The sequence below is a fragment of the Anomaloglossus baeobatrachus genome, chromosome 4 (assembly GCF_048569485.1).
Source record: "Anomaloglossus baeobatrachus isolate aAnoBae1 chromosome 4, aAnoBae1.hap1, whole genome shotgun sequence".
NCBI classification, from domain to species: Eukaryota; Metazoa; Chordata; class Amphibia; order Anura; family Aromobatidae; genus Anomaloglossus; species Anomaloglossus baeobatrachus.
Genome location: NC_134356.1, coordinates 178814935 through 179391650, shown reverse-complemented (window position 1 = coordinate 179391650; position 576716 = coordinate 178814935). Strand labels below are relative to the sequence as shown.

The 576716-nt window shown below is 43.6% G+C and overlaps 1 protein-coding gene across 1 annotated transcript; it reads right to left on the bottom strand.

The window, feature by feature from the left end:
• Window positions 1–93777: 93777 nt before the first annotated feature.
• KCTD16 (potassium channel tetramerization domain containing 16) lies at window positions 93778–559387 on the bottom strand. Its single transcript, XM_075344595.1, has 3 exons — window positions 558628–559387; window positions 557358–558460; window positions 93778–95126 (listed from the first exon to the last, which is right to left on the bottom strand). The coding sequence occupies exons 2-3, from the start codon at window positions 558187–558189 to the stop codon at window positions 94675–94677; spliced, it is 1284 nt and encodes a 427-aa protein (XP_075200710.1). The 5' UTR covers window positions 558190–558460; window positions 558628–559387; the 3' UTR covers window positions 93778–94674.
• Window positions 559388–576716: the final 17329 nt, after the last annotated feature.

Here is a 576716-nt window from a genome sequence, read left to right as displayed (position 1 = left end):
TTTGCATGAAGCACTCTCAAAAATACGCGTGCCTTTCGCCTCCCCTGGATGACCCAGGGAAAGAAAAGTAGTCTGAGTGCCATTACTTGTTCATCTTGGTTCTTTTAAACACAGCGGGGGCACTCCAACCACAGTCTCCCTCGTTTCCACTAATTGGGCCACACACACTCCACTTGACTGGCATCAGTTGACCCCCATTTTCAAGATGAAAAAGATGATTTGCATGAAGCACTCTCAAAAATACGCGTGCCTTTCGCCTCCCCTGGATGACCCAGGCGAAGAAAAAACGTCTGAGAGCCATGACTTGTTCATCTTGGTTCTTTTAAACACAGCGAGGGGACTCGAACCACAGTCTCCCTCGTTTCCACTAATTGGGCCACATACACTCCACTTGACTGGCATCAGTTGACCCCCATTTTCAAGATGAAAAAGATGCTTTGCATGAAGCACTCTCAAAAATACGTGTGCCTTTCGCCTCCCCTGGATGACCCAGGGGAAGAAAAGTCCTCTGAGGGCCATGACTTGTTTATCTTGGTTCTTTTTTCAAAAGCGAGGGGACTCCAACCACAGTCTCCCTCGTTTCCACTAATTGGGCCACATACACTCCACTTGACTGGCATCAGTTGACCCCCATTTTCAAGATGAAAAAGATGCTTTGCATGAAGCACTCTCAAAAATACGTGTGCCTTTCGCCTCCCCTGGATGACCCAGGGGAAGAAAAAACTTCTGAGGGCCATGACTTGTTCATCTTGGTTCTTTTAAACACAGCGAGGGGACTCCAACCACAGTCTCCCTCGTTTCCACTACTAATTGGGCCACACACACTCCACTTGACTGGCATCAGTGTACCCCCATTTTCAAGATGAAAAACATGCTTTGCATGAAGCACTCTCAAAAATACGGGTGCCTTTCGCCTCCCCTGGATGACCCATCGGAAGAAAAGTCCTCTGAGAGCCATGACTTGTTCATCTTGGTTCTTTTTTCAAAAGCGAGGGGACTCCAACCACAGTCTCCCTCGTTTCCACTAATTGGGCCACACACACTCCACTTGACTGGCATCAGTTGACCCCCATTTTCAACATGAAAAAGATGCTTTGCATGAAGCACTCTCAAAAATACGTGTGCCTTTCGCCTCCCCTGGCTGACCCAGGGGAAGAAAAGTCCTCTGAGGGCCATGACTTGTTCATCTTGGTTCTTTTTTCAAAAGCGAGGGGACTCCAACCACAGTCTCCCTCGTTTCCACTAACTGGGCCACACACACCCCACTTGACTGGCATCAGTTGACACATAATTTAAAGAGGAAAAAGATGCTTTGCATGAAGCACTCTCAAAAATACGTGTGCCTTTCGCCTCCCCTGGCGGACCCAGGGGAAGAAAAGTCCTCTGAGATCCATGACTTGTTCATCTTGGTTCTTTTAAACACAGCGAGGGGACTCAAACCACAGTCTCCCTCATTTCCACTAATTGGGCCACACACACCCCACTTGACTGGCATCAGTTGACCCCCATTTTCAACATGAAAAAGATGCTTTGCATGAAGCACTCTCAAAAATACGCGTGCCTTTCGCCTCCCCTGGCTGACCCAGGGGAAGAAAAGTCCTCTGAGAGCCATGACTTGTTCATCTTGGTTCTTTTTTCAAAAGCGAGGGGACTCCAACCACAGTCTCCCTCGTTTCCACTAATTGGGCCACACACACCCCACTTGACTGGCATCAGTTGACCCCCATTTTCAAGAGGAAAAAGATGATTTGCATGAAGCACTCTCAAAAATACGCGTGCCTTTCGCCTCCCCTGGATGACCCAGGGAAAGAAAAGTAGTCTGAGTGCCATTACTTGTTCATCTTGGTTCTTTTAAACACAGCGGGGGCACTCCAACCACAGTCTCCCTCGTTTCCACTAATTGGGCCACACACACTCCACTTGACTGGCATCAGTTGACCCCCATTTTCAAGATGAAAAAGATGATTTGCATGAAGCACTCTCAAAAATACGCGTGCCTTTCGCCTCCCCTGGATGACCCAGGCGAAGAAAAAACGTCTGAGAGCCATGACTTGTTCATCTTGGTTCTTTTAAACACAGCGAGGGGACTCCAACCACAGTCTCCCTCGTTTCCACTAATTGGGCCACATACACTCCACTTGACTGGCATCAGTTGACCCCCATTTTCAAGATGAAAAAGATGCTTTGCATGAAGCACTCTCAAAAATACGTGTGCCTTTCGCCTCCCCTGGATGACCCAGGGGAAGAAAAGTCCTCTGAGGGCCATGACTTGTTTATCTTGGTTCTTTTTTCAAAAGCGAGGGGACTCCAACCACAGTCTCCCTCGTTTCCACTAATTGGGCCACATACACTCCAATTGACTGGCATCAGTTGACCCCCATTTTCAAGATGAAAAAGATGCTTTGCATGAAGCACTCTCAAAAATACGTGTGCCTTTCGCCTCCCCTGGATGACCCAGGGGAAGAAAAAACTTCTGAGGGCCATGACTTGTTCATCTTGGTTCTTTTAAACACAGCGAGGGGACTCCAACCACAGTCTCCCTCGTTTCCACTACTAATTGGGCCACACACACTCCACTTGACTGGCATCAGTGTACCCCCATTTACAAGATGAAAAACATGCTTTGCATGAAGCACTCTCAAAAATACGGGTGCCTTTCGCCTCCCCTGGATGACCCATCGGAAGAAAAGTCCTCTGAGGGCCATGACTTGTTCATCTTGGTTCTTTTAAACACAGCGTGGGGACTCAAACCACAGTCTCCCTCGTTTCCACTAATTGGGCCACACACACCCCACTTGACTGGCATCAGTTGACCCCCATTTTCAACATGAAAAAGATGCTTTGCATGAAGCACTCTCAAAAATACGCGTGCCTTTCGCCTCCCCTGGCTGACCCAGGGGAAGAAAAGTCCTCTGAGAGCCATGACTTGTTCATCTTGGTTCTTTTTTCAAAAGCGAGGGGACTCCAACCACAGTCTCCCTCGTTTCCACTAATTGGGCCACACACACCCCACTTGACTGGCATCAGTTGACCCCCATTTTCAAGAGGAAAAAGATGATTTGCATGAAGCACTCTCAAAAATACGCGTGCCTTTCGCCTCCCCTGGATGACCCAGGGGAAGAAAAGTAGTCTGAGTGCCATTACTTGTTCATCTTGGTTCTTTTAAACACAGCGGGGGCACTCCAACCACAGTCTCCCTCGTTTCCACTAATTGGGCCACACACACTCCACTTGACTGGCATCAGTTGACCCCCATTTTCAAGATGAAAAAGATGATTTGCATGAAGCACTCTCAAAAATACGCGTGCCTTTCGCCTCCCCTGGATGACCCAGGCGAAGAAAAAACGTCTGAGAGCCATGACTTGTTCATCTTGGTTCTTTTAAACACAGCGAGGGGACTCCAACCACAGTCTCCCTCATTTCCACTAATTGGGCCACACACACCCCACTTGACTGGCATCAGTTGACCCCCATTTTCAACATGAAAAAGATGCTTTGCATGAAGCACTCTCAAAAATACACGTGCCTTTCGCCTTACCTGGCTGACCCAGGGGAAGAAAAGTCCTCTGAGAGCCATGACTTGTTCATCTTGGTTCTTTTTTCAAAAGCGAGGGGACTCCAACCACAGTCTCCCTCGTTTCCACAAATTGGTCCACACACACTCCCCTTGACTGGCATCAGTTGACCCCCATTTTCAACATAAAAAAGATGCTTAGCATGAAGCACTCTCAAAAATACGCGTGCTTTTCGCCTCCTCTGGATGACCCAGGGGAAGAAAAAATGTCTGAGAGCCATGACTTGTTCATCTTGGTTCTTTTAAACACAGCGAGGGGACTCCAACCTTAGTCTACCTCGTTTCCACTAATTGGGCCACACACACCCCACTTGACTGGCATCAGTTGACCCCCATTTTCAAGATTAAAAACATGCTTTGCATGAAGCACTCTCAAAAATACATGTGCCTTTCGCCTCCCCTGGCTGACCCAGGGGAAGAAAAGTCCTTTGAGAGCCATGACTTGTTCATCTTGGTTCTTTTTTAAAAAGCGAGGGGAGTCCAACCACAGTCTCCCTCGTTTCCACTAATTGGGCCACACTCACTCCACTTGACTGGCATCAATTGACACCCATTTTCAAGATGAAAAAGATGCTTTGCATGAAGCACTCTCAAAAATACGCGTGCCTTTCGCCTCCCCTGGATGACCCAGGGGAAGAAAAAACGTCTGAGAGCCATGACTTGATCACCTTGGTTCTTTTAAACACAGCGAGGGGACTCCAACCACAGTCTCCCTCGTTTCCACTAATTGGACCACATACACCCCACTTGACTGGCATCAGTTGACCCTCATTTTCAAGATGAAAAAGATGCTTTACATGAAGCACTCTCAAAAATACACGTGCCTTTCGCCTCCCCTGGCTGACCCAGGGGAAGAAAAGTCCTCTGAGAGCCATGACTTGTTCATCTTGGTTCTTTTTTTCAAAAGCGAGGGGACTCCAACCACAGTCTCCCTCGTTTCCACTAATTGGGCCACACACACCCCACTTGACTGGCATCAGTTGACCCACATTTTCAAGATGAAAAAGATGCTTTGCATGAAGCACTCTCAAAAATACGCGTGCCTTTCGCCTCCCCTGGATGACCCAGGGGAAGAAAAAACGTCTGAGAGCCATGACTTGATCACCTTGGTTCTTTTAAACACAGCGAGGGGAATCCAACCACAGTCTCCCTCGTTTCCACTAATTGGACCACATACACCCCACTTGACTGGCATCAGTTGACCCTCATTTTCAAGATGAAAAAGATGCTTTACATGAAGCACTCTCAAAAATACACGTGCCTTTCGCCTCCCCTGGCTGACCCAGGGGAAGAAAAGTCCTCTGAGAGCCATGACTTGTTCATCTTGGTTCTTTTAAAAAGATTGAGGGTACTCCAACCACAGTCTCCCTTGTTTCCACTAATTGGGCCACACACACCCCACTTGACTGGCATCAGTTGACCCCCATTTTCAAGATGAAAAAGATGCTTTGCATGAAGCACTCCCAAAAATACACGTGCCTTTCGCCTCCCCTGGATGACCCAGGGGAAGAAAAGTCCTCTGAGAGCCATGACTTCCTCATGTTGGTGAACGTTATTATGTCCACATTGTCAGTGGACAGACGCGTGTGCTTGTCTGTCAGCACACCCCCAGCAGCACTGAGGACACATTCCGAGAGAACGCTGGCTGCGGGACACGACAATATCCCCAAGGCGTACATGGTGATCTCAGGCAATTTATCCAGATTGGAAGCCTAAAATGAGCAGGGCTCAAGGATCACAGTAATGGCATCGATGTTCCCTTGCATATACTCATATATCTGTGTCTCCTCCTCTTTTTCCTTGTCCAGCTCTTTTGTTTTCACATGAGTATATGTTCTTGTCACTTTCCCATGTGTTTGTGTTGTGTTGTGAGTTGTTTGTCACCTTTTGGACACCTTCGAGTGTGTTTTTTAGGTGTTTTTATGTGTTTGTGATTGCCTCCCATTGTTACCTATGGGTTCGAGTGGTTCGCCGAACCGATTCGCTGAACCGAACTCGAACTAGACCTCCATTCGACAAACCAAGCTCGAGCCGAACCGCGACCGGTTCGCTCATCTCTAGTCCCTACATTATGCTGCTCTCAGATAAGGTGGCAAAAACCTTGTGACATATTCTCTTTAATAACAAATAGCAGTAGAATGTAATTACATAGGGGATGACTTTTTTTAATTTTTAATACAAACTTTCAGTGACTAAAAAGTAATTTCCAATAACTGGAAACTAATGTTGTTTTCCTGGATGTAGCTCTGGAGAAGTGTTGACAAGCGTATGATACCGGGTGCCGGGTGTCAAGAAGAAGACTCCAATAAGACAATCTGCTCTGGCTAGAGGGTATTAAATTCAAACCTAATTATGAGTAAGGAGATCTGGTCTGTATATTGAATACTATGGAAAATAGAGCTAGATAGAAAACCCAAGAATGTAAGATGGTCTGTAAGAAATAGGAGGAGATGAAAAACGAAAAACACAACTACAGGATCAGATTACAATTTGTTTGTAATACTATAGATATGCAGAGATATAGCTCTACATAGGAGCTGTATACATATCAGGTGTACTGGACTAGACAGTCCAGTGAAACAGACTTTTAAAATGGGAGTTCTGGGCTTTGTTAACCGACACCCAAACATGGGTATTTTGGTGGTGTTGCTGGGAATTTTCAGGGCTGAAGCTAAACATAATTGGGGTAAGGTAATTTTCCCTTATTGCCCTGTCCCCCTCCCCCTGTGGTGACGCTGGCACTCTCACCTTCCCGGCCTCTCAGTGGTGGCTGATCCGTCTCTGGTCCCTGATGCCACCTCCCAAGGCCTGTGTATGCTGCACAGGCCTCCTGGGAGGGATCTTAGGATGCGCATGCACACACATATTGTCTTAAAGGGCCAGTACTCCCTAACCCAAAAGTGCACGCAGCCAGTGGCTTAGAGGCATCACATATTTAAGGCACCTTCCCCTTAAAGGACATTCCTGGTCAAAGCGGTCTATATGTTGCTAGTTGTCAGGTCCTTAATTGCTGCTGCTGTTTTGTGCTGTGTTCCACATTGCTAATACCGTTCTGTGTTCCAAATTCTGCTGCTGCATCGTACCCTGTCTGTTAAGTCTTCTCTACTGGCTGCTGCTGCATCATACCCTATTGGTCAAGTCTCCTATACCGGCCGCTGCTAAATCATACCCTATCAGCCAAGTCTGCAATACCGGCCACAACTGCTGCATCATACCTTATTGGTCAAGCCTGCTGTACCATACACTGCAGCATTGTTCTATATTAGCCAAACCTGCCGCACCAGCCATCCTTGCTGCAGCTACCATATCAGTGACTGTCCCTGATTGGCACCTGGTTACTACCTGCAGCACAACACCCTCACCTTCAGAGGCTCTAGTGAAAACCTGGTGAGAAACCATAGTCAAGACCCTCTAGATTTTCTTTGTGCTGTGGCCCAGTGGGTCCACTCCCTACTCGTACCCTGGTGAAAACCTGGTGAAAAACCACAGTCAACACCTTCTAGGTTTTCTATGCACTGTGACCCAGTGGGTGTACGCCCTAAGGCCCTGTGCGCACTAGAAAATGGAATTTTCTTAAGAAAATTCCGCAGGCTCTGAAAGATTTCCGCACCCGGGAAAAAAAAACGCACCAAAATCCACAAGCATTTTGTTGCGGATTTGGTGCGGTTTTGGTGCGGTTTTTCCGCAGGTTGGTACATGTGTTTTAATGCATTTAATGCAATAAAGCACATTGAAGAAGAAAAAAAGGATAATTTCCTTCTGATATAGATAGATAGATAGATAGATAGAGGGATAGATAGAGGGATAGATAGATAGATAGATAGATAGATAATGGATAGATTGATAATGGATAGATAGATAGATAGATAGAAGGATAGATAAAGGGATAGATAGATAGAGAGATAGATAATGGATAGATAGATAGATAGATAGATAGTGTAACGTCCTGGAGGTGGTACCACGGAGCCGAGCACCGGACTCCCCCAGAGAGGCAACCAAGAGAGAACCCCTATACAGGGACTGTCTGGTCACCCCTCCAGAGGGCCTAGATTCACGGCAGCCGGAACACTTGGGGTACGGAGTACGGGTCCTACGGAAGTCTGTTCGGGAGGTGACCATTAGTCCAACGGGAACCGTAGGCAGGACGGAAGTCTGGAACCGGGTTCAGGTGCCGAGGAGGAACAGCAGACGGGGACCAGATCCAGCGAGACTTTCAGACGGAAGATACCAGGTGTAATCGGGAACCGTTGACGGTATCAGGCTGACGGAAGATGGCGGAATCCACAGCAGACAGTGACCGGGACACTTTCTGGGGAATCAGCAATCTGGACAAGGTCGGGGCGGCAGACAGGCTCTGCGGAAGAGACAGTATTATTCTTGAGACAAGGCACAGAGGAACCTGAACACCTAGCTATGGAAACATGTTGAACATGCGCCGCCCACCTGGAAAGGGAAGTCTTAAATACCCTGTACCTGTATCAGCCATATCCTGTTCCCGGGACACTGGCCCTTTATGAGGAGGTGAGTGCATTCGCCCACGCCCTAATGCGCATGCACGAGGCCCGAGTGCCAGAGATCAATGCAGGAAGCAAAGAGGAGGGTGAAGGAGACGCAGGGGAGCCCAGCAGAGAGTCCTGGGTCACAGCGTGGCGCCGGGAGTGGCGGACGGGAGGCATGGAGCGGTGAGCGACAGGCGGCGGCGCCGGGATCCGGGGAGCGTGACAGATAGATAATGGATAGATAGATAGATAGATAAATAGATAGATAGATAGAAGGATAGATAGAGAGATAGATAGAGGGATAGATAGATAGATAATCAATAGATAGAGGACAGATCAATCAATCAATAGATAGAGTCCCTGTGAGGACACACTGCAGTTCTCGTGAGCGGTAATGTGTTCACATTACCAACCGTGAGAAATGACCTGTAGTTACCTCTGCAGTCTCGTTACGAGGCTGCATTGAGTATGTGTCAGACGCAGCTGCATGCAAGCGTCGTGGGACCTGCGTGGATTACGCCAGAGCTGTGTGTTTGGGGGGGGTTAATAAAATGATGAAAGAGGGGGCTTTTTTGCTATTTTATTTAAAATAAAGGATTTTTCGGTGTATGTGTTTATTCACTTTATTTACGGGTTAATCATGTAAGCTGTCTCATAGACGCTGCCATGATTAAACTAGGACTTAGTGACAGCAATGCACTGCCATTAATTCGTTATTACCTTGATTGACACCGCATCACGGCAATCTGGAAGAGCCGGGGACACTATGGATGCGACAGTCCCGGGGCACCTGCGGGCTGATATTCTCGGCTGCGGGAGGGGGGGAGCATTAATCCTGGCCCTTGCCCTCCCCAGCCTGAGAATACCGGGCCGCCGCTGTGTGTTTACCTCGGCTGGACGGTAAAAATATGGCGGAGTCTACGTTTTTTTTTTGTTATTTTTTAATTTTTAATATGTACGTTTGATTTCTATGTGCATTCTATATGTCTGTGTCTTTGTGTGTGTATTATATATGTCTGTGTCTGTGTGTGAGTGTGATCTGTGTGTGTTTACTCTGCTCAACTTCCTCTTCCTGTCATAAAGACATCACTTCCCTGCAAAACGCAGGGCAGTGATGAACATTATATCCCAAAAAAACACGAAATACCGCAAGGAATAACGCAGGAAAACGCAATGAACCGCACATAATTTGCACCCTGTGTTATTCCCTACGGGATTTCACTATTACATTACAGTCAATGAAGTGAAATGCCGCAGCTACCTGCAGAAAAGAAGTGACATGCAATTCTTTTTGCTGTGGGAATCCCGCAGCAAAACCCGTAGCTGTCAAAATCCGTGTAGTGCGCACAGCATTTTTTTTTGCCCATAGGTTTTGCTGGTGAATCACTGCAGAAAGGTTATGGACATTTTCTGCAGTGAAACTTGCAGCAAATCCATGGAAAATCCACGTTAAAATCCGCCAAGTGCGCACAGAGCCTAATCGTACCCGCGAGCATTGCATAAGGTTACATTTGGAAAATAATTGTTTGACCGAGCTGTTTCTGGAATAAAGCAGCCAATTATTGTCAAAATAGACTGCATAGCTACTTGTTTGAGATACATGTCATGAAGAAACATTCTTACTTAGTACCATGGAGTTGTTGAGTTTAAGTTCTCAGTAGAGATGAGCCACCCCCCTAGCGTTCGAGCTCGGGTTGGTTCGTCGAACGGAGGCTCAGTTCGATGAATGTTCGACGAACCGTTCAATGAACCACTCGAACCCCATTGAAAATCATGGGAAGCAAACACAAACACATAAAAACACATTATACATGTACACATACAGTTAAAAAACATTGCCATAACACTTACAGGTCCCCGCAACGAGTCCTGCACTCTGTCTCCCGCCGCTTTTCCTTCCGATAATCACTGCGTCCTCTCGGTAACCAGCACTGATGATAAGACCTATCGTGACGTCAAAATAGGATGTGACCAGTCACGTGTCTATTATCTCATTGGCTACAGACTGGTCACATGGCTAGACGTCAAGCTAGGTCCTGTCAGTGCATCTCTCCGGTACGCGGTGCTCATTTGTGCATCTCCGTGTACCAGCAAAATGCTCTGGCACATGGTCGGCTTCCCCGTCCATGCATGTGGACGCTCTTTACAGAGTCAGCCCACATGCAAGGACTAGATGCCACAGCCGGTGAATTGCGGCACCGGGAATCACGGGATCGGAGCACCATTGCTATGGTGCCCCGCCTGTCAGCAGTGACATCACCGATTACAGCATGCAGCTTCTGCTCACTCACTGAGTCAATAGACTGCACGGGAGCAGCAGCGTTCTTCCTCCCATGCAGTGCTGTCTGGTGTAGCAGAGCTGCATTGGTTGAAGGAGAAAGAAGACAGAAGAGCAGGATCGTGGTGGGCTGACAGGGAGTAATAAAGATGGAGTCTCTAAATGTGTCTGTGTATTTATTTCTATTAAAGTATTTTTTCTCTCTGTGGTGTCTTTTTTTTAACCCTTTATTGGAGATTCCTAATGTCCGGGTCAAACTTGCCTGACATTAAGACTCTCTGGCTTAATACTAGCTAGTAAAACAAAGCTAGTATTAACTCATTATTACCCAGAAAGCCACCCGGCTTCAGGGCAGCTGAAAGAGTTGGATACAGCGCCAGATGATGGCGCTTCTATGAAAGTGCCATTTTCTGGGGCGGCTGCGGACTGCAATTCACAGCAGAGGTGCCCAGAAAGCTCGGGCCAACCTGTGCTGCAGATTCCAATCCACAGCTGCCTAGTTGTACCTCGCTGGACACAAAAATGGGGCGAAGCCTATGTCGATTTTTTTTTTAATTATTTCATGAAATTCATGAAATAATTAAAAAAAGGGCTTCGTCATTTATCTAGTTCCCAGCCAGGTACAAATAGGCAGCTGGGGGTTGGAGGCAGCCCATAGCTGCCTGCTGTACCTGGCTAGCATACAAAAATATGGCGAATCCCACGTCATTTTTTTGTGGGGCAAAAAACTCCTGCATACAGTCCTGGATGGAGTAAGCTGAGCCTTGTAGATCTGCAGCTGCTGTCTGCTCTCTTCCATACAGACAGACAGCAGCTGCAGAACTACAAGGCTCAGCATACTCCATCCAGGACTGTATGCAGAAGTTTTTTGCCCCCCAAAAAAATTATGTGGGCTTTGCCATGTTTTTGTATGCTAGCCAGATACAGCAAGCAGCTATGGGCTGCCCCCAACCCCCAGCTGCCTATTTGTACCCGGCTGGGAACCAAAAATATAGGGAAGCCCTTTTTTTAATTATTTCATGAATTTCATGAAATAATTAAAAAAAATGACATGGGCTTCGCCCAATTTTTGTGTCCAGCCAGGTACAACTAGGCAGCTGGTAATTGGAATCCGCAGCTCAGGGTGCCCAAGCTTTCTGGGCACCCCTGTTGTGAATTGCAGTCCGCAGGAGCCCAAGAAAATGGCGCTGTATCCAACTCCTCCAGCTGCCCTGGTGACGGGTGGCTCGCTGGGTAATAATGGGGGTTAGGGCTAGCTGTATATTATCAACTGGCCCTAAGCCTGAAATTCATGGTGTCACGCCAATATTAGACATGGCTACCATGAATTTCTAGTACAGATAAAAAAAACACATCACACAGAAAAATATTTTTATTAGAAATAAAACACAACACAATTAGTGTTTCCATCTTTATTGAAATAAAGAACCCCCCTCCGCAGTTATCCTGGGTCAAGGGTCCCGCGCCGTCCAATCTGGATCCATTATCATCTGATTGGTTTGCTGGAAGGCAAAGCGATCAGATGATGTGTCAGGTTCAAGGGCCTGAATCACATGACACAGCAGCTGATTGTATAAACGGCTTTTATACAATCAGCTGATGCATCAGTGCAAAAAAACCCCTAAAAAACTACACACTTCTGTGCAGACTCCTGTCCGACAGCATCAGCTGATAGTTTAGCCAGCCGGGCGGTAAAAAGCCGGCCTCACCGCTTGACTTATAGTGTCAGCTGATTCCGTCAGGTGACCGCATTAGCTAATCATCGCCAGGTCTGAGAGAGAAAGAAGAGAGAGAGAGAAGATAGAGAAAAGAGAGAGAAAAGAGAGAGAGAAAAGAGAGAGAAAAGAGAAGGAGAGAGAGAAAAGAGAGAGAAGAGAGAAGAGAGAGGAGAGAGAAGAGAGAAATGAGAGAGAGGGGAGAGAGAGAGAGAAAGAGAGAGGGAAAAAGAGAAAAAGAGAGACAGAAAAAGAGAGAGAGAAAAAGAGAGAAAAAGAGAGAGAGAGAGAAAGAGAGAGAAAGAGAGAGAAAGGGAGAGAGAGAAAAAGAGAGAGAGAGAAGAGAGAGGGGAAAAAGAGAGACTGAGAAAAAGAGAGAGAGAGAAAAAGAGAGAAAGAGAGAAAAAGTAAGAGAGAAAAAGAGAGAGAGAGAAAAAGAGATAGAAAGAGAGAGAGAGAGAAAAAGAGAGAGAGGGAGAGAGAGAGAAGAGAAGAAGAGAGAGAAGAGAGAGAGAGGGAAAAAGAGAAAAAGAGAGCATGAGAAAAAGAGAGAGAGAGGGAGAGAGATAGAAGAGAAGAAGAGAGAGAAGAGAGAGAGAGGGAAAAAGAGAAAAAGAGAGCATGAGAAAAATAGAGAGAGAAAAAGAGAGAGAGAGAAAAAGAGAGATAGAGAAAGAGAGAAAAAGAGAGAGAGAGGAGAGAGAGAAAGGGAGGGTGGGGAAAGCCCGGAATAACTAATTGAATAATGAAGCGGCAGCCATTTTCAAAAGAGGAAATGCCGCTGGAGATTTGTGACAGCCGTGCAGCGAGACGCCCATGATCGGTGAGTAGGAAAGAAAGAGGGATTGTGCTGGGGAACATACTTACTGTGAAAAGACACGCTTTTGGTGCTCAAACCGTTCTCGAACATAACTCGAACTGCCGAACTTTTAGCAAATCGTTCGAGTTCGTCGAACGACTCGAACACCCCCCAAAATCACTCGAACATGAAATTGCCAGTGACTAGTCATAGGGGCATTAATTTCCTTGGCTAGTTGGCCCCCTTAGCATGGAAGCATGCCCCTGTGGGGGGTGCCAACAGCTAATGAATACGCAGCGTCAAATGCATGGTCACTCGCACCTCTGCTTCCACTATGCTTAACGCTGGATTTCAGCTCAGTGTGTACTATGAAACAAGGTCTATGCGTCCTGGCTTCAAACTGGTGTAGTGTGCATGACCGGAAGTGCAGGGGACTTCTGATCATGCGCACTGACCCTACACCCAGCATTTTGAGGCAGTGCAATGGAAACAGGTACGCACGTCACTGCTGATTATGATGCTGGGCAGTGGCCATTGATTAGCATGTTAGCACGCCCCTGTGGTCGTGCTAACATACTAAGAGAGCAGAATGAGCAAAGGAACTAACGCCCTTGCGACTAGTCCTTGCTCTCATTAGCATATCATAAGAGATCTTTAGAAATGCTTTTTCTAAAGATCTCTTTATCTATGCTACTAGATACAGGGACAGTTAGGCAGGGGTTAGCAATTTGCACCTAGAACTGCTAGTGGCTCTGAGTGCATATTGCACCTGACAGGTTCCCTTTAACCTAATTGACCCATTTCAAATGTGAACTTTCAGATCAAGAAAAAAAACAATTTTTTCATATGTTTAGAGAATTAAATAATTTCATAATTAAGGAATGTTTCTTGTTTTTATTCAAAAATGAGTCCTTCCATGTATAATTACTGTACTATATTATGTAATTACATTTTGCTATTAATGTATTTGGCAATATGAAGTTAATATTTATATATTGTCTCTTTCATATTCCTTTTGGCATTTTAATTTATGCAAATTGATGAATAAAGTGCTTTATATGTCTCTGCATTAGACAGTTTGTCTTGTCCTGTGCTGAAACATCACATTTGAGATGGGTCAATAAAGTACCCCCCAATTTTCTGTACACTAAATTTGGATTACTGCTTGTCTTCTTTATATCTTAGATATTGTCGTGGAAACCACTTTCTTGGGAGAGCTAATTTAGGGTGAGATACAAAGTGATCTCCAGATCTGCCAGTGTTGGTCCAATTAATAGCGATGCATCGGAGACAAACACACGAACACACAGTTAATGTCCGTGTACCAGGCTTTGTCTGAATCTCAGATGCCCAGACAGTAGTTTATTACAACCACAAAAGAAAAGGGGACGGCTTAGTACATGACCAAAAATGGAATGAAAGTTGAAAATAACAAAATCGTAAATCATGGATCCGGCTGCATTTCTAAAAATCTAGTTCTGTCCAGTTTTCTGGACCTTCATTAACAAAGACATTTGAGACAAAAGCATCTTTATAACAAAGAGTACACCCTGTGTTATTGCTTTTATGAATAACACTTATGAAGCTAATATAAAAATACAAAATTATCAAAGATATATAAATTGCTTAAATGATAATCAAAACTTAATATAAAATATTAACCATAACAGATATATAGACAGACAAACAAATAGATAGATAGACTGAGATATGTAGATTTACAGATAGATAGATAGATAGATAGATAGATAGTTAGATAGATAGATAGATAGACAGATTGATAAAAAAAAATACTGTAGGTGTAGAAGCAGCAAGGAACGTGTGGGTGCAAGAAGAATTCCCTGGCAACGACTAAACCTTCAAATATAGCAGAAAACGGAATCAGTATCAAAGGCAGGAATCAAGTAAAAATAGTGATTTTGGATAGCTCAACATTAGAGTTGAGCGCGGTTCGTGGTTCGTGGTTCTCCAGTTCTAGGCTCGAGTGATTTTGGGGCATGTTCTAGATCGAACTAGAACTCGAGCTTTTTGCAAAAGCTCGATAGTTCTAGAAACGTTCGAGAACGGTTCTAGCAGCCAAAAAACAGCTAAATCATAGCTTGGTTTCTGCTGTAATAGTGTAAGTCACTCTGTGAATCAAACTATTATCACATTTCAGTGTATAGTGTGCGTGAACAGCGCCTTCAGATCACTGCTGTTTCTATAATGGCGATCGCCATTTTTTTTTTTTTTTTTCTTGTCTTCCTTCCCTAAGCGCGCGCGTCTTGTGGGGCGGGCCAGCATGTCAGCCAATCACAGACACACACACACAGCTAAGTGGACTTTGAGCCAGAGAAGCAACGGCATGTGTGATAGGATTGGCATGTCACATGTCCCTGCATTATAAAACCGGACATTTTCTTCACGGACGTCATTATCTGCCTTCTGCGTCTTTGGTGTCAGACATCAGTGTCGCAGCTCCGTCCTCCTGAGTCCTATAGCCGATACAGCTGTATGCGCTGCATACACAGCGCTGGACAGCATAGGGAGAGCACTTTATAGCAGTCCTTTTAAGGGCTCAAACCGGCAGGGTCAGAGTTAAGGTGACAGGTCCTGAAAACAGCGTCAGCGTCTGTGCAGCCAAGGTCAGGGATTTCCTCCCTGCATTTCACCATTAGGAGGGAATAGAAAGGCAGGCTTCCATTCCTCTACCCAGAGCACCACAATCCTGCCACTGTACCCTCTTGTCCTCTGCACACTCCAACTGATAACTAAGCCATTATACTAGCAAACACTCAGTGTACCTAGTGGCATCCTATCTGTGGCTATTGGACTTTGCTTTAGTCCCACTAGTGCCAAGACATTTGCAGAGCGCGTCTGCCTGCATTGCACACTCCAACTAATTATAACTAAGCCATTATACTAGCAAACACTCAGTGTACCTAGTGGCATCCTATACGTGGCTATTGGACTTTGCTATAGTCCCACTAGTGCCAAGACATTTGCAGCACGTCTGCCTGCGTTGCACACTCCAACTAATTATAACTAAGCCATTATACTAGCAAACACTCAGTGTACCTAGTGGCATCCTATACGTGGCTATTGGACTTTGCTATAGTCCCACTAGTGCCAAGACATTTGCAGCGCGCATCTGCCTGCGTTGGACACTCCAACTAATTATAACTAAGCCATTATACTAGCAAACACTCAGTGTACCTAGTGGCATCCTATACGTGGCTATTGGACTTTGCTATAGTCCCACTAGTGCCAAGACATTTGCAGCACGTCTGCCTGCGTTGCACACTCCAACTAATTATAACTAAGCCATTATACTAGCAAACACTCAGTGTACCTAGTGGCATCCTATACGTGGCTATTGGACTTTGCTATAGTCCCACTAGTGCCAAGACATTTGCAGCACGTCTGCCTGCGTTGCACACTCCAACTAATTATAACTAAGCCATTATACTAGCAAACACTCAGTGTACCTAGTGGCATCCTATACGTGGCTATTGGACTTTGCTATAGTCCCACTAGTGCCAAGACATTTGCAGCGCGCATCTGCCTGCGTTGGACACTCCAACTAATTATAACTAAGCCATTATACTAGCAAACACTCAGTGTACCTAGTGGCATCCTATACGTGGCTATTGGACTTTGCTATAGTCCCACTAGTGCCAAGACATTTGCAGCACGTCTGCCTGCGTTGCACACTCCAACTAATTATAACTAAGCCATTATACTAGCAAACACTCAGTGTACCTAGTGGCATCCTATACGTGGCTATTGGACTTTGCTATAGTCCCACTAGTGCCAAGACATTTGCAGCACGTCTGCCTGCGTTGCACACTCCAACTAATTATAACTAAGCCATTATACTACCAAAAACTCAGTGTACCTAGTGGCATCCTATACGTGGCTATTGGACTTTGCTATAGTCCCACTAGTGCAAAGACATTTGCAGCACGTCTGCCTGCGTTGCACACTCCAACTAATTATAACTAAGCCATTATACTAGCAAACACTCAGTGTACCTAGTGGCATCCTATACGTGGCTATTGGACTTTGCTATAGTCCCACTAGTGCCAAGACATTTGCAGCGCGCATCTGCCTGCGTTGCACACTCCAACTAATTATAACTAAGCCATTATACTAGCAAACACTCAGTGTACCTAGTGGCATCCTATACGTGGCTATTGGACTTTGCTATAGTCCCACTAGTGCCAACACATTTGCAGCGCGCATCTGCCTGCGTTGCACACTCCAACTAATTATAACTAAGCCATTATACTAGCAAACACTCAGTGTACCTAGTGGCATCCTATACGTGGCTATTGGACTTTGCTATAGTCCCACTAGTGCCAAGACATTTGCAGCACGTCTGCCTGCGTTGCACACTCCAACTAATTATAACTAAGCCATTATACTAGCAAACACTCAGTGTACCTAGTGGCATCCTATACGTGGCTATTGGACTTTGCTATAGTCCCACTAGTGCCAAGACATTTGCAGCACGTCTGCCTGCGTTGCACACTCCAACTAATTATAACTAAGCCATTATACTAGCAAACACTCAGTGTACCTAGTGGCATCCTATACGTGGCTATTGGACTTTGCTATAGTCCCACTAGTGCCAAGACATTTGCAGCGCGCATCTGCCTGCGTTGCACACTCCAACTAATTATAACTAAGCCATTATACTAGCAAACACTCAGTGTACCTAGTGGCATCCTATACGTGGCTATTGGACTTTGCTATAGTCCCACTAGTGCCAAGACATTTGCAGCGCGCATCTGCCTGCGTTGCACACTCCAACTAATTATAACTAAGCCATTATACTAGCAAACACTCAGTGTACCTAGTGGCATCCTATACGTGGCTATTGGACTTTGCTATAGTCCCACTAGTGCCAAGACATTTGCAGCACGTCTGCCTGCGTTGCACACTCCAACTAATTATAACTAAGCCATTATACTAGCAAACACTCAGTGTACCTAGTGGCATCCTATACGTGGCTATTGGACTTTGCTATAGTCCCACTAGTGCCAAGACATTTGCAGCACGTCTGCCTGCGTTGCACACTCCAACTAATTATAACTAAGCCATTATACTAGCAAACACTCAGTGTACCTAGTGGCATCCTATACGTGGCTATTGGACTTTGCTATAGTCCCACTAGTGCCAAGACATTTGCAGCACGTCTGCCTGCGTTGCACACTCCAACTAATTATAACTAAGCCATTATACTAGCAAACACTCAGTGTACCTAGTGGCATCCTATACGTGGCTATTGGACTTTGCTATAGTCCCACTAGTGCCAAGACATTTGCAGCGCGCATCTGCCTGCGTTGCACACTCCAACTAATTATAACTAAGCCATTATACTAGCAAACACTCAGTGTACCTAGTGGCATCCTATACGTGGCTATTGGACTTTGCTATAGTCCCACTAGTGCCAAGACATTTGCAGCACGTCTGCCTGCGTTGCACACTCCAACTAATTATAACTAAGCCATTATACTAGCAAACACTCAGTGTACCTAGTGGCATCCTATACGTGGCTATTGGACTTTGCTATAGTCCCACTAGTGCCAAGACATTTGCAGCGCGCATCTGCCTGCGTTGCACACTCCAACTAATTATAACTAAGCCATTATACTAGCAAACACTCAGTGTACCTAGTGGCATCCTATACGTGGCTATTGGACTTTGCTATAGTCCCACTAGTGCCAAGACATTTGCAGCGCGCATCTGCCTGCGTTGCACACTCCAAATAATTATAACTAAGCCATTATACTAGCAAACACTCAGTGTACCTAGTGGCATCCTATACGTGGCTATTGGACTTTGCTATAGTCCCACTAGTGCCAAGACATTTGCAGCACGTCTGCCTGCGTTGCACACTCCAACTAATTATAACTAAGCCATTATACTAGCAAACACTCAGTGTACCTAGTGGCATCCTATACGTGGCTATTGGACTTTGCTATAGTCCCACTAGTGCCAAGACATTTGCAGCACGTCTGCCTGCGTTGCACACTCCAACTAATTATAACTAAGCCATTATACTAGCAAACACTCAGTGTACCTAGTGGCATCCTATACGTGGCTATTGGACTTTGCTATAGTCCCACTAGTGCCAAGACATTTGCAGCGCGCATCTGCCTGTGTTGCACACTCCAACTAATTATAACTAAGCCATTATACTAGCAAACACTCAGTGTACCTAGTGGCATCCTATACGTGGCTATTGGACTTTGCTATAGTCCCACTAGTGCCAAGACATTTGCAGCGCGCATCTGCCTGCGTTGCACACTCCAACTAATTATAACTAAGCCATTATACTAGCAAACACTCAGTGTACCTAGTGGCATCCTATACGTGGCTATTGGACTTTGCTATAGTCCCACTAGTGCCAAGACATTTGCAGCACGTCTGCCTGCGTTGCACACTCCAACTAGTTATAACTAAGCCATTATACTAGCAAACACTCAGTGTACCTAGTGGCATCCTATACGTGGCTATTGGACTTTGCTATAGTCCCACTAGTGCCAAGACATTTGCAGCACGTCTGCCTGCGTTGCACACTCCAACTAATTATAACTAAGCCATTATACTAGCAAACACTCAGTGTACCTAGTGGCATCCTATACGTTGCTATTGGACTTTGCTATAGTCCCACTAGTGCCAAGACATTTGCAGCACGTCTGCCTGCGTTGCACACTCCAACTAATTATAACTAAGTTGCATTGTCAGGGATATTTATTCTTTATTATTCTGCTGTTAATAAAGCTAGACCACCATTGCAATCTTCACCACCTCTCAATTTTTACTACCACATTTTCAGTCCACAATCTTGTCACAATCAACATGAGTGGCAAAATGACAGATGCTGGTGGAAAGGGGAAGAGGCGTGGTGGAAAAGGCAAAAAAGGTTTTGTCCGTGGGGAAGGTGGCAAAGCTCCATTATCATCTGCTGAAGATAGACCATCTACCAGCAAAAGTAAGATGTCTACTACTTACCGTGGACAATCCGATGTGCTCCCTTTTTTACGGACACGAACAACAGGAAGAAAGGTAGATGATGGGCAAAAAAGGAAAATGCTTGAATAGATCTCAAGTGGTCCAACAAGTGCCCTCTCAGCCACTTCAAGTACCGCATCCAAAAAACACCAGTCCTCTGAGTTGTCATCCCAATCACACTTGATTTCTCCCAGCTCTGAAGTCTCCATCAGCCCTGCACAGTATGGTGGAACTGAGATGGCTGAGTCTGCAGAGCTGTTCAGTCACACTATAGCCTGGGAATCAGAGGTCTGCTCCCAAGCTACAGTGAGTACAGAACAGGAAATGGTCTGCAGTGATGCCCAGAACCTTTGTGACTCTGATTCAGGCCGTGAGGACCAAGTTTCTGAGCATAATGTTGACCCTTTGTCACAAACTGTAACACCTGTGGTTATAGACAATGAGGAACATACTGATGAAGATGAGACGCAGATACCCGATTGGGATGACAACTTAAATATTCGGTCAGGGCAAGAAGATGCTCGGTCTGAGGGGGAGGGGAGTGCAAACACAACAATTGATGATGACGTTCTAGATCCCACCTACTGTCAACCCACAGTCAGGCACTCGAGGAGGTCAACAGAGGCGGTGGAGGAGGATGCAACCGACGACGAAGTTACCTTGCGCCTTCCTGGACAGAGTCGGAGCACTGGTAGCACGTCTACAACTGCATCCTCAGCCACCACTCTGCCTATGAGCATTATTCGGGGTGGATCAACAGGTCGCATGGCCTCTAAGCCTTGCCTAGCCTGGTCCTTTTTTGACATCGAAAAAGATCGCCCAACTCATGTGATATGTAACATTTGTCATGATTCTCTTAGTAGAGGTCAAAACCTCAGCAGTTTGACAACTTCTTCCATGAATCGTCACATGAATAAATATCATAAGTCCCGGTGGGAAGCTCACCGTGCTGCAATGCGGCCTAGCGGAGCGAACCATCCACCGCCCGCCCCTTCCAGTGCATCCGCGCGCTCTTCATCTTCTAGGACTGTGGGGACAGCTGTCACACCTGTTTTTCCACGCAAAACTTCCACCACTGTAACCGCAACAGGCAGTTTGCTTGGTAGGTCGTCAGTTGGTTTGGAAGGGGAAACAAGTGAGTGTGTACAGCTCTCTCAGACATCGATAGCACCAACGTTGGATCAAGGCAACATCATGTCTCCGCCTGCACTTTCCTCACAAACCTGCATTTTTCCAGGGACACCCTACTCAACACCGTCTACACACAGCAGCCAGATCTCTGTCCCTCAGATGTGGTCAAATAAAAGGCCACTTCCTCCGACCCATGACAAAGCTAAGAGGTTGACTCTATCCCTCTGTAAGCTGTTGGCTACCGAAATGCTGCCTTTCCGCCTAGTGGACACACAGGATTTTAGAGACCTTATGTCTGTTGCTGTGCCCCAGTACCAGATGCCTAGTCGCCACTACTTCTCTAAGAAAGGTGTGCCCGCGCTACACCAGCATGTCGCACACAACATCACCGCTTCCTTGAGAAACTCTGTGTGTGAACGGGTGCATTTCACCACCGATACTTGGACCAGTAAGCATGGACAGGGACGTTACATGTCGCTGACTGGGCACTGGGTAACTATGGTGATAGATGGTGAAGGGTCTGCTGCACAAGTCTTGCCGTCCCCACGACTTGTGTGTCAATCCTCTGTCTGTCCAAGTTCCGCCACAGCTTCTGCATCCTCCACCTCATCTGGGTCCTCCACCTCCGCCCCAAGCCTGCCTGGTCAGGCCACCAGCGTTCTCACTGCGCAGAAGGAATCACGCAGCCCTCATTACTATGCTGGCAGCAGAGCGCAACGGCATCAGGCGGTCTTTAGCTTGACATGTCTTGGGAATAAGAGTCACACAGCTGAGGAGTTGTGGTCAGCTCTGCGGTCCGAGTTTAATAAATGGTTGTCTCCACTCAAACTGCAGCCTGGTAAGGCCGTGTGCGACAATGCTGCAAACCTGGGTGCGGCACTTCGCCAGGGCAAGGTGACACACGTACCTTGTATGGCTCACGTGTTGAACCTTGTCGTCCAGCAATTTTTATCACACTATCCCGGCCTAGATGGCCTTCTGAACAGGGCACGAAAACTGTCAGCTCACTTCCGCCGTTCAAGCGCCGCAGCAGAGCGACTTGCATCGCTCCAGAAGTCTTTCGGCCTGCCGGTTCATCGCCTGAAATGCGATGTGGCGACACGCTGGAATTCAACTCTCCACATGTTACAGCGACTGTGGCAGCACCGCAGAGCCCTGGTGCAATACGTCATGACGTATAGCCTGGGCCAACGAGATGCAGAGGTGGGGCAGATCACCCTGATGGAGTGGTCTCAGATCAAGGACCAATGCACCCTTCTGCACAGTTTCGACATGGCGACGAATATGTTTAGCTCTGACAATGCCATTATCAGCATGACGATTCCAGTCATTTACATGCTGGAGCACACGCTAAACACTATTCGGAGTCAGGGGGTGGGACAACATGAAGGGGAGGAACTACAGGAGGATTCATATGCGCAAGGGACAACAACATCACCAAGGTCCAGACGTTCATCATCACCAACGCAGCAGGCATGGGACCATGGGGGACAGGGATCGACAAGGGCGCATAGTAGCAGGCGAAATGTTGAGCAAGGTGCAGGAGAACATGAAGAAATGGAGGACGAACTGTCCATGGACATGGAAGACTCTGCGGATGAGGGAGACCTTGGTCAAATTTCAGTTGAAAGAGGTTGGGGGGAGATGTCAGAGGAAGAAAGAACGGGTAGCACCTCTATGCCACAAACACAGCGTGGACTTGGTCCGCATGGCTGCGCAAGACACATGAGTGCCTTTTTGTTGCACTACCTCCAACATGACAGTCGTATTGTCAAAATTAGAAGTGATGATGACTACTGGATTGCCACACTATTAGATCCCCGGTACAAGTCCAAATTTTGTGACATAATTCCAGCCATAGAAAGGGACGCACGTATGCAGGAGTATCAGCAGAAGCTGTTACTCGATCTTAGCTCGGCTTTTCCACCAAACAACCGTGCAGGTGCAGGGAGGGAATCTCCCAGTTGTAACTTGACAAACATGGGACGGTCTCGTCATCTTCAACAGTCTACCCGTACCAGTAGGACCGTATCTGGTGCCGGTAACAGCAATTTTATGGAATCTTTTCATAATTTTTTTAGACCCTCTTTTGCAAGGCCACCAGAGACAACAAGTCTGACACATAGTCAACGGCTGGAGAGGATGATACAGGAGTATCTCCAAATGAACATCGATGCCATGACTGTGCAACTGGAGCCTTGCTCCTTTTGGGCTTCAAACCTAGAAAAATGGCCAGAGCTCGCAACTTACGCCTTGGAGATTTTGTCGTGTCCAGCTGCCAGCGTTGTCTCTGAACGTGTATTCAGTGCTGCTGGGTGTGTGCTGACAGATAAGCGCACGCGTCTGTCCAGTGACAATGTGGACAGACTGACGTTCATCAAAATGAACAAGTCATGGATCCAGAAGGAATTTACTACCCCTGTGTCATCCTGGGGAGAGTAAATGCTTGTTGATTTGGAATGTGCTTGATGCAAATCAAAACATCCTGTTTGCAACTAGGGCACAAGTGCTGCCACTGATAAGGTGTCTGTGTGGGGCCCAATTTTTGGAAAAAAGGGAGACTCCGCTTGGAGTAACCCTTGCTTGCTGTGTTTTTAAAAGAAGCCAAGATGAACAGAGCTGGGATCAGGAAAGACTTTGCTACCTACCCCGGTGTCATCCTGGGGACGGATAAGAATGGCGTATTTTGGAATGTGCTTGATGCAAATCTAGCTGTGAAGTGTACAACTAGGGCACAAGTGCTGCCACTGAATGGGTGGGTGTGTGTGGGGCACAATTTTTGGAAAAAAAGGGAGACTCCGCTTGGAGTAACCCTTGCTTACATTGTTTTTAAAAGAAGCCAAGATGAACAAGTCATGGGTCAGCAAAGACTTTATCTACCTACCCCGGTGTCATCCTGGGGACGGATAAGAATGGCGTATTTTGGAATGTGCTTGATGCAAATCTAGCTGTGAAGTGTACAACTAGGGCACAAGTGCTGCCACTGAATGGGTGGGTGTGTGTGGGGCACAATTTTTGGAAAAAAAGGGAGACTCCGCTTGGAGTAACCCTTGCTTGCTGTGTTTTTAAAAGAAGCCAAGATGAACAGAGCTGGGATCAGGAAAGACTTTGCTACCTACCCCGGTGTCATGCTGGGGACGGTTAATTATGGCGTATTTTTGAATGTGCTTGATGCAAATGTAGCTGTGAAGTGTACAACTAGGGCACAAGTGCTGCCACTGAATGGGTGGGTGTGTGTGGGGCACAATTTTTGGAAAAAAAGGGAGACTCCGCTTGGAGTAACCCTTGCTTGCTGTGTTTTTAAAAGAAGCCAAGATGAACAGAGCTGGGATCAGGAAAGACTTTGCTACCTACCCCGGTGTCATCCTGGGGACGGATAAGAATGGCGTATTTTTGAATGTGCTTGATGCAAATCAAAACATCCTGTTTGCAACTAGGGCCCAAGTGCTGCCACTGATGGGGTGGGTGTCTGTGTGGCCCAATTTTTGGAAAAAAGGGAGACTCCGCTTGGAGTAACCCTTGCTTGCTGTGTTTTTAAAAGAAGCCAAGATGAACAGAGCTGGGATCAGGAAAGACTTTGCTACCTACCCCGGTGTCATCCTGGGGACGGATAAGAATGGCGTATTTTGGAATGTGCTTGATGCAAATCTAGCTGTGAAGTGTACAACTAGGGCACAAGTGCTGCCACTGAATGGGTGGGTGTGTGTGGGGCACAATTTTTGGAAAAAAAGGGAGACTCCGCTTGGAGTAACCCTTGCTTGCTGTGTTTTTAAAAGAAGCCAAGATGAACAGAGCTGGGATCAGGAAAGACTTTGCTACCTACCCCGGTGTCATCCTGGGGACGGATAAGAATGGCGTATTTTTGAATGTGCTTGATGCAAATGTAGCTGTGAAGTGTACAACTAGGGCACAAGTGCTGCCACTGAATGGGTGGGTGTGTGGGGCCCAATTTTTGGAAAAAAAGGGAGACTCCGCTTGGAGTAACCCTTGCTTGCTGTGTTTTTAAAAGAAGCCAAGATGAACAGAGCTGGGATCAGGAAAGACTTTGCTACCTACCCCGGTGTCATCCTGGGGACGGATAAGAATGGCGTATTTTTGAATGTGCTTGATGCAAATCAAAACATCCTGTTTGCAACTAGGGCACAAGTGCTGCCACTGATAAGGTGTCTGTGTGGGGCCCAATTTTTGGAAAAAAGGGAGACTCCGCTTGGAGTAACCCTTGCTTGCTGTGTTTTTAAAAGAAGCCAAGATGAACAGAGCTGGGATCAGGAAAGACTTTGCTACCTACCCCGGTGTCATCCTGGGGACGGATAAGAATGGCGTATTTTTGAATGTGCTTGCTGCAAATCTAGCTGTGAATTGTACAACTGGGGCCCAACTGCTGCCACTGAATGGGTGGGTGGGTGTGGGGCCCAATTTTTGGAAAAAAAAGGGAGACTATGCTTGGAGTCACCTTGCGGTGTTTTACATGATTTTAGAATGGCGTGCCATGCCTATATCTGTGTGTCCTCCTCTTTTTCCTTGTCCAGCTGTTTTGTTTTCGCATGAGTATATGTCCTTGTCACTTTCCAATGTGTTTGAGTTGTTTGTCACCTTTTGGACACCTTTGAGGGTGTTTTCTAGGTGTTTTACTGTGTTTGTGATTGCCTGCCATTGTTTCCTATTGGCTCGAGTTCGGTTCGTCGAACGTTCGACGAGCCGAACTCGAACGGGAGGTCCGTTCGGCGAACCGACCTCGAGCCGAACCGGGACCGGTTCGCTCATCTCTACTCAACATAGCAACTTTTCGGTCCATGTGAAGACCATTCTCAAGTGAGGTACAAGTGCAAGCAAGATAGTTTTCATAGAAACATTAATTATATCAATAATTACATAGAATATTAAAATTACATGTATGCAGTGTGAATATGTGGCACACCTGAGGCTTCAGTCGCCACAGGGTACTGCATCTCTATTAAGATGTAGTACTCATCCCGGGTAAGGAGAGGTTAATCGCTAGTGTTTCTCACATTCACACACCACAAAGTTAGGTGCCTTCCCACAGAGGGGATGGTCTGAGTTAGATAGGGTGGGGGCCATCACGAAGCATGGGACTTACCCAGTCACTGGGACAGCCACATGGGGAGAGGGCACCACTTGAGGAAAAGGGAAGGAGCATCTACCTCGAATTGCTCGGGATTGACTGGGGCCCATCACAGCAGTGGCCAGTCCTTCGGAAGTGGCAACCGGGTTACCTAAAGAACTGTGAGTAAAACACCTGGAACCCGTAGAGACTGTGTCAGCCTGTCCTTGCCGGCGCCGCCACCCTGCGCTTCGGCACCCGCCATAACTACTCCACTTATCATCCTTCCCAGGGCCTGCTCCACCTGTGGGGAGCAGAAACAACTCAGCTGCTATTACCATCTGCCCCGGAGGACAGCAACAGCAGAGGCAGCCAATTCCTTGGCCGCATACCACAGGTGGCGTCATGAAATAAAGCCTCCATTATCACCACCCCCTCCTTTATTGTACACCTCGGGCCACGAAACCGGGCAAACATGGCCATCCCGTGACATTCCAGACTCGTCAACACCAGGCCCAGTGACGAGTAATTTAACCCTTGCCCTGTGGGTGCTACAAATATAATATAACATATCATCATTGAGAGTATACCCACAATATTATGCATTAGCAGTGCTATGGCAAAAATATAGGAACTGTCCAAAACATGAAATAAAGTGCAATATGAAATTAATCACCATAAATACAATACATGTCCAATAATACATGATGATGACTGACCCCACCATAAACATGTGCCCAAACACGGAAATATCAATACTGCTGTCTAGAGGCGCTACTGTGCATGTCTGTGGTGCAATAAATTAATGGAACACAGCGAAAAAGCAAAAATCTCTATTGTACATGCACGGAGCTATGTTGAAGTCTACAATGCCATACTGCTATAGTATACTCTAACGTGCCTGTACACGCATGAGTGAACATGTCAAGCTACTGGTATATTAACAAAGACACTTATATAAATGCAGTGAATAAGATCCCGCATGTGCACTGGGTACTCAGAGCCTAAGAGCGACATATCAAGTCAGGGATAAAAGGGGGATTCCATGAAGAGCAAAATGAAAAAAAAATACAAAAAAATATTTTGCGTTCCATTCTAGATATATTCGAACAATGAAGAATCAGAAGTGACAAGGGCATAAAAACAATAATTAAAAAACGTAATAATTATAAATAAAGGCAGTAATTATTTATTTAATGGCATGAGTCACAATATTCAGTTCGTTTGCCAAAGTCCATGTGTTCTGTGTAAGGAAAAAACATGTCACTAACATCAAATCATAAAGCATATATCTAACTATACTACATTATACTATAATATGCAGTTTATATTTAGTATTAGGACCATTAGATTGCAAGGTATTAAGTTTATGAATCTATTCCAATTCTTTTATTCTTAGAAATGTTACGCGATCACCACCTCTCTTTAACCTCTTCAACCCCGAGCCTGTTTTCACTTTCCTGAGAAGGCCAGTTTCTGAATTCTGACCAGTATTACTTTATGTAGTAATAACTCTGAAACTCTTCAATCTATTCTCGTGATTTTAAGAATTTTTTGTGTGGCATATAGTACTTCCCAATAGTGGTAAATTTAGGATGATATTTATTTGATTTGTGAAAATATTGGAATTTTGGCAAAAAATGTTAATAAGTTTGCAATTTTCAAACTTTTAATTTTTATGCCTTAAACCAGAGAGTTATATCACACAAACTAGTTAATAAATAACATTTAACACATGTCTACTTTATATCAGCATTAATTTTGAAAGATATTTTTTTTTTGTTACGAAGTTAAAAAGATTAAAATTTTACAAGGAAATTCTAATTTTTTCAGCAAAACTTACATAAAAACAATTTTTTTTAGGGACCATATCACATATGAAGTGATTTAGAATAGCCTAGGTGACAGAAAATACCCAAAAGTGACAACATTTCTAAAACTGCACCCCTCAGACCACCAAAACTGCATTAAAGGGAACCTGTCACCACTTTTTTGGCTATAAGCTGCGGCCACCACCACCGGGCTCTTATATACAGCATTATAACATGCTGTATATAAGAGCCCAGGCCGCTGTGACAACATAAAAAATACTTAATAATACTTACCTAACGGTCGCTCTGCGGTGGATGAGGGCCTAATGGGTGTCTCTGTTGTCCGGTGTGGGTGCCTCCCCTTTCAGCCATCTTCGGCTTGTTTCTGAAGCCTGTGTGTATGACGCGGCTACGTCATACACACTTGCCGATCCTGCGCAGGCGCACTACAATACTTTGATCTGCCCTACTCAGGGCAGATCAAAGTGTGCCTGCTCAGGACTGGAATGCCGGTAAGTGTGGATGACGTTGGACCCATCATGCACCGCGGCTAGAGAAGAAGGAGAACAAAGATGGCCGAAAGAGGCGGCTCCAGCACCGGTCAACGGAGACGCCCATTAGACCCTCATCCACCGCAGCGCGACTGTTAGGTAAGTATTATTCAGTGTTTTTTATGTTGTCATAGCGGCCTGGGCTCTTATATACAGCATGTTAGAATGCTGTATACAAGAGCCCGGTGGTGGTGGCCGCAGCTTATAGTCCAAAAAAGTGGTGACAGGTTACCTTTAAGAATTAACACTTTAAGTGCTTCATAGAAATTAAAGCAAGGTGGAAAGAAAAAATTAATGTCCCTTTTCCCACAAAAATGTTGCTTTAGCCCCAAATTTTTTATTCTCTAAAGGGTAATGACTCGCCCACCCCAGGGCTATGGGACACCCGGTGCCGGGCCGGACTAGTCCGGGGGTCGTCAGTGGTGGCGGGGCCCGACTCCGTGGCCCTGGTGGGTGTCAGTTAAATATGGCTGGTGAATAAAGTTTATGGTTTGCAGCTATTAAGCCGCCGCTGCTGTATGAGGCCTCCGGGGTGGTGGAATGGCAGCAATGGTGGTACTGCTCCCCACAGGTGGAGCGGTGCCCCGGGGCACAGTTGGTGCTCGTGAGAGTCTATGGTGTGGTGGAAGTCTATGCAGGTGACAATAACTGAGACAACACCAGAGGGTGCAATTCCAAGGTCTTTACTCACACTTCTTGGGCTTAAGCACACTGGTGCCTCCGGACTGCTGAGACCCACTGTCAGGGACCTCCGCCGATCCTGGGTAATTCCTGGAATGAAAGCCGGTACCCTTCTCTCAAGTGTCTCTTTCTGCAGCTGTCTCCTTAAACCTTGCCTTTGTAGGATGAACCTGGCTCGGCCTCCACTACAGCCTCTGGGCTGGGAGCTCGCCTGTCGGTTATTTGCCCCTTTTCTAGAGGTTCTGCTGTGGGCTGTGGTCCGGGGAGCATGCAGCCTCCCTGGACCTCGGTTGTTAACCTTTGGAGTTGACTTCTCCTCCTCCAGTGACTAGGGATCGTCCCCTGATGCAGCTTGATCCCTCCACCGATGACTTTGTGGAACAGGCCCTGCGCTCGTAAGCCTTGCAGCGGCCCTGGAATCCCTTCTTTTCTCCGCTTGGTGTCACCTGGACCCTCTGAGTCCCAGGGTCTTCACCAGGAAGCGTCACTTTCTTCTCCTTAGCTCCTGACTGCCTAGAGCTTTCTTTCTCTCTCTCCTTCTCGTCTGCCTCCCGCAGACCTCCTCCTCCTTCTCCCCTCTCTCTCAGACTGCTCAAACTTGACCTTCCTTTCCCTGTCTGCTCTCTGGTGGCTCCTCCCACCTCCCCAGTTGCTAAGCTGTACCCTATAGGAGCAGGGATGGGTCTTACGGCCCCTCCCAGCATGCAGCATAGGAGGGTTGCTGCCACTATCCCTGGTCCCAGTGTGTACCTAACAATGGGTTTTGTGTAGATTTGCCTAGGGACCGGCGTTCACTCCTTTCCTTACCCAGAATGGGACATCACACCGCTGGATGGGGTGCAATGTTCCTGTGGCGACGGAAGCCTCAGGGGCGCCACGCTCCCCCACAGCGAATCCCAGCACGTCCTCGGACTGAAAAACAACAGAAAAATGTGGAAGGAATTGCAAAATTTTTGTTATACATAACATAAAACAATAAAACTTTTCTTCCCTTTATGGGAGGCACAGACACTTTAACGTTGCAAAACTTTCTTATAAAGAAACTCTAAGTGTGCACTTCCAGTCCATTGCACGGTTTGGCACTAACACCATAATTCTGGTAGGGGGCGCAACAGGTGCAACTATTTACATAAAGATCTTCTGACCACACAGTCCAGTGGCCCAACACGTCTTTTCAACATTAAAAGGGGGGGGAGGCAAAACCAGCCACTAAGTCCAGTGGCCTGGTAACACAGGACACATTACACATTCACCGGGGACCACATTCCAGTTCCGTGGCCCGGTACATATAAACAAGGGGGGTGACATCTTCAAAAAGTACAAGGGGCAGTAAGGCAGGAAAGGGTGTCGTCTTCAAAAAGAACATGAGGGCAAAACAAAAGGGGCGTCTTCACAAAGGGATGAGGGGCTGACAGGGGCTATATACAGTTCAGCATCTTCTTTTCACTCTTCAGTGCTGGGGTCCTTGGGGTCCCGCTTTGGCAGGGCCCTAGGCAGCATGTAAGCCATGGAGATCCTGGTCTGCGTCTCCTGAGTGGCTGTAGCAGGCCTGCTGCAAATTTCTGCGGCCTGAGCTTGCTCTGAGGTAGTGCTGCTGGCGGGGGCTGTACTGCACGCTGGCCTAGTGCGGCGCCACTCCGGTTCTTCTGGGGCTGCCTCCTCCTGTAAGATGTGGACACTCAGGGCGTACCAGCCATGGCTCCCCATCAGCCTGGTGTATTCCACCATGTCACCAGGCTTAGCATCGCGCCCTGGGTGGCCTCTGGACAGATGCTCCTCTATGTCGCGGCGGGCAACAAACACATCTTTGCCCAGTCCGGGCTCTCGGATAAAGTCCCAGCCGCCTTCCTGTCTGAAGTCGATGACCTGGACCCTTCTCACTGGACCCTGGGATCCCTTGCGGGCCTTCCGGATCTGCGCTTTGGAGGCCAGGTTGGACGCCTCCATGGCCCTCCGCTTCTCCTCCTGGAGCTCACGCTCTTGCTGGAACAGCTCCACTTGGCGGGCGCAAGCTATCCCTATTGCCAGCGGGGTTTCGACAGGGCGCAGGGGCCGGGCCAGCCCCAGATCAGGGACCGGAGTGGCATCCCAATTCACCCCAGGTGAGCACGCATCCATGAGGGCGGTAGGAGGGCTCGGCAAGGGGCCCACCAACTCATCGAGGCCCGCTGGGGCCTGGGAGCTCTCTGCGCTGCTGGGGGCTCCTGGGCATACTGTGGCCAAGGTGCGGTCAGCGGACACTTCCTGCAAGCCTGCAGGAGGGCCGGAAAGGGAAACTTCGCCGTACCAGGGGCTCGGGCAGGCAGGGGCAACATGCAGCTTACCCAGGTCCAGTACCGCGGCCTGTTCTCGTTGGCCCACGACTTCTGCTGCCGCCTGGTTCTGCTCGGCACTCGCTCTCTGCTCTGCACTAGAGATGAGCGAACCGGTCGCGGTTCGGCTCGAGGTCGGTTCGCCGAACGGAGCTCCCGTTCGAGTTCGGTTCGTCGAACGTTCGACGAACCGAACTCGAACCAATACGCTATAATGGGAGGCAATCACAAACACATAAAAATGCATTATAAATGTACACATACAGTTAATAAACATTGCCATAACACTTACCGGTCCCCGCGATCCCTCCTGCACTCTGTCTCCTGCCGTTATTCCATCCAATGATCGCTGAATCCTCCCGGTGACCGGCACTGCCAGCAGAGATGCAGGACCTATTGTGACGTCAAAATAGCTATGTGACCAGTCACGTGGCTATTATCTCATTGGGTACAGACTGGTCACATGACTATGACGCGTCATGTAGGACCTGCGAGTGCATCTCTCCGGTACACGGTGCACATGTGTGTATTGCCGTGTACCGGCGACATGCACTAGCACACGGTCAACTCCCCATTCCGTTAGGGACCAGCTGACACAGCCGGTCATTAACGGAGATCACCGTTGCCATAGCAACGCAGTTAGCGGTGACGTCACCGCTAACCGCGGCTCCGGGAGCACCGTTGCTATGGTAACGCGTCTGTCAGCGTTACCGCTGTTACCGCTAGCAGCACTGATCACTCACGGACTGAAGGCTGCACGCTGCTTCCCGTGCAGCTTTCACGGAGTGAATGCTCCACGGGAAGCAGCGTCTTCCCCCATGCAGCAGTGATGTAGCAGAGCTGCATTTGTTGAACGAGAAAGACAGAAGAGCAGGATCGTGGAGGGCTGACAGGGGGTAATAAAGATGGAGTCTCTAATGTGTCTGTGTATTTATTTCTATTAAAGTATTTTTTCTCCGTGTGGTGTCTTTTTTTTAACCCTTTATTGGAGATTCTTAATGGCCGGGTCAAACGTGCCTGATATTAAGAATCTCTGGCTTAATACTGGCTAGTAAAACAAAGCCAGTATTAACTCATGATTACCCAACAAGCCACCCAGCTCCAGGGCTGTTGGAAGAGTTGGATACAGCGCCAGATGATGGCGCTTCTATGAGAGCGCCATTTTCTGGGACAGTTGCGGATTGAAATTCGCAGCAGAGATGCCCAGAAACCTCGGGCTAACCTGTGCTGCGGATTCCAATCCCCAGCTGCCTAGTTGTACCTGGCTGGACACAAAAATGGGGCGAAGCCCACGTCATTTGTTTTTTAATTATTTCATGAAATAAGTGAAATAATTAAAAAAAACGGGCTTCCCTATATTTTTGTTCCCAGCCGGGTACAAATAGGCAACTGGGGGTTGGACGCAGCCCATGGCTGCCTGCTGTACCTGGCTAGCATACAAAAATATGGCGAAGTGCACGTCATTTTTTTGGTGGGCAAAAAACTTCTGCATACAGTCCTGGATGGAGTATGCTGAGCCTTGTAGTTCTGCAGCTGCTGTCTGTTCTTCTCCATACAGACAGACAGCAGCTGCAGAACTACAAGGCTCAGCATACTCCATCCAGGACTGTATGCAGAAGTTTTTGTCCCCTGAAAAAATTATGTGGGCTTCGCCATATTTTTGTATGCTAGCCAGGTACAGCAGGCAGGTACGGCTGCCCCCAACCCCCAGTTGCCTATTTGTACCCGGCTGGGAACCAAAAATAAAGGGAAGCCCTTTTTTTTATTATTTCATGAATTTCATGAAATAATTAGAAAACAAATGACGTAGGCTTCGCCCCATTTTTGTGTCCAGCCAGGTACAACTAGGCAGCTGGGGATTTGAATCCGCACCACAGGTTGGCCTGAGCTTTCTGGGCCCCACTGCTGCGAATTGCAGTCTGCAGCCACCTCAGAAAATGGCATTTTCATAGAAGCGCCATCTTCTGGCGCTGTATCCAACTCTTCCAGCACCTGCCTGCTATACCTGGCTAGCATACAAAAATATGGCGAAGCTCACGTCCTTTTTTTGTAGTTTTTTGTCAAAAAAAATAAAAAATGCTTCCCTGGATTTTCCATTGCCAGTGAAGGTAACACCAAGCAGTGGGGGTTAGCAGCCAGTAGCTGCTTGGATTACCCTTAGCTAGCAATACAAAAAATGCAGCGGGAGCCCATATATATTTTTTTCAATTATTTATTTAAATAACTAAAAACAAAATGGGCTTCCCTGTATTTTGATTGCTGAACATCACAGTGCTGTAAAAATAAATCTTTAAAAAAATGACGTAGCGCTCCGCGGTATTTTTGATTCTCAGCGCAGATAAAGCAGACAGCTATGGGTTGCCACCCCAATCTGCCTGCCGTTACCTTGGTTGGCAATCAAAATACAGAGAAGCCCATTAATTTTTTCTATTTAAAAAATAGTTAAAAAAAAAAATGACGTTGGGTCCCCCCATTTTTGATAGCCAGCTAGGGTAAAGCAGACGGCTGTAGCCTGAAAACCACAGCTGGCAGCTTTACTGTGGTTGGGGATCCAATGTGGAGGTCCCCTCAGGCTCTTTTTTATAATTATTTTATAAATATTAATAATTACACAATAAAAGTTGGGTCCCCCCAAATTGGATCACCAGCCAAGGTAAAGCGGACAGCTGTGGTCTGGTATTCTCAGGGTGGGAAGGTCCATAGTTATTGGGCCTTTACAGCCTAAAAATAGCAGGCCGCAGGCACCCCAGACGTGGCGCATCCACTAGATGCGCCAATCCTGGCGCTTCACCCCAGCTCATCCCGTGCCCTGGTGCAGTGGCAAACGGGGTAATAAATCGGGTTGATACTAGCTGTAAAGTCACCTGAGATCAAGCCCAGCAGTTTGTGATGTCATGGCGTCTATTAGATACCCAACATCATAAACTGTCAGTACTAACAAAAAAAAAAAATCGACAAAAGAAATTTATTTGAAAAAACAGTCCCCAAAACATTTCCTCTTTCACCAATTTATTGTAAGAAAAAAAAAAAAGGGGTCCCACGACGACTCTGAACCGTCTAGAATATGGGGGGGAGACACTCAGGGAACGTATCCCCCATTTTCTAGGAGTGCGGACCCTTCATGTGAGGAGTGTGGGTGCAATGAATCTGCACTCACTCTCCCCGGGTCCACAGCAGCAGAGTCCATGTCGTAATGGTTGCTACCAAAGCTGCAATGCCCTGCTCATAAGGTAAGGGCATGCCTAATCAGGAGAACTACTGTAGAGGAAGCTCTGCTCACTGGTATATAGGTGCTCAGAGGTAATAATAGATAAAATTAGTGAGTAACCTCGGCACTCTAAATCTCCCAGACTAAAGCTGGTGTCACACTAAACGACAGCGACAACGACGTCGCTGTTACGTCACCATTTTCAGTGACGTAACAGCGACCTTGTAAGTCGCTGTTATGATCGCTGCTTAGCTGTCAAACACAGCAGAAGCAGCGATCATAAGGTCGCTGTGCTACATGTGCAGAGAGCAGGGAGCCGCGCTTAGCGCTGGCTCCTTGCTCTCCTGCAGCACACATCGGGTTAATTAACCCGATGTGTGCTGCAGCTACATGTCACAGTTCAGAGAGCAGGGAGCCGCGCTTAGCGCTGGCTCCTTGCTCTCCTGCAGCACACATCGGGTTAATTAACCCGATGTGTGCTGCAGCTACATGTCACAGTGCAGAGAGCAGGGAGCCGCGTACACTGCTTAGTGCTGGCTCCTTGCTCTCCTTGCTACAGTATACATCGGGTTAATTACCCGATACATACTGCAGCCACATGTCACAGTGCAGGAGCCGGCGCTGGCAGCAAGAGCGGAGGCTGGTAACCAGCGTAAACATCGGGTAACCAGGGAAAGGTCTTCCCTTGGTTACCCGATGTTTACGCTGGTTACAGCTTACCGCAGCTGCCAGTGCCGGCTCCTGATCGCTTCATTTCGTCGCTCTCTCGCTGTCACACACAGCGATGTGTGTGTCACAGCGGGAGAGTGACGACCAAAAAATGAAGCTGGACATTCAGCAACGACCGGCGACCTCACAGCAGGGGCCAGGTCGTTGCTGGATGTCACACACAGCGACAGCGACGGGACGTCGCTGCAACGTCACAGAAAATGGTGACGTAGCAGCGACGTCGTTTTCGTCGTCGTTATGTGTGACACCAGCTTAAGTCAGTAAGTCACAACGGATAGTAATGCAAAATCACTCTTTATTGGTCCGTATTAAGAAAAAAAAAATTTTCATAAGCATATATGTTTTTGTCCAAAACAAGTTACAAATGACGTTTCGGCCTGAGCCTTCGTCAGATTGGACGTATCTGCATGTAATCATGAAAAATGACAATAATCAGTATCACATAAGAGTGAGAGAACAATAACATAAACTCGAACAATGTAGAGGTACAATTGGGATGCAGCAAAAAAATTGCAACACAGCAAGAAATGAAACACATGATACAAATGTCATAATACAGTACAAGGACAATATAGTAATGACAAATATGGGGTCAGAGTAGGCTTAGACAGCTCTGGTACGAAAGAGAAGTCAATCATAAAGTAACATGTGCAGTAGGTGTAGAGCTACACTATGCATGGCAGAGCTAATGGGTAGACCGACCATAGAAAAAGAATGGAGAAAAAGTGGAGAAAAAGTGGAGAAAAAGTGGAGAAAAAATGGAGAAAAAAATGTAGAAAAAGTGGAGAAAAAGTGGAGAAAAAGTGGAGAAAAAGTGGAGAAAAAGTGGAGAAAAAATGGAGAAAAAGTGGAGAAAAAAATGTAGAAAAAGTGGAGAAAAAATGGAGAAAAAGTGCAGAAAAAATGGAGAAAAAGTGGAGAAAAAGTGGAGAAAAAATGGAGAAAAAGTGGAGAAAAAATGGAGAAAAAGTGGAGAAAAAGTGGAGAAAAAGTGGAGAAAAATGGAGAAAAAGTGGAGAAAAAGTAAAGAAAAAGTGGAGAAAAAATGGAGAAAAAGTGGAGAAAAAGTGGAGAAAAAGTGGAGAAGAAGTGGAGAAGTGGAGAAGAAGTGGAGAAGAAGTGTTTGTTCATGTCAGATGGGAGATAAATAATTTTTACCGGCGCTGTCATTTACTGTAACGTGATCATCGGTGTATGGTGTATACCTGTGATCACGTGAGCGGGGACCGGAAAAACCGTCCTGAATCATGATCTCCAGGGTCTCAGCTAGCCCTGAAACCCCGGAGATTTTCTGACGCTGGGGGGCGCTATTCACTTATTTCTGCCTGCTGTTTATAAACGGCAGAACAGAATCAAGGCTACATTAACACGACCGATCCATTTTTCCGGTCTGCAAAAAACAGTCCGTTTTTTTTCACGGGTGCATCCGTGTGGCATCCGTTTCCGTTCCGTAGACGGTCCGTATGTCATCTGTTTGTCATCCGTGTGCCTTCCATTTTTTTTGTGTACTGCAAAAAAACTGAAGGAGGGTAAATGCATAAATTTACCCAGGATCCATAGCTTCATCCTACATGAGGCGGTCACATGTTCACTCCAGTGCCATTTTCTACTGCTTTTCACAGCGTAGAGCGCTCTGGTGATTTTCTTGTGCTTGTGCACTTCATATCAGTCTTTTCTGTCATTATAATGGCAGAAAGACACATAATGTCCCACTCTCCTGCATTTTGTAATTTTGCATCCTTTGGTGCCTTTCATGTGGCACTAAGGGGTGCTTAGCTTTGTATTTAGCCAAAAAAATGAAAAAAAAAAAATGACGTAGGGTTCCCCCTAGTTTTGTAGCCAGCTAGGGTAAAGCAGACGGCTGCAGCCTGCAGACCACAGCTGGCAACCTCACCTTGGCTGGTAATCCAAAACTGAGGGCACCCCACGCTGTTATTTTAAATTAAATAAATAATTTTAAAAAAAAACACGTAGGGGTCCCCCCAAAATTGGATCACCAGCCAAGGTAAAGCAGACAGCTGGGGTCTGATATTCTCAGACTAGGGAGGTCCATGGTTATTGGACTCTCCCCAGCCTAAAAATAGCAGGCCGCAGCCGCCCCAGAAGTGGCGCATCCATTAGATGCGCCAATCCTGGTGCTTCGCCCCAGCTCATCCCGCGCCCTGGTGCGGTGGCAAACGGGGTAATATATGGGGTTAATACCAGATGTGTAATGTCACCTGGCATCAAGCCCTGGGGTTGGTGAGGTCAGGCGTCTATCAGATACCCGACATCACCAACCCAGTCAGTAATAAAAAAAATAGACGACAAACACATTTTTATTTGAAAAAACACTCCCCAAAACATTCCCTCTTTAACCAATTTATTAGAAAGAAAAACAAATCCAGGTCTGGTGTAATCCAAGGGGTTGCCATGACGATCCACACTGTCCCAGTCAATGAAGAGCAGAATGTTCCCCATTGGCTGGGAGAGCAATGCAGTGACCTGAGCTAACATCAATGGGTCAGCCCAGGTCACTGCAGGGGATGACAAGTGCTGCTGTCAGCGAGGTACATTACCTGCGCTGATCTCCTGCACTGCCGACAGCACCTGTCACTGAGTTCAATGACCGCCGCCTTCACAGCCAAGTATCGTGAGAGGCCCGTGATGTCACCGCTAGTCAGTCTCGGGTCAGAAGCGAGAGAAGGTGATGTGACAAGCGGCGGCCATGGAGGACAGTGACAGCGCTGAGGTCGGGATGGCGGGACCTCATCACCGCAGATAAGCCGAGCGGGACCCTGTGTGCAGAGTGTGTGTGTGTGTATGTGTGTGTGTGTACATGTGTACATGCCGCGGGCAGGAGGGGGCGGAGCGAGCTGAGCGGGGAAGTGTGGGCTTCCTGCACGTAACTAGGATAAACATCGGGTTACTAACCAAAGCGCTTTGCTTGGATACCCGATGTTTATCTTGGTTACCTGCTTCTGGCAGGCTGCCAGCGATGGCTCCTGCACACTGTAGCTGTAAAAAGCCCTGCTTTTTGCTGCTAGAACCGTTCTCGAACGTATCTAGAACTCTCGAGCTTTTAGCAAAAAGCTCGAGTTCTAGTTCGATCTAGAACAGCCCCCAAAATCACTTGAGCCGCGAACTGGAGAACCTCGAACCGCGAACCGCGCTCAACTCTACTCTGCACTCTCCACCCGCCGTCCCACTTCAGCCTGCAGGGCACTCAGCCTCCGGGTGAGGAGCTCGACTTCCTCTCTCAGGAACTCTAATCCAGGTTCCAGCCTCTGGGTTGCCGGGGTTTCTGGCTGCAGCTTCTCCGCCATGCTGCTTGCCTGGTGACTGTCTTCTACCACTCTGCTCGGGTGCTCGACCACGCCACTCGGCTGCACCCTTTCCCTTCTTGGAGGCGGGGCCGGAGGCTGCACCAGCATCTGGCGCCAGACTGGTGCCCAGCCCATCACGGCCGGCACCGCTCCGCTTGCGATCAGGTACATTTTCTTTATCTGCTGGTCTGGCATTTAGACTCGTTCTGCCAGCCAGCCAGCTTTTCTAGGCGCCATATCTTCTTCCTCTGCTCTCCATAGCGGGCACTGCTTCGGGCGCTCTTTTTGGACAAGACCAAGGGGGCGGGGCTTCTCTTCGCGCCCTTTCTTCTGGCACGCCCCCCTTCTTCCCTCACTCAGTGGTTTCAATGGCGGCAGTTTCTCACAGTAAAACAGTCTATTTCACGGTTCTTTAAGGCACACAGTACCCGGTGGGGCACGAAATCCTGTTCATGACGCCAAAGTTGACTCGCCCACCCCAGGGCTATGGGACACCCGGTGCCGGGCCGGACTAGTCCGGGGGTCGTCAGGGGTGGCTGGGCCCGACTCCGTACCCTGGTGGGGTCAATTAAGATGGCTTCAGTGGGTAAAGTTTATGGTTGTCGTGACGCCACCTGTGGTTTGCGGCTATTAAGCCGCCGCTGCTGTATGAGGCCTCCGGGGTGGTGGAACGGCAGCAATGGTGGTACTGCTCCCCACAGGTGGAACGGTGCCCCGGGGCACAGTTGGTGCTCGTGAGAGTCTATGGTGTGGTGGAACTCTATGCAGGCGACAATAACTGAGACAACACCAGAGGGTGCAATTCCAAGGTCTTTACTCACACTTCCTGGGCTTAAGCACACTGGTGCCTCCGGACTGCTGAGACCCACTGTCAGGGACCTCCGCCGATCCTGGGTAATTCCTGGAATGAAAGCCGGTACCCTTCTCTCAAGTGTCTCTGTCTGCAGCTGTCTCCTTAAACCTTGCCTTTGTAGGATGAACCTGGCTCGGCCTCCACTACAGCCTCCGGGCTGGGAGCTCGCCTGTCGGTTATTTGCCCCTTTTCTAGAGGTTCTGCTGTGGGCTGTGGTCCGGGGAGCATGCAGCCTCCCTGGACCTCAGTTGTTAACCTTTGGAGTTGACTTCTCCTCCTCCAGTGACTAGGGACCGTCCCCTGATGCAGCTTGATCCCTCCACCGATGACTTTGTGGAACAGGCCCTGCGCTCGTAAGCCTTGCAGCGGCCCTGGAATCCCTTCTTTTCTCCGCTTGGTGTCACCTGGACCCTCTGAGTCCCAGGGTCTTCACCAGGAAGCGTCACTTTCTTCTCCTTAGCTCCTGACTGACTAGAGCTTTCTTTCTTTCTCTCCTTCTCGTCTGCCTCCCGCAGACCTCCTCCTCCTTCTCCCCTCTCTCTCAGACTGCTCAAACTTGACCTTCCTTTCCCTGTCTGCTCTCTGGTGGCTCCTCCCACCTCCCCAGTTGCTAAGCTGTACCCTATAGGAGCAGGGATGGGTCTTACGGCCCCTCCCAGCATGTAGCATGGGAGGGTTGCTGCCACTATCCCTGGTCCCAGTGTGTACCTAACAATGGGTGTTGTGTAGATTTGCCTAGTGACCGACGTTCACTCCTTTCCTTACCCAGAATGGGACATCACACCGCTAGATGGGGTGCAATGTTCCTGTGGCGACGGAAGCCTCAGGGGCGCCACAGTAACAGGAGTAAATGGACCATAAGGTTAGCTGCACAATTTCTCCTGAGGTCACCGATATTCCGTATGTAGTGTAAAATGACTGTTTGCACACACGGCAGGATTCAGAAGGGAAGGAGCGCCATTTGACTTTTGGAAAGTAAAGTTGGTTGCATAGCAAACACCATGTCACTTTGCAGAGCTTCCGATGTGCTTAAACAGTAAAAACTCCCCAAACATAACCCCATTTTGGAAACTATACCCCTCAAGGTGTTTATCTAGATGTGTGGTGTCCAACTTGAACGTGCATGTGCTTCACAGAATTTTATTACATTGAACTGGGAAATTAACAAGTCACAATTTTCCCACAAAAATGTTTCTTTAAGAGTACATTTTTATTTTCTCAAGGGTTACAGGAGAAATGGACCATAAAGTTTGTTGTGCAATGTCTCCTGAGTATATAAATATCCCATATGTGGTACAACACGACTCTTTGCATGCACGACAGGGCTCAGAATGAAAGCAGCGCCATTTGACTTTTGAAATGCAAAATTGGTTGGAATAGATAGCGGGCGCTATGTTGTATTTGCAGAGACTCTTATGTGCCTAAACAGGGGAAACTCCCCACAATTGACCATATTTTGTAAACTATACTCCTTAAGGAATTTATCTAGAGGTGTGGTGAGCACCTTAAACTCACAGGATAGAATGAACCATAATGTTTGTTGTCAGTGGCGTAACTAGAGTTTGATGGACCCCGGTGCAAAGTTCGGACCTGGGCCCCCCTCTACGTACACCGACACTTGGGGTATGGGATAATGATGCTGACACTTGGCTCTTTCCCTCAGCACCCAGCTTCCCTATGTTCTGATATCCATCTTGTCATCGGCACCCAGCTTCCCCATGCTCTGCTATATGCACATCAGAGCATGGGAAATCTGGGTGCTGAGGGAAAGAGCCCTTTTCCCTCGGCACAAAACGTTCCCATCCCATGCTGGTATCTTTGTCCCCCCTTGTATATAGTTCTCCAAATACTATAATGGCCCCCACATAGCCTTCAATATAGTATAAAGGGTCCCACATAACCCTTCATATATTAGAATACACTTCCACAGTCATCCATGTATTATAATGCACCACAGTCCTCCATGTATTATAATGCATTTCCCGTAGTTCTCCATGTATTATAATACACCCCATAGTCCCCAATATATTATAATTCACCCCAGGCCTCAAATGTTTGATGCAGCCAGCCCCCCATGTATAATGCAGCCAGCCCCCCATGTATAATGCAGCCAGTCCCCCATGTTCCATGTATAATGCAGCCAGCCACCCATGCTCCATGTATAATGCAAGACCCCCCACGATCCATGTATAATGCAAGCCCCCCTCCCCATGCTCCATGTATAATGCTGGCAGCCCCCCATGCTCCATGTATAATGCAAGCCCACTATGTTCCATGTATACTGCTGGCAGCTCCCCCATGCTCCCTGTGTACTGCTGGCAGCTCCCCCATGCTCCCTGTATACTGCTGGAAGCTCCGCCATGCTCCCTGTATACTGCTGGCAGCTCCCCCATGCTCCCTATATACTGCTGGCAGCTCCCCCGGGTATGCACTGATTTATAAAAAAAAAAAAAGTTTTTACCACTCTCCTTGTTCCCCCGCTGCTGTCCTCACATGTCCTCATTCCCCGCTGCTCTGTCATCTCTCCTCTGCTCCCCTGCAGCTGCAGTCGGCATCTTCCCGCCCTGCGCTCTGTGATCTGAGCACAGCGGACAAACAGGAGTGACGTCACCACGCAGGCACAGAGGGAGAATGAAGTAGCGTGGAGCTGCACATGCAACTCAAACGCTTCTTCATTGTTGCTGTGTGTGATGACGGGGAAGGGGGGCCCGGTGCCGCCACTGACAACGGGCAGGGGGGCCCGGTGTCAGCGGTGGAGGCACTGGGTCATACAGCGGCCGTGTGGTCTGCGCCATATCAGCGCAGCTCCTCTCACAGAAAGGAGCTGCTTGTGTCACGGGCGGTGCGCTCACCCACTGCTCGGGTCCGGCTGCTGCTGCTGCTCGCTCAGTCGGTGGCTCGAACGGTGGGCCGGATCCCGGGGACTCGAGCGGCGCTCCTCGCCCGTGAGTGAAAGGGGGGTGGTTTGGTTTAGGGATATTGTCCGTGACGCCACCCACGGTTGTGGTGAGGTTGTGACACCACCACTGCTCTGGACGGGGATCCCGAGAGTGATGACAGGGAGCAGCTTGGATGTTGTTTTTTCCCTCCGAGGGTAGGGGGGTTGGTTGTCCCGGGGTCCAGTGAGGGGTAGGGATGGATGGCAGGCGGGTTACAGGGCCTGGTGAGGTGCAGGGTCGCGGGGGCAGCGCTGTGCCGCACGGCACGGTGGTACTCACTCAGCCAATGATGAATGCAAAGTCTCCGGTAAAACAAATGGCTGGATGGACGGGTCCCACAGACGGCTGCGGTAGCTCTCCCGGTAGGTTGATGGTGACTTCCTTTCCCTGCACCTGTGTTGTGTTTACGGTTCCAATGGCTTCCCACTGGTAACCCGCTCCCCAGCTTGGATGGATGCTGAGGGAGCCCCTTTTGCCCGCAGGCTCTGGCCCTGGGAACTGTAGCCTTGGCAGTGACTGTGTTTCCCTTTACAGATTGAGCTGTTGCCTTCAATCGGGTCTTGACTGCTGGGAAACCCCGGAGGTTCCCTTCGCTAATGGATTTGACCGGTTTTACGGCGACTCCTAGCCTGGTCGGGGTCCGTAAGCCCTGCCAAATGGTGCTGGCCTCTCTTTGCTCCCCGATTCGGTACCGTCGGGCCACCACCCGTCCCCGGTCCTTACGGTTCGCTCCAATCAGCCTCTCCTGCAGACGGTCACCACCATCTGCCAACCTTGCTGTTCCGTCCGGGCCACACACCCGGACGCCTTCAGTCTCCTCTACTGCCACTTCACCTCTCTCCTCAACTCCTCTCAACACTCAACTTCTGACTCACTGACTCCTTTTCCCGCCTCAGGACTGTGAACTCCTCGGTGGGCGGGGCCAACCGCCCGGCCCACCCCCTGGTGTGGACATCAGCCCCTGGAGGGAGGCAACAAGGATTTTTGTTTGACTTCGGTGTGCCTAGCCGGGGTGTGGGGTGTGCTGTTGTAGTACCTGTGACGTCCTGGCTTGTCCAGGGCACCACACTTGCTGATCTGCAGAGCGGGCCTCTAAAAGCTGCCAGGCCCGGTCGCAGTCGCGACCTCTGCGACCGTGGCCCCTGTTTATTGTGCAATATCTATTAAGTACACTCATATACCATATGTAATAGAAAACTACTGTTTGGGCGCACGGCATGGTTCAGAAGGGAAGGAGCACCCTTTGACTTTTAAAACATAAAATTAAATGGAATAGATAGTGAACCCCATGTCGTGCTTGTGTACCGCCCCGCCCTCGACTGCAGCCGAGCCGCTCGGATCCAGGCTCGTTGGTGGGTGCCGCGAGCGCCTCCGGACCCGGGGTCACTTTGCTCTGAAAGGGGATGCTGGCACTTTTGGTAGGGGTTAGGTAGGTAAACGGCCAGAGCCGCCCTTGAGTTCGTGACGCCACCCACGGGATGTGGTGAAGGTAGACACCACCGCTGCAGTTACGGGGCACCCGGGGGAGATGTTATGCAACAAGTTGTTAACCCCTCCGCTGGCAGGGATGGTGGCCCCGGGGCCCGTTGGGGATAGCTGGGCGGTGCAGGGCGGTGCGCAGCCGGATGGCACTGTTGTACTCACTGTTATTGACACACACAAGTCTCTGGTAAACCAAGTTGATGCTGGTCGGTGCCCGCAGCCGGCTGCGTCTGGTCGCCCACCCAGTTCGGTGGTCTTGGCCTTTCTCTTGCACCGTGTTGTGTACTTGGACTGCCTGCGCTTCAGCGATGGGAGTCCGCTCCCCGGCTTTGTGAATGTCGGGAGAGCCCTTTTGCCCGCAGACGCTGACCTGTGGGATCTCTCTGCCTGTGCGGTGGCTTTCTATCCCCCTCGGTGGGCTGTTGTCTTCAGTCGGGACTTGGGTGGGAAAGACCTATAGTCCAGACCGCAATCAGTTAATTAACTCAGTCCAATGGATTCTGGACCTCATTTCAGGGTCTGAGTACCCCCCTGTGTGCTCCGGTTTCCGAGTCGGTTCCCCGGGTCGGTACCGGCAGGCCACTACCCTATCCCGGTCCACCACGGTTCCACCGAGTCGTCTTCCTGCCTCCTGCAGGCTAAGGCCACTGTTTGCCTCCTAGCCAAAGGTGCCCGGGCTCCAACCCCGGCACCTGTCAGACTGTCACAGGCCTGTCCTACAGGCCTGACCTCCTCCACTGCTCAACACTCAAACTGATCTAACTGTGTTTCTTGCCTCAGGCCCTCTGAACTCCTTGGTGGGCGTGGCCTACCGCCTGGCTCCGCTCCCTGGTGTGTCCATCAAGCACTTAGAGAGGTGACTAGGGTTTTAATGGTTGGCTGATGACACCTTTTTGGGGACAGGTGTAGTGCGGGGGTCTATCTGTGACTACCTGGCTAGTCCAGGGCGTCACACTTGCAGAGCCCCTGACTGCGGGGACCGTCCCTAACTGTCTCAGGAAGAGCTTGGCTATCATGCCCATATGAGGAGCGAGATAACTAGTTGACTGGGCCAACCAATCTGGAGAACCAAATGCCCCATCAACTAGGCAATAGCGTAATTAATTGCAGTGTTTATAAAGACATATTTCAAACATGTGTTTAGGTGCAAAACACAAAAAAGTTTTTTTTAGGCAAGGTATTTAGTAATATTTTTACACAAGCTCGAGGGTTTAAAGGCATGGGGGACCGGTCAGATTCACTTTAGTGGAATCAGCCATTGTGCAATACGAGGCTTTGCACCACCCGTCTTGACAACCTGCCAAGCATACCCTCACCAGACTCCTGAGTAACCTATGTTTGGGGAAACGCGTTGAGCCACTGGGCATTATATAAGAGACAACAGACCATAGCATTACCATCTGGAAACATAACTCAAATTTACCCTACTACCCTACACCTGCCAGATTGTTTTTTAAGTACTGTTTGCACTATTCCAGACACTTGCACTTTTTCTGGCAGGGATTACAGGGCTAGGCAGAAACAGACTACGGTGAGTGGGGGCGCCAAATCGTAACTAGGGTGCCGACCCCTACTGTTAGGTAGTGCACAGGAGGGAGAATTACATTAGGGCCAGCACCCTCCTCTTCTGTGCACTGTAGATAAGCATTCACTTTTGGTTCGGTATTTATTTTAAAATATTCTAATAAAACTGTGATTTTAAGGATAAATTATTTATTCATATTCTGATATTCCTCTGTCTATATTATATATTACCCCATATGCCCATTCATTTAGGTCCCAGTCATTCAACTCTACAAAATGTATAGACACAAAAAGATTCAATCTCTTTTTACTAATTGTGTAACTTAAAGTTACTTGTGACTCTGATTTTGTAGTCTATATCCTACAGTGTCCATGTGATCCGTGGTATACTGTATACTGTAGCAGAAACTACTTCAAACTTCAAAACTAGACTCCATCATAAGTACATAATTAGAAAGATGAGATTGGATCTTCTTGTGATTAAACATTTTGTGGAATTCGGCATAATGACCAGATTATTGACCAGGTTTCTCCAATAAGAAGAGGTGATGATGGGGTAAAAGTGCTAAAAATAAAAGAATTCAAATGGATTCATAAACTCAACACTCAGAAACCTAATGGTCTTATTAATGCTGAATATAAACTGCATAGTGTGATCTAGTGTAATAGTTTTGTTGATTGCCGTCTTTCTTCCTTTTTCTCTATTGTACAGTGTAGATACAAGCATGGGCAAAACTGTTGGCACTATTGAAATGGTTCCAGAAAATAAAGTATTTCTCTCAGAAAAATATTGAAATTACACATTTTGTTATATACATGGTTATTTCCGTTGTGCAAAATGGAACAACACAAAATAGAGAAAAAAAAGCAATTGGACATAATTTCACACAACCCCCCAAAATGGGCCAGACAAAATTGTTTACACCCTCAACTTAATATTTGGTTGCACACACCCTTTGGTATAAATAGCTTCAAAGAATCACTTCCTATGACCATCAACAAGCTTCTTAAATCTCTCAACTGGAATTATGGACCCCTCTTCTTTTGCAAACTGCTCCAGGTCTCACATGAAGGGTGCTTTCTGCAAACAGCATTTTAAGATCTCTCCACCGGTGTTCATGAGATTTAGATCCATACTCATTGCTGGCCACTTCAGAACTCTCCAGCGCTTTTGTTCCCATCCATTTCTGGGTGCTTCATGAAGTATGTTTGGGGTCATTGTACTGCTGAAAGATCCATGAACTAAAGGTACCGTCACACTAAGCGACGCTCCAGCGATCCCACCAGCGATATGACCTGGCAGGGATCGCTGGAGCGTCGCTACATGGTCGCTGGTGAGCTGTCAAACAGGCAGATCTCCACAGCGATCAGAGATCAGCCACCAGCCACCAGCGACCCATGTAACGACGCTGTGCTTCGTAACCATGGTACACATCGGGTTACTAAGCAAAGCGCTTCGCTTATAGTTACCCGATGTGTACCTTGGTTACGTGTGCAGGGAGCAGGGAGCCGGCTTCTAGAATCTGCGGACACTGGTAACCAAGGTAAATATCGGGTAGCCAAGCAAAGCCTTTGCTTGGTTACCCGATGTGTACCTTGGTTACCAGCGTCCGCAGAAGCCGGCTCCCTGCTCCCTGCAGATTCAGATTGTTGCTCTCCCGCTGTCAAACACAGTGATGTGTGCTTCACAGCGGGAGAGCAACAACTAAAAAATGGTCCAGGACATTCAGCAATGACCGGCGACCTCACAGGGGCCAGGTCGTTGCTGGATGTCACACACAGCGACATCGCTAGCAAGATCGCTGTTGCGTCACAAAAAACGTGACTCAGCAGCGATGTTGCTAGTCATGTCACTTAGTGAGACATGGCCTTAAGACATAAACCCAACTTTCTGACACTGGGCACTACATTGTGACTCAAAATCCTTTAGTAATCTTTAGATTTCAAGATAGTCTTGCAGACAGTAACAGCACCCAGTGCCAAAGGCAGCAATACAATGCAAAAATATGTTTGAACTTTTGTCATATTGGATTATAGGTAATGTGTTCTTTTCTTTGTAGGCCTCATTCTGTTTTTAATAAACATAAGAATGATATGCTTTACCAAAAAGCTCTATCTTGGTCTCATCTGTCTACTAGCCGCTTTCCCAGACGGATTTTGGATTACTCACATACATTTTGGCAAACTGCAGTCTAGCTCTTTTACGTCTCTGTGTCAGCAATGAGGTCCTCCTGAGTCTCCTGCCATAGCTTATCATTTCACTCAACTGTTGACATACCGTAGTTTGCATTGAAACTCATGTACCATGAGCCTGCAGGGCAGCTTGACTTTATTTGGAACTTGATTGGAGCTGCTTATCCACCATCCAGACTATCCTTCATTACTACTCATCAATTTTTCTCTTCTCCCACATCTAGGGAGATTAGCTACAGTTACATGAGTTGTAAATTTCTTGATTATGTTGCAAGCCATGAACAAAGGCATGGTTAATATTGTCGAGATTGTTCCGATTGGTGATATTTTTGTTGATATTTTTCAGCAACTTTGGTTAAGTCCTCAGACAATTTTCTTCTCCTCTTTCTGTTCTCCATGCTTAGAGTGACAGACACAGAAAAACAGTGCAAAGATTTAAACAACTTCTTCCTTTCTTTATCTGGTTTCAGATCAGATTTTCATATTGCCCACACCTGTTACTTGCTAAAGGTGAGTTTGAACAAGCATTACAAGCTTGAAACAAAGTTGTTTACTCACAATTTTGGAAAGGATGCCAACAATTTTTTCAGGACAAATTGGAGGGTTTTGTGTGAAATTATGTCCAATTTCCTTTTTTTTTCCATTTTTTTTGTGTTGTTCCAATATACACAAAGGAAATAAACATATGTATAATAAAACATGTGTAATTGCAATAATAGAAATTCTTCATTTCTTCATTTTTTGGAACAATTTCAAGTTTGCTAACACAGGACTGTATATGCTTTATGACTTGATTTTAATTATTTTTTTTTCTTTTCACAGAGCACATGCACTTTCATATATTAACTGAAGATTAAGACTCATCTATTACAAAAATAATTACTGGCATTCAATTATTGAGTTTGTTTAATTATTGTTTTTCATACCCTGGTAATTTCTGATTCATCATTGTTTATTCCTCCCTTGATATGTCGCTGTAGGGCTCTGAGTAGCCAGTGAGCATGCCGAATTGTTGTTAATATACCAGTAGCAATACATTTGCGTGCATGCGCGTACATGCACAATACAGTATAGTACACCAGTATGATGTTGCAGGCTTCAACATGGCTCAGTGCAGGTTCAATAGAGATTTTTGCTTTTTCCATGTATTCCATTAATTTATCGCACAACAGACATGCGCAGTAGCTCTTCTAGACGGCAGTATTGATATTTCCGTTTTTGGGCACATGTTTATGGTGGGGTGAGTCATTACCATGTATTATTGGACACGTGTTATATTTATGGTGATTAATTATATATTGCACTTTTTTTTTCATGTTTTGGACAGCATGTATTTTCACCATAGCACTGCTAATGCATAATATAGTGGTTTTACTCTCAATTATATTTTATATTATGTTCAGTCTGCATAGGTGTAATTGTAATATTGTATTTATTTATTGATGTAATTGATGTATCTATAAAATGTACCTTATTTGCACTTGTACCTTGCTTGAGAATGGTCCTCACATGGATGGAAACGTTGCTATGCTGGGCAATTAAAAATCACTAATTCTAAGATAGATAGATGATAGATAGATAGATAGATAGATAGATAGATAATAGATAGATAGATAGATAGATAGATAATAAATAGATAGATAGAGGGATAGATAGAGGGATAGAGGGATAGATAGATAGATAGATAGATAGATAGATAGATAGAGGGATGGATATAGTGACAGATAGATAGATACATAGATAGATAGATAGATAGATAGATAGATAGATAGATAGTTTGATAGGTGACCTACCATGCACCATATACAATATCTATTATACAAAACTTTGGACCACCTAAGACAATATGGCCTGGATTTAACTACCACTACATCCGCTCCGTCCTCTCAGATTAAGACGCTTCTGAATAAAAATGTACCGATATGACATAGCCCTGAACAACCTCTGCTCTGATTGCATTGGAAGCCTGGTTAAGGTGGCAATGAATGACTCGAAACTCTGTAAACTCTAAAAATCCAGTAAGCTTTGTGGCTTTGTTTTCTAACTGCAATTTCTTTTGTGCTGTATTACTAGTTGCTTTTTGATATATCCTCATAGCATATCATCTGTAATTCCTTCTATAAAAGAAAGCTAGCAAATGCAGATTATTTACAATACATATTGCTTTTCATCCTAACACAGAATCAAGCTGTTACAAAGATGTATGTGACATATCCTATATCTGTTTAAGCTTATGCAGTTCTGCAGAAAAACAATATAACATTGATGTAATCACCATATACATCATTTTCATTGCTGTATCATAGGAAAAATAACAAAATATGACTGCAACCACAGTGTTGAAGACTTAACTGTTGTAGAGATGGTCATTTATTTGACTGCTGAAGTGTAAAATATAGAATTTGTTTAAACGTCACTGATAAAATATCAATTTCTATAAATGTCTTGAATTCGACAGTATCAGTATAAAAGTACAAGAACGTACTAGCAAAAAGCCTGTATTACTTTGCATGGTGGCTGTACATTTCCAAAGTACAGAGTGGTAAAACCTCCATGTACTAATGACCAGGCTCCACTGGGTGTCCTATGCAAGGAAATGCTCTATACATACAGAGTCCGATGGAGCATGCCACAATATTTCCCGTCAGATTTCTACAGGATCTCGAAGAAAAACTGCTTACCGCTGTAAGAAGTCTACATTGATTCATTGTCTATTTAATTCAAGCAAATAAATATCCCTTTGGCCCCAATTTAAAGGAAACTTGTCAGGTAATTCAGGTTGGCAGAGCTATGGGCAGGATGAAACAGGAACAGACTCGTTCATTGCTGACATCTATGTCTTACTCTGAAATGCTGCAGTGTGTCAGAGAAAATATGGTCTAAGCATCAGCCCAGCACAAGAAAAGCGTCATTTTGGAACTTCTTTGTTGGCTCCCCCTTTCTAGACTTTCCCAAATTGAAATGTCTCTCCTTAAACACAGAGAGAGATCTCCCAATGTAGCTGAGTAGAACAAGGAGCTGCCCAGATAACTTATTCTTACCCCCTCTCATTTTTGAACTTTGTTGTTTCTTAAATGTTACAGTTTAGGCAGCATGAATCTCTTAAAAGGTTATCTTTACTTATCCACAAGTTTGTATAGTGTATGTCTACAAAATTGTAGATCTCAACCCTAAAGGTGGTGTCACACTAAGCGACGCAGCAGCGATCACGACCAGCGATCTGACCTTATCAGGATCGCTGCTGCGTCGTTACATGGTTGCTGGTGAGCTGTCAAACAGGCAGATCTCACCAGCGACCAGTGACCAGCCCCCAGCCAGCAGCGACGCATGGAAGCGTAACTAAGGTAAATATCGGGTAACCAAGGAAAGCACTCCTCTTGGTTACCCGATATTTACCTTAGTTACTAGCGTCCGCCACTCTCACGCTGCCAGTGCCGGCTGCCTGTTCCCTGCACTCCTAGCCAGAGTACACATCGGGTTAATTACCCGATGTGTACTCCAGCTACGTATGCAGGGAGCAGGGAGCCAGCACTGGCAGCGTGAGAGCGGCGGACGCTAGTAACTAAGGTAAATATCGGGTAACCAAGGAAAGGGCTTCTTGGTTACCCGATGTTTACCGTGGTTACAGCTTACCGCAGGCTGCCAGACGCCAGCTCCCTGCTCCCTGCTCTCTTCAGTTTGTCGCTCCCTTGCTGTCACACACAGCGATGTGTGCTTCACAGCGGGAGAGCAACGTCCAAAAAATGAAGCAGGACATTCAGCAACGACCGGCGACCTCACAGCAGGGGCCAGGTCATTGCTGAATGTCACACACAGTGACAGCGACGGGACATCGCTGCTACGTCACAGAAAATGGTGACTTAGCAGCGACGTCATTGTCGTCGTCGCTGTGTGTGACACCACCATTATAAGAACTCATATGGAATATCTACATAACATGTATTGTCTAATAGCAAAATACCCACGGCTTAGCTTGCGGAAATATGTCAAATCGTTGGTTACACTTGCTAAAATTAAATTTTTAGTTTCATGCTGAAGTTGACATCTTCAAAGTTTAAAATTTGTTTTTTTTAACTCTTCTTTTTTGTTAGTTTAGCACTAACAGTTGTTTATTTTTACAAAGCTGCCTTTGATTCAGCTTGTCCCATCCGTTTCTCCTGTAGACGATGTTCCTGTGGTTCAGATTTGTCAGCTGCCTTTGATTCAGCCTGTCTCATCCATTTCTTTTGTAGACATAGACTATGTTCCTGTGGTTCAGATGTGTCAGCTGCCTTTGATTCAGCCTGTCTCATCTCTTTCTCCTGTAGACTATGTTCCACTGGATCAGATGTGTCAGTTGCCTTTGATTCAGCCTGTCTCATCCGTTTCTCCTGTAGACGATGTTCCCTTGGTTCAGATGTGTCAGATGCCTTTGATTCAGCCTGTCACCTCCGTTTCTCCCATAGACAATGTTCCTGTGGTTCAGATTTGTCAGCTACCTTTGATTCAGTCTGTCTCATCCATTTCTCCTGTAGACATAGACTATGTTCCTGTGGTTCAGATGTGTCAGCTGCCTTTGATTCAGCCTGTCTCATCCATTTCTTTTCAAGACGGGACTTGCATGCTTCACTTGTCACACCTGTTTGAGAGTTTTGCTTTCTTAGCTTTTGGGATAACTTGCCCAATAGATGGTCCTTTTTTGGGGAGGCATTTTAAAAAAACAGTCCTTAGTATTATGATCCTTAGTGATCACCACACACTGATCAGAGATATAAAAGCATAAAACGTGTCCCCTGAAGCATCTCAGATTTCAGTAATGAAAAGTGTCTCACAGTCACACTATTCTAGTTGTGCATAGCAACCAATTAGAGTTCAGCTTTCACTTTACCTCAGCAGCTTCAATGTGGAAACATTCACTCTCATTGCTATAGGCAACCATAAAGATCATACTGTGAGGCAAATTTCATAAATAAAGCCCCAGTTATGACTGCAGTGGAGATAGGTAACCAGAATGACCTACTCTGAGGCAATTCTCATAAATAAGATCTCAGTTACTTCTGTACTGGTGGTTGACAGCCACTGCTATAATTACAGATTGTACAGTGAATTATCAGGTTGCCTCACCTTAGCATATATATAGTTGCTGCCCTTTTAAGAGCAACTCTTTGGGTGCCATGAGTTTAATTCTTTAAGACTCATTGGACAAAAAATGTGTCACCAGCTTTAATGCTGAAAGCTGCACTCTAGTTGCTATAGGCAACCATAACAATATTAATGTGAGACAATCATCATAAATGAAGCCCAAGTTACTTATGCAGTGGTAACAGGCAACCAGAACGATCTTAATGAGAGGTAATTATCATAAATGGGGCCCCAGTTACTTGTGCACTAGTTGTTGACAGCCGTTGCTCAACCATAGCGACTATATGGTTGCTGCCCCTTTAAGAGTCACTCTTTGGTCACCAATTTCCCTCTTCTTATCTAAAAAAAGTCAAATATGGTAATGAAATTTAACCAACCTATCTAGAATAATCTTCAATTCTTGTATCATTCATATTGCTACAATGACTATAGAATAGCAGAGAACCGGGGATCCTACGCTGACCCTCAAGCTAAAGAGCCCTAAGCTAGCGCTAATATCAGGGATAGTCCTGATGGAGGAGATGCCTGAGTCTCCGTCCTAGCCCCACATCTGACAAGCCCTGATCTGGTACCCCCTCCATAAGGAAGTGACGGTACAGGAGTGAGATGAAACCAACAGAAATAGACATACAGGCGAAACCAAAACACTGTCACTAGGCATGCACACACAAAGATATAAGACAAAAACAGATTAGGAGAAAGCAAGAGCAGGAAGGAAGCACAAAAACAACAGCCTTAAACTCCACAATTGCTCCAAGCAAAGAGCAACACTTTCACCAGTAAGTCTGGGACACCATAGCTGACAGATCAACATAGAATAAACTATAGCTTTCATGGGTAGACTATTTCATCCAGCATAAATAAGAGGGGAGCAGATTACTGGTTTTCACACCACATGTTACCAAAGGAGTCTAACAGTGTCAGTGTCTGTGATTGGTTGTAATTACACATGCTATCTGTGTACCTGTAGTGTAAAAATAATAAAAAAAAATAAATAAATTGACATAGGGTCCCCACATATTATGATACCCAGCGCAGATAATGTATACAGCTACTGGCTGCTACCCCAGCCGTGTGTTTATCTTGGCTGTGCGTTAAAATAAGGGGATCCCATGAGGCTTTTTTTAAATTATTTAAATAAATAATGGGACCTATTCATCAAGATTGGTACTGTGCACAACAGTATGATGTGCCTAATTCATTACGAAGCCCATGTCATTCAACTCATCTTGAAAAAATCAAGCCCTCACGCGGCTATATATCAGTGGCCAAATAAAAAAGTTGTAACTCGTGGAATAAGGGGAAGAAAAAATGAAGGGGCAAAATGAAAAATTGCTGGTCCTTAAAGGATTAATATCACAGAATTCATTAAAGTATTTATGCCAAAATTATGGCATAAATACTTTAATGAATTCTGTGATATTAATCCTTTAAGGACCAGCAATTTTTCATTTTTCCCCTTCATTTTTTCTTCCCCTTATTCCACGAGTTACAACTTTTTTATTTGGCCACTGATATATAGCCGCGTGAGGGCTTGATTTTTGCAAATATGAATTGGACAGGTGGATGTAGCAGCACCCTGTTCCACTCATGCTTTATCGGATATTGATGTGAAAACGCTAAAAGTCACAATATTTTTGCACAACTTGTGATTTTTTTTGCAAATATAGTGACTTGTTAAGGTACTATTTATGCCAAAATTATGGCATAAATACTTTAATGAATTCTGTGATATTAATCCTTTAAGGACCAGCAATTTTTCATTTTGCCCCTTCATTTTTTCTTCCCCTTATTCCACGAGTTACAACTTTTTTATTTCGCCACTGATATATAGCCGCGTGAGGGCTTGATTTTTGCAAGATGAGTTGAATGACATCACCCATTTTACCATATGATGTTATGGTAATTGGGAAAAAAAATTGCAAAATAGCAGATAGTGAAATTCTACAAATTTTTGTTGAGGTTTTTATCTACAACATTCATTGTACCATAAAATTGACCGGATATTATGATTCTCCAGATCAGTATAATTAGACAGATACCAAACATGGTTTTTGTTTTATTTTAAGTGTTGAAAAAAAAATCAGAAATGTTGAAAAGAAAACCTTTTGCTTGTGTCGCATCTTTGACAGCCGTAACATTTTCAATTTTTGGTATATGGAGCTGTGTGAGTGCTTGTTTTTTCACCATGAGCTGATGTTTTTATTGATATGATTTTGGGGTGTACACAATGTTTTGACTGCCTTTTATTATATTTCTGTTGTTGTGGCAGCAAAAAAAAAATTGAATTCAGGAGTTTTGGTTTTTTTTTTCCTCATTATGGTGTTCACTGATTGGATTAATTGATTTGGTATTTTGATAGAAAGGACATTTATGAAGGCAGCATTACCATTATGTGTATTTTTATTTATTTTCAAAAACTTTACTGTGGCAAAAGGGGGATGAGGATGATTTTAACATATATATATATTATTATGTATATATATATATATATATATATTATTTTTCGGCTTATAAGACGCAAATTTAGAGGAGAAAAATAGGAAAAAAAATGTCTAAGGTTAAAATGGAGGTCCGTCTCATAATCCTAGTGCATTTTATAATAGCTCCCAACAGTGTTCGAGCAGCTCAGGAGGATCACAGGACTGGTTTGGTTATGCTCAGATCAGAGGAGGGGGTGTCACTGTTCAGTAGAATCAGTGTACAGAGGTTCAATGATGCTGCGGGCTTCAGAGGAAGGGGTGTCGTGGCCCAGGAGAGTTAGTAATATGTGGGCTCGGGGGTATCGCGGTGGCGGGCTGCATTGATCTGCCAGCGTGCTGTGTGCTCCATTAAACTGTCGCCGGTTGACATGATGGACTTCAAGAAAATGGCTGCAGAATCGGTGCATGAACAGATTGGTTACCGTGGCCATTTTATTGAAGTCCATCCCGTCAAGCGCCAGCAGTTCAATGGCGTCTGCAGTCGTGATAACCTCAGACCTGCATTAATTGCCGACCCTCTGTTCTGTGTACCTCCTGAGCCTCTCCACTGGAGTGATACCCCCTCCTATGAGTTCTCAATATTGCCGACCCTTCCTCTTGTGACCCTGCTCCACCACCGCGCCTCGGTAAGGAAAGTCCGGATCATAAGACACATCCTTGTTTTACCCCCAATTTTTTGGGGGGAAAAAGTGCGTCTTATAATCCGGTATATATATATATATATTTTTTTTTTTTTCATGGTTTTTAAAACACTTATTTTCTACTTTCCACTGTATACCCCCTTACGGGACTTGAACCTGCAATAGTCTTACCACTTCTTCTATGTACAGTTATGTTACAGCACTGCTGTTAGAGAAGAAATCACAGTCACTTAAAACATCAACCACGGGCAGGATTTTGCAGGTGAGCTGTGATGACAGAAACATGGGTCTTCATACTGACCCCTCACTGTCATGACAACTCATCCACATTCCGTGATCACGTAGCAGGCTTAGAAGAGTATGCCCTCCAGCCAGTGCATGTTAAATGCAGCTGTCAGAGATTGACAGCAGGATTTAGCAGGCCAACAACCATAAGTGCAGCACCACTCCACCTACCAGCTGTTAGAGGCGAATGAATGCTGAATGAATCAGACTCCCCCAGCAAAAAAAAGATGTGGGCTCAGTGTCAAAAGCAGGGAGGCAGGAAGGCATCAAAGGCAGGGAGACGATGTATGAGGTGCATGGCACATCATAAGTTGTTAAGGGGTTAAAGCATTGTTAGCCAGACTGACTTGATTATAGTCCACAAAGGCAGGGAGAAGGCAGAAACAACTTACTATAAGTTTGCAGCTGCAGTAACATACCTTTAAAAAATTATTTAATCACTTAACATCTAAGTTTAAATAGTTAAGTGGATCTTATGCAGTAGCTTCAATAAGAGACACTTCTTGTCCTCAAAACCATGTTTATCATGTAGCCAGTTCACATTGCCTTTTGGTCACAGAAAGGGACTTGCTTTAGCTAATAAAAAAGCACTTAAGTGTTAAAAACAGTTTTGTTGTTTTTTTTTTTTTTAAATATCATTATTTAGGATTGAAACATGTGGTAATTTTGTAACACATAAATTTGTTTTAAGATTTAGAGGAAGCACCTGAGCAAGACCCACTGAACATATGAATCTTCGACATGTACTACACTGGCTCCAATCTGTGATACTGGTTGGGATCCAAAGTTAAAGTGAACAAGCCACCAGGATTTTCCTTTCTAACCTAAAGCCAGTGCTATACTGGCACCATCAGGCTGATTAATTTTGCCCTATTGGGTCTGTTATGGCTTTAGGATCAAGGGAAGTAGGGGAGGCTGTTTTTCCCATGTCTGTTCCATGGTCTACTGGTAAGCTTGTGGCCTTGGATCTGTGAGTTTGGGAGTTTGAATCCTGATGGATTCTCCTGGATATTTGCAGGTTCATGGTCCAATGGGCTAGTTGACAGGTATATGATCACGCCTCTCTGTTTCCATTGAAGGGAGACAGAAGTCATTGTGTGTATTTCTTTAATTTTGCCATATTGGGTCTGTGGTGGCTATAGGATCAAGGGAAGTAGGGTAGGCTGAATCTCCCCCGTCCATTCCATGGTCTAGTGGAAAATTGTGGCCTTGGATGTGTGTGTTTGGGAGTTCAAATCCTGATGGGTGCTCCTGGATGTTTGCAGTGTCGTGGTCCAATGGGCTGGTTGACTGGACTATGATGATGTCTATCTGTTTCCATTTGATGGAGAGTGCAGGCGTCTTGTGTATTTCTTTAATTTTGCCGTATTGGGTCTGTGATTGCTATAGGATCAAGAGAAATAGGGGCGGCAGTATCTTTCATGTATGTCCGTGGTCAAGTGGTAAGCTTGTGGCCTTGGATGTGTGAGTTTGATAGTTCAAATCCCGATGGACGCTCCTGGATATTTGCACTGTCATGGCCCAATGGGCTAGTTGCCTGGATTATGATGTCTATCTGTTCCCATTTGAGGGAGAGAGCAGGTGTCATGACTCGTGTATATTTCTTTAATTTTGCCCTATTGAGTCTGTGATGGCTATAGGATCAAGGGAAGTAGGGGAGGCCATAGATCCCATCTCCGTTCCATGGGCTAGTGGTAAGCTTGTGGCCTTGGATGTGAGCATATGGGAAGTTGAATCCCCATGGAAGCTCCTGGATATTTGCAGTGTCCTGGTCCAATGGTCTATGATGATATATTTCTGTTTCCATTGAAGGGAGAGAGCAGGCATCATGTTTGTTTCTTTAATTTTGCACTGTTGGGTCTGTTATGGCTACAGGATCAAGAGAAGTACGGGATGTATAGCCCATGTCAGTTCTTTGGTCTAGTGGTAAGCTTGTGGCATTTCAAGTGAGAGTTTGGGAATTCGAGTCCCAATGGAGGCACCCAGATATTTGCAGTGTCATAGTTCAATGGGTTGGTTGACTGGTCTATGATGACGCCTATCTGCTTCCATTGAAGAGAGAGAGCAGGCATCGTGTGTATTTCTTTAATTTTGCCCTATTGGGTCTTTTATGGCTATAGGATCAAGGGTAGTAGGGGAGGCTACATTTCCCATGTCCATTCCATAGTCTGGTGGTAAGCTTGTGGCTTTGGATGTGTGAGTTTGAGAGCTCCAATCCCAATGGATGCTTCTGAATATTCGCAGGGTCATGGTCCACTGGCCTAGTTGACTGGTCTATGATGATGCCGCTGTTTCCGTTGGAGGGCGCATGCATTGTGTGTATTTCTTTAATCTTACCCTATTGGGTCTGTTATGGCAATAGGATCAAGGGAAGTGGGGGAGACTGTATTCCCCATGGCCGTTCCATGGTCTAGTGGTAAGCTTGTGTCCTTGCATGTGTGAGTTTGAATCCCGATGGACACTCATCGATCTTGTGTCATGGTCCAGTGGTCTAGTTGACTGGTCTATGGTTACACCTCTCTGTTTCCATTGAGAGCAGGCATCGTGTGTATTTCCTTATTTTTGCCCTATTGGGTCTGTTATGTCTATAGGATCAATGGAAGTAAGGGAGGCTGTGTTTCCCTTGTCTCTTCCACTGTCTAGTGGTAAGCCTATGGCCTTTGATGTGTGAGTTTAGGAGTTCAAGTCCTGATGGATGCTCCTGGATATTTGCAGTGTCATGGTCCAATGGGTTAGTTGACTGTTCCATGATGACGCCAATCTGTTTCCATTGAAGGGAGAGAGCAGGCATCATGTGTATTTCTTTAATTTTGCCCTATTGCGTCTGTTATGGCTATAGGATCAAGGGAAGTAGGGGAGGCTGTATTTCCCATCTCTGTTCCATGGTCTAGTGGTAAGCTTGTGGCCTTGGATGTAGGAGTTTGAATCCTGAAGGATGCTCTTGGATATTGGTAGTGTAATGGTCCAATGGGCTAGTTTATAGGTCTATGATGATGCCTATCTGTTTCCATTGAAAGGAGAAAGCAGGCGTTGTGTGAGTTTCTTTAATTTTGCCCTATTGGGTTTTTTATGGCTATAGGATCTAGGGAAGTAGGGGAGGCTTTATTTCTCATGTCTGTTTCATGTTCTAGTGGTAAACTTGTGGCCTTGGAAGTGGGAGTTTGGGAATTTGAATTCCAAAGGATGCTCCTGGATATTTGCAGTATCATGGTCCAATAGGCTAGTTGACTGGTTTATGGTGGCGCCTATCTGTTTCCATTGACGGGAGTGCAGGCGTCAGGTGTATTTCTTTAATTTTGCCCTATTGAGTCTGTTATGGCTGTACGATCAAGGGAATTAGGAGAGGCTGTATTTCTGAAGTCAGTTCTGTGGTCTAGTGGTAAGCTTGTGGCCTGGGATGTGTGAGTTTGGGAATTTGAATCCTGATAGACACTCCTGGATATTGGCAGTGGCATGGCCCAATGGGTTAGTTGACTGTTCCATGATGACGCCAATCTGTTTCCATTGAAGGGAGAGCAGGCATCATGTGTATTTCTTTAATTTTGCCCTATTGGGTCTGTTATGGCTATAGGATCAAGGGAAGTAGGGGAGGCTGTATTTCCCATCTCTGTTCCATGGTCTAGTGGTAAGCTTGTGGCCTTGGATGTAGGAGTTTGAATCCTGAAGGATGCTCTTGGATATTGGTAGTGTAATGGTCCAATGGGCTAGTTTATAGGTCTATGATGATGCCTATCTGATTCCATTGAAGGGAGAAAGCAGGCGTTGTGTGAATTTCTTTAGTTTTGCCCTATTGGGTTTTTTATGGCTATAGGATCTAGGGAAGTAGGGGAGGCTTTATTTCTCATGTCTGTTTCATGTTCTAGTGGTAAACTTGTGGCCTTGGAAGTGGGAGTTTGGGAATTTGAACTCCAAAGGATGCTCCTGGATATTTGCAGTATCATGGTCCAATAGGCTAGTTGACTGGTTTATGGTGACGCCTATCTGTTTCCATTGACGGGTGTGCAGGCGTCATGTGTATTTCTTTAATTTTGCCCTATTGAGTCTGTTATGGCTGTACGATCAAGGGAAGTAGGAGAGGCTGTATTTCTGAAGTCAGTTCTGTGGTCTAGTGGTAAGCTTGTGGCCTGGGATGTGTGAGATTGGGAATTTGAATCCTGATAGACACTCCTGGATATTGGCAGTGGCGTGGCCCAATGGGCTAGTTGACTGGTCTATAATAACTCCTATATGTTTCCATTGAAGAGAAAGAGCAAGCATTGTGTGTATTTCTTTAATTTTGCCCTATTGGGTCTGTTATGGCTATAGGATCAAGGGAAGTTGAGAAAGCTGTATTTCCCATGTCCGTTCCATGGTCTAGTGGCAAGCTTGAGTCCTTGGATGTGTGAGTTTAGGAGTTGGAATCCTAAAGGATCCTCTTGGATATTTGTAGTGTAATGGTCCAATGGGCTAGTTGATGTGTCTATGATGACGCCTATCTGTTTCCATTGAAGGGGGAGAGCAGGTTTCGTGTGTATTTCTTTAATTTTGCCCAATTGGGTCTGTTATGGCTATAGGTCAAGGGAAGTAGGGGAGGCTGTATTGCCCATGTCTGTTCCATGGTCTAGTGGTTAGATTGTGGCCTTGGATGTGTGAGCTTGGGTGTTCAAATCCCAATGGAAGTTCCATGATATTTGCAGTGTCATGGTATAATGGGCTCCTTGACTGGTCTATGATGAAGCCTCTCAGTTTCCATTGAAGGGAGAAAGCAGGCGTCATGTGTATTTCTTTAATTTTACCCTGTTGGGTCTGTTATGGCTATAGGATCAAGGGAAGTAGGAGAGGCTGTGTTTCCTACATTTGTTCTATGGTCTAGTGGTAAGCTTGTGGCCTTGGATGTGTGAGCTTGGGAGTTTGCTAATCCCAATGGTCACTCTTGGATATTTGCAGTGTCATGGTCTAATGGCCTAGTTTACTGATCTATGATGATACTACTCTGTTTCCGTTGAAGGGAAGGAGCAGGTGTCGTGTGCATTTTGATTATTTTACCCTATTGGGTCTGTTATGGCAATAGGATCAAGAGAAATGGGGCAGGCTGTATATCTCATGTCTGTTCCATGGTCTAGTGGTAAGCTTGTGGCCTTGGATGTGTGAGTATGGGAGGTTGAATCCCCATGGACGTTCCTGGATATTTCCAGTGTTATGGTCCAGTGGGCTAGTTGATTGGTCTATGATAACGCTTATCTGTTTCCATTGAAGGAAGAGAACAGGCGTTGTGTGAATTTCTTTAATTTTGCCCTATTGGGTATGTTATGGCTATAGGATCAAAGGAAGTAGGGGAGGCTTTATTTCTCATGTCTGTTTCATGGTCTAGTGGTAAGCTTGTGGCCTTGGAAGTGTGAGTTTGGGAATTTGAATTCCAGTGGGTTCTCCTGGATATTTGCAGTATCATGGTCCAATAGGCTAGTTGACTGGTCTATGGTGACGCCTATCTGTTTCCATTGACGGGAGAGCAGTAGTCATGTGTATTTCTTTAATTTTGCCCTATTGGGTCTGTAATGGCTATAGGATCAAGGGAAGTGGGGAAAGCTGTATTTCCCATGTCCATTCCATGGTCTGGTGGCAAGCTTGAGTCCCTGCATGTGTGAGTTTAGGAGTTAGAATCCTAAGGGACTCTCTTGGATATTTGTAGTGTAATGGTCCAATGGGCTAGTTAATGTGTCTATGATGACGCCTATCCGCTTCCATTGAAGGGAGAGAGCAGGTTTCGTGTGTATTTCTTTAATTTTGCCCAATTGGGTCTGTTATAGCTATAGGATCAAGGGAAGTAGGGGAGGTTGTGTTTCCCATGTCTCTTCCATGGTCTAGTGGTAGCTTGTGGCCTTTGATGTGTGAGTTTAGGAGTTAGAGTCCCTATGGACGCTCCTGGATATTTCTAGTATCGTGGTTTAGTTGGACCATGATGATGCTGATCTCTTTCAATTGAAGGGAGAGAGCAGACGTCGTATGTATTTCTTTAATTTTGCCCTAATGGGTCAGATATGGCTATAGGATCAAGGGAAGTAGGGGAGGTAGTATCACCCATGTCCGTGCCATGGTCTAGTGGTAAGCTTGTGTCCTTTGTTGTGAGAGTTCAAATTCTAATGGGCACTCAAGGATATTTGTAGTGTCATGGTCTAATAGATTAGTTGACTGGTCTATGAAGACACCTATCCATTTCCATTGAAGAGAGAGAGCAGGCATCATATGCATTTCTATAATTTTGCCCTATTGGGTCTGTTATGGCTATAGGATCAAGGGAAGTAGGAGAGGCTGTATTTTTCATGTCCGTTCCATGGTCTAGTGGTAAGCTTGTGGCCTTTGACGTGTGAGTTTGGGAGTTCACATCCTGATAGACATTCCAGGAAATTTGCAGTGTCATGGTCTAATGGGCTGGTTGGCTTGTCTATGATAACACCTATCTGTTTCCATTCAAGGGAGAAAGCAGGCGTCGTGTGTATTTCTTTCATTTTGCCCTGTTGGGTCTGTTATGGCTATAGGATCAAGGGAAGTAGGAGAGGCTGTATTTCCTACGTTTGTTCTATGGTCTAGTGGTAAGCTTGTGGCTTTGGATGTGTGAGCTTGGGATTTTGTAGTGTCATGGTCTAATGGCCTAGTTTACTGATCTATGATGATGCTGCTCTGTTTCCGTTGAAGGGAGGGAGCAGGTGTCGTGTGTATTTCTATTATTTTACCCTATTGGGTCTGTTATGGCAATAGGATCAAGAGAAGTGGGGGAGGCTTTGTTTCCCATGTCCGTTCCATAATCTAATTTTGCCCAATTGGGTCTGTTATGGCAATAGGATTAAGGGAGGTAGGTGAGGCTGCATTTCTCATTTCTGTTCCATGGTCTAGGTATAAGCTGGGGACCTTTGATGTGTGAGCTTAGGAATTCAAATCTCAGTGGACACTCTTGGATATTTGCAGTGTCATGGTCCAATGGGCTAGTTGACTGGTCTATGATGACGCCTATCTGTTTCCATACAAACTGCATGGAGTTTGTATGTTATCCCCGTGTTTGTGTGGGTTTCTTTCTGGTACTCAGGTTTCCCCTCACACTCCAAAAAAGAAACATATTGATTGGGAATTTAGATTGTGATCCTCAAAGGGGACAGTGTTGCCAATGTATGTAAAGCACTGTGGAATTAATAGCAAGTAAATACCGTATTTTTCGCTTTATAAGACGCACTTTTGTTCCCCCAAATTTTGGGGGAAAGTAGGGGGTTCGTCTTATAAACCGACTATACGGGGGGGGGGTGTACATATATATATATATATATATATATATAGTGCAGTGTCCATTCTTGAGCGGTGCTGGGGGCAGGTGACAGCTGTGAGCGGCAGCGTTTGATCTCCTGCTCCCGCTCATATAATATGCACAGCCGCTGTCCAGCAGTGTGGTGCTGAAACTGCATCACGCTGAGGGGCTGGGGCAGCGGGGCATATTATATCTGCCTGCGCCCTCCTTTGATCGCACATGATCCCCCTGTGTTAGATATGGCCCCGGTGCTGCTGCCCATAGTAAAATAAAAAAAGCTTTACTCACTTCCTCCAGCACTGATCTCCGGTCTCCTGCTGCTGTTGTCTATGATAAGTCACGCAGAGATGATATCACTCTGCCGTGCCGATCACATGACCGGCAGCAAGAACCAGAAAGTGTAGGAGGGAGTACTCGGAGCTCAACTGCGAGGAGGGAGACACAGTGATTACAGCGCTGAGAAGGTAAGGAAAGTGTTTTATTTTATTATGGGCAGCAGCATGGGGGCATATCTAACACAGGGGAGATGTGCCATCTATGGTGGCCATGGGCAGCACACATGGTGGGCATATCTAACATGGGAGATGTGCCATCTATAGTGGCCATGGGCAGCACACATGGGGGCCATATCTAACAGTGGAGGTGTGACATCTATAGTGGCCATGGGCAGCACACATTGGGGCCATATCAAACACAGGGGAGGTGTGCCATCTATAGGGGCCATGGGCAGCACAGGGGGACGTGTCCCAGCACAAGGGGGCTATATTCAATATAAGGGGGCCATATCCAGATTAAGGGGGGCTAATTTTAGAATGGGGGGGCTATGAGGGACATATACCCTATATGATTTGTTAGACGGACACTGGCATTAAAAGATTGACCCCATTTAACATTAAAAAAAAAAAATCTCTTTTCCTTCACCAAATTTGGGGGTGCGTCTTATAATCAGGTGCGTCTTATAAAGCGAAAAATACGGTAAATATTATTATTATATTATTCTATACATACCTTTGGTTGTCAACTCAGATGTATAGGTTTTGGAATCTAAGAAAGTAAAGTTTATAAAATTAGCAGCTTCTTGAGCGACAGCAGCTGAGGATCGGATAATATCTGAGGGGTTTTCATAGTTATCCCTGTCCACCTGTTAGAATTAGCATAAATATTATACAATCGACCTAGCAGGACTTGTGGTGAGGTGATACCCATGTGACCAGAAGGGGTGGAGCATCAGCCAACTAAGGTGATACCAGAAAGCAACATTTTTCTGTTGGCTGAGGCCCCACCCCTCCAGTTCACTTGGGTTTGACCTCACTACAGGTCCTGCTAGGTCGATTGTATAATACTTTTGCTAATTATAAGAGAGGGAGAGGATAACTATGAATAACGCCCCCCCGATATTATCTGATCCTCAGCTGCTGTCACTCAAGAAGCTGTTGATTTTATGAACTTTACTTTCCTGGATTTCAAAACCTATACACCCAGCTGACCACTAAAGGTATGTATAGAATCATCCTGATAGTGCCAGTATATCATTGGCTTTAGGTTATATACAAAAATCCTGGTGATTGGTGTGCTTTAAGATCTCTTCCTAATTAGCAAAACATACCTTTAAGTTGTTGGAAAAACCCACTCCACTCCATTACTGCATATAAGCAGATAATTATGACGTGATTATTGGTTTTGATTGAACTTGGGTTTATTGTGCACAATTAACTATTTGAATTGTCTTTTCTACTTAAAAGTAACATTTTATAATAGTCATATTTGCAGTGTCATGGTCCAATGGGCTAGCTGACTGGCCTATGATGACTCCTTTCTTTTTCTATTGAAGGGAGAGAGCAGGCGTCGTGTGTATTTCTTTAATTTTGCCCTATTGCGTCTGTTATGGCTATAGGATCAAGGAAAATAGAGGAGGCAGTATGTGCCATGTCCGTTCCATGGTCTAGTGATAAGCTTGTGAACTTGGATGTGTGAGTTTGGGAGTTCAAATCCCGATGGTTGCTTCTGGATATTTGCAATGTCATGGTCCAAAGGGCTAGTTGACTGGTCTATGACAATGCCTATCTTTTTCTATTGAAGGGAGAGAGCAGACGTCGTGTGTATTTCTTTAATTTTGCCCTATTGAGTCTGTCATGGCTGTAGCATCAAGGGACATAGCGGAGGCTGTACGTCCCATGTCCGTTCCATGGTCTACTGGTAAGCTTGTTGACCTGGCTCTGTGAGTTTGGGAGTTTGAATCCCAATGGACGTTCCTGATTATTGGCAGTGTCATGGTCCCATGAGCTAGTTGACTGGTCTATGATGATGCATATTTGTTTTCATTAAATGGAGAGAACAGGCATTGTGTGTATTTCTTTAATATTGTCATATTGGGTCTGTTATGGGTAAATCAGCAAAAATACCTAAAATATAACCTTTATTGGTTTCTTTTAAAAAAGGAAAGGATTACCTTACCTCATAAAATATAAAAACAATGTCTGCTGCAGAGACTGAGGTACTGCAATACCCTTCAATCACATCAAGGGGTTAATACACTCTGCTACATGACACGGTGTTATGAATGGTACAAACAGGTATTACATCCGACCACACAGGTACACACTGGTTCTGCACAATTGGCAGTGTATATGGGTAATAAACAGTTGTTTCCACTAATCACACTTCCTATACGACAATGCACCAGTACCCCTACCCATTAAAGGGGATTAATGCACATTGACAAACAGATACCCAAACCACCAGCCTGGTGTCCGGGCATCTAACCAAATATGTACTCAGGGTTCAGATGAAAAATGACTATGCTCTGAGATAACCATACATAAGGATCCCAAATATAGCAATGTCCAAAAATGTGGAAAAGGAAAAATCTCACCCGTTTCGGTGTGGCCTATTCCCACAAGGGCAGCTTGTTCTCACTATAGGCATCTCCACGACCCCTCATAAACTGGGCCTAGGATCCCTTTAGAGCACTTGCTGTCCCATCCCAAATTCTCCTCCTCCTGACGCGTTTCCTACTTTGTTATTCATCAGGGGAGCTTGAAGAGATAAAGAGGTTTCTAGTGTGAAAACCTCTCATGGGTTAACTAGAAAGAGAAAAAAACGGGACAATAAACAGGGGTTCCATAGACAACAATCCCCTGAACACCTTCCCCTTAGCTAAGAAACCAGGAGAAGCAGACTTACCAGACGGTGACAGTATGAATCCTCTCTGCTGTACACCGCTGTCAGTATTTACCATGTTTAAATACTTTAATTTAACAGATGCAGAGAAATCGGTCTTAAATAAGGGTCTGGGCTTTGTGCCTACATCTGATTTTGACAGGTTTGAAGGAGTGAAGGACTTAAATCTATTTATCCGCAAGCTTAAATGGAAAAAATATCACATTAGAGAAAATAAAAAACAAAGTGCCGAGTTGGGTATTCCTGAGGATATATTGGAGGACGTAAGATTGCTATACAGTATTGGTGAGAGTAATCCAAACCTGAATGGCCGGGGCCCATTTACACACCTTAAACAAAAAAGTGACAAGATGCCACCACCAGTGAGTGATGTTGGCTCTATTGAAATTTTTTGTAGTATGGTCACTCGTGATATTGAAAATCTTCAGTTGGGACGTTCCCGAGATTTGAATCTCTCCAAAAGAGAAATGGAGGGTTTGTTGTCATTGGAGCGTTCCTCTGATATAGTGATAAAAAAATCAGATAAAGGTGGAAATGTTGTACTGATGGATGTGGACAACTATAAGGACATGTGCCTGAATATTTTAAGTGATGTCAATGGGTATGGCAAGCTTGCCATTAACCCAACTAAAACCTTTCAGTGTGAGTTGAGGGACATTTTTTTGAGAGCGAAGGAAAATTGTTTGATAGATAATAAGGAATTTGAGTTCCTACTTCTGAGATTTCCAGTGACCCCGACCTTCTATTGTCTCCCAAAAATACATAAGGGAACTAACCCACTTAAGGGGAGGTCTATAGTCTCGGGAGTGGGTGGCCTTACCCAGAATTTGGGAATTTATCTAGATGAACTTCTTAAACCATTTGTTTGCTCCCTCAACTCACACTTAAGGGATACGACGGACCTCTTGAGAAAACTAGAGGGTGTCACTCTTGAAAAAGATGTGATACTAGCCAGTATTGACGTCGAGTCATTTTACTCCTCAATTAAACATAATGTAGGACTCAGGGCTGTAGCACACTTCTTGAACGGATGGGGGAGGCAATTTAGTGAACATAATGCCTTCCTACTGGAAATTTTGGAATTTTGCCTTACACATAATGTCTTTACTTTTGGGAACCAGCTTTACCACCAGCTCAGGGGGAACCGCGATGAAAAGCCCTTGTGCGCCATCGTACGCAAATCTGCTCCTGGGCTGGTGGGAGGAGACATTGGTGTTTGGCGATGACTCTGTCCTGCCCACAGACAAAATTTTGCTGTGGTGCAGGTTTATTGATGACATCTTTATTCTGTGGAAGGGCTCAGAGTCAGAGCTAGCTCAAATGGTAGGAGAATTGAACAAGAATGATCTTGGTTTGTTTTTTACATTTGAAGTTAATAATTCTAAATTGCCTTTCCTGGACGTCCTCATTGAGAAATCAAACGAGGGGAATATTGTCACGAGTACCCACCATAAGGAGACTGCAACAAACTCATTGTTAAGATGGGAGAGTGGTCATCCATTTGCTCTAAAAAGGGGCATTCCTAAAGGCCAGTTCTCCAGAGTTAAGAGAAATTGTTCGAGTGAAGAGAAGTGTTTGCTACAGTTTGATGACCTTGAGAATAGGTTTCGTGAAAGAGGGTATCCGAATAGGGTTATCAAAAAGGCACGAGAGGAGATCAATGGCATGGGAAGGCCGGCTCTACTCTGTCCTCCACCAAGAGAGGAGGATACGGTTGAACTGGTCCGTTTCATCACAACATTCAACAACGGCTCAAAGGCCATGAGAGAGATACTGGAGAGACATTGGCCCATTCTCAAAATGGATCTAGACATTGGCAAGTTTGTCCCTGTGAAACCCCAGATTACTTTCAGGAAGGCAAGATCACTGCAGGACAGGTTGACACATAGTCACTTTGTGGATGGCAGAAGAACAGGATGTGACTGGCTTAAGAGCAACCTGAAAGGATGCTTTCGCTGCAGTGGTTGTCTGGCTTGTAGTGTTTTGAAGGTGGGGAAGAAGTTCTGGGGCAACAATACAGGGAGAGAGTATGACATCTGGTGTTTTGTCAATTGCCGGACAAAAGGAGTTATTTACAAAGCCACATGCTCGTGTGGGCTGGAATATATAGGCAAGACTAAGAGAGAGTTTAGGAGGAGAGTAGGTGAACATCTAAGGGACATCAGACTTAGAAATGACATCCCACTGGCGAAGCACGTGAATTCCATCCATGGGGGGGACATTGGTCATGTTACGTTTCAGGGTATAGATGTTGTCCCACCACTGAAACGAGGAGGTGACTGGGATAAGAAGATCCTCCAGAAAGAATGTAGATGGATTTTTCGGCTCAAGACGGTTCACCCCCTCAGCTTGAGTGAATCCCTGTCCTTTGCACCCTTTTTGTAGGTGAAGGATTAGAACAGCTAGGAGGGAAAGCCGCCGGAGAGCGGGGGCGCCAATCACCGTAATTTAGGGTGCCAACCTCCGCAACTAGGTAGCGAAAGTTTCATCTAGTTAGTGTAGTTGGTGGTGGAGTTGATAGGTAGTCTCTATTTCTCTATTTTTCTACCCCCCTTTTTCCCTGGGGTACTGTTGGTTGTATTCTGGCTGAAGTTGGGGCCTATGATTTCTCTCCCTCTTGATCCTCCTGCCATTTAGTGGCTACTCTGTCTCTCTGGTATCCCTCTCAATACTAATTCAGTTGTCTAATACATCTGAGTCCCCAATGATGAAGAGTTATCTTGTTTGTTAGGCTTTTCCCTCTGGAAATTTCCATAAAGATTCAGTTTATATTTGAGCAATCCCTGGGTCATTGTAGGCCTGCACATATTATCTGGTAATTTACTGTTCCGCTACCTTTACGTTCTATTTGACAGAAGCGGTTATTGTATACACTGAAGGAATTGCCCTTTTAAGGTTTCAGCGCATGCGCAATGAAGTTATATGCAGGGCGCTGTTTCTTATCTGTGGAGGGGCGGACTTTGTGGACGCTAGTGAATTCTTGTCATGTGCCTCAGGTTGGTGATGTCATGACCGCGCCGGGTGGTTCTGACGTCGCATCTTAGGGGACGTGCAGTCCATGTATGCGTTCCACCACGATAGGCGGAAGTGGGGAGCGCAGTTACGGATGTGACGTCAGACGCCGGCGGGAGAGCAGCGATTATTTAAACATGGTAAATACTGACAGCGGTGTACAGCGGAGAGGATTCATACTGTCACCGTCTGGTAAGTCTGCTTCTCCTGGTTTCTTAGCTAAGGGGAAGGTGTTCAGGGGATTATTGTCTATGGAACCCCTGTTTATTGTCCCGTTTTTTTCTCTTTCTAGTTAACCCATGAGAGGTTTTCACACTAGAAACCTCTTTATCTCTTCAAGCTCCCCTGATGAATAACAAAGTAGGAAACGCGTCGGGAGGAGGAGAATTTGGGATGGGACAGCAAGTGCTCTAAAGGGATCCTAGGCCCAGTTTATGAGGGGTCGTGGAGACGCCTATAATGAGGACAAGCTGCCCTTGTGGGAATAGGCCACACCGAAATGGGTGAGATTGTTCCTTTTCCACATTTTTGGACATTGCTATATTTGGGATCCTTATGTATGGTTATGTCAGAGCATTGTCATTTTTCATCTGAACCCTGAGTACATATTTGGTTAGATGCCCGGACACCAGGCTGGTGGTTTGGGTATCTGTTTGTCGATGTGCATTAATCCCCTTTAATGGGTAGGGGTACTGGTGCATTGTCGTATAGGCAGTGTGATTAGTGGAAACAACTGTTTATTACCCATATACACTGCCAATTGTGCAGAACCAGTGTGTACCTGTGTGGTCGGATGTAATACCTGTTTGTACCATTCATAACACCGACGTGTCATGTGGCAGAGTGTATTAACCCCTTGATGTTATTGAAGGGTATTGCAGTACCTCAGTCTCTGCAGCAGACATTGTTTTTATATTTTATGAGGTAAGGTAATCCTTTCCTTTTTTAAAAGAAACCAATAAAGGTTATATTTTAGGTATTTTTGCTGATTTAGTATTTACTGTACCTTCAAATACCATACTAGTGGCTGTATTAATTGGGTCTGTTATGGCTATAGGATCAAGTGAAGTAGGGGAGGCTTTATTTCCCATGTCCGTTCCATGGTCTAGTGGTAAGCTTGTGGCCTTTGATGTGTGAGTTTAGGAGCTTGAGTCCCGATGTACGCTCCTGGATATTTGTCGTCGCATAGTCCACTGGGCTAGTTGACTGGTCTATGATGACACCTATCTGTTTCCATTGAAGGGAGAGAGCAGGCGTTTTGTGTATTTCTTTAATTTTGCCCTATTGGGTCTGGTATGGCTAAAGGATCAAGGGAAGTATCGGAGGCTGTATTTCCCATGTCTGTTCCATGGGCTAGTGGTAAGCTTGTGCTCTTGGATGTGTGAGTTTGGGAGTCGGAATCCTGATGGACGCTCCTGGAAGTTTGCGGTGTTGTGGGCTAGTTTACTGGTCTATGATAACGCCTATCTGTTTCCATTGAGGGGAAGGTGCAGGTGTTGTGTGTATTTCTTTAATTTTACCCTATTGGGTCTGTGATGGCTGTAGGATCAAGGAAAGTAGATGAGGCTGTGTTTTCCATGTCTGTTCCATGATCTAGTGGTAAGCATGTGACCTTGGATGTGTGAGTTTGGGAGATCAAATCCTGATGGATGCTCCTGGATATTTGCTTTGTTATGGCCCAGTTGACTGGTCTATGATGACAAATATCTGTTTCTATTGAAGGGAGAGCAGGTGTTGTGTGTATTTCTTTAATTTTGCCATATTGGGTCTGTTATGGCTATAGGATCAAGGGAAGAAGGGAGGCTGTATTTTCCATGTCTGTTCCACGGTTTAGTGGTAAACTTGTGTCCTTGGATGTGTGAGTTTGGGAGCTTGAGTCCCCATGGACGCTGCTGGATATTTGCAGTGTCATGGTCCACTGGTCTATGATGATGCCTATCTGTTTCCATTGAAAGGAACATGCAGGCGTTGTGTCTGTTTCTCTAATTTTACCCTATTGGATCTGTGATGGCTGTAGGATCAAGGGAAGTACGGGAGGCTGAATATCCATGTCCTTTCATGGTCTAGTGGTAAGCCTGTGGCCTTCAATGTTTGCATTTGGGAGTTTGAATCCCGATGGAAGCTCCTGGATATTTACTGTCTCGTAGTCAACTGGGTTAGTGTCTGGTCTATGATGATGCTTATCTGTTTCCATTGAAGGGAGAGAGCAGGCGTCATGTGTATTTCTTTAATTTTGCCCTATTGGGTCTGTCATGGCTATAGGATCAAGGGAAGTAGAAGAGGCTATATTTCCCATTTCTGTTCCATGATCTAGTGGTAAGCCTGTGACCTAGATGTGTGAGTTTGGGCGTTCAAATCCCAATGGATGCTCTTGGATATTTGCGGTGGCATGGCCCAATTGGCTAGTTGACTGATCTATGGTGACACCTATCTGTTTCCATTGAAGGGAAAGAGCAGGCGTTGTGAGAATTTCTTTAATTTTGCCCTATTTTGTCTGTTATGGCTATAGGATCAAGGGAAGTAGGGTAGGCAGTATTTCCCATGTCTGTTCCATGGTCTAGTGGTAAGCTTGTAGCATTGGATGTGTGCGTTTGGTAGTTTGAATCCCAGTGGACACTCCTGAATATCTGCAGTGTCATGGTTCAGTTGACTTGTCCATGATGAAGCCTATCTGTTTCAATTGATGGGAAAGAGCTGACGTCGTGTGTATTTCTTCAGTTTTGCCCTATTGGGTCTGTTATGGCTATAGGATCAAGGGAAGTATGGGAGGCTGCATTTCCCATGTCCATTCCATGGTCTAGAGGTAAGCTTATTCCCTTGGATGTGTGCGTTTGGGAGTTTGAATCCTGATGGACGCTGAAGGATTTTTGCAGTTTCATAGTCCAATGGACTAGTTGACTGGTCTATGATGACACCTATTTGTTTCCATTGAAGGGAGAGAGCAGGCGTCATGGTTATTTCTTTAATTTTGCCCTATTGGGTCTGTTATGGCTATAGGATAAAGGGAATTAGGGGAGGCTGTATTTCCCATATCTGTCCAATGGTCTAGTGGTAAGCTTGTGGCCTTGGATGTGGGAGTTTGCGAGTTCAAATCCTGATAGACACTCCTGTATATTTGCAGTGTCATGGTCTGGTTGACTAGTCTACGATGATGCCTATCTGTTTCCATGCAAGGAGTTTGTATGTTTTCCCTGTGTTTGTGTGTGTTTCTTTCCGGTTCTCAGGTCTTCTCCCACACTCCAAAAAAGAAACATACTGATGGGGAATTTAGATTGTGAGCCCCAAAGGGGACATTGTTTCCAATGTATGTAAAGTGCTGTGGAATTAATAGCGCTATATTAGTGAATAAATATTATTATTCTATACATACCTTTAGTTGTCAACTAGGATGCATAGGTTTTGAAATCCAAGAAAGTAAAGTTTATAAAATTAGCAGCTTCTTGAGCGACAGCAGCTGAGGATCGGAAAATATCTGGGCGGTATTCATAGCTATCCCCATCCACCTGTTAGAATTAGCATAAATATTATACAATCGACCTAGCAGGACCTGTGGTGAGGTGATACCCATGTGACCAGAAGGGGTGGAGCATCAGTCAACCAATGTGATACCAGAAAGCAACATTTTTCTGTTGGCTGAGGCCCCACCCCTCCTCTTCACATGGGTTTGACCTCACTACAGGTCCTGCTAGGTTGATTGTATAATACTTATGCTAATTATAAGACAGGGAGGGGATAACTAAAAATAACCCCCCCAGATAGTATCTGATCCTTAGCGACTGTCACTCAGGAAGCTGTTGATTTTATGAACTTTACTTTCCTGGATTTCAAAACCTATACATCCCAGCTGACCACTAAAGGTATGTGTAGAATCAGCCTGATAGTGCCAGTATAGCATTGGCTTTAGGTTATATACAATAATCCTGGTGATTGGTGTGCTTTAAGATCTCTTCCTAATTAGCAAAACATACCTTTAAGTTGTTGGAAAAACCCACTCCACTCCATTACTTCATATGAGCAGATAATTATGACGTGATTATTGGTCATAGGGTTTTGATTGAAGTTGGGTTTATTGTGCACAATTAACTATTTGAATTGCCTTGTCTACTTAAAAGTAACATTTTATAATGGTCATAATGGAATTTATTGGCGATAGAAAGCAGGATAAGAATTGTACAGTATGTTTTTTTTGCCCTATTCTACAGTGAGCTGAATAAAGCTGGAGTTAGCCTATTCTAGCTGCCCTAGCAAGAAACCTGAAATATTGCAATATAGAAGGTACAAAATATGAAAGAAGAAAATAGCTTTAGATTAAAAAGCAATGAGAGATAATTTCCCAATGTTTTATTCCATAAGGGCTTATTCAGATGAGAGTATTTTATGTCTAGTGTTGACAGTGTGTAAAACAGATTGCATAAGGACACAGTACAGAGTATTGCATGCAATACACTGCACTTTATGATTATCATCACAGGGAATTGCACAATCTGCCCTCCCGTGCAGTATACACCTCCTTCTTGGTTTTGGGTCCCTAACCATATGGTGTTGACTACATCAGCTAATCAAATCCTAAATACACCCTGCAGCACACCCAGCAAACACACCAGTGGACGGCTTAAGTGGAATAGAGTCGCCCACCTGGGGGGTTGGGGAGGTGAGAAGTGTCAAGAGGAGAGTAGTCTGAGTTGTGAAAGTGAGAGGAGGTTGGGAGTAGGGCTCCTGGGAAACTATCTAGGTGGCAGACGGTGGTCTGGGCCTAGAGGAGTCGGACCCCCGGTCGCAGGGGATCGTGGCAAGGGGCACGGATCTGTCGAGGACAGCCGGCGGCCTTGCACCCTCACCGGTCCGGGACCGAGTCACGATGGGGTATGTGGACCCTAGGTCAGGGAGTAGCTTCAGACAACCTGATAATTTACCCGCGGAGAATGGAGCCTTCAAGATTCGGTCCCCACCGGCTCCAGAATTGGGGCATTAGCGCAACGAGGGGGATAGGACTTTCCATATCCAAAACGGTCCAGAAAATCCCAAGCGCGAGCCCTGAGAGCAAGCTCCCACACTTCGCCATAGTGGGGAGTGGGACCCGCAAGTTTCACACTACCAGGACCACCAAAGAAGTAAACTTAGTGCCAGGAGGCAGGTCACGGGTCACCAGGCAGCACCATTGGGAACGGTACCTGAACTAGCTCCCCTCAGCAGCAGCGGTGTCCAGACACTTGGTTTACCAGTTGTCGGTGTCTGCTTAATGGACTGAATGAGTACCAAAGTGACCCCACTGCACCCAACGGCATTCCCCTCCAATCACCGAGTCCCGGGGTATTTTTCCCCTACCCATGGAGGGGTCTAACACCTGGCTGCCCCATTCCATCACCCCCGGGTACTCCCAACTGCAGTACTCCTAATTACAACAAACCACGGTTGGCGTCACGAACTCTATAAAATCCCTTGTAAATAACCCCCTTAATTTGAATGGCCGCACGATCCCCGGGTCCGGAGAATCTTGAGCCACTGAGAACCCGGATCCGAGCAGCTCGGCTGCTGGCACGGGGACGGCACACCTCAAAATTTCTGGCATCACGAACAAGATTCGAGCAGGCCCCACTTACCTGGGTGACGTGTACCTTAGAAGTCGAAACCATGAGTCAAGAGTCCCGTTTCCTGCCATTTCCGCCATCTTTTGGCGCCAAAATGCCGTCTTCTCCACCAAAGCGCATGAAACAGAAGCCCTGCCCTTCGTTCTAGAGTGAGCCCGGAACCGGAAGTTCCCAGAGGGCCACAGCACCAAAGTGAGTGGTGGGCAAAAACCGAGGGGGCGTGACGGCATGTAGCAGCGGAAGAGAAGCAGGGACGCCAGGACTCTGCCATAACGTTCATGGACTCTCGTTTGTGAAAAATCAGCTGCGGCAACCACGGTTCCATCACCCAACCAGGTCACGACAGCAGTCACCCCAACACCGGCCCGACCAGACCCGGCCGCATCACCGAGCCCGTTCTTAGAGGCAGAGCACCCGGACTCTGCAACCCCGGCTGCGGAGCAGTCGGTTTCTTTACCCATCATGGCGGAGGTGGAACCTTAAGAGCTGTAGGTTCCACCACCGCGCGGCATCCCAACGGCTGTTGGGGCCGCGAAAGCACAGCTAAAACCTATACCAGCTAGGGAGCTGAGACCGGACGCTGACGCCCCCTACTGGGAACGACACCAGCAAAATCTGCAACCGGAGATAACAACTTAAGAACAACGACAATGGGAGATTGTTGCCCGTGCTTGGAGAGAGAAGGAGCATTTGAGGAAGGCCACCTTCCATGTCAGAGGGCCGCGGCGCAAGGACCATGTGAGGCGTTTTGACCCCAACAAGGGATGGGGATTCCTCTGGGAAGCGTGCCTCCCGGAAGAGGTGTTTGTCGCACGGAGAGATATAGAGCAACATCTCCCAAGGGAACACCCAGGCCGTAACCTGGAGCTGAGAGAGGTGGTCACCTATACTCGAAATTGGAGTGAGCGGGGTTGGTATGCCCTGGATGAGAAGAGGCTTGCTATGGCTAACGAGCAACTTCTACCAGCCGCCGCCGTTGATTACCAGCCTCTAAGTGAGCGGTAACATGCAATATAGACATATAAACTGTTAGTGAATACGTGTTTTCTTTTATTGTTTTTCAAAGTTTATTATTTTTCATAGAAAGAAATGTCATGAAAGAAAAGTTTTAATCAACCAGGTTTAAATCAATAGAGAATGTCACTGTCGCGGGCGGAGGAGGGGACGCCGCGCTCTCCCACTGCTGCTCGGGTCCGGCTGACGCGGCCGCTGCGGCCTGCTGCTGCTCGGTGGCTCGAGCGATGAGCCGGATCCCGGGGACTCTAGCAGCGCTCCTCGCCCGTGAGTGAAAGGGGGGTTGTTGGGTGTGGGGATGGTTTATTGTCCGTGACGCCACCCACGGTTGTGGTGATTTGGTTGACACCACCGCTGCTCTGCATGGGGATCCTGGGAAGGATGGTATGGAGCAGCCAGTTGTTGTGTTGCCCCTCCGTGGGTAGGGGGTTGGTGATCCCGGGGCCCAGTGATGAGTTGGGAGATGCAGGGCTTGGTGGGCGCAGGGACGCGGGGGCAGCGCGGTGCCTTGCGGCACTGTGGTACTCACTCAGCCTGAGACGTTGACACAGTTTTACGGTAAACCACATGGCTGGAAAGACGGTTCCCACGGACGGCTGCACTTGCTCTCCCAGTAGGTAACGGTGATGCCCCTTTGACCTGCACCTAGTGTTTCTGTGTTGGTAGCGATGGGTTCCCACCGGTAACCTGCTCCCCGGCTTGCATATGGGCCGGAGGAGCCCTGCTTTGCCCGCAGACGCTGGCTCCGAGGAACTGGTGCCCTGGCGGTGGCGGTGTTCCTCTTTAATGGTTGGACTTTTGCCTTCAGTTGGGACTTGGTTGTTGGGGGATCGACGTCCCCTTCACTGACGGATTTGGCAAATTATGGCGACTCCTAGCCTTGCCGGGGTCCGAGAGGCCCCTGCCCTGGTGCTGACTGTCCTTCGTATACTGCTCCAGACCGCCGGGCCACTACCCGTCCGCGGTCCTTCCAGCAACCTCCGAGCAGTCCCCCTCCAGACGATCACCGCTGTTGCTGACCTTTCTGACACTGTCCTGCACTTAGCCGGACCAACTTCAGGGCTTTCTACGCTCACTTTTACTCTTTTCTTCTTTGCTCCACTACTACTTCACTTTCACTTAGCTCCTCTACCACTTCCTTCTACTTCACTCCCCTAGCTTCACTGCTGGTTCTTCCCGCCTCCAGGGCTGTGTACTCCTTGGTGGGCGGAGCCAACCGCCTGGCCCACCCCCTGGTGTGAACATCAGCCCCTGGAGGAAGGCAACAAGGATTTTAATAGCTTTGGTGTTCCTAACTGGGATGTAGGGTGTGGTGGTGTGATGACCTGTGACCCCTGGCTTGCCCAGGGCGTCACATCACCTGATCAAGAGAAGTTAATATAGTGTGTATACCAGGTGCATCGACCTGTTATTCGTATTTTGCACCTGTGTTTAGTAGTATAAATGGACTATGTCTGTGGGACTGGTTGCAGCCAAAACAAACTTGTGTATTGTAAATAGTTACACCTCCTGTGCCTTCCAGAGTCGTCTGTTACAACACCCGGGACCTTAACCTGGTCACGGACAAACGAATAGGTATGCAGCGGGTCAGGTTGTTTGGGCGGCGGGTTGACAGGATCCAGGACGTTGGGACTGGACTGTCGCAGGAAGAGGCTGCAACGGAGCAGGTTGAGCCTACGCTACTAACATAACCGGTAGCGTTCCATTGTTGATATGATGAACTCAAAAGTTACTGTAACGTTTAAGTGAAAAGCCTCCCTAATGAGGGATGAAACCTGTAATAAAAATGTTTTCTTTTTCTATTTTTGCAGTTTAAAAAAAAAATAAAAATAAAACCTCGGTTAAACGTAGCTCGTCCTCGAGCTACAAGACAAAGGAGGAATGTGACGGCCCTGGACTATCGGGTCATCACAGGGTAATGCACAATCTGCCCTCCCATGCAGATTGTGCAATACCCTCTTCTTGGTTTTGGGTCCCTAACCATATGGTGTTGCCTACATCAGCTAATAAAATCCTAGATACACCCTGCACCCAACCCACCAAACACACCAGTGGACAGCTTGAGTGGAATGGAGTCCCCCACCTGGGGGGGGTTGGGGAGGAGAGGAGTCTCAAGAGGAGAGTAGTCTGAGTAGTGAAAGTGAGAGGAGGTCGGGAGCAGGGTTCCTGGGAAACTATCTAGGTGGTAGACGGTGGTCTGGGCCTAGAGGTGTCAGACCCCCAGTCGCAGGCAAGCGGCACGGATCTGTCAAGGAGGACAGCCGGTGGCCTTGCACCATCACCGGTCCAGGACCAGGGCACAACGGGGTACGTGGACCCTAGGTCAGGAAGTAGCTTCAGGCAACCTGATAATTTACCCGCAGAGAATGGAGCCTTCAAGATTCAGTCCCCACCCGCTCCAGAATTGGGTCATTAGCGCAATGAGGGGGGTAGGACTTTCCAAATCCAAAACGATCCACAGAAAATCCCAAGTGTGAGCCCTGAGAGCAAGCTCCCACACTTAGCCATAGTGAGGAGCGGGACTCGGCAAGTTTCACACTACCGGGACCACCAAAGAAGTAAACTTAGTGCCAGGAGGCAGGTCACAGATCACCAGGCAGCACCATTGGGGATGGGACCTGAACTAGCTCCCCTCAGCGGCAGCGGTGTCCAGAGACTTGGTTTACCAGTTGTCGGTGTCTGCTTAATGAACTAAGTGAGTACCAAAGTGACTCCCCTGCACCCAACGGCATTCCCCTCCAATCATCGAGTCCCGGGGTATTTCTCCCCTACCCGTGGAGGGGTCTAACACCTGGCTTCCCCATCCCATCACCCCCAGGTACTCCCAACTGCAGCGGTGGTACTCCTAATTACCACAAACCACATGTGGTGTCACAAACTCTATAAAATCCCTTGTAAATAACCCCCTTCATTTGAGTGGCCGCACGACCCCCGGGTCCAGAGACCCTCGAGCCTCTGAGAACCCGGATCCGAGCAGCTCAGCTGCTGGCACGGGGGCGGCACAATTACATGAGGGTTAGGGAGTATAAATGTGTCGCCCCAGGGCTTTGGGGTACTTGGTCCTGGGTGATGTATATTGCTGGGAAGATGTCACTGGGTGGCCGTTCCCCAGTTCTGTGACCCTGGGGTCACTTTTAAAAGGGGTTATATTTACAGGGGATTGGAAATAAAAGATTTTGTCGTGACGCCACTTGCAGATTGCGGCTATTTAGTGGAGCCGCCGCTGCACAGTTTTCACTACTGGGGCTGGTGTTGATGGCAGCCTGTATGTTGGGCCCTCTGCAAGTAGGGCCAGGCCCCAGGGGATAGATAATGTTGTTATGCAGGGAAAGAATGTAGGCCACACAAGAGATTGTAGTGTAACAGTATGGTGGTAGCTGGTAACCCGAGGAAGGCTGGTCTTGACCGCTAGTCACCTTTGTCCCAGTGCCAGTGTGGTGACCTGTTGACTTCTTTCCCCTACACTTTTCTCTGGTTGGTGGGTCCCCGTGGCTTGGAGCGTCTGGGGGTCCCCTCCTGGTAGTCCCTCAGTCTCAGTCCGTATGACTGGAAGCATGAACCCTGTGGGGTCGGATTATCTGGTCCTTTTCGCCGATTCCCCGGTTTCCCCATTGCTACTGTATCCCGAACTTTACAGTCAGTGACGTCCTGGATAGTCCCCTCACTGTGCAGATTTTATCAGGTCTTCCTGGGGCATTTGCCTGACCTAGGATTCTGTACCCCGTTTGTGCTATGGTTCCGAGAGTACTCCACCGTACTCCACCAGCAACCACCTGCCTGGGCCCTCAGGTTGCCGTCACACTCTCCTGTCACTGCTGACATCTAGCTCCTCTCTTTGACTTACTCACTCTGACTCACTGACTGTCTGTCTGTCCCCTCCCACCTGGTGTCATCTAGTGGACTGGATCAGCTCCACCCCTGGGTGGCCATCCACTGGGTCCAAGTCTAGTCTGTCACCAGTCCTTGGGGAAGGAAAAGGCTGGGATTATAATTAGTGATGAGCGAGTACTAAAAAGCTCGGGTGCTCGAGGCTCGGGCCGAGCATCCCAAGATACTCGTGTACTCGGCCCGAGCACCGAGCCCAATGTTATCCTATGGGAGACCCGAGTATTTTTATGAAATGACCCCCGGCAGCATGTAGAAACCCTAAAAATGTCACAAAAGTCTCAGAAGAGTGCTCAAATGACATGGCAACAGCATGGGGAAGACCCCTTGAAGCATTTATCACTCAAAAGTCACAGCTGTGAACAATTTTGTCCGCGTTTTACGCCATTTTTACTGACTCACCAGAAAACCTTCCAAAATGACACCAAAATGAATTTTCATGGCGGAAATGTTAAGGGCACATTCCCAATAGTGAGATAGAGCTGGTGTATGTTACTTTTGGAGATTACATGAAAGATTTTACGTGAAAACATTGTGTGGCACTTCGATGTCCCTGAGAAGAGACGTACATGAAGGCCTCTTGAGTCTAATGTGCCCATTTTGAGGAAGTGGGTCTATTGTAGTATAGCCCTTTGGCAGGGCAGCCAAAAATTGGGAGGCTCCACATTGTCCCTGGATAGAGACGTGCATGAGGGCCTGTAACCCTGAAGTGCCCATTGTAAGGAAGTGGGTCTATTGTAGTATAGCCCTTTGGCAGGGCAGCCAAAAATTGGGAGGCTCCACGTTGTCCCTGGATAGAGATGTGCATGAGGGCCTGTAAACCTGAAGTGTCCATTGTCAGGAAGTGGGTCTATTGTAGTATAGCCCTTAGGCAGGGCAGCCAAAAATTGGGAGGCTCCATATTGTCCCTGGATAGAGACGTGCATGAGGGCCTGTAAACCTGAAGTGTCCATTGTCAGGAAGTGGGTCTATTGTAGTATAGCCCTTAGGCAGGGCAGCCAAAAATTGGGAGGCTCCACATTGTCCCTGGATAGAGACGTGCATGAGGGCCTGTAAACCTGAAGTGTCCATTGTCAGGAAGTGGGTCTATTGTAGTATAGCCCTTAGGCAGGTCAGCCAAAAATTGGGAGGCTCCACATTGTCCCTGGATAGAGACGTGCATGAGGGCCTCAAAACATTGTTCCCATTGCAAAGGAGCGGGTCTCCTGTCGTTGTAATGTCCATTCTGAAAGAATGGGCGAAAAAATTTACCTCTGGGGGTATACCTGAAACAAAGGCCTAACTATTGTAACGGTCATCAAGGTGGCGCATGAGGAGAAGGAGGAGCAGTCCAGCGATTATCCAAAGTCCAGAAGTGTGTACCCATGGGTGAGTGGAGGTACATGGCAAATTCCCGTTACAAACTTTAAATTCCGCTCTCATTTGCTGGTGGTGTGGTGAAGTCTGGCCCAATCCAACCCTTGTTCATCTTGATCAGAGTCAGCCTGTCAGCATTTTCAGTTGACAGGCGGGTGCGTTTATCTGTAATGATTCCACCTGCGGCACTAAAAACACGCTCTGACAAAACGCTAGCGGCAGGGCAGGCCAGGACTTCCAAGGCATAGAGAGCCAATTCATGCCACGTGTCCACCTTGGATACCCAATAATTGTAAGGCACAGAGGAATGTCGGAGTACAGTTGTTCGATCTGCAAGGTACTCCTTGAGCATCTGGGCAAACTTAGGATTTCTTGTGGCACTACCCCGCATCTCAGGGGCTGTGGTACGTGAGGGGCTGAGAAAACTGTCCCACATCTTAAAGACTGTTCCCCTACCTCTGGCGGATTGGACTTGTGCCCCTCTCGGCTGTACGCCTTGGTTGTCCACTGATTCCTGACCTATGCCGCTAGCGTTTTCTGAGGGGAATGCTTTGCCTACTTCCGTGACTATGGCCTTCCGGAACTGCTGCATTTTGGCTGACCTCTCCGCCTCGGGAATAAGAGACATAAAGTTCTCCTTGTAGCGTGGGTCTAACAGTGTTACCAACCAGTAATGATTGTCGGCCAAGATGTTCTTAACGCGAGGGTCACGAGACAGGCAGCTTACCATAAAGTCAGCCATGTGCGCCAGACTCTTAACAGCCAGTACTTCAGTATCCTGACCAACACGATGACTCAACATGCTGTCCTCCTCCTCCTCCTCCTCCTCATCTACCCTGTCCTCTGGCCAGCCACGCTGAACCGAGGATATGACTGGTGTGCATGTCATATCCTCAATTTGGCCGGAGAGTTGCTCCATGTCTTCATCCTCCTACTCGTCATAGTCCTCCACTGCACGTTGTGATGAGACGAGGCTGGGCTGTGTGTTATCACCCACACCCACTACTGTTTCTTGCTCCAACTCATCGCGCTCCACCTGCAATGCATCATGTTTGTTTTTGAGCAGAGACCGTTTTAGAAGGCAGAGAAGCGGTATGGTGATGCTAATAATGGCGTCATCACCACTCACCATCTTGGTGGAGTCCTCAAAGTTTTGGAGGATGGTACATAGGTCGGACATCCATCTCCACTCCTCAGGTGTTATGTGTGGAGTTTGACCCATTTCCCGACGGCTTAGGTGATGCAGGTACTCAACAACTGCCCTCTTCTGCTCACATATCCTGACCAACATGTGCAGAGTTGAATTCCAACGCGTGGGTACATCACACACCAGTCTGTGAGCCGGAAGATGCAAACGGCGCTGAAAGCCGGCAAGGCTGGCTGAAGCAGTAGGTGACTTTCGAAAATGTGCAGACAGGCGGCGAACTTTTACCAGCAGATCAGACAGCTCTGGGTATGACTTTAGAAACCGCTGAACCACGAGGTTGAGCACATGGGCCACGCATGGAACATGTGTCAGCTGGCCTCGCCTCAAAGCCGCCACCAGATTCCGGCCATTGTCACACACGACCTTTCCTGGCTTTAGGTTCAGAGGTGTGAGCCAGTGATCTGCCTGCTGTTTCAGAGCTGTCCACACCTCTTCTGCATTGTGGGGTTTGTCACCTTTGCAGATTAGCTTCAGCACAGCCTGTTGCCGCTTCGCCGAGGCAGTGCTGCAGTGCTTCCAGCTTAGGACTGGTGTGGAGGGTAAAGTGGATGAGGATGCGTAGGAGGAGGAGGAGGCTGAAGAGCATGACATTCCGGAGCTGTAGAGTGTGGGTGAAACCCTGACTGAGGTAGGGCCTGCAAACCTCGGTGTGGGAAGGACGTGTTCCGTCCCTCGCTGAGACTGGGTCCCAGCTTCCACAATATTAACCCAGTGTGCCGTCAACGAGATGTAGCGGCCTTGCCCACAAGCACTTGTCCACGTGTCTGTGGTTAGGTGGACTTTGGGTGAAACAGCGTTGTTCAGGGCATGTGTGATGTTTTGTGACACGTGGTTATGCAATGCGGGGATGGCACACCGGGAGAAATAGTGGCGGCTGGGGACCGAGTAACGTGGGACAGCTGCCGCCATCAGGTCGCGGAATGCTTCTGTCTCCATCAGCCTAAAAGGCAACATTTCCAGCGCAAGCAGTCGCGAAATGTTAGCATTTAGAACTGTGGCATGTGTGGCGTTGGCAGTGTATTTGCGCCTGCGTTCAAAGGTTTGCTGAATGGATAACTGAACGCTGCGCTGGGACAAGGACGTGCTTGATGATGGTGTTATTTCTCCGTAGGCAACTGCAGGTGCAGGACCGGAGGAGGCTTGTTCGCAGGCAGCATGGACAGGGAATTGGCTCGCATGCACAACAAGCGAAGACGTAGCAGTGACATCAGCAAGCACTGCTCCTCGACTCTGTTGTACTTCCCACAAAGTCGGGTGCTTGGCTGACATGTGCCTGATCATGCTGGTGGTGGTCAGGCTGCTAGTTTTGGTACCCCTGCTGATGCTGGCACGGCAGGTGTTGCAAATGGCATTTTTAGAATCATCTGGAGCCAACTTAAAAAACTGCCAGACTCGGGAAGACCTAACATTTGTACAGGCACCTTGTGTCGTGTTGTTGTTCCGGGGAACGGTTGCCTGACGTCTGCCTGGAGCCACCACCCTGCTTCTTACTGCCTGTTGGGATGCTACGCCTCCCTCCCCCTGTGCACTGCTGTCCTCGCTCTGCATATCCTCCTGCCAGGTTAGGTCAGTTACTGGATCATCCACCACGTCGTCTTCCTCTTCCGCACCCTGCTCCTCCTCCTGACTTCCTGACAATTGTGTCTCATCATCGTCCACCCCTTGTTGAGACATGTTGCCAACTTCGTGAGAACGTGGCTGCTCAAATAGTTGGGCATCTGTACATACGATCTCCTCATGACCCACTTCAACATGAGCTGGCGAGAGGCCAGAATGTGTGAATTGAAACGTGAACAGCTCTTCCGAGTGTCCAAGTGTGGGATCAGTAATGTCCGAGGACGTGTACTCAGCCTTGTGGTAGGAAGGAGGATCAGGTTCTGAAATGTGCGGTGCAGTATCACGGCTACTGACACTTGACCGTGTGGAAGACAGAGTGTTTGTGGTGGTGCCAATCTGACTGGAAGCATTATCCGCTATCCAACTAACAACCTGTTGACACTGGTCTTGGTTCAAGAGCGGTGTACTGCTGCGGTCCCCAAGAATTTAGGACAGGACGTGCGAGCGACTGATGTGGCCCTTTGTTGTGGCGAAATTAGAGCTTGCCCACGACCTCGGCCTCTGCCTGCACCACCATCACGTCCACTTCCTTGTTCGTTGCCAACGCCCTTGCGCATTTTGCAATGCTGTGCTGACGTGTATTCACTAGACTTGTGCGTTATATCCAAGTTTGTGCAAAACGCACACAAGTGCACCTGTACGCTGCCACCGACAGGCACACACGTGCGGTTTTTAAATGCAAGCACGGACGCACTAAGAACCTAACAGGTTTTTAGGAGCGACAATTACTGAGAAGTCTGACACTATCAGACACTGTTGACTGACGTGTATTATACACTAGACTTGTGCGTATATAATAGTTTGTGCAAAACGTGCACCTGTACGCTGCCACCGACAGGCACACACGTGCGGTTTTTAAATGCAAGCACGGACGCACTAAGAACCTAACAGGTTTTTAGGAGCGACAATTACTGAGAAGTCTGACACTATCAGACACTGCTGACTGACGTGTATTATTCACTAGACTTGTGCGTTATATAATAGTTTGTGCAAAACGTGCACCTGTACGCTGCCACCGACAGGCACACGTGCGGTTTTTAAATGCAAGCACGGACGCACTAAGAACCTAACAGGTTTTTAGGAGCGACAATTACTGAGAAGTCTGACACTATCAGACACTGCTGACTGACGTGTATTATACACTAGACTTGTGCGTTATATAATAGTTTGTGCAAAACGTGCACCTGTACGCTGCCACCGACAGGCACACACGTGCGGTTTTTAAATGCAAGCACGGACGCACTAAGAACCTAACAGGTTTTTAGGAGCGACAATTACTGAGAAGTCTGACACTATCAGACACTGCTGACTGACGTGTATTATACACTAGACTTGTGCGTTATATAATAGTTTGTGCAAAACGTGCACCTGTACGCTGCCACCGACAGGCACACACGTGCGGTTTTTAAATGCAAGCACGGACGCACTAAGAACCTAACAGGTTTTTAGGAGCGACAATTACTGAGAAGTCTGACACTATCAGACACTGCTGACTGACGTGTATTATTCACTAGACTTGTGCGTTATATAATAGTTTGTGCAAAACGTGCACCTGTACGCTGCCACCGACAGGCACACACGTGCGGTTTTTAAATCCAAGCACGGACGCACTAAGAACCTAACAGGTTTTTAGGAGCGACAATTACTGAGAAGTCTGACACTATCAGACACTGCTGACTGACGTGTATTATACACTAGACTTGTGCGTTATATAATAGTTTGTGCAAAACGTGCACCTGTACGCTGCCACCGACAGGCACACACGTGCGGTTTTTAAATGCAAGCACGGACGCACTAAGAACCTAACAGGTTTTTAGGAGCGACAATTACTGAGAAGTCTGACACTATCAGACACTGCTGACTGACGTGTATTATTCACTAGACTTGTGCGTTATATAATAGTTTGTGCAAAACGTGCACCTGTACGCTGCCACCGACAGGCACACACGTGCGGTTTTTTAAATGCAAGCACGGACGCACTAAGAACCTAACTGGTTTTTAGGAGCGACAATTGCTGAGAAGTCTGACACTATGTGGACTGTTTTAGACTGTGTACACCAGCCCCAGATATGATGAAGGCTGGTATACGGTCACCACTAGGAATGGCTATATACCCTGCCTGCCTGCCTGCCTGTATACTGCTACAATAGTCCTGACAAGGACTCTTCTGGTCACTAGCCTGTATTCCGACCTGGCTATACCCTGCCTGTATACAGCAACAATAGTCCTGAGAAGGACTCTGCTACTGTACTCCGACCTGGCTATACCCTGCCTGCCTGTATACAACTATAATAGTCCTGAGAAGGACTTCTGTTCACACTGTTTGCAGCCCTGCTACGGAAATAATTATAAAGGGCTGCAAACCTTTCCCTGAAGCAGCAACACTCTCCCTGCACTGACTGTCTGGATGGCTGTGTGCAGAGCACAGCGCGCCCGCCGGTATAAAGGCTCGGTCACGCTGTGCAGGCCGGCCAATCACTGCAATTCCACAACTAACAGGGCTGTGGCATTGCAGTGGTCTGCCAGCCAATCCCTGCATGAGGGCTGGCTCTCAAAAGAGCTCCAATATGCAGGGATGAAGACCACGAGTACAGCACGAGTATCGCGAGATTACTCGGTCCCCGCCGAGTAGCCCGAGTACAGTGATACTCGTGCGAGTACCGAGTGGTAACAAGCAAACTCGCTCATCTCTAATTATAATGTGTTTTGCTGTTACTGGCACTGGTCTTCCAGGTTCCTGGGGGTAGGCCCTGCATCTTTGACAGGATGCAGTACCTTGTAGCTCCTTATGGCTTCAGGGTCGCTACATTCCCCCTTGGTTAATTTCAGTATGTCCTTGGGCTGCAAAAGTGACACAGGTTAACACTTTTAATTTTTCATTTTTCAACATTAACATTCTTCTCACGCAGGGGAGGCAGTTCCTTAAACGTTGCTAACTGGAGTGCCTGCCCCATCAAACACCACCCAAAGGTCCTGGTCCCAAAACCCCTAGGAGGAATGTCATGGTGAGTGGGTCTCAGCCACCTCTGCTGCAGTCCCTTCCTGTGACTATTTCCACTCCTTGCTGGTGGTGTCAATGAGGGTCCTTTTTGTAAGGTTGTACTCTGGAAGTAGGCACAACTGGTGCAACTATTTACAAACACATTTTATTACTGCTGCCAGTCCTGCAGTTTTGGTCCATATTTTCAAACATTATTTTTGGAAAACCAGGTTAAAGGCAAAACCAACATTCTTTATGCATTATCAACATTTTTAAACTGAAACATCTGGCAGTCTAGCAGGTTATAACTATCAGGGAACTCGGAAGGGGCCTTCTGGATTAACTGGTTTGGGTGCACTGGTCCCGTGCACCTCTACTGCCTCCTGGTGGCAGCTGGGGAACTGATGCTGCTGCAGAAGTGGGGGCTGGTGGTTCTGCAGTGGTTCCTGCTGGACATATTTCGACATCCAGGGCGTACCAGCCCCGCTCCCCATAGTGGCAGGTGTAGGTGACCACATCACCTGGGTGGAGATCACGATCGGAGTGTCCTTTAGGGAGATAGAGTCTCACATCCCAGCGAGAGATGAAGACTCCCTCTTTCAGGCCGGGCTCCGTAATGAACCCCCATACCTTTATTAGACCAAACTGCTCCACCACTCCTCGTTATAACAGTCCCCGTGCTCCGCAGAAGGCACGCCGCAGGCGCTACTTCTCCTGGAGATCTCTGGCCTCCGCCGGTGCCCACCAGGCTTTCCACTGCTCCTGCTCCTGGGCCAGCTGGGTAATTATTGCCTGGCATGCCCCACGGGTGTCCTCCTCAACACAGGCCCACTCCCAGGTGGCAATCGCTGCTCCCTTATTGCCCGGTTCAGAAATTTCTATGTCTGCAACCGGACAGCTCACTACCTGCCAATCATCGGCGGGGTTGGCATCCTCCTCCACGGCTCCCGGGGAAGGTGTGGCCTGGTCGGTCTCGGGCGGGGAAGGCGATGCATCATGGTCCTTCTCAACCGGAGAAGGTGATGCGGCCTGGTCTGGTCTGGCCGGGAAAGGCGATGCACCCGGGTCCTTCTCAACCAGAGAAGGTGATGCAGCCTGGTCTGGCCGGGAAAGGTGGCACAGCCTGGTCCTCCTCAGCTGGGTAAGGCGGTGCGGTGCGGTCAACGAAGGGCGCCAACTTTCAGGTTGCAGTGGTCTGGGAGGGTCCTTGTGCTATTTCTGTCGATTCGCCCGGTGCTTGTGGGCCTATATGGCTGCCACCTCTTTCAACATCTCCGTTTGCCACTCTGCAATCTGCCATAGCTGCGGTGCCCGCATCATCCAGCACAGCCGCTGGACCACCGCCTTTAACCTCTCTGCTGTCAAGGCCCTGGTGTGGCCTGGTTTGTTCTCCTGGTCATTTGGTGTCGACATTCTCCTGGTGAGCCTGGGAGCATTCTGCCACTGGGTTTCCGGTCTCCCTGCTTCCAGTTTCCATTTACATGTTTTACACTCCCAGGGGGCGGGGTTTCTGTTTGCGCCCTTTTCACCACAGCGATAGCACAGTTAGTTTTTCACACAAAATGGCAACAGTTGCACAAGTGACAAAAACAGTCCATAAGGCACATGTCACCCGGTTTTAACGGGTCTAGTCCAATCCTGTTCGTGACGCCAGGAAAAGCTGTGTCGCCCCAGGGCTATGGGGTACTCGGTCCCGAGCGATGTATTGCTGGGGAGATGTCACTGGGTGGCTGTTGCCCGGTTCCGTGACCCTGAGGTCGTTTTTAAAAGGGGTTATATTTACAGGGGATTTGAAATAAAAGTTTTTGTCGTGACGCCACTTGCGGGTTGCGGCTATTTAGTGGAGCCACCAGTGCACAGTTCTCACTACTGGAGCTCGTATTGATGGCAGAATGTGGATGTTGGGCACTCCGCAAGTAGGGCCAAGCCCTAGGGGATAGATGATGTTGTTAGGCGCAGAAAGAAGGTAGGCCACACAAGGGATTGCAGTTTAACTGGATCCTTTACTCACAGTAGGGTGGTAGCTAGTAACCCGAGGAAGACTGGTCTTGATCGCTGGTTCCCTTAGTCCCAGTGCCGATGTGGTGACCTGTTGACTTCATTCCCCTGCACCTTTCTCTGGTTGGTGGGTCCCCGTGACTTTGAGCGTCTGGGGGTCCCCTCCTGGTAGTCTCTCAGTCCGTATGACAGGTAGCTTAAACTCTGTGGGGTCGGATTATCTGGTCCTGTTCCCCTGTTCTCCCGTTGCTACTGTGTCCCGAACTTTACGGTCAGTGAGGTCCTGGATGGTCCCCTCACTGTGCAAATTTTATCAGGTCTGCCTGACCTAGGATTCTGTACCCCGTTGGTGCTATAGTTCCGGGAGTACTCGAACGTACTCCACCAGCAACCACCTGCCTGGGCTCTCAGGTCACCGTCACACTCTCCTGTCAGTGCTGACGTCTAGCTCTTCTCTCTGACTTACTCACTCTGACTCTCTCACTGACTGTCTGTCCCCTCCTACCTGGTTGTCATCTAGTAGACTGGATCGGCTCCACCCCTGGGTGGCCATCCACTGGGTCCAAGTCTAGTCTGTCACCAGTCCTTGGGGAAAGGAAAAACTGAAATTATAATGTGTTTTGTTGTTACCGGCACTGGTCTTCCAGGTTCCTGGGGGTAGGCCCTGCATTTTTCACAGGATGCAGTACCTTGTAGTTCCTGATGGCTTCAAAGGTGCTACATAAACACTGACCAATGGTCTGCTTGCAAAAAATCAAATAAAAGGACAATTATGATACTACTGTTGGGTCAGACCCACCCTTTAAACAGAAGTGGTGCATTTCTATGGACACCATCTGTGACGACATGGACTCTCATGGGTAAAGCTGGTGTCACACATAACGACGACGACAACGACGTCGCTGCTACGTCACCATTTTCTGTGACGTTGCAGCGACGTCCCGTCGCTGTCGCTGTGTGTGACATCCAGCAACGACCTGGCCCCTGCTGTGAGGTCGCCGGTCGTTGCTGAATGTCCAGCTTCATTTTTTGGTCGTCACTCTCCCGCTGTGACACACACATCGCTGTGTGTGACAGCGAGAGAGCGACGAAATGAAGCGATCAGGAGCCGGCACTGGCAGCTGCGGTAAGCTGTAACCAGCGTAAACATCGGGTAACCAAGGGAAGACCTTTCCCTGGTTACCCGATGTTTACGCTGGTTACCAGCCTCCGCTCTTGCTGCCAGTGCCGGCTCCTGCACTGTGACATGTGGCTGCAGTATGCATCGGGTAATTAACCCGATGTGTACTGTAGCAAGGAGAGCAGGAAGCCAGCGCTAAGCAGTGCGCGCGGCTCCCTGCTCTCTGCACTGTGACATGTAGCTGCAGCACACATCGGGTTAATTAACCCGATGTGTGCTGCAGGAGAGCAAGGAGCCAGCGCTAAGCGCGGCTCCCTGCTCTCTGAACATGTAGCACAGCGACCTTATGATCGCTGCTTCTGCTGTGTTTGACAGCTAAGCAGCGATCATAACAGCGACTTACAAGGTCGCTGTTACGTCACCGAAAATGGTGACGTAACAGCGACGTCGTTGTCGCTGTCGTTTAGTGTGACACCAGCTTTAGAGTTTCTTAAAATCCAGCCAGACAGCATGATAGATTGTCTATAGATGGGGGAGAAGTCCCTCATTGTTTTTACAATACTCTTGTTGACTCAATGTAATTGTGTTGGCCACTGAAAGCTAGACGTATTGTTCTCCAGACTTTTCCAGTAATCATTGTATTGTAGTTGTGAATTGATAATGTGATTACCTTAGTAGCCATTGTCTAGTCGGTGACTTGCCGACTCCATGTAGATATACTGAGTCTTTCTATGCACATCATTTAAATGAACATTATCCATGCAGCTTGAAATTCATCCAATGGGAGAAGCAATCTTGTCCAACCAATCGATGAGGACGCAGTGTATCCTAAGGGAAGGTTATGGCTATAAAAGGAACTTCTTTAAGCCACCAGGGTTGATGAAGGTTGATGGATGCTGATGGATCCAGTCTAAGCTCTTTGGAGCTGACTAGAGGATCAGGATATCTTATGGCTTCAATCTAGGGGCTCCGGTTCCGGTTGGAGACCATATCCACAGCCTAGGGATTTCGACTCCGGCTGCCAGGATTGTAACATCATACCAGGACTACCTAAGGAGGAAACTCAGGTTGGGACAGTTCAGTCACCTGTTACAGACTTTGCAGACCTCACACAGCTTCCTAAATCTGGCGTTATTCTAGTCACGGTGGGTGCCCACCAAAAGCGGGGTGCTGCTGGACTGGAGTGAGTAGCCCTGGAACCTGTGAGGCATAGACATTCTAAATCCCTGGTGAGCCAGCGGAAGGGTGAGACTCTGTTGCCTGTTACATTTGTGTGTTTTGCTGGTTATGTGTTATGTGCCGTTAATTGTTTGGGGATCCAATAAAGTCTAATTATTGTGATTCCCTCACCCTGTGTTGTCTGAGTAGTGTTACGCCCACGGTTAAGGAGGCCGGCGTTCAATTGGGATGAGCCCTGAACCACGCTGTCTTTCTAAAGGCGGCGGGTTTTAGTGGACGAGAGCACCCACTGAGCCCCGTGTCTCCACACCATCCATTTGGCATCGTTTTTTTATGGATCAATTGTGATTCTTAACATAAAAAAGTTATAAGACCATATACAGTTTTCTAATTGATGATAAATAGAAATGATCATACAGATGTGAAAAATGGATATATGATTAACACATGCTAATGGCATATTAATGAAAAATCGTACGTGTTTGCTGGTTGAAAAAGGAGCAATTGTTCACACTGTCGTGTGAACTTTCATCTAAAGCAGTGAAAGACTATATCTCGGAATCAGGAATTATGTGCTTATATGTGTTCAATGATACACGTGCAAATCAGAGAAAAATGAACATATGATAAAAAATGCATAAAAAAGGTAAAATGATGTGGTATCTGTACTATAAGTGGTAAAAGGCATTCTAAAATTCCTTCACTTTGACACTTGTCCATATTTTCTAATGTTCGATCAGTCTTTTTCTTAGATTACAGGGTCATGCCTTCTGATTGAGCACTCCTGCTCTTCAGCCTCAGGCGATTTTAATTCTCCATTTGTAGGTTCCTGTAGGCCCATAAATTGTAGGGTTTTTTTTAACCCAAAGAGAGGTATTAGAGCAAGCAGGAACCGAAGAAAAAGAAGTCGCCTTGCTTCTAGCTGTTGGGCTCACATAAAACTGGCCATTTTTGTGTGCTACGTATCTCAATTTTTACATGTTTTTCATACCAGTAATGCATGTATATATTCCCATATTCATTGTTTCACATATTTTAGCACTACAGAGTGCAACTGTCTCCTTTTTGTAACTCTGTTTCCTTTTCAGTTTGCACCTGTTCACATTAGAAATGTAGGATGTGCAGTCAGTCTTTTTCTTAGATTATAGGGTTATGCCTCCTGATTGAGCACTCCTGCTCTCAGCCTGAGGCAATATAAATTATTTATTAGCAGGTTCCTGTCTGCCCATAAATTGGAGGGTTTTTTTTTCCCCAAATAGAGGCATTACAGTAGTGAAAAACCCAACAAAAATGAGGTCACCTTGCCGCTGGCTGTTGAGCTCACATAAAACTGGCCATTTTTGTGTGCTGCGTATCTCAATTTTTACATGTTTTTCCTAGCAGTAATGCATATTTATATTCCCATATTCATGGTTTCACATTTTAGCACTACAGAGTGCAACTGTCTCCTTTTTGTTACTATGTTTCCTTTTCAGTTTGCACCTGTTCACATTAGAAATGTAGGATGTGCCATTAGTCTTTCTCTTAGATTACAGGGTCATGCCTTCTGATTGTGAACTCCCGCTCTTCAGCCTTAGGCGATTTCAATTCTCCATTTGAAGGTTCATGTCTGCCCATAAATTGGAGGATTTTTTAACCCAAAGAGAGACATTACAGGGTGGGCCATAAGTATGAGTACACTGTAGGTGGGCCATAACTATGGATACACCCTGATAAAAAAAGAGTAAAGTTGAATTCAAAATGGCGGCTTTGCAGATGGTCGCCATGGGCGTCACCTGGCCTCAAATGTTTTGCCCCTCCTATGTACTAATATGCCACAAACGGTAAGGTGATATAAGCAACCACTGCCATTTTATCAGGTGTATCCATACTAATGGCCCACCCTGTAGAGTAGTCAGGAACCCAACAAAAATTAGGTCGCCTTGCCGTTGGCTGTTGGGCTCACATAAAACTGGCTATTTTTGTGTGCTAAGTATCTCAATTTTTTCATGTTTTTTCATAGCAGTAATGCATGTCTATATACCTATATTCATTGTTCCACATATCTTAGCACTGTAGAGTACAACTGTCTCCTTTTTGTTACTATATTTCACGCTCAGTCTGCACCTGTTCACATTAGAAAGGTAGAATGTGTCATCAGTCTTTTTCTTAGATTATAAATTTTATCTTAAACATGGCAAAAACCAAGAGTTATTGTGTGAATGAGCACTTAAGACTTTATTATGCACTTGTACATCTATGATTTTTACACATTATTTTTCACCACAAAAGCCCTGTATTTTTGCAAATATTGGTCAGTAATTATTTGCTGACAAGGCCAAGTGTCCATTTGAACAGGAATGTTTCCCTACTTGGAGTCCACTTAGATGACGGATGTTTGTAGACTAAAATAAGGGAAAAGGGCTTTTATTTCTCTGTGATAAAACACCATCCACACATCTCAGAATCCTACAAAAATAGAGATAATGAAGCAGCCACAGATTATATGACCACAAAAAGCAGCCGTTCAACTTGAAAGAAAGTGCAGAGTAACAAGGATATAACAAGACCAAGAATTTATGCGGTAATATATTCACTAAATGTAAACCATCATGATATATTTCTTTTCTATTTCACTCATCCACCTCCACTCTCCAGTAAGGAAACATGCATTTTTGAAGTGACACTCTTCCTTTAACATTTTTTAAAGGAAAAATGAAATAAAAACAGAGAATTTCTTAGAAAAAAAAATCAACAATAAGAAAGAAGAACAACAAATAATTACAGAATCAAACTCCCAAGAACATGTTCACCAATTCTAACTTGTGCTGTAAGTATTTGCAGATACCATTTTACATATCATTAAAAATAATACATTGTGCTTCCACGGAGAAAAGAAAAATAATACCCTGTAACTAGTAATGATAACGCCAATGGTGCTGGTTGGGTCTAGTCGAGGATAGTGGACCAGGGCCAGTCGGCAGCAGTGGGGTTTGGGTGATTTATGTATATAGGCAGTAGTTTAGTGGACATGGCAATCTATCAAATGAACAATAGGTCTCATGTACCGTAGATTTGTGATTTATAATAACCCACCCCCTCTCCTCTCTATAGATGATACTTTCGTAGCAGATCTGATTGCCAGGAATATTTCCTCTCGGGAAATCTTTCTGGTATTTTTATCTTCATAAAATCTTGAATACACTTTTCTAACTCTTCTTCAATAGAGAGCTTTTCTTTCACAATTTTTTTTTTACTAGTGTTAGATTCTCTAGACCCAGTGGTTAAAGTTCGTAAAAGGTCACTTTTCCGTCGGATTTCAGACTGCTGCAGAATTTGCACTGGTCCCTTCTTAGGTGGTCGATCTAGAGTCTGTATGTTGGTCTGGCGGGTCACCGGACCACAGATGACCGTCTCTTGAGGAGAGCTGGCTTCTGATTGGCTGTCACAGCTTGATGTAGAGAGTTCATTGCAAGATGTTCCGCTTTCACCCTCCTTGTCCCCTTTTGTGTTTTTACAGCAGCAGTCACAATGAGTTGACTGCCATCTCGATGGGCCTCCTGCAAAGAAACAGAGAATAGTATAAGTGTAAAATCTAAGAATATTACCAATGGATTCATTACAGGAGATAAGACCTAATTCTTTGTTTTAATTAAATTTTTCAACAGTTTTTTGCTATGTAATCTGAAGACCACAAGATGTAGGGGTTAAAACACTGATTTCAATGATGTGTCACTTATCAGACAGTATTCTATTGTTTACTTACAATGATTGTTTTATCACAAGGAGATTATTCTTGCCTGCACTACAAGGCTCTTGAGCCCTGGTACAACTACACCCCCTACCTCTGATAAGCAGCGCACTGTCAATAAACAATGTACATAAAAAGCTGTGGTGTGGGCGGGGTTAGCTTTCTGAGCCAGCTATATCTAACAACTTTGATTGTGTCACAACTGCTGCACCCAGTAAGCTAAGTGATACATCATTTGAATCAGGGTCTCTGTCTGTGTACTTATACTGCTCACAAATAAGGTAGCAAAAACCGGGTGACGGATTCTATTTAATATTAAATGGATATTAAAAAGGATTTACCACTTTATCATTATAGTACTAAATGTGTTGGAGTCATGAATTTCTGGCACATATTATACAATATATTAGTAAGTATTACAGATTCTCCTCTGGAACTTGTTATTGAAGCCCTCCTCACAGACTATATTGAACTACTGCTCTCAAAATGGCTGCTGATGGAGAAGCATGTGACCATATCTGTTCATCTGCCTCATCCAATCGAAAAGAGTGCAGTGCAATGTTTTTCAATTGGTGGAAGATGATGGACAGGTCTAGTCATATAAGTAGAAATAACATCATTTCAAAAATAGAAGAGCTATACAGTCTGCAAGGACAGCTTCAATAACAAAGTCCAGAGGAGAACCTGTAATACTATTATATTATTTTCTATTATTACATTATACTAATAAGTGTCATCAAATCATGTTTCCTGACCACATTTCTGCCCATTCTCAATGTAGTTAAACATCCCAGAGGTAGGACCAATAACCGTCAGACATTTTTGACATATTCAAGAAATGCTCATAATATTTGAAGTGGAAATACTTCTTTAAGAGTCAGCATGCCCCATTCTGTCAGTGAGGTTCCTATATAGTCTGCCCATAAAGGCATCTTTTTCCATTTATGAGGTACAATCCTAGTGATATGCCGTCACTCCAGTTGATGAGAAAATCAATTTCCCCTTTACACCTGAAATTTATATGTATTTTTTACAACAAAACAACCAAATTTGAAACCAAAACAACTACTAAAATATATTTTATTAAATAATGTTATATCTATCATGCCTACAATTCTGAACTCACCACAAGAAAAAGACACATATGTAGTTGGGAAAAGGACTTGAAAGAAGAATTCTCACAAGTCCAATGGGATAAAGCTCTTAGATACACATACCTATCCAAATTCTGCACTACAGTACATGAAGCTTATTATAAGATTTACACCACATGATATTTTACACGGACAAAGTAGCTAAAATATTCCCAAACCAAAAATCCAACATGCTGGAGAGGTTGCGATACAATAGGCAACATTTTACATATTGTTTGGAGCTGCCCAAGAATCAGAAGCTTTTGGCAGAAAGTGTCTAAAATAATAAATCTCATAATACATTCAAAATTAAGGCTAACCCCATAATTAGCTCATCTTATCGATAGATTCGGATACGATAAATATACAATACAGGGCCATCATAATTTATATCCTTCTAATTACCAAAGTTGAACTGGTGGCACGTTGAAAATCCGAGAAAATTCCAAATATTTACGATGTAATAGAAAAAATATCCCTTCATAGGTTCTACGAAGAAAAGCATGCACTGATAAATAACTCTTGGAACAGATTTCATCAAAAATGGGACCCATGGATTAACTTTATTAACAACTACACATAAAATTTTAAATGTAACCTAGTTCTAATTCTGTTATAAACGTAATATAACATGATACTTGTACAATTAGTTTGATAAGAAACTTGTTTGACTACATTCATCTCCTGACATATTATTTGAAAATATTATACTATGGAAATTCTTAATTTGACTGTCATATTTTTTATGAATTTTAATATTTTGTTTATTTCTTTATTGTATATGTTTGTATTAACTGTGTTTGATATAGCATGATGTAATGCTATACAATGTCTTTTATTTTGTTTTTATTATCTGTTTTATTTACAAAATTTGAAAATCTAATAAAACTTATTGAATCATAAATAATTTTATAAACTCAGGGACCAAGTCAGTGAACAATTACTCTGCATTGTAAAAAAGTGACTAATTCAAGTACTTATTTAACTTCACCAAAAAGTATAAAACATTTACTCTGAAAATACAACCCTATTCCTTCAATATGAGCCACATTCGATGTCATCCAATTTCACCATTTTGTGATGTCACATCTCACTGCCACACGTTCATGCCAATTTATTAACAGGTTTAGCGTATTTTCAACGGCCAACACAGCCCTGCGAGAAAAAGTATATATAAAAGAATAATCCTTTTAGCCAAACAAGTGTTCTTCTCCGCCAATACTACATCAGCAGGGATGAAATTGTTGCTTTTGTGGTCTTCATGATAAAAATGCATGCAGTGAAACATTTTGTTCTGTTCTGTACACTCTGTTTCATTCTTTCATGTGTGGATTGTTATATAGTATCATTCATTCATTATGCATCCATTGTAGTAAAAGTATGCTGTTTCTTATGTGCTGTTGGCTTTATATACCATAGTCATTTGTTATTCTTGTCAATGATAATCATGTAAATTAAAGGGTTGAGATAACAAATATTATAAGATTGTTCAGGGTTCCGTCTACTATTGCAGCTTAGGTCTACCCGCTTTACTGAAGTAGGTCAAGTCTTTATATGATCTCAAGCAATCCCAATAAGCTCTCCCCTCAAAATAACTAACAAGTCCTCAGAGAAACATATTAACAACCAAATACTCAAATCTACAAATGACAGGTTAATTATGGAGCAGATATTAACCAATTTATGTATAACAAACCTGAACAAAAACCTTGAGATCACACGACATGTTTTCTAGCCAGAGAAGTCTAAACACTACGTAGCACTGTAATAGCATCAATCCAAACTTGATGATGAATCTTCGAACTCTGACAGTTCTTATTATTTGAGTACAACTTCATACGAGAGCAATCTGAAGAAGCAAGGATTGTGATAAAATGTCACATTATAGAGGTGGGAGTCTACCAGTCTGCAAATACTCAGGCCAGGAACATTTATAGACCCTGTCTTAGACTTGTTCTATATACAGAGCCAAAAATCGATACAGGCTAAATTGAAAGTTATTTAATTCTTGCCTTAGGAAAAACTATTGAGTGACACTGTGTAAAACTGGACGTGTGAATTTGCAAGAAACTTATACATGAAGGGTATTGATTTCTGCTTGTACGGGCTAGATTCTGAGATGCTTGCCCTTTTCAAGTTCTTTTACTTTGTTTCTGCCTCATTTACTCACCATATATTTGTTAAAAGAAAATGCAACACTACCACTAAAAAAGACTTGTAGAAATGAGAATGTACACATTAAAATGGACTTGTATAGGTGTGCAAACATGATAAAAGAAATTAACTGATTTTGGAAACTTAACAAAAGGTCCAATTTTACAAAAGACACATGATCCTGGAAGCTTAAGGATTCTGCCTCCTCCAGGAGGTGCTATACATGAATGTTCTTGTTGTTTGTCTTAGCCTAGTGGACTAGCTTCTCCATTACAGCTAATGTGAAGGAAGCAATGAAAATTAGTGGACTGGCTTAACTTAATAACTGTGGTAGGCAGCCGTCCCCTTCATACAAATAAATGAAACACAAGCAGGAAAGGAAAGGAATCATTGTGCCTCCTAAAGCTGTGACGGAATGACACTACTTACCAGGTGCGGAATGATCGCATTCACAGGGATCGCAACTACGACTGGGCCCGTGGTGCAGGGGGCCCGCTGACCCCAGCTCCTGCTTCAGCTGGATGTGCATCCAAGGCTGCACATCCAGCTGAAATGCATCACAGTGCAGATACCCATTGAGTTCTTGTACTGCAATGCAAGCTTCACCCAAAAAGAAGCTAGCAGCTTTCATCTGTGTCCCAGTGCCTGAGGGCAGTTCATAACAATGACGTCATGCATTGCAATAGTATCAACACTGATGAAAGCTGCCGGCCACTGTGCACTGGCTACACAGGAGGACGCCGCGTGATGTGGGAGCAGGGGACATTTTTTTTTTTTGCATTAGACAAAAAGGAGACATATTTACCAGAAGAGGGACAGTAGATACCAGGGAGGTGACAGTATATACCAGGAGGGGGACAGTATATACCAGGAGGGGCCCAGCAGGTGGGACAGTATACACCAAAAGGGTCCCAAGAAGGGAACAGTAATTATCAGGATGGGGATAATATATACCAGGAGGGCCTAAGAAGGGAGACAGTAGACACTAGGATGGAGACAGTATACACCAGGAGGGGCCCAGGATGGGGACATATATACCCTATCAGGACCAGGATGGGGGTTATATATACACCGGGATGTGGGCTAGAATGGGAACATATATACTGGGATGGGGGACATATATATCAGGATGGGCGGACATATATGCCATGATGGGGGCATATATACGAGGTAGGAGCCCAGGATGGGGGACATTAGAACAGGGTGGGGGACATTACTACATAATGGGGGACAACTTATATGTGTTTATAGGATTTAGAATGCTAAATGTATATATACAGTATATATACACATCTGGCCAACATAAGGGGTCCACAATTTGCACAAGGGCTCATCAAACTCTAGTTAGACCACTGCTACTTACAGTAGTACCACTGGAATTCCATGACAATGGTTGACATTGAGATATTATTTTTTGAAAACAGGATATTATTACTATTGAACATTTTTTTATGTCACATAATAAATGAACATAAAATGTGGGTGGTTTTGACTTTTGGAAAACTCTTGTCCCTCAATTTGTTTGCTTCACTCACTTTTGCAGGATCCATCTCTGACAGTTTATCTGTTATTGTCTGCGGCGCTGTATTGTCAATAATTGAGCTCTGCGGCTGTGCCCAAGTTGACAGCACAAGCCACCCAGAGCCACGGAGCTTAGGTCTTGGCTATATCTCTGTCAACATGACATCGGCCCTGTTGACAATAAGAGACACCAAGACTTGGCACTTATAGCTGTGTGCATGAGTAAAACACAGGTAAACCAATCAGCAGCTAGAGGCAATGGGCTGTCTGGAACCGAAAACCTCTTTAATAAAGGACAATGAAACTAAAACCTCATTTAATGCACTTTCTTATTATTCTTTGCTGTCTATTCCTACAGGATCTGTCAAGACAAAACTATGGACCTTTAATAGTTTACTAAATGCATTGACCTTACAGAACCTTATTATAATGGCCACATTTTTACCAGGTTCCACTTTCAAGAGGCTCTGAGATTGGGACTTGGCTTTGTGGTACACCATCATAGCATCAAACTGTGTGCAGGAGGAAATCTGTGAAAGATTTCAATCAACAGACACATTTGGTCAGTAAATCTACAGGGAGTTTGGAATAAACATGGTCCAAGAGCTTTAAAGGGGTATTCCCATCTCCCAAATCCTATCCCAATATGTAGTAGTAATATAAATATTAGCAAATACCTCCAATTAGCAATGTAGTATTTCCTGATATAGCCTCATGTGCAGGGCATTGCAGTTTAGGAATCCATGGTTACATCCACTCATATGATATAATGACTGTTAATCAGTTAGTATCCATGGTTATGACCACAAACAACTAAGCTAAATTGCCCTGAACACGAGTAAAGAGACCTAGCTATATCAGGAGAACAACATCACATTTGTAATTGAAGGAATGTGTTAATATTATTATTACTAGATGGTGGCCTGATTCTAGCGCGTCTGGTATTCTAGAGTATGTATGTAGTTTTTTTTTAAGATTTAAGAATAATGAAATAAATATGCAGGGTAAAATATATACATTATCATTAAATGTTCATAGAACTTAATACAACTGAATGAAATTCAGTTGCTAAGGCCGAGGTGGGTGGTACATGCCGAGGAGGAAATAGGAAGCAGCCGCATTTCCCAGCCTGCAGGGCCAGCGAGGGGAGGAAGAAAGTACTACAGAGTATGAAAAGAGAAGAAAGTGCAAGGTGAGTATAATCTTTTTTTTTTTTTTTTTACTGTGTGCTGGAGGCTGCCGCTGGGGTGTATATAGAGGCTTTGGCTTGTGGGGTGTATATAAAGGCTGCTGGGGTGTATATAGAGGCTTCTGTGTGCGGCGGTGTCTGTGTGTGGCGGTGTCTGTGTGCGGAGGTGTCTGTGTGCGATGAATCAGCGAAGCATGGTTCAAATGCCGCGCCAATTCGCGGACATGCTGCGCCTGTCGCTGATTGTTGGTGGGCAGCTGGTGCGACCTATCAGCGACACGGGATTTCCATTACAGACAGAATTAGACAATTATATATATATAGATTATTATCATACCTACTACATATTGAGATAGGACCTTGGAGTTGGGAATACCCCTTTAAATTTTGCACTATCATAGGGGATTCCATAGCTGATACAATGTACTATAACCTTTTAGGTGTAAATCAATAATGAAGTTTCAAATATTTACATTAGGATGATTTTGTTGCTCAAAGTCTGATTTTTTTACAATCACACAAAATCATTCAAGGCTCCCATCGATTTATCAGTATTTGGTAAAATCATTAGTAACAATAAAGGCAAGTCCTCAATGGAACTCATTCATGAGAAACATACAAACCTGACTTAATGCTAAAACAAATATATTATATGGATAATTGTACAAAGTAATAAAACTCCAATGATGTTATGATTTTTCAAGCCTTTCTAAGCCCACAATCAATTTATACTGCCTTTCACAGTTTGTTTTATGATAATTTGCTGTATTTTTATGTTCAAGAGAAGAAAATGCAAGAGGACTCATCAGTATACACTTTCCACCTCTGCTACCTGCCTAGTCACATTGGGAATAAGAAACACTCAGATAGCAGGAAAATCACCAAATATATGATCAGTTGGCACACTATAGGCTTTATATATTACCGTAGACTTGCTAACATATACCACTGAGGTATTCAGCAATGGTGGTGCTCTGCTATATGCTTGTCCCTCCACATTCAATATTAATCTAGCATACACACATAACTAAATTGTTAGTTGGTACCCATTTAATACAGTAAAGGGGGCTTTACACACTACGACATCGCTAATGCTAAGTCGTTGGGGTCACGGAATTCGTGACACACATCCGGCCGCATTAGCGATGCCGTTGTGTGTGACACCTATGAGCGATTTTGCATCGTCGCAAAAACGTGCAAAATCGCTCATCGGTGACATGGGGGTCCATTCTCGATTATCGTTACTGCAGCAGTAACGAAGTTGTTCCTCGTTCCTGCGGCAGCACACATCGCTGCGTGTGACGCCGCAGTAACAAGGAAGCTCCCCTACCTGCCTCCCGGCCACAATGCGGAAGGAAGGAGGTGGGCGGGATATTACGTCCCGCTCATCTCCGCCCCTCCGCTGCTATTGGGCAGCGGTTCAGTGACGCTACTGTGACGTTGCTGTGACGCCGCACGGACCGCCCCCTTAGAAAGGAGGCGGTTCGCCGGTCACAGCGACGTCGCAGGGAAGGTAAGTATGTGTGACTGCTCTGGGCGATGTTGTGCGCCACGGGCAGCGATTTGCCCGTGTCGCACAACAGATGGGGGCGGGTACCCACACTAGCGATATCGGTACCGATATCGCAGTGTGTAAAGTGGCCTTAAGAGAAGCCCACTATGATGGCTGAAAGAACTTTAATCTGACAAAAGTCATTTAAATTAACTGAATATCCACTAATGAAAATCAGAAATGACATTTGAATTGTGGTTTAACAGAAAAAAAAAAACAAATGAAAATGGTCTGGACATAAATGATGGTACCCTTATCTAAACATTTTGTTGCACACCTTTAGAGGCAAAGACTTCAAACAAACAATCTCTGAAAGTCTCAATGAGACTTCTACACATTGCCAGAGGTCCTCATGGGCAAATTGCTCCCGATGTCTCAGATTGGAAGATTACCTAGTGTCAGAAAGCTTGGTCTGAGTCACACGTCATGGGTCCTCACACAGAATAATTACCTAAAACATCCAAGAAAGGTGAAGAGCAAAGCATTGGACAAGTCTGAAGTGATCTACTACAAGCCCTGATCTAGATCCCATTGATCTAGACTCTGGGAAACCAGTATGTATAATTGCTACAGCCCTTTGTGTGGCTAGATGCCTCAATGGGCTGTTTTTCTCCAATATGTCCATTGCAGTGTGTAGCCACGCAAAATAGCCATACCACACTATACATTCCTCTTTCTCCTGCAGCCTGTTCATCACTGGTTTTAATGAAATATAATAAATAAGATTGCTTTACATTCTGGCCACTTTATCCTTTTGTATATGCTGGATAAACATATCCAGGTCTGGCATAGTTATATTCTTCTGACATTTTATCTAAACCACCCTGTACTGAAAAATTACAAAATGAATTTACTCTTACAGCTACATTAAACCATTGGAGTTATTTTATGATGGTTTCACGATAGAAAACTGGTGACCAAAATTTGAGAAAAATTGTACAAGAAATTATTTTTCCCTTTTTTTTCGCTGTACCTGCCACATTTTTGTAAATATATAAGACAGGAGGACACAAAGTGTAAGTACCAAAAATAATTTTATAGAATCAAATTGTTATTATAGCAAAATTTACAAAAAATACGTGCAAGACACTGAAAAAGTGATAATATAAAAACATGGAAGGGCATAGGAAAAGGGGGCAGTGAATTATTATTATTATTTATTATTATTATAGCACCATTTATTCCATGGCATTTTACAAGAAGTGAAAGAGCGTATACGTACAACAATCATTAATAATACAAAACAGATGTATAGGAGGAGAGAGGACCCTGCCCGCGAGGGCTCACAGTCTACAGGGAATGGGTGAGGGTACAATAGGGGAGGACAGAGCTGGTTGCGCAGTGATGTACTGGACTGAGGGTTATTGTAGGTTGTAGGCTTGTTAGAAAATTATCATCAATTGTCCCATATTGAAAAACACCATTCAAGGTGACTGTTAGTGGGGCGTGGGAACGAGGAGGGAGGCACTGAGAATACTAAGGGAAAGGCACACACACCCCAAATAGTAAAGTATCCCTTTAAGGGGTTAATATGAGTGGTGAGCCTCATAGCATAGAACACAAAAGAGGTCAATCTCACATTCAATCTCCACACTGCTCCGGTATGCATAAGAGAGTAACAGCCAAAACATATCAAATACTGATGTGTACACATTCAGCCAGCATACCTCAAAAGATGATGAGATGTGGACACATCACAGAGCGGCCTCCCTTGAAAAAGTTCCCAGTACGATGCAGCGAAACGTGCATTGGGACACCTCTATTGCTTGTTGATGTTACTCCACATCTCATCTGCTCTTGAGGTGTTTTTCAATATGTGACAATTAATTATCATTCTCTGCCCTCTTTTCCTATGTCCTTCTATGTTATTATATTAGCACTTTTTCAGTGTATTGCATGTATTTTTTGTATATTATTTTGCTATCATAAAAATTTGTTTCTATGAAATTTTTTTGGGTACTTACACTTCTTGTCCTCCTGTCTTAAATGTTTCTATGAAGTTTCTGCCTACCCCAGGGGCCATCACAGTTTTAGCCCCTGGTGTTTATGTATAATCGCTACAATAGTATTTACACATTTTTGTATAGTCGACAAAGTCCACCAGAGGAGGTGAAGCCAAATACAGATTTGCCAAGTTTAGTATTATTCATACCAGATATTGGTGTAAATGATAGAGGAAATGTTTGCCAGCACATGGTTGATGTAGACATCAGTTTATTGTCAGACGGGCCAACCATCACTTGTTAAAAATTTAGAGTCTCTTTCCGTAGAAGACTTTTTTATTAAGAATGGCATAGAAAATGGCAGCCTTCATAACTTTCCCCCATTGTATAGATTACATAGTAGACATCTAAATCCAAACTGACTACCGAGTTAAAGAACTGTAAAAAAGGGAAGGTTATATGGAAGAATTGAGAGAAATGTGTAAACACTGTCAATGCTTTTGACACATCAGAGAGGTGTGAGAGCGTACTAGGAAAAGCTTCATGATTAAGTCTCCAGGTGGTAGCAAATTTCTCCTAAGTAACTTTTACTATCTTAAGAACCTGAGCTGCATGAAATTGTGAATCCCTCAGCATCATCATTATAAAGGCAGCATCTTGCCAGCCTGATGAGTCCATTAGGGAGAATTCCGAACACCAAAAGCACACAAAGCAATAAGCAAGGAAGAGTAAATTGCCTTTAACTTTTAACAGATATGGAAAAGAAAAAGTAAGTTTTCTTCAAAGCATCAAAACTGTAATAGGAAAAAATAAGAAATGGGAATTTCTTCTGTAAATAAAATGTACGGGGGAAAAAATGGATAAAAAAGAGAAAATATGAGATTGATTTGCTGAATCTTGCAATTTGGTGCATAAAAATACATCAATATCAATATGTCAAAACTTCAAGTTTTTAAACTGAAAATAATGTTACAGCAAAGTTCTATTTACAACAATAAAAGTGCACAGAGTCTTTTGTTCGGTTAAGAGCAATGTACAGTAGGTCACGCAGGTTACCTCTGGGGAGAGAAAAGGCTCGGGATTGTTTTATACAATGTATTGCACTGTCACATGTATCGTAGGAGTGAGGCAAATACAAGTGACAATTCTGATTAAAATAGACTTTTCCAAGAGGTTGACATTTCTGAAGACTCGTGCAGAAGAAGACACATACAATTGTCCACAGCAAATAGATTCTAGCCATTATTTTGAAGTGAACTTTGGAAAGTTTAGACACAATAGGCTTCAAACTTGTACAGAGAAAAGAAGTGGAATGAAACGGTTGCCCATAAAAAAAAATCAATTCAGCCATGTTTTATTATCTAACCAGTACTGGAATAACTAATGGAACCTGCTATTGTCAAATTTGTGTCTACACATAATGTACAATAAAGGGTAATATTGTGGTACCGTGTTAGCCAGAAAAATCAATTGAAATACTATGTCCCAAGAATGACAAAAGTATTTTATGCATGATACCTTTATAGACTAAACAGAAAAATTATATTAGCAAGCTTTCATAGCACAAAGGCTCCTTCTTCAGGCAAATTGCCTGAAGAAGGAGCCTTTGTGCTCTGAAAGCTTGCTAATATCATTTTTCTGGTTAGCCTATAAAGGTATCACTCCTAAAATACTTTTGTCATTCTTGTGTCTACACATAAATAGCCATGGCACATTGATTAATATGTAAAGTCTTTGTTCTAGTGAACAGTTTGTAAACATTCCCATGTTTTCTGACCAATAAACATCACAAAGAAGCTCAATTCTGATTAGTAAAAAATTTCATTTTTTCAACACGTCTCAATATTCTGTGTTTCCGTATCAAGCTCATTAAAGTGAACAATTTTTATCTGCAAACATAATGAAACAGTAATAAAAAAGTAAAACGATACATTTTTTATTAATTATTATTACTTTCCTTGTATGGAGGTCTGTGATCTCACTAGTATGAAGCATATGAGCCACCTTTATTGCCATGTTTGTCGAGCCAGAACTAATTGACCTTGTGATCAGCTGACTTGTTGATCCTGATAATTTGCCTGAACATACACCTCTTGGCTTTTGAATGGATTCCCGGACTTAATTTCAAATTCTTTCAACTGTTATGGCACTACTAACCCCAGGGAGTTCATGCCAACTGTCAATTAGCAGCGTACATAAACCCCAGAGGTATTAACCAATTTCCAATGCACCAGGGCAATCTTGAAGCATTGGGAAAAGATCCAAAACTGGCAGATCTAATGGATGCACCACTTCTGGGGTGGTTGCAGACTGACATTTTTAGGCTAGGAAGGGAATATAACCATGGGCCTTCCCAGCCTGATAATACCAGCCCCCAGCTGTCTGATTTATCTTGGCTAGATATGAGAGACTCCACACCTTTTTAAATTATTTAAATAGTTTTAAAGAACGGCATGGGATCCACTATTTTTGATAAGCAGCTGAGGTAAAACAAACAGCTGAGAGTTGCAGCCCATAGCTTTAGACTGTACCTGCACTATTTATCAAAAATAGGCGGAAGCCTATGTCATTTTTTTTTTATTTTGATCACAGCAATGTACAGGCATCTTATGCATGCAATAAAGCTTGGTGATTGGCTGTGCTGCAGTTTTTCAACAAACTTTATTAGCATACGAATAGCACCCAAACTCCCAACTCGGACACACTTTTTTTTAAAGTCCATGTTCGAGATCGTGTTCTCATTTCCATGGCTGTATTATGGCTGTGTTTTGTATAGCACAATATGGTTTTCCTAGAGGTACTTGAGATCTCTACTGTACCTATGTAAGTTTTTTATTTCATAGTAAAGCAGTTAGAGATTGATTGCATTAGGCTAAGGACACACGGTGAGAAAAACAGAGTGAGTGGTATGCTATAAAAAAAAAATCGCATTCTACTTGGGCCAATGTTACTCTATTGTTTACTCAGAAAGAGAAAACAATCTCAGCATGCTGTGGTGGAATCCAATTTGTTTTCTCTCGCATACATACAAGTCTATTGCACTTGGATGACACCGCAGTGCAGTGTGATATACGCATCAGCTAACAATGGAGGAGTTAGGGAGATTAGTCCCTCCCTCTCCTCCGCAGCGCGCGCCCCCTCCAATCGCATCACAGTGACATGACACTCGGCTTACACTCCAGCAGAGTGGGAGCCAATTGTCATGCGAGGCAATTGTATTAATGCCCATGTGTCCCCAGCCTTACATTTGGTATAGCAGCAGAACAACAAACATTGCATGTTTCATGAGATGTCATATGAAAGCATTGTTTCAGAATTGCACCAACTGGCAGGGCACGGGGCAGGAAGTAGTAGTCATGCTTGCAGGGGTCAACAGGCCACAGCGCAGCCGCTCGTTAACCCGATGCCTCCCAGTCGCCGCACCACACACAGGAGGACTCCATAACAGCCCTGACGACACTATTTTCTTCCTTACAGTAAATAGAGCCGAGACAGGGTTGTTTCTTTCAAACATGTAAACTTTATTATTCTTCCACTCCTGCATTACTTTGGTCCATGTCACACCAGCACAGTAACGTATCCTATCAGGATTCCTTCTACACCTCCTCTTGGTATATAATTTAGCAGTTGTCTGTACATCTGGCACCTGGGTTCTGCCTGACACCTCTAGGCCTCTCATCCCTCCACTAAATTTCACTCTGGCACCAACTGGTTCACAAAGTCTTTTGAACCACTTCCCCCCACCTACAGGGGATGCTAGTGCACACAAAGAACTGCAACCGACGACGCTACCCTATCCATGCCCAGGCCAGGAGTAGGGACTCCTTGAGGGCGCACTGACCTTCAGTTATGGTGAGTGAATCTTGGAGTACTCCAAACCAGACAATACAGATGCCAGACCCATGACCGTCAGGACGATACGTGGCTCCTGGGGATGCAGTTGATCAATCCAAAGTGAATCCCACATGTTACGGCAGCAGGGGTGACCCTTAGGGTCAGAATCTTCAAAGAGCTTTTCTACACACACAACTCCTACTGAGGACTCTCCTGATCCCTACTCTTTATCTCTCCCTTTTATATGAACTTCTTTCCACCTCTTATTAACTCTCTTCCTAGCCACCCAGGTGCCAGGACTGCTGTGCTATAACACTGCCACGTGTTGGCTATTTACATATTACACATTTTCACAACACACCCGTGTGCCGAGTACTTCTGTAGGGGTGTACCTAGTCCTAACCCCCTATCGCTTCATACTTGCAAACTATCCAGCCTCTGTGCATCTCAGTACAGACTCCATGCACTTGGTAAAGACAACGGTTTTTAAAACATTAGGTAAGAATATCTCTTAACTGCATCATTTTTTTTCTGTCGATGGATGTATCATTTCGAAATCTTTTATCTTAGCATATTATATAAACAATCTGTTGAGACCTTCCTGAAAGGTGATGGCAACAATACCCTGGCAGGTCTTAAAACGTTGACTGCAATGTGGAAAAACTCCCCCATACAAATCAATGTTATTACAGAGACTTTGTCAGATAGGCAGCTTTAATCACTCTCAATAGTTGTTTTTCAGCTGAACTGAAAGGAAATGTAAGAGCATGAAAATGTGCTTTAAATGATGTTGTTTTTTTATTTTCTGTAGAAACACATAAAAGCTTCAAAAGAGTCAGGCTAATAACATCAAGTTATAAAACTAGAGACGCCAACCATGTACATATATGATGTTATGCAATATTAATTGCCATAATGGAAATATTGTCAGTAAATACTGCTTGGCAATGGCAATATAATAACTATTAATGTATCCATTTGCACCAACCTTATGTTAAATCTGAGCTTGAAATCTCTTTACTACTGACTCTTGCAAGTATAAAATTTGTGAAAATTTCCAAATACTTATTTGGCATTTTAACCCCTTTGTGATTCTGTTCATTTTCATTTTTGCGGTGTTGTTTTTTCCTCCATTTCTTCCCAGGAACATAACTTTTTATTTTTATTTAAACAAACTGTTTTTTGCGCGAGTTATACTTTTGATTGACTCCATTCATTTTACCACATAGTGTACTGTAAAACAGGGAAAAGGGGGGTGATAAAACTTTTTTTCATTTCTTTTTTACTTTTTACTGTGCCTAATACCCTTTAGGGATCATGAAGATGTGATTGTCTGATTGCTTGTACTATTATACAGCAATGCCATAGCATTGCTGCATATACAGTTGTAAAATCACATTCTCCTTTGAAGCCCGGACACAGGCAGAGTTTCGAAGGAGCGCTGCTATGATAAACATGGAGGTTTTCAGTAGACCCTCTTCTATCATACCAACCCATCGGCAAACTGTGATCACGTCACAGGCATGCTGATGGACGCCTAAAGTGGCACATTCCCTATACTGGCATGTGAGATTTGTGAGATTTAACAGGTTAGCAATGCAGGCTCCACTCCACTCCCAGTTGTTAGCGGCAGGTCTTGGCTGTAATACACAACCATTATTTGCTGCGTATGGGGCGAGCACTCCCCATCAGCCCACTCCATACACCGCTTTCGACTTGCTCCATATATGAACAGCGGATGTCGTGAAGGGTTTAACTAATGTTTTTCCAATAGTACTTATTACAAATCAGTGTTTAAAACTATGATCATATTTTAGATGTAAGTAGAGCACAATTTTTCCACATTCTAAAAAAAAAAAATAGTTTGGGTATTTTCAGAGAGATGTACCATACATGTGAACCCTCTTATCATTGACATGCATGCTTCATGGGATGTTGTTCTCAATTTCCATTCATGAGATGGATGTGAGTCCCAGAGTTGGTGGAACTTTCTGGCTGCCAGTAGCCCGCACTGAAGAGAGTATTCAATTTTATAAAGTACCTCATTTAAAACACTTGAAGGTGCGTTTGGGGCATTTATCACATGGATTAGCACAGAATACATACTGATATCCAGGTAAAAAAAACACATAACCCATGGAGGAAACATTGGTAACATGTATTCATAAATGAATTAATGCAAAAATTAAGCACTAATGAAAGGCAATGCTATTCAGCTAGAAGTGTAAAATGACTTTTCTATGACGTTGTTATCACTAATGAATTTTTCACAGGTTCTTCAATAGCAGACCATTTGTTAATGTTGTTGTGACGTTTAAAGTAGAGGCGATAAACACGATTGAATAAGGTATCAAAATGAGTGTTTATTCCTGTGCTATCTGATTACATACATGGTAATTCTTCCTATCTTTTAGAGCATCTATTAAAAAATGCAATTGTTGAAATAAAAATAATTACAGAAAAACTTTGGGCAAATGTAAAGAAAAAATTAAAATGTTCTCGAGCAGTGGACACTCCAGCTAAAATGTTAAAGTCCCACTGCAGCAGGTTTATTTTCAGGTATAGAGTGGAACTTTTAGGGCAGAGTCACACTGCGTATTTCTTCTGATGCGAAAGCATTGGATATGATATGCTGATGACCCCCGACTCCCCCTTTGCTGCGAGCCTGAGCCGAGTGTCACACAACTGTGGTCTGTTCCTGAGATCGGATCATAGCTGCGGAGGAGAGGGAGGGTTTAATCTCCCCATCTCATCTCCACCACTGTCTGTGCATATATCGAACTGCACTTGGATAACATCCGAGTGCAGTCCGATGTTTCAGTCGCACTCATAGACTTGTATGGGTGCAAGTGACACAGCTCCCGCAGACAATCGCAACGTGCTGAAATTTTTTCCTCAGTCCATTTAGGGCTGAGGAAAAACTTACAGATCTGAGCTGCAGCATTATCTTAAATGGGGCTGAGAGTTTTTTTCACTGCACTTGTGCAAGTCACACACAAGTGTGACTCTGCCCTAAATGTAAGCCCACTGCCCCTTGTCATATACTGACCTTCCAGCAGCTTCACCTTTTACAGACAATGCTCCGGTCCCATGGTGCAAACTTATGACAGTAACGTCTGACTGGTCAGAAATTATATCGCAAGGTCATAATGCATCTCTATGAGAACAAGAATGAGGCCAGAACGGTGCTAGAATGAGGCATTCATAGACTTGTATTTAGTTGTGGCCTCCAACGCGCTCCATGAAACACTGGAGCTGCTGACAGGTCACAAATCACAGAAGCCCAGCCGGATCAGGGGTGATAGAATGTGAACCCACTGGAATGTTAGCATAATACAGGGGCAGGGAACTAAAATTTAAAGCACCACTCCAACAGTACAGTAAAAAAAATGCTGAAGTGGTGATTTAAATGGAATCTGTCATCAGATGTTTGCATCCTAACATGTTATATTATAAATTGAACTTGATGGATTTATGTCTACCTTCAACCTTAAAACATCTAACTATAATGTAGAGACAAAGACTCAGATTACAGCAGTGTCACTGAAAGTGGAGAAGACGAGGCCTCTGACGCTGAAAATGGAACGTCTGAAGATATGCGGTTGCAAGAGATGCCGCAAATGGACTTAACAGATGGTGATATACAGAACTGTGACATAGATACTGTGAAACCCAAAATGGTGGACGGTGCTGCAGGCCTCGAGATGGTGGTGAGTGACCGGAGGGAGAAACACTCAGCCCATCGTGGGAGGCAATGGCGCTTGGTGGCACAAAAACTACTACCCATTCTGTAGGAGTGACAGCCTAGAAGAGGGGAGGTGCTGCAGAAGAGGTCCGTCCTGGAAGAGGAGGCATGAGAATGCAGCCGTGGAAGAAACGTCTACCAGTAAGTAAGATCCAGTGAGGACCAGAGGCGTGGCTGTGGGTGTGGCCAAGAAGATGGATGGGTGATGCGGCAGGGGGCTGGTGAAGAGGCGGGCCCTGGTGAGAAGGAAATACACATCCTCATTCTGGTCGGCACCATTTTCTGAGAGAGAAGGGACCAGAGGTATCATGAAAGGTGCCTGTGGAAGTACCAAGCTGCTGGAGTGCATCCACCTTACTACTCCCGGAGCAGTAGGCGACCGACCCCAGCAACCTCCAGGTGCCATAGTAGACATGCCAGTCTACTTCAGCTTGGTCTCTATCCCCCATCCTACCCTGGGTCTCATCTGTACTGAACTTAGGGTCCAGTGTTGCTCTCACTTGGTGATCGAGGAACCGGAGAAAACAGAAGCTCCTGCAGCCAGCGGTGCTCCCGAAGAAGTGGCAGAGGCCCCGGATGAAGAAACTGATTTGCCAGCTCTGTAGAGAATGGACCTGGAGTCGGAGGAGGAGGAAGAACCGGTCAGTGTGCAGGTAGGGGCAGTCGTGTCCTGGTTGCGGCGTGGCACAGCGCCAGGCCCAGTGCCTGCTCTTAAGTATGTAGGGGGGAGGAGGATGCCCCTGCATGCACCCAGCACCCCAGGAAGCCGGCCGGAAGATACTGCACAGCCGTTACCCTGTGGTGAACATAGATCGGAGGTCCCGGTGAAAGTGGAACCCCCTATAAGTTGCTGGGAGGAGATCCGCACACTCCAGGCTTTAAAGAAAGAAGTGGTGAGGGAGAAAATGCAGGCAGACGCTCCGGCCCGTGAGTGGATGGAGGGTCCAAAACCCGGGGAGTTTGATGACCAGTGCTCCTCCGGATGGACTGTCACAATCAACTAAATGAAAGGCTATGGTTTCATCGAAGAGCAATATACCGGGGATCAGGTTTATGTAAACCGGGCCATGGTCTACAGGTCGACCCTCCCATCCAGTCTGCAGACCCTCTATGTGTGTGAAAGAGTAACCTACCTAAAGCTTCAATGCCGCAAGGGGTGGTATGCAGTAGGGGTAACTCGACCCGCCAACCCCCGGGAGCAGGAACAATGGGAGGAGGAGGCTGAAGCTGAGAGAAGGGAACGTCGACAGAGGGCAGCTGAGACTGAAAGAGTGACAAGCCAGGGACCCGGAGCTGAATACACTACACGGGAAGAATATAAATGGGTCCACGCAGTGGCTGGGAGGCTGCAGGACCTCCAGTAGCTCCAACTCCCTTAGCGACGGCCTTGGCAGTAGTGGTGCAGGGGGATCTTTTTGGACCCATTTTTGTGGAGAGAGGTGCGGGGGAAGCAGAACCTTGTGTGGAGTCTGACAAAGAAGTGGACCATTTGAGAAACCCGGATAGACCTTGGAGATGGTGACACCCCATTTCTCCCCGCACTTAAAGATGAAACCAGAAAGTGGCTGAGCAAAGTAAGACCTGAACTGTGTTAATGTTGTTTCCCCTGTTGGCTGGAAGAGCCCTTATTGTTCAGTATCCAGAGATGGAGGGATGTTGAATACCCCTCATGGCCGGACTGGCCAGGACAGTTGCTTGTTGTTTAAAAGAAAAGTTGAAGAGGGATGGACATGACCGTCATGGCCGGTTAGGCCAAGGATGGTTTTTTTTTTGCCACTGCTGTTTTTACCCCAATAATTTTGCCCCTTTTCACTCCTTTCTACCCCTTATCATGGACTCTTTGCCCAATTTTCCCCATTTGTCCCAACATGGTCTGCCCTTCTTCCTATGTTTTTGCCCCTGGCCCCTGCCCATCCCATCCCATCCTGCCCTGCCCCATTTCACCTGAGAACTCTTTTAGATATTTTTGCATTGGTATTAAAAATTGCTTTGTTTTTTGTCATGTTTTCCTTACAGGTGGCACATAGCTGAGGGCGGCTATGGATAAAGAGGGGGGGAATGTAAGGGGGTGACAGGAGCCAGATAAAAAGGTGGGTTGGAGTGGGGTATGTAGTTCACTACTAAAGGTCACAGGGTCCCCACAGTTTGTTGCAGGAAAGGGAGTTGCAAAAAGTTAGGGGAGATCACGGGAAAGAGAGGGTAGAAAGGAGATGAGGAAGAGTGAAGCATGGTAGGAGGAAGGAGACTGCAGAGTAACACAGAGTGGAAGGTAGTCAGATCCTGAAGGATACAAGGTCGCCCTGTTGTTTGAGGACTGGCAGGAAAGAAAGTTGCTGAGGTTCCCCGGGAAGAGGGAGGTCAGCATGGCTAGAGCACTCGTATAAGCAGGGAAAGGGACCAGTAAACCAGGAGGCCGATGGAAAACTCTGACAGCCAGAATAGCGAGGATAGCAAGAAAACGGTTGTGTCTGGGAAAGATGAAGTGCCTTGTGTCCGAGGAAGAAGATGTCTACCAACTAAATAAAGAGAAAATGTTGAATGAGAATCCAGAGTCTGCCTCTTCTTTATCGGGACTGTATATTAATCCAGAGGTAAACTCCTCAGCGCCCCTGGGGGCTGGCATCTTTCTGCCGCCTCTGCAACCCTCATTCCTTTTTCATGAAGTGAGCCGGTCGGGGACAACACGACTACAACCCCCAGCCTCAGCAGAGCCCCCAGCCGGTCCTTCAAAGTTACTGCCATGCAATCTTGCAAATTCATGAGCTTTGTATGCCCTACCACCACAGATTGGCAGCTTTCTGACTATGCACAGAAAGCTGCCAATCAGTGGTGTGGACAGGGTTATACCATAATCAGCATGTAGAGAACTGGCAGCCCTAAAGGAGATAAAGCAGTGAGTTGTATCAAACCTACAGCAAGCAGTCCAGTAAGTGATATCACTGGAATCCGGGTTTCTGGTCCTACACTATGCTGCTCTCAGATGAAATGCCATAAACCTGGTGACAGATTCCTTCTAAAAGCAGATCTGACGTTATATGCGGCAGAATACTTGTTCTGTGTTACATCTTAACAATTTTACTCAGGTGATGAAATGAATGTAAATATTTTATTGGCTTGAAAAAAAAACTTTGTACGGCCATTTTCAGCATAACAGAAAAATATGTATGGAGAAATGAGAAGCTGTATATGGCCTGTGCATTAGCATTCATCTTGTAGCGCACATCACCCACAGAGATTATCGTTAGAATAACTATATTAGTGTGTCTGAAAGCGGTGCTTCACTGATTTCATTAGACCCCGCTCCGTACACCAGGCACCTGGAGTATTATTTAACAAAACTTCATTTATTTAAAAGTTTGCTGATTACTATGCTAAATGCACATCTCTCTTAATTGGAGGAGTCTTCAGCATTTTTCTTCCACTAATATCTACTCATGTTTTCCTTTGGCAGCAATTGAAAATAAGTCAGTTAATAAAAATGCACTTCTCCGTTCACTGCAAATTGCTCTTCTGTGGTTTATAGATAGCAGTAATGAGCTGCCATCTGTGTATAAATAATAAGGTACAACCAATAGATATTACTGATAATGTGCCTAGAGGAAAACAGGAAAGTTGGACTTTTGAAGCAACTTGACCAGGGTTCTTTGTATCTATGCCAAATATTAAGAGAATAACTAGAACATATGCCAGAAGTATTATATATTATGTAGCAGGTAGAGAAGTAAAGACCGCCAGCAAAGCATACAGGATCAGCGCTTTGCTCTGCAATCCCAAAGAATACAGCAGCAAATGACCCTTTTCAGCAGGATGCCTATCTTCTTATATGAATTGATGAATGCTAACAAATCCTCCAGCCTTACTTAATGAGAATACAAAGAAATACCTTGTGTAGGAGGTCAAAGTATTCCCAGCGAAATAGGAACGCATCCACCAAGATCATTCATTACCAAAACGACATGTCATAGAGATGCAGGTGCGTATTACCAAAAACAATTTACAGCAATTCCTGCTAATCACATTATTTTCAACAATAAGTAAGGCTACAGTACGTCACTGAAACAAAAGCACAAGAGTATTCTCCGTCACAAACGTATAGGAACTCAGTAGGTTTCGATTTACATTGCTTGAGCCTGAATGGACAAAGATCTTTAATACTCTAAAGGGGGCTTTACACGGTAGCGATATCGCTAGCAATTTCTAGCGATAGCGACCGTGTAAGTACCCGCTCCCGTCGCGCATGCGATTGTTTGTGATCGCTGCCGTAGCGAACATTATCGCTACGCAGCATCACACATACTTACCTGGTCGGCGGCGTCGCTGTGACTGCCGAACAATAGCTAAAGCAGGGACTAAAACTTAACATTTAATATATATCACAATAAAATCAATAGTTCATTAATGCAGTAAAAATATGCCGTTTGGCAACAATTAGGAATAGTCTCACCCAGATGTTTTCAGGGGTAAGATGACAACCCGATCCAAGGTTGATCACAAGCCGGAAGAATCAGGAGAAGGCGCCGGGAGGTAGATAAACAAAAACCCCTGTCATGCCCCGTGATTGTACTTCCGCCCTGACAAGGGCAGCACCCAAGTGAGCTGTCTGCCCCGCAACCATGCAATTAAACCAAGAAACGTTCTCCCGACGCGTTTCCCTCTAGATAAATAGAGTTCCTCAGGGGAGACCAAGGAAAAAAGTGATCAACCTGCAATGGCAGGGACCAATAAGTTGATCAACCTGCAGTAGCAGGGATCAAAAGAATAAAGCCTATGTGTGCAGGTAAACGGTGATGCATGGACACTGAATCCTCCCATCAATTTATACCCATTTAGAGATCATGATTACCTTAAGCTGTGTAGGTGGAAAAATACCATGTTGTCCCTCCATTAGCCTTCACGAGAACGGCGTCTGAGATCATTTCCGGTCACATGATCCCAGACTATTGTGTTCCACCATGGAACGCATAAACATTGATTGGATGGGAAAAAGTATGTGGTGGCACAGCGCGAGGTCATATCCGGCGTCTGAGGTCATTTCCGGTCACATGATCCCAGACTATTGTGTTACACTCTGGAACGCATAAGCATTGATTGGATGGGGAAAAGTATGTGGTGGCACAGCGCGAGGTCATACCCGGTTCATCGGACCCCGCACGTGTTAATCCCTCATCCAATTAGCTCACATCCTAAACCGGCGTCTGAGGTCATTTCCGGTCACATGATCCCTGACTCCTGTGTTCCACTTTGGAACACATAAACCTTAACCAGATGGGGAAACAAAAATGTGGCACATTGCGAGGTCACATCCGGTTCATCGGACCCCGCAGTTTCTAATTCCTCATCCAGTTAGCTATAAACAGGGGCGTATCCACATATACCAAATGACACCCCTTGCAATAACCCGATATATACCGCCAACAAAGTCTGAAGCGGTCAGATTAACTAAACGTACCTCAAACTTCCGGCCTCACCGACAAGGACCGTGAATGACACAATCCACCGGCGTATAGTGTACACAATAGGAAGAATAAGGGTTTACAAAGGCAATTAGGAGGAAAGTCATTTAGGAGTGTAGAAGTTCCACTAATGGGGCAACAGGGGCACGTTTATACCTGCAAAATGAACACCCTGTATTTATGCCCGATAGATACCACCCATACACCAGGTCACAAAAAACAGGTCATATTACCACCTTCCAATTTCACTGCTGAAAACCTGACAATATACAGCCTAAAAAAGGGGGGGAGGGATATAAATTTTCTTTTTGGAGGAAAAAGTGATCCAAAGAATTTTATACTGCTATGATAAAAGGGAGGGGAGAGAATATAACATCCTCACAGTAGAATCAGCCCGGACCCAAAGCGAGGTCCAGTAAAATTCCATCCCTTTATAGCCTCAATTAACCTTATAATAAAGTAGAGGCCAGAGGGGCTCAAAAATAATTGTCGGTCAATGGTCCAGATTAACACTCTAAAGGGACCAAACAACTAGCAACCACAGAAGTACAAAGTTATATAAAACAACCAAAATTGATTTGGTCGTTAAGACCATCCGGATGACAAGTCCTGAGGCGAAAGATCATCCTAGCCTCTTTTTGTAGTAGAATGCGATCAAGATTACCACCTCTAGGGGAAAAATTTACCTTCAGTATGCCCATAAACAAAATTGCCTCTCTGTTCTGACTATGACATAAGTTCATGTGCCGAGCAATGGGAGTATCCCGATCATTTCTGATGTCCCCCATATGCTCACCAATCCTTCTCCGAAATTCACGCACTGTTTTGCCAACATATTGAATACCACAGTGACAAGTGACCAAATATACAACGCCCTTCGTTTTGCAGTTGATGAACTCCCTAATGTCAAGAGATTCACCTGTAGAGGTGCTGATATAGCTCTTACCCGTCTTGACATTTTTACAAGAAACACATGAGCTGCACTTAAAGCAACCACGTGGCTTACTCGGAATCCACATAGTTCCTTCACTGGGCGACACGAAATGACTATGAGTCAACCGATCCCTCAATGAGCGATTCTTACGAAAAGTGATACTTGGCTGTGGTTTAATATAGTCAGCAATATCCCTATCCATGCCAAGAATCCCCCAGTGTTGTTCCAACACCTGTCTGATGGCCGGGGCACCTTTGGTATAAGTAGTTATAAGCCTAACTACACCCCCCTCATCAACTGGTCTCAGTTGCGGGGTCAGCAGCTTAGCACGATCTTGGTTCATGGAAAATCTGTAGGCCTGTTTCAGGACATGGTCCGGGTAGCCTTTGTCCAGAAACCGAGACCGCAGATCAGCAGCCTTCGCCACAAATTCACCCCGATCAGAACAATTTCTTCTCAGGCGAAGGTACTGTCCCTTAGGGATACCTCGCCTGAGGGGTAGAGGATGGTGACTATCCCAACTGAGAAGTGAATTTGTGGCCGTAGGCTTTCTGTAGATCGTAGTACTGAGCTTACCTTCTGAATCAATTGTTACCATCAGATCCAGAAAAGGTAGACTAACCGGGTGAATAACGTACGTGAATGCCAGTCCCTCCTTCAAGGGGGAGGGACGTTTGGCATCACAGCGACATCACCGCAACGTCACTAAGCGGCCGGCCAATCTAAGCAGAGGGGCGGAGATGAGCAGGACGTAACATCCCGCCCACCCCCTTCCTACCTCATTGGGGCCGGCGGCAGGTAAGGAGACGTTCCTCGCTCATGCGGTGTCACACATAGCGGTGTGTGCTGCCGCATGAGCGATGAACCACAACGCTAAACAACCCTTACCGATTTTTTACTTTGGGACGACCTCTCCATGGTGAACGATTTTCACCATTTTTGAGGTCGCCTAAGGTCGCTGGTAAGTATTACACGCTGCGATATTGTTAATGACGCCGGATGTGCGTCACTAACAACTTGACCCCGGCGACCAAACATTAACGATATCGTAGCGTGTAAAGCCCCCTTTAGCCCAACACAATGCCAAAGAAGAGAGACTTCAGGTTACCTTAAATACCTATAATTATCTTTAAAAAACTCTAACCCCTTATTATGGTAGGTCATATCAAAGAGATAGGACTGTCTCTCATCTTGGGTATGATTCTGTCCTGATTACTCTAGAATATTTAGTTTTTGGTTTTTTTTATTTTGGTAAATATTATGGATTACATATACTGTATGTTTCCGGTTCTAATTTTGGACAGTCCATATACATAAAAAAATAAAATATTATGTAAATTAATATATGGTATACAGTATATATGTATATATATATATATATATATATATATATATATACACATATATATATATATTTTCCTCCCACACTCCAAAGACATACAGATAGGGACACTAGATTGTAAGCCCCAAGGGGGACAGTGTTGCCAATGTATGTAAAGCGCTGTGGAATTAATAGCGCTATATAAATGGATAAAATTATAAAATTATTTTTTTTTATATATATATATATATATATATATGTATATATATATATATATATACATATATATATATGTAAATAAATATATATATATAGATAGATAGATACACAACATATGGTATATATTTTTTACTAAATTTATTGCAACCCATTAACAGGAATGGAGCTGTTTAAACAAATAAGTAAAATTATATTATATATATATATATATATATATATATATACTTCTGTAGTGCACAGATCCGGACTGGGAGACCATATAAAACTTTTTGGCTTGGACCGTGAGGAAGGCAGCTAGTACCGCCGAAACGCTCCGTCCGTTTCTGCATGTGTCCTGCACTTTAACATGGCAGTAGCTCCGGAATATTTTTAATAATATTTAATAAAAGGAAAAAAAAATAAAAAAATGCCACCTGGACTTCGGCTCTTTATTGCTGGATCAATTTCTTTGTCTGTATGTATGCATGTATGTATGTATGTATGTATGTATGTATGTATATATATATATATATATATATATATATATATATATTTTATTATTTTAAACAGCTCAGATCCTGTTAATGGACTGCATCCAATTTTGCAGTTCTTCTTTATTCATTAGGGTTGCAATATTATAGTAGTTATGGCTTATATTAAGAGTGATGCTAATTCTGCAAACCTGAAGGTTGTGTATGACAAGTTCATGAGCAAAGTTGTAATTTCTAGGCAATGTTATTCAGTGATAGGGGTAATGATGGTACTGTATATCTGTAGCACTGGTGGACACAGACAGAAAAGGGCCCCTGTGCAAGGACAATATATGGGCTCTTTTCGGTCCAATAACTCACCAAAATAAAGAACTGCACCTGCTTTGCAGGTAGTGGCCCCCTGACCTGTTGGACCCCTGTGCGGCTGCACAGGTTGCCCCAATGGTATGTCTTTCCCTGGTCTATAGAGCTGTTTTTACTAATACATTTCTCACCATAAGACCAGTTTTTAATGTTTTGAAGTTTAAAATAAGAAACATTTATTGAAAATCCCATAAAAATAGTATGTAATAACAATACATAGACAATCCATTTTTACACTTCACTCTGAAGAACATTAAGAGACCTGAGATAATCTGCATCAAAGCAGAGAATAAGATGCTGCGAGTATCAGCGAAGCGTTCTGCCAAGTGTTTTACCTTCCCGCACAATCACTTTAGGTGAATGCATTAATATTGGATTACTCAGTCATAGTCTTTTATTGACAATCGCTCTACTACTTTTATCAGATTGCAGTAATGTTTGATTATGTTTATAATGTTGTCAAGGGTTCCATTTTCTCATGACAGATATGACAGATTTGTGCTTTTCCCTCCTGTGACTTATAATGGGATCAGCAGGTTACTGCCTTTTACCAGATAGAAGAGTGCAGAATACTATGACAGTCAAAAACAATGGAAACTGAAGAGATAAAGAACTGAAAGGGAACCTGTCATGCAAAAAAACACTATTAACCTGCATATTAACCCCATATATCCAGGTTAACAGTGTTCAAATGGCATGCAGCCGCTGCATTGAGAGCCCTGCTGCAGGAAGGAAAAATACTCTATTCCTCCAGGCAGCCTCGGTTCTTCATCCAAGGGGGCACAGTCGGTACAGTTTCAGTCACTGCTTTGTCCATAGTGACTTGGCGGTTGTAACCATGCTCTCGACACAGACTGACAGTCAAGTTAGCATTGCATCATTACAGAGCTGGCTGTCAGTCAGTACTGGGTCATGGCTACAACTGCCGCTCATTATGCACTGAGTCGTGACTGAAACTGACTGAAAGCCTGAGGCTGCGCAGGAGAAATAAAGATGATTTCCTCCCGGCAGTGGGTTTCCCAGAGCGGTAGCCGCACAGTGTCAAAACCCATTCAGCCTTAATATAACCACATATCTGCAGGTTAATAGAGTTTGTTTATATGAGAATTTCTCTTCAAGAATGTCAATGATGGGTGTCGCTGGTCTTGGTTTGATGCCTCGTATCTTCTTACCATGGCCGTCCTCCTTCTTTGCGCTGTGTGGATGATGTGTCCTACATTATCCACATGAGTCCTCAATTGCGCTCCTGCGCACACACACTTCTCTCTGCCCTCTAGAGGGCAGATCAAAATATTGTAGTGCGCACACGCGGGCGGTCTTTGATCTTTTCCTTCACCTGTGCATTACAGTACTTTTCTCTGCCTTCAGCAGGGCAGAGAGAAGTGCGCAGTAGCGCAATGGTGGACTTTGTGTGGATGACGAAGTACATGTCCTCCTCACAAAGTAAGAAAGAGACTGGCGATCGCAAGGGTAGATAGAGGAAGCAACGGATCGAGATCAGCAATAATGTCCATCCTACCAGGCTGTACTGATGGTGAGTATAATAAAAACAGTTTTTTTACATTATACAGATTGTCCTGGGCACTTAAAGTATTCTAGAAATCTGTATATAAGAGCTTACTGGTGGTGGCTGCAGCTTATAAGGGTCAAATCTAGTGACAGGTTCCCTTTAAGAGACTGTGGGGGCTCACACTGTATATAGAGGGATGGTGTGGGGTTTCACACTATATATAGAGGGGTTATGTGGGGGCTCAAATTGTATTTAGAATGGATCTGTAGCAGCTCACACTGAATATAGAGGGATCATGTGGTGGCTCGCACTGTATATAGAGGAGCTATGTGGGGGCTCACACTGTATATAGAGGGGTTATGTGGGGGCTCACATTGTATTTAGAATGGCTATGTAGGGGCTCACACTGTATATAGAGGGATCATGTGGGGGCTCACTGCATATAGAGGGGTTATGTGAAGGCTCACACTGTATTTAGAATGGATATGTAGGGGCTCACACGGTATATAGAGGCTATATATGGGCTCACATTGTATACAGAGGGGCATTGTGGGGGCTCTTCCAGTATATAGGGGCTATGTGAGGGTCTATACGGTATATAGGAGGCTGTGTAAGAGATAATCCTGTATGTAGGGACCTATGTGAGGTCTCATGCTGCATATATGGAGGCTCTGTTTGGGTTCATACTGTATATGGGTTATGTGAGGGCCTTTACGATATAGGAGGCTCTGTAATGGATTATCCTGTATGTAGGCAGCTATGTGAGGTCTCATGCTGTATATATGGAGGCTGTGTTTGGATTCATACTGTATATGGGTTATGTGAGGGCCTTTACGATATAGGAGGCTCTGTAATGGATTATCCTGTATGTAGGCAGCTATGTGAGGGCTCATGCTGTATATATGGAGGCTGTGTTTGGGTTCATACTGTATATGGGTTATATACATAAGTCCAACAATGTAAACAGCACACAGCAGCCAACCCTCAGTTGGGACGCTGCATTGTGTGTCAGAGCTACTCTCAGATAGAATCAAAAAACAGGAGAAAAACAAGTAAAGCTGCTTCACAAAATATGTATTTATTTTAGTTATCTTAATTTATATTGTAAAAAGTAGATAAGAAAATACATACATCAATATATATAGAGTCAAAGATAAAGAGAATGAGGCCAAGAGGAAGGGTGTTAAAAAGGCACAGACATTAACCTTCAAGGATATTTGAAAAAGTGCTATCAACAAGCCACAGTATATCACATAAGGAATATTTCAAAAAAGAGGTTGACAACACTACTGACTAAATCATTCCTGCATGTTGTCATGCATAAATATCACACTTGTATATAATTGGAGTACAATAGCAACATCTCATGATAGAAAAGTCAAACAGGAATGCATAGGTCAAACTCAGAATCTACCTACACAGTATACCAACAGTTTATAAATAGATCTCCACCAATATGTGGAGAAAAGGTGGTAGGGGATTGTCAGAAAGGTATTATTTTGGCCAGTTATGTGTCAACCATAACAAATTACAGCCTAGAGTGAAAAACCACATATGTGTGCATTTAGCTCATATGGCACTTAACCACATCATAAGCGGACACCATGATAAGTAACCCATTACACATGTATACAACAGGGGGTATCAAAGGCGTCAGCCTGGCCAGTTACATGTTAAATGCACAATTTATCACATAAAGTGAGAACCACATATGTGTGCAGTCAACTTATAAGGCATGTAGCACTTATGTGCACAAAGTGGTTGTATATGGAGTCCTGCCCATTGCAGTGTCCCTCATTACCGGTCGTGTAACTCTGCATTAATCACAATCTCCCCATGCTGTTACAGCGGAGGGAACATAGAAATGGCAGAGACCCCATACATACCACAATGTGCAGTCAGCAATTTATGAATCAGACCCAGAAGGTTTTGTCAGGTGAGGAAGGGTTAAACCCCCAAGAAACTCCGACGTACGTTTCACTGGTAGCTTAGCTTGTGCGCTGTTGCTTCATCAGCTATGTGAGGGTTCATGCTGTATATATGGAGGCTGTGTTTGGGTTCATACGGTATACAGGGTGATGTCAGCATATGTAATTCTGCTCAAGATGTGATACAATTAATATTAATATAAAATAATAATGTGAGATATCATGTCTTCTTGCAGCAGTCAGCAGAATTATCTACTTTGGATGTAACTAGAGAAGAATGCATAATACAACTCAGGACTTTTTCTGTGAATTATATAAAATGCATAAAAGTCGCGTCTTTCTATGGTTGGCGCAATGATACATGAAGTCCAATGAAAATGTATTGAAAGCTGAGGTTTATTACAGTAATCAATGGAAAGGGCTATATAAATGATGAGTGGGATAATGGGATTGTAATGAGTGATAATCCTATGGTTTACTAATGAGAGTGTATACCTCGTATTTAGGAGGCTTGAACTCTATACAAATGCTTCGCCTTTTGCTAAACCCCACCATCTGCTGTATAGCTTATTTGCAAATAAAAAAGAATTATTTGCAGCTGCAGCTCCGCAATGTAAGGTGAAGGCAGCAGAAAGCTTGGGTAAGACTTATTCCGTGCAAGACACATCTGCTGTTCCAATGCTTAGACACACTATATTACACTACAAGAGGACTTTGCTTTGTTTCTAAATATGGAATTTGTTTACATGACAGATAACTCAATACAATAAGTTCTGCATAAAAAGCAAAATGGAAAAGTGGGGGAAAAAGTTTGTAAATTCAACAAAAACCCTCGAAAAGCATTAGTATTTTATTTATAATAAATCTTAACTGAAACACTGAGATGTGTCACCTGTCAACTCGTTTGGAAATAACACTCTAAGGCCCCCTTCACACGTCCGTGAAAAACACGCACGTGTGTTACGGGCCGTTTTTCGGGTCCATGTCCCGTTTTTGTGTCCGTTTTTATGGTCCGTGTGGCACCTGTGTGAATTGCGTATGCTAGCCGTGTTTGTGTGTAGAACGTCCGTGTGTGCGTGTGGAATGCCCGTGTATGTGTACGTGGAATGTCCGTGTGGAATGTCCGTGTGTGTGATGCACAATGTCGTTTATAAATGTCGGCTGACAGCAGACAGAGTTGCGCGATGAGAATGAACTCGGGTGAACTTCACCCGACTTCATCCTCATACCGCGGCTCTGTCTGTGTCGAGTACTGATTAGCGGTCACCTGTGAAGGATTCACCGGTGACCGCTAATCCCCCGAGTGACTGAAGTTCCCCCCCCTCTCTCATACTCACCGTTCCTCGATCCCCGGCGCGGCGCTGCACGGCATTCACACTGCTGTGGCGGCTTTTACTATTTTGAAAAAGCCGGCCGCTCATTAAACAATCTCCTATTCCCTGATTTCCCCGCCCACCGGCGCCTATGATTGGTTGCAGTGAGACACGCCCCCACACTGAGTGACAGGTGCCTCACTGCACCCAATCACAGCAGCCGGTGGGCGTGTCTATACTGTGCAGTAAAATAAATAAATAAATAATTAAAAAAAAACGGCATGCGGTCCCCCCCAATTTTAATGCCAGCCAGATAAAGCCATACGGCTGAAGGCTGGTATTCTCAGGATGGGGAGCTCCACGTTATGGGGAGCCCCCGACCCTAACAATATCAGTCAGCAGCCGCCCAGAATTGCCGCATACATTATATGCGACAGTTCTGGGGCTGTACCCGGCTCTTCCCGATTTGCCCTGGTGCTTTGGCAAATCGGGGTAATAAGGAGTTAATGGCAGCCCATAGCTGCCACTAAATCCTAGATTAATCATGTCAGGCATCTCCCCGAGATTCCTTTCATGATTAATCTGTAAATTACAGTAAATAAACACACACACACACCTGAAAAAATCCTTTATTAGAAATAAAAAACACACACATATACCCTGGTTCAACAATTTAATCAGCCCGAAAAAGCCCTCCATGTCCGGCGTCATCCAGGATGGTCCAGCGTCGCATCCAGCTCTGCTGCATGGAGGTGACCGGAGCTGCAAAAGACACCGCCGCTCCGGTCACCTCCGCGCGGCAAATGAAGACAGCCGCGCAATCAGCTGAGCTGTCACTGAGGTTACCCGCTGTCACTGGATCCAGTGACAGCGGGTAACCTCAGTGACAGCTCAGCTGATCGCGGTTCTCACCTCAGTTGCTGCGTGGAGGTGAGAGGAGCGTGACTGATGCAAAACAACGGAAGTGTGAACTTAGCCTATTAAATCAGTCTGTCCCATTGCTTCCCTTTATATTGAAGATATTGTCCTAGTTTCATTGACTATATAATTAATTTTCAAGAAGAATCTAGGAATGTTGTTTTATGAAATTATCCAATTTACCCCAATAATTTGATTTTCAGCAAACATATTTACGCAAATCTCCTTACACTCTACAAAATAGAGAGGACCCTGCTGACCATAAGAGCTTACACTCTACAGAAGAGAGAGGACCCTGCTGATCATAAGAGCTTACACTCTACAGAGGAGAGAGGACCCTGCTGATCATAAGAACCTACACTCTACAGGAGAGAGAGGACCCTGCTGATCATAAGAGCTTACACTCTACAGGAGAGAGCGAGAGAACCCTGCTGACCATAAGAGCTTACACTCTACAGAAGAGAGAGGACCCTGCTGATCATAAGAGCTTACACTCTACAGAAGAGAGAGGACCCTGCTGATCATAAGAACTTACACTCTACAGGAGAGAGATAGGACCCTGCTGATCATAAGAGCTTATACTCTACAGAAGAGAGAGAGGACCCTGCTGATCATAAGAACTTACACTCTACAGGAGAGAGTGAAGACTCTGCTGATCATAAGAGCTTATACTGTACAGAAGAGAGAGGACCCTGCTAATTATAAGAGCTTACACTCTACAGGAGAGAGCGAGAGGACCCTGCTGATAATAAGAGGTTACACTCTACAGAAGAGAGAGGACCCTGCTGATCAAAAGGGCTTACACTCTACAGGAGAGAGAGAGAGGACCCTACTGATCATAAGAGCTTACACGCTACAGAAGAGAGAGTGAGGACTCTGCTGATCATAAGCGCTTACATTCTACAGGAAAGAGAGAGTTTACATTGTACAAACGACAGTGAGGACCTTTTAACCATAATCGCTAACACATTACAGAAGAGAGGTAGAGAACCCTGTTGGATATAGAAGCTTACACTCTACAAAAGAGTGATAAAAACAATCCTACTGTCTGTAAGAGCTTAAATTTTACGAGAGAGAGAACCTTGCATGCTATAAGAGCTTACACTATACAGAGAAGAGAGAGAGGACCCTGCTGATCAGAAGAGCTTACACTCTACAGAAGAGAGAGGACCATAATGATCAGAAAAGCTTACACTCTACAGAAGAGAGAGAGGACTCTGCTGATCATAAGAGCTTACAATGTGCAGGAGAAAGAAAGAGAGGACCCTGCTGACTATAAGAGCTTACATTCTACAGGAAAGAGAGAGAGGACCCCGCTGATCATAAGAGCTTACACTCTACAGGAAACAGAGAGGACCCTGCTGATCATAAGAACTTACACTCTACAGGAAACAGAGAGGACCCTGCTGATCATAAGAGCTTACACTATATAGGAGAGAGAGAGGAACCTGCTGATCATAAGAGCTTACACTCTACAGGAGAGAGGGAGGACCCTGCTGACTATAAGAGCTTACACTTTACAGGAGACAGAGAAGACATGGCTGATTATAAGAGCTTACACTCTACAGAAGAGAGCGAGGACCCTGCTGATCATAAGAGCTTACACTATACAGGAGAGAGAGAAAGGAACCTGCTGATCATAAGAGCTTACACGCTACAGTAGAGAGGGAGAACCCTGCTGATCATAAGAGCTTAGACTCTACAGGAGAGAGGGAGGACCCTGCTGATTATAAGAGCTTACACTCTATAGAAGAGACAGAGGACCCTGCTGACTATAAGAGCTTACACTGTACAGAAGAGAAAGAGGACCCTGCTGATCATAAGAGCTTACACTCTACAGAAGAAAGAGAGGACCCTGCTGATCATAAGACCTTGTACTCTACAGAAGAAAGAGACTTACCCAGTCACTCTGGAGATTGAAAACAACTCTGCCACATAAATCGTGCTGCACTGGGAACCACTGATCTCAGATATCCCAGGCTCTGATCACCACTGCGCAAGGTATGATAATCTGATTGATGTCATAGCTGCAAGGCATTATGCTACACATAGAGCAACTCGGCGCAGACGGCAGCAGCCCTGGCACACGTTGCAAACACGCTTTCTCCAGTGGTGTTCCAGGTGCGCTGAACGTCTGTGGAGAAAATCCAATCTAGCCGAAGATTTCATCCATTATAAGTTTATGCTCAAAACATACAATGCTGCCCTCACTTCTCCAAACAAGCATACTTTAACACCCTCATCACCTCTCTAGCCAACAATTCTAAACGACTCTTTGATACTTTCCATTTCCTCCTAGGACCAAGAGTTCTGGCCCCAACCACCAACCTCAGTGCAGATGACCTGGCCAATTATTTTAAAGAAAAAATTGACCATATACGCCAGGAAATTTCCTCCCAGCCTCAGAACACCACACATTGTCTGCCCTCCTACACTTCATCTTGCTCACTTTCACTCTTTGATCTGGTCACAGAAGAAGAAGTCACCAGGCTCCTCGCATCTTCTCGCCCTACTACCTGCACCAGTGACCCTATTCCCTCACATCTCCTTAAATCTGTCCCCTCAGCTGTCACCACTCACCTAACTAAAATATTCAATCTCTCTCTCTCCTCTGGTGTCTTTCCCTCCTCCTTCAAACATGCCAGCATACACCCATTACTTAAAAAACCATCCCTGGAGCAAAATTGTGCCACTAACTACAGACCTGTCTCTAATCTCCCATTCATCTCCCATTCATCTCCAAACTCCTGGAACGTCTGGTCCACTCCCGTTTAATCCGCTATCTGTCAGATAATTCTCTCCTCAACCCTCTACAATCCGATTTCCGCTGCTTACATTCTACTGAAACTGCTCTTACTAAAGTCTCTAATGATTTACTAACAGCTAAATCTAATGGTCACTACTCCCTGCTGATCCTCCTGGATCTCTCTGCTGCATTCGATACTGTGGATCACCAGCTTCTACTCACTATGCTCCGCTCAAGGACACCGTTCTTTCCTGGTTCTCCTCTTACCTCTCTGACCGCTCATTCACTGTATCCTTTATCGGCTCCTCTTCCTCTCCTTTTCCCCTTACGGTCGGGGTTCCTCAGGGTTCAGTCCTAGGCCCCCTCCTATTCTCTCTATACACAGCCCCTATTGGACAAACAATCAGCAGATTTGGTTTCCAGTACCATCTCTATGCTGATGACACCCAACTGTACACATCTTCTCTTGACATCACCCCTGCACTATTACAAAATACTACCGATTGTCTGTCCGCTGTCTCCAACATCATGTCCTCCCTCTATCTAAAACTGAACCTGTCAAAAACTGAACTTCTCCTGTTTTCTCCCTCTCCTAATCTTCCGAAACCTAATATTACCATTTCTGTGTGTGGCTCTACCATTACGCCCTGGCAGCACGCCCGCTGTCTTGGGGTTATATTCGACTCCGATCTTTCCTTCACTCCCCACATTTGTTCACTTGCTCGTTCTTGTCACTTTCACCTCAAAAACATCTCAAGAATTCGACCTTTTCTTACCGTTGACTCTGCAAAAACTCTTACTGTCGCTCTCATTCATTCTCACCTGGATTATTGTAATTCTTTATTAATTGGTCTCCCTGTTACTAAACTCTCCCCTCTCCAATCCATTCTGAATTCCGCAGCAAGGATCATTTTCCTCTGCAACTGCATCACTGATGCCTCTGCTCTTTGCCAGTCATTGCACTGGTTGTCCATCCGTTACAGAAGCCAATATAAACTTATCACTCTCACTTAAAGCTCTCCACGGTTCCGCACCACCCTACATCTCCTCCCTCATCTCTATCACCCCACCAGTGCCCTCCGCTCTGCTAATGACTTAAGACTGACATCCTCAACAATTCGAACCTCCCACTCCCGTCTTCAAGATTTCTCACGAGCTGCGCCTATGCTCTGGAACACACTACCAAGAGAAATCCGATTAATTCCCAACATCCACACCTTTAAGCGGGCCCTAAAAACGCATTTCTTTAGACTAGCCTTTCAACTCACTGCCCTGATCTAATCTAGTCCCTTTCTGTGCTTCAAAAAATTTACTTCCAGTTCTCGTCCCCTGTACCTGTATAAATTCTCACCGACGGGTTCATGCAGCTGCTTTTGAATACCCTATTAAATCGATGGCTGGAACATATATAACAAGCTTTTCTCCCCCCCATTCACCTTTTGTGTCTCCCCTATTTCCTCATAGACTGTAAGCTTATGAGCAGGGCCCTCATTCCTCCTGGTATCTTACTTTTGTTATTTTGTATTGTCTTATATTGCCTGTACATGTCCCCTCTTAATTGTAAAGTGCTGCGGAATATGTTGGCGCTATAGAAATAAAAATTATTATTATTATTATATGCAGCCCGCGCATCATTGTAAGATGATGTTAGTCCGTTCCCTCTCGAATTGAATATCATAATGTTCAATTTCGAGGGAATCTGTAAATTTTGGGAAATTCGACTTGAACTCGAACCTCTGCGAATTAATCCACTAATGTCTAGTAGAGATTGAAAATACTTTTGGTGGATACAGCTATATATTGTACACAACCAATCTCTCACGTATTGTATCGGTCTGCTCACCAATAGCAATGAAATATCACAAACTTACACAATTTTCCTCAATGGATCACAGAAAGTAAAAATAAAATATATATATATAAAAAAATCTAGATGCTAGATGGATGCTATGGTATATATGCTAGGTTCATTGGCAGAGTATCTACTTTTTATGCCGTTACATCCATGACTTCCATTGAATAACCGCTATTTCTTTGTTCTCCCATAAACACATAACTGATCGTTCTGTCCCTAGATGGCAGACGTCTTGGTCCGATGAGCTACATTACACAATTAGATTGGTCTCTCTCTCCTGCTTTAATCTAATCTGCATGGCTCACTTTACAGTGCCTATAACAAGTATTGATCAAGCCCCCTCCCTTTGACTTTTTCATGATCCTGAAGTGTAAAGCTCTAGTAATCTCAGGATGGTATTTTCTCAAAGACTTTTATTCTTGTTAAGTTTGTGTAGGTTGTCACTCTGGAAGACAAAGCCATAAGTTAAATGACAAATGGGCAATCAATCTGAGCCTTGATCTGTGACCTGGGCTGGGCGAGTATTGATGGGGCACCCATCTTGTGGTCTTTTAAAGTTTTGTTAAATAGTGCACGTGACAACCACAGAAAAAATCTAAAATAAAGCGTACGTTACCAGCATCTAATATTTCTATCTTATTCACAGATTACACAACAATGGCATGATTTTTTGAGGAAAAAAATCAATATGAAGAAACTATGTCAAAGCAAAGAAAGTGTCTACAAATCAGGATTTAGTGCAAGCACCTTTTACAGTTTTGGTTCTATGATAATGCTATATAACCTAGTCTTCTAATAGTTTTATGTTATGTTTTAGCTTTGATTTTCCCAATTGTATTTCAACATGTAAGATGAAATGATCACAGCCTAGGTGTATGAGCCTATTCATACGGATGGTCATATTCTAGGCAGAAATACATTTTTAAAGAATAGCAGATGCCTCTTTGCTAAAATAACAAGACAAGTAATGAGCGAATGTCAGTTATGCAGTTGGCACTAAAAATTACTAAACTATTCGCTCACATAAACCAGTCATAGTCCTCCTTTAAATGAGTTTTTTTGTATGTTTAATGTGTGCCACAGCCTAGTGGCTCTGCGGCCGAGGTCAAGGGTTCAAACCTGACCAAAGACAACATTTACATGGAGCTTCTGTATTCTTCCTATATTTGTATGGTTTTCTTAGGAGCACTCTAGCTAACTCCTTTATAGCCAACGTAAAGAGGTTATCCGGCTTATTTTACTTGTTTTTTGTTATTTTATTATTGGGCTACGTTGGGGCAGGTAAGTAGATAGCAACTACCTACCTGCCCTACTGTCAGCCCCTCTCCCCGACTCAGAGCGGTCATGTGACCACTCCTACTGTGATTATGCTGCTTCCTGTGATGATACGTCAACAGGGGCTGGACCTTGTTGACAGGCATCACAGCTGACATCATGTTGCCGCCCTACTGCCGACCAGGTACAGTGCGATGCAGCCCCCACCCCTCTTATTTTTCCCCGTCCCCTCCCCACATTCCGTACTTTTGCCCACTCCCTGTGTGCTGCTATCTGTGCCATGTATGTACCCGGGTCCTGAACAAACAGGGTTGCCCTCTCTGTCTAGGACACCATCAGTGCTGTTTGCCACAGCTCCTTGTGATGTATGGGGCCAGGGTAACTGTGGTCCCCCTCACCCATGCGCTGTCTCTCTCCTCACACTGTGATGAACGCAGCCTCCGGCGCTCCTGGGACGTCACCTGACACCAGCGAACAACAGCACTGAGCTCTGCATCGCCTAGCTGTAAGCAGGCTGCACTCATCACAGCATGGAGGAGAAGCTAAATCATGGGTGAGAGAGGGGGGAAGAGAGAGAGAGTGCAAGGGTGAGAAACAGAGCAGGGACGGCAGAGAAGAGAGTGCAAAGGGAGAGAAGACAGTGCACGGGTGAGAGACAGAGTGGGGGGAGGTGGGCAGCAGAGAAGAGAGTGCAGGGGGAGAGAAGACAGTGCACAGGTGAGAGACAGAGGGGGGGGAGGGGGTGCTGGGGGGGCAGAGAAGAAAGTACAAGGGGAGAGAAGACAGTGCACAGGTGAGAGACAGAGCGGGGGGGTACGGGGGTGCAGAAGAGACAGAGTGCATGAGGGGGGATTATATATATTGTATAAATTTAGGTGTGTGTGGATGGGTGTATGTGTGTGTGAGTATATGTGTATATATTTCCTGTAGACTCACATTGGGGGCTATATATAGTCTTCATTACATAGTATTCATTTATCAGGTGTTGGGGCAGAATACTGATAGGAAATGTGTGTGCAGAGAGTGCGCAGGGGGCGGGGCTGGACAGTGAGGCTGGGTGCTGCCAGTTCTGACTGTGAGGTTCGGCATAGGAAGATGTCACGTTTGGTTGAGCTGCAGGTCAATAAAGTGTCAGCAGAGAATAAAGGGATAATTCAAGAGGAACAAAAGTTAGAAAACAAAAAAAATAATGTAGGTATGTTTTATATGACACTACAGCACAGATTAACTTAACATTTTTTGGTCCACTATTGTGCCATTCCACACATGCACAAATGCACACTCCCACACAAACACACACAAACATACACAAACAAACACGCACACACACATATTATGCTCACCTTACCTTCCGTTCTATCGTTGGCCTCCTGAGACTTGCAGTTCACCGGTACAAGATTTGTATCGGGTAACCATCGCAACCGTTGCCGTAACATCTGCTGCCAGAGTGCTGACATCAAAGGCAGGAGCCGCTTGCCTCTGATAGGCCAGCGCACTGCCTTTGAGTAGCGTCTGACAGAGGAAGTTCCTCCCTCGTCTCGATGGTAACCACGTAGTTCGCCGCTACAGGATGTTTATCGGGTAACCATCGCGACGAGGGAGGCACGTCCTCTGTCAGACGCTACTCAAAGGCAGGGCACTGGCCTATCAGAGGCAAGCGGCTCTTGCCTTTGACGTCAGTGCTCTGTCAGCGGAAGTTCCGGCATCGGTCGCGATGGTTACCTGATACACATCTTGCAAGTCCCAGGAGGCCGGCGATGTGCGAATGTTTTCGACCATTCGACGAACACACCCGCCGTTTGACGAACCGAACCGAACTCGAACACTAGGGTGGTGGCTCATCTCTAGTTATCACTACAGAAGAAAGCACAATAACCTATATAAAAACAGACATCTGGACACTCTACTGTTACTGATAAAACAGTACATGAAAACGTGACCTAAACAATGCATGTAAATCCAACGTTCGGCTATATTCACACTAACACGATGGATTCCATTTACAACAGAGCCATGAAGTCTTTCCCTTATCCATTTCCCATCAGGTACAGATGAATCCTGATGCACATCAATGACATAAAATAGGTTCTGTTTGAATAACTCCCTTTTTTTCTGTGTAACTTCTTTACAGTAAGTCGTGACTATAACTTGTACAATTTCAGCAGTCCGTGCTCTACACAAAAGTGTTATCTGCTTTGATTAGGACCTGCTTTTACAGCAAAAAATATGTTCCAATAACTACTGACTTTTCCTTAAAAAATGAGGTGTATGTTTCTAAAACATTCGCAATCTCCTATCTTATAAGAGGTATTATAGCAATTTTATCAAAGACTTGCTTTATAGAAGCCTGAAAACTTCATTGTATTTGTCAAAAAGGTACAAAATGTTAAGACTGATAAACCAAAGGCACTTAAAATGTAACTGTCCTTTAAATGTATTCCCATAAATCAATAGTGCAAGTGATAAGAAAGTTTGCAATATGTCTTACCAGATAAAAATGCCTCTTCCTACTTCTGGCTGATGAATTAGTCTAAATTCACTGGTAAAATCAGTCATGTGAATATAGATTTTTTTGGGTTTCTGATTAAATACTTAATTCATATATCAGATCTCGATGACCTAAAGGTTAAAGTTGATAATGTTTGCTGATATAATTATGTAATTCATTGGAAACAAAAGGACATATCAACAATGAATGGAAACGACAAATATCATCCAACTGAGGATGAGGTTCCATATCACCCCAAAAATAAAAGTAAAAAAAGTAAATCACTTGCAGATCCAATTTCAAGCAACTCATAATGTGACTCAATGTGCCCTCAAGTGCACGTATGCACTCCCCACAATACTAAGAAAATGCTCCAGATGAGGTGGCCAATAATGTCTGTGGTAATATCCTCCCAGTCATGGTCAGGTCATAAGTGAACTTCTGGACATTCTGGCACTACATGGTGGTAAAGAATGTACTGATAAATAAATGTCCCAGAAGTTCTCAGTTATATTTGAGTCTGGAGAATGTGGGAACGGTGAATGGTATCAAAAACTTCGTCATCCAGGAACTGCCCACAGACTTAAGTCACATGCATCAGGAGGAAGACAGGGCCCACTGCATTAGCAAAAGATGTGACAACTAGTGATGAGCGAGCATGCTCACCACTGCTCGTTACTCAATCAAGTATCAGGGTACTTGGCCGAGTTTCACGGGTGCTTGGATATTTAGTCCGTGAAACAACAACCACACTGTACAGGCTTGCTTCACTGCATGATGTGTGCAGGCAACCAGGGAGAGCCAGTCGCAGTCTCTGAATGGCTCTCACAGGGTTTAAAGCAACATTTTTGGGTGTAATGAGTCGAATGGGGAAAAAACCTCCCTTCCATCCAGAAATACTCTGTTTATGGCTGGCTGTATTTGGGTGGAGGGACAAACTACCCAATCATTGTCTATCATTATGCTTGTTACTCGAGTTGAGCACTTTCAGAGACTCTAACCAGCTCGACTAGAGGACCGAGCACCTGAGCACTTTAGTGCTCGCCCATCTCTATTGACAAAGTCTCCTCTAATTCCTAAAGATATAATATGTCTTCCCTTAGCCATCACCGACCCACCACCAAACCAGTCATGCCGGATGATGTTGTAAGCATCACATTCACTACGGTGGCTCCAGACTTTTTCACACCTGTTACATCTTCTCAGTGTGAACCAATTCTCATTCATAAACAGAATGGGATTTTACTCGCAGACCTGCTAATTCCGGGCTTCTATAGTGAATGCCAATTGAGCAGTGTCGGGCTGTGAGCACAGTTCCCACTTCAAGATGTCAGAATCTTATGCCACCGTCATGGTGTCTGACATTGTGGTGAGAAACACCATTTTTGTAAGGTTCCTCTGATCACATGGGTATGACCTCACACAGGTCCTGCAAGTGAAAAAGTAAATCGATTGTATAATACTTATGCTATTCTAACAGAGGGAGGGGATAACTATGAATTCCCCTCCCTGATATTATCTGATCTTCAGCTGCTGTCACTCAAGAAGCTGCCGATTTTATAAACTTTACCTGCTTGTGTTTCAAAACCTAAACATCCGAGCTGACTACTAAAGGTTTGTATAGAATCGACCTGATAGTGGGAGTATAGCACTGGCTTTAGGTTATATACAAAAATCCTGGTGATTGGTGTGCTTTCACTGTTTCGTTAAAGTTTTAGAGCAGTGTAAAATAAAATTTACTGTTAATTTATAATAGCCACATCAACCGAACTGCCATAATCCAGCTCAATAGACTACAATTATACAACAAACCCTATAAAATGCTGTTGATTCAGATCCTTCAGGTGTTAAAGAACCCAACCTGATGGGGAAAAGAACATGTGAATTGTCCGCTCAATAAGTGTCCAATTAATAGCACATTAGTAAACAAGGTAATTTTTAATTAGCTGCAAAAGATGGAAATGGGTGAAGGGGCAAAGATACTCCATATGAAAGCTTGAGTCATTAGATTATGGTAATCTAGGCCAGCAACAAAAATGGGCCATGTTCTAGCAGTCTCCTGCCCACCCGTGTAACCGTGCATTCATTAGTAGACCTTGTCTTTTAACCTCATGACATCAATCTACTAAGAAGCCTATAATGCACTGACTATATGCCGCTGAATGGTTAATTTGGGTTTTAAATAATATATCTGGCTCCCACAGAAGTGTGCATGTTTTTTTAGATAGCAGAAAAAATAAACTGTGTGGACAACAGGTGAGTAATTTCATTGCACACAGCCTCAGATCATTTGATAGTCTGTCACATTGTATAGAAGCAATTAGCTTGCAGTGTACCGGAAAGCACTCTTACAGATTAACAGAGTTTAATGCTACATTATAGTCATTTTTAAAGTATTTTCTTCTGCAGTTACACAATAAAAAGAAATGATTCATCATTCTCAGTTAATCCATTATGTTAAAAAAAAATCCAATTTCACATAGCAAATACCAACATTTTTATTATATTACATCAGTCGGCAGAAAACAAGCTGCTTATGTACCATAAAGCTTGGCAAATACAAGGAAAAATAATATACTGCACAAAGCAAAACAATGTTAAGGGGTTATTAGGGAGCTTTCACATGGGATAATAAAAAACCCTTGTAATTTGTTGTACTTTTTTCGGCTCGTACTGCTTTGTAGAATGTACAAATGATTGCCCTTTTTAACAAGTAGATTATCTACTAACCTCAGGAAAGGTGACATACTGGTGCTATAATTTCATATAAACACAGTTTTACAGCAAAAAACCCTGAGGCCATGTGCACACATTGAGGTTTTGGAGAGTTTTTTTACCTCAGTATTTGTAAGACAAAACCAGGAATGGGTAATAAATGCAGACGTGGTGCTTGTGTTTCTATTAGGCTACGTGCACACGTTGAGTATTTGGACAGGTTTTTTACCTCAGTTTTTGTAAAACAAAACCAGGAGTGGGTAATAAATGCCAAAATGTTGTCCATGTTTCTATTAGTCTACATGCACACGTTGAGTATTTGGTGAGTTTTAACCTCGGTCTTTGTAGCCAAAACCATGAGTGGAGCAATCATAGGAAAAATATAATAGAAACACGGCATCACTTCTGTATTTATCACCCACTCCTGTTTTTCTCTCACAAACACTGTGGTAAAAAACGCATGAAATACTCAACGTGTGCACATGGCCGTAAAGTTGGCAATATCAACTGTACACAAGACAGAACCCTGTTGACAACCAAATGTCGTTACTACATGTGCTTGTTAACATCTCACTCCCAGATGACAGATCCCCATGAGTTCTTCACCTTTCACTGGGTTGTCCACCAGATTTTTCTATATTGGTTTATGAACGACACTGAAATTACTTCGCGGTATGGTTCCTAATGATTTCCTACAGTGTTGCATCACAATGTGCCACCTCCTGATACTGTGACACAGAGTTGCAAATGTGCTGGATTTTTGGTCTCTGGTCGTCAGTCTTAGGTGTCTCACCTTTACGATTTGGCTATTTTTACAGCAAAATCACAGCTCTAAAATAGTCTGAGAATTGCTGTCGTGAAACACATATGTAGCCCCAGTCTTAGGCGGGCTTTGCACACTGCGACATCGCAGGGGTCAAATTGAAAAGTGACGCACATCCGGCATCGCATGCGACATCGCAGTGTGTAAAGCCTAGATGATACGATTAACGAGCACAAAAGCGTCGTAATCGTATCATCGGTCCAGCGTCGGCGTAATTCATAATTATGCTGACGCGACGGTCCGATGTTGTTCCTCGCTCCTGCGGCAGCATACATCGCTGTGTGTGAAGCCGCAGGAGCGAGGAACATCTCCTACCGGCATCACTGCGGCTTCCGTAGGATATGCGGAAGGAAGGAGGTGGGTGAGATGTTTACATCCTGCTCATCTCCGCCCCTCCGCTCCGATTGGCCGCCTGCCGTGTGACGTCGCAGTGACGCCGCACGACCCGCCCCCTTAACAAGGAGGCGGGTCGCCGGCCACAGGGACGTCGCACGGCAGGTGAGTGTGTGTGTGAAGCTGGCGTAGCGATAATTTTCGCTACGCCAGCTATCACCACATATCGCTGCTGCGATGGGGGCGGGGACTATCGCACTCGGCATCGCAGCATCGGCCTGCGATGTCGCAGTGTGCAAAGTGCCCCTTAGAATGGTGTCCGTTCTTCATTTAACTAAGATTTGAGGTTGCTGATAATGGCAGCAGTCCGGTGTTGGAAAAAAAAGTCTTCCAATTCACATTTGATGAAATCTACCGTAGCTCAGAGAACAGGCATTAGAGCTAGTGTGTATACCTTATGCTATTATTTTATAACAATTGCCTGTCTTGTAAAATATTTCTTATAAGTAGAAGGTAGGAATAATCCTATTTGTGTACATGGACATCAGAAAGGAGTGATATATAACAGCTACCATGTAACACTACTGCCAATTCAGGGAAAGTACCTGGCTGACTGCAGTTTGCCACAGAAACAATGGCTGTTTGTCAGGAGTGCCAGGAAAATGATCCAAAGCAACCAAAGTAGTTTCAGAAATGGAATAATTATTTTGTCTATGGAGACACCATGGCCCCGATTTATCAGGATCGGTATGTTGGAGGCAGATGCTCCTGATTCATTAAGAGACACATGTCTCTTAATGAATTCACCCAACTTTACTCCACCCGTTTCGGAGAGTGGACCAAAATCGTTGCAAAAACAGCAAAAGTCACAAAGTTTTTGTAGAACTCCATGTTGCGCAAGAATTTTGCAACTTTTCAAAGTGATTGCAGTTAGAATTCTGGCGTAATTATTTTGAGAAATCAGGGCCCAAGAATCTATCTGCTATGATCTGCACCTGTTTGTTATCTATCTATCTATCTATCTATCTATCCATCTATCCATCTATCTATATACAGTATATATATATTTGGAGGAGATAAAAAAAATAAGATTTTAAAGTATAGTCTCTAGATGAATAGAATAAAATTATAGAGGCTCTAAATTACTAAATTATTACTGAGGGTTTTTTTTGTAGTTTATGTAGTCTTAAAATCAATTAACCTAGTAATTAAATATTTCATATTAGTACAGTCAGGTGATAACTGCAATCAGTCAGTGTAGTGGTTCCATATACTTTGAGATTTGGATGCACAATGACTAGATTTGAAAATAAAAAAATAAAAATCTGACATCACTGTGCACAGTATATACGTCTGTGTTTGGCCTCCCAGTGGTTGGGATGTGAATTGCAAAGTTTTGCTAGCAAACTGAAATATTGTTCTATACTTTTTTTGTGAGATCTGCTGTCCTTGAATGATTAGCCCCATCTTCATAAATATTTACTGTCGGATATTGCTTGTAAAAACAAGCACTTTTACAATTTAACACTTATCAAAATTTGCAGCTGTTTTGAGATATTAATACTTCTCTTTTGTTTATAGCTCGTTGTCTAGAAGACCGACCACTGCTGTTGTCTAGCTTGCATTCTAGCAGATGTTGGCCAGGATTCAGATGTAACAAGTTGCTCCAGCTGACAAGGACACCCAAAATGTTAGTATGATTTGTGATTTGTTTATTTATTTTTTTTTTAAAGTGTATTAAAAAATAATTTTTGTAATTTTTTTCTCATTACTTTTTGTATTTTTATAGGAAGAAGAAAGTGTGACTTTTATTTTCCCTCTAGAATGCATGGACATAGAAATGCACTGCTAAGTATAAAAATATCTCTAAAATCAGCCTATGAGTTTAGCGGCTCCAAGACAGCTTGAGGCCCCCTTCACACATCAGTGAAAAACACAGACGTTCTTCACTGACGTGTAAAACACGCACATGTCCCTCCATGTTCCGTGATTCACGGCACACGTGGGTTGTCCATGTGCAATCCGTGGTCCATGATCCGTGATTGCAAATGGACATTACTCACCTGCCTTCGCTCCTGCTGTCCATGGTGCTGAACTCCTCGACTCTCCAGCGTCCGCCCACCGCTCTCTGCAACTACTTCCGGGTCGGCTATTCCTGCTTTCATGAATATTCATGAGCCAGGCAGGAGCTGCAGAGAGCAGAGGCTGCACAGCGAATCGCTGGAAAGGTTAGTTGAAAATGTTTATTATTTAATATGTCAGTGTTTTTCTGGTACATGTTTCACAGATCACAAACGGATCACACCATAGTGTGGTCCGTGGGTCATCAGTGATGCCAGAAAAAAATGGACTTGTCTCCATGCAGAATCACGGACACGCGTATACGCAGCACGGAAAACACGTTCAGTGAAAAATCACTGATGTGTGAGCAGACCCATTGATTATAATGTGTCTGCGTATGTCAGTGATTCTTGTATGTACAAAAAAAAGCACATACGTACCAGAATCACTGACGTGTGAAGGGGGCGTAAAGTATAGAAAATCCTACATTGACATTTGTGGATTCTGTGGCATACAGCTTAAGCTTCTGCCTGCAATGATGTAGTTTTTGGGTTCAATTCTTGGGGAGAAGAGATCTCGCTAGAAAGAGAAAAATACCGTATTTTTCGGACTATAAGACGCACTTTTTCTCCCCCAAATGTTAGGGGATAGTTGGGGGTGCGTCTTATAGTCCGAATGTATGCTATGGGGAAGGAGGGTGCTGTGGTGGAGCAGGTCATTGGCTGCATGAGCAGGCTGTAGCAGCGCCTACCGTGACCACGTGGGTCCGCTCATTAGCCTCTTTTCTTATGCACTGCATCCTCCCGCCCATCATCTCTCAGCGCTGAAGCCAGCATTGACAGGTGGGTGGGATGATGGGCGGGGGATGCGCGCATAATTAATGGCCATAGAACCACACATCCCACATTTTGCACAAAAGTAGTCAGGATACCATCCTATATGTCAATCAAACCACTTGTATCCCTGAGGAGTACTCATGATGCTGATAATCCTTATTAAAAATGTAGCTTTATTAAATACTCAATGTCATAAAAACATACAAACTGAAGGCATAGTAGGGCAAGAGAGAGTACAGAGATCTATAACCATAAGTCTTATGCTAATAAGTGATGTTAATATATGGCCAGGTATCTGGATCATAGACAATAAACATTAGGTTATGAAATCAATATTTAGTCACACTGAGATTGGTAGACAGGGGTTTCCAATATAGAGTAATATACAAAAATATTGAAAATAAGTTATTGGAACAGCCCCTAATCTTACATATTAATCCCTGTGGATTATCATAATCATCCTGTCAGACCTAGCAACCAGTAAGGATAACATGTCCCACTAGGGTTAATAGAGGGGGAATTCTAGTATAGAATAATTGAAAAAAGTGCCATATAGAATAATTTGAATAATCCCCAATCTGCAGATAGATTAGGATGGCAATCATGCTCGCTGCTGTTTAGTGTGAGTGTATTGCTATGCTCAACATGGTAGGACTACTATGACCCACTGTTATGTTCTTACTGGTTGCTAGGTCTGACAAGATGATTATGATAATCCACAGGGATTAATATGTAAGATTAGGGGCTGTTCCAATAACTTATTTTCACTATTTTTGTATATTATTCTATATTGGAAACCCCTTGCTACCAATCTCAGTGTGAGTAAATATTGATTTCATAACCTAATGTTTATTGTCTGTGATCCAGATACCTGGCCATATATTAATATACCTTATTAGCATAAGACCTATGGTTATAGATATCTGTACTCATTACTAATTGCTTTTACCGTAAGTGATTTTTGCCTCCACCCACCTCTCCCCAATTTGTGGGGGGTTATATTTGCAGTCTCTTTTGCCCTACTATGCCATCTGTTTGTATGTTTTTATGGTATTGAGTATTTAATAAAGCTAAATTTTTTAATAAGGATTATCAGCATCATGAGTATTCCTTAGGGATACAAGGGGTTTGATAATTAATAGCCAGCCTGCGTGATCATCCCTGGCAACTACAGCCTGGAATGATTATGTGTGGCTATATTCAATATTATGTGTGGCTATATGCATCATCAGCACGGGGGGCAGTGAGTAAGTGAATAATACTCACTGGCCACCGATCCCTGCAGCATCGTGATGTCCTCCTGTCTGCCTGCCCGCTGATGTGTATGGAGAGCTGTGCGCACAGCGATGGTGTCATCACTGTGTGCACGGCTCCACATAGGTCAGCTGCGCTGCTCTTGACACAGACAGGAAGACAAGCGATGCTGCGTGGAGCGAGGAAAGGCGAGTATAAACGTTTATCTTTTTGTGTGCCACAAGATACGGGACATATACCACGATGGGGGTATGTAGCAGGATGGGTGCATATACGGTACCTGGATATGGGCACAAGGCAGGCGGATCATTACCAGCATGGGTTACCTTAGTAGAGAATTTGAGGACATTACCCCCATAACAGTGTCAGCAGCAGATCCTTGCCCCATAACAGTGTGTCATGACCACATTTTTTGCTTAAAATTTTATTTTCCTATTTTCCTCCTCTAAAACCAGGGTGCGTCTTATAGTCTTGTGCGTTTTATAGTCTGAAAATACGGTACTTTTTTGTAATTGTTTTTTCATTATTTTTTGGGAATTTTTAGGAACAAAAAATCTTACTTTTTCTTTACCTTTTGAATACAGAGACATACAATTACACTGCTATGTACATATGTATCTCTATGTGTCAGTGTAATATGTTTCTGTGTTCACTGCCTTTAATGCAGCTGCAAGTATACCAAATTTTCCTAGGCTGATCAATGTAGGCTGTGGATCATAGCTTTAGCTACTGCTTGCAAAAATAGAAATAGATGTTGTGGATTTGATTTCTGGGGATTAGAGTTGAGCGAGTACCTAACTATTCGTGCTCACAATTCTCATAACGAGTACTGTCTAATACTCGCGTATTCATTCTGAATAGTAGGTGCAATGCAAGTCAATGGGGAAAACTCGCAATTTAACGAGTAACCTGAATTCCGCACTATTCGCTACTCGCATGAATAGTACGACATTCGGGTTACTCGCTACTGTGGCACCCCAGGACCTGGTTGCCACAACAGCATTGCCCCTCCAAAGGGTTAATGCTGAGCCTGGAGGTAATTGGGAGGTCTATTGGCCAGTAAGTGTAACACCCAACGCAGTTCTCCCTCAGACCAGCAGGGGGAGCTCTGAACCTGGAGTTCCAGGGAGCATTCCTTAAGTCTGACCTGAGGGATGAGTTAGTGGTCAGTCTGTAGAGAAAAGTGATAGCAAGCAGACGCAGAGTAGTGCTGTCCTGTGGAACTGGGGCCTAGAGCTGGAGCAGCTTGGCCCAGGGAAGGAGGAGGAGCAGAGAGGCACAGAAGAGACTCGGACATCGGAGTCTGTGGCCACCAGGGCCTAAAATACTCCCTGGTAACCGAATCCGAAGGGCAGGGGAGCTGCAAGCCACTGGCCCATACACAGCCCGAAGGTACAGCTGCATCATCAGGGCCCAGTGTGGACTCCAGCAGAGAAGCACCAGAGAGGGTCTGTGCAGCCTACCACAGAGGGAAAGGGACGTACCACCGGTCTCAGCAGCAAGAGGGCCATTGCTAAATCCAGAGAGCAGGGTCCTATCACAGCAAGGAAAAGAACAGGAGTAGGCCTCATACTCAACTGGCCAAAACGACAGCTCAGTTACTTCCAGGCCGGCCGGAGCCCTCTACCACCTGTAACGGTCTCCCAGGACTAACCGTTTGGGAAGTAAAAGAGGAGAAGGTAAAGAGACTGTTGTTCGTGCCTGTTTCTTTCACTGCCTGTCGGCCCTGCACCGTGGTTTCCACACAACAACATAGACTCTCACGAGCACCAACAGTGTCCCCGGGGCACCGCTCCACCTGTGGGGAGCAGTACCACCATTGCTGCCATATCATCACCCTGGAGGCCTTACACAGCAGCGGCGGCTTAATAGCTGCATACCACAGGTGGCGTCACGAACACAAACTTTATTAACCAAGCCATATATTTAACTGACACCCACCAGGGCCACGGAGTCGGGCCCCGCCACCACTGACTACCCCCGTACTAGTCCGGCCCGGCACCGGGTGTCCCACAGCCCTGGGGTGGGCGAGTCAATTCTTTGCGAGTTTTTCCCTATTGATTTGCATTGCACACACTATTCAGAATAAATACGCGAGTATTAGACAGTACTCATTATAAGTAAAGTGAGTACGAATAGTTAGGTACTTGCTCAACTCTGCTGGGGATACCAGATCTCAAAAGAAAAATTGTTTATTTAAAAGAGATGTTGCCATCACTGAGATCCTATCCAAATAAGTAGTAGGCGTACTAATAATATTAGCAAACATCTCTAATTAGAAATGTAGTATAGTTCTCTTGATATAGTCATGTGCATTACCTAATGTGCAGGGCATTGAAGCTTAGGTATACATGGTTACAACCATGAGCAACTAACTGTCACTATATGAATGGACGTAACTATGGATACCTAAGCTTCCATGACCTGCACATGACGTAAAAGACATGGCTATATTATGAGAACTATACTACTTTTCTAGGTATTTTCTAATATTATTACAACTACTACATATTTGGGTAGGATCTTGGAGATGGAAACACACCTTTAATGTCAGTGTCTATAGAGCAAATATGCCGCCTCCGCCCCGGGGGAGGAGTTAAGGAGCAAATAAAGACCCCGGAAAAAGAAAGTAGTGAGTATTGGAATTCGGGACAAGGCCCCGATTTGCCCTGGATAGTGGGACTGACCCCTGAAATCCAGACAGTTCCGCTGAATCTGAGATGGTTGGGAACAATGGTTGGTATAGGAACAAGTCTACATCTTCCAATCCATAATTTTTATTTAGGACAATGCTCCGTCCCATGCAGTGAAGTACTCTACTGTTTGGCTAGCCAGTAAAGCCCTTAAAGATGAAAGAATAATAACATGGCCCCTTCCTCACCTGACCTCAACCATATTGAGAACATGAGGGTCCATCTTAAACAGAATATTTACAGTGAAGAAAAACAATACATCTTTTTTAGCTGTGTCTGGGAGGCTTTGGCTGCTGTTTCACAAATACTTAATCGTCAACACATTAAAAAACAGACAGATTCCATGGATGGAAAGCTTGCGGCTCTAATTGAAAAGAAGGGTGGCTATAATGGTTACTGAAATTAAAAAAAATTAGCTGCACATTGTGATGCTATAACATGCAATAATTGACTATAAGAATTTGGATCAGCAATATTGCTATTGAAACTATGTTTAGAAAATTAGATACTTGGAGCACAAATTGGCCAACTTATGAGAGCCTAAGGGGTACTTTATACGTTGCGACATCGCTACCGAAATATCGTCAGGGTCATAGTGGTTGTGACGCACATCCGGCGCCGGTAGCGACATCGCAACGTTTAAATCCTAGGAGCGACGAGGAACAAGCGCAAAACAGTCAAAAATCGCTGATCTGTGTCACGTCGTTCATTTTCATAATGTCGCTCCAGCTGCAGGTACGATGTTGTTTGTCGCTCCTGCGGCGTCACACATCGCTGTGTGTGAAGCCGCAGGAACGACAAACATCTCCTTACCTGCATCCACTGTAAATGCGGAAGGAAGAAGGTGGGCGGGATGTTATGTCCCACTCATCTCCACCCCTCCGCTTCTATTGGCCGGCCGCTTAGTGACGTCGCAGTAATGTCGCGGTGATGCTGAACGCACCTCCCCCTTGAAGGAAGGATTGTTTGGCGGTCACCGCAACGTCGCCGACCAGGTATGTGCGTGTGATGCTGCTGTAGCGATAATGTTTGCTACGGCAGCGATCACCAGATATCGCATGTGCGACGGGGGTGGGTGCTATCGCGCTCGACATTGCTAGATGATGCTAGCGATGTCGCAACGTGTAAAGTACTTCTTACAGCCAGTGACAAGGCGTATCTCTTTGTTGAGACCCTAACCTAATATGCCTCTACCCTGGCTGACAGCCTACAATTTTATGGGCAGGCAGGATCCAGGTTAAATTGAAAATGCCTTAGCTTGATTGGATGAGAGCTCAGTCAAAGAGGAGTGTACTACAAATATTTAAAAAACTGACCAGCACCTCCAAACAGAAGAAGACAAGTGTGTACAGGGGCAAGACTAAAATTCAAAATAATAATAATAATAATAAAAAATTAGCTGCACACGGAAATGCTATAACATGCAAACATTGAATATATGAACTTGGAACTTGTTACACTGCTTTGAAACTACGTGTAAAAAATGAAATACTTATGTCACAAATTGGCTAATTCATGAGAGCCCAACAGTCTGGATAGAAGTATATTAGGATAGGGTACATTTTATGAGATACGCCTTGTTGCTGGCTGTTGGGATCTCATTAATTGGCCAATTTGTGACCTATGTATCTAATTTTTTAAACACTGTTTCAATAGCAGTATTGCAGTTCCAAATTCCTTCACGCAATATATATCAGTGTGAAGTTAATTTTTTTAGATTATATTGAATTCTAATTTTGTACCAGTTCACGTTTGTCTTATTCTGTCTGGAGGTCCTGGACAGTTTTTTAACAAATAGTAATTACTGATATATATATATATATATATATATATATATATATATATATATATATATATATATATATATATATATATATATATTGATTTTATTTTTTTTAAATATCAGAAATGTATTTTTGTTTGTTTTGAGTTGTTTGCTTATTATTCTCACTTTAAGGTCTATTTCACACATCCGTGTCTCCTGTACATGTGACGTACGTTTGCACACGTACCAGAGCCACAGACACATGTAGACCCATTAAAATCAATGGATTTGTGCACATGTCCATATTTTTGCATGAACCGTGTGTCTGAGTGGAGCATACGTGTGCCTGTGTGATCAACATGGCGACATATCAGTTTTCTGCGGGTAGCCCAGGTGTCACACAGACTGCACACTGATGTGATCCGTGTGCCATCAGTGTGACATGTACCACAGAAAGCATCTGTCCCTTAAACATAAATAATTGTTATGCATACTTGTCTGTGGCGCTGCTCTGTCTGACGCTGTTTTTGCTTCCGGGCTCGTTCATAATGCTCATTGCATATTCACTGCACTCACCAAGGACCCAGAAGAAACAGCAGTGCCGCAGATAGCAGCGCCGGAGACCCGGTAAGTATACCAGCTCATGCTGTCCATGTGCTATCCAGATGTCACAACGATAGCACAGGGACAGCACACGTAAAACACACACAGACACACATAAGCACCTACACCACGGGCTGTGAAATACGTGTGTGTTTTACCCGGACCTAAGAGAGGCCTAATAGATGAAAACAAACAACTAAGATGGGAAAATGTATGTTTCTCATTCAGTTGCATAATAATTCTGCACACACTGATTCTCCAATAATATATATATATATATATATATATATATATATATATATATATATATATATTCTCCTAAGAAAAACAAAACCTCTCTTTTACTTTCTTAAATATTCAGGTTTCAGGTTTATTAACCTTTTGGATTGACCAAATTCACTGTAGGATATCAATAATACAATTAATCATCAAAAATACAAATTGTGTAATAATTGTGCACATAGTACAGACTATCTCCTGAAGTCAGACATTTTACAGTTAGGTCCAGAAATATTTGGATAGTGACACAAGTTTTGTTATTTTAGCTGTTTACAAAAACATGTTCAGAAATACAATTATATATATATAATATGGGCTGAAAGTGCACACTCCCAGCTGCAATATGAGAGTTTTCACATCCAAATCGGAGAAAGGGTTTAGGAATCATAGCTTTGTAATGCATAGCCTCCTCTTTTTCAAGGGACCAAAAGTAATTGGACAAGGGACTCTAAGGGCTACAATTAACTCTGAAGGTGTCTCCCTCGTTAACCTGGAATCAATGAAGTAGTTAAAAGGTCTGGGGTTGATTACAGGTGTGTGGTTTTGCATTTGGAAGCTGTTGCTGTGACCAGAAAACATGCGGTCTAAGGAACTCTCAATTGAGGTGAAGCAGAACATCCTGAGGCTGAAAAAAAAAGAAAAAATCCATCAGAGAGAAAGCAGACATGCTTGGAGTAGCAAAATCAACAGTCGGGTACATTCTGAGAAAAAAGGAATTGACTGGTGAGCTTGGGAACTCAAAAAGGCCTGGGCGTCCACGGATGACAACAGTGGTGGATGATCGCCGCATACTTTCTTTGGTGAAGAAGAACCCGTTCACAACATCAACTGAAGTCCAGAACACTCTCAGTGAAGTAGGTGTATCTGTCTCTAAGTCAACAGTAAAGAGAATACTCCATGAAAGTAAATACAAAGGGTTCACATCTAGATGCAAACCATTCATCAATTCCAAAAATAGACAGGCCAGAGTTAAATTTGCTGAAAAACACCTCATGAAGCCAGCTCAGTTCTGGAAAAGTATTCTATGGACAGATGAGACAAAGATCAACCTGTACCAGAATGATGGGAAGAAAAAAGTTTGGAGAAGAAAGGGAGCGGCACATGATCCAAGGCACACCACATCCTCTGTAAAACATGGTGGAGGCAACGTGATGGCATGGGCATGCATGGCTTTCAATGGCACTGGGTCACTTGTGTTTATTGATGACATAACAGCAGACAAGAGTAGCCGGATGAATTCTGAAGTGTACCGGGATATACTTTCAGCCCAGATTCAGCCAAATTCCACAAAGTTGATCGGACGGCGCTTCATAGTACAGATGGACAATGACCCCAAGCATACAGCCAAAGCTACCCAGGAGTTCATGAGTGCAAAAAAGTGGAACATTCTGCAATGGCCAAGTCAATCACCAGATCTTAACCCAATTGAGCATGCATTTCACTTGCTCAAATCCAGACTTAAGACGGAAAGACCCACAAACAAGCAAGACCTGAAGGCTGCGGCTGTAAAGGCCTGGCAAAGCATTAAGAAGGAGGAAACCCAGCGTTTGGTGATGTCCATGGGTTCCAGACTTAAGGCAGTGATTGCCTCCAAAGGATTCGCAATAAAATATTGAAAATAAAAATATTTTGTTTGGGTTTGGTTTATTTGTCCAATTACTTTTGACCTCCTAAAATGTGGAGTGTTTGTAAAGAAATGTGTACAATTCCTACAATTTCTATCAGATATTTTTTTTCAAACCTTCAAATTAAACGTTACAATCTGCACTTGAATTCTGTTGTAGAGGTTTCATTTCAAATCCAATGTGGTGGCATGCAGAGCCCAACTCGCGAAAATTGTGTCACTGTCCAAATATTTCTGGACCTAACTGTATATCAAACGTGCTCTCTTGTGATTGAACCTCTTAAAGTCAATTTCAATTAAGTTCATCAATTATAATTTCTCGGCATTGGCTCTGTTCTGCAGTCTTCTAGAAAGCATTGTATCATTATAAGAGCGAGAGAACAATAAAACTACAGTTTGATTGAAATTTACGGATACCACTTCATTTGTATTTCTTGTATTTTCAAAGACTTCATACATTATAATTATGAGTTTATACCTGCAGAGAAATAGTTGTTTGTGAAGGGAAAAAAGCGTATCTCCATCTATTTTCTGATTGTAAAAAGAAGCATAATGGGAAATACTTAAAGAACAATGACAATTAAATACAATGTAATACCCAAGATTTCAGGAACCTAAAAGGGGCAGTATTAAAATGAGAATTACTGTACTTGAAATTAAACACAAAAATTATGCTAAAACTGATAGAGATTACATACCGTATGTTTAACCCTAGAACGCATACCTGGGGCCTCGCAGGCCTGCTAGGTCATTTGTTTTCTATGGTAGATTGAATTGCTTGCGCGTTCTAGGGTTAATGAAATGTGAAATCTGTCACAAAATACATTAGTCTAGTTGTAAAATTAAAATGGAGCTTGATCATTTTTACATTGTCCATGGTACCTACTCACTGACAGATGAAACCAAAAGAGTGTTCTTAGGAAGTCGCATATCATCAGGATACAAAACATATATAAGATAAATAAATAAAGATATATATATATATATATATATATATACATACACACACATATATACATAGTATATACACACATATGTACAGTATGTGCAGTGGCGGAACGATGAAGGTCAAAGGGATCGCGACTGCGACCTGGCCCGGGGGTACAGGGGGCCCACTGGACATAGCTGGATGTGCATCTGAGGGCGCGTATCAAGCTGAAATGCATTACAGGACAGAGACCCATCAGTTTCCTGCACTGCGATACAGGCTGTAGGCCAAACAGATGCCAGCAGCTTTCATCGGTGTCTCAGTCACTGAGAGTGGCACATGACTAAGATGTGCACGGATATATATAGCACGGATGCCAATGAAAGCTGCTGGCTTCTGCGCGATGACTACACAGGAGGACGCCACACAATGTTGGAGCCTGGGAGCGTGAGTACAATGTTTTTTTGCGTTAGACAGAGCAGAGACATATTTATCAGGAAGGGACAGTATATACCAGGAGAGACCCAGGATGGGTACAGTATATGTCAGGAGGGAGACAGTATATACCAGGAGGGCAAAAAAGATTTGTATCTGGCATCTGCAAATAAATATCACACCTTGAATTGGTTTAGAACATGATAAAATCAAGCATAGACAGCGTAGCACCCCTGCGGTAACAGGTGCCACAAAATGTGAATATGGAAACTCAAACTCAGGAATATCCGTGCTAGTCAGTACACCAACACCTTTAAGCAACATACAAAAACCCAACACCAGACTGGGAGACTGCCTAGCAACAGGTAAAAGGGATGGGCACTGATTGGATAGTTGCCACCCAATCTGTAGGGAGAGACCCAGCAAGGGTGAGGGGCCAGTGGTTGGTTGGGAAGTAGTCAGTTAAGTGAAGTCGAGGAGTGTAAAAGAAGGAGTAGAGGAGTGGAGAGGAGAGAGAAGGAGCGAGAGCAAAAGTACAAAAAGACCTGAAGTAACAACGGAGTGCTGTGGAGTACGGAACCAGTTGGTTACCTGTGGAAGTGTAAGACTCCAGGAACCGCGGGACGCCTGTGGAGGTCTGGCTCACAGGACTCTGCAAAAGGCGGGGTGCAGACCTTAAGACAACGGGACACTTTATGGTCAACTGTTAAATCTTCAAGAAATCTTCTTTCCTTCAGGAAAGACTCTCTTCTGAAACACATCAACCGAATCCCCATGTCTGTATGTGTAATGGATTTTAATTAGCACTAATGAACGGGATTTTAATGATGGATATTTGCCCTGAATGAAGACTTTTTTGTTGCTGATTTCCGCCCCCTTTTCTACCAAGAGGGAGACAGTATACACCAGGATGAGGACAGTATATACCAGGAGGGTAATATCAATAGAACCAGGCACTCCAATATTGTGATCATCTCCACAGTGGTGGACACCCCATACACTCCTAACGCCATGTCTAAGCAGTGTCACTGCGGCATCATGTTTACTGATGAAGGTCTGAATGTAAGGCCAAAATGTCTATTATTTTGGACTAGCTGCTTTTCCTAAATAAATTCAATTATTCTAACCATATTGGAGTGCCTGGTTCTATTGATATTATATGACAGTTTGGATCCTACCAGTGCACCCTGACATAGTCAGAAGTGCTGTGTTCTACATATTGTCTATATACCAGGAGGGGTCCAGGAGGGGGACAGTAGATACCAGGAGGGTGACAGTAGATAGCAGGAGGGTGAAAGTTTACACCAGGAGGATGACAGTTTATTCCAGGAGGGTGACAGTAAATACCAGGAGGGGGACAGTATATACCAGGAGGGGGACAGTATATACCAGGAGGGGCCCATAAGGGGGACAGTATATACTAGGATAGGGGGATATATATACCAGGATGGGCAAAGGAGAGGCACATTATATACCAGTAAGTGGACATATATACCAGGATAGGGGACATATATAACAGGAAGAAGCCCAGGACGGGGTACACTAGATCAGGATGGGGGACATTACTACTTAATTGGGGAGGAGCACAACTCATATGTCTTTATAGGATTAGATCTGACTAACATGCGGGTGGGGGGGGCCCAGGTCCAACTTTTGCGCTGGAACCCTATGAACTCTAGTTACGCCATTGCTTATATACAAAAGCTTAACTGATTAAGGAACACATATTTTTCTCATAATACAACAATTTCCCAATAAAATTGAATTTCACCCAAATTTAGAAGGAAGATTATTTCATTGTACATTGTATCACAATATTGACACAGGTAACATGATAAACTTTGTTTAAAATCTTTGCATTTTGTGCCCAGAACTGGCAGAGACTGCTATTTAGTATAATAAATATCCGAGGCTAGGTATCTTCCACTGATCTGTAGGGCACGTGATTCTTTCGGAAATGACAATGTACAATCCAGGAGGTCTGACATCAGTTTTGTTGAACTTGGACATATGGGAGTACAGAATTGGATGATTGAACACGTTTCTTGGGCAAACAAAAGAAGAACAAATGAAAAAATGTAAGCAGAAAAGAAAATGTATTGAACACAGTAGGTAATGAGGATGATGATGGGGCTGACGACAATGATAAGACACTATTTGCGAATGCTGTTTGGGCACTAGAAAGGTGATCATGAAGAAAGGAAGGAGGTCAACTTGAGCCTTCCTCATCTTGCTCCTCAGTTTGCTTTTTCCACATGGGCTGTTAATGGCTTTTTATGTACTAATGGAGTAATGTAGTTCTATGTCAATATGTACTAGAATGTAACCAACTTATATTCTAACGGCACAGCCAGCACATGGCAATAGACTGGGCCTTTAGCAACATTGAAAAGACTTTCCACATACGAGATTCGCATACATAGGCCTCGCTACCACAATGTGTGAGAGGGCACCTGTTTTAGTTATATTTTTTGTCCGATCCTCACTAATCAAACTACAATGTTTGAAATTGTGATGACTTGTGAATTTTGTGGAATTTCAACTCAAAGCCATTCATCTCTAGTTATGACTGGTAATAACATAGTAATCATGCTGATTCTTATACTAATCAGCGGAGGGCTTTTACTCTACTCTTATCAGTCAGCATGATAGGAAGATGCCCTCATCATGCTGAGACACATCTCTCCACCATATAACGGGCATACTTCTAAACATTTGAATCCCTCCACCGTGCCCCACATTGATTGAACTAGAAGCACCTACAAAGCCATCCGTAGACTTGGATCCCAACATGGGGACACGTCAGTATAATCCCCACTGTCTTTGAAGTTCATTTTGTAGAATAGTCTTTGGAAAAATGGGACATTTGGCAGATATGATACATTCATTCACTAAAGGTAACAGCTACCTTTCTGTCAACACATCGTTCTACCCGTGAACTATTCCTATTGTTTCTTAGACGTAATCGTCAAATTATAATCCACTAGTTAAAAAAATTTCCAGGAATACAAGTGCCTTTAATGGATATAGATCAGCTGCAAGTAAGAAGACATCCGTAGCTCATTATAAAAAAACATAAAAAAAAAAAAAAAGTATCCTGATCAATATATGAATTGAATTTTAGTGGTCGAGTTTCTTGACTGCTTTATAAACTGCAGGAAGCAATGATGTTTAGTTCAGGTGATGGAAAAATAAACTGTGGCAGTTTTTCGTTTCCAGTTAACATGGTGATGATTATGTTAGTCCTATTTTAAACTGACTAATGGAAGAAGCAATATCCAATAATTACTTCTGGTCTCCTGAATGCAGCCGTCCATGGATAATATTAACTGATCATACATAGTATGCCAACTAGATGAAATCATTTACCTGCCAAGTATCATTACATAATGTTATATCTGCTGAAAGACAGGATATCACTAAGCTACCAGCTATACAGGCTTAACTGTACCTTCATAGACCCAATGCAAAACCAGGAATAAACAGGGATACCAACTGTCCAAATAGTGAGTCTGCAAAGGCTAGATTTTTATTTTCTAATATCCGTAGTGTCCAACAGAAAAAAAACACTGTTCTTAGTGTCTGACAGAACCATTCATAGTGTCCACTGTCCAGCAGAAAACAACATGGTCCATAATTTCATTCCTAAAAAAATAGACTGAAAATATTTGTCTAGATCCTGAAAAATCCAATTAATATATTAAAAAGATACAAAAAGCAGCAGCTAAACTGTACAAAGAACAAATTAAAGAAATTGAGGCAGCATCACCGCTTGAGATAAGCTGCATTGGGAAGAGCTGTATAGGTGATAAATAACCTGTACTTTGCTCACCAACATTCTGAAGTTCCACCTCAAATCTTTGTGTGTGTGCGTGTGTGTGTGTGCGTGTGTGTGCGCGTGTGTGCGTGTGTGTGTGTGCGTGTGTGTGCGCGTGTGTGTGCGCGCGTGTGTGTGCGTGCGTGCGTGTGCGCGCGCGTATATATATATATATATATATATATATATATATAATAATGTAAACATTTCAGTCCTACTGAGGTTTGGCCATTACCTGTACATTGTACAGCAGCTTTCTCTGAAAGAGACATGTAACATATGCTACATTCTTGTGCCAGAAAGACCCAGCAGCAGTAAGAATGGTGGCTCATTGGTTTGCACAGCTGCTTTGCAGTGCTGGAGATCTGAGTTCAAATCCCGCCAAGGACAATATCTGCAAAACGTTTGTATGCTCTTCCTAAGTTTGTGTGGATTTTTTTCCTACACTCCAAATATATAGGAATATAGATTGTACATATATTTTTCAGAATATAAGATGCACTTTTTTCCTCAAAAATTGGGGGGAAAATGGGGGTGCATCTTATAAGCCAAATGTAGTTTATTGTAGGGGCTGTGGAGCAGGGTCACAGGAATCCAGTGGTGGCACAAGTGGGGCAATGTTACAGGCCATAGGCTGGGAGGAGGGGTGTACTGGTGGCCCGGCACGAGGCAGATGCCATTGATCTCCCAGCCTCGGATGCAAGGGAATTCAGGAAAATGGCGCCGTAGGCAATGCATGCACAAATTGACATCTCATCTCTCTGACATATCAATCTGTGAATGTGCCGCATCCAGCGCCATTTGCCTTAAGTCAATTGTGTCCATTGTCAGGAGATGAATGGCATCTGCCTTGTGCCACCGCGACACCCCCTCCTCCCAGCATCGCCACGCTCGTGCCACCGCTGGATTCCTGTGACCTCCTGCACCCATTTCGGTAATGCTACATTTGGCCTATAAGACAGACCATAAGACTACAAGACAGACCCTCATTCTAACAGTAAAATTTATTTTTTCCTATTTCCCTCCTCTAAATTTGGTGTGCATCTTATGATCTGGTGCGTTTTATAGTCCGGAAAATACGGTATATAATATGCATGTATGTAGTTTTTTGCTCTTCTATTAATAACATGACAAATTAAGTGTTCACAGAAAAATTATAGTCAGATTATTTTATGACTTTTGCCATTAGCTGTTTTCATGATTCAAGAACATAGGCTTTTAACCCCCTCAGGATAAAACATTGTAGTTTCATTTTTTTCTTCTCCCTTTTCCAAGAGCCATCATTTTTTTACTTTTTCGTCAACATAGCTATACAGGGGCTTGTTTTCATGTGGGACAAGTAAAGTTAAATTGTGAAAAAACCTGCAATTTTGCCATTGTTTTTTGGGGGTTTTATTAAAGTATGTTGTACAGTACATATGACTGGAGACAATGATTCTCCAGCTCAGTACAATTATGGTGATAAAAAAGTTGTTTAGTTTTTTCAAATATTTTATTAAAATAAAAAATCTTGAATTTTGTTTTGTAAAAAAAAAATGTAGTTTTTGTTGCTATTTTCTTTTCCATTGATGGTGCTGTGAGATTTATTATTTGTGTTCTGAGGTTACATTTTTATTTAAACCCTTTTAGGGTATAAAAAGTTAGGGCATCAAAGTCAGGGGCCCAACATTTGATGTACCTGTAGATCACATGTCAGGAAGGGCTTAACTGGCAATTTTTTGATCACTTAGTATTTAGTGTAAAGTGCAGTCTCCTATGACACTAAGCCTATAGCTTTAGAGGAGTACCAAGATGGTGGCTAGGGGGATTTCAGGGGGTAATCCATTGCTGTCTTGTGATCACATGTTTTTTGTGGGATTACGGTAGTTGTCCTTGTCAGTAGCACCCATTTGGGGTGCATACAACTTAACAAACTTTTATATGTATAGGGAGAAATAGAAAAAATAATATTTTACATTGAAGTGAAGATTTCTGACCAACGCCTTTCTTCTATTATCATGAGAGCTAATGACAAAGTAAAATTGTTGGCTCTCTGAGGAGCACGAACTACGAAGTTTTAACATTTAAATATTCTATGTGCCGGTCATGCCTCCATACTCCTAAGAAGAAATATTACCTAGCCGTGTCCCTTGAAGTCTAGCCAATTTACAATAAATGCCCACTTCTTAACTCATTAACAATGATCAAAGATGTTGGTAAGTGAGAAGAGAACAGACATTTATGCTGTAAATAAGGTTATTTTCATTTAAAATCCAAAGTATTCAAAGAATATTAGATTGTGGTTTGTTAAAGAGAACCTGTCACCACATGAAAAGTGGACAGTTTTTACTGGGATCTGTTGTGTAGAAGAAACAGTATTAACCTGCAGATGTGGGGTTAATGTGCAGGTTAACTGTGCTGTAAAGCTGTGGGTCCGTCTGAAAGCCCAGCTACCGGAAATAAATGAACTTTATTCCTCCCAGCAACCTCTGGATTTCAGTCATAGAGGCAAGGACGCAGCAACTTCAGTTACTGCTCAGTACATAATGTGTGCGACTATAACATTGCCAGTGCAGTGACTGACAGCTGGCTCAACTCAGTGCTGAGTATGCTGTCAGTCAGTGTTGGGCCGTGGGAACAGCCACTCACTATGTACTGAAGGAGCTGAAGCTGCGTCTGTATGACTAAAAGCCGGAGGTTGTAAGGTGGATATGAAGAGCGGATCAGTGCTGAGGCGACTTTACAAAAGCTATTAATCTGTTAACTCTATATCTCCAGATTAATAGTGTTATTTTTATCATGACAGATATGTGGCACCCTGGCCTAGCCAGGTCATCACAAATAACATCCAAACACCCCCCACCCCCATCAGACAGGGACACCAGCCAAACACAAAATCCTTGTTGCCTCCCTCCAGTGTCTGATGTCCACACCAGGTGGGGCGGAGCCAAGCGATTGGCCCCCACCCACCGAGGAGTTCACAGGCCTGGAGGCGGGAAAAGTGTCAGTGAGAAGTAGGAGTTTGAAGTGAGAGGAACAAGCACTTTGGTGTCTGGGGGTTTGTGGCACAGGCACTGACAGCAAGGTTGGCAGACGTTGGTGGCCGTCGGCAGGAGTGGTGGAGCAACGCGGAACCGTAGGACTGGGGACGGGCGACGGTCCGCCGATACCGACCGGGGAGCGAAGTGAAGCCAGCACACACAGGCAGGGCCATCGGACCCCGACCTGGCTTGGAGCCGCCGACAATAGTCAGATCCAAATGTGACTGGAACCCCAGGGGTTTAACAACAGCAAAAGTCCCGATTGAAGGCAACAGCCCACACCGTGAGGGTATACAGCTACCGCCTAAGGCTAGAGACCCAAGGGCCAGCGTCTGCGGGCAAACGGGCTCCTCCTGTACCCATACACCGGGGAGCGGACTACCGTTGGGAATCCATAGTAGTCAGAAAGAGAACATTAAGGTGCAGGGAAAGACAGCCGCCATCACCTGTCCGGGGAGAAGCACTGCAGCCGGCTGCGGGACCCGTCCATCCAGCCGTTTGGTTTACCGAGGACTTTGTACCTTTCTTGTTGAGTGAGTACACCCGTGCCATCCGGCACCGCGCTGCGCTTTTCCTGCAACCCTGCACCTCACCAACCCTGCCTCCCCATCACAACAACTTCACCGGGCCCCGGGACCACCGACCCCTACCCACGGAGGGGGAAAACAACATCCCAGCTGCTCCCTACCATCGCTCCCGGGATCCCCATCATCAGCAGCGGTGGTGCCCATCTTCACCACGACCCGTGGGTGGCGTCACGGACTAAATCCCCCAAACCAACCACCCCTTTCACTTACGGGCGAGGAGCGCCGCTCGAGTCCCCGGATCTGGCCCACCGCTCGAGCCGCAGCAGCGCCGGCCCCGAGCGTTAGCGAGAGCGCAGCAGCGACGGTGTCCTCCCCGCCCACGACAGATACACTTTCATTCCCACAGCTCCAGAGTATTTAGTTTGCTTTTTTGTTATTATTTTTTTTTTGTACACTTCCAGAGATATGGGTATTTTACTTAATGATCATTTTTATTGTCTAGGGGAGTGTGGCCCAAAGAATTCTTTTAGGGTGTGTCTTTAATAGAGTTGAGCGCGGTTCGTGGTTCGAGGTTCTCCAGTTCTAAGCTCGAGTGATTTTTGGGGCTGTTCGAGATCGAACTAGAACTCGAGCTTTTTGCAAAAGCTCGATAGTTCTAGATACGTTCGAGAACGGTTCTAGCAGCAAAAAGCAGGGCTTTTTACAGCTACAGTGAGCAGGAGCCATCGCTGGCAGCCTGCCAGAAGCTGGTAACCAAGATAAACATCGGGTATCCAAGCAAAGTGCTTTGGTTAGTAACCCGATGTTTATCTTAGTTACGTGCAGGAAACCCACACTTCCCGCTCAGCTCACTCCGCCCCCTCCTGCCCGCGGCATGTACACATACACACACACACACACGTACACATACATACACACACACACACACACACACACACACACATCCCCCCCCCCCCGCTCGGCTTACCTGCAATGATGAAGTCCCGCCATCCCGACCTCAGCGCTGTCACTGTCCTCCTTGGCCGCCGCTTGTCACATCACCTCTCGCTTCCGACCCGAGACGTCACGGACCTCTCGCGATACTTGATGTGAAGGCGCCGGTCATTGACCTCAGTGACAGGGGCTGTCGGCAGTGCTGGAGATCAGCGCAGGTAATGTACCTCGCTGACAGCAGCACTTGTCATGCCCTGCAGTGACCTGGGCTGACCCATTGATGTTAGCTCAGGTCACTGCACTGCTCTCCCAGTCAATGGGGAACATCCTGCTCTTCATTGACTGGGACAGTGTGGATCGTCATGGCAACCCCTTGGATTACACCAGACCTGGATTTGTTTTTCATTCTAATAAATTGGTTAAAGAGGGGATGTTTTGGGGAGTGTTTCTTCAAATAAAAATGTGGTTGTCGTCTATTTTTTTTTATTACTGACTGGGTTGGTGATGTCGGGTATCTGATAGATGCCTAACCTCACCAACCCCAGGGCTTGATGCCAGGTGACATTACACATCTGGTATTAACCCCATATATTACCCCGTTTGCCACCGCACCAGGGCGCGGGATGAGCTGGGGCGAAGCACCAGGATTGGCGCATCTAATGGATGCGCCACTTCTGGGGCGGCTGCGGCCTGCTATTTTTAGGCTGGGGAGAGTCCAATAACCATGGACCTCCCTAGTCTGAGAATATCAGGCCCCAGCTGTTTGCTTTACCTTGGCTGGTAATCCAATTTTGGGGGACCCCTACGTGTTTTTTTTTTTTAATTATTTATTTCATTTAAAATAACAGCGTGGGGTGCCCTCAGTTTTGGATTACCAGCCAAGGTGAGGTTGCCAGCTGAGGTCTGCAGGCTGCAGCCGTCTGCTTTACCCTAGCTGGCTACAAAACTAGGGGGAATTCTCCACTTTTTCTCCACTTTTTCTCCACTTTTTCTCCACTTTTTCTCCACTTTTTCTCCACTTTTTCTCCACTTTTTCTCCACTTTTTCTCCACTTTTTCTCCACTTTTTCTCCGTTCTTTTTCTATGGTCGGTCTACCCATTAGCTCTGCCATGCATACTGTAGCTCGACACCTACTGCACATGTTACTTTATGATTGACATCTCTTTCGTACCAGAGCTGTCTAAGCCTACTCTGACCCCATATTTGTCATTACTATATTGTCCTTGTACTGTATTATGACATTTGTATCATGTGTTTCATTTCTTGCTGTGTTGCAATTTTTTTGCTGCATCCCAATTGTACCTCTACATTGTTCGAGTTTATGTTATTGTTCTCTCACTCTTATGTGATACTGATTATTGTCATTTTTCATGATTACATGCAGATAAGTCCAATCTGACGAAGGCTCAGGCCGAAACGTCATTTGTAACTTGTTTTGGACAAAAACATATATGCTTATGAAAAAAAAATTTTCTTAATACGGACCAATAAAGAGTGATTTTGCATTACTATCCATTGTGACTTACTGACTTAGTCTGGGAGATATAGAGTGCCGAGGTTACTCACTAATTTTATCTATTATTACCTCTGAGCACCTATATACCAGTGAGCAGAGCTTCCTCTACAGTAGTTCTCCTGATTAGGCATGCCCTTACCTCATGAGCAGGGCATTGCAGCTTTGGTAGCAACCATTACGACATGGACTCTGCTGCTGTGGACCCGGGGAGAGTGAGTGCAGATTCATTGCACCCACACTCCTCACATGAAGGGTCCGCACTCCTAGAAAATGGGGGATACGTTCCCTGAGTGTCTCCCCTTTATTTTTTTTCTTACAATAAATTGGTGAAAGAGGAAATGTTTTGGGGACTGTTTTTTCAAATAAATTTCTTTTGTCGATTTTTTGTTTTTGTTAGTACTGACAGTTTATAATGTTGGGTATCTAATAGACGCCATGACATCACAAACTGCTGGGCTTGATCTCAGGTGACTTTACAGCTAGTATCAACCCGATTTATTACCCCGTTTGCCACTGCACCAGGGCACGGGATGAGCTGGGGTGAAGCGCCAGGATTGGCGCATCTAGTGGATGCGCCACGTCTGGGGTGCCTGCGGCCTGCTATTTTTAGGCTGTGAAGGCCCAATAACTATGGACCTTCCCACCCTGAGAATACCAGACCACAGCTGTCCGCTTTACCTTGGCTGGTGATCCAATTTGGGGGGGACCCTACTTTTATTGTGTAATTATTAATATTTATAAAATAATTATAAAAAAGAGCCTGAGGGGACCTCCACATTGGATCCCCAACCACGGTAAAGCTGCCAGCTGTGGTTTTCAGGCTACAGCAGTCTGCTTTACCCTAGCTGGCTATCAAAAATGGGGGGACCCAACGTCATTTTTTTTTTTAACTATTTTTTAAATAGAAAAAATTAATGGGCTTCCCTGTATTTTGATTGCCAACCAAGTTAACGGCAGGCAGATGGGGGTGGCAACCCATAGCTGTCTGCTTTATCTGCGCTGAGAATCAAAAATACCGCGGAGCGCTACGTCATTTTTTTAAAGATTTATTTTTACAGCACTGTGATGTCCAGCAATCAAAATACAGGGAAGCCCATTTCATTTTTAGTTATTTAAATAAATAATTAAAAAAAATATATATGGGCTCCCGCTGCATTTTCTGTATTGCTAGCTAAGGGTAATCCAAGCAGCTACTGGCTGCTAACCCCCACTGCTTGGTGTTACCTTCACTGGCAATGTAAAATCCAGGGAAGCATTTTTTATTTTTTTTGCCAAAAAACTACAAAAAAAGGACGTGAGCTTCGCCATATTTTTGTATGCTAGCCAGGTATAGCAGGCAGGTGCTGGAAGAGTTGGATACAGCGCCAGAAGATGGCGCTTCTATGAAAATGCCATTTTCTGAGGCGGCTACAGACTGCAATTCGCAGCAGTGGGGCCCAGAAAGCTCAGGCCAACCTGTGTTGCGGATTCCAATCCCCAGCTGCCTAGTTGTACCTGGCTGGACACAAAAATGGGGCAAAGCCTACGTCATTTGTTTTCTAATTATTTCATGAAATTCATGAAATAATAAAAAAAGGGCTTCCCTTTATTGTTGGTTCCCAGCCGGGTACAAATATGCAACTGGGGGTTGGGGGCAGCCGTACCTGCCTGCTGTACCTGGCTAGCATACAAAAATATGGCGAAGCCCACATAATTTTTTCAGGGGGCAAAAAACTTCTGCATACAGTCCTGGATGGAGTATGCTGAGCCTTGTAGTTCTGCAGCTGCTGTCTGTCTGTATGGAGAAGAGCAGACAGCAGCTGCAGAACTACAAGGCTCAGCATACTCCATCCAGGACTGTATGCAGAAGTTTTTTGCCCACCAAAAAAATGACGTGGGCTTCGCCATATTTTTGTATGCTAGCCAGGTACAGCTGGCAGCCACGGGCTGCCTCCAACCCCCAGTTGCCTATTTGTACCCGGCTGGGAACCAAAAATATAGGGAAGCCCGTTTTTTTTAATTATTTCACTTATTTCATGAAATAATTAAAAAACAAATGACGTGGGCTTCGCCCCATTTTTGTGTCCAGCCGGGTACAACTAGGCAGCTGGGGATTGGAATCTGCAGCACAGGTTAGCCCGAGGTTTGTGGGCGCCTCTGCTGCGGATTTCAGTCCGCAGCCGTCCCAGAAAATGGCGCTCTCATAGAAGCGCCATCATCTGGCGCTGTATCCAACTCTTCCAACAGCCCTGGAGCCGGGTGGCTTGTTGGGTAATCATGAGTTAATACTGGCTTTGTTTTACCAGCCAGTATTAAGCCAGAGATTCTTAATGTCAGGCACGTTTGACCCGGCCATTAAGAATCTCCAATAAAGGGTTAAAAAAAAGACACCACACAGAGAAAAAATACTTTAATAGAAATAAATACACAGACACATTAGAGACTCCATCTTTATTACCCCCTGTCAGCCCTCCACGATCCTGCTCTTCTGTCTTCTTTCTTTCTAGTGTAGTAGTAGTGACGATTGTAGTGAGGATGAGATTCACCAGCTCATCACTTGGGGCTGGGGAACCTCCATCCTCACTACAATCATCACTAGTGTAGTAGTAGTGACGATTGTAGTGAGGATGAGATTCACCAGCTCATCACTTGGGGCTGGGGAACCTCCATCCTCACTACAATCCTCACTAGTGTAGTAGTAGTGACGATTGTAGTGAGGAAGGATGAGATTCACCAGCTCATCACTTGGGGCTGGGGAACCTCCATCCTCTCTACAATCATCACTACAATCGGGAAGCAGCGTGCAGCCTTCACTCCGTGAGTGATCAGTGCTGGCTGCTAGCGGTAACGCTGACAGACGCGTTACCATAGCAACGGTGCTCTCGGAGCCGCGGTTAGCGGTGACGTCACCGCTAACTGCGTTGCTATGGCAACGGTGATCTCCGTTAATGACCGGCTGTGTCAGCCGGTCCCTAACGGAACGGGGAGTCGACCGTGTGCTAGAGCATGTCGCCGGTACACGGCGATACACATATGTGCACCGTGTACCGGAGAGATGCACTCGCAGGTCCTACATGACGTGTCATAGTCATGTGACCAGTCTGTAGCCAATGAGATAATAGCCACGTGACTGGTCACATGGCTATTTTGACGTCACGATAGGTCCTGCATCTCTGCTGGCAGTGCAGGTCACCGGGAGGATTCAGCGATCATCGGATGGAATAGCGGCAGGAGACAGAGTGCAGAAGGGATCGCGAGGACCGGTAAGTGTTATGGCAATGTTTATTAACTGTTTGTGTACATTTATCATGCATTTTTATGTGTTTGTGATTGCCTCCCATTCTAGCCTATACGTTCGAGTTCGGTTCGTCGAACGTTCGACGAACCGAACTCGAACGGGACCCCCGTTCGGCGAACCGGCCTCGAGCCGAACCGGGACCAGTTCGCTCATCTCTAGTCTTTAAGCTGCTCTTTATTATTTCCATGTGACCAACACCCCATTGTAGAAGACCTTAAACATTAGCATTAAGTAAAAAAGGCCCACTTCTCTGGAACTGTTTGGTGAATTTGAAAAATATACTGAGAAGATCATCAGGACTAAAATAGGAGCAAAAAATGGCCAATTTTGACCCGGTGACAGGTCCTCTTTAAAACAGGAACCCTCAATATAGAGATCTTTGTTTGCCTACAGCTACAGGGTTAATAGCATTAGTCCAGTTACAGGTAAAAGTAAACTATTTTCCTTCTGTGAACCACCGGCTTTCAGTCATCGGGTTTGCACGGAGAAGTTATAGTATGACCCAGCAGTTTGATGGACAGCTTGCTCTGCGCAGTGTTGTGGCATGCTGACAGACAACGTAGCCATGCTAAAAACAACATTCTGATACCTAGACTAGATGTAACCTAGCTAAGGTTAGGATCTCTAAACAAAATCTTCTCCATGAGTTCTCAAAATTAACTAAAGTTATTCATTCACAATCACAATAGGTGTTTTAGACTCAAAGGGCGGCATGGTGGCTCAGTGGTTAGCACTGCAGTCTTGCAGCGCTGGGGTCTTGGGGTCAAATCCCACCAAGGACACCATCTGCAAGGAGTTTCCATGTTCTCCCTGTGTTTGCGTGGGTTTGCTCCCACATTCCAAAGACATACACATAGGGACTCTAGATTGTGAGCTACAATGGGGACAGTGTTGCCAATGTATGTAAAGCGCTGTGGAATTAATAGCACTATATAAATGAATAAAATTATTATTAATAACTGTCTCTACTAATGATCACCTCTACTATTGTTATGCATTTTGGCAATTTCTATGACTTATTAGTTTCACCACTTGCAGATTTCCATTTCTCAATTTTAAGTCTTGCCCCTGATGATCACGCATAATAAGTCTTGTGAGCTTGTTTGTTTAGGAACCCTTAACTGTTACTAAATATAATATGCCTTTTGTTATAACCACTGTTGTCATGGAGGTTAAAGCGGGCTTTACACGCTACAATATATCTAACGATGTGTCGGCCGGGTCACGTCGTAAGTGACGCACATCCGGCATAGTTAGTGATATTGTAGTGTGTGAAACCTATGTGTGATTGAGATTGAACGAAAAACCGTTCATCGCATACACGTCGTTCAATTACTAAAAATTGCACGTTGGGTTGTTCAATGTTCCCGAGGCAGCACACATCGCAGTGTGTGACACCCCGGGAACGATGAACAGATCTCACCTGCGTCCCGCTGGCAATGCGGAAGGAAGGAGGTGGGCGGGATATTTACATCCCGCTCATCTCCGCCCCTCCGCTTCTATTGGCCGGCTGCCGTGTGTCGTCGATGTGATGAACGTCCGTCCCACTCCAGGAAGTGGATGTTCACTGCCCACATCGAGGTCGTATGGAAGGGTAAGTACGTGTGACGGGATTTAATCGTTTGTGCGACACGGTCAACAAATTGAACGTGCCGCACATACGATGGGGGCGGGTACGATCGCATACAATATCGTATGTGTAATTGTAACGTGTAAAGCAGGCTTAACACTTTTATGCCAATACATTGCAATCTGGTAGTGTGAAGTGGACCTGCCAACTCTTCTGTCACCTCTGTTTTAGTAAATACTTGCACAATGTACAGTATACTTACACCAATGCCAGATTTTTATTTTTTCACTTTCCCTACTAATCCTCATGGAAATGTTGAATAAATTGATAACTAGATGTTACCATTCCCTGTGACTTGTTAATTACAGATTTTCTTTTCATTTAGTGTTTTGCAAAATATATAACTTGGTCACTCAGATAAAATGTATACATGCAACCTAATAAATAATAAATACTATATAATTTCACAGCGGACGCAGAGTAAGTGTGTGATTGAATATTTATAAGAACAACAAGTTGAGACGCATTAATTCAAAAAGTTGGGAGATTCTCTGAAGTCCACAAAACAATCATCAATTATTTAAAGGAAAGCTTCTTGTAAGTGATAACTGTTTGGTCGGACTTTAAGAATGAAAGGATAAAAGCTTCATAAATTATGCGATAGGAGAGAGTTCCATATAGTAGCAGAATTGATTGAGTTAAAAGTGAAATGATTGGGAACGGACCAGATTCTGCATGCATGGGTTTTAACATTTATGGACTAAGAAGATTAATGATGGCAGAAGGTTAATGATGAGCTTTTTACTGGATTATTGATTGCATTATTCATTAAAACACGTTTGCAGATAGGAAACAAAAAAGGAAATATTATATAAGCAGACACCGTGGCTTCTAGTGGGGCCAACTTTGGGCTAAGGTGTGAAGAATGAAAAGTATTAGAAAGGAGATGAAAAACAAGTAACATGTCCTCTTATCCTATGGTGGTGGTAACCAGCACCAGAAGCCTCATTTCATTATTCAATATAAGATGCTGTTAAAACTAAATAAGTTCCTGAAAGTAAGAGAAACCTAAGTCACATTATTATCTCTAAAATACTCTTATCATGTACATTCATGATGCATAATGTTTCCTTCACAGAGGTGGGCCCAACCTTTCAGTAATATAAGTCTGTCAGTGATTGACTGATACTTCTAAAATAGCTGGCAAGGATAAACTTACTCCCATTTTCCAAATCCCAGAGTCTGTTCTACCCTTCTTCACCTTTTAACCCTTGAAAAGGGATGTGGAGTTAAACAGGGGCCCATGGGATGAGGCTATGGAGTCAGCAGCTGGCCGATAGTGCAGGCTGGCAGGAGTAGTCAGGTAGCCGAGTCAGAACCAGGTAGGGAGTAAAGGAACAAAATCAAAAGAATAGAGAGGAAATAGACCATAGTCAAACAACATGAATACAAACAAGCAAAGCAAAAGCTGAAAGCACAGGACTGAACCCGAGTAGGGTGTGGCTAGAGCAGGAAGCTGATTATTCCAGCTGACATCACATACACCCTTCCTGCCAGACTGGATGGCACTACAGATCCAAGCTACACAAATTTCAGTGACTGCAAAGAACCCACACTGCTCACATCTTCTGGTCCTTACATCTCCTCCATCTTCATCATCTCTAGCACCACTTGCAGAATAAATATGGTGATGTCTAGTGACAGCAGCAGAAGTCGCGAGGATAGGTCATGATGTGACAATGTCCTTTTCTTGAATTTTCTTAAGGACTCCTTACTAGCATGACAAACTGATAGTGACATCACAACCACTTTGTGGCCACATATAGACACATATAAGCATATACATCTTACATATCAGAAATACAGTCATATGAAAAAGTTTAGGTACCCCTATTAATGTTAACATTTTTTTTATAACAATTTGGGTTTTTGCAACAGCTATTTCAGTTTCATATATCTAATAACTGATGGACTCAGTAATATTTCTGGATTGAAATGAGGTTTATTGTACTAACAGAAAATGTACAATCCGCATTTAAACAAAATTTGACCAGTGAAAAAGTATGGGCACCCTTATCAATTTCTTGATTTGAACACTCCTAACTACTTTTTACTGACTTACTAAAGCACTAAAATGGTTTTGTAACCTCATTGAGCTTTGAACTTCATAGGCAGGTGTATCCAATCATGAGAAAAGGTATTTAAGGTGGCCACTTGCAAGTTGTTCTCCTATTTGAATCTCCTATGAAGAGTGGCATCATGGGCTCCTCAAAACAACTCTCAAATGATCTGAAAACAAAGATTATTCAACATAGTTGTTCAGGTGAAGGATACAAAAAGTTGTCTCAGAGATTTAAATTTCCACTGTGAGAAACATAGAAAGGAAATGGAAGAACACAGGTACAGTTCTTGTTAAGCCCAGAAGTGGCAGGCCAAGAAAAATATCAGAAATGGAAGAGAAGAAGAATGGTGAGAACAGTCAAGGACAATCCACAGACCACCTCCAAAGACCTGCAGCATCATCTTGCTGCAGATGGTGTCAATGTGCATCGGTCAATACAGCGCACTTTGCACAAGGAGAAGCTGTATGGGAGAGTGATGCGAAAGAAGCAGTTTCTGCAAGCACGCCACAAACTGAGTCGCCTGAGGTATGTAAAAGCACATTTGGACAAGCCAGTTACATTTTGGAAGAAGGTCCTGTGGACTGATGAGCCAAAGATTGAGTTGTTTGGTCATAGAAAAAGGCGTTATGCATGGAGGCAAAAAAACACGGCATTCCAAGAAAAGCACTTGCTACCCACAGTAAAATTTGGTGGAGGTTCCATCATGCTTTGGGGCTGTGTGGCCAATGCTGGCACCGGGAATCTTGTTAAAGTTAAGGGTCGCATGGATTCAACTCAGTATCAGCAGATTCTTGACAATAATGTGCAAGAATCAGTGACGAAGTTGAAATTACGCAGGGGATGGATATTTCAGCAAGACAATGATCCAAAACACGGCTCCAAATCTACTCAGGAATTTATGCAGAGGAACAATTACAATGTTCTGGAATGGCCATCTCAGTCCCCAGACCTGAATATCATTGAACATCTGTGGGATGATTTGAAGCGTGCTGTCCATGCTCGGCGACCATCAAACTTAACTGAACTGGACTTGTTTTGTAAACAGGAATGGTCAAATATACCTTCATCCAGGATCAAGGAACTCATTAAAAGCTACAGGAAGCGACTAGAGGCTGTTATTTTTGCAAAAGGAGGATCTACAAAATATTAATGTCACTTTTATGTTGAGGTGCCCATACTTTTGCACCGGTCAAATTTTGTTTAAATGCGGTTTGCACATTTTCTGTTAGTACAATAGACCTCATTTCAATCCAGAAATATTACTCAGTCCATTAGTTATTAGATATATGAAACTGAAATAGCTGTTGCAAAAACCCAAATTGTTATAAAGAAAAAAGGTTAACATTAATAGGGGTGCCAAACTTTTTCATATGACTGTATATATATTTTCTGCTGGTAATCTAAGGCCACATATCTCGGGATATGTTAAGCCAGGAGAAAAGCTTAGAAATTAAATGTTTGTGTATTCTTATGATTTACAATGCTCTATGCAATATAACAATCTATAAATAACAATAGCATGGTGAAAAGACAACTATAAGCTTGAAAATATTTTCACAGTTATCAACCTATGTATATATATGTCATGGAGTCTCATTTACAAATTTCCACTGCTGCTAACAAATAAATGGCTCAACTTTCCATACTTTACTAGTTACTCTACCGCATCCACCAAATTGGACACAAACCTACATTTGAGAAAGGACAGACTTTCTTTCTTTCACATCACTGTCCCAGTTAGCAACAGGGTTTTTCTTGCTCCTCTACCCTGGTATATGGATAGGTTATGCACAAACATTTATAAGAAAATCCTTTATCCTAGCCAGGAGTTCTAGCTTTACACAACGAATAGTCTCCAAACCTCCAACAATGTCATTCTAAAAGAAACAAGTCAATAATGTTATCCTCTTTGAAAACATAGTTTACAAAATTCGAAACAGCTTTGTTACTGAAAATTCTATTACACTCTTCCTAATCCAATGCTTTATTAAGTCTCTCAACAATTATTTCTCAACCAATGTAACATTCCTCTGTTTTGTCACATGAACCATATTTCCATGTACTGGGAATAAATAACTGACCTCTGTTCTTCATATGCGAAGTGGCTTTGGCCTGAACATTTTTCTATTAATGCTACTTACCCTGTACACAATGTACAATAAATCTTGTATTGACCTGTATTTTTTTTAAACCATTTCAACCACCATATATAATTCTATACTGAAATTCTATACTGAATACCACCTCCTGCAACATGTATTGTGTATATACATGCTACTCTGTGGCCACCATTCATCAAGACAGGCGATTTTCTTTCTCTCTGGATGATGGAGTAAGAAGCTCCTGATTCATGCCCACTTGGCTGCAGCAAACATTTTCTAAGCATTCATATACAGTTAGGTCCAGAAATATTTGGACAGTGACACAATTTTCGCGAGTTGGGCTCTGCATGGCACCACATTGGATTTGAAATGAAACCTCTACAACAGAACTCAAGTGCAGATTGTAACGTTTAATTTGAAGGTTTGAACAAAAATATCTGATAGAAATTGTAGGAATTGTACACATTTCTTTACAAACACTCCACATTTTAGGAGGTCAAAAGTAATTGGACAAATAAACCAAACCCAAACAAAATATTTTTATTTTCAATATTTTGTTGCGAATCCTTTGGAGGCAATCACTGCCTTAAGTCTGGAACCCATGGACATTACCAAACTCTGGGTTTCCTCCTTCTTAATGCTTTGCCAGGCCTTTACAGCCGCAGCCTTCAGGTCTTGCTTGTTTGTGGGTCTTTCCGTCTTAAGTCTGGATTTGAGCAAGTGAAATGCATGCTCAATTGGGTTAAGATCTGGTGATTGACTTGGCCATTGCAGAATGTTCCACTTTTTTGCACTCATGAACTCCTGGGTAGCTTTGGCTGTATGCTTGGGGTCATTGTCCATCTGTACTATGAAGCGCCGTCCGATCAACTTTGCGGCATTTGGCTGAATCTGGGCTGAAAGTATATCCCGGTACACTTCAGAATTCATCCGGCTACTCTTGTCTGCTGTTATGTCATCAATAAACACAAGTGACCCAGTGCCATTGAAAGCCATGCATGCCCATGCCATCACGTTGCCTCCACCATGTTTTACAGAGGATGTGGTGTGCCTTGGATCATGTGCCGTTCCCATTCTTCTCCAAACTTTTTTCTTCCCATCATTCTGGTACAGGTTGATCTTTGTCTCATCTGTCCATAGAATGCTTTTCCAGAACTGAGCTGGCTTCATGAGGTGTTTTTCAGCAAATTTAACTCTGGCCTGTCTATTTTTGGAATTGATGAATGGTTTGCATCTAGATGTGAACCCTTTGTATTTACTTTCATGCAGTTTTCTGTTTACTGTTGACTTAGAGACAGATACACCTACTTCACTGAGAGTGTTCTGGACTTCAGTTGATGTTGTGAACGGGTTCTTCTTCACCAAAGAAAGTATGCGGCGATCATCCACCACTGTTGTCATCCGTGGACGCCCAGGCCTTTTTGAGTTCCCAAGCTCACCAGTCAATTCCTTTTTTCTCAGAATGTACCCGACTGTTGATTTTGCTACTCCAAGCATGTCTGCTATCTCTCTGATGGATTTTTTCTTTTTTTTCAGGCTCAGGATGTTCTGCTTCACCTCAATTGAGAGTTCCTTAGACCGCATGTTGTCTGGTCACAGCAACAGCTTCCAAATGCAAAACCACACACCTGTAATCAACCCCAGACCTTTTAACTACTTCATTGATTACAGGTTAACGAGGGAGACGCCTTCAGAGTTAATTGCAGCCCTTAGAGTCCCTTGTCCAATTACTTTTGGTCCCTTTAAAAAGAGGAGGCTATGCATTACAGAGCTATGATTCCTAAACCCTTTCTCCGATTTGGATGTGAAAACTCTCATATTGCAGCTGGGAGTGTGCACTTTCAGCCCATATTATATATATATAATTGTATTTCTGAACATGTTTTTGTAAACAGCTAAAATAACAAAACTTGTGTCACTGTCCAAATATTTCTGGACCTAACTGTATTATCCACTGAACAATCACTATCCACTTTAGCACATTTACCGTATATTTCCAGCTACAAGTGTGTACATATAACTACCACTTGCCAAACTTTGTAGATCAACAGCCAAAATGATAGCAGTATTTGAGTACAAAGTTAAAGAATAAATATATCTTTAATCCTCCAATTCTTAATTACCGTATATGCCGGCGTATAAGACGACTGGGCGTATAAGACGACCCCCAACTTCTGCCCTAAAAATATAGAATTTGGGATATACTCACTGTATAAGACTACCCCCGTTCAGTATGCTTCAGTATGCTAAGAGCAGGGGGCCGCACTGTGTGAGGAGGTGTTTTTTTTACTGTCCAGTATAACCAATAGGATTAGTGCAGGGGCCAGCATGTAAGCTCTTCATTAATGTCCCTGCATGGATGCGAGGGGAATCTGGCGTTACTGCACTAATCCTATTGGTTATACTGGACAGTGAAAAAAAAAACACCTCCTCACACAGTGCGGCCCCCTGCTATATATACGCTATATATCCGCTGTATATATACCAGTATATATGCTGTATGATATACCAGTACGGGGCCGGGCTGTGTATCGCGTTTCCATAACGACGAGGCAGGAACTTCCCTGCTAGAGCGCTGACGTCAAGGCAGAGCTGCTTGCCTCTGATTGGCCAGCGCTCTGCCATTCAGCAGCGGTGACAGGAAGTTCCTCCCTCGTCGCTATGGAGGCAGAATCCAAGCGTGGAACGGAGTGGAGCGGCGCACTACAGCACCCAGGTATATATCCGGCGTATAAGACGACCCCCCACTGTAGCCATTATTTTAAGGGGGTAAAAAGTCGTCTTATACGCCAGTATATACGGTATGTAATTACTATTGTATTATAGTAATTATGTATAGTTGAAACCAGAAGTTCACATACACTATCTAAAAAGACCCATCTACACATTTTTCTCACTACCTGACATGAAATCAGAATAAACCTTTTCCATTTTAGGTCAATTAGGAACCAAAATCATTTATATTTGCTAAATGCCAGAATAATGAGAGAGAGAATGTTTTAAGGCAATGTTAGACACTTTTTCTGCGGCAAATCCGCAGCTAAATCCGTGGTAAATCTGCAGCGTGCGCACATAGCATTACAAACAAAATGGGAATGTCCAGCTATCATACTTCTCAGGAAATAGACGGTTCAGAGATGAACATGCTTTGGTCAGACATGTGCATATCAACCCAAGAACAAAAGCAAAAGACCTTGTGAAGATGGTGGTGGAAGCTGGTAAGATTGTGTAATTACCACAGTGAAACGAGTACTGTATCAACATGGGCTGAAAGGCCACTCTACCAGGAAGAAGCCATTACTCCAAAAGAAACATAAAAAAGCCAGATTAATGTTTACAAATGCACACAGGATCAAAGACCCTAATTTTTGGAGACATCTCCTGTGGTCTGCTGAAAATAAAATTGAACTGTTTGGCCATAATGACCATCATTATATTTGGAGGAAAAAGGGAGAAGCTTTGAAGGCCTAAGAACACAATCCCAACTTTGAAACACGGGGGAGGCAGCATCATGTTGTGGAGTTGTTTTGCTGCAGGATTGACAGGTGCACATCACAAAATAGATGGCATCATGAGGAAAGAAGATTATGTGGCAATACTGAAGCAATATTTCAAAACATCAGCCAGGAACTTAAAGCTTAGGCAAAAATGGGTCTTCCAAATGGACAATGACCTGAAGCATACTGCCAAACTGTTTACAAAGTGGCTTAAGGATAACAAAGTCAATGTTTTGGAGTGGCCATCACAAAACCCAGATCTCAATCAATCCTTTTGAAAATTTATGGTCAAAAGGCAGGTGTGAGAAAGGCGACCTACAAACATGGCTCAGTTACATCATTTCTATCAAGAGGAATGGGCCCAAATTCTACCAACTATGTTGAGAAGCTTGTGGAAGGATATCCAAAACATTTGGCTCAAGTCATACAGTTTAAGGAAAATGGTATCAAATACTAATGAAATGTATGTAAACATTTTACTTTGCAGAAATTCCTTAAAACATTCTCTCTCTCATCATTCTGGCATATGGCAATTGTAAATAATTTTGGTTTCTAATTGTCCTAAAACAGGAAAGGTTTATACTGATTTCATGTCAGATAGTCAGAAAAACATGCAGATGTGTTTTTTTAGATACTGGATGTAAACTTCTCATTTCAATTGTAAATAATATGTTATGGAATTATACACTGTATATATACAGTATATATATATATATATATATATATATATATATATATATATATATATATATATACACTGTATATATACAGTGTATAATTCCATAACATATATATACACATACTTATGTATATATATACATACTTTTATATATATATATATATATATATATATATATATACACACACACGCACACACATTTCCCTTTAGTGACTGCTAGTATGACTTAAAACTGACCTTAAACATAAGTGAATAGCATCCCTTGATGGATGAAAATGCAACAACTGTCAGCTGTACACCCTGCTGCATCAGCCACAATCAGTGTTGGCACCAACCATCACTGTTCTGTTTAACACCAAAGATGCTGCTTTCTGTAGTGACTATGGCATTTAGATGGTTAACAACATGTGGTGGCTCCCTCTTTAACCTCATCAGCATCCTGAGACCATGATCCTGATGGTTGCAATTCAGATAATGGCCTTAAGAGGGTGTTACACGCAACGATATCGCTAACGATATCACTGGTGAAAGCACCTGCCCCGTCATTTGTGCGTCATGGGCAAATCGCTGCCCGTGGCGTACAATATCGTTAGGAGCCGTCCCATGGACTTACCTGCCTAGCGACGTCGCTGTTGCCGGTGAACCTTTCTAAGGGGGCGAGTCGTGTGGCGTCCCAGAGGCGTCACTAAGCGGCCGTCCAATAGAAGCAGAGGGGCAGAGATGAGCAGGATGAAACATCCCGCCCACCTCCTTCCTTCCGCATTGCCGGCGGCCGCAGTTAAGCTGCAGTACGTCGTTCCTGAGGTGTCACACGTAGCGATGTGTGCTGCCTCGGGAACGACGAACAACCTGCGTGTTCAACAATCAACGATTTTTTAAAACGGAACGACGTGTCAACAATGGATGATTTGGTGAGTATTTTCCATCGTTAACGGTCGTTTGTGCGTGTCACACGCAACAACGTCGCTAATGATGCCGCATGTGCGTCACGGAATCCGTGACCCCGACGATATATCGTTAGATACGTCGCTGCGTGTGACGGGGCCTTTAGAGTCAGCAGGCTATAGTGACTTGTTCAGAATTTTGCAATATTTAGGTGGTAAAAATAATATTTTTCTTATCTGTCATGCACTAATTTCAGAAAAGCACCTGAAGGGTTAATAAAGTACCTGACACAGTTGTGAATGTTGGAGGGTGCTGTTTTTAAAATGGTATAACTTTATGGGATTTTCCAATATATAGGGCCCCAAAGATACAGTACTTCAAAACTGAATAGGTCCCTAAAAATAATACGTTTTATAAATTTTCTTTAAAACTTTGAAAAATTACTACTACAATTTTAAATCTTCTCACATCTTAACATATTTAAAGAACATTTTACGGATGACCCTGATGTAAAGTTCACATGTGTTAAATGTTATTTATTAACTCCTTTGTGTGGTGTGACTGTCTGGAATATAGGGATAATCATATAAAGTTTGAAAATGGCTAATTTTTAGATTTTTTTTTTTCAAATATCTGATATTTTTATAAATAAAAAGAAAACATATCAACCTAAATTTATATAATGTGTCACGAAAAAAAAAACTATTTTAAAATCGATGGGATATATTGAAACAGTTATTATGCAAGTCACATACTCCATATTTGTCCTAGATATGCGTTACGGGAAAGGGAATAACATGTCACAAACTATCCTCTAAGCGTCTTTATTAACCATACGAGAGGGAGCTTTTGTCAATGGCTGGTGTGGCGCCCCTGACCTGGTCAGGCACCACTGAGTACTGCACCCATGCTGGGAACAGTACAATACAGGTAATCCAGAAGGCTGACTGGGGTGTGGAACACAGGCGCATAGTGATCAGGTCTCACACATGTACCCATGAGAGGACCCCTGGGGATCCCAGGAGGGGGCAAGCCTTCACCTTCACTGGAATAGTGGAGGGGGTAGAGCCTCCATCTCCTCTCAAGGGGTGTGGTGGAGAGTCTGGTTGCTAGGTGGCGTAGGCAAGAACAGGAGAGGAGGGGCAGTGAGTCAGTTAGAGCAGAACTCCATAGGGCTCAGTGAGGAGCAGACCTGTGGGGCTGTTGCTGTCTAACAGCGCCCGCGCAGTGGCTATTGACGGGGGAGAACGGTCAACTAGGAGTGCTGCCTGAAAGCCAGCTTCAGCTAGAGAGTGCAACGGAGTGGGAAGTAAGGAGACTGCTAGAGAGCACCAGGCCCAACCGGGCGGCAGATCCCGAAGCGAGGATAGATTCACCTTTCCCTGCTAAACCTGCCGGTGTGGGGCTCTTAAAGCCCACACCACAACACTACAAAAGCCGCAGCCACGTAACCACAAGATTGGGCCCATAGGTCATAGGAGGCAAGAGGCTGGAGTGGCCTGGTCCGGGGAACAAGCACACGGCAAACAAGAAGGGGAGAGAGGCTTGGAGCATCTTCCCTGGGTGACCCCCATAGGGACTCAAAGTCGGGGTTACCCCAAACCACCAAGGGCTAAGGAAGGCGAGTCAGTAGTCACCCTCATGAAGTCAGCCTGAAGGATACCTGGTTCCTACCTGGTTCATCTCAGCTACGCCCGGGTTACTCACCCTGCCACCTGAAGTGAGTAAAAACCCTGAAAGACATCCTGCCTGTGTGGTCATTCTGCGACTTGTGGTACTACAAACCTACACAGGGCCCTGGGGCTTGCCTCACTCTCAGGAGGCTCCTACATCTAACTGCACACACCATCAGCTCCAGGCGACCCTCAACCTGCAGTGGCGGTCCCTACTGGCCGCAATACTGAGAGTGGCGTCACGATCAAAAACAGAAGATTTCCTACCAGTGACGGAGATCCAGCAACGTGGAGTCCCTGAAGGTATGCACCGACACCGACACAACACCTGCGGGGCTTCACATCTGGCGTCACGAACAGGATAAGGACTAGACCTGTCCAGACAGGTGACCATGTGCCTGGGCGGTCCGCTTGAAAAATTGGAAGCGCCGCCATATTGCCACCATGGAAAGCGCGCTGAAAAACAACAGCAGCCCGCGCTGGAAGAAGTTACCGCCCACGAAGAGGTGTGGCTACCCAGAGATCCCCTGCAGAGTTCTGACCTTGCCGGCTGTGAGAGCGGAAGCGTCCAGAAACGGCAAGAGAGAAGGGAAGCCACAAACCTGCTGCTGCGGAGAGCAGAAATGGAATCCAGACGCGGATACCCAGAACCAGGCTCTGCTGCCTGGTGGTGCCGGGAGCTTGCCCTCTTCTGTGATCAGCTGGAGGCCAGGATTATGCGACGGCTCTATGAGGAACGCAAGGAGCTTCTGGAGAAGGCTGCAGCGGTCCGGACCTATGAGGAGAGAGCCGCGCGGAGCCTGCCGGATCGAGCGGCGACGACGATTCAGACCCCGATGGGTGAGTCCGGTGTTGCCCCGGCTAGAACAAGAGCCCCGACCCTAGCTGCTACGACCGCGGTCCCAGAGGAGGCGCCCGGTGCGGCGACGCTGAGTGAGGCCGCAGCCACGCTAGGTGCGGCCCGCCAAGCCCAGGCCGCTGCAGCGATGCCCCGCCTGTCCCGCAGGGCTCCGACCACCACGGCAGTGCTCATCCGTGCTGCAGGTGTGACGCTGACCCAGGCTGCCACCCTGCTGAACCCGGTCCGCCAAGACCCCAACGCAGCAGCGACGCTCGTCCGCGCCGCAAGTGATATGCTGAACCAGGCCGCAGCCCCGCCGGGTGCGGCCCGCCAAGTTCCGATCACTGCAGCGACGCCCGACTCAGCCTGCACGGACCCCATCGAGGCTGCGACGCCAAGTGAGACCGCGGCTGCAGTGTCCAGTCCGGCCCGCCAGGAACCGGCCGCGACAGAAACGCCAATTCAGGCCGCCGCCATACAAGGCGCGGCCCGCCAAGACCAGGCCGCCGCCATGCCAGGCGCGGCCCGCCAAGACCAGGCCGCCGCCATACAGGGCGCGGCCCGCCAAGAAGAGAAGATTACCTCATCATTTTCCCCGGCCTGCAAGGCCAGAGCAGACACCGCTCCCCAGTCCAGAGAGGTCCCTGCTAGGAAGACCCTGATAGGAGAGGACCCTGAATACTGGAAGCTGAAGGCTGACCTAGAGGCCCAGTTCCCACAAGAGATGGTGGATCGGTACCTGCTCCCTCCGCATACCCCCAAGGAGATTCAGGCAACCCCTGCAGCCGCGCCAGAGAGTCCACCGCCCAGACCAGCTGAAGAGAGCCCATCCCCAGCACTGCCACAACCAGAGTGCAGCGAAGAACTAAGGGGGAGAGGAGGCCAGGAAGCTGAGGAGCTGACTCCGACGCCAACCGCAGCAGACCCCTACCCAGAGCCGGAGATGTTGCCTTATTCCCGCTGGGAGGAGGAAGACTTGACACCGTCAGCAGATGAAGATCAACCTAAAGACCTCACCTGGGAGCCTGCAAGCATGAACCCAGCCCGCAAGACACGGCGCAGCAGATCAAAGCGTCCTCCAACACCACAGTCTCCAGAGCAGAGGGAGGTCACAGCCAGAGACCTGGAGGAGAAAAGGTGCCTAAGAAGGTCCCAAGCCCAGGCTAGAGGACCCCTTTACAGAGGAATAGTAGAGGACTTCAATTTGAAAAGCGGATACGGCTTCATTGTAGTAAAAGGAATAAAAGAGGGCATATTTGTAAATCGGAGAGATGTTCAAGCCCACCTGCCCAGAGGACATTCAGGCAGAAATTTGAAAATTGGGGACTTAGTACAGTTCACCTTGCATCAAGGAGAAAGGGGCTACTATGCCTTAGACGTAGCACCATGTCCCAGACAAGAAAGACAAGAAAGACAAGAAAGACAAGAAAGACAAGAAAGACAAGAAAGACAAGAAAGACAAGAAAGAAAAGACAGAGATACAGAAACAGATGCAGAAAAGGAAACAGACGAAGACCAAGAAAGGAAAGATAAAGAACCTATAGATGAAACAACCACAGACAAAGATCCTACAGATGAAACAACCACGGACGACGACGGAGAGCAAGAAAGTCACAGGTGCCGGTGCCCTACATGCCCACGCCCTAGTGAAAAAGAGGAGTAAAGTAAAGGAAAGTAAGAAGATTTGACCAGTTAAAGTTTGAAAAGTTTTGTTTGCAACGTTTAAGAAATGCGCCCACAAAAACTATTGTGAGAAATAAACTTTAAGGCTATGAACTTGCTATAGCCACAAACTCTCGCAGTGTAAAAAGTTACACCAGTGGCACCACCACCAGGGCCAGCCTGTTTAGGGGCTTGGCTCGTCTGCAACCAGGGGGGCCCGTCCGTAGAAAAGGGCCTTGGCTCACCTGCGACCAGAGAGCACGCCTGTTTATGGGGCCTTGGCTCACCACCACAAAGAGGGTACCTGGCCAGCACCAACTGTGGAGGCCGCCTCTGCATCCTGCCAGAAGAGGCTGAAGGCGCGGATCCACCAGGCCAGGTATACCCTGAAACCACCAGCCCATGAAAGCCGCCTCTACATCCTGCCAGAAGTGGCTGAAGCCGCGGCCAACGGGAGAGGAAGATTAGAGGAAAGGTCTGGGGAAACGGATGGCCCAGACCTGGTTACCAACAGGACCGGTGACCTGCCTCCTGAGAGGGTTTTGGGTGGGTTAACGGACTTGTGGGTGGAGGGTGGTGATGTACGATAACTGGTGATCTTAAAATGTTTTACCATGTTTTAATGTTTTATGCATTTTAAAATGTTGTCTTGCAGCCCGAGGACGTGCTGGTGATAACTAAGGGGGAATGTGGCGCCCCTGACCTGGTCAGGCACCACTGAGTACTGCACCCATGCTGGGAACAGTACAATACAGGTAATCCAGAAGGCTGACTGGGGTGTGGAACACAGGCGCATAGTGATCAGGTCTCACACATGTACCCATGAGAGGACCCCTGGGGATCCCAGGAGGGGGCAAGCCTTCACCTTCACTGGAATAGTGGAGGGGGTAGAGCCTCCATCTCCTCTCAAGGGGTGTGGTGGAGAGTCTGGTTGCTAGGTGGCGTAGGCAAGAACAGGAGAGGAGGGGCAGTGAGTCAGTTAGAGCAGAACTCCATAGGGCTCAGTGAGGAGCAGACCTGTGGGGCTGTTGCTGTCTAACAGCGCCCGCGCAGTGGCTATTGACGGGGGAGAACGGTCAACTAGGAGTGCTGCCTGAAAGCCAGCTTCAGCTAGAGAGTGCAACGGAGTGGGAAGTAAGGAGACTGCTAGAGAGCACCAGGCCCAACCGGGCGGCAGATCCCGAAGCGAGGATAGATTCACCTTTCCCTGCTAAACCTGCCGGTGTGGGGCTCTTAAAGCCCACACCACAACACTACAAAAGCCGCAGCCACGTAACCACAAGATTGGGCCCATAGGTCATAGGAGGCAAGAGGCTGGAGTGGCCTGGTCCGGGGAACAAGCACACGGCAAACAAGAAGGGGAGAGAGGCTTGGAGCATCTTCCCTGGGTGACCCCCATAGGGACTCAAAGTCGGGGTTACCCCAAACCACCAAGGGCTAAGGAAGGCGAGTCAGTAGTCACCCTCATGAAGTCAGCCTGAAGGATACCTGGTTCCTACCTGGTTCATCTCAGCTACGCCCGGGTTACTCACCCTGCCACCTGAAGTGAGTAAAAACCCTGAAAGACATCCTGCCTGTGTGGTCATTCTGCGACTTGTGGTACTACAAACCTACACAGGGCCCTGGGGCTTGCCTCACTCTCAGGAGGCTCCTACATCTAACTGCACACACCATCAGCTCCAGGCGACCCTCAACCTGCAGTGGCGGTCCCTACTGGCCGCAATACTGAGAGTGGCGTCATGATCAAAAACAGAAGATTTCCTACCAGTGACGGAGATCCAGCAACGTGGAGTCCCTGAAGGTATGCACCGACACCGACACAACACCTGCGGGGCTTCACACTGGTCACAATGAAAAGGATCATTTACACCATTCTCTGACTACTATGATTTATTATGAGACAAAGTAAAAGTCTTCTAAAACCCCAGTGCATTGCTAATATGCTGGATTTGCTGGATTTCAGTAGCCTGAATTTCATTATTAAGAAGGCTAGAGTTGGTTACTTACAGATCTACTAAATAGTAAACCTGCAACACAGTTCACAATATGTCTCAAAGCTTTCTTCTGGTTAAGAAAATAGCAAATGACTCAAATCAGGATTTTTTTTATACATTTGGCGGTATACATCTAGCGCTATGAAGCATGTGTACTGTGCAGTAACCACATATTGCTATGCGGCACATATAGAAGTTTCCTTTTGGCGCATGCCTTGCAGATTTTCGTCTGGATACATTTTAGATTGTATAGAAAATATGAGCTTCAGCCATTTTTTAATATATCAGGAGATCACAGATATATGTACATATATATACAGTATATATATATATATATATATATATATATATATATATATATATATATATAAAATTCATTTATAGAGCACCATTGATTCCATGGTGCTGTACATGAGAAGGGGTTACATACAGAGTACATATAAATGTTACAATAGACAGATTATTACAGAGGGAACAGGACCCTGCCCTTGCGGGCTTACATTATATAGGATTTTGGGAGAAGACAGTAGGACAGAAAGTGGGGTGTAGGTTGTGCGGAATTTCCACATGGTGGTGAGGCGGCAGTTCCAGCACGGTGGTGAGGCAATAGTTGTGGTGGTGAGGCAGTGGGGTCATTGAAGATTATAGGCATTTCTGAACAGATGAGTTTTCAAGTTCCGTTTGAAGTTTGCAAGTGTAGCAGATAGTCTAACGAGTTGAGGAAGAAAATTGCAGAAGAAAGGGGATGCTTCGGAGAAGTCTTGGAGGCGGTTGCATGAGGAGAGAATGAGAGACGAGAAGAGATGGAGATCTTTGGAGGATCGGAGATTACGTTTTGGAGTGTAGGGGAAGATTAGTTCAGAGATATATGGAGACAGATTATGGATGACTATGTAGGTCAGTGTTAGTAGTTTGTATTGGATACGGTGGAAGATTGGGAGCCAATGGAGGAATTTGCAGAGAGGAGAAGTGAAGTGGTATTGAGGAGAGAGGTGGATCAGTCGGGCAGCAGAATTAACGATGGACTGGAGTGGGGCGAGCGTGTAAGCAGAGAGGCCACAGAGGAGGTTGTTGTGTACCGTCCCGGGGCTTGGCCGGCTGCCGAGCCGCTCGGGTCCGTGCTCGTCAGTGGATGGCTTGAGCTCCTCCCGTACCCGGGGGTCACGTCGCTCTGAAAGGGAGTTGGCACTACGTGTACGGATTTCGGTGAGGAAGATTCACGGCCGAGGCCAGGGCGTTTAGTGATGTAAGTTCGTGATGCCACCCACGGGTTGTGGTGAATGTGGACACCACCACTGCCATTAACTAAGCTCCCGGGGACAGTGTTGCGCAGCCTGGTGTTGACCCCTCCGTGGGCAGGTGGTGATGGTCCCGGGGCCCGGTGGTTGTGAGGTGCGGGCAAGATGGTGTGGTGTGGTGCACAGCCCAAGGGCACTGTTGTACTCACTATGACAGATACACCGGAGTCTCTGGTAAACCAAAAGGATGGTGGTCGGTGCCCGCAGCCGGCTGCGCTTTGCCCCTTTCTCAGGTTGGTGGTTCCCTCCTTTCTCCTGCACCTCTGTCGTAGAACTTGACTGCCTATGCTTCAGCAACGGTAGTCTGCTCCCCGGCTTGATGTGTGTCGGGGAACCCGTTTGCCCGCAGGCGCTGGCCCGTGGAATCTCTCTGCCTGTGCGGTGGCTTTCTATCCCCCTCGGTGGGCTGTTACCGTCTTTCGGGTCTTGGGACGGGAAAGGACCTAAGGTCCAGACCTCAATCAGTGATATCGACATGGTCCAGTGGCTTCTGGACCTCGTCCTGGGTCTGAGTACCCCTCCTGGTGCTCCGGTTTCCAATTGGCTCCCTGATTCGGTACCGGCGGGCCACTACCCAGTCCCGGTCCCTTACGGTTCCATCAGCCATCTTCCCGGCTCCTGCAGGCAGCAACCACCATCTGCCTCCTTGCCACGGTACCAGGGCTACGACCCCGGCACCAGTCAGTGTTGTCGCTGCAGACCTGACACCACAGGCCTGCTGCACTTGAACTCCACTCCACTTCACGTTTTGAAGTGAACGGGAGTATATGTGATATAGGGCGATAGCTGGTAGTAGAGGTTGGATCGAGGGAACGTTTCTTTAGGATGGTTGTGACCAGACCCGTACTGACCATAGGGCAATTCTGGCAAATGCCAGATGGGCCGGTCCCTGTAGTGGACCGGTGCCTGTAGTAGGCCGCTGTATCTGCAGTCACCGCCGCGCACCTCAGCAGTGTGTGCATGCCGGTCACACTAGCTGCAGCAGGAGCAGGAGGCAGCGCGCTGTGCTGCGCCGGCCCTGCTGTGTGCTGTGTGCCCGGCATGTACACACTGCTGAGGAGCGCGGCGATGGCGGTGCTGGTGACCGCAGCTTCCTACTTCCTATGTAAATGTATTTGCGTCTTTCAGACATAAATACATTTAAACAGTGCGCCGGGACTGGGCCCCGCCCCCGACGTGCAGCAACGTGATGAGATCAGCACCTTGCTGACGTCATCATAGTGCTGCGGGCGCCACATAGGAGACATCAGGAAGCGGTAAGCGCTCTATGGAGGAGCCGAAGATATTAATGGGGATGAGTGGGGAGAGGCTAAGGACACATAACGGGGAACATTTGTGAAGGAAGACAGCTTTGTGACAGGCATAGGGAGAGTACTGTATTCCGAGGGAGGGGGGAAGGCAGCAGTGTGTAGTGATGGGGTAGTGTAAATTGTGTGTGTAGGGGTGATGGGGGGTGCATTGTATTATGTCTGGGGAGGGGGTAATGGAGGGTGCATTGTATTGTGTGTGGGGCAGGTGTAAAGGGGGGTGCATTGTATTTTGTGTGTGTGTGTGTGTGTGTAAAGGGTGATGGGGGTGTATTGTATTGTGTGGGGGGAGGGGTAATGGAGCGTGCATTGTATTGTGTGTGTGTGTGTGAGAGTGAGGGTAATGGGGGTGCATTCTATTGTGTGCATGTGTGTGTGTGTGTGTGTGTGTGGGGGGAGGGGTAATGGAGCGTGCATTGTATTGTATGTGTGTGTGTGTGGGGAGTGGTAATGGGGGTGCATTGTATTGTGTGTGTGTGTGTGTGTATATATATGTGTGTAATGGTAATGGGGTGCATTGTATTGTGTGTGTGTGTGTGTGTGACGGTAATGGGGGTGCATTTTATTGTATGTGTGTGTGTGTGTGTGTGTGTAGGGGTAATGGGGATGCATTGTTTTGTGTGTGTGTGGGGAGTGGTAATGGGGGTGCATTGTATTGTGTGTGTGTGTGGGAGGGGTAATGGGGCTGCATTGTATTGTGTGTGTGTGGGGAGGGACGTGGAGTCATTAATCGAGGACTAATTAGTGTGATATCAGTGATATTAGTCCTGGACCTGTCCGCACAGGTACAATCCCCTGTAGTGACTGCAGTGCTTGTAAAGTGATTAGGACACAGGTATGTGGCGGAACAATCCACAAATCAGGAAAGCAAAGTGCAGAAAATACATCAAGGTCTGTTACACACTGCATAAATGTGTCACATAGTGCCATACAGCACTCACATCGTGCCATACAGTACTCACATAGTGCCAGACAGTGTCACATAATGCCATACAGTACTCACAAAATGCCATACAGTACTCACATAGTGCCATACAGTACTCACATAGTGCCAGTGTCACATAATGTCATACAGTACTCACAAAATGCCATACAGTACTCACATAGTGCCATACATTACTCACATAGTGCCATACAGTGTCACATAATGCCATACAGTACTCACAAAATGCCATACAGTACTCACATAGTGCCATACAGTACTCACATAGTACCATATAGTGTCACAATGTCATACAGTGCTCACTTAGTGCCCTACAGTACTCACATAATGCCATGCAGTACTCACATAATGCCATACAGTACTCACATAATGCCATGCAGTGCTCACATAATGCCATACAGTACTCACATAGTGCCATACAGTACTCATAGAGAAGACATGAGAGCTCTTCTTCGGTGATGGTGGGGAGGACGTTTATGGGGCAGTGGTCTGTTATATGAAGGGGTTGTGGTGATTGATATTTATAACCAGAAGCTACCTTAATTATTATATCTAAAAGCACTTTTATTAATAAACTAGCTGTACTACCCGGCTTCGCCCGGGTTAATAACTGTTGTTAACAAAATAGAATGTATTAACAAAAATTTATTCGGCACACAATATCCGCTGCCCGGAGATAGTAACTGTCTCTCTATTTCTCTCCCATTCTTTGTCTGTCTCCCCCTCTGTATATATCTCTCTGTCTCTCTCTCTATCTCTTTGTCTGTCTCTTTCCCTGTCTGTCTCAGACTGTCTGTCTCTTTCTCCGTCTGTCTCAATCTCTTTCCCTGTCTGTCTATCTATCTCTTTCCCTGTCTGTCTATCTATCTCTGTCACTTTTGCTGTCTGTTTATTTCCCTGTCTGTCTCTGTCCCTTTCTTTCCCTCTCTTTCCCTGTCTGTCTGTCTCTTTCCCTCTCTTTCCCTCTGTCTCTTTCCCTATGTCTGTCTCTTTGTCTGTCTCTTTACCTGTCTTTGTCTGTCTCTTACCCTGTCTGTCTCTTTCCCTCTCTTTCCCTGTCTGTCTGTTTCCCTGTGTCTGTCTCTGTCTCTTTGTCTGTGTCTGTCTCTTTACCTGTCTGTGTCTGTCTCTTAACCTGTCTCTCTATTTCCCTCTATTTCCCTGTCTGTCTCTTCCCCTATCAGTCTGTCTCTTTGTCTGTGTCTGTCTCTTTGTGTCTGTCTCTTACCCTGTCTATGTCTGCCTCTTTCCCTGTCTGTGTCTGTTTCTTTCCCTGGCTGCATTGTGACACGCCAACATTCCATATAAGGGCGTGGCTGCGCATTCTTCTGAAGTTCTGGCTGCACTGTGGCTCCCAGCTCAATTTGCTTTAATGGAGGCAGGTTTTTTGGTGAATAACTGTAAAGCGCAGGGTTAAAATTTCCCCTCAATACATAGCCTATGACACTCTCGGGGTCCAGATGTGTGAGTGTGCAAAATTTTGTGGCTGTAGCTGCAACGGTGCGGATGCCAATCCCGGACATACACACATACACACACTCATTCAGCTTTATATATTAGATCTCTTAAAATTCACATATAAACCCACACCGTGAACAAATAACAAACAAATTTTAGACCATGAAAAGCCTTGGCTATTAAATTCATCAACCAAGCTATTTTAAGTCAGGAGCAAAAGCATCCAATATCTGGTGATAATATAAGTAGGGTATCAAAACTACATTCCCCCTTAGATATTTCTCTCCACTACCTATCAAAGGAGATATAACTTACGTTACACGTACCCTAAAAGTTGGTGCCCCCATTCCTCAGCGGCTATCCCTGGAATACTGTCCCTATTCTAGCTTCATATCAAAAGAGGAAGGTAATTCAGACAGGATTATAGCACCAGGAAAAAATAGAAAGAAGTTACTTATCTCATTAGCATACTCAGACCAGCACCCTCGTAATTCTTTTCTCTCTGATATAAAGTGATACCAAGATTTTACATACTCCTTATCCCGATCAAAGACTCAACACGTTTCCCCCCGCTTGTGTACTGGGGTTCATCAGGAGACAAATTACAGCTCAATCGCCTGTGGGATAAATATATACCATCAAATTGTTCAGCTGCACATATGGCAGCATATGTCTCTTCAGGACGGTGTGCATGATAAACCTTTTCTTTTTTTAGGTATAATAATTAAGGTAGCTTCTGGTTATAAATTGAATTTACTGCCTTTAAACTGATCTTTTCAAGATGTGTCCAGTTGTGGTGGTTGAGCAGAAAAGACTTGCCATGTTTGGTTGATCTTTTCTTTGAAATATATGGCAAAGTCTCCTGCGGAAATGAGGGAGTTTGGAGGGGGCATTGGTGGGCGAAGAAGGGAGTTGAAAGTATTGAATAACTGTTTAGGGTTGTGTGTTAAAGAGGATATGAGGGTTCTGAAGTAATCCTGTTTAGTGGAGGTGAGAGCTGAATGAAATGTGTGAATTGCATTTCTGAATGTGGTGAAATCTTCCTGTATTTTATGGTATACTTTCTTGTAGTGAACATGTAGAAATGGATGGCACAGCCTATATAAAACCTGCTGCAAAACACTACAAAGAAACTACAATTTAGCGAGAGGAAAAGACGTTGGGGCCGATTCATTAAGGCTGAAGTTTTATACATCAATCCTAATGAAGGGCTGCTGAAGCACAATGTGCCAATTTCATTTAGAAATGCATGGCTCTTAATGAATTCAGGGCATCTTCTCAGTTGTTAACAAGTGAGTGATTGCATTGTTGTGTTCTACAAGTGGATTCCTGATGTATCGGAGGTGATCCTTCTATATGGACAAAAATAAAACCTTAATATGCACCATACTCCCAATGACCATGAAACCAATCATAATGTGTATATGTTTCAGAAGTATTTAAGAATATTTCTGTTAAGTCATCTTCTAACAATAGATGGATTTAGCTGGGTCCTACTTGTTGCTGCCAGTTCTAAGCTGATGGCACTACTGGACATTTTCCGATTTGGAATGAAAGTATGCATGATCTGTCTTTCATCTGCCTCATTAACTTTCTTTGACTGAAATCTGCGTCTGTGGTCCTCAACATTACCATTTCTTAGTGTACTCAATTTTGAGAAATACAGACTTATTGTCACGCTCCCCGGGTCCCCTGTCCAGCTCCCCGGCTCCCCTGCCACGCTCCCCGGCTTCCCTGGCTCGCTCCCCGGCTCCTCTGTCCGGCGTCCCCCGCTCCACAGCCTCCAGGCCTCCTCACCTATGATCCCCAGGCGTCCCGGTCCCCGCTCCCAGCGTCCGCCGGCAGCTTCGCTCCAGTCCGGCTCCCCTGCCTCCTGTTCGCCGCTCCCTGCCCTGGCTTCTGGCACCTGGGCCTCGCACATGCGCATTAGGGCGCGCGCGCGGTCATTGACCCTTTCTTAAAGGGCCAGCGTCCACAGACAGGATATTGAACACACAGGTACAGGGTATAAAGGGGTTTAATGTCCAAGTGGGCGGGGCCTGTTCTTCGTGTTTCCTAAGCTAGGAGTCAGGTCTCCTTGTGTCTCTGTGATATACTTACCTATCTCTCTTCTAGAGCCACTCCTGCCTCGCCATCCGGTCCTGCCAATTCCCGAACCCCGAACGCTGACTATCTGCCATCCAGTCAGTCCGTACCATCTCTGATCCCTGTGGTGACCCATCCTCTCGCTCCATCGGTTCCGCACTCTGCCTGACAACATCTCGGCCTCCGAACCTGAGCTCCGTCACCCGGACTACCATCAGTGACTCCGTGGTCCCAGGGACTTCTCCATTCCACTCTTTTGCACGGACTGTCCTGCTACCCGTAGTGCTCCGGCTACCGGACCCCTTGCCTTCATTAAGGTGTTCGGCCCAGTGGATCCACCTCCTGGGTCTGCGCGTCCACCTGGCCCTAACACTTATCCATCCTGCGATGTCATCAGGGAGGCGTCTGATCGACTCCAATTTTATTCTACAGCAAGACAACAACCCCAAGTGTCATTAAGAACTAACTGCAACTTAAAGAAGACCAAGGAGTCCTGGAAGTGATGGCATGAACCCCCTAAAGCCCTGTTCTCAACCTCATCAATTTGGTGTGGGATCACATGAAGAGATTTGTGCAACTTAAATCCTCAGAGGATTTATGGTTGGTTCTCCAAAGATATACTTGTCTGTAAACATGTTCAGATACTGTGTGTATTGTATATGTAGCAACTAGAGACAGATTTATCACAATATACATACAGTGGCTACCCCAAAAAAATTACAAAACACACTCATGGAGCAGAGTGCTTTCACAGCGTATATACTTAAATAATGTTTTTGGCTGGAGTTTTTGTTTAGAAAGTCATGGCATGAACACACAGCCTCTGGTGCATTCTGTAGACCTTCTGAAAAAACACTAACATTAAAAAGAATAAACATTTATGCACCACTGTAAAAGTTACATGCTGTCCACATGTTCAGTCTTTGGAGCTTCATGTTAGGAAAAACACAAAGTTGTTAAAAGATATGATCTAATCATTTGGTGAGGAACATCATACTGGCTGGGTGGGTGGTCTGTGAAGGACTTCATGCTGAGTTGGTGCCTGAGGGGACATCTTACTGAGTAGGGAGATGTTGGGGACGACATCATAATGAGTGGGGGCTTTTGGGGGCACCATACTGAGTGAGCGGCTGGCATTGAGTGCCATAATACTGATTGGAGTATGGGTTATGTGGACATCCTACTGATAGGGGCTGTGGGGGACATAACACTGAGTTGGGGAGGGCATTGTGGAGGCTAGATGTGTAGACCCTCATACTGAGTGGTATATGAGAGAAAATGGAAGGAAATCATATTGAGTGGGGGGTGTTGGGGACATCAAATTGAGTGGGGGCCTTTGGGGCTACCATACTTGGTGGGGGTTGACATTTTGAGCACCATCATACTGGTTAAGATGCTCACCATGGGGACCATCATACTGAGTGGGGGCTGACATTAGGAACCATCATACTGAGTGGGGGGGCTTGCATTAGAGCCTATCATACTGAGTTGGAAGCCATTATACTCTGTGGGGGGTGGCAATGACAGCCACAGCATACTGAAAGGAAGGCTGTCATTGGGGGCCATCATACTGAATTGGGGACATGTACAGACAATATGAGACAATACAAAATAACAAAAGTGGAGTATCATACTGATGGGGTGATCATACTGAATGGTGGCTGTGGGAGCATTATACTGAGGGGATGTTTATACTGGCAATGAGACTGTGTGGGGGGGCCATTAAACTGAGTGGAATCAGTGGGAACATCCTAATGAGTGGTGGCTGTGTGAGTATCCTACTGAGGGGTAATCATACTGTTCAGGGTGCTGTGGGGACCACAATACCGTGTAGGGGGTAGTGGGTTTAGTGATATTGTATGGGAGTATCATATTGAGTGATGATTGTGATAGCATCTTTCTTAGTGGGTGCACTTGTACTGATAGATATTTTGGGGGGTTAGAAGTGGAGAGGGGCTCAAATTAAACTTTTGCTTTGAATTTTATGTATGCTCCCTGTACATACCCCACAAAAAATACATTGCACAAAGAACAGAATGCAAATTTTTTTTTTCCTGAACAATATTGCTAATTATCTATGTTTTCCCTATGTGTGCCAAAGTCCCTAGGCGGTGAATTTATAATGGATGAGCGATTCCTTGAACACTGATATATGGCTACTGGGGTTTTCCTCTCTGGTGGATTCTAAACACTGTCATCACTCTGCTTGCCTTGAGGCAGGATAATGTCAGTGATGCTAAATATTCCCAGGCCATCTAACCTCATTGTTTCTCCTGCAGTGGGATACAGCGGGTGAACAGTTCTATTTGTAACCCTTATCATTTATGCTCATTGTATTATATGAGCTGAGCTCTGCTACATTTCTATGTCTGAGTCTAGGTACAGTTTGTATTAGTGATGAGCACTAAATATAGATCGACTCATTGAATTTGTATTAGCTCTTTTCTAGAATACAGAAAATAATCAAGAATATTTTTGCATTACTTTACTGAAACTCCTGTGAAAGATCTGGCTCCATTTTATCATGAGTTAACATTCAACAGGGAGAAAGGCAGAGTTACTGCACAGGCAAAGGAAAAATGACTTGTGTCCCTGAGGACAAAGACCATGTGTCACCTCACTTTCAAGTTTCCAAACTCTCCATAACCTAAAGAACCTATAGAGTGGTGATGTCATTCTCTTACATGACCTGGACCTCAACAAATAAATAATTTCATACACCGTGTTGATCAAAAGTCATCTCAAGTAAAGCCTGCTTTACACGGTACGACCGATTGTGCGATTTCACAATCGATCGTACCCGCCCCCGTCCTTTTTGCGTCACGGGCAAATCGCTGCCCGTGTCGCACAAAGTTAGTAACCCCCGTCACACATACTTACCTCTCGTGCGACCTCGCTGTGGGCAGCGAACGTCCACTTCCTGGAGTGGGAGGGACGTTCGGCGTCACAGCGACGTCACACGGCCGCCGGCCAATAGAAGCGGAGGGGCGGAGATGAGCGGGACGTAAACATCCCGCCCACCTCCTTCCTTCCACATAGAGACGGTGGCGGCCGCGGGAGGCAGGTGAGCTGCTCATCGTTCCCGTGGTGTCACACGGAGCGACGTGCGCTACCACGGAAACGATGGTCAACTAAAGTAAACGATATTATGGAACCTAACGAGCAGTACCCGACTCACGATTTGTGAGCGATACTGCGTCGCTAGGAGGTGTCACACAGGCCGGCATCGCCAGCGATGCTGGATGTGCGTCACAAAAACCGTGACCCCGACGATCTATCGCACGATAGATTGCCTGGTGTAAAGCACCCTTTAGTTGCGCCAGATTCATTAGGAGACATGTTTCTTCACAGCTGTATCTTTGGAGTAGCAAAATTTACTCCAGTCATGTATATTTCAGCTATCCACTTTATCTTGTAAATTATAGTGAATTTATAGGGCCTTGCTTGGCCACACTGTACCCTGATAAAAGGAATCTGTCAGTAGGATCAACCCTCCTATGCTGTATATATGGACATGTAGGTCATAGGAAGCTGAGTAAAATGATACCTTGATATCTGCGATATGGTGTCTTATGCCAGAAATATCCATGTTTTCCATATATGTAAATGAGCTGTTCAAGGCTATGGGCTGGACACTGATCTGTATGAGAATCGGCATCCAGGGCTTATGACACACCCACGGGGTCTGGGGGGTTACTCATCACCAGGCCGGTGTAGGGGGTGGGAAGTCACAGCGACCAGGCCCGGTTCTGTAATCCCGGCAGTGTCAATAAAGATGAAGGCGTTATTTACAGAGGAGTAGAGTTTGTATTTGTGATGCCACCTGTGGTTTGCAGCTAACATAGGAGCGGCCGTCGCATGAGGTATCCCCTGGGGAAGATGGTAGCACAGCTCAAATGGTACAGCTCTCCACAGGCAGATCTCAGGCCTCAGGGATGTTGGAAGTAGTAGTCTCCTGCTGCCGTGCAGCTATGATGAGGGTAGGGCGCGGGAAGGATTGGATGACACAGGGATTGCAATCAAAGTTCTTTACTCACTGAAGTATCACCGCCTCTGGGGTGCCAGACTCTGCTGTCATGGGTTCCAGCTGATACCGGATAGTTCATATGTCAGAGCTGGTGCTTGTTTCTGTAAGTCCTTCCTTCTTGCGCTGTGATGTGTGCGTCCCTGAGGCTTGAAGCTATGCTGGGACCCACTGCCTTGTGTTGGCTCTGGTCCTGTCCCGTATTGGCAGGCAGCGCGAGTCCTTTTACTGGTGCCGCTCTGTTGTCACGGCTCCTGGCTCCAGTATGCTGCTGTGCCCCAGGCACTTTGTGTGGGCCAGAAGACTTGAAATCTTCCGACCGGCGGATTCTGCTGGTGGGACTTGAAGTACCCACCCAGCCTAGGGTTTCGCACCCTGGTCTATGCGCTTGGTCCTGGGGGAGCTATGGCGCAGCTCTCTCCCCAGTGACCGTCTTCTCTCCACTCCTCACTTGTTTGCAACCTTATGACTTCTGTTTCACGGTCTGTGTATGTGTTGCCTTACTACCCTTTTATGATGCTCCGCCCACGGGTTACTCTACTGGTGGGAGGGAGGTCCATATCTCATGATGACCACCTTCAGTACCCTACCCCAACCCAGTACCAGTGGGAGGGAAAGTAAGCTATGTTTTATGTGTATTGTGGTGGTTTACCGGCAATGACCTCTTCTGTTCACGGGATGAGTACCGCACCTCAGCTGAGGTGCAGTGCCCTGTAGCGACCGAAGCCTCATGGGCAGCACACTTACTTTAACTAAAGCAAGGTGTTAGCAATACCAGGTATGTAACTATCACAAAACAGTCAACAAACTGAACTTTTTTCGTCTTACAAACACATTTGCTGCAGTTCTAACAGCTCTGCTGTATTGTAACAATATTGCAAATCAGTCTGCCTAGTGAGATGGAGGCTGAAGATCAGAAGATCCTGCAGATGTGTCAGTTACAATCACACACAGGACCACAGCAAGATCAGGAGAGCAGAGATGCCATCACATATCACATTGGTAATGTCTGCTTGTATTTACATCAAGCCCTTATGCAGATCAGTGAGCGGCCGGTAGCCTGGAACAGCTCATTTCTATATACAGTATATCACAATAGTGAATTAATCCCTTGTAAATATTTTATTATATCTTTTCATAGGGCAACACTGAATATGACACTTTGATACAATGTAAAGTAGTCAGTGTTCAGCTTGTATAACAGTGTAAATTTGATGTTTCCTCTAAATAACTCAACACACAGCAATTAATGTTTAAACATTTTTATTGTATTTACTAGCTTGAAACTGTGATAGTCTGATCGCTTGTGCTATATTTAGCAGTGTATCAGCACTGGTATAGCAGAAATCATGATCTCCTATGAATGCTGGCTCACAATCGGCATTCACAGGAGGATTATCATGACAGATACAGGAGTTATCAGCTGACCCGCAGCTGTCATGACAACCTATCGGTGCCCCATGATCATGTCAAGGGTGCTGATGAAGCAGGGAGTGAAGCATTTGTGATGCTCTGACATCGCAGGTAGTCACACAATAGGCCCCCACATAACACCTTCCCTCACCTAGGTTACATTCAGCCGACCTGAAACCATAGTCACCCCCCCTCAAGGCAAGACAGGCACACCAGTTGGCGGGACCAGGCGGTTAGGAAACGCCCACCTAGGGGTCTAGACAGCCCGGGGTGGGAAAAGAGGCAGTCGAAAGCAAGTGGTTGAAGTCTGGAGTTCAAGTTGAGAGGAGTGGAGGCTGGGGCTAGGTGTAGCTCCAGCGGAGGTGAAGCTCAAGTTGACAGGTGCCAGGGTCGGAGCCCTGGTACCTTGGCTAGGTGGCAGATGGTGGTCTCCGTCAGCAGGCGACGGGAAGACAGCAGCCGGAGATCCGAGGTGGACCGGGACAGGGTTGGAGCCCGCCGGTACCGACACCGGAGAACCGACCCAGAAAACGTGCACAGAGGGGGTACTTGGACCCTGAAGCCAGGACCGGAACCAACGGCCTAGCTAATTAACCAATTGAGGGCAGGATTTTAGGTCCTGTCCCAACCAAAGTACCAAAAGCAGACAACCACCCACAGAGAGGGATAGGGCAACCGCCAGGGCCCGATAGATCCCACGGGTCAGCGTCAGCGGGCACGGCTCCTCAGGTACACAACAAGCTGGGAGCGAACTCCCGTGTTCCATACCGGGAAGTCCAACACGAGCAAACACAGTGCAGAGGGAAAAGATGGCGACCACCAGCCCGGGTGGGGGACCAGAGTACAACCAGCCGCGGCGGCCAGCCACCAGCACCTTGGTTTACCAAAAGACTCATGTGATTTATTCAACTGTGAGTAACCAAACATCCCCTGGTACGTCCAGGCGTGCAAGACCCTGTCATCGCCATTCCCTGCACAGAGCCACTGGGCCCCGGGGCAACCATCCCTACCCACGGAGGGGTTAACATCCAGCTGCCATTACATCTCCCCCGGGGTGTCCCACAACAGCAGCGGTGGTGCCACCTTCCACCACACACCGTGGGTGGCGTCACAAACTGAATACGGCCAAGCCTGTACAACTACGCCCCCCTTTTCATTTGGCGTGTCCGCGTGACCCCCGGGTCCGGAGGATCCCTCGAGCCACACAGCGAGTCCGGATCCGAGCAGCCCGGCTGCTACAGGCGTGGGGGCAACACACATTCCCTGCCAGCGCATGTTAAATCTCGCTGTTTGACATTTGACAGTGGAAATTAACTGGTTAACAGCCGCAGGCGGAACTTGTGATGGAGTTAACATAGCTGACGCTCAAATCTCCCTCATGAGAAAATGAACTAGCGGAGCACAAAGAAATTTAATTTCCTTTTCATATATGATTATAGTGCAGTGTTATCGAAGTGACGTCCATGCTGCAACAAGAAAAGAGAAATGGAGACTCAGCGCTAGACCTAGGGAGGGTAAGTAAAGCACAGTTTGTTTTATAAAATAAACTACAGTGGGAGGAAACAGGCTTTAGTTCTCATTACTATATTACTGGTTATCATTTTTAGAGTTGGGAAGGAAAATTGTTTTTATTTCTTTATCCGTAATGGGAATTATTGCCATCCTCTAGGTCAACATTGATTGAGAACAGGTTGAACTCAATAGCCTTATGTCTTCTTTCAACAGAACACATTATATTATTATTGTACTCCAGCTTTCACATCCAAAAATGTTCTGCTTTCTGCAAATTCAACAAGATATGTACATAAACATGAACATAATAAATGAATCAAGATCAGTAAAGCCAAATAAGTACACAGCTACTTAGTACTGCAATGTCTTGTATACGCAAAGAAATGTTCTGAAAATCTATCCTAAACATACAAACTCATTAGTAGGGGCAGATTTATAAAAAAAAAAACTATGTTAATGCTGGAAACCAATCACAGCACACATCACAGCACAGCATTTTTCTAATAAAATGAAAGCTGATCTCTGATTGGGTGATATTGTTGGCAAATTTTCTTTTAGGCAATATTGAGAAATGAGGCCCAATGTTTGCGAATAGGCTTCTTTTGTTCATGGTTTACATCATTATGTATCAGTAGCAAAAACTCTTTTTCATTTTAATTTCATTTAAAAATGTAGTGCTCTACTACTACAAGCACAAGAGTAAATATCTTTCTCTTTTGAAGTGTTGTGAATAGTAGTCATGCAGAATTATTTTTAAATCAAGAAATTAACAATAGTGACAAGTAATAATCTGCAAAGTGAGTTTTAAAGGACCAATTTCTACATGACCTTTAAGGGGGCTTTACATGTTGCAACATCGGTAACGATATATCGTCGGGGTCACGTTGTTAGTGACGCACATCCGGCGCCGTTAGCGACATCGCAGCATGTAAAACCTAGGAGTTTAAAAACGGTGATTGTTGACACGTCGCTCATTTCCTTAATATTGTTGCTGCCACAGGTACGATGTTGTTCGTCGTTCCTGCGGCATCACACATCGCTATGTGTGACACCGCAGGAACGACGAACATCTCCTACCTGCGTCCACCGGCAATGCGGAAGGAAGGAGGTGGGCGGGATGTTACATCCTGCCCATCTCCGCCCCTCTGCTTCTATTGGCCGGCCACTTAATGACGCCGCAGTGACGTCGTTATGATGCCGAACGCACCTCCCCCTTGAAGGAGGGATTGTTCGGCGGTCACAGCGACGTCGCTGACAAGGTATGTGCGTGTGACGCTGCCGTAGCGATAATGTTCGCTACAGCAGCGAGCACCAAATGACAGGGGCGGGTGTTATAGCGCTCAACATCGCTAGCTAGTGAATGATAACCCTGAAGTCTCATGCACATACCTTATTTTCTCTTCGAAGATTTAGTGCAGACTTAAATCTACAGCATGTCAACTTTTTAAGCGGTTTTGCTGCAGATTTCACTCATACGAATGAGTAGGAATAATCTGCACCAAAAACGCATGTAAAAAGTGCATCAAAAATGCACTGGAAATGCGGCAAAAATGTGCTTTTTTGTCACTGCCTTTTTACAGCCAAGGGATGCAGAAATGGTTATGTTGAATCTGACACTGATCTGGAAATATTATGGAATCTGGAAATATGTGGGCAGCAATGTGAACATGGTTCAAGGTTTGTTTTGTTGCAATATTTTTTTTTCACTTTATAAGAATAGTGCTACTGATTGGTGGGGATCAACATCCTTAAACCCCCACCAATCGGTAAAAACACAGCTCTTAAAGGGGTTGTTTAAAACCAAAGTTGACTATCATCTTAAATATCTATTTAATTCAATACACAGATATGCAAAATGTGGGTTTCTGAAAATAGTTTCAAATGCAATAACTTATTCTTATGTTTGGTTTTTGCAAATTATGTATAAGTGAAATGAACAAGAATAACCTTTATTGTAGCCAAAAATGTACACAATATTATATATATAAATGTATTTCATTTTCATTCTTATTAGAAATTAAATCTAGCTCTTTTTTCTTTTCTCTTCAAGGCTTCACTTGATACCTTTTCACTTACCAATGGCCTGTGGATCTTCTCTATGAATCATCCAGCAATAGTTCCCCATCGTGTTCAAGTTCCATCTACCTTGGTATCATCGTTCCATCTCCTTGATATCCTGCTGAAATCTTTCTCCTTGCTCTTCGCTAACAGCACCAAGGTTTTCAGGAAAGTAGTCCAAATGGGAATGTAAAAAATTTAAAGTCAAACTCATCAGACAACCCAAGGCAATGAAACATTTCAGCATGTTCTCCATGAGGGACTTAAATTTTGGATCTTTGTTATTACTTAAAAATGTTTTCATAATTTATTTAAAAGAATACCAAGCCCTTTTCTTAACAGCTTTCATTTTTGTTTTGATCACATTGTCCTTCATGTGTTTATAAATATCCAGACTCACAAAAATGCCTTCCTTCAGTTTTGCTTTGGACACTCCCTGAAACTTTGCATTCAGATTCTTAAAAGTCTCTCCTTGTTTCGCTAGAGCTTTTGTAAACTGCTTCATCAGTCCATGCTTAATGTGGAGTTGTGGAAGGAGAACTTTAGTGTGATCAACTAAACTTTCTGCAACTATGTTCTTTAGTCCAGGTTGTAATGATCTTCTCGTTGGCCACTTTCTTGGCTCCAGTGATGTCTTATCCCGAATGTCACATTCACACAAAAAGCATGGGTAATTTGTGTATCCTCTTTGCTGCCCAAGGAGCAGAGAGAGGACTTTCAAACATCCACATATTGACCATCCTTGATCCTCATAGTTAAGTTTCTTGAGAATAAAGTAAATCCTTCTAGTTTTCCTTCAAGTGCACAGAATGCCGTACAGGCACTGAAGCATATCTGCTGCCATTATTCAGTAACCGCTTTTAGACTTTTTTTGAATTACTCAAGAAAGTCTTCCTTGTAACGGGGTATGCGACAGAGCAGTTAGGGACGCCAGGCCGAGGAACAATCCAAAGGGCTTTATTGGAACCACAAAGATACGGCACCAAACATGAATATAAATCCTTCAAGTCTGCAAGGAGTCCACAGCAAAACAACAGATCCGGGGGCGCCTCCTGGTATTCCAACGACAGGGAAAATATGGCAATTGTCCTTATATGAATTTCTTGAGTCCAACAAGGTGAACAAGAAAACATAATCCCACATGGCCACTTATCTCCAATCTGTAACAGTCCATACACAGGCACTAGGATCTAGCCTCAGCTATAGATCCTAGTGCTTCTCCAGCCAACATCCAACTAACTGACTACATGTGGCTGAATCTCCCACCTCCCCTTAGATCCACCCTCTGGATGGGCAGAGGTGCTCACACCCACCCCTTTAACATTTGCTACTTGTAGCTTCTAGTTATAAAGGAGTTTCTAGAACACAGTCTCCAGGGATGGTATATTAGGGAAGCCCCCTGTAGAGTAAAACAATATACATGTAACCCCCCACCAGATCAAGGACAATAGCTACTGCTGGAGCCTGATTACAATATGGTACAGGCTGGGGGGATATAATGTTATAACCAAAGAACAAAGACAGCCAAGCAACCTACATCACCCTATATGGCATAGAGTACATGAATGAAGGCCGGGGTTTGGGGAAGGAGACATCGTCACATTCCTTTTCTAACATTGTACTCAATGGTAAATTTTTCCATCAGCCCTTGAATATCAGTACAATACACTAGAGCAACATCTTAAGACAAGTATAGATGGAATTCCTTTAGTAAACATATGGAAGTTAATTCTTTTTTAAGCCTATGGAATCAGTGTTTGTCAAAAACCTGTACGTGATGCCGTTTATTTGATATTTTTACTGAGTTCAGAGATCGAAAGTATATATAAAAAAATTAGCCTTACTTTTTGAACAATTTTACCGTTGCAGACCTGTGATCCAATCCCTTTACTCATATATTTCAATCCCTCTCTACTCTTTATTCCTGCTTTCTTTTTTTTACTTCCGTTCTGGAATGGAATTTTTAATAAAGAGTTTGAGAAAAGTAATTAAATTATTAGATTAAGTAGAAATTTAGGATGAAAATCAAATTTAAAAACTCCTCCCTGCACTGCACAGAGGTGAACAGACTCCTTAGTAAGGGGAACTTTGCACACTACGACATCGCAAGCCGATGCTGCGATGCCGAGCGTGATAGTCCCCGCCCACGTCGCAACTGCGATATCCTTGTGATAGCTGCCGTAGCGAACATTATCGCTACGGCAGCTTCACATGGACTCACCCGTCCTGCGACCGTCGCTCTGGCCGGCGACCCGCCTCCTTATTAAGGGGGCGGGTCGTATGGCGTCACTGCGACGTCACACGGCAGGCGGCCAATAGGAGCGTAGGGGCGGAAATGAGCGAGATGTAAACATCCCGCCCACCTACTTCCTTCCGCATATCCTACTGAAGCCGCAGTGACGCCGGTAGGAGATGTTCCTCGCTCCTGCGGCTTCACACCAAGCGATGTGTGCAGCCTCAGGAGCGAGGAACAACATCGGACCGTCGCGTCAGCGTAATCATGGATTATGCCGACGCTGCACCGATGATACGATTACGACGCTTTTGCGCTCGTTAATCGTATCATCGAGCCTTTACACACTACGATGTCGCATGCGATGCCGGAAGTACGTCATTTTCAATTTGACCCCACCGACATCACACCTGCGATGTCGTAGTGTGCAAAGCCCGCCTAAGAGTATGGGTCTGTGCATCTCTTACAGAAAGAAGTACACATCCACACTTATTGAGCCCATACAGCATTATCTGTACATGCTCCTGCAGGATCTGCACACGTCAGTGTTTTGATCAATCAGTGGGGTCTCAGGAAGTGGACTTCACTGATCATCATCAGCACCCTGCAGCCTGTATATTATTTGTTTAAAAATTTGCAAATGAAAGGTGCCCTTTAAAATGTATGATGCTAACCAAACACCAAATGTAGCTATTCCATCAAAAAAAGCTCAAGGAATAATTTTATTCTTTAAAGCCTTGCTGACATATGACATTTTGGTACATTTTATGTCGAGTGTTGCTAAATAAAGTGAGCTCAAGAGCTGAGTGTTCCCTCTACCCAGGGAATGCCGACTGTATCACACAGCTGATATCTTCCTGTAAAAACAGTGACTGGGGCCATCTATGATCACTGATATTTAATCATCGACAGCAACATTTAAAAAGAGGGACTGCATCGACATAATGGTGTCTCGATAGTGCAATACAATTATATTAATAAAAAATAAACAAAAAATTAATGAAAAACATATCTGGCAGTGCCACAACTGTAAAACTCTGATCTATCAAAATCTAAAAATAATTAACAAACGTTAAATGATGTAATGAAAAAAAAAATGGAAACACAACAATTGCTTTTTGGGGGGTTGCTGCACCACCCTAAAAATTTGAAATAATTTTGCTACACAAAAAAACAAGCCCACATCAAAATTAGAGTTATCAGTCTCAGAAATGGCAGCAAAAACCTATTTGTTTCTTTTTGTTACATAATTCAGTTTTTTTCATCACACAAAAGGGAAACCTATAATGCCATGATCACTCATTGAGTGTTTGTAAGTCAGAACCAAGAATGGAACAATCAGAGAAAAAGTATAATAGAAACACGAGCACCACTTCTGTATTATTCTCTTACTCCAGGTTTTGGTGAACAAATAATGAGGCGAAAAGCTCACCTAATATTCAACGTGTGTCCATGGCCTAATGGTTTGATACTACTATAATCTTACTGACTGTCATAGTGCCAGGTCATTTTTATGTATTAAAACAATAAGCAAAAAAACAATGAAAGAATTGTGTTTTTTTCCTTTCTTTGCCATTTTATCGTATTCTTTTTTTCCTGTTTTCCCCTTTATTATGTCGTAGTGCTCGCTCATCACTAGTTACGAGTACTGAGCACCCGAGCATAGTAGTGCTCGCTCATCACTAGTTATGAGTAACGAGGACTTGAGCATAGTAGTGCTCGCTCATCACTAGTTATGAGTAACGAGGACTTGGGCATGGTAGTGCTCGCGCATCAGTAGTTATGAGTACCAAGCACCCAAGCATGGTAGTGCCTGCTCATAACCAGTTACAAGTACTGAGCACCCGAGCATAGTAGTGCTTGCTCATCACTACTTACGAGTAACGAGCACTTGAGCATGGTAGTACGTGCTCATCACTTGTTACGAGTACCAAACATCCAAATATGGTAGTGTCTACTCATCACTAGTTACTAGTTCCGAGCACCTGAGCATATTAATGCTCACTCTTCACTAGTTACGAGTATCAAGCACTTGAGCATGGTAGTGACCACTTATCATTAGTTATGAGTACCGCGCACCCGAGCAAAGCAGAGCTTGCTCATCACTAGTTATAAGTACTGGGCACGTGAGCATAGTAGTTCTCAATCATCACTAGTTACGAGTACCGAGTACTTGAGCATGGTAGTGCATGCTCATCACTATTTATGAGTACACAACACCCGAGCATAGTAGTTCTCGCTCATCACTAGTTACGAGTACCAAGCACTTGAGCATAGTAGTGCGTGCTCATCACTTGTTACGAGTACCGAGCACCCGAACATGGTAGTGCCCATTCATCACTAGTTCCGAGTACCTAGCACTAGAGCATGGTAGTTCTTGCTCATCACTAGTTTTGAATACTGAGCACTATAGCAAGGTAATGCTTGCTCATCACTAGTTATCAGCACCCGAGCATGGTAGTTCTCGCTCATCACTAGTTACGAGTACTGAGCATCCGGGCATGGTAGTGCCTACTCATCACTAGTTACGAGTACTGAGCACCCAAGCATGGTAGTGCGCGCTCATCACTAGTTATGAGTACTGAGCATCTGAGCATGGTAGTGCCCACTCATCACTAGTTATGAGTACTGAGCACCTGAGCATGGTAGTGCTTGCTCATCACTAATAACATCATTCAAAACTACAACTCATCCACAAACAACAACCCCTCATATGGCTGTCAGTAGAAAAATATAACAGAAATAGCTCTTGAATGGAAGGGTAAGAAAAATCAGAAGTGCAAAAATTAACCATTACCCAGTCCTGTATGGGTTAAGACAAAAAAAAATCCTGAATCAATTTTCTTGAGAAGTACTGTACAGTATATTATGAAGAAAAAAATATTAGTCATGAAAAATATTGTGCCGACAGCTACTGCATTAATGCACGGCAATGTTCTAATTATAATAATGTTCTGAATTCATCACTTGTGTAGTCTTATGTGCATGTGACACAATTGTCGAAAACAGTCAGCTTCTGAACACTGGAAGCAGAGTATAGCAATGGATGGAGCAGAAAACAGTCTGACTTTGCCCCTATCATTGGAAGCTTGGTCTATTATTTATTTACTTTGCACATTTTTGCATATTGTGTAGAAGTTCCCTCCGTGTTGTTGTTCCCACCCTACAGAAGTGGGACAGCAGGTGAACAGCAGATCTGTGTATCCGCTGATGAACCAAGAGAGACATTTACGATATCAAATGCAGCCAAGCGGTACCTGCTCTCTGGGAGACGGAGAATATCTCCACGGCAACGCAACCAGCAGCTGATGACCCGATCTATGGAGACCGGAGACTGTTTCACATGCTCACAAGCTCTAACTGATAAAGCTCATTGCTTTCGCTGCTGGACTCCGGCTTTTAATTTTAATATTCATTTCCTTGGATTTTATTTTCAGAAATCCTGCGCTGATGAAAGGGTGACAGTTTAGCTTGTGCTAACAAGACGGAATACATAAACAGAGCTGTTTCTCCCAAGCAAAAGCCTTTTACAGCTAGAAGTGTGTAATCACTTCACATATTTATATATCCCTTACAGGGTAATTCCAACAAATCACTTATTCTGAATGGTCCAACTTTTATAAACCACTAGAATAATAATTCACCATGATGACAATTGTTTTAAACGCATTCATGCAACAAACCCTAATTAATGCAAATGAGATTCAGATGACACACTTTCATTGACAGTGTGATAATGTAACCAGTTGGTGGCACTATTGATGTGATTCTTGTCACTAGGATGTGAAGTCACAAACTACAGACTAACACAAGACAATATGACTTCTGTTAAATAGGAGTCTCAGATTTTAGGGTAAATCTGCAGAGAAATCAAAGTGCATAGATGTGGCACTCCTGAGGCTCTGGTCGCCACAGGGTACTGCACCTCATTTAAGGTGCGGTATCTATCTCAGGTAAGGGGGGGGGTTAATCACTGGTGTTCCACATTCACACTTTACATACAGCTTAGGAGCCTTCTCACAGGGAGGTTGGTTCAGGGTAGATAGGGGGGTGGCCATCACGATGCATGGGACTTCCCCGGTCACTAAATCCAGCCACCTGGGGGGCAGGTTCCACTTGGGGGTAGAATGAGGCGCAACACACACATACAAACAGACAAGTCAGAACCATAGTTCTATTTCTGGAACTCTTGGACTTTACTAGGCCCAGGGCTTGGAGCGGGAGGTCAGACAGGGTACCTAACTGCTGAGGGGGACAGCCTAGGAAAGGACATTCTCTCTCTCTCTCTCTCCTCAAGCACCGGTGGTGGCCCCCTACTTGCTTGGGATTAACCGGAGCCCACGATGGCAGAGACCAGCACCTGGGTGCAGCTTTAAATCAGTGAGTAAAAGAACCTGGAACCGCAGTTGCTGACTCAGACTCTGATTAGCGACGCCATCATCCCGCACTCCGGCGCTCCTAAGGGACTGCCAAACCCTTTGTCATACACTCCTTGTGGGGAGCGACACCATCCAGGCTGCCATAACACTGCCCCGGTGAGGAATTCTGCAGCGGCGGCTACTCCCTGGCTGCATACCACAGGTGGCGTCACAACAAACTCTCCCCAATCACCCCGCTTCACCTTCGTTTACTGTACGCCTCGGGGCAACAGAAACGGGCAAGGTCACCCATGACATCTCCTGACCTGATCCGCAACGGGCCGACAACGAGTAGGTTAACCACCTGCCCCGTGGGGTGCTACATAGACATATAGTATGCCCAAATCATTCAGACTTTTCTATAAAGGGGGTATAAGGGGTCATTCTGATATCAGTGACATTACTCATACACAAAAAACTGACCGGCTTCCATCAGTGCTTTGGATCAGATTTTCATCAGAGTTTGGTCAATTTTTACCATCACAATTTTATTAGTTATTTTTATATGAAAATATAAAAGGATGAAGGTTTCTAAAGTTTCTCCTATCAGTCAATGAAAAATGGTAAGCACATAAATAGCACGTTTAATCTTTGAGTTGGACCTAAATGAGATATCTTGAATTTTGATGGGAGCAACTCAATCTACGAAAATAAACGGACATGTGAACAGCTCCATAGAATACTGCAACAAGATAAAACCATTTGTATTGTGCTTTTTCTCACAAGGGACTCAAAGCACACTCTTATAGGTGTGAGTTCTGTCCTTGGAAAAACAACATCTGAATAAACCCTTGCACAGATATTACTGGCACCACATCAAAGGAGGTATGTTGTGTAAATGTGAAAGCTTTAAAGTGGTATTCCCATCTCTAAGGTCCTATCCTAATATGTGGTGAGTACAATAGTAATATTAGTAAATACCTGCAATTAGAAATAAAGTATGGTTCTCCTGACATTGCCATGCCTCTTACCCCATGTGCAGGGCATTACAGCTTAGTTATTCAAAGTAAGGACCACAAGCAACTAATTAACTAATTGTCACTATATGAGTTGACATAGCCATGGATACCTAAGCTGTAATGCCCTGCACATGAGGTTAGTGATCAAAAGAACTATACTACATTTCTAATTGGAGGTATTCACTAATATTATTATTACTAGCTGTAGTACCCGGGCATTTCCTGGGATTGTAACTGTCTCTCTGTCTCTCTCCCAGTCTCTGTCTGTCTCTGTCTGTCTATATCAGTCTCTCTGTCAGTCTATGTATCAGTCTCTCTGTCTGTCTCTGTATCAGTCTCTCTGTCTATCTCTGTATTAGTCTCTCTGTCTCTCTCTATCTCTGTGTCTGTCTGTATCTCTGTGTCTGTCTGTATCTCTGTGTCTGTCTCTTTCCCCGTGTCTGTCTCTTTCCCCGTCTGTCTCTTTCCCTGTCTGTCTCTTTCCCCGTCTGTCTCTTTCCCCGTCTGTCTCTTTCCCCGTCTGTCTCTTTCCCCGTCTGTCTCTTTCCCCGTCTGTCTCTTTCCCCGTCTGTCTCTTTCCCCGTCTGTCTCTTTCCCCGTCTGTCTCTTTCCCCGTCTGTCTCTTTCCCTGTCTCTTTGTTTGTCTCTGTCTCTTTCCTTGCTACTTTCCTTGTCTTTGTCTCTTTCCCGTCTGTCTCTTTCCCCGTCTGTCTCTGTCTCTTTCCCTGTCTCTTTACATCTGTCTCTGTCTCTTTCCCTGTCTCTTTCCTTGTCTCTGTCTCTTTCCCTGTCTGCCTCTCTTTCCCTGTCTGTCTCTGTCTGTCTCTCTGTCTGTCTCTTTCCCTGTCTGCCTGTATCTTTCCTTGTCTGTCTCTGTCTGTCTGTTTCCCTGTCTTCCTGTCTCTTTCCCTGTCTGTCTCTTTCCTTGTCTGTCTCTGTCTGTCTGTCTGTCTCTCTCTCTGTCTCTTTCTGTCTCTCTCTATCTGTCTCCCCACCGACATCTTATTAGCTCACACATAAGCTTCTTATTTTAACAATTTATTTTTTTCCTATAGCAAACAATCACAGCTCCTATTAATAACCTATAGCTCGCAGCTCCATTGACTTTAATGGAGGCAGGTTTTTTTGGAGAGTAACTGTAAAGCGCGGGGTTACATTTTCCCGTCAAAACATAGTCTATGATGTTCCCTGAGTCAAATAGGGTGTCTGTGCAAAATTCTGTGATTGTAAATGCGACGGTGCGGATTCCTTTAGTGGACATATACACACACACACACGCACACATACATACATACACTCAGCTTTATATATTAGATTACACCTACTACATAATGGGACAGGAACTTAAAGATGGGAATACCCCCTTAAAGATCTTGATGCTTCCATACACCTTGTAGCTTTACCTACCAAATAGGTCTCATCCTATGACGGTGTACACCATGGCCAAGCCCTAATCTGGGGGCCTCTTGAAAGTGGAAACCAGTAAAAATGTGGCCATGATATTGTTAACTTCACCATAAAAAAAGAAAACAAACTTTGTATGTATGTGAAACTCTAGTGTCAAGATCACCAAGCTGTGACTGCCAGCGATCAGACATTTATCATCTATTCTTCAGATAGCTAAGAAATAGCTTTGGTGCTAAGTTTTAGCTTGCGATCATTGAAGGTCCCAAAGCTTGGACCCACATAAATCCCATTATCATGTATGTGCATACCCCCAACCAAATAACTGTTTTTTGAGGCATGCCCACCACTACTGCTTTCAATGACTATGACACAATAGATGGTCGGTGATGCATATGCTATGGAGAAGTATATTAGTGATCATTGTGGAAAGGTGACTACCAATACAAGCTATTTAAGCATTGTATGATGGCAATTCAGAAGAACCTACGGAGGTTTATGATTCCAGAAAATTTCTGTTCCTGAAGGCATCATCATGAACAAATATTTTTGCATTCACAAAACTTGCTAAACAGCTATACCTACTTCTTTACTCCTGCAAGAAAGGCATCTAAACCATTAGAAGATGCCATATATGAAGATAAAATGAAATAAGCCCAGGAATCCAGCTTTTTGTACACTACAGCAGCACTGCTCTATCTTAACAAGCATATCATTAGACTCTGACAAGTATAAATGATTTTCCCTTTGCTAAGTCAAGGGACACAGCCACTAGATTGACAATATGGTTTAGATCAATCACTCATGCACACTGCACTTTCTCTGCAGTCTCTTACGATCGTACTCATGAATTAAAGTCCTCATGACTGATGGGTTCTCATTAATGTTTCCCTTAATACTGTGTGACATGCAGATCTGGCTCATTTGATTGGCAGAAAATGTTCTGTTCTTAATGGGAAGACTGCAATAACTAGTTGTAAGCAAGCATTAGTATGGCATTGAAATCAGACTCCATGTCACCTTAAACCACTGTGATTTCAATGTTGTGCTCGGCGCCATCTCTCTTATACTGCACTTGGTCTGATTTTAAATGCTATACTAAAATATTCAGTTTATAAGTAAAATTAGAAACTGCACGATGTAAAAAGTTAAATAAAGAAATGTTTGGTTGGAAGCATTTAGCGCATATTTTATATTATATATATATATATATATATATATATATATATATATATAATATTTTAAGTCTATTATGGATGTATCCCACTCCAGGATGACACTTTGACTTGAAGAGACTTTGCAAATGGAACAGTTGTTTTCTTTGCATGCATAAAGCAACTAACAAAGAAGTTACAGTCTCTTAATGAGGGCACAATTATACAGTGTTGACATACAGAGCTTAGTGGTTACACAACAGAATAAAATAAAATGCCTAATGGTGCTAATGGCGACACATGAGTTTTAAATCACAAAATCACAAAACTGATTAGTTATAAATCAGAATTTAAACACAGAACCTGGTGGTTACACATCTGAGTTTAGACACAGAGCCTGGTGGTTACACATCTGAGTTGAGACACAGAGCCTGGTGGTTACACATCTGAGTTGAGACACAGAGCCTGGTGGTTACACATCTGAGTTGAAACACAGAGCTTGAATGTTATACCTCAGAGTTGAGACACCGAACATGGTAATGACACATCAGAGTTGAGCCAAAGAGCCTGGTGGTTAGTGGTTATGTCGCGGGCGGGGAAGAACGCCGCTGCGCTGAGCTCGCTAACGCTCGGGTCCGGCGCTGCTGCGATGGCTGCTCGGTGGCTCGAGCGGTGGGCCGGATCCGGGGACTCGAGCGGCGCTCCTCGCCCGTGAGTGAAAGGGGGTAGTTTGGTTTGGGGATTTGGTCCGTGACGCCACCCACGGGTTGTGGTGAGGTTGGGCACCACCGCTGCTGGTGACGGGGATCCCCGGAGCGATGGTAGGGAGCAGCTGGGATGTTGTTTCCCCTCTCCGTGGGTAAGGGTTGGTGGTCCCGGGGCCCGGTGAGGTGACGGGGAGGCAGGGTTGGCAAGGTGCAGGGTCACCTGGACTGCGCAGCGCGGTGCCAGATGGCACGGTAGTACTCACTCAGCCACAAATGTACGCAAAGTCTCTGGTAAACCAAACGGCTGGATGGACGGGTCCCGCAGCCAGCTGCTGTGACTTCTCCCGGACGGTTGGTGGTGGCTGCCTTTCCCTGCACCTTTGTGTATGTTCGGTCCCGATGGATTCCCACCGGTAACCCGCTCCCCAGCGTGTGTATGTGTCGGAGGAGCCCCTTTGCCCGCAGGCTCTGGCCCTTGGAACTCTAGCTGTGGCGGTAGCTGTATTTCCTTTTGCTGGTCGGACGGTTGCCTTCAATCGGGTCTTGGCTGTTAGGAAACCCCTGGGGTTCTGGTCACTGACGGATTTGACCTCTAATGGAGACTCCAAGCCTGGTCGGGGTCCGCAGGCCCTGCCTGTGTGTGCTGGCTTCACTTCGCTCCCCGGTTCGGTACCGGCGAGCCACCGCCTGACCCTGGTCCCACGGCTCCATGTTGATCTGCCTCTCCTGCAGACGACCACCACCGTCTGCCAACCTTGCTCTTAGTGCCCGGGCCACACACCCGGACACGATCAGTTTGCTCCTCACTTCTCCTCCACTCCTCACACTTGAACTTCCCTCACTGCACTTTACTGACTTCCCTTTCCCGCCTCCAGGACTGTGAACTCCTCAGTGGGTGGGGCCAAATGCCTGGCTCCACCCCACCTGGTGTGGACATCAGCCCCTGGAGGGAGGCAACAAGGATTTTGTGTCTGGCTGATGTGCCTGTCTCAGGGTGGAGGTGTATGTTGTAGTACCTGTGACGACCTGGCTAGTCTAGGGCGCCACAGTTACACATCTGAGTTGAAACACAGATCCTAGTGGTTATACATCAGAGTTAAAAACAATGATTAGTAAGCACACATCATAGTTGAGATAGAGCTTCAAGCGTGCCAGCAGCAACAGTAGTAGTCTCTTAGTAAATCTAGTAGACTTTGCAAAGTAATGTACAATGGATGGTTCCAGGGCTTAGTGCTTGAGTTATTTCACTGTCTCAAGTGTCTTAAACCATGATGACCCAGCTTGTACATGACCATAACGCAGATTCCGGCTGGACGTAGTTTGCTGACGCCGCTCTCCACAGAGTACTTATTTCAGCAGATTGAACAGTTACTGCAGTTCAGAGCATGCTCACATCATTGGCGGCAGTTCCAATCCACCATATCATAATGGATGGTCACTACTCTTCTCAGGAAGCAGAACTCTGACCACAGATTATCCCTCCCTGCTTCAAAATCACTACAAATGCTCTTTGGCAGCATAACAACTGCCTAATAAACTCAGAAGCTAACTGTATCACCATCTAGCCATCTGCACCCTAGACAAGCTAACAAAACTTTTTATCTTAAACAGTTAAAGGAGTGGACTGATACCTTTAAGCCCTTTATAAATACCTAACTTTAAGCCCTAACCACTAGGGATGATCAAATACTTTGATTATTTGGCTTTGCGAATATTTTCCGAATACCTCGCCGCTATTCGACTATTCGTGAATATTCGATGCGCAATGTAAGTCTTAGGGAAACCCGAATAACAACTATTCGGAACTATTCAGGCTTCCCATAGACTTACATTGCGAATCGAATAGTCAAATAGCGGTGAGGTATTCGTAAAATATTTGCGAAGCCGGATAATCGAAGTATTCGATTATCCCTACTAACCACTTTTATAATTAGATCTATTATTAAACTCACTGCACCTCTCCCTGTTACACTATTTTCAATAAGTTGGGGTTTTTTTAAATTGACTTCCTATGACGTTTCATTTGAGAGGTGTCTCAAATGGTATGTCACAGGAGGCTGGGGCTGCACTCACTCCTCTAGAGTGTCTAACACCCTTCCTGAACAGGACTTCATAATAGTGGTCACTTTCAAGAGTTACTGTCACTAGTGTCACTACCAAAGGAGAGGACACTATGCATAACTAAACAAGACAGAGAAAGTGTGCAGAGGTAGATGATTAACCAAGATGAGGAAACTAAAGGCATGTGCACAAGAGGGAAAAAGGCAAAATAATAAATAAAAGCAAAGGAAACCTCTCACGGACCTGAGTACGTAGGTAAGGTATTGGGAAGGTAAATGAGCCAACACAGAGCAGTAACACAACTGGACTCTGACTAGCAGGGAAAATCCCTTAGTTGTGGGACTGGAACTCCTTAGTGCAAAACCACCTAGAAATATAGCCAGGAAGGAAGGCTGGTGCAAAGTGAGTATAAGTAGCCACACCTAAGCAGTGACAGGACAGAGATAAAATAGGAAAGTGAGAAACACCTGACCAGCATTAAAGCAAGAGAAGAAAAACAAAAATATGAGAACCATCAGCAGTACAGAAATGGAGCAGCCTGAGGCTCAGTGGGGATGGACAGCAACCACACACCAATAGGTCACCAGATCAAGTCACAACACTGAGGTATGACAAGAGCTAATTACAAAAGTGGCAGAGGCTTAAAGATAAGAAAAGGTTTTATAGCTATCGGACCACCCCTTTAATGTTAAATAAACTTAACTGTTAAAATTGTTACCTTTAGTTGGTTTTCTTTAAATTCCTGTGTCATGCACTATCTCCCCAGGACCTGCTAAAGGCATGAAACAGCAGATCAGAGTAACCATTAACAGCAATTTATGTAAGATAGGGGACACAGTTTTAAAGTAGTGCATATAATTTAATCTATTATTTTGACAAATTCCTCACCAATAATATACACAATTTAAAGCTTATATTGCTTAATGGTGATGTTCACACAACAGTTCCTACGTGAAATCTCTGCTTGTGGTCAAACTGAGTGCTTCTTCAGAGTCTTCTCCGAGGGTGTGCACTGTCACCCCCCCCCATTCTCCTCCAGACACTGCCAATCACAGTCCATCAGCATTTGAGACTGCTGGACTGTCAAGGCGGCTTTACACCAGACAATCTATCGTGCGATAGATCGTCGGGGTCACGGTTTTTGTGACGCACATCCGGCATCGCTGGCGATGCCGGCCTGTGTGACACCTAGCGACGCAGTATCACTCACAAATCGTGAGTTGTGTACTTGTCGCTAGGTTACATAATATCGTTTAATTTAGTTGTTCATCGTTTGTGACACCCCGGGAATGATGAACAGCAGCTCACCTGCGTCACGCGGTTGCCGCCGGCTATGTGAAGGAAGGAGGTGGGCGGGCTGTTTAAGTCCCGCTCATCTCCGCCCCTCCGCTTCCATTGGCCGGCGGCCGTGTGACGTCGCTGTGACGCCGAACGTCCCTCCCACTCCAGGAAGTGGACGTTCGCCGCCCACAGCGTGGTCGCACGAGAGGTAAGTACGTGTGACGGGGGGTTACCGACTTTGTGCGACACGGGCAGCGATTTGCCCATGACGCAAAAAGGACGAGGGCGGGTACGATCGATTGTGAAATTGCACAATCGGTCGTACCGTGTAAAGCAGCCTTTAGATTAGTTGCCGAGCTAAGATGGGAATGGTTGACAGTGCAAAGAGAAAACTCTGAAGAAACACCCAGTTGGTCTGCAAGCAGGGATTTCACATATTGCGCTCCAGAATAAGCAAATGGGAATATCTCTGCAATGGAGTGACGGAGCATAAAATAAAAAACAGCTACAAAATCAGGGGAACTTAGGAATTTTAATAAGTTATTTAATGGAAGATCTTTTTGGAGGAGCAAGTGATAGATGCTATTTAAAACAGCATGCAATGGAGCAAGCCACACCATTTTTAAATTTTTATTCCATTTTTAATAATGTAGATAAAAGCAATATAAAATCTGTAGCATCTTATTTTCAGATTGCAGCAGAAAAAGAATATTCCATTCCTTCTAAAATGTTGTGGATTTTTTTTTAATATACCTTGTATATCAATTTCTAAAAGATTTCCAGATCTCTGCATGTTATCTTTTCATGGAAAAAATATTTGTCTTTGTTTTTGTTTATTGACTGCTAAGTGATATACTTTAGTCCAGTCACGTGACAATTTTATTATTATTATTATTATTATTTATTTAGACGATCACACAAAAGCACAATTCAATATATTGTAACTACCTACATTATAGCTATTTTGTAACAAGGTGTGCATTTATTCACTCAACCCACAACCAAGAAATGTTTATCCCCCAGGAGTAAATAATACTGCACAAAGCAAATTAAAAGTAGAATAACTTATATGATTAATAATCTTTATTTCCTGAAACTGTGACTAAATACCATACTACAGTATAATTAACACATAAGGATACAAATGTGAGAGTATTTGCTGTATAAAGTCATGACCTAACAGTAGAGCACCACGCAGCTTGGAAACCCACTGAGAGGAAAATGGTAATCTGAAAGGCGGTAACCTATATTTACTAGTGTGAAATTTAAAGGTAAGGTCAGGACTAGCAGCAAAAGAAATGGACTGAATGCAAACCAGTACAGATTTCCCAGGCGGGTAAGCAATGTACAATTGAAACAAAATAGTAAAGGTAAGGAAATAAAAAAAACAGAAGTGTAAATGGATAAAGAACTGGCTAAAAGACAGGGAAAAAAGAGTTGTCGTATATCATACATTCTGTAAATGGGCTATAATCAGAAATGGTGTACCACCAGGATCTGTGCTAAGATTGAATATTTTTAGAGTAAAGTGTCAGTCTTTGCTGATGACACCAAACTATGTAGGATATTAAAAACGGACCTTGATTGTATAATATTACAAAACAATCTGGCTAAAATGTCTGACTGGGCAAACACTTAGCAAGCAAGATTTAATGTTGATAAATGTAGAATAAGGCACCTAGGATGGAGTAATCCTATAGCTGCGTATACATTAAATGCGAGTAAACTCGGGACTACAGAAAAGGAGAAGGACTTGGGTATTCTCATTACAAATAAGCTGAGCAGCAGCACTCAATGTCAAGCAGCAGCTGCTAAAGCAAACAAGATTTTAGGGTTTATAAAAAGAGAGATTAGATCCCGTGATCCCAACGTATTGTTACCCCTCTATAAATCACTTGTTAGGCCACATCTGGAATATGGGATCCAGTTTTGGGCTCCATATTTTATAAAGGATATTCAGAAGTTACAGTCAGTTCAAAGGCGGGCAACTAGACTACTAAAAGGAATGGAAGGCCTCCCATAAGATGAGAGGTTCAAAAAGTTAGAATTGTTTAGCTTAGAAAGACGTCTCAGAGGAGATCTCATTTATATGTATAAATACATGTGTGGTCAATACAAAGGACTAGCATATGACTTATTCCTTCCAAAGACAATACTAAGGACCAGGGGGCATACACTGCGAGTGGAAAAAGGTGATTCTGGCAGCTAAATGGGAAAGGGTTCTTTACAGTTACTGAAGTCAAACTGTAGAATGCCCTACCACAAGAGGTAGTAATGGCAGAACCCCTTCACGACTAGTGATGTATTATTACTTCATTGATTGAATCCCTTCCGTTACCGTGGGCTCCGACGGTGAAGCCACAGTAATCCCCACACATCTCTGCTGATTTGATCAGCTAACACTCACAGATAAATCGGAGATCCACCCACACCTGTTAACCCTTAGATCGCGATGTCAAATACTAACATCGTGATTTAAATGGCCGCAGCGGGGATTGCACTGTTCCTCGCCACCATCGGTGGACCTGTGACGTGACTGTGGGGCACCAATGTGTTGCCATGGTAGCATGGGATCAGCTCATGACCCCTGACGCTACCATGATGAACTTCCTGTGTTCCGACAGAGCGCTGACACTCACAGGAATACTGAATTTCTGCTGATCAGAGCGACGCTGCTCTGATCAGCAGAAATGAACAGGTGATCAGATGGTGCAGTGATAAAGTCCCCTACAGGGACTAGTAAAATAAATAAAAAATGGAAAAAGAAAAGTTTTTAATAATATGAAAAAGTAAAAAGATAAAATCATCCCCCTTTTGCCCCATTGAAAATAAAACAGTTAAAAAAATTAAAATACACATATTTGGTATCGCTGCGTTCAGAAATACCTGATCTATCAAAATATAAAAATCAATTATTCTGATCGGTACACGGCATGGTGAGAAAAAAAAATCCAAACACCAAAATTATGTTTTTTGGTCGCCGCACAATTTTTTTTAAATGCAATAATAGGTGATCAAAACTTAGTATCTGCACAAGAATTAAATAATTAAAAACATCATCTCAAGACACGAACCGTAAACCGTCACTGAGCCTTAGATGCTAAAAAATGAGAACGTTACAGGTCTAGGAAAATGGTGACAAAAGTGCTACTATTTTTTGGACCACCTTCTGAATTTTTTTTTTAACCCCTTAGATAAAAGTAAAAGTATACATTTTTGTTATCTATGACCTCATACTGACCTGAGGCATCACACTGACACATCAGTTTTACCATATAGTGAATACTCTAAATAAAAGACCCCCAAAACTATCCTGCAATTGCCCTTTTTTGCAATTTTACCGCACTTGGAATTTTTTTCCCCTATTTTCCAGTATACTATGTGGTAAAACTAATGATTTCTTTCAAAAGTATAACTCATCCTGCAAAAAATAAGCCCTTATATGGCAAGATTGACAGAAAAATAAAAAAGTTATGGCTCTCGGAAGAAGGGGAGAAAAAACAAAAATGAAAACCGGAAAACACCCGCGGTGTGAAGGGGTTAACAAAGGGCTGGATACTTTCTTCAGTATTGTAGGTTATAGATAATTTAGTGACAAAGAACTTGATGGAAGTTTTTTTCTACCTACATATATGTAACTATTTAACTGGGTGAGGAGGCACTAATATGCCATTGTACCCTAGATAGAGTATACAGTCCCTGACAGAAGTTCTGTCACTTATCCATGTTATGTAAATAAAAGCTTATAACCTGACTTTAAATTCATCCATTGGTTTCATAAATTACTCTTTTGAAAGCTGAAACCCTCCCAAATTTGGTTTAAGTTATGAAAATAAAGTTGCTGCAAAGCTGAAATATTGATCATTTAATCAACACAGAAAGGTCAGATTTTGGCAAGACAAAAGTTTTGTCGCCCCCAGAAAGTAATATAAAATTAAAACAAATAATTAACTTCTAATACAAAGATACGTTGCATAACATTGGTAAATGATGTTGTGGTATTTTGTGTATCTTCCATGAGCTTGAAATACTGCATCCATGTGGTTCAACAATGATTCATACAATTTATTAATAATAATAATAATAATATTATAATAATATTTATTCATTTATATAGTGCTGTGAATTCCACAGCGCTTTACATACATTGCATTAATGAAGTCATCAGGAATAGCAAAGAATGCAGTCTTACATGCCTCCCAGAGTTCACCTAGATTCTTTGGTTTTGTCTTCCAAGCTTCCTCTTTCATCCTACCCCAAACATGCTCAATGATGTTTATGTCTGGTGACTGGGCTGGCCAGTCTTGAGCACCTTGATCTTCTTTGCCAATAGGAACTTTGTTGTAGAGATGGATGTATGAGATGGTGCACCACCCTGCTGCAGAATTTGACCCCTTTTATGATTGGGAATGTAAGAGGTAGCCAATACTTCTTGATATTTTAGGCTATTGATATTGCCTTCCACCTTGCACACCCCCACCACCAAACTTAACTTTTTTCTGGATCCATACAGGCTCCAGTAGGTCTCCTGCGGTATTTGCAGCAGCTGTGGTGTAATTCAACTGAAATCCACCTTCTGCCACTTTTCCAGCATCCATCTGTTTAGCAGGCTGTGAGACTTGGCAAATGCCACACGTTTTTTTAATTGCCTTTTTTGTGCTAGCTTCTGGGCACTGTTCGACCATGAAGGGCATTTCGAGTCAGAATCTTACAAACTGTTCTAGTTGACAAAAGGGACTTGAGGGGACCAGGCCTTTTGGAGCTCTACTGCAGTGGAAAAGGGGCTGGCTTTGGATTTTCTAACCAACAAACATTCCTCCTGAGCAGTTGTCTTGCGGGGTCTGCCGGACCTGGGCTTCTCAAAAACATCTCCAGTGTCTTCAAACCTTTTTTTAATTTTTTGTGCTTGACGCTGAGACACATTGAAGGTGCCAGCCACCTCTGCCATGGATCTGGTCTTCAGCCTCTTGATAATCAAGGCTTTGGTCGCAGGGTGGATTTTTGTCATGTTGTCAGAGGTCAAGTTGCAGTTCAACTGAAGGTCTGGAGTGATGGGTTTCTTTTTATACACACCTACTAATTAACCGATCATTTAGTGAGCATAGGTGAGGATATAAACTGTGATTGGGTGCATTATATGACAAGGTGACAAAACTTTTGTCTTGCCAAAATCTGACCTTTCTGTGTTCATTAAATGATCAATATTTCAGCTTTGCAGCAAATTTATTTTCATAACCTAAACCAAATTTGGGAGGGTTTCAGCTTTGAAAAAAATCATTTATAAAACCAATGGATTAATTTAAAGTCAGGTTATAAGCTTTTATTTACATAACATGGATAAGTGACAGAACTTCTGTCAGGAACTGTAATGATACAGGGACCTGTTGAAAATAAAAAATGTCTCTATGACTCCACATTATAAAATGCTACAAATTTCCCATCTAGTTTTGCAATTTTTTTACCATCCACAAATATTATGATTTATGAAATATAAAAAAAAACTACTTCTGTACACAAGAAAAGATGTTTTGAGAGCTTGATTGCTAATATTAATCACAGCATGATAAAATATTCACATATCACATTATAAAAAGCCAACAAAAGAAGATTGTACGTAATAGCACCAACTAAAGGTAAAAATAAAGAAACAGGGATTAAACATTAAATAAATACAACTGTAATTTGTCTTTATAAATAGGCTTGTGGTTCTCTAATATGTTTAATCCGCATACACACAACATTGTCATTTACACACTGCTAGTATAAAGAGGATTCTCAGCTTGATATATAAAATATCCAGAAATTACAGTCCCATAGCTTCATCCTAGGACCCTAATCTGATGCCCTGTGTCCTGAAAGAGGACAATAGGGAAAAGCTAATGATGTAAGACACCCAGGGTCTCAAAAGTCGCAACATTTTTGTGCAAGTCAGCACTGCACATCAAGTTGTGAATATTCAAAGTGTATTATGTCATCTTTTTGTCTTAAATACCTTTCTGTATCAACTCCAAAGAGTAGTATTTGGACAGATTGGCAGAGTTTTGAGTAAGGAGGTATGCAACGTCTCTACAGTTAAATAGTATGGAGATGTAACTCCTATTGTACCATCACCCATTCCCTGTAGACTGTGAGCCCTCGTGGGCAGGGTCCTCTCTCCTCCTATAACAGTCTGTTTTGTACTGTTAATGATTGTTGTACGTATACCCTCTTTCACTTGTAAAGCGCCATGGAATAAATGGCACTATAATAATAATAATAATAATAATAATAATAATAATGTAACACACTCTTTTTGAATGGTGTCTCTACAGGTAAAAGGCATGCAAAGTAACAGCATAGTCCGAAAAACCTTTCTGATGGCTGGAATGTGACATTGTACAAGTAGGGGTTGAATAGTGCCATAATATGGTTATGTGTAAATGGAGACAAACAAACTGAATCGAATTTTCAGTCATTTTTATGACGACAATAAAAGTGCTGCAGGATATGCTACAATATGTATGGCTATGTAGCGGTGACCCAGTGGTTCTTATGTGAGTTTAATTAGTATCCTGAGAAATTAAAGCTTTTCATGACTTTCAGTATAAATAAGGGTTGGCACTAGAGATGAGTGGACTCATGAAAGTTCGGTTCGACGTGCTCAGCCGTACTTTAGATAAAGTTCGGCTTGGGACTCAGACTTCAAAAAATAACTCGGGCACACAGTAAAGATAAGAGTCCGAAACAACTGTTATTTGAATTTCAGTAAGCTTGTTTTATTGATGCAAAGGACCAGACAATTCTGACGTATCGGCCTTCACATATAGGCCTTCCTCAGAGATGGTCTATGGTGCAAATATACAGAAATAAGAAAAGCAAAGTTATTACATGTACAGTTATCCATACATCATACAAGTAATACATAGTGATGAGCGAGTACTAAAAAGCTCGGGTGCTCGAAGCTCGGGCCGAGCCTCCCAAGATACTCGTGTACTCGGCCCGAGCAACGAGCCCAATGTTATCCTATGGGAGACCCGAGTATTTTTGTGAAATGACCACCGGCAGCATGTAGAAACCCTAAAAATGTCACAAAAGTCTCAGAAGAGTGCTCAAATGACATGGCAACAGCATGGGGAAGACCCCTTGAAGCATTTATCACTCAAAAGTCACAGCTGTGAACAATTTTGCCCGCGTTTCACGCCATTTTTACGGACTCACCAGAAAACCTTCCAAAATGACACCAAAATGATTTTTCATGGCAGAAATGTTAAGGGCACATACCCAATAGTGAGATAGAGCTGGTGTATGTTACTTTTTGAGATTAATACATGAAAGATTTTACGTGAAAACATTGTGTGGCACTCCGATGTCCCTGAGAAGAGACGTACATGAAGGCCTCTTGAGTCTAATGTGCCCATTTTGAGGAAGTGAGTCTTTGTAGTATTTTCCTTTGCCAGGGCAGTCCAAAATTGTGAGGTTCACCAATGCCCCTGCATAGAGACGTGCATGAGGGCCTGTAAACCTGAAGTGCCCATTGGAAGGAAGTGGGTCTATTGTAGTATAGCCCTTAGGCAGGGCAGCCAAAAATTGGGAGGCTCCACGTTGTCCCTGGGTAGAGACGTGCATGAGGGCCTGTAAACCTGAAGTGCCCATTGGAAGGAAGTGGGTCTATTGTAGTATAGCCCTTAGGCAGGGCAGCCAAAAATTGGGAGGCTCCACGTTGTCCCTGGGTAGAGACGTGCATGAGGGCCTCAAAACATTAAGTGTCCATTGTCAGGAAGTGGGTGTATTATAGTATAGCCCTTAGGCAGGGCAGCCAAAAATTGGGAGGCTCCACGTTGTCCCTGGGTAGAGACGTGCATGAGGGCCTCAAAACATTAAGTGTCCATTGTCAGGAAGTGGGTGTATTATAGTATAGCCCTTAGGCAGGGCAGCCAAAAATTGGGAGGCTCCACGTTGTCCCTGGGTAGAGACGTGCATGAGGGCCTCAAAACATTAAGTGTCCATTGTCAGGAAGTGGGTGTATTATAGTATAGCCCTTAGGCAGGGCAGCCAAAAATTGGGAGGCTCCACGTTGTCCCTGGGTAGAGACGTGCATGAGGGCCTGTAAACCTGAAGTGCCCATTGGAAGGAAGTGGGTCTATTGTAGTATAGCCCTTAGGCAGGGCAGCCAAAAATTGGGAGGCTCCACGTTGTCCCTGGGTAGAGACGTGCATGAGGGCCTCAAAACATTAAGTGTCCATTGTCAGGAAGTGGGTGTATTATAGTATAGCCCTTAGGCAGGGCAGCCAAAAATTGGGAGGCTCCACGTTGTCCCTGGGTAGAGACGTGCATGAGGGCCTCAAAACATTAAGTGTCCGTTGTCAGGAAGTGGGTGTATTATAGTATAGCCCTTAGGCAGGGCAGCCAAAAATTGGGAGGCTCCACGTTGTCCCTGGATAGAGACGTGCATGAGGGCCTCAAAACATTGTTCTCATTGCAAAGGAGCGGGTCTCCTGTCGTTGTAATGTCCATTCTGCAAAGAATGGGCGAAAAAATTTACCACTGGGGGTATACCTGAAACAAAGGCCTAAGTATTGCAATTTGTAACGGTCATCATCATGGTGGCGCATGAGGAGAAGGAGGAGCAGTCCAGCGATTATCCAAAGTCCAGAAGTGTGTACCCATGGGTGAGTGGAGGTACATGGCAAACTTTAAATTCCGCTCTCATTTGCTGGTGGTGTGGTGAAGTCTGGCCCAATCCAACAGGGCAGGCCAGGACTTCCAAGGCGTAGAGAGCCAATTCATGCCACGTGTCCAGCTTGGATACCCAATAATTGTAAGGCACAGAGGAATGTCGGAGTACAGTTGTTCGATCTGCAAGGTACTCCTTCAGCATCTGGGCAAACTTAGGATTTCTTGTGGCACTACCCCGCACCTCAGGGGCTGTGGTACGTGAGGGGCTGAGAAAACTGTCCCACATCTTAAAGACTGTTCCCCTACCTCTGGCGGATTGGACTTGTGCCTCTCTCGGCTGTACGCCTCGGTTGTCCACTGATTCCTGACCTATGCCGCTAGCGTTTTGTGAGGGGAATGCTTTGCCTACTTCCGTGACTATGGCCTTCCGGAACTGCTGCATTTTGGTTGACCTCTCCTCCACGGGAATAAGAGACAAAAAGTTCTCCTTGTAGCGTGGGTCTAACAGTGTTACCAACCAGTAATGATTGTCGGCCAAGATGTTCTTAAGGCGAGGGTCACGAGACAGGCAGCTTACCATAAAGTCAGCCATGTGCGCCAGACTCTTAACAGCCAGGACTTCAGTAGCCTGACCAACAAGATGACTGAACATGCTGTCCTCCTCCTCCTCCTCATCTACCCTGTCCTCTGGCCAGCCACGCTGAACCGAGGATATGACTGGTGTGCATGTCATATCCTCAATTTGGCCGGAGAGTTGCTCCATGTCTTCATCCTCCTCCTCGTCATAGTCCTCCATTGCACGTTGTGATGAGACGAGGCTGGGCTGTGTGTTATCATCACCCACACCCACTACTGTTTCTTGCTGCACCTCATCGCGCTCCGCCTGCAATGCATCATGTTTGTTTTTCAGCAGAGACCGTTTTAGAAGGCAGAGTAGCGGTATGGTGACGCTAATAATGGCGTCATCACCACTCACTATCTTGGTGGAGTCCTCAAAGTTTTGGAGGATGGTACATAGGTCTGACATCCATCTCCACTCCTCAGGTGTTATGTGTGGAGTTTGACCCATTTCCCGACGGCTTAGGTGATGCAGGTACTCAACAACTGCCCTTTTCTGCTCACATATCCTGACCAACATGTGCAGAGTTGAATTCCAACGCGTGGGGACATCACACACCAGTCTGTGAGCCGGAAGATGCAAACTGCGCTGAAAGCCGGCAAGGCCGGCTGAAGCAGTAGGTGACTTTCGAAAATGTGCAGACAGGCGGCGAACTTTTACCAGCAGATCAGACAGCTCTGGGTATGACTTTAGAAACCGCTGAACCACGAGGTTGAGCACATGGGCCACGCATGGAACATGTGTCAGCTGGCCTCGCCTCAAAGCCGCCACCAGGTTCCGGCCATTGTCACACACGACCTTTCCTGGCTTTAGGTTCAGAGGTGTGAGCTAGTGATCTGCCTGCTGTTTCAGAGCTGTCCACAGCTCTTCTGCATTGTGGGGTTTGTCACCTATGCAGATTAGCTTCAGCACAGCCTGTTGCCGCTTCGCCGAGGCAGTGCTGCAGTGCTTCCAGCTTGTGACTGGTGTGGAGGGTACAGTGGATGAGGAGGAGGCTGAAGAGCATGACATTCCGGAGCTGTAGAGTGTGGGTGAAACACTGACTGAGGTAGGGCCTGCAAACCTTGGTGTGGGAAGGACGTGTTCCGTCCCTCGCTCAGACTGGGTCCCAGCTTCCACAATATTAACCCAGTGTGCCGTCAACGAGATGTAGCGGCCTTGCCCACAAGCACTTGTCCACGTGTCTGTGGTTAGGTGGACCTTGGGTGAAACAGCGTTGTTCAGGGCACGTGTGATGTTTTGTGACACGTGGTTATGCAACGTGGGGACGGCACACCGGGAGAAATAGTGGCGGCTGGGGACCGAGTAACGTGGGACAGCTGCCGCCATCAGGTCACGGAATGCTTCTGTCTCCACCAGCCTAAAAGGCAACATTTCCAGCGCAAGCAGTCGCGAAATGTTAGCATTTAGAACTGTGGCATGTGGGGTGTTGGCAGTGTATTTGCGCCTGCGTTCAAAGGTTTGCTGAATGGATAACTGAACGCTGCGCTGGGACAAGGACGTGCTTGATGATGGTGTTCTTTCTGCGTAGGCAACTGCAGGTGCAGGAGTGGAGGAGGCTTGTTCGCAGGCAGCATGGACAGGGGATTGGCTCGCATGCACAACCAGCGAAGACGTAGCAGTGACATCAGCAAGCACTGCTCCTCGACTCTGTTGTACTTCCCACAAAGTCGGGTGCTTGGCTGACATGTGCCTGATCATGCTGGTGGTGGTCAGGCTGCTAGTTTTGGTACCCCTGCTGATGCTGGCACGGCAGGTGTTGCAAATGGCCTTTTTTGAATCATCTGGATCCAACTTAAAAAACTGCCAGACTCGGGAAGACCTAACATTTGTACAGGCACCTTGTGTCGTCGTGTTGTTCCGGGGAACGGTTGCCTGACTTCTGCCTGGGGCCACCACCCTGCTTCTTACTGCCTGTTGTGATGCTACGCCTCCCTCCCCCTGTGCACTGCTGTCCTCGCTCTGCATATCCTCCTGCCAGGTTGGGTCAGTTACTGGATCATCCACCACGTCGTCTTCCTCTTCCGCACCCTGCTCCTCCTCCTGACTTCCTGACAATTGTGTCTCATCATCGTCCACCACTTGTTGAGACACGTTGCCAACTTCGTGAGAACGTGGCTGCTCAAATATTTGGCCATCTGTACAGACGATCTCCTCATGACCCACTTCAATATGAGCTGGCGAGAGGCCAGAATGTGTGAATGGAAACGTGAACAGCTCTTCCGAGTGTCCAAGTGTGGGATCATTAATGTCCGAGGAGGACGTGTACTCAGCCTGGTGGTAGGAAGGAGGATCAGGTTCAGAAATGTGCGGTGCAGTATCACGGCTACTGACACTTGACCGTGTGGAAGACAGAGTGTTTGTGGTGGTGCCAATCTGACTGGAAGCATTATCCGCTATCCAACTACCAACCTGTTGACACTGGTCTTGGTTCAAGAGCGGTGTACTGCTGCGGTCCCCAAGAATTTGGGACAGGACGTGCGAGCGACTAGATGTGGCCCTTTGTTGTGGCGAAATTAGAGCTTGCCCACGACCTCGGCCTCTGCCTGCACCACCATCACGTCCACTTCCTTGTTCCTTGCCAATGCCCTTGCGCATTTTGCAATGCTGTGCACTGCTGACGTGTATATTCACTACTTGTGCGTTATATCAAAGTCTGTGGAAATTGCACACAAGTGCACCTGTACGCTGCCACCGACAGGCACACACGTGCGGTTTTAAAAACCAAGCACGGATGCAATAAGAACCTAACAGGTTTTTTTGGGGAGCGACAATTACAGACAAGTCAGACACTATCTGGACTGTTTTACACTGTGTACACCAGCCCCAGATATGATGAAGGCTGGTATACGGTCACCACTAGGAATGGCTATATATACCCTGCCTGCCTGCCTGCCTGTATACTGGTACAATAGTCCTGACAAGGACTCTTCTGGTCACTAGCCTGTATTCAGACCTGGCTATACCCTGCCTGTATATAGCAACAATAGTCCTGAGAAGGACTCTGCTACTGTACTCCGACCTGGCTATACCCTGCCTGCCTGTATACAACTAGAATAGTCCTGAGAAGGACTTTTGGTCACACTGTTTGCAGCCCTGCAACTGAAAAAGCTATAAAGGGCCGCAAAGCTTTCCCTGAATCAGCGACACTCTCCCTGCACTCACTGTCTGGATAGCTGTGAGCAGAGCACAGCGCGCCGGCCGGTATAAAGGCTCGGTCACGCTGTGCAGGCCGGCCAATCACTGCAATTCCACAACTAACAGGGCTGTGGCATTGCAGTGGTCTGCCAGCCAATCCCTGCATGAGGGCTGGCTCTCAAAAGAGCGCCAACATGCAGGGATGAAGACCACGAGTACAGCACGAGTATCGCGAGATTACTCGGTCCCCGCCGAGCAGCCCGAGTACAGCGATACTCGTGCGAGTACCGAGTAGTTACAAGCATGCTCGCTCATCACTAGTAATACAGTATGAAATCATAATGCTGGCATCAACAAGCATATATAAACTGATATTGAGTTCAAAAATCAAAAAAATTGGAAGAAACAAACATTATATCACAAAAGTTCCATTGAATGCAATGGTATATGTTCTCTAGAGAAGGTTCACACTACTCGAAACGAGGACCATCCTAACTCTAAGTAATACAGAAAAACTAGGACATACCTATATGATAATGGAAGAGACATGTGGTCGAGTCACTACTCAGAGCGATAACATCATGATCTACACGAATGCCTAAAAATAGACACATGTAAGTATACTAGAGCCGGCCATGAGTGAAGAATTTGGGTGAAAAAAATGTAAGTAAAGTGAAAAATATGGAGGGAAGAAGAAACAGAAGGAAAGCAGAAGATCAGAGAAAAGATTATAGAGGAGTCGGACACAAAATGTATAGAAAAAAGTCAGGGGGAAACAAAAAGAAGGGGAAAGGCATGTAGGGGAAGAAAAGATGAAAAAGGAGGGAAGGGAGGCAGACCCAGAGGGAAGAAAAGACAAAAGATGAATAGAAATGAAAAACGAAAAAAAAAAAAAAAAATGAAAAAAAAAGAGCAAGCACTGTATACTACAAATGAAAGCCAGTAATCAAGATACCTTTGTGAACATCAAAGCTGCAGTAGCTTACACACCGGTGGTATATAGATACTACCGGGGGGCAGTTTATGCGGTACTATGAAAAGAAAATTTGTAAATTATATTCAATGTTGGATTTCCACCACACTGGTATAGGATACTAGATACGACTGGTGTAAATGTATACATACCTAATAAAAGGGTATGAAGTAAAAGGACTGTCAGTCTAGCAAGTACTGATACCCTTATATGAGATCTAAATGTATAAAAGTAGATTGCATCCACTATTATTGTCCTCATAAGATAGGGAAAGCATATAGCAAAAAGAGAATGCACATACCGCTCAGTGAGGCTACTGTACAAAAAGATTTTTTTCTTTTTACTTTCTCTAGAGATCGGGCCAATGCCCACAGGTGCAGACCACTTTATGTTTTTTAATCTGTGAATGCACAAAAAGGTACACAAACATAAGTCTATGGCACCTGGAAAATGTATAAAAGTGGATTGCATCCACTATTATTGTCCTCATAAGATAGGGAAAGCATATAGCAAAAAGAGAATCGGAGAATAAAGACATCAGATAGGTGAAGGATATATGAGAAAATACAGACTAGAAGGAAGTTATACATGATATGAAAGAAAGAAAAATAATTTTTTAATAAAAGATCTCATATTCACGATTCAAACCCAATGGCTCTAATGTCTGTAACGTATATATCCAATAGGCTTCGCGCTCCTTCAGCCTCTGTATTCTATTCCCCCCCTCCTGGGTGCAACAACTTGTTCCAAAACTTGGTACCGTAATTGTGCTACCATGTGACCTGCTTGTGTAAAATGAGCAGGAATGGGTAAGAGTGTCTGCTTACACCTAATTGTCGATTTATGCTTACTTATCCGGTCTCGGATATGTTGGGTAGTCTCCCCAACATATCCGAGACCGCAGGGACATTTGATCAGATAGACCACGAACGATGAATCACAGGTGAAGAAGTCTTTGATATGAAAGATCCGCCCTGTTACACTTCCTAATAGGATTAAGGTTTGTCATCCACTACAACATGTTTTCCTATGTGATAACAGTCCAGGTGTCATAGACTTATGTTTGTGCACCTTTTTGTGCATTCACAGATTAAAAAACATAAAGTGGTCTGCACCTGTGGGCATTGGCCCGATCTCTAGAGAAAGTAAAAAGAAAAAAATCTTTTTGCACAGTAGCCTCACTGAGCGGTATGTGCATTCTCTTTTTGCTATATGCTTTCCTTATCTTATGAGGACAATAATAGTGGATGCAATCTACTTTTATACATTTAGATCTCATATAAGGGTATCAGTACTTGCTAGACTGACAGTCCTTTTACTTCATACCCTTTTATTAGGTATGTATACATTTACACCAGTCGTATCTAGTATCCTATACCAGTGTGGTGGAAATCCAACATTGAATATAATTTACAAATTTTCTTTTCATAGTACCGCATAAACTGCCCCCCGGTAGTATCTATATACCACCGGTGTGTAAGCTACTGCAGCTTTGATGTTCACAAAGGTATCTTGATTACTGGCTTTCATTTGTAGTATACAGTGCTTGCTCTTTTTTTCATTTTTTTTTTTTTTTTTTTTTCGTTTTTCATTTCTATTCATCTTTTGTCTTTTCTTCCCTCTGGGTCTGCCTCCCTTCCCTCCTTTTTCATCTTTTCTTCCCCTACATGCCTTTCCCCTTCTTTTTGTTTCCCCCTGACTTTTTTCTATACATTTTGTGTCCGACTCCGCTATAATCTTTTCTCTGATCTTCTGCTTTCCTTCTGTTTCTTCTTCCCTCCATATTTTTCACTTTACTTACATTTTTTTCACCCAAATTCTTCACTCATGGCCGGCTCTAGTATACTTACATGTGTCTATTTTTAGGCATTCGTGTATATCATGATGTTATCGCTCTGAGTAGTGACTCGACCACATGTCTCTTCCATTATCATATAGGTATGTCCTAGTTTTTCTGTATTACTTAGAGTTAGGATGGTCCTCGTTTCGAGTAGTGTGAACCTTCTCTAGAGAACATATACCATTGCATTCAATGGAACTTTTGTGATATAATGTTTGTTTCTTCCAATTTTTTTGATTTTTGAACTCAATATCAGTTTATATATGCTTGTTGATGCCAGCATTATGATTTCATACTGTATTACTTGTATGATGTATGGATAACTGTACATGTAATAACTTTGCTTTTCTTATTTCTGTATATTTGCACCATAGACCATCTCTGAGGAAGGCCTATATGTGAAGGCCGATACGTCAGAATTGTCTGGTCCTTTGCATCAATAAAACAAGCTTACTGAAATTCAAATAACAGTTGTTTCGGACTCTTATCTTTACTGTGTGCCCGAGTTATTTTTTGACTCCATTGATTTTTTTCTCGGAGGCACCAACTATATCTGAGTGAGCCAGACCTTATTTTGTATTGATGGGACTCAGACTTGACCTGGACCCCAATAGATGTCACTAATTGCGCAGCTCGGGTCTCTGCCCACATGCAGCCATCTGTAAACAGAACACTTCCGAGGAGTCTGGGTTGGGGGCAGGGCTTTTCAATTTTTTTGTTTGGTACAAACTACATCCAATCACGCTGTTGTTACCCCCCAACCATTCGAACATTACAAGCGGCTCACACTGGGCAGAGCACTGAGCATACCTGAGCACAGAGATGCTCACATAAATGGTTTCCATATGTAAAACACCCGAACTTTGTTTTTTCATAAAGTCTGTTTTTGGTATGAACATCTAACGAATCTCAGGTTCGCTCTCTTTCTAGTTGACACATCCTTAATCAAGTATAAGAACATATTTGATTGTAAGTTAACCGTTATACTAATACAGCTCTTATTTTGAATTGAGTTTAAAAAAATCCATCAATATACACTTACAATGTTTTCAACTTTTGACTTTCAGGCTCCATATCTCACTATCCACTACATCTTCGAATGTGCTACGACCTTCATAATTTCATTTTATAGACAATCATATTGGCTATCTCATACATAAATTTGACTTGAAACTAGTTAGCATATGATTAGTTATGCAGATTCTTGTCTTGTTACTGCATTGTTATTGTTTTGCTCCTGGTGGTAGAAAAATTAATACACCGCAAATTACAACCTATTCTCACATTTCCTAATGGCTCACTGTGTTATTAAGTTGATTTCCAAGTGAAAGGTCACTGATCTGAATCCAGGAGTAGCCATAAAGAAAATTTCTCAAAAGAGAAACAGCATCATCCAGCTCATTGACAATAATCTCTTGGACAATAAAATTGCAAACTGCATCATTTGAGTGCCATGACACTTTTAGGAATCCAAAATAAAGTCCATCTATTCATACAATAGCCAAGAGATAGACATCACAGCAAAATATCGGAGTCAACAAGTCGGCTCACCAAAAGGTCTATCAGTTCTGATGCAAAGAACACGTAGGTGGAGGCGGCTCATATGCTTCATAATAGTGAAATCACAGACGTCCATGTAAACACGATGTGGCGCAGGTTACAAAAGTCTGGAATAGTGGCCCAAAAAAGGTGAGGAAACCTTGACTTCAATATCATCATAAGAAGCGTTGGCTCGTGTTTGCAAAAAAGTATGAAAAGTGGACAGTAGAAAATTTAAATGAGTGATGAGAGGACAGTCAGTAATCTAGGCTGTGATGGGGCAAATGGGTCTGGAATAAACAAGAGACTAATTTGCTAACTAGTGATGGGCAAACCAAAACTGTAAAGTTCGGGGTGCGTACCTGACATCTAGTGTCTGTGTATGGACCCCATACTGCTGGCATTTGAGATTGGTTGCCTTCACATTAGTTGCCTGCATCATGAAGTGAAGGGTAAAAATAAATAATTTAAAAAACTGGTGTAGGGTCCCCCGTATTTTGATACCCAGTGCAGATAAAGCAGACAGCTGGAGCCTGAAGACCCCAGCTGTGTGCGATATCTTGGCCGTGTACCAAAATACGATGGACCCCATGTGGATTTTTCAACAGTTATTTAAATAAATATTTTAAGAAAGCAGCATGCAGTCCCCCAAATTTCATACACAGCCATGGTAAGCAGACAGCGGGGGACTGGTATTTTCAGGCTGTTGAGGCCCAGTTTTGTTGGGCCCTCCTCAGCCTAAAATAGCATCCCACAGCCACCTGGCCCATCCCGCTTACCTGGCCCATCCCAATTGCCCTTGAGTGGTGGCAATCGGGATAATACAAGGGATTAATGATAGCTGATATTTGTCAAAAAAAATCACAGCGGTCATCAAGTAATCATTTAAGTGAAAAGAAATAAACACAATACACAGAGAAAAATCCTTTATTTAAAGAAAAAAACAAACAAAAAAACCCCTCTTTTGCCAATTTATTAACCCCAAAACACCCCTGCAGGTCAAACAAAATCCACACCAAGACATCCCACAGTGATCCATGCTCTACTACAGGTGAGGTCGCAGTGTGCAGTCACATTAGAAAAGGCAACCAATCACTGCAGGCTGTGAGACACACTGATGGAGCCGCAGCTGTGACAGTGGTGACATAAGTGAGTTCACCTGAGATCACAGCTAGTTGTTCTACATACTCAAGCTGTGACTTCAGGTGAATTCAATGAACTGAATGTTATGGATGTTCACAGCCTGTCACACAGGTATCACAGCTGGCTGACAATCCAGTGGCAGCGAGTGCTAGAAGATCACAGAGATTGGCAGAACATGTTGTTATCTGACAGTTCCATGTTTCTACAGTCAGTAGACTCTATGACACTGGGAAACTATCAATTTTTCCTCTTAGTTACTATCCTCTGACTTCCTTTATTAACCTCCCCCTGAGGTGGTTTGGGTGCAGTTTATAGTGTGCTCCTTGCTGTGGTCTGCAGTGGTTGTCTTTTGTTGCTCCAGAGACCTTTGTGGTTGTAGCTTAGCGAAAAGTGTTTGACTTTTGCTATCTACCTGAGCTCAGGTAATAGCATATATATTTCCCCTATATTGTTTCCTTTTGTCTCCCTTTAGTGTTAGTGGTGTTGATTACCACTTATACCCTCCATCCTTACTTAGGGCCCTTTTGCCAGGGGAAGACAGGGCCCCAGTTCTCCAGCTCAGCAACAGGTGTGAAACCTGTATAGGGCTGGGGAGGGCAGTGAAGGTGAGCTGCAGGTTATTGTCAAAGGTCACCACTTCCCCCATTCCCTAGCAATAAGTTAATCTTTCCCCCTTCCTTTGTGCTATCCTATACAGCTTGAATAGCCTCTCTTCTCTGCCATAACACTCAATGAGTTTAATGAGTTCACCTGAGGTGACTTCAGAGAGTTCAATGAGTCACCTCAGGTTAGTTCACCTGAGGTTACAGCTGGAGAACCATGGGAACCCCAGTTGTGACCTACTGTGAACTCATTGAACTCAATGCTGGGTTACAGGATTAGGCTACATGCACATTGTGAGTATTTGGTTACAGACATTTCTGCACCAAATCTGCATCTCCTGGCAGAAAAACGCAATAAAAACGTGTCAAAACTGCTTTGTGTTTTTGGTGCAGTTTTCTGTCAGGAGATGCATATTTGGTCCAGATTTCTGCAAAATATCTCTCCACCAAATGTGCATTTCCTCGCTGAGAAAGGTATCAAAATAGCATTGTGTTTTTCGTGCATTTTTTTGCCAGGAGATACAGATTTTCTGCAACCAAATACTCAATGTGTGCGCATAGCCTAAATTGGTAATCCGGCATTTAGTTCACCTCAGGTTACTGCATAGAGTTTACCTGAGGTAAGTTGACTGAGTTCATTGAGTTCACGATGTGGTCACAGCTGAGGTTCTGTGGGAACTGCCAGCTGTGACCTCAAGTGAACTCACTGACATCACTTCTCTCACATCTGCAGCTCCATCAGTGTGTGCTGACTGCACACTGCTGAGATCTTCATGGGACGTCATGGTCTGGATTATGTCAGACCTGCAGGGGCGTTTTGGGGATTAATAAATTGTAGGAAAAATATTTTTTTTAAATAAAGGATTTTTCTCTGTGTTTTGAGGTTATTTTTACTTACAAGATTAGCAATGAGGTTGGATCTCATAGACGCCTACTATTACTAAGCGAGGCTTTGTGGCACCTGTAATTTTTTGACAAATCACAGGTGTCATTAACCCTTTATATTACCCCGATTGACACCTCTCCAAAGCAATTGGGAAGAGGCGGGTAAAGTTCCAGGATTGGCTCATCTAATGGATGCCCCAATTCTGGATAGGCTGCGTATTGCTATTTTTAGGTTGGGGTGAACTCAATAACCCTGGGACTTCCCAGCCTGAGAATACCAGCCACCAGCTGTCTGTTTTATCTTGGCTGGGTATCAAAATTGGGGAGAACCGCACGCCGTATTTTAAAATAAAAAAGCTGCATGGGGTCCCTCATATTTTGATACACACTCAAAATAATGCACACACAGCTGGGGGCTGCAGCCTCTAGCTGTTGCTTATCTGCATTAGGTATCAAAATACAGGGGACCCCATGACATTTTTTCCAGTTAATTTATTTTTACACTCCACTTCAGGAACCAGACAGCTAGTGTGAGGGCAACCAATCACAGACGTCATCACGCCAGCAGTCTTACTGCAACCAATCACAGATGCTGTTACAGAGGTCGGGCGGGGGAAGCAATGATTATTCATAAGCTTTAATAAGCAGACCCGGAAGGAGTGTGAAAGCCGCGTGGAAACTTGGTAAGTATAATTGTCCTGTCTTAATCCATATTTTGCTTCCTTTTGCTGCCCCCTAGCCTCTATTAACACCGTTTTATAACACTTTTGGGTCTCTTAGATCTTTATGGAGTTCAGCATCAGGGGTAAGGTTCAGGTCAAGTTTGGTCCCAATCCAGACATTTTTTTTTAAGTCAGGCTGGACCCGTTGAACTTTAACATCTAAAAGATGCTAACAGATCGAGAAATTGAAAGAACTGTCAAGTTCTGTGAAGAAAGCCTCATGATATGGGGTTGTTTCACAGCCAAAGGAGTTGGATACTTGACCAGCATCGATTATGATCTTAATACTGAGCTATATGTGAGTATCTTGCAAGATGAGTTACTTCACACACTCGAGTACTAAGCTTATGAAAAGGACAACAACCTGAAGCAAATATCAAGATTGGCGAAGAAAGGTTCAGTGACAATGCAGAAGTGCTGGATTGACCCTCACAGTCCCCAGACTTCAACCCAATCGAATACTTGTGGGTAGAGTTGAAGAAAAAGCTTTAAACATACCCAAGTGACGTCAACAAGAATGCACCAACATTAGGACTGTGAAGAAGAAACCTGGGATCAGATTTTGGCCAAGACATGCTTGAATCTGATTGAGAGCATGCCCACAAAGATTCAGGCAGTGCTGAAGACCAAAGGTAGCCGCGGAGACACCATCACATGTTTCTTAACGCTGGCAGGTAACTAGCCAGGTCTTTCACAGGGAAGGAAAGACCACGGGAAGGGAAGTCTCCAGTCAAGGAAACCACCTATGCCAAAACATGGTATCCACCCACAGACAGCTGTTTCAGGGTATTTACCCCTCATCATTGTGGAGTAGGAAACTGGCTAGTGGGAGCAATGCCTAGTAGAAGACTATATAAGTAAGGATGGTTGACCTTAGGGAGATCAACATCCAGCACCGCGGAGCACCATCACATGTTTTCTCAACGCAGTGATTCTACAGCAATGCCCCTGGGAAATATGCAAAACAAGGAAGCCGCGGAGACACCATCACATGTTTCTCAACGCTGGCAGGTAACTAGCCAGGTCTTTCACCGGGAAGGAAAACCCACGGGAAGGTCAGTCTCCAGTCAAGGAAACCACATATGCCAAAGGCCTAGGCATTGCTCCCACTAGCCAGTTTCCCACTTGACACTGATGAGGGGCAAATACCCTGAAACAGCTGTCTGTGGATGGATACCATGTTTTGGCATAGGTGGTTTCCTTGACTGGAGACTGCCCTTCCCATAATTTTTCCTTCCCGGTGAAAGACCTGGCTCGTTACTTGCCAGCGTTGAGAAACATGTGATGGTGTCTCCGTGGCTTCCTTGTTTTGCATATTTCCCAGGGGGCATTGCTCTAGAATCACTGCATTGAGAAAACACGTGATGGTGCTCTGCGGTGCTGGATGTTGATCTCCCTAAGGTCAACCATCCTTACCTAGTTTGAAAACCAAAGGTGGCTTTACAAAGTGCTAACAAAATAATACAAATTAAAATTTAGATTTTTAGGAGCAAAACCGTAACAATGCAGTGACATGACAAGAATCTGCACATATTCCAAAGACATACAGATAGGGACTCTAGATTGTGAGCCCCAATGGGGACAGTGTTGACAATGTATGTAAAGCGCTGTGGAATTAATAGCGCTATATAAATTAATAAAATTATTATTATTATTATATGTTAAATAGTTGCTTGTCAGATTTATGTATGAAATAGCCAAGATGATGGTCTATAAAATGAAGGCAGTCTCCTGCTCAAAGATGTAGTGGATGGTGAGATATTGAACCGGAAAGTCAAAAATCTCCAAACATTGCTACCCTTTTGGTTATCGTTGTATACCTAGATGACACACTAACAATATTATTGTCATTTTTAGCTTAAAGGTAATCCTTAGCTGAGTACTTACAGCATTGTGAACAGATTTGTTGCTGCAAATTGCAAGACAGTCTGTTTTATTGTATATATACATTATATATATATATATATATATATATATATATATATATATACAACCACTAAAACAAACTGTGTGGATTTTGCATCAACACATCCATTCACAGTGCTGAAAGTACTCAGCTGAGGACTATCTTTAAGATAAACATGACAATAATAGTAAAGACTCTGCTGCACGTTCCTATAACCATCACTGTGTGTACACAGTTTGAAATGAAATTCTCCCATGAACAGTACAGTAGGAATTGAATTGCCTCAGGCTTGCATTTCCTACATGACTCCACTACTTCCCTTCCGTGTTAAAATCAGTCATGTCTGCTACAGTGTCATAAATCATATAGACACCCTGCCATGTGATAGATCAATGCAGTGTGAAATCCCTTTTGACATTTGGAGGGTGATGTTATGAAACAAGTCTTCAGATGTAATTGGTAGAATAACTGTAGTTTGGCAGCTCAACACGAAAAGTTGAACAGATAAGCTCATCACCTGTTACACCTGCAATTTTCTAAAATGTGAAATAAATGCCAACCTCTTCAATGTGCATAAATATTAATGTAATATATACAGTATATATATATATATATATATATATATATATAAATACACACGGTGGGTGAAACAAGTATTGAACATGTCACCAATTTTAAAAGTAAATATATTTTTATAGGCGCAATTGACATGAAATTCTCACCAGTCGGTAACAACTCATCTAATTCACACGAGCAAAGACATCAAACTATAGATATACATAAGTTATATGTAATAATGGGAAATTAAAAAGGGAAAAAGTATTGAAAACATGAAGAAAAAGAGATGGAAAAAAAGCCACAGAAAGTCATGACACCAGCTGAAATCTATCAGGAATTTGAAAGCAATCCTGCCACTTAGTGAAAAATAATAGCTTGTTTAACTGATGACCTATAAAAAGGTATCTCATTTACCAAGGTGCCACACAAGAAACATCTCATATATGAATAAAACCAGTGAGCTATCTTGACCTTTGTAAATCTTTTGTTGCAAAATGTACTGATGGAATTAGTTACAGAAAAATTTCTAAACTTCTGAAGGTTCCAGTGGGCACTATTTGGGCCATAATCCAGATGTGGAAATAACATCATATCACCTTAAACCTGCAAGAATCAGGTGATTCATGCAAGATTTCAGACAGAGGAGTGAAAAGAATTATCAGAATAGTTGACTATGATCCAAAGACTACCAGAGGAGAGCTACAGAAAGATTTGGAATCAGCAGTTGGAATTGTTTCAAAGAAAACTATAAGTAATGCAATTACCCTCCATGGCTTGTATGCACGCTCACCATGCAAGACTCTACTACTAAAAGCATGCTCAAGTATGTTTAAAGTTTGCTCGACAACATTGTGAAATACTGGGAGACTATAAAATTACAAAATTTCAAGGATATGAATCAATCCCAAACTCGAGTAAATTCAAAAAGCTCAATACTTTTTATATAATTAATTTAAAATCACAAAATTTAAGAGAATAATGAAAAAAACAAGGGCCTCACTGTGCATTTCATTCTTCTTCATCAGAAGACGCCCCTTGACGAAGAGAAACAAAATGCTCAATGAGGTGGTGGGGACGTAGCAGAAACCATTAGTCAAATTGTAAGTTTTTATATAAATACTCTACTTCGTTATTAGGATTTATTTTGTGTCCTGATAGAATGTGACACAATTTTTGTATCACCAGGGGGCTAGGTATACAATTAATTATGTCTATCATTTACTTTGTGATTTGACAGTCAACCAAGTGCAATTTATTTAGGATTAACATACAATTCTTCATATATTGTGTCCAGAACCTGTAATTCTAGTAGCTCTTGATTTTTGTATTATTCTGTTAAATGTTTTGTGATTTTAAATTAATAGTATAATAAAGTATTGATCTTTTTTAATATACTCGAGTTTGGGATTTAAACATATCTTTGAAATTATATAATTTTGAGTTTGGCTGTAAATTCATTTTTAGTACATCAGATAAAAAAAAATATATATGAATAGTCAACTGGGAGATTATAGTCTGATCAGATGAGACCAAAACGTACCATCATTTTTTGGATGCCATAAAACACACCATGTTTGAAGGCCAAAAGGAACTGCATACCACCCTGAAAACAGCATACCAACAGTGGAGGAGGGAACATTATAGTCTGGGGTTTCAGCATACAATACTGTCAAACTTCACATAATTGAAGGATGAATGGACAAATGTATACAACTATTCTTAATAAAAATCTGCCTTTTACCAGGATGATGAAGAGGAAATGAGGATGGACATTTCAGCAAGACAAACACACAGCCAAGGAACCTCTCAATTGGTTTCAGAGAAGGAAAATAAAGCAGCTAGAATGACCCAGCCAATCACCTGACCTGATTCCAGTAGAAAATTTACTAAAGGAACTAAAGCTCAGAGTTCATAGAAGGAGACAACTGAACCAGCAAGATTTGAAGAGTGTTTGTTTGGCATATTGGTCCAAATTCACTCCATAACAATGTATGCCACTAGTTTCTCCATACAGGAGGCGTCTTGAAGCTGTCATCACCAACAAACGCTTTTGTACAAAGTATTAAATTTCACTAAGCATGTTCAATACTTTTTCCCTGTGTCATCTCTCATTATTACACATCACTAAATTTATAGACCTCTATTATCTGATTTCTTTTCCTGTGTGGGTGATGGGTTGCTACCAACATCTGGTGATAATTTCATCTCAATAGCCACTTTAGAATTATATTTACATAGAAAATTGGTGACTTGTTTAATACTTACTGTAAGATGGTCATAGGCCATTTTAATTACAGGCCTTGTGTATCTCTGTACAACCAAAGTGGCCTACTGTGACCTGTAATGACTTTGTTAAAGGGAACCTGTCACCACTTTTTTGGCCTATAAACTGCGGCCACCACCATTGGGCTCTTATATACTGCATTCTAACATGCTGTATATAAGAGCCCAGGCCGGTGGTATAACATAAAAAACACTTTTTCCTCTGCAACCGCTTCTCTGATGCCTCTGCTCTTTGCCAGTCATTGCACTGGTTGCCTATCCACTACAGAATCCAACATAAACGTATCACTCTCACTCACAAAGCTCTCCACGGTTCCGCACCCCCTACATCTCCTACCTCATCTCTGTCTATCCCCCCACCCAAGCCCTCTGTTCTGCTAATGACCTAAGACTGACATCCTCAACAATTCGAACCTCCCCGTCTTCGTCTTCAAGATTTCTCATGAGCTGTGCCTATGCTCTGGAACACACTACCAAGAGCAATCCGATTAATTCCCAACATCCACGCCTTTAAGCAGGCCCTAAAAATGCATTTCTTTAGACTAGCCTATCACCTCACTGCCCTGATCTAATCTAGTCCCTTTCTGCCCTTCATAACAAAAAATTTCCTTCCAATTCTTGTCCCCTGTACCTGTATAAATTCTGGCCAATGACAGGTTCATGCAGCTGGTTTTGAATACCCTATTAAATCGATAGCTGGACCACAAATAACAAGCTTCCCCCCCCCCCATTCACCTTTTGTGCCTCCCCTATTTCCTCATAGACTGTAAGCTTACGAGCAGGGCCCTCACTCCTCTTGGTATCTTAATTTTGTTTTTTTGTATTGTCTCAAATTGTCTGTACATGTCCCCTCTGAATTGTAAATCGCTGCGGAATATGTTGGAGCTATAGAAATAAATTTTTTTTATTATTATTATTTATAATACATATCTAACGGTCGCACGGTGGGCCTTATGGGCGTCTCCGTTGTCCGGTGTCGGCGCCGCAACTTTTGTCCATCTTTGTGCTCCTTCTTCTCTACCCATGGTGCATGACGGGTCCAACGTCATAAACACTCGCCGGCATTCAGGTCCTGAGCAGGTGCACTTTATGATATACCCCCGGCCTGAGCTCTTATATACAGCATGTTAGAATGCTGTATATAATAGCCTGGTGGTGGCCGCAGCTTATAAGCCAAAAAAATGGTGACAGGTTCCCTTTAAAGGTGTTCTCAAAAGCAATAAAAATAATAATTAAACTGCAAGCAAATATATATATATATATATATATATATATATATATATATTTAGCAAAAAAAGAATTGTTTTACTGAAAGGATACTAAATGAATATGGCCAACATGACCACTATCGTAAGGTGGCAACCAATCCTAGACAAGACGCATTAGTTGCAAGTGTGAAGGAAGGCTGTAATGAGACAGAGTAAGCTCCTGTCAGGCTGAAGGGCCGCATCGTGAATGAGTATCTATCTGCACATTTAACTTGACAGGTTTGTCGCATGGCAGCAAAGCAAGGCTGTTACAGAATAAAAAAAACTCTTCATGGCTGACTGATGAGGCCCAGACTTTTGTAAATCTATCAGTCTCATGGGTTAAAACCAGTATGGTCAATCATCCGAGGAAACAGAGTTTCAGCTCTGCTTTAGTGCAATGCCGCCAACCGGGCACACTGAAGGACAGCATCATGAAAGGTCATCTGTTTCTCAATTAGCCAGACAGGAACTTAGTCTGACATACAGTAGCTCAGAGATGTCTGTCTCAAGAAACCTTCCTTCATAAAACCCATCCTAATAAGTGCAGCCTAGGAGTTGCTACCAGGTAATAGCGGCCATGTTGTCTATTTGCAATTCATATCGCCTAATTAAAACAGCTATATTTTGTCGCGGGCGGAGGGGAACGCGCTCACCACGCTCGGGTCCGGAGCTTCTGCTGCTGCTGCTGCTCGGTGGCTCGAGCGATGAACTGGACCCGGGGACTCGAGCAGTGCTCCTCGCCCGTGAGTGAAAAGGGATGGTTTGGTTAGGGAGATTGTTCATGACGCCACCCACGGGACGTGGTGATGATGGCACCACCGCTGATGGTAACGGGGATCCCGGGAGAGATGGTAGGGTGCAGCTAGGATGTTGTCCCCTCTGTGGGTAGGGGGTTGGTGATCCCGGGGCCCGGTGGTGTAACAGGGAGGCTGGATGGCTGGTGTGCAGGGACGGCGCGGCGCGGTGCTGGACGGCACTGGTGTATTCACTCAGACAATCATTGACAGAGTCGTTGGTAAACCAAAACGGCCGGATGGACGGGTCCCGCAGCCGGCTGCAGTGTTGTTGTTGTGCTCTCCCCGGACGGCTGATGGTGGCTGTTTTTCCCTGCACCTTTGAGAAATGTTCTGACTCCTGTGGTTGCCCACCAGTAGTCTGCTCCCCGGCATATAGGTGCCGTAGGAGCCCGTTTTGCCTGCAGGCGCTGGCCCTTGGATCTCTAGCCTGTGGCGGTGGCTGTATATCCTCTCTGGGTGGACGGTTGCCTTCAATCGGGACCTGGTTGTTAGGAAACCCCTGGGGTTCCTGTCACATTTGGATTTGACTATTGACGGTGGCTCCAAGCCTGGTCGGAGTTCTATGGCCCTGCCTGTGTGCTTAGCTTCACTCTGTTCCCCGGTCCGGTACCGGCGGGCCGACGCCCGATCCCGGTCCTTACGGCTCTGCGGAGTTCCACCAACTCCTGCAGACGGCCACCACCATCTGCCAACCTTGCTGTCAGTGCCTGGGCTCCTACCCAGACACCTCAAGTGTTTACTCCTCTCACTTTCACCTCCAAGACTGAACTGACACTTTTCCCGCCTCCAGGCCTGTGAACTCCTCGGTGGGTGGGGCCAACCGCCTGGCTCCGCCCCACCTGGTGTGGACATCAGGCCCTGGAGGGAGGCAACAAGGGTTTTTGTCTGACTGTTGTAACTGCCTAGGGTGGGGGGTGGGAATGTTGGTATGTATGTGACTACCTGGCTATTCCAGGGCGTCACAACTGCCAAATGAATGTAATTTTTATTTTTGTAAAATATTAGCATGTATTTCATTTATTATAGTCATTTTCTCACAGTACAATTTTAAGTCCCATATCTGCTAGTTTGGCAACTGATAGGGATTTGGTAGTTCCTTTGGTGCACAGCTGTCGAAGCATCATTAAAGCCAATGGCACTTCCATATATTGTATCTATGATGGTCCCAACTGCATGAACTTTCCCCTAAACTATGTTATTTTTTTACATCTAGCAACATATAAAACTGTAAATGCAGTCACAGTATATAAAAGGAAATAAAGGTCTTCACTTGTTGCTTATGGTTAATGCAGTTCACCATAGACATCGTCACAGGGCCTGCAATTGCTTATTAATGCACAGTCATTAATAGGTGTAGTATAATTCGTCCATGTTGTTGAGAGTTAATAATAAACTACAGGAAAAATGGGAATATATTGCATTGTTCAAAGTCATGTTACACAGGAAATTAATTCCCCAAAGGCTGATTTACCATCTGTGTATATCCCTGGGGTAGAAAATGAAGGTTAGGTCAAGAATGAATTCCATCTTACCAGGTAATATTATTGTTGTCAGGTAGATAAGAGCTCCACAGAAATAATTTAATTTCATGGAAAATTCTACAGTATAAATGAATGAAGGTACACAAGTTGTAGTTTTGAATGGCATTCTATAGTTCAGCATCTGTACTCTGTGATGTTATTTCAAAAGTTTCACAATGTCCTACAGTGAAAACTAGATGAGAATAAGGTGGGCTTTACACACTGCGACATGGCTAGCATCGGCTAACGATGTTGAGCGCATACTAGTATATATATAATATACCCGCTCCCGTCGCATATGCGTTATCTGGTGCTTGCTGCCGTAGCGAACATTATCGCTATGGCAGCATTACACGCACATACCTGGTCAGCGACGTCGCGGTGACCGCCGAACAATCCCTCCTTCAAGGGGGAGGTGCGTTCGGCGTCACCGCAACATCACCGCGACGTCAGTAAGCGGCCGGCCAATAGAAGCGGAGGGGCTGAGATGAGCGGGACGTAACACCCCGCCCACCTTCTTCCTTCCACATTGACGGTGGACGCAGGTAAAGAGATGTTTGTCGTTCCTGCGGCGGCTTCACACACAGCGATGTGTGGTGCCGCAGGAATAACAAACAACATCGTACCTGCAGCTGGAGCGACATTATGAAAATGAATGACGTGACACAGATCAGCGATTTTTGACTGTTTTGCGCTCGTTCATCGTCGCTCCTAGGATTTACACATTGCGATGTCGCTACCGGCGCCGGATGGGCGTCACAACAACCATGACCCCGCCGATATTTCTGTAGCGATGTCACAACGTGTAAAGTACCCCTAAGACTTGGCACTCAGATATGGCGATAAAGTAGTTGATTTATTGAAAAAACTGAAGGACCAGCACAGACGTTTCGGTCATAACAGACCTTCATTAGTGTGCCCTTACGATGGGCCTCAGGATCTCCTGGAGCTGTGGTCAGCGCGATCTGAAATTGGCCTCCATTTCAGCTGCAGGTTGTGATTATCTCTCTCTTCTAATATATCTACCTACCCCTGGCTTCACTCATACCAGATATAGAATTTCTTTTCTGACCACGGTGGAGGAACTAGTTTCTGTTAGGCAGAGGTGTTTGTTCCTTTAGCAGCAGCAGAGCTTCCAACTGCTGATGATCTTCAAGCCCTGTCATACCTGTTGCCTTGCCTGAATTGCCTGTGTGTTTACTTACTCTCCTGTCCCTTTACTCCCTGGGGATAGGGAGTAGGGGCATTTCATTGAGTTGTATCCAGGAGCATAGCAAGGGATGAGACTCAGGCATCTCCACCTTTAGATGTAATCTTAAGGACAGGTATTAGCCTAGGGACCACTAACTTGAGGTACAGTTTAGATGCACACTGTCCCTTCTACTTAACCATCACTGGAGTGACAGCTGTGAGCTCTCACAAACTGTCATTGCCTTAAGATTACCCTAAAATAGATGCTGCATTCCCTGACCAGGCTTTTATAGCGGTTATGATAGTCCCTCCTGATTGACTACACTAAACTATGTGATGTGATATCTCCAATATTGGTAAAGCCTATGTAACTGTGTCGCGGGCGGGGAGGGGACGCTGCGCTCACCCACTGCTCGGGTCCGGCTGCTGTTGCGGCTGCTCGGTGGCTCGAGCGGTGGGCCGGATCCCGGGGACTCGAGCGGCGCTCCTCGCCCGTGAGTGAAAGGGGAGGATTGTTTGGTTTAGGGATATTGTCCGTGATGCCACCCACGGTTGTGGTGAGGTTGTGACACCACCGCTGCTCTAGACGGGGATCCCGGGAGCGGTGACAGGGAGCAGCTTGGATGTTGTTTCTCCCCTCCATGGGTAGGGGGGTTGGTTGTCCCAGGACCCGGTGAGGGTGGGATGGCAGGCGGGTTACGGGGCCTGGTGAGGTGCAGGGTTACAGGGGCAGCGCGGTGCCGCACGGCACGGTGGTACTCACTCAGCCAATGACGAATGCAAAGTCTCCGGTAAAACAAACGGCTGGATGGACGGGTCCCACAGACGGCTTCGGTAGTTCTCCCGGTAGGTTGGCGGTGACTGCCTTTCCCTGCACCTGTGTTATGTTCACGGTTCCAATGGCTTCCCACTGGTAACCCGCTCCCCAGCTTGGATGGATGCTGAGGGAGCCCCTTTTGCCCGCAGGCTCTGGCCCTGGGAACTGTAGCCTTGGCGGTGACTGTATTTCCCTTCTCGGTTTGAGCGGTTGCCTTCAATCGGGTCTTGACTGCTGGGAAACCCCGGAGGTTCCCTTCGCTAACGGATTTGGCCAGTTTTACGGCGACTGCAAGCCTGGTCGGGGTCCGTTTGCCCTGCCGAATGGTGCTGGCTTCTCTTCGCTCCCCGATCCGGTACCGGCGGGCCACCGCCGGTCCCCGGTCCTTACGGTTCGCTTCAGTCAGCCTCTCCTGCAGACGGTCACCACCGTCTGCCAACCTTGCTGTATGTGCCCGGGCCACGCACCCGGACACGGTCAGTCTCCTCTACTACCACTTCACTCTCCAAAACTGATCTCCTCTCAACTACACTGACTTCCTTTTCCCGCCTCCAGGACTGTGAACTCCTTGGTGGGTGGGGCCAACCGCCTGGCCCACCCCCGGGTGTGGACATCAGCCCCTAGAGGGAGGCAACAAGGATTTGTGTTTGACTTCGGTGTGCCTAGCCGGGGTGTGGGGTGTGTTGTTGCAGTACCTGTGACGTCCTGGCTTGTCCAGGGCGCCACAACTGCACCTGAGGTGATGTCAGCCTTCTGTAAATGATCTTCTGCATTGTGTAAAAAGTGACAGGCATATTTTTGGGTGATTTATGCAAAATAAAAGCAAATAGTTTTAACTTGCCAGGACCTGCGAATTTCATAAAATTCGGCTCAAACTCAATCTACATCTAATCTATTCAATGATCGCTAATAGGTACCCAATTGTTTGTGAAACTTTAGATATACTAGTTCACTACCTTCATATCGCCCAGTCTACATATTTTTTTTTTTGTGGTGCCTTTTTTTCACTTTTGATCCAGTCAGTAATTGGTTAGATGATGGCTGTAACATTTAAAACCTATTTCTTGTGTCACCAAACACCTTGGTTGCTACTTTGTTCTCCATATTTTGCATTGCCATGCTATGTATTATAGTATCACACGGATGATGTCCAGTGTAGCAGGGATAAAGGAGACGGATGTTACAAGTCACTAAACAAAAAGCAGTACATTTTCCAGGTATATATAAACTAATAATCATATTCCAGGATCTATGAGCACTTCCCCTACAGCCTTAAATGACAGAGGAGCTGGCAGCTCTGTATGAAACAGGTGTTTTCTTCATTAAACCAGAGTGATCTATGTTGCTATTAGGAAACTACATGAAGCATGGACTCTGCATCTGGAGTCAAGTGAAATGAGCACAAGAGCAATAATTAGCTGGAAATTAGAATTATTATGTCACGTAAGAACATGCTCTTTTTATTTCCCGAATTGTGATATCAGGAAGCTTTGCTCAAATTGTTCAAATTGTTAGACTGAGACTTGTATTTCTCGTTATTAGAGACGGGCAAATCAATTGCTGCAAGGTCAGTATTCTGTGGTCACTGGGTGAAGGCCCTGCAAACCCCCTCCTATCTGTGGAAGCTCTTTTGTCTAGATGGCTTTGTTCAACATCACCGTTGTGGCATGAGGCACACACAACGTCGCGCCAGGCCAGATGATCAAAACAAGAACCGCCGATGCCGGCAGGTAAGAAGTGGTCCATAGGGCTCCCATCTAGATGTTACAGAATACTGCACAAGGGTCTTGCAAATGTATTTGCTCATCTCTACTGGCTATACAAGAGGAAAATGTATTAACATACAGTGATATGTCCATAGACTTGAAAAATGGGGAAAAGCTTATCAACAAACCTGCAATTTTTTCATAGGTGTCAATGTCAACTACATAGTAGCATATATTTAGAAGCAGCACTTCAAGAGTTCTCCCTAAATACGTATCTTCCATGACTTGCTCATGATACTGTTTAAACTGTAAATGCTTTATGGTAAGGTACAGTTAGTCATATTTTGGAAGGATCCTGTCCCAGCCATTATAGTTCATTTCTATTAGTTGTGGTAACCTGTAGCTTTCCTCTTCTCTTCAGGTTAAGTTTCCACAATCAGATTTTGGAAGTTTTCGACGCTGCGTAAAGCTTGTTTATTTTAAAGCATGACATACCAAAAAGAAATAAGAACCTCAGTGTTCTTTTTTCAATTTTTTTCAATTTGTTTTTACAGTTTTTTTACATAAGTTTTTAGCATATATTTAATATGCTAAAAACTTATGTAAAAAAACTGTAAAAACAAATTGAAAAAAATGCCTAACCTAAAACCTAAACCTAATTAAGCTACTAGGCACAGAAATACTACAATATCAAAAATTCACTAAATACTCAGCTCCTTCCATTAACGGGTTGTCTTAAAAAATGGGTCAAAGCTAGGTAATACTTGAAAATAACTAAGCAATACTTACCTACTGAAGCTGTTCCTGCCCCAGAACCATCATTTGTCCACTATTTCATGCAGTGACCACTACATCTAATGAGGATGCCAAGGTAGGCAACCATTGGAATACTTGGGAAAAGCAGAGCAACACAAGATTTGCTTTTTAAGTATTTGTTTGTAATGCATATGTTGTTGTTCTTATGCGAGCGATTGTACCCGCCCCCGTCGTTTGTGTGTCATGGGCAATTAGTTGCCCGTGGTGCACAAAGTCGTTAAACCCCTGTCACACGCACTTACCTGCTGAGCGACGTCACTGTGGGCGCCGAACATCCAGTTCCTGAAGGGGGAGGGACGTTCGGCGTCACAGCGACGTCACACAGCGGCCGGCCAATAGAAGTGGAGGGGCGGAGATGAGCGGGACATAAACATCCCGCCCACCTCCTTCCTTCTGCATAGCCAGCGGGAGCCGCGGGATGCAGGTAACCTGTGTTCATCGTTCCCGGGGTGTCACACGGAGCGATGTGTGCTGCCCCGGGTACGATGAACAACCGGCGCCATTAAAAATAAACAATTTTTTAAAAATAAGCGACGAGTACACAACTCACGATTTGTGAGCGATTCTGCGTCGCTCGGAGGTGTCACACGAAACAATGTCGCAAGCGATGCCAGATATGCGTCACGAAAACCGTGACCCCGACGAGGCATCGCGCGATAGCTCATCTCGTGTGACGCCCGCATTAGACTCATAGCGAATATTGCTCAATTTCTTACCTGAAATCCCACTCTTTCGCTTTATTTTGTGTTCTGTTATATTTTTAAGCAATTTTATAAAGACCCAAACTTGACAATCTTATAGACATGTATGAGGCTGCACAGTTTGGCTGAGGAGACCAGAGGATGATCTGAGCCTCACAGTCCATGCTTAGCCTATGACGCACTGATGTGTGAATGCAGCATCACTGTGTGCAATAGGAGGCATGCAGTCATGATTTTCTAATACTGCATAACCCATAAGCTTTGATCTTTGTCTAAGCACCACCTCTCGGCATCTGAAAAGCAATAGTGAAAGAAATACATACTTGAGGTGAACATGGATGAGAATTGTGAATCTCAGATTACGGGGGTTTATCTAGAGTGTATAGTCTAGATTGCACACAGACCTGCAGGTTATTGAAAGGTTACAAAATAGAGGGTTTCTAAAAATAATATCGTATTAAAGAATTCCTAGTTCACCATTGAAGACATGTGTAAAAGGGTCTCTGATGTAAATGACAGGCATTCAGTACGTGTAACTATAGGTCAAATCCTACTTGGGCAATGTTACTGGGCAAGCCCATGCAGGTGGTACAGTCATATAGACAGAGGTGTATACAGGTTGTTCAGCAAGAAATCAGTTTGGCGCCCCTACACAGTTTGAATAGTCCTCATGTAACTAATCATTCATATGCGATTTGCGCACTTACAGTAAAGTGCTCACTAGCTGCTCTTCCTAATTCTCTCAATGTTTAGTGAAAAACAGAGGGAAGGAAGCAGGAAGAAAAGCTAATAGTCACATGGCCTTAAGTATGAAAATCACATATGAGTGAAGCGGCCATATGATGTTTGCTGGAACCAGCAAGCAGAGCTGAATCCTGGCATTGACTATATTTCACACTATTAGGATTGGAATGTTATAGTGCTTAATTGAATATTTAAAGGTCTTGTCCAGGTATAACATGAAAGTCATCAGTCACTCTAGGTGACTGCAGGCTTCTGAATTCTCACAGCGTGTGCACTGCACACTTTTAGGATTTTCCCTTGTCAGTGTCCATGTGAGAGCAAGCATGCTATATGCATATTTCTGGCCACATTCTGACTAGTGCATGTCTAGTTGGCACATGATTGCATGTATGCAAATCGCATACTTGCGGTTTCGTTCCCTCCCACTTTCACTGCTGGCACTCCTGATAGCATGCATTGCATGAACTGTGAGAATTCAGACGTCTGCAGACTTATAGAGTGACTGCAGATTCATCAAAAACTTGGAAAACCCCTTTACTTCTCCTAACATAAATAAAAACATAGTAACCCTTAACTTTTCAGATGGCATAATACTTTATTAAGATGGCAATTGTATTATGTAATCTTACAAGATATGGATTGTTATATGAGTACAGGATCTGAAATAATACCACCAAAGGAATACATCATCAAAGGCATACACCAGCAGTACAGAAATGTATCATCAGTACAAAAATAGAATCCCTATCAGTACAGAAACACAGCATCATAGCCCTCATCAGTGCCGGAATACATCACCAGAACCACCATCAGTACATGGTGTACATGGTACATCAATTGTAATGTAAGGTCAGACCCATATACAGTACATTTGCATAAACCTTCAACTTCTAGTATATCCTTAACAATGGTAAGGAGATACTGGAGTTATTGCTATCAGTCATTATCAGACAGCGGGCCGTACAGGAACTACAGTTACATCCAGGTACCTTATAGATGATGTTTTCTCTGATTTAAGTCATTCTCTTTCTTTTCTTCATCTTGTACAGACACTATTGTGACTTTTCACATCCACAGCTTGTTTTGGCAGACTTCAATCTTCTCCGGTTTTGTGCAGAACATTCCAGCAAGATACCCTTAAAAATAGCAGAATGATTATAATGCTCCTAAAGAAAAAATATCTGCCCTAGTCTGTGCCTTTAAACAAATAATTGCTCCTCATTGTGTTACTTGCAGAAAATATGATGCACACACTATGGGACATGTCCTCTCTCTTCCATACTGGGCTCCCTCTTCACATTGTTCCCTTCCACTGTGTGCCCTCCATACTGCTTAGTCTCTTTGTGTGTGTGCCCCCTCATCACACTCCACTTCCTCAACATAGTGTCCTCTCCTTGCTGTGCCTCACACTGCCCACCCATGATCTCCCCTCTCCATACCACCCCCCTCCACTACCCATTCTCTATTCTGTGCTCCCTCACATTTTTCTCATCCCATACTGTCTCCTCACTACCTCCACACTTATCTTCCTTCACTCCTCATACTATGCTTGCATACATTCCACCCTCGATCTCCATACTGTGTCAGCACCCATCCTGCCCCATTGCTCCCTATACTGTTTCCTCAAACTTCCCCCCTTGCTCCCCATTCTCTGCCCTTAAATTTCCTCCCCCAATTTATTTCCTCCCCCAATTTGATCCCCATACTATGTCCATTTACATTCCAACTTGCTCTCCATACTGTGTCCGTATACATTCCCCCACCCTCTTTCCCCATACTATGTACTCAAATGTTTCCCCCATTCCCCTAATTACAATAAATCTTTGGTGTCTTCAGCTCCTCTGGTGCGCTTACCACACCATGCTTAGCACACCTATGCAGTGCCAAGGAGTGGCGAAAGCAGTGTGCACAGCTGACCTGATCATCCTGCTGACATCTTCCTAACCCGCAGGTGCCGGCGGATGGTACTTTAACTGTACTTGCGCCTGAAAAATGAAAGTACAATTAGTCAGTGAGAGCTGGCGTGCTGTGCCTTCTCTGAGCCGGCTGTCAGATTGACAGCCAGCTCGGAGAACGGGCGACTTCCAATATGGCTGGATGCAAAATGTAGTTGCCGGGGAGACATCTCAGACCGCTGCATCAGGTGGCCAGACAGTACCCCCCTGCTGGCTGCACCTGGGAAAAATACCCCACCGGCCCTACTTCCAAATACACCACTGCATGTAGACATACTGCCCAGTACTGAACAAATAAAGTTGTTGCAGGTTTTTAGCCCAAAACTGGTAAAAATAATTGGTAAAAATATACATATAAAACTAAAGGGGGAAAAACAAGTATGGTCACTGGGTTTCAAATACAGAGACCCCATCAATCCTGACATGAAGAATTTAGAATCCCCTATGTGAATGGAGCTGTAGTGAGCATGTGTAACCACCACATATGAAGACAGTAATTGTAGTAGTGGTCCCACGTGCTTATTCCTACTCCATTCACTTTGAAACCCTATGCTTGCGGTCAGTGGAGGTCACAGAGGTCTAACCACCACTACTCAAAAATTAATCACTTATTTTGAGGATAGGTAATATATGCTGTTTATGGGACAACCCTTTAAATTAGTAGCTGCAGGGCAGGAGCACCTCATATGAAGAACTCCATGGCAATATCAGAGCCAAAGAACTGGTAACCACAGTACACTGGCTGTATAACTTCCCTTTTACTACATGCTATAATTCCATTTGCATATATATATATATATATATATATATATATATATATATATATATATATTTAATATTGAGCCCTAATTTATATGGTCTTTACTAAGGGATTGTGGCTCACGCAATAAAAATGCAGAGCATCCTAAAGCCTAGACTAGACTAATGCAAAGCAGCCTAAAGACTAAACTAGACTAGACAAGACTAGTGCAGAGCAGCCTAAAGACTAGACTAGACTAATGCAGAGCAGCCTAAAGACTAAACTAGACTAGACAAGACTAGTGCAGAGCAGCCTAAAGACTAGACCAGATTAATGCAAAGCAACCTAAATACTAGACTAGGCTAGTATAGAGCAGTCTAAAGACTAGACTAATGCAAAGCAACCTAAAGACTAGGCTAGACTAGTACAGAGCAGCCTAAAGACTAGACTAATGCAAAGCAACCTAAAGACTAGATTACACTAGACTAGTGCAGAGCAGCCTAAAGACTAGATTAGACTAATGCAAAGCAACCTAAAGACTAGAGTAGACTAGTACAGAGCAGCCTAAAGACTAGACTAATGCAAAGCAACCTAAAGACTAGGCTAGACTAGTACAGAGCAGCCTAAAGACTAGACTAATGCAAAGCAACCTAAAGACTAGACTAGACTAGTACAGAGCAGCCTAAAGACTAGACTAATGCACAGCAACCTAAAGACTAGACTACACTAGACTAGTGCAGAGCAGCCTAACGACTAGACTAGACTAATGCAAAGCAACCTAAAGACTAGACTAGACTAATGCAAAGCAACCTAAAGACTAGACTAATGCAAATCAACCTAAAGACTAGACTAAACTAATGCAAAGCAACCTAAAGACTAGACTAGACTAATGCAAAGCAACCTAAAGACTAGACCACACTAGACTAGTGCAGAGCAGCCTAAAGGCTAGAGAAAACTAATGCAAAGCAACCTAAAGATTAGGATAGACTAGACTAGTGCAGCCTAAAGACTAGACTAGACTAGACTAGTGCAGAGCAGCATAAAAACTAGACTAGAATAATGCAGAGCAGCTTAAAGACTAAACTAGACTAGACTACTGCAGAGCAGCCTACATTAGCACAAAGTAAAAAAGCCCATATCTTTGGAGCTGTATGGCGGATTAAAAAATGGAATAGTCAGGGGACAATCAGAAATAGAATAAGGTTAGCACTTAAAGGGGTTATCCGGCTTCTTTTGACTTTTTTTCATTATTACACTATTGGGCTACATTGGGGCAGGTAAGTAGATAGAGACCACTTACCTGCCCCGCTGTCAGCCCCTCTCCCCCGGCTCAGAGCGGTCATGTGACCCCTCCTGCCGCGATTTTGCTGCTTCCGGCCTTTGCACGTCTACATGGGCAGAGCCATGTTGACATGCAAATCTGGAACAGCATGTCACCTCCCTGCTGGGCTGTACAGTGTTTGGAGTAAACGCCCCCGTTCCCTGCCCCCTCCCACACATTCCCCCCGCACCCCGTACTCTGCCCACAACCTCCCACACACTCCGTAGTCTCCCTCCTCCGCCTCCTGTGCCCAGCTACGTGCGCCCTGAATTGCAGCCGAGTCAGTGTCCAGTTCAATAAGGCAAGGAACACTTGTTGTCCGATACACTGCCAGCGCTGTGTCCCCAGCGCTTTATTATGTGGACTGCCTGACGCCCTGGGAACTGTTCCCCCCCCCATTTCACCCCCCCCCCGCCCCCCCCCTGTCAGTGTTTGCCCCCCTCTGCAGTATAAGCTGCCTCTCATTCTCAGCCTGCATTGCGTGCATCCGCGGGGATGACGAGCGCTGCTTCACTGCCCGTGCAGTCTGTGTCCCGCTCCCTGCCAGCCCCGCAGCTGCCCGCACTGCAATGTCAGTGTCTGCCCGCAGTATCTGCAGCTTCTCACGCCGCGGGGCTGGCAGGGAGCGGGACACTGACGCTCTCCCGCTGTGACGCACAGATCGCTGTGTGTGACAGCGAGAGAGCGACGAAATGAAGCTAGCAGGAGCCGGCATCAGGCAGCTGCGGAAAGCTGTAACCAAGGTAAACATCGGGTAACCAAGGTGGTTACCCGATATTTACCTTAGTTACCAGCCTCCGCCGCTCTCGCTGCCAGCGCCGGCTCCTGCTCTGTGCACATGTAGCTGCAGTACACATCGGGTTAATTAACCCGATGTGTACTGTAGCTAGGAGAGCAGGGAGCCAGCGCCCAGTGTGCGCGGCTCCCTGCTCTCTGCACATGTAGCTGCAGGTTAGATTAGATGACATAATTACCTGCAGTAACGATCTCCTGCCTCCTAACGTCACCGCGGTCACTGCCTTCTCTGCCCATCTCGCGGGCGGCCCGAGACTGTCACTAGCAGTGACGTCACGGGCTCTCGCGATACTGCGTAGAACGCGGCGGGCATAGAAGTCAGTGACAGCGCTGACGTCAGGAGAGCATGAGATCGTTACTGCAGGTAATGAACTCCTCTAACCTCCTGACGGCAGCGCTCGGCATCCCCTGCAGTGACCTGGGCTGACCTATTGATGTTAGCTCAGGTCACTGCACGGCTCTCCCAGCCAATGGGGAACATTTTGTTCTTCATTGACTGGGAGTCTCATTGACTATGGTATGGATCGCCGTGCGACACCGTTATTGGATTACGCCGGACCCGGATTTGATTGTTCTTGTCAATAAATTGTTGAAAGAGGGAATGTGGGGAGTGTTTTTTCAAATAAAAATTTTTTGGTTGTCTATTTTTTATTTCTTACTGACTGGGTTGGTGATGTCGGGTATCTGATAGACGCCTGACCTCACCAACCCCAGGGCTTGATGCCAGGTGACATTACACATCTGGCATCAACCCCATATATTACCCCGTTTGCCAACGCACCAGGGCGCGGGATGAGCTGGGGCAAAGCGCCAGGATTGGCACGTCCAATGGATGCGCCACTTCTGGGGCAGCTGTAGCCTGCTATTTTTAGGCTGGGGAGTGTCCAATAACGGTGGACCTCCCTAGTCTGAGAATAACAGACCACAGCTGTCCGCTTTACCTTGGCTGGTGATCCAATTTTGGGGGGACCCCACGTTTTTTGTTTTTAATTATTTATTTAATTTTAAATAACAGCGTAGGGTGCCCTCTGTTTTGGATTACCAGCCAAGGTGAAGCTGCCAGCTGTGGTCTGCAGGCTGCAGCCGTCTGCTTTACCCTAGCTGGCTACAAAAGATAAGGGGGACCTCACGTCGTTTTTTTTTTTTTATTAATTCTTTATTTATTGGCTAAATACAAGGCTAAGCACCCCTTAGTGCCACATGAAAGGCACTAAAGGTGGCTTTACACACTGAAACATCGCAAACGACATCGCTGTAACGTCACCGGTTTTGTGACGTTACAGCGACCTCCCCAGCGACATTGCAGTGTGTGAAACACATCAGCGACCTGGCCTCTGCTGTGAAGTTGTGATCGCTAGAAATCGTTCAGGACCATTCTTTGTTCCTTTTGTTTCCCGCTGTGCAGCAAAGTCTCAGTGTGTAAAGGGGACTTTACAGCGACCACGCGGCTCTGTCTGTGTAGCGTCATGATTAGCGGTCACCTGTGAAGGATTCACCGGTGACCGCTAATCCCCCGAGTGACTGAAGTTCCCCCCCCTCTCTCATACTCAACTATCCCCGATCCCCGGCTCTGCACGGCATTCACACTGCTCCAGCGGCTTTTCCTTTTTTGAAAAAGCCGGCCGCTCATTAAACAATCTCGTATTCCCAGCTTTTCCCCGCCCACAGGCGCCTATGATTGGTTGCAGTGAGACACGCCCCCACGCTGAGTGACAGGTGTCTCACTGCACCCAATCACAGCAGCCGGTGGGCGTGTCTATACTGTGCAGTAAAATAAATAAATAAATAATTAAAAAATCCGGCGTGAGGTCCCCCCTATTTTAATACCAGCCAGATAAAGCCATAAGGCTGAAGGCTGGTATTCTCAGGATGGGTAGCCCCACGTTATGGGGAGCCCCCCAGCCTAACAATATCAGCCAGCGCCGCTCAGAATTGCCGCATACATTAGATGCGACAGTTCTGGGACTGTACCCGGCTATTCCCGATTTGCCCTGTTGCATTGGCAAATCGGGGTAATAAGGAGTTATTGGCAGCCCATAGCTGCCAATAAGTCCTAGATTAATCATGTCAGGCGTCTGACCGAGATACCTTCCATGATTAATCTGTAAATTACAGTTAAAAAACACACACACCCGAAAAATCCTTTATTAGAAATAAAAAACACTAACAAATTCCCTCATTACCAATTTATTACCCACAACAAAGCCCTCCTTGTCCGGCGTAATCCACGTTCCTCCAGCGTCGCATCCAGCTCTGCTGCATGCAGGTGACAGGAGCTGCATAATACACCGCCGCTACGGTCACCTCCACGCAGCTAATGAAGACAGCCGCGCGATCGGCTGAGCTGTCACTGAGGTTACCTGGATCCAGCGGTGGCCGCGGGTAACCTCAGTGACAGCTCAGCTGATCGCGCTACTCAGCCGCCGCTCCTGTCAGCTCCACACAGCAAATGAGGTGAGTATCGCGATCAGCTGAGCTGTCACTGAGGTTACCCGCGGCCACCGCTGCATCCACCGTGTGTGTGTGTATGTCCGCTAAAGGAATCCGCTCTCATTTACAATAACGTTTTTTTGCACAGATGACCCATGTGACCCAGGGAACGTCGTAGACTACGGTTTCACATGAAAATTGAACCCTGCGCTTTACAGTCACTCTCCAAAAAACATGACTCCATTAAAGTGAATGGAGCCTGGAACTACAGTTTATTAATCTCAGCTGTGATTGGTTACTATAGTATCAAAGGACAGTGTTAGTATAAGAGGTAATAAGATGTCAGTGGGGAGACGGATAGAGAGAGACAGACAGAGACAGACGGTGAACGAGACAGACGGTGAACGAGACAGACGGTGAACGAGACAGACGGTGAACGAGACAGACGGTGAACGAGACAGACGGTGAACGAGACAGACGGAAACAGAGAGTGCAGTACAGAGGGTGCGATATAGGGACATCATGCACACAGTGCTGACTCTCAGAGCTCACATAAACAGGGTGAAAGATGGAGCAGGGAGCTTATGATTCCTTCTTGTTTTCAACTGTATGTGCATCCACAATGTTGATGCCATTGAAAGAGTGATGCTGTGAGGGACGGGTGGCTATTACCAGTGCGGAAATGAAAGCCACCTCACAGACCTGCATCATGCTAGTAGTGACATAGGCATGCTGTGATGTATGACAGCATGACCAAAATACCATGTAGCCCAAGGAAAAAATAGTGGTCGAGATTTTTCACAAAAATCTGCAGTAACTATATTTTATTGTAGATGATGATGATTATTATTATTATCGCACTATATCTTGCTTGCTGCTACACAGTGTAGATATGTGAATCCTCACATCACATGCAGCAGACACAGTTGTCGACAGTCAGAATGAATGGTCATGTGACCACTCGTATGCAAGCTGCACACTCCACATTCTGAGCCCAATGTGTCAATTCATATAGTGACACATAGAGGGATAAGCCTGGAGAATCTATGTGTGTATATATATATATATATATATATATATATATATATATATATATGTGTATATGTATACACATAACTATATGACACAAACCACGCACACATGTGCCATACATACATGGCGTATATATCTACTATAGACTCACATTGGGTGCTATATATAGTCTGCCTTACACAGTATTCATTTATCTATAAGGGGTGAGGAACATGTAACAACTCTTTCTGTTACCATTGTTGATGGGATGTGAGCTGATTGCTGTGTCACAGATGAGAGAAGCTGGATCTCTGCTCTGTCACATGCTGAGAGGTCAGGTGCTGGGCAGAATACTGACAGCCATTGAATGTGCAGAGGGAGGGCAGGGGGCGTTCCTGTACACTGAGGCCGGGCAGGGGGCGTTCCTGTACACTGAGGCCGGGCAGGGGGCGTTCCTGTACACTGAGGCCGGGCAGGGGGCGTTCCTGTACACTGAGGCCGGGCAGGGGGCGTTCCTGTACACTGAGGCCAAGCAGGGGGCGTTCCTGTACACTGAGGCTGGGCAGGGGGCGTTCCTGTACACTGAGGCCGGGCAGGGGGCGTTCCTGTACACTGAGGCTGGGCAGGGGGCGTTCCTGTACACTGAGGCCGGGCAGGGGGCGTTCCTGTACACTGAGGCCGGGCAGGGGGCGTTCCTGTACACTGAGGCCGGGCAGGGGGCGTTCCTGTACACTGAGGCCGGGCAGGGGGCGTTCCTGTACACTGAGGCCGGGCAGGGGGCGTTCCTGTACACTGAGGCCGGGCAGGGGGCGTTCCTGTACACTGAGGCCGGGCAGGGGGCGTTCCTGTACACTGAGGCCGGGCAGGGGGCGTTCCTGTACACTGAGGCCGGGCAGGGGGCGTTCCTGTACACTGAGGCCGGGCAGGGGGCGTTCCTGTACACTGAGGCCGGGCAGGGGGCGTTCCTGTACACTGAGGCCGGGCAGGGGGCGTTCCTGTACACTGAGGCCGGGCAGGGGGCGTTCCTGTACACTGAGGCCGGGCAGGGGGCGTTCCTGTACACTGAGGCCGGGCAGGGGGCGTTCCTGTACACTGAGGCCGGGCAGGGGGCGTTCCTGTACACTGAGGCCGGGCAGGGGGCGTTCCTGTACACTGAGGCCGGGCAGGGGGCGTTCCTGTACACTGAGGCTGGGCGGTGACAGCTCTGACTGAGGTTTGGCAACCAAGAATACAGGAAATTGTCATGTTTGTTGGAGCTAAATGTAAACAAGAGCTGCAGGGAATAAAGTGTGAATTCAAGAGAAACAAAAGTTAGAAAACAGAAAATAACAATGTAGGGGTGATTTATATGACAATACAGCACAGATTAGCTTACAAATTTTTTTGGAGTGTATGTCGGATAACTCCTTTAATAAAAAGGCTCATATCTATGAAACAGTACAGAAGATTTAAAAAAAAACTAACAAAAACTCTGATGCACCTGCTATAAAATAGGAGCAGAAACTGGGCTCTTTTCACCTGCAGACAAGTCTTCTTTAAATATAAATCTGCACATACTGAATAAACATTTCCTTCACTATTCTATTTACTTTTCCTCTTATTTTCCAGTTTCGAGAGCCTGCTATACAGTTTGTCAGCACAAGAGATTCTCTCCCTTGGATCCTTAGAACTCTGACATTCACATTCACTGATATGAACATCTAAATGGTGTCTGATCAACTGTGCCCATATTTAGAGGCACAGACATCAATCGTGCCATGGTGTGCTGCTGAGAATTAACAGCTGCGCTCTCATTCAACTCATCTGCAGCTTTAATATAGGAAACCAAGGGGTATTCTTGCCAACAAAAAGGGACGACAACACTGGTGTGTGCAATAGGAGAATGACTATGTTGTGTCACTTTAGCATTGTCTTATTACAGATTCTTCTTTGGAACAGAAATCTTCGTTCTCTGGGACACAGGCGTCATTCTTCATTGCTGTACAATGTGATCCAGGTGCATCTTGCTGTGAAAACACTAACTTTTACTGCCATTTTCCAGACTTTAAACTGACTCCACGGGATTTATAACAGTTGTTTCAAGCAGTTCAGAAAACAAGAGAAACAAACAATCTATTTCCTCACACCATTTGCAAGGACGGCATTATAATCTATCTGAAAAGACACCAGCACACTGCTCCACTAATCCACAACAAGGCTTTAAAGCTGGCACGATGAGCAAACCTTCTGGTCACCATTATCCTGCTTACTCTATATAAATAAAGCTAATCAAGACAAGTTAGACGTGAGAGCAGAAACACTGTGTTACGGGGTAGGCTTAAGTCACATTTAAGTCACATTTAACGACTTACCAGCGATCCCGAAAACGATGCGACCTGATAAGGATCGCTGGTAAGTCGTTAGGAGGTCGCTGGTGAGATGTCACACAGTCAGACCTCACCAACGACGCAGTAACGATCAGCGACCTGTATAACAATCTCGGCAGGCATTGGGACTGTGTTAGGAGGTCGTTGGTAGGCCTCAAACACAGTGATGCGTCCTGCCCAGCGGGACATTGCCTTTGAAGAAAATGGTCCCAACCATTCAGCAACGACTAGCGATCTCACAGCAGGGGTCTGATCGCTGGTAGGTGTCACACATGGTGACGCAGCAGCGATCTCGTTAGCGATCTCGTTGTGTGTGACGGGGCCTTTAGCAAAATGTACTCTAATACTAAATGGCTACCGAAATGCAAAAGTAATTTAAATGGGCAACTAGTTGATATATCAAGTCTATCGTGTCAGTGGTATTTTGGAGATAAAAGAAAAGTCACACGCAAAAAATGTTAAAAGGTTTATCCACCACACGGACAAGCCCACGTCAAGTAGAGTACTTCCCCATGAGGAATAAAACCACCTAATACTCACTTCTGATGCTGGCGTTATTCCAACAATGTTAGTGCCAGATCTCCTGAGGCTCACATGACATTATGTCAATGGATCACTTGCCTCTCACTTCCTTCAGACGACAATTATATCCCTAAGTAGTCAGAGAGCAGAAGCAGCTCTCACTTCTTCCAGATGTCAGTTTCATCCTAAGAAAGGGAGACTGAAGAGAACCTTTAGTGTCCATTGATTGGCTGCAGGATTCATGTGACGTGACATAACGTCACACAAACCTCAGGAGATCCAACAACTGGGTAGTTGGAATAGTACTGGCATCAAAGGACAAAGGTTTTATTTTCACACAAAGCTTATTTGATATTGAAGCTTAATGCACGTTCCTGCCTGGTCTAAAGTGTCATACGGACCTGATGCATGTATACTAAATTGTAAATTTAACAGTAGATATTTTATAACTGACTGATCTGTCTGGCACTGTTTGAGACACATGTTGGCTGATCAGATCCGCCGACGTGCAGGGAAAGATGCGTGAGCTCACATCAAAGGGACATGACCATGGAAGTACCATTACATCCAAGGTCGTAAAGGAGTTAAAGAAAATGCCCAACTTTTATCACCACTACACCGAATATGGACAATAGTCTGGGGGCACCTACACATTTCTCCTACTGTACAGGACATCCCATTCAAACTCCATAGGTATTAATATGGAGTCACGGCCCCTTTGGATTTATAACAGTTCCACAGATGTACACCAAGATTTTGCAGAGTGTTTGTGGGAATTTTTGCCCATTCAGAAGAGAATTTGTGAAGTCAGACACTGATATTAGCAGAGAAGGACTGGCTGGTAATCTCCATTACAGTTTATCTCATAAGTGTTTGCTGTTTTGAAGTCAGGACTATATGTGGGGAGGTTAGATTCCTCCACACCAAAGTCGCCCAACCATGACTTTACGGACCCTGCTTTGTGCACTGAGAACATAGTCATGCTGGAACAGACACAGGCCTTCTTCAAACTTTTCAAACTATGCAACTGTCTAAAATTTCTTAAGAAAACTTTCAAAAAGGATTGCACAGCGATTCTGGAGCGGCTTTTCAATGTAAGTACACCTGCTTCATCAGGTATAAGAAATCTATTTTATAATATTTGTCATTTACATTGTAAAATCTAAAGACATATCTACTTTAGAGTGGATGTAAACAGTACTTTGCAGGAAACCTGAAGTTTATTTCAAAATTAAGTGATGCAAGGCTCCACTCTGTCCATCTCTGGACAATTGACAACAAGGAAGGAAAAACACAACGCAAACTAATGAAATGTAAAAAAAAAATGTCATTAAAAGTAAAAGAAATAAGTATGAGGGCATTCTGACAGCAGCGAGATGATTAATGGAAATGTAACTGGAAAAACACAATTGAACTTTAGTGAATAATACATTTTAAAGCCGCATTGATTTACTAGAGGAGATCATGTTCTTGTCAAACAAGCTTAGCTGATTTTTGACATTATGATAAAGTAACAAAAAAAGAAATAATATAGTCTTCATATTATCATGGGGGTTAATACTGACACTTTCTCAGTAAATCACTGGTTTATGACATTTTACATACATAAAACCAACGGATGAAACAAATTACAGCAAAAAGACCTTGACCTACTGTCCAGATTTGATGTTTAACCAGAAGGAATAGTAAATGATCTGTGATGGATTCTTAGGGTTTGCTCATCTGTAGTTTCCAAAATGTTTTAAAGGCACAGAATATTTAAACTGTTTGAAATTAGTATTTGATGCTGCTGCTTTTGGATAGTGGTGGATAAATATACAGTGGATGAAGTAAGTATTAAACACGTCACCGGTTTTCTACGTAAGTATATATTTCTAAAGGTGCTATCGACATGAATTTCTCACCAGATGTCAGTGTACCAGTATCCATCCAGCCTGTGCCATGCTTATTCTGTCCATGAACCTGAACCAGTCCAGTCTTACAAGCCACTGTTTGCACCTGTCTTGCCTGTGGCTCCGATTTTGCCTCAACAGCTGCCAGTCCAGACTCCTTCCTGTGGCTCAGACTTCGTCTCGACCACTACTGTTGGAATCAGCTACTGCAGACCAGGGGACTGAATTGGAGTGGTTCCTGGTGTCTACCGGTAGCCAAGACCAAGCCAACCATCTGTGGTTCTGGTGAATACCCAGTAGGCACTTAGTCACGCCCCCAAGGCTAAGGCTGAGCTCCATGGTCCAGTGGGTCCACACTCCTATCTTGCCATAAGGCTCATTGCCGCTCTGGTCATAACATTTTTGTCAATAATGACAGCTTCAAGATCCCTCCTGTATGGAGAAACTAGTTATTTGCATTGCTCAGGTGGGATTTTGGCCCTTTCTTCCAGATTCTCTTCAAATCCTGAAGGTGCCATGGGCTCCTTTTAAGAACTCAACAATTTAGTTCCTTCAATAACTTTGCCATTGGATTCAGGTCAGGTGATTGGCTGGGTCATTCTAGTAGCTTTATTTTCTTTCTCAGAAACCAGTTGTAGCTTTCCTTCACTGTGTGGTTGGAATCACTGCCTTGCTGAAATGTCCACCCTCGTTTTATCTTCATTATACTGGTATATTGTAACAGATTTTTAGCAAGAATTTTTCCATTCATTATTCCTTCAATTACATGAAGTTTGCTAGTGCCCTATGCTGAATAACAGCCCAACACCATGATGTTCACACCCCCAAACTGCGATGCCATTTGGCCTACAAACATGCTGTGTTATATGGCATCAAAAGAGTTAAATTTTTGTCACATTTTATTCTCCCAGTATTTCACAGGCTTGTCTCAATGTTGTTGAACAAACTCTAAATGCGCTTGAACCTGCTTTTTGTTCAGCAATGGAGTTTTGCATGGAGGTTAGGTGCATTTCTTGTTTTCTTTGAAACAATTGAATCTGCTGATTCCAGGTCTTTCTGTAGTTCTCCACAGGTGGTTCTTGGCTCTGGGAAAACTATTCTGATAATTGTTTTCACTTCTCTGTCTGAAATATTTCAACCTGGTCACGAATGGTTTATGGTGAAATTATGTTCTTTCCACTTCCGTATTATTGCCAGACAGTGCTCACTGGAACCTTCAGTACTTTAGAAACTCTTCTGTAACCAAAGCCATCAATATCTTTTTCAATAATGAAGTTTCGACGGACTTGAGACAATTCACTAGTTTTACCCATCATGAGATGTTTCTTGTGTGGCACCTTGGTAATGGACACCTTTTTATAGGCCATCAGCTGAACCAGCTGATCTTATTTTTCAATAAGTGGAAGGATTGCTTTCCAATTACTGATAGATTTCAGCTGGTGTCATGACTTTCCATGGCTTTTTGCATCTCTCTTTCTTCAAACATTTTTCCTGAGTCACTTCTCATTACTACACCACTAAATTTAACAACATCTGTGGTTTGATTTCGTTGCCTCTGTGGATTGGATGGGTTGTTATTACCAACATCTGGTGAGAAATTCATGTCACCAGCACTTTTAGAAATACATTTACATAGAAACTTAGTGAATTGTTCAATACTTATTTCACACACTGTATGCTTAGCAAGAGAACCAGACGAAAGTTGAACCTGACAAACAGGTTAATGCGTGTCTGTTAGAACTCTTGCCTCTGTCCATATTACAGCTCTAATTTGTATAGAGCAGTAACAGAACTACCATAGGGATGCAAGAGGTTATCCCTGGCCTGCATGCTGCAGGTGCGACCAGTGCCATTATATGGCCTGACTGGCTGAATTCCCTTCCTCCCCTGATGGGAAGTATCTATAGAAAGCCTCTTCAACATGGTGGTCCGTTGAGAGGGTATTGTGTGGCTTCATCACTAGCATCCCTCATTTCCTGATTTTAAAGGGACAGATCCCCTTCGCATGGGACATCTATACAATGCCTGCATACTGGTAGATTGTTCCAATTCCCCATTGTTCAGTTCTGCTAATCAGACACTGGACTTGCCGAACCTAATTATTGACCCATTGTCATTTCAATTTTGATGAGTAATCACTAGCCTTCCAATAGGTATTGGCAATGGGTTATACTGAATCAGAGCTCTAACGAGCGAATTTTTTTTTGTCTGTCTTTCATGTTGTGTGTGTTTAATATAGCTTTGTTAACCAATTAATTAAAAGCTAAGTTTTAGTTGTACACTACCCAGGCTGATAAGTTTGTTGATTTATTTGGTGGTGATAATCTCTAGATCGAGTTCAGTCCGTATTGAGGGATGCAAGATGTGTTTACTGTTCCTCCATTTGCATCCAAATTTAGAGAGGATTTTCTTATGTCAAATGCCATCAGATTCATGCAGCAAAATTGTAGCATATTCTAAGGGACTCTCAGACATATTTCTTGTGTGTACAAGAGAGCATTTCCAAGGTTAACATAACTATAACCAATCTGTTGTATAGGCCATCAATATGAAATTGATGGTGCTGTTAGGTGTCACTACAGTATTTGGCAGTGGCCACTAAATAATGTATGGAACAGTGGTTCTGCTCAATCCATTGCTTACATATGTCAGCTGTTTGGTGAAAGTGAAAGGTGTCAGAACACTACCAATCTTGTACCTATCCTCTGGTCATATCATATCAGCATGCTAATCCCTTTACAGTCATGAGCAGTCTAGTGGAGCCCTACTACAGTGGATAGAGGCTGCAAAGAACAGCACCAATTAAATCATACAACCTGTATGTACAGACTCATAGGCTGTGAGCAATTTTATTTGAGCTCTCATATTGGGTTTTTACTACCGCTAGTGGTTGTAGATCAGAGGTGCACATTTCTACATTTCTACAGAGGTTGTTTCTCTATTTTCTATGCGCTAAAATTTGGAATGGATCAAAAAAAAAGTGGCATTTTTCTCATTTTTTTCCAATTTTAGTATATAGAATAAAAAATTCAAGGGACGCTAATGTGTGTGTCCCCAGTCTATGAGTAGAGCAGAAGTATCTTTTTAAGTTTGTGCATTACCTTAACAAACATTAGGCTCCTTAAAGAATAAATATCTAATTTTGGAGACTTCTGTCTTGCACTAAGGAAAATATTGCATTTTGTCAGCCAAACCTATTGTGGTTCTGTACCCAAGTTTTGGCTATTATGTTGTGCTTCAATGACATCACTAAATTCTGAATTCTCATTAGTTCTGAAAATGTATCCAGAGAAATTGTTATTATAGATCAGGTGAAAGGTTTGGGGATTTTCTGCTATTTAGAAGAACTTCACCTTCTGTCACCCATGGCCACGCCATTTCCAAGGATTCTATCCTGAAACTGAATTGAGTGCAATTCTTAAAAGCTCCAGAACATTGGGTTGTCTGAATTGTTTCCCATTGTATGGTAGAATAAAGACTAATTAAAGAGCTATATACTGTACTTAATACAAAATACAAATTCAGATTCCATCTTCTATGGTTAGGTAAGATTGTCTTCAGGTGATCTCATAGTATGTCATCCAATCCTCTAAATATAAACTGTGTTTACTGAGCCTAAAGGATTTTTGAAATCTAAAAACTCAATTTTTCATATAAATTCAAAGTTGACACCAAACTGTTAGTGTGTTAGAAAGCAATAAAAAAATGATAAAGACATACGGTAATTGACGATGATTATTATGTAGGGCAGTAATTTTTACAATCACAATCTCCAGGCCAATATCAAACCAATATTCTATTTGATTTGCCAATCATCAGCAATGATTTCTTCTCTACGTACCTGTAGACACATACAATATTTTTTTTGTTGTTCTTTTGTTTAATATATTTTCGCTTTATTTATTTGTGTGTTGTTTTGGTGGATGGCTGTAAATAATGCTCGCTCTTTGTTACTGCGGATGCAAATATTTTCCAAGCAGCTTTATAAAACGCCTTCCCAGTCATCCCAGGTCTTGTGATTTTAATGAAAACTCTTGGCAACTTGTCAACCACACTTTTAGTGTCTTAATGGCATTCTGCTAATAAAACTGAGAAGGTAATGAAAGCGAGAAGAGACACTTAAAATTATGTGTGGAATTAGGCTATAACATCCTGAAAAAAAAAAAACACACTTCCCGGGTACTTCTGAAATTAGATATGCACTGCCTAGCACAATAATCCAATCTTTGATAGCAAGTTCACTATTATTTCACTCTAAAGAATTGCAGACCAACCTGAAAATGAGGATTTTAGAGCATAGCAGACGTTGCTAGACATTAAAGGAAGCCTGTCAACTGATTCTTGCTGCCTAAATCGGAGCAAAATTGCAGCCAGGTCCATTTTTTAATTTGCATCGTTTCATAAAGAGTATGCTTTAAAAATCAGGCTGGAGACCGTAGATGGAGATCGAATTAGTCTGGCTTCTCCGAGCCCCGCTACCAGTTATTAACAAATCTCCTAGCTTGTGCTACCGCTATTACACTAATTAATTTTCTTCAGTAGCACAATCCAGCCCATAGTTACAACTGTCATGTTCTTCACCAGGCCTCTATATGAATTATGGTCTGTAACCAACACAGATCTGTGATGAGATGTTAGTCTGTGGTCAATGACACAGAAAGTCATGCCTCATGATTGATAGATGGGTAGATGTTGATGAAGTTTGGCGAAGTGTCTGGAATTATGTTACAAAGCACGTTGTAGCTATTATATGTTGGAATGAAAATTAGTTTTCTATAATTTTGTGTTAGAAGATATCTATCTTAGAGAATAGATATGCTCCTGACCATTTCTGTACTTCATCTAGTGATGGGTACAGAAGGTAGCTAAAATACAGAAGACATTTTTAACAGCTTTCGAGCTATAACTTTGTCACCAATGAAATAATAATTGATATAGATGTATAATTACTGTTCTCTCTTCCATCTAGCAAAGGTAAGGAACAGAAGCCAAGAAGGAAGAGTACAGATCCTCAGGCAACATGTCAGAATGACTCCCTTTAAATAGGCTGCTAGACCTTACATCTTACGAGAAGAATTTGACATCACATGGATCCCATGGTCACAACTGGATCCCATATGACGTAGATTAGTCACCAGAAATGGATGAAATACAAGGCTTTTTTTTGTATTTTGAGACCCTATGGCACATATTTTAAGTACAAAAAAAAGATGTAGTGATGTGAATGTGTCATCATTTTGCTCATTCTCACCATAATGAGCAAAAAGGTAACTTTTGATCTTCAGTCTCCATATCTAACCATCCACTACTGCTCTGAATGTGAGACTACCTTCATTAAATAGACAATAATCTTGGCTATCTCATACGTAAATGTGACTTGTAACTATTTAGCATATGATTAGTTATACAGATTCTTGTCATGTCACTGTCATGTCACTGTTTGCTCCAAGTGTTGGAAAAATCTTTTTCTTCCTATATGCTATAGCCTGATCTCACATCCCCTAATAGCTCAGAGTGTTATTAGGTTGATTCCCAAGTAAAAGAAAGGTCAATGGTTGAAATTGAGGAGCAAGAAGAAAAGAGAAGAAGAAAAGAAGAACAGCATCATTCAGCTCATATTATATATATATATATATATATATATATATATATATAGTGTGACATGGCATAATAAAAAGATATGCAAATAATAAGGTATTTTGATAATGGCTATGTCACTAGAATACCAGGCTATTAGGATTTTTTTTTAATTAAAGCAAAGATATCTAATATATAAAGCCGAATGTGTGTATGTATGTATGTATGTATGTATGTATGTATGTCTGGGATTGGCATCTGCACCGTCGCAGCTACAGCCACAAATTTTTGCACATTCACACGTCTGGACCCCGAGAGCGTCATAGGCTATGTTGTGAGGTGAAATTTTAACCCCGCGCGTTCCAATTTTCCAATCAATTTTGCCCCTATCTACATAATGGCTTCCCTCTAACGAGGACTGCTGTTTTCTATCTACATAATGGGGAAAAAGTGAAAAGAAAAGTGTATCCTCACTGTCGCATTTACAATCACGAAATTTTGCAAACACACGTCATGTGACCCAGGGAACGTCGTAGACTATGTTTTGACAGGAAAATGTAACCCTGCGCTTTACAGTTACTCTCCAAAAAACATGTCTCCATTAAAGTAAATGGAGCCTGGAACTACAGGTTATTACTATGAGCTGTGATTGGTTGCTATAGGAACAAAAGACATTCATAGTATAAGAAGCTTATATGTGAGATAATAAGATGTCGGTGGGGAGACGGATAGAGAGAGACAGACAGAGACAGACAGACAAACAGGCAGAGACAGACAGAGAAAGAGACAGAGAGATAGAGACAAACGGTGAAAGAGACAGACAGAGACAGACAGTGAAAGAGACAGACAGAGACAGATGGTGAAAGAGATAGACAGAGACAGAGGGGAAAGAGACAGACAGACATGCAGATAGGGACAGAGTCAGGCAGACAGGGAAGGAGGCGACAACCAGAGAGACAAGATAGATGTGGAAAGACACAGACCTTGATAGAGAAGGAAAGAGACAGACAGGGACAGACAGACAGGGAAAGAGACAGACAGGAAAAGACACAGACAGATAGACGGGGAGACAGACGGGGAAAGAGACAGACCTGGGAAAGAGACAAACCTAGAAAGAGACAGATGGGGAAAGAAACAGAGAGATAGAGACAGACAAAAAAAAGAGACAGACAGAGACAGGCAGACGGGGAAAGAGACAGAAAGGGAAAGAGACAGACGGGGAAAGAGACAGATGGGGAAAGAGACAGACCTGGAAAGAGACAGATGGAGCACATTACTTGGCCAATTTAGTTAAATCTGTGTGGAATATCTGTGGTGTTGAAATATATGTTGTGAAATGCTTCTATTAGCTTAGTTTTTGCCTTTTAATAATTACATTTGTATCTATTGGTTTTGTGGTTTTTGTGTGCAGAATAAATTTTTGTTAATACATTCTATTTTGTTAATAACAGTTATTAACCCAGGCGAAGCCGGGTAGTACAGCTAGTATATATATATATATATGTACTCAAAGGCAGCGTGCTGGCCAATCAGAGGCAAGCGGCTCCTGCCTTTGACGTCAGCGCGCTGAGTGCGGAAGGTCCATCATCTGTCACCTTGGTTACCCGATACACGTCTTGTACGGGTAAACTGCAAGTTCCAGGAGACCAGCGAGGGAACGGAAGGTAAGGTGAGCATAATCTGTGTTTCTGCGTGTGTGTTTGTGCGTGTTTGTGCATGTGTGGAATGGCACAATAGGGCACCAGGATGGGACATTTAACAAGTTGTGGAACGAATTGTCTGCATTGCAATGATTTCCTATGGGAAATCTTGCTTTGCTGAACGAGTAACTTGGTTAACAAGCACACTCCCAGAATGGATTGTTCTCGTTAGCCAAGGTTCCACTGTACTCTGTTTTTTCTCCTGTTTTTTTGCCTCTTTCGGAGTGTGCTATGTAGAGTAATAATTTGTAATGCTCCTTTGTTTTTGACTTATGGATATCTGCATACCAATTTTGTATTTATATAGCATTTAACATTGCCATGTTAAAATTATTGATTGGCTGTTGATTTTTTGTGAGGTCACAGACATGCCTGGCAGTGTCTGGTGGCTGCTCTTATGTATTTTTCCATGATAAAGGACTTGTCTAGTCTACAATGAGAAGTCTGCAGTGGCTGTATGTGACTGCAGACTCGTGAATGCTCACATTGCACACACTGCATGCTGTGAGGACTCTCCGTTGTCAGCGCCAGGATGGGTGGCCATGTGGCTGTGAATAAACAATTTGCAGTCTCTTGGCGGCCACATTCCAAATAGACAGTTTCCGGCACGCTCAATGCAAGTGTACTGCATGCGACCACAAATATTGGCTGAAAGTATGCATATCGCAACGTGCAGCCATGTGACCGCCATTCCTAGTGCTGACAATGGACAGTCCTCACAGTGCTCAGTGCATGCAATGTAAGTATTCACAAGCATGCAGTCACAAAAGTGACACATAGCGTAACTGCAGACTTGTCATTTTAGATCAAACAACCCCCCTAGTGATTGTCAGATAGCACTATAGGAATAGGTTACTATTAATGGTGCACTGTGTGGCCATGTCTGTTACCATGTCAGCATATAGGTGAGGAGTAGATGTAGTAAAGTGGCCATGCACAAGTGCTGCCATTGTGGCGCCCTGGACAAGCCAGGACGTCACAGGTACTGCAACAACACACCCCACACCCTGGTTAGGCACATCAGTCACACACGCAAATCCTTGTTGCCTCCCTCCAGGGGCTGATGTCCACACCAGGTGGGGTGGAGCCAGGCAGTTTGCTCCACCCACCAAGGAGTTCACAGTCCTGGAGGCGGGAAAGGACAGCAGTTGAGTGGAGTTAGGGAAAGTGAAAGGAGATTAGTGAAGTGGTAGAGGAGCAGACTGACCATGTCCGGGTACGTGGCCCGGGCACCCAAGAGCAAGATTGGCAGACGGTGGTGACCGTCTGCAGGAGAGGCCGATTGACGCATAACCGTAAGGACCGGGGACGGGCGGTGGCCCGCCGGTACCGAACCGGGGAGCGAAGAGAAGCCAGCACCATTCGGCAGGGCCTACAGATCCTGACCAGGCTTGGAGCCGCCATGAAACCGGTCAAATCCGTCAGCGACGGGAACCTCCGGGGTTTCCCAGCAGCAAAGACCCGACTGAAGGCAACCGCTCAACCGTGAAGGGAAATACAGCTACCGCCACAGCTAGAGTTCCCAGGGCCAGAGCCTGCGGGCAAAAAGGGGCTCCTCTGGCAAACACACCGCTGGGGAGCGGGCTACTGGTGGGAAGCCATTCAATTCAATTCAGTAGCTAAATTTCTCTTGATTCATATGTTCATGGCAGTAATGCAGATTCCATTTTTTACATATTCACTCTTGCATATAGCTATTGGATTTTTCAAGTCAGTATTCACACAGCAGTTTCTGCTATTTCATGTATTCCCCTTACATAGTCACTGGTGTGCATACCTTATCTCCCCATAGTGATGTTTTTTTAGGTTTTTGCACCCAGTTCGGACTTAGAATGGTGTTCCAAACGTTATTCCTATTTGTTAGTATTTTTTCGTTTGTGAACCCTCCCCAACCACACCTATTGCCAATCTATATCATACACATAAATAGCCTGGGTCTCAGCTTCCCATACATGGTAGGTTTTTTAACTGCATGAGAGGACACACACAAGCTAGGGACCCCAACGTAGAGAAATACTTTGGCGTAGTGTTGGGGCTCTATTGCATTGATCAATTCAGTAGCTAAATTTCTCTTGATTCATATGTTCATGGCAGTAATGCAGATTCCATTTTTCACATATTCACTCTTGCATATAGCTATTGGATTTTTCAAGTCAGTATTCACACAGCAGTTTATGCTATTTCATGTATTCCCCTTACATAGTCACTGGTGTGCATACCTTATCTCCCCATAGTGATGTTTTTTTAGGTTTTTGCACCCAGTTCGGACTTAGAATGGTGTTCCAAACGTTATTCCTATTTGTTTTACCAGAGACTCTGTGTACGTTATTGGCTGAGTGAGTACTACCGTGCCGTCTGGCACTGCGCTGCCCCCGCGACCCTGCACCTCGTCAAACCCCGTCATCCACTTTCCAGTCACCATCACCGGGCCCCGGGACCACCAGAACCCCCCTACCCACGGAGGGAAGAGAAGCATCTCGGCTGCTCCCTGTCATCGCTCCCGGGGTCGCCGTCCAGAGCAGCCAACCTCACCACAACCGTGGGTGGCGTCACGGACTGATTTCCCAAACCCCAAAAACTATTCCCCTTTCACTCACGGGCGAGGAGCGCCGCTCGAGTCCCCGAATCTGGCTCACCGCTCGGCCGCTCGAGTCCCCGAATCTGGCCCACCGCTCGAGCCACCGAGCAGCAGTAGCAGCAGCAGCCGGACCCGAGCCGCGAGCGCGGTCGAACAGCGCACCCCCCGCCCGCGACACCATTATTCATGTACCTTAATGGAGGAGAGAAATAATGAGCTGTGCAAGCGTCTCTAATAAACTACAATGGAGAATCCATGGTTTCTACGTTTCTGGAAAAGAAGGACTTCGGATAGGTGGACGTCCAAAAAATGGAATCAGCACCTATAGGATATTAATGTTGTGAAGCTTTATTACGGGTTATGGGGTAATGACAATATTGCCCCAGACTAAAAAAGTTTGTCCGCCCATGAACTAAAGAATAGTCATGTCTTAAAAACTATGATACTATGATGTCTAGTCAGGCAGGTTATCATGGCAGAAGGCCCTGTAGAAGTGTCTGAAGCATAGGATTGTCGATCAATCAGCCAATGGCAGGAGCAGCGGTCTGACAATGGAGGCTTACCACAGGAGCCAGGAGCGGTTAGTAACATGTCCTTTCCATCTCCTCCTTCTGCAGGTCCTATTGTCATCCCTTACACTGAAATCAATGCTATGCCTGATCTATAGTCCCATGAGAGTGAAAGGCGTAAAAATAGAAGAAAATAAAGTGTTCTAACTAATACAATGGCTGAGGAGCGTCTCCACATGAAGTCTCAGAGAAATCTACGTTTCTTTTGCTTGTGAGTAGACACAAAAAATAGATCTTTATGCGAGAGAATGAACTATTGTCTGTTGGGATGAAGTTGCTACTGTAGGCCTGAATGTGCATCTGTACATACGTTTTCTGGGTTCAACCACTGCTTCTCAAATACTTATTTCACATATTCCCATTTGATAATATTTTATTATGTATATAACATACTTTATATAGTCCACTCTGTATCACATTATGCATGGTTGTATACAATATACGTAACCTAAAAGCACTAATGTGAACCATAAGTTGACCAATCGTATATTTCTTGTTATAACAGGTTACATTTCAAAATAAACTGATATATGTGGGTACGTGAGGACTAACACTATTTCTGTCTTGTACCTTGTATTTTCAGCAGTTTCTGCGCAGCAGGCTCTACCTCTAGCTTTCAGTTGTCTCTGAACTATTGGGTGGAGACTAGCTGCTATGTCAGGTACAGGACACAGAAACCGAGGGATTCCTGCTCTTTTATCTCTATTTACCGCATGTTCAGAAATAGCAGCAGCTTGGAAGACCATACACAGCATGGCGGACACCATCTCACAGTACAAATGCTACAGCCGTGAATCCGGCTGTCTCATAAGCAAAATTCACTCACTAACTACAGCAGAATCTGACTTTCTATATGCCTCTGCTCATTTTCTAACTCTGACCCCTGTCCCCTTTCTACAGACTTAATAGCTAGTTGTAGCCTGTGCTGGAAGTCAGTCTTGCTTTGACTAAGATGGATTTGAGCTGTTTTTGCAGAGTGTGCGATGAGGTTAGAAAGCAGTGGTTAAAAAAAGACGAAGCTAATAAGTGGAGAAAAAAGCATATTTCTCTGACAAGAAATATTACCAAGTTTTATATATCTATTTGTACTGTTGATTAAATAAAGTTTGTTGAAACAACTGTAACTGTTTAGAGATTGTATTACCTACTTTTACATTGGTATATAGTACTTTATTGGTGGCCTATCCTTAGACCACCAATAAAGTACTATATACTATCCTAAGGATAGGCCACCAATAAAGTGCTATATACTATCTTAAGGATAGACCACCAATAAAGTACTATATACAATCCTAAGGATAGGCCACCAATGAGGTACTATATACTATACTATTCATAGGATAGTATATAGTAATTTATTGATGGCCTATCCTTGAGATAGTATATAGTACTTTATTGGTGGTCTATCCTTAGTATTTACTACTTTATTGGTGGCCTATCTTTGTATATAGTACTTTATTGGTTGCCTATCCTTAAGATAGTATATAGTACTTTATTGGTGGCCCATCCTTATTATATACTACTTTATTGGTGGCCTAACCTTAGTATATAGTACTTTATTGGTGGCCTATCCTTCTCGGATAGTATAAAGTACTTTATTGGTGGTTTATCCTTAGGATAGTATATAGTACTTTGTTTCCTGCTATCCTTAGGATAGGTCATCAATGTCTGATCGGTTGGGGTCCAATACCCTGCAACCCTGCTGATCAGCTTAACTCGGTGGTGGCAGCAGGCAGCTGGAAATGCTCAGTTCCGGAGCTGCCCCATCAACTGATAGCAGCCGTGCTGGGTGCTACACATCCGACTCCCATTTAAATCAATAGGAGGCAGATGTGCATTACCTGGCCGAGGGCACTATCAGAAGAGGGAGCAGTTCCAGAACTGAGCATTTCCGGCCAGGACTAAAAACAGCTTATCAGCAAGGGTGCCGAATCTCAGTCCCCAGCTGGTCAGACATTGATGACCTATACTAAGGCGGGCTTTGCACACTACGACATCGCAGGTGCGATGTCGGTGGGGTCAAATTGAAAATGACGTACTTCCGGCATCGCATGCGACATTGTAGTGTGTAAAGGCTCGATGATACGATTAACGAGCGCAAAAGCATCGTAATCGTATCATCGGTGCAGCGTTGGCGTAATCCATGATTACGCTGACGCGACAGTCCGATGTTGTTCCTCGCTCCTGCGGCAGCACACATCGCTGTGTGTGAAGCCGCAGGAGCGAGGAACATCTCCTACCGGCGTCACTGCGGCTTCCGTAGGATATGCGGAAGGAAGGAGATGGGCGGGATGTTTACATCCCACTCATCTCCGCCCCTCCGCTCTGATTGGCCGCCTGGCGTGTGACGTCGCTATGACGCCGCATGACCCGCCCCCTTAACAAGGAGGCGGGTCGCCGGCCAGAGTGATGGTCGCAGGACAGGTGAGTCCATGTGAAGCTGCCGTAGCGATAATGTTCGCTACGGCAGCTACCACAAGGAAATCGCTGCTGCGACGGGGGCGGGGACTATCGCTCGGCATCGCAGCATCGGCCTGCGATGTCGCAGCGTGCAAAGTACCCCTAAGAATAGCCATCAATGTAAAAGTAGTGGCCAAACTCTTTGAAAAGATTTTCCACTTTTAGAATTAGATAGTGGTAAAAAAAAAAAAAAATGAGATAGAACTCCACATCCTTTTGTCCACCACCACATCCTGGTGCTACTCCGGTTCCGGTGTCTATTTTTTGACTGTAGCAGTGATGGTACAACTATAACACCCATCACCAGTGAGTTCAGAGACTCATACAGTCAACAGCAGAGCGTCTGAGCTCAGTGATTAGCTGCAGCGGGGATACACACTGTATCCATGATGTCACCTAACTCCTACACCAAAGTAGTGGAAAGTAACCAGCGCTGGACTGAGTGAGGGTGAATATCACTATCTGATCCGCTTTCCTATAAGTGGAACATTTCACCTGGTCCGTGTATAGTCAGCGCTTATTTTTGTATTTCCATGGTACCAGCCTGTATGTACTGTGAATTCTACATTGAGTGTATTGCTTTCATATAACCTATGGTCCTCATATGTACATGCAATGTTTGATTTTCTCCTTTCATTCCTCCAACTTAAAATGAATTAAACATGTGAAAAATGAAATGCAAAATAGTTTTTTGGTTTGCTTTTACCATGTCACGAGCTGCTATAATCTTGTATCGCGCTTATTCCGGTGAATGTGAACACAATACAGCTCTCTAGAGCTCCATTATGATGAGATGCATTTTTTCTGAACACTCCAAAGACCTCGGAGGTCAGCTTCATTCCATATCTCTAGGAACAAGAGCATGAAATGACTTCTCGCCCTGGAGTTGCCTCAGGCCAGTGCTTGAAAGAAGAGTGACTGTACAGCAGGGAAACAATAGCAGACAGCTTTAGATTTGTTATTACCATGGTGTATTTGTTCTTGATGTTTACTTTGAAAGCATTTTCATGCTGGACAAACTTGGAGGAGCTTGTCTTCTTTCTATTACAGTCAGTCAACTATCAGGAAGGAAAGGTCTCACACAGACTATGCTAATATTATATTATATACTTCGGGTTCAATCATTTCCAAGGAAATAAAGCGCAGATCTGTACATTTTACGACTCAGCCAAGCATAATCACAGAGCTCAAAATATATTAGAGCCGTTACCATTTTCCGAAAGTATTCTACAATCGTTTTATCATTTTATAACTAAAAAACAAAACAAAATACAACAATAAATTAAAAACAAAAATGTACATGGAGGGTATGGCAGTTAATGATGGGCCAGGAAACCTAAATGCTATTTTACGGTTCCTGAAATATGGAACATAATTCTCATTATAATGTTCTGTGTGGATAGGTTACTACATATCCTCCTTATTATATCAGTCTCAGAGGATTCAGAATTAATATTTCCCAAAGTAAACAGTAGATTTATACCCAGAGGCATTCAGGCTCAAAATAAGGACTTTGTGGCCGTACGGTCACAATAAAGTTACCGGATGGATTCATTCTGGGAGGATGACAACGTCTTTAATGATAAAACATTGGTAAATTCTTTTAAAGAGGACCAACCACCAGGTTTTTCATATATAAACTAAAGCCTGTACTATACTGACGCCATCAGGCTGACTCTATACATACCTTTAGTTGTGAGATTGGATGTATACATTCTGAAATACAGGCAAGTAAAGTTTGTGAAATGCACTGTTATTTGACTGATAGGTGCTCCAGAATATCTAATAGGTGGGACAGATTTTTCTAGTTATATACCCCGACAAGGAGAGAGCACTGCTCCTGATAAGGTCACAATAATATATCAAACACATGTGTAAATATATGATTTTTTATTATTATATCTAAATATCATATTTTATATTTCAAAAGAATAACAATGCATAAAGTGCTGGTGCTCACAAACTAATAAAAATCCCTACCCCATAAAAACATCCAGAACCAACTGGTGCGTTGTGGAATTAATATAATCAATATAAATATACAGTTAGGTCCAGAAATATTTGGACAGTGACACAATTTTCGCGAGTTGGGCTCTGCATGCCACCACATTGGATTTGAAATGAAACCTCTACAACAGAATTCAAGTGCAGATTGTAACGTTTAATTTGAAGGTTTGAACAAAAATATCTGATAGAAATTGTAGGAATTGTACACATTTCTTTACAAACACTCCACATTTTAGGAGGTCAAAAGTAATTGGACAAATAAACCAAACCCAAACAAAATATTTTTATTTTCAATATTATGTTGCGAATCCTTTGGAGGCAATCACTGCTTTAAGTCTGGAACCCATGGACATCACCAAACGCTGGGTTTCCTCCTTCTTAATGCTTTGCCAGGCCTTTAAAGCCGCAGCCTTCAGGTCTTGCTTGTTTGTGGGTCTTTCCGTCTTAAGTCTGGATTTGAGCAAGTGAAATGCATGCTCAATTGGGTTAAGATCTGGTGATTGACTTGGCCATTGCAGAATGTTCCACTTTTTTGCACTCATGAACTCCTGGGTAGCTTTGGCTGTATGCTTGGGGTCATTGTCCATCTGTACTATGAAGCGCCGTCCGATCAACTTTGCGGCATTTGGCTGAATCTGGGCTGAAAGTATATCCCGGTACACTTCAGAATTCATCCGGCTACTCTTGTCTGCTGTTATGTCATCAATAAACACAAGTGACCCAGTGCCATTGAAAGCCATGCATGCCCATGCCATCACGTTGCCTCCACCATGTTTTACAGAGGATGTGGTGTGCCTTGGATCATGTGCCGTTCCCTTTCTTCTCCAAACTTTTTTCTTCCCATCATTCTGGTACAGGTTGATCTTTGTCTCATCTGTCCATAGAAAACTTTTCCAGAACTGAGCTGGCTTCATGAGGTGTTTTTCAGCAAATTTAACTCTGGCCTGTCTATTTTTGGAATTGATGAATGGTTTGCATCTAGATGTGAACCCTTTGTATTTACTTTCATGGAGTCTTCTCTTTACTGTTGACTTAGAGACAGATACACCTACTTCACTGAGAGTGTTCTGGACTTCAGTTGATGTTGTGAACGGGTTCTTCTTCACCAAAGAAAGTATGCGGCGATCATCCACCACTGTTGTCATCCGTGGACGCCCAGGCCTTTTTGAGTTCCCAAGCTCACCAGTCAATTCCTTTTTTCTCAGAATGTACCCGACTGTTGATTTTGCTACTCCAAGCATGTCTGCTATCTCTCTGATGGATTTTTTCTTTTTTTTCAGCCTCAGGATGTTCTGCTTCACCTCAATTGAGAGTTCCTTAGACCGCATGTTGTCTGGTCACAGCAACAGCTTCCAAATGCAAAACCACACACCTGTAATCAACCCCAGACCTTTTAACTACTTCATTGATTACAGGTTAACGAGGGAGACGCCTTCAGAGTTAATTGCAGCCCTTAGAGTCCCTTGTCCAATTATTTTTGGTCCCTTGAAAAAGAGGAGGCTATACATTACAGAGCTATGATTCCTAAACCCTTTCTCCGATTTGGATGTGAAAACTCTCATATTGCAGCTGGGAGTGTGCACTTTCAGCCCATATTATATATAGAATTGTATTTCTGAACATGTTTTTGTAAACAGCTAAAATAACAAAACTTGTGTCACTGTCCAAATATTTCTGGACCTAATATATATAACTGGGTATCAAAAATTCATAGAGAACCCCCAATTACTTCTCACAGCATAAGTAAAGTGCTAGTGCATTCACATCATGATGTAATCCGCCAATCAGAACCCAAAGCCAATGGTTTGAATGGCAACAGAATTAAACATTTGATATTATATAACATAAGTATGTCTCCATATAATTGCAATTCAAAACACTCATAGAATAGGGCGTTTAGTGTTGTGAATGTTAGTTATGTCTTGGCTGCGGGGAGGCTCCCTCTGGTGGCCAGGAAGGGTTTGGACAGAGACCAGGTGTGTTGTGCAGTGGGTGTTTCCTTTCCTAACTCTCTGCTTATTTAAGTCCTGGTCTGATTGCAGGCTGTTGCCGGATGTCAGTTGTTCTTTGTATCTCCAGCCTGCTTAATCCTGCTCTACATCACATCCACTCCAGATAAGTTCTTGCTCTTTATTTATTGCCTGGTTCTTTTGCGTATCTGGGTTTGTCATTTGTTGTGGTTGGTTTCAGTTTATTTCCTTCCAGGGATTTTCCCCCTCAGTGGATTGTTGAGGAACTCCCTGCAGTTCTGTGTGGAGTTTAGCTCCTTTCGGTCCATGTGTTTGTGGCTTGTTGAATTTGTTATAATTCTTGTTTTCTGTTCATTGGTATGACAAGGGCACCTGGTATAGGACTGAGTTCAGATCGAGCGATCTGAGGGCCTTTTTGTACTATCAGGAAGTTGGTATTTTGCAGGGTTTTTCTCTGGCTACCATCAGTCCCTTTCCTGTCCTTTCCTATTTTAGTCAGTGGGGGCCTCACCTTTTGCTAATCCTGTCATCTACCTGTGTATTGTGTTTTTCCTATATCACCGCAGTCTTTGAATGTGGGGGGCTTGCTATTCTTGTCTATTTTCTGAGGCAGAGAGTTATTCATCTTTCCTACCTTTAGGATAGTTAGTTCTCCGGCTGGGTTCGAGGTGCACAGGATGTTAGTTCACCCCTCGGCTACTTCTAGTTGTGTTGGTTAGTAAGGGGATGGCGACCAGATTAGTTGCCAAGGCTCTTGTCACCTTTTTGCCAATGATTTGTGGTGATCTTCCATGATCATAACAGTACATCCGGCCAAACAAATTTAAAGGGTACTCTTAAGAAGGAAAAAAAAAAAAGCTGCTGAGAATTTTTTTTTTTTTGGTGTTTTTCCTCTTCTTCTTTGGGTTCTGTGGAAGATTTCTTTTGTCTAGCATGGATGAATTGGGTGAGCGTGTTGCTCATCTTGATGCTAAGGTTCGTCGTATAGAGTTTTATCTTTCACAGACTCCCCTTGCAGAACCTAAAATTCCCGTTCCTGAATTTTTTTTCGGGAGATAGGTCGAGATTTTTGAGCTTCAAAAATAATTGTAAATTACTTTTTGACCTGCGCCCTAAGTCCTCAGGGAATCCCGTACAGCAGGTTAAGATTGTCATCTCCTTACTGCGTGGTGACCCTCAGGACTGGGCCTTCTCTTTAGCGTCTGATGATCCGATTCTCAATGATGTGGACTCCTTTTTTCAAGCCTTGGGATTATTATATGACAAACCCAATATTGTGGACCAAGCAGAAAAGGTCTTGTTGTCCTTAACTCAGGGTTTGGATTCTGCAGAAACGTTTTGTCAGAAATTTCGTAAGTGGGCGGTCCTTACCAAATGGAATGATGATGCGCTTGCGGCTCTTTTTCGCAAGGGTATTGCGGATGCTGTGAAGGATGTAATGGTAGGATTTCCCGTCCCTTCTGGTCTTGATGCCTCTATGACCTTGGCCATTCAGATTGATAGGCGTTTACGTGAGCGCAGGAAGATACCTGCTGGTTTTGTGCCTGTGGAACAGCCTTTGGAGCCTATGGAGTGTGATAGGGTCCTTTCTAATGCTAGTCGGCAGGGGTTCAGAAGGAAGAATAGACTGTGCTTCTATTGTGGAGACGCTTCTCATAACATCTCTGTCTGCCCTAAACGTGAAAGGAGATTGGCTACTTCTGTTACTGTGAGTTCTTTGCAACCAAAGTTTCTTTTGTCTGTCACATTGATTTGCTCATTGTCTTCCTTTTCTGCATTTGCCTTTGTGGACTCAGGGCCAGCGCTCAATTTGATGGATTTTGGGTTTGCTAGGGATTGTGGTTTTCCCATGGTTCCTTTGCAAACTCCTATTCCTTTAAGGGGCATTGATGCTACCCCTTTGGCAGAACATAAACCCCAATTTTGGACCCAGGTGCCTATGAGAGTTGCACCTGCGCATCAGGAAACTTGTACATTTTTAGTATTGCATAATCTACAGGATACCTTGGTACTGGGATTTCCGTGGCTGCAGACCCATAATCCGGTTCTTGACTGGAGATCCTTCTCGGTAGTTAGTTGGGGTTGTCAAGGTTTGCATCAGGACCTTTCCGTGTCATCCACGTCTGCTCAGGCAGTTGATGTTCCGGCTTTCTTGTCTGATTTCTGTGATGTATTTAATGACCAGGAATCTGATTCTCTGCCCCCACACCGGGACTGTGACTGTGCCATTGAGTTGGTGCCCGGTTGTAAATTTCCCAAGGGGCGGATTTTCAACTTGTTTGTGCCCGAACATGATGCCATGCGGTCATACATCAAAGAATCATTGGAGAAGGGGCACATTCGGCCCTCATCTTCTCCTTTGGGTGCTGGTTTCTTCTTTGTTGCTAAGAAAGATGGTTCGTTGAGGCCTTGTATTGATTACCGTCTTCTTAATAAAATTACAGTCAAATATCAGTACCCTTTGCCTCTGATGTCTGATCTGTTTTCTAGAGTGCAGAGTGCCAAATGGTTTACGAAACTGGATCTCTAGGGTGCGTATAATCTCATCCGTATTAAGGAGGGTGATGAATGGAAGACGGCTTTTAATACTCCTGAGTGGCATTTTGAGTACCTAGTGATGCCTTTTGGGCTCACTAATGCACCCTCCGTCTTCCAGGCCTTCATGAATGATATTTTTTGTGACCTTATTGGTAAATTTTTGATTGTGTATTTGGATGACATCTTGATTTTTTCTGATGATTGGGACTCTCATGTGGGGAAAGTACGGGAGGTTTTTCAGATACTTAAGGATAATGCACTGTACGTTAAGGGGTCAAAGTGCCTCTTTGGGGTGCAAAGGATTTCCTTTTTCGGCTTCATCCTGTCTCCCTCCGCTATTGAAATGGACCCAGTTAAGGTTCAGGCTATTTACGACTGGGTGCAACCGACTTCTCTAAAATCCCTGCAGCGGTTTTTGGGGTTTGCTAATTTTTACCGTAAATTTATAGCCAATTTTTCTGCCATTGTCTAACCTCTGACAGATTTGACAAAGAAGGGAGCTGATGCTGAGCATTGGACCCCTGAGGCTATTGTGGCCTTCCAGGAGCTTAAAAGGCAATTCACTTCTGCCCCAGTTCTGCAGCAACCTGATGTGTCTCGCCCATTTCAAGTTGAGATCGATGCCTCAGAGATCGGAGCAGGTGCTGTTCTGTCTCAACGAGACGCTACTTTGGGTAAACTTAAGCCCTGTGCCTTTTTCTCTCGGAAGTTTGCTCCTTCTGAACGGAATTATGATGTGGGGAATCGGGAATTATTGGCTATGAAGTGGGCATTTGAAGAGTGGAGGCATTGGTTGGAGGGGGCTAGGCATCAAGTTGTGGTGCTTACGGACAACAAGAATCTCATCTATCTGGAATCAGCCAAGAGGTTGAATCCTTGGCAGGCCAGGTGGGCTTTGTTTTTTACCCGGTTTAATTTTGTGGTCTCTTTTTTGCCGGGCACCAAGAATGTTAAGGCCGATGCCCTTTCGAGGAGTTTCTGCGCTGACTCTTTGGAGGTTGTCGAACAGTCTACTATCCTGAATGATGGTGTAGTTTTCTCGGCTATTTCGCCTGATCTGCGGTTGGCACTGGCGGAATTTCAGGGGGATAAACCTGAGAGATGTCCTACAGGGAAACTGTTTGTCCCAGACCAATGGAGAGACCGAGTTGTCTCTGAGGTTCATTGCTCTGTTTTGGAGGGTCATCCTGGCATTTTTGGTACTCGGGATCTTGTGAGACGCTCTTTTTGGTGGCCTTCCCTGTCCCGAGATGTCCGTCGTTTTGTGCAGTCATGTGGAGTTTGTTCTAGGTCCAAGCCCTGTTGTTCACATTCTAGTGGGCTATTATTGCCTTTGCCTGTACCTAAGAAACCTTGGACGCACATCTCTATGGATTTTATTTCAGAGCTTCCCGTCTCTCAGAAAATGACTGTGATTTGGGTGATCTGTGACAGATTCTCCAAGATGGTCCACTTGGTTCCCCTATCTAAGTTGCCATCTTCATCAGAGTTGGTGCCTTTGTTTTTGCAACATGTTGTCCGTTTGCATGGTATTCCTGAAAACATTGTTTCTGACAGAGGGGTGCAGTTTGTATTCAGGTTTTGGAGGATTTTTTGCTCCAAATTGGGTGTTCAGCTGTCTTTCTCCTCGGCGTTTCATCCTCAGACCAACGGTCAGACTGAAAGGGCTAACCAGACCCTGGAGACCTATTTACGGTGTTTTGTTTCTGCGGATCAGGATGACTGGGTTTCGTTTTTGCCTTTGGCTGAATTTGCCCTTAACAATAGAGCTAGCTCTACCACGTTGGTGTCCCCCTTTTTCTGCAATTTTGGGTATCACGCTAGGTTCCTTTCAGGGCAGCTTGAGGCGTCTGACTGTCCGGGGGTGGATTCGGTGGTCAACAGAATGCAGCAGATTTGGGGGCAGGTAGTGGATAAATTGTTTCAGTCCCAAGAAACTGCCCAAAAGTTTGCCAACCGGCGTCGGACTGTTGGTCCCCGGTTTAAGGTAGGGGACATGGTGTGGTTGTCCTCTAAAAATATTCCTATGAGAGTTCCGTCTCCTAAATTTAAGCCCAGATTTATTGGACCTTATAAGATTTCGGAGATTATTAATCCTGTATCTTTCCGTTTGACTCTGCCTGCGTCATTTAAGATTCACAATGTCTTCCATAAGTCCTTGTTGAAAAAACATGTGGAGCCGGCAGTTCCTGCAGCAGCGCCTCCTGACCCTGTTTTGGTACAAGGGGATCTGGAGTATGAGATTGAAAAAATTCTGGATTCCCGTCGCAGTAGGCGTCAGCTTCAGTACCTTGTGAAATGGAAGGGTTATGGGCAGGAGGATAGCTCTTGGGTTGTGGCTTCTGACATTCATGCGGACAGGTTGGTTCGCGCCTTCCATCATGCTCATCCCAAGCGACCCGGTGGCGTGGGTGAGGGTTCGGTGACCCCTCCTCAAGGGGGGGGTACTGTTGTGAATGTTAGTTATGTCTTGGCTGCTGGGAGGCTCCCTCTGGTGGCCAGGAAGGGTTTGGACAGAGACCAGGTGGGTTGTGCAGTGGGTGTTTCCTTTCCTAACTCTCTGCTTATTTAAGTCCTGGTCTGATTGCAGGCTGTTGCCGGATGTCAGTTGTTCTTTGTATCTCCAGCCTGCTTAATCCTGCTCTACATTTCATCCACTCCAGATAAGTTCTTGCTCTTTATTTAGTGCCTGGTTCTTTTGCTTATCTGGGTTTGTCATTTGTTGTGGTTGGTTTCAGTTTATTTCCTTCCAGGTATTTTCCCCCCCAGTGGATTGTTGAGGAACTTCCTGCAGTTCTGTGTGGAGTTTAGCTCCTTTGGGTCCATGTGTTTATGGCTTGTTGAATTTGTTATAATTCTTGTTTTCTGTTCATTGGTATGACAAGGGCACCTGGTATAGGACGGAGTTCAGATCGAGCGATCTGAGGGCCTTTTTGTACTATCAGGAAGTTGGTATTTTGCAGGGTTTTTCTCTGGCTACCATCAGTCCCTTTCCTGTCCTTTCCTATTTTAGTCAGTGGGGGCCTCACCTTTTGCTAATCCTGTCATCTACCTGTGTATTGTGTTTTTCCTATATCACCGCAGTCTTTGAATGTGGGGGGCTTGCTATTCTTGTCTATTTTCTGAGGCAGAGAGTTATTCATCTTTCCTACCTTTAGGATAGTTAGTTCTCCGGCTGGGTTCGTGGTGCACAGGATGTTAGTTCACCCCTCGGCTACTTTTAGTTGTGTTGGTTAGTAAGGGGATGGCGGCCAGATTAGTTGCCAAGGCTCTTGTCACCTTTTTGCCAATGATTTGTGGTGATCTTCCATGGTTCCGGATCATAACAGTTTAGCCAGATATCTGGGTAACCATTAAAGTTACTGTTATAGCTGGAGGGTAAAACGGAGGAGAAAGATAAGTATAGTCCATAGTGGTGAACCACAACGCCCAGCACCTCGACGCGCGTTTCGCCTCTCGCTTCGAGAGGCGAAACGCGCGTCGATGTGCTGGGCGTTGTGGTTCACCACTCTGGACTATACTTATCTTTCTCCTCCGTTTTACCCTCCAGCTATAACGGTAACTTTAATGGTTACCCAGATATCTGGCTAAACGCCCTATTCTATGAGTGTTTTGAATTGCAATTATATGGAGACATACTTATGTTATATAATATCAAATGTTTAATTCTGTTGCCATTCAAACCATTGGCTTTGGGCTCTGATTGGCGGATTACATCATGATGTGAATGCACTAGCACTTTACTTATGCTGTGAGAGGTAATTGGGGGTTCTCTATGAATTTTTGATACCCAGTTATATATATTTATATAGATTATATTGATTCCACAATGCACCAGTTTGGTTCTGGATGTTTTTATGGGGTAGGGATTTTTATTGGTTTGTGAGCACCAGCACTTTATGTATTGTTATTCTTTTGAAATATAAAATATGATATTTAGATATAATAATAAAAAATCATATATTTACACATGTGTTTGATATATTATTGTGACCTTATCAGGAGCAGCGCTCTCTCCTTGTCGGGGTATATGCATTACATAGTGAGATCTGCTTTAATAAGTATTATAAGTTATGATATGGATCTGTATCCTCTCTTTTGGTTTAAAGATTTTTCTAGTTATTCCTAATCGTGTCTGCCTGCCTGTCCTTCCTCGCCTCTGTCCTTCCTCCCTCCCTCCTCCCCCTGTAATAACAGAGACAGGGGAAGGAAGGACAGTCAGGCAGAACTAGCAAAACCCGACCCACATATTAGATATTCAGTAGTTGCTATCAGTCAAATAACAGTACATTTCACCTTTACTTCCCTATTTTTCAGAAAGTATATATCCAATCTCACAACTAAAGATATGTTTAGAATCAGCATGATAGCACCAGTATAGCACTGGCGTTAATTTATATATGAAAATCCTGGTGGTAGGCCCTCTAAGTTTTGTTATTCACGGGAAGTAATTTCTGCAATTAGAAGGATTTTTCTGATTATTATTACAATGAATTGTGACCAATGCACAATGCAATATCAAAACAATCTGAGGAACATTTCAAGGTTCAGGGCCATCTGCAACCTGTGTTATCTCTTTCATTACTAAAGCTGGTGTCACACTAAGCGACAGCGACAACGACGTCGTTGTTACGTCACCATTTTCGGTGACGTAACAGCGACCTTGTAAGTTGCTGTTATGATCGCTGCTTAGCTGTCAAACACAGCAGAAGCAGCGATCATAACGTCGCTGTGCTACATGTGCAGAGAGCAGGGAGCCGCGCTTAGCGCTGGCTCCTTGCTCTCCTAGGTACAGTACACATCGGGTTAATTAACCCGATGTGTGCTGCAGCTACATGTCACAGTGCAGAGAGCAGGGAGCCGCGCGCACTGCTTAGCGCTGGCTCCTTGCTCTCCTTGCTACAGTATACATCGGGTTAATTACCCGATGCATGCTGCAGCCACATGTCACAGTGCAGGAGCCGGCACTGGCAGCAAGGGCGGAGGCTGGTAACCAGCGTAAACATCGGGTAACCAGGGAAAGGTCTTCCCTTGGTTACCCGATGTTTACGCTGGTTACAGCTTACCGCAGCTGCCAGTGCCGGCTCCTGATCGCTTCATTTCGTCGCTCTCTCGCTGTCACACACAGCGATGTGTGTGTCACAGCGGGAGAGTGACGACCAAAAAATGAAGCTGGACATTCAGCAACGACCGGCGACCTCACAGCAGGGGCCAGGTCGTTGCTGGATGTCACACACAGCGACAGCGACGGGACGTCGCTGCAACGTCACAGAAAATGGTGACGTAGCAGCGACGTCATTGTCGTCGTCGTTATGTGTGACACCAGCTTAATTCTCACATCTTTCTTCATGTGCATGCACACTATCTGATGGTTGGTAAAAAAAGAAGACTTTGGTCTGGTTTATGAAATATACTTTTGCATACCAAATAAATCGGTCTAGTCTGTGATTTGTGAATTTTATCAACATTAAAGGGAATCTAACAGCTGACATATCAAAACAAACTTAATCGGCACGTCAAGGATAAAGCTTCACTTTATGTAATTTTATTCCAAGATTAAAGGCAGTAATGGCCGAAACGCTTCAGAATCTCTGTGATTTCTTGTATATCCCAATTTTAACAGGTGAAATAAATGAAGTTTTATCCTTGATGTGTCTATCCAATCTTCATTTTTGACATAGTTTGCACTGTTCATCAGCAGCATGGTTTGGTGCAGATTTCTATATTATCATTATTATTATTACTATTATTGCACGGTGAGGCCTTTGAGTTTTTTTTATTTATATCTGACAGCTTACAAATGCTGCCCAAACCATGGACAACATGAATCAGCCACTGGCTGCATTATCCCAGTCAGAAATGTTTGACTCTTGATGCTCGAGATACTCATTGCCCAATCAAGTACCGCGAGTCCTCAAGCTAAATTCTCGACTCCCCCATTCTATTACCTGCCCTGACACAGCACCCGGCCACCTCAGACCCCATCAACCGTATGTAGCAGGTAGCAGAAATTGTCCAGCAGCCTCTGCTCTGTTTTCCCGGTTACCACCGTTCTTACGATTCAGTTGCAGATGGCATTGCCCGGCAACTTCCGTTCTGTGTGCGCCATCCAGATTGCCCTCCTGGTCAATGTACCTGTGTGATGTGATTTGTTCTGCTTGAGTCCTCGCTCTGAAAAACAGATTTATCTTCTGGAATGGGGACTCGAGCGGAGTTTTCTGGGCGATGTCTGCTGCCTGCGGATGATGGGGACTGTGGTGGTTGAGGGCTTTGTCAGGGCATGTAACAAAACAGGGGCTCAAGAAAAATATGCTCAGGTGACCCATTGACTCCTATTGTGCTCAGTATTTGAATATTTCTAAGCATCCAACATGCTCAATTTGAGTACTGAACACTTTTGTGCTTGCTCATTACTACTACCAATGTAATAAAAATCAAAGGTGCTGATCGAGTCTTTTCCCCCCAATGATCCCACGCTGACCATCTTTGTTTACTTGCGGCCAGCCAATTAGTATTTCTGACATCATGGCTGCCAGTAATACAGCTTGTGACCATGACATGCCTTACTACTCAGAGAACATGACCCGGCCACCTCACCTGAAGGGAAGAGTGGACATGCTTTGCAGTTAGTGTTGGCATCTTTACGTTAACCTTTTTTTTCTGTTGCGTTGAACTTTTCTTTTTTTTTTCTTTTTTTCGATAGGATATATCAATTTATTTCACAAATAACAGAAATATAGTAAAAGAACATGCTGTTCTATTTTTAAATGATTATACTTTTCTACTTACACTAAAGATGTTCTAAATGTCAGTCTAAAAGTGCTCCAAAACTTTGCAGCATCAAGATAGAAAGGGGAGTGAGCTTTAAAGCTGTCACACTGAGACGGCCAACAAAGCAAAATGTAACAAAAGGCAGTGGGTGGTCACAGAAAAGCTGTGCAGTATTCACAATGGGAAAAGAGGTCACAAACAATTCAAAGTCTAAGCGTTTTTACTGTCGTTATTGAAGGAATCAACTTCTAGGGCATTTCTTCTGCTAGATTTTAGGCCTTATCTTCCCTACTCTGGAAAGAGCAAAACCCAGTTTATGTAAAAAAAAAAAAAAAAAAAAAACAAAAACAAAACCAATCAATCGTCAAGTAGTCCAAACATGATTTCTGGCTTAAAATGTTGCACATTTTGGCATGTTTTGTACAAGTACCAGCGTACTGACGTACATCTCTGGTGATGACCTGTTGAGAGATGTGCCAAAATTAATGAAGAGGCTCTAGACTCTTAATGAGTATGGTATCTCTTACTTCAGTGCTACATTCATTAAGACTGGCATACATAACAATGGTTGATGCTTGGTATACAAATGTAAACCCTCCATGTATGTCCATCACCGTAGTAGACTCGTATCAGTTGACCCAACTCATAGATCAATAATGTGACTTTGTGCAATGTACAGCTTGTGGCACTGGGAGTCAAGCGTGATTTCCTTTCCATAAAAAGTAGAGTTTCCCTGGTAGTTAGTAATGCATTTTTTACCCTGGAGAGGCAGTTATAGTTAAGAAAAAAACCTCAGATATTTACAAGATACCTGATATTTAGTTGTCAGTGTTTCAACAGTCAAGATTGAAATTTTCCTGGGAAGAAATAATAGGTTTTAGGCTTTGATCACATCTTATGTTACTTTTGTCAATGTATACCTCTGATAAAATGTTCTAAAACAGTGGCATTGGCTTCTCAGTATACTCATTTTGTGGTGACCCATGGAATAAGATCACAGTCTGCTGCACTTTATAATTCCGCATGCAGATGAATATAACTCTGAAAAAGGTTAAAAGAACACTTTTTTGGCAATAGCTGGGTGAATGGGGGCCTATGTCTATGTTTGGCGATATGCTGGGCCAGTCTTCACTTGCAGGATATTTGGCACTGACTAGGGCCCATGATGCCATGATGTGCATCACCCCGGTCTAGGCCTCATGATCTAAGCCTCACACAATGGCATGACATCCATCGCAAGGCCTGGTGAACGCTAAAGATGCTGAGAGAGAATAATGGACTAGAAAGAGCAACAGGTGACTGAAGAGCAGATCAGAGTGGAGGAAGCAACTGGTGAGAGCCAGTGAGATGATTGTACTATATATATATATATATATATATATATATATATATATATATATAAAATGCACAGTAGCATCTCAATAAATTAAAATATCATCAAAAAATTAATTTATTTCAGTAATTTAATGCAAAAAGGATACACATATATTATACGGAGTCATTACAAGCAAATTTCAAGTGTTTCTTTCTGTTAATGTTAATGATTATGGCTTACAGCCAATGAAAACCGAAAAGTTATTATCTCAGAAAATTACAACATTATCTAAGACCAACTGAAAAAATGATTTTAAACTCAGAAATATACATAGTGGGTGAAATAAGTATTGAGCACGCAACCAAATTTCTAATTAAATATATTTTCAAAGGTGCTATTCACATGAAATTCTCAACAGATGTTGGTAGCAACCCATTCAATTCACAAAGGCAAAGAAATCAAACCATGGATGTCCATAAAATGTTATGTGTAATAATGAGAAATAGTACAGAGAAAAAGTATTGAACACACATAAAAAGAAAGGTGAAAAAAAATCTATGGAAAGTCATAAAACCAGTTAAAATCTATCAGTAATGAAAGCATTCCTGCCACTTATTGAAAAATAAAATCAGCTGGTTCAACTGATGACCTATGAAAAGACATCTCTTTACCAAAGTGCCACAGAAGAAACATCTCATGATGGGTAAAGTCAGTGAGCTGTCTCAAGATCTTCACAACCTTATTGATGCAAAACATACTTATGGCATTGGATACAGAATACATTTCTATACTAATGAAAGCTTAATTGAGCACTGTTGGGGCTATTATCCAGAAGTGGAAAGAACATAATTTCACCATCAACCAGTCATGAACAAGTGTTCCCAGCAAAATTTTAAACAGAGGATTGAAAATTATCAGAAGATTTGTCCAAGAGCCAAGAACCACCTGTGGAGAGCTACAGAAAGACCTGGAATCAGTAGATACAATAGTTTTAAAGTAAACACTAAATAATAGACTCCATTGCTGAACAAAAATCATCTCCAAACACGTTTAAAGTTTGATCAACAACATTTAGATAAGCCTGTGAAATACTGGGAGAATATAGTCGGGTCAGATGAGACCAAAATAACTCTGAAAGAACTCTTTGGATGCCATATTACAGATTATGTTTGAAGGCTAAAAGACATTGCATATCACAACAAAAACACCATACCAACAATGAAGTTTGGAGGTGGGAACATCATAGTGTTGAGCTGTTTTTCCATCCTACAGCACTGGCAAACATCATACGATTGAAGGAAGAATGGACAAATGTACTGAAATGTTCTAAATCTAGGAACTCATAGAAGTAGCCCACGGAACCTTCAGGTTTTGAAGAGTGTTTGTGTGGAAGAATGGGCCACACCTGAGCAATGCATGTAATTAGTTTCTCCTTACATTAGGCTTTCTGAAACTGTCATCACCAACAAATCTTTTGTACGAAGTATAAATTAAACTTCAGTAGGCATGTTCAATACTTTTTTCTTCTGTCATTTATCATTATTACACATAACTTATGTCCATTGATGCTTTGATTCCTTTGCCTGTTTGGATTGAATGGATTGAATCCTCTTCCACTCCTCCATGATGATATCATGGAGCTGGTGGATGTAAGAGACCTTGCGCTCTTCCACGTTCCATTAGCGAATGCCCCAGAGATGCTTAATAGGGTTTAGGTGTGGAGAAATGCTCGGCCAGTCCATTACCTTTACCCTCAGTTTCTTTAGCAATGCAGTGGTCATCTTGGAGGTGTATTTGGTGTCTTTACCATGTTCGAAAAACTGCTCTGCTGCCCAGTTTCTGAAGGGAGGGGATCATTCTCTTCTTCAGTATATCACAGTAAATGATGACATTCATATTTCCCTCAATGAACTATAGCTCCCCATTAGCACTCATGCAGCTACAAACCATGAGCACTTTCACCAGGATGAAGCGTAGGCTTGGTGGGCACCTGCCTAGGGTGCTACCTCCTGTCTACCTGAGGGGGGAGTGAAAAATAAAACCCTGACATTGCTGAATGCCTGCTGCCACCCATTACCTTCTTCCTGCACAGATACACAGGGGAGCAGTGTCGTCAGTGACACCGCTCACCCCTCTCTCTGCCTGAGCACCGTGGTCCCCGTTCCTTCCTGTACTAAATTGCATTTGCATATATAAAACGTGAATATAAATGATGTCAGCTCCTTGCTCTGTGACATTATTGCACCATCCAAAGTCCACTGCTGAACCAGATCGAACAGGGGATGGAGCCTGGATTAAGGAAGTATAAGCTATTTTTTTATTTTTATGCTATTATTTTCCACTTAATAGACTAAAAGCTGTTACACCTAGGGCCTGTGGGGAAATTCTAATGGGGACATAACGGGATGGCTATGCATACTTAAGGGTCTGGCTATGGGGACATTCCAAGAGGGTCTGGTTACGGGAACATAAGGGTCTGGCTATGGGGACATTACAAAAGGGGCTGGCTATGGGGACATAAGGGGCTAACTACAGGAACAATAGGGTCTGGCTATGGGGACATAAGAGATACTGTGGGGACATTACAAGAGGGGCTACTTATGGGGACATAAGGTGCTGGTAATGGGGACAAAAAGGAACTGTGGGGACATTATAAGAGAAGCGGGAAATAGGGACATTAAAAAAGGGGCTGGCAATGTGAATATACTGTAATGGGCTAACCATGATGCCATTACAAGAGAGGGCTGGCTATGTGGAAATAAGAAGCTGGCTATGGAGACATTACAAAAGAGGATGGCTATGGGGACACAAGTGGCTGGTTATGGGGACATACAGTTAGGTCCAGAAATATTTGGACAGTGACACAAGTTTTGTTATTTTAGCTGTTTACAAAAACATGTTCAGAAATACAATTATATATATAATATGGGCTGAAAGTGCACACTCCCAGCTGCAATATGAGAGTTTTCACATCCAAATCGGAGAAAGGGTTTAGGAATCATAGCTCTGTAATGCATAGCCTCCTCTTTTTTCAAGGGACCAAAAGTAATTGGACAAGGGACTCTAAGGGCTGCAATTAACTCTGAAGGCGTCTCCCTCATTAACCTGTAATCAATGAAGTAGTTAAAAGGTTTGGGGTTGATTACAGGTGTGTGGTTTTGCATTTGGAAGCTGTTGCTGTGACCAGACAACATGCGGTCTAAGGAACTCTCAATTGAGGTGAAGCAGAACATCCTGAGGCTAAAAAAAAAGAAAAAATCCATCAGAGAGATAGCAGACATGCTTGGAGTAGCAAAATCAACAGTCGGGTACAGTCTGAGAAAAAAGGAATTGACTGGTGAGCTTGGGAACTCAAAAAGGCCTGGGCGTCCACGGATGACAACAGTGGTGGATGATCGCCGCATACTTTCTTTGGTAAAGAAGAACCCATTCACAACATTAACTGAAGTCCAGAACACTCTCAGTGAAGTAGGTGTATCTGTCTCTAAGTCAACAGTAAAGAGAAGACTCCATGAAAGTAAATACAAAGGGTTCACATCTAGATGCAAACCATTCATCAATTCCAAAAATAGACAGGCCAGAGTTAAATTTGCTGAAAAACACCTCATGAAGCCAGCTCAGTTCTGGAAAAGTATTCTATGGACAGATGAGACAAAGATCAACCTGTACCAGAATGATGGGAAGAAAAAAGTTTGGAGAAGAAAGGGAACGGCACATGATCCAAGGCACACCACATCCTCTGTAAAACATCTTGGAGGCAACGTGATGGCATGGGCATGCATGGCTTTCAATGGCACTGGGTCACTTGTGTTTATTGATGACATAACAGCAGACAAGAGTAGACGGATGAATTCTGAAGTGTACCGGGATACCGGGATATACTTTCAGCCCAGATTCAGCCAAATGCCGCAAAGTTGATAGGACGGCGCTTCATAGTACAGATGGACAATGACCCCAAGCATACAGCCAAAGCTACCCAGGTGTTCCTGAGTGCAAAAAAGTGGAACATTCTGCAATGGCCAAGTCAATCACCAGATCTTAACCCAATTGAGCATGCATTTCACTTGCTCAAATCCAGACTTAAGACGGAAAGACCCACAAACAAGCAAGACCTGAAGGCTGCGGCTGTAAAGGCCTGGCAAAGCATTAAGAATGAGGAAACCCAGCGTTTGGTGATGTCCATGGGTTCCAGACTTAAGGCAGTGATTGCCTCCAAAGTATTCGCAACAAAATATTGAAAATAAAAATATTTTGTTTGGGTTTGGTTTATTTGTCCAATTACTTTTGACCTCCTAAAATGTGGAGTGTTTGTAAAGAAATGTGTACAATTCCTACAATTTCTATCAGATATTTTTGTTCAAACCTTCAAATTAAACGTTACAATCTGCACTTGAATTCTGTTGTAGAGATTTCATTTCAAATCCAATGTGGTGGCATGCAGAGCCCAACTCGCGAAAATTGTGTTACTGTCCAAATATTTCTGGACCTAACTGTAAGCTGGCTATGAGGACACTACAGGAAGGGCTAGCTATGGAGACATAAGGGGCTGGCTATGGGGACATTACAAGATGGGCTGGAAATTGTGACATTATGGACTGCCTACTGGGACATACAGGACTGGCTATGGTGACATAACATGCTGGCTATGGGGACACTACAGAAGGGCCTAGCTATGGAGACATAAGGGGCTGGTTATGGGGACATTACAAGAGGGGCTGGCTATGGGGATATAAGGGGCTGGCTATGTGGAATAGGAGCTCACTATGGAGATATTACAGAAGGGGCTGGAAATTGTGACATTTTAGACTGCCTACAGAGACATACAGGACTGGCTATGGTGACATAACATGCTGGCTATGGGGACACTACAGGAGGACCTAGCTATGGAGACAAAAGGAGCTGACTATGGGGACATTATAAGAGGGGCTGGCTATGGGGACATAAGTGGTTGGCTATGGGGACATAAGGAGCTGGCCGTGGAGACATTTCAAGAGGTGCTGGCTATGGGGACATTATAAGAGGGGCTGACTATGGGGACATAACAAGAGGGTGATCATACTGTAATGGGTGCTGCTGGAGACTTTATATTAAGGGCTGTGGTGGCCATACTGTAGACGGGGCTGTGCAGAACATGTTTGTTAGGGGACTGTGGTGAATATCATACGGCATTTTGTTGGACTTGCGTGAAGAAAATCATATAAAAAAAAATAATGCTGGTGATCTTGATCTTGGGGTAAAATTCAACATGAACCTGGCACGTTTTAGATCAATTGCCTCATTTCTACTCACAAGTAACATTTTTTAATATTATACTTAGCTTTAAAAGCTAATGCAATAGCAAACAGCAATCCTCTCAGAATTAAAAGCATCAGAAACACGCTGAAGGTTCCTATCAGCGGCAACCTGTCAAAACATGACATCTACACAAATGGATTAGATCAAAACACTCCCAGTTGAGAAAGGCGATTTGTGTAAAATAGTTGGGATTTCCAGCACTCTGCAGATCTCTTCTGCCTCCATTCCATGCACATTTTAACACTTCCATGTTTTCTGCTGCACTAATGGCCCATTAGCTGTGCCTGTCCACTTTCCAGAGATCAGCTTTGATTATAGGATATTTCATTACTCACATTTCCATACGCATACTAATTAGGGGAAACGCTAACAACAACAAAGCCCATTTCTGTCTTTGAAATCCGATCATCAAAGTTCTTTGAGGTGAAATTATCCCCTACAAAAATATCACATCAAACCATATAGAGCAATTTCATTGAAATAGACTCTACTTATAACACAGCTCTGCATATAAATGGCTATTTTAACCCTTACATTTACAAAGGTCGACCACTGTCCTTATTAAACACTAGAACAATCTGTCATTAATTTTAATGTCTTGCCCAGATTTATTTGAATAGCAACTCATGTTCTTAATGGATACAGACACTTTCTGGGGCAATTTTTTTTTTAATGCTAAAATAATCTTTGCAATCATGTTTCATTAAAATGTTTCTTCCTTTCCTTTTAAAGCCTCTATATTGCACTGCCCACTGCTGCCTACAGAGCGAAATAATTGAGCATCCATAAGTGAGCTTATTCTGACCAGTGAGTTTATAAATCCCATCTTTGTTCTTCCAAGCTCCTCTCTATTGATATATGACCACAAAGTTCAGCTTACCTTTCATATGGTCATAAAACAGCTGACAGTAGCCAAATAAGATGGTTTTTGGAATACCTCTATTAGACAACCAACTGCACATTTTAACTGCCACACAATAGCTTAATTAAGCAAGATAAGCTCTGTTAGCCAGTCAGATTCACAAACAGGGCTCACATAACAGTAACATCATTTGCTTTAAAGAGAATTTGGCAGCATGTTTTTGCTATGTAATCTGAGGACAGCATGCTGTAGGGGTTAAAACATAGAATTCAACTAGGAGTCACATGTCACCTTCTGTGTTGTTTACTTAAACTGAGTGTTTTGTTACTAAAACATTATCTTTGCTGTGACTAGCTGGCTTGTGCCATGTTGTCCAAACTCGTCCCCTCTTTTGATTAGCAGCTCACTGTGTATAGAAATTTACATACAAAGCCTGGTGTGGGTAGGGTCAGCTTTCTCAGCTCTGCTGCATTGCTAAGTCTAAAAACTCTGATTGTATCAGAACAACCAGTGACACATCATTGGATTGAGGGTCTTTTCGCATACGTTATGCTACTCTCAGATGAGGTATCAAGAACCTGCTGACATTACCTTTAATTAAAATGGATGGCATGAGAGAAGTCATCATAGGAACAATCAAAAAAAATCAACCAAGAAAAAGAATTATGGATCTCCACAAGTCAGGTACATTTTTGGGAACAATTTCCAAAATGCCTGAATGTATCAAGTTCATATGTTCAAATGACAAAATGCAAATTTAAAAACCAGGCAGCCATCATGCCAAACAGGATGGAGAGGTTTTCCATCTCCAAAAAAAGAATAGTTTATTAAGAAAAAAAAATCAATCCAAGACGAACAGCAAATGATCTTGTAAAGATTCTGGAAGAAACAAGTTCAAAACTATTAACATCATCAACAAAACATCATGACTAGTGATGAGCTAGCACTACCATGCTCAGATGCTCGGTACTCGTTAGCACTAGTGATGAGCGGGCACTACCATGCTCAAGTGCTCAGTAATTGTAACTAGTGATGAGTGAGCATTACCATGCTCAGGTACTCTGTACTCATAACTAGTGATGTGCGAGCACTACCATGCTCAGGTGCTCGGTCCTTGTAAGTAGTGATGAGCGAGTACTACCATGCCCGGGTGCTTGGTACTTACAACTAGTGATGAGGGAGTACTACCATGCTCAGGTGCTTGGTACTTGTAACTTGTAACAAGCAGATGGATGTTTTAATGAGCACGATTCGAGTACTTGAGTATAATGGAAGTCAATAGGGAACTCAAGCAATTTTCCGCGAACTCTTGGCAAGGTAGGGTCTCAAGCTTTGCCACAGCTCTTTCTCGTCTGTACAAGCCTCATTTTTTCAATATCACGCTAGCAATGCTCACAGCAAGGACATATTAATTTCCTAGTTGTCTTCAGCAAAATGGCGCTGCAAGGAGAGCATGTGCACACTGACATCCAGCGGTTTTCAGTAAAATGATGACGGTGGTGGCACATGCGCAGATTGAGAACTCGGCTTGTCATTGAGCCAAGGTCGTAAACTGCGATTACGCTTCCCACTTCCTCCCAAACAACAACCAGGCTGCAAATTTCTTCACTACAGGTATCTATTAAATCAATAGAATAGTGGCACAATGGCCATATCTTCACTATAACATAATAAATCATAATGACAGGTTCTCTTTGACATGCTAAGGACTCAAACATTTTTCCTTTTTCACTTTTGTTTTTTCCTCCCTCTGCTCCAAGAGCCATAAGTTTTCTATTTTTTGTGAACATAGCCATGTGAGCGCTTGCTTTTATGGGGAAAGTTATAATTTGAATAACATTATTCTTTTTGTCATATAAAGTACTAAAAAACAGGAAAAACAATTTCAAGTGGGTGAAATGGTGATAAAAAACCTGGAATTCCACAATTACTCGGCTTTTTTTTTTTTTGCTTTTGTGGCATTGAAAAAGGACCTGAAATTGAGATTCTCCAGGTCAGAATGATTTCAGCTATATCAATCTTATAAGGTTTTTTGAATACATTTTTTATGGTTAAAAAAAAAACCTGACAGCCATGTAAAAATGAAAAAAAAAATAATTGTCATTTTCTGAGACCCATACCTTGTATTTTTACATAGAGGGGGCTTAGTCGGGGCTTTTTTCGTTGTATACTAAGCTGACATTTTTATTGGTACCATTTTAGAGAACATATGGCATTTTGATTGCTTTTTACTACATTTTTTATGGCAAATGCGGTAATTAAAAAATGGCATTTCTTGCATTTTGACTTATTTTTCTTTATCTTGCTACAACAACAATTTAAATAATTTTAGAATTTGATTGATCAAACGTTTTCAGACTCAATATCAAATATGTTTTGGGTTTTTTTTCAAATTTTTAAAATTTATTTTTTTAAAGAAAAAATTGGGAAACAGGGTTGATTTAATGTAACTTGATACTTTTATGTTTTTACGTTTTAAAAAATAAATATTTGTATTGTTTAGTACTACTAGGTATTTGAATCTGTGATCATTTGAACATATACTATAATTGCAATACCATAGTATTGTATATAGTGCTTTTGTAGTTCTCTGCAGTGCCTGAGCTTAACAGGAGTTGAATATTAGTTGAATACTAGTCAAATAATTTACCAAAAAAAGAAGCAGAAAAGCTTCACAATTCACAGTGTTTGAACAACAAGTCATTAAATCATGGACTTAACAAATCTTAGATCCTTATCAAATATATTGATCTCTCTGGACATAACCATAAAATGAGAAAAAACTACATTTATGGTTTCCACTCAGTAATGAACATTCTAAAGGCCCTGTCACACACATAGATAAATCTTTGGCAGATCTGTAGTTGTAGTGAAATCATGGACATATTGTTCCATTTGTATACAGCCACAAACCTGGCACTGATTGGCCACAATTTCACTGCAACCACAGATCTGCCACAGATTTATCTCTGTGTGTGACAGGGCCTTACCCATACTGAGCAATATGTTGTAATCCTTCTATGATTAATGTGTCAAGTAAGTTTCCACCTCTTCTAAGACAAATTGGTTTCTGCAGAGCGATCCGAGTCCCTTTCAATAATGTTCCAAAAGCAATGAGTAATACAAGTTGAAATGTACTTTGATTTGATGAACCAAATGGGAACTGTTGTCCACAATGACTATTATTAAAAAATGTAGGAAAATGGTGGGAGGACTTACAAGCCAAAGAAAACTATCTTAGCCATGAATTCCAGGACAGCATCATGTTGTAAGGTTTCTGTGCTACAGAAGGGACTGTCACTTATCAAAACTTTGTCGAGATGTTTAAGCAACATTTCAATACATTAGCCACAGAGTTAAACCTTAATTGAAAATGTCTCTTCCAATTTGACCCAATGCCTACTTCCAAAGATGTAGGAGAAAATGTAGTAAAAAATGCACACCAGTAAACAATGTTCAATACAAAAATTACAAATTTTTATTAATAACAATAATAAAATAAGAATCCACAACCATAGAACAACCAATGTCCATATTTAACCGTAAGTGATCCATATATAGCAATACATAGATAAGGCAAAAGATGGCAATAAAATAAACGGACCAAAAATACAGTCAGATAGTAATGACTGAATACCCCACGTAGAGAGTAAAAAAGGGAGGATAATCTGATCAAAGGTCAAGAAAATGACTGTAGGTGGCCTCTGAGGAAGCCATGTACTTGGTTACTATTAAGATGCGAAACGTACATTAGGTCTCCTGTCTTCTTTTTCTCTGGATAACCTTTGTCCTCTGACTACCCAGCACTGTGAGTATATGGGTGATGTATATATGATCATGGTCAACTATGTTTTGTACACCGCAACATTTTTATACCTAATTGGTTAGCATGCATGGGGGTTTCTGCATTACTACTACATACTTGGTCATATTTGATCATTCCAAAGATGTAACAAAATGGCTTAAATGAGAACTGATAATAAATTGGAGATTTTTCATAGATAGAAAAAGCTCACCAACCAGCGCTGAATAATAGGATTATTTGATATTTTAATATTTTATTAATCGGTAGTATGAAAAAAATAATAATGAATAATAGCACTAAACACAAAAAACAAAAAAACACAAAGAGATATACAGACAAAGGGGAGTATAATAATAATACTGTACTATCGTGGGGCCCCGGCCGGTGGCACCACGAGTATTAATAAGTGTTGGTAAAACTAAAAGTCCGACCAAGAGAAACAACTTCCTCAGGAATAACCAAAAAATGAGTAGGTGATTGTTATAAAAGTTTTTTTTTTACCCAAGGGGGGGTACCACGTTCGTGCTAGCCCATATGTGAGGGCAAGGGTTCCTTCTGGCGAATATTAGTGCACAGATGAGTCCTTCAAAATCGATTAAGTTGCGCTGACATCCACGCTGCAAGTTTTCACGGTCCCTGAAATAAGATTGAATATGCCGCGCTTCTACCAAAGGCTCTGACAGGCAGAGGGATCAGTGCACCAGGGACTGCCTGTCAGAGCCTTTGGTAGAAGCGCGGCATATTCAATCTTATTTCAGGGACCGTGAAAACTTGCAGCGTGGATGTCAGCGCAACTTAATCGATTTTGAAGGACTCATCTGTGCACTAATATTCGCCAGAAGGAACCCTTGCCCTCACATATGGGCTAGCACGAACGTGGTACCCCCCCTTGGGTAAAAAAAAACTTTTATAACAATCACCTACTCATTTTTTGGTTATTCCTGAGGAAGTTGTTTCTCTTGGTCGGACTTTTAGTTTTACCAACACTTATTAATACTCGTGGTGCCACCGGCCGGGGCCCCACGATAGTACAGTATTATTATTATACTCCCCTTTGTCTGTATATCTCTTTGTGTTTTTTTGTTTTTTGTGTTTTGTCCTATGTAGTAGTGCTATTATTCATTATTATTTTTTTCATACTACCGATTAATAAAATATTAAAATATCAAATAATCCTATTATTCAGCGCTGGTTGGTGAGCTTTTTCTATCTATGAAAAATCTCCAATTTATTATTTGTTTGTATCCAGGCAATTTTGGGGTGTTTTTTGCCTACAAACCAGCTGCAGAATTTTAAGTGAATTGTTGGATCTAGCGCTTACTTCTGTCCTTGGACAATCTATTAACTTAAATGAGAACTGTACTTCAACAAATCTTACAGAAATGATTAACAGAAGTTACTATAATAGAGTCTTAAAATATTGTAACAGATAATTCTTATTGCTTCTCCACTTATGAGCCATTTCTTACTCTCCTCCCCTCTACACCAATTGAACTCAACATCTACTCTGAGAAATATATGTTAACTCCATCATGCTCAGACAAAATGGACTGACAATCAAGGTGGCAGATTACATAGTGGAAGGGGAATGAATAGTAAGACGATGAACACGAAAAGAGGTAGGAGACACAGAAAGAGTGTGCTGAGCTTTCTAACAAGTCTTTCACCTCATCCCAGATCTAGATTCACATCTACACTGATGAGCACTAATGTATAATATATTTTATGCAGCTGTCTATGCCTGTGTGCTAGTAGAGTTAAAACAAGCAGTAATACATAGTTCTATGCTTTGTCGGGAAACATAGTTGCAGATAGTCTACTCTGATCAACTCAGAATCAATGGCAATTTAAGAGCTAAAGCCTACAGAAGAGGGAACTGGTGAAAATGCAGGATACAAGCCACATAATGGCTTAAAAAAGCATTATTCCTCATATACATACACATGCCAGCTTAAACTGAAAAGTTTCCTGAAAGTATAATTCCACTTCAAATACTACAATTTAACATTTTTTTAATACATCATAGCAGTGATGGCGAACCTATGGCTTGCGTGCCAGACTGGGCATGCAGAGCCCTTTTTGCTGGCACGCGCGCTGTCGCTACACTGAGCCACTTTGAACTGCCGGTATGATCGCGCCAGCAGTTCAAAGTGGTGTTTAGCAGAGGAGACATTTCTCCTTGCTCTGACACGCCTCCTCTCCTGGGCTGCAGACCTGTTGCCTAGGAGACGGATCAGCGTCAGTAGGCGGCGCCGGCGTCTTGTGGATGCGCGGGAACTGAAGTGACTGAGGACGCAGCAGCGGAGGAGTAAGGGCTAGAAGGTGAGGGTTTTTTTAAATTTTTAAGCTCTGTGCGGCTGTGCCAAGGTGTGGGGGGACAGAGCCAGCACGGGGCAAACATGGGAGCACGGGGCATATACAAACCGAGCACGGGGCAAACAGAGCACGGGGCAAACATGGGAGCACGGGGCATATATAAACCGAGCACGGGGCAAACAGAGCACGGGGCAAACAGAGCACGGGGCAAACAGAGCACGGGGCAAACAGAGCACGGGGCAAACATGGGAGCACGGGGCATATATAAACCGAGCACGGGCCAAACAGAGCACGGGCCAAACAGAGCACGGGGAAAACATGAAGAGCACGGGGAAAACATGGAGAGCACGGGGAAAACATGGCTGCAAGGATGGGGGAAACATGCAAAGATGGAGAGAAACGTGCAAAGATGGGGGAAACATGCAAAGAGAGAGAGAAACATGCAAAGATGGGGAAACATGGCTGCAAGGATGGGGGACTGTTACATCTCGTGGCTCTTCTCTTGCAAGGAATGAGGTGGTCCCCCATTCCTTGTCTGCCGCGAGCCCTCTTGCTCAGCAGCGCCAAAGGCCTGGGAGACTGCAGGAGTTTCCTCCTCCTAGATGCAGCAGAAGGGTGACACCTAGTGGTTTACTCCTTGTAAGGAATGGAGTGGTCTCCCATCCCTTGCCTGCCACGTGTCCTCCTGCTCAGCATCGCAGAGGGTCGGAGTGGTTGCACAGTGTGCAAAGGATAGATGCTCAGGGAAGCAGCAAGACTTCCCTTAGCACTGCACATTGTGAAACCGAAGATCCCGCCTTTATGACCCAGAGGCAGGAGGTTGAGCATGTGCCCCACGTGACGTCTTCTGATTCGCTCACTGGTATCACACGGCCAGATAACGAGGCTGGTGATGTGCTGAATCCTGACTGGCCGGGCCAGGATGTCACAGATCATGATTGGGTCACATCCGTCTCGCGCCCGCCCTTGGCTGGAGCTACATCTCCATAAAAACCCCTCCTGCCATCATGGCGGCGCGTGACCGTCCTTCTATGTTTGGATGTCTGGCAGTGTGCTGCCACGCCACTGTACAGACATTGTATTTTGCAGGTCTCACCCCTGCCTTGCTGCTCCGGCAGTATTCCGTTTAACAGGCTGTGTTCCTGTCCCAGGTGAGCTCCTTGAATCTCTGTCGGACTCACCTGGTTTCTGAAGCACACGTGCGTGGGCACCTCTGTGCTACCCTCGTGCCATATTCCTGTGACTCCTGCTGGCACACGTGCGTAGGCACCTCTGTGCGTCCCCGTGCAACAGGTACACCGAGTTGTGAGCCCCGTGCCATACAACCCTCACGGGTTAGGGCGGACAGGTGTACGCAGATCATCTGTGACATTCCAGACGATCGCTAGCAGCAACCCGCTCACTCTTCTCCCACCATAGCAGCGGTCCCTTACACCGCACAGTGGACCTTGACCGGCGGAAGCTGTCCATATACCATCTTGGCACGCTTCCCCGGGTCCCCCTCGTAACATTACGGTCGCGCCAAAGGTCTGGCTATGGCAGAAGAGCAGCAGCAGTTGCTGCGTTATGTGCAGCAGTTGGAGTCACGATTGGCAGCTGTGGAGCGGTCTTCCCCCGATAAGGCTGCTCTAGCGACAATTGCCACCCAAGCGGCTACTCAGGCTGTGGAATTGAGCGGAAAGTCGCCTCGCCTTGCGCTCCCAGAGCGCTTCAATGGGGACAGCTCCGAGTGCCGTGGTTTCATAAACCAGGTTACCACCTACTTGGAGATGTCCGCCACTCTTTATGCTACTGAGAAGGCGAAAGTAGCATTCGTCCAGTCCCTGCTCACAGGGAGAGCGCTAAAATGGTCCACGCCGTTGTGGGAGCGCGGAGATCGGGTGGTGAATCACCTTCCAGTTTATCTTGAGGCCATGAGAAAGGTGTTCCTCGGGCCTCAAGTCACCCACGACTCCGCGCTGCGACTCCTACGCCTTCGGCAAAAGTCCACTTCAGTTGGGGACTTTGCGGTGCAGTTCAGGACACTCGCCGCAGAGCTGGACTGGCCAGATAAAGTCCTTGTCCCTGTGTTCTGGGAGGGTCTGGCAGGGTTCGTCAAAGACGCACTGGCCACGCGTGATGTGCCGACCACCTTAGAGGCCTTGATACGGCTTGCTTCTCGCATAGACATCCGCCACGCGGAGCGGAGGCTCGAGGTCTCTTCAGCACCCACGTCTACCTGGCCTACAGAGCCTCTGACTCTCCTTCCCCACCAGACCAGTCTCCCAGCCAGTTCTGTTGATGACTCTGTGGAGCCCATGGAAGTCTCCAAGGTGGTCTCCTCTACCACAGGCTCTCGGCCGCCGGTCGTTTGCTTTGCCTGTGGGCAGAGGGGACATGTAGCTACCCGATGTTCAAAACCATCGGAAAAGAGACAAAGTCTGGCTTCCATCAGAGGAGGAGCCCTAGACGCTGCCTCTCCTTCTAAATTAACCCTCAGCGCCCAGTTGCAGTTCGGCACCACTGTCTTCCCTGCCCTGGCTTGCTTAGACACTGGCGCTGACGGCAATTTCATTTCAGCCTCCCTGGCAACTAGGTACTCTGCTCCCCTGGTCCTGTTGCCTAAACCAATCAGTGTCCAGGTAGTCAATGGGTCCCTACTTACCAAACCCATTACCCAGATCACCGTCCCTCTCAGGATGGATGTACCACCAGGCCACCATGAGCAGGTGTCCTTTCTGGTGCTTCCAGAAGGGACGGATGAGATCCTACTAGGACTCCCCTGGTTGAAACGGCATGCTCCGATACTCAACTGGACAACAGGGGAGATCTCGTCCTGGGCAGGGTCATGTAAAGAACACCTCGGGATCACCGGGTCACCCACTCCCCTAGACCTGGTGCCACCTGGCCAGACCCTCGTTCCCCCTAGGTTACGGAACGATGTACTTTCCTGGGACCATACCTCCAAGGTCGTGGGCCTCTTCAGGTCCAAAAGGACCAGAGTTCTAGAGGCCAGGCATGATTGGTGGCCGACGGCCGACTCCTCGTCCGACAACCCTGAAGTAGCGAGGTTGGTTAAAACAAAAATCGTTCAGGGCAAGAGGTACTTCCTCGTGGAGTGGGTCGGTCGTGGACCGAAGCATAGGACCTGGGAATTGGAGGATCATGTCCACGCTCCGGGTTTGGTAGCAGCCTTTGAGCACAGGCGGCGGGGGGCCCTAGACGGGGGGGTAATGTTACATCTTGTGGCTCTCCTCTTGCAAGGAATGAGGTGGTCCCCCATTCCTTGTCTGCCGCGAGCCCTCTTGCTCAGCAGCGCCAAAGGCCTGGGAGACTGCAGGAGTTTCCTCCTCCTAGATGCAGCAGAAGGGTGACACCTAGTGGTTTACTCCTTGTAAGGAATGGAGTGGTCTCCCATCCCTTGCCTGCCACATGTCCTCCTGCTCAGCATCGCAGAGGGTCAGAGTGGTTGCACAGTGTGCAAAGGATAGATGCTCAGGGAAGCAGCAAGACTTCCCTTAGCTCTGCACATTGTGAAACCGAAGATCCCGCCTTTATGACCCAGAGGCAGGAGGTTGAGCATGTGCCCCACGTGACGTCTTCTGATTCGCTCACTGGTATCACACGGCCAGATAACGAGGCTGGTGATGTGCTGAATCCTGACTGGCCGGGCCAGGATGTCACAGATCATGATTGGGTCACATCCGTCTCGCGCCCGCCCTTGGCTGGAGCTACATCTCCATAAAAACCCCTCCTGCCATCATGGCGGCGCGCGACCGTCCTTCTATGTTTGGATGTCTGGCAGCGTGCTGCCACGCCACTGTACAGACATTGTATTTTGCAGGTCTCGCCCCTGCCTTGCTGCTCCGGCAGTATTCCGTTTAACAGGCTGTGTTCCTGTCCCAGGTGAGCTCCTTGAATCTCTGTCGGACTCACCTGGTTTCTGAAGCACACGTGCGTGGGCACCTCTGTGCTACCCTCGTGCCATATTCCTGTGACTCCTGCTGGCACACGTGCGTAGGCACCTCTGTGCGTCCCCGTGCAACAGGTACACCGAGTTGTGAGCCCCGTGCCATACAACCCTCACGGGTTAGGGCGGACAGGTGTACGCAGATCGTCTGTGACATTCCAGACGATCGCTAGCAGCAACCCGCTCACTCTTCTCCCACCATAGCAGCGGTCCCTTACACCGCACAGTGGACCTTGACCGGCGGAAGCTGTCCATATACCATCTTGGCACGCTTCCCCGGGTCCCCCTCGTAACAGGGGACACATGGCTGCAAGGATGGGGGAAACATGCAAGGATGGGGGAAACATGGCTGCAAGGATGGGGGAAACATGCAAGGATGGGGTAAACATGACTGCAAGGATGGGGGGAAACATGACTGCAAGGATGGGGGTAAACATGACTGCAAGGATGGGGGTAAACATGACTGCAAGGTTAGGGGTAAACATGACTGCAAGGATGGGGGAAACATGACTGTAAGCATGGGTGGAAACATGACTGCAAGGATGGTTGAAACATGCAAGGATGGGGGAAAACATGCCAGGATGGGGTACATTTACCAGTATGGGGGATACATTTACCAGGATGGGGGGATACATTTACCAGAATGGGGGGAAACATGAAAGGATGGGGGAAAACATGCCAGGATGGGGGTACATGAACATGAACATGCCAGGATGAGGAAAAATGCCAAGATGGGGAACATTTAGCAGGAAAGGGGACATTTACCAGGATAAGGGAACATGCCTGGATGAGGTACATTTACCAGGATGGGGTCATTTAACAGCATGGGGGAACATGCCAGGATGGGATACATTTACAATGATGGGGTACATTTACCAGGATGGGGTACATTTACCAGGAATGGGGTACATTTACCAGGATGGGGCCATGATGTGGACAAATATACCAGAATGTAGGAAATATATATCAGGATGGGGGACATATTTACCAAGAAGTGGCCAGGAAGGGGGACAGAACTACACAATGAAAGGGGAGGGGAGCAACTCGTACGTCTTTATGGGATTTCAAGATGTTCAGACTTTGAAATGTAGATGTGGATTACAGGGTGACATCTGATTGCATTCCATGCTAAAATCTCTGTCTAATATGCTGCAATTTTTTTCCAGAACGATCAATCCAACTGCTGTGTCTGGAAAGGGCAGGGGCTCAGCTTCAATGTGTGGTAAGCATGAGCGTAATGCCCCCTGCTGAAGAAAAGAGAAGACATCAAAGGTAAGGTTAAAATCAACTATTTACATAATAGGATTGGTTGGCACATCGGAAAAAAAAATGGGTTTAGGACTACAGTTTTGGCACTCGGCCTGTAAAAGGTTCGCCATGACTGCATTATAGCTTGATGGGTGCCCAAATGTCTTGTAAATTGGTGTGGCTTTCAATACAAAGGCTTTCTACTGGGCCCATAAACTGCTCTATGAATGTGCTCAGCTAGGTTCTGAGCACTTTTGTATCCTGAGCAGCGCTCTTCTAATATTTTTCTTAAAGGTGTTGTCTAGAGGTATTATGAAAGTTTGCAGTCACTCTGAATGACTGCAGCCTTGCAAAATCTCATATCATGCACAGCACATGTTGTGAGGATTCTCTAGGGTCCCAGTGGTGAGAATGTGTGGTGGTCATATGACCGCAAGTATGCGATATGCATAATCTTGGCCACATTCCAACTAGACATTCCCAGCCTCTCTCAATTGGCTTGCACTGACTGAGGCTGTTCATGTCTAGTCGAAATATGGCCGGAAATATGCATATAGCATACTTGTAGTCACTTGTCTCCTGGCACCGGAGAATCCTCACAGGGCACGTAGAGTGACTGCAGACCTTTCCTGGACAACCCCTTTAAGCGATTGGTAAGATTTTCAAGACCCAATCCCCATAAATTACAGGGCAATTCAGCGAGAATCATTTATTAAAAAAAAAAGTTAAAGTGTAGTTATACTTTAAGGATAATAATGTGAAAGTAATGGAGTGGCCATCACAAACCCCTGACCTCAACCCCAAAGAAAAATTATGAACATGAGTTAAAAATTAAGGTAAGACATTGACAAACTGAGCTCTGCCACATGTGCACCTTTGTGTGCTCCAAACTCTAAAACATTATGACATGAGTGTAACGTGGCGTGGTGAAAACATACAATGAATCACCAGTCACTATATATTAGCTGAAGTCATGATTGCAGACTATTTTTTGAAGGACACTGCCATGTTTTAAACTCGGATTAAAGAACAGGAATTAAGATACCATGAAGCAAAACTGCTCATGAATTAAGATTCTGGAAATAATTGTTAGAGTATTCTTCAGTGTCCAATAATGTCCAGATGATATCTATCAGAATCCCCTGGCAACCAGGAATTGAATAATATACTATAATAGCAATAACTATAAGAAGAGGCTTTCGCATTAATAAAAAGTCTAGTGCTTCGTCTCAACGAAATCTGATTTACATTGGAAGGAATAAGAATAAAATCCATTTCTTTCAATGTGAATAAAATGGTTTATGTAAGGGTTTAGTGACATTGCAGTGAATTCCTGTGATTCGTGAATGACAGAAAATAGATATCCTTTAAGTAGGCAGATTTCCAGCTGGAAAGGTGATGGCCTAATGCTTGACTGTGTGAAAGAACGGATAGCGGCAACAGCCAGAAGTCACACTGTAGTGGAGGCTTTCTTGTTTAGCATCTGTACCATGGTGGAAGCTGACAATTATTGTTTTCATGGGGACGAACAAGAGTGTTTCATCTCTTAAACCACGTGCAGATCATGTTCTTGTATGTTCTCAACCAGCAGGAGAAAGGGATATACCAGCCTGAGAGGGAGCATTAACCAAATGTAGGTCTAAGGGACAAGCTGTCTACAATTGGCAAGGAAAAGACATAAAGCTAAATGCAAAATGAACGATCCACTTTAGGAACAATTCGCCAGACTGTTAATTCACAGCTAGTACTCAGCATTGCCATAGCCAATTCCTAAGCCTCTAAGTAACTGGTGTATAAATCACACACATTCACAGCTCTTTACATTTTGTTTAATAAAGTGATTTCAAGATTTTCTCACTACACAGCGCTTTGTTTCTGGGGAGGTCTAGTGGGTATTGTTTATCCTTGTGAAGATTACCAAGCTGTTGTAGGGAGACTCGTAGGCTAGACAAGGTACACAAATTATCTGTTCTTAAGGATTATTCATCAGCTTTGTACAAAATATAGGGCCAAGGGTCATTCTATTGTGGCTATGTACATGTGTTATTTCCTGAAACACTAGAAATTTATAAATTAAAGGGAACCTATTAGGTCCCCTGTGTCCCAAGAACCACCAGCAGTTCTATGTACCTCTCTAAATTCCATGCCTAACAGTCCCTTTATCAAATTGCACACATAAACAGATTTTTAAAGTCTGCTTATGATTTGCTAATGACCCCTTTGATGGGGTGTTAGTTCCTCAGACCAGTCAGCTCACCTAGCATGTTATCATGTCCCTGTGGACAAGATAACATGACTTAAGTGGCCGGCATTACCGCCAGCACTATACAAAGCTTATGCATACAAGCGGCTTTGTTACTTCACACTATTGAGCTTCTGAAGCAGGGTGCATGTGTCCCAGCTTTGGAGAGGTGCACTGCACATAACCAATAGTCTCATGTGTAGTGCGCCTCTCTGAGGCTGAGTGTACAGATCTCGAATTCAGAGAGGCACAACTGGAAGTATTCTGCAGAGTTTCAGTAATGCGCAGTATTCCTCTCTGAAGACGGGATGTGCACACCCAGCTTCAGAAGCTCCATCATGTGAGGGAACCTTGCGTGCATGAGCAAGCTTTGTATAGGGCTGGCGATGACTCCGGCTCTTGGAAATCATGTTATCATGCCCACAGTGGCGTGATAACATGCTAGGTGGTCTGACTAATCTTGGAAACTAACGCCCTATTGATAAGTAAAAGGGGTCATTAATATATCATAAATTACTTTAGAAATACATTTTCTAAAGATCTGCTTCTGTGTGCAATGTAATAAAGGAACTGTTAGGCAGAGAATTTAGAGAGGTACACACAGCTGCTGGTGGTTCTGTGCACACAAGGGACTTGACAGGTTCCCTTAAAAAATCCCTAATGGCCAGTATGAAAATTGCACAATTTCAATTTTGTATTTTTAATATTGATTATATTTTAAAAAAAATGCTAAACATTTTAAAATTTAATTTAAAACAAAAACATAATTTAAACAAGAAGTTATTTTCTGATGATAGGTTACCATTAAAGGTTTCTCACCAAGAAGACTTACATCCTACTCAACACTGCCAAGACACAGTGGTCTTTGTGTTAGATATCCCATTAAGTACAATATATATATATATATATATATATATATATATATATATATATCTTACTTATTAATAGTGGTTGTCCAGTCTACATCCAAAAGTCTGTTGTCTCTCTATGTAATGTTTCGCCGGTGACAGAACACCAGAATCCAACTAGATGCACACAGCATCACTCAATACATTTGCATTGAGCAAGATCGCGCCCATCTAGTCAGAATGTGGCATGGAGTTTAGTCACGTGACCGCCATTCCCGGCTCTGACAACAGCACATCCTCCCAGTTCACAGTACGTTCGATGTGAGGTTACACAAGACTGAAGTCCCATAGATTGAAGCTGACTGATGGATTTACACAGCCCCCTTAAATACCCTATTAAGTAGGATTTCGGGTGCTCCAAGGTTATGTGCACACTGAAGTTTTTTATCTCGCTGGAGCGAGTCTGCTTCAAAATGGTTAAAAACCTTTCCTATTCATTTCTATTGTTAAACCACTTGGCTATTCATGCACATCTTCAGTCTTTTGACCACTTACTGTATTTCCCCACTTTGGATTTTGAAAAACGCTGAATGAGAGAAAGGAAAGTGCTTGTCACTTAATTGACCAGTGCCTGATGGAATCTGCTCCAAACTAGGTACTGCCCAAAAACACCACCAAAAACTTCCTAAAGAATGATGGTTTCTTGAAGCATTTACCACTTAGATGTTCATCATTTTTGAGTGCTTAAAAATATTTATTGTGATCATACCATGAATTATACAGATGTAACATCCATAAGAGTAGTACTGAGGAATGAGTGTAGAAACAGGGCACCCACAGCAGGAGTACTGAAAAACTAGTCTAGACATGGAGCATGAATTGGTGTAGGAAAGAGGGATTTGGGTTTCTGGAGAATTGGGCTGACTTTTCAGTTGGCTACAGATTCTATGCTAGGGATGGGCTGCATCTTAATGGGGAGGGTGCAGCTGTGCTGGGGCAGAAGATAGCTAGAAGGTTGGAGGAGTGTTTAAACTAGGAATGGGGGGCGAGGGTATTTACTTTATAGAAGGGGAATGTAGTGCAGATAGTGACCAGGGCACACACAAGTAATGAAATTGGGGGTGGTAGGGGGGGAAGGGTTAGGACAGTTAATACAGTAAGCAGGAACAGAGGTACAGAGTCATACGTAACGTGCATGTACACTAATGCCCGAAGCCTCACAAATAAGGTGGAGGAATTAGAATTAATATTGTTGGAAGAAAATTATGATATAGTGGGGATATCAGAGACATGGCTGGATGAGAGCTATGACTGGGCTGTTAATTTACAGGGTTATAGCCTATTCAGGAATAACCGTACAAATAAGCGAGGGGGAGGTGTGTTTCTATATGTAAAATCATCCTTAAAACCCATCCTGCGTGACAACATATGTGAGGGTACTGAGAATGTAGAGTCCCTATGGGTGGAGATAAGGGGGGGGTAGAATGAATAATAAAATACTGATAGGGGTGTGTTATAAGACGCCGAATATTATGGAAGAGGTAGAAAATCTCCTCATAAAGCAAATTGATAAAGCAGCGAGTCTGCGAGAGGTAATTATTATGGGGGACTTTAACTATCCTGATATAAATTGGGGAACAGAAACTTGCAGTTTCAGCAAAGGAAATAGATTTTTGATAACAATGAACGATTATTACCTTTCACAAATGGTACAGGACCCCACAAGAGGGGGAGCACTACTAGACCTTGTACTAACCAATAGGCCTGACCGCATATCAGATATACAAGTTGGGGGTTACTTGGGGAATAGTGATCACAAAATAATAAGTTTTCATGTATTCTTTAGTAAGATGTATAGTAGAGGGGCTACAAGGACACTAAACTTCAGGAAAGCAAATTTTAAACGGTTGAGAGATGATCTTAGTGCAATAAACTGGGATGATGTACTAAGTAATAAAAGTACACAAAGCAAATGGGAGACTTTTATGAGCATCCTGAATAGGGCTTGTGCAGAAAATATACCCTATGGGAACAAACACGCTAGAAATAGGAGGAAACCCCTATGGCTAAATAGAGATGTAAGGGAAGCAATAAAAGAAAAACAGAAAGCCTTAAAAGAATTAAAGACGGTAGGTAGTGATGAGGCATTATATAATTATAGAAAATTAAATAAAATATGTAAAAAGCAAATTAAGTTAGCTAAGTTTGAGACAGAGAGACTCATGGCGAGAGAAAGTAAAAATAATCCTAAAATATTCTTTAACTACATAAACATTAAAAATTGAAAAGCGATAGTGTTGGCCCCCTTAAAAATAGTCTTGGTGAAATGGTGGAGGGGGATGAGGGTAAAGCCAACCTGCTGAATGACTTTTTTTCTACGGTTTTTATACAAGAAAATGCCATGGCAGATGACATGACCAGTGATACCATAAATTTACCCTTGAATATTACCTGCGTAACCCAGCAGTAAGTACGCCGCCGCCTCGAAATCACTAAGGTTGACAAATCTCCGGGCCCGGATGGCATACACCCCAGAGTACTACAGGAATTGAGTTCTGTGATAGATAGACCATTATTTTTAATCTTCACAGATTCCTTAATAACAGGTTCGGTACCGCAGGAATGGCGCATAGGAAATGTGGTGACATTATTCAAAAAGGGGACAAAAACTGAGCCGGAAAATTATAGGCTGGTAAGTTTAACCTCTACGGTTGGTAAAATCCTTGAGGGGTTCTTGAGAGATGCTATACTGGAGAATCTCAAGAAAAATAAACTTATGACAGAGTATCAACATGGGTTTTATGAGGGATCAATCCTGTCAAACTAATTTGATCAGCTTCTATGAAGAGGTAAGTGCAAGCCTGGACCAGGGAAATGCAGTGGATGTTGTGTATATGGACTTTTCAAAAGCTTTTGATACGGTGCCACACAAAAGGTTGGTACATAAAATGAAAATAATGGGGATAGCGGAAAATATGTGTAACTGGGTTAAAAACTGTCTCAGTGATAGGAAACAAAGGGTGGTTATTAATGGTACGTACTCAGACTGGGTCTCAGTTCATAGTGGGGTACCACAGGGGTCAGTATTGGGCCCGCTTCTTTTCAACATATTTATTAATGACCTTGTTGGGGGCATGCGGAGTAGAATTTCAATATTTGCAGATGATACTAAACTCTGCAGGGTAATCAATACAGAGGAGGATAATTTTATATTACAGGGAGATTTATGTAAATTGGAGGATTGGGCTGAGAAGTGGCAATTGAAGTTTAATGTAGATAAATGTAAAGTCATGCACTTGGGTAGAGGAAATAACATTTATGATTATGTACTTAATTGTAGAATACTGGGTAAAACAGGCACAGAAAAAGACTTGGGTGTATGGGTGGATGGTAAACTTCACTTTAGTGGACAGTGTCAGGCAACTGCTGCCAGGGCTAATAAAATAATGGGATGTATTAAAGGAGGTATAAGTGTTCATGAAAAAAATATAGTTCTACCTCTGTACAAGTCACTAGTGCGACCGCACTTAGAATACTGTGTACAATTCTGGTCACCGATATATAAGAAGGACATAGCTGAACTGGAGAGGGTGCAGAGAAGAGCGACCAAGATTATTAGAGGGTGTGGGCTGCAATACCAAGACAGGTTATTAAACTTGGGGTTATTTAGTTTGGAAAAACAAAGGCTTAGGGGGATCTAATCACAATGTATAAATATTTGAGGGGACAGTACAGAGACCTTTCCAAAGATCTCTTTACACCTAGGCCTGCGACTGGAACACAGGGGCATCCGCTACGTCTTGAGGAAAGAAGGTTTAATCATAATCACAGACGAGGATTCTTTACTGTACGAGCAGTGAGACTATGGAACTCTCTGCCGCATGATGTTGTAATGAGTGATTCACTACTAACATTTAAGCAGAGCCTGGACGCCTTTCTTGAAACATTTAATATTACCAGTTATGTATATTTGATTTTATGACAAGGTGTTGATCCATGGAACTAGTCTGATTGCCGTATGTGGAGTCAGGAAGGATTTTTTTTCCCTATTGGAGCTTGTTTGCCACATTGGGTTCTTTTTGCCTTCCTCTGGATCAACATGTTAGGCTACGGGTTGAACTAGATGGACTTTGAGTCTCCCTTCAACCTTAAAAACTATGATACTATGATACTATGGAGCATCCATAGCAGAAGGAATCAGCCTAGACACAGGGCATTCACAGCAGGAGTACATGGGACATCCAGAGCAGTAGTACTGGGGGATGATCCTAGCCAGACACAGGGCATCCACATGATTCCCAGAACCTCACAGAATCTCAGCTATCCTCAGTACTTTGCGGGAAATTAAGGGGCATTGTCACCTAGTTCTAGCTGCTGTGCCATTCCTTATCCCTGCAATTCTCTTCTACATGGTTGTACCCAGCCCGTTTTATTCTTGTAGTACCCAATATTTGTACAACTCACATGATTCACCTCAAATATAAAGACTGACCAGCAAATCCTACAGGTGTGAACAGGTGCAACCTGAAAATTGAATATAATTGAAAACCCGGATAGAGGCATATAATGTAGGGTCCCAGAAAAGAGATATGCCTTGTCGTTGGCTGTTGGGCTCACGTGGATTGGCCAATTTGTAAGCTAATTATTTAATTTTTTAAGCATAGTTCCAATAGCAGTAATGTAGTACCAAACTTTCTATATTCATATTCAATGTTTGCATATTTTAGCTTTATAGAGAGCTGCTGTATACTTTTGTAATGAAATGATTCACCTCGTCAGACACCCACTACTGAGAAGTCTTGGTTCACGATACAGTAATTGTATTTATCCAACAAATCACTGTATTAATAGAGATGATTGCCCACCCTCACGTATTCAGAAATATTAATAGGTGTCACTTCATACGTATCTTTTCTACTAACAGGCAACCTGTTGGCTTTGCCAGGGAAGATTGTCATAATTCAATAGTAATAATAAAATAACGATAACAGACTAGACAAGTTAGGCCTCATTTGTAAGTCCGTGTTTTATCTGTATTGTTCATGGATACAACCCACACCCATTATAGTTTATGGCACTTTTTTGTGGGCTCAGTAGTCCGAGTCACAGATCAAAATGATTCATACAAGTCTATGAAAAATTACTTACAGCACACATCACCATCCATGTGCTGTCCATTTTTGACATGGTTATGTGGAGAAGAACTGAAATTAATTTATTTTATCATTAACGAAAATCACAGATGAAGCACTGATGGCAAGCGATCTTGCATGCTCCGGTATGAATCGCGCTGTTCCCCGCTGCCATCGGCGGCCCAGTGATGCGATCACGGGGTGCCAATGTGTTACCATGACAGCCATCTGTTGCTACGACTCACTTCCTGTGAATGCCGGCAGAGCGCCGGTGCTCACAGGAGATCATAATTTCTGCTGATAAGAGCGGTGCTGAAGCACAAGCGATCGGAATGTGCAGTCATAAAGTCCCCTAGGAGGACTAGTAAAATAAAAAAAAAAATGTAAAATAAAAAAGTTTAAAAAAATAAAAAAATAAAAGGTCAATCATCTAACTTTTTCCACATTAAGAATAAAATAATAAAAAAAAACCTCCACATATTTGGTATCACCAAGTTCAGAAATGCCCATTCTATCAAAATATAAAATCAATTAATCTGATCTGTAAAGGGCGTAGAGATAAAAAAAATTCAAAACTCCAAAATTACAGTTTATTGGTTACCGCAACATTGCATTAAAATGCAAGAACAGGTCATCAAAACATTGGATCTACTCAAAAAATTGTATAATTAAAAACACCAGCTCAAGACTAAAAAAATAAGTCATAACTGAGCCCCAGATCCCAAAAAAAGGAGAATGCTACAGGTCTCAGAAAATGGCAACAAAAGTGCAATTTATTTTTCACCACTTAGATAAAAGTAAAAATATACATGTTTGGTATTTAGGAATGTGTGCTGTCCTGGGGAATCATAATGTCTGGTCAGTTTTACCGTATAGCGAATATGGCAAATAAAAAAAATAAATAAATAATCATGCAATTGCACTTTTTTTTTCAATTTCACCGCACTTGGATTTTTTTCCCCATTATTCAGTACATTCTGGGTCAAAAATGAATTGTGTCACTCAAAAGTACAACTTGTCCCATAAAAACCAAACCCTCATATGGCTATATTGATGGAAAATAAAAAAGTTATGGCTCTTGGAAGAAGGGGAGGGAAAAAGGAAAAAGAAAAATGTCAAAAAAAACAGGGTTCATAATAGTATGAAATAAATGCTTTCTATTTTCAGTTCTTTAAAGGGAATCTGTCAGCAGTTTTTTGCTATGTAATCTAAAAACAGCATGCTGCAGGGTTTAACATCAATGTGCTGTTGTTAACCTGCAATGTTTGTTTTAGCTTCAAGAGATTATCATTGCTTAACTAGTTCAGCTGGTAGTCAGCTAGTCTTGCACGCACCCATGACTGTGCTAGCAGCTCACTGTCTATAGACATTGTGTATAGAGAGTCTGGTGTAGGTTTGTGAGCTCGGCTGCATTGCTAAAACTAAAAACTCTGATTGTGTCAGAACTGCTGCACCCAGTAAACTGTTACATCGCTGGATTCAGTATCTCATTTCCTACATTATGTTGCTAGCAGATAAGGGAGAAAAACCCTGCTCACAGATTCCTTTAAAAGCTTGGATGCATCCTATTGTCAGGTGTGTTGTATAGTCTGAATAATATGATAACAAGTAAACTGTCCTTACACCGCTTCCAAAAAACGTTAGTCTTCAGAAGGTATCAGGTCTGAACTTTTTGGGATGTAGGATCTCAGCCTTCAGTGGGTTACTATTGTCACCCCGTTGCTGCAGACTTGTACAGACTAGTGAATCCTTTGCTGTTATCAGGATTCTCCAGTGTTGGGAGTAGGTGGACACATGACCACAGGTATCAGATTTGCACACATGTGATCACATGACCATGTGCCGCCCCGGTGTTAATCGGGCTGCTCAGATCTGCTCTGCCCGGGATCGTCGTGGCTCAAGGGGTCCGGACCCGGCTTGGTAAACACTCTGATCCGTAAAAAGAGTTAGTAACAGGGGAAAGGTTTGTGACTCCACCTGCGGGTTGCGGTTAATGGGAGTATCGCCGCTGCTCGAGGGAGGACCGGGGCAGATGGTGTGAAGCAGCAAGGTGTCAGTCCCTCAGCTGGTAGGGAAGGCCCCGGGCTCAGGGGATTGGTGGATTTGGGAAGACAGGGTGCAGGGACTAGGGTACTCCCTGCGGGTAGTGGAGAAAGGACACGCACACACTGTAGATAAACCAAAGTCTCTGAGTACAGCTGCCGCTGCCAGGAGCCCTTCCAGATATCCAGTCCCACCGGGGTCACTTAGTGATTTGGAGCCTGCCTCCATGCACAATTTGTTGTCCGTTGATGTTGGAGGCCCTGCTCACTATGTGTAGTGTAGCTGTGCTCTTAAGGGCTGGAACTTGGGACCTTAGTGGGTTGCTGTGCCTGGAAAAACCCTTTCCCCCTCGCTGTGCTGATGCCCTCAGTCTCTGAGCGTTTAGGGAAGTTCTTGAAGATCCTCTCTGTTGCAGGTGAATTGTCAGGACGTTGAATCGGCCCCCGACCTGGGTCCTGTACGCTGTCGTGCTCGGTATAGGTCAGTTCTGTTGGGCCCTTCTGGGGCTGACAGTGCCTCGAAGATTACGTCCATCACACTCCTGTCCAACGTCCCTGCTACCGATCCCAGACTCCTCTGGACCTGGATCACTGCTTGCGACCCAATCAGTTTCCCTTAGCGCCATAGGAGCTAACTCTCCCAGCTCCTCACTCTCTGCAACTCACTTCTTCACTCTCCCTCTCAGTTTGCCCAGTTCCCAAGTGGCTGGCCCATTTTCTAGCTAGTCCAACCCCCCAACTGGTGTGTCTGGCAGTGACTGATGTGAGGTGATTGGGTTTTGTGGTGCAGATAGGAGTGACACCGGTTTCCTGGGTACCTGGAACGTGGGCGTTAGGCCCTGCACCCTGGGTAAGGGTGCAGTTCCCTGTAGCACCCTTATGTATTCAGGGGCGCTACAACCATCCACTCCCAGCACCAACACCAGGAAATCTTGAGAATGCGCACGCTGTGAGGATGCACAAGTCTGCAGTCTCATAGAGCATGGACAACCCCTTTAAAGACTGGTTAATTTTGATGGTTCCCATACAGTTTTTTTTTTCCTTAAGACCCATAAAAGGTATTTTATTTAGATGTAAATTAAATCTACAATCCAATCCATGTCAAAGTTTCCAGTAATAACAATTCACATCCTATGATCCTTCTGGAAAACAAAATGCCATAAAACTCCGTCTTATGTGAAAAACTGCTTTGAATAAAAAAGTAATCTGTAGAATCCCTTCTAGGCAAAATCAATCACTCTAGATCTGATCTTGTGTCCTCTGTTGTGACATTATTTGGCATCTTTGTCAAAACCGATTGCCTTTTTCCTCTCTGTATTAAACATGGACAAGAAGAAAGATCATTTGTGGTGGGCAGCCTTTTCTTCTAGACATCAGCCCTGATCAGGGTTATTTGCCCACTTAGATGACTTTGTGCATCATTTGCAAATGCTACCATCATCTCAAAAAGAGAAAAACACTAGCTACGTTCAAAGCGACATGTCCAAACGAATGAACAAGCCACCTCTGATAACCTGCAAGAGCAAAAGCAAGCCGCAGAAAGAGGAAAGAATCCCCAGGGAGTTGTCCACAAAAGAAAAGGAAAATACATATCCGCTGTTTACAGCAGGCCGCACTCTCACAAAGGCATTTTTATATTTTAGAGCTTCTAACACAAATGGAATACACATACAATAAAGTCTCACAAAATCAACACAAACAACTACATGTAGCAGAGCTGAGGTTAACAGTAGGGTGATCAGAAATATCAATTCTGACAAAGTATTTATAAGCCAAGAGGAGGAGTGGAATCAGAGATATATATATTGGAAGATTTACAGATCATCTCCAGACAGTCCCCAGGTTACGAACTAGATAGATTCTATAGCTTTGTCCATAACCTGGGCATGTTAGAACAGAGGGAAAAAGCTAATACCTCACCGCTGACCGCTCTGGCCTACCCATTGGTCACTGCCGACCTACGCTCCTCTACACTATAGGCCAGAACTTATGGCTGTGTCCATGCCAGAGATTACTACACATCATAAGGTTGTGGTGACACGCATCCCTATGACATGCAATGAGTTCAGGCCCTGACTTGGTCGGGAGCCTGGCCACTATTAAGGAGGCCAGAGATACGGCATGCGATGGCAGAAGGAGAAGGACCGAATGTAGGCCGTAGAGGTCATTGATAAGGTGAATATATTATTATTTGTTATTTTTTCTTGAACATGCAACGTTTGTACCTAGGGGTCCTATGTAAGTTGGATATTCGTAAGTTGGTGACTCCCTGTATGGGTTTATAAAGTGCTGATGATAAACTGACTGACCAAAAATACTGACGTGGAAATAAGATCTTATAACATATTCACAGAGTATTCCATAACTGTCTCATGTCCCATTTTTGGAAGATGAACCTACCTAAAAAAGTGAACCTATCTCACACCATTGTGAAGTGAGAGGTCGGGGGTTCCAAAATTTACGAGGCAAACGTAATTGGCAATTTTTGTTTGTGGCTGCAGAAGAACAGGGAAGGTCAAGGCAGTGCTAATAGAGAAAAGTGCCAGGGCATTGCTGCACAGTAAGGTGGCAGGTGAATATAAGGGCTGGTCCCTTATGCCAGGGTGGCATCTTGGGAAAAGCACAGAACAAGATGAATGAATGAAGGAAATGCATCTTCCTGCTGAGAATGCATTTGTGGTTCCTTGCACATGGCATGGCAAAGGACATGGTAACAGCAATGATAGATTGAGATCCTGGTGGTATCATTGTGGTGTAAAATGGGCTACAATACAATAATTAAGCCTAAGTCTGTGATACAGTAGAGGCCTAGCAAGTAGGAGAGATTGGCTCCCTGCATAATGCAAAAGGTGAGGCCTGCTGCCTACTAATAAGCTGATGTGGCGCCCCTGAGGCTCCAGTCACCAGTGCACCTGACTTAAGGTGCAGTGCTTAACCCGGATCTAGAGGAGGTCGGTGCTGATTCCACAACACACCAATTAATACGCACAACCAGGTTGCCCTCCTTTACCGTGGACTGGGCTAGGTTTGGGTCAAAAGGGATCACAAACGTGGTTGGGTCTTTAGGACACCACCACTTCTGGGATCCCCAATCCACTAGTGGCGGGACCTGGGACGGGAGGAGCAGCCACCAGGGGGAGTCAGGAGCCAACACAACAGTTAGAGAGTTCTCCATCAGGACAGGAAGGGAACAGTCGGGTTTTACCAGTGACTCCGGTGGGACGCAGGAGTCTTTACAGTTGCCGAGTGGAGAGCTTTATAGTTCCCTCAGGACCGGCGCAGTGCAGGGTGCGGAATCATAGGGTGGATTATACTTCAAGTTGTCCACCAAAAATCTGCAGGCTTGGGGGATTGCCCATCCCTCCACCCCCCGCAGATCTCAGAGCACAGTGCCAGATAGGATCCGGGGTTGTGTTCCAAGGCAGGACCCACAACAGACCAGCGGCACCTGCATGCGGGTGGGAGTAAACACTTTTTCAAGAACCAGGGTCCTGAATAGCTTCAGGCCATGGGGATCCAACACCAAGCGCAAGGAGGAAGGACCCACCGAACACTGCAGCGACTCTGACCTCTAAAGGATCCGGGTTCGACCGGGCCCATCATAGTGGGTGACCGGCACTACCCGAGCGAGCGGCAGAATTGTGAATAAAACACCTGGAACCCGCAGAGACTGTGTCCGCCTGTCATTCCCAGCGTCGCCGCCCCGCGCCTCGGCGCCTGCCATTACTACTCCCCTAATCATCCTTCCCGAGGTCCGCTCCACCTGTGGGAGCAGAAACACCTCAGCTGTTACTACCATCAGCCCCGGAGGACAGCGACAGCAGCAGCGGCTAATTCCCTGGCCGCATATCGCAGGTGGCATTATGAAACCAACCTCCACCATCATCCATCACCACCCCCTCCATTATTGAACACCTCAGGGCCATGAAACCAGGCAGAAAGGGCCACCCCGTGACATCCCCAGACCCGATATCACCAGGCTCGGTGACGAGTAGTTTAACCCCTTGCCCCGTGGGTGCTTCACTGACACCAAACAAAAATTGCACATCCTTTCCTTTGCATCTCCCATCTGCAGACAAGCTGGAGGGAAATATCTTAGAGTAAAATATCACAGCTGGAGAGAACTGTATGAGAATGGTAAAACAGATGCTATAGTCATACTACTTGCATAGACCTGCAACAATGAAATACATGTAAGAGTTCTATGAAGACAATGAGATGTGAGACCTACGAGCATAGGCCTTGAGAAGATGTTTTCTGCTACTTTGTGCTGCTAAGGCTGATATTGATTATTAAGTAATGTACTCTTATGTAGAGTGGATACATTAGAACCTATAAGTACTTTGGTTTTGAAATTACTGTGCATTATCTGTCATAGGTGTGCTCCACTCTGGGGAGACCTCTGGTGAGTCTGGAGTCTGATGCCTTGTAATGTGCAGGTCTACAACTTGTGTTTAAATGTATTTGCTTTCTTTTGGTGCTGTAAGGGTTAAGGACTCTTTACTATCTGGCTGTCCTTTGAAGCCTTAGGGTACCGTCACACTTTAGCGACGCAGCAGCGATCCTACCAGCGATCTGACCTGGTCAGGATCGCTGCTGCGTCGCTACATTGTCGCTGGTGAGCTGTCAAACAGGCAGATCTCACCTGCGACCAGTGACCAGCCCCCAGCCAGCAGCGACGTGCAAGCGACTCTGCGCTTGCACGGAGCCGGCGTCTGGAAGCTGCGGACACTGGTAACTAAGGTAAACATCGGGTATGGTTACCCGATGTTTACATTAGTTACCAGCGCACACTGCTTAGCTTAGCGTGTGTAGGGAGCAGGAGCCGGCACTGGCAGCGTGAGAGCTGCGGAGGCTGGTAACGAAGGTAAATATCGGGTAACCGATGTTTACCTTGGTTACAGCTTACCGCAGGCTGTCAGACGCCGGCTCCTGCTCCCTGCACATTCAGGATTGTTGCTCTCTCGCTGTCACACACAGCGATGTGTGCTTATCAGCGAGAGAGACAATAAAAAAACGAACCAGGGCTGTGTGTAATGAGCAGCGATCTCACAGCAGGGGCCAGATCGCTGCTCAGTGTCACACACAGCGAGATCGCTAATGAGGTCACTGCTGCGTCACAAAAACGTGACTCAGCAGCGATCTCAGTAGCGATCTCGCTATGTGTGAAGTACCCCTTAATCTCAGGTGCAGCTCTTTATTAGTACTCCCCCTCACTATAAAAAGTCAAATGTCTTACCACCTGATACCTATGATAGAATCGTCATTCTTATACTGACCACATTGGAAGGAGTTAGTCTCTGGAAGAATCTGAGAACTCATTACAGTTGCACCTATGGTGTTTAACTGCATTAAAGGAACTTGGAGTGCTTACCTTTTGTGTCTATATTCCCCTTTGTGTCTCCCTTCCCTTGTGTTGTATTATTGCAGTGGGTAGACTAGGGCTCTCGCCGGTCTTCTTACTGACCAGGGTGAGTTCAGAGCAAGAAAGGGCATAGGCACGTGATCGGTGTTGTTGGGGGGGAAGACCCGTATAGTGATGTTAAGAAAGCGCTGTGATCAGCGACAGGTAATTTGCAGGAGGTGACTCCGTGCCCCTCTCCCTAGCGCCAGGGCTCACCATTATATTGAGTTCTCAGTGTACCTTTTGGGTTGCAACACTTGATGGGTTGTCCCTTATACACCCGGTAGTCACAGCATGACATTATCTTTTCTGAAGTTATCATTCACTAAAGATTTTGTATTGCTGTTAATTTTACTCATCCAATCACCGGTTATCTCACTAACGTTCAGGAGAATCTTGCACAAAAATGAATTGATCATTTGTAGTTTTTACATATTTTATTACTACCATCATTGCTTGAGAAGGACCATCCTACAAGTTGCTCCCACCTCTTGGACCCTATAGATACTTGGGGTCACTACTACTAGTCCCTGTCTATATTTTCCAGAATTATGTCTTTTAGGTAAAATGTGGTAGACTTATTTTACAATAAATATGAATGCTATTAGCTCTTGGACATCAGGAATACCAATATTTGCTTCCCGTACCGTGGCATAATTCATGTTAATGAGAACAACCTAAGAAGGTCCATCACGAAGACTAATATTTACCAATGAAAATGCTAAATGGTTGAGAGTGAGAGAAAGTGCTTCATATACTGCTGGGTTATGACTCTCTGGCGCTGCAAGAGATGTGCAATTGTAATCTGTTTAATTATTGATCACCTTCCTGCAACAAGAGCATAAAAGGAAACTTTCTGTGCTATAATAACCGCGGTAATGCTCTGAAGAATTGCATAAGGATTTAGTGTTCGGAGAAAGCTATGTAGCAGACCTGGGAAAGTTACTCTCAAGACGGATGCTAGGAAATCAATCTCAATTTCTGATTTTCTCAAGGAGTTGCTGCTGGCCTTTGTATCTTTGAGTTGAGACATAGATCAAATCAGTGGAAGCAATGGGAAGTTCATTCATCAAAAGCTATTGGTGCTATTGATACCGGTGTCACCTAGCAAACTAAGATTAACACAAGTTGTCTTTGCATGGATCCTCTACATCAAGGCAGTTTCTTATGGCAGCAGCTGCTCCTCTTTCTGTTCTAATACAGCAAAGTCAGATCAATGTAATGTTCCACAGAAAACAAGGCGCCATTCAATAATACCGATACGTAATAATGAGAGCCCTATAATCTATAACTGCAATGAAACTTCATTACTCACATGGATAAAGCCTGTGCATCCATCACATGTGTGTGCTCGGTGGGAGTCGTATGGCCTGGGACTCTCCTTACAGATCGCTGCTGGCTGGTGGCACTATTTCTGTATGTTGGGGGCAGATCTACCGTAACCCATATGTTATTTTCAGTATTAGTATGTCAAGGTATTAATAGCTGTACTGATGGGAGAACCTCACTTCTCATAGTTAGATTCTTTCCCTCTGAAATTTAACAAGGTCATTATTATTATTATTATTATTATTATTAAAATCAACATGGTCTTTTAATTGCAAATGGAAAAAAAAAATCACTGTTTCCACAACTGGATTATGCATATATTTGGATTGTAGAGGCAATCTAGAGCTTTTTCTTTTATTATATATGTAGTATTCACCATCACTATGTAAACTGTTAATCTAATCTTTTGCTTTTTGACTGTTTCAGATTCATATGTAACCAGAGAAGTCATCCACTCACCACTGAGCAGCCACCAGCTACATGATTTACTGCTCAGATGGAAGGTCAGGTTTCAACTGGCATGCATGAATTCTAGTGACCTTTCACCTGACAACTAGAGATAAGCAGACCCGTGGAAGTTGGGGTTTGCCGATTTCGACTGAACTTTAGTCAGACGTTTGATTCAGGAGCCAGACTTGACCCCGAACCCCAACCCTTATACAAGTCAATGGGGACCTGAATGTCTGTGCTGTAAAGTAGCTGTAAAATGGTCATAGAAAGGGTTACACTGGCTGCAAAAGGAAGCAAAATTGGAATAAGAGCAGAACAATTACCCTGCAAACAAATGTGTATAGGAAGTAAATTTAAAAACAATTAGGTGCGGTTTCCCCTATTAATGATATTGCAGCCCTCATCTGTCTGCTTTACCTTGGCTGGTTATCAAAAATAGTGGGGATCTCACACCATTTTATTTTTTTTTTAAATATTTAAATAAATAAAAAAATTGTGTGACATTCCCCCTATTCTTGATAAACAGGCAAGGGAAAACAGACAGTTGGGGGCTGGCATTATCACACTGTGAAGATCCATGGTTATTTGAACCTTTCCAGCCTTAAAATGGCAGCCCACAGCAGTCCCAAAAGTGGTGTATCAATTATGCGTCAATTCTGGTGCTTTGCCTAGCTCTTCTCAATTGCCTTGGTATGGTGGCAATCAGTGTAGTACTTTTGGGGTTGATGTCAGCTGTTAATTATCAGCTGACATCAAGCCCAGGGGTTAGTAATGGAGAAGTTTCTATCAGGCACCCCCATTACAAACCCAGTAATCAGAATAAAAAAACACACAGGAAAAAAATAGTTTATTTCAATAGAGACTCCCCCATATCCATGTTCATTAATTTATTATCAAAAATGTTCCCACGAACTTCCATCATAGATCTTGTTCTCCGAATGCAACTCCAGCGACTGAGAATAACAGTAATGTCCAGCTATTCACAGGCGCCGGGTAGTGATGAAAACTCTCATTAGTGTTGGCAGGTCTCACTGAGAACAGCATCGAGATGACAGCTCTGATGACACATGTTGTCACTATCCAGCACCTGCAAATAACTGTACTTTACTGCTATTCACAGTCGCCAAGACTGCATTCAGGGAACGTGGACTACTTTGTGGGAACATTTTTGATAATAAATTTGTGAATGAGGGATAGTGTGGGGAGTCTTTATTCAAATAATCTATTTTTTCCTGTGTCTGTGTTTGTTTTTTTTTTATTCATTACTTGGATAGTTATTGGGGCATCTGATAGACACCTATCTATTACTAACCCCTGAGCCTGATGCCAGCTGACATTACACAACTCACGTCAACCCCCAAAAATATTGCAATCGCACCAGGGAAATCGGGAAGAGCCGGTCACGCACCAGAATTGGAACGTCTAATGGAAGCGCCACTTCTGGGGTGGCTGTGGGCTGGTATTTTTAAGCTGGTAAGGTCCAAATAACCATGGTAATTCCAGCCTGATGATATAAAAAATGGGGTGATCTCATGTAATTATTATAAATTATTTAGTTTGCTTATCACTATTTGCACAATTTAGAAAATTACTTGGTATTTTATTAAGATGGTTTACAGCAATAGAAATTGGCAGCAAAGGGTTAGGTAATGTACACAAGCATCACTGGTCATGGACCATATGTTTAATTTACTTTTTTATTCCTGACTTTAAAAATGCAGCATCATACATGATAAGTTATACAACTCTGTATTTGACTAAATATCTACAGCATCATTAGTCTGGCTGTCTACTAATTAAGAAAGCGATATCATGCCTTAATTAGTATCACTGTGGCAATCCATCTATGAAAATATTAATTGCAATGCCATTAAATCTTTGAATCTGGAAACTTTGCAGAGTTTCAGTTAATAATTCAAGAGAAACTCCAATAAGTGAAAAAAGCTTCCATCTGGTACAAAGCTGAATTAACATCTAAGCACAAAAGTAAGCCCCATGTGTTCTAATGAACAGGGAAGTGTTTGACACAGAACGTTATTGAAAGTGCTTACAGTCTTGTTCTCCAATTATCCTAATGCAATAGATCACCACTGGGCAATCATCCCAGCACGTTAAGATTTGTATGCATGTCTTTCAGAGTTCTTATGTTCCCATCTAATGCTGGAGGCAACTACACTAAAATGGGTTTGCAAGGTAAATTTATACCATACCGCCCAGTTGTGTAGTATTTGCTACACAATACACTAGGAGCTCCAATGACCATGGTATTAGTTTTTTTTAGCTGTTAGCTTCCAAGTGAACATACCCCTAATGTGTTTTATAAGTGCTGCCGATGGCTTGGAATGTTACTACACTTAAGCTGCAATACAGAAAACGTTATTGTACCTGCACGGTCAGTGTGACAATTCTTACTGGGCTGCTGGGTATAATATAGCCATAGCAAGCCAAATTAACTACAAATGCATTATGCACATAATAGCCAATTCATTTCCAACATGACGCAACACAAGTAAAGCATAAAAAAGCATGTGGTTTGGTCATTTTCACCATCAGTCTTCTTACTTCCTTTCACTGACATACTACAGTTTATGGCTCATGCATATGGCCATATTGTGGATACTTGTTAGGGCAATCGCTTGTGTATGAAGCCTGTAGAGCAACTGTCTATATATAGGAGTGTAGCCTCCATGTACTGCTATGCATTCTCCTTCATAACTTAAACGTAGGGGCCCCGATTCATCAAGAATGGCGTTGTTTATGCCGGATTTAATGAGGTGGTCTGTTAGAGTCAGACGCTCCTGGTTCATAAGGTGGCGTATGCCTCTTCATTAATCAGGACTGTGTAAAAAGTGGCACGCATCTCTATGTGCCCCACGCCACTAATTTTACTCCAGTTTGAGACTGAAATAAGATTTGATGAGCAGCAAAAGATGTCTCTCATAAGGAATCCACTTTGTCAGAGCTGGGCAAAACATGGGTAAGAGCTACAAAAGTTTAAACATTTTTGCACACCTTGGACCATGCTATTTGTGATGATGGTTGCCATGAGGTTGGGTAGTCAGAAGGTACGGGGTCAGATACCAGGAGGGTTCGTAATAACCAAAAGGGGTAGGACAAAGGCATAGTCAGGTCGTGGTCCAAGGTCAGAATTCCAGGAAGGTAGAAGATAAAGATAAAGAGGCTAGACAAACGGGTAGTCAGAAGTGAGGTCAGAAGTGCTGTGAGTATGAGCCAAGTGTCATGCAATGTGCTCCAATTCTCTTGCATGGGAGAATCGGATCACAGGTGCAGAGAAGATGGAGAGATTAATTTCTCCACCTACTCCATTGTCTGTCTAGGTGCATATCGGACTGTACTCAGATGACATCAGTGCAGTCCAACGATTTGCACACAACCATAGACTTTAATGGGTATGCACCATCCAATATACACTGTCAATTGCAGAAGGCAGCTATTTATTTTTCTCATACCAAATCTGTCTTATGTGTTGTATTGGCGTCAGTGATTGGGTTGCCCGTTAAAGGAAAATGAATATTCATTTCCTTCCCATGCCCACCCCTGTGTCAGCATCTAAATTGACCATCCGTTTTTGTTTATCATCCATCCATGTGTACATTTTTAACAACGTGCGTCATCCATGTTTTTATATATGAATATAGAAAATTAAATTACAAAACTTCTACCTTACTTTCAATGTTAGACAGACATGTGCAGCACAGGGATGTCACGTAGATGCCATCCGCGTGCTGTACATGTTTACTCGTATCCATAGACTTGTATTGGCCCTTGCCTCTTGCCATCCATTTTGCATGGGCATGTCTGTTATACTGACATGACACAGTGGGCGGTCCTGTACAGCTGCTAGGGAACTTCTAGCCCCCCCCCCTGGCCCGGCCCTCCCCTGACTTTATATATTATTCTTACTACTTTTGTATAATGGAAAACACCGAAAAAAGTACATAAAATTTAACAAAAATGCAATGTGAAGTACTGACAAAATTTGTTTTTGTTTTTTTTTTCTAATTTGATTTTAGTTTATGTAATTTTAGCTCCCATAAAAACTGAATACAAATGATCAGTAATAAACTTTACAATGTTTAAGGGTCACTGACAAAATCCCCTATACAAGAACTGTATGTAACAGAGGCTGATTGCTGCTTTGAGGTGGACATGGGCCCCCTTATCTCTTGGGCGGCACAGGCTGAACAAATAGTATGTCCCTGATAATGTTCATAGTCACGTCCTGGAATCCTTTTTGCCCTTAAACCTATATGTCAGGTATCATAAATTGGTTGTCCAGGCTTGGGGTTAGTCTTTAATCGCTCTATGTGACTGCAGATTTGTGATTCCTCATAATGCGAAATGACACAGTGCGTGTGCTGTCAGGATTCTCTGATGCCGGTGGTGGGAGACGGTGGGAATGTGACCGCAGGTATTTGATTTGGATACATGTGGTCACATGCCGACTAGACATGCGCGGCTTCACTCAATACAAGTGGAAAGAGCAATGCCAGACAAGTTTAGTCTGAATGTCAGCAGAAAAATGCAAATCGTATACTTGCGGTCACATGACCACTAGACCCTGTGCCAAAATCAGAGAATCATGACAGCACACACTGTACACGCTGTGAGGATTCACACGTTTGCAGTCACATAGAGCAGACTTGAACTCCAAGCCTGGACGACCAGTCTAATTCAAAGTAACAAATGCAGTTTGACAATTTACTATAATTAATTTCAGTAAACTTTATTTCCAATTATTTGTAACCACATTTTTAATAGTTTATAGATACTCACATGGGGAATTCGGCAGGTTCTATTTATTCACATTAATATTGCCATCCCAGCTCAAAAAGTAATTGCTATATTATGGATGACATGTTCCAATTTTAATATACACAGAGGACACAACACAAAGTACAAGTTCTCTTCTAACAAGGACCACAGGGTAAATAGCATGACATGACAGGTCCTATTTTTAACATGTATAATTGTTAATCGCTTTGTTCTTACTCGGTCATTAATGATAAGAAGAATTGTTGATGAGAACAAGACCCAAAATCCAAATTGTATTAACTATTTTCCAAAGCCCTTCCTTTGAATGGATGTAAATAGTGTTTAAGACAATCTCACTATGGCATTCTGGGCAAGCATGCAAAGTCGGAAAATAATACATTTTGTACCAAGCAAAATGATAATGTTTCATATAGAGATATGCAAATTTGTTTCTAAATGCAAAAACAAGAGGACTGCCGCCACCCAGGAGGCAGCTCATGCCCACCACTCTTCCTCTTGATATTGGCACATAAAAAATCTCATCACCAACTGTTAGCTTTTCAGCTACTTGGAAATCACATTGTAACAGAATACTAAACAACATACTGAAACTGTAATTGTCACAAGTTAGACAAAGCGCCAAGACCCATCCTTGTGTCATATGAGCAGGTTTTAAATAGGAACAATAATATTAGCCTTGTACAAAATTCATGTGGATGGGGGAGTATTATTACAAGCCTTAGTTATGAAACATTAATGATAATGGTCAAACAGTACTGTATGACCAGCTGAACTTTAGCTATATGCTTTCTAAGTATAATAAGATAAAAGCAACAAGACATTAAAAACCACGAGGGGTCAAAAAAACATGGCAAGAGTATAAAAGATGTCAATAGGAAATGTAATAATGAAATCAAGCTAGCAATGTAATCTACATAGAAACAATGCATCCATAATGCTAAAGAAACTTAATAAATATATTAGAAAAAAATCTGATGGTATCAGGCGTCAATGATCATGGTAATATAAATGTGGAGGACAAAGAGAAGGCTGAGATATTAAAAGTATTTTTCATCTGTGTTCACAAATTAATTTCCTGTGCAAAGCATGATTCACAAAAGCAGAAATCAAAGCTTGGTGCCCAAAATAACTGACATCACATGGTCCAAGCAAAATAAATTATATATTGACAAAGCCCTTGGCCCAGACAGCATTCATCTATGGGGATTTTGGGAATTGAGCTCAGTAAGTCATAGACCTCTGTGTCTTACCTTATTAGACTCTCTCATAACAGGGTCAGTGTTGTGTCACAAAATTGGAGAATGGTTGATGTTGCGGCATTCCCATCTACAAGAACCTGTCCCAATATGTAGTAGATGTAATAATAATAATTTTAGCAAGTACCTCCAATTAGACATGTAGTATAGATCTTCTGATTCACTATGTTGCTTTCCTCAACTAACTGTGACTATATGTGTGGTCGTAACAATGGATACCTAAGGTCCTGCAATGCCCTGAACATGAGATAAGTGACATTGCTATATCAGGAGAACTATACTACATTTCTAATTGGAGGTATTTGCTAATAATATTATTACTACACTTAGCAAATATTGGGATGTGATCTTGGAGATGGGAATACTCCTTTAAGAAGGGTCAGAAGGTGCAACCATGTAACTATCATCTGGTAAGTGTGATATTAATGTTAAGCAAAATAATTTAAGGACAAAAAATATATTAAAGAACACTATAATAACTGATATCCAGCATGGATTCATGAAAGACAAGCTGTGTCTAATCAAGATGCTGGTTTACGATGAAGAGATAAGTACAAACCTGGGTGTTTGTCATGACGCTAATATGATAAATCTGGACAGCAGGAATGCCCACCACAAGAGGTAATAGCTGCAAACCAATGGCATAGTGGATTACAAGTATAAACAATCAGGCAATAGATTATGTGTAGGTCTAGTAAAGGTTACACTTTGACCTGTCTTTCATTTCTTCAAACCATTGTGACTATATATAGAAAATGACAGCATCTACCTATGTGGTACTATGATTGTGTAACATAGATCTAAAAATAAAAAAAAGTCTCCGACATATTATAAAATTTGATCAATCGATTGGCAAATGTGAAATATATAAACTTTCTACAAAATTTTAATTTTAAACTTGCATGAATCACCTGATTTTAGTCCCTTCACATGGTCCGATTAATTCTGAGTTTCTATTGTAAGCTGTGGGTCTAAGGGGGTACGTTTTTCCTTGGGAAGACTGACATGCTTGACATGCCGGTATAAGGAGATTTATAGGCCAAACAATACTCCTCTGGGAAATTAAAAATGCAAATAACCTCTTCAGAATGAGGAAGATTTGATCTTTGGTGCCATAAAAAGGATCTCCTGCTTTGCACTGAGGAAAGGCAACACCCCAAAACAAGTGTCTGCAGTTTCTGGTTTGGTGTCTTATCCTAAGTGATGTGGCAAGGCTCGGTAAAGGATTGATATTGACTTTTAGGACTGTGACATCCAGTAGATGGTGCCAGAGATCAAATCCTCTTCCTTCTGAAGATTTGCTTGCTGTAATCTGTGACATTCCACTACAGGCTCCACAGTCAGCGGTTTCTCCCTCTTAGTATCAGTGACATGTATGTCGGAGCTGGCTGTCTGGCTCAGTTCATTTGGAGTCGTCCCTCTTCACTGTCTCCAATGTAGCCGTAACAGAGAAGGGGGCTGACTTACCCAATAAACTGAGCCAGACAGCTCATACAAAACCGGTTAGAAAGCTCCCTGCCTCACAACCTCACAGCTTACTGCAGAAGATCAGACATGGCCCCAATAGATGACAGGCAAGATTACTACATTTATCAATTTTAGGTGTAAATATCTGTATATTTCATACATGATTCATAATGTTCTGTATCAGACTCTTATTTTGATAGGTTGAACAAGTATATGAAATGGCTCTTCTGTGTCCTTCCATCTGGGAAAAAGCTACTGTACATTTGGACAATAGTTCCCGATGAAGAGCCACTAGATTCCCATATGGCAAGTGTGTTCTTCATCATAATAAACCTTACTATATAAACCATAACCATACTACAGTTGCCATCTGTCCCATTTAATAAAATGTATATCTACCAGCCAGGGTACATACCAAGAGAAATCATAAATAAGTACTTGTAAAATACCATCAGGTGAAGTAGTGAAGGTAGGATCTTATAGAATGTAGAAACAGACGATGTACCACCAATGTGCGGACTATTGGACCAAGTCCTGTGCTACAACTATAGAGGAGCATAGAAAAACCTGCGCACGTAGCCTGAGTGTGAATGTAAAACAACCTTCTTTAAAGGATATGTAACAAGTTGTGGATAAAACACAGCGCTTGACTAATACAACAGTGACTGACACCAGAACACTACCAGGCAAAAGATAACTAGATGACCATGATAATTCATTATCAAAAATACAGTGCAAAAATAAAGGGGGTAATGTTTAGATAAAGTATACAGTACCAATAAGTAATAGAGTGTATAGACTATGTACTGTATAAACTATGGAATAAATCTAAATATATAAAAAAAATATCAGCAAGAGCTGGATAAAGAAAGCCACATATAATAGAGTAGGAGAAACATAATAGCTGGGCTTGTGCTGCGTGCAACCTCCCCGATCTGAGGGCCTTTTTATTGGATTACACGTTTTTGTCTATTTTTGTGGTGTCATATTATAAATAAAGCTGCTGCTTTGTATTGGAAACCTCCAAAACTAACTGAGCATTGATGAGACTATTGATAAAGTCATGTGCAGATGAGATGACCACTGTAACTTGTTTGTGTCAAATAAATTTGGACAAATTTCCAGACAAGAAAGCTTTAAATTGCTCAGAAAATACACATAGGAGATTTGAGAGAGAAAAAACCCAGATACCCATAGGAACTGATACTTTACAGGTGAGAGAGAGAGGACCCCACTAACTATAAGAGCTTACGCTCTACAGGAGACAGAGGACCATGCTGATCATTAGCACACACTCTACAGGAAAGAGAGAAACCTGCTGATCATAAGAGCTTACACTCTATAGAAGAGAGAGAACTCTGCTGATCATAAGAGCTTACACGCTACAGAAGAAAGAAGACCCTGCTGATCATAAGAGTTACACTATACAGGAGAGAGAGAGGACCCCGCTGACCATAAGAGCTTACACTCTATAAAAGAGACAGAGGACCCTGCTGACCATAAGAGTTTACACTATACAGGAAAGAGAGAGGACCCTGCTGATCATAAGAGCTTACACTCTACAGAAGAGAGAGGACCCTGCTGATCATAAGCGCTTACACTCTACAGAAGAGAGAGAGAGGACCCTGCTGACCATAAGAGAAAACACTACAGAAGACAAAGAGGATCCTGTTGATCATAAGAGCTTACACTCTACAGAAGGGAGAGAGGACCCTACTGATCATAAGAGCTTACACTCTACAGAAGGGAGAGAGGACCCTGCTGACCATAAGAAAAAAACACTACAGAAGAGAAAGAGGATCTTGTTGATCATAAAAGCTTACAGTCTACAGAAGGGAGAGGGGACCCTGCTGATCATAAGAGCTTACATTCTACAGAAGAATGAGAGGACTCTGCTGATCAGAAGAGCTTACACTCTTCAGGAAAGAGGACTCTGTTGACTATAAGCGAAAAAACTTTATAGAAGAGAAAGGACCTTGCTGATCATGAGAGCTTAAACTTTACAGAAGCCAGATGACTCTGCTGACTATAAGAGCTTACACTCTACATGAAAGAGAGAGGACTCTGCTGATCATAAAAGCTTACACTCTACAGAAGAGAGAGACAATCCTGCTGATCATAAGAGCTTACACTCTACAGAAGAGAGAGAACCCTGCTGATGATAAGAGCTTATACTCTACATAAGACAAAGATAACCCACCCTGCTTATCATAAGAGCTTACACTCTTCAGAAGAGAGAGACGATCCTACTGAATATAATAGTTTACACACTATAGGAGAGAGAAAGGACCCTGCTTATTATAAGAGCTTATACTCTACAGAAGAGAGAGAGGAACCTGCTGATCATAAGGGCTTATACTCTACAGAAGAGAGAGAGGAACCTGCTGATCATAAGGGCTTACACTCTACAGAAGAGAGAGAGGAACCTGCTGATCATAAGAGCTTATACTCTACAGAAGAGAGAGGATCCTGCTGATCATAAAAGCTTACACTCTACCGAAGAGAGAGAGTACCCTGCTGATCATAAGAGCTTACACTCTACAGGAAAGAGAACCCTGTTAGCCATAAGAGAAAACACTGTACAGAAGAGAGGATCCTGCTGACCATAAGATCTGACATTCTACAGGAGAGAGAGAGGACCCTGCTGACTATAATTATCCATGAAGAAGAAAACTTCTAGCTCAACTTCAAAGTCCGTAAAAAGTAGAAATTTATTCCCAAAAAGTGTGCATAAAATAGGCAGTGGCAAAGCAGATGGACCCGCATCCGAAAAAAACGGTTTGATTATAGTAATCACGCTCTGAAAAGATTCTGATATGAGTTTGATTATCGTTTGATCAGAGTGGAATCAATTTTTTGAATAAGAATAAAAAGAAGTTTCTCCATATTGGTATTTTGTCAGTCCATGAAAATCAGACCACACTTGGATGTCATCCTATTGCGGTTCAATTTTCTTCAACTGGACTACAAACTGAAATAAGCGAGTGCCTCGAATTCTAAGAAGCAAATTGGACATATGCACTCCCTAATTAAATTCATTAGCCCGAGTGTGATCCATTGTTTTGGCAGATAACACTCGGATGGAAAATATGGCCGTCTGCACAAGCCCTAAAAGCTTAAACTCTGCAGGAGAGAAAAGGAGACCATGCTAGCCCTGACATCTTATACTCTACTGGCGAGAGAGATGACCTTGCTGGCCCAGAAAGCTTGCACTCAACAGGAGAGAGAGAAGACCTTGCTGGCCCTAAGAGCTTATTCTCTACTGAAGAGAGAGAGAAAACTCTGTAGGCCATAAAAGTTTAAACTCTACAGAAGACAGAGGACCCTGCTGATCATAAGAGCTTACACTCTACAGAAGAGAGAAGACCCTGCTGATCATAAGGTCTTACACTCTACAGAGGAGAGATAAGACCCTGCTGATCATAAGATTTTACACTCTGCAGAAGAGAGAGAACCCTGCTGATCATAAGAGCTTACACTCTACAGAAGAAAGAGAGGACCCTGCTGATCATAAGAGCTTATACTCTACAGAAGAGAGAGAAAACACTGTAGGCCATAAAAGCTTACACTCTACAGAAGACAGGGGACCCTGCTGATCATAAGAGCATACACTCTACAGAAGAGAGAGGACCTTGCTGATCATTTAATGCTTACACTCTACAGAGGAGAGATAGGACCCTGTTGATCATAAGAGCTTATACTCTACAGAAGAGAGAGAGGACCCTCCTGACCATAAAAGATTACACTATACAGAAGATAGAGAACCATGCTGAACATAAGAGCTTACACTCTACAGAAGAGAGAGAGGACCCTAATGATCAGAAGAGCTTACACTCTACAGAAGAGAGAGAACCCTGCTGATCAGAAGAGCTTACACTCTACAGAAGAGAGAGAGGACCCTGGTGATCATAAGAGCTTACACCCTACAGAGGAGAGAGGACCCTGCTGAACATAAGAGCTTACACTCTACAGAATCAAGAGAGAGGACCCTGTGGATCATAAGAGCTTATACTCTACAGAAGAGAGACAAAATACTCTGTGGGCCATAAAGAGCTTACACTCTACAGGAGAAAGAGAGACTTACCCAATGACTCTGGAGATGGAAAACGACTCTGCTGTAGAACCTGTACTCTGATGGTCCAGTTACTCACATCCCCTATTTTAATCCATAAGATGCCATAATGACAGGGCATAATGGAGAAGCCAGCATGGCAAGGCAAAATGTTAACCTCCTGTCTCATGCTTCAGCAGTGTGGGAAATGGTGCTGGTCAAGTTTTGGGTTTTTTTTGCATACCACCAATTGAACCTCAAAATGTTGGAATTTGCATGAATTGCAAATTTCAGGAATCTGATTAGAACTTGTACCACAGATTGCCCAGCTCAGCTCTAGACAAATTGTAGTTACTATACTCGCTATTTAGCTGTATGAGATCGCCGTATGCTGGAAAGTAGCTACTGTACCTTGACAAGAGTTTCTAGCTTTATAAAACAAAGTGCGGTGATAAATTACAGTTCATTCTTATCAAGTGGCATGAATCTTAGAACAATGTACAAATACTGTAAACCAGGGACCTGAGCAAAGAATTAATGTGATATGTAACCATGCCTGAATAATGCATTGGGATCATTTATCATGTTCAAAGTGACTACCTGCCTGAATCCGAGTATGCAGCTTGCACAATCCAATAAAGTCTGCACAGTGCGGTGTCATATGTTGGTGCCATATCATTTTAATGACATAAACATATATTATTAGTTAATGGGAACCTATTATCTGATTCATGTTCAAAATGAGATCTTGGCTGTATGCTTGAAGCCAAGTGTATTTTTCCCTTAAATGCTTTGGTGTTTCAGAGAAGATAAACTTTACAGATCTGGACCATAACCAAAGATAAAGCTAGTCCAGCTTTGCCCCAAACCCGGAGCCGCTGCAGGTGATGGACAGGTCGTATGTACATGAGGGAGAGACCTATCAATCATCTGCAGCAGCGCTGGGAGGAGCCGGCCGGGGCGGTGCCGGACTAATCGAAGGTCTGGCTATGATCCCTGGAAAGATACATAAAGTTTATTGTTTCTAACTCTAGCGTCATCTGGGATCAATAAAAAACAATCAAGGGATTTGTCATCGCTGGCTCAAAATAAAAAGACAGGCAGAAAGCCCCTCAGTGGCAGCACTTTTATTAACAACTTCCCGTCTCCCATTCTAATTTTTAGTAACCTCGGACAACCCTTTTAAAGGGAACCTGTCAAGCGAAAAACACTATTAACCCTAGAACGCATACCTGGGGCCTCGAAGGCCTGCTAGGTCACTTGTTTTCTATGGTAGATTTCTATGGTTGCGCGTTCTAGGGTTAACCTGCAGATATTTGGTAACCTGCAGGTTAATAGTGCTCCGAACCTGTCCGATGCATGCACTTCAAACCCTGCTGCCGGGAGGAACTTTATTCCCTCAGGCAGCATTCAGGTTTCAGTCATCTTGTGTATTTACATCAGTGGCTGTAACATCGTCATTGTTAATAAAAGATTTATACCATTTATAAGTATAAGAATGTTACCATTCTGCATCTTTACAACAATATTGAATAGTTGCTCACACTTTCTGTAGAACCTATATTGTGTTCAGGGCACATGTGTAAAATGTGTATATGTGCCGCCCCCGTGTTAGCAGCTGGGCTGCTTGGATCCGGATCCACAGTGTGGCTCGAGGGATTCTACCGGACCCAGGGGTCGCGCGGACACGTCAAATAAAAGGGGGATGTATTTGTACGGGTTTGTTGTATACTGTCTGTGACGCCACCCACGGTGTGTGGTGAAGTGTGGCACCACCGCTGCTGTTTTGGTATACCCGGGGGCGATGTGATGGCAGCCGGATGTTAACCCCTCTGTGGGTAGGGATGGGTGCCCCGGGGCCCAGTGTCTCTGTGCTGTGGATGATGATGGCAGGGGCCGGCGCGCCCGGTCAGACCAGGGACTGTTAGTTTAATCACGATTAAAGAATTCAGACAAGTCCAGTGGTAAACCAAGGTGATGGTGGCCGGCCGCCGTGGCTGGGTGTATTCAGGTCCCAAACCCCTGCTGATAGTCTGTGTCACTTTCCTCTGCACTACTGTAAGTTCTCTTTGGGCTCTCCGGTATAGAACATGGAAGCCCACTCCCAGAACTACGGGTGGGAGCCGTGCACGCTGACGCTGGCCCTTGGGATCTACCGGGCCCTGGCGGATGCCCTATCCCCCGCGGTGGGCTGTTGTCTGCTTTTGGGACTTTGGTCGGGACAGGACCTATAATCCTGCCCTCAATTGGTTAATTAGCTAGGCCATTGGTTCCGGTCCTGGCTTCAGTGTCCAAGTACCCCCTCTGTGCACAGTTTCTGGGTCGGTTCTCCAGTGTCGGTACCGGCGGTCTCCTACCCTGTCTGGGTCCACCTCAGATCTCCGGCAGCCGTCTTCCCGTCTCCTGTTAGGCACTGACCACCATCTGCCACCTAGCCACCACGCCGGGGCTCCAACCCCGACGACTTTCCACTCTGGCTTGAGCTTGATCTTCCACTCCTCTCAACCACTCCACACCAGACTCAAGGCAAACTCAAACTTCACTCCATTCTGACTGTACTTTTTCCACCCCCGGTTCTCCAGACCCCTAGGTGGGCGTTCTCCATCCGCCTGGTCCCGCCCACTGGTGTGCCTGTCCTACCCTGGGGGGGTGACTAGGGTTTTGTCAGCTGTGTGTAACCCTTTGTGGGAAGGTGCTATGCGGGGGTCTTCTTCTGTGTGACACCTGGTGAGCCAGGGCACCACATATATTGTACTGTTACACCTCGTGGCTCTCCTGTGGCAAGGAATGAGACAGTCTCCTTGCCTGCCACGAGCGCTCCTGCTCCGCAGCGCCGAAGGTCTGCCAGACTGCGCAGAGTGCAGGAGAAACCTTCTCAGAGAGGCAGCACAAGGGTGACACCTAGTGGTACTCCTGTTGCAAGAAATGAGGCGGTCTCCCATTCCTTGCCTGCCACAGCTCCTCCTGCTCAGCAGCCTCGAAGGTCTGTGAGGTTGCGCAATGTGCAGAGATTTGCTGCTCAGGGAAGCAGTGAGACTCCCGTTATCTCTACACATTGTGAGACCGAGGATCCCGCCTCTATTTCCCAGAGGCAGGAGGGTGAGCATGTGCTATACTTGGTGGATCCTGATTCGCCCACTGACGTCACACGGCTTGATGACAAGGCTGGTGACGTGGTGAATCCTGACTGGCCAGGCTGGGATGTCGTGGATCCTGATTGGGTCAAGTCCGTCATCTCCGCCTCGCGCCCGCCCTTGGCTGGAGCTACACCTCCTTAAAAGCTCCTCCTGCCATCATGGCGGCGCGCGACCGTCCTTCTATGTTTGGATGTCTGGCAGCGTGCTGCCACGCCACTGCTCAGGCATTATCTTCTTCTGTGGGCTTGGCCCTTGCTGCTTAGGCAGCACCTGGTTTGCAGGCCGTGTCCCTGCCTTGCTGCTCCGGCAGTAGCTCCTTCTACAGGCCGTGTTCCTGTCCCAGGTGAGCTCCTCGAGTCTCCACTGGGCTCACCTGGTTATTGAAAGCACACGTGCGTGGGCACCTCTGTGCTACCCTCGTGCCATATTCTCGTGACTTCCACTGGCACACGTGCGTGGGCACCTCTGTGCTTCCCCGTGCAACAGGTACACCGAGCCGTGTGATCCCTGCCATACAACCCACACGGGTTAGGGCAGACCGGTGTACATAGATCGTCTGTGACATTCCAGACGATCGCTAGCAGCAACCCGCTCACTCTTCACCCACCATAGCAGCGGTCCCTTACACCGCACAGTGGACCTTGACCGGCGGAAGCTGTCCATTCCCCATCTTGGCACGCTTCCCCGGGTCCCCCTCGTAACATTGTACTATACATCTCTTAAATTGCAGTAAAATACACCATCAGTGATTCCCATTTAAATGTCAATGCTGTATATTTAAAGGGAAACAGCAGTCAAAGCAAAACTGAAAGTTATGTATCTAAGCGTGCTTAAGTTGGGTCAGATTTTCCAGTTGTACCAAAGGTACAGGTAAGGGGCTAATCTGAGACATTTTCCCCGGGGCTGGGTTTTAGGTAGTGTTCTGGGTACATAGATGTAGGTTAAGTGCAGTACATTGAACCCTACTGGTGAAAGAAATCCATTAAAAGCTCTGGTTATGGTTATGTCTTCTGTAGGACCCTTCATTATCTGGTAGTCCATGACCATGTAGCCAATGTGCCCATATGATTGTCTGCTACATGTAAAATATTGGGTGATGTTTTGACTGGATTTCCCCATTAGGACCACAAACTCTTAAGCGATTCTTTTTAGCTTTACCAGATCCCTAGATTATCATCACCAATTGTAAGACCACAACACCCAGACCTCACAGTAATAAAAAATACAAAATAGATAAAAGTTATGCACCCATTAGCCAGATCCATGGTATCATTACTGCCTTGATGGATTACTATTACTAGCTTAACCCTTAAAATAGTCACTTCCATTTTGTGTCTATGTGTTATTCTGCATTGATCATGACCTTTTATACAGTGTGTCCACCCATATCCTGTCCAAAGCCATTAATTCGTATTGAATTGATGATGCCATACAACTTTATAATTCACTTTTTTTCTCTATCTCGTTCCGTTTTCGAGATAAAATGCTAACTCCATTGTTTTCCTCCAGGTGGCGCTATAGGTGGTTTCATTGTGTAGCGCATGGCTACTTTACTATACCTAGACACCACTTCTATGCCTATAGCTGCCGCCGTTCTCAAGTTAATGGCGGTGGACAGGATATGGGTAGACACACAGTATATAGCATTCTGATATCTATAGAGCTTTTTTGGGATAAGATAGTTACATAAACATGGTCCATTTTGAGCGCTGTTTATATTGTGCCGCTTCCCTTGGTTTATATGCAGCTGAGCAAAATGTAACTATGATGTGTAAAAACAAGTTTATTCAGGATGCAGAATGAATTAATGAGCAGTTTGCTGGATTATGTCTCCACTTTCATTGCCAAGCAAATGTTCCTAGAGTCTTTAAACAAAGAACTCAGTTTAGATGAAGTATTTGCTTGCTCTAAGTCTACTCTTCATGGAAAGCAAATAAAAAACATGACATTGTTGATATACTGTGCCGATCCAGGAGCTGTGCCACGCTTTATCCTCCTCATAGACTGACATAATATACAGTAATATAAAGCTGTACTGATGGCAAAGAATTCTATAAAAATTTGAATATCCTACTATTGTTTTGTAATTTTGTAAACAAGGATCAAAAGAAATCTAAATTGCTTATCTTCATAAATTATGTTTTCCATCCATTTATATTACAATAAATAAGTTAGCATACCATATATGATACCTGACAGATATTGTAACGTTGACGTATTCGTGGAAATCATGCAGCTCTTAAAATCAATCTGTCAGCAGGTTTTTGCTGTCTAATCTTAGGGACAGCATGAGTAAGGGGCTCAGACACAGATTTCAGGGATGTCACCTATTAGGATGTTTCAAAATGCTAGAGTCTGGCTCACTGGTCAGGTAGGTGCACCGAGAAAAAACAGCATATAATGAGGTAAGCTCGGGCACACAAAATGAAAGTCTGAGACAAAACGATGCTGGTGAAACAATCCGCTTATTTTTTATTTTGGTGCAAAGGTCAAAAATAATAGATGCAATTTTTTCTAACGTTTCGGCCCCTGTCTATAGGCCTTCGTCAGAGAAATCTATATGGTCAAAAGAATAAATATGTAAGGTTCCCACACAGAGGAGATCCAAATATAACAAATGAAATGCCTTTGCTGTTGATCAAATGTTGGTACGTCAAAAAACGGAAATAAGAACTCCTGCTTCAGAGGTAAGTATAGGTATTATGATATCCACTAGTCAGTGCCACGGGGTATCTAATACTACAAGGTCAATGACCACCTCCAAATCCAAGGGTGACACAATGTCTATTACCTATTAGGATGTGTGATGTTTACTTATAATTAGGGATTATATAATACCTCAAATATTCGGCTACGGCCATATTCGACAAAGAGGTCACCGCTATTCGACTATTTGCAAATATTCGATGTGCAATGTAAGTCTAAAAAATCGTTGATCGTTGACATGTCGCTCCAAATCATGTCGTTGGTGTTTCATACCGCAGGTTGTTCGTCGTTCCTGCGGCACCACACATCGCTGTGTGTGACTCCACAGGAACGACGAACATCATTCTACCTGCGTCCATCGGAAAGGAGGAAGTAAGGAGGTGGGTGGCATGTTCCGGCCGCTCATCTCCTCCCCTCCTCTTCTATTGGGCGGCCGTTTCGTGACGCCGCTGTGAAGAACGCACCTCCCCCTTGAAGGAGGGATTGTTCGGCAGCAACAGCAATGTCGCTGAACAGGTATGTGCGTGTGACGCTGCCGTAGCGATGTTGTTCGCTACGGCAGCGATCACCACATATCGCACGAATAACGGGGGCAGGTGCTATCGCTCGCGACATCGCTAACAATCGCTTGCAATGTCACAGCGTGTAAAGCCCCCTTTATGTAGTGGCCCGGTCCAGATTGTGTCTGTTTCTTTAAGTACATTCACTTATGTGTAATATTATGCTATATGTTATAAGTAAAGCATTTTTCATTTGTTGTGTTCTAGCACCATCTACTGGTGAAAACTGTAAGAATCTGAAGCGTTCATTGGGTGTTATCCTATTGGCTAGTTCTTGGTCACATGGCTCAATAGGTGGAGCTATTCTCGAGCCTCTGTCTAGAAACAACTGGAATGAGCTGGTTCTGGCTGAGTCTCCTCTGAGGGAAGATATTATGTGGAGATTCTCTTCACCACAAGACTCCTGCTAGGCCGAGGCCTAGAATTTCGCCATTTACTGACTTTTACAGCCAATATACTGAAGGCTTCCTATCAAGAATCCTCACTGGCCAGATATACATTGTGCATCTCTTCAGACAGTAGGGCATACTGATTATATACCAGACCCTACTGCACGCAGATTGGGGACGTTTGAGGGTCTCCCGCCCCACTGCAATATTAGTGGCTTCATGCCATTGTCCACGCACCAGCCGTCCGGTCCCCGTAGCACGCTGGGCAACTATCTATATTTGCTTACATGTACTGCACGTGTCTGAACTAGTGACATTAGTGAAATTAACCCCAGTGAAATCAACCCCAGAACTCCAGGTCTGTACAATCTTATTATATCTACCCTCTAAGCTCAAGAGACTCTGAACCTGCTTCTAAAAGCATACCAGTATTACATCTGAAGCAAATTGTGCTCTTAAAGCTACAGAACCCTAATTACACTTCAGTATTCAACACCAAGCTGTATTTGCCGTGGCCTACCCACAAAAGACCGTGAAACATACTGTATATTCCGTGTTGTTTTCCTTTGTTCCTGCTGTATTAAAGCAACTGTTATCCAAGACCGTGTCTGTGGACTGTCCATCAGCTGTGGATACTGTGTGGGGGTGGATAGCAGGGAACATCAGGGCCTTGTAGACCACCCAGGGAACATGGCCCCTGCACCCTTGTGCCAGAACAGCAACTGTGACATATAGAACATTTGAGGTCCTCTGTCCCTGGGCCCTTACATTTATATTGTGCATCGAATATTCACATAGCGGCTACCTATTCGTCGAATATTTGCGAAGCCGAATATTGCCGAATATTTGTGATATTCAATCATCCCTACTTATAATGAATGTTTTATCAACAGGAGATGATCACTGCTCACACTACAGGGCTCATGAGCCTTTGTCTGACCCTGACCTCTCCTTTGATAAGCAGCTTACTGAATGTACACACAGAGCTGTGGTGTGGGCGGAGTTAGGTTTCTGAGCTCTGCTACATCTAAGAACTTTGATTGCATCACAACTGCTGACCCCAAGTGATCAGAAAGTTATCAGTCATCTTGTGATTAAGGGATAAATTTGTTTTTTGGGGATAATGCCATACAAAGACCTGAATGTACAACATGAACCCTTTGGGTTGTGTCTACCGGCTGCTAGCCAGTTTAGTGAGCTGGCATACGAGAATCATAGAGCCGTAGAACACAGATACTAGATAAAATGAGGAAGCAGGTCGGTCAGAAAGTAGCTGAGATCAGAACCCAAAAGACAGATTCAGAAGGAAGCCAAATTTTTAAACAAGTGGAGGTTTAAAGGAAAGGAACATGTCTGGTCATTCATGCTGCGCAAACCACACACACAGCATAAATGATACACAGGCTGCATTACAGCTGCATTATGGCTACACACACATGGAGAGACCTATCAGTCAAGGAAAGCAGGGCAGGGACCTGTCTGAGACTAGTCATCCAAGACACATGGCCTTTGGCCAACTTTTAAGATTATGTTTCCTCTGAAACTTCCCATCATAAAACATTTTATCTCTACTGGCTAACACGGTACAAAGATATATTTTACTTGCATCATAAAACAAACTATTATACAATTACTCTACTTGTGCTGGAAAATTTGGTGTCAAATTTTTGCATGAAACCAACCTTTAGCCAAACATGCTGGAAAAATAACATCAAACACTGCCACAAACAGTGCATGTGCGATTGTGATTTATGCCAGATTCGGAAATGGGCTAGACTTTACTGCTACATTTCCACTGCACTAGGTGAAAACGACAGCAAATTGTAAATGAATAAATCTACACACTTTTTTCAGTAGGATGTGGATGGATATTTGTAAAACCTTAGCTGGAACAGAAAATCTGAAACATAGTCCACATGTGAACTTAGCATTATAGCAAGCTGTATACTTCTTTAGATACTATATCCACGTGGTAGTATGCCAAGAAGTAGCACCATCAGTGGACTAGCAATGTAATATGAATTATTAACAGTATCAGAATGTTTTACTTCTGATAATGCTGCTGTACATGGTGGCATTTCACATTACCTGGCATTTCCACATAGTGGCTACCAGCACAATACACACTCACATTGCAATTTATGGTTAATACTATCAAAATTGTAACACAATATATATATTTAAAACAATGACTGTAAATAATACAAGTCTGTATAATATTTGTGAATGTCAGATATGTGAAAATAGTGGGCCTTAAGTATCAGTCAGAACCAGGCCCTACTATTTCCATATTCCCAAGCGTTCCAGATCCAGTCCTAAAGTTATGGAGCCGTCACAGGAGGCCTGGTGTATGCAGAACACAATGGGGGAGAAAGAAAACATTAGACCCCTGCTACACCGTTCAGCCTGATTAAATGACCTTCAGGTCACATGATTCTATCAAGTCACATGACTGGCAACAGAGACACACTCAGAAGAGAAGTAGAGTATACAGACAAGGGGAATGTTTGTGTAGGGGCATCATACTGTGTGTGGTGGGAGAATCATAGTTTGTTTGTGGGCATCATAGTGTATGTAGAGTGTCACGCTCCCCGGGTCCTCACCCCCGTTCCCCGGCTCACCTGCCACGCTCTCCGCTCCCCAGTCACCGGATTCCGTCCGTCCCAGGGCTCCGGGCCCCCGATCCCGGCGCCCGACAGCTTCCCTGGACCTGGCCGGCTCCCCTGCGTCCTCCTCGCAGCCTCCTTCCCTGGCTTCTGGCACCCGGGCAGCGCGCATGCGCATTAGGGCGCGCGCGCGGTCACTGACCCTTTCTTAAAGGGCCAGCGTCCATTAACAGGAAATGAGGTTGCACAGGTACAGGGTATATAAGGGGTCATTGTCCAAGGGGGCGGGGCCTGATCTTCGTGTTCCCTGAGCTAGGAGTCAGGTCTCCTGGTGTTACTGTGCTCGTACTCACATATCTCTCTTTGTAGAGCCGTGCCTGCTTCGCCATCCAGTCTGCCGTGTCCTGATCCCCGCACGCTGTCCGTCTGCCATCTGACAGTCCGTACCATCCCGGATCCCTGCGGTGACCCGTCATCTTGCTCCAGAGGTTCCGGACCCCGCCTGATATCACCTCGGCCTCCGAACCTGAGCTACGTCACCAAGACCACCTTCTGTGACTCCGTGGTCCCTGGGACTCCTCCGCTGCCTGCACTTGCACGGACTGTTCTACTGCCCATCAGTGCTTCAGCTGCCGGACTCCCTACCACCATCTCAGAGAGTTCGGTCCAGTGGATCCACCTCCTGGGTCTGCCCGACCGCCCGGCCGTGACAGTAAGATCAGGCCATGGATCCCGCTGCAGCACTATTGGCCCTGCAAGAGGAACTCCAACGCCAGCGTGAAGTCCAGACCCGCATGCTGCAATTTATGACCTCCGTGGACACCCGCCTGTACACGTTACAAGCATCCATGACGCCTGCGGCACCCAGGTCCTCCAATGGACAATCCACGGCTCCCGCACCAGTGGCAGCCTCGTCGGGTGCTTCCCAACTCCGGTTGGCTTCACCACCTCGTTATTCTGGAGATCCCAAGACCTGCAGGGGCTTCATCAACCAATGTTCCCTTCATTTCACGCAGCTGCCACATCTATTCGCCTCCGACCAAGCCAAGGTCGCCTTCATAATGTCCCACCTAGAGGGCGAGGCACTGGCGTGGATGAACCCCTTGTGGGAGAAGGAGGACCCTGTGACCAAGAACCTTCGAGAGTTCCTGCAGGCCTTTCGCAGTACCTTTGACGAGCCGGGACGCGCCTCTGCGTCTGCTTCATCACTTCTCCGCCTACGTCAAGGAACACTGACGGTGGGCCAATACGCCATCCGTTTCCGCACTTTGGCTTCTGAACTCGGGTGGAATAATGAGGCCCTGACAGCCGCCTTCTGGGAGGGACTCTCGAGTCGCATCAAAGATGAGTTGGCGGGTCGTGACTTGCCCTCCACCCTAGATGCCCTGATTGCCCTGGCTACTCGAGTGGACATTCGTTTTCAGGAGCGCTCTAAAGAGCTGTCTCGTGAGAGACGACCGGTACGGCATTCCTCACCTCCCCAGAAGCCCTCCGCACCTCAGTCATCAACAGCTGGGATTCCCGTCCACGAGCCCATGCAGATTGACCGAGTACGACAGTCTGAACAGCGTCGAGCAGAGCGGCTCGCCAAGGGCCTCTGCTTTTACTGCGGAGAGGGCACACACCTGCTACGCGCCTGTCCTGAGAGGCCGGGAAACTCCAAAGCCTAGGGTTGGTAGGAGAGGCCACCCTAGGTGCTGGGACTCTCTCAGACCCGGTTATGTGGACTGTGCAAGTGTCAACGGGAGAGACACGGTTCACGGCTGAGGCATACCTCGATTCCGGGGCAGCAGGCAATTTCATTCAGCAGGCCACGGTGGACAAGTACCAGCTGCCTGTTACTCCACTTGACAAACCCCTCGTGATAGCCTCTGTGGATGGGAGACCCCTCTCTGATACCATCTCCTGGGTCACCAGACCGGTCGAACTACGTATCGGTGCCCTGCACACCGAGAACATCTCTCTCTACGTCCTTCCACACATGTCCCATCAAATCCTGCTGGGACTTCCCTGGTTGCGGACACACGAACCCTCAGTCAGCTGGGGTACTGGCGAAATCACCCGATGGGGTCCTTCTTGTCATGAGAAGTGTCTGAAGTCCATACCACACATCCGACGACCTCCGGTTCCAGAGAACCTACCGGAACTGCCCTCGGCCTATTGGTCCTTCGCAGACGTTTTCGACAAGAAGGAGTCTGAGGTACTTCCGCCACACCGTCCCTACGATTGTGCCATCGACCTGCTCCCAGGAACAACACCACCTCGAGGACGGATATATCCGTTGTCCCCAGCCGAAACCAGGGCCATGTCTACCTACATCACAGAGAGCCTGGCTAAGGGATTCATCCGGAGATCCTCCTCTCCTGCGGGAGCGGGCTTCTTCTTCGTTAAGAAGAAAGAGGGTGACCTACGCCCCTGCATCGACTACCGGGGTCTGAATCAGATCACCGTAAAGAACAAGTACCCTCTGCCGCTCATCCCCGAATTGTTCGACCGGCTCAGAGGAGCCCGTGTGTTCACCAAACTGGATCTTCGGGGTGCTTACAACCTAGTTCGTATCCGCTCTGGGGACGAATGGAAGACCGCGTTTAATACTCGCGATGGGCACTATGAATACTGCGTGATGCCCTTCGGCCTATGTAATGCACCAGCAGTCTTCCAAGAATTGGTGAACGACATCTTCCGGGACCTCCTCTACGTCTGTGTAGTAGTGTATCTGGATGACATCCTTATCTACTCTCCGGACCTCCAGACCCACAGAGAGAACGTCCAGCTGGTCCTACAACGACTGAGAGAGAATCGTCTATACGCCAAATATGAGAAGTGTGTCTTTGAGCAGTCTTCTCTCCCTTTCCTGGGATACATCATCTCGGGTACTGGACTGCAAATGGATCCTAAGAAGGTGTCCTCCATACTCAACTGGCCTCCCCCTTCTGGACTAAAGGCAATCCAACGGTTCCTGGGATTTGCCAACTACTACCGCCAGTTCATCCCTCACTTCTCTGCCCTGACTGCTCCTCTCTCCGCTTTGACCAAAAAGGAGGCTAATCCAAAGGACTGGTCACCTGCGGCCGACGCCGCGTTTTGCTCACTGAAGCGAGCATTTGCCTCCGCTCCTGTACTCCACCGTCCGGAGTTAAACCGCCAGTTCACCTTGGAGGTGGATGCCTCCTCCTCGGGAGCCGGAGCAGTGCTCATGCAAAAGTCCTCCTCCGGGAAGATGGTTACATGCGGTTTCTTCTCCAAGAGCTTCTCTGCACCTGAACGTAATTACACCATCGGTGACCGAGAACTATTGGCGGTCAAACTGGCTCTGGAGGAATGGCGCTACCTCCTGGAAGGAGCAGTGTACCCCGTGATTATCTACACGGACCACAAGAACCTGGAATACCTACGGTCCGCTCAGCGACTGAACCCACGGCAAGCCAGGTGGTCCTTATTCTTTGCCAGGTTCGACTTCCAGCTCCATTTCCGACCCGCAGACAAGAATGTACGTGCGGATGCCTTGTCTAGGTCTTTCATGCCCATGGAGCAGGAGGAAGAGACTATCCAGCCTATCATCCCTCCTAGCAAGATTATTCCGGTGGCCCCTGTCACCCTGGCCCAGATACCGCCCGGAAAGACCTATGTCTCTGAGACTGACAGGCAAAAGGTGTTACACTGGGGTCCTGCCTCGAAAACAGCCGGTCATGCAGGCCAGAAGAGAACATGGGGTGCGATTGTACGCCATTATTGGTGGCCATCCCTTCGCACGGACGTCGCTGCTTTTGTCTCTGCCTGCTCCTCTTGTGCCAGGAACAAGACGCCCAAACACCTGCCCTATGGCCGTCTTCTGCCTCTGCCGATACCCACAATTCCGTGGCAACACATAGCGATGGATTTTATTACGGACTTGCCATTATCCTCTGGACACACAGTCATATGGGTCGTGGTGGACCGGTTCTCCAAAATGGCTCACTTCGTCCCTATGGCTGGACTGCCCTCTGCTCAGGAACTCGCGGAAGCCTATATACATCACATCTTCCGCTTGCATGGTTTCCCATCCCACATCGTGTCCGACCGAGGAACTCAGTTTACCTCCCGCTTCTGGAGGGCGCTCTGCAAACATCTGGGTGTGACTCTGGACTTTTCTTCTGCTTACCATCCTCAGTCTAATGGCCAAGTGGAGAGGGTCAATCAAATCTTGACCTCCTTCTTACGTCACTACGTCAACGCCCATCACGACGACTGGTCCACGCTTCTACCTTGGGCTGAATTCTCACATAACCACCACATCAGTGAGTCGTCCTCCAAATCTCCCTTCCATGTAGTTTACGGACTTCAACCCTCCGTCCCGTTGCCTATATCCCCTTCATCGGATGTTCCGGCTGCTGATACTGCAGTTCGTGACTTTGCTACCATTTGGGACTCTGTCAAAGCGTCCCTTGGGCGCGCTTCCCAGCGGATGAAGAAACACGCTGACAAGAGACGTCTGGATCCTCCGTGTTTCTCTCCTGGTGACCTGGTCTGGCTTGCTTCCCAGTACATCCGATTGAAGATACCTTCCTACAAGCTGGGTCCTCGCTACATCGGGCCGTTTAAGGTCCTCAGCAAGATCAATGAGGTTTCCTACAAGCTACAGCTCCCGGCCACGATGAGGATACCCAACTCCTTCCACGTCTCTCTGCTCAAGCCGGTTGTCCTTGGTTCCTTCTCCGCTGCTGCCAGTCCGGCCCCTCCTCCTATTGCCGATGATGACATCTATGCGGTAAGGGATATCGTGGCCATGAAGACCGTACGAGGTCGACAGTTCTTCCTGGTGGACTGGGAAGGGTATGGTCCTGAGGATAGGTCTTGGGAGCCCAGGGAGAACGTGGGCACTCCTCTTATCCGTGCCTTCATGTCCCGGTTGCGGGGAGGGGGGCGTGGGGGGGGGGGTACTGTCACGCTCCCCGGGTCCTCACCCCCGTTCCCCGGCTCACCTGCCACGCTCTCCGCTCCCCAGTCACCGGATTCCGTCCGTCCCAGGGCTCCGGGCCCCCGATCCCGGCGCCCGACAGCTTCCCTGGACCTGGCCGGCTCCCCTGCGTCCTCCTCGCAGCCTCCTTCCCTGGCTTCTGGCACCCGGGCGGCGCGCATGCGCATTAGGGCGCGCGCGCGGTCACTGACCCTTTCTTAAAGGGCCAGCGTCCATTAACAGGAAATGAGGTTGCACAGGTACAGGGTATATAAGGGGTCATTGTCCAAGGGGGCGGGGCCTGATCTTCGTGTTCCCTGAGCTAGGAGTCAGGTCTCCTGGTGTTACTGTGCTCGTACTCACATATCTCTCTTTGTAGAGCCGTGCCTGCTTCGCCATCCAGTCTGCCGTGTCCTGATCCCCGCACGCTGTCCGTCTGCCATCTGACAGTCCGTACCATCCCGGATCCCTGCGGTGACCCGTCATCTTGCTCCAGAGGTTCCGGACCCCGCCTGATATCACCTCGGCCTCCGAACCTGAGCTACGTCACCAAGACCACCTTCTGTGACTCCGTGGTCCCTGGGACTCCTCCGCTGCCTGCACTTGCACGGACTGTTCTACTGCCCATCAGTGCTTCAGCTGCCGGACTCCCTACCACCATCTCAGAGAGTTCGGTCCAGTGGATCCACCTCCTGGGTCTGCCCGACCGCCCGGCCGTGACATAGAGCCTATGTTAGCATAATTGTGTGTTTGAGCATCATAATGTATGTGAGCTGTATGGGCTTCATACTGTTGGTGATATTATAGGGGATGTGCAGTAAGGCATCATTTCTGTATGGAGGCTGTGGAAGCATTATACTGTGTGAGGGGCTGTGGGACATTATAATATGTGTATCATGTGTTCTTTCACTGTAGGGGCATAATTTTGTGAGTGGGGGTACTGGATACCATTGTAAGGGCATCATACTGTGTAGTGAACATTAGGGGAATCAAATTGTTTGAGGGGGACTTTGGTGGTATCATACTGTATCTGAAAAGCTGTGAGGACATCATATGGGGTAGAGGGCTGTGAGGGCATCACAATATGTTTGAAATATATACTATATTAGCATCCTACTGTGAGGGTGCGGTGAAGGCATCATACTACATGTGGGAACAGTTAAATTCTGAGGTAGTGCAAGGAGATATGATCTATCTGCACTACCGCTCTACATTTTATTGACCACAAGCCAATTTACTCCTGTTTGTCTGCAGCACAGCAGGGAGACTCACGGATGAGACGGGAGACTGGAGTGGCATGATGATGTCATCACGCTGGGACTCTAAGTGCCCCAGTGCGATGACATCACTGCGTCGGTCCTGTGTGCCAGTAGACTCCTCAGGCTCTATGGATATGTGAGTATAAGATGTTTGGGGTTTTTTTTGCTCATGAGGGAAATATGGGGGCCATATAGTGTGGGGGATACTTGGGGGCCATTACTCCATATGTTAGACATAATGAGGGCCATATTACAGTGTGGGGGATACTTGGGGTTATGATACAGTGTGGAGAAACTGAGGGCCATTTTACAATGTGGGGAAATACCGGGGGTGATATCACAGTGTGGGGGAAATACTGGAGGCCCTATTAGAAGTTGACATGTCGGTCTGGACCAGATGGAAAATACGGGAAATGTGAAAAACTTCATCAGAAAGAACATCAGATGTAAGTCCCCGTTTATAACTATACGGTAAACTCTTATATGTTCTGCAGGACTGGTATCTACCATTATACGGTCACTGAGGTGTTAATCTTAATAATTTTCAGTAACAGCCCAGTCATCTGCTGAGGCTCCCCTATCCTGATGATTAGGCTGCGCCACCATAGTTGTAATCAGGGTTACCTGGTTAGGGGTCCACTCCCGCTAATATGTCCCCCCCCAGTTGAATCCCCAGCTCTGCCTCGTCCAAATTATACATTTTGCACATGCAGTTCTTTAGCTTATTTACCGTGTTTGTCAGATGCCGCTTTTTCTCAGCTGGTTATCTCTCATTATGTAAGTTTTGTCTGCCAATTCCTATTACCATTGAATATTTTTCCCCCAGCTCTATATTTCTGTGTCCTTGAATAGATTTTGCCTTTCACACATTTGAGTTTTGGCAGAGATCAAACAGTGTAGCTACATTTCTAATAATGTATTGGCTAGGTCAGTACTAAATGTAAACTGTCTCTGGCCAATATTCTCTAAGCTGAGCGAGCTAGAGAGTAATGTGCCATCAGGCTGAGACTTTCATTTATACAGGTCTGGAGACAGATTTTAGGTTATTCACCCAATATAAATATGTCAGCCTTTATTATTATAGATAATCATTTACCATATACATTTGAGAATGGTCACAGTCCAGTGACCACTTCTCCCTGAGGGAAGCATCTTGTACATCTCTACCTCCTAGCTGTGTCCATTGTTCTTAGGTATGGGTTGTACCATCCATAGTGAGAGACTACGGTGCAGCTATAGTGCCTGTGAGCTGGAGGGCCCAGTGGACCTCTATCCACCCACCATAGGCATTCTGATTTCAATGGTATTTGCTTCTTCAGGACTCGGATACCATTAAGTACAATGGTGGAACAGAAATTTGTTGGCTCTACCCCTACGTTTTTCAGGATGCAGAGAAAGTTGAATACAAAGATGTAACAGGAAGCCATCCCTGTGTCATTGTGTCACCCCCGCGTCAGCAGCCGGGCTGCTTGGATCCGGATCCGCGGTGGCTCGAGATGGCTCCGGACCTGGAGTTCGTACGGCTCCTCAAACCAAGGTGGGTTATGTACAGGGGATGGTGTGGAAAGTTCGTGACACCACCCGTGGTGCGTGGCAAGATGGAGTACCACCTCTGCGATTGGGAGTACCCGGTGGCAATGGTGTAGGCAGCCAGGTGTTTAACCACTCCACGAGTAGGGGGAAAGCCCTGGGGACTCGGTGATGGTGATGGGGGGGTGCTGTTGGGACGGTAAGGGTCACTTGCGTACTCAGTCCAATAATGCTGACACTGACAACTGTAGTAAACCAAAGTTCTAGACACTGCTGCCGCTGAGAGGGAGCACGTCTGGGTCCGTGCCCATTGGTGTTGCCTGTTGGTCTGTGACTTTTTCCCGTGGCACCTTGTCTTCTAGTTGGTCCCCTTAGCCTGAAACTAATCGGGTCGTGCTCCCCAGTATGCCTAACTGGGTGAGCTTGCTCTCAGGTTCACGCTTGGGATTTTCTTGACCGTGTAGTGGAAAGTCCTATCCCATTGCGCTAGTACCTCGATTTTGGAGTGGGTGGAGAAAAGATCTTGAAGGCTCCGTCCTCATCGGGTAAATTGTCAGGACACCTGAAGCTTCTTCCTGATCTAGGGTCCACGTACCCCGTCGTGCACTGGCCCCTGCCCGGTGATAGCACAAGGCCTCCGGCTGTCCTCCTTGACAGTTTGTGCCCCTTGTCACGATCCCCTGCAACCGGGGTCCAGCTCCTACCAGGCCCAGACCAACGTCTGCCACCTAGTAGTTCATGGAGCCCAGCTCCTGACCTCTCCTCTTGGGAGTCACTCCTCAACTCACTGTCTCCTGACACTCCTGACCCCCCCTTTAACCAACCCCCCAAGTGGGCAACCATATTCCACTCAGGCTGTCCACTGGTGTGTCTGGTGGGTGTGGTGCAGAATGTTCCTAGGATTTTGATTAGCTTATTCTTGGCAAAATCAAAGGTGAGGGACCCATAACCAAGGAGGAGATGGCTATTGCACAGAAGAGCAGATTGCACAATACCCTGTGACGACCTGATAGGCCATGGCGTCACATCACCATTCAGACTGTGTATCTGAGTCTCAGTGCACCAGCCATGATGATGCTGTCAGATTGCACCTGCTCTGCAGTGCCCAAGTTTACATTCTTGCACAGAACAAGAAAATGTGCTGGGGAACAATGGCAAGTTTTTTTCTCCATATTTTGTAGGTTAATTCTTGTGTGGGAAAGGCATCACATTGTTTGAGGGGCTATAGTGGCATCATACTGTGTCGGGTGCTAAACTGCATGGGGGCTGGTGTGGCCATCATATTGTGTGGGGAACTGTGGTGTCATTATACTTTGCTGGGGATATCAAACTCTATGGGGGGCTGGTGATGCCATCATATTGTGTGGGAGACTGTGGGGTCTTTCATATTGTATGGGGGGAAGAGGGATCCATCATTATGTATGGAGGCTATTGAGACATAATACTGTGTATGGAGTTGTGGTGGAATCAAATTGTATGGAGAGCTGTAGAAGCATTATTCTGTGTGAGGAGCTTTTCGGCAACAACGGGCTTCATCAGGGACAGTATCTATGTCTATATTCCACAATACATGTCCTGTGTTTACAAATTTGCTTTGTCCGATCTCATACAGAAAAGAATGGTGTATGATAGCCTACATACTGTATATTACCTCGATTGGCAATTGTGCTAAACAAAATTAAGTTGGGGGTAGTGTTTTGAGTAATGTATGAATACTGTTTGTATGTGCTGCCTGTCCTTGCAAATAATAAGCCATTTATCTTCTTATGAAATTGTTATTGAGCTTTTAGTGTTAACTAATAATCAAAAATATACTGAATAGGCATATGCACATCTGCTAACCCGCCCGTATGAACAGTTTAATGATTACTTGCTGACTTCCTTTTATAATTTTTTGTGAACGTAGACATGCAGACTTGCTAACCAAAGAACAATCTGATAAAGTTAAGAGAATTATGTTTTTCTTCCCAACTGATTATGGTTCTGTCTGCAACTGGGTATTGTAAAAGTTCTTCCTTCGCACAAGTGCAGTTACTAATTGTAGTGTGATATATACAGTATATATATATATATATATGTACAATAAACATCGGCGTATGATATAACCACATGTAATATCTCAGGGAGGTGATTTGCTCTCCAAAACATCTTGTAAAGTTAATAAATGAGGAAACCAAGGAGGACACCTTAATCAGATAGACACCCCTCTGATAGTATGCTTGTGAGTAAAGGCTCAAATCCATGGCCATATTACAGTCTTACAATATTTTGTGGCAGCAATAGATTAGATATAATCATATGGGGTCAGATAAGGGTATATAGAACTGATAGGATGGGATTGGAGCTCTATTTGGCTCTGTGCAATGTTATAATATTAAACATGTGCACAGAACACTAGGAAAGAATTGTAGTCTTGAGAGGAGATAAGAACTGATCTGAGTAGAGATGAGTGAATCCAAACAGTAAAGTAAGTAGGAAAAGATATCGGCATATCCAACGTAAAATAATTTCTTTCTTTATTGTCACGTGGTAATGAAAAAGTCCATCCATATTTAGAAGACCCTTAGGGTCTTCTAAATATGGATGGACTTTTTCAATACTACGTGACGATAAAAAAAGAAATTATTTTACGTTGGATGTGCCGATATCTTTTCCTTCTATTCAGATTATAGTCCACCTGGTGGACTTCATATCGTTGCACTCCATGGATGTGTGGTGACCTATTCCAATGGGCGTGTCAAGCTTTCCTCCACCTCGTCTGTTGTAGTAAAGTAAGTAGTTCTTACCAAACACAGACTTTACAAAAAAAAACAGTGTATGATTTCAAAGTTCGGGTGCTTTATGTATACAAACCCCTCATGCAACCATCGCTGTGCTCAGCCCAGTGCGAGCAAATTGAAGTGTTTGAATGGCATGCACTGGGTGTAGCAACAGCCCCGAATTTCAAAGGATCAGCTCATCTCTAGGTGTAATTGTTTTCTGTGGAATAATGTATGTTAGCACTTTATGAGCAATGCTAACCGTAGGCGTACCTATAGTAGGTGCAGGAGTTGGAGCCTAGGGGGCAAAAAGTCCTATTGGTCAATATGAGACCAGTACTCTTAAAGATCCAAGATAGTTGGATGCCCTGTTGGAGATTTTGCATAGGGGGCCACAAGAGTCTAGTTATGCCAATTGTGATAACTAATATATAAGATCTGAAGTTAAAAAATCCGGTATTCACAGAGGGCAATGCAACCATTAATCAAAATAAATAGTGCAAAAATAAATTAACTAATTGTTTCTTTCAATCTAAATAATACTGCCACCAAAGGGCATACATTGTATGTGACTTTTTATTATACTGTTTTTTCATTTACTCATTTTTTACTCTGAATTCATGGATAAGGAAGCAGAAGGCTACCCTAAAACAGGAGCCATCTAATTGCTATGAATTCAGTTTTCCATGCAACTGGTAATTACTTAATTATTGTCATCCATGCTATTATGAAATGCATGATATGTAATTATACACTTGTTAAAATTGTTTTATTTAATGTTGTGTTTGCCTTTTCAGCTCTGAACACCTAAATGGATTAGTTAACTGTCCTTGCATTGCAGAACATCAGCCATTTCTCATAAATAATGCTGTGCTCTGTGTAATTCCATCACGCTCCATGGAACGAATGAAAAAAGCCAAATTCCCTGTAGAACCCGGCTCTTTTTCCAGACATAAAATATTTGCTCTTTTTTACTTTTATTGCATAAAATATTTAAGTATTAAAGCAATGTTCTCAGGAATAATGATAAACCGCATATTGTTTGACTAAAGGGCCAATAACACTCTGCAGTTAAGAGTTTTTGACGTTAAGGATTAGAACTAACTGGATTTAACCATATTCTGCTAATCCTAATGTATCATTCTGCAGAAAAAAGCAAATGACTAAAAGAGTAAATTTGTTTAAAATAATGTGTCAGATCTTAAGCTAAGTACATATTTGAGATTTCTTTCCTCCTACATCTGCATAGGAGTACGCAGGATTTTAGAAGAGGGAGTTCACAAAAAGTCATATGTGCAGTTATATATGCAATACAAAAACACGTATAATCGATGATCACAAATCCGTGCCCTCAAACAGATCCCATTAAACATAAAGTAAGACTGCTCCTAAGTGCCCTAACCTGTGCTCAAGGGACACATGTGGTTCTTATATAGAAAAGAAGAAAGACGACACATTTTAGAAATTGTTCAAATAATAGAGTACCCATTTAGTGCCATATTTTTAGGGACCACATCCCATTTGAAGTGACTTTGAGTGGCCTATATGACAGGAAACACCATCTTCAAGACAGAACTCCTCAACTGTTAAAATATTATTTAGTATTAGTATTTAGTATGTTTTTTAGTACGTCACTACCCCATATGTGGTGGGAAAACTACTGCTTGGGTGCATGGCAGGGCTCAGAAGTGAAAGAGAACCGTTTGACTTTTGTAACGCAAAATCAGCTGGACATGATAGTGGATGGCTTGTCTTTTGCAGAGCACTTGAAGCTCCTAAACAGTAGAAATCCCCCACAAATGACCCCATTTTGGAAACTAGATCCCTCAAGAAATTTATCTAGATATGTTGTGAGCACCTTAAACCCGAGGTGCTTCACTGAATTTTAATATCTTGAGAGGTAAAAATAAAAAATACCATTTTACCCACAAAAATGTTGCTTTAGCCCCAATTTTTTTAATTTTCACAAGGGTAACAGTAGAAAATGGACTTTACAGTTTATTATGTAATTTCTCCTGAGTACGCCAATACCCCATATATGGTGGAAAACTACTGTTTGGGCTCCAAAGGGAAGGAGCACCATTTGTCTGTTGGAATGCAAAATAGTCTGGAATTGATAGAGTATGTTTGCAGAGCCCCTGATGTGCCTAAACAGTAGAAACCTCCTCAAGCGACCCCTTATTAGAATTTACACCCCTCTGGGAATTCATCTATGGGTGTACTGACTATTTCTACACTATAAGGATTTTTCAGAAACAATCAGCAATGGATGTTGCTGAGTAAAAATTGCTAATATGCCATTGTAGTGCCCAATACAGTGTAGAACCCAATGCATATGCCCAACATGTGCTTCTGGAGCCACACACCCATAAAATAAGTTAGATCTTTGGGTGAGAGGGATTACAGCTATACCAGATTTTTACCTCTTGTATATATGGCTGCTATCACACACTAGTTTTATGAAAAAAAGCATACTTTTTTGACAAGTTGTTTTTTTTTCTTACCGTGCTCACTGAAGGGGTTAAATAGTGTGACAGTTTTATAGGTCGGGTTGTTCCAGACGCATCGATACCAAATATGGGTACTTTTTTGTATATTTTTGTTTTTACATAAATATACATATTTATTGGTATTTTTTTCCTTATTTTGTGATTTTTTTAAAAAAATATTTTTACAAATATTAAAAAAAAGTAACTTTTTTACTTAGTCCATCTATGGAACTTTTAACTTTCATTACTCTGCTGACATAATGCATTGCCATGCGCCAGCATGACAATGCATTATACCTGTAAGTGTTGCACTTACAGAAGCCTCTTAGACCATGCTCCTTGCTTGGTCTAATAGGCTTGCCATAGCTTGCAAGAAGGTCATCATGATGACCTTGGCTTGCCATGGCATTGATCGGGCCCGCGCAATGACATCGCAGGAGTGCCAATCAAAAGTAAGATGGAGCACACTCCCTCACCCTGTCTACTAAATGTTACAATCAATATTGATCCTGGTATTAAGGGGCTTAACCAGCCCAGTTCACCTCTTGGCTGTGAGAGCCAGGGCTGAGCTGTCACCTAAGCCAAGTTCCTAGCAGCGATCACATGGGAATAGCTCCTGTGCCCAGCATGATTGCCATGACATACCCATAGGTCAAAAGACAGAAACCCCTTCCAAAGGTTGTGAAAGGGTTACAGGGAGTCTATGAATAGGACCAACCCTCTTAAACCACCTACATGGGCATGCAGGTTATAGAACGTTGACTAAAATAATACTTTGTTATTTGTGATCCGATGTCTTGTTACATAGAAATACAATTTTTCTTTAAATATGTAAATGAACAATTAAGATCTATGGTCCGAACATCTATCTCCCCAAGTGCTACCTATGGAGCTTATTTTAAATGAAAAGGGGCGTTACCAGTGTGAGACATGTAGATCCGGAGAGCAGACTGTCAGTCATTACATGTATCACACTGGTAATGTCTCCTTTCATGTAAAATAAGCTCTAAAGGATACATGGAGATCTTTGCCAGTCTCATAGATTTTAACAGCTCATTTACACATTAAGAAAAACATGGATTTCTCTGGATCCCAGTTATCAGTGTATCATTTATTCAACTTGATATGACCTAGATGCCCATAAAGACGGCTATGAGGATTGATCCTACTGGGAGATTATCTTTAAATATATAGTATGACATTGTCTAAGTATCCAATAGTACCAACATAAAGCAGCAGTATCACATAATACCAACTACTCATTCCATAATTTCTCCAAATAGTACTATTTTGTGTCTTCTCTGCTAAATTGTGCTCAAATAGAGATATATTTAATAGTTTCTATAGTGCGTCCTCCTCTGATGAAGGAAAGTTGTTTTTGAAATTTGTAAGGAAGAATGCCTACTCTGGCTTCTGTAACAGACCTCGTTCTGCAATCCCTTTCAGGTGACGCCACCGGCCAGGACTTCCTGTACCTGGATCCATGGTGGTCTGACTACACGACCAGTTGTAGCGCACTTATGGTTCTCTGTGGGACTTTGTCCAGCTTAGATTTACCAGTCTTTTCATCTCAAAGGGATTTAGGTCTTATATGACTTTCTACTAGATTCCTTTGGGATTTCATCATCAGTGGTAAGTCGGTCCATATCACCCACTCCTTCATGGTATTGCTTATGCATTGCACACTATTCTAATATTGAGGTCGCTAATAATTACATGCTGGCCAGCTATTTATTTGAGATATATATATATATATATATATATATATATATATATATATATATATATATATATATATATATATATATATATATATATATATATATATAATAGTCTGGCAGCTCAGTTAATCTCTTTTTTTTGTGCACTTATATAGTACATATAGTACATTGAGTGAGTTGTCATTTGTTATTTATGCTGAGCCCAGTTTTTTGTCTGTGCTTAATTATTGTTGTTTTTGTGGACACCACTGAAGTGCGGTGCCAGACATTAAATAATACTTTTTAGTTTATATTCCACTTCTATATTTAGTCATATGTCCATATTCACTGCGATATGTCGCTTAAACATCATTTTAGCGCAATAGTTTTTCAACTATTCTAGAATTAGTTTCTATAGTGTAATAAATTACTTTGTCTCTATCAGGGGAAAGTATGCACCAAATATTGCTCACATCTTGTAACACAGTGACCAGAGAAAGCTATTGCCTAGACTAGGTTCACATTTCCGTTGTTTTGCATCAGTCACATGCATTGCTTGACGCATGTGACTAATACGTTGTACAATGGATGACAAGAATTAGAATTCATTGTCGGACTCCCTTGTAAAACGTGAAATAGAGAACGATCAGCTCATCGTTCACGATAGCCGGCCGCCGGGTGATCAGCTGATCGCTCACAGCAGCCGGCCGCCGGGTGATCAGCTGATCGCTCACAGCAGCCGTCCGCCGAGTGATCAGCTGATCGCTCACAGCAGTCGGCCGCCGGGTGATCACCTGATCGCTCACAGCAGCCGGCCGCCGGGTGATCAGCTGATCGCTCACAGCAGCCGGCCGCCGAGTGATCAGCTGATTGCTTACAGCAGCCGGCCGTCGGGTGATCAGCTGATCGCTCACAGCAGCCAGCCGCCAGGTGATCAGCTGATCACTCACAGCAGCTGGCCGCCGGGTGATCAGCTGATCGCTCACAGCAGCCGGCCACCGAGTGATCAGCTGATCGCTCACAGCAGCCGGCCGACGGGTGATTAGCTGATCGCTCACAGCAGCCGGCAGCCGGGTGATCAGCTGATTGCTTACAGCAGCTGGCCGTCGGGTGATCAGCTGATCGCTCCCAGCAGCCGGCCGCCGGGTGATCAGCTGATCACTCACAGCAGCCAGCCACCGGGTGATCAGCTGATCACTCACAGAAGGCGGCTGTCGGGCGATCAGCTGATCGTTCGTCCGCGAGAGAGAGCATGCGCAGCAAAATCCTAAGGATTCCGCTGATCAAAAAACGCTACACTCTGCATTCCTGCCGCCTGACAGTCAGTCGTTGTGATACCAATGTGATATGACTGAAGAATGAGTGTGATTTGATAGGGATCATAATCAAAAGATATAGTGATCCCAGATATTATTTGATCCATCAATAATTCAGTATCAGACAGAGATGTCCTCTTGCTGACCCATTTTTACCATAATGAAGAATACATGTCAGACAGATCTTGAGCAAACCACGATTATGAGGAAGTAACGTTTACAGTTCCACAGTCAGGAAACTCGTGGTTAGTTGACAACAGCTGGCATGTAAAATTCACGGCTCCTTGAAATATCTCCAGGAAACTGTGGTTGGCCAGTGGTCAACTGGCAAAATGTGCAGGAAATGTGCAGGAAGCTACTGGTGCCCACAGCAGCTTGTGGTCAAGTTACATGAACATGACTCCCTGCACATGACGTACAAAGTTTTGCTATAAAAAGACAGGACTCGCTTAATGAGATGGGGACATTTCCAGGACGCTCAAGTGGACGCACTGTTCCTGTGATGCAGATGTTCTTTCCTTCTCACTAATCAAGTCCCTCCAATGAGAAAGGCGGGGTACAACATAACGGTAATGTTGATGCATATTTCTGTTATTGTATAAGATTCTATGACTAGAAAGTAGTTCTAATGCCTATGTACCATTGATTATTCATGTGCTATTAAGATAAATAGTATCTTGCTATAAAGAATCTTAGTATTCATGCCTGATTAGGATATCAGTGAGCGCTTCGTAAGTACGGGCTTTCAGCCCCCTTTATAGTAGAATTTAGCAAGACAGTCGTTCCACGACTGATCAATTGGGCGGAGGATGCAACGCAAGGTCATCAGTCACAATCCGCCGCTCATACAAATCTGTGGGAACAACGGAATCTGCCAAATGGATTCCGTTGTTTACCAGGGCCGCGGAATGTGACTGATACAAATTGATGAAAATGTGAACCTAGCCTTACCTGAATAAATATCTAGTCCATACAGTGCCTACATCATGCCATCACAGAGAAAACACTACTTATCCTTTACACTTGTTCATGTGTTAATATTCTCCTGCATAATATAAAAGGGCTTTTCTTATTATTTTTGTCAACCGCAATGTCTCACTAAAGATACTAGTAAATTCGTAAATCCTAGCAGTGCTCCACTCCAACTAACCAGGCATAATATGGGAGTTGGTTGAAGCCATAATCCAGCCTTTCCTATATTACTGCCTCTTATTTATGTCCTGCTCTGGTCTGCTCATTTATCAGCAGCCATATTGTGAACAGGAGAGTACAAGGTGGCTCTTCACAAAGAAGGTGAGCCTGTATTACTTATATATCCCTAAGTACCACAAAATCATTTATACAACTCATTCATTAAAATAAAGATAATGTGGACACTGCTTAAAGCACAACATGTGTGGAGAGGGTTCTATATCTGAATCCGCTTCACACAGTAGATGCTGGCGACATTACATTGCATCTAACTCTAACAGCAGCGGCCAGAGCTGAGCTTCAATCACTGTTCTTAACCATTTAGATGTCCTGTCGATCTCCGGGAGCAGCATTTAAATAACCTGGTTGTCAGTGCCCATGTACACCGGCTTCTATCGACATTGTCTCAGGAAATGGATGGGTTACTTTAGCAGTAAGGGACCACCTGAATGCCCTCCAGACTTATAGGAGATCTTTATATGAGACCTTAACTTACATAACATAGTATATACGGTAGTTTTATGATTTGCTTATATAACACCATTATACTCTGCAACGCTTCACATACATTATCATCACTGTTCACTGTCCCCATTGTAACTCACTCGAACTTTGAACCCAAACTTTGTTTTTTTGGTAGTCGGTTTCTGAACCCGATCCTCAAACCTCAGGTTCACTCATCTCTACCAATCACTGATTTTAGAACTCCGTCTTTACACACTTAACAAATTGGTTACAGAATGGTCCAGTCGGTGACTTAGAAGACCAGTGACCTTATTGATGCAGATGGAGTCCCTATGTATTCTATTGTGGATCATTTTCAGCTGTATTTGTCTAGCTGAGGTGGGCAGAAATATGTAGTTGACCATGTCTTGTTGCGCATCCCCAATAAGTGTATATGGCCAAAAATGATGCACGACAGAGAACACTGTGACTCTATCTGTATTAATATAGCCAATAGCCCTGCAGATGCATACGCCCTAAACCCATTTTTCAGGGGTTCGGATGTGAGCACCAATGTAGCCATTGGACATAGTGGAAAATGCTATGTGAACCTAGCCTAAGGGTTTTAATTTTCATTGCTTCTACAAATCTATCTGAATGTGGTAACTACAGCAAACATAGAAGTAATTTGTTCCACTTTTGTTTCGAGAGAGAGAAGAAATGTTACTACCAGAAATCAGTATGAGCGATTTCAATCTGCGTAAAATTAAGTAAACTGATCACCTGACAGCAATATTTATACATGAGAGAATGTATGGAAATAATCTGATACAAAAGAGCTGATAAATCAACATCTACTAATTTTAGAAGAAAACCAATAAGATATGTTGAGTTCTTCATGCCGTCAATCACTTCCATTGAACATGAGCATTTACCATTTACAACATGATGACAAATGTGCGTGAAAATGGAAAAATGTGCGTCTTTTCAAAGTCTTTTGACACACGAAAATTGCATCATTTATGCAACATATTAGCTGTCGGCAGTGAAAATCCACCTAGGAATAAGAATACGCTTTCACTAGCAAGAGTCATTTGTTATCTTGACAAACTCCTGCCAGAAAACTCCCTAACAATGACTACTGTATAAGCCTGGATGCCAAAGTATGACAAGTTTACAAGAAGAAAATTGCTCTTTAATGAATAGGACACTTCCGTCTTCCATATTGCAGCTGTTAGTGGAAAATCTAATGTATCTATATTGTTTTTTGTAACAATTGCAGATCCAGTATCACCATGGCAACTTATCTAACAATTATTAGCCATTTTTATTCTTCAGCAGTTTTATGTTTCATTGAAAGAGGTTTACTGGATCCAATCATCAAAAGATGGACTCCACTATGTGTGGCTGTTCCATGTAGAGTGGCATGTTAGAGTTTGGGCACCGCTGGTCAAAATTACTGTTATTGTGAACAGTTAAGCAAGTTCAAGATGAAACGATCTTTGAAAGGTATAAAGTTCAAAATGAGACATATCCTTTGTATTTTAGACAAAATTAAGAAAATATTTTCATCATTTGCATTTTAAAATAAAAAAAAAAGGAAAATGGGCTAATGCAAAAGTTTGGGCACCCGGCATGGTTAGCATCTAGTAGCACCCTCTTTGGCAAGTATTACAGTTTGTAAATGCAATTTGTAGCCTCCCAAGAAACTTTCAATTCTTGTTTGAGGGATTTTCATCTATTCTTCTCTGGAAAAGTCTTCCAGTTCTGTGATATTCCTGGGTCATCTTGTATGCTTGGCTTTTCTGATGTCTACCTACAGATTAACAATGATGTTAAGATCAGAGGACTGTGAGGGCCATTGTAAAACCTTCAGCTTGTTCCATTTGAGGTAGTTTATTGTGGATTTTGATGTGTGTTTAGGATCATTATACATTTGTAGAAGCCATCCTCTTTTCAATGTCAGCTCTTTTACAGATGGTGTTATGTTTGCATCAAGAATTTGTTGAAATTTCGTTCAATCCATTCTTCCCTCTAGCCATGAATTGTTCCCAGTGCCACTGGCTGCAACACAACCCCAAAGAATGATTGATCCACCTCCATGCTTAATGGTTGCATAGATGTTCTTTACCTGAACTTCTGTGTCCTTTTTTCTCCATACATACCTTTGATCATTATGGCCAAAGAGTTCTATGTTAACCTCATTGGACCACAGGACTTGTTTCTACAATGCATCAAGCTTGTTTAGATGTTCTTTTGTATACTTCTGACACTGAATTTTATGCTGAAGATGCAGGAGAGGCTTTCTTCTGATGACTCTTCTATGAAGGCCATATTTGTCTCTGAACAGTAGAACAATGTACCACAACTCCAGAGTCTGCTAAATCTTCCTGAAGGTCTTTTGCAGCCAACCGGGGGTTTTGATTTGCCTCTCTAGCAATCCAACAAGCAGCTCTCACATACATTTGCTTGGTCTTCCAGACCTTATCTTGATCTACATTGTTCCTGTAAACAGCCATTTCTTAACTACATTTCAAACTGAGGAAAGGGCAACATGAAAGTGCCTTGCTGTCCTCTAATAGCCTTCTCCTGCTTTGGGGCCTCCACCATTTTAATTTTTAGAGTGCTTGGCAGATGCTAAGAAGACCTCATGGCTGCTGTTTCTTGGCACAAGATTAGAGAAGGCTAGGATTTTATATAGCTGAGAAATTTGCATCACCTGGCCTGGGGTTCATTGGTGCTAAAGTGGCCCATTTTCTTCGATTCTCCATTATGAGGTTGTGCACAGCATTGATGGTCCCTGGAACAACAACCGCTCTCGGTCCTCCAAGACGTTCCTCATCATTGGTGTTGAAGTGGCCCGTTTTAAATTTGGCAACCCAGTCCTTGAATGTGGAATATGAAGGGCATTGATTCCCCAATGTCTGCGACATGTCACCATGAATATCCTTCGCGGACTTTCCTTGAACAAACAAGATTTTTATCACTCCTCTGCTCTCAGTTGCTGTGAATATTGCATTAGACTCCGCCATTTTGTTTTCCCGCGTGCGTAGAACACTGTTGCCATAAGCAACAAACACAACATTTTGAAAAGATATATTAGACACATAAGGCTTTCATGTGATGTAATACTCATTATCATAGAAACAAAAAAAATCACAAAGTCAGAGACTTCTGGGCAGCCCCTCGTATGTATGACCTGCACACTTTGTGAGGAAGGTATAGAATCAAATGAGTATTTCTTTACTTCTCTTTCGTATGGCTTACACTAGACGTACAAGACTATTGCTTTTTAATGATGACTGCTTTTTTTAATCAATTTTTTTTTAAGTTTTAAAATAAAAATCTTGATTGATTGAACTCTGGTAGAGCTGTACTATTTCGCTTGTTACTTAGTAAGTTTTCAATATCAAAGATATGCAGCAGAGATGGAGACTGACTGATGATTAATGAGTAAGCTACAGCTAGGAGAGATCTAAGAACAGTATACACTGCTGTAGAAACTGACACCAAGATGTTTAAGGAGGTGAGTGACATATATTTTGTTACTTCTCACTATATAGTTTCTCACGGCTGACAGCTGCTGATTTTTAAAATTTGGGTTTAAATGAACTGACCCTAACAACATCCGAAGCTCCTTTTTGGTACTTGTACAGATTATGTACAATGTATTTGATTATTATCCAAAGTCACCACGAAACGGCTGCTGTATTTCCTGCTTCTGCTTTTATACAGGTTATAATAGTCTTTCCTGATTGGTGGAACCATACCATGTGATATGATAGCTGCATGATAGTATGAGGAACTCTCGCTAATCACAACCAGGGTTATGTTAACCTTTTTTGGTTGATGTGTAAAACTTAATATGTAAGCAATTTGCGGTAAGCGAAATTCATATTGTTCATATTGTGCTTTAGTGAATTCATTACGTTAGAATTGATTCGCTCATGCCTAATATATTCATATACTGTTTATACATATATCACAATATGGTAAACTAGGTGCCCTAGCCATATAAATATACATTATAAAGTGTTTTTCTTCATCAGAGCACTAAGGTATATTATAGACATTCATAAGAAACCAATGATAAAATAAGACAAAATAAACAGTTATCGTCCATCTGCTGTACATCACAAGGGTATGGAGACAGTAGAAAATGAATACAAGAGGGAAAACTATTAGAATAGCATTCCATTGTGAATGACTGATCTGATTCTGATGCATTCTACCTTTTTTGCCTGGTTACTTTAAAGATTTAAAGAGCTATTGAGAATCGTAGAAAAGTCCATGAATGAACCTTGATATTATCTAAGCTGCTTTCATGCATTTATTGAGTGCAGAGCTGAAGGACTAAAGGCGTTACATCATTTCAAAGGGCAATCTTGCTGTTTTTCTGGACTCATCCTCTGCTATTGCACAACGTATTCATGTCATCTATGAAACTATTGTTATGCTACATACTGTTTTTTAAGCAGCAGCAGAACTTATGTAATTGTGAGAGGCAGACTATACACTAAATACCTATAAACAGATATTCTGTAAACCAAGTGCATGCCAGTTCTTGGCTGTAACCAATACAGTGGAAATGACTGTCTGTTCACGGTAGTGTCACATGGTATATAACAGACAAATAGTGATTTACAGTCACATTCTGCCCCAGCATGAGGTTATATATGCACAGATGATAACTGGCACCTTGCAGCAACATACTTTCAATTCACTCTAAATGATAAAATCCTCGAGAGAACACATGGCCGCCGTGCACTAACAGCACAAACTTTCTATGATTAGATGAAGTCTTTTTCTTTGGCACAAACCTATGCATAATACAAAAAAGAAACCATAGAATCCATCGCCTACTCCACTATGACACATTAGTTTGTATATGACCAAATACTTGTAGGCTGTAGTTACGCACTAACACAACACAATATTTTGTCAACAACTAGTTGTTCTTCTACCACTCCAGCCACTCATGCATGATTAGTTTGTGACATTGCAGGATCATTATGGGCTAATTACTAACAATAAGCCACAAAGTAGGGCAGACTTACAAAAATAGTCTGTGTAAAATTATGCAAAAGTATCTAAATATGTACAAAAACTATGTCACTGTGATGAATTTAGGGCATTTCAAGACAGTTTTGTTCAACTTAAATTGTCTAAAAAATCAGTATATTAGTTGGTGTTATGATTAGGTGAATACAAATCCAATACCACTGCACAACTGTAAGTCTCTTGGTTAATATAGAGATGATCATAGGAGTCAACAGTCAACGGGAGACTGAATTTTTTCTCTGCATGCTTCCTCATTATATTTACACTGAAGATAGTTTTTAATGACATTGGCAGTATGTTTGGAGTCGGCCTCCAGCTGCAGAAAACAAATTGTAGCCATTTTGTTAAAGCACCACTCCAGCATTTGTTTTTTTTCCAGTGCTGGAGTGGTATTTTAAATCCAAGTCCCCTATTTCTACTCTTATACTTATCCTCCAGCATTTTCATCCTTTTTTGGCACTGCTCTGGTCCATCTTGTGCGCGTAACTTCTGACTGGATGGAAGTCAGAAGTTACATCACAAACTCTTAATACAACTCTGTGAGAGCCACAACAAGAGATATGAGATACATTCATTTGTGATCTCCAGGGCTCTACATAATACACTGGAGCTGCCAACAGGTCACAAATCAATGGGGACCGACAGAAACAACGCTGGAAATAGATAAAGGCGGTGACAGGTGAGTATAAGACAGGGGACTTACATTTAAAGCACCAATCCAGTACTGAAATTAAAAAAACCTTCTGGAGTGGTGCTTTAATTGCTGAAAATATACTGCTGCCACTTGTCATGGGGTCCTTCTCCCATATCACAAAATCAAAAGAGCGGGAATATGCGTGAACAATCCAAAGAACATTTATTCCAAGCAAAATCAGACGGTCCATAAAATAATCCACCATAGAGAGGGTAATATAGTCCAGGAACATGGATATAGTCCAGTAAGCGATAAGTGTCCAGGTCTCTCTGGGGAGCCTCAGCTTCTCCCACAGAGGATAAATCTTCCTGCTTCTCACTTGAAGTTCTCAGGCAGACTGAATAATCCCCAGGTAAACAGAGTTTGGTTGGATTCCAGGCCCCCCTCCCCCAGACCTAGGGACAGAAACACTGTAGGGGTTGAGTCCCAGTATTTGGAGAGCTGGGGAGTAAACGATGGACAGTCAAGAAATGGGGGTTTAACAAAGATAAAGCAAATGGTAACTAAGCTAAGTTAATTAACTTTCAGACAAGATAAGGAATACACAGAATGAATAGAGCAAGGCTCTTAAAATCTTAACCTACACAAAATGATGCACAACCCCCCATATCACACCATCACACCACTTATTACATCATTTTGAGCATCCGTCACAATTTTGTATAGATAAATGGTGAGGTACCGTAGTACTAATTTTACCAATCACTGTTGTATGGATAAAACATATATTATAGCTAACTTTGTGGCACAAACTGCAGACATTTTGCTTATATTATAGCACTAGAGATGAGCGAATTGATCCACATAGGACCAAGTTTGAATTGAATCTCCAGAAGTTCGGTATTACACATGAATTCAAACACTTTGCAATTTTATAAAAAAAAAAAGAAAAACTTGCCCGACACCTTTTCCCATGCTAGTGAAACATCAGAGCAAGGGCTAATGTAGTATTATATGTATACTTCATAGTACATATTTTTATGAAACAGCATTATGCTATCATGTTTAGAACTTAAAAAGAGTTATATTTTTGTATGGCACTATTAGCCTTTTTCCATGTAATATACATAAGTCAATTCCTCTTCATCCTTGTACTGATTCTTCACCGTTAGTATCGCTCTGCTAGGAAACACAGTTTAGGGAAGAAAAATAAATTCACTTCCCTGGCGCTCCTGGAATCTTATTTCAAGACAAATTGACTTGGTACGGGCAACCTAGACGTGTGCTGGAACCAAGCTGTGAGAGCCTTCACTTCAACCACAGTGCTCCGATGACAATGTTTGGGCACTTGCCAGCATTAATTGCTCAAGTTTGTTTGCAATTTTTATTTGTGGATTGTTGCCTAGAAATTAAATTATCCAACAAAGCTTCTTGTAGGAGTCATGGAAGATTTGAGCAAGTATATTAGCACAGCAAGCCTTAACATAAGTGCACTTAAATCAAGCGTACATTGAACAGAGCATTTTTTGTTTTGTTTTATGGTATTCCACTTATGTTGAACTTACAGTATTTCTAGTAAATGATAGTTTAACAGCAACATAATCATAGTATAGTAATGGATACTTGCGGAAATAAACGTATCTAACCTTTACAACCCATTCTGGTGGCAAATTCTGGAATATATACCTGCATTAAAGTTTTACTAAACCTATGACATTTCTTGATATGAGAATAATAAAACTTGAAGTCTGGCTCAACAATCGAGTCTTCTTTCTTGGTAGAAGTTTACATATAGAACATCATGATTAAGACAGTTAGAGCATGAATAATGCTATCAGCGTGTTTCGGGTGTGCTTGCACACTTAGGGTCCCGCCACACTTAGTGACGTTCCAGCAATCCCACCAGTGATCTGACCTGGCAGGGATCGCTGGAGCGTCGCTACATGGTTGCTGGTGAGCTGTCAATCAGGCAGATCTCCACAGCGATCAGAGACCAGCCACCTACCACTAGCGACCCGTGTATCGACGCTGGGCCTGGTAGCTGGGGTACACATCGGTTAACTATGCAAAGTGCTTTGCATAGTTACCCGATGTGTACCCTGGCTACGTGTGCAGGGAGCTGGCGTCTGGCAGCCTGTAACCGGCATACGCTGGTAACCACGGTACACATCGGGTAAATAAGCAAAGCACTTTGCATAGTTACTCGATGTGTACCATGGTAACCAGCATACCGCTGCTTACAGGCTGCCAGACGCCGGCTCCCTGCACATTCAAATCGTTGGTCTCCCACCGTCAAACACGCCGATGCGTGCTGCACAGCAGGAGACCAACAAAAAAAAATGGTCCTGATTGTTGTGTCACGATCAGCGACCTCGCAGCAGGGGCCCGCTCGCTGCTGCTTGTCACACACAGCGATATTGCTAGTGAGGTCGCTGTGTGTGACGGGGGCTTTAGTCATGACTAGTTAAGAAGAATCATTGTTGAGCCTGACTTCATCTTTTCTTATTCCCATTTTCTTTCCTGAATGTGACGATGTCCGAGATCCATATTAAAGTGGACTTGCAATTTTGGTGAGCTGGATTGTTTATATTTCATTTTAATTTCTTGATATAATATTATTGCAAAGCACTATGCCAAAGGAAAGACAATGTAAAATAAAATCAGCAGAATATAGTCTAGGGTGCCCGACTATTGGATACTCTATGTATGCCTAATGGAAAGAAAAGAGGATGTGGCAGGCTATCCCTGTAGAACAGATATCTTATAACCGTGTACCTGTGGCCCAAGCAGGGCTCTGTATAATTATAACAGAGGCCGCAAGTAAAATAAATCCCCACTTCTCACATTTTATTCTATATCTAAGTCTGTTATAAAACAAAGTGTATAAAAAAATTGTTCCGATTTTTATCCAGAAAAGTGGGACGATTTTTTTTCTCACTTGTCACCCGTGTACAGTCCGTTTTTATGACCGTAGCAGCTATTAATAATTTCCAAGACCATTTACATTTTCCTATATTACAGAATTGCAATTTATCCATAAACATCGTATGCTACACTGTGGCATTTTTTTTTTCCACCCATGGACTTGAATGGATGAGTCTCATCCAATTTCCAGAGGAAAAGTGTGCGTGCTGTGATATTATTCACACACCGTGAAAAAAAATCAGTTAACTGCACTGCCCCATTGGAGAACATTGTTCTGAGTGATATCCGTTTTTTTCACGGATAGCAAAGCAATTGAAAATACAGTTGTGTGAGCCTAGCCTGACACAGATAGAAATGCAGGTTTTACACAATTTATCACCAAACAATGCAATACATTTCCAGTTTATGTACAGCCCATATCGGGTGCAAGTGTAGTGAAGTTGAGTTGAGCCCTCACCGTACCCAACAGATGACAGCTGTATTACACAGCCAGCATCTGCCTATAACAGCAGCGATTTCATCTAAGCTCCAATTACTGCTGTTGTTAACCTGCTAAATGCCTCTGTCAATCTCTGACCATGGCATTAGGGCCACCCGTGATTTCCAGCTACCGGTGGGTTTCTACAACAACTGAAGACTTGCTAAAGCCTAGCCTCATGGCTTTATAGAATGCAGGGATTTTAACTATATACTGCAATACAGAGCAGCTTGTTTCAAGTGCCCTAAAGGGGATTAAAATTTAAGAAAAGAGTTTAAAAATGTATTTAAAATAATAAAAAACATACAAATTCAAATCATTCCTCCCATTTACTCCTTTAAAAATAAAGCCTTTAAAAGTATTAAATGAACAAACATTTTAGGTATCCCCATTCCAACAAAATATGAAATTGTTTAACCCATATACTAAATGTTGTAAAAAAAAAAAAAAAGATCAAAACATGAGAATTGCCATTTTATTTGGTTGCTGCACCATAGACTATGAAAATCGATAAAAACATTATATGTACCCCAAAATGTTATCTATAAAAACTTCAGCTTGCCAAGCAAAAAGGCAAAGTCTTATGCAGCTACAAAAACAGGAAAATGACAACACAAAGCATATTATTTTTCTGTAGAAATTTTGAAAAATGTTTTCACCTCTAAAATAATAAAAAATAAAAATAACAAATAACGCAATCTAAATGACCTGAACAATTTTCTTTCCAAGTAATTTCTACTGCACAATAAACACAATAAAAATAAAACAAAAAATAAAACAATATATACTTACTGTACATTCTTATTTTCCATTTTTTTCAGTTCATTATATAGTAAAATGACTAAGGTCATTCAAAACTACAAATCGTCCCCCTTAACCCCTTTACGACCGCCGATACGCCTTTTAACGGCGGTAAATAAGGGTACTTTTTCCGATCCGCCGCTTTTTAACGGCGGTCGGAAAAAAGGGTCTAGCGCCCCCCAGAGTCAGAAAATTTCCGGGGTCTCAGCTGCCGGGGGTAGCTGAGACCCTGGAGATCATGATTCGGGCCGGTTTTTCCGGTCCCCGCTCACCTGATGACCGGTATACACCGTATACCGATCATCAAGTTATAGTAAATGACCGCGCCGGTAAAAAATGATTTATCTCCCATCTGGCATGTTCAAACATGCCAGATGGGAGATAAATCTTTTTCCCGGTTCCCTCCGGTCCCCCGGTGTCCCCAAAGTGCCCCCCCGACCCCCAACCCCCCTCCCGAAAATCCAAGATGGCCGCGCGCACCGGCGATCACAGCAGCGCGCCGGCCGCATTTCCACTGTTCCTATGGTTTCTGTCGCATGTGCCATCACACATGCGACAGAAACCTGCTCCCTAGGCCCTGCCGGGTCCCCCCCTACCCTCCCCCTGGTGTCCCCCGGTGTCCCCCGGTGTCATACATACCGGAGTGCTGATCCCCCGCGGCCCCCTCCTCCGGCTCCTTCTCTGCAGACTCCGGTCACATGTGCAGAGCGCGGCTGACAGCTTCCTGTGTTCAGAGAGCTGTGCTGGCTGCTGCTGCACAGAGTCTGCAGCTGTGACCCGGGGAGAGTGGGTGCAGATTCTTTGCACCCACTCTCCTCAAATGGAGGGTCTGCCCTCCTAGAAAATGGGGGATACGTTCCCTGAACGTGTCCCCCATATTCTAGAAGGTCCAGAGGCGACGTGGGACATCCAAATGGATTATTGTGGATTTTTTTTTTTTCTTTTCAATAAATTGGTCAATCAGGGAATGTTTTGGGGAGTGTTTTTTCAAATAAATTTTTTTTTGTTGTCAATTTTTTTTTTATTACTGTCAATTAGTTATGTCGGGTATCTGATAGACGCCGTGACATAACTAATTGCTGGGCTTGATGCCAGGTGACATTACACACCTGGTATCAACCCCATTCATTACCCCGTTAGCCAACGCACCAGGGCGCGGGATGAGCTGGGGCGAAGCGCCAGAATTGGCGCATCTAATGGATGCGCCACTTCTGGGGCGGCTGCGGCCTGCTATTTTTAGGCTGGGAAGAGTCCAATAACCGTGGCTCTTCCCATCCTGAGAATACCAGACCCCAGCTGTCAGCTTCACCTTGGCTGGTGATCTAATTTGGGGGGACCCCACGTTTGTTTTTTTTTTTTAATTATTTATTTATAAATAATTAAAAAAAAAAACAGCTTGGGGAGCCCTCCAAATTGATCACCAGACAAGGTGAAGCTGTCAGCTGTGGTTTGCAGGCTACAGCTGTCTGCTTTACCCTAGCTGGCTATCAAAAATAGGGGGGACCCCACGTCATTTATTTTAATTATTTTTTTTTTTTTTGGGCTAAATACAAGGCTAGGCATCCTTTAGTGTCACATGAAAGGCACTAAAGGGCGCCAGCTTAGAATATGCAGGGGGGTGGGACGTTATATATGTTTGACATCTATCCATTCATCCATTGTAGCATTTTACGCTGTGTGCCCACAATCAGGGTTTGCAACATTTTGGGCGCAGAGTGTTTTCCCTGCGTCCATAACGCTGCGTTGTGCAGTAGAAGCACAGTGGCAGGATTTTTAGAAATCCCGTGCCCACTGTGTTTCTTTTCTCCGCAGCATAAATCGACCTGTGGCGCAGCTTCCCGAGCCTCAGGATGTCAATTTATGCTGCGGAGATGAGTGTTCTTTGCAGGTAGAATAGAACTAAAGTCCACAGCAGCCTGAACCCAAATCGTGGGCATGGGCAGCTGCGTTCTCCCGTGGACAACACTCACATTTCTGCAGGAGGCTGACACTGGGTACTAGACGCCGTGTCGCTGGATCATGGCCACATAGCCTAAAGGCTACTTTACACGCTGCGATATCGGTCCCGATATCGCTAGCGTGGGTACCCGCCCCCATCTGTTGTGCGACACGGGCAATCGCTGCCCATGCCGCACAACATCGCGCACATGCGTCACACATACTTACCTGCCCGGCGACGTCGCTGTGACCGGCAAACCGCCTCCTTTCTAAGGGGGCGGTCCGTGTGGCGTCACAGTGACGTCACTGAGCGGCCGCCCAATAGAAGCGGAGGGGCGGAGATGAGTGGCCGGAACATCCCGCCCACCTCCTTCCTTCCTCATAGCGGCCGGGAGGCAGGTAAGGGGAGCTTCCTCGTTCCTGCGGCGTCACACATAGCGATGTGTGCTGCCGCAGGAGCGACGAACTACATCGTTACTGCTGCAGTAACGATAATCGAGAATGGACCCCCATGTCACCGATGAGCGATTTTGCACGTTTTTGCAACGATGCAAAATCGCTCATCGGTGTCACACGCAGCAACATCGCTAATGCGGCCGGATGTGCGTCACCAATTCCGTGACCCTAACGACTCCGCATTAGCGATGTCGCAGCGTGTAAAGCCCCCTTAACAGTGAGAAATTTTTTGCTACAGCAACAGTTTTGTGAAGTACCTGTGGATTCAAAATGTTTACTATACTCCTGAATAAAATCCTTGAGGGGTCCAGTTTCCAAAATGAGGTCACTTGTGGGGGGTTTCTGATGTATAGGTGCCCAAGGGGCCCTGCTAATGTGACATGGTGCGCGCAATTTACTTCAACTTTTCCAAAATTCAAATGGTGCTCCTTCCATTCCAAGCCCTCCCATTTATCCAAACAAAGGTTTTTGGCCACATGTGTGGTATCCCTGCGCTCACAAGAAATTAGATAACAACCTGTGGGGTACACGTTTTGTTGTTGCCTCTTGAAAAAGTGAAAAATGTGTCGCTAAATCAACATTTTTGTGAAAAAAATGAAAATTTCAATATGGCAACCTAAGCTTATCAAATTCTGTGAAGTATTCGTGTATTCAAAATGCTCAATATACACCTAGATTAAAGCCTTGAGGGGTCTTATTTCCAGAATGGGGTCACTTGTGGGGGACCTCCACTGCTTAGGCACCTCAGGGGTTCTCCTAATGCAACATGGCGTCCGCTATTGATTCCAGCCAATTTTGCAGTCAAATTGCACTCCTTCTCTTCTGAGCCCTGTAGTGTGCCCAAACAGTTGATTTCCACCACATACAAGATATCAACAAACTCAGGAGAAATTGCGCAATAAATTTCATGGTGATTTTTTTCCTGTTACCCTTGTGAAAAAAAAAGCTACCTGGTTGAAGTAACAATTTTGTGGTAAAATTTTATTTTTTTATTTTCATGGCTCAACGTTATAAACTTCTGTAAAGCACCTGGGGGTTCAGGGTACTCACCAAACATCAAGATAAATTCCTTGAGGGGCCTAGTTTCCAATATGGGGTCACTTGTGGTGTTTTTTTGCTGTTTACGTACCTTAGGGGTCCTCCAAATGCGACATGGTGCCCGCAATCTTTTTCAGCCAAATTTCCTTTCCAAAATTCAAATATTGCTCCTTCCGTTCCAAGCCCTCCCATTTCTCCAAACAAAGGTTTCAGACCACAAGTGAGGTATCACCGCGCTCATAAAAAAGTGGGTAACAAACATTGGGGTCACATTTTTGGAATTACCTCTTGAAAAAGTGAAAAAATTGATGCTAAAGCAACATTTTTGAGAAAAAAATGAAAATTTTCAATGTGACAACGTAACGTTATCAAAATCTGTGAAGTACCTGTGTATCCAAAATGCTCACTATACCCCTAGATAGAAGCCTTAAGGGGTCTAGTTTCCAAAATGGTGTCACTTGTAAGGGGTTTCTGCTGTTTAGGTACCTTGGCGGACATGTAAATGCAACATGGTGCCCGCAATCTATTTCAGCCAAATTTGCTTTCCAAAATTCAAATATTGCTCCTTCTGTTCCAAGCCCTCCCATTTGTCCAAACAAAGGTTTCTGACCACATGTGGGGTATTGGCGCGTTCATAAGAAAGTGGGTAACAAGTTTTGGGGTTCATTTTGTTGTGTTATTTCTTCTAAAAGTGAATAAATTTGGGGTAGAGCAACATTTTAGGTAAAATTTTATTTTTTGCTTTTTTTCATTCCACTTTGCTTTAGTTCCTGTGAAGCACCTGAAGGGTTAATAAACTTCTTGGATGTGGTTTTGAGTACTTTGAGGCGTGCTGTTTTGAGAATGGTGTCACTTTTAGGTATTTTCTGTCACTTAGGCCTCTCAAAGTCACTTCAAATGTGATGTGGTCCCTAAAAAAATGGTTTTGTGAATTTTGTTGAAAAAATGGGAAATTGCTGATGAACTTTGACCCCTTCTAACTTCCTAACCCCAAAACATTTTGTTTCAGAAATTGCGCTAATGTAAAGTAGACATGTGGGAAATGTTATTTATTAACTGTTTTGTGTGACATAACTCTCTGGGTTAAGGGCATAAAAATTAAAAGTTTGAAAATTGCAAAATTTTCAAAATTTTCATCAAATTTCCGATTTTTTCACAAATAAAAGCAAAAAATATCGTTCTAAATTTATAACTATCATGAAGTACAATATGTCACGAAAAAACAATGTCAGAATCACCGGGATCCGTTGAAGCGTTCCAGAGTTATGACCTCATAAAGTGACACTGGTCAGAATTGCAAAAAATGGCCTGGTCATTAAGTACAAAACTGGCTTCGTCCTAAAGGGGTTAAAAACAAGCCCTTATATGCACTGGCAGACACAGACAGAAGATGGCCCCTGTGAACAATATGTGAGCCTTTCTGAGTCCAATCGCTCATCAAGATGCCCAATTCTAACTACCTTGGAGGTAGAAATGAACCACCTTACCTCTTAGGCCCCTGTGCAGCTGCACAAATTGCACCAATGTTATATCCGCCCTTAATTATATTGATATATCGATGGAAATATAAAATATTAAGACTCTTGGAAGGAGAGGAGAAAACAAAAGTGCAAAAATGAACATTGGGAAAGGCTTAAAAGAGACCTATCAAGTAAAAAATGCTATCAACCTGCAGCTATGCAAAGCCCTCTGTGGTGAAACGATCGTTGGGGTGTCCGCCCTGTACCTGGATACCTGACCCTTTCTGCTTCTTATCATGTCTTAAGGTATCGTATTATCTTGTTACAGCTGGCGGTTTTGGGATATCACTTTGGGGTGATTCAGCGACTGCTATATTTACTTGCCTCCCACCCCCCTCTTTTCTTCAGCTTTACTTGTGTTTAATTACCTGGACTTTTATAGCAGACTTTCTAACATCTGTCAGGTATATCCAGATTGTTTCTGGGCTGGATAGAGATTTTTCTATTTTGCCACCACTGTGCACTTCTTCACTTTTATAATAATAAAAATCTTTGTATTTTACATTTATCCTTTGGTCCTCTTTTTTTCTGAGTGGTTCCTCTATTATAACATCTATTTAATAGGATTTCACTTGCTTTTGGTTTTCTGGTGTATTTTGGACCTTCCTCTTAGGAAATTGTAGGTTATCTGCAGCTATGCAGTTAATCTTCAGGTAATAGCATTCTAAACCTGCCCGACACCTCCACATTAAACCCCACTGCCGGGAGTCAATGAACTTTTATCCTACCGGAAGCATTTGGGTTTCAGTCCTAGAGGGGCGCAGATGCGGGTTTTGTCACCACTCTGTGTATGGAGGGCGACAGCTGTAACCTCAGCCCCCACACTGATTGATAGCTGATCTGCATTAGAGGAAGCTGTCAGTCAGTGCAAGGGGCATGGTTCTTATTTTCTGCGTCTTGACTTGACATTTTTAATTATACCATCTTTGGGTAGATGCGATGGTTTGATCACCTCTTATTGCATATTATTGCAATATTACGGAGACCAAAAAACGTAATTCTGGCCTTTAAAATTGTGTTTTTAACATTCTTCATATCGTAAATCTTTTTTTACACTTTTTAAAGTTTTTACTAAAGGTACAGTATATGAAGCTGAGATCTTCCGATCACTTGTGCTGTACAGTGCGGTGTCAGCATTGCTCTGTACAGCACAAATGGCATCTTCCTATGAATGCCGATGCTCAACTGATGTTCACAGGAACTATGTCATGACAGACACAGGTATCATCAGTTGACCCCCAGCTGTCAAGACAACCCATAGACGCCCCGCAATCACGTCACGGGGCCGCCAATGGGAAGGAGAATTGCATGCTCCCAGAGAAAGGCAGTAGGATTTAAATGGTTAATAGCTGCAGGTGGATCTCTGATTCATCTGCGCCTGTTAGAGGCACATGTTGGCTGATCAGATCCTCCGATAAGAGTAGGGAAACATGTGGGCTTGAGGAATATCAAATGGAGAGACACGACTTTTGGCGTACTAGTACATCATAGATCATGAAGAAGTTAATCATTTACAGGTCCATTTATATATATATAAAGTGTTTTCATATGTTGTTTGATTGTTTTCTCATACCAATAGACTTGAATGGGTGTCTCATTGGAGTTCAGAGTTAAATCGCAGTATTCTGAGATAGTTTTGTCATGCCGAATTGAAAATGAAAAAAAAACATTTGGCAGCACTGCCATATTGAATGTTATTTGTTTCAGAGCAATACCTTTCTTTATCAGTTTATACTCATTCAATTTATACGGTGGTGTGAGTGAGTATTATTAATTAAAGTGAAAAACAAATCCCTTTAAAATTCTCTTTATTTCATAAATATTAAAAATTCCCAGGTGATTCACCCTTACACACAATTACCATAGGCAAGTATGAATATACAGCCGGGATAAAAACGTACCAAAAGATAATATCTATATATATAATTGCCTTATTCTGTCTGTCTGTCTGTCTGTCTGTCTGTCTGTCTGTCTTGCTCCAAAATTGTGTCCTTACGGTGACACAAAGCTGATTGGCCGCTGGGCTCGCCATGGCCCCGCCCCCCCGCACGGATTGGCCGCTCGCCCAGGCTGCGCCCCCACACGGATTGGCCGGCTGCTCGCCCAGGCTCCGCCCCCCCACAGATTGGCCTCTCGCCCCGGCACCCTGCAGGCATTGGCAACTCGGCCACGCCCCGCCCCCCTCACGCAATGCACGCTAGCTCTGGCCCCGCCCCCCCCACGCATTCCCGGAACCGACACGGTCAGGGACCCACGACTCCCAGGTGAGTACTGTACCCCCGGGAGCCCACATCAGCGTACGCCGCCAAACCAGCCGACACATACCCTTGCATTGCTGGGGCTGGCCGGCGTATGCTGGTGTGTGCTCCCGTGCGAGCGGGGGACGAGATACGCTGGTAACCATGGTAGCATAGTTACCAGCGCATCAAGATCCTACAGCGGCGGAACATACACACACGCACACACATAACAGCACACATACACACACACACATCAGATCACACTCACTCTCACACACACCTCACACACACATCACATCGCATCCACACACTCACAACATCCTGGGATATCGCTTGCTTCTCGGCGGCGATACTGTGCTGGGAGCTTCCAGGACCTGCCGGAGGATCACATGGCCAGAAGCATGTGGTATCTCCGGATGTTGTGAGTGTGAGCGCGTATGTGTAATATCGTCAATGTGTGTGTGCGTGAGTGTATGCGATCGGGTGTGTGTGAGTGTATGCGATCGGGTGTGTGTGAGTGTATGCGATCGGGTGTGTGTGAGTGTATGCGATCGTGTGTGTGTGTGTGTGTGTGTGAGTGTATGCGATCGGATCTGTGAGTGTCGGCAGAGGAGCACGGCGTGCTGGAGGAGGCTGGAAGGAGAGAGGCTGATCCTGGGGAAGGCTGGGATGGGGAGGCTGAGAGAAGAGAGGCTGATGCTGGGGGAGGCTGAGGCTGGGGTAGGCTGGGAGGAGAGAGGCTGATGCTGGGGACCAAAAAGGCTGATGCTGGGAGGAGAGAGGCTGATGCTGGGGGAGGCTGAGGCTGGGGTAGGCTGGGAGGAGAGAGGCTGATGCTGGGAGGAGAGAGGCTGATGCTGGGAGGAGAGAGGCTGATGCTGGGGGAGGCTGAGGCTGGGGTAGGCTGGGAGGAGAGAGGCTGATGCTGGGAAGAGAGAGGCTGATGCTGGGAGGAGAGAGGCTGATGCTGGGGGAGGCTGATGCTGGGGGAGGATGAGGCTGGGGTAGGCTGGGAGGAGAGAGGCTGATGCTGGGGACAGAAAAGGCTGATGCTGGGAGGAGAGAGGCTGATGCTGGGAGGAGATAGGCTGATGCTGGGAGGAGAGAGGCTGATGCTGGGGGAGGCTGAGGCTGGGGTAGGCTGGGAGGAGAGAGGATGATGCTAGGGACAGAAAAGGCTGATGCTGGGAGGAGAGAGGCTGATGCTGGGATGAGACAGGCTGATGCTGGGGACAGAGAGGCTGATGCTGGGGACAGAGAGGCTGATACTGGGAGGAGAGAGGCTGATGCTGGGGACAGAGAGGCTGATGCTGGGAGGAGAGAGGCTGATGCTGCGGGTAGAGAGGCTCATGCTGGGAGGAGAGAGGCTGATGCTGCGGGCATAGAGGCTGATGCTGCGGGTAGAGAGGCTGATGCTGGTGCAGCATGGGGGATGGAGCACGATGGGGGGTGCGCAGCATGGAGGATGGAGCACATTTGGGAGTGCACAGCATGGCGGATGGAGCACGTTTGGGAGTGCGCAGCATGGCGGATGGAGCACGTTTGGGAGTGCGCAGCATGGCGGATGGACCACGTTTGGGAGTGCGCAGCATGGCGGATGGAGCATGTTTGGGAGTGCGCAGCATGGCGGATGGAGCACGTTTGGGAGTGCGCAGCATGGCGGATGGACCACGTTTGGGAGTGCGCAGCATGGCGGATGGACCACGTTTGGGAGTGCGCAGAATGGCGGATGGAGCACGTTTGGGAGTGCGCAGCATGGCGGATGGAGCACGTTTGGGAGTGCGCAGCATGGCGGATGGAGCACGTTTGGGAGTGCGCAGCATGGGAGATGCAGCACGATGGGGAGTGCGGAGTATGGCGGATGGAGCACGTTTGGGAGTGCGCAGCATGGCAGATGGACCACGTTTGGGAGTGCGCAGCATGGCGGATGGTGCACGTTTGGGAGTACGCAGCATGGCGAATGGAGCACGTTTGGGAGTGCGCAGCATGGGAGATGGAGCATGATGGGGGGTGCGCAGCATAGGGGATGGAGCACGATGGGGAGTGTGCTGCATGGGGGATGGAGCACGATGGGGAGTGCGCTGCATGGGGGATGGAGCACGATGGGGAGTGCGCCGCATGGGGGATGGAGCACGATGGGAAGTGCGGAGTATGGCGGATGGAGCACGTTTGGGAGTGCGCAGCATGGCGAATGGACCACGTTTGGGAGTGCGCAGCAGGGCGGATGGAGCACGTTTGGGAGTGCGTAGCATGGGAGATGGAGCACGATGGGGGGTGCGCAGCATAGGGGAAGGAGCACGATGGGGAGTGCGCTGCATGGGGGATGGAGCACGATGGGGAGTGCGCTGCATGGGGGATGGAGCACGATGGGAAGTGCACACCTCCCCCCAACACACACACACGCGCGCTCACTGCACAATACACCACACACACACACTGGGAACCACAAACAACTGCCCTACACAGACATCCACACACACAGACAACGCTGCACACACACAACACCCAACACATAAACACCGCGGCACACACAAATATACGCACATACCGCACAACACACACATTGCACAAAACATACCTCCCCCCAAAACACACCACACACACACAAACAACGCAACACACACACACACAACGCTACAGACACACAGTGCTCCACAAACAACGCAACACACATACAACACCGCTCTCACCCCCCGCCACACCCAGACAACACCCAGAACATGTACAGCGCCCTACACAAACACTTGGTAACTACACACAACAACATCTAAATATATATATATATATATATATATAACAAAAATCATACATGAACTACACAATACGTAAATTCTAGAATACCCGATGCGTAGAATCGGGCCACCTTCTAGTAGTATATATAATTGGTGGTAGAGGTCAAAGTATGGGATCTCACACTATACCTACTATAGCCCTATTACAGAACTATGGCTGACCCCTACCTACCAACAGAGGGTATGACGCCTTACATAGCTGGGCCCCCCTGTTCCTCGACGGCTATCCCTCACTTCCCCTAATAATTTGCCCTACCATATAAGGACAATTTGTACTCTATGCAGTATTTCAAAATATGGTTGGACTTATTAATTTCTCAAATATACCTGAGACAGATAGACTGTATCTAATAAAGTATGTGCAACCTGTTCTATGTCAATTCACAACCATAGGGATGCATAAATTATAGAAGAGTCCAAACAACATATACTGCACAAGTAAAGATCAATGACTATGTGGTCATGTGGCAGGAAAAGGAAAGCACATTTTTAACCCTTCTCTGCCAGACTAATTCCCAATTAATTGACTTAAAAATTCTGTGATTTGGAACTCATTACGTTTATTAGTGACAGGTCACATTGCAACAAATGAATAGGGGTTGCGTGGATTTAATTAAGATATTATTCTCTTTTGAAAACCTCTTTAAACTTTACGTACAGTTCAATGTCAGCGTTCTGCAGAGAGTACTATGTAATGCTGGATTTCAAGTGCTTAATAATATGATACTTCGATTTCATTTATGCTTCAATTTGTTGGGGAGCATGACCATAGCAAGATACGGTAATTAGTTTACCTTATTAACAGGTATAAAATTAAGCAAATGGTAGACAATAATTGTAGCTCAAGTAACTACCCTTTGGAATATATAGCTATACAAGGCAAGACTAATATCATTCCCCTTCTTTGCAAAATAAAAACTGATTATTTGAGAAAATCGATATAGATAGATACAGTTACAGTATGTGTTCCAAAACAGTATATTGCACAAATAGGTTGGGCTTCAAGCTCTCCTTGGTTTTCTTAGGAGTGATAGAGTCAATGTGCCTATACATCTTAAAGGGAACCTGTCACCACTTTTTTGCCATATAAGCTGCGGCCACCACCACCGGGCTCTTATATACCGCATTCTAACATGCTGTATATAAGAGCCCAGGCCGCTGTGTACAACATAAAAAACACTTTATAATACTCACCTAAACCAGTCACTGCGGTGGATGTGGCTCAGATGGGCATCTTCATCCTCTTTCGGCCATCTTTGTCACTGCCTCTGTCGTCCTTCTGAAGCCGCGGTGCATGACACATCCGACATCATACACACTCGCCGGCATTCAGGTCCTGAGCAGGCGCACTTTGATCTGCCCTGATCAGGGCAGATCAAAGCATTGTAGTGCGCATGCGCGGAACTGGCGAGTGTGTATGATGTAGACGTGTCATGCACCGCGGCTTCAGAAGGAAGATGGATGTCAGCTGGATGTCTACCATTTTGCTGAATTTGTCAGGATCAAATCTTCAAAAACATTTAATTAATTAAAATCATAACAATTCTATCGACTCATCTTTAGTAATGACCATAACGTGTTGCTCAAGTGTTCAATATTTATACAATATACATTAGTTATATGAAGTATTGATTACACTGTGTACTGAACACTACGCCTCTCTCCACAACACTTCTTAGGACATATAACGGTAATAGTGTCCTCTCGCACCAGTCACCTATATCCATACTATACATTGTACATGCACTGATTTATGTATAAGAGCAGTATGATGGTATAATTTTCCCAACACTTACACAAAAAGAGTGAGCATAGGGTCTCATTCAGACTCATAACTATAGTAATCTATGGGACTGTTCACATCCTTGGATTTTTGAAGACACCAAAACAAAATCACATGTCCAATTTTTAACAGACGAGGATATAACTCACCAATGTAAGTCTATCGATCACTGAGAAAAATCAGACAGCATTCTGATGCCATCTATGTGCCCTCTGTTTTTCACTATTTGACAGGAGAAGCTTCAGAATCCTCCATTAGTTTGGGGTTTTTTTGCAAAAAAGACAGACAGGGAAAGAGACAGACAGAGACAGACAGGGAAAGAGATAGAGACAGACAGGGAAAGATATGGAGAGACAGACAGGGAAAGAGATAGAGAGACAGAGAGAGACAGACAGACAAAGAGACAGACAGGGAAAGAGACAGAGACAGGGAAAGAGACAGAGAGAGACAGACAGACACAGAGAGAGACAGACACAGACAGAGAGAGACACAGACAGAGAGAGACAGACAGAAAGACAGACAGAAAGAGAGACATACACAGAGAGAGAAAGACAGAGAGAGAGAGAGAGAGATAGAGAGAGAGACTGGGAGATAAACATAGAGACAGTTACTATCCCAGGTAACGCCGGATACTACAGCTAGTTAATGATAAAAAGGGACACACTGCCCATACACTGATGAAAATCTCATCCAAGACGCTGATGAAAATTGGTCAGTTTTTTGTGTATGAAAAAAATTACTGACTTTTTAATGAGGCCTAACAGTCTTTTCACATAAAGCAGATTTGGTGGAAAAGTTTATGCAACTGCCCATTGTATGTGAATAGGGTTTACAGAAATCCATGGACTTGCTGCAAAAATAATTAAAAAAAAAAAAAAAAACTTCATTCAGATGAGTAGGACTGCTATACTGAAATTTCTGCAACAAATCTGCCGCCTGTGAAATTGCTAATATTTGCAGATTAACTACAATCTATGCACATTTACATATGGAATCTACAGATGCAGCGGTCCTAAAGATATGAAGGAGCAATAGCAGTCACATTGTGGTGTCCAGTGAGTCGTGTGACATGTATGGCCATCACCTGCCTAATTTACACTAATGACCTTTAGAAATCGTATGTATGATAAGCATATTATACAGATCAATGCTCGTGGAAACTAATCCATGCCATGGGTGTGTGGTTGGGGAAGGTAGCGACTAGGACTGTACCTCTTCTAACAATACACATCAGCAGATATGTGTCTAATGCTGAAATATCCATTTTAATATTGAATATTTATTTAATATATATAATATTTAATATCTGGCTCATCCTATAGTGTATTAATAGAGGCCAACAAAAAAATGATAAATTGGGCCATTGGGTTTTGTCTGGACACCACCCGTTTACAAGTGGAGCTGCACCTGTGAGAAAGTCAATCCTTCATTGTAACCTCATACAACCCCCCGTTATTGCAGTAAAAAGTAAGAATATTTTACACATTGTATAGAAGCCATTAAGTGACTCCGCACAGCTACTAGTCTAAAAATGATACCAAATATTTCAAATATAATTCCTATAATTTATCAAACTGCCATAGAGACCAGCTCAAGTTTGACTCCTATGAGAGAAACCTACAGTCCTTATTGAACATATCCGCACATGATTACACTGCCATGACAACGGAAATTTGCATAAGAGAAAAATGTGCTGAATATAATGTAGGAAAATGTGCAAAAAAAAGATACAAAAGTGAAATGCTACAAGGGTAAAATTAACCATTGCACTACTTGGATGACCTGTTTATAAGCACCGATGGAAAAGTAACAGATCTGTCCCACACTGCCATCGTTGGTGCTCATGTGACAATGATATGGCATTTGACCACTGCAGCCAATCAGTCATTGCTCAATGACTGCTGTCCTCACACTTCCCATGGTCAAACCTCGGACATCCGTATGGGGTGAGCACTGCAGTCTGTTGGAGACAACTATTTATTACGCCATGTTAGTTAGCCAATATCAAGCAGACCCAGAATCAACATCACTAGGAAATCACTGCTGCAGGAGGTAGATCATAGTATTTAGGAAGGGGTTGTCCCGAGAAGTGAACAAACCCTTTAAGGAATATTTTGGTCTATCAGCGGCTTGTTTCTCTTACTGATTGAACAAAAATAGATCCTTGGAGGCAGAGGCTTGGGAAGAGCTCTGATCATTCCCAGGGTACTTAATCCTCCTTTTTATATGAATTAAAACAGAAATTTTTGAGACACGAAGCAACATAAGCAAAGAAAGCAAGAAAATACAAAAAAATGTTATTTTTTTTGAGGGGGGTGAGGTTGGGGGATGGATCATTTTCATATAGTCCCTTAATAATTGCCTTATGATGGCATAGTCAGCCCACTAGCCACACTTTCTATAAAATGCCAGTGAGCCTTTGAAGGCACCACGCTGTAGCTTGGCGCAACAAAGTAACATTTACAGCTGCAACTCAAATGAATCAAACTTGGAATAACAAGTTATACAACAGACTCTGCAAACAAATGAGAAGTTTTCAGATGTCAAAACACATTATTTGTTACAAATGTTTTCAGTCTATATTCGAAAGAAGGCTGCACTGTAAATAGAGTGTGGTTAATAACTCGTGATTAGTGATGAGCGGACATGTGGATGTTCGGGTTTGCCCGAATTTTAGTTAAAAGTTTGGTTTGGTACCCGGACTTTGCCCAAACATGACCCAGGACCCCATATTAGTCAATGGGGACCTGAACTTTGGTGTTGTAAAATAAATGAAAAATGATCGTAATAAGGGCTACGGGGCTGTTTTAGTACTGGTCAAAAGCTTACTCTAATGAAGTATTACCATTATTTCAGTGACTACAGTAATCATATGTAGCAAATAGTGAATGCAGCAAAGTGAGAGGAAATATACATAAAGAAGGTTTTAACTGCTGATTGATTATCACTGCTGAACTGCAGTGCATGCAAGCCTGTGTCTGACCACCCCCTGATATGATAAGCTACTCACTGTCTAAAGACATTGTACAAGAGAGCCTGATGTAGGAGGGGTTAGCTTTCTAAGCTCTACTTCATCCTACAACTGGGAACTGATTGTGCCACAATGCCTGCACCCAGAATACTAAGAGATACATAGTTGGAATCAGGGTCTCTTTCTCCATGTACCCAAAATCTGTTGACTGATTCCCTTTAACAAAAAGTTAGGTGAACAATGCCATTAACCCCTTTAAGACCTTTAACGTATATACAGTATATATATATATATATATATACTGTATCTTAAAGTAATAATGGCCACTCGTTTTTCTTTACTTAGCTGTTTTTTTCTTCTTGCCATAATACAAATTCTAGCAGTCTATTCAGTAGGACTATCAGCTGTGTATCCACCAGACTTCTGCACAACACAACTGATGGTCCCAACCCCATTTATAAGGCAAGAAATCTCACTTATTAAACCTGACAGTGCACACCTGTGAAGTGAAAACCATTTCCGGTGACTACCTCTTGAAGCTCATCAAGAGAATGCCAAGAGTGTGCCAAGCAGTAATCAAAGCAAAATGTGGCTACTTTGAAGAACCTAGAATATAAGACAAGTTTTCAGTCGTTTCACACTGTTTTGTTAAGTATTTTATTCCACATGTGTTAATTCATAGTTTTGATGCCTTCAATGTGAATCTACAATTTTCAGAGTCATGAAAATAAAGAAAAAATTCTTTGAATGAGAAGGTGTGTCCAAACTTTTGGTCTGGACTGTATATATATATATATATATATATATATATATATATATATATACAGTCCAGACCAAAAGTTTAGACACACCTTCTCATCTCTAGAACAACTGTTAAGAGGAGACTTTGTGCGGCAGGCCTTCATGGTAAAATAGCTGCTAGGAAACCACTGCTAAGGACAGGCAACAAGCAGAAGAGACTTGCTTGGGCTAAAGAACACAAGGAATGGACATTAGACCAGTGGAAATCTGTGCTTTGGTCTGATGAGTCCAAATTTGAGATATTTGGATCCAACCACCATGTCTTTGTAGAAAAGGTGAACGGATGGACTCTACATGGCTGGTTTCCACCGTGAAGCATGGAAAAGGAGGTGTGATGGTGTGGGGGTGCTTTGCTGGTGACACTGTTTGGGGATTTATTTAAAATTGAAGGCACACAGAACCAGCATGCCTACCACAGCATCTTAAACTGAAAAATAAGGAGCGCTGATAGTGTAATACCAACAGATCAGTGAGGTAGATCAGGAAAAATACACTCACCTGAAAAGGTTGTGAGATAGTCACAACCACTGATAGAGCATGTATCCTCGAGGTGTATCCTCGAAACGCGTAGACCGATGGAATAAAAGAATACGTTTATAACATTAACATGCTACATCTTCATTTTGGCTGATGCGCGGCATTAACCCCCTCTTCACTCTGATTTGTATACCACAGCATCTTGCAGTAGCATGCTATTCCATCCGGTTTGCGTTTAGTTGGACCATCATTTATTTTTCAACAGGACAATGACCCCAAACCCACCTCCAGGCTGTGTAAGGGCTATTTGACTAAGAAGGAGAGTGATGGGGTGCTACGCCAGATGACCTGGTCTCCACAGTCTCCAGATCTGAACCCAATCGAGATGGTTTGGGGTGAGCTGGACCACAGAGTGAAGGCAAAAGGGCCAACAAGTTCTAAGCATCCCTTGGAACTTCTTCAAGACTGTTGGAAGACAATTTCCAGTGACTACCTCTTGAAGCTCATCAAGAGAATGCCAAGAGTGTGCAAAGTAGAAATGAAAGCAAAAGGTGGCTACTTTGAAGAACCTAGAATATAATACATATTTTCAGTTGTTTCACAATTTTTTAAGTATTTCATTCCACATGTTTTAATTCATAGTTTTGATGCCTTCAATGTCAATCTACAATTTTCAGAGTCCTGAAAATAAAGAAAACTCTTTGAATGAGAAGGTGTGTCCAAATTTTTGGTCTGTACTGTATATATTCGTCCTAGGTAGTGTACCCCTGGTAACCACAGGATCGGCAGCAACCCCATGGTAACTTCAAAATCTGACAGCGTGATTTAAATGGCTGCAGCAGGGATTACACTGTTCCCCGCCACCATTGGCAGACCCATGACGCGATAATAGGGTGCCATGGTAAAACGGGGTCATCTTATGACCCCCGAAGCTACCATGACATATTTTTTGTGAGATCCAACTGTTACGCTGTATGCTGGAGGCATCCTCCCTCTCGGGTCAGAGTCACGGTGCCTCCTGTCTTGCTGCTGCCCGAGACCCATTCTGGGGGTGCTGCTTCGCCTCGGCTTCATTCACAGCGGTTGGCCTAATCCTCCGCTGTGTTACTGGTGGCTTTTCAGCCGCCAGAATCTAAGTGCGGAAAATGGGCAAGTGCGCATGCACAGGCCAAGTCTTTTTCTAAGTCAGACTTTTTGGCCAATGCGCATACACGTGACGTGGCATTCTCGGTATGACCATCAGATATCAGCAGTCCTGAAAACGTGGCTTCACTGGATTGACCGTTGGACGATGCCTCTTTGGGTTGGCTGTTGGACGTCACCTACGCTGATTGGACATGAGCTGACTGTGCAGTGCTTAGGTTATATAGGGACGCCACCAACACCGAACGGTGCTCAGTCTTTATTTGTCTTGTAGTGAGAGGTTGTTTGGCTGGTCTCTTGAATATTACGTCTCTTGTTAGATATTACCAGTGTCAGTGCTGGTTAAGTGTGCTGAACACTGCTACCAAGCAGGTCGCTTGAATATTGCGTTACTTATGTATTTACTACCGGTGACAGCGCTGGCTAAGCGTACTGAACACCGCTACTAGGCAGGTTGCTTGAATATTGCATTATTTATGTAGTTACTACTGGTGATATCACTGATTAAGCTTACTGAACACCTCTACTAGGCAGGTCACTTGAATATTGCGTTACTTATGTAGTTTCTGCTGGTGACATAGCTGGTTAAGGCCAGTTTCACACATCCGGATTTTCGCTGGTTTGACGGATGCGGCGCACGCCAGTACAGTGTATATAGTACACTGGCAGCGCAACAAGTGCTGGTCATATGCTGTCATGTGACCGGAGCATGTAACCCGGAAGTTGCGGTGCTGCCACTGTAATGTATCATACTGTATTGGCGTGTGCTGCATCCGTCAATACAGCGAAAAGCTGGATGTGTGAAACCGGCCTAAGCGTGCAGTTCACCAAAACTTTATTATTTTTAGCAGGTGCACCTGCATGCTGATTTAGGGTATGACCGCACTTGCTTTTTACCTGCTTTTTTGCTGCTTTTTCAACTGCAGCATTTAGTGCCAAAATGGATGTGTTCTGCTTTTCAAGCTTAGTGTATGGGAATTTGAGTTTCTTGTCCGCACTATGCAGTTCAAACTGCAGCCTTTTTGTGGCAGAAATTTGGATAAAAACTCTGTTTTTCAAAGAAGCAACATGTCAATTGTTTTTGCCATTTGCGTTTTGAACTGCAAAGCTGAGTTTTTTCCAAAATTTCTGCCACAAAAAGGCTGCAGTTTGAACAGCATAGTGCGCACAAGAAACCCAAATTCCCATAGACTAAGCTTGAAAAGCAGAACACAACCATTTTGGCATTAAACGCTGCAGATGAAAAAGCAGCAAAAAAGCAGGTAAAAAGCAAAGTGCGGTCATACCCTTAAGGTGTCACTGCTACATGTTCATTTCTGAGTTTTTTTTAAGGCGCTTCTATTTTGACCATGGTGTGGTCGCCTCATCCCCATGGCTGTTGTTGGTAGTGTCTGTGTGAATTAACTCTGACCGGTTGCACCTTATTTATTTGAACCTTCTTATACTGAAGTCTGTAGTTGTCCATCCAACTCTCTAGGCTCTTAGCAGCTATATTCCATCCATAGCACGGTGGACCCTGGGTTGCACATAGGATTCTATGAACCATCCTGCCCCTAAGCCCATAACACTGACAGAGCCCCGGCACTAACAGGTACTTCTGGCATTTCTGTTGATCAAAGTGATACTGCTTTGATCAGCAAAAATGCACAGGCAGTATCACTGTGCAGTGATAAAGTCCCCTATGACAACTAGTAAAATCAATAAAAAGTACAAAAAAAAAAAGTTTTCAAAAATATTTAAAAAACTTAAAGGCTCAAATCACTTCCCATTTGCCCCATTGAGAATAAAACAATAAAAAAATAAAAAATAAACACATATTTGGTATCGCCGCATTCAAAAATGCCCGATCTATCAAGATATAAAAACAATTAATCTGGTCGGTACACGGTGTGGTGAGAAAAAAATTCTAAATGCCAAAATTATGTTTTTTGATAGCCGCAAATTTGCATTAAAGTGCAATAACAGGCGATTAAAAATGTCGCATCAATGCAAAAATAGTGTAATTAAAAATGTCAGCTCAAGATGAAAAAAATAAGTTGTCACTGAGCCCCAGATCCGAAAAATGAGAACGCTACTTATCTAGGAAAATGGTGACAAAAGCGTTATTCTTGTTTTAGACAAAATTCTGAATTTTTTTTAACCCCTTACATAAAAGTAACAATATATACATATTTGGTATCTACAAACTCGTACCGAGGTGAGGCATCATAATGACACATTAGTTTTAAAGTATAGTAAACTGGGTGAATAAAAGACCCTAAAACAATCGTGTAATTCCACTTTTTTGCAATTTCACCGCACTTGGATTTTTTTTACCCATTTTCCAGTACAGTATATAGTAAAACTAATAGTTTAATTCAAAAGTACAACTCATACAGCAAACAAGAAGACTTTATAATGCAATATTGACAAAAAATAAAAAAGTTATGGCTCTTGGAAGAAGAGGAGAAAAAACCGAAAACGAAAAATGAAAAATCGCCGAGGGGTGAAGGGGTTAAATTGATGCAACCATATTGTTATATTCTGCAAAAGCCCTTATGAATGTTAATTACACTGTATTTTTACATTAGTGATATGATTATTTATGTAGTTTTTGTTTTTTCTATTAGCCCGTACGAACTCTTTAGCTGACATAGTTTTTATATTGCCTCTTAATGTCATTAATATAGCTATTATTTATATCGGTGAGCAATGGATACATCCAACTTTATAAGAACACGGTTCTTCTGGAACATTATGCATTCTCTATTCTGTCATTTAGAGCTGGTTCTTCCCTATTTGCGCTTTTCTTTGCCAAACACGAGTTTAATGAGTCAAAAAAAGGACAATTAGCAGAAGTGGTCACATTCTTTCCACTCATCATTTTTCATTACATCCAGTGTGAGCAGGTCGTAGGCCAAGACACAATAAATTATTCACAGCTCCATAGGCAATACATCCTATATAAAGGTTTTTATTTCATTTTAAGTTAACAAAAAAATTACAATATTTAAACTGCAGGATATGTGTTGTAAAATAATACAAGGTTACACCACATTCAGAAAGGACAAGAAAGACAAAAAAGAAGGAGGGGTGTGCATATTTATTAAATCTAACTTAAGACCTGGGCTCAATAACGACATTTGGGGGAGTTGCAACAATATAGAGTTAGTATGGATAAATGTACACGGAGGAGGACAATAATGGAAAGCTGCTAACTGGAGTTTGCGATAAGCCTCCCAACATAGCTGAACAGCTAGAGGAAGACATGCCACAACAAATTAAAAAGGAAGCAAAAAATAATTGCATCCTTATTTGCCGGATTCAGTTCTGTCAAGTACACCAAATACAATTTCAGATCTACAGGTCCGGGAGCATTTGGGATGCAACGACCATAATATGGTAAGTTTCAATGTTATATTCAACAAAACATTTCACAGGGGAAATGCAAAAACCTGGAACTATAGGAAAGCTGATTTCAACAAATTAAGGGAAGAGCTTAATCTTTAGACTGGGGCTATGTCATGGTAACTAGGGATACTGAACATAAATTTGGCAAGTTTAAAGAAAGATTACTAGAATCCTGTAGATTGTCTCTCCAGGAAAGGAGACAAACTCTAGCGCCACCTATTGGAAGTAGCAATCCTAAAAGTCAAAATTAGCCATTTAACAAGCCTTTTCATATGACCTAGGATATATGCAAGATCAGAATCACAATTTGTAGAATCCTGTATAAAACTTATTTCCTCTCCCAATAGAATGTCTAGGAATAAAAAAAACCCACTATGGATAAAGAAGTCAGTACAAACAAGACAAAGGGCATACAAAACCTTGAAGGCCAGAAATATAGAAATAGCATTTCAGGAGTATAAAGATCTCAATAGGAAATATAAAAAGAAAATCAAGCTAGTAAAGTTAGCTACTCAAACAAAATTCACAAATGACATAAAGGTGAATCCTCCAAATTTTTACAAACGCATCAATGTCAGAAAGAAAAACATGGATAGTATTTGCCCCTTAAAAGATAATAGCAAGATAACTAAAGAGGACAAAGAAAAGGCTTAGATATTAAACAGGCACTTTTTATCTATGTTCACCAATGAACTGACTTTTCCAGACATTATTCCACAAGGCGAAAATCAAAGTTTACCACCTGATATAACTAATTTAATAAAAGACATACACCTGCATCTAAGCAAATTAAACATTGACAACTCCCCCAGAATTAAAAACTTACCTTGACAGTACAATATTGCAAAACGAGCTGGATAAGATATCTGAATGGGCAGACACTTGGCAAATTAAATCTTGACAAATGTAGTGTAATGCACGTAGGTCGAAGTAATCTTATTGCTGCATATACATTAAGTGGAAGTAAACTCAGGACTACAGAACAGGAGAAGGACTTGGTACTCTGGTTACAAGTAAGCTGAGCAGCAGTACTCAATGTCAGGCAGCAGCTGCAAAAGCAAATAAGATTTAGGGTGTATAAAAAGAGAGATTAGATCCGGCGATCCCAACATATTATTACCCATCTATAAATCACTTAGAAAGCCGCATCTAGAGTATGGGATTTAGTTTTGAGTTTCACATGTTAAAAAGGATATTTGGAAGTTAAGGTCAGTTTAAAGGCGGGCAACTAGACTACTACAAGGAATGGAAGGCCTCCTATATGATGAGAGCTGGTAAACGTTGAGCTTGTTTAGCTTAGAAAAAAGACGACTCAGAGGAGATCTCATTTATATGTATAAATACATGTATGGTCAATACAAATGTCTGGTACATGACTTTACTTTCCAAAGACCATACTAAGGATCATGGGTTCTTATTACCGGTGAAAGAAAGACAATTCTGGCAGCTTCTTAGGAAATGGTTCTTTACAGTTAGAGCAGTCAGATTGTGGAATGCCCTACCACAAGAGGTAGTAATGGTAATCTCAATAACAGCTTTTAAAAAAGGGCTGGGTGATTTCCTCAGTACATATAACTTTGTGGGTTACAGATAATTTAGTAACAAAAAATATATGATTAGTGGAGAACATTTGAACTTGATGGACCTAGGTCTTTTTTCAACCTATGAAATATATGCAAATATGTAAAGACAAAGGTGTACTTTGCACATTGCGACATCGCTACTGCGATATCGTCTGGGTCAAATCGAAAGTGACACACATCCAGCGCCGGTAACGACGTTGCAACGTGTAAAGCCTAGATGCGCCGATAAACGATCGAAAAAGCGTCGTAAATCAGTGATCTGTGTAGCATCGGACATTTTCATAATGTCACACCAATAGGAGATACGATGTTGTTCCTTGTTCCTGCGGCAGCACACATCGCTGTGTGTGAAGCCGCAGGAGCAAGGAACATCTCTTTACCTGCCTCCACCGGCTATGCGGAAGGAAGGAAGGAGGTGGGCGGGATGTTTATGTCCCGCTCATCTCCACCCCTCCGCTTCTATTGGCCGCCTGCCGTGTGATGTCGCTGTGATGCTGCATGACTCGCCTCCTTAGGAAGGAGGCGGATCGCCGGCCAGAGCGACGTCACAGGGCAGGTAAGTGCGTGTGAAGCTGCCGTAGCGATAATGTTCGCTACGGCAGCTATCACAAGATATCGCATGTGCGACGGGGGCGGGTACTATCGCGCTTGGCATCGCAAGCATCGGCTAGCAATGTCGCAGCGTGCAAAGTACCCCAAAGATTATGGTATTGTGCTATCTATGCAGATATGTCACCTATATTGCACATTTCTAGATGACTATGTGTGACCAATAGCATGTGACTCGGGTTAGGTACAGAATGCCTACAGGAAATGTTAGGAGCTTTTGTCAATTATTACTTTAGGTTGTGATAGGTGATTATTCACTAGATGGAAGCCAAAAGTGTGTTTGTTTGGCATCCATCCGGCTGGTTTGTGCCTGCATACCACTTGAGACTCTACTCTCCTATACATACAGATACTGAAAAGAAATGTATACCATGCGTTATACATTTCTTTACAATCAGTATATATGGTGGATGGATGTCTGCCATAACCCATAAATGTAATGTGTACCAGCTTCCTAGCCTTATAACTACTAATGTGAGATTTTTCGCAATCTGAAGCTATTTGCTTTAATATCGATAAGTCCACACAAATAGTACGGTGATGCCATGAAAATCCTATGAATAGTGGTAAGATTTATTATCTCCTGCTGATTAGGTATAATAACCATAAGTAATATAGTAAAAGAATAACCACTTTCCAAGTTGTTGTGGATAAGATTTTTATTTAGTGCCATAAACTTATCCAGAGAATGTCTACGTTTTGAAAGCACTTTTATTCATTATTACCTTTAAGGCATTTAGTGTAATCTAAATATAGAATGCTTAACTGGAAAAATATTAAAATCTTTGGGAAAAATGTTTTTGTGTAAAAATGTAACAGTTTACACTGTGTGCAGAATTATTAGGCAAATGAGTATTTTGATCACAAGATAATTTTTATACATGTTGTCCTACTCCAAGCTGTATAGGCTTGAAAGCCAAATACCAAATAAGTAAATCAGGTGATGTGCATCTCTGTAATGAGGAGGGGTGTGGTGTAATGATGACATCAACACCCTACATAAGGTGTGCTTAATTATTAGGCAACCTCCTTTCCTTTTGTCAAAATGGGTCAGAAGAGAGATTTGACGGGCTCTGAAAAGTCCAAAATTGTGAGATATCTTGCAGAGGGATGCAGCAGTCTTGAACCTGCCAAACTTTTCAAGTGCGATCACCGAACAATCAAGGCAAATAGCCAACAGGGTCACAAAAAGCGTGTTGGGCAAAAAAGGCACAAAACAACTGCCCATGAATTGAGGAAAATCAAGCGTGAAGCTGCCAAGATGCCATTTGCCACCAGTTTGGCCATATTTCAGAGCTTCAACGTTACTGGAGTATCAAAAAGCACAAGGTGTGCCATACTCAGGGAAATGGCCAAGGTAAGAAAGGCTGAAAAACGACCACCTTGAACAAGAAACATAAGATAAAATGTCAAGACTGGGCCAAAAAATACCATAAAACTGATTTTTCAAAGGTTTTATGGACTGATGAAATGAGAGTGATTCTTGATGGGCCAGAGGCTGGATCAGTAAAAGGTAGAGAGCTCCACTCCGACTCAGACGCCAGCAAGGTGGAGGTGGGGTACTGGTATGGGTTGATATCATCAAAGATGAACTTGTGGGACCTTTTTGGGTTGAGGATGGAGTGAAGCTCAACTCCCAGACCTACTGCCAGTTTCTGGAAAACAACTTCTTCAAGCAGTGGCACAGGAAATAGTCAGTATCGTTCAAGAAAAACATGATTTTCATGCAGGACAATGCTCCATCACATGCATCCAACTACTCTACAGCGTGGCTGGCCAGTGAAGGTCTAAAAGATGAAAAAATAATGACATGGCCCCCTTGTTCACCTGATCTGAACCCCATTAAGAACCTGTGGTCCCTCATAAAAGGTGAGATCTACAGGGAGGGAAAACAGTACACCTCTCGGAACAGTGTATGGGAGGCTGTAGTGGCTGCTGCACGCAATGTTAATCATAAACAGATCAAGCACCTGACAGAATCTATGGATGGTAGGCTGTTGAGTGTCATCATAAAGAAAGGTGGCTATATAGGTCACTAATTTTTCTTGGTTTTGTTTTTGCATGTTAGAAATGTTTATTTCTAAATTTTGTGCCGTTATATTGGTTTACCTGATGAAAATAAACAAGTGAGATAGGAATATATTTGGTTTTTATTAAGTTGCCTAATAATTCTGCACAGTAATAGTTACCTGCAAAAATAGATATCCTCCTAAGATAGCCAAATCTAAAAAAAAAACACTCCAACTTCCAAAAATATTAAGCTTTGATATTTATGAGTCTTTTGGGTTGATTGAGAACATAGTTGTTGATCAATAATAAAAAAAATCCTCAAAACTACAACTTGCCGAATAATTTTGCACACAGTGTAGAGCAAATCCTACATTTATATACAGCATATTCTTATGGCCAGCGATAAGTCAAACTAAAGTGGACAATAGTGATGTAATGGGCTCAGGGTCATCTGTAATTCTAGGCAATTGTTGAATAAGTTAGTATTGTGCTTGTGGACAGCCAAGGTTGTGTCTGTATAGATGAGCGTATGGAAAATCATCCTATTTTCATCCACATTGTGATCTATGTGCCCGTATTTTACATTCTTGTAACATTTGTGTGGCATAAGTATGCATATACCAAATTTTTAAAATTACAGGTACAAATACAGTTTCCAGGTTAATAATGGCAAATAGAGATGAGCGAATAAATTCAAGAGGAATGCAACACAAATTATAAAAAAAATATGAATTTGCCAAAATGTGGATTTTTTTTGTAATTTACTTCAGCGCAGATTGAGCAAAATGATAGCCACTGGATGCCATTTTTGGAAACATAATAGACTTTTAAAATGTTAAATAATAAAAAAAATATATATTCACCCCACCCCTCCACCAGTTATGGCCTCCATCTTCAAATCGGTGTGAGCAGCACTGAAATCCCCGAGGCCTCGGTTGCTAGGCCAAGGTTTCGGGTATTTTAGGCCTAGGAAGATTCTGTGCATGGTCCACAAGATTGTGGCTCATGACTTATGCTGTACGCGGTGACCTTTGCTGCTGCATGCGCAGAACAATTCTGGGTCTAACAAAGCCAAAATAAGCCCCTGGAGATTTCAACACTGCCAATGTGGATCTAAAGATGCAACAAGGACCTAGCTGATGGTGGTGAGAAGCAAAGGAATCAGAGAGGTGAGTGGTGGTGAGGTCAATATAAAGATTTTTATTATTTCTTACATATTATATTTATTATTGGAGCATAAGAAAGGACACACAGGATATTCACAGAGAATAACTTCTCCGCTAAATGAATTTTCCAGGAAAAAGCATGAGAACAAACTAATTTGAATTTTACTTGATCTGCTCCTCTCTTATTTGATTTACTCCTCTCTTACTTGATCTGTTCCTCTCTTACTTGATCTGTTCCTCTCTTTTTTGATCTGCTCCTCTCTTACTTGATCTGCTCTTCTCTTACTTGATCTGCTCCTCTCTTACTTGATCTGCTCCTCTCTTACTTGAGCTGATCCTCTCTTACTTGATCTGATCCTCTCTTACTTGATCTGCTCTTCTCTTACTTGATCTGCTCTTCTCTTAGGCGGGCTTTGCACACTACGACATCGCAGGTGCAATATCGGTGGGGTCAAATCGAAAGTGACGCACATCCGGCGTCGCAGTCGATATTGTAGTGTGTAAATCATTTTTGATACGATTAACAAGTGCAAAAGCGTCATCGTCGGTGTAGGGTCCGACATTTCCATAATTTGGCAGCAGCAACAGGTACGATGTTGTTCCTCGTTCCTGAGCCAGCACACATCGCTGTGTGAGAAGCCGCAGGAGCGAGGAACATCTCCTACCTGCGTCACTGAGTCTCACGCCGCCTCTGTGGAAGGAAGGAGGTGAGCGGGATGTTTACGACCCGCTCATCTCTGCCCCTCCGCTTCTATTGGCCTCCTGCCATGTGACGTCGTTGTGACGCTGCATGACCCGCCCCCTTAGGAAGGAGGCGGTTTGCCGGCTAGAGCGACGTCGCAAGGCAGGTGAGTGCATGTGAAGCTGCCGTAGCGATAATGTTCGCTACGGCAGCAATCACAAGATATCGCTGCTGCGGGGACTATCGCACTCGGCATCGCAGCATCGGCTTGCGATGTCGTAGTGTGCAAAGCCCACCTTACTTGATCTGCTCCTCTCTTACTTGATCTGATCCTCTCTTACTTGATCTGCTCCTCTCTTACTTGATCTGCTCCTCTCTTACTTGATCTGCTCTTCTCTTACTTGATCTGGTCCTCTCTTACTTGATCTGCTCCTATCTTACTTGATATGATTCTCTCTTACTTGATCTGCTCATCTCTATTAGCAATGTATATATATATATATATATATATATACGCACTAAAAATGATACTTAGTCGTCATTGTGGAAAAATGACTTAAGGGCCATTTACACGGTGCGACATCGTTAACGATATATCGTCGGGGTCACGCTGTTTGTGACACACATCCGGTGCCGTTAGCGACATCGCAGCGTGTGACAGGGAGGAGCGACCTTAAACGATCGCAAAAGAGACAAAAATCGTTGGTATATGAAAGGTCGTTCATTTACCAAAAATTGTTGTCTCGTACGTAGCGAGGTTGTTCGTCATTCCTGAAGCAGCACACATCACTATGTGTGACACTGCAGGAGCGACGATCATCTCCTTACACATCTCCTTCCTTGTCCACCGGCAATGAGGAAGGAAGGAGATGGGCGGGATGTTACGTCCCGCTCATCTCCGCCCCTCCTCTGCTATTGGACGGCTGCCGTGTGACGTCACTGTGACGCCGCAAGAACAGCCCCCTTAGAAAGGAGGCGGATCACCGGCCAGAGCGATGTCGCAGCGAAGGTAAGTCCGTGTGACGGGTGTTAGCGATGTTGTGCGCCACGGGCATCTATTTGCCCGTGACGCACAACCGACGGGGGCAGGTATGCTTGCTAGCGATATCGGTACCGATATCGCAGCATGTAAAGTACCCTTTAGTCTGACCTGGTTACCAATGCATGGACACTCTTACTGTATTTTTTCATGATTTTTCTAGATTTATCTGTAGCAATGGAATTTCATTGTTTTTTCTCTCGCAGAATACTTCCTAATGAAATAGCTTATTGTACCAGGAGTGTATGTATATGATTAGGAATTGTTTTCTGCTATCACAATGGATTTCTAATAAGGAAGCATGATGTTGACTGACTTTAATTCTTCAGTAGGCTTGCACCCACAACTCTTGACAAGTTTGTATATCACATAATGATCACTTTTCTCTTCTAAATGTGAATGCCCATTGTCATCTGTTGACAAAAGCTTGAAACCCGCCACCGCAGATGGAGCTGTCACTTTGCAAGATCTGCTCAGAAATATGTAATTAGCTTGCATCACACACACAAATGTTTAAACTTTTATACGCTGCGCTCAGCCTTTCCAATTAAAGCACAGCTTTGGAAAGTGACCAAGCCCTGAAATATCTAGCAGTTTACTAACATTTTCGATGTGTTACAAAATCACATACATTAAGAGGGCATTATAAACGAACACAATTAATGAAATTACTAAAATAGGCGCTGGTTTTGTAAAAGTGAAAAGTTATATTACACAATTAAAGTAACTTTCTTTTTGGCAGTTGGAATATATTAAGAGAGATTACCAGCTTAGGAAAAAAAGCATGATTTGTGATACTCTGTTGGGAAGTTTGTATTCTACATGTGTCAAAACTGTGTTTGTTAAGTGAACCTTTAACCCCTTCAGCCCCGGGGCACTTTCCGTTTTTGCGTTTTTGTTTTTTGCTCCCCTTCTTCCAAGAGCCGTAACTTTTTTATTTTTCCATCAATCTTGCCATATGAGGGCTTGTTTTTTGCGGGACAAGTTGTACTTTTAAATGAAACCATAAGTTTTACCATATGGTGTACTGGAAAACAGCAAAAAAATTCCAAGTGTGGAAAAATTGCAAAAAAAGTGTGATGGCACAATAGTTTTTGGGATGTTTTATTCACGGTGTTCACTATATGGTAAAACTGATGTGTGGGTATGATACCTGAGGTCGGTGCGAGTTTGTAGACACCAAACATGTATAGGTTTACTTGTAACTAAGGGGTTAAAAAAAATTCACAAGTTTGTCCAATAAAAGTGGCGCACGTTTTGCGCCATTTTCCGAAACACGTAGCGTTCTTATTTTTTGGGATCTATGGCTCAGTGATGGCTTATTTTTTGCGTCTCGAGCTGATGTTTCTAATGGTAGCATTTTTGCGCAGATGCTACGTTTTGATCGCCTGTTATTACATTTTGCGTAAAACTTGCGGCGACCAAAAAACGTAATTTTGGCGTTTGGAATTTTTTTGCCACTACGCCGTTTACCAATCAGATTAATTGATTTTATATTTTGATAGATCGGGCATTTCTGAACGCGGCGATACCAAATATGTGTATATTTATTCATTTTTTAACCCTTTAATTTTCAATGGGGGGAAAGGGGGGTGATTTGAACTTTTAGGTTTTTTGTTTTTTTTTTAATTTTTTAAAACTTTTTTTTTACTTTTTTTATTTTATTTTACTAGACCCCCTAGGAGGCTATAGCGATCAGCAATCCGATTGCTGATTGCTATCTGCTGATTACAGCTATACCGCTGTAAACAGCAGAAATAGTCACTTTCTTTCTTCCTCTGCTCCGTGCCGAGGAAGAATGAAAGTGAAACTTCGTAGCACCAGGCGTCATCACATGACCCTGTGCTACGATGGCAACCACCGAACGTCACGTGATCACTCACGTGACGTCCGGAGGGGGCGGCGGTAAGAAAAAAAGATGGCCGCGCGCATATAGATCTCGCTGCCAGACTTTGGCAGCGAGATCTAAGGGGTTAATGTTCCGGGTGGAATGCGATTCCACTCGGAACATGTAGGCACACATGTCAGCTGTTGAAAACAGCTGATATGTGTGCCGATCCACGCCGCCTGCCCACGGCAGGGGGCGGGGCTTACCGGGACACGATCCATGACGGATATATCCGTCCATGGTCGTGAAGGGGTTAAAGCACCACTCCGGCGTTTTTTTATTTAATCGCTGGAGTGGTGCGTCTAATCAAGCCCATGCCTCTAGTCTTATGCCGGCGTAACACCATACGATATATCGGGCGATATGTCGTCGGGGTCACGTCGTTAGTGACGCACATCCGGCATCGTTAGACATATCGTACCGTGTGATACCTCCGAACGACTGTGAACGAGCAATAATACTCATCTTATCGTTGCTCGTTGACACGTCGTTCATTTTCAAAATGTCGGTCCTCCTTCTGTGCTCCGGTTGTTCATCGTTCCCGAGGCAGCACACATCGCTACGTGTGACACCCCGGGAACTCCGAACACAGCTTACCCGCATCCCGCCGGCAAGGCGGAAGAAAGGAGGTGGGCGGGATGTTATGTCCCGCTCATCTCCGCCCCTCCACTTCTATTGGGCGGCCACTGTGTGACGTCGCTGTGACGCCGAATGTCCCTCCCTCTTCAGGAAGAGGATGTTCGCCGCCCACAGTGACGTCGCTCAGCAGGTAAGTGCGTGTGACGGGGGTAAACTAATTGCCCGTGACGCACAAACGACGGGGGTGGGTACGATCGCTCGTGCAATCGCACAATAGATCGTACCGTGTGACGCCGGCCTTATACTCACCCTCTGGCATTTTTATCTGTTATCACCACCTCTTCAGTCGGTTTTCTCCAGTTTGTGACTTACCGGCAGTTCTAGTGCTTTATGGAGTGCACCAGAGGTCACAAATCAATACAAGTCTATCATAGCCTCATTCTGGCTCTCATAGACTTGTATTGAAATCTTGGGATGTAACATTTGACTTCGGGGCTGTTAGAAGTTGCGATCAATAAATGGCACTGCGGGACAGCGGCGATGCCGAAAAAAGATGAAAACATCGAAGGGTGAGTATAATACTAGGGGCAGGGATCTTAGCTTACAAGCACCACTCCAGTGCAGTCCAGTGCAGAAAGAAAAAAAAAACACTAGAGTGGTGCTTTAAGGGTGGTGATAGTAAATGTATCCAACTATTTCATTATGGACTTTAATATCATCATATACAAATTTAAAAGTAGTTTGTCAACTCATTCAAGCCCACCCAAAGTGTAGGATATAAGAAGAAAGTAAATCCAGACCTGTAATAAATAAAAATGCTGCACTATAAAATAAAAAAGTAAAAATTATATTCAAATGAGGCTGAATGTGTTCTTGTCAAGACAAAGCACTTCCACTGTCTTGGCTTTCAGCTCCATTTCCAGCCTAACTCAGCCCTACATTAGGTGATTGAGATACTACAGCAGTGCTAACTGTCAATCACCTAGTGGAGGGCGGAGTTAGGCTGGAAATGAAGCTGGGAGCCAAGATAGTGGAAATGCTCTGTCCTGCACAAAGTATTCCCAGTCTAATCTGTACATCAATTTTAAAGTGGATTTCTGTCCAAGGTAACAGAATTCCTGCTTAAAAAAATTGTCCACTACTTGGAAAACCCCTTCTCATTCTCCATGTGTGCCCCCAAAAAAATAAAAGCCGCTTATGCTCACCTCTGATGCTAGTGCAGTTCCAGCTGTTACAACTCATGTTCCTGGTGCCCACATGACAGCAGCCACAGCAGTCACTTCCTGTTAATTACTTAAAGGGGTTGTCCACTACTTTTACATTGATGGCCAATCCTTAGGATAGGTCATCAATGTCTGATTGGCTGAGGTCCAACACCTGGCACCAGTTGCTCTTGGTCCTGGCGGTGGCAGCAGGTAGCTGGAAATGCTCACTTCCGGAGGTACTCCATATTCTGATAGTGGCTGCGACCTGGTACTGCACATTCACCTCCCATTCAGATCAATAAGCTGTAGCCATTATCAGAAGACAAAGCAGCTCCACAACTCAGCATTTCTGGCTGCCTGCTGTTGCTGCCGGGACTGAGAGCAGCTGATTGGTGGGGGTGCTGGGTATCGGACCCCGGCAATCAGACATCGATGACCTATACTAAGGATAGGCCATCAATGTAAAAGTAGTGGACAACCCCTTTAAACGTCTGAAGGCAGTGAGAGGGAAGCTGGCACTCATTGGTCTCGTGGCTCGTGTGTCATAACAATGTTTCGTGAGCCCTGGGAACGCAAGTTCTGACACCGCTGGAACCAGGCCGGCACCAGAGGTGAGTATAAGTGTATATTTATGGGGGGTGGATATGGGGAATGAGAAAGGGTTGTCCAAGTAGCAGACAATCGCTTTAATAAAAGTATGGATTTAAGTGCTTTCTTAGAAACAATACACAAATGAAGTCAGGTTTGTGGGGGGCAATAATGAGCCGATAAGTTCCCTTTAATACATTATCTCAAAATCCTTTGCTTCAATGAAGGTTCTACAACAATAGCTGTGGATATCACAACTAGAAAGTTGTAAAGAAGAATGTCCTAAATGGGCTTTCTACTTTGGGCAATGCCATTCTGCTAAATAAGTTTCCAATTAATAAGCGGATTCCAGGCTTTGTCACTGTTTGGAGCTTCTATGATCTATTCCTGCCTGTGGGGGAACTCTATAGAAAGTGTTATATTCGCCGGCAGTGCCACTGTATCAGAAGTACAGCATGACACATTTCCCATGTAAATGGAGAATACACAGACGTGCTGGCTCCTCTACAGTGAGAGATGGCCTTTGTAGTCTGGCTAATACATCAAGGTTCTAATTTGGGCACCTTGTCTACTAAGGGCAGATACAGATGAAAGCAATAAAAGTGGATTTTTGTGCCTTTGTTCACGAGAACCTTTGGAAATCAGGTTTTATTTACCTATTGAATAGAATTTACAATCTCCATATCACTTGGAGTGTTTACAAGTAGGATAAACATTTTAGAGCACAACGTTCGTTCCAATGTATTACTGCAAAGGTTACCAAGCTATGAATGAATAATTCTGCCTGCTCAGATGAACGTTATTAAATCCACAAAGCCAAAGCAATGCCATGTGCAATGTGCCCTCCAGAGGACTGTGTTCACGGTCCTGAGGGACATATTTTACTGCAGTGTCTCATAATGATCCTGGTTGTCATGTGGATAGTCACGTAGGGAAGCCCCAAACTCTACTTACTACATCACTGCGGATGATCCTGAGGGAGAACTGCTGAAGGATGCAAAGGTACGACATATTACTATGAGAAGGTGCAATAGGTTATCCAAGGAAAATATCCTAATTATCAGACCAGCCTATTTATAAGCCTATTATTAAACAGATTATCATACACTCAATGCTTATCTATAGAGTTTAAGGTGATTCGTTATCATCAATTCTCGAAAAATTGCTACAGTAAGGCTGGGACCACATGGGGATTACTGCAATCCCCTCGCATGACACTCGGCTCACGCTGGCACTACAGCAGAGCTGAGTGTCATGCTAGTGTCCCTGCGACTGAGGTTCGTCTGTGCGAGCGGACTTCAGCTGCGGGGAGCGGGCCGACACTGAGGAGGGGTGGGCCAGTGCTGCGGAGGGGCGGGCTAGTGCTGAAGAGGGGCGGGCCAGCACTGTGGAGGGGAGGAAGTGATTTCTCCCCCTCTCTCCTCCGTAGCCGGCTATTGCCATTCTTGCATTGCACTCGCGGTACACCACTGTACCACCAGTGCAGTGCGATTTTTCCCTCGCCCCATAAACTTGGATGGGTGAGAGAGACAGAGTCTCGCATTACAATCACAGCATGCTGAGATTGTTTGCTCGGTCCGATTAGGGCTGAGAAAATAAATCGCTCATGTGCGCTGACACACAGGCTAGAAATGGTCCGAGTGGAATGCGATGTTTTATCACACTCCAATCGCATCGTTTTTCTCGCCGTGTGTTTTAGGCCTAAGTCAGTCTATTGTGTCTCAGCGTCTTACAAGAAAATCCATTTATCATATTCTCGTATGGTGTATATAATTTTTTTACATCTGTTTTCCATTGAGTTTTTATTGGGTCATGAAATGTCTCGTTTTTTTCTAACCAGTTTTGACCACGATTGGATTTGTTTTCATAAACTTAGAAGTAATGAAGCAGAAGTCAGCTATAAATTGTCATCTTACCCAAAGAAAAATGAATTACCATATTATCAACTAACATTTCACGGGATGTCTTTTTGTTTTCTATTGTTTTGTTTATTGCATATTTACTGCAGTGCTTTTAATGAGAAGATTTCATCACATCACACACAGCAGTTTTGACCTGCAGCCGGCATTGATTTATTGGAGTCTAATCTGAGATTAGGATGGCAAAGCTGCAGCATAAATTGTCCAAACTCCGCTAAAAGAGACGCCTGGCTTTCAAAAAGTTAAAAGCTATAGTGCACCGCTACAGTCCCTTTTTTATTGGCACTTGGAATGTATAGAAAGAATTGCTACAGGGTAAAAATGCATTAAAAAATAAAGGTGTTAATAGTTTATTTTATTTTTATTACTTCACAAAATGCAATGTGAATGAACAAATTAGGAATCTAAATTAATTCAATATTTGATGTAACCACCCTTTTATTACAAAACAGCATCCATTCCTCTAGATATAATCATATATCGTTTTTGAAGGAAATCAGTAGAGTGGTGGATTCAAACATCTTGGATAACCCCAGGTCCTCTATATATGTACGTTAATGCAGATCCTTCTGTCTCTACTCTCTTTATGAAAGTCCTAACAGACTTGTTGATGCTGAGAACAGAGCTTTATTGAGGTAATAGCATCAATTTCATGAGTCCTTGTTATTTCGTAAAGGGCATTTGTCAGTAAGACTGTCACGCTGTACAAAGGGCTAGTAAGACATAGTACAGCATACTCCCCACTAGGTGGCAGCAGAGTAGTGAAGGAGAGTCAATGTAACACTGTAACAGAAAGGCAGCAGAAGTACAGCTGAGTAACTTCAGTCGGCAGTTAACAGGCAAACCACCAGGGGGCAATATAGTCAAACACTCAGGGTCTAGCCAGGAGAGTCAAGTCACTGCAAAGGGAGGATCAAAATCAAAAAAATCAGAAAACAGAACCGAGTCGGAAACCGGGAGATCAGGTATACAGAGGGAAACACAAACAACAGACATGAGCGGGAAGTCAGGGACTGGGACAGGCAGACGAACGGGGGAGGGTAAGGTCAGGGCACGGAACCAAGGAGTCAGATGAAACAGGAAATCTCACCAGAGCCAGTCACAGGCTGCAGAGCAAAACTATAACCAGCACTGGACTGCAAGTGCAAAGTCCAAATATAGTGTCTCCTGAAACCTGAACAAGGCTGATGGGAGTTAACCCCTGACATGACCAGGCCGGGTCTGGGAAACTCTGTAATACTGGTCCTGGATCATGACAAAGACCAATCCTCCTAAGCAGTCTATATAGGCATGTAGGTGATATAAAGTTGAATAAAATGATACCTTTATAGCTGAGATCTGATGTCTTATTGCAGAAACAAATCCAGTTTTTCTTAATTGTTAAGATCTTAGTTTTTAAGATCTCTGGGCTAGACACAGATCTCCCTGAGAATCTTCCTGCAGAGCGTATTTTATGTGAAAGGGGGATATACCAGTGTGATATGTGATGGCCTCTCTCTGCTCTCCTGATCTCACTGTGGAGCTGTGTGTGATTATAACTGAAACATCTGCAGGTTCCTCTCAGCTTCAACTCCATCTTACAGGCAGACAGGTATGTACTATCGTTGCAATACAGCAGAACTGTGAGAGCTGCAGCAAATGTGTTTGTAAGAAGGCAAAGTTCAGTTCTTTTTTTGCGTCATTTTACGTGACCCGTAGCGTTCTAATTTTTTGGGATCTATGACTCAATGATGGCTTATTTTTTGCGTCTCAAGCTGCCGTTTTTAACGGTACAATTTTTGCGCAGATGCTATGTTTTGATCGCCTGTTATTGCATATAGTGCAAAATTTATGGCGACCAAAAAACGTAATTTTGGTGTTTGGATATTTTTTGCCGCTACGCCGTTTACCAATCAGATTAATTGATTTTAGATTTTGATATATCGGGCATTTCTGAATGCGGTGATACTAAAAATGTGTATATGTTTTATTTTTTTAACCCTTTAATTTTCAATGGGGCGAAAGGGGGGTGATTTGAACTTTTAGGTTTTTTTTATTTTTTTTAATTTTTTATGTTACTAGTCACCCTAGGGGGCTATGTGGAACAGCAATCTGATCGCTCTGCCATATCTGCTGATCACAGCTATATGGCTGTAAACAAGAGATATGCTCATTTTCTGCCTCACCCAGCTCTGGGCCGGGTGAAACCGAAAGTAAGTAATGTGAGATACAGGAGTCATCACATGACCCTGTGCCACCATGACAACTACCAGAAGTCATGTGTTCATGAGTAAATGTTTACCGCTGATGCCGTTATAATGGCGCTGTCACATATTGACAGTGCCATTTAAGGGGTTAAACGGCACGGGCAGATAACGATTCTGCTCGTGCCTGGCAGGCACACATCTCAGCTGTAAAAATCAGATGAAATGTGTGTCGATCGCTGCATGCTGCCAGCGGCAGACAGCGGGCATTAACACTATGACCGCTAGGACGTAATATTACTGCCCGCGGTCGTTAAGAGGTTAACTAATACCTCATATATATTGTATATATATTTTTTGCGCTTATCATATCTTTATACAAGATGCATTAATGTAGGCCTTGTAAACTAGGGTCTCCATTCCGGTGAGCCCGCCTAGTCTAATAGTATGAGTGTGCCTAATAGGCTGCAAGCCAGACACTGTGCATCTACATGTATGAGCAGCGCCCTATACAAGCCATTTGTGTGCAATTTTAATACTAAGCAATCACCTCCTCCATGGAGTGGCAGTGTGTGAGTGGTTGCTCCATCCGTGTTTTGCACCTGTTGCTTCTCTATTAATGGGTTTTGCTGCATCCTGTGAGTGCATTTGGCTCTTTTGCCTGGGCAGGTAAACATTATTGCCCTTTTGTTGCTGTAAATTATTCTTGATTTTTTGGGTGAAAATTTAATTCCTCTTTTTGTGGTCTAGCAGTTATATAATTTTTTTACACCCTAATTCTTATGTTTTCATAGATAGTTGATTCACTTCACTTTGTTTCCATGCTGAAAGTATGGCTTTGGGTGGCAAATCTTCCATGGAAACCTCTTCTGGGACTGCCATATTCAGGCTGGGAGGGGTCATATAATAATGGACCTTCCCACCCTGATAATTCCAAACCCAACTGTCTGCTTTACCTTGGCTTTTTATAAAAAATAATTTATCTAAATCATTTTTTAAAAAAATGGTGTTGGGTCCCCATTATTTTTGCTAACCAGCCAAGGTAAAGTTGATAGCTGAGTGTTGCAGCCCACAGCTGCTTCTTTACCAGCCCTGGTTATCAAAAACGTGCAGGAGCGCACGTCTTTATTCATTTTATTTATTATCCACATTTGTCTGCAGGGCAATTACCCCTATTTTGCTTTTGTTTGCAGACCCCTAGCCCTTACTATGACATTTAGGATATGTACCCATGTTGCGTTCTGTCCCTGCAGAAATTTCTGCAGCGATTTGAACAGCACACGTGCACTTCAAATCGTTGCAGAAACAGTGCGTACTGAAAAGCCGATTTTATGCGCTCTAGATGCAGCCTCTCCCATAGACAGAGAGCGGGGGCTGCATGCAAAGCGCATGAAAGAAGTGATATGTCACTTCTTAGAACGCAGCGCTTCTAATACGATATGTGGGCATGGATTAGGCACAATCTTCATAGATTGTGCTGGGGACGCAGGACACATGCAGTTACGTTGCAGTGCAGAACGCAGCGTAACTGCATGAAAAATACGCTATGTGGGCACATAGCCGTACAGCACACAAGGTCAGGTCTCTAATGACTTATATGGGGTTCAGCATTCAGGGTCAAGCTTGGGTCCCAAACTGAAGTCCTGCCAAATCTGTTAAACCCAAACATCCACAGGTTCACTCATCCCTACTAAAATAGATAAACTTCAATTAACCCTTTCAATTGATCGACAGCACTGCAGTTGTCCCAAAATTAAATAAATAATCAGAAGTACAAATTGCCTAATAATTATGCACACAGTGTACCTTCTATTTTTACATAAAAGAACATTGATACTATACTTACTGTACTTTACTGTATTACACCCATCTCCTTTTCCAATCACACCATAGTAAAGAATAAGCACAGCAGGAGCTAACCTGCAATATGGCAATAACATAGTGTGCCTGCATAGTTTGCATATCTTGGCCACCCATTTTCTTTGTACTTAAGTAACAATTTAGCTATGTCACATAACTACAGCTCAAATAAGCTTTTGTACCCAACAAATATTCATCTTGATAATGTTACATCTGAATCATACCATCCCTTTAAACCGAATATAAAGAATTAGTGTTGCACAAGGTGTATTGGTCCTATGAGCAATTTTACTTGTAATGCAGTACTACCTTCCACCAATGCATTATAAACCCTGTCTCTGATGAACTGTTTAAACATATATAGGTTAGCTGTTCCCCTTGAAAAATTAAAGATGAAGTCAAGGTTATCTTAAAGGGATTGTCCACTATTAGTACAACCAGTTGGGAGTTCAGATGTTTCCCCTATGTAAAATAAAAAAGCCTATACTCACCTCTGTGGCTGGTATGGTTCCAACAGTGTCCGAGCTCGCATTCCTGGGGCTCACATGATGATGTGACATCATGAGAGCCCCAATGCCAATCAGTGCCGGTTTCGCTCTTTGCCTTCGTACCCAGGAGCATCAACAGGAAGTGAGCGGCAACCGCAGCGCTCACTTCCTGTAGATTAGCTCATTTGTTAGAAGGCGAGGAGACAGAATCCAGCACTGACTAGACTCGGGCTTGTGTAACGTCATATGAGCCCCTGTACCACAAGCCCCAGCACTGCGGAAACCACACTAGCCATGAAGGAGAGTGTAGGCATTTTTATTTTACTTGGGAAACACATGAAATCAGAAGGGGTTGTCCTAGTAGTTGACAACCCCTTTAATGAGATAAAACAGCACTGGGATGTCACTTTGCTACTTTAGGCTGCTTTCACACATCCGGTTTTTGCTATGCGGCACAATCCGGCACTTTGCAGGAAAAACGCAACCTTTTTTTTGCTGCCGGTTGCGTTTTTCCTGCATAGACTTTAATTAGTGTCGCATTGTGTCGCATGGCCTTGCGTTCCGTCCGGTTTTGGTGCATGCTGCAGATTTAGCCGATGCGGCGGCCGGATGGAACGTTGCCTGGCACGTTTTTTTGTGCGGCAAAAAAAAACGCACCGCGCCGCATCCGGCCGATGCGGCGCTTTTTCCAATGCATCCCTATCCCGATGTGATGCGGCAAAAAACGCATCCGGCCACCGCATGCGGTATTTGCCACTGCGCATGCTCAGTAGCATGCCGCAAGCAGCAAAAAGCGGACGGGCCACATGTAAAAAACTTATGCAAAGGATGCGGTGTTTTCACCACATCCGTTGCATAGGTTTCACAGCCGGATTGAGCCGCACGGCTCAAACCGGATGTGTGAAAGCAGCCTAACTTGGCATCAATCAATGGCTTGTGCATTCCTAACTAATCTTTAATCTATTAAGTGAGATAATCTTCTGGGATAAATTATCAAGATGGTGTGTTATATGTCAAGCTAAGCTTAGCTACATCTGTATTGGAATAATTCATGTTACCATACAATAGAATTATCACAAAATCTCACCCATTATACATCTTCGTCTGATAATAGCTACCAGTATTAATTTCCTGAAAGTGGATCCAAGTGGTTGGATAATTTGCTCTAAATGTTTAATTTATCTCAATGTTCCCACCTAATGTCTGGTGCAGAACGTCCAATTACATGTATCTACAGGAAATGATGCAACTGATACACCTGAGACCAATTCTATTACACGTTTCTGCTTTAAAACTGCAATACTGATATCAACACTGGAAAATAAATGAATAAACACTAAATGCACTCGAAGATCGGTGAAGCTTCCCAGCACTCACAACCATTTTGCTGACACCGTATAAGATACAAAGACCTATTAAATGATTTCTGACTCCTTTCTATCAGTTAGAATCTCAGAGAAAAAGAAACTACTAATATATATATATTGATACAAATAATGAGATATCCTGCAAAACAGTTGACTTCTAAAATAGATCTGGCCAAGAAAATTATCAAAGTAGAAGGAGAAACAGCTGACACAGTATGTAAGGGAAAAGCATACAAGTAGCCAATATCAACACTGTACAGCGACAGGGATCATCAGCCTGTACTTATCTACTTTCTGTGAAGGTTTAGAAGTAGATTAGGCTCTTAATATATGATATGAAATAGAATATATACAGTACACCGTGCTTGCTCAGTCATTTCACAGTAATGATCTAACCTTCTGGCGGAAAATTACCTAAGTAAATGGATTGAAGTAATGGAAATATTTCTAGAAGGAATAGGAGAAAAACTGTTCAATGCTAATATGAATTAAAGGAGTTTTCCATTTTTTAGTAAATAATGTTTAATAGATTTTAATGGTAATAAAATAATACCAATGTATATGGTGATTAAATTCAGAGCCATTCATCAAATTGGTGTCATATGTCATGCTGGAGTGTCATCTGGACATGAAGCCAGGAACCCAAGGAAGGTGTCCATGCCTGTTTATATACAAGGAGAGGGAGCTTCCAGTGATCGACTGGTCTACCAAATACACCCAAACAGTACTGAGTTGGACTGCCTTTGGCCTTCAGAACTGAAGCAATTTGTTGTGGCACAGATCTCACTAATTATTTAATACTGACAAATATGGATTTGCTGCAAAATAAATTAAAGTACTGAAATGCTCTGTATAGCCCATTTTACCTAGTCTCCGAAATTCTCTAGAGTATTAAGATCTGGGAATGCCGAAATCTAACCAATGACTAAATCTAATCTTTTAAACAATTTTTTTATCTCTACTGGCTAACACGGTACAAAGATATATTTTACTTGTATCTAAATCTAATCCAAGACTATTCAACCTTTGTGGCATGGTGAATTGCCCTTAGTTTCACTAAGCCATAATATTACCAGCTGCAATGCGAGGATGAACTTGGTTTGCCACAATAATTGAGTAAGCACTGCACAATTATCCATCAACTGCCACCGGCGAACCACTACGGAGAGTGGTCTCCTCTATTTTAGGTGTCTGAAAATCATAGCACATGTCTACACGCACACTTGCATCAGTTGGATCTGCTTTGCTTTCCAGTCATCTCTACAGATTTTCCTTGGTTCGGAGCTGTAAGAGTTAGCATTTCTTTAGTTTTTTTTAGGCTTACCATCCTAGGTTATTTCAGCTGGTCTGATTTTTCCACTCCCCTCTGTTATAAGTATTCATGTCTCAGCTTTGATAGTTACCAGTGATAGCTTGCTATAACTTGGTCTTAGTGTGGTAGTGTGAGCTGTATCTGGAGATTGCTGTTTGGAAGTTTGTTTGGTGTCTTCCCATTCTTTATTCCCTTTTTGGTTTGCCTCACTAATCCTTTCCCTTTACTACTTCCTGTAGCCTGATGTCCATTGTACAATTGCTGTTTCTTTACCCTTGTCTGTCTTTTCCCCTTTGTGTCTTTATCCTAGAGCGTGACTAGTGTTCTTCCTGCCATGTCAACTTGTCAGGTTTGTGCTCAGGAAAAGACAGAGATAGAAACATGATCATCACATAGGGTAAAAAAACAACCCATCTAGGTATGTCAGAGAGCTTAGGTTGCTCAAGGAAAGTGTCAGCAGTTGTCCCTCCCTATTTTCACTAATGGCAGTTCATCTGTCTTGCGCCAACAGTAATTTGGTGGAGCTAATCAACCAGCAGCTTTCCCAAAGTTATACCTGGTCCCTGTCGTCAGTGAAATCCCATCTCACCATCAAAGGCTCTGATGATGACTGGGTAGGCACTTAGTCGTGCCCCATCAGAGAAAGTATGGCTCTCAGAGCAGTAGGTCTACATCCCCCTCCCCCCTCCATTTTGTAGAATTACATCAACAGATATGAGAGGACTGAAAGTTGAATGATGATATATACAGTCATGGCCAAAAGTGTTGGCACCCTTGATGTTGTTCCAGAAAACAAAGTATTTCTCCCAGAAAATTATTGTAATTACAAATGTTTTGTTATACACGTTTACTTTCTTTGGGGGTATTGGAACAGCACAAAAAATGGAGAAAATGGCAAGTTCGACATAATTTCACACAAAAACCCCAAAATAGGGCTGACAAAATTATTGGAAACCTGAACTTAATATTTGGTTGCACACCCTTTGGTACACATAACTGCAATTAATAATTTCCTATAACCATCAAAAAAATGTCTTCTTGAGCCTGGTCTTCCACACCACTGATCCCCCTGTTCTTTAAATTTTACTTTCTCAAATACACTTCCTGCTACCAGGAACTAATTCCAGACCTTGCCCAGTAACTCCGCTCTGTTCCTGGCTGGCTAAGTGTTAACCCTGTTATCCCTGAACATGGGGTGCTACAACTCACAGGGAAATTATAACATATCAAAAGGAACACCGTGACCTCTTTTGGCCGGTGGTTAGTACTGCAGGCAACATAACAGGTACATAACATTACTATAATTACATGCGATCAATGTCTTAAGGAGGAAAGTACGACAACCTGACCACCTCCTTACACAGCAGTGATGACCTTGATTCAACACTTGGATAGCTCAATTTTTCCATTCCAATGTGTATTCGCACTGAAACTTATACAGTAACTTGAAACAGTAACTTGATCTTAAGTTGCAGTCCAGGGTTAAGTCTCTAATTTCTATACAGGGAGACTCCAATAGTGAAAGGGTGGGTGTCTCTAATAAAGTGGCCATTCAATATATATTTATTTGCCTCTAACGATAGCAAAATCAATTCCAGAGTAGGGATGAATTAGTCCTATGTTTTTTAACCATTTTGTCATGACAGTAACTTGGAAGTATATTGTGTATGAACAGCTAAGAAATCAATATCCATCAGGACCATGGCCAGCAAATTCTTCAGTTAGCTACAGTTTACAGATGAAAGAAAAACTTGGCTAAATTGATGTGCTTTCTGCTGGAAAAGAAAACCACCCACAAAATATACTGTATATCTATATATCCAAATGTGTACAGTATTCAGTATATATTAATACACCCCAACAGATTTGTCAGGATGCCTTTAGTTTCCTTTCGGAATCAACATATTCTTTCGGATAAAATAATGCAAAATACTCCTAGAAACACGAGCCATTGATTACAAACATGATTTGTTATTTTGCACACCTAAAAATGTAAGAAATAATAATAATTTATATACACAGGAAAGGTGCAGGATACTAAAAGATCAGCCAAGCTTTACTCATTGGTCAGAACACTATAGCAAAAGTGATCCAAAAATTGAACAAAGATGGAGCTACAACCATATCACAGAAACATCACGGCTGACCATAGACGTTAACATTTAAACCGGAGCATTTTCTGACGAGAAGGGTTGAAGAAGGTTGACATGGAAGTTTACTGGAGTTAGTTAAGGAAGTAAAAGCCAAACTTGTGTGTTTCCCATGATACAATTCAACATACACTGCAGAGGAATGGCATTTTTGGGTGTCGTCCACATAGAAACTCTCCCCTAAAGCCCATGCACTAAAATAACCTTCCTACAATCTGCCAGGGCCCATGCTGAAAAAAATGAAGACTACTGGGAATCTATGCTAGGGAGTGATGAGACAAAAATAAATGTTTTTTTAACTAATAGTATCAACCCTGTATGGTGTGGCAAAGGTGAGGAGTAGGAAAAAAAAGTATGGTGCTTGCAGTGAAACATGGTGGTGGTAGTGTCCTTATGTGGAGCTGTATGAGTGCTCATGGTATCGGGGAGTTACATTTTATTGCTGATATCATTAATTCCCAGATGTAGGGCTCTAAACTGAAGGGGAAGATGATACCATCACACCATGTCCTTTGTAGATGTTCACTTTTCCAACACAATGATCCAACACACATATCTAAGGCCGCTGTTGCATTTCTAAAGATGTACAGGGTGAAAGTAATATAGTGGCCAACTGTGTCTCCTGATCTGAACCCTACCGAACACCGATGGGGGGAATTCTGAAGAGACAGGTTGAGCATCACTCTCCATCCAGAACCCAGGCTCTGAAAGAGATTGTTCTTGAAGAATGGAAGAAGACGGATGTTGCAATGTCACCAACTTCTCCATTCCATGTCTAGAAGACTTGGCGCTGTCCTTAAAAGTCATGGTGATTATACAAAATACTAGATGTAGTAGTTTTTGATGTTGGGTGTATTAAAGGGGTTATACGGCTTATTTGGATTTTTTTTTATTATTTCCCTATTGGGCTACATTGGGGCATGTAAGTAGATAGTGACCACTTACCTGTCCTGCTGTCAGCCCCTCTCCCCAGGCTCAGAGAGGTCATGTGATCACTCCTGCCGTGATTTTGCTGCTTCTGGTCATTTCATGTCAACATGGGCAGGACCATGTTTACATGCAAATCTGGGAACAGCATGTTACCACCCTGCTAGGCGGGTACAGTGCGTGGAATCCCCGCCCCCCTTCCCTGCACCCTCCCACACATTTCCCCGCACCCGTACTCTCCCCACAACCTCCCATGGCACTGCTGTGGGCACCATGAGATGAGGGGAGGGGCCTGGTGGCGGCTGTCCACGGTGTCACGCCCCAGCACCAGGCCTCCTGCTCCAGATCGCATATTTAAATGTATTGGCATCACAGATGCTGATACATTTGAAAGCACTGATGAGAGGGAGCGCAGCACTGCTTCTCATCACTGCCTGTGCAGTCAGTGTCCCGCTCTCTGCCAGCCCCGCGGCTGCTCGCACTGCAGTATCAGCAGCTTCCACACAGCACTGCAGTATCAGCAGCTTCCACACAGCACTGCAGTATCAGCAGCTTCCACACAGCACTAAAGTATCAGCAGCTTCCACACAGCACTGCAGTATCAGCAGCTTCTCACACTGCAGTGCGGGCAGCCGCGGGGATGACGAGCGCTGCTGTCAGGAGGTTAGATGAGATCATTACCTCCTGTGACGATCTCCTGCACTCCTGACGTCAGCGCTGTCACTGACTTCTATGCCCGTCGCGTTCTCACATCAAGTCTCGTGGGCGGCCCGAGACTGTCACTAGCAGTGACATCACGGGATCCCGCGTTTCTTCTCTGTGAACGCGGCGGGAAAAGAAATCAGAGACAGCGCTAACGTCAGGAGTGCGGGAGATTGTCACAGCAGGTAATGATCTCATCTAACCTCCTGATGGCACCGCTCGTCATCCCCTGCAGTGACCTCGGCTGACCTAATGATGTTAGCTCAGGTCAATGCACTGCTCTCCCAGCCAATGTTCTTCATTGACTGGGACATTGACTATGGTATGGATCGTCGTGGGACCCCCTTATTGAATTACGCCAGACCCGGATTTGATTGTTCTTTTCAATAAATTGGTGAAAGAGGGAATGTTTTGGGGAGTATTTTTTCAAATAAAACTTTTTTTTGTTTTCAATTTTTTTTTTCTTACTGACTGGGTTTGTGATGTCGGGTATCTGATAGACACTTGACATAACTAACCCCAGGGCTTGATGCCAGGTGACATTACACATTTGGCTTCAACCCCATGCATTACCCCATTTACCACCGCACCAGGGCAATGGGATGAGTTGGGGCGAAGCGCCAGGATTGGCACTTCTGGGGCGGCTGTAGCCTGCTATTCTTAGGCTGGGGAGTGTCCAATAACAGTGGACCTCCCTAGTCTGAGAATACCAGACCACAGCTGTCTGCTTTACCTTGGCTGGTGATCCAATTTGGGGGGAACCCCGTGTTTTTTGTTTTAAATTATTTATTTAATTTAAAATAACAGCATGGGGTGCCCTCTGTTTTGGATTACCAGCCAAGGTGAAGCTGTCAGCTGTGGTTTGCAGGCTGCAGCCGTCTGCTTTACCCTAGCTGGCTACAAAAGATATGGGGCACCCCACGTCGTTTTTTTTAAAAAATTATTTATTTATTATTTTTTGGCTAAATACAAGGCTAAGCACCCTTTAGTGCCACATGAAAGTCACTAAAGGGTGCCAGCTTAGAATATGCAGGGGGTAGGACATTATATATATCTTTCTCATCTATTATCTATCTATGTATCTATCTATCCCTCTGTTTGTTCATTCATTCATTCATTCATTCATCACTCTATCTCTCTGTCTATATCTATCTATCCATCTCTATATTTACTCATCTATTATTATCTTTCTTGCTGCTTCTGTTTTTTGCGGTCCGCAAGAGCCCTATGTGGTGGGGGGTGCCATTGGGCAGCCTGAGGGGAATAGGGCCACCCAGATGGGGGGATGGAAGAGGGAGGGCAGAGATGTCAGTTGTAGCATAGTAGTTGAGCAGTGAGCAGCGGTGACAGGACAGGTCACACTGTGCAGCTGGGTTCCTATACCCGTCTCAGGTGCCAGACATTGGCCTGGCCAAAAGGAGCTGCAACCGCAGTCGCAGGGGGTAGTGAAAGGGGGCACGGTGCTGCTACAGAGAGCAGGCCGGCTGCCTTGTGCTACAACCGGGCAGGGACCAGGACACGACGGGGTACGCAGACCCTAGGCTGGGAAGAAGCTTCACGCAGCCCACTAATTTTCCCGACGGGAATGGAATCTTCAGGAACCGTTCCCCATCTGCTCCAGAATCGGGGTACTAGCGGAACGAGGGGGATAGGACTTCCCACAACTGTCCAGAAAATCCCAAGCATGAACACTGAGAGCAAGCTCACCCTACTAGCCACGCAGGTGAGCGGAACCCGAATCACTTCATGTGAGAGGGATCCACACATAGGAGACACAGTGCCAAGGGACAAGGCTTCAGACCAACCTGCAACACCAAAGGGGCACGGACCCAGCGTAAGCGCCCAGAGAGAGCAAAATACTCAAAAGTTTGGTTTACCGGTGTCAGCGTCAGTGACTTTGGACTGTGAGAGTACCCGAACCCATTTTCACCTGACGGGTTCCCCACTCCATCCATCACCAGATCCCGGGACTCAACTCCCCCTGCCAACGGAGGGGTTAACATTTCGAGCTGCCACACATCATCGTCCCCAGGCTTCCCCCCAAATGGCAGCGGTTGTCCCTCACGTTACCACACACCGTGGATGGCGTCATGAACATTATCCCATTCACCACCCAAAACAATTACCCCTCTTTTTGTTTCCGAGGTAGCCGCGCGACCCCACCTCGGATCCGGAGACCACTCAAGCCACTGCGGATCCGGCTCTGAGAAGCTCGTCGGCTGTCGTGGGGGCGGCACATACCTTTTACTAAATTTCTAGTTTTGTGGATAAAACCCTATTGCGCTTTTCTTCCACAGTCCTCATTGTCAAAATTTTAGAAATTGTTCTTGATTTCAGTGAGATATTGATTAAAATCTCAGTTTTGAAAAAGGGTGTACCTCATTTATCCTGCACACTGTATATACATTTAGCTGACTGAATTGCTTATAGTAATTTTAAGTAAAATGCAATGAGATAAGGGTCGGCCATTGACAATATGTTAAATTTGCAGTTATTAGGTGAAGAACTTTCGAACCAGAGAGTTTTGCACTTGCTAAAGGCAGAGGTGATTAGTAGTACAAGACAGAATGATGTGAAGCACATAATAGGCGGTTTCATAAGTCCCATAAGGCTCGTACCGACTCAGTCACCAGAAAAGCTTTCATGGCATATTCACTGGATGAGGCAACAGAGCACAAGAGAACCATGTTCAGCTAAAAGCTGCACTTTATCAAATCACTTAAAACAAGTTAGTACCTATCACAGCACTTTCAAGAAGAATTGCTCCTATTAACAGGAGAACGGCGAACAGAAGCACTGGCTTAAAATGAAGCTCAAAGAAGTTACAATAACTTCTTTCTGATCTGCTTCATGTATTATTAGTTAGGTAATCTAGATAAATATTACAATTTAATCTGTCTCGCTTCTAATCTCCCCTACACTCACTTCACAGCTACGGCTATGGAACTAAATGAACTAATTTTTAATATAGTTCAAAATTTAATGAGACATTTTGTTAACTCTTAGAGACTACTTATTCATCCTTTCCTTGGCATTTTCCGTTTTACCGCTATGACGTCTTCATCGAGTGAAATGAGAGCAGCATAGTGGCGGGACTGGTTAGCACTGTTGTGTCAGTGAGTGATCACAATGTAAAGCGCTGCAGAATATGTTGGCCCGATATAAGCAAGCATAAAAATATATGAACATTTGGAATATTGGTCACAAAGGCTGGATATATAGGATAACCACAAGAATACCAGTAGACGCTCAATGTTTTGAATAGTAACATATTACAGTAGAGGACTGCTGAGAAAAATCATATGTAAGATTTATTGTTAAAGAAATCATGAACACTTGTATCAGTTATTGTCCCCAGCGGGCACACAATATAATTTCCTCATCTCTGACAGACACATACATACGTCCAACATCATGGAGGAACATGTAGCTATGGTACTAGGGCCAACATCATGGAGGGACAAGTAGCTATGGCACTAGGCCCAACATTATGGAGGGACAAGTAGCCATGGAACTAGGGCCAACATCATGGAGGAACAAGTAGCTATGGCACGTGGGCCAACATCATGGAGGGACAAGTAGTTATGACAATAGGGCTAAAGATGACCAAACCTTTGTAGGTTTCGTTCGCAGGCAGCAAAAGAACCAAACCTCCACGTGTCCAAACCTTGCCCGAGGAGGTTCGGAAACACTAATTGTCAGTTTGAGTTTCCTTCCACATGCAGCCAGCCATAAGCAGATAACTTCTGGGGGAGGTTAGGCGGGTATTTTCAAATTTTTGTTTGGGGTTGCACACTACATGTGATCACGCTGTTGCTACTCCAAGTGCGAGCCATTCAAACACTGTAACCAGTTCGAACAGGACTAAGCATCAAGCATGCCTGAGCAAGCGTTGCTCGTGCGAGTTAAGTTCACACATAAAGCATTCAAACTCTGAATCCGAGACCTGTGTTTTTAAGTTGGTGTTCGGTTCAAAAAGCAAACCTCAGGTTTACTCCTCTCTAATTAGGGCCAACATCATGGAGGGACATGTAGCTATGGCATCAGGGCCAACATCATGAAGGGACAAGTAGCCATGGCAATAGGACCAACATCATGGAGGGACAAGTAACTATGGCACTAGGGACAACATCATGGAGGGAAAAATAGTTATGGCACCAGGGTCAACATAATGGAAGGACAAGTAGCTATGGCACTAGGGCCAACATCATGGAAGGACAAGTAGCTATGGCACTAGGGCCAACATCATGGAAGAACAAGTAGCTATGGCACTAGGGCCAACATCATGTAGGGAAAAGTAGCTATGGCACTAAGGTCAACATCATAGAAGGACAAGTAGCCATGGTACTAGGGCCAACATCATGGAGGGAAAGGTAGCTATGGCACTAGGGCCAACATCGTGGAAGGATTAGTAACTATGGCACTAGGGCCAACATCATGGAGGGAAAAGTAGCTATGGAACTAGGGCCAACATTATGGCGGGAAAGGTAGCTATGGCACTAGGGCCAACATCATGGAGGGACAAGCAAACATGGAATTAGGGCCAACATTATGGACGGACAAGTAACCATGGCATTAGGGCCAACATTATGGAGGGAAAAGTAGCCATGGCATTAAAGCCAACATTTTGGAAAAAGAAGTAGCCATGGCGTTAGGGCCAACATCAACCTGAAAATGCAAAATAGTGCCACATTTTTAATGAAGTCCATATTATTTTTAATTACCAATAAAGACATTCAAATGAAAAAAAGACCCCTTTGACCCTCAGAAATATGATCTCAGTGTTTTAAAACAAGCTATACCATAAATGATCTCAAATTTCAGAAAACAGAATACCGTAGCAGCCTAAAGATGGCTTTACACACTGCAACATCGCAAACGACATCGCTGTAATGTCACTGGTTTTGTGACGTAATAGCGACCTCCCCAGCGACATTGCAGTGTGTGAAACACATCAGCGACCTGGCCCCTGCTGTGAAGTTGCTGATCGCTACAAATCGTTCAGGACCATTCTTTGGTCCTTTGTTTCCCGCTGTACAGCATGATCGCTAGAAAGTTTCAGTGTGTAAAGGGGACTTTACAGTGACTTTGTTAGCGACTTCCCTTTCAAAAAGTTGCTTTACAACGTCCCCAATGACTAGCTAGGCCGTTCTGCAGGTTCGGATCGCTGTTGCGTCGTTGGCCAGGTATGCCTGTTTGACAGCTCACCAGCGACTCACCAGAGACTTTGTAGCGATCCCGGCCAGGTTGGGATCGCTGGTGGGATCGCTGAAAGTCTCAGTGTGTAAAGGGGCCTTAAGCTATCTGCTTTAAATTAAACCCAAAGCAATCCTACCTTCAGGACAATAGAGAAATTCCCGTATCTCTCTGTTTCTGTTACCATTAGAAACAGTGGGTAAAATTCCTACTAACAATAGGTGTAATAATAAGGTTTCTTGTTTAACTCCTGTTAATCTGCAGGGAAAGTGGAGAAAGCAAAGCTGATTATCATGCAAATAATGCCCTGCATAAATACACACTTCTCCTAGGAGTGAGAACATCCAGGTAGGAATCGTACAAACGTTTGCTTATGGGAAACTCTTAGGGACAACATTATCTTTAAAATGATCCTTTAGGGACCTTGCTGCTTCTCATATGTTTACCAATCATTAAGCATATGCACCATCCAGCATCATATCGCATAATCAATGCCCTTGAACGCTGTGTTATATAAATGTCCATGTTTAATTGAAAGTAATCATTCTGTGTAGATTTACAGACAATGCCATCCTCTTGTTTTTAAAGGTAATAATAATGCAAATTTGGAATTATCAGATCACTTCTAGAACAATGATTATCCACCTGCTCTCCGCAGCACTCCATAATTTATGGAAATGGATTCTTATTACAGATGATGCTTTAATAGACTAGTAGGACACATTCTTTTCATTCACATATGTCGAAATGTGATACCTGTAATGGGGAAGTCAATGCGGAATTGATATAGTTAGACGGCTTATTACTTCCTCTTTAGCTTGTTTCACTCCTCTTGTATTTCCCTTTTGATTACATAGGTATCGGAAAGTCTAGTATCCATCCCTTGTTGAAGCTGCTTATTACTGGCAGATTGGTTTGGCTTGGCAACCCAGCTATATACTGTAGCACAGTCATTTCTGTGATAATAAATCATTTCTGTAGAAGCTTTTGATAGTTCACAAACACAACGTGACACCTTTATTGGGCAGAAATTTAGTTTATTGGTCAAGTTTTAATGGGAATCTGTCACTTTATTCATGCTGATCAAACCATGGGCAACATGAATCAGAGCCTGGCTACAGCACCATTGCAGGCAGGTATATCTTTCTCGGAAACAGTTTGGTGCCACTCATGGGTGGCTTCTCCGTAGGAAAAGCCAGTAGGTGGTACAGCCAGTCTAGACTTGTCTCTACTGGATCTAAAACTATACCGTCCCTGAGAAAAATAAACCTTGCTGCAATTGTGCAGGTCTATCTAAGTTCCACTGAAGTCAGTTTGGTGGAAAAATTAAATCAACATGTGAAACTACTTTCCTATGAAGGAAAAAAAACCTAAATCTATGATGACGCAGCTAAAAGAGCATCCGTTGCCTTTTAATAAAGCTTTATAGATAACTTCATAAGTCATCTATTCATCTTAATAATGGCTTTTTAATCTTCAGAAAAGAAGTACAGAACTTGTGACATTATGTTGATGAGGCTATACCCCACCTCTGTATTCCTGCAATCTCATGCTGTTTCCAATTAATGTAAACACACAAATGTTTTTGTTCTATCAGGTGATGCATTATGAAATTATTCAACCCAGAGCCTTTGCCTAAGAAGACGTAATATCACTAGATAAGACTTTGTGTGCTGCCTTAAAGGCTGCTTTGGCTTTAGCTTTGACTAGAGTAATTCATCTACAGTTTCTTTGACCAATATCTGAAATCTCTCCACTAATTGTATACTATTAGATCATGAGTAAGAGGCTGTTGATGCTCACTGACATATTTGTAAGTCATGAATATGGTTAAGGCACCATCACCTGCAGGTTTTCACTGTAACTGAAGCCCACAATATACATTAGACCAATGTCGGTCGCACTGGCCAATATTGACAAATTCGTTCAACACTCAATTGTACCATCTGACTGTCTTGGGAGATGTACTGTAGATCAGGCATGTCTGATTTTAGATTGTCGATCACGTTATTCTCCCGTAGCATAAATAAGACGTCAGCAGACATGTCAATAAGTGGCTTCCTCATAGAGGACAAGAAGTGGTTTGCTGAAAAGGCGCTCCCGTGTTTGGAGAGCCGGCTGAGATGGGTGTTAGCCGAACAAACAGGTGAACCATCATTTAATTTGTATGAGACTTAATAGCAATATCCTGGTGTAACAGTTGGAATCAGAGATATCTTCCTTTACATGCCATGGTAAATAGCAACCACAGCATTTAACTGGTTAAACATAAAGAGGGGACTATCACAACTCAACACAGCCATTAATGTGTCAACCGCTGACAACAAAAGTGAGTACACCCATTTAGTGAAAATGACCAAATTGTGCCCAATTAGTAATTTTCCATTCCTGGTGTAATGTGACTAATTAGTATTAAGCCCTATGCACACGCTGCGGTTTTTGACACAGTTGTTTTTAAAATCTGCATCAAAATCTATATGCCTCTCCTAAAGCCAGCAAAGTATGGGATTTTAGATTTGCTGTGCACACAGTGCATTTTTTTTCAGTGCGGTTTTGGTGCACATTTTGATGCAAAAAAATCTGTCAATTATTAGTCAGGTTTAGCAGCGGTTTTTACCCATTGACTTCAATTCAATGACTTTCTTGATGTCTCAAAAAATTACATAAAAAACCGCACTAAAACCACACCAAAACCAGATCAAAACTCCATCAAAACCGGTTTTGACGTGTTTTTTTCCCACATCTGGTGCAGAAAATGTCTGCACCAAATCTGCAGCGTATGTACATAGCCTAACAAGTTCTCAGGTGTGAATGGGGAGCAGGTGTGTTAAATTTGGTGTCATCACTCACACACTCTCTCATATTGGTCACTGGAAGTTTAACATGAAACCTCAAGGCAAACAATTCTCTAAGGATCTGAAAAATATCATTGTTGCACAGCCTAGGCTATAAGAAGATTGCCAATACCTTGAAACTGAACTGCAGCACAGTGGCCAAGACCATATAATGGTTTAAGAAGACAGGATAAATAGCTCCAACCAAATTTCAAAGAAATTCAAGCTGGCCTGCAGGCTCAGGGTTCATCTGTGTCAGAGTGAACTATCCGTCGACATTTGAATTAAATGATACACTATGGTAGGAGACCCAGGTGGACCCCACTGCTGACAACAAGGCATAAAAAAAGCTAGACTGCAGTTTGCCAAACTGTATGTGAGTAAGCCAAAATTGCCTTCTGGACAGAGGAGACCAAGATAGAGCTTTTTGGTAAAGCACATCATTGTACGGTTTTCCTGTAAATGGAATGAGGCCTACAATTAAATATAGTGGAGATTCAAAGATGTTTTGGGGTTGTTTTGCTGCCTCTATCAGTGAAAGATATCATGAAGTCTGAAGCATATCAATCAATTTTGGCTTACAGTATAGTGCCCTGTGTGAGAAAGCTGGGTTTGTGTCCTGGGTCGTGGGTCTTCCAGCAGGACAATGACCCCAAACATTTCATGAAGCACCCAGAAATGGATGGAAACAAAATGCTGGAGAGTTCTGAAATGACAGCAATGAGTCTGGATCTAAATCCCATTGAACACCTGTGGGGAAATCTTAAAATTTCTGTAGGGAGAAGACAGCCTTCATACATGAGAGACCCGGAGCAGCTGAAAAAGAAGAGTGGTGCAAAATTCCATATAAGAGGGGTAAGAAGTTGATAGTTATAGGAAGTGATTGATTATAGTTGTTTAATCCAAAGGGTGTGCAACCAAATATTAACCCTTTCACGACCGGCCAATTTTGCGCTTTCCTTTTTTTTAGCCATAGTGTACTGGAAAATGGCAAAAAAAATCCAAATGCGGAAATATTGCAAAAAAAAAAGTGCAATTGCACTATTGTATTTTGAGATATTTTATTCACAGTGTTCCCTATATGGTAAATTTGATATGTTGTTGTGATGCCTATGGTCGGTGCGAGTTCGTAGACACCAAACATGAATAGGTTTACTTTTATCTAAGGGGTTAAAAAGATCAGAAATTTGTCCAAAAAAAGGTGGCGTACGTTTTGCGCCATTTTCTGTGACCCATAGCGTTCTCATTTTTCAAGATCTATGGCTTAGTGATGGCTTATTTTTTGCGTTTCAAGCTGACATGTTTACCGTACCATTTTTGCGCAGATGCTACGTTTTGATTGCTTGTAATTGCATTTTGCGCAACATTTGTGGCGACCAAAAAACATAATTATGGCTTTTGGAATTTTTTTGTCGCTACGTCGTTTACTGATCAGATTAATTGATTTTATATTTTGATAGATCAGGAATTTCTGAATGCGGTGATACCAAATGTGTGTATATTTTTTATTTTTTTAACCCTTTGATTTTCAATGGGGCGAATGGGGGGTGATTTGAAGTTTTAGGTTTTTTATTTTTTTAATTTTTCAAAACTTTTTTTTTAAACTTGTTTTTTTATTTTACTAGTCCCCGTAGGGGGTTATAATAATCAGCTGTCTGATCGCTCATTCATTTCTCCCAATCAGAGCAGCATTGCTCAGGCCAGGAGAAATTATCATCTCTTGTAACAGCCAGTACTCAGCTGTTTTTTCACAGGACCTTAGTCATGTGAGCACAGGAGTCATCACATGACCCTGTGCCAGCATGACAACCACCGGATCCACGTGATCACATCACATGACTTCCGGTGGAGGCCTTGTGAGTAAAGTTATAGTGCGATCGCTATTATAATGGCGCTGCCACATATTCACAGCGCCATTTAAGGGGTTAAAAGGCACGGGCAGAATGCGATTCCGCTCGTGCCTAGCAGGCTCACATGTCAGCTGTGCAAATCAGCTGAGATGTGCGCCGATCTCCCCTGGCTTCCGGCAGCAGCCAGGAGAGATTAACATTATGACCGCTAGGACGTAGGATTACTACTCGCAGTCGTCAAGGATAAGGATCAAGGGACAGTACAGAGACCTTTCCAAAGATCTTTTTACACCTAGGCCTGCGACTGGAACACGGGGGCATCCGCTACGTCTTGAGGAAAGAAGGTTTAATCATAATCACAGACGAGGATTCTTTACTGTACGAGCAGTGAGACTATGGAACTCTCTGCCCCATGATGTTGTAATGAGTGATTCACTACTAACATTTAAGCAGAGCCTGGACGCCTTTCTTGAAAAATTTAATATTACCAGTTATGTGTATTAGATTTTATGACAGGGTGTTGATCCAGGGAACTAGTCTGATTGCCGGATGTGGAGTCAGGAAGGACATTTTTTCCCCATTGGAACTTGTTTGTCACATTGGGGTTTTTTTTGGTTTTTTTGGGGTTTTTTTTGCCTTCCTCTGGATCAACATGTTAGGCTACGGGTTGAACTAGATGGACTTAGAGTCTCCCTTCAACCTTAAAAACTATGATACTATGATACTATGATGCCATAACAGTATATATATGTAACTAAAACTTTAGAATTCCATTATTGTCAATGAATATGATAAAAATAGTCATTATCTTATGTATTGAACCAAAAATGAAATAGGTATAAGAATTGAAAACTTAAACAGGTCTAATGTTTACATTTTAATCCCTGCTAAGGGTATGTGCACATGACAAATTTTGTCAGTGGAAACCACCTGAAAACACTCCAAAGAATGAACATATGAATTTCTGTCAAAACCAACTTACTGTCCACATGTCCAGCCTTTGGAATGTCTTTTAACCGACTGAAAAATTTAAAACCCTCGGAGCAGCTGAAAATAGTTATATGTCCATTATTCTGGGGTTTTCTACTCTGAAAACGTTATCTACTTTACAATACAAGTCAGTGAGAAAGCTCCAAAGACAATGGGAAAGACTGACATCTTTTGGATAACTTTGCCATTATTTTTGCTTAAAGACCCAATAGCGGATTCTTCATTATCATTGAAGTAAAACAAAATGACACAGCCGCGTAAAGAAAAAAAAGCTTGAGTTTTCCAGAAGTGTATTTTGCTTGAAAAACCTGGCAGGTTTTCAGAGTTCAAAAGTCGTCGTGCGTACATACTTTGTTGATAATTGCTTGGCTTTTTTCCAGCCCATCAAATTTCAGTGTTGACATAAAGAAGCAGTATTTTGTTTAACACTGAAGGATATTTTTCTTAACCAGTTGAGACCAAATTATAAATTGAGGAGTAACTTAATTTGTCCACGACTAAAACCTCCTTTACACGTCCGTATAAAACACAGTGTCAATCAGGGTTTTGTGTATGTTTGCCATTCATGTGTCCATTTTTACCATCAATATGTCATCAGTATTATTTGTGGATGGCTAAAGAAATAAAAAAGTTACAAAGCTTTTCCTATAATTTTCAATTAACCATGCAAAAATACGGACATATGAGCTTCCCCATGAGTTATAATGGGTACGTGTGCTAGCCTTGAAAAAAAAAAACAGATAGCCCATGTACTGGAAACATGGACATGGGAAGGAGACCTATCACAAGAATGAATCAAAAAGTGGCTAAGGTCAAAATACACAGGGTGTACAGAAACTAAAAATTGGTAATAAAAATGTACAGTATCTAGTTTAGATTAGGAGTGGTCTTCTCAAAAAGGAGGGCTTTTGAAGATGTGCATTTTTACTTTATGTTACTGGCTAGGTTCCTGTTACGTCACCACCGGAGTCAGCTCCAGCGACTTCTGCTCCGATCGCCAGGCGACGCCATGTTCCTGCTGTAGATGGTGCTGGTGATGGGAGAGGAGTCGATGCCAGCGGCACCGGTGGGCGCAGGCTCCGATCATCCACTGGGCTAGGTTATCTTGGGATCTGCAGTACCACTGGCTGACTGTGGGTGATGTGTGTCTTCCAGCTGAAGTTGCCAGCGTTCAGCTACAGCCTATGGGAAGACACTACACCCTTCTTAGTTCCCCTCCTGTCTGCTGACCTCTGCCAGAGATAGTTCTGATTTCCTGGCTCCTGATCCGCCCTATTCTGTTTTGTAATTCCAGTGAGCTGACTTCTGCGTGTTTTCTAACTACCCTTCTGCCTGCTGTTTTTGTACCTCGCTGCCCGATTTGGATTTGACCTCTGCTTCGTTTTCTGATTACATCCTTGCCTGCCGATTCTGTCCCTGTTCTGCTATTCCTGGTTTGACCCTGCCTGACGACTACTCTCATCGGACTGCAGCCTTCCACAGGTAGTGATCTCCAGGGCCCTGTGTAATTCCAAATCCCTGTATAGGGTTTAAAGGGTTTCAGGGTTCTGGAGCTCCTGCTTGGTGAGTGGCTTCCCTCTAGCCTGTCCATTACATCCCATCTGAGTCTGTTGATACAGGCAGGCGTTACAGTTCCAAACCATAAAAGTTGCTATAGACTTGTCATAATGTCTTTCCCTAAAAAACTCACTTAATTCAAAGGCTGTTATTGTAATAGGATGCCTCCATTGTCATATAAAAAAAATTGTTTAAAAGAACTGAGAGTCCTCAGTGGTTGATACCTTTTAATGACTAACTGAAAAGATGGTAATAATAGCAAGCTTTCCAGACTACTCAGGTCTGTTCATCAGCCTGAAGAAGATTCATCAGCCTGAAGAAGAGACCTGAGTAGTCTGGAAAGCTTGCTACTTTTTTACTTTTACTTTTTCATTTAACCATTAAAAAGGTATCAACCACTGAGGACTTCAGTTGTTTAAAAAAAAGTTTTTATCTCTACTGGCTAACACGGTACAAAGATATTAATTCATTGTAACATGTCATTTTCTTCCAATCTTTTGATGGATTGAGTGGTATTCTTCGAAGCATGTAGAAACCACAGCAACTCGGCCATGAAGTGGCAGAACATGTGATAATGTTATAAACCAAGTGTTGAGGCACATAGTGAGTGAATCGAACCAAAGCTCTGCTGAATCAGTAACTGAAGAATTTCAAACCACCTATGGCATTAACATCAGCACAAGAACTATGCATATGAAGCTTCATGACATGAGCCTAAATGGGGTACAGCTACAGGCAAGCCTTATACTACCAAGCACAATGATAAGCATTGGATAGAGTGGGGTAACGCACACCTCCACTAAACTTTAGAACAGTGTATACATATTTTATATACTGACAAAACTTGCTTCTCTATCAACCTGAAAGATGAGTAAGTTTGTAGATGGTCCTTTTCTGTTCCAGCCTGACTATGTTCTCAGTGCACAAAGTTAAGGCATTTTTTGTGAGTTTGGTGTGGAAGAACTTGACTGGCCCGCAAAGAGCCCTGATTTTAACCACAGCAAACACCAATGAGATGAACAAGAACGTAGATTGTGAGCTGGGCCATCACATCCAATATTAGTCCCTGACATCATAAATGTTCTTTTGAAAACAGGACAATAATTCCCACAGATACACTATAAAATGTCATAGAAAGTCTTCCAAAAAGAGTGGAAGCTGGTAGAGCTGCAAAGAGGTGACCAAATCCATATTAATGCCTTGAATGGATGTCATAAATGCTCCAGTGATGTAATATAAAATAATTTCATCCTTTTAATGTACTTTACGTCTGTATGACCATTGTGAGATATCAATGGTTGGGCACTGAAAATACTTATCAAGCATGGCTCACTATTATAAAGTTTTGTGTTCAAGGTTAAAAAATGAATGAAAACTAAAAATAATCTTCCAAGTTAAGAAAATAATAAATCATAATAAGTAGGCCATATTTTTTGTACGGACACACTTGTACATTTCATCCCATTAATTATTTTTTATATTGGTCTCTGAAGGAACTGATGCGAGTGGTTTTAAGTGGACAAAATTAAATAGAAATAGTTTTGGCGTCTCGAGAGAATTTCACAGCAATGAAACGATGAGGGAAATTACATTGTGTCTCTTTGGATGTTCTAACAATATGTGGGTCACTTATTGCCATTTAAACAAGGATATAATGCAATAGCTTGAAGCAAGGAGATGTGAGCTTTAATATTATACCCAAGGAGCACAGTTACATAGTAAAATAGGGAGAACACAGGGACCTCTACATGATCAGTAGATGTGACCACATCTCCAACACACCATAAATTCATAAAATTCATTATATCAGTCCCCTACAAGTAATCTAATGGACATTTAGAAACTGGTTTAATAGTGAGCCTCCTACCCTCCTGGATCAGTTTGTTACTGCCCAGGACATGGTGCTAGATCCTTTAAAACCTCCTTCCTAATATCGTATATGTCAGTCTCATGCAAACAAAACAGCTCTGGCCCGTCGAGGCACGGACTGCGCAAGAGAAGAGTAGTATCTGTCATGAAACATTAGCAGCGGATCATTAGAGTGCCCTGTAAGTTGTGAGACTATATAGCGGAAGTGTTTTTCCACTACATCTCACAAATGCTCGGTAAGATTGAGAACTGAGGAATTTGGAGACCAAGCCAAGAACTTTAAGAGTTTTCCAAGATAATTAAAAAGCTGCAAAAGAACCATCAAAACAAACTAAATAATGTATACTCACTCTTGTCACTCCCGCCAGTCCAGTGCCACATCCCTGATCCTCTTCGCTGGTTATATGTTTACCTTAGATTCAGCAGCTGTCACATTTCATAAATGCCATGTGACCGCGGCAACCAATCACTCATCTGAGTGGCCACGTGAAGCATACAGGTTGTCACCCTGCATGATACATACACTAAAGACCAGCAGAGAGAATCAGGAACACTGAGCTGAAATGGCGGGGATGAAAAGGATGAGTACATTTTTTACTTACTTTTGCTGTGTTGATGGCTGTCATTAGATTTTTTTATTTCAGTGGAAAAACACTTTAAAACTTTGATTCGCAAACCATAACAGGGCAAATTTTTGCAGTTTAACATGGTGCCTTAGATCCTCCGATCATTATACAGGGGTGTACTCAGTGGGTAGCAATGTCAGGTGGGTGGTACGTGTCAACGGGATATTCATATGAATGCCAGAAGAAAATGTTTCCCAATGAACTACACTGCCTCCTAGAGTTTGCTCTGAACACAACACTTCTACCAGTACTATATATACAGTCATATGAAAAAGTTTGGGCACCCCTATTAATGTTAAACTTTTTTCTTTATAACAATTTGGGTTTTTGCAACAGCTATTTCAGTTTCATATATCTAATAACTGATGGACTGAGTTATATTTCTGGATTGAAATGAGGTTTATTGTACTAACAGAAAATGTGCAATCCGCATTTAAACAAAATTTGACCAGTGCAAAAGTATGGGCACCCTTATCAATTTCTTGATTTGAACACTCCTAGCTACTTTTTACTGACTTACTAAAGCACTAAATTGGTTTTGTAACCTCATTGAGCTTTGAACTTCATAGGCAGGCGTATCCAATCATGAGAAAAGGTATTTAAGGTGGCCACTTGCAAGTTGTTCTCCTATTTGAATCTCCTATCAAGAGTGACATCATGGGCTCCTCAAAGCAACTCTCAAATGATCTGAAAACAAAAATTATTCAACATAGTTGTTCAGGGGAAGGATACAAAACATTGTCTCAGAGATTTAAATTGTCAGTTTCCACTGTGAGGAACATAGTAAGGAAATGGAAGAACACAGGTACAGTTTTTGTTAAGCCCAGACGTGGCAGGCCAAGAAAAATATCAGAAAGGCAGAGAAGAAGAATGGTGAGAACAGTCAAGGACAATCCACAGACCACCTCCAAAGACCTGCAGCATCATCTTGCTGCAGATGGTGTCAATGTGCATCGGTCAACAATACAGCGCACGTTGCACAAGGAGAAGCTGTATGGGAGAGTGATGCAAAAGAAGCCGTATCTGCAAGCATTACACAAACAGAGTCGCCTGAGGTATGCAAAAGCACATTTGGACAAGCCAGTTACATTTTGGAAGAAGGTCCTGTGGACTGATGAAACAAAGATTGAGTTGTTTGGTCATACAAAATGACGTTATGCACGGAGGCAAAAAACCACGGCATTTGAAGAAAAGCACTTGCTACCCACAGTAAAATTTGGTGGAGGTTCCATCATGCTTTGGGGCTGTGTGGCCAATGCCGGCACCGGGAATCTTGTTAAAGTTGTGGGTCACATGGATTCCACTCAGTATCAGCAGAATCTTAACAATAATTTGAAGCGGGCTGTCCATGCTTGGCGACCATCAAACTTAACTAAACTGGAATTGTTTTGTAAACAGGAATGGTCAAATATACCTTCATCCAGGATCCAGGAACTCATTAAAAGCTACAGGAAGCGACTAGAGGCTGTGATTTTTGCAAAAGGAGGATCTACAAATATTATTGTCACTTTTATGTTGAGGTGCCCATACTTTTGCACCGGTCAAATTTTGTTTAAATGCGGATTGTACATTTTCTGTTAGTACAATAAACCTCATTTCAATCCAGAAATATAACTCAGTCCATCAGTTATAAGATATATGAAACTGAAATAGCTGTTGCAAAAACCCAAATTGTTATAAAGAAAAAAAGTTAACATTAATAGGGATGCCCAAACATTTTCATATGACTGTAATACACAAGCATGGGGTGATTGGGATAAACATAACTTCATGTTGTCAGCAGAGCCCTAGTAAACTGGAGGTGCTGATTGAGGATTTTACACCATTGAGATAATTTGTTTTCATCCTCTTCTTAAAGGATAAGAAGTGTTGGAATATTTTACAGTGAACATTGTAAACCGCACCACAGGAGCACTGGTATGGGCACATCTGTTGGTCTTTCATGGGGCTTTAGTTAACATGTGACTGTACGTTGGCCTTAAAAAGGTTCTTCAGGAAAAGAAAGGATAGTACATATACGTTACCCAACTGTATGAATGCACAATATGCTTGTATATTTTTTATTGCTATATTGTGAATTAGGACTGTTTATAAATGGGAACAAAGTTCAAGTTGGTTAAAAATTTGATTGTGACCAAATTGATTCATCACAAATCAAACAAGCTGCCAGATAACATTTATTGTGCTTGGAGGTCTCTCCGGACCCCAAAAGATAATGAACAAGGAGTAGTGAAGGGGTTAAAAAAATAATAGTCTGCTAGTATAGAAGATAATATTCACCAATCCTAGGCCAGCGCTCACCTGTCTTGCTGCAGCAGCTCCTCACCCTGTGCTTCGGTCTTTGCTTCGGCTCATCAGCCACTAAGCCTCACATAGTAACATTAGATGGGATGCACGTTAGTGATGAGCTGTGCCCCACGTTACCTCATAAGGCCTATTCAATGCCAGAAGATCCAAAGCTAAACTGAAGGACCAGGTGGAGAGCTGCTGTGACAGGACATGTGAGGGGCAGGCCTCTGATAGAAAATCTAATCTCTAATTATTTTTTAAGCTTTTCCCAGCCCTTAGACGAATCCCGTGACACGGGGGTTGGTTTTGTAATCAATTTTATGTAGTCTTAGAAATTGAATCATCAAAATGTTTTTTTTATGAAGAACTTAATTAGTTAAGATATTATTTAGTCATCTCTAGTTTGGAGCAAAGGCACAAAGTCCCAAAAAAGTTAAATACTTTTTAATAAAAAACTTTATTCAATCCATTTGAGGTTGAAAACAGTCACACAATTAAAAAGCCTGAAATCTGTGTCTTAACCATAGCTTAGTCTATGTCTTTTGAATCGATTAATTTGAATAGTTCTTGGTTACGATAAGCAAGCACTACCATGCTCAGGTGCTTGGTAGTCGTAATGAGCAGTTGGATGTGTTGTGGGGGGGGGCAGGGGGCCGTAGTCATGGGCAGAGGTGAGCCCCTGCCTCCAGGTAGCGTTCCTCTTCTGGGTTGCACTCCTACCACCTCCTCCACAGTGCAACAAGGAACACCACAACCTCACTTCTTTGGGGTTAAGTCAGAGACAGAGTTCAAGATAATGGTTAACATCTCTTTACTGTATAACTCACACAGTTTCAGTGGAACACATCCACTGCGGGCATATAGCTTCAACATTCCAGGCATGCTACGGTTTGGTTTCTTTACACTTTTTCCTGCAAACTGCTACTTCCTGTACATCTCTCTGGCTACTATAGGATGGTTTCTCCTTCCTGGCAACATCACAGTGGCAATTAGTAAATTCATAGAGTCCTGCATGGATCTAATCGCATCTCCTGCCACAGGTATTTGATACACCACGGGGTGGAGTACCTTTACCAATGTCTCTGAGCCGACCTATTCGCCCAGGTCTATGTTACCTCACACCTAGATTGGTACAACAGGAGTTAGTTGCTTCCCTGAACTCCCACTAGAGCCTAGAACCACAACTTCAGAGTCAGTCAATGCCTTTCACTGCACCCAGCTACTGAAGAGCTTCTTTTCCCACTTGCTCCAGACCTCCTGGGGTGACCCTGAGGGTCTGGCCAAATTCCTATGGGCTTCTGTCACTATACCTCCCTCAGGTATAGATTCCTCTCTCTTCACACTAATGTCCCTATCTGACTAATGTCAACTGTCAACTCACTGTTGCTGTGCAGATTTTACTTTTAACTCCTTCAGCCCTGTTCTCCATCCTAACCCCAAGCTAAGGAACCAGGGAGCAGAGACACCTAGTGGTGCCTGAAAACAGTGCACCCAGAAGCACATACATAAACAACATTTCCAATACATAAATACCCAAAATAACCATGGTGTCTTCAGAGGTGCTGCAGGGCACCGGTCACCCTCCTGAAGATGCTCGGATGAAAACAACTAAAAAAAAATGCCCGGGTTTCCCACTGAGTTACATTATATTTGGGCAATCAAGTCGCGCCCATGTGAACATCCAACTGCTCTTAAAGAATACCGAGCACCTGAGCATAGTAGTGCTCACTGATTACTAGTCACCGGTACCCGAGCATGGTAGTGCTCACTCATCATTAGTCACTGGTACCCGAGCATGGCAGTTCTCACTCATCACTAGTTCTTAGTCATGGCTTCTGAGCTGTATTAATGAAAATAGATCTGACCTGCAATATTATATACAACCTGTGGATAGGGGTGGCACTGTTTATGGAGGCTGGCAGCCATATTATTTTTTTGATTTTGATAGCTTATTATGATACATATTTATTTTAAAAGTAACTACTGCAATAAATTCAAGGAGAAAAAAAAAATGAAATCACTAGCTGACACTTCCTGAGCTTTCCGACACTGATATATGCAAGGCGTCATTAACTTCACTTTCATTAAATTTGCTCACATTTAATTACCTCGCTATATTTTACCGTAATAAACAAATATTATGGCTGCGCTCCAGCACTGTCAATAATGGCATAATCATGCCCTCTCAATAAATATCAGCTGTAGTTACACATTGAGGTACATAATTATAAGTAGCAATTTCTCTTTTTTTTGCCCTGATTGAACATTTTACATCTTCTAATTATATTTTTTTCACTTGGGATCCTCAGTTGAAATGATCCTTTCGATTTTGTTTTAGACAAATCCAAAATATAACTTTACCAAAACCTCGAAAATTCACCCGACATCTACTGTTATTCAAAGTATAAAGGTAAGACGCCCAGGGGAGGGAGAAAGCAAGAGTTGGAAAATGAATGATTCACAAGTTTTGCAAGTAAACTTTCTGATGTATTTTAAAGCACAGAGTTAATATTTTATAGACGCTTAATCCACTCATTCAGAAATAGCAGCTCAAACTCTCAAATATTTATACAGTTTTTGAAGCAAAACAAGGCCTGTGTGCTTTGTGCATTGCGCTTTTTCCTCTGTCACATTCGTAAGATTTACACTAGATCAGGCAGCCAGAAAATAATTGAATCTAACTAGGGAGAGGTGCCGAAGGTAAACCAAAGTTTTAAATTGTTTACCGCATACCGAAATAGCCGGGTGACTTCACCTCTGCCTCCACATTTATGAAAGTTAGAAACTAGAGAGCGGAACGACAAATCACGGAATCGGAGAAGAAAATATTTCGATTGCATTTATTAAACATATTAGGAAACCGCTCACATATTGTAAATGAAACTATTTATGCGTTACGTAGGAAGCATTTCAAGCAAGTACTTGTCAGGCAGCGGATTGCTCTCAGCCTCTGCCGTGGAGGCAATATAGAAAATGTTCATCACTAATATATTGTAAGATTAAAATCATGGAGAAAAAAGAAAGAAGAGTTTCTCACCATCCTTTTCAATTCCGTGTTCCTATCCCTTCATATCCATTGTGCAGTTCAGGCACAGGACAAGGTGATCTTCCAAGCTTTGCAATTTTCAGTAGCCTTGTATAAGGTACCAGGCAATCCATTTTATTTTCATTACTTCCTATTCCCCCTTTATGATTGTACCGCAGGGAAGTGTTGATTTTCAAGCAATCTAAGCAGTTATTAAAGGGAATCTGTCAGCAGGTTTTTGCTATGTAATCTATAGGCAGCAGTAGATCAGGGCTAAAACTGTCATGAGAGACTATGGGAATAGCGGCAAACCGGGGCCCCTAAGCTGACCTTCAGACTAGGGGGCCCTGTGCTATTCCTATACTCAGAGATACCCCTAATGGTGGGGATGCATGAGTCTCCTTCCTGGCCCTGGCCCGGACCAGCCGTGATGTTATGCCTCCTCCCCCAAATGAGTGGCCAGGAATGGAGAGTGATTTAACCCATAGAAATAGACAAACAGGGGAAGCCAAAACTCTTGTCACACAGCACACACACACACACATACACACACACACAGGTATAAGACAATAAAAGATTAGGAGGATAACAAAAGCACTTTGAAAACAATAAGGTGACGGGTAACTCCACAACAGCAGCATGCATAAAGCAATTCTTCCTCCAGCAAGTCTGGGACACAACAACTCACATACCAACACAGCTTAAACTATAGTTGACGTAGTTAGGACTTTTCCACCAGCCTAAAAATGAGAGGAGCAGAAGTGCTCCTGTGATCAAAGAAGCCTAATGAGCAGGTCAGCAGAGGTTAACTCTTGATAGCCTGTTTATGAATGAGCAGACAGCAGGTCAATGCGCAGATCTGCCTGATTTGATCAGTAACAAAAGAGAAACCATATGACACGGTGTCCGACTCTGCAATGTGAACAAAGCCTAATGTCGCCATGACAGTCTGCGCGCTTTGTGCATACCTCCATTTGACAGACAGATGATAGATAGCTTTCAGTGGTGTCATAATTTGCGAACCTATGCTGTAATATTTTTATACTTTTTTTCTTCTTACTTGGCCCAGGAGACGTAGTATGATCAGACCATGTCCCTGTATGGTCAGACATTACACAGTACATAGTAGGGGACATACTGTATATAAGATTATGTCAGCACTGGAACATTTTATATAACACATCCAATTGTGGAAATTATTATTATTCCAAAATCTATTGATTAAAATAAACTTTGTTTGTGACACAACCCCTTTATCATTGGAATCAGGGGCGCTTTTCCTACATTAAGCAGCTCTAAGACAATTTAGCAAAAATGAGGTGACAGATTCCTTTAATCCCCTCTCTCTACAATCCCGCAATCAATTTTATTTTGTGCGATTTTGTAACTTTTATTTTTCCTCCATGCAGCTTGTTCTCTTACAAGATGAGTTGTACTTTTGAATGACATCATTCAGTTCACCATTCGATATACTGAAAAAAGTTGAGAAGAAATTGAGAAAAAAAATGCAATTCCACCATGGTTTCTTGAGCTTTATTTTATGCTGTGCATTCTAAGGTAAAAGTTATTCTTCATAATGATTTTTCAGGTCTTTCTGATTATTGTTACACTAAATTTGTATAGATTTTTTTTCTTTTAAATGGGGGGGGGAAAATTCTGAAACTTGTTGGTTTGTATCACCATTTTCTGAGAGTCGTAACAATTAGTTTTCTCCGACGACTGGAGCTTGGGCTTGATTTCCTTGATTTCTCAGTGACGAGGTGACAATTTTATTGATGCCATTTTTGGCAATATATAATGGTTTGATTTATTTCTAATACATTTTTAGGGAAGAGTTGTGACCAAATCACACATATCTAGCTTTTTAATTATTTTTCTTGTAATTATATTTTGATATATCAGACTTTTATGGACAAAGCAATAAAATGTAATGATATTGTTTAATTCACTTATTTATAATAGGAGAGAGGGAGGGTGATTTGAACTTTTATATTTTTAAGTTTTATACTTATACTTTTGAAACCTTTTTTTTTCTACTTTATTTTTTAGCACCCTCAGGAGACTTGAGCTTGTGATTGTTCAATCGCTTACAACATATACTGCAATAGCACAATATTACAGTATATAAGGTACATATTGGTCTTATTTGAAGAGGAATACCAATGACAGTGACTGGGCCCTTCAGCAAGCCCTTGGCTACCATAGTAACCCATCGGCATCCAGCAATGGTGTCATAGGAAAGCCACTGAGAGTGAGGAGCATCACACTAACCATTTACATGCCACTGTCAGAGATTGGTGAAGGCATTTATATAGTTAACAGCTGAGGCTGGAGCTCATCACTGGCTGCTTCTGTTAGGCCTCTTTCACACGTCAGTGAAGAACACTGATGTGATAAAAGGTGCGTATGTCCATCCATGTGCCATAATCATAATCATGTGTGATCTCCGTGTGATATCTGTGATTGTGAACAATCATTTCCAGGTTTATGGCTGTGTACAAATGGAACAATATGTCCATGATTTCACTGCAACCACAGATCTGCCAAAGATTTATCTCTGTGTGTGACGGGGCCTTTATACTCACCTGTCCATGCTGCTGCTCTCCGTGGTGCTGATGTCTCCTGTGATGCTGTGTGCGTTCGCTGCTGTCTCCCCTCTGCAGCTACCTCCGGGTCGGCTGTGCAGTGAATATGTATGAGCATAAGTAGCCGTACTGTGGAACATCAGTGATGCCAGAAAAAAACGGACTTGTTTCCGTACGGAGCACATAAACATGCATGTATGCCGCACGGGGACACGGTCAGTGAGAAATCACTGATGTGTGTGTAGACCCATTGATTTTAATGGGTCTGCGTATGTCAGTGATTCTGGTATGTATAAAAACTGCATCATACATACCAGAATCACTGACATGTGAAGGAGGCCTTAGAGACAGATGCCGACTATTTAACATAGTCAGTATCTGCTGGACATGGACATAGCTCAGCTCCTGCATGTGATAGATGTATGTGAAATTGGGATTGTCTGGGACTTACATATTGATCTATCCATTGAGCCTTCTTCATCAGGAGATAAGATGCAGTAGCCAGTAGACAATGTACTGTGTTACGGACATTACTAAAATTTGTCAACTGTCTGAGCAAATAACAGCTGATCGCTGGGTAACCAGACCCCTTCCTAATCTATCATTCAAAATCAATATTAAACCCACCAGTAACGCGTTTCATTTGCATTAAAGTGGAATCATGTCTGCCATTATCTAAGATAAAAATTAATATCCTACAAAGGATTTCTGAGTTAATAAAATAGAACTCTCATCTAATAGAAAGAGCACAGCGTGACTACAAGAAGCTCCTCTTGGTCTTGGCTTATGTCAATAAAAACTGGACCTTTCGATAAGTTATACTGATGCCTTTGAGATTATCAGGTGGTATACAGAAGGAAGATATCCCAATTAAAACATAACCTTTAACCCCTTTATCACCTGTCGATTTTCCGTTTTATTGTTTTTTCCTCCCCTTTTCCCAAGAGCCATAATTTTTTTTTATTTTTCAATCAATTTAGTTATATGAAGGCTTGTTTTTTGCAGGACAAGTATTACTTTTGAACGTCACCATTCATTCTGCCCCATATTGTACTGGAAAACAGGACAAAAATTCCAAGTGCGATGAAATTGCAAAAAAATGTGCAATTGCTCGATTTTTTTTATGCCTTTTACCGATCTGATTAATTGATTTTATATTTTTATAGATTGGGCCTTTCTGAACGCGGCGATACCAAATATGTTGTTTGTTTTTTATTGTTTTATTTTCAGTAGCACAAAAGGGGGGTGATTTCAACTTTTAGGTTTTTTTATCTTTTCATATTTTATAAAACTTATTTTTTATTGATTTACTGGTCCCCTTGGGGGACGTTATGTCTTCACTGTCCAATTGCTTCTCCTGAGCAGAGCGATGCTTCAACACCCCTCTGAAGCAGAAATGCTGATGATCTGTGAATGCCAGCACTCTACTGACCTTCACGGGAAGTGAGTCATAAGAGCGACAGGGGTCATCAGTTAACCCCCTGCTGTAATGCAAACCCACTGACCCCCGTGATGTCACCCCCAGTGGCAGCAGATTCAAATGGAGCAGAACATAACTGAATTGTTTTTTTATTTGCCACAATTGATATTTTGTTTGTTTTGCTTTATTTATTCATATAGTGCCAGTGGCCTATGTAATGTCATGCTTCTAGCACTATATTCAGTCTGGTTTTATTCCTGATAACATAATACTTGTGTTTGTAGCTATTGTGCTTCCCTCTCCACAAAGAGAAAATTCTACTTCCGAGAACATGATGCTTATTTTTAATCTGGCCCCAGGGGCGATATAATGATAGCAGCACAAAGAATGACTTGCAGCTCCATTTCAAGCCCTCATTCCCTCATTCAGCATTATCCCTTTATGGCTCTCAGAATCCCTCCTTGGGATTCAGTATCCGGAATAAGGTTACATTTTGTCTAAGTATGTATTGGCAGACTGGGAGTTACCAATTAGGTGTTATGAAGAAAAAGGAAACTGTCTTCAGATTTGATTTGTTAATAGCTTGGCATGCTAAGAAACTCTGGCCCAATGCTAAAAAAATAAATGGGTCTATGGTGTATGCAAAAGATACTATGAATGCTTCCATAATGCTGTTCTAATGATCAACGAGGGTACTTATAAACCTTATATAAAAATGTATGCAAAAATAAAACATTGTAATGTGACAGCACTCTTCTGGTAATTAGAGCAAATTGGGGGAAAAGTGAGGCTCTCCGGTGGACGTGGTTCTTCTACACACTACATGGATGATAAATTGATGTCAATGTGCACCTAGTTTGCTCTAGAACAGGAGGAAACGATCTGTGGCAGAGACAACAGTTGATTATAAAGGGTTCTATCAGCAAAGTCTCCATTGCCAGCTTATCCTGGGATATCGGGCAAACAGAATAGTGTCCTCCGAAAGAGGCAAGACATCTACAGATATATCAACGGCAAAGAATTTCTCCAAATATGGTAAAAACTCTTCTTTATAATGTAATATTAAAATCAAGTTTACAGGCAAGGGGAATAATGCAATGCATGTGCTGACGACAGCCGTTTCGCACTCACTTCTAGGGTTTCGCACCTCCTCATGAAATAAAGTAGTACAACCTGATAATGATTGGATAATAGAAGTCAACGAGATCCAAGACAGTGCCTAGTCTTTTTTTTGTATCTACAGATATAGCCATTCTTAAAATTACAAACATATCCCAATACAGAGATACATCCTGATGCAAAAAATGAAGCTCAACACCTAATTATACAAATTTAATGTCTTCCTTGTGTTAACAATTCATTTTTCACCGTGATAGTTTACCTTTATGTTAGTTTAATAAAGAATATAATGTTAACATGAATTAGAAACCTAAATTCGGCTTAGTTAGTAATCGTCTGGTGTGGTTCTACCCAAAACTACTAACAAATTATACAACAGGAGCAAATGCCACTTCATACATTAAAAAAATAATAATTTACTACATTCATATACAAATACAATACAAACAATAGAATAGATACCTAAAAAAATGGAATGTGCACACACTGATATGGGCAAGATTAGTAATGCATATGATGTAACAGTTAGGCCTCCTTCACACGTCAGTGATTCTGGTACGTATATTATTGTTTTTATATATACCAGAATCACGGACATATGCAGACCCATGAAAATCAATGGGTCTGCGTGCATATCAGTGATTTTCTCACTGATCGTGTTTCCGTTCAGTGCACACACGTGTCCATGTGTTCCGCGCAGAGACAAATCCGTTTTTCTCTGGCATCACTGATGTCACACGATCCACACAGTGGTGTGATCTGTGTAACACATACCAGAGAAAACATGTATCTTTGAATTAAAATGCTTTTCTATATTCACCTGTTTTCAGCGATGCTGTCTCTGGCCGCTGCTGTCTCCTGCTTCCAGGCCGGCTAATTATGCTCATGAATATTCACTGCCCTTCCACCCAGAAGTAAGAGCAGAGGGTAGAAAGCAGCAGCTGGAGACAGGAGAGATGGAGACATCAGCACCACGGAGAGCAGCACCGAGGACAGGAGAGTATAGGAGTGTCTGATCTCCATGTGCTATCACAGATAGAACACGGAGAACACACGTGTGCCACAATCACAGCACACAGAGGGCCATATGCATCTTTAATACATCAGTGAAAAACATGTGTGATTTTGACTGACATGTGAAAGAGGCTTTAGGCTGTGTGCCCACGATCAGGAATAGTAGTTTTTTGGATGCAGAGTGTTTTCGCTGTGTCCAAAATGTTACGTTCTACAGTATAAGCACAGTGGTTGGGATTTCTAGCAATCTTATGCCCACTGTGCTTGTTTTTCCCACAGTGTAAACAGACACGCAGTACAGCTTCCCGAGCTGCAGCATGTAAATTTGTTGCTGTGGAGCCATGAGTGTTCTCCGCAGGGAGAACAGAGAGAAAGAGCACAGCAGCCCGAACCCTGATGGTGAGCACAGGCAGCTGTGGTCTCCTGCAGAGAGCACTAGTGGTACCACAGGAGAAGACACGCTGTGTCCAGGTTGCAACATGTCCAGATCGTAGCCATGTACCTAAAATGTGGCCCAGGTAAAATAAGCATACAAGTCAAGGACTAGGCAATACATTGCATGTTTAGAGGATTAAAAGATTTATCACGTCTTATCACATTTGTCACACAAACGTACAACAAGTCCCAAAATAGAAAAAAGATAGAGGTAGCATACAAATACAAGGGAGATCTCAAAAGAGGAGAAAAGGGTAATTTGACATGTCTGCCAATAATCTCACTGGAGAAAGCATAACAAGAGGTACCTGACCAGAAAAGGTGTTTACTCACTACAATACGTGTTTCGCTGTTAATTTCTCTGGGGGTGTGACACAAATTATTTTTTTACATTCATGTTTTTAAAATGGATAAGTCAGATTCCTTCACTAGAAGGCTAAACAATTCTTTTAACCCCTTACGGCAATTTTTCGTTTTTGAGCCCTCAATTCTTACTTCACTTAGTCCAAGAGCCATAACGTTTTTATTTTCCCATCATTATAGCCATGTGAGGGCTCGTTTATTCTGGGATGAGCTCTAGTTTAGCTGGCAGCATCCGTTTTATCATATGATGTAATGGTAAGTTGGACAAAAATTCCAAGTGTGGCAAAATAGCAAAAAAAAAGTGAAATTCTGCAATTATTTTTTTTATTTCATTTACTGGCCTGGCAATATGATTCCCCAGGTCAGTATGATTACGTAGATACCAAACATGTATAGTTTTTGTTATATTTCAGTGGTGGAAAAATATTCTGAAATTTTAAAGAAAAAAACAACTTGGTTTTGTCGCAACTTTCTGAGAGCCATGACATTTACATATATGTGGGATATAGAGTTGTGTGAGGGCTCATTTTTTTGCGGCCCAAGTTAATGTTTTTATTAATATTATTTTGGGGTATATGCAATGTTTTGATCACTCGTTATTCCATTTTTTTCTTTTCTTCTTTTTTCAACCTTCATCTGCAGGGAAAGATGCGGGCTCAGCGTGCAAGCCTGCATGAAAGACAGGGAGACGGCAGAAACTTCCATTTCAGTAAAAAAATAAGGTTCATATTGTTCAGTAATAAAAAATAAAAAGGTCTTGTTCATTAGCTACTATAACATATCTAGCTGAAGAAGTTTTATTATCCAAAAAATGTCCCAACAACCAGATGGATGAAAACAAAACCATTAATTAAAGGTTTATGTCGCAATTGTGACTAACAAATATATTTGCAAAAGTCTGCAGAACATCTATGTGACTGGCGTTTTGTGACTGGCGTTTTCAATGCAGTGTTTTCATTGCCAAGACAGCAGGTTTTGACTGCAGTAAAAACATTAGTGTGAACATAGCCTATGTATGATTATACTTGGTACTGCAGAAGTTATGCGTAGTGCCCATGAGCCATCAGGAGCTACAGGGAACTGCATCCTGTTAGAGATGCAGGGTCTACCCCCAGGGACCAAGAAGACCAGTGCCGGTAACACCAGAACATACATATATCCCTGTTTCCCTTTCCCCTCAAAACTGGTGATGGGCTAGGGTTGGACACAATGGATGGCCACCTAGGGGTGGAACCGATCCAGTCCACTAGACAACAACCAGAGAGGAGGGGCCAGACAGTCAGCAAGTGGAAGTGAAAGGAGACGGATGTAACGGTACTGACAGGAGAATGTAGCAGTGACCTGTCAGGCTTAAGCGTGTGGTTGCCAAAGGAGTATGGTGGACTACTCTCAGAACCATAACACCGACGGGGGGCAGAGCCCTAGGTCAGGAAAATGCTCCAGGCAGACCTGATAAAATCTGCACGATGAGGGGACCATCCAGGACCTCACCGACCATAGAGTTCGGGGCACAGCAGTGATGGGAGAACCTGGGACCGGGAATAGAGAACTGACCCAACAGGGTTCAAACTGCCTGCCGTACGGACTAAGACTGAAAGACTACCAGGAGAGGACCCCCAGACGCTCCAACCAGAGATGGGTGCAGGGGAAGTAAGCCACCAGGTCACCACACCAGCACTGGAACTATGGGAACCAGTGGTGAGGACCAACCTCTATCGGGTTACAAGCAATATCTCTGTGATTAAAAAAACAGTTACACTGCAGTCCCTTGTGTGGCCTACTTTCTTTCCAAGCTCTAGTATTATCAACTGACATAAACATCCCCAACATAATTTACCCCCTGGGGCCCAGCCCTACTTGCGGAGGGCCACAACATCCAGGCTGCCATTAACATTAGCCCCAGTAGTGAGAGACTGTGCAGCGGTGGCTCCATCCATATAGCTGCAACCCGCAAGTGGCGTCACAACAAAAACTTTATTAATAATCCCTGTAAATTGTCCCTTTTTAAAAGCGACCCCCCCAGGGTCACGGAACCGGGCACCATGACACTTCCCAGTGAAACCAGGCCCAGGACCGAGTACCCCACAGCCCTGGGGTGTGACACTATGCGTGTAGTTAAAAGAAAAAGGTTTTGGTACCGTGTTAGCCAGTTGAAAAATGATTGATTGCTCTCAGTGAGAGAAACAAAATTAAAATTATGTAGTTGTGATACCTTTTAATGGCTAACTAAAATAAAATATGATGTTATAAAGCAAGCTTTCGAGACATCTCAGGTCTCTTCCTCAGGCATGGTATGACAAAATATCTGAAGAAACACAAAGATATACACAAAACAGGGCAGAGTGATGCATAGTAAAAGGACATTTAAATAAACAAACACTGAGCTTGGAAAGTGAATCCTTAATTAGCTTTGATTAGTGGTGTGAGTTTTATTGTCCCAATATCCATGTGGGATCAGAGGTCTGGTGAGTCTCTGGAGCTGACCTCTCAGATTTTATAATGAGTCATAAATCCTTCTGAGAGATTGAGTCCTGTGTCCACAGAGTTAAACATTGTGATGAATTTGTATTCCCAGACCCTGCGATGGCTCTGTGATCTGAAGTTGCCTTTTAATATGACAACTTTCATATGGTTTATGTTGTGTCCTGGAGCACAGAAATGTTTGGCTACAGGTAAATGGATTTTTTTTGTCTGTAATTGTGTGGCGGTGAGATCTCATCCTTGCTCTAAGTCTCTGTCCTGTTTCTCCAACATAGAGGCCCCCAATAGGACATATAGTGCACAGGATTAAGTACACCACATTGGAAGAGGAGCATGTGAATGTTCCAGAAATCTTATAGTCCTTCTGTGTGTTAGGGATCTGTATCCGGTCTTTGGTCTCTATGTGAGCACAGGTTTTGCAGCTCTTTACATTGCAAGAATAAGTTCCTCTTGGTGTGTCTGAGGGCATAGAACTTCGGATCATGATGCTCCTTAAATTAGGAGGTTGCCTGTAGCACAGCAATGGAGGATCTTTGAATATTGTTTTTAACCGGTCATCCTTGTGTAGAATGTGGTGAAGTTTCTTGGCCGTACTGCTCAGCACCTCAAGCTGTGGATTGTAGGTCACCACCAGAGGTACTCGACCATTTTCCTCTTTTTGTTTGTATTGAAGCAGTTCACTTCTAGGGGTCCTTGTGGCTCTAATGATTTGATCATCAATGGAGGTGGGGTGGTAGCCTTGGTTTAGAAATGTCTTTTTAAGATGGGTTAAGTGTTCATCCCTGTCTGCAGGGCTGGAACAGATACGATTATATCTGAGGGCCTGGCTGTAGACAATGGACTTTTTAATGTGTTTGGGATGGAAACTGTCCCATCTGAGGTATGTGGGATGGTCAATAGGCTTCCGATACACTGATGTCTGGATTGAGCCATTTTGAATTTTGATGGTGATATCCAAGAAGTTGATTTCTGTTTTTGAGTGGTCCAATGTCAAGTTTATGGTTGGATGAAATGCATTGAATTTTTCATGAAATTTTAGAAGCTCTTGCTCAGATTCGGTCCAGATTATTAAGAGGTCATCGATGAAACGGAAATAGGCCAATGGTTTGAGGTTGCAGGATGCTAAAAAGTCATTTTCCAGTTTAGCCATGAAAAGGTTGGCATACTGTGGTGCCATTTTGCAGGTGTACTTAATCCTGTGCACTATATGTCCTATTGGGGGCCTCTATGTTGGAGAAACAGGACAGAGACTGAGAGCAAGGATGAGATCTCACCGCCACACAATTACAGACAAAAAAATCCATTTACCTGTAGCCAAACATTTCTGTGCTCCAGGACACAACATAAACCACATGAAAGTTGTCATATTAAAAGGCAACTTCAGATCACAGAGCCATCGCAGGGTCTAGAAATACAAATTCATCACAATGTTTAACTCTGTGGACACAGGACTCAATCTCTCAGAAGGATTTATGACTCATTATAAAATCTGAGAGGTCAGCTCCAGAGACTCACCAGACCTCTGATCCCACATGGATATTGGGACAATAAAACTCACACCACTAATCAAAGCTAATTAAGAATTCACTTTCCAAGCTCAGTGTTTGTTTATTTAAATGTCCTTTTACTATGCATCGCTCTGCCCTGTTTTGTATATATATTTGTGTTTCTTCAGATATTTTGTCATACCATGCCTGAGGAAGAGACCTGAGATGTCTCGAAAGCTTGCTTTATAACATCATATTTTATTTTAGTTAGCCATTAAAAGGTATCACAACTACATAATTTTAATTTTGTTTCTCTCACTGAGAGCAATCAATCACTATGCGTGTAAACATAGTCTACGTATGATTTCACTTGTTCCTGCAGAAGCTATGCGTGTGAACATAGCCTAAGTATGATTATACTTGTTCCTGCAGAAGCTATGCTTGTGAACATAGCCTACATATGATTTCACTTGTTCCTGCAGAGTCTGTGTATGAACATAGCCTTTCTAAGATTTGACTTGGTCCTGCAGAAGCTATGTGTGTTAACATACTCCAAGTATGATTTTACTTGTTCTTACAGAGGCTATGTGTGTGTGAACATAACCCAAATGTGATTTTACTTGTTCCTACAGAGGCTATGCATGTGAACATAGCCTATGTATACTTTTACTTGTTCCTGCAGAGTCTGTGTTTGAACATAGCCTTTCTATGATTTTATTTGTTCCTGCTAAGGTTATGGGTGTGAAGATAGCCTAAGTATTATTTTACATGTGTCTGCAGAAGATTTGTGCTAACTCTGTGTCCAGACTGCGTGAGTCAGCTCTACCCTCCTCCCTCCAAGCAGCATGTCCAGCACAATCTCAGGCAGCAGTAGCTGATTATGATCCAGCAATGAGCTGCATGTAACCTGCCGCTGTTTGTTCTATGTCTCTGAGGATGAGCTCATTTACTCAGCGCTAGTCATCACCTCCCACATTAAACAAGCTTTGGCAATACTCTGCAGTAAGCAGTCACTTCTGTGATGAGATGTGCTTTTCATGTAAAGTAGGCAGGACTTCCATTAACGTATAAAAAGCATATTTACAAAGTAAACCCTATTAATGAACCAAGATGTCGCTTTATTTATAGAGCTCTGAAGGCAGTTTACAATGGATCAACCACCCAATATTATGTCAGCCCAATTTTACATATGTAATAATAAATCCGTACCCAGTTATGAAATTATACAGCACAGAATAACATCGACTGCGCACTGCTACCATCATAACTGAACCAATTTGTGATTTGGCCACCTGCAATCCATGAACATAAGCTGAAATTCTGACACCATCTGTTCCTTTCACATTTTAGAGTCAAATCAATAATCTAGATCACTAGAATGTTATAGAGCACATTAATCATTTGTAAAATATCCAGATCAGGTGCTGAATGGTTAAATCCTGATTTATCACAGTGGGAAACTAGAAGATGTCCATTTTAATATTAATACTGTGCAAGCAGCCATAGACTGCGCTGTGCTGACGGCATAATCTGATTTAGCAAATATCCTGACAGTAAATAATAAAGCCGGCTTTAAGACGTTTTTTGTTTTTTTTTTACAGTATATAACCAAAGCCAGATAAAAAGACACATAATAAAAATGACCAAAATTAGAAAACGTTTTGGGAGTACTGAGACAATGTAACCTATAGATAACTCCCTAATGAGAAATAAATGCCACACAATCCATATACATGAATATATACAAAAGTGTATTAATTATAAATAATTATATGCACAAATGATAGAAGCAAAATAAATAAAACACCCCATAAAACCCAGAAAAAAAGATAAATTGTCAGTGTGCCACACTTACACAAATGTATAGGCAAAATGTATTCAAGGCGCCTATAGCATGATTATAGCAATAAATATGATAATTATAGAAAACCTCACTTATGAAATGACCCCTCAAAAAGACTGAGCAGGGTAAGAAGAGGTAAAAAAGCACCAGACTACACAAAACGTGACTGAGAAAGTAACACAATAAATATTAATAAAAAAAACCTCACAGCTCCTAGCAATGTACAACAATGCAGATCACCCCTTCCCACCACAAGCCATAATCAATGGAGCAAGGAACGTACTACACTACCTAGTACGCTGACGTTTGCATATAACTTCGCCAAGGGTTTTTTTTTGCTTGTTTTGTAAAATACGCTGGACCCTTTTTTTTGTCCCAGTATCAGTTTTTACAATTCTTGAAGAAGTATTTGTTTATCATGCTTGACAAAAAAATTATAGATTCTACTTGTGAAACAGACAATATAATACATGGATGACATTTCTATATTGTTTTTGTGGGTTTTTTTGTTTTTGTTTTCGTTTTTTTGTTTGTTTTTTTTTTAAATGAAGCCATTGACTTGCATTGGCGTGTTTGATCTGCAGTATGCAAAAAGTAGAACATGTCTCCGTCTAAAGGGATTGTCCACTACTTGTCATTTCCCATGTATGTCACATTAAAAATGTAAAATCTTGTACTCACATCCGCTTCTGGCGTGGTTCCTGCGATGTCAGAACTCACGTTCCAAGGGCTCACGTGACATTATTATGATACACAACGTCCGCACCCAATCAGCGCTAACTTCTCAGCCTCTGTCTTTGGATGGTTAAGTAATTACCATGAAGTGAGAGCTCCTGCTGGCCGCTCACTTCTTCTTGATTACTTAAAGGGAAGGTATCGTCAAAAAAAAACAAAACATTTCAATAACTGAAAAAATGTAAAGTAATAATGTTTCAATGTTTTGTTTAAATATTATATTTGTTTTTAATTGTGCAAAATATTAAAAAAAAATTAAAAAGTTTGATATTTTCCACTGTTAAACACTAGCTACTGAAATCCTACAGAAATCCTACTGTAGAAAAAGCTCACATTACAACTGCAGTAAAAGTGGGCGGAGTCTGCTCTCCTGTGTGTGTGATGGCACGCCTCCCCCTCCTAATCTGAGTGTTTACAACAGATAACAGAGAATGACATGTAGGGACATAGTGCAGAGCCATTTTGTTGGTGACCGGAAATGTCTAAAGTGTCACCAAGGATAGCAGGAGTATCACACAGGATAGGATTAGATACACGGCTCAGCTGACAGTATTACACGGGAGAGGATTAGATACACAGCTCAGCAGACAATATCACACAGGATAGTATTAGATACATGGCTCAGCAGACAGTATCACACCGGACATGATTAGATACACAACCCTGCAGACAGTATCACTCGTACACACACAGGTACTCACATGCAGTGGCACACACACACACACACAGCAGCTGCGGGCAGAGCGGGGGCTGGGTAGAGGGGAGGGAGGGGGTGTCATTAGAGATGGTAACGGTGGGGGGAGGGGCTGCAGCAGTAGTGGGTGCTGAGTAGAGCGGAGCAATGCTCTGCTGCACTCTCACCCACAATGCTCTGCCACGCACGCACACACAATGCTCTGCCACATGCATGCACAAAACGCTCTGCCACATGCATGGACACACAATGCTCTGCCAGCACACACAAAATGCTCTGCCACATTCACAGACACACAATGCTCTGCCAGCATACACACAAAATGCTCTACCGCACACACACACAAGCACGCACACACATTGCTCTGCCAGCACACACACAAAATGCTCTGCCACACGCACACGCACACACAATGCTCTGACAGCACACACACAAAATGCTCTGCCACATACACAAGCCCGCACACACATTGCTCTGCCAGCACACACACAAAATGCTCTGCCACACGCACAGACACACAATGCTCTGCCAGCACACACACAAAATTCTCTGCCACTCACACATGCACAAACAATGCTCTGCCAGCACACACACAAAATGCTCTGCCACATGCACGCACACACAATGCTCTGCCAGCACACACACAAAATGCTCTGCCACACACACACAAGCCCACACACACAGTGCTCTGCCAGCACACACACAAAATGCACTGCCACACGCACAGACACACAATGCTCTGCCAGCACACACACAAAATTCTCTGCTACTCACACATGCACAAACAATGCTCTGCCAGCACACACACAAAATGCTCTGCCACATGCACGCACACACAATGCTCTGCCAGCACACACACACAAAATGCTCTGCCACACGCACAGACACACAATGCTCTGCCAGCACACACACAAAATTCTCTGCCACTCACACATGCACAAACAATGCTTTGCCAGCACACACACAAAATGCTCTGCCACACGCACAGACACACAATGCTCTGCCAGCACACACACAAAATTCTCTGCCACTCACACATGCACAAACAATGCTTTGCCAGCACACACACAAAATGCTCTGCCACATGCATGCACACACAATGCTCTGCCAGCACACACACACAAAATGCTCTGCCACACGCACAGACACACAATGCTCTGCCAGCACACACACAAAATTCTCTGCCACTCACACATGCACAAACAATGCTCTGCCAGCACACACACCCAAAATGCTCTGCCACACGCACATGCACACACACAGTGCTCTGACAGCACACACAAAATGCTCTGTCACACACACAAGCACAAAATGCTCTGCCACACGCACACACAATGCTCTGCCAGCACACACACAAAATGCTCTGACACACACACAAGCACGCACACACATTGCTCTGCCAGCACACACGCAAAATGCTCTGCCACACACACACACACAAACACAAGCACAAGCACGCCCGCTGCGGCCGGGGAAGGAGGGGGCCGTACACTACTCACACAGGCCGACAGGTGACAGGCCATGGGGGAATTATCAGAGACGGTAGCATCGGCGGCGGGAGGAGGGGCACCGGTACAGTACTCCCCATGGGCCGAACGAGTGACAGGGGGAAAAGTTCAGCACATAGCATGACTGCTGTGAGCTGCAGAAAGATGGCACTGATCTCCTCCCTGTGCTGTGATCTGGACAGTCCAGGGGGTGCGTCCAAGTCACAGCAGGAAGCTCTACTGTAATAAGCCTAGGGGTCAGATTCTGACTATCAGAGTCTATGCACAGGGGCTGCCATAAAGCAGTGAGTAACTGTCGTTACATACACAGCAAATCCAGCATGGCAGCCCCCAGTGCCTCCAGTAAAATTAGAATTAAATGAAAACTAAATTAGCAGTGATTTTAATTTTGTATTAAAAATACTTTCATTTCATAATCACTATTTTTAATACAAAAATAAAAAACCGCGACACCTTCCCTTTAAGCATCTGAAGGTGGGGACGGAGAAGTTTGTGCTGATTGAGTACAGGGCTTGTCATAACAATGTCCTGTGAGCCTCAGAAATGTGAATTCCGGCACCACTGAAACTGCGCCGGAAGCGGAAATCAGTATAAGCTTTTTAATTTCATAGGGGAAAGCATGGAGAATAAGAAGGGGTTGTCCAAGTACTGGACAATCCCTTTAATTTTCTGGATAATTGGTCTGCAGACAAAAAAGACATGTGAAAAGCTATAATAATTATAATGGGTCTGTGATCTAGCTGTAAAAATAGCATATTCACCCCCAAAATTGACATATTAAATGGGCCTTATAATGTCCAATGACATAGTCCACTGTCTCGAGATTGTAATCCCTCTCCTTAAACTGTAAAATGATTAGTACCTAGAGCTTATAAAGCCTAGAACTCTTGGACAATGAAGCTGGCTATGCAGGCAGGTGTAGGTAAAATGTATTCTTACTGATGGCTGTTTTGAGGAACAGTTGACTTGTAATAAAGTTGTTCATGTGCCCTATAAGAACATATGGACTGTGGTATTCTAATGGGTATGTCTCTTAAAAATGAATTCCTGTTAAGACCAGCTGAAGTTATTACATCACCAATTGACTATTTCTATTTTTCAGGGTAGCAGGGTTGATCATCCATGTGCATCCATACTTTGCTTTGATGGATCAGAACAACCAGAGAATGGCCCCGATTCATCACAGTGAAAATGATTGTAAAACATTGAAAAACAAAGTTGCTAAATCTTTGCGCATCACAAATTTTGAGCAGCTCCGCCAAAATGGGGAGAGCTGGGGAGGAGTTTCTACATGGAGTAACATGTCATGTGAGGAGCACAGGGGCGCACACCACTAATAACATGCACCTAATTTATTAGGTGGCATATGTCTCTTAATGAATTTGGGGCATGTTATTCCTGCCTTTTAATAAGACGGGTGTTTGAAACACCAGATTTAGTGAATTGGGCCAAGGTGCATATTTCATTTATTTAAATGATAAAAAATTATGTAAATAATATATTTGTGCCTAGGGCCATCTGGGAGATCTGTCATTTTTGAGGGAACTAGATTTCAACAGGATCGATCAAATATTTTCTTGTCTTACCTGGACAATAAAAGAAAATTTATATTCTGGTTAGTACCTGTAAGGCCCAGTGGTCTTATGATAAGGCTTGTATAACCTCAGTCATACAGATACATGCAGTGCACAGTGTCCAGCTTGCAATCACTTCCATACTAATCCATAGGGCATATTTTGGCAGTATCAACTAATCCCTTATGTATTTTTTCTTGTTTGTAGGACCCAGTCAGCCCCTGTTCTGTTAGCGGTTGTTAATAATGTTTGTCCCTATGGGGTGCACTTATTTAGTGCTGGGCAGCCCGCCTGATTGGCACCTTTTACAATCCTCTAGCCTTGTACATTTATTACACTGAGCATTAACCCCTCCATGATTGAAATCTGTGCGTTTATCAGTATTTTGTCTCTGCGCTGCCTTTGCTTTCTAATCACCATTGTGTCCTCATCCTGCAGTATATTGGTATTGTGACCTCTTTATTTCTATGATGGCCTTTTCAGTAATTTGCAATCACGTATTGGTCGCATACTGAACAGGACGTTCACGTTGTACCACGATAATGTCTGACTACAGAATATAGAATGTGCTAATAAATACCCAGTTCCTGACATCAATAACTTCCGGACCCCAAGACTCCTTTTTCACAGACTCTTTCCCTTTTTGAGCTAAGCAGGGGGAGAATACAGCACATGCACAGAAATCATATGTCACAATGAGAATCGGAGAAACCCTCTCATTACCAATAGCAGATAACTATTAAGGCGATCGATACATAACTGCTACAGGAAAGACGAGATGGGAGAATTGGAAAATATAAGACTGCGCTTGCTACATTATCATGGACTGGAAAATTATTGGATTGTTCTAACAAGCGTCTAATTGTCAGCGAGCAGTATGTGCAAGCCAAGAACGGAAACTTGGACGTAGACTGAACTAGACAAAGGTGATGGAAATGCCAATATTTCCTGTAGGGCAAGACAATATATACAAATGTAGCAGAGATGAATTTCCCAGATGAGATGAGGTAGAAGTCACAACTGCTATCTTGGATCTTCCTTATGTCTCAATGTAACCCTAAAGTATGGACTAATGCTTACTATGGTACTGTGCTGTATATTTACATTCTGGGATTGGATCTGACATTTAAAGTAGATTATTTGTTATTTAAAAGCCCTTTATCTATTAGTTTGTCTAAAATAGTTTGTCTAGAAAAGTCTAGGCTTGGACAGCCCTTTACCAGAAGAGACATTACACATTAAGCGTTTGTCGATCCACTCTCATGAGCACTTTACCAACAATCTTCAGACATTGAAAGTGCGATCGTGGCTGCATTTCTGCTGACTGCCATATATATCTTCATAGCATTACATTACCTCTAATAAACCCTACATAAAATGTCCTACAGCTACTGCCCACTAAGAAGGCCAAAATACACAAAACGCTTATTAGTTTTCCTAGGGGCGTTATACTGAGAGTGAGTAAAGGGGAGCCGTGTACGTCCTAGAGAATGGTAATTGGCATGCCATAATGTTCAAAGGGGTTATCTCAAGAGTGGAGATCTTCTGGATCATAGGGGTCTGACTGGGTGGGACCCCACAATCCTGAGAACAGGGGCTTTGCAGAATCCCATGTAAATGAAGTGGAGGTCCATCATACCCATTCCTCTCCATGCATTCTCTCTGGGACTGATCAAGCACTGTCCCAAGCTGGTCATTGACACTATTCCCTTTAAAACTAAATGGAGGGAATGTGCACATGATCAATGATCGACCACTATTTCAGTCACATGGGGCTCTATAGGACCCTGGTTCTCAGTATTTGTGGGGACCCAGTGGTCAGACCCCCAGAAGTTAGGATGTTATTCCTTATACCAAAGGTAGGAGATTATTTTGAAATTTAAGACTTCTTCAACCTGAAAGTTACCATGTGACAATTTTGTCTCAGAAAAAGAGGAAAGACGGGTACAGAAGATCAGTTGCATTTCCTAAATTTGAACAATATAAATATTTATTTAGAATCAATCAAAAGTCTAGACAAGTCACATAGAAACATTTAATATGGCAGTGGCATGCAACCCATATAACAGGCATGATAACCAATAGAGCCATGTATAGTGCCATGAAAAAAGTATTCATACCCTGTGAGTTTTGCCATATTTTTCACATTACACCTACAAACTTAAATGTATTCTATTGGGATTTTATGTGAAATACCAACACTAAACAGCAAGCAGTTGTGAAATGTCAAGGGAATGATACATGGTTTTCTAAATAGGTTTTCTAAACAGGTTCGGCCACAATGGAACAATTTTCAATGTTTTAATTTGACTTGTCTAGGCTTTTGTGTTTGTTACTAAATAGATATTTACATTGCAAAAATTTAGGAACTGCACCCGATCTTTTAGATGTGTATATCCCCTTTTTGACCTGCAGTTGTCTTACACATACAGTACTTTGGCTAGTATTTCTTTATTATACAGAGGGTGCCCACTCCCTTGTTACTTTTTAGTACTTTTTTTATCACAGAACGGAATTAGAGTATCCTTCAGAGATGATCATAAAAGGAGTTTTGCACTGTATACATTTATCACCTATTAGAGATGACAAAATGCTAGGACCCCCAAATAGGTGATAAATGTATACAGTGCAAAAATTCTGTTCCCTGAGACAAAGTCACCAAAAAGTAATAATAGAGTGGGCACCACCTGCAGGATGCTGTGAATAGTTGATAAATGTATTTAATGAGAAAAACCCTTTTACTGCTCACAATACCATAATTTCAGGGGTAGACAGACAGAAATGGATCCCTGTTCAGGAGCAATATATTGGCCCTTTGAGGTTCCAACTACTTTATATAACAACAATAATAATTTTCCTTTCTATAGCTCTAACAAATTCCGCAGTACTTTACACTTTCGAGGGGACATATATGTAACACCCTGGGGTCGAGGGGTTTTCACCCAACACATGTCGCCGGGCCGGGGGTGCAGATCCTCTGTGTCGTCAAGGGCTGGCGTGGCCCAGTTTCGTGAACCCCAGGACTTACAGAAGGGAGAGAAGGCCGGAAGAGCGGATGGAAGAAAAGATAGAGGATGGGGGTGGTAGTGATGGTGAGGAAAGTCTTTTTAGATCATGATGCCACCTGTGGTCCGCAGCCAGGGACGGGCCGCCCCTGCAAGTGCTGCTCTCCGGGGCTGATGGTGAAGGTCGCAGCCGGGGTGGTGTAGCTCCCCCCAGGTGGAGCGGGGTTACCCCAGGGAGGATGATGGATGACGGATAGGGGTGGTGGTAGACCCCGTTAGCACCGCAGTGCTGGGCACCGGCATTTGAGGCGCAGAGGCAGGGGCTACAGTTCCAGGTCTTTTACTCACAGGTAGTTCAGGCGCTGCCCCAGAGTACCGATCTCTGCTACGATGGGCTCCAGCTGATCCCGGATAGTCAGCGGTCACCGCTGGTGCCCGTGAAAGTCTTACTAGTGAAGTGTCCCTTAGTTGCTATCCGGAACCCGGACCGAGCCTCCAGCTCCAACCCACAGGCCCACAAAGAGGGAGGAATGCTCAACTCCCGTTGTCTTTGTCAGATGTTAGCCCAAGCTGTGCCCGGGAGAGTCTGCTCTAGTGAGATGGTTGCGCCTACTTCTTACCCCAAGTGGTGCCTGTGACGACATGGACTCTCATGGGTTAAAGTTTCTTAAAATTCAGCCAGACTATTGTTTTTATGTGTGCTAAGTCATGTTTGCTTAGCTATTGCTCTCCAGACTTTTCCAGTAATCATTGTATTGTAGTTGTGTATTGATAATGTAATTACCTTAGTAGCCATTGTCTAGTCGGTGACTTGCCGACTCCATGTAGATATACTGAGTGTTTCTATGCACATCATTTAAATAAACATTATCCATGCAGCTTGAAATTCATCCAATGGGAGAAGCAATCTTGTCCAACCAATCGATGAGGACACAGTGTATCCTAAGGGAAGGTTATGGCTATAAAAGGGACTTTTTTAAGCCACCAGGGTTGATGAAGGTTGATGGATGCTGATGGATCCAGTCTAAGCTCTTTGGAGCTGACTAGAGGATCAGGATTAGAGTTGAGCGCGGTTCGTGGTTCGAGGTTCTCCAGTTCTAGGCTCGAGTGATTTTGGGGCCTGTTCTAGATCAAACTAGAACTCGAGCTTTTTGCAAAAGCTCGATAGTTCTAGAAACGTTCGAGAACGGTTCTAGCATCAAAAAAACAGCTAATTCCTAGCTTGGTTTCCGCTGTAATAGTGTAAGTCACTCTGTGAATCACACTATTATGACATTTCAGTGTATAGTGTGTGTGAACAGCGCCTTCAGATCACTGCTGTTTCTATAGGATGTCCATGTCACATGTCCCTGCATTATAAAACCGGACATTTTCCTCCAGGACGCCATTATCTCTTCTGCGTCTTTGGTGTCAGACATCACTGTCGCAGCTCCGTCCTCCTGAGTCCTATCGCCGATACAGCTGTATGCGCTCCATACACAGCGTTAGACAGCATAGGGATAGCACTTTCTATCAGTCCTTTTAAGGGCTGAAACCGGTAGGGTCAGAGCCATAGGTGACAGGTCCTGAAAACAGAGACAGCGTCTGTGTAGCCAAGGTCAGGGATTTCATCGCTGCATTTCCCCATTAGGAGGGAATAGAAAGGAAGGCTTCCATTCCTCTACCCAGAGCCCCACAATCCTGGCACTGTACCCTCCTGTCCTCTGCACACTCCAACTCTTTTTAACTAAGCCATTATGCTAGCAAACAGTCAGTGTACCTAGTGGCATCCTAAACGTGGCTATTGGACTTTTGTGTAGTCACAGTAGTGCAAAGATATTTGCAGCACGTCTGCCTGCATTGCACACTCCAACTCTTTTTAACTAAGCCATTATACTAGCAAACAGTCAGTGTACCTAGTGGCATCCTAAACGTGGCTATTGTACTTTTGTCTAGTCACACTATTGCAAAGATATTTGCATCACGTCTGCCTGCATTGCACACTCCAACTCTTTTTAACTAAGCCATTATGCTAGCAAACAGTCAGTGTACCTAGTGGCATCCTAAACGTGGCTATTGGACTTTTGTGTAGTCACAGTAGGGCAAAGATATTTGCAGCACGTCTGCCTGCATTGCACACTCCAACTCTTTTTAACTAAGCCATTATACTAGCAAACAGTCAGTGTACCTAGTGGCATCCTAAACGTGGCTATTGTACTTTTGTCTAGTCACACTATTGCAAAGATATTTGCAGCACGTCTGCCTGCATTGCACACTCAAACTTTTTTTAACTAAGCCATTATACTAGCAAACAGTCAGTGTACCTAGTGGCATCCTAAACGTGGCTATTGTACTTTTGTGTATTCACACTATTGTAAAGATATTTGCAGCACGTCTGCCTGCATTGCACACTCAAACTCTTTTTAACTAAGCCATTATACTAGCAAACAGTCAGTGTACCTAGTGGCATCCTAAACGTGGCTATTGTACTTTTGTGTATTCACACTATTGTAAAGATATTTGCAGCACGTCTGCCTGCATTGCACACTCAAACTTTTTTTAACTAAGCCATTATACTAGCAAACAGTCAGTGTACCTAGTGGCATCCTAAACGTGGCTATTGTACTTTTGTCTATTCACACTATTGTAAAGATATATGCAGCACGTCTGCCTGCATTACACACTCAAACTCTTTTTAACTAAGCCATTATACTAGCAAACACTCAGTGTACCTAGTGGCATCCTAAACGTGGCTATTGTACTTTTGTGTATTCACACTATTGTAAAGATATTTGCAGCACGTCTGCCTGCATTGCACACTCAAACTTTTTTTAACTAAGCCATTATACTAGCAATTAGTCAGTGTACCTAGTGGCATGCTAAACGTGGCTATTGTACTTTTGTCTATTCACACTATTGTAAAGATATTTGCAGCACTTCTGCCTGCATTGCACACTCCAACTCTTTTTAACTAAGCCATTATACTAGCAAACAGTCAGTGTAACTAGTGGCATCCTAAACGTGGCTATTGTACTTTTGTCTATTCACACTATTGTAAAGATATTTGCAGCACGTCTGCCTGCATTGCACACTGCAACTCTTTTTAACTAAGCCATTATACTAGCAAACAGTCAGTGTACCTAGTGGCATCCTAAACGTGGCTATTGTACTTTTGTGTATTCACACTATTGTAAAGATATTTGCAGCACGTCTGCCTGCATTGCACACTCCAACTTTTTTTAACTAAGCCATTATACTAGCAAACAGTCAGTGTACCTAGTGGCATCCTAAACGTGGCTATTGTACTTTTGTCTATTCACACTATTGTAAAGATATTTGCAGCACGTCTGCCTGCATTGCACACTCCAACTCTTTTTAACTAAGCCATTATATTAGCAAACAGTCAGTGTACCTAGTGGCATCCTAAACGTGTCTATTGTACTTTTGTCTATTCACACTATTGTAAAGATATTTGCAGCACGTCTGCCTGCATTGCACACTCCAACTCTTTTTAACTAAGCCATTATACTAGCAAACAGTCAGTGTACCTAGTGGCATCCTAAACGTGGCTATTGTACTTTTGTCTATTCACACTATTGTAAAGATATTTGCAGCACGTCTGCCTGCATTGCACACTCCAACTCTTTTTAACTAAGCCATTATGCTAGCAAACAGTCAGTGTACCTAGTGGCATCCTAAACGTGGCTATTGTACTTTTGTGTATTCACACTATTGTAAAGATATTTGCAGCACGTCTGCCTGCATTGCACACTCCAACTTTTTTTAACTAAGCCATTATACTAGCAAACAGTCAGTGTACCTAGTGGCATCCTAAACGTGGCTATTGTACTTTTGTCTATTCACACTATTGTAAAGATATTTGCAGCACGTCTGCCTGCATTGCACACTCCAACTCTTTTTAACTAAGCTATTATACTAGCAAGCAGTCAGTGTACCTAGTGGCATCCTAAACGTGGCTATTGTACTTTTGTCTATTCACACTATTGTAAAGATATTTGCAGCACGTCTGCCTGCACTGCACACTCCAACTCTTTTTAACTAAGGCATTATACTAGCAAACAGTCAGTGTACCTAGTGGCATCCTAAACGCGGCTATTGTACTTTTGTATATTCACACTATTGTAAAGATATTTGCAGCACGTCTGCCTGCATTGCACACTCCAACTCTTTTTAACTAAGCCATTATACTAGCAAACAGTCAGTGTACCTAGTGGCATCCTAAACGTGGCTATTGTACTTTTGTCTATTCACACTATTGTAAAGATATTTGCAGCACGTCTGCCTGCATTGCACACTCCAACTCTTTTTAACTAAGCCATTATGCTAGCAAACAGTCAGTGTACCTAGTGGCATCCTAAACGTGGCTATTGTACTTTTGTCTATTCACACTATTGTAAAGATATTTGCAGCACGTCTGCCTGCATTGCACACTCCAACTTTTTTTAACTAAGCCATTATACTAGCAAACAGTCAGTGTACCTAGTGGCATCCTAAACGTGGCTATTGGACTTTTGTCTAGTCACACTAGTGCAAATCTATGTGCAGCACCTCTGCATGACACCCTCCTGCTCTGTTTTTAATAAGCTATAATGATAGCAAAAAATACTGCCATTTAGTGGCATCATAGAACTGGCTGTTGTATTCCATTAGTGCCCCACTGGTGCCAAGCTATTTCTAGCACCTCTGCATGACACCCTCCTGCTCTGTTTTTAATAAGCTATAATGATAGCAAAAAATACTGCCATTTAGTGGCATCATAGAACTGGCTGTTGTATTCCATTAGTGCCCCACTGGTGCCAAGCTATTTCTAGCACCTCTGCATGACACCCTCCTGCTCTGTTTTTAATAAGCTATAATGATAGCAAAAAATACTGCCATTTAGTGGCATCATAGAACTGGCTGTTGTATTCCATTAGTGCCCCATTGGTGCCAAGCTATTTCTAGCACCTCTGCATGACACCCTCCTGCTCTGTTTTTAATAAGCTATAATGATAGCAAAAAATACTGCCATTTAGTAGCATCATAGAACTGGCTGTTGTATTCCATTAGTGCCCCACTGGTGCCAAGCTATTTCTAGCACCTCTGCATGACACCCTCCTGCTCTGTTTTTAATAAGCTATAATGATAGCAAAAAATACTGCCATTTAGTGGCATCATAGAACTGGCTGTTGTATTCCATTAGTGCCCCACTGGTGCCAAGCTATTTCTAGCACCTCTACATGACACCCTCATGCACATTTTGCTACGCTAATGTTATAGCAAACTCATGGAATTCATTGCTGCATTTGATAATTCGGAGGGATAGAAAGTCAGGCTTCCTTTAGCTTTTCCTTCTGTTCATAGACAGCATCTCCAAGAGCAATTTCCCCTCCACGTCTAAGTGTGGAGAGGCAGCTAGTGCGCATGCGTGTGCCGATTTACCCCAGCTGCAGCCTAATTACAGTGTTTCGCCTAGTGAGTATGCTCAGCCTGACTGTGCTATTCCTGACGCTAAGTCTTCATTTCGGGATACAGCGCATGCTCCCACACTAAGTGTGAAAACCCTCTTTGCACAGGTGCTTGCAATCCGTGCCGGGTCTAAGTCCTGTTTTGTGCCTAGACACCATGCTAAAGCTGATAGTCTTTTTTCAGAGACTGTATTTCATGCTACTGAGCATGCTCAGGCACTTACTGCATCAGAGACTAGGTCCGGTAATAAACTCTTTGGCCCTGCCCCTGATGTGGGGGGGCACATATAGACCACAGGGCATCAGGTGTCCTCCCAAATGGCTTGCAGAGGGCCACCCCTATGACTTGTCACCGCATTATTGATGGTCAGACGATGACTGGTGAGGTGTTTGGGTCATGGCAGCCATGAGGTCATCATTGAAGTTGCGGTTCCAAATAGGACGCTAGTTATGCCACTCATGACGTGTCACTCTACTTTTGTCTCCAGGAGGTGCATTGTGGTTCACTCTGGTTTGGGGCGGACCCAGGTTATAAAAGGGGCTGGAGCCAACAAGGAGGTGCGCAGTCTTCTATTATGCTCCGAAAGAGCACACCTCCATGTGTTGAACCCATTGCGGCTTTAGGCCAGAGGTAGGCAAGGATAGGGTGTCGATGCAGGCCACCACCACAGTTGGTAACGCAGAACGGTTAAGACCAGCTCCTGTCCTACCAGTCCTGCTTGTGCAGCCCAGTGGCATTAACAGGCCTGCTGCTGCTGATGCGCCTGCTGTCCACAGGTGTGCCCCTACGCACACGGTCAGCGTACTCAATGGCCCCTGTGTTGTTAACAGGGAGTTCCTGGGCTGGGTGGGCATGTGGACCCTGTGACGCTAACAGGGCTCACAGTCTCCAGATCCGAATGGCGTCTAACTCGGTTCAGGCTACTATTAGTTTCATAGCCACACAGCTCTGTATCCTCCACCAAACCTTCCAGTTGCCAACCTCTCCTTTTCCAACTGGGAGCATGGTGGACACTGACTGCTGATGGGGATATATACCTTTCTCTTTCTTTTCTTATTAATTTTCGTTATATAGCGGTAACATAGTATATACCACTTTATCCAAATCTGCCAGTCCCACTGTAACAGATGGTGTTTCTTCAGCAAATGTTACTGTTGCTTAACCACCAAATCCACGGACCAAAACTTTTTTCCCCTTTCCAACACACCTGTTCCCCTTTCCACCAGCATCTGTCCTTTTTCAACTCATTTTGGTATATGACCAAAAGTGCAACTGTGCAGGGACACCGTACTCAACGCCATCTCAGCACAGCAGCCATCCCTCGGTCCCTCAGATGTGGACAAGTAAAAGACCATTTCCTCCTATCCATGACAAAGCGTTGAGATTCACTCTGTGCAGCACTGGTGTTCAGTGGAAAAGTAGATCTAAGATTGCGTACCACATTCTGCAGATGCTCCTGTATACGTGCGTCCATTTCTATGGCAGGAATTATTTTGCCAAATTTTGTCTTGTACCGGGGATCTAACAGTGTGGCAACCCAGTATTCTGGATTACTTTGAATTCGTACAATCCGAGGGTCATGTTGTAGGTAGTGCAGCAAGAAGCCGCTCATGTGTCTTGTGCATCCAGGAGGACCAAGTCCTTGGTGTGTTGGTGGCAGAGAGGTGAGAATCGTGCCTCCTTCCTCTGCCCTCTCCCCACAACCTCGCACAACCGAAATGTGAGCAAGCTCTCACTCATCTGCTGAGTCTTCCATGCCCATCGCCAGTTCGTCCTCCATTTCTTCATGGGCTCCTGCACCTTCCTCAACACTTTTTGCTGATACTATGCGCCCTTGTTAATCCCTCTCCCTCACCATGACTGCCGCATAGGTGCCGCTGACCATCTGGACCTCGTAGATCTTGTTATCCCTTCCGCATATGACTCCTCCTGTACTTCCTCCCCTTCCTCTTGTCCCAACACCTGACTCCGAATAATAATTACAGTGTGCTCCATCATGTAGATGACCAGAATTGTCACGCTGAGAATGACATTGCCAGTGCTAAACATCTTCGTCGACATTTGTGAACTGTGTAGCAGGGTGCATAGGTCCTTGATCTGACACCACTCCAGCAGCGTGATCTGCACCACCTCTGGATCAAGATATCCCAGGCTATATGTCATAACGTATTGCAGCAGGGTTCGGCGGTGCTGCCACAAACGCTGCAACATGTGCAGATTCAAATTCCTGCGTGTAGGCACATCGCATTTCAGGCGTTTAACCACCAGACCTAAAGACTTCTGTAGCGACGAAAGTTGTTGAGCTGCTGTGTGCGCACGATGGAAGTGAGCACATAGCGAGCGTGCACGCTGCACAAGGCCATGTAGGCCGTGATGGTGTTTTAAAAATTGCTGGAGAATTAGGTTCAACACGTGAGCCATACAAGGCACGTGTGTCACATTGCCCTGACGATGGCCCGCAGCCAGGTTTGCATCATTGCCGCACACGGCTATTAAGTCACCAACGGAGTCCGCTCCGTCAATTTGTACTCCGGTCGCCAGGTGACAACGTGTTCCTTTCATGAATAGTGCTGATGATGGGAGAGGAGTCGATGCCAGCGGCGCAGGTGGACGCAGGTTATGCTCACCCACTGGGCTGCATTACCTTGACAGATGCAGAATCTCTGGCTGAATGTAGCTGGTGGGTATCTCACAGATGAAATACCATCATTCAGCTACAACCAATGGGAAGACACCACACCCTTTTTTATGCCCATCCTGTCTGCAGACCACTGCCAGACATAGCTATGACCTCTGGTTACTTTTACCCCCAGTTCAGTTTTATGATTTTGTGTGCTTGTTACCTGACTACTTTTCCTGCTTGCTGTTTATGTACCTTGTTGGCCGATCCGCATTTCACCTCTGCTTGTTTTCTGATTAAGTCCTGGCCGTCCCATTCTGTTCCTGTTCCTCAATTAATGTTTTGACCCTTCCTGACTACTATTCTCTGGAACTGCAGCCTTCCACAGGTATTAATCACCTTGGGCCCTGTGCAATTCCTAATCCCTGTATAGGGGTTAAAGGGTTTCAGGGTTCTAGGGGTCCTGCTTGGTGAGTGGCTTCCCTCTAGCCTATCATTAACAGCCCATCTGAGTGTGTGGATCAAGGAAGGCGTTACACCGTGCTCTCTGCAAAAGGCCATGTGGGCCAGGATAGTGCTTTAAAAATTGCTGGACAACCAGGTTCAACACGTGAACCACACAAGGCATGTGTGTCACATTGTCACAGTGAAGGGCCGCACCCATGTTTGCATCATTGTCGCACCCGGCCTTCCCTGGCTGCTGGTTGAGTGGAGACAACCATTGATGAAACTCGGTATCCAGAGCTAACCGTCCACAACTTCTCAGCAGTGTGACTCACATTTCCCATACATTTCAAAGTAAAACTTTGACCACCTGATGGCATTGAGCTCTGCTGCCAGCATAGTAAGGAGGTGTGTGGTAGTCCTTGTGCGCAGTTACAAGGAAGGGTGGCCTGACCACACAGGGTTTGCGCCAAGGTGGAGGACCCACACGAGGTTGAAGAGGCAGAAGCAGTGTATTAACTTCTACATACAGAAGAAGGATTGAAACAACTCGTGGGGACGGCAAGACTTGTACAGCAGACCCTTCTCCATCTCTCACCATAGTTTGCCAGTGCCCAGTCAGTGACATGTAATGACCCTGTCTATGCTTACTGGTCCAAGTATCTGTGTTGAAATGCACCCTGTCGCACACAGAGTTTCTCAAGGAAGTGGTGATGTTGTGTGCGACATGCTGGTGTAGCGCGGGCATGCTTTTCTTGGAGAAGCAGTGGTGATTGGGCATCTGGTACTGGGGCACAGCGACAGACATAAGGTCTCTAAAATCCTGTGTGTCCACTAGGCGGAAAGGCAGCATTTCGGTAGCCAACAGCTTACAGAGGGATAGAGTCAACCTCTTAGCTTTGTCATGGGTCGCAGGAAGTGGCCTTTTATTTGACCACATCTGAGGGACAGAGATCTGGCTGCTGTGTGTAGACGGTGTTGAGTAGGGTGTCCCTGGAAAAATGCAGGTTTGTGAAAAAAGTGCAGGCGGAGACATGATGTTGCCTTCATCCAACGTTGGTGCTATCGATGTTTGAGAGAGCTGTACACACTCACTTGTTTCCCCTTCCAAACCAACTGACGACCTACCAAGCAAACTGCCTGTTGCGGTTACAGTGGTGGAAGTTGTGGGTGGAAAAACAGGTGTGACAGCTGTCCCCACAGTCCTAGAAGATGACGAGCGCGCGGATGCACTGGAAGGGGCAGGCGGTGGATGGATCGCTCCGCTAGGCCGCATTGCAGCACGGTGAGTTTCCCACCAGGCCATATGATATTTATTCATGTGACGATTCATGGAAGAAGTTGTCAAACTGCTGAGGTTTTGACCTCTACTAAGAGAACCATGACAAATTTTACAGATCACATAATTTGGGCGATCTTTTTCTATGTCAAAAAAGGACCAGGCTAGGCAAGGCTTAGAGGCCATGCGACCTGTTGATCCACCCCGAATAATGCTCAGAGGCAGAGTGGTGGCTGAGGATGCAGTTGTAGACGTGCTACCAGTGCTCCGACTGTGTCCAGGAAGGCGCAAGGTAACTTCGTCGTCGGTTGCATCCTCCTCCACCGCCTCTGTTGACCTCCTCGAGTGTCTGACTGTGGGTTGACAGTAGGTGGGATCTAGAACTTCATCATCAATTGTTGTGTTTGCACTCCCCTCCCCCTCAGACCGAGCCTCTTCTTGCCCTGACCGAAAATTTAAGTTGTCATCCCAATCGGGTATCTGCGTCTCATCTTCATCAGTATGTTCCTCATTGTCTATAACTACAGGTGTTGGAAAGGCAGCATTTTGGTAGCCAACAGTTTGCAGATGCTGAAAGTCAACCTCCAAGCCATGTCATGCCCTTCTAAAAGCATGTAAAACACAGCGAGGGGACTCCAACCACAGTCTCCCTCGTTTCCACTAACTGGGCCACACACACCCCACTTGCCTGGGATCGGTTGAGCCCCCTTTTGAAAAAGAAAAAGATGCTTTGCATGAAGCACTCTCAAAAATGCGCGTGCCTTTCCCGTCCCCTGGCTGACCCAGGGGAAGATAAGTCCTCTGAGAGCCATGACTTGTTCATCTTGGTTCTTTTAGAAACACAGCGAGGGGACTCCAACCACAGTCTCACTCGTTTCCACTAATTGGGCCACACACACCCCACGTGACTGACATCAGTTGATGCCCCTTTTCAAGATGAAAAAGATGCTTTGCATGAAGCACTCTCAAAAAAACGCGTGCCTTTCCCGTCCCCTGGCTGACCCAGGGGAAGAAAAGTCCTCTGAGAGCCATGACTTGTTCTTCTTGGTTCTTTTAGCAACACAGCGAGGGGAATCCAACCACAGTCTCACTCGTTTCCACTAATTGGGCCACACACACCCCACTTGACTGGCATCGGTTGAGCCCCCTTTTGAAAAAGAAAAAGATGCTTTGCATGAAGCACTCTCAAAAATACACGTGCCTTTCCCGTCCCCTGGATGACCCAGGGGAAGAAAAGTACTCTGAGAGCCATGACTTGTTCTTCTTGGTTCTTTTAGCAACACAGCGAGGGGACTCCAACCACAGTCTCACTCGTTTCCATTAACTGGGCCACACACACCCCACTTGACTGGCATCAGTTGACCCAATTTTCAAGATGAAAAAGATGCTTTGCATGAAGCACTCTCAAAAATACTCGTGCCTTTCCCGTCCCCTGGCTGACCCAGGGGAAGAAAAGTCCTCTGAGAGCCATGACTTGTTCATCTTGGTTCTTTTAGAAACACAGCGAGGGGACTCCAACCACAGTCTCCCTCGTTGCCACTAATTGGGCCACACACACCCCACTTGACTGGCATCAGTTGACCCAATTTTCAAGATGAAAAATATGCTTTGCATGAAGCACTCTCAAAAATACGCATGCCTTTCCCGTCCCCTGGCTGACCCAGGGGAAGAAAAGTCCTCTGAGAGCCATGTCCACATTGTCAGTGGACAGACACGTGTGCTTATCTGCCAGCAGACCCCCAGCAGCACTGAAGACAGGTTCCTAGAGAACGCTGGCTGCAGGACACGACAAGATCCCCAAGGCGTACGTGGCGAGCTCAGGCAATTTATCCAGATTGGAAGCCTAAAATGAGCAGGGCTCAAGTTGCACATTAATGGAATCGATGTTTCCTTGCATATACTCATATATCTGTGTGTCCTCCTCTTTTTCCTTGTCCAGCTCTTTTGTTTTCGCATGAGTATATGTCCTTGTCACTTTCCCATGTGTTGTCACCCTTTGGACACCTTTGAGGGTGTTTTCTAGGTGTTTTTCTGTGTTTGTGATTGCCTGCCATTGTTTCCTATGCAGTTCGAGTTCGGTTCGTCGAACGTTCGACGAGCCGAACTCGAACGGGACCTCCGTTCGGCGAACTGACCTCGAGCCGAACCGGGACCGGTTCGCTCATCTCTAATCAGGATATTTTATGGCTTCAATCTAGGGGCTCCGGTTCCGGTTGGAGACCATATCCACAGCCTAGGGATTTCGACCCCGGCTGCCAGGATTGTATCATCATACCAGGACTACCTAAGGAGGACACTCAGGTTGGGACAGTTCAGTCACCTGTTACAGACTTTGCAGACCTCACACAGCTTCTTAAATCTGGCGTTATTCCAGTCACGGTGCATGCCCACCAAAAGCGGGTTGCTGCTGTATTGGAGTAAGTAGCCCTGGAACCTGTGAGTCATGGACATTCTAAATCCCTGGTGGGCCAGCGGAAGGGTGAGACTCTGTTGCCTGTTACATTTGTGTGTTTTGCTGGTTATGTGTTATGTGCCTTTAATTGTTTGGGGATCCAATAAAGTCTAATTATTGTGGTTCCCTCACCCTGTGTTGTCTGAGTAGTGTTACGCCCACGGTTAAGGAGGCCAGCGTTCAGTTGGGATGAGTCCTGAGCCATGCTGTCTTTCTAAAGGCGGCAGGTTTTAGTGGACGAGAGCACCCACTGAGCCCCGTGTCTCCACAGTGCCTGCCCCCAGTGGTTGTCCTAGCAACCGGGGAAGTCCCATGCTTCGTGATGGCTAACCACCCTCTCTGCCTTAGTCCACCCCCCTGGGGGAAAGCACCTTATTGTTGTATGTGTGTGTTTTTGTGAATGCACCGGCAGTTACCCCATCCTAACCCGGGATGGATATTACCCCTTAAAAGAGGTGTAATACCCTGTGGCCCCTGAAGCCCAGGGTCGCCACATATACAGACAATAATACATTACTGAGTAACAAAATTCAACAGATACAAGAGGAGTGAGGAGCCTGCTTACAAGCAGAGGTGAGTGAACCTAAGGTTCCGTTTTCGAACCGAACACCAGATTTAAAAATCAAGGTTCGGTGGTTCGGATTCTTTACGTGTGAACAAAACTCATGCAAGCAAAGCTGAGCTCAGGTATGCTTGGTGTTTTGCCCAGTGTGAGCCGCTTGTAGAGTTTGAACAACAGCATGAATGGATGTAGTGTGCAACAAAAAAAGTTTGAAAAAACCTGCCCACCCTCCCCCTGTATGTGATCTGCTTATGGCTGGCTGTATGAGGGCGGAGACTCAACCTGCCAATCAGTGACTTGATCTGGGGTTTGGATGAAGATCAAGCCTCTGTGGAGCTAGGCTTGTTTGCTACTGGCGAACCGAACCTCCACGGAACTGCTCATCTCTAGTCACAAGCTTACAAATTTATGAGGAAAAGAGAAGGCACAAAAGGTAAATGGTATTTAGTATTTGTATTGCATGGTCCGCCATCAATATAATAAGTAGGGGATTCACATAACGCTGCATGAACTGGTCACTATCCAGTATGTGTACAACTACAGAGTGCTATTAAGTGTAATGAGGATGATTAAACAGATTTGAAAGAAAATGTTGTAAGGGCAAAACAGGAATAGTATGATAAGTGAGGTGAGGTGATAAGCCATTCTAAAGGAATGCATTATTAGAGCACACTTAAAGTTCTGTGTACTGGTAATTAATTGAATTGTACTGGGTAGTGCATTCCAGAAAATTGGTGCAGCTCGAGAGAAGTCTTTAGAGCAATAGGTGTATCTTGGCTTGTGCTCAGGCCTCATTCAAGTGTCAGTGATTTTTCTTATAGCCAATAAACAGTCCAACTTTCATCAGTGTTTGGTCCTAAGTTTAATCATTGTTTTTGTGGACGAGAACTTTTTTCAATCTTTCCATATTAAATAAACCAAAAATTGGACAGCACTAAGATACAATTAGGATGTCATCCAAGTGAGTTCTAATTGAGTTTTTGCAGACCCGTGGACTTCTATTGAACAGTTTTATTTATGAATAAAATAAGAAATTCGGTTACCAAAAAAACTCTGACATGTGAACAGCCACATAGAATAGGTACAAGTTCTATCAGTGAAAATCATAAATTTGAATGTGAAAAACATTCGTCTGACAGAGACCTTATTAATAGCTGATATTAATGGTGACATAAAAGCTATTTCTTTCCTGTTGCTCATATAGTGCCAACATATTTTCCTTTTGTCATTATCATACTCATTAGTATATGTTCCCAGCTAAACTGCAGAACTGAAACTGACACAGAGCCAAGTAGGACAATTTCATAGGTAGGTTATCAGTATGTTTTGGGATTTTAGGAGGAAAAGGGAGCAATATCATGTATTAACTGGAATAAAACACAACTCCGTGCAGTTGTTCTTGCTCAGATTTGAACCAGGACCCATTGGATATCAAAAAGAGTTAATCCAACAAATAAGAATACAAACAACCCATTTTTAAAATGTTTGGATAAATCAATAAGACAGATTTGTTTTACAAATAATGAATCATTTTCTTGCTGTGACAGTTATAATATACATTGTAACACACATTATAGAAGTGTGAATTTTCTATTAATATCAACAGGATTTATCCAAGAAGTCACTAAACAAAGGCTACAAGTCATAGACGGAATAACAATGTGTAATGAAGTTATTTATAGTATGACTTATTTTTTGCCGCCACTAATGTGCCACCTGCTTGGCACACACACTTGAAATGTTCGAAGCTTCTCTTGGGAAATACAAACCAAGCGGAGAACAAATTATATCCCTCCAGGCACTTTGACACTTCCAATATTTAACTTTTATTTACTGGGTTGGAAAGGTTACAATCCTTCCTTCTAACAAGTCCAGTTATATTTTTACTAAAGGAAATAAAGTAGTCTCCTAGGTGTTTTTCATTCATTTTAAAGATTAACGGTGACAAAAATAAAGCTTCTGTGACATTTATTTTTCACTGACGGCACTTCCCCGTACAAGTACACTGGGATTTAATGTATCTTCATTTACCGCTGAGATGGGACAATGCACCATTCAATGAGCTATGCAGGACTGCGAACACTAATTCTGTACTATATAATCATTAGGGATTTATGGATGTGGCGCTCATCATGACTACAAACTATGTATTGACTATTTCAGCACTATCCACAGCTTCTATGCATTTATGCCTTGGTTAGTTATGTCTAAAATAGATTTATTAAAGACTAACGCCATTATGTTTGGTTAATTGAAGGTTCGAAAAGCCAATTAGAATTTGTAGGCTTTAACAGTATCTAATATTAATGATGACCTATCCGTAGAAAAGGTCAACAATATCAGATCAATGGAGGTCCAATACCCGATACCCCCACTGATTATCTCTTGTGGTGGCAGGTGTAAATAGTATATTGAGCAGAACAGCACAGCTGATCAGGGGGGTGCCTTGTGTCAGCCCCTCACTGAGTCAATATAGATCACATTACCTTAAGGGTGGCTTTACACGCTGCGACATCGCTAGCCGATGCTAGCGATGGCGAGCGTGATAGCACTAGCCCCTATCGTTATGCTGATATTTGGTGATCGCTGCCGCAGCGAACATTATCGCTACGGCAGCGTCACACGCACTTACCTGGTCGTCGTCATCGCTGTGACTGCCAAACCATCCCTCCCTCAAGGGGGAGGGACGTTTGGCATCACAGCGACATCACCGCGATGTCACTAAGCGGCCGGCCAATCAAAGCGGAGGGGCGGAGATGAGCGGGACGAACATCCCGCTCACCTTCTTCCTTCCTCATTGCTGGCGTGTGGCAGGTAAGGAGAGGTTCCTTGTTCCTGCGGCGTCACACGTAGCGATGTGTGTTGCCGCAGGGACGAGGAACAACTTCGCCCAAGCGACAGAAGCGATAATTGGGAGCGGACCCCCATGTCAACGAGGAGCGATTTTGGACATTTTTGCAACGATCCAAAATCGTTCCTAGGAATCACACACAACGAGATCACTACAGCGGCCGGATGTGCGTGACAAAATCCGTGACTCCAACGAGATCGCTGTAGGAATCTCTTAGTGTGTAAAGCCCGCTTAAGGATAAGTGATTCGTTTTATCTGTAGATAACGCCTTTAAAAGGTATATTGCAATATCAGATGTTCATGTTTCCATGTAATTACCTAAGGGCTTTGCCAAGTAGGCTGTGCTAAAAGTGAATCAGAGTGATGCAAACAACATATCAGAGCCTGTGCTATATGTAAAAATATAAATCATTGGGCTTTCAAAAATGTATAGAAAATGTCCAACATTTCTGACAACTGTTTTTTTAATTTTTTTACAAAAGAATAAAAGACTTAAAGGATCATTTATGTAACATCAATACACAACAAAAATATATAAAGTTTAAATCCAATATTACAGCTCAGGCAAATAACTATAATACATCTTCCTCCAAACTGTACAGAACCATAACATGATACCTTGGTTCTTAATATGTCTCCAAAATGTCTCCAATTTGATTTTAGGAAAAATATTTCACATATGGCAAGAAACAATACCTCAGCAGAAAGAAGTCATCCCACAATCCCACAATGTCTGTCTGCTATTTCATCCTTCTTCTCTGCACGATTACTAAAGCTTAACATGGACAAAACTGAATTTCTTGTCTTTCCTCCTCCTCACTCAAACCCTCCAACAAGCCTATCCATCAAAGTTGATGGCTGTTCACTCTCCCAAGTCCCACAAGCTCATTGCCTTGGAGTAACCCTCGACTCTGCTCTATCCTTCAAGCCACACATCACATCCAAGCTCTCTTCACCTCCTGCCGACTACAACTCATAAACATCTCCTAGATTTGTGCATTCCTTAACCAAGAATCAGCAAAAACAGTAGTGCAGGCCCTCATCATCTCCTTCCTCGACTACTGCAACCTCTTGCTCTGTGGCCTCCCTTCCAACACTCTTGCACTCCTCCAATCTATCCTAACCTATGTGGTCCAATTAATTCACCTCTCTCCTTGCTATTCCCTGATCTCGCCACTCTGCCAATCCCTTCACTGGCTTCCCATTGCCCAATACTCCAGTTCAAAATACTAACCTTGACATAAAAAGCCATCCATAACCTGTCTCCTCCATACATCTGTGGCCTGGTTTCCTGGTACATACCTTCATGTAACCTCAGATCCTCACAAGACCTTCTTCTTCCCATAATCGCATACAAGATTTCTACTGCACCTCCTCCAAACTCTGGAAATCTTTACCCCAGCATGTCAGACTTTCACCTACCATGGAAACCTTCAAAAGGAATGTGAAGACCCACCTCTCCCGACAAGCCTACAACCTACAATCACCCTCAGACCAGTACACCACTGCGCAACCCGCTCTGTCCTCACCTATAGTACCCTCACCCATGCCCTATAGACTGTGAGCCCTCACAGGCAGAGTCTTCTCTTCTCTTGTAGCAGCCTGTTTTTGTAATGTTCATGATTGTTGTACTTGTTGTTACGTATACACTTTTCCCTTGTAAAGCGCCATGGAATAAATGGCGGTATAAAAATACATAATAATAATAATGTTATTCTGTACAAGGAAGTTTTAGAGTATGCAGAAGTTCTATGGACTGGGCTCTGCTGTTTGTCTCCAAATTCAGCCATGATTTCAGACAAATGAAATTGTGGCAAACAGTTTTGTCATTGTGCAGAATTGGTGATGTTCTCTATAAAATTAACGACCCTGATAAATGCAACCTAAGGTTATGTTATGTTCACATCTGGCGATCATGACACATCATTACCCTTGGCATGCTTTCCATGGATAAGTACCATCTTGTTGTCACTTGTTATCCACACACATACAGCAATACAGCAAAAGAAGAGACATAAAGCCCTTTCGCTCTTGAAATTATTTAGATGATATGCCACAATAAAAGAAATCGCAGACATAAATTCTGTGATATTATCCAAAAATATATTTAATACTTTGGATTTTTCAGTAGGTGTGGATATTATACTGCAATATAAGAATATTTTAAAAAATAGAAGTCTTAATGGTTTCTGTTCATCAATAAAAAATTGCAAAGTGAATGAACAAAAGAGAAGACTAAATAATATTATACTTGTTATGACCCCTTTGCCTTCAAAACAGTATCAGTTCTTCTAGGCATACTTACACAGAGTCAGGAATTTTATTGAATTATAGTCAGCAATATGGGTAAGTAATAATACCAAACAGGTGATAATAATCATCATTCTCATATGTAGGTTGAAGCACAGTCATTTATCTATTTAATGTCAGTATTGAGCCCTGCAACAAGACACTAGGTAGTTATACTGTATCAGTAAGATCTCTCCCAGGCAAAGATTTCAAGCATGGTGGGTTTCAAGATGTGTTAGTTCAAGCTCTTGAAGAAAAATCACAAAATAGAGAACATTGACAACACAGTGGCCAACCAAGTCAACTTAGTGCAGCAAATGAATGACACTTCATGATTAAGTCTCTTTGACAAAGGAAGATAACCAGCCCAGCAGTGCTATCATCTCAGAACCAGCAACAAACAATGGAATCTAGCTAAGGCCTTATACTATTTGGAAAAATGTGGCCAGAAGAGGACCATGAGGACCACTTATGTCCACATTTCTCCAAACAGTGTATGGGTTTAGCCGGTTCTTATTGTTGGCTGCTGGTTCTGAGATATGAATGATGACACTGCTGGCCTGGGTATCTTCCATGGTCGAATATATATATATATATACATATATATACACATATATATTAACATAGAGATTGATATAATTCACAAACTAAGACAACTCTATTTCTCAGTATTGTGAATGAGTAAGTACCACAAGCAGAAATACATTCACTTATACACCTTGGTGTTATGATCTGGTCACGGTGAATGATCACAAAAATCCCATCAGCAGAGTAAGCACAAGAGTAGTTGGAACCTGAGCTAACTGCTATGTGTCAGACAACACTAGAAGTAGCCGTGGAGCGTTCCTAAACACACCTAGATGCCACGTCACAGCCGGAGAAACTTACAACACCTCATAGATAGAAATGAGGAAACCTATCTTGCCTCAGAGTAGTTCCCAAAAGAATAGCAAATCTCCAACATATAAAGTCAACGGTGATGTAAGAAAACACAATACAAAGATATGAAATATAGATTAGCAAAGGCGAGGCCAAACTTCCTAGATAGAGCAGGACAGGACAGATAACTGATTGCGGTCAGTGCAAAACCCTGCGGAAAAATACCAATCTCCTGATAAGAAAAATACTGAGACCACATGGACTCTTCCCCACTATATCAGGTACTCTTGTAAATAATGGGAGAAACAAAATACCAAAAAAAAAAATACAAAAGTGCAAATAATCAAATAGAAAAGGGAGAATATCCCTTTTCTTGCAGTGGGACCTGCAGAGGGGGAACCCCCATGCTCATCAAAACAGAAAGACAATTCCTCTCCTGCAGGAAAACAGACTTTAAGCAAAACAAAAAGAAAAAAAAACACCCTTAGGTGTAGATCAGGCAATAAAGCAAATAACTTGCAACTTATCTGGAATGGAACAAGCACAGGATAAATGGAAGGACAACTCCAAGGCATTCAGAGACAGAGGAATAACATCTATAACCGGCCCCAGCAAGCAGACACTGCTCTTCTATATAACCCCGGCTCATCTGCAATTGGGCTTCCCAAACTCCCAATTAACTCCCACACCAGTTGAGGCACAGTCAGCTTCACCCCCAGTCCTGACCACCAAAGGGAGCTCCAAACCATCACCCCCTCAGATGACATTCACAACACCTTGGCATGCTATCACTGATTGATGGTTTTCTAACAAAGGTTCTGCCATTCTGAAAGCACTTGATGATGTAACTTATTAATATACACTGCTGGTGGCTCCTTTTGCAATTGCCAACTAATGACATACCAGATGTGCTTGAAGGGGCAAAAGTCCAGAGATGATGAAGGTCATGGTAGCATGTTTATGCCATGAAGTTTTTTCACAGTAGCAATAGCAACATGAGGCCTGCTGTTGTATTTGAAAAGGGCACCTGGGACACAATGGAGAAATGGTCATACCACTGGTTCTACAATTCATCCATTCTGTACTAGAAGTGACATGGAATGTGATATACCAAGACTAAGGAGTAAGACCGTGTCTACACAAATCATCAGAAGATATTTGCATGACATTGGGCTACAAGTATGATGTGCAACTACAGATACTCAATTGACCTCATGGCACCTCTTAAAAGATGTCAGGGTGCAGTGAAATGGATGGCTGATGGAAAAGGTTATCCTCTTTATCTATAAGTCCCGATTTTGGGAAGTATTGATAGCCAGAGATTGGTCTGGAGTCCATGGATGCCATGTGGGCAATACCATGAAAAGGTCTACGTAAGTGAATGTCACATCGGTCTTAAGGTCCAGTCACACTAAGCAACTTACCAGCGATCCCAACAACGATAGGGATCGCTGGTAAGTTGCTAGGAGGTTGCTGGTGAGATGTCACACTGCGACGCTCCAGCGATCCCACCAGCACCTGACCTGGCAGGGATCGCTGGAGCGTCGCTACACGAGTTGCTGGTGAGCTCACCAGCAACCAGTGACCAGCCACACGTGCAGAGAGCAGGGAGCAGCGCACACTGAGCGCTGGCTCCTTGCTCTCCTAGTTACAGCACACATTGGGTTAATTACCCGATGTGTGCTGCAGCTAAATGTGCACAGAGCAGGAGCCGTCACTGACAGCTGAGAGCGGCGGAGGCTGGTAACAAAGGTAAATATCGGGTAACCAAGGACAGGGCTTCTTGGTTACCCGATGTTTACATTGGTTACCAGCCTCCGCAGAAGCCGGCTCCTGCTGCCTGCACATTTAGTTGTTGCTGTCTCGCTGTCACACACAGCGATCTGTGCTTCACAGCGGGACAGCAACAACTAAAAAATGGCCCAGGACATTCAGCAACAACCAACGACCTCACAGCAGGGGCCAGGTTGTTGCTGGATGTCACACACAGCAACATCGCTAGCAACGTCACAAAAGTTGTTCGTTAGCAGCGATGTTGCTAGCGATGTTGCTTAGTGTGACGGGGCCTTTACTCCAAGAGTATGGTATGGGGTGTCCTAACATATGGTAGCCAGAACCCTCCAATCTTCATTCCAGATATATTATCAGCTCAGCGTTAGTTTGAATTGGTCATGTATTCAGTCATTTCACCAAAGTGCCCCAGAGACATTTTCAACAAGACAATGTCAGGCCACATGTGGTTTGTGCTACCATGAGCAGCCTGCATGGTGTACATAGCATGTAAATCTGTGTATTTCTGCATTTGTCGCCTATACTCAATACTGAATAAATTGAGATGTTTTGAAATTTTGATTCCATTTTTTTCATCATTTCCATATCATTAACATGTTTATCAATCCTGCGATTTTCATAATTCCATAACTTTTCTTTCTTGGTCCTGCAATTAAAATGAGTGGTCTATATACAGTACTGTGGAAAAGAGTTAGGCAGCTGAAGAAAAATGCTACATAGTAAGAATGCTTTAATAAAAAGTCTTAATAGTTCATTTTCATCAGTTTGTTTATCTGTAACTCAGCAGCTGAAATATACTTTGAAACAATCCTAACTTGACCCATGGCATATCAACATGGTAAAACGCAGAGGCGAATATTGATGCAGTTACATTAGCTACAAGTCATTTATAGATAATCTTTATCATTCTCTTACTCACAGCTGGCTATTGCTCACTTGGAGGTTTATCCAGCATTTGTATTCACGCTCACTTCTAATGCATTATGACCATGATGAATACATCGATATCAGCCTGTGGCATCATGCAAATGGCTGTGTTAAAGCACCACTCCACCATTTTTTGTTTTTTTTCAGTACTGGAGTGGCACTTTAAATGTATGCCCTCTTCCTGTATCATACATTCACCTTATGGCAGCATCACCTTTTACTGATGCCTCTCCGGTCCTGTGGCCCCATCTTGTGATCGTAACTTCTGATAGGCTGGAAGTCAGAAGTTACATCACAATCTCCCAATGCATCTCTGTGAGAGCCAGAACAAGGCTAGAGCAAGGCTCCTATAGACTTGTCACCTCCGGCGCTCTCCATGAAACAGTGGAGCTGTCGGCAGATCACAAACTGAAGGAAGACTGACAGAGCGGCTCTGATAGAAGATGAAGACAGTGGCAGGTGACTTTAAGGAAGGGGTTAGTCTTTCATTTAAGCACCACTCCAGTGCTGAAAAAAAACCCCTCTTTAGTGGTGCTTTAAAGCTACACTGTTTATCATGCTGTAAATGGACACCCATAGAAGTGCATAAGGACTGACATTACTATACAGCATGCTAAGAGGCTTTATTTCCTGAATTCTATAAGAATAAAGTAGAAAAAGTGTGGCGTGATCCATCAGATAAAGTATTCAAAAAGATATTCTTCTCCTTAAGCGCTGTTTGCAAGGAACAAAAGCTCCATACATAAAGCATCTAACAGAAAGGAAGCGAGGATAAGTGTTTCCTGCACCCTGTGCATGTGCTTTGTGCTTCCAGAATCATTTTTTCCACCTTGGTCGCTTTAACACACCTAAAATAATAAAGCGCATTTCTGCATCCATATAATAGCTGTAACGACTGGACCACCTGCCATTCAGCCTAAACAGATTTAGATGTCCTTATGTTACTATGGATATTTAAGTACGGTTCAGCTATTGCAGCTATAATGTACTAGTAGACGCTGCTATTCACCCATATGGCTGCCATGGGAAAGTAAAAGGAACCTGTCAACTTACATTTCTATGTAACTAGCTGTAGTACGCAGCATTGCCCGGGATAGTAACAAAGTGTCTCTCTCTCTCCATCTCTCCCAATCTCTTACTCTCCCTCTCTGTCTGTCTCCCTCTCTGTCTGCCTCTGTGTGTGTATGTGTGTGTGTCTGTGTATCTCTGTCTCTGTGTGTCTGTTTCTGTGTGTATGTGTGTGTGTGTGTGTGTGTGTGTGTGTGTGTGTGTGTATGTGTGTGTGTGTGTGTGTGTGTGTCTCTGTCTATCTGTGTCTCTGAGTGTCTGTGTGTGTGTGTGTGTCTCTGTCTCTGTGTGTCTATGGCTCCGTGTGTGAGGGAAGGCTATTAGCTGATTTTTTTTTTTAGATAGGCAGTGTAGGGCCACACTATCCTCATAATTAATTGTAGGATCTTTATGCAATATTATTGGTGCCTGGTCCACGGCCAGACACCTGAATTAATGAATGGACTTGGTTGTCCTACATGCCAGTTTTAATGTTGTCTTTTGATTTGAATTAATAAAAGTTAGTTTTCATTAGATCTTTAGTTAGGGTACATCTTGTTGCTCTTTGGGCAAATTGTGTTTGTTTGATTAACCCTACGCTGATCGGGGTTATAAAATCGAGGTGTTTGTGTTTGTCTCTGTGTGTCTCTGTCTCTGTGTGTCTCTGTCTCTGTGTGTCTCTGTCTCGGTGTGTGTGATGAACCCCAGGGCATTTAGGCTACTCGGTCCCGGGCCTTAAATCACGGGGACATGCCACTGGACTGGCCAATGCCTTGTTCCATGACCCTTGGGGTTGCTTAAAAAAGGGGTTAAAAGGAAAATAAAATGTTTTTCGTGACGCCACTTGCGGTATGCAGCTGTATGGGGAAAGCCATCGCTGCAATGTTTCTCTCTGCTGGGACTGGTGGTATTAAGCAGCTTGGATGTTATGGCTCTCCGCAAGTAGAGCTAAGCCCCAGGGGAGAATGTTGGTGGTTGTAGTATGGTTTAGGTTGGTGATGCAGGGGTGTAGGAAGAATTCAAGCAACACAGGCGCTGCAGTTTAACTTGTTCGTTACTCACTGAGTCTGTGAAGCTGCAACCCGGCTGGTGCTGGTCTCTACCAATCTGGTCCTCAGGTAATCGGGTATTCTCTTGTTCCCAGTGCCGGTATGGTGACCTGGTGAGCTTTACTTCCATGCACCCATCTGCAGTTGGTGGGTCCCCGTGGCCTGAAGCATTCTGGAGTCCCCTCCTGTTGTCCCAGTCCTGGCCTGTATGGAAGGCAGATTGAACCTCTTTAGCGTTGGACCTCTGTCCCAATTCCTGAGTTCCCTCTTTCTGCTGCTGCGCCCCGGACACTAATGTTGGTGAGGAACCTTGATAATTCCCTCACCGAGCAGATTTATCAGGTGAGCTTGAAGCGTCTTCCTGAACTAGGGCTCTACACCCTGCCGGTGCTCGGTCCCATTAGTTCTCACACCGTACTCTCCCTGGCAACCGTACGCCTTGAGGCCAACAAGCCACTTTACACTTTTTGTCTCACTCTCGACTTCTGACTCTGTCACTAACTCACTGGTTGTCTGTCAAGATGTCTGTCTACCCTCAACTGCACTGACTAGCCCCTCCCGAATTCCTAACTAGCGTATTGGATAAGACCCAACCAATAGTTAGCTATCCATCAGACCCGTCTCTAGCCTGTTACCCAGTCTGGGAAAAAGGATATGGATATGTGTATTTGAATGATATTTACCGCCACTGGTCTGCCAAGAATCCGCGGTTAGTACTGCACCTGTAACTGGGTGCAATACCCTGTGGCATATGACACCTCAGGAGCACCACATGGGTCTTTGTCTCTGTGTTTCTCTATCTCTCTGTTTGTCTGTCTCTGTGTCTGTCTCTATGTGTCTATGTCTCTGTATGTCTGTGTTTCTGTGTGTCTGTCTCTGTGTGTGTCTCTGTCTCTGTGTGTCTATAAGTGTCTCTGTATGTTTCTGTCTCTGTGTGTGTGTCTCTGTGTGTGTGACTCTGAGTGTGTCTCTGTCTCTGTCTGTCTTTTTGTTTGTCTCTGTGTGTCTGTCTCTGTGTGTGTCTCTGTGTGTCTGTGTCACTATGTGCGTCTTTCTATACGAATATCATATTACATCATACAAAAGCTTCTTATACTAAGAATGTCCATTGTTGCCTATAGCAACCAATCAAAGCTTCTATTAATGACCTGTAGCTCCCAGCTCCTTTGACGTAAATGTAAGCAGGTTCAAAACATAGTCTATGACGTTCCCTGAGTCACATGAGGTGTCTGTGCTAAATTTTGTGATTGTAAATGTGACGGTGCGGAATTCATTAGCGAACATACATAAATACACACACACACATACACATACATACAGTACAGACCAAAAGTTTGACACACCTCATTCAAAGAGTTTTCTTTATTTTCATGACTCTGAAAATTGTAGATTGACATTAAAGGCATCAAAACTATGAATTAACACATGTGGAATGAAATACTTAACAAAAAAGTGTGAAACAACTGAAAATATGTCTTATATTCTAGGTTCTTCAAAGTAGCCACCTTTTGCTTTGATTACTGCTTTGCACACTCTTGGCATTCTCTTGATGAGCTTCAGGAGGTAGTCACTGGAAATGGTCTTCTAACAGTCTTGAAGGAGTTCCCAGAGATGCTTAGCACTTGTTGGCCCTTTTGCCTTCACTTTGGGGTCCAGCTCACCCCAAACCACCTAGATTGGGTTCAGGTCTGGTGACTGTGGAGGTCAGGTCCTCTGGCGTAGCACCCCATCACTCTCCTTCTTAGTCGAATAGCCCTTACACAGCCTGGAGGTGTGTTTGGGGTCATTGTCCTGTTGAAAAATAAATGATGGTCGCAAACCGGATGGAATAGCATGCCGCTGCAAGATGCTGTGGTAGCCATGCTGGTTCAGTATGCCTTCAATTTTGAATAAATCCCCAACAGTGTCACCAGCAAAGCACCCCCACACCATCACACCTCCTCCTCCACGCTTCACGGTGGGAACCAAGCATGTAGAGTCCATCCGTTCACCTTTTCTGCGTCGCACAAAGACACGGTGTTTGGATCCAAAAATCTCAAATTTGGACTCATCAGACCAAAGCACAAATTCCACTGGTCTAATATCCAATCATTATGTTCTTTAGCCCAAACAAGTCTCTTCTACTTGTTGCCTGTCCTTAGCAGTAGTTTCCTAGCAGCTATTTTACCATAAAGGCCTGCTGCACAAAGTCTCCTCTTAACAGTTGTTCTAGAGATGTGTCTGATGCTAAAACTATGTGGTATTGACCTGGTCTCTAATCTGAGCTGCTGTTAACCTGCGATTTCTGCGACTGGTGACTCGGATAAACTTATCCTCCGCAGCAGAGGTGACTCTTGGTCTTCCTTTCCTGGAGCGGTCCTCATGTGAGACAGTTTCTTTGTAGCATTTGATGGTTTTTGCCACTGCACTTGGGGACACTTTCAAAGTTTTCCCAATTTTTCGAACTGACTGAACTTCATTTCTGAAATTAATGATGGCCACTCGTTGTTCTTTACTTAGCTGCTTTTTTCTTGCCATAATACAAATTCTAACAGTCTATTATGTAGGACTATAAACTGTGTATCCACCAGACTTCTGCACAACACAACTGATGGTCCCAACCACATTTATAAGGCAAGACATACCACCTATTTAACCTGACAGGGCATATCTGTGAAGTGAAAACCATTTGTGGTGACTACCTCTTGAAGCTCATCAAGAGAGTGCCAAGAGTGTGCAAAGCAGTAATCAAAGCAAAAGGTGACTACTTTGAAGAATCTAGAATATAAGACATATTTTCAGTTGTTTTACACTTTTTTGTTAAGTATTTCATTCCACATGTGTTAATTCATAGTTTTGATGCCTTCAATGTGAATCTACAATTTTCAGAGTCACAAAACTAAAGAAAACTCTTTGAATGAGAAGGTGTGTCCAAACTTTTGGTCTGTACTGTTCATACACACATACACACACACATACATACATACACTCACACACACATTCACTCAGCTTTATATATTAGATTGTGTTATCTGATCAAAAAGCTTCTAGCCTCTGGAATCTGATCTTTTTGTTCAGTTTTTTAGTTCCTGTCCCTTTTCATTCCTGACATATGGCTGCCACTACTTTGTATGAAAATGTGGCCTCATCAGCTAAGGCTAGCTGTGTTCACATATCTAGTAATCATCCGTTAGTTCATATCGCTGGATGCTGCTGTTTCTTTATTCTTGGGAAATCTTCATGGCTGCTCCTCGATTCGAACCAGTGACCTTTAGCTTAGGAATTAACTTAGTAAAACACTGAGCTATTAGTGAATGTGAGAACAGGTTGTAATTTGTAGTGTACAGGGAGAAAAAAAAAATCAAACACCAGGAGCAAAACAGTAACAATACAGTGACATGACAATAATCTGCAGAAATAATCATATGCTAAATAGCTGCATGTCAAATTTATGTATCAGATAGCCAATATGATTGTCTATAAAATGAAGGTAGTCTCATGCTCAAAGATGGATGATAAGAGATGGAGCCTGAAAGTCAAAAGTTCAAAACATTGTTACCCTTTTGCTCATCATTGTACATACAGAGAGGCACAAGAATAAATAGTTAAAATAAGAAAAAAAAGAAACAACCCAAAATTCACATACAAGAAGAATAATAGAAACGTGTAATAATGTACAAAAATATTGATAAAATCTTTATAACAGATGCCAAAGACAAGAAAAGGAATCCACTAAATTCCTTGATAAAATATTGTACCATAGACAGAAGTTCTGAACATTATATTACAACCTTGTTCTAACCTTGTTTATCAATATATTTTCTTTTCCTTCCTGTAGGCTATGATATCATGAAATTACAAACCAGTGGCCCAGTTTAATCAATGGCATATAAAGAACACTGGTCTATCTCTCAGGAGTTATGGATACTCAGCTAGGAAAAGAACGATACAAGACAGGTGCCAAAGAAAGCCAAACCTAGAATTAAATGATTCCTAGATTTTCTTTTTACTTCCATATACTTTATATAACTTGAAGTGAACATTCATTTTATAATGTTATTCATGGACAGCTCTTGAAATAATTCTGTAATTCTATTGGGATAGTTTTCATTTTCCGAAAACAGCCCATTGACACTAGATACAGACAGCTAGTGTATTTCCCTGTGTGCTTATTCTAAAAACTGACACCATAAGGATCTATATGATTAGGCATTATTACTCCTCAGTACAAAAATGCCCTTCATCTTCCTACCTAGTTTTTATACGTCCACACAGTAGACCATGATGTGAATCCAATCATATACCAAGGGTGTTAGAGAGCAAAAAAAAAGTTGTACTCATAGTGTCATACCTGTCATCTTGGAAAATGCTATTTACCTGGGGATATAGGGTTATTCTGCAAGCAAATATTGTTACAATGCTGCCAGGAAGCCTAAAAGAAATTAGGCTACTGGGAGAAAATGAACTTATTTCCTCCCAGGAGCCACTGGTTGTAAGAGGGGTGAGCACAAAGCGGCTACAGTTACCACCCACTATATTGTAAGCAGTGGCTGTAAGTATGTTCTGCCACTTTGACATTTGTACAGAGTGAGCTGTCAATGAAAATGGCAGAATATGCTTACAGCCTCCGCATATACTATAGGGAAAAAGAGAATGCTCAAAAAATTATGTTCTATTTAATAAAATATCAATAGAGAAACGTTTTTGTGACACAGAAATATTAGTACGAATAAAGAGGCACAAAGGGGGGTACAACAATGGAATTACAGCAGAAAAACCTCAAGAAATCTTGAGGAGGACCGATTGCATTGTCCCAAAAGAAAAATCAATTGAACATGAAAGATAAATAAGCTGGCATGATAATATAATAATATACTGCAGGGGCACTGGACAAAAGAACTCTCAAGATATAAACATGAAGGAAAATGCTATGTGAATAAAAGAAACTCCCACTCATATTCAACTGGTCATATACATACATAAATGCTATATTACGATATTTGTAGGAGAGCATATAGTTGCACAAAAGTCCATACCAGGCCCATGGTGCAGAGGAAACAATCCCCAAAGATCATAGACCCGACGCACGTGTCACAATGTGTATACTTGCTTCATCAGGGGTAGTAACTCTTTTTCTCAGTTTTTTTCATGTTTATTTGAGTTGCCTATATGCCATGATTGATCCATACATTCTACTAAATTGGATCATCTCGACATAGAACAATATATCATTTTATGGATTTATTGCTACTATATATACTATAGTGAGTAGTGCTGTGTGGGATGATTCTAATTGCATGACGGCAAGCCAGCAGCTCCCAGGAGGAAATAAATTCATTTTCTCTTGGTAGCTCTAATTTCAAAAAGGCATTGGTAGTAGCATTGGGTAAAGGCCAGAGCAACCCCTGGAAATAGGAAAACAGAGTGGCTTGCGCTAAACCTATCCATGGAAACTCTACTAACAGCTGCAGATCAGTGCTATCATGATAGACAACTATTCCCACGAGAGTCATTCTTGTTGCTGGTGGCCTCAATGCTGGATCCCTGCATTTTGGTTTGGTCACATTACAGTCTTTTTCCAATACTCCCAAAGACTGCAATGGAGATGGCCAAACAAAAAATCCTTTTCTGCAGAGAGACATATCTAATTCATTTGGAATGAAATGGGAGACACGATTAGATATGGTAAAGGATTTGTGTCCTAATTCGTCAGTGTTCACAAGTCATGAGATATTCATCATATGCGCAGAAATTTCAATGTTAAAAATGGTAATTGTGAACATTGCCATTATTTGATATAGGTGTGAAAGCTTAAGACCACTGGTCAGTAAGGTCTCTTTATTGGTATTAATAATTCATGAGAAGAGATAAGGGAGGGTGAATTGAATGCTGGGCATCTTAATGATAAACTACTGTCTAGCGCTAATGCTGAACTCAGCTAACAAACCAGCTTTTCACACACTTGAGCAAGCATTTGGCTCTGTATTGAAAGGAGGAATGACGTTACAGATTGTTTCTTTCTTCCCAGGAGCAATCGACAGGAATATATAAATATCCAGAAACTCTAAACCTCTAGTGAAGAGTGCTGAGCAAGCTTCTTACATGTCTATGCGAAACAAGAGCCTTTGAGCCAAGAGGACTGAAAAAAATCCCTTTTTTATTTGCTTGGAAAACTGGGTCATTTTACGGAATATAGTCTTTCATCTCATTGGCATTTAAATGAAAACATCACAAATGGAAGAGAGCAAGCCTGCGGTGTCCTGGACGTAAAGGACAAAATAGATAATGGAGGGAATTTTTTCCCATTTAGTAAAATGTTTCTTAAAGGGATTGATCACTTTCTATTCTTTCCTCACAAACTGCAATTAAATTAGTTACATATAATGACGACTGATGGAGGAACATGTGATCAGAAACGTCTATTAGTCTCCTCCAATAGAAAAGCAGGTGTTTTACAATTGTAGGAGGGTGAAAGACAAGTCTGGTCTCACGCTCCCTTATCAGCCGCCATTATATACACAGAAGTGGACGGTATGGACAGTTTAGGATGAAAATTGAACTAATAAGAGAAAGGTGCTATACCCTTTAAATACAATGTTCTATACACATGAAAGTAAATGTTCCCCCTTCTTTGTATCAGTGCACCACACTGCCAGATTTTGGAGTCGTCATTTTATGACCACTCAATTGTTCCTTGGTTTAGTTGGTAAAAAGTCTATGATTGGATCACAACGTGCAGTAGACAAAATGGACAAAGTATTGACCATTCTTTAAATGATTTTCACTCAGACACATTGCTAAAGGTGTATAAGATCCCACCACTCACCATGCAATCTACTAATCATTGTGACAAAATGGGTTGTTTTAAAAAGCTCACAGAATTTAGCATGGTTCTGTAATATAATGTCATCTCTATAACAAAGGGTTAATGAAATGTCTTCCCTCCTAAGTATTTCACCATCAACTGAGTGGTATGATTGAAAAATGGAAGCGATTAGAAACCATAGCAACTCAGCCACAAAGTTACAGTGCTAAGTCATTGAGTGCATTATGCATTAAAATTGACAACACTCCACTGAAAAATTGTAAAATTCCAAACCTCCACTAGCATTAACATCTGCACAAAAACTGTGCGCCCTGAGCTTCATGGTGAGCAGCTGAATGCAAGCCTTACATCAAAACACACGAAGCCAACAATTCAATGACCTTGTGTAAATGCCAACAATTGGGTGACCTTAAGGTACCGTCACACTAAGCGACGCTCCAGCGATCCCACCAGCAACCTGACCTGGCAGGGATCGCTGGAGCGTCGCTACACGGGTTGCTGGTGAGCTGTCACACAGGCAGATCTCGCCAGCAACCAGTGACCAGCCCCCAGCCAGCAGCGACGCATGGAAGCGATGCTGCGCTTAGTAACTAAGGTAAATATCGGATAACCAACCCGATATTTACCTTGGTTACCAGCGCACACCGCTTAGCGCTGGCTCCCTGCACTCCTAGCCAGAGTACACATCGGGTTAATTACCCGATGTGTACTCCGGCTATGTGTGCAGGGAGCAGGGAGCCGGCACTGACAGCGTGAGAGCGGCGGACGCTGGTAATGAAGGTAAATATCGGGTAACCAAGGAAAGGGCTTCTTGGTTACCCAATGTTTACCGTGGTTACCAGCGTCCGCAGAAGCCGGCTCCCTGCTCTCTGCACATTCAGTTGTTGCTCTCACGCTGTCACACACAGCGATGTGTGCTTCACAGCGGGAGAGCAACAACTAAAAAATGGTCCAGGACATTCAGCAACAACCAGCGACCTCACAGCAGGGGCCAGGTTGTTTCTGGATGTCACACACAGCAACATCGCTAGCAAGTCGTGCCTCAGCAGCGATGTTGCTAGCGATGTTGCTTAGTGTGACGTGGCCTTTATGTAAAGCTCGCCTCTTCTACATTCTGAAGCAGTATAAATGTGTTCTGAGGGGTGATGGATCACAATTCTCTATCTAGCAGCTATCAGTCTGATGGATGAGTCTGTTTGGTATGTGTTAGGATATAGTTTCCTTCATGACTGATTCATGTCAAATGCAAAGTTTGGTGGGAGAGTAATATTGCTATGAAGTGGTTCTTCAGGGGTTGGACTAAGCCTTTAGATCTAGTTAAGGGAAATCCTAATGCTCCAGCATGCCAAGACATTTTGGACAATTGTATGCTTCTTCCCTCGAGAAACAGTTTGTAAAGTGCCAAAACTATGACCTAGTGCCCAAAGTAAGGTCCACAGAGGCATGGTTGGGTGAATTTGGTGTGGAAGAACTTGACTGTCCCATATAAAGTCCTGATCTCAACCCCATCAAACATTTTTGGAATGAACTAGAACAGAAAATATGAGCCAGGCCGTCTAATCCAACATCAATGTTTGACCTTACAAATGCTCTCCTGAATTAATTCACAAATATTCCCACAGAAAAACTCCAAAATCTTTTAGAATGCCTACTGAGAAGTGTGGGAGCTGTTTTAGCTGGAAAGGCAGCTCCAACTCCATATTAATGCCTATGGATTTAGGCTATGTCCACACGCTGCATCATTTTGGTCACCATAAAGAGGCAGCATTTTTGGCCCAAAAAACGGACCCTTGGCAAAAATTCATCCAAAAAATGTATGTGTGGTGCCTCTGAGGCTTCAGTCACCACAGAGTATTGCACCTAATTTGAGGTGTAATGCTGCACCCGGATCCTGAAGAGGTCGGTACCGGTCTCATCACTTATGCACTCAGAAAGACAACCAGGTTGACCTCCCTAATGGGGACTGGGCTAAGGTAGGGTCTTAAGGTAGCCTTCAAACATGGGGGGTACCACCCACTAGTGACAGGGACCCAGGAAAAGGTGGCCACAAGGGGGGATTAGGAGCCAACACAACAGTTTAGGGAGTTCTCCAGCAGGAGAGGAAAGGAGCAGACGTGTCTCACTGATGCTCTGGTGGGACACAGGAGGAGTTCCCATGGTTGCAGAAGGGGAGAGTGAAACTGCTCTCCTTGGAACTGGTGCCACTCAGGATGCAGAACCCTAGGGAGAATCACACTTCACAGTGGTTTTCCATAATCTGCCGGGATGGGAAAGTTTCAAGCTTCCCAGACCACAAAACGTCCGAAAGCACAGATAGGACCCGGGGCCTTGGACAGCACCAGGCCCCATTGCGGACCCATGGTACCTGCGGATAAGGACAAGAGTACTACTCGAGACAGACTGGGGTCCCCAAGTAGCTTTAAGCCACGGGGATCCAATACACACAGCCCTGGTAGGAAGGAACTCACCGAGCACCTCACCAGACTGACCTCTGAAAGAATTCAGGTTCGACGGAGCCCATAACAGCAGGTGACTGGTATTACCTGGGCGAGCAGCACGAGGTGTGAGTAAACCACCTGGAACTGCAGCAACTGGTTTGGACTCTTCTTTATTACTGGTGCCGCTGCCCTGCGCCTCGGTGCCAAACGCCATCACTACTCCTCTCATCATCCTCCCTGGGACCTGTGGGGAGCGATACCATCTCTGGCTGCTACTAACATGTGCCCTGGAGGACAGCGACAGCAGCAGCGGCTAAATAACTGGTTGCATACCACAGGTGGTGTCACGACATTCATCCTACTATTACCCCCATCATCTACCCTTCTTATTAGTTTACACCTCGGGGCATGAAGCCGGGCAGGCCACCGCGACATCCTGGATCATCCCACCAGCCCGGTGACGAGTAACTCAGGTATGAGACACCCCGTGCCTGACAACCCCTGCCCCCCTGGGTGCTAAACATGCGATTTTTCTGCGGTTTTGCTTCATTTTTGTCCAATGCATTGTTTAAGTGAAATCTAAAACGCTGGCAAAAGCGCAAAAAGAATTGACATGCTGCTTCTTCAAAAACACAGCCAATAAAAGATGCACTGTGTAGACAGCAAAATAAAAATCTCATAGTCTTTGCTGAGAGAGGGAAATGCATGCCTTTAGCTGCATCATTGTGATCTCAAAAATGCACCAAAAACGCAGTAAAAGATTGACTGTGTGAACATAGCCTTAGGGGCACTTTGCACACTGCGACATCGCAGGTGCGATGTCGGTGGGGTCAAATTGAAAATGACGCACTTCCGGCATCGCATGCGACATCGCAGTGTGTAAAGGCTGGATGATACGATTAACGAGCGCAAAAGCGTCGTAATCGTATCATCGGTGCAGCGTCGCCGTAATCCATGATTACGCTGACGCGACGGTCCGATGTTGTTCCTCGCTCCTGCGGCAGCACACATCGCTGTGTGTGAAGTCGCAGGAGTGAGGAACGTCTCCTACCGGCCTCACTGCGGCTTCCGTAGGATATGCGGAAGGAAGGAGGTGGGCAGGATGTTTACATCCTGCTCATCTCCGCTCCTCCGCTCTGATTGGCCGCCTGCCGTGTGACGTCGCAGTGACGCCGCACGACCCGCCCCCTTAACAAGGAGGCGGGTCGCCGGCCACAGGGACGTCGCACGGCAGGTGAGTGTGTGTGTGAAGCTGGCGTAGCGATAACTTTCGCTACGCCAGCTATCACCACATATCGCTGCTGCGACGGGGGCGGGCACTATCGCACTCGGCATCGCAGCATCGGCCTGCGATGTCGTAGTGTGCAAAGCCCGCCTTAGAATGAGATGCCATAAAATGCTGTTGTAGATGTAATGTGTGGATGACCAAATACTTTTCTCAATATAGTAGTGTATTTTACTATGCTCTATGTCACAATGAAGGATAATATTTTATGAATTACTATTACATTGCTATAGCATTTCCCCAGGTGTCATGGAAAATATGGATGCAAAATGCTGCTATATAAACATATATCACTAGGGTAAATGATGGTTTCAAAAAGAAAATTTATTTTATTCACGTACAATGAAAAGTTATACCATTTTTCAAATTCTTACTGTATCAATTAAATTTGTATGGGTTAAGGAGCCCTAGACCATGCAAACATACAAGTGAGTCCGTCATATTGCATTGTGTGAATCTATGCAATTTCTCATACTAATTCAATACAATCTCACTCACAAAAATATATATCTCAACAAATACCTATTTTATCATTAAAGTACTATGGGTTAAGGATGAATGAAAGATAACATCTGTCACAACAAGCAAAAAAAGTGTACATTAACATATTATTTTAACATCTCTGAGTGATGGATGACTGACGAATGGTCTTCAGATGTGATTTCTTGGAAGTATATGTTTTTTTATCCATTTTCATCCTTTTGAGTCATACATCTTGACTTGTCAGGTTTAGAAACACATACAATAAGGACATATCAGTACAGAAATTCAGTTTTCAAATATTTTGATTTATAGCCCCAATTCCAAACAAGTTCAGAAGCTGTGTCAAATGTAAAGAAAACCAGAATGCAACGATTTAGAAATCTCCTATAGCCATATTTTACTCACATCAGAATATGTACAGTGAAATAAGTATTGAACATGTTACCAATTTTCTAATAAATAAATTTGTAAAACTGCTATTGACGTGAATTTCTCACCAGATGTTAGTAACAACCCATCCAGGCAAAGAAATCAAACCACAAATGTCCATAAATTTAATGATAGATTTTAGCTGGTGTCATGACTTCCATGGCTTTTTGCACCAATAGTTCTTCTTGTGTTCAATACGTTTTCCTTGTGCCATTTTGTCATAACTGAATTTATGGACATCATGGTCTGATTTCTTTGCCTGTGTGGATTGGATAGGTTGTTACCGACACCTGGTGAGAAAGTCATGTCAATAGCCCCTTTACAAAAATATTTCCTTAGAAAATTGGTTCAGTACTTTTTTCACCCACTGTTTCAGAAGGCGAAAGTCAGACATTTTTCCATTTTATTTGAAAAAAAGGAAAAAATAACTCAGTTTGAAATTGATTAAGCAGATTAATTGGCTTAATCAGTTTCTACCTGGCTCCACACAGGCATTGGCTCCACATAAACTCCTCAAGGGGTTAATCTGATGCATTTCAACATAGGTATGGTCTTATTCATGGAACATAAATAAGACCATACCTATGTTGAAAGGTGTCGGATTAACCCCTTAAGGGGTCTGTGTGGAGCCAGTGCTGATGTAATATACTTTTAATGATTTCTAATAAGAATGAAGATTTTAGCCCTGCCTTTTCTGCTGGCGTTCTTCCTCTGTTTCCTCTTTTGGATGGCCAAATGTCCTTTTATTATGAAAAATGCATGTAGGAATTTTCTGAATAGAAGATTAAAACTAGAGTTAGGTTGTAATTCAGGCCCATTGATTCATGCTGGAAGTGATGATTTTCTGGGCCTTATTTAGAAAAATTAATTTTATTTCAAGTACTATGAGGGATAAAAATAAACTCTTATCAGCTCTGGTAGGTGAAAATATGGGAAGCAGACCACTTTTTAATGGTAATCAGAAAGAGAACCTCTTACAAAATTAGCACAGTTGGAATCAACTTTAGTAACCAACATCTACACCATCGTCTGACATTGAGACACTGTACATTAGTACAATAGGGCCAGGAGAGCGTCCAGGCAAATTGTGTCTCAAAATGGAATCTGTTATAAAACATAGTGGAAATCATCTTTCTCTATTTAATATTCTTCTTCATTTTCTGTTTATATTCAAGAGATTTATTATAAAGTTAAAACTAGATGGCAGTCACTCCAGTGACTATGCTAAGATCCCTACATAGCTCCCCACATATTGCTGGCCATGTGAGGGGTTTCACATATCTGGTCTGGTCCATATCCCAATTGGTCCAGTTCTTCAAATGATGTGTACTTGTCTATTTAGGAATTAACCATTTTTGCTTTCTACTCTAAAAAGAAAATTATTCATATTCTTTCTAACTTCAGCTCATTATACCTAAAAATTAGCCGATCCATTTATACCAACTAACCAAGCTGATAAACCATATGAAGAAAATGGAAAAATGTAGCATAAAATCTGCCATAAGTTTGCAATTCATTTGAGCCAGAGAATAATTCCACAGTAGTTGCATGTCCGTCAGGATAAATGTTTGTCCACTATAAGCAAACAGTGAATGCTCCATTCAATTCTTAGTGCCCCATGATGGATATATCTGTCATGGAGCGTGTCTGGGACTTTGGAGTGGGCTTAGAAGCAGAGCGGTTCTACAAACGGCAGATGCCGGCTGCATTATATAGCTGACATCTCCCTCCAACAACAATGTTTGGCACTCCCGCCAATCGCAGCTGTTAACCTCATTAAGCCGCTGACTATTGCTAACAGCAGCATTGGTGTGGTGCTATCCAGCCCAGATGTTAGTTCAGTTGACTATTGGCTTCCCTGCAACACAATCGCAGGGAGCTGATAATATATTACAGCAATATATGTACACTAGCTGTACTACCCGGCTTCGCCCAGGTTAATAACTGCTGTTAACAAAATAGAATATATTAACGCCCGGGATAGTAACTGTCTCTCTGTTTCTCTCCAATTCTCTGTCTGTCTACCCCTCTGTATATATCCTCTGTCCCTCTATCTTTGTCTGTCTGTCTCTTTCCCTGTCTGTCTCAATCTTTTTCCCTGTCTGTCTGTCTGTCTGTCTCTTTCCTTGTCTGTCTATCTCTGTCACTTTCCCTGTCTGTCTCTTTCCCTGTCTGTCTCTTTCCCTCTCTTTCCCTGTCTGTTTCCCTGTGTCTGTCTCTTTACCTGTCTGTGTCTGTCTCTTAACCTGTCTCTCTCTTTCCCTCTCTTTCCCTGTCTGTCTCTTTCCCTGTCAGTCTGTCTCTTTGTCTGTCTCTTTGTGTCTGTCTCTTACCCTGTCTGTCTGTTTCTTACCCTGTCTGTGTCTGTCTCTTTCCCTGGCTGCATTGTGACACGCCAACATTCCATATAAGGGCGTGGCTGCGCATTCTTCTGAAGTTCTGGCTGCACTGTGGCTCCCAGCTCCATTTGCTTTAATGGAGGCAGGTTTTTTGATGAATAACTGTAAATAGCGGGGTTAAAATTTCCCCTCGAAACGTAGCCTATGACGCTCTCGGGGTCCAGAAGTGTGAGTGTGCAAAATTTTGTGGCTGTAGCTGCGATGGTGCGGATGCCAATCCCGGACATACACACACACATACACACACACATTCAGCTTTATATATTAGATTATATAAAAGTCAGATATATCGAAATATAAAATTAAGGCAATCTGTTAAAATTGTGTAGATAAAAAAAATTTGAATTACCAGAACTATGGGTTTTTGGTTGCCCAAATAACACAAAACAATCTGCAAGTTTGGTACCCGCATAACCATACTGATCTGGAAAATCATACTTCCAGGTCATTTTTACTACAGAATAAATGGCGGAAAAAACAAAACCCAAAAAATAATTGAAGAATTACATTTCTTTTTCACAATTTTTCTTCCTTTGGATTATTTTTTTCCCATTCTCAAGTATACCCCATGATAAAATGGATATCGTCATTAAAAAGTGCAACTAGTCCCACAAAAAACAAGTCCTCATATGGCTTTTGACAGTGGGAAAATAAAAAAAAGTTATGACTCTTGGAAGAAGGAGAGAAAAAAAGGAAAGTGCAAAAATGAAATCTCCTGGTCCTTAGGTAGCTAATGATCGCCAGCAGATTTCTTATACAATGCATAACCTTTGTGTGCTCAAACTGTAATATCACTTTAATTACGCCAGCAACTATAACAAAGTGTTTTAATATTGGAAGCATATAAGGTCACAAAGTTACCCAGTCAACAAAATGAAATGTGTGCAACAGAATGACTCTCAAATGAGCAATTAGTCTGGAAGTCCTTTAAGTAATAACCCAAGTAATGTATGATATTAAGTGCTGTGCCTATATATTTTGATACTGAACGTACCTAATTGCTGGGAACTATTAGCAGCTAATTAAAAACTCTGAACAAACTGTTTTTGAAGAATATATTGTTTCGTATTATTCAGCTTTATAAGAATCCTGATACTTGTTAAAGTCTACAATCAGGGTCTGTGATTGGTTGCAGTCAGATGCTGTCACACCGGGTGGGGGCACGTCTGACTGCAACCAATCACACATGCCAGGACTGCTGGTGGATGGGGGAAGCAGTGCATATGTATAAAGGTAAATGAGCGGCCTCAGAAGAAGAGTGAACGGCCTGAAAGCAGTTACAGCCGCGCCGGAGCCTTGGTAAGTATGGAGCGCTTGCTCAAATCCCCCTATCCCTTCTACCACCTTCCAGCATCGGATTATGGTCCCCATAGAATTATATGGGGATCAGCATCCGGCCAGATATCCGGGATCAATTCAAGGCAATTTATTTATTTTTTTAAGTCCGGTTAGTCCTGCCGATCCCAGATATCTATGAGTTTGCCCATCACTATTGATGATTAATTTGTCTAGAAATCATAGATTTTGCAGATCACTAAATGATTGATTAAAGCATACCTAATATTTTAGATGACTTTTCTCAATTATAATATTTATTTTTGTGTTTAGATGAGGATTAACAATGCTTCCTATTATACAACTAATGTATTATATTTGTTTAGGTTTTTGTCTCTGAGCTGGTGGGTAGACACTAGCTGCTATAATATTTCATATACAAAGTGCTAAGAGACATAATTGGTTTCTTCTCTCATTTCTCTAAGAAGCTCATGTTCAGGTGCAGCAGCATGAGACCATTACATACCAGTACTGAGCAGAAGAGCTGTGAATCCATCCCTGGGGTAAGAGAAGAAATCTATTAAAATCAGCAGCACTTTGTATCTGCATCTCTATCTCTCTGGAATGGTAGTGCTCACTCTTCACTAGTTATGACTAGTTATGAGTACCAAGCGCCTAAGCATGGTACTTCTCACTCATCATTAGTTACGAGTACTGAGCATGGTAGTGCCCAGTCATCACTAGTTACCAGTACCGAGCACCTGAACATGGTAGTGCTCGCTCATCACTAGTTACGAGTACCAAGCATCAGAGCATGGTAGTGCTCGCTCATTACTAGTTACGAGTACTAAGCACCCAAGCATGGTACTGCTCACTCATCACTAGTTATGAGTACCAAGCATGGTAGTGCCCAGTCATCACTAGTTACCAGTACCGAGCACCTGAGCATGGTAGTGCTCGCTCATCACTAGTTACGCGTACCAAGCATCAGAGCATGGTAGTGCTCGCTCATTACTAGTTACGAGTACTAAGCACCCAAGCATGGTACTGCTCACTCATCACTAGTTATGAGTACCGAGCATGGTAGTACCCAGTCATCACTAGTTACGAGTACCGAGCACCTGAGCATGGTAGTGCTCGCTCATCACTAGTTACAAGTACCAAGAATCAGAGCATGGTAGTGTCTGCTCATCACTAGTTACGAGTACTGAGCACCCACGCATGGTACTGCTCACTCATCACTAGTTACAAGTGCCGAGCACCTGAGGATGGTAGAGCTCACTCATTACTAGTTACGAGTACTGAGCACCTGAGGAGGGTAGAGCTCGCTCATTACTAGTTATGAATACGGAGTAACAGAGCATGGTAGTGCGCGCTCAACACTATTTAAGAGTACCAAGCACCCGAGCATGGTAGTGCTCGCTCATCACTAGTTATGAGTACGGAGTACCGGAGCATGGTCGTGCGCTCTCAACACTATATGCGAGTACCAAGCACCCGAGCATGGTAGTGCTCGCTCATCACTAGTTATGAGTACTGAGCACCCGAGCATGGTAGTGCTTGCTCATCACTAGTTACGAGTGCCAAGTACCTTAGCATGGTAGTGCCCGCTCATCACTAGTTATGAGTAAGGAGTACCGGAGCATGGTAGTGCGCTCTCAACACTATTTATGAGTACCAAGCACCTGAGCATGGTAGTGCTCGCTCATCACTAGTTATGAGTACTGAGCACCCGAGCATGGTAGTGCTTGCTCATCACTAGTTATGAGTACTGAGCACCCGAGCATGGTAGTGCTTGCTCATCACTAGTTACGAGTGCCAAGTACCTTAGCATGGTAGTGCTCATTCATCAGTAGTTATGAATACCGAGCATGGTAGTGCTTGCTCTTTACTAATGTTTACTCAAACTACTCAATAAAAGAAATGAACAATACAATTATGTATAATTAGGTTATTTAGATTGTGTTTAATATTGTGACTTAACAATGAAATATTTTCTTAGTAATTGATGAAGAAACCCAGGTGCTTTCAAAAGGTTCACTTATTTTCTTTTTTGAAACTGTATGCATATATATTCGCACTGTTTAACTCAATAAACATAGATTAGGATTTGCTACCTACTTGTAATAGGAGATATCTACCCTTAAACCTCGTTGCTAAGCAGTCGTTCATGGAGGTTAATTAGAGTAACATTGCTCACAATACCTATGGGATATAGTAGGTTATATTGTTAAATAATAGTGGATAACCGCTGCATGATTCTGTAGAGTAACATGCCAACACAGTAGTGATCTGAGATAAGCTAAAAATGGTCACAGTTATTCCATTATAGCCGCACGACAATGGAAAGCCTGTTTTCCCACAGTGCATTCAGCCGATCTTTGTAAATTAAATGCCACAATGTCTTTAGATCTTCCATGATTAATTGAGTATATTTTTTATATAAATCTCTATTTTCTACCAAAAATAAAGTGTGAAAATAAACATTGTAGATGATGTTCATTCAGATTATTCCGATAAAAAAAAACTAAAAACGTAAATCGACTTTAGCTAAATTCTAAAAAGGGGTGCAGACTCCTGGACTGTATAAGGGTAGTAGGTTATTAGCAACTAAAAGGGCTTGGCAAGGAATCAAAAAAGCAACTGTTTATTTTCCAAAAACAGCGTCACTGCTGTCAATGATCCAGCCCAGCGGCATTTAGTTGAGTGCCCCACCGGCTGTATAATACCAGTAATGGCCCTAAGACATAAGTGGCACTTTTGAAAAATAAATAGACCTCACACAGATACATACACACTTACATCCTACTGTAAATGGACTAAATCTGTTAGACTGAAAAACTGAAACATTTAGAAAACTGATGTGTTGGGAAATTATGATTTTAATACGTGGCCTTCATTACCATACACCGTAACACATTTCATCTAACCTATCATAGATAGAAAACAGGATGTGCGTCAAAGGGTGACATAAGTATTGAACACGTCACCAATCTTCTAAATAAAATAAAATATTCTTAAAGGGGTTATTGACATGAATTTCTCAACATATGTCAGTAACAGCCCATTCAATCCACATAGGCAAAGAAATCAAACCATACATGTCCTTAAACTTAGTCATCTGTAATAATGACAAATTACACAGGGAAAAAGTATTGAACATGCTTACTGAAATTCATTTAATTCCTTTGTGCAAAAGCCTTTATTCGTGATGACAGCTTCAAGACGCCTCCTGTATGGAGAAACTAGTCACATGCATCGCCGAGGTGTGATTTTTGACTAATCTTCCACACAAACACTTTTCAAATCCTGAAGGTTCCATGGCCGCATTCTATAAACTCTGAACTTTAGTTCCTTCCATGAATTTTCTATTGGATTTAGGTCAGAGGTGATTGGCTGGTCCATTCTAGTAGCTTTATTTTCTTTCTCTGAAACCAAATTGGAGTTTCTTTGGCTGTGTGGTTAGGTTCATTGTCTTGCTGAAATGTTTACCTTTGTTTCATCTTCATGATTCTGGTAGATGGGAGCAGAGTTCTATAGAGAATATCTTGGTACATTTGTCCTTTCATACGTCCTTCAATTATATGAGGTTTGCCAGTGCTGTATGCTGAAAACCAGCCTCACATCATGATGTTCTCACCTCCAAAGTTCACTGTTGGTATGGTGTTTTTGGCATGATATGCATTGCCTATTGTCTTCCAAAATGCTGTGTGTCGTGGCATCCAAAAAGTTTACTTTTGGTCTCATGTCACCAGACTATATTATCCCTGTATTTCACAGACTTATCTAAATGTTGTTGAGCAAACTTTAAAAGAAAAAAGGCAATGCGCCGAAACGAGCGTGGGGAACCGTGGCACCCTGCTCTACATACTGGTAATTCTAATCTATCCATGCATCTTATACCCTTCTAGTTATGAATATACTATTTATCTAATTATCAAGGCTTAACTCTATTGGGGGGTTATTTATTTATTCATTGATTTATTTATATTCTAATTGCATTGATGATTCTATACATTATGTTGTATTTGTACTTTGGTTACTGGTGCCACCTATTGGCTATTGTGTTAATATCACTTTATTTTTAAATTATATTTATAAAGAAATATTTTTATCATTTGACAGTCTTTTTTTGCACTCATTTATAGATAATTTTATTCTTTTTGTTCTCAATGGAGTCTTGCATGGTGAATGTGCATACAGGCCATGGAGGTTGAGTGCATTACTTATGGTTTTCTTACAATTCTTCTTGCTGATTCAAAGTCTTTCTATAGCTCTTTAGGTGGTTCTTGGCTCTTAGACAACTCTTCTAATTATTCTTTTCACTACTCTGTCTGCGATCTTGTGAGGAGCATCTGTACATGGCTGGTTTATGGTGAAATGATGTTCTTTACACTTCCAGACTATGGCCCCAACAGTGCCACTGTCACTGGAACCTTCAGTAGTTTAGAAATTCTTCTGTAACCAATGTTTTGCAACAATAAAGTTACAAATGTCTTGAGACAGCTCACTGGTTTTACCCATCATGAGATGTTTCATGTATAGTACCTTGGTAATGGGGCCATAGGTTAAGGCAGCTGATATTATTTATCACTAAGTGGCAGGATTGTTTTCTAATTACTGATATATTTCAGCTCGTGTCATGACTTTCCATGGCTTTTTCCACTGCCCTTTTTTTATTTGTTCAATACTTTTTCCCTGTGTCATTTCTCATTACACATAACTTAACTTATGGACATATATGGTTTACTTTATTTACCTGTGTGCATTGAATGGATTGTTACCGACATCTGGTGAGAAATTCACGTCAAAGTGACCTTGAGAAATATATTTACCTAGAAAATTGGTGACATGTTCACTACTTATTCCACCGCTGTAAACGTACTGGACATTGCCTTTAAAAATTGATATAAAAGAAAATAGACAGAAAATATTATGTTGTCACAAAATACTAAGTTTTATAACAGGAACATCTTACTTTGGGTTCTGCCGTGTAGTACAGACCACAAGGTTAAAAAATGGATATATTTCTTCTAAAAACTGCTTTTTTCTCTCTAACAAAGTTTTGTCCTTTTGAAGTATAGCAAGGTCCCAGGAGTATCTGCCTTTCAGCCTTTTCCAACCATAAAAAGTCTTCACAGTTAGCATTTCTATTACTGTACTTATGAAGCCATTTAATATAAAACTACCTTTTGCTACATGAAGACTTCATTCCCCATAAAGCAAACCTTTAGGATAACAAGTCTTTTGTTCTAGTCCTCAGATACACAGATCAATGTAAAGTACGGTGAAAGACAGCGGCGCGACTATCTCATGTAATCACATAAAGCTCTTCATATGGGAAAATACTATTGTACGCAAGCAACATCCAACATAAGCATTAAAATGTGGACATTACTGACGGAATGTTGGTTCTCTTGATTCAGAGGCATTTTGATATTATGGATTATGGCTTTTCCCCCTCCAGTCACGGACAATTTTCATTTTTGTAATTTTTTTTTTGTTCTCATTTCCCAAGAATTGCTACTTTTCTATTTTACCATTGACATAGTTATATATGGAGGCTTGTTTTTTACGGGATGATTTTAATTTCTAATGACACAATTGAAAAATGGGGAAAAAAAAACAAAGTGGAGTGAAATAGTGAAAATAACATGATTAGGAGGTACATTGTATATTGTTCAGTCTGTGCTAAAAATGACTTACTATTGTGTCTAATGTGGGTTTTTACATTTTGGAAATAAAAAAAGGGTTACTCACACTTTTTTATGCTTTAAATAACTTTTTTTTTAATACATTTTCCTTGGTCCTCTCAGGAGGCTTGAATCAGTGATCATTTGATTTCTTGTACTAAATACTTTAATATTGATATATTGATTATAGTGATAATAGCAAGTTAGTGCATTAGGCCGGGCTTCATATGACTACAAAGATGGTGGCGATCTTGGCCTCATTGCCATGGCAACTTACAGTCACAACACAATTGTTTCATATGGGGGGGTTGGATGGGTGGCTATGGTTATCAGAATGCACCCCTGCATCTGATTGCACCACTTAAATACCATTGTCAGATACAGCAGTAATAGGAGCTAGTCCAGATTATCGGAGCCAGTCCAGATTATTGGAGCTAGTCCAGATTATCGTAGCCAGTCTAGATTATTAGAGCTAGTCCAGATTATTGAAGCCAGTCCATATAATCGGAGCTAGTCCAGATTATCAGAGCTAGTCCAGATTATTAGCGCTAGTCCACATACTCGGAGTCAGTCCATATTATCAGAGCCAGTCCAGATGGACTGGGGGATGGGAATAATGGAAAAATGCTAATTGGAGTTTGCTATAAGCCTCCTAACATACCTGAACAAATAGAGGGTGAAATGCTGGAACAAATTGAAAAGGCAGCTTAGGCTGCTTTCACACTAAGTTTTTTTAACATCCGTTATGAACGTTTTTTTAACGCAAAAACAGATCCAGTGCAAATGCGTTTTCATTTCAATGCATTTGCAATGGACTCGCGTCAACATGCGTTCACCTGCGTTTGCGTGCGTTATAGTGAGGATCCAGCGACTTGCAGTTTTTTAACATTTTTCAAAAACGCTACTTGTAGAGTTTTTGAGCTGCGTCCAAATACTGCAAATTGCTGGATCCTGACTAAACAGCACGCAAATGCATGTGAACGCTGGCATGCTGATAGACAGGATCCTGCTTGCTCTACTGAGCATGCACAGAAACCAGCCCCGCGTGATAAGTCCCTCTCACCACCTCCCTCCCTCCCCCTCCCTCTCTCTCTCCCCCGCCTGAGAGCTGCAGACGCTCGTAACCATGGAAAACATCAGGTAACCGCGGCTTAGTTACCCGATGTTTACGTTGGTTACGTGTGCAGGCAGCCGGCTCCTAGCAGCTGCAGACGCTAGTAACCAATGTAAATATCGGGTATCCAAGCACGTTACCCGATGTTTACCTTGGTTACGAGCCTCCACAGCTGTTAGATGTCGGGTCCCAGTCTTTCACGTTTAGTTCCCATCACTCCCGATCACATGACTCCAATGCCCGCCCATAAACTTAAAGTGACAGGATCCTGCAAACTAACACATGCGTTTGCATGCGTTTTTTTGCTGTAAAAGCAGGATCCGCTTTTGCAGCAAAAAAACGTTCATGACGCATGTTAAAAAACGTAGTGTGAAAGCAGCCTAATAATAATAATCAGGTTCTTATTATGGGGGATTTCAACTATCCAGACATTCAGTGGGACATATAATCTTCTGGTTCTGCTAAAAGCTGTAAATTCTTATCTACCATTCAAGACAATTTCCTCTCTCAGATGGTAGATGAACTGACCAGGGGAGATAATTTGCTAGATCTGGTCCTGTCAAATACACCGGATACCATTTCAGACCTACCGGTCCGGGAGCACTTGGGCACCAGCGATCATAATACAGTTAGGTCCAGAAATATTTGGACAGTGACACAATTTTCGCGAGTTGGGCTCTGCATGCCACCACATTGGATTTGAAATGAAACCTCTACATCAGAATTCAAGTGCAGATTGTAACGTTTAATTTGAAGGTTTGAACAAAAATATCTGATAGAAATTGTAGGAATTGTACACATTTCTTTACAAACACTCCACATTTTAGGAGGTCAAAAGTAATTGGACAAATAAACCAAACCCAAACAAAATATTTTTATTTTCAATATTTTGTTGCGAATCCTTTGCAGGCAATCACTGCCTTAAGTCTGGAACCCATGGACATCACCAAACGCTGGGTTTCCTCCTTCTTAATGCTTTGCCAGGCCTTTACAGCCGCAGCCTTCAGGTCTTGCTTGTTTGTGGGTCTTTCCGTCTTAAGTCTGGATTTGAGCAAGTGAAATGCATGCTCAATTGGGTTAAGATCTGGTGATTGACTTGGCCATTGCAGAATGTTCCACTTTTTTGCACTCATGAACTCCTGGGTAGCTTTGGCTGTATGCTTGGGGTCATTGTCCATCTGTACTATGAAGCGCCGTCCGATCAACTTTGCGGCATTTGGCTGAATCTGGGCTGAAAGTATATCCCGGTACACTTCAGAATTCATCCGGCTACTCTTGTCTGCTGTTATGTCAAACACAAGTGACCCAGTGCCATTGAAAGCCATGCATGCCCATGCCATCACGTTGCCTCCACCATGTTTTACAGAGGATGTGGTGTGCCTTGGATCATGTGCCGTTCCCTTTCTTCTCCAAACTTCTTTCTTCCCATCATTCTGGTACAGGTTGATCTTTGTCTCATCTGTCCATAGAATACTTTTCCAGAACTGAGCTGGCTTCATGAGGTGTTTTTCAGCAAATTTAACTCTGGCCTGTCTATTTTTGGAATTGATGAATGGTGTGCATCTAGATGTGAACCCTTTGTATTTACTTTCATGGAGTCTTCTCTTTACTGTTGACTTAGAGACAGATACACCTACTTCACTGAGAGTGTTCTGGACTTCAGTTGATGTTGTGAATGGGTTCTTCTTCACCAAAGAAATTATGCGGCGATCATCCACCACTGTTGTCATCCGTGGACGCCCAGGCCTTTTTGAGTTCCCAAGCTCACCAGTCAATTCCTTTTTTCTCAGAATGTACCCGACTGTTGATTTTGCTACTCCAAGCATGTCTGCTATCTCTCTGATGGATTTTTTCTTTTTTTTCAGCCTCAGGATGTTCTGCTTCACCTCAATTGAGAGTTCCTTAGACCGCATGTTGTCTGGTCACAGCAACAGCTTCCAAATGCAAAACCACACACCTGTAATCAACCCCAGACCTTTTAACTGCTTCATTGATTACAGGTTAACGAGGGAGACGCCTTCAGATTTAATTGCAGCCCTTAGAGTCCCTTGTCCAATTACTTTTGGTCCCTTAAAAAAAAGAGGAGGCTATGCATTACAGAGCTATGATTCCTAAACCCTTTCTCCGATTTGGATGTGAAAACTCTCATATTGCAGCTGGGAGTGTGCACTTTCAGCCCATATTATATATATAATTGTATTTCTGAACATGTTTTTGTAAACAGCTAAAATAACAAAACTTGTGTCACTGTCCAAATATTTCTGGCCCTGACTGTATGGTAAGCTTCAAAGTAATATTCAAAAGAACATTTCAAAGGGGAAATGCAAAAACCTGGAATTTTAGGAAAGCTGATTTCAACAAATTAAGGGAAGAGCTGAAATGTGTAGATTGGGACAAAGTCATGGTAACTGGGGATGCCGAACATAAATGGGGTAAGTTTAAGGATATACTGCTAGAGTCCTGTAAAAAGCTTATACCCTCTGGTAATAAAATGTCCAGGAATAAAAAGAAACCACTATGGATAAATAAGACTGTACAAAGTATAATAAAATAAAAACAAAGGGTGTTTAAAATCTTAAATGCTGAGAATACAGAAATAGCATTTCAGGAGTATAAAGATATCAATAGGAAATGCAAAAAAGAAATCAAACAAGCAAAACTAGCTACTGAAACAAAAATCGCCAATGACATTAAAATAAATCCCAAAATCTTTTATAAATATATTAATAACAAAAGGAAAACAAAGGATAGTATTGGCCCCTTAAAATATAATAACAAGTTAGTTATAGAGGACAAACAAAAGACTGAGATATTAAATAGGCATTTCTCATCTGTGTTCACCAAGGAACTGACTGTACCAGGGATCATTCAACAAGAGAAAAATCAAAGGTCACCACCGATATAATTAATTTAACACAAGAAGAAGTACGCCTACATCTAAGTAAACTAAACATTGACAAATCCCCAGGGCCAGATGGCATTCATCCACGAATATTGAGGGAATTGAGCTCCATTATCGACAGACCGCTGTATCTCTTTTTAGACTCGCTTGTAACAGGGTTGGTGCCTCAGGATTGGAGGATTGCTGATGTGGTACCGATATTTAAGAAAGGTAAGAGGGTAGATCCAGGCAACTACCGTCCAGTAAGCCTGACGTCAGTAGTATGCAAAGTTTTTGAGGGCATTTTAAGGGATGACATGCAAAATTATATTGCAGAAAATAATATAATAACTGACAAACAGCATGGATTCCTGAAAGATAAGTCGTGTCTAACCAACCTGTTGGGGTACTATGAGGGGGTAAGTGCACACCTGGATATTGGTAATGCAGCTGATGTGATTTATTTGGACTTTGCAAAGGCATTTGATACTGTACCACACAATAGCCTTATATTAAAGCTCCAGAAGAAAGGACTAGGGGAAACTATATGCAACTGGGTAAGGAACTGGCTTAAAGATAGGAAACAAAGAGTAGTTATAAATGGTACATTCTCTAAATGGGCTATAGTCAGCAGTGGGGTGCCGCAGGGATCTGTGCTAGGACCAATTCTTTTTAATCTCTTTATTAATGACCTTGTGGATGAGATTGATAGTAAAGTGTCAGTCTTTGCTGATGACACCAAACTATGTAGGATATTAAAAACTGACCTTGATAGTACAATATTACAAAAAGATCTGGATAAGATGTCAGAATGGGCAGATACTTGGCAAATGAGATTTAATGTTGATAAATGTAAAGTAATGCACCTAGGACGGAGTAATCCTATAACTGCGTATACATTAAATGGAAGTAAACTCGGGACTACAGAACAGGAGAAGGACTTGGGTATTCACATTACAAATAAGCTGAGCAGCAGCACTCAATGTCAGGCAGCAGCTGCAAAAGCAAACAAGATTCTAGGGTGTATAAAAAGAGAGATTAGATCCCGTGATCCCAACGTATTGTTACCCCTCTATAAATCACTTGTAAGGCCACATCTGGAATATGGGATTCAGTTTTGGGCTCCACATTTTAAAAAGGACATTCAGAAGTTAGAATCAGTTCAAAGGCAGGCAACTAGACTACTACAAGGAATGGAAGGCCTCCCATATGATGACAGGTTGAAAAAGTTAGATATGTTTAGCTTAGAAAAAAGACGTCTCAGAGGAGATCTCATTTATATGTATAAATACATGTGTGGTCAATATAAAGGACTGGCACATGACTTATTTCTTCCGAAGACAATACTAAGGACCAGGGGGCACTCACTGCGAGTGGAAGAAAAGCGATTCCGGCAGCTAAATAGGAAAGGGTTCTTTACAGTTAGAGCAGTCAGACTGTGGAATGCTCTACCACAAGAGGGAGTAATGTAAAATACTGTAACAGCTTTTAACAAACGGCTGGATTTCCTCAGTACACACAACATTGTTGGTTATAAATGACTTAGTGACCAAATGTAGAACTGGTGGAGGAAGGTTGAACTAGATGGACCTAGGTCTTTTTTCAACCTAAGTAACTATGTAACTATGCAACTATGTAAGATTATTGGAGCTAGTCCCCATTATCGGAGCCAGTCCATTTTATTGGAGCTAGTCTAATGTATCGGAGCCTGTCCAGATTATTGGAGCTAGTCCAGATTATCAGAGCCCTTTCAGATTATCAGAGTTAGTCCAGATTATTGGAGCCTGTCCAGATTATCAGAGCCTTTCCAGATTATTGGAACTAGTCCAGATTAAAAGAGCCATTCCATATTATCAGAGCTAGACCAGATTATAGGAGTGTGTCCAGATTATTGGATCCTGTCCAGATTATTGGAGCTAGTCCAGATTATTAGAGTCCTTTCAGATTATCAGATATAGTATAGATTATCTGAGCTAGTCCAGAGTATCGGAGCCTTTCCAGATTATTGGAGCTAGTCCAGATTATAGGAGCCAGTCCAGATTATTGAAGTCAATCCAGATTATCAAAGCCAGTCCATATTAATGCTGTTAGGGGCAGATGATGGCTGTATATCACAGCCAGCACTTACTGTGTATGGTGAGGGCTCAGCTCCTGAGCTCCATACACCCACACCCAACTTCCATTGTATAATTGTAGGAGGAGGTTCAGTGCTTAAAAAATGTAATATTTTCCTAGAGCATAAATATTATAGTAATTGATTATGTATGAAAAAAATGTACATTTATTAGGATGATATTTAATATCTTTATTTTTTTTTATAATTGACACTTAAAGGGATTGTTCAGTGAAAACAAGTTAGCGCCTATCTACAGGATTGGATTATTGCCCTGTTTTAAAGCAATTGCTTTATTATTATGGTTTCAATGAAAGTTGTATATTTGGTACATTCACAAAACAGTAAGAAGTGCAGAAGAAGGGTACATATTGTGTACAGTTTGTCCTATTGCCATCTGAAATAATAAATAAATGTAAATATGATTTTTTTTAATAGGGTCAGCTACCTCTTGTGAATGAAGGCCCATTTAACCAGCTACTACAGCACTGTACAGCTCCATGCTATTCCATCTGATTTATGCTTAATTGGCGTATAATTTGCTTTTCAGTCAGTTGACCCAAAATATATCTTCAGGCTGTACAGGAGCTACTTGAAAAAATATAAGAGTGCTGGAGTGCTGTCAGATGACCTGATCTCCACACTCCTGACCTGACCTTAAATATATATTTTTTCAGGAATTGAATTTGAGAATGAAATAGAAGCTGCCAACACATCATCTGTACAAAAAATGAAATCCTTTTTCTAAGTGTGGCTAAACGTTAACAGTATTATAAGTATGGTGCATACTATATATACCTGTTTGTGTAAAATATATGGAGAGAACATTTTCAATGATGTATCTACACGCTTACTTTCTCAACCCTTTCCCCCTCCTCACTCATCTCCTCCAACAAGCCTTTCCATCAAACTTGATGGTTGCTCACTCTCCCCAGTCTCACAAGCACGTTGCCTTGGAGTAACCCTCGACTCTGCTCTATCCTGCAAGCCACACATCCAAGCCCTCTTCAACTCATGCCGATTACAACTCAAAAATATCTCACGGATCCGTGCTTTCCTTAACCAAGAATCAGCAAAAACATTAGTGCATGCCCTCATCATCTCCCGCCTCGACTACTGCAAACCTCCTGCTCTCTGGCCTCCCTTCCAACACTCTTGCACCCCTCCAATCTAGCCTAAACTCTGCGGCCTGCCTAATCCACCTCTCCCCTCGCTACTCCTCAGCCTCGCCACTCTGCCAATCCCTTCACTGGCTTCCCATCACCCAACGACTCCAGTTCAAAACATTAACAATGACATACAAAGCCATGCACAACCAGTCTCCCCCCTACATCTGTGACCTAGTCTCCCGGTGCCTACCTGCACGCAACCTCAGATCCTCACAAGATCTCCTTCTCTGCTCCTCTCTTATCTCTTCTTCCCACAATCACGTACAAGATTTCTCCCTTGCATCCCCCATACTCTGGAATGCTCTACCTCAGCACATCAGACTCTCACCTACCGTGGAAAGCTTCAAGAGGAACCTCAAGAGTGACCCACCTCTTCCACCAAGCCTACAACCTACAATAGCCCTCAGTCCAGTAGACCACTGTGCAACCAGCTCTGTCCTTACCTATTGTACCATCACCCATTCCCTGTAGACTGTGAGCCCTCGCGGGCAGGGTCCGCTCTCCTCCTATACCAGTCTGTTTTGTACTGTTAATGATTGTTGTACATATACCCTCTTTCACTTGTAAAGCGCCATGGAATAAATGGCGCTATAATAATAAATAATAATAATAATAACCCTTCAGAACATTGGTGACTACAATGAGATGAGCGTCTCACTATAAATGGATGGATCTCACTCCTGGAAAAAAAAAATAATGATTCAGATCTTGCATTTCAGTTCCTATTGTTATACTGAAGTCTGGTACACATATGTATTTAAATGTAAAAGGAGAGGACATCTTTACGGTATGTCAGAGGTCACCAACCTGTGGCTGGGGAACCACATGTTAATCGTGGGTCCGTGATGTGTGGATGTCTCTCAGCTTGTTCCATTGACACTAAATCTGGCAAACAGCTATGAAGAGCAGGTCTCCAGATGGTGACTCTTGAGTAGCCTCACACAGAAGAGCAGATCTGGATGGTGATAGAATAGGAACCCCTGGATCTTGGTATACTGCTTCAGGGTGATTTTGGTGGGAAAGCTTTGGCTGTCATTATACCAGAAATGGAGGCTCTTAAGGCCCCGTCACACTAAGCAACATCGCTAGCAACATCGCTGGTAACGAACAACTTTTGTGACGTTGCTAGCGATGTTGCTGTGTGTGACATCCAGCAACAACCTGGCCCCTGCTGTGAGGTCGTTGGTTGTTGCTGAATGTCCTGGGCCATTTTTTAGTTGTTGCTGTCCTGCTGTGAAGCACAGATCGCTGTGTGTGACAGCGAGACAGCAACAACTAATGTGCAGTGAGCAGGGAGCCAGCTTCTGCGGAGGCTGGTAACTAATGTAAACATCGGGTAACCAAGAAGCCCTGTCCTTGGTTACCCGATATTTACCTTTGATACCAGCCTCCTCCGCTCTCACTGCATGTGCTGCCGGCTCCTGCTCTGTGCACATGTAGCTGCAGCACACATCAGGCAATTAACCCGATGTGTGCTGTAACTAGGAGAGCAAGGAGCCAGCGCTCAGTGTGCGCTGCTCCCTGCTCTGTGCACATTTAGCTGCAGCACACATCGGGTTAATTAACCTGATGTGTGCTGTAACTAGGAGACTGGGGGCTGGTCACTGGTTGCTGGTGAGCTCACCAGCAACTCGTGTAGCCACGCTCCAGCGATCCCTGCCAGGTCAGGTTGCTGGTGGGATCGCTGGAGCGTCGCAGTGTGACAGCTCACCAGCAACCTCCTAGCAACTTACCAGCGATCCCTATCGTTGTTGAGATCGCTGGTAAGTTGCTTAGTGTGACTGGACCTTTAGTGTCCCTTCAATAAGGGAAGCAGAAGCTGGATGTGATCACGAGCTTCTTTCTGTGGCTCTCTAGGTCAGAAAGGTTGGGGACTATTGTAGTATGTGATTAAATACAAACTGTTGTTCATATATGACTATCAGTAAGTACTAATTTTAGCTGCTGGCTACGGCTAGCATGTTGGGCCTTTGTGGGTGACATTGGGAAGGGAAGCATTATGACATACTTGTCGTCTCTCCTGTAATGCCTTTCCTCCTTTTGGAAAGAGGAAACCTACGGGATGAGTTGCCAAATCTCCCAGGTTCATTCCAAATCCTGTTAAAACCTCATGGAGAGCAGCACTCTAGGAAGATTTCTTCAGTAGAGAAGGCATTGAAGAGGCCCTGGTTCAGCTCACGAAGCATGGAGGTGGAATGGAAAAGGTTTAAACGGGGTGTGAAAGGGTGTATTCTAAAAGTGGGCATGACTATAGGTACAATTTCCAGCAGTGTACTTTACATAACACATACATTCCACTTCACCCGGTGCCAACTTCAGTTTGGGAGTATACTAAAGACAGATGTACAGTGTAAGGCGGGCTTTGCACGTTGCGACATCGCAAGCCGATACTGCGATGTCGCACGCGATAGTCCCCGCCCCCGTCGCAGGTACAATATTTTGTAAAAGCTGGCGTAGCGAAAATTATCGCTACGCCGGCTTCACATGCACTCACCTGCCCTGCGACCGTCGCTCTGGCCGGCGACCCGCCTCCTTATTAAGGGGGCGGGTCGTGCAGCGTCACTGCAACGTCACACGGCAGGCGGCCAATAGGAGCGGAGGGGCGGAGATTAGCAGGATGTACACATCCCGCCCACCTCCTTCCTTCCGTATAACCTACGGAAGCCGCTGTGACGCCGGTAGGAGATGTTCCTCGCTCCTGCGACTTCACACACAGCGATGTGTGCTGCCGCAGGAATGAGGAACAACATCGGACCGTCGCGTCAGCGTAATTATGGATTACGCCGACGCTGCACTGATGATACGATTACAACGCTTTTGCGCTCGTTAATCGTATCATCTAGGCTTTACACACTGCGATGTCGCATGCGATGCCGGATGTGCGTCACTTTCAAATTGACCCCACCGACATCGCACCTGCGATGTCGTAGTGTTCAAAGCCCGCCTAAGAGTAAGTTCAAAGAAGAGCTTTATACACTCATCTTCAGTAATCTCCCCCTAGTGAGCGCTACCTGCAATTCGACTGTTATTTTATAACATTATGGCTGCCCTGGATGATTGAAAGGATGGGATTTAAAGTTCTATTAAAGAAAAATCAAGAAGTACTGATTAAGAAAAATATATTATGAAGTGAAGCAGCATAGATTAAGTACTCATTTGTGCTTTTATGAGTTTATCGCAAACATAGCAGTAAGGTAAATTATTAGGTTTATAGTTACAATGTGTACTTATATCATTTAAAGTGTATAGCTAAGGTTTAAAAGGACTTGCACTGCAATTATTTAAACTGATTTGTGTCCTCTGTCCATTGATTTGTATATGTGGCCATCACTTCTTTGGGACTTGCATCTATCAGACATTTTCCGCATATTCTGTTGGTGTGTCGTCAATGTCTGAGTAAAGCGGGCTTTACACACAGCGACATTGATAAAGAGATATCGTTGGGCGTCACGGAATTCGTGACGCACATCCGGCCTTGTTAGCGACATCGTTGGGTGTTAAACGCAGAAACGACCGTTAACGATCAAAAATACTCACCTTATCATTGATCGTTGACACGTTGTTCTAATCCCAATTATCGTTGCTGTTGCAGGACGCAGGTTGTTCGTCGTTCCTGCGGCAGCACACATCGCTATGTGTGACACCGCAGGAATGAGGAACATCCCCGTACCTGCGGCTGCCCGCAATGAGGAAGGAAGGAGATGGGTGGGATGTTACGGCCGCTCATCTCTGCCCCTCCACTTCTATTGGGCGGCCGCTTAGTGACGTCGCTGTGACGCTGCACGAACCACCCCCTTAGAAAGGAGGCGGTTTGCTGGCCACAGCGACGTCGCTAGACAGGTAAGTCCGTGTGACCGTTCCTAGCAATGTTGTGCGCCACGGGCAGCGATTTGCCCGTGACGCACAACCGATGGGGGCGGGTGCTTTCACCAGCGATATCGCTAGCGATGTTGCTGTGTGTAAAGCCCGCTATAGAATGATCAGTACAAGATCTGACGTTTTTAACTATTGTTAGAATTGAAGCTTCATTTCTAATTTAGTTTTAATTTTGTTGACCAATCTTCACCATGATGACACATATATATGAATACAATTTCTGGTTTAATTTCCAAAAAGCACAATTTTTTTGATATTTCAAGAAAAAAATGGGGATTCCATTAAATGCACTATAAGGGAATATAGAGGAAGAGAGCGGAAACTAGAACTTTCCCTTTAATGCATATTTATAAATAAATAATAATATGACTTGCCATAAAATAACTGGATGTGTTTTCAGCGATAATGTGTCTGTACAGGCAGCTATCTTCATTTCTGTGAAGTTTCATTTACCACAGCTGGAGGACTTCAGGAACAAACTAAATATTTAAGAGTGTGATCCTAAGAGATGATGCTTTGCAAGTCTGTTACGGCAGATCATGCTGAGATACATTTTAGTCAGACTAACAGCAATTTCCCAGCCCACTCTTATCATAGAAAGAGTCATTATTTCCTTATGGCTCTATTACTCATATACTATAAATGAGTCTTTGTATAAACATTGGAGTGGTAAAGTATAGGATGGATTTATTTAAGAACTGATCATTTCAAATTATCACAGAGAACAATACAAAATAAAAAACATTGATGTCAACAGCTTATGTAGCCATTTAACAATTATGAGCCAATTTTTCACTGTGTTCTAAGAATTCCCATTAGGATGTAACAGACCCCCAATGATAATTCTGCTGGTCAGTGTGCTTTGTACTGGGAGAGGAAAATACTTAAAGGGGTTATCAAAAATATGAATAAAAAACAACTGCCAGCTATTTTTTAAATAACTTATAGATTTGATAACCCTTTAGCACTTTTTCCCCGTGAGAGCTCATTAACAAACCACATGATTTTATATTTTCACATGCTTTTCAAAATGCCATTTTCATTGTAGTTTTAACCAGAATATGTCAGCGGATTTTGACCCCCAAACTGCTAGTATGTGCATGTAGCTCTTTCATAGACAAGTCCAGCAATACCTTCACATTTCCAGTCCATTCTTCTGTTACTGAGAAATCAACATTTGAATTGATATAGAAATGAGGGTGTGGATCAGACGCCTCTGTCACTCCAGCTCTATTCATCACCCAGTGTCACTACTGGTCTCACAGTCTCAAGGTATCAGTCACGCAGGACGAGGTGGCACTTGGTGTGACAGAGGTTTCAAATCTTCAGCCTCATTCCAATTCAAACACTGAGAACTGGTCTCGGAAAGAGCAACATGATCATATACATTGTTTGAGGGCTGAAATCCTGCTGATGAATTCCTGTTAAGTAAATTTTAGTGGCTTTTTCTTATTCTGTAATGTTTAAAATGTTTATTTTTCCAGTGTTTTTGAAATGTTGCAGAGAAGCCCATGGGAAAAAATGCCATAACCAGGACATGATGTCTTTTAAAAATAAAAAAAAATGCACCAAGATACTTTGTATTTAGTGCACATTATAGATTTTACGATAGACTTTAATTTCTATTTATTTTTTTTACTAAGCTATTGTGGCGCCCCTGAGGCATTGCATTTCATTTAGGGTGCAATGCTTGGACTTGGGGCACTGGTGTTTCTTGTTTCACTTACACAAAACATCTAGCTATGAGTCACCACTTACACAGGGCAACAGCCATTAAGAGTCATCCCAAGGGTGGGGACACGGAGTGAGTAGGAAAGACACAAACAGTTTTTGACTTCACAACAGTCTGAGACAGCGAAAGAACAACAGGTCCCCTGGGGGGAATGCCACACTCAGCTCCCCTCACGGGGACCGTCCGGTATGTGTGCTTAGGAGCTATCTCGGGAAAGGAGGAGAGAGTGCTAGAACATCATTGGACTTGTAGTAGCATGGCTACTATAGAGAGTGCTTCACAGAGCTTCTATAGCTATGACCGGCCAGACTGAAAGAGGGCAAGAGGCAGAGGCGACCGGTGGAGATGGTGAGACAGAGGAGACATGGCAGCTGTGGGGAGTTTAATCGCTTCCACAGTGCCAGCACAGTCGGGGTGCAAAACCCTCAGTTGGTGACACCTTCATGGACTCTAACAAATCTGCAGGGGTTGGGGATTTCATGTCTCATCGCCCACCAGCCACTCTCCTGGAGCACAGTGACATATAGGATTCAGGGGCCGGGTTTACAGCCAGGCCCCACGGTGAGGACCCGCGTCACCTGCATATGGGACGGGACACTTAACATAGACAGTGGAGTCCCCAAGTTGCTTCAGGTCATGAGGAGCCGCAAGTCAGCACAAGGAGGAAGGTCTCACACATTTCCACTGACAAGGGTGATTGCCTCTGATTCACCTGGGACTGGCTGGAGTCCATCCATGGCGGCGGAAAGTGGCACCTCTGGGGACCGTTAAGAACTGTGAGTAAAAAGAACTTTGAACCGCAGCCCCAGTGTCATCCTTGTTATTGCCGGCACCGCCGCCCCGCGCTTTGGCGCCATCAGCCAGCACTTATCGTCCTCATCCTCCCTGGGGCTCGCTCCACCTGTGGGGAGCTGGACTATCTGGGCTGTGTTGACATTAGCCCCGGAGGAGAGCAACATTTCGCAGCAGCGGCTAATCCCTGGCCACACACCACGGGTAGCGCTCCAACACCGCTCCTGGAAGAGTAAAAGTTGCAGGAAGGGTCCGCGGTGGAGGAGGCCGGTACCCCCGTCACCACTGCAACTGGTGACATGCTTCCCAGGGACCCTTCACCCTCCTTTTATTCCAATTTACATCGGACACCCGTTCGTTTGTCCTTTACATGCAGCCAACGGGGCCACGGAGCTGGGTCAGGCCAGTCACAGCAACCCCACAAAACCACTGGCCCAGTTAGAAGTAACCACTGAGGTCCCTTGGGGCACTACATTATTCCTTATTTTTGTAGAAATTTCTCCAAAAGACCTTTGAGGCACATTTTCCTTAGACAGTTCCCTTGCCCCAATGTCTTACTTAGGGCTCGGCTCCACTAGCGTATAGCTTTTGATGCAAGAGCACCAGATGCGATATGCTAATGACCCTCTGTCGAGGGTCATATGACTGTGATGCGATCTTGCAATCGTATCACAGCCTCGGAGGAGAGGCAGAGAGCACTTTCTCTGCATCTCCTCCACTGTCTGTCTCTGTGTACACCACACTGTGATCGTATTACATGCGACTGCAGTGTGATGTTTCACACGCACCCACAGGCTTGTATGGGGGTGCGTGAGCCAAGACTCACTGCTAAACATAGCATTGTGCAATTCATTTCTCATGCTGACATGGCATGAGAAATGAATCGCAGATGAACACTCCCCCATAGTTTTGCACTGGATTGCACTCATCCGTGCAAGTGGAACCGAGGCCTTAAGGGTACTTTACACGCTGCGATCTCGCTAGCGAGATCACTAGCGAGCATACCTGCCCCCGTTGGTTGTGCGAAACGGGCAAATCGCTGCCCGTTTCGCACAACCTTGCTTACCTTGCTAACCTTGCTTATATAGAGATCTCTCCCATCATCTGTTTGTACCAAGGACTATGACAAGAACAAGGGGGCATTCTCTTCGATTGGAGGAAAGAAAATTCCTACATCAGCATAGAAGAGGGTTCTTCACGGTAAGAGCAGTGAGGCTCTGGTACTCTCTTCCTGAGGAAGTGGTGATGGCCAACTCACTGAATGAATTTAAGAGAGGAATGGATGCTTTTCTTGATAGCAAAAGTATAGAAGGTTATAAATAGCATAATATTACAGGTAGATAGAAGAGCGACCAAGATTATTAGAGGAATGGGTGGGCTGCAACACCAAGACAGGTTATTAAACTTGGGGTTATTTAGTTTGGAAAAACAAAGGCTTAAGGGGGATCTAATCACAATGTATAAACATATGAGGGGACAGTACAGAGACCTTTCCAAAGATCTCTTTACACCTAGGCCTGCGACTGGAACACGGGGGTATCCGCTACGTCTTGAGGAAAGAAGGTTTAATCATAACCACAGACGAGGATTCTTTACTGTACGAGCAGTGAGACTGTGGAACTCTCTGCCGCATGGTGTTGTAATGAGTGATTCACTACTACCATTTAAGCAGAGCCTGGACGCCTTTCTTGAAAAATTTAATATTACCAGTTATGTATATTAGATTTTATGACAGGGTGTTGATCCAGGGAACTGGTCTGATTGCCGGATGTGGAGTCAGGAAGGAATTTTTTTCCCCATTGGAGCTTATTTGACATATTGGGGTTTTTTTGCCTTCCTCTGGATCAACATGTTAGGCTACGGGTTGAACTAGATGGACTTAGAGTCTCCCTTCAACCGTAAAAACTATGAAACTATGAAACCCCCGTCACACGAACTTACCTGCCCTGCGACGTCGCTCTGGCCGGCAAACCGTCTCCTTTCTAAGGGGGCGGTTCGTGCGGCGTCACAGCGACATCACACGGCAGGCGTTCAATAGAAGAGGAGGGGCCGAGATGAGCGGGACGTAATATCCCGCCCACCTCCTTCCATCTGCATTGCCGGTGGACGCAGGTAAGGAGATGTTTGTCGTTCCTGCGGTGTCACACATAGCGATGTGTGGTGCCGCAGGAGCGACGAACAACATCTTACCTACAGCAGCAGCGCTATTAAGGAAAGGGCTCCTTGGAGTCACATGCTGCGATGTCGCTACCGGCGCCGGATGTGCGTCATTAACGACGTGACCCCTGACGATATATCGGTAGCGATGTCGCAGCGTGTAAAGTACCCTTTAGTCTGGCTACAAGAGAAAACTACGCTGACATTGTGACAATTATCAAAATTAGTTGTGCTTGGACTTTAGCACTGTGAACAGCTGATCGGTGGGTCTGCAAGGTGTCACACCGATCAGACATTGATGACCTTTTCTGAGGATAGACCATTAAAGTTAAAATCCCGGACAACCCCTTTAATGCTGTTCAAGAAAAGTTGAGTATAGACATAGCTGAAATTATGATAGTTAATGAAGGTATTCTTTACATTTCTACGCTTGTATCTCACAAAATATTACACATCACAACCTTTAAATGTATTAGTCTTATAGTTCAAAATTGCTCTCTGCCTTTCAGTGCCTTATAATACTTAAATGCTGAGGTATCTCTTTATGATTGATGACTTCTCCTGCGTAATTCTTTCTTTCCCGTCAGCTGGAGGTCAAGCACGCCCTGTGATGACCATCCATCCAAATTAACAACAGCCTTGTCCAGAAGGTACTAATACTAAGCCCACAGCAAGGCGATCAGACAACATTCCACTTCTGTGACAAATTTGTATATTGTATTAGTAGTCTACATTAAAGTATAGCTGCTACAATGTATACAAATGTATATACTAGAGAAAAGCAGAGATTGGGTAAGATTTGTATTGCCCTGATTACTGGTTATGAATGTATGCACCAATGTCCATTTTATAGATTTTCTGACAACAACAGACTTATGTGTCCCTGGAGAGGTTTGTGATTGAAATCTCTAATTGGCAAATGTCATTACCAGCTGTGCTTTTAATAAATATATCTCTGTTTGATACCCTGGGGGATATGCACACAAAATGTCACTGCAAAGTCAAATTTGGGAAAAAAAAACATAGAAAAAAGTCCCCTCTCATTATTTTGATTATTTCACATTTCACTTCCCCAATTAACAAAAAAAGATTGTTTTATATTTAAAGGGGCTCCTCAAACTATTATATGTGCATGTAACTCTTACAACGCCAAGTCCAGTAATACCTTTACATGGCCAGTCCGTTCATCCATTACTGAGAAACCAGCATTTGAATTGATATTGAGATTAGGCTTTACATCTGAAGCCTCTGTCACTCCAGCTCTATTTCCTGCCCAGTGACACCTACTCCTGCTTGACTGATGGCTCCTCAGTGACACCTACTCCTGCTTCACTGATGGCTCCTTTACCTGAAGCCCTACAGCATACAGCCTGTCACTACAGCAGGAGGAGGTGGTGCTGAGCAGGAAATAGAGATGGAGTGACAGAGGCTCCAGATCTACAATAGCTGTTAATCCTCATTTACATATGAATCCAGATTTCTCAATGATGAAGGAATTAACTATCTATGTACAGGTATTGCTAGACTTGTCTTTGAAAGAGCTTCATGTTCATATACTGAGAAATCAGCATTTGAATTGATATGAAAATTAGGGTTTACATCTGAAGCCTCTGTCCCTCCAGCTCTATTTCCTGCCCAGTGACACCTACTCCTGCTTGACTGATGGCTCCTCAGTGACACTTACTCCTGCTTAACGGATGGCTCCTCAGTGACACCTACTCCTGCTTGACGGATGGCTCCTTTGCCTGAAGCCCCACAGGAATACAAACTGTCACTACAGCAGGAGGAGATGGTGCTGAGTAGGAAATAGAGATGGAGTGACATAGGCTTCAGATCTACAATAGCTGTTAATCCTCATTTACATCTGAATCCAGATTTCTCAATGATGAAGGAATTAACTATCTATGTACAGGTATTGCTGGACTTGTCTTTAAAAGAGCTTTATGTCCATATACTGAGAAACCAGCATTTGAATTGATATGAAAATGAGGCTTTACATCTGAAGGCTCTGTCGCTCCAGCTCTATTTCCTGCCCATTGACACATACTCTTGCTTGACTGATGGCTCCTTTGCTTGAAGCCCCACAGCATATAGGCTGTCTCTACAGCAGCAGAAGGCAGTGTTGGGCAGGAAATAGAGCTGGAGTGACAGAGGCTTCAGATCTACAATAGCTGTTAATCCTGATTTACATATAAATAAAATGCTGATTTCTCAATGATGAAGGAATGGAATGTCTATATACTGGTATTGCTGGACTTGTCTTTAAAAGAGCTTTATGTCCATATACTGAGAAACCAGCATTTGAATTGATATGAAAATGAGGCTTTACATCTGAAGGCTCTGTCGCTCCAGCTCTATTTCCTGCCCATTGACACATACTCTTGCTTGACTGATGGCTCCTTTGCTTGAAGTCCCACAGCATATAGGCTGTCTCTACAGCAGCAGAAGGCAGTGTTGGGCAGGAAATAGAGCTGGAGTGGCAGAGGCTTCAGATCTACAATAGCTGTTAATCCTGATTTACATATAAATAAAATGCTGATTTCTCAATGATGAAGGAATGGAATGTCTATATACTGGTATTGCTGGATTTGTCTTTGAAAGAGCTTCATGTCCACATAAATAGTTTGAAGTATGAAACCTTGCTGACAGATTCACTTTAATACTGACTTATTCAGAAATATTAAGTACAATGTATCTACATAATTAATTACTGTTTGATCCTATATATCATCTATATGGAGATTATACTGCAATTTTTTTTATTTTTTTTAAGTTTTGCTGCAGATTTCAGCAATGTGTAAATATCATTTATTTAAAACTGCTAATCTTTCTGGAAAATCTGTAGATAATATGAAAAGACTGGACAAACACCTACAATAGAAGCCTATTCAGATGCCCAATATAGTCCCTGTACAGAATGAAGTTGTGATATTGGATGATGAGTCTTTGTTGAGAATTCCTCTTTTTCTATGTCTGCATGTTGTTTAGAAAAAGCATTTTGGCTTCATAGTCCTGTTCACACTTTGCATATTTCACATAATTCATACATTTGCATGTAAATTCCCTTGCATGTCTAGGAATATTTGTACATATTTATTCATAACTTGTGAACACAGCCTTAGGGCTCAAGCATTTGGCAAAGTGAAATGCAGAAATCCATTTTGCTGTATACAGAGTTCTCAATAATCTCATAACACGGATTTATTGTCACTTATGTGCTACTCACAGTGTTCTCTTAAAGGGGTTGTCCAGGACTTTAACATTGATGGGGTATCGTTAGGGTAGGTCATCCATGTCTGATCGGTGGGGAGGCAACACCTGGCATCCTTACTGATCATCCGCTCCAGGTATCGATGGCAGCCAGAACTAGGTTTGTGGAGTAGTCAACTATATAGTGGCGGCGGCTGTGTACTACACATTTGCCCACTATGTACAGTACCCAGCTGTGCTGGTTGTTCCATTTACGGAGCTGTGCTGTGCAGCTTCACAACTAAGTAGTCCCAGCCGCCATTGGCATCGGGAACAGCTGATCGGCAGGGTGCCAGGTGTCATCCCCCCACCGACATTGACGACCTATGCTAAGTATAGATCACCAATGTTATATTCCAGATAACCACTTTAATGCAATATTTTGAGATACAATGAAGCATATTATGGGTTTTTAAATCTAGAATTGTCTTGAGGAAACTCATGAAAACGACCTTGTAACATTTTAGGTACTGAAGACAGAAGTACAACATGGATTCAGAGCAGTCAATAGGCACATATTAGGATAGTGCATAATGGTGGTTATTACATTATCATGCTTAGAATGTAAGCACTTGTAAATCTGACAAGATGAGATCTTTATCTGAATTACAATGGGGTATCCCAAACACAGTAGTTAGCCATTAAAAATTGACTTGTGGACAAATATTATCACTGTACATGTGTTTGTTCCATTAATCTTTAAGACTATTGACAGTGTTAAAGGGTTATTCTAAAATCATAATGTGGTCTCAATTTCTGTACATATAGAATTAATTGTGTGCCAATACATTTTTAAATCTCCATTGATTTATTATCACCTCCATAATGATGCCCCTCAGGTCTCTCTTTACTATTTATTACCAATGGATCCATCCATGATCAATCAAGAATGCACTTTATTATCCTGTCTAATAAAACATCCTCACTAGTGATGGGTGGACCTGGACTGTAAAGTCCGGATTCGCGCAGGTTCAGTAGTACTTTAGCGCTAGACCCAGGCCTGGAGTTCTCAGGGAGCTCTGGCTAATGATCCAGGTCTGTCAACTCAGGTAAAAATAAAGGAAAAATAAAGAAAAAAAGAAATTACAGTCACATAATCCTTCCTGGTCTCCAGCGAGGCTGTAACTGCTTCCGAGGCCACTCATTCTACTTCCGGGGCCGCTCATTTACGTTTCGGATGCAAGAATCCTGGGAGGCTGCAGGCTGCTATTTTTAGGCTAGGGGGGCAATAAGCATGGGCCTCCCCAGCCTGAGAATATCTGCCCCCAGCTGTTGGGCTTTATCATGGCTAAGCATCAAACTTGGGAAGGACCGCAGGCCGTTTTTTAACATTATTTATTTAAATAATTAAAAAATGCCATATGCAGTTCATCTTATTTTGATACACAACCAAGATAAGTGCACAGCTGGGGTATCATAATATGGGAGGCCCTACACCAATTTTTTTTTATTTATTTATCTTCACACCAATAGACTCGCAGACAGGGTCTGTGATTGCAAGCAGACACCCTGCCACTGACGGTGGGGGCGCTGTCTGACTACATCCAATCACACTTAAGCAAGCATTGTTGACCTTAGGGAGATCAACATATCCACTGTGGAGACACCATCACGTGTTTCTCAACGCAGTGATTCTAGAGCATTGCCACCATGTTTGGTATAGGTGGTCTCCTTGACTGGAGACTGCCCTTCCCGTGGTTGTTCCTTCCCGGTGAAAGACCTGGCTAGTTTCCTGCCAGCGTTGAGAAACACGTGATGGTGTCTCCGCGGCTTTCTTATTTGCATACATCCAATCACAGACACCAGGACTGCCAGTGGGCAGGGGAAGCAGTGCATATGAATGAAGGTAAATGAGAGGTCCCGAAATAGAGTGAGAAGCCCCAGAAGCACTTACAACCACGCTGGAGGTGGCTAAGTCATTCTCTCCTTTTCTTTCTTTCTTTCTCTCTCTCCCTCTCTCATCTTTTTCTCTATATATTTACTGTATAGAGAAAGCACACAGCAGAGAACAGAAAGAGGCCTGCAGCACTGAGAAGCAGTGCTCTACTGAGAAATATAGTTTTAGCAAAATAAGACCCCCAATCCAGCTTTGTGAACACCTATACACACATGAAGATAAAAAGACACAAAAGATACAAGAAATAAGTATTGAATGGAACCTGTACTATATGTTATCAATAATCATGCAGATACTGTGCTTTGTAATAAATATTGCCCTTTAAAGGGAATCAGTCAGCAGGTTTTTGCTACCTTATCTCAGAGCAGCATGATGTAGGCAAAGAGACTCAGAATCTAACGATGTATCACTTAAGGCCCCTTCACACACAGAGATAAATCTTTGACAGATCTGTGGTTGCAGTGAAATCATAGACATATTGTTCCATTTGTACACAGCCACAAACCTGGCACTGATTGTCCACAATTTCACTGCAACCACAGATCTGCTGCAGATTTATCTCTGTGTGCGACAGGGCCTTTAGTTTATAGGTTGCAGCAGCTGTGACACAGAGTTTTTCTATTTAGCAATGCAGCAGGGCTCAGAAAGTAAACTCGCCCACACCAGGCTCTTTTTTTACAAGATCTATAAACAGTGAAGTGCTAATTAGAGGGGGAGGAGTGTGGTTGCACCTTTTATATAAGTAAACAATAGCACAACAAGGTAATAAATGACACATCATTAAACTCTGTCTCAGCCCCTATCTCTTGCTGTTTTAAAATTACATAGCAAAAATCTGCTGACAGATTTTCTTTAAGTCCTTGGAGATGTAACATTTGCCTGCATGACGGGAGATACGTGGAAGTCCCAATTCAATTTGAAAAGGCAGACCTCTACACTAATAGCATACGTGCACTGTGGTACTAACATCGCATGACCAAGATGATGACTTTTAGATCTGTAAATTGCCCCACTAAGAACCTAGTATAACATTTCAAGGTATAACTATACTTATAGGTAAGATGCTGAGAGACTTGCAATGTAATTGCAACATCGATATTACTTTGTTATAAGTGAAGTGTGAGAGACAACTTGATTTTGAAAGGTCAGTAGGAGAAGGATTTTCCTGTTCTGTATGGCTACACTTGGGATTTATATACAGAAAAAAATGCGGTTGGCAAAAGGCAAACACCACAGCATGGAAATCATGTGACCCATATGTGTACATATAGTGTTTCAGCTAGAAAACGTTCATATTTATAACAAATATTAAGAAGCTAAAAGCATGTTATGACTAAAAGCAAGAGATTCCACAAAGATAGAGGTATATCTGGTGGGTTTAATTAAAAAAATAAATAAAAATAAATGGATAATTAATAGGGATGATCGAATACCTCAAATATTCGGCTTCGCGAATATTTGCCGAATTGGTCGCCGCTATTCGACTATTTGTGAATATTCGATGCGCAATGTAAGTCTATGGGAAACCCGAATAACAACTATTCGGAACTATTTGGGCTTCCCATAGACTTACATTGCGCATCGAATATTCGCATAGCGGCAACCTATTCGGCGGATATTCGCGAAGCTGAATATTTGAGGTATCCAATCATCCCTAATAATTAAGTAAAGGGTTGCCTGAATAGTAGATGTCCTTGATTTCAAGTGTTATGGATTTCAAGTCATAAAAACTGAACATTTTACTCAGAGACTATCGAAATTGATCTTTATGGTGTTTATTTGCAGCTTCAGAATATATCAAATTAGTGATTTTTGGAACTGAACCTACCCTAAATTATTATTAAACTAGGTTCAATTATACTTAACTTCCACTAATCAAATAAAAAAGGAGTCACATAAAAGTACAAGAAAATAGACTTAAAAGAACTTTTAAATAGTCTTTTAGGATTTTATCAGCCAACATGAACCAAACCATTGTAGTAATAACTGGCCCAAACCAACATTCGACACCCATACTATCGTATTGTAGATGTGATACGACTTTGTGCTTAGTTTCCCCAACGCCACCCAGTGCAAACAATGGTTCACCAGATTCGTGAACCATGGCCACACTAATAAAGCCTATCTTTCCATGCTCTCGATTCTTCTGTTTTGAGAGTGAAGTTACAAGTTTCTGTCTGTAGTGTCTTCCCAAGTGAAGAGGTATATGATAGGACTCCTCAACCAGCATGAGTCAATCATGTGGAAGTGGAATTTTATATAAAATTTGGACCACATTTCTCATCATGATATTTGTGATCCCAAATATTTTCAAAGATTAACATATTTTTATGCTACAACCACCTCCATATCAATCACCAAACATTTACAGACTAACTGTATCATCTAGCCATGTGTGCTATACCCCAATCATTTAGCAAATTTTGTCATTTTCCCCCAAAAACGACGGCACACTTGGTTGAAAAAAGATAGTGTATAACTTTTGAGGTCAAGAAAAGGGATTTGGCTTGTAACATCCTCTAATGACAACTAATAAAAAGATTGATTTTAATTAACAGTGGTGTTTGTTCTATGGCTCTGGTGCCAAATCTGCCAAGGAGATGTTGGTATTTAGATAACTGGTTGCTTTTGAGAACCTCCCTTGGTTACAATTCATTAACACAGATGCAACAGCTTGATGAATTACTGCTTATATAAACACAGTTGGCAGTTACTAATTAAATAATTATAATAGCACATAAGATGTAATATCCCACTAGAAACCTAATAAAGACCAAGCTGTCAATTTAATAGATTTGAAGGTAATGCAGAAAATATATCATGCTACTAACGTAATAATCACAATCTTATCTCTGCTGGATTAGTATGCAACATGTAAACGACATTGATGGTAAATACAGTAATCCAAAAGAGTTTACCTCTATATTCATAAACAAAAAATCAAAAGATCAGGAGGCATAATAGATTTCAAGATTGTAAAACGATCGTTACTAATTAAAGGAAGATTGATTTGGCTCTGTATTTAAGTGAAAATGTAACACATGCCAATGTTTGATAGGAGCAAATCTCGGATGAAAACGATCCAGCAGTTTTGAATTGCATTTATCTAATTTCATATGAAAACAGGCTGTTTTAATAGATCTGAAAAAGAATAAATAACAAATCTTCCTCAGTGTCCTGCTCCTTACTTCTATTTTTCCAATATTTCCCCATGCAAATTGTTGACTTGCTCTAATTCAAGCGTAGTTCCTCCTACCAAGTAAAGATGAACCTACAATTTGAAGAGAACCTGTCATGTGAAAAAATCCTATTAACTTGTAGATATAGGGTTAATCTGCAAGTTGATTGAGCACTGAAGTGATTCAGAATACTAAGGTAGAGCCCCGCTGCCAGGAGGAAATTAAGTTTATTCCTCCCATCAGCGCTTGGCTTTTAGTCATAGAGGTGGCACTGAAGCATGTTCATTCACCACTTTGTGTATATGTTGAGCCGGCTGTCAGTCAGTGCTAGGGGTACGGCTACAATGGTTAGAGCAGCCACTCTCTATGACTGAAAGGCAAACACTGCCAGGAAAAATAAAGTTTACTCCCTCCCAGCAGTGGAAATCTCAATGACGAGCCGGCTGTCAGTCAGTGCTGGGGTTACGGATACAGTTGTTAGAGCAGACGCCCTCTATGACTAAATGGTAAATGCTGCCAAGAAAAATAAAGCTCAAGTCCTCCCAGCAGTGGAGTTCTCAATGATGAGCCGGCTGTCAGTCAGTGCTGGGGTTACGGATAGAGTTGTTAGAGCAGCTGCTCTCTATGACTAAAAGCCAAACGCTGCCAAGAAAAATAAAGTTCAAGTCCTCCCAGCAGTGGAGCTCTCAATGACGAGTCGGCTGTCAGTCAGTGCTGGGGGTACGGTTACAGTGGTAAGAGCAGACCGCTCAATATGACTGAAAGCCAAACGCTGCCAAGAAAAATAAAGTTCATTTCCTCCCAGCAATGGAGCTCTCAATGACATGCAACGGGTGAAAGACAGGTTCAGAACGTTATTAACTTGCAGATTAACCTCATATCTGCATGTTATCGGAATCTGTCAGCAGGATTTCACCCTCCAAACGATTTATTTGTATATGTAGCTCTTTCAAACACAAATCGAGTAATACCTTTCCATAACCAATCAGTACTCTGGCATAATATCCCACCCACTACCGCGTCCTCCTGCTTGACTGATAGGAGGCAGTGGTGCTGTGAGGAGAATAGAGCTGGAGTGACAATATATTAGCCTTATGCATGTCAATTTGAATGCTGATTTCTCGGTAATGGAGGAACAGGCCAGCCATGTAAAGGTATTACTGAATTTGTCTATGCATGAGCTACATGTGCATATAAATAGTTTGGGGTATAAAATCCTACTGACAGAATCTCTTCAAAATTAGTGTTCTTAATTGTAAAATAACAGATGTAAAGGCTACTTTTTTTGTTTGCTGTATTATCATACTCTGAACTAGCAAGATTAATACAAAAGAACAAAAAAATATTCCCTTCCTCTAATGTTGCTCAAGGGAATCAGTATGGTACAGTAAGTATCTCTATAGCTCATTTGATATATAAACATAAGCATTTAATGAGATATACTGTTAGGATAAGTTGTCAGGGGTTGCCATATTTGTTCGGTATTTCTCTCATAAGCATACTGAGCTCAGGAAGTATATACAGCAGGTGGAATAATTATTGAATGCATCACCAGTTTTATAAGCAAATATGTTTCTAAAGGTGATACTGACATGAAATTCTAACCAGATGTCAATAACAACCCATCCAATCCACACAGGTAAAGAAATCAAAGCAAAGATATTCATAAATTTAGTGATGTGTAATAATGAAAAAGGACACAGGGAAGAAGTTTTGTACAGATGCAGAAAGAGAGATGCAAAAAGACATGGAAAGTCATGAGATCACCTGAAATCTATCAGTAATTAGAAAGCAATACTACAGTTACTGAAAAATAATATCAGCTGGTTCATTTTTTGGCCTATTCAAAGGTGTCTCATTATCAAGGTGCCAGACAAGAAACATCTCAAGATGGGTAAAACCAGTGAGCTGTCTAAAGACCTTTGCAACTTTATTGTTGCAAAACATACTGATGACATTGGTTACAGAATTTCTAAACTAATGAAGGCTTCAGTGAGCACTGTTTGGGAAATAGTCTGGAAGTGAAAAAAAAAATCATTTCACCTTAAACCGGCTATGACCAGGAGCTCACTGCGACATTTCAGACAGAGCAGAGAAAATAATTATTAGAATGGTTGTCAAAGAGTCAAGGACCACCAGTGGAGAGCTACAGAAATACCTGAAATCAGCAGGTGCAATTGTTTCAAAGAAAACAATAAGTAATGCACTCAACCTCCATGGAGTGCATGCACACTCACCGCACAAGACTCCATTGCTGAACAAAAAGTATGTTCAAGTGCATTTAACGTTTGTTCAACAACATTTGAACAAGCCTGTGAAATACTGGGAGAATATAGTCTGGCCAGATGAGACCAAAATTGAACTCTTTGGATGCCATAATGCACACCATGTTTGGAGGCCTTTAACACCATACCAAAAGTGATGTTTGTAGGTGAGAACATCATGGGGCCTTATTTCAGCATACAGCACTGATAAACTTCATATAATTGAAGGAAAGATGAATGGACAAATGTACCGAGACTTTCTTGATAAAACTTTGCTGGCATCTACCAGAATGATTAAGATGAAACAAGATTGTACATTTCAGGAAGATAATGACACACAGCCAAGGAAATTCTCTATTGGTTTCAGAGAGAGAAAGAAAATAAAGCTGCTAGAATGTCCCAGTCAATCACCTGACCTGTATCCAATGGAAAATTTATGGAAGGAACTAAAGGTCAGAGTTCATAGAAGGAGCTCAAGGAACTTTCAGAATTTAAAGAGTGTCTGTGTGGATTAATGGGTCAAAATCACACCTGATCAATGCTTGTGACTAATTTTTACGTACAGGAAGCATCTTGAAGCTATCATCACCAAAAAAGGCTTTTGTATAAAGTAGAAATTAAATTTCAGTAAGCGTTTTTGCCTGTGTCTTTTCTCTTTAGTACACATCATTAAATATATGGACATCTATTAGTTGGTTGTATGGATTGGATAGGTTGTTATAAACATCTGACGAGAAATCAATGTCAATAGCACGTTTAGAACTATATTTACTTAGAATATTGGTGACAAGCTCGATACTTATTTTACCCGCTATGTATCTCACCAAGGAAATGTGGTGCCCCTGAGTGTACTACATCTAACCCCGGATTCCTGGAAGACCAGTGCCGGTAAACACCACAACACACACACAAATCCACGCCATTACCTCAGACTGGGTGACAAGCTAGAGATGGAACTGATGGATGGCCTCCTATTGGTTGGGACTCATCCAATCCACTAGTTAGAAACCCGGGAGGAGGAGGGGCTAGTCAGTGGAGTGATGGGAGATGGACATCTTGCCAGTTAGTAAGTCAATAGACGTGAAGTGAGAAAGACGTTCAGTCAGAAGTCAATACACAGATGGAAAAAAGTGTAAAGTGACTGTTTGAGTAATAAGGAGTACAGTTGCCAGGGAGAGTATGGTACAGGTACTCACTGGACCGAGCACCGACGGGGCACAGTGCCCTAGTTCAGAATGATGCTTCAGGCTCACCTGATACGAATCTGAGGGGACCATCAACGGCCTTACCAGCATCACTGTCCGTGGCACAGCAGCAAAGAGGGAACCTGAGAACAGGGACAGAGGTCCGACCCAAGAGAGGTTCAAGTTGCTTGCCATACGGGTCAGGACTGTGAAACTGGAAGGGACCCCAAAATGCACCAAGCCACGGGGACCCACCCGCTACAAATTGGAGCAAGGAAGTAAAGCTCACCAGATCACTACACCGGCACTGGAACAAAGGGAATACCGAATTGGTAGAGACCAGCATCAGTCGGGCTGCAGACACTCCAAACCTTCGAGTAAAGCACAAGTTAAACCGCAGCCCCTATGTTTTCTGAGTTCTTCCTACACCTCTGCATCTATATACTACAACCACCATCATCCTCCCCTGGGGCCTAGATCTACTTGCGGAGAGCCATTTCATCTAAGCTGCCTAATACCAAAAGCCCCAGCAGCAAAAGACTTTGCAGCGACGGCTTTTCCCATATAGCCGCATACCGCAAGTGGCGTCACGAAAAACACTTTATTTTATTTTTATTCCCGTGTACAAACCCCCTTTTAAGCGACTCCCAGGGTCACGGAACCGGGTGACTGCCACCCGTGATACGTCCCAGTGAATACAAGGCCCGGGACCGAGTACCCAAAGCCCTGGGGTGCGTCAGAGACACTTAGGGAGATCTATGGAACTTGACAAATCTGGATATCTTTAGTAAAGTATAGCTTGCTAAGGACTTTGATAACACTTTGTTTAAGGCCTGGATATTTTTGAAATGATAGGTAAGTTTGAGGAGTGAGCCTGTGATTGATTCCTGCCTTAGTTTCCCCTGTAGACCTCAGTCAGCCCAGAAGTTAGGCTGATTCATTCCTAGGTTTAGAAACCTGTGTAGTGTGTGAACTTTGAGTGGTTGGTAGTAGGCAACCTGTGTAGTCAGGTAAGTAAATGTCTAGTTTGTGCTCAGCTTACCAAAGTGTACATTTCAGACTTTTTTTATGAGATGTAAAGGCTTTGAATTAATTTAGTATATGAACAATAAAGAACAGCAGAAACCACATCAGAGTGTGTAACAGTGTCTGACGGTCCCATTTTTGATGATGCTATGCAACTAATCTTCCACAATAGACATACATATTACTAAGACATTTCAAAGTGTTTTATAGAAAGATATATGTAGAATTAGTCCCTTTCCTTAGGGTGCTGTCCACTCCTCTGAGAAGATTTTGGAACATGGCTGCAGGAATTCACATCAGATTGTGCAATTTACCATCAATAAGAACATGGCTTTGCATTTTAAAACTGCTCTTAACGGAAAAGGATAATGGGGAAATCAGAGGTTTTTATTGCTCCCTGAGGCAGTTTAAACTTGGTCATGTGTGCACCTGAGGGCTCTACACACATAAGCACTTAGATGTCCTATTCTGTGAGCCACCATGGCTGAGCTCTTAACATTAGCACATCACTGTGGCAGTAACATGGGATTATAAATCATAACATTCTAGGAAGGTCTGGATCACCGCTCACATAAAAACCTAAGAAGGAGACCAAATTCTGGTGATGGATACCATCTGTCCATGGCCTTTTTAAATTAGGAGTTAACTGAAAACATTAAAACCTTTGAGTCATGGGTTAAACACCACCAAATCTAAAAACAGCTCAGTTGTACACATATACACTTGCTGTGTGACTGACATAACCTTCTAATGAAGAGCTATGGCACGCGAAATACAGAAATAAAATAACATAATATAACAGGTTCTAATTATAATTAGCAACAGATGGAGGAAGGTGTGTTGCTACACTGCTCCTAAAGAGGCCGAGCCACCACTTACTGAACAGTGGGGGATAAGATTCAATTTTCATATAAACATAGTACCAGCGCGGACATATCATTGGTGCAGCCATAAAAGGGCCCATTTCTACCTCTAAAACAGGTACAATTGTGCAATATAATAAGATATTGGACTGCAAAGGGCCCATTTACACACATTTGCACAAGGTCCTTTTTTGCCTATGTCTGCCGATGCATAGTACAGTTGATAAATCCATTAAGTTCATCTAAGGGATGATAAATGGAAGAAGTATAGCTAAAACCATAATACAGTGCCTACAAGTAGTATTCAACCCCCTGCAGATTTAGCAGGTTTACACATTCGGAATTAACTTGGCATTGTGACATTTGGACTGTAGATCAGCCTGGAAGTGTGAAATGCACTGCAGCAAAAAAGAATGTTATTTCTTTTTTTTTTTTTTTAAATTGTGAAAAGTTTATTTAGAGGGTCATTTATTATTCAACCCCTCAAACCACAAGAATTCTGTTTGGTTCTCCTAAAGTATTAAGAAGTATTTCAGGCACAAAGAACAATGAGCTTCACATGTTTGGATTAATTATCTCTTTTTCCAGCCTTTTCTGACTAATTAAGACCCTCCCCAACTTGTGAACAGCACTCATACTTGGTCAACATGGGAAAGACAAAGGAGCATTCCAAGGCCATTAGAGACAAGATTGTGGAGGGTCACAAGGCTGGCAAGGGGTACAAAACCCTTTCCAAGGAGTTGGGCTTACCTGTCTCCACTGTTGGGAGCATCATCCGGAAGTGGAAGGCTTATGGAACTACTGTTAGCCTTCCACGGCCTGGACAGCCTTTGAAAGTTTCCACCCGTGCCGAGGCCAGGCTTGTCTGAAGAGTCAAGGCTAACCCAAGGACAACAAGGAAGGAGCTCCGGGAAGATCTCATGGCAGTGGGGACATTGGTTTCAGTCAATACCCTAAGTAACGTACTCCACCGCAATGGTCTCCGTTCCAGACGAGCCCGTAAGATACCTTTACTTTCAAAGCGTCATGTCAAGGCTCGTCTACAGTTTGCAAATGATCACTTGGAGGACTCTGAGACAAACTGGTTAAAGGTTCTCTGGTCTGATGAGACCAAGATCGAGATCTTTGGTGCCAACCACACACGTGACGTTTGGAGACTGGATGGCACTGCATACAACCCCAAGAATACCATCCCTACAGTCAAGTATGGTGGTGGCAGCATCATGCTGTGGGGCTGTTTCTCAGCCAAGGGGCCTGGCCATCTGGTCCGCATCCATGGGAAGATGGATAGCACGGCCTACCTGGAGATTTTGGCCAAGAACCTCCGCTCCTCCATCAAGGAACTTAAGATGGGTCGTCATTTCATCTTCCAACAAGACAACGACCCAAAGCACACAGCCAAGAAAACCAAGGCCTGGTTCAAGAGGGAAAAAATCAAGGTGTTGCAGTGGCCTAGTCAGTCTCCTGACCTTAACCCAATTGAAAACTTGTGGAAGGAGCTCAAGATTAAAGTTCACATGAGACACCCAAAGAACCTAGATAACTTGGAGAAGATCTGCATGGAGGAGTGGGCCAAGATAACTCCAGAGACCTGTGCCGGCCTGATCAGGTCTTATAAAAGACGATTATTAGCTGTAATTGCAAACAAGGGTTATTCCACAAAATATTAAACCTAGGGGTTGAATAATAATTGACCCACACTTTTATGTTGAAAATGTATTAAAATTTAACTGAGCAACATAACTTGGTGGTTTGTAAGATTTATGCATCTGTTAATAAATCCTGCTCTTGTTTGAAGTTTGCAGGCTCTAACTTATTTGCATCTTATCAAACCTGCTAAATCTGCAGGGGGTTGAATACTACTTGTAGGCACTGTATATGAACCAATCTGCCCCGAAAGACCACATTTTATCACTCCTAGTCCCAAGTGTCAATTGACTCATTCAGTATTCAGAACAAGAATGTACACATTTCCTTCATTATTTATGTTATGTTCTTCTAAAAAGGCATCTAAGTCTTTTCTGAAAGCATTGATGGTTCCCACTGTGACCAGGTCTCGAGGAAGGTTATTCCACATATTGATAGTTCTCATGGTAAATAATGCCAGTATTCAATGAAGATTCAACTTTTTTTCAAATGGAGGGAATGCTCCTTTCTTTTGTGATAGATTACATGAAACATTTTTTGTGCATGAGCCATTTATATACTTGTGTAAAGGAATTATGTCCCCCCTTAGTTGTCTCTTATCAACAATAAATACAGGGTGGGACATTTATATGGATACACCTAAATAAAATGGGAATGGTTGGTGATATCAACTTCCTGTTTGTGGCTTATTAGTATATGGGAGGGGGGAAGCTTATTCAATAAGACTCTATGACACTGTCATGTTGAAACGCGTTGGTGTAAACTATGCACTGTACCCTTGTCTGCCGGATGCCACCTGCGATGTATTTTTAATTGTTAGCAATAGAAGCTATTTTTTTTAAAGAAAACACCACCTGTGATCCGCTGGATATTGGTTCTCGTTTGCTTCAATATCTGTTGTTTCAGATGCTGCACATCTTGTATTTTCACAGCATAGACAATTGCCTTCAGATGACCCCCAAAGAGAAAAGTCTAAGGGGGTCAGATCGAGAGACCTTGGTGGCTAGTCAACTGGCCCACAATGACCAATCCACTTTCCAGGACACTGTTCATGTAGGAATGCTCGGACCTGACACCCACAATGTGGTGGTGCACCACAGCAGCACCAACCATTCCCATTTTATTTAGGTGTATCCATATAAATGGCCCACCCGGTACATTTAACTATTTTATTCTTAACTCATAATCAAGATCCTCCATGCCCTTATCTGTTTTGTGACTCTCTTTTGTACATTTTCTAACTCAATGTGATTGTATAATTATTCTATTGCGCAAAGCAGCATAGACTCTAGTCAGTATGTTAGGACAAGTAAGCAAATCGCAACCCTTTTTAAAGAAAAATTGACCATATACGCCAGGAAATTTCCTCACAGCCTCATAACACCATATATTGTCTTCCCTCCTACACTTCATCTAGCTCAGTTTCACTCTTTGATCCAGTCACAGAAGAAGAAGTTACTAGGCTCCTCGCCCTACTACCTGCACCAGTGACCCTATTCCCTCACATCTCTTTAAATCTGTCACCCCAGCTGTCACCATTCACCTAACTAAATATTAAATCTCTCTATCTCCTCTGGTGTCTTTCCCTCCTCCTTCAAACATGCTAGCATACACCAATTACTTAAAAAAACATCCCTGGACCAAAATTGGGCCTCTAACTACAGACCTTTCTCTAATCTCCCCTTCATCTCCAAACTATTGAAACGCTCCCGTTTAATCCGCTATCTGTCAGATAACTCTGTCCTTGACCCTCTACAGTCCGGTTTCCACTCCTTGCACTCTACTGAAACTGCTCTTACTAAAGTCTCTAATGATCTACTAACATCTCCTTCAATCTGCACTCTACTGAAACTGCTCTTACTGAAGTCTCTATTCAACTACTTACAGCTAAATCTAATGGTCACTACTCCCTGCTGATTCTCCTGGATCTCTCTGCTGCATTTGATACTGTGGATCACCAGCTCCTCCTCACTATGCTCCGCTCTATTGGGCTCAAGGACACTGTTCTTTCTTGGTTCTCCTCTTACCTCTCTGACCGCTCATTCACTGTATCTTTTGCCAACTTCTCTTCCTCTCCTCTTCCCCTTACAGTCAGGGTTCCTCAGGGTTCAGTCCTAGGCCCCCTCCTTTTCTCTCTATACACTGCCCCTATTGGACAAATGATCAGCAGATTTGGTTTCCAGTACAATCTCTATGCTGATGACACCCAACTGTACACATCTTCTCTTGACATCACCCCTGCATTATTACAAAATACTACTGATTGTCTGTCCGCCATCTCCAACATCATGTCCTCCCTCTATCTAAAACTGAACCTGTCAAAAACTGAACTCCTCATGTTTCCTCCCTCCCCCAACCTTCCGAAACCCAATATTACCATTTCGGAGTGTGGCTCTACCATTACGCCCCAGCAGCACGTCTGCTGTCATGGGGTTATATTTGACTCCAATCTTTCCTTCACTACCCATATTCGTTCACTCGCTCATTCCTGTCAATTCCACCTCAAAAACATCTCTAGAATTTTATTTTCTTACCATTGACTGCAAAAACTCTTACTTTTGCTCTCATTCATTCTCACCTGGATTATTGTAATCCTTTACTAATTGGTCTCCCTGTTACTAAACTCTCCCCTCTCCAATCCATTCTGAATCCCTGATGCATCTGCACTGTGCCAGTCATTGCACTGGTTGCCTATCCGCTACAGAATCCAACATAAACATAACTTATCAGTCTCCCTCACAAAGCTCTCCACAGTTCCACACCACCCTACATCTCCTCCCTCATCTCTGTCTATCACCCCACCCGTGCCCTTCATTCTGCTAATGACTTAAGACTGACATCCTCAACAATTTGAACCTCCCACTCCCGTCTTCAAGAATTGTCAAGAGCTGCGCCAATGCTCTGGAACACACTATCAAGAACAATCTGATTAATTTCCACCATCCACACCTTTAAGCGGGCACTAAAAATGCATTTCTTTAAACTAGCCTATCACCTCATCTCCCTCATCTAATCTAGTCCCTTTCTGCCCTTCATAAAATTTACTTCCGATTCTTGTCCCCTGTATCTTCTGATTGCATTCATCTTTTTTACACTCTGTACCTGTATAAATTCTGTCTGGCGACCGGTCCACGCAGCTGGTTTTGAATCCCCTATTAAATCGATGGATGGACCTTATATGACAATCTTTTCTCTTTCCCCCACCCCCTCCCCCATTCAGCTTTTGTGCCTCCCCTATTGCCTCATAGACAGTAAGCTTACGAGCAGGGTCCTCACTCCTCTTGGTATATTAATTTTGTTATTTTGTATTGTCTCATATTGTCTGTACATGCCCCCTCTGAATTGTAAAGCGCTGCGGAATATGTTGGCGCTATAGAAAAAAAAATATTATTATTACCTGCAGATGCATAAAGACAACTGGAAATGGCAAGAGGAGGCAAAGGCTAATGGTGAGAACACTACACACCTCTAGGATTCGGCAACCTGTGCGTCTACCCGAAAATGTACTTATGGGTGGACAGTCCCTTTAATATTCTTTTCAACTGTAGTCATGTGGAGTTTAATTTTTGTCATCAATACTTGTTACTTACAGGAATATATTTTCCAGTATCACTGCCGAATAAAGATATATAATAGATACATAATAGATAATATAGCAGTGCCATTTATCATTTTATTCTCTATCAATATCTGATTTAAATGAAGTGTTTTTGCCCTTACCACCTGAGGATATTTTAACAGTTTAAGCAAAATGGAATTATATTGTGGTTATTGGAACCATGTTTTTGCAAACAATGATGATGATGATGATGATGATTTCCCCCCCTTGCAGTTGGTGAAGAGCTATGACCCCAGATAATATCTAGTAATTAAAATCTCCCATAATCACTACTGTACCAGCCTGTGCAATGCAGAGGTGTATTTAGAGTAGGAGCGGTATTTAGTATGGACACAGCCTGTAGGGGGGCGCAGTCGGGCCATCTGATGAGATGGACCAAGGTGTCTTTCAAGCAGCTACATTTTGCCATCCCCAGAGTGGGATTCAGCCATTCTTAATGCCAGCTGTCAAACTGACAGAAAGCTAAAAAAAAGTATAACATTCTCCCACTCCATTATTTCCATTTTACTCACATCTTTGAAGCGCTGTGAGGGACAATAACAGTGCACAAGAGAGCGGTCAAGAGAAAGGTAATCATTTCTCAGGGGCAAAGCGTAGGATAGATAGTTTTATTTAGAAGCATTGTAATGACACTGCTTTTTAGGGGCACTATGTTGGGATGTGCTGCAGAAGACTGGAGAAGAGAGAAACTACAGAGATGAGCTGCATATGAAAAGTCATTATAGTGTCTGGACAAGATGGAGAAGAAAAGAAAGAGAATAAGTCTAATCAGAGAAGATGTCATCTTTAAGATATCTGGATATAAATGTTTATGTGTGACACTGACTGCATCCATCAGTACAGGGGCTCCTGTATGGCCTGCAGTCTGATAGCTCGTAACAATAACTCCTAGCATCTTTTAACTATTGTTAAGAACATACTGAGAAGTTTAGGTTCATGCTTTATAATTGTATATGGGGCTGACCTGACATTACAATTGATTGTTGTACTAAGCTTGGTACTGTATTCATGTACTGATGGTGGCTCTGGTGATGTGTTTCTATACTGATGTTTGTTCTGGTGATGTATTTCTGTACAGATGGGCATTGTGTTGATGTATTTCTATATTGCTGTTGGTTCTGATAATGTTTTTCTGTGCTTTTATTGGTTCTGATCCTGCACACATGTAAATCTATATAACTTGTAATATCATTTGATACATGGTCATGTTAATAAAGTATTGTGCTGTCTGACAAAAGGTTACTACATCTGTATTTATGTTGGAACATTAAAGAAGTTGTGCACATTTGTGATGAAAGTTTGCCATCACTTCTGTGGCTTTTCTGAAGAAGAAGTTGGGATTCACTTTGAAACACATTGAAATAAAAACACCTTCATACACATCCAGCATATTGTTTTTTATCCTATATTTCTAGCAGTGCGGGATATCCACGCTATTCTCCAAGTTCCTGAGCTACGTGATAGCAGTTGTTACTGATGAGATTTAATGACAATGGGAGAAATGGAAGAAGGAGGAGGAGCTACAGGCAGAGAGGGAGGAGATAGAAGAGGGTGGAGGGGTGGAGCTCTGACTCTATCTACATAGAATCTCTTCAGTAAAAACTGCCATTTCCTATCTCAGTAATGGGAAAGTCTTTGATGAATATAGATTTTACCTCAGAATTGAAAATTTTTATAATTACGTTAACACTAAGGTCTCCCATTTTGTTTGCTAGACTCCTGACATTTAAGTTTCTGTCCAGATTTCCATATTTATTTTCTGAAATCATAGAAAATACCTAAAAGTGACACCATTTAAAAAACTGTACCCACAAACTGCTCCAAACCACATCCCAGAAGTTTATTAACCCTTTAGGTGCTTCAAAGGAACTCAAGCAATGTGTAAGGAAAATATGAAATATGAAAATTTTACTTTTTCCCTCAAAAATGTGATTTTACGCATGACATTTTGAATTTTCACTAGGGTAACAAGAGAAAATGCACCACAATGTTTGTTTTGCAATTCCTCCTGAGTACACAGATACCCCATATGTGGTGGAACTCTACTGTTTGGGAGCATAGCAGGGCTTGGAAAGGAAGGAGCGCCATTTGAATGCTAAAATAGCTACAATAGTTAGCCCTTGAAGTGTCTAAATAGTGGAGCTCCCCCACAAAACACCGTTTTTAAAACAAGACCCCTCATGGAATTTATCTATATGTTTGGTGAGCACTTTGAACCCCCAGATACTTTATAGAATTTTATAACATTAAGCTGTGGAAATAAAAAAATAAGTTTTTACTACAAAATTGTTACTTCAACCATATAGCTTTTTTTTACAAGGAAAACCAAAGAAAATGCACGATACAATTTATTGTACAATTTCTCCTATGTAGGCTGGTACTTGATATGTGATGGAAATCAACTGTTTGGGCGCAAGGCAGGGCTTGAAAGGGAAGGAGTGCAGTTGCCCATGCCAACGATTAGGGTTTGGGCCACTGTGGACTTTCACTGTTTTCCCACAGAGAACATTTGTGTCTCCACATCATAAATTGACATGCTGTGGCTTAGGAGCTGCGCTGCATGTCAGTTAATGCTGTGGAGAAAAGCAGCAGTGGCCATTGGATATCTATAAATTCCATCCCCTGTGCTTGTACTTTACAATGCAGCATTTTCGGCGCAGCAAAAAGATGTATCCAAAATACTGCTATTTCTGATCATGGGCATGTACCCTTACATGTAATCATGGTAAGCCATTGATTTGTAGTAAACTTGGTACATGACTCAAGCCCGTCCGAGCATCTGTGCTGCCCCCGTGCCAGCAGCAGAGCTGCTTGTATCCGGATCCGCGGTGGCTCGAGGGGTCTCCGGACCCGGGGGTCGTACGGCCACTCAAATGAAGGGGCTATTTACAGGGGATTGTAAATTTTGTGACACCACCCGTGCTATGAGGTAATTGGAGTACCACCGCTGCAGTTGGGAGTACCCGGGGATGTTGGAACAGGGCAGCCAGGTGTTGTGACCCCTCCACAAGTTGGGGGAAGTACGCCAGGGCTCGGTGATGGTGTGGGAGAGTGCCGTTAGGTGCAAAGAGGTCACTTGCGTACTCACTCAGTCCATTAAGCTGACACCGACAATTGGATAAACCAAAGTTCTGGATACCGCTGCCGCTGAAGGGAGCAGTTCGGGTCCGTCACCAATGGTGCTGCCTGGTGATCCGTGACCTGCCTCCTGGCACTAAGTTTACTTCTCTGTTGGTCCCGGTAGTATGGAACTTGCCAGGTCCCGCTCCCCACTATGGCTAAATATGGGAGCTTGCTCTCAGGGTTCACGCTTGGGATTTTTTGGACCATTTGGAGCAGGTGGAGAGCGGATCTTCAAGGCACCGTTCTCGTCGGGTAATTTGTTAGGTTGCCTGAAGCTACTCCCTGACCTAGGGTCCACGTACCCCATCGTGCCCTGGTCCTAATCCGGTGATGGTGCAAGGTCGCCGGCTCTCCGCCGCGATACTTCCGTGCCCCTTGCCACGATCCCCTGCTACCGGGGGTCCAACTCCTCTAGGCCCAGACCACCGTCTGCCACCTAGATAGCTTCCTAGGAGCCCTGCTCCTGACTTCCTCTCTCCTTCACTTCCAAAACTACTCTTTCCTAACACTCCTGACCTCCCCTCTCCAACCCCCCAGGTGGGCAACTCTATTCCACTCAAGCCGACCACTGGTGTGTTTGGTGGGTGTGGTGCAGAGTGTTGCTAGGGTTTTGATTAGCTGATGTAGGCAACACCATATAGTTGGGGACCCATAACCAAAAAGGAGGTGGATACTGCACGGGAGGGCAGACTGTTCAGTACCCTGTGACGACCTGATAGTCCAGGGGCGTGACACATCCGACTGCTCAATATGAGTACCAAGCACCTGAGCATGTTAGTGCTCACTTATCAGTAGTAACTACCTAAAACAGTTGTATTTTTTCTGCATGAAAACATTAATTCTATACATACGTGTTCATTTATAAATATAAATATCCACATGAATTGTTATAAAATGTTGTAATTTTAACCTAAAATTCAATATGGAAAGGCCATCTTAGTTGCTATACGATTTCCAGTTTGATTTCACAATTCTGTAATTGAATTATGAAGCTGACAACAAAGGACTCATTAAAATGAGAAGCTGTATTACATCCCTCTCACCACGCATACACGCGAGCTAATTCGCTTTTTACTGTTCTGTCTAGAATTTGAAAATCTCCGTTCTGTTCATATTTGTTACAGGAAGAAAATCTCAAGAGTGGACTTAAAAGTGAATGTTAAAAGTGGGGCATATATTTCACATAATTATATATTTATTGTAACATGTAGGGATTTAAACAATCTTTATTATGATGAGGCCCTTTGAAATTGCCATCCTTGGTGTAAAATAGAATTTACTTAATCCCTCAGATAGAGTAGAAAGAACAGATGACGGAATTAAAAAAGTCATTTGGGATACAGAGAAAGAGCAGACACCTAATTTCAGTCCACAGCTGTACCTGAACTTATCGGCTAGTCTGCTACTATGCGTGAGAAGCCAGGATACATCCCCAATAATGTCTGCTCGAAAATTTTGCTGCAGATTTTGCCTTAAGGCTGCTTTACATGCAGTGACATCGCTAGCGATGTCGCTCGTGAAAGCACCCGCCCCCGTCGCTTGTGCATCACGGGCAAAATCGCTGCCCGTGGCGCACAATATCGTTAGTCCCCGTCACACATACTTACCTTCCTAGCGACGTCGCTGTGGGCGGCGAACAGCCTCTTTTCTAAGGGGGCGGTTCGTTTGGCGTCACAGCGATGTCACACGGCAGCCGTCCAATGTAAGCGAACGGGCGGAGATGAGCGGCAGGAACATGCCGCCCACCTCCTTCCTTCCTCATTGCCGGTGGGCGCAGGTAAGGAGATGTTCGTCATTCCTGCAGTGTCACACATAGCGATGTATGCTGCCGCAGGAACAACGAACAACATCGTACCTGCAGCAGCAACGATATTTGGAAAAGGAGCGATGTGTCAACGAGCAACGATTTTTCATGTCGCTGTGGCCGGCGAACCGCCTCTTTTCTAAGGGGGAGGTTCATTCGGCGTCACAGTATTAGAACGACATGTCAACGATGAACGATTAGGTGAGTAATTTTGATCGTTAACGGTCGTTCGTGCGTTTCACACGCAACGACATCGCTAACGAGGCCGGATGTGCGTCACGAATTCCGTGACCTCAACGACATCTCGTTAGCGATGTCGTTGCATGTAAAGCGGCCTTTATGCTATCCTTTTTGTTGGTTGATGAGACTGGGAACATGAGGATCCATCGATGTGATACCACGGGCATGTCATTAAATGATGGTTTTTTTACTGGTTTTCTCAACTGAAGTTTTGAATTTGCTTCTCATTAAATTACAATTGCTGTACATTTATCTCACACACATTGTATATATTGGGATGCTGAATTGGATGATCAGCACGGATTTATACTGCTCCCTTACTACACTTGCTCTGAAGTTCCCAAGCAACATATCAAATCCGGTATTTCAGTAGAGCAACTCCTTTCTCTAAGGCCAGCTTTACACCTTACAAATAGGTGTGCGATCTCGTATGCAATGTGACACGCCCAGGTCGCATATGTGATCTAATGAGATCGCACGTAGTTCGTTCATTTGCTGTCACACGTGCGTTAGTAGTCTATGTTAAATTGATCAATTTTGTGTGCGATCCTTTAGATCATGTGTTCTGTGACGTATGCATTGGGCACCTTTTTTTTTTTTTTTATTTATTTACTTGCCAAGCGTGTGTAATGTGTAGGGATGCGTTTTTACTATGTCATCTGCCATTCAGCTCTGCTACATGGCCGCTGACAGCAGACACAGACAGCCATGTAGCAGAGCTGAATGGCAGATGACAGCAGACACAGAAAGAGCCGCACGATCAGAATGAACTCGGGTTAACTTCACCCGACTTCATTGTCATGCTGCGGCTCTGTCTGTGTCGCGTCCTGATTAGCTGTCACCAGTGAAGGACTCACCGGTGACCGCTAAACTCCTAAGTAACTGAATTGAGCAACCCTCTCTCAGATACTCACCGATCCCCGATCTCCGGTGCGGCGCTGCACGGCATTCACACTGCTCCAGCGGCTTTTACTATTTTGAAAAAGCCGGCCGCCCATTAAACAATCTCGTATTCCATGCTTTCCCCGCCCACCGGCACCTATGATTGGTTGCAGTGAGACACGCCCCCACGCTGAGTGACAGGTGTCTCACTGCACCCAATCACAGCAGCCGGTGGGCATGTCTATAATGTGCAGTGAAATAAATAATTAAATTAAAAAAACGGCGTGCGGTCCCCCCCAATTTTAAAACCGGCCAGATAAAGCCATACGGCTGAAGGCTGGTATTCTCAGAATGGGGAGCTCCACGTTAAGGGGAGCCCCCCAGCCTAACAATATTAGCCAGCAACTGCCCAGAATTGCCACATACAATAGATGCGACAGTTTTTGGACTGTACCCGGCTCTTCCCGATTTGCCCTGGTGCGTTGGCAAATCAGGGTAATAAGGAGTTATTGGCAGCCCATAGCTGCCAATAACTCCTAGATTAATCATGTCAGGCAACTCCCCGAGATACCTTCCATGATTAATCTGTAAGTGACAGTAAATAAACACACACACCCAAAAAAATCCTTTATTAGAAATAAAAAACACAAACATATACCCTTGTTCACCACTTTAATAAGCCCGAAAAAGCCCTCCATGACCGGCGTAATCCAGGATGGTCCAGCGTCGCTTCCAGCTCTGCTGCATGGAGGTGACCGGAGCTGCAGAATACACCGCCGCTCCTGTCAGCTCCACGCAGCAACTGAAGACAGCCGCGCGATCAGCTGAGCTGTCACTGAGGTTACCCGCGGCCACCGCTGTATCCAGTGACAGTGGGTAACCTCAGTGACAGCTCAGCTGATCGCGCTATTCCGTTCATTAGCTGCGTGGAGCTGTCAGGAGCGGCTGTGTCTTCTGCAGCTACGGTCACCTCTATGCAGCAGAGCTGGAAGCGACGCTGGACCATCCTGGATTACGCCGGACATGGAGGGCTTTTTCGGGCTTATTAAAGTGGTGAACGAGGGTATATGTTTGTGTTTTTTATTTCTAATAAAGGATTTTTTCAGGTGCGTGAGTGTGTGTGTTTATTTACTGTCACTTACAGATTAATCATGGAAGGTATCTCGTGGAGATGCCTGACATGATTAATCTAGGATTTAGTGGCAGCTATGGGCTGCCAATAACTCCTTATTACCCCGATTGCCAAAGCACCAGGGCAAATCGGGAAGAGCCGGGTACAGTCCCAGAACTGTCGCATCTATTGTATGCGGCAATTCTGTTTGGCTGCTGGCTGATATTGTTAGGCTGGGGGGCTCCCCATAACATGGAGCTCCCCATCCTGAGAATACCAGCCTTCAGCCGTATGGCTTTATCTGGCTGGTTTTAAAATTGAGGGGACCGCACGCCGTTTTTTTAAATTATTTAATTATTTATTTCACTGCACAGAATAGATACGCCCACCGGCTGCTGTGATTGGGTGCAGTGAGACACCTGTCACTCAGCGCCCACAGAGTCTCACTGCAACCAATCATAGCCGGTGGGCGGGGAAAGCAGGGAATACGAGATTGTTTAATGGGCGGCCGGCTTTTTCAAAATAGTAAAAGCCGCCGGAGCAGTGTGAATGCCATGCAGCGCCGCGCTGGTGATCGGGGGATCGGTGAGTATGAGAGAGGGGGTAAGAGGGATAGACTGACATGGACAGAGAGAGAGGGAGCGAGATAGTGACCGACAAACAGAGATTAGTGAATGACAGACATTGTGAGGCGCTTCAGAACGCAGCTTTTCAGCTGCGCTCTGAAGCGGACCTTTTTTAAGCTGCGGTGCAGATCGCACACCTGTGCACGCACATAGCCTCAGACATCAAAATCGTATGAGGGATGTCACACGTTTCAATTGACTAGGTTCGTACAACAAAACGTCCAATGTATGAGGAATAAACGACGTGTATGCGATCACCGTATTTGCGTTCAATCTTGATCGCACGTAGGTGTCACACGCAAATGCCCTTCTGCATGATGTCCACCTCCTCTTTGGTTACGGATCCATGGCCTTTGGTGTTGCTAAGAACAAGCCAATCAAAAATCCTAGAAACACTCTGCACCGCACCCACCAGACACACCAATGGGTAGCCTGAAGGGAAGAGGGCCACCCACTTGGGGGGTTGGTTAGGGAGGGTCAGGAGTGTCAGGAGTAGTCAGTTGTGTGGTGACTCTCATGAGGAGAGGTCACAAGTCAGTTGGAGGAGGTTAGGAGCTGAACTCCTCAGTTACTAGGTGGCAGACGTTGGTGTACGCCTGGTAGGAGCTGGAACCCCAGTCGCAGGGGATCGTGTCAAGGGGCACGGAACTGCCAAGGAGGGCAGCCTTGAGCCATCTCTGGACATGGGCCAGGGCACGGCGGGGTACGTAGACCCTAAGCCGGGAAGTAGCTTCAAGCGTCCTGGTAATTTACCCGATGAGGGCGAAGACTTCATGATTCGTCCTCCACCCGCTCCAAAATCGGGGTACTAGCGCAACGACGGGGATAGGACTTTCCCAATACACAGTCCAGAAAATCCCAAGCGTAAACCCTGAGAGCAAGCTCACTCTGTTAACCATACGGGTGAGAGGGACCCAACTAGTTCTATACTACAGGGGCCAACCAGTAAAAAAAGTGCCAAGGAAAAGGTCACAGGCTAACAAGCAACACCATCGAGCACGGGATCCCAGCATGCTCCCTCCTTGCTGCAGCGGTGCTCAGAATTTTGGTTTACAAGTTGTCGGTGTCAATGTTATTGGACTCAGTGAGTACGCAGTGACCCTTTCCTCCCCAACGGCACACCCATCTCACCATCACCGAGCCCCAGGGCATTCCCCCTACCCACGGAGGGGTTAAACACCTGGCTGCCATCCCATTGCCACCGGGCGCTTCCAACAGGAGTGGTGGTACTCCACCTTACCACACACCATGGATGGCGTCACGAACTCTAAACACAAAATCCCCTGTAAATACCTCCCTTTTATTTCGAGTGTCCACGCGACTCCTCCCGGGTCCGGAGACCCCTCGAGCGACCGCGGATTCGGATCCAAGCAGCAGCCCGGCTTCTGACGCTGGGGCGGTACAATAGCTTTTTCAAAAATTATCTTTACTTTTATTATATCTTACATTGCAGCTTTAGTAGCGTCTACAACCTTGTGGGCTCGGTGCTATTCATCATACTAAAGGAAAATATTGGCTGATATCAATGCTTCTCCCAAGCAATAGGCAAAGCATCGACTAGTGAACAGCATAACTGGACAAATAGACATGGCTGCACATCCAAAAATAATTAGTTGATCCAATGCTGCTAGGCAAAATCTTAAACATGAGGTTCTTGGTTTAACATTCTGATAAGACTGTATGAAGTCCACTGCCACGTCACAGAAAACTTCTTAAGTGGGTCACTAACTTATATGAAGCCTTAAATCGTGCAGTTCCACATGCCAACCACCGCCGCAGTCAGGGGTGAACCTAGCCTCTCTGCTACTTGAGGCGAACATCAGAATGGCGCCCCCCTTAGTAAATTCTTAAAATTGGTAGAAATAAATCTGATTTACTCGTTACTAGCCTAACTTGACACACTATATAATACACACACATTTAAATAGGAATATATTTGAAACATCAGCATTTACACTTGTTAAGGTGCTGTATAAGTAGTGGGAAAAAAAATATTTTAAGTATACTATCTATTGTACTGTTTCAGTTTCAGAAATCAACAGTTGGGCCTTAATAATGAAACTAGTTCAACAAACCCTCTTGCCAAGTAGAACTTCAAGGTCTTGGACAATAGAAAAACTATAAAAACCCTCCTCTTCTCTCTTTCTCTCCCCCTCCTCTTCTCTCTTTCTCTCCCCCTCCTCCTCTCTTTCCCTCCCCTCCTCCTCTCATTCCCTCCCCCCTCCTCTTCTCTTTCCCTGCCCCTCCTCTTTCTCTCTCTCCTCTTCCTCTCTTTCCCCTCATCCTCCCTTTCTCTCGCCCCCTCCTCACTCTTTCTCCCTCTCTCCCCCTACTCTCTCTTTTTCCCTCACTCCCCCTCCTCTCTCTCCCTCCTTTCTCTCTCTCTCCCTTTACTTTCTCTCTCTCTCTCCTCTTCCTTCCTTTCTCTCTCCCCTCCTCTATTTCTCTCTCTCTTCTCCTCCTCTCTTTCCCCCCTCTTTCTTGCTCTTTCCCCCTCCTCTTTCCCTCCTGTTTCTTTCTCTCTCTTCTTCCCTCTCTCTTTCTCTCTCTCCTTCCCTCTCTCTTTCTCTCTCTCCCCCTCCCTCTATCTCCCTCCCTCTCCTCTCTCCCTCCTCTCTCTCTCTCTTAGGAGTGGCGGAGGATGGGGGGAAGGGAGGGAGGTTGGAAGGGGAATGGGAGATGAGATTGGGCATAGCTAGCTTACAGGATGGATCTAGGCAGCAGGGTCACAGCAGATGAAGGAGGCAAAAGATCAGGGAGGGTGAGAGGTGGGAGAGGGGGCAGCAGATGAGGAGGGGAGAGAGCGGGCAGCAGATCGGGGAGGGGGGCAGCGGCTGATAGGGGAGAGCGGTAGCGGATGGAGGGTGGCAGCAGATGGAGGAGGGCGGCGGCGGATCGGGTCGGCGGCGGATCGGGGGCAGTGGCTTACCAATGGGGAACTCGCAGGGATCACTCTCCTCAGCTTCCACGGATGGAGTGAAGCTGAGGGGGGTGGTCACCTACAGGTCACCGGTCTCAGATCGACGGTGATTGGAGAGATCGATAACAAGGCCGGTCTCTCCAATCAAAGCTGGTGGAGCTGGGGGAGGGTGACCCTGCTGAGGTCACCCAGCTCCAGTCAATGATCAGTGCTATAGCTGCACTTATCATGGCTTGATTTCAATGTTTCAGTCATTTTAATGGCTGAAACATTACTGTGGTTGTGATTGGCTGATCGTCAGCAAATCACAGCCTCCGTAGGTTCGGAGAGGAGGCACCACTCCTCCTGAGATCAGGCAAAGGTCCTTTCCTTCCCACATCTGCGGTTTGTGTACACCGATCACACTCACCGGGACTCCGGGGCCGCGATTTCGCCATGACGTACTGGGTACGTCATGGGTCCTTAATTACCAGGAAGTCATGATGTACCCAGTACGTCATAGGTCGCTAAGGGGTTAAAGGTACATTACTCGACCCATTTTCATCGGCCGCCGACTGCATTTAACTCTGACACACACACTCTGTGACTGTCTGTGTCTATACTAGTGTAGATCGCTTGCGGCCGGCGGCTAGTGATTTCACTAGTAGTGTTGTAAATGTAATGTTCATGTAATACTATACAACGGACAGACCCTGGCTGCCGCCCTCCTTCTCCCAGCAGGTGGCGCCGCCTGAGGCCAAAGGCTCAGGTCGCCTCATGGTAGGTGCACCCCTGGTCGCAGTGATAGTGTACCAGTGGGGCCGGTGACATGATACCTCACAACATTTATGCTTGAAGGCTATGTAACCATGACTCTAGTCGATGTCGCCCCTCTGACACAAAACCACCACAACAATGGCCACCACACAGCACCAACACCGTGTGAAAGGAGATGTACACTCATCTTCCACTACGAGTGTGTGAACTGATAGCAAAAAAGGCAGACCCATCCATGCAGCCTCCTAGACTAGTGAACAGCACAGCTTTGCAGTAGTGCAGGGCTAAGCTCGCATAATGAGAATTTAATACATTTCTTTTGCTGTGTAAGTTTGCTGAGCAAAATATAAGGAGTCTTACACATACAGAAAAGTGAAAGGCATTTATAGAAGTTTCGAGCCCACTATGGTTTTTTTTTGTTCTTACACAGCATAAACTGACCTGTGGTGCGTGTGTGCAAGGCACAACATGTCAATTTCTCCTAAGCTAAATAGATGTTTTATTTGAGGATTTGTTTATTTTAAGACTTGAATGAGATGGGGAAAATCTGCAGGTTAACCCTAGAACGCATACCTGGGGCCTCACATGCCTGCTAGGTTACTTGTTTTCTATGGTAGATTTCTATGGTTGCGCGTTCTAGGGTTAAAAAAAATGGCTATGCGTTTTTAGTGCATTTTTGCAGTTGAACTTTAAGTTGCAGGACGTATACAAAACAAAGCAGCTTTATTTAAAACATGACACACCAAATGTAGCAAAACACACAAAATAAAATACATCAAAAATGCACTGAAAATGCTGCAAATTCACCATGGGAACCTTGCCCAACCATCAAACTACTAACAACTGGAATTTCACTTCAGCTATTCCCAAGGTAATGAGGCTGAGCGGCACCATGACATCCAAGCCATCAACAGGTGTGGCAGTAGCCTCCTTTATCTAACCACATGGGTTGATTGGTTGTATAAATGGGGGTTCCTCACAGTCCTTAGCTTGTTGATAATGGCTACAAAATCACTTAAAGGTGGTGCCCAAAATCTGAAACATATGGCTGCTTTTTAGGCCTGTTCAGACGGCTGTATAACTTGGATGTAGTCACATTGCATTGCATGCCCTGGCGGCGGCTCTCCTGACCCGAGCGTGACAGCATGTATTTCTATGCAGCTCTTATGCTTGGATTAGGAGAGCCGCCTGCCAGTCCAAGCATTTTGATGCAACTGTTATCCATGTTCTACGGCCCTCTGACTATGTCCTTAACCCTAGAACGCATACCTCGTGCCTCGCAAGCCTGCTAGGTTACTTGTTTTCTATTGTAGATTTCTATGGTTGCGCGTTCTAGGGTTAATATAATCCTACACCTAATGACATGTTAGTTGTGGTGTTGCAGCTTCTCATTCTTTTTTAGTACAGCTCAACTGCAAAACCAGACAACTCATGGACAGCTGTTTGTGGAGAAAAACAACTCAAAGTTTCTAAATCTAGACAATTATTTTAATGCTATCAGGTAATATTGCAAGCCATCATTACATTGCTCAAGAACTTCTTTAATAACAGCTATATTTTTAATAAGGTGGCACAAAAATTAGCATTTCTGCATATAGATTATATGGAGAAAGAGAACAATTACTCCTGTTATCCTGTCAATAATCATTACATCCTCCTAAACTTTAGTCAGCCGGAGGTGAATGCAGGCATTTAGCTGAGAAAATTAGGCTGTGAAATCCCCAGACAAGCGAAAAAAAGAAAAGATATAAAAAAAAATTGTCTTTAAAATAGATAAAACAGAAAACACTGAATAAGGCCAGGAAAGGAATAAAGTGTAAAAATAATGATGTGTTACAAGTTCAAGGTCTAATGGCTGCTCAGAAATTGGGAAACAGGATAACAGTTTGGAGGTTGTGGAATTACTGCAATAAAAAAAAGTATACAAGAAAATGCAAACGAAAAGAAAATGTGGCAGGTGGTGATAACACATGCTAACCTCAGTCAAAAAATAAACTAGATGTAAATAAATAGCATAAAGAGGTCGTATGGAGAGATTCAGCACTGATACAGGGAGCAAATGGTTATAGGTTATATAAGAGGTATAACTGGAGGATATATTAAAGTAAAAGAGAGAATGCAAAAGATATAAAAGGCGACCTACATATGAAGAATGCTTCCAGAAATGGTTGCTTCTCCACTAGAGAATTTGATCATGTGAAATATGACCACGAAACTGCCAAAAATAAAGCATTGAGAACTATAAAGAACTATCAATGATAGATATCCTCTAGTATACAGATGGACTGTCAAGAACCACATAGCTCACCTTTATCTCTGTGGTTTCAAAGGACTCTGTCAGTACAGAATGACTGTACAAACCAAGTGCCGGTGTTCGGAGCATCAGGGCGTGGCCAAACATTTAAGTGCACTTTCTCTCCTGCTTGTTTTTTATCTCTGCCTTTATCTGACTCTATAAAGCTGAGTGTACAGATAGAGGGAGAACAAATAGGTGAGAAGGCCACGGTGAACTGGTAACCGTGGATGATCACAAAAAATCCCATTAATCAGCAAAAAACAAAACCAGAAGAGTAGTTGGCTGCAAGCCCCTATCTATCAGACAACACTAGAAGTAGCAGTGGGATGTTCCTAACACACCTAGACACCTCGTCACTGCTAGAGAAACTTGCTACACCTCAAAGATAGAAATGAGGAATCCTAACTTGCCTCGGAGCAGTCCTCAAAGAAATAGCAAGCCCCCAACATGTAAATGACACTGAGGTAAGAAAACACAATACACAGATAGAAAATATAGATTAGCAAAGGTGAGGCCCGACTTACTAGATACAACAGGACAGGAAATATAGCTAATTGTGACCAGCAAAAACCCTGCAAAAAATACCAAACTGCTCATAGAAAAAAAATCTAAGACCACACCGCCTCTCCCCCACTATATCAGGTACTCTTGTGCCAGACACTTTAAACAAAACTGCAGATATAATGGGAAGAAACAAAATCACAGAACAAATAATATTCTAAAGTGCAAATAATCCAAACATGAACAGGGAGCAAGCTCCCTTTCTTGCTGGAGGAACTGCCCTGCTCACAAAAGAAGAGAGACAGATCATCACAAACAAGAAACCAAAACACAGAACAAAATGTAATAAGCAGAAACACCCTTAAGTGCAATTCCACCAAGTAAGCACAGAAACTAGTAAACTTATCTGGAGTAGATTCAGGCACAGAATAAATTGAAGAAACTGAAGGGAAAACTCCCAGCCATCTTCAGAAGCAGTAGGAAATATTTATCAGTAGCAGGCACCATGCAGAAAATACTCTCCTAAATACACTAGGTTGATCTGCAATAGGAATTCCTGGATTCCTAATTAATTCCATCACCTATTTGAGTCACAGATTCAAACTCAGCTTCATTACCATTCCTGGCCACCAGAGGGAGCTCCACACCAGCACCCACTCGGATGACATTCACAACAACCAATGCTGGGTTGGTGTGTGTGACCCTTGGCAAGAGTTGCACATAATGCAGCTTACCCAGATCAATATTGATTCACACCCTAAAAGAAGACTTCTGCTGATGTTGTTCCTGAATACAGTGCCACATTTGATTGTGCATTGCAAACAGCCCCATCTTTTATGTTTCTTCTTCACTAAATTCAACATGAAAATTGCAAGTAAAGCTGTGATGTTGTTTTCCTACGAGGTGTTTCTGTAAATGGTCTTAAAACAAAATCTTGTATCTATTATACAAAAAGGCATTAAACTTGTGTAACTCTCTAAAGCAAATCAATGAAAAATGTCCAATTTTTTAACTTACTGGATCACTGAATTTGCCACATACACTGCTTCTGCCATTGTATCAGTAAATATGATAATGTTGTGTCTAATCTATGTAATCTGCTTATATGATAGAATGAGTTGACTTGTTGCTCACATGTACCCACAGGAGGCAGAATATGGCTATGTGCACATAAGACGTCCCAACGTCTAGTCTGTGTTCACACATAGCTTCAATGGCATTAGATCTGCTGCTTATTAGACATGTTTTCTGCAAGCGTCTTCATCAAAAGTCACAATAGCAATCTTCTCTAATGATTATGTTTTTCCATGACTTTCCCTCGTTTATTTGATGCATATTTTAAGCATTTTTAATACATTTTTTTTTCAGTATGGAAAAAAAGCTTTGAGTTTGCACTAAAAATACAACTGTTTCTTCCATGCATTTTTTTTTTGGGCTTCCGTTAGATGCCTATAGAGAAAAAACACCAAAAACTACACAGTCCAACAGTATCTTTAGACACGCAGAGGGCAGGAGTTTTTATGAAATCACATCCACTTTGCTTGCACAATTAAACACAGCAGAAAAAAATGCACAAGAAAAAAAACAGTGGACAGAAACACAGGATTTATATTACGTGTGAACACAGCCCTATTGTTGCTATGGCTCAGGATTATAGCTGATCTTCACATCAGTGGACAGATAAGCATTAGGGATGATCTAATACCTCAAATATTCGGCTTTGCGAATATTTTCCAAATAGGTCGCCGCTATACGAATATTCGATGCGCAATGTAAGTCTAAGAGAAACCCGAATAACAACTATTCGGGCTTCCCATAGCCTTACATTGCGCATCGAATATTCGCATAGCGGCGACCTATTTGGAAAATATTCGAGAAGCCGAATATTTGAGGTATTTGATCATCCCTAATAAGTATGCCTATGCAGTCATTTCTATACTAAAATCAATAACAAACAAAGACTGTGCTTTGACCTTTACCTTTAGTGAACTATTAGCTTTTATCATGTAACACACTGTTTCAGATTAGTAACCATAAGGCCATGTGTACACAATGAGTATTTGGTCAGTTTTTACCTCCAATATCCAGTAAGCCAAAACCAAGAATTTTTAACCTGGATAAAGGCGTATTCAGATAGGGTCCCGACAAAGAGAGATACGCCTAGTAGTTGGCTGTTGGGCTTACATGAATTGGCCAATTTGTAAACCAATAATCTCATTTTTTCCAACAGCAGTAATGCAGTGCCAAATTCCCTATGTTCAATATTGACATATTTTAGCTTTTTAGAGTTCTACTGTATATATGTTTCTAACTTTATAGAAGATAGGACAAGAGTTTTTAAAGTGCAAAAACTGTAACAAGGTTGAATTTTCAGCATGCACCTGTTCACACCTATTGGATGTGCTGGCCAGTCTTTTTTATATTTGCCCTCCATTCCTTTCTGACTGAGCACTCCACCCTTTATCCAGAGTTTTTTCATTTAGCTGGATCCTTCCTGCCCATAACTTGTAGGTTTTTCAACCCGGATAGAGGTGTATTAGGATTGGGTCCTGACAAAGAGATACGCCTTGTCACTGGCTGTCAGGCTTACATGAATCGGCCAATTTGTAAATTAAGGGTCTCATTTTTGCCACCAGCAGTAATGCAGTACCAAAATTTCTATATTTAATGTTTGTATAGTTTAGCTTTTTATACTTCTGCTGTATATACTTTTGTGAGTCAAAAGTGGAATAATCAGAGGAAAGTATAATAGAAACACGGCACCACTTCTGTATTTATCACCCACTCCTGGTTTTGGCTACAAATACAGAGGTAAAAACTGACCAAATACTCAACATGTGCACGCGGCCTAAATTGCCATGTTGTATCAATTGAATTGATCCTGGTGGGAAGGTAGAAAGGAGGGGGATTTCTAAGTATTAAATTCCCTTGCCTACGTCACACCTCTTTAGAGTTGATTCAAAGCAGCATATTTATTGTAGAAAATTTGGCGACTGAAAATCAATTCTATTCAATTAAAAAGGTTTGTTATGGTGACAAGTGGATGGTCCCAGATATTTCTGCAAAGTCACCCTAATGCGTCTCATTCTGGCAGAAGAGGACCGGTATCTGATATCACTTGTACGAGATAAAGGGAAGGAAAGTGCGACCAAGGCTTCCTGCAAGCCCTGGACTGGTCAGAAGCACCATCCCGAGCTGCTTCTTCTGATCACTATTGTTTGTGCACACTGTGCTCGGATCTCCCCCCCTGAATATGTACAATGCTTACAACTGTTATCCTATTATAAACATTGGTACAATGCTGCAATAAATATAGCTTTAATGAGAAGCAAACCTAATTTTAGAGATTCATTTAATTGTATGTTACTCATCCTCTAAGGATCGTAGAATAGTTTCCCTGTGATCAGCTGAAATGGAAAATGAAAGCGGTGTAATATAATTTATATTTACATTTCTACAGTAAATCAGTGGAAATGTCATACCTGCTTTTAACTAAAAAATTGCTGAATTCTAGGAAGCAGCTTCTTTTTGAATAGTAATACTCATGGAATAAAAAAAAATGAGGTTATGACTTGTATCTATGGTTGAGTTAAAGGAGTACAATATCAGCACTACTGTCACCATAAAAACATAATACAGACATTTTATAGGCATAAAGGGGTTATTCACAGGATAGGTGATAGTTAATTAATCATGGGGATTTGACCGATTGGCAAAACGGGGCACTTTTCTCCCTATTATGATGAAGCTGCAGTGTGCATACTTGACCTCCTCTCCATTAATATCCTAGCTGAGTTCCGAAGAGCAGCCCCATAGTGAAATAATGGAGCCGCCATCAACCTGATGCTTTGATCCTCTGATATGTGGATAAAAGTTACACATTCTGCCGATCAATGCGAATCCCAGTGATCAGACCACTACTGATCAATAAATTATCATCAATCCACTGTATAGGTGGTAACTTGTTTTCACCCAGAACCCCTTGACCTGGTATGTCCATAGCATTCACTACCGATCAATGTTATCATCAATCCACTGTATAGATGGTAACTTGTTTTTACCCAGAACCCCTTGACCTGGTAGGTCCATGGCATACACAAAGGACAACTATGATTCAGCGAAAAAAAAAATTGTACACAGATGTACACAGGGTTAGATATTCACATCTTTTATTGGCCATGGAGTGTTTACCCATGAAAGCAAAATATCGACTGTGAAGAGTGTTCTCTATCTACTGCTTGTCTATCTCCTGCCACGATAGCCCTAGAAAAGGGTAGAGGAGTGCCTATCAGACTGAGCATTTTGTCTTACCAAACTGAAAAGATATTTTCAACCATATAATCTACCAATAAGACCAAGAAAAAAAAGATACTCCTTGTCTTGCCGTATGTATACGGCAATCTGCAGACATCTTATCAGCCTGCAGCTACTTTCTCACAGAAAATGCATTTCTCTCCCCATAAAAGCTCTTGTATGCTCTTAGTGAACATATAATTAAAAGCATTTCTTCTACCAAATATAAGAACAAGTAGCATAGGTGAAGACTGTACAGTGCAGTAAAAACTCAGACAAGGTGATTATTGACACAGTGTGGGGTCCTTAGTTTTGCCACTACTCTTTCTAAGCCAGAGGGAGCAGTTGGCAAGTCAGAATACCCCCTCTCCAGGAGACTTAGCAAAGCCTATGCAAGTCAGAACACCCTCTCTCCAGAAGACTCAGCTTATCCTTTGCAAGTTAGAACACTCTTTCCAGGAGACTCAGCTCAGCCTACACAAGTCAAAACACCCTCTCTCCAAAAGACTTAGCCCAGCCTACGCAAGTCAGAACACCCTCTCTCCAGAACACTTAGCCCAGCCGACGCATGTCAGAACACCAGGAGACTTAGCCCAGCCTATGCAAGTCAGAACACCCCCTCTCCAGGAGACTTAGCCCAGCCTATGCAAGTCAGAACACCACTTATGCAGAAGACTTAGCTCAGCCTACGCAAGTCAGAACACCCTCTCTCCAGGAGACTTAGCCCAGCCTACAGAAGTCAGAACACCCCCTATCCAGGAGACTTAGCCCAGGCTACGCAAATCAGAACATCCTCTCTCAAGGAGACTTAGCCCAGCCTAAGCAAGTCAGAACACCCACTCTACAGGAAACATAGCTCGGACTACGCAAGTCAGAACACCCCCTTTCCAAGAGACTTAGCCTAGCCTATGCAAGGCAGAACACCCCCTCTCCAGGAGATTTAGCCCAGCCTACACAAGTCGGAACACACCCTCTCCAGGAGACATAGCTCAGCCTATGCAAGTCAGAACACCCCTTCTCCAGTAGACAATGCATAGCTCAGCCTACGCAAGTCAGAAAACCCCCTCTCTAAGAGACTTAAGGTCCAGTCACACTAAGCAACTTACCAGCGATCCCAACAACGATAGGGATCGCTGGTAAGTTGCTAGGAGGTTGCTGGTGAGCTGTCACACTGCGACGCTCCAGCGATCCCACCAGCAACCTGACCTGGCAGGGATCGCTGGAGCGTGGCTACACGAGTTGCTGGTGAGCTCACCAGCAACCAGTGACCAGCCCCCAGTCTCCTAGTTACAGCACACATCAGGTTAATTAACCCGATGTGTGCTGCAGCTAAATGTGCACAGAGCAGGGAGCAGCGCACACTGAGCGCTGGCTCCTTGCTCTCCTACTTACAGCACACATCAGGTTAATTGCCTGATGTGTGCTGCAGCTAAATGTGCACAGAGCAGGGAGCAGCGCACACTGCTTAGTGCTGGCTCCTTGCTCTCCTAGTTACAGCACACATCGGGTTAATTGCCTGATGTGTGCTGCAGCTACATGTGCACAGAGCAGGAGCCGGCACTGACAGTGAGAGCGGCGGAGGCTGGTAACAAAGGTAAATATCGGGTAACCAAGGACAGGGCTTCTTGGTTACCCGATGTTTACATTAGTTACCAGCCTCAGCAGAAGCTGGCTCCCTGCTCACTGCACATTAGTTGTTGCTGTCTCGCTGTCACACACAGCGATCTGTGCTTCACAGCAGGACAGCAACAACTAAAAAATGGCCCAGGACATTCAGCAACAACCAACGACCTCACAGCAGGGGCCAGGTTGTTGCTGGATGTCACACACAGCAACATCGCTAGCAACGTCACAAAAGTTGTTCGTTACCAGCGATGTTGCTAGCGATGTTGCTTAGTGTGACGGGGCCTTTAGCACAGCCTATGCAAGTCAGAACACCCCCTTTCCAGGAGATTTAGCACAGCCTACACAAGTCAGAACACCCCCTCTCCAGGAGACATAGATTAGCCTATGCAAGTCAGAACACCCACTCTCTAGGAGACTTAGCCCAGCCTACGCAAGTCAGGACACCCCCTTTCCAGGAGACATAGCCAAGCCTTCACAAGTCAAAACACATCCTCTCCAGGAGACTTAGCCACTACATGAGTGTTCATTTGGTTCAAACAGGAAATAAATGGCTGTATAACCCATTTCCACCAGGATAAAAGCTGGCTGCCAGTGGAATTAGGAGCTAGACAAGTAACGATCACCAGATTAATGTCAACTGTTTTTAATTAAAGGAAATAAAGGAGTTGTCATAATAAGTAAATCATGTAAATGTTTATTTCATGACTTAACAGATAGATAATCCTGGAGAACTCAGAAATATAAACCAAAGAGGACCACCAGCACCAACACAACCAATACACACAGCCAGTGTCTCCTCTACATGAACTAAACCATAGCTCAGCAGCACTACGCTGATGAAGTGACAACATTAATAAGAGTTTATCAAAATCCTTCTTCTTGCAAATGTTTCCAAACATCACAGATTTTTATAAGTCAAAGTGCGGAAGGGCATCCACAGTATTAGCAAATGTGTGTGCTTTGTTAACAGGTGCAAAAAATCGGTCAGATTCGGTCAGATACACGATACAGTTCCATTTGTAAAGCTATTAGAGAGAGGCATTTAAACTGTCATATTTTATGCCTATCTTGGCTAAAACATTAAGCAAAAAATATCTTTAAAATATATTACACACATACAAAATGCATAAATAAGTAATTGATATAAAAGTGATCAGTATAGCACTACTACTACTGCATGTCACCACAATCCCCACCCAATCCCTATAATTATAATGATAGTTCCTGCCTCTCCTCAGTGATTGCTATAGCTTGACAAAACTCCAGGATATGAGATCACAACTATATAGATCAATGACCAACATACAGCACACATAAAATATAATGACAGTGCACAACAGAATAGTCCAGTATTAAACAGAAGAAATGTATCAGTAAATTGGAAAAAATCCATTTCTATACATTAAAGGGAAATCTATACATCCAGTGAATATTCCATGTAGCATATGTCAGGCATTATGTAACCATCGAAAGCAGATAGATGAATCTCTAAACTGCTGAAGCCCTTCATAAATAATTACTTATTACATTTAGCTTCAATTTGATATGTGTGGGTTAACCTGGCATGGCCCCTAAAAAAGTCAACTATGACCCCTGAAGTCTATAAATACAGTCTTTTGGAAAGAAATCCACAAAAATTGGCTCTATTTTCAACAATGCCTTAAGAGATATGGGAACCACTGTAGCTAAACTCCCAAGGCTCATATCCATCAGATCTTTGACAAGGGTCTGCTTTGGCTTTAAAAAAAAAAACCTGAAAAAATTAAAAGAATAAATTATATGCATATCACTTACACCTTTAGAGATGCTAAAATACCCCAAATTATGGTAGCTGAAACATGATTTGCAGTTCTCTTCATATAACATATTCTACATTCAGCTTACATTAATATAAACCGTAAAGGAATAGACATTGAAAATATGGACATATCCAACTTTTATAGTTTTTGGTGTTAAATCTTGTATAAAGCCAGTAAGAGGCAGCCTGTGGTTAGCTGTGCCATAAACATGCACTGAACAAGTGTACTAGTCATATAAATATAAAAGCCAAGTACTGAAAATTCATTTCTAAGTATCCTGCATGAAAGGAGAGCAAATCAAAAGATTTACTGCCTCCTCTAATCCCATCCCAGCTTCTCCCCTTCTTTTAGCTGTAAATGCTTAGCTACTGTGTGAGAATGACATCCTGTTGATTTATAAAGTAAGGCACAGCAGTCAGCACTAGCCCAATAACATTTCCACCGGCCTCTAGTGCCACCTAGCCATAGGATTTCAACTTTCATTTCACCATCAGTGCTTTCAATTTAACACAATATACTCCAGAAACCGTCATTGTATGTCACGGTATTGTTTGAGTTGAGTAGTACTTACTATAAAAAACGTATTCTGTGTAACTGGACCAGATCTTGTCATCAGTATACTGATTGACGAATGAAGCTGTCACTGAGGAATTACAGGCTACCATATGGAATCCACACTCTGACAACATGTCAAATGCTCTCTCTAGATGCTTGAACTTGAGATAAAACCTTGAGGTGTATTTCTCTGGTGCTCGGTCTGGATCTCTGCTTTCATTTAACGTTTCCCCAAAAACCTCTTTGGCGAGAGAGATGCGACCACAAACCAGAATTCGTGGAACTCTGCGAAATTTTGCATCCGCTTGACTTTCTCGGCCCATAGTGCAAGAACCCCTATAACCAACAGTGATGAAACCCCATTTTCTGTCTGAAGGCATCAAAGAAGATGATGGACATATTCTTGTTTCACTTCCTTGGGAAACTTCTTCAAAGTCACTATGGCAGTAGTCATCAGGACTCTGTTTGACTTCATCAGGTGCTAAGATCTTCACAAGTTCTGGAAGCATAAAGTATTCTGCTTCTCTTTTCAATCTTCCTTTTTCCGGGAAGTGATCTGGCAAGACCACCTGCCTGTCTCTGAGGAAGTCAAGCACGTAACGGAAGAGAAACCCATCTCGGTCAATAAAGAATCGTCCTTTGGCATCTTTGGCCAGGTCATTTATAGAGTCCCTTTTTGAGGTGAACATTTTCCATAACAAAGAATGGGGTATACTGGTCAACGTTGAATGACGTGTAAAGTAAACTTGCCCACCAACATTCAATTCAACCACCTCTGGAAAAGATTGCAGGATGGTCCCTTGGTCTCTAGGTGGAGCATAAGTTCTGCAGTTTCCACTCAGAGCCATTGTGCTTTTTTAACAGATTCCACTAATTATGATATAAATTGTTCATGAATTTTAAAATTTAAGTGAAAAAAGGAAGTATGTATTCCCAATGTGCAACAACTCTCTGCTGATTCGGAATTTCTTGGTCATGAAGTCAGTTACAATTGGTCATTAACATAACAGTCTGTGTCCAAGATCAAGTTGTAACTTGCTAAAAAAGCATAAAAAGGGTATACATCACCCTGAAGTCCCCGGATGCAAGGTCACACTGAACGAACAGACGTACAAGGATCTGTCCAAAGAGAATATTTGTAAAGTTGTTAGATATAGGGTATAGATCACATAAATGGTACATAGATCAATCTCTGCATTTCAGTTACATTCTAGGAGAACATTATCTACATTATACTGTATATGCTATAAGTGAAAATTTTGATTATGGTGATAAAATGACTGTACCTGTGTTGCATAATCCTTTCATATGGAAAAGATGACACTTTAGATACACAGTAATAGAAATCAATATAAAATAATAAAAAAGTACAAGAAAGGTGTAGCTCCTAGCAAGTGCAGAAAGTTCTCAGCTCCTGGATAGCAGAGGTTGTGATGCCTTTTTCAGTTCTACAACTGGTCAGCAAAAATGAGCACATAAAAAAGACTAAGGAGAGGAAAAAGCTTTCTCCAGATGGGATGCTGGTTTCTAAATGTCTTGTAAAAAGCTCAGATTCATAGCAGGCAGCCAGCATGGAGCAGGGTGCACAGCAGAGACTCCAGGTAGTGGCAGGGACACAGAGGCTAACATACTTCCAGGTAGAGCAGAGGAAGGGCAGGAGGAAACTTCCAGGTAGGCAGAGAGCAGAGGATGGGCAGGAGGATACTTCCAGGTAGGCAGAGAGCAGAGGATGGGCAGGAGGATACTTCCAGGTAGGCAGAGAGCAGAGTAAGAGCAGGAGGATACTTCCAGGTAGGCAGAGAGCAGAGTAAGGGCAGGAGGATACTTCCAGGTAGGCAGAGAGCAGAGTAAGGGCAAGAAGATACTTCCAGGTAGGCAAAGAGCAGAGGAAGGGCAGGAGGATACTTCCAGGCAGGCAGAGGGAGGGCAGGAGGAGCAGCAGCACTGGCTGATTCTTCAGCTCTGGGTGCTCTGATGCTTGGCTGCTGAGCCTGCTGTAGCTGCTGAGCTGGGTGGATCCACAGTTCCCAGGGCTGTTCTGAGATGGTGCTATTTCAGCAGTGCAGGGAAGAAACCAACCAGGGAAATAACTATTACATCATCTTAAAGGAATATAGCTGTGAAGGAAAAAAAAAAAAGAAAAGCAGAGCATCCATTTGTGAGCTGTCAACAGAAGCTTTGCTCCAAACAGGTGAAAATATGAAAGTGCGAAGCGCAGTCTAAGCTGTACCTATCCCCTGGGCGATTTAACCTATTAACCTCCATTTAAGTTGTCACATCAAGCATTGATTCTAATTGGTTATGTTGTTGCAGATTACGGCAATTAGGGACAAAGCTGTGCTTTGCAATTATAGCCTTATCTCGTGGACGGCAAATATATTTTATTCTAGCAGGCTGTTGTCACTGTTTTACTAGCAATAAAAAGCCATTATGCTATAATTAGGGATTCATTTCATATGATCTTACAAATTGCAGTATAAAATACTCAAAATCGACCAAATAATCCAAGAGGATCAGGCACAATGTTCTATCATAGGATTATGTTATTTCTATGCAAGTTTAAAAAAGGGCGATAGTATACAATACAGTTATGTGTAATACCAAGACTGAGTGCCATGAAAGGTATAAATAAAGCATTTGTCTATCTATCCAAATCTAAGTACCGATCAACCATGGCAGAAGTAAATTATATTGAATAAACCATGGTGGAATATATTAGACAGTGTACTAGAGTTAAGCGAGCTTTACACGCTGCGATCTCGCTAGCGAGATCACAAGTGATCGTACCCGCCCCCGTCGGTTGTGCGACGCGGGCAAATTGCTGCCCGTGACACACAACCTCGCTTAACCCCGTTACACGGACTTACCTGCCCTGCGACGTCGCTCTGGCCAGGGAACCGCCTCCTTTCTAAGGGGACGGTTCGTGCGGCGTCTCAGCGACGTCACACGGCAGGCGTCCAATAAAAGCGGAGGGGCGGAGATGAGCGGGACGTAACATCCCACCCACCTCCTTCCTTCCTCATTGCCGGTGGACGCAGGTAAGGAGATGTTCGTCGCTCCTGCGGTGTCGCGCACAGCGATATGGGCTGCCGCAGGAACGACGAACAACATCGCTAATAAGCAGAAAACGATTTTTTGTTTCAGGATGACCTCTCCGCGGCAAACGATTTTGACCGCTTTTGCGATCGTTTAAGGTCGCTCATAAGTGTCACACACTGCGATATCGTTAATGACGCCGGATGTGCGTCACAAACACCGTGACCCCGACTATAATTCATTATTGATATCGTAGCAAGTAAAGCCCGCTTTAGGGTTCACTCACACAAGTGTATAACACGGCCGAGTGCTATGCCATGTTTTATCCAATAGCACTCGGATCAGGGTTATAGTATTGGGTAGTGCAGATCTGCAATTTAAAAAAAAACAAAAAATGATTTGGTACTGCGTTTGCCTTCACAAATTGGATCATGCGCACCCATACAAGTCTTTGGGTGCATATGAAACATCGGACTGGGCTCAGATGTCATCAGTCCAATATACACAGAGACAGGCAATGGAGAAGATGGAGAAATTAAGCACTCCATCTCCGATTCTTGCGTGTGAGAGTTTGAGCCAAGTCTTTAGGATATAGCATCTGATTCTCTCGCTTACGAAGTTATATGCCAGTGTGACCCCAGCCTTAGTCAGATCACCTGCAAAACATACAAAGCCATGTTGGCAATGCAGCAGTTAAGGCCTACCAAAAGTGGTAAAAAGAGAGCTGCCAGTGATTCAATCATCTGCCAAAAAGTCAACTGTAGGGACATTAGTATGTACTGAGGAGCAACAGTACACTGTCGCCTGGCCTGAAAAATCCCTTTTTCTTATGTCTTGTGGACAACTTAATGCATGTGCATCACTTACATGAGAAAATGTTATCGCCAAGATGCACAGTCAAGCTAATTGAGGGTGTGTGAGGACCTGAGCCATGTTCTGCTTGAAAAACGTGGGTCCTGACATTTATTTGGCTACTACCCTGACATGTACCAAATACCTACTGTAAACATATTGCAGCAGAAGTATGCCGATCATGGCAACAGTATTCGGTAATAGTGCAGGCTGCTTTCAGCTTTTGTTTGGACTTGTATGACCATGACAGTTGGCAGCTTCATCTGCTGTTAAACGATGATCTCTAGGAGATTTAGCCGCCAGACCCATTGACAATCAGATTGTGATCAGCCAGTTGTGTTTTATAGAGGAGATTGTTCATATAGGAAAATCATTTTATCTATTCTTTTTATGCACATAATACTTGCACTTCCACTGTATTTACTAAATCATGTGATAATCATATGGTTAAATTGTTATTTACTGCAGAGAAATTCTCCACTACAAACACTGCTTCTGAAACTAGCGACATACAGAATCATGGCTCCAAAGGAACTTCAGGTGTCATAATGCACTGTACACTACATGGAACCATAGGGACTTTGTGTGCCATATTGCACTGTGCACCACATGGAAGTATACAGACTGTGCCATAATGCACTGCACAGCACATGAAACCATAGCAACTGCATGTGCCATATTGCACTATGCACCATATGGAACCATGGGGACTTCATGTGCCATAATACTCTGTGCAACATATGGAAACATAGGAACTTCATGTGCCATATTGCACTGTGTTCCACATGGAACCATAGGGACTTCATGTGCCATATTGAACTGTGCACCACATGGAACTTCATGTGCCTGCCATAATGCTCTGTGCTCCCCATGGAACCATAGGGACTCGTGTGCAATATTGCACTGGGAACCACATGGAACCCTTGGCTACTTTATGTTCCATAATGCACTGTGCACCATATGGAAACATAGGAACTTCATGTGCCATTATGCACTGTGGACTAAGCAGAACCATAGGGACTTCTTGTGCCATATTGCACTGTGCACCACATGGAACGTCATGACCCTGCTATAATGCTCTTTGCTCCACATGGAACCATAGGGACTAAAATGGCATATTGCACTGTGAACCACATGGAACCATAGGGACGTCATGTACCATAATGCACTGTGCACCACAGAGAACCATAGGGACTTCACGTATCAAAATGCAATATGCATATAGCTGTCTATATTAAGCCTTAAAGGGGTTGTCCAGAATTAGATAAACATGATTGACATCTTCCAAAACCAGTGCTAATTTTTTCTACAAATTGAGTCTTCTATTGAAGTGATTTGTGCAGAGCTGGTATACCACGCAAAATAAGTCTAGTGCATTTCGGAAGAAGGCAGTTTTGTTTTTCATTCTCTGCTAAACCTCTTTAAAGGGGATGTGTAATGAAAACATGATAGATGATAACTTATTGATCAAAGGAGGGGAGTGGGAATGCTAGGAGGACCCCACCAATCGGCAAAATGGGGCACTTTTTTTTCCATGATAGAATGGAGTCTCTGTATGCATACTTGACCGCTTCTCCATTCATTCCCTATGGGGCTGCAGAATGCTGCGCTCAGCTTTTTACAGCAGGCCTACAGAGAATGAATGGACTTGGACTCCAGGTCTAATCTAATGGGGATAAAAGTTCCCTGTAGCTTGCAAAACAAGCCCCATTGTTTCCATAAGTATGGTCAATTAAACAGCCACATTTTTTCCCTGTATAATTTCCAAAACTGTTCTAAGAATTGATGTCACGTAGATAAAGCAGTTTCTGCCCCCAAACAGAGGTCCACCATGACGAAGGACTTGTATGTTTGAAATGCATTGGTTAGATAAGTGGATGATCTGTATCCTATGCACCTTGTGAAGATTTTGTGTGTAATAAGTAACATTTTGGATGTTACTTCTACAAAGCTGTGCAGCCAGAAATGTACAATTGGTAAAATTGTGGTGTGTACATTAGCTAATGCCTGTGTGGACTCATTACAGTTTAAACCCCAACTCCACAGCAAGAATCTGAGGATCTGCCCTGGATTTCTGATGCAGATTTCCGTCAAATACACACCACATTTTATACAATTTGCAGTTACTGAATGTGAACATACCTGTAAATTTCACCCTTTGTAAATTAAATCTGGTTCAAAATCTTCGAGGATATCATTAAACAATAGTGAAATATGGGTAGTGATAATTTTATAAATCTTTTGTCTAATGTGTAAGCTTCACAATTTTTTTAAGTGCAACTTAAGTGGTTGACAGCCCACATGTTTCCCAAAACCACAAAACTAAAGATCCTACTACACAATTACAAAGGCTAAAAGTAAAATCAAACTCGCTTGCTGTCAAGTCCTGGAATCAGCGTATGCTTTTCCATCGTATGTGCAGCTATAGGAAACAATGACCATCCCATTCCACTGGCACATGACCTCTTGTGATAGTCTGCAGCGGTCAGGTGTCATCTATGTGCCATCAGATGATTTTTTGATGATCAGTTGTTCAAGCACCTGACAGCTGTGGCCTATCACAAGACGCATCAGTCCTGTGGCTGACTGGATGGTGCGGTAATTGCTTACGATACTGATGCATACAACAAAGTGGCCGATTTTGGATCCATGTGGATGATAGCAGGTGAATATGATTTATTTTATTTACAGAATCCAACCTCCAGGTAAGTAGCATCTAGTGACCAGACAAGTCTCTCAATGGCCTAGCCTATTGACCGGTCATCACTAACTGGTGGGTGTCTGAAACCTAGTTTCTCCAGTCAGCTGTTAGCAGGTTTTTTGGAGGCCAACAGTAAATGGAGCACCTACACGACTCTGTACACAGCATAGTGACTGTTTTGGGGTACTGTAGCTCCCATTCTCCTGAATCCTGACAACTGTAGTGTTCCGACTCCTTCACTGTTTAGTTATGACTAGTATTGAGTGGACCCGGATCCGCAAAATCCGGATCCGCACGGTTTGAGCGCCCGATCCGAGTCCAACCTGTACCCGGGATTCGGGGTGCACGATCCGGATCTGGTATATAATTTTTTTTTTTCTCTCTCTCGCTCTCCTCTCTCTCTCTCCTCTCTCTCTCTCCTCTCTCTCTCCTCTCTCTCTCTCCTCTCTATCTCTCCTCTCTCTCTCTCCCCTCTCTCTCTCCTCTCTCTCTCCTCTCTCTCTCCTCTCTCTCTCCTCTCTCTCTCCTCTCGTCCCAGATCCAGCTCCCCATTCATTTACATGGCCGCGGATTCCGGATCGGATCCGGACTTCGGCGGCAAGCCGATCCGTATCCGCTGGATCCGGATTATGACTGATCCGCTCAACTCTAGTTATGACCATGGTAGAACCAGCTAACAACTGATGAGTGAGGGTGCAGGGTTTCAGGAACCAACCAACCTGTTTAGATTGTCTGACCTAGGAATGGGTCTTCAATTGAACTTCAAGGAACATTGTTTATATAATCTGTAGTTCTAAATTTGGAGTTCTTTGCCCAATGGCTGAATGTATCTACTGGCCAAACAGTTTTCACAGAGTTTGACACTAATGTAATGCCTGACAGATATATTTGTGTGATTATATTATGTCATTGACCCATAACCTCTAGCAAAATATTCTTAGAAGTGAGCTGACATACACCAAAGCAGTGCTCATGATTTTGTCACCTCTGCTGTCTTAACAAGCTCTTATAATAGATCTATTTTCTGCTGTCTACGACTGAATACTAAAGAGGATCATGTGCAGGTTTGTCGCCATTTGCATGATTTGTAGAGTTGGAACGGTTTGCATGGCGTTGTTGCCAGCCTGCTTTGCATAGATAAGATTTTGTGGTGCCAACCACCCACTCTTTTATCCATCAGTAGCCTAGTAAATTAGAATGATTTCATTTAATCTGCTTTCACATATACTTTCTGATAAATTAGTTACTTTTGATAAAATATTTTGTCCTGATCTTCTACTCTTAAGCTGTCTATACCACACAGGCTATTATTACCGGAGCTGCAGTTATTAGGTTAGAATAAGCAGAATGATACCGGTTATTTTTCTGGCTCTTTTAGCTCGCTCTTTTCATGCATGGATTGATGAGGGATGGAAAACAGTGATGTGTTAGCATGACTGAACAGGAAAGGGAGAATGACAACAAGAAAACCCAGTAATACACTCCAGCGCCTGAATATCACATGCACTTCGCTGATATCCTGTTCTGTGGCTTGAGGTTTAGTGGGTTCCCAGTAAAAATCCCACTGGCTAAAACATAATGCTCCTAGGTAATGAGGTCACGTACACTAGGCACAATATGAGTTTGCTCATTGTTCATCACTCCATTAAGGAGGGTAATCGCAATGTAATTTGCTGTAACTGTTTCACCAGCTATATATAATTGCTACTTTAGTTCCTGCCTATATATTCAAACAGTTAAGTGCTGCCAAACTCAAGCTGTGATCTCAATTTAGTCCCACCTCATCCTATTGTACCTACATAAATCAAATATCAGAGCAGCTGAGTGCTGATTGCTCCCATTAAGGAACAGCACTATCTGGGGAACACTGAGTCTTCTCCCAATTCCTCCCTGGATCACCATATTTACCAGGGCTCCAGTGATCCAATGCCAGATCCTGGGTGTCATTATCATTTCTGTGGATGCCAGGTTTGGAAATTCTTGACATATTTATAACTTTAGTGTATACTTACAAGCACTCTTTATATGAGATGTCCCCAACCAGTGGCTTGTGGGCCCATGATGTGTGGATCGCGGCTATCTCCCAACTATCTCCCAACTTGGTCATTAATTCCAGGTCTAGCAAACGACTATCAAGAGTAGATCTTCAGATGGTGACTTTTCTGAGTAGCCCAACACAGACGAGCCAAAGTGCTCATATTCTAGATTGGCAGGGGATCAATATGGTAAGCTGGAGATAGGCTAATACAACCAGTTAAAGGGGCATTTGAAGCTGGATGCAATATAGTGGCATGTATCTGACACGCCCCCCAGGGCCGTTAGGGGGCACTTGGAACCAGGCCGGTTTTGGTCTAGGAGGTCACGGCGGCAGGGCCTGACTCCATGACCCTGGCAGTGTCATTAATTAAATGAGGGAGGGAATAATTACAGGGGATATGTCGTAATGCCACCTGTGGTCTTTGGCCAGGTATGGCCGACGCTGTTGGATGGGACCGCTGGGGCAGATGGTGATGCAGCTAAGATGGTACAGCTCCCCACAGGTGGAGCTGGGCCCCAAGGCAGCCGTAGGCAGTTATTAACCAATGAAGTGTTTGAAGAGCGCAGGGCTGGGGGTGCAGACGATTATTCCAGGACACAGTGGGGTGCAGTCATTAGTTCTTTTACTCACAATTGGCAGTTTCAGGTTATCTGGGCCGGTCGGTCAAACACCAACCTTGGATTGCTGAGTCCTGACAATTTGGAGGCACAAGATCGGTGTCCCTTTCCTGGTTGTCTTCCTGCATGGCTTCACCCTCCTGCTCTGCCCCTCACACACAGTGCCCTGAGCCGGTGTCCGCGGGCCTTGCTTGGGAGGCTCTTCTGCCCTTGTTCCCTTGCCCTCTGTGGTTACGTTTTCGGTGGGTTAGTGTGTGGTTGCAGCTTTGGCACATAAAGATACCTCAGCCTCCGGTTTTGCTAGCTGAGCCTGGTTGTTCTCCACTAGTCTAGGGGCCGGTCCCCCTTTGCGGCTGTGTATGCGAGCCCACGGGTAGATCTCTCACTGCCCGTGGCTCTAGGACACCTTCTTCCTTTCTTTCTTATCTTCCCTGTACTAGGAAGAGCTCCTCTGGCTCCAGTTCTCAGGACCTCTATCCTCCTTACATCCTTCGCTTTCCAATTCTTTTCTCCCACTCTGTTCTAAGTGTCCACCCACTAACTAACCCCACCCCCAGGCTGGCTCTGGACCGTGCTCTACCTTAGGAGCAATATTGCCCTAACCATAGCCTGAAGTGGTATAGCTGTACTAAGAGTGCATGTGTGAACAACAACATGTGTCCTCCTTACCAGGGAATGGAGCACCACACCTCTGGCTGAGTTGCAGTACCTCTGTAGCGACTGGACCCTCAGGGGCGCCACATATCCTTGATGTCAAAATGTTGAATGCCAGTCAAGTTGGCACTCCTGGAAGTATACTGCTTATATAGCAGGGGACACAAAGTCTCAGCATGCTGTGTGGCAAAGCATTCGCTGTTTTTATACTATGTTCTTGGTGTCATTACTATAATGGGAGGGGGCGCTGAATCTGACTTGAGAGCATCTCTAAGAGCTGAATGAAGCTCACATGGTAAGAAAGGTTGAGGACCTCTGCTCTATAAAGTGAGAGACAAACACATGGAATTCTTGCAGATTGTGATCTATGGTTTAAGTCTTAAGCTATTCAAGCATGCTAGGAAAATATTTATGAGGGATTCTAAAAGAAGACTTTATATATAATGACTATGTTACAATGGAACATTCTGTTTCATGGGTTTTCTGAAAGGAAATTTGTCACTCACCACCTTTTTGCCATCGAATCCAATAATGTAGAGACAAAGATACTGATTCCAGGAATGTGATATGTCGTGATTATCAGCAGGAGATTATCACTAGAGTACTAGTAAACCTGCTGCTGTGTACGGTAGTCCTCCATATTCATGAACTCTATATAACCCTGTCCCCAGCATAGATTGGTGGCTTTCTATGTACATTGTGAATAGACAGAAATCAGTGGTGTGGGTGGAGTTATACAGAGCTCAACATTCAGAGAACTGGTAGGCCTGCAGCAGATAAAATAGTGATTTTATCAAAACTGCAGCAAGCAGCACAATCAGGGATACATTGCTGGAATCAAGGTCTCTGACCCCACATCAGGTTGCTGTTAGATAGAGTAGCAAAAATCTGTTGGCAGATTCACTTTAACACTCCTATCCTGTACCTCATGAACAATACAACCGAGTGAATTTATGTCATCGTCCACTTATCTCTTCCACATGACCTACAGATTTTCAGTCTGTAGTATGTTAATTCATGCTACAGATTTTTACTACAAATTTCAATGTTAGCCATGCGCGTAACGAACTTCTTGGTGAACCTATATACAGCTTGTGCAGACATGGCTGTGGATTCATAAAGGTTTTAGCTGTGCATACCTTCTTATTTCACAACGCAAATGGTGTCCCATATGAACATAGCCTCAAGGGAGGTGTCCCAAATCTACAAAACCTTCTCAAAAGCAAAGTAAGGCTAACATCTGGTTATTGCAGTGCGGCTCAATCCAGCTCAAAAACCTATGCAACAGATGCGGCGGAAAAACCAGATCCGTTGCATAAGTTTTTCCATGCGGTCCGTCCGTTTTTTGATGGATGCGGCTTGAAACTGAGCATGCGCAGTGCAAATAACCACATCCAGCGGCCAGATGTGGTTTTTGCCGCAGGACGCCACATCCGGCATCCATAGACTTGCATTGTAAATCGCGCCGCATCTCGCCGGATTCGGCGTGATGCGTTTTTTTTTGCCGCACAAAAAAACATGCCAGGCAACGTTCCATCCAGCCACCGCATGGGCTAAATATGCCGCATCCGGCAAAAACTGGACGCAACGCAAGGCCATGCGGCACAATACGGCGCTAATGCAAGTCTATGCGGGAAAAAACGCAACCGGCGGCAAAAAAAAACGGCTGCGTTTTTTTCTGCAAAGCGCCGTATTGTGCCGCTCAGCAAAAACCGGATGTGTGACAGCAGTCTTATGCTACAGGTTCAGTTGATTAAATCCACAATTTTGTGGAAATCCCTCACATATTAGTAGAGAGAGGGACATCTTTCAGTTCCTGGACTCTTTCCTAATATAGGGTTATTCTTGCCTGAGTGTGTGGTGGTTTAGAAAGGAATAAGGCTAGGCTCACACACTGCGTTTTTTTGACGCTCCGTTTGTGTGCGTTTTTTGCAGCAAAAACTGCACAAAAACGCACCCGCGGCAAAAAACGCACGCGTTTTGCCGCGATTTGGTGCGTTTTTTTGCTGCGTTTTGCTGTGTTATTGCTCACTGCGTCTTTATGCGTTTTTTATCAGTGAACAAAAAAAAGGTCTGATGGCTTCTTCAATGTGTTCTTCATTCTCCACTAGTGTATGCAGAAGAGCAGACAGCTGCAGAACTACAAGGCTCAGCATACTCCATCCAATAGTGTATGCAGGAGAGCAGACAGCAGCTGCAGAACTACAAGGCTCAGCATGCTCCATCCAGGACTGTATGCTTGAGGGAGAGTCAGGGGGAGCAGACCTACAAGGCTCAGCATCCTCCATCCAATAGTGTATGCAGGAGAGCAGACAGCAGCTGTTGAACTACAAGGCTCAGCATCCTCCTTCCAGGACTGTATGCAGGATTTCTTTGCCCCCCCCAAACAAAAAAAATGACGTGGGCTTCGCCATATTTTTGTATGCTAGCCGGGTACAGCAGGCAGGTACGGGCTGCCCCCAACCCCCAGCTGCCTATTTGTACCCGGCTGGGAACCAAAAATATAGGGAAGCCCTTTTTTTTTTAAATTATTTCATCAATTTCATGAAATAATTTAAAAAAAAAATGACGTGAGCTTCGCCCAATTTTTGAGTCCAGCCGGGTACAACTAGGCAGCTGGGGATTGGAATCCACAGTGCAGGGTGCCTATGCTTTCTGGACACCCCCGCTGTGAATTGCAGTCCTGCAGCCACCCCAGAAAATGGCGCTTTCATAGAAGCGCCATCTTCTGGTGCTGTATCCAACTCTTCCAGCTGCCCTGATGCCGGGTGGCTCGCTGGGTAATAATGGGGTTAGGGCTAGCTGTATAGCTGGCCCTAAGCCCAAAATTCATGGTGTCACGCCAATATTAGACATGGCCACCATGAATTTCTAGTAAAAATAAAAAAAAAACACAACACACAGAAAAATATTTTTATTAGAAATAAGACACAACACAATTAGTGACTCCATCTTTATTGAAATAAAGAACCCCCCCTCCGCAGTAATCCTGGGTCAGGGTCCCGCGCCGTCCAATCCGGATCCAATATCATCTGATCGGTTTGCTGGAAGGCAAAGCGATCAGATGATGTGTCAGGTTCTAGGAGCTGAAGCACATCACACATCAGCTGATTGTATAAAAGCCGTTTATACAATCAGCAGATGCATCGGTGCAAAAAAAATAAAATAATACTCACTTATGTGCTGATTACCGGCAGCTCCTGGAGCGATGGGGCGGGAGTCTGATCCCGTCCGATCGCTGCAGCAGCTGCCGGTAATCAGGGATGAAGCTACGGAAAAAACTTCTAAAATACAATACTTTATTAATAAGTTAAAAAAGGGGAAACCCCAACATTTCAATATCAATAATACACAATACCACAATACACAAATGGAAAAAGCAAAGGAGGGGCCTGGCCCTTAGGTAGCCCTCGATCTCCCCCTACCTTGCTGCGGAGGTCGGCACCCTAAGGCCTGCGCAGTTTGGCGCCCCCGCTCACCGAAGACTATCCCTCCGGGCCCTAATCTGACCCTGGCAATCTGGGAGGTGATAATCTACTAGAAGAAAGGAATTTTTTCAAATTGAACCAACAATAGATTTAAGGAATGTAAATCAAATACACTATGACCAATATAATTAAACTGGAAACGCGTCGGGTGTTTCTGGTTGGAGTCATCAGGTTTTGACGGGTGATTCCTTACTGGGTGATTGTACCCTACTATGTTTCCAGTTTAATTATATTGGTCATAGTGTATTTGATTTACATTCCTTAAATCTATTGTTGGTTCAATTTGAAAAAATTCCTTTCTTCTAGTAAATTATCACCTCCCAGATTGCCAGGGTCAGATTAGGGCCCGGAGGGATAGTCTTCGGTGAGCGGGGGCGCCAAACTGCGCAGGCCTTAGGGTGCCGACCTCCGCAGCAAGGTAGGGGGAGATCAAGGGCTACCTAAGGGCCAGGCCCCTCCTTTGCTTTTTCCATTTGGGTATTGTGGTATTGTGTATTATTGATATTGAAATGTTGGGGTTTCCCCTTTTTTAACTTATTAAAAAAGTATTGTATTTTAGAAGTTTTTTCCGTAGCTTTATACCTTTGCACTTCTAATTATTCCTTCTGAGCAATTATAATCAGGGATGAAGTCTCCTGACGCATCCGCTGATACCGGCCGGGTGCCCGCGTCACCGCGATACTTACGATCACCTTATGCGTCAGGTGACTGCATCAGGTGATCCATCGCCAGGTCCTGCCTCCATCGGAGGTTTCCCGGCCGTCTGCACACAGCCGGAGCGGGGGTGGCGATACCGTGAGAGGAGATGGGAGCAGGCATGGCATCGGGAGTCTGCAGACAGGTGAGTATAACTTTTTTTTTTTTTTCTACTGTTAACTTTTGTTTTCGCAGCCGCTTTCACCTCCTGCCTGTACATGGCGCCGCACGGCAGCATACATGCACAGGACGGGAGGTGGAAGCGGCGGTGACGGTACCGGGAGGATTCACGCTTCTGTATATACTGACAGAAGGAATCCTCTTCCTGTACACGTCACTTTACTACCCACCTCCTGCGTTTATAGCTGCGTTTTTGGTCTTAGAAATGCACCAAAACACAGCTATTTGCGTTTCTCATTGCGTCTTTCAACATCCCATTGAACTCAATGGATGAAAAGCGCAGTGAAAAACGCGGGAATAATTGACATGCTGCGTTTTTGTGGCACCACAAAAACGCAGCTGAAAAAAACGCTGTGTGCAGACAGCAAAAATGAAAACTCATAGACTTTGCTGAGGAAGCAAAGTCATGCAGTTTTCTGAGCAAAAATGCACCCGAAAACTGCGCAAAAACGCCGCGAAAAACGCACTGTGTGAACTTACCCTAACTGTGTCTAGGCTTCGACCACTGAAGATATAGCTATAGAGGCAACCAAAAGTGCCCTTTTCCATGACCTAATTTTGCTTCTATGGGAGTTATGGAAAGAGTTCAGACGCTCTTGGTGGCCTCTGTAGATTCACCTAAAGTGGATAAAGGTGATCTCCGTAGATTCACCTCCAGTGGTTTAAGGTGGTCTCCATAGATTCACCTCCAGTGGTAAAAGGTGGTCTCCATAGATTCACCTCCAGTAGTTAAAGTGGTCTCCGTAGATTCACCTCCAGTGGTTAAAGCTTCATGAGTTGAGCTTCTGACTTGTCATAGTCCTGAAAGGAAACTAAAGTAAAATCAAATTTTAGTTTCTCGATAAATTTCAAGGCAGGCATAACAGGCTCAAAATGTGTCCATACCACTAGGCAGCACAGTATTAGTCCTTAAAATGCGGTAATGGTTAACATATATAACATTAATTTCCATTATCTCTGTACAAACCACTTTAAACTGATGAACATCTCACACGGGCATCGTTGTGCCCTCATTTTCCATGCCATAATTCTACATACACTAATATGAATAAAATGGCTCTGTAAATGCTTTGAGCTCATCTATTCACATGTGTGAAAGAAAGATAACCATGAGTCACTCTGCACCTCCATGCAAAACAGTAATTAGATTTTGGTCATAATTGGTCAATGGTGAAATACTTTGGCGTGGAAAATTCATAGGTAACTTCTAATAGATTTTTCAATGCGCATTAGGACATGCCGCGAAGAAAGCGTAAAAAGAAAGTTAATGCTTACAAATGAAGGGCACAGAGCTAATCTGTGACTTTGTAGTAATATCATAATATGCTTTTTTATCAGCTTATAAAATACTTTAAAGCACATTTGTAATGGGATACTGAAAATAATCTGCTTGGTGATCAAATAGTAAAAAGTCTTCAGCCTAATCTCCTAAATTAGTTATTAATGTGTTATAACTTTATGTTGCTCAGAGAGTTCTTAACCACCATGTTATATTTCAGGCTTAGAACCTTGAAAGTTGGAAATGTCTTTCTGCAAATAAACTTTTGGAGAAAATGAAAGCTGTAATAAATCACAGACACACATGACATTGAATGCGCAATTTCATTTGTCCTTTAATTTTGCAGACGGATTACCCCCCCCCCCCCCCCCAAAAAAAAAATAGATGCGTCATACTTTCACCTATGGATCAAACTATGACATATCTACATTTTTTTGCAGATCCCCAAAACTCATAAATGCAAGTCAATGACCCTGGGAAAGAAAAAATATCCCATGGATGTCATCTGCACACCCTCCGCATTTTACTCTTTAATGAGTAGGAAAAGCAAATTTTTTTTTAATACATGAAAAAACGGATTTAACAAGTGTTTTAAAAACTGACACAGAGACAAAAATGGGGCCAGCACATGAATCGTTAACATATGAGAGATAGAAAGGATAAGTGAAAGTGGCCTTAATAGTGTTTTTGGACTGGGCGACATAAGAACATTACTTATGCTTAGTAAGACCTTGTCCTGTGGATCTCCATTCCTTGCCCTCAGGTTTTCACTGTAGCTAAATAAACCAGAACTGTAGAAAAAAAGACATGGACCAAACACCCAAAAATCATACATTGATCTAATGCCGCAAGGCAAAATTTACAAAACTGAATATGAGGTTCTTAGTCACGGACAACCTTTCAGTGGGTCCCTAGCCTAAAAGGTGTGATGCTGTGTGCAAATCAACATCACAACCGCGATGCACCAGCAAGCCAGCTGACCTGGTGCATCACAGCCCCCATACTGTAAGGCTGCATCCCCATGACTCCAGCCTACCACAGTACCACAAGCACCGTACCACAGCAACACCAACACCTAGTGAATAGATATATAAAACCTCACCGTCCACAGGTTCTCAGACTCTGCGATGAGAGTAAATAAAGGCAGACCTCTCTTGCAGTCTCTCTACTAATTTAAAAACACCTGAGTCAAATGGGAGGAGTGCTGGTCCATGTAAAACAAAAGAAAGAGGGGACAGTAATGCCATAGAAAAAAAGACAAGGACTGTAAATTCAAAAGTCATACATTTATCCAATGCTGGTAGGCAAAAATTTCCAAAACTGAACATGAGGTACTTGAGACTGTAAGAAGCCCACTACCATGTCACAGTGAACCGCTCATTGGGTCCCTAGACTGAACTCATGCTTACTTCACACATTCATGAAACTCAGTCCTTGTTGAGATTACAGAACTCAACCCAACGTACGGGTTAACGTTCTTATCTCTGCCCAAGAGGCAATTTATCGTAAGGCAGAAAATAAGGCATTGTAATTTGTGTTTTGCAGAAAACAAGGCATTGTAATTTGTGTTTTGCAGATGCCCAAAACCGGTCTTAGACTATGCTCGCAGTGGACGCCTGGTATATCTCAAGAAATATCCTTGTAAGTACAACTATGTCCATAGATTTCTAGGATTGATTATCATGTTTTTTATTTTTATAGCATTTAAATTAATAGCTTTCAGGCTTCAAGCAAAATACCACCTGGTATATATCGGCTTCATCATGCAGCACTTTTTCACTGTCAAATCCACACAGAACTCAATAACAACTCTTGAGGGCCAAGTTTAAGTCCTACAATAGGTAATGATAAAAGTACAGAGTGCCCAATCTGACTAAATAGGACTATAAGTACTTGGATAACATAACTTACCAGTTGTAAGTTAAAGCGAGATGTGGTCAAGGCATTGTCTCATTAACCACAACACTTTTATACTGTGGGATCCGCATGTGGTCAGCTAAGCTCTTAAGTAAATCTTATCATAATCATACCTTCCAACTTTTACAGAAAAGAAAGACGGACAAAATATGCGTTGAGCTATGAGTGCTGCAGCAAATATTGACCTTGCTCCTAGAAAAACTCCAAGCACCACCCTTTTACCATTTCTTTCTACCCTGGCAGGCGAAGATATCATACGGGGAGGTGGCAATGAAGAACATTCAGCACACTGCATGGGACTGTCCCATTATGGCTAGAGATGAGCGGATCGATTCATAAGACTCTAGTCTAATCAATTATACCTGATGGCACGTGAAACTCTTACCTTCCGGTGTCCATGTATACATCTACAACAAAAAACGTATGAGAGAAAGGAGAAACCACATTTTAAAAAAACACAGCAAACGCAAAATAATTAGAGAAGATTGTCTGCACATGAAGCAATAACAATGTTTAAGAAAAAGGCAGCAATTTCATTACCTCAGCATTCAATTTTTATTTTTTTTTCTTAATTTAATGGAGAAAAAAAAACAATAATGCAATTTTTTTCCCTTCTAGAATACAGGTACATAGAAATATACTGCAAAATACAATGTATCTCTAGCTGTCATTATAATCTGCCTTTGAGTTCAAATACTCCTATGCAGCTTCAAATATAGAAAATTCTCCAATAATTGTAAGTGTAGGACATGGCTAACAGTTTTAGCTACTGCCTGCAGTGATACAGGTTGTTGGTTCTCTTGAGAGACTAAATATGTCCATGTTATTTGCTGTTTTGTGATGTTCATTTAAAAAATGCTTAAAAATATCATTATTGCAATTTTCATTTTTTTTGGTAATTTTATAGGGTGAAAAAAATTGACTTCTATTTTCCCTGTAGATTACAGGTACAAAGAAATACTCTGCTATATACACATGTAGCGCTATGTACCAGTATAATCTGCCCATGATTTCAGAACCTGCAATGTCACTTCAAGTATACAAAATCCTCCCAACCTTGTCTCTGAATACAGTGGCTCATCCTTTTAGCTGCTGCCTGCAATCATACAGGTTGTGGGTTCAATTTCCAAATCAAAAGAAAATAATTGTTTATTTAATTTTTGTAAAAGTGTATAGAGCAGAGATGCTGGCCCCTCCCGAAGGAGAAGGAGCTAAGGAGCGATGAACACGCCAAGAGAAGAAAAGAGTAAGCGGAAGTCGGGACAAAGCCCTTACATAAAGGGACTACAATCTCAAATTTGGACAGTGCCACTGAATTAGGAACAGTTGGGAGCTATGACATGATTATTCTTCCACAAACTCTATGATTTAAGCCTCTTTCATATTTGGGTCAGTTTTTTCTTCACTATTTGTAAGACAAAATCAGGGCAGACAGAATAACACAGATGAAGGGCAAATCTTTCTTTCTATAAACTCTACTTGTGATTTTGGCTAACAAAAGCCACATTTACATAACTTGTAGTATGATCAATATTTAGCATCAGTATTTGTAAAAGTGACAACTAGAGATTTGCAACAGTTTTGTATTTTGGACCCTCTCCTGTTTTTTGCTTACAAATACTGAAATAAATACTGCTGTATGAAAGAAGCCAAATACTGATGCAAAATACCACCCATATACTGCTACGCAAATGATGTCTTAAGCATCATTAAGAAAAAAGAGTCCAAGTTTTATCAGTGTCTTAGATCCAGTTTTCATCAGTGTTTGGTCAGTGTCAATTTTTACCATCTGTATTTCATCAGTGATTTTCACATTTGAAAAAATAAATATAAACTTGGATGGAACATGAATGCAATTCATGGACATCTCAATTAGGCCACAGGGTGAGTTCTTATAAAAAGTCTAAGGGGTACTTT

Excerpts from the sequence above, each read along its gene's own strand:
- KCTD16 (XM_075344595.1), bottom strand. The coding sequence starts at position 558,189 with ATGGCTCTGAGTGGAAACTGCAGAACTTATGCTCCACCTAGAGACCAA. Across the intron at positions 95,127-557,357 it reads CACAGAATACGTTTTTTATA|GAGGCCCATCGAGATGGCAG; the intron begins GTAAGTACTACT and ends GTTTCTTTGCAG.